The sequence below is a fragment of the Dermacentor andersoni genome, chromosome 3 (genome assembly GCF_023375885.2).
Source record: "Dermacentor andersoni chromosome 3, qqDerAnde1_hic_scaffold, whole genome shotgun sequence".
Lineage (NCBI taxonomy): Eukaryota > Metazoa > Arthropoda > Arachnida > Ixodida > Ixodidae > Dermacentor > Dermacentor andersoni.
Window position 1 is genome coordinate 68,569,252 of NC_092816.1, and position 570,000 is coordinate 69,139,251.

At 47.0% G+C, this 570,000-nt stretch overlaps 10 protein-coding genes, 4 non-coding genes and 9 pseudogenes across 23 annotated transcripts; 6 read left to right on the forward strand and 17 right to left on the reverse strand.

Moving 5' to 3' along the window:
• Window positions 1-2,468: 2,468 nt before the first annotated feature.
• LOC126545806 (mite group 2 allergen-like Ixo r 2) lies at window positions 2,469-11,633 on the reverse strand. The gene is made up of 4 exons (XM_050193814.2): window positions 11,401-11,633; window positions 8,248-8,352; window positions 7,667-7,839; window positions 2,469-2,671 (listed from the first exon to the last, which is right to left on the reverse strand). Exons 1-4 carry the CDS (start codon window positions 11,477-11,479, stop codon window positions 2,591-2,593), a joined length of 438 nt encoding a protein of 145 aa, XP_050049771.1. The 5' UTR covers window positions 11,480-11,633; the 3' UTR covers window positions 2,469-2,590.
• Window positions 11,634-25,631: 13,998 nt separating this feature from the next.
• LOC126520984 (U2 spliceosomal RNA) lies at window positions 25,632-25,811 on the reverse strand (annotated as a pseudogene).
• A 5,146-nt stretch (window positions 25,812-30,957) lies between these two features.
• On the reverse strand, window positions 30,958-31,137 carry LOC126521015 (U2 spliceosomal RNA; annotated as a pseudogene).
• A 7,388-nt stretch (window positions 31,138-38,525) lies between these two features.
• On the reverse strand, window positions 38,526-38,705 carry LOC126520980 (U2 spliceosomal RNA; annotated as a pseudogene).
• Window positions 38,706-43,259: 4,554 nt separating this feature from the next.
• LOC126521007 (U2 spliceosomal RNA) lies at window positions 43,260-43,438 on the reverse strand (annotated as a pseudogene).
• Window positions 43,439-58,689: 15,251 nt separating this feature from the next.
• On the reverse strand, window positions 58,690-58,855 carry LOC126521014 (U2 spliceosomal RNA; annotated as a pseudogene).
• A 36,809-nt stretch (window positions 58,856-95,664) lies between these two features.
• Window positions 95,665-95,847, reverse strand: LOC126521009 (U2 spliceosomal RNA). The gene has a single exon (XR_007597176.1). It is a non-coding gene; the product is annotated as a U2 spliceosomal RNA (small nuclear RNA).
• A 15,168-nt stretch (window positions 95,848-111,015) lies between these two features.
• Window positions 111,016-111,195, reverse strand: LOC126520981 (U2 spliceosomal RNA; annotated as a pseudogene).
• A 10,259-nt stretch (window positions 111,196-121,454) lies between these two features.
• Window positions 121,455-121,633, reverse strand: LOC126520972 (U2 spliceosomal RNA; annotated as a pseudogene).
• An 8,228-nt stretch (window positions 121,634-129,861) lies between these two features.
• Window positions 129,862-130,049, reverse strand: LOC126521018 (U2 spliceosomal RNA). Its single transcript, XR_007597179.1, has one exon. It is a non-coding gene; the product is annotated as a U2 spliceosomal RNA (small nuclear RNA).
• Window positions 130,050-135,848: 5,799 nt separating this feature from the next.
• LOC126521002 (U2 spliceosomal RNA) lies at window positions 135,849-136,026 on the reverse strand (annotated as a pseudogene).
• Window positions 136,027-141,854: 5,828 nt separating this feature from the next.
• LOC126520992 (U2 spliceosomal RNA) lies at window positions 141,855-142,033 on the reverse strand (annotated as a pseudogene).
• A 10,737-nt stretch (window positions 142,034-152,770) lies between these two features.
• On the reverse strand, window positions 152,771-173,098 carry ND-23 (NADH dehydrogenase (ubiquinone) 23 kDa subunit). Its single transcript, XM_050193670.2, has 5 exons — window positions 173,024-173,098; window positions 172,275-172,427; window positions 168,227-168,399; window positions 166,248-166,376; window positions 152,771-153,021 (listed from the first exon to the last, which is right to left on the reverse strand). The coding sequence occupies exons 1-5, from the start codon at window positions 173,055-173,057 to the stop codon at window positions 152,890-152,892; spliced, it is 621 nt and encodes a 206-aa protein (XP_050049627.1). The 5' UTR covers window positions 173,058-173,098; the 3' UTR covers window positions 152,771-152,889.
• A 190-nt stretch (window positions 173,099-173,288) lies between these two features.
• LOC126545756 (dCTP pyrophosphatase 1-like) lies at window positions 173,289-178,283 on the forward strand. The gene is made up of 4 exons (XM_050193731.3): window positions 173,289-173,579; window positions 173,721-173,831; window positions 174,962-174,996; window positions 177,765-178,283. Exons 1-4 carry the CDS (start codon window positions 173,419-173,421, stop codon window positions 177,965-177,967), a joined length of 510 nt encoding a protein of 169 aa, XP_050049688.1. The 5' UTR covers window positions 173,289-173,418; the 3' UTR covers window positions 177,968-178,283.
• Window positions 178,284-180,449: 2,166 nt separating this feature from the next.
• On the reverse strand, window positions 180,450-383,947 carry Sarm (sterile alpha and armadillo motif). Of its 7 annotated transcripts, XM_050193595.3 has the most exons (12): window positions 325,689-326,097; window positions 200,324-200,524; window positions 199,337-199,516; window positions 199,058-199,282; window positions 197,078-198,466; window positions 196,814-196,990; window positions 195,756-196,116; window positions 188,346-188,445; window positions 187,335-187,524; window positions 186,191-186,312; window positions 182,959-183,278; window positions 180,450-181,868 (listed from the first exon to the last, which is right to left on the reverse strand). In XM_050193595.3, the coding sequence occupies exons 1-11, from the start codon at window positions 325,911-325,913 to the stop codon at window positions 182,993-182,995; spliced, it is 3,456 nt and encodes a 1,151-aa protein (XP_050049552.1). In that variant the 5' UTR covers window positions 325,914-326,097; the 3' UTR covers window positions 180,450-181,868; window positions 182,959-182,992. The 7 variants fall into 7 exon arrangements, with proteins under 7 accessions (XP_050049552.1, XP_050049561.1, XP_050049576.1 ...); XM_050193604.3 differs by lacking the exon at window positions 325,689-326,097 and adding an exon at window positions 383,582-383,947 and having other exon boundaries at window positions 199,058-199,516; XM_050193619.3 differs by lacking the exon at window positions 325,689-326,097 and adding an exon at window positions 345,455-346,110 and having other exon boundaries at window positions 199,058-199,516.
• Window positions 342,287-342,358, forward strand: TRNAH-GUG (transfer RNA histidin (anticodon GUG)). The gene has a single exon. It is a non-coding gene; the product is annotated as a tRNA-His (tRNA).
• TRNAH-GUG (transfer RNA histidin (anticodon GUG)) lies at window positions 343,057-343,128 on the forward strand. The gene has a single exon. It is a non-coding gene; the product is annotated as a tRNA-His (tRNA).
• An 11,799-nt stretch (window positions 383,948-395,746) lies between the features above and the next one.
• Ubc10 (ubiquitin conjugating enzyme 10) lies at window positions 395,747-435,957 on the reverse strand. Its single transcript, XM_050193741.3, has 4 exons — window positions 435,855-435,957; window positions 426,908-427,003; window positions 420,301-420,487; window positions 395,747-397,052 (listed from the first exon to the last, which is right to left on the reverse strand). The coding sequence occupies exons 1-4, from the start codon at window positions 435,879-435,881 to the stop codon at window positions 396,898-396,900; spliced, it is 465 nt and encodes a 154-aa protein (XP_050049698.1). The 5' UTR covers window positions 435,882-435,957; the 3' UTR covers window positions 395,747-396,897.
• A 4,201-nt stretch (window positions 435,958-440,158) lies between these two features.
• On the reverse strand, window positions 440,159-457,916 carry LOC129380621 (uncharacterized). Of its 4 annotated transcripts, XM_055062193.2 has the most exons (11): window positions 457,403-457,916; window positions 455,948-456,031; window positions 453,458-453,556; window positions 452,729-452,841; window positions 449,635-449,820; window positions 447,974-448,197; window positions 447,392-447,486; window positions 445,587-445,698; window positions 444,857-445,021; window positions 443,252-443,383; window positions 440,159-441,575 (listed from the first exon to the last, which is right to left on the reverse strand). In XM_055062193.2, the coding sequence occupies exons 1-11, from the start codon at window positions 457,441-457,443 to the stop codon at window positions 441,435-441,437; spliced, it is 1,392 nt and encodes a 463-aa protein (XP_054918168.1). In that variant the 5' UTR covers window positions 457,444-457,916; the 3' UTR covers window positions 440,159-441,434. The 4 variants fall into 4 exon arrangements, with proteins under 4 accessions (XP_054918168.1, XP_054918175.1, XP_054918172.1 ...); XM_055062200.2 differs by lacking the exon at window positions 449,635-449,820; XM_055062197.2 differs by lacking the exon at window positions 443,252-443,383.
• A 13,807-nt stretch (window positions 457,917-471,723) lies between these two features.
• Window positions 471,724-475,511, forward strand: LOC126543499 (uncharacterized). Its single transcript, XM_050190616.3, has 2 exons — window positions 471,724-471,998; window positions 475,093-475,511. The coding sequence occupies exons 1-2, from the start codon at window positions 471,879-471,881 to the stop codon at window positions 475,414-475,416; spliced, it is 444 nt and encodes a 147-aa protein (XP_050046573.2). The 5' UTR covers window positions 471,724-471,878; the 3' UTR covers window positions 475,417-475,511.
• Window positions 475,512-477,625: 2,114 nt separating this feature from the next.
• LOC129387872 (neprilysin-1-like) lies at window positions 477,626-479,365 on the forward strand. The gene has a single exon (XM_055077580.1). The coding sequence runs from the start codon at window positions 477,626-477,628 to the stop codon at window positions 479,363-479,365; it is 1,740 nt and encodes a 579-aa protein (XP_054933555.1).
• Window positions 479,366-489,056: 9,691 nt separating this feature from the next.
• LOC126545818 (uncharacterized) lies at window positions 489,057-500,065 on the forward strand. The gene is made up of 4 exons (XM_050193822.3): window positions 489,057-489,198; window positions 496,312-496,382; window positions 498,741-498,830; window positions 499,310-500,065. Exons 1-4 carry the CDS (start codon window positions 489,156-489,158, stop codon window positions 499,415-499,417), a joined length of 312 nt encoding a protein of 103 aa, XP_050049779.1. The 5' UTR covers window positions 489,057-489,155; the 3' UTR covers window positions 499,418-500,065.
• A 10,780-nt stretch (window positions 500,066-510,845) lies between these two features.
• LOC126542846 (complement C1q tumor necrosis factor-related protein 4-like) lies at window positions 510,846-515,482 on the reverse strand. The gene is made up of 2 exons (XM_050189969.2): window positions 515,279-515,482; window positions 510,846-511,552 (listed from the first exon to the last, which is right to left on the reverse strand). The coding sequence occupies exons 1-2, from the start codon at window positions 515,479-515,481 to the stop codon at window positions 511,144-511,146; spliced, it is 612 nt and encodes a 203-aa protein (XP_050045926.1). The 5' UTR covers window position 515,482; the 3' UTR covers window positions 510,846-511,143.
• Window positions 515,483-570,000: the final 54,518 nt, after the last annotated feature.

Consider the following 570,000-nt stretch of genomic DNA (forward strand, 5'->3'; position numbering starts at 1 on the left):
ATGCCCCGGTCATGTACTAATTGTGGCCATGTTGACCCTCCAAACTTCCTAATCTCATCTGCCCACCTAACTTTCTGTCGACCCCTGCTACGCTTCCCTTCCCTCGGAATCCAGTCCGTAACCCTTAATGACCATCGGTTATCTTCCCTCCTCATTACATGTCCTGCCCATGCCCATTTCTTTTTCTTGATTTCAACTAAGATGTCATTAACGCGCGTTTGTTCCCTCACCCAATCTCCTCTTTTCTTATCCCTTAACGTTACACCTATCATTCTTCTTTCCATAGCTCGTTGCGTCGTCCTCAATTTAAGTAGAACCTTTTTCGTAAGCCTCCAGGTTTCTGCCCCGTACGTGAGTACTGGTAAGACACAGCTGTTATAAACTCTATAGTCTCCACAACGCTCTACAAATTAGCAAAACGTTCTCTCGCGTTCTGTTCTCTCTTTCTCTCTCTCTCTTTCTCTCTCTCTCTCTCTCTCTCTCTCTCTATATATATATATATATATATATATATATATATATATATATATATATATATATATATATATATATATATATATATATTCCCAGGCAACAGAGTAAAATATCTTCACATTGAGTAAAGCCGTGTGCAAACATATTGCTTTTACGAACGCCCATTCTTTAACTCTTTAATAGGAATGGCGGACAGTGCCAATTTGGGACACTTCTAGGACAGACTATATTTAAAAGCACCTGTTGTGCGAGTTCCCATCCTACTAAGATCATAGGCACACCCTTCGGACTCATCTAAAGAAACTCGATAACAGGCCCTTAACAGCACATGAGGTCATGGGAACGTCGCCTCGGGCGTCTGCTATGCACAAGGTCACGAACGCGTTCCTGTGCTTCTCGAGGTTCAGCAGCTTAGATGACCGTCTGTGACAGACGGAACGTTGAATGCTTGTGCGTGTCTGTCCGTGCATACTGTGAACTTCTCTCTTTCTCATCTGTCAGTGCCCTTCCCCCCGTTTCACCAGTGAAGGGTAGCCAATCGGGCTCATACTAGTTAATCTTCTCGCTTTCCTCCTATCACTCCCCACTCTCTATTTTGCAATATGTGCCTAAAAGTAATTAGCTGAAAATTTATTAGTAAATTAATTCTTCAATTATGCATTTGTACTTATTCTGCAAATGATGTATGAGTCCTAGAGTAATGCAGCTTACGCGAGTATAAATGCCACAGGCATTTAAAATATCAATTAACTCTAGAATAAAGCACCTGCTATATTTGCTCCGAAGAACTGCGCATGTTTTTTTAGTGACTTTTTGCAGAAGGAATTGGCGAGAAGGGCCTTGAAGCACAGCTCCTTCACCTTTCCTTAGGTAGTGCTGTCGTATAGTACATTCAATGACAAGTATGGCTCGGGAATGACGTAATATAGATAAGCGGCTAGAGTGTTTAATCGCCTGTACAGGAGAGATGACTCACGGGAGATTAAAACCTAGGAAGCTATCCAGCAAGCATTATGCGAAAGCCACAGACGGCAAGGAAGAAATGTGTGTCAAACGCAAATTTTAGAAGCGCAAAGATAGCATTGAAAAAAAGCATGACGCAGAGGAAGCCACGTAATATATAAATTATGAGGTTTAACGTGCCAAAACACCAAACTCATTATGAGGCACGCCGTAGTGGGCCACTCCGAGAATTTGGACCACCTGGGGTTCTTTAACGCGCACCTAAATCTAAGTAGACAGATGTTTTCGCATTTCGCCGCCATCGAAATGCGGTCACCGTGGCCGGGATACAATCCCGCCACCTCGTGCTTAGCAGCCTAGCACCATAGCCACTAAGCAAGCACGGCGGGTAGAAAGACACGTACCGAACTGTGACACGTGGCATCTGAGAGAAGGTGTATTGCGATAATTAAGAGGGCAGCATTCCATTGTTCGAAGTCGGATCAGGCTATCCGAGAACAAAGAGTTGTGTCAGGCAATCTACCGGTGACGACGATTCGGGCACAGCGTTGTCATAATGGGAGGAGAACAATGGAGCACGTCTTGCGTTAATATTGCAATGTCTGCTCCACAGGTGAAAGTGGACGGAGTTAACCTGGTCGAGGCCTTGGCCTTTAATAGACATGTCTCTGGCACAACACTATGATGTGAGCTAGTTTGTTCATCCTTGATCTTTATAGTTGGAACAGCGCGAAAATGTGAAAGGATAGGACGGTATAATCTCCTCGCTGTGTCACGTGCAAAGGCTGTGTCTGGCACGTTCTCAAATCCTCTGGAGCGACATTTGCCTCTTGCTAAAGAGCGCTAAAATTCCCAACTTCCACTCCTAACAGTACCGTAATTTAAGCATAAGAAGAAATAGTTGCTTTTCACCTGCAATAGGCGGTTCTTTTAAACAACAATAATATATAATAAACTCATTTTACCTCTGCTGTCTTCACAACCTTTCTCCGGACAAAACAGCGTGTTTGCAACTGGGATCCGTCGGCGTATGCGATTGAAACAGAACTTTATTGGAGTACAGTAATGATGATTACGTTGCCTTCTTTTTTCACGAACGGCTTCAGCAGTCCGTTGGGCTTGCTATTTGCTGAGTCCAAGCACACGCGCGTTCTTATTGAAACACCATGGCGGCCCTAGTGCAGATACTGACTCCCCGTTCGCCAATCGTCTTCATTTGCACCTCTACTTCGAACTGTAAGGAAGATAAGAGACAAAGAGATAAGGCGGTGGTGAATTAGAGACAGCAGTCGGTTCGAATAAACGGCGTCACTCTTGAAAAGAATCCTCCACACCAAAGACATTAGAGCCACGTCACTTACTTCACCCATTCGCACACAATAAAGCATTAAAGAAATAACAAACAAATAACTTATTGTCTTGTTTAACAGATAGATTTCCATGGATGTATATGAGTTTTAAGAAGTACCATATCGGTGAACTACAGTTTAACCTCGAGTACCTCGAGCCCTGAAATGCGCTCCCAAATTTCCGAAAAGCCGCGTTTTTTGTAGTTCGCTCCCATCAGAATGCCGCTGCAAACGACCATGAATCTAATTCACAACCATGATCTCGGCAGCTGAACAGTATAGCCGCGGATCCGCCATGATGGCCTGCGTTTTACAATGGGTGCCGGCAAACTGACAATTCACCAGCACGATAAACTTGATAAGCACAGGCGCGCTGTAAGTGCCCTTCGCGATTTCTAGGTGAGACTTATAGAAATGCCTATAAATGACATTACCGTTTTGTCATTGACATTGTTCTTCTTCTTTAACGAGCTGATCTCGCAGTGGGGTTGTCCTTATGTGTATATGAAGAAACTTTTGTGCACTCCTTCACTCTTGTGTAATATACTGGACTGTGTTTTCGGTACTGGTGCCCGTAGATAAAACTATCCCTTGTGTGCTTGTGTTGGTATGTGTATCGTACTTTCGATATTTTCTAGTTTCTTTTTCCTTTTTATTTTTGTTTGAGTAAGAAATTTGGGATTTCAGGAAAGCCGGCTCTGACGTGGCCCACTACAACATGCGTCTACGTCTCAATAAAGCAAAAAAAAAAAGAAGAACACGATAACCAAAAGTGGCGGCTACTGATGAACCTGGCTGAAAAGCAGCGTGAGACACAGCTTTGAAACACAGCTAGATATAAAAGTGTGTGGTTGAACGAAAGAAGTACGTACGTTTCTGAAAACAAAGAAAGCGAAAACAACATAGACACAGAGACAATGACGAGATGTACACCACGGCACCGTTACGTTCACCTCGTCTGTGCCAGTGTTGTTCTCGCGCTCTTTGTTTTTAGCCACGCAACAACAGCGAGCTCAAGCACCTGCTCTTCAAGCACGTACACATGCGCTTTCAACAAAATTCGGCCAAATCAAACTTCGACCAACACGTTATTGTAGTGCACTGAAGGACGCGTTTCCAACAACATTTTGCACAAAGCTACCCTTACGTAAGTACTCTAAGTAACTTCATGCGCTTCCCCGCCCAGTGTAACAATAAACCAGATCTTACATCCGAGCCACGTAAGAGCCGTAGTACGTGACTTGTCACAAGGTCAATCTTTTAAATATGCACTACACTTCCTCTTTTTTCGGAAGTACTTGCAAGAAGGCATGTGGAGGGCACTACAATTCCAGCGTCACTGGAGATTTGAGAGAGAGAGAGAGAGAGAGCAATAAGGGTATCAAGAAAGAAAACAGTCCGGTTTACTACCATGGACAAAGGGAAGGACATACTTAATAGCAGGGAAGGTTTTTGTTTTTACATGTGTAACACAACGGAAATCGGCACCCAAATTCCTAAGGGAGCACGCGTCACTCACTATTACTCGAGCTTAGAAATGTGGCACATTCTCGGCCTGACGAGCGTTGCGCGCTACGAAAGCGCTGCTGATGTTTCTGTAAGGTCTACAGACGGTAATGAAATTTGGGAATGCATGGGAGTGTAATTGCTGTTTGTAGGAGTTGTGCGAATTTGTATGTCATCACTGCTTACAATTCACAGCATGTAATTACTTCGTATCATTAATGCTTATGAATGTCTCTCATCATCACCCAACACCAACATTAAAGCACCCCCACTCCCGCCCGCGTTGATTCTACAGAGGACTATTAAGAAAGAGCTACCACTCGATCTGCACGGCATCAGGTTTCTGCCGGTTACCACGGAAATGCCTCATGGCAAAATCACGCTCCTTGGTCCCCGCAGCTTGTGAAAAACGCGTATGCAGGTTAGACATGCAGATGTCATTGTACGCTCAGTGCGGCAACATTTCATAGAAAGTGCTGTGCAGCACAGGTAGGTGTTTAGGGCGCTGCTTGAATACACCTGATTGGACTACAGTGCTTGATGACTTGGTTGTGTTGAAGAAATTTTAATCCGGTTGTTTCGGCCAAGATAGGCTGATTCGTTCTAACAATTAGACTCTGCTTTGTCTTGTCAGGACCGGCAATAAATAATAATAAAGCATGGCCTAATGGTGAGAGGATCGGGCTGCTGCGCTGGAGGGCTGAGGTTTGAATCCCGCCACCGGGCACGGTTTGTCTTTCATTTCTTGAGAAAGGTTGAATCTATTCGGCGAGAACACAAACAGCGACAGACAGACAGACCCAGGCGAATCAATGGGATGGTAGGCAAAAAAAGCGCCACCCGCCGTGGTTGCTCAGTGGCTATCGTGTTGGGCTGCTGAGCACGAGGTCGCAGGATCGAATCCCGGCCATGGCAGCCGCATTTCGACGGGAGCGAAAACACCCGTGTACTTTGATTTAGGTGTACGTTAATAAACCCCAGGTGGTCGAAATTTCCGGAGTTCTCCAGTATGGCGTGTCTCATAATCAGATTGTGGTTTTGGCACGTAAAACCCCATAATTGAATTCTTAAAAAAAAGAAGCGTCGCCTTAAGAATCAGCAGCACACCTAGTTACTTCTACTTTTTGAAAGCCCCTTATTGCGAAGGAATCTCCTCCTGATACGTCTCTGCAGTGCGTGCTTCGCCATTCAGAAGAGCGCTAGTGTTAGCGATTACAACACGCAGACTACAAAATGTAACAAATACTACGCGCAGACAGAGCGCGTTCAAACAACCTTTATTTTTTTCACCAAGGCACCCCCCCTCCCCTTTCGTAGTATATGCACCGTTATACCAAACGCATATCATGCTATCGGCCAAAGAGGCCGACCAGCGCAATGAAGGTGACATCCACTTGTGGTTCAGCCCCGCCTATCTTATCGCAACTGCGCATGAAGAATGTGTTTCTATTGTCAGCGTAGAAGATACGGTGTGATAACAGACGTATAATCTAATCTACCTAATGATGACAGCTTCAATACCTGTTTTTCTTGTTCGTCTTCTGATAATACGTGTCCTTCCGGCACACGCGCAACAGCGGCAAGGTCATCGTATACATGGTTTCCTAGATAGCAGCTAGTCTGCTTGCATCTGACGTTTTGTGTGACCGCACGAGTGCTTAGTCGCATTCCCGGCTTGCGTACAAGCTCTTTATTTCGGTGCCTGATCTAATATGTTTTCCCGATACCCGCGCTAATGTGTGCACGTGAGCTGATAGCGCCAGTTCGCGCACCACCCATGCGTTCATGGTGCTCTTCAGTTATCTGAGTAGCTTCTGTTACGGCAACCAAGTATGCGAATATTGGCCCCGCGTTATACATATCGTTTTTATCTGGTAAAAACACGCAGGCGCATTTACATGGCAGTTTCACTATCTCTACGTATTTACTCAGCCGGAATAACGTTATCATACGCCATCAAGCTGGCATAATCAGAACACCCGTGTTCGGTTACTACACATGAAAGAAAACTAATCTTTTCTACATAGATGGATTTATGCAGGGAAAAGTCAGTCTATTACTGAATAAAAAAAGGTAGTCAAGTATATGCGTGCATCTGTAAGGAATACGGTTCTAATAGACGCTAGAAAGGCTGAGCTGTGTCTGTTGCAAAGATTTCCCGTGGTTCAAATGCTTCCAGTCCTAATTTTTTTACTAGTTAGCGCTGTGGATAGTTTTTCTTGCCGTACGAGTGATTTTTTCTTTAGCAAGGGTGTCAGAATTTGACTTCCTTGGTTTAAGCGTGATTACATCTGTGCGCAGAAAGCCAGCTTAGAGCGGTATGACATTGCCGTTATCGTTAATTTGACCGACCAAAACGTATCTCAAGAACATCTTTCGACGTGTTGTTTGTGGCTTGCCGAAATTCAGACGCGCCTCCAAATCAGGCTATCGAAAAAAATAATAAAGAAAACAGAGCTTGTCGCGTTACTTGTGGAATGTGGACAGGATTTTAAAATTAAATTCTGTTCTTTTTTAAGTGCCGATACCACGAACCGATTATTAGGTACGCAGTAGAATGGGACTACAGACTAATCTTGACACCAGCAAGGTTTCTTCAAAGCGCACCTAAATCAAAGTATAGTACATGCAGTGGTAGCTCGGTGCCTATGGCGTTGCACTACTGAGTTCGAGGTGGTGGGTTCAACCTCGGCCGCGGCGACTCCATTGCGATGGGGCCGGAATGTGAAAACGTTTGTGTATCGTGTATGGGCGCACGTTAAAGAACCCCAGGTGGTCAAATTTAACCCTTAAACCGCTATCTCCCCATTAAAGTCAACGCTAGGGTTGGTAACGCAAACGAGCACCAACATGAGGTCATAGGTACAGCAATAGGGAGCCGTCATGCTTACGCCTACACTGCGTGGGAATGCGCATGGAAGCTATCTACACAGGAAGAGCTGGCAGCGAAACCTACACCAAAGCGAGCCGCAGTCATATTCCACTCGGCCACAATGCCTTACTTATCTCCCTGATGTAAACGCATCGGCAGATGCGTAATGGACACGAAGGTATTTTTGTGTGTTTTACAACAGAAGCTTTTGTTGCAAGGCAAGGACGTTTATAACCACTTACAGTTGAACGTAACCATAACACGCACCAAAATACATCGCCGCCACGGTTGCCCGCTCCTGTCTGCATCTTTCTTTCTACGCTATACCAAAGCGCACCACTGAAACGGGCTTCACTCCAAGTTACCCATTAATGCGGAGAAGCCAGCTTCGCTACGATAGGTTTTTACGCGCGGTCCAATCGCAGATACCTTCCAAAACGTGAAGACGGTCGTGTGTACTGGTTATTGCACTTCTAGAGGAAATGAAACGTGTGGATCATACTGGTGGCGCGTAGAAAGGCACGTGCACAGTCATGGTGCCGTTGTACTTGCGTCCCTTCACTATAGGACAACGGTAGACCTTCTCGCACATGTCGTTTTCGATGCCCGGCACAGGCAGCGTCATTCCGAACAGCCTCATAGTCGGCTCCAGCCGCAGCCACTCGCTGTCCTGATCTGCAAAACGCACATGCAAGCAAGTTTTCCCAAGGGGTCCATTTAAGAAAACTTTGAGCTTCGGGCCCGCTAAAACAGTGGGAACATTAATGTAAATGCTTTCTCGTCTGCCTACGAAAAAAAAAGGCAACTGCGTCGAGTATAAGTGAAATCAGCTGCAACCTTATCACTTGAACTATGCACGTAATTGTACAGTCGACATTTACAATCTGATATGGATGGACTACCGGCTTTGCTAACGCACTATTCGAATCGATCTTAGTCTCGAGCCGCAGTGTGTTCGCAGTGCCGCTCCATACAAACAGACACACAGATCTTTTTGTGTGTGTGTGGGGGGGGGGGGGGGCGTGCCTGTATGCGTGGCGAATTTCCTGTAAGCCTCAGAGCAGATCGCACGCAGTTACTTACCTGCAATAATGGAGAAGTGAATCTTCGTATCTCTACCTCGCAGGAACACGCAAGGGTGGGTGTGACACGGTTCGACGTTAATCGACAGGATTTTGGCCGCGCTACCTGCGACAGAGCAAAGGCCAGAGAGTAACAAACCACAGACTCAATTTTTCGTGTTTTGTATGGTGAGTGAGTGAGTGAGTGAGCGAAACACCTTTATTTGGTCCACAATAGACGCGAGCAAACTCGACGTGACCTTGCTAGGCCCACTCGAGGACCATCAGGTGAAACATGACGGCCCTCTCGCGAGCCCTCTGGACTTTAAAATCAAAGTCCAGAGTTCATCTTGGTAAAAACTTAAGAACGCAAGAAAACACACTGACATACACACACGTGCGCACTCACATAAACAACAGCCAAGAAAGGACACTCCTCTTCCCAGAGCGCGTGTGAGAAAAGGGGTTTTCTTTCTGTAGTGTTTGTATGTGAGTGCGTGCCTGTGCATGTTTTCTTGCTCTCTTAAGCTGTTACCAAGACGTCTTTGTTTAACCTCCATGCCAATCTCCTCGCTTCTTTCTCTCTCTACGGTGTGCTTCCACACTTCCAGTTAACTCCTTATAAGGCTTGATTATCGGTAGCAATATAACAGTGAAAGGGCGTGCATTAATCAGTGCAACGACATAGCAGGTCTGATGCCGATATCCCAGTGACACGCACTCATCATCACCGCAAATGAATAAACGCACGCGTTCTTCGGCAGATTTATCCCCGGTTGTGACGTATGCTTGAGTCATATCTGACATTTACTAATCGTTAAGCTACAGAAACTACTTTCCGCCGCAACTGCGAAAATGTGAGCGATGGAGCCCCTCCTTAGGCGCACTGGACGGCGCTGCAGTGCATTAACTACATGTCTCACGGCTAAACATAGTCACAGCTACGTACGTGGCACTGGACAGTGTCACATATGGCTGCCATCATGCGATGAGCCATATCGTTTCCTCCCGATCACGATGTAAGAATAGTTCTCCCGATGGACCATCACTAACCGCTGAGCGCATGCGCAGACAGCACATCATAATCTAGAGCTTCCCGTCGCCCAACTCTCACCCACAGCTTTGTAACGATACGTAGCACACCATGACAGAAGCATGAGTGTACCAACAGCAGCGATTCAAACGCGCATAGTGAGTTTGTATCGTTCGGCGCTTCTAGCGCATGCCGCCAATAAGCAATGGCCATAATGATGCCTGACCAGTGCTCAGATGCGCATCGGCGCTTTTACTCGATGCCAGTGGTGCGGTAGCGTTGTTTACCTTCGTTATCAGTTCGTGTGTGCGCTTTGCGGCTGCATGAGCGAAGTTTCCAGCACCTGCGCTTTATGCCTACAAAACACTCTTGACCTTTTTTATTATCTTTAATTATTTTTACTCACATACTGCTTCTAAACGCAGTATGTGAGCACGGGGAGAACTTCATGTTAGGAAACCGGTTGCTGCTATATGTCCACGATTTATAGTTGTAGTCCTCCGCTAAATATATCCGTCACTGTGTCCGTAGTAACAAGAATGGGATGAAGAAAGCAAGTGAGAACGCGCTATAGCGTATGTAAATCGGAGGCTCCAAAGCAACCAGCACGCATTGCAACAATGACTATGTTAGATCGTTGCAGGCATCACCTGTGACATGGTTGAGATAACTGACGAGCAAACGAGACGCTAGCGCCTTTGTGGCATGCAGCGAGAGTGCCAGCTCGCAGATGTCTGCCAAGGCTCTGCTCGTAATGCATAGGCGTCCATTGTTTGTCGCTAGACTGCGATGCCCGTAGCGACATTTAAGGTCTTGAAAGTGCAGTCGGCGCTAATGAAAAGACTATGCAAACCACTTTGGCATAAAAACAGTCACCGTTTCGTTCAAAAGGCGAATCATGGACAGAGATAGCAAATTATTAGACTATTACACGAACTAATTCTCGTAGATTTAACGGGCAGTATAAGTTGCAGTAAACGTGCACTTACTAACAAGCGTGGTGTCCCGCGCGACACACGTATATACTCATTTACTGCGAGCACTCGGGGTCACAACGCTGGCGTGGTGAGTAGCAGTGGGGAGCACGGGTGCTTGTCCCTAAGCGACCGTTGTACGCTGCCACTACAAGTCACCATTTATCACCGTGCTCAGAGCACAAGCGCACTGGCCCTGCCGGCGTTACAATGGCAGTGTAGTTCGCAGCGCTTTCCCGTTGTAGTTGGACTCGGCCAACATAAAAAGGAAGGCCGAGGGCGATGCCGTTGCGGATTCTTTCAGGGAACTTTAGCGGTAAGTTGCAGAGAGCGTCTCCTCTACCCCACGCGTATGGTATAATCTATTTACTTTCACTTTTCGGCCTTTCGATCTCGAAGGCTAGGGGGATTTGTCTAGGGTGCCTCGGTGTCGTCCTTGTCCCCCAGACTGTGGCACCCTAGGTTCTTCATAGTACAAACACAACACGCTTCCTACCATATAGTTGCCTTTCATACCACTGAGGACTACGACTATCGGCATGCTTAACGGCACCGCCGCACGGCTTTCACCAACGCATCCATCTTGATCCCACAGAAAGGAGACTGTTTGGTAACGAATGCTCGACGCTTCTGCCATTTTGATGGTAGATGCAATAAGTGAATTGGCTGAAGTCGATTATTTGCCATTATACTAATTCACTGCGACGAACAACGCCGCTCGCGTGCCGCCTTATCTCTCCATTTAAGTTACCCGAAAGCTGTACGGATACCCTATAGTACTTTAGTATGAGACCAGAAAATAGGTCATTTTAACCATGATAGTGAACACATATCAAGGCCGCGTGACCTTATTAAATAGACCCTCATGCGGTGACTGCATTTTCTAAGCACTAGACAATGATATTAAAAGAGAACATTACGGATACACCTGCGCTCGGTGTAATAAAATCAAATATAATTCTGGCGTGAAACAGCATTCGATGCCATGTAGGCAACAGAAATGTGCCTGCTACGTTTCGCGAACTAACACTCATATACGCAAAAATGTTCTAAGACGAAAAGAAAACGCAGGCCGTTGGCAGCTCATCACTGCCACAGCAGAGATAAAAGCACTGAAACGGATTGCAAAGTTTGCATGATGCAGGGTGCATGTTGAGCTTACACTTACCGCAGTCCTCGTACTTGTAGTTGCCGACCAAACCTCGGGCCAAGCAGAAGGCGAGACTCAGTACTAGCGTCCCGATCATGACCGAGAGCTACTTCGTGAAACGCGATTTTCGGCGCTCCTCGTCCTTCCCGTACAAAATACGATTCGACAGGGCCACAAGCATGTGCGCACAACACGTAAAAAAGAGGTCACGTCCAACGAACGTTTCCACAAAGCACCAGCGACTGGCTCGGCAGCAACGTGCACAGAGTGCACGATCATGGTTTCGTGTATAATTTGCGCATTCCTTGATGGATTAGTACAGCAGTGGCCACCACGTGGCAGTAGGCTGATTAAGACGCAATATAAATGGTTCTGTTTTGTTTATTCCCCCAAAAGACGGCACGGTTGATAGGGCAATCTGAAACTTATTGATTCTATTCCCCACCTCTTAGATGACAAGACAAGAGTGCTCCGAATGTGACGTCATGCAGGAAGCCTGATGTTCCAATAGAAAATCATGCTTGGGAAAAAGAAAATTGTGCAACGTGTAGCCCACATGCCATCGTGGTCAACTTGAAGAAAACGCCTGAGACAACAATGGGAAGGACGCATAGAGAACGCTAGACAAACTTATCCACGCGATTATGACAAACGATCCACACGTGTGGCTGCGTATCTTTCATCGCCGTTGTGTCGTTGCTATGATTTATGTACTGAGTAACGAATCAGTGCGCGCACGCTTTTATTATCTAGAAAGCGTTGACAGCACGTTTCGATGGAATGAGAGGCCAAGTTCGTGGATTTTTTGTTGCCATCAGGACGTAAGCACGTACCCAAAGCTCGTTTCCCATGCGATCAAATCGCGTGCTGTTCCACCTGCAGCGGCCGCAGAAACCGGTACTACGCGGAGGCTGCGACGTGTGAACATTGGTAGTGCATTAGCATGGTAGATTCGCAAAGTGCATATGGAAAAACGGCGACGAGGTAGCACCGCGCGCGTAATGCGAGATATGGGTTCGGTTCCCAAGTGCGACAAATAGTTTTTTTCGTCCACATTAATTTCCCTCTACTTTACAATGTTTGGCTTGTTTGTGGATTTTTCGGCCACTTGGAACTATTCTCGGAATGTCACTGGTGAAAGCTTGTACTTAGTTTTACAACAAAATCATCATCATCATCATCATCAGCCTGGTTACGCCCACTGCAGGGAAAAGGCCTCTGCCATACTTCTCCAACAACCTCGGTCATGTACTAATTGTGGCCATGTCGTCCCTGCAAACTTCTTAATCTCATCCGCCCACCTAACTTTCTGCCGCCCCCTGCTACGCTTCCCTTCAATTGGAATCCCGTCCGTAACCCTTAATGACCATCGGTTATCTTCCCTCCTCATTACATGTCCTGCCCATGCCCATTTCATTTTCTTGATTTCAACTAAGATATCATTAACTCGCGTTTGTTCCCTCACCCAATCTGCTCTTTTCTTATCCTTCAACGTTACACCCATCATTCTTCTTTCCGTAGCTCGTTGCGTCGTCCTCAATTTAAGTAGAGCCCTTTTCGTAAGCCTCCAGGTTTCTGCCCCGTAGGTGAGTACTGGTAAGACACAGCTATTATACACTTTTCTCTTGAGGGATAATGGCAACCTGCTGTTCATGATCTGAGAATGCCTGCCAAACGCACCCCAGACCATTCTTATTCTTCTGATAATTTCCGTCTCATGATCCGGATGCGCCGTCACTACCTGCCCTAAGTAGATGTACTCCCTTACCACTTCCAGTGCCTCGCTACCTATTGTAAATTGCTGTTCTCTTCCGAGACAGTTAGACATTACTTTAGGTTTCTGCAGATTAATTTTTATACCCACTCTTCTGCTTTGCCTCTCCAGGTCAGTGAGCATGTATTGCAATTGTTCCCCTGAGTTACTAAGCAAGACAATATCATCAGTGAATCGCAAGTTACTAAGGTATTCTCCATTAACTTTTATCCCCAATTCTTCCCAATCCAGCTCTCTGAATACCTCCTGTAAACACGCTGTGAATAGCATCGGAGAGATCGTATCTCCCTGCCTGACGCCCTTCTTTATTGGGATTCTGTAGCTTTTTTTATGGAGGACTACGGTGGCTGTGGAGCCGCTATATATATCTTTCGGTATTTTTACATACGGCTTGCCTACACCCTGATTCTGTAATGCCTCCATGGCTGCTGAGGTTTCGACAGAATCAAACGCTTTCTCGTAATCAATGAAAGCTATATATAAGGGTTGGTTATATTCCGCGCATTTCTCTATCACCTGAATGATAGTGTGAATATGGTCTATTGTTGAGTAGGTTTTACGGAATCCTGCCTGGTCCTTTGCTTGACAGAAGTCTAAGGTGTTCCTGATTCTATTTGCGATTACCTTAGTAAATAGTTTGTAGGCAACTGACAGTAAGCTGATCGGTCTATAATTTTTCAAGTCTTTGGCGTCCCCTTTCTTATGTATTAGGATTATGTTAGCGTTCTTCCAAGATTCCGGTACGCTCCAGGTCATGAGGCATTGCGTATACAGGGTGGCCAGTTTCTCTAGAACAATCTGCCCACCATCCTTCAACAAATCTACTGTTACCTGATCCTCCCCAGCTGCCTTCCCCCTTTGCATAGCTCCCAAGGCTTTCTTTACTTCTTCCGGCGTTACCTGTGGGATTTCGAATTCCTCTAGACTATTCTCTCTTCTATTATCGTCGTCGGTGCCACTGGTACTGTATAAATCTCTATAGAACTCCTCAGCCACTTGAACTATCTCATCCATATTAGTAATGATATTGCCGGCTTTGTCTCTTAACGCATACATCTGATTCTTGCCAATTCCTAGTTTCTTCTTCACTGCTTTTAGGTTTCTTCCGTTCCTGAGAGCATGTTCAATTCTATCTATATTACACTTCCTTATGTCAGCTGTCTTACGCTTGTTGATTAACTTCGAAAGTGTGCAGTTTTACAGCGAAGCTGTTAAGGGCTACTTTCCCCACTATCATGCACGCCTGTCGAATAAAAATGCCGAATATAGTACAATGCCGGGTCGACCCGCAGCGAAGGTCAAGTATGCGTTAAGCACTTCCCATACGTAGGCCGATTCCGAAGATAGTGCAATGCCGGGCCGACCCGCGACGGAGGTGAAGGAGGCTTTAAGCACTCCCCATACGTGGGCGAGCCCGAAGGCTGTGCAATGCCGGGTCGACCCGCGGCGATTGTGAAATAGGCGTTAAGAAGTCCCCATACGTGGGCCGATCCCGAAGATATACCGGGCCGACCCGCGGCGGAGGTGAAGAAGGAGTTAACCATCAGAATGCGCATGCTGGCGCCTGCTGTCGGTGGAACGAGCGGATACAAACACGGGGGGGGAGACGGTAGCTCTGTACTGAAGAAGGGATGTGCAGAAGTATGCATTTTCGCCATTTTGGTCCTGGTAATAGACAAACAAGTACAGGACCTCGTGGACCACTGGAAATCTTGGGTGCCGTTCCAAAAAGGCTGTCAGGGTGCCGTATGCTTCCAGGATTAGGTGAGCCTGCGAAGGGCACACCGCTTCCAACAGGTCGCCTTCCTGGGACGCGGCCTTTTCCTGCAACACTTCTAGCAACTGTCCAGAGATGTCCGCTACCTTTGTCCCAGTGAGAGCCTTTGGTTTCGGCTCTTCACTCACGATGACTCCAAGCTCTTCAATGAAGCTGATTCTATCATGACAACTTTGGACGCTCTTGCCTCACATCTTCTCCTGTTGAAAGGCTTGGTGCTGGGCCATCATCGAGCTTTGCACTTGTCGCTCCGCATTGTACCTGGAGTCACCAGAAGGTCATTTTTTTACACAGCGCTTGCGTGCAGCTGCTTCTGTCGCTTTTACGGAAACATCAGGATTCGGCTGCATCTTCAGAAGGGCGAAGAGTTCAGGAAGGTTTGCCTTCATGTTACACGGCAAGCTAGTGGTACCGCCGCTGGTGGAGCCGAACAAAAGCTTGGGCTTCAACTTCCGACTTCTGTGGAACTTTCAAGCAACGATGTTTGGCATGTCTTGAAGCTCACCAGGCTGCGGTGTAGCAGGCGAGTCTTTAGGAGCACTGATTATGGTAGCCAGGTTCCATTCGCAGACGTCGAACGAATTTATAGCGAGCACAACGCGCAGCTATCACCCGCACCGAGCATGCAAAGATACACGCAGCCTGCAAGTCACGTGATGTGATGCATATGCCGCAAGGCTCTCGAATCTCTTTTAAAACCGAAGTATAATGAACCGTTTTCGTGAGTCGGCACCTCGGCGTGTTTCTTGTTGGGCGGTTGCTGGCCCATATACTCTGCTTGGAGTTATAGTCCTGGTCGTACCAAAAGCATTTAATGATTACGCTATCATGAGTACAGTTGTCGTAAACGACGAAGAGGAGCGCGAAATTTTTGCGCCAAGATGAAAGCAAAAAACAAAGATGCAGCTTCGCTTGCTATGCGCAATAAACAGATAGAAAGACCGCAAATATGAAGGATTTACTGCCGACGTCTGTATTCCCGCCGACTGTTTTATAGTATTTTCTTCACGCATGCCTACAACGCGAATCGCACCGAAGCGCATTTTCCGCAAGTCACAGCGTCGTGACTCCGTAGCGATATGCACCGTTTGCATGACGTTGACTTGCATAACGCTAACACCAAGCTTTTGTTGCCATCAGGGATTTCATGCTTTTATCGAAATCGTGAAGGTGAGATACGGGCATGGAGGAAGCAAATAAACTTGCAGGGACCAACGCGACACGCATCCAGGCTTCGCAAGCTAACTCTAGGTGAAATCATCTCTTTTCAACTTTCACCTCTAAAGAATTCCGGCAGAAGCTATCTACCGATGAATGTGAACGTTACTGCGATCAGCAGTGAATCAATGAAGCCGCACACCATACTGCTGCCGCAGAGACGCCTTATGTATAAGGCCTGTATACAGCCGGGTTCATCTCTCACTCATACCACTTGAGGTGATTGAATGCCATGTCTTTCGGCTGTGGTGTCAAGATTCCCTTTTCCAAATGAACACACTGCGGAGCCTCTAGACGGTCCAGTGTGTTGCCATCCGCGTGCGGTGCATGTGTGAATGTATATTCCGAAAAGGTTGAGTATCACGGCACTTCGGCCATCGACAGAGTACAGTTCGCTGCCGCTTGTTGATGCCTCAGCTATAAAAGCGGATCCGGGAAGAAAGTGGTGCTGTGACTTGTTTTCCTTAGTCGAAGGCAGCCAGCGACGTCCGGTGTCTCGTGGGACTGTGTGCCTATTTCCGACGCTTCGTAAATCACACGGACGCTTACTGATCTGCTCAAGAAAGACGTGCCTTCTAGATCGAATCCGACTCAAGCTGGCACTTTTTCTCACCTCAGCACTACTCTCACCACGCCATCTACCTTGCCGCATTTCGAACCACCCGCGAACAGAGGTCCGAACCGATGCCAAGCGACAGGGAATTCGAGTCGGCTATGCGCAACGCCAACGTAGACGCGATCGATACAGCCGTAATGCGCGGAGGGGCGGATAGGGATCGCGAAGTGTGTCGAAGTAAACTTGAAGTAAAGCTTCAAGTAAACAGGGATAATTGGACGCTACCTCCGGCAATGAATTTCACGGTCATTGACATCAACCGAGAAGTTCACAGAACAGGCCGAATGCAGAACATGCAGAATGGTCACAAGCACGAAAAATTGCAGGAAATTCAAAACCAGCTGAAGGACGAAGCTCATGACGTGTATGTCTTGACTGAAAAGCATCTAGGAGATTTGGAGCAGCCGCCTGTTATTGGAAATCTTGTATGGGAGGGCGGCAAAGAATCACTGGGTCAAGAAAAGGCGGAAGCATAGGCATGCTTATTAGGTGAGGCAGGAGGTAGCAAAAAGTAAGAGAAACATGTACGGAGCATTTATGGATAAGCGGCAGATTTATCGGCTACGCCTTAGTCCCAGAAACGGTCTACAATCGACTAGACTAAATGATGATAGACGAATATGGAAAATATAGCCTGGGTAGCGGTCATAAATGTTTAACCTTGAAATTTGGGAGAAATGCTAGCCCACAACACGAACCAATACCATCAGAATTCTTATTAAATGAGTGAAAATCAAATAACAGATATAAAACAAATGTGAGAAATAAATTTAGGCGCTTCCTACAACTGTCTTAGAATATAAGTAACTACAAGACGTTATGCAGCAGGAAATAACACATAAATGTCGAAGTGTCTAGACAAGGGAGAACTAAAGGATCGGTTTAGACCAGCCAGACGCTTAGATGATAATATGTTTGCACTAAATCAGGGAATACAGATTTCAGTAACTCGGAATAGACCTTTACAGATGGCATTTCTTGGTTTTAATGGAGCCTGCGACAACGTAGACGAAGAATTGTTACGGAATGATCTCAAGCACGAAGGCATAGATGAGGATTTCATGGACCTGCTGCAGGGATAGAGACAAGGAGGTTGAAGAAAAACTTTAACCATCTTTAACCTTTAACCTCCTTGGATAGAGACAACCGAGTGCAAACTGTATGGCAAGGCCAGAAATATAATGAAGTGGCGGAAATTCACCAAGGACTGAAGCAATAAGGTCATCCGTGTCCGCTGTTGCTCACGCTTTACGTTAAGGTCATAGAAAGACGACTGGAAAACAGTGAATTAGGGTTTGATTTATCTGACGTACGTAATGGGCAAAACGTGCAACAGAAGGTCCCCGAACTTATGTGCGCGGTTGACATAGTGTTGCTAGCAGAAAATGCAAAACAATTACGGAGACTTGCGAACATAAGTGGCGACGCAGCAAAAATTCTAGACCTTACGTTAGGCACAGAGAGATGGGTAATTATGACCTTTGATGAAGCGGCAATTACGTAGTTATATATATATATATATATATATATATATATATATACATATACACATACATATATATATATATATATACATATATATATACATATATACATATATATACATACATATATATATATATATATATATGTATGTGTGTGTGTGTGTGTGTGTGTGTGTGTGTGTGTGTGTGTGTGTGTGTGTGTGTGTGTGTGTGTGTGTGTGTGTGTGTGTGTGTGTGTGTGTGTGTGTGTGTGTGTGTGTGTGTGTGTGCAAGCAATATAAATGCCTCGGCGTATAAACGAAGGAAAGACTTACTCAAGCACCTTCCAAGACAATCTGAAAATAAAGGAGAAGCGGAATGTCCCAACAATTAAATATAAAGCACGTTGGCGCCCCAAAAATTATGATGTGGGGCCGTGGAACTTGAAAAGGAGTAATTGTGTCAGTGCTAACGTTCGCAAATTCCATTCTGTTCTTAAAGTCGGCTATCGCGTCGGGGTTCGATGCTAACCACAGATAGGCGTGACCTTCGTTACACATGAGATCGTGTCTCGTCGCTCCCACTACCTCATCTGCACCACATTTCAGTAATATTGTGCAATTTGCATGTCGCACACCTCAAACCTTATCACTCTAAAAAAATTTAATTACATTATGGGGTTTTACGTGCCAAAACCACTTTCTGATTATGAGGCACGCCGTAGTGGAGGACTCCGGAAATTTCGACCACCTGGGGTTCTTTAACGTGCACCTAAATCTAAGTACACGGGTGTTTTCGCATTTCTCCCCCATCGAAATGCGGCCGCCGTAGCCGGGATTCGATCCCGCGACCTCGTGCTCAGCAGCCTAACACCATAGCCACTGAGCGACCATGGCGGGTCCTTATCACTCTGTCCTTGTCACAGATCCTTTAGACGTGCCGGGACCGCGCTTCGACCTATCTGCCAGCAGGGATGAGCGTTCGCCTTTTAAAACGAGCGTTTTATGAAAACGCTCATCCGACGAAATACCGCTCGACACCTGGCTCGAGCTGCCAGCTACTTTTCACTACAAAATGATAAAAATAGAAATATTTTCACTGCCTGATTCAAGGCCGATCCCCCACAGTGGGTTGCACCATTTCAACAAAGGGCAATAACAATCATTTTCCAGCGCTGATATTGTTTTGTAAATACATATGTAAATATGTAATCTACATCAACATTACCATTTCAGTCGCGTAACAACAAACTCGAAGGAATAGAGTTTTTACAATACCCCATTTTGTTTACATTTTCTTTTGCGTGAGATTTCGCACTAGATATTTCACTACCAAATATTTCATATTACATCGTCTGTCCTTTTGAAATGTTATTTCGTCTTTCCATGCTGAGATAAATTGTGACTCCATGCCACCTCTGTCGATATATATTTGTACTAGTTTTCTAGGCTTCAGATGTCAAGCAAAATTTTGTAGCTTTTTCTCTCTCTACTAGACTGGGACGAATAAAACATTTCACTCACGTAGCTACAACGCAAATGCTTTCTTAGCCCTTTTAGAGACGCGTTTCTCTAAATCGGTATTAGCCTAAATATTTCTGCAACAAAAACATCACTCAACAGTATCTCGGCATCACTTCTTGCAAATGCACGCATTTTCGTGCTGTTACTTTCAAGAAAGTGGTTACATGCTATACAATCGGGAAGAATAATTTATTACATAACAGATTGTGAAAATTAAGACAGTACATTTAAATGCTGAGAGCGCAAAAATTAAAAAGAAATTGCTAATCCCTGGTGTCCTCGTAAAACACAAACGAGTACAAGCCCTCGTGCACCACATGAAATTCCGGGGGCTAGTCCAGGAAGGCACTGGACTTCAGGGCGCTGTATACTTCGAAGACTGGAGCCTGCGAAGTGCTCAGCGCTTCCATTAGGTCGTCTTCCTGGGAGGGGCGCTTCTCGTGCAGCAGTTCTTGCAGCTGCCTCACGATATCAACAATGGACACACTTGCCTCACATTCCTTCCTGTTCCAAGGCACGGTACCATGCGACGATGACCGAGCATTCCACAATTGTCGCTCGGCGTTGTCTCGGGAGGCGGCACAACGTCGTCGTTCGAACAGTGCTGGGAAACAGCTGCTTTTGTCACGGCTCCGGGAACGTCAGGCTTCAGGTGCTTCTTGAGAAGGGCGAAGAGTTCCAGTAGGTTTTCCTTCATGCTGGACGGCAAGCTGGTGGGACCGCCGCTTGTCGAGCCTAACGATAGCTTGGACTTCAAGTTCCGTCTCCGGAAGCGCTTTGAAGAAGCGGTGCTTGACATGCCTTGAAGCTGGCCAGGCTCTGATGGAAGGTGCGAATCTTCGGGAGCGCTGGTTCTGGCAGCCAGGTTCCGATGGCAGACGTGGAACGAATTTGTCACGAGCGAAACGTGCCGCTCGCGCCCGGACCGCGCACGCAAACATCCACGAGGCCAGCAAGTCACGCGATGTCAAACAAACGCCATAAAGATTCCGCGTCTTCTTAAAGATAAGGTAAATTATCCGTCGGTGTCTTTCTTGATGGGCGGTTCCGGGCACGTAGACGCCTGCCTGAAATTTAAATCGTGGACGTACCAAAAATACTAAATGATTACATTCTCAAGAGTAAAGTTGTGTTAAACGACGCAATAGAGTGGATAAGTTTCCCGTAATGATGAAAGAGGAAAACGAAGATACAGCATCGTTTGCTATGCGCAGAAACAAACAGAAAAACTTAAAAAACGAAGATGCCAAATTCATTGACCATTGCTATACCCCTTAATGCGAAATTTAAACTCAGCTCTATACGTGTTATCATTTCGCAATATATTGGCGCAAAGAATATGATAGAGACATGTAGCAGAGTCGGCCATCGTCGGAAATCTGGTCTGCTGGTCAAGCGCCTCGGCTTTCATTCATGACTCGCCGAAGTATCCACTGTAATTGCTGGTGCCGCATGGCTCCCGCAAAGTGCTCTACAATTCGCGTCGTGCATACAATCAGATTACAAAACAATTGCAAACCTTGACAATCGAAACAACCGCGAACGAGAACGAACCAAACTAACCAAACAAACTGAAGCGAGAGCTGAAGCGAGGAGACGATCGCACGAAATGAGCGGTCCGGCTGAGACCAGATACGAGCACGCATAGAGTGGTCGGGTGGGGCCGCATGACACCGCGTTCCCGCGCACTCGTCACTGAAGCGGTTGCTTTCATTGGCCTGCGCCGTTCTCGGCTCGCGTCTTTCATCTGCCGCTCCGCATTCGCTCTTTTATCATTCGCTGTGCTTGTTCGCTGAGTTACGCCACCGATGCCGACGACGCTCGCCGCAGGAACGGGCGCCTAAGGGCTGCGCTTTCAAAATTGTTCAGATCAGACGCACTGTGAATCTACGTCAGTCTACGTTATGCTAAGCATTTGGCGGACAGCTCGCTATGCAGCATTGTTGGGTGTTCCGCAAAGCGTTACAAGGTTGACCAGTGTGAGTGGAAATCTAGTGTTAGCGCGTGTCTCGCTATTGCAGTGAAATAGAATTAAGCCGAGTGCGTGGTGAGCAGCATGATGACGACGCTCTGTACGATTGCATGGTTTCTACGAACGATCGAGTTGATGTAAACAAGGGGCATGGAGATTCGAAATGGCCAAAAAACGCAAAAACTAAACTAACGAGTGACTTGAAGGCGATGCTGTAGCACAACCTGAAGACCGTGTCCTTCTATGGCCTATGGCCATTCAAACGAGTGGCGCGGTGCGGCTGCTCCCCTTGGCCGAGCCTTGGTGACGGTGCCAAAGTGGACTTAGATGCAGCGATGTGCACCCGGAAAGAGCATGCCTCGATGTTTGAATAGGTGGCTTGGTAACGACGAGAAGGGCCGTCAAAGTCGGGTACCGAGCTTCAGGAAGCACAAGGAGGGCGGTGTGCTTGTAGGAGGCATACGGTATTTTTTTTCCCACGGGGTATGTATTCCAATGAGCAGAAATGTGTAAAAGGGTACAGCGTCACTGCTAGTTCTCACCAAATATCGCGCGGAATGAGGATTGAAATTAAAGTCTTTGAGGAGATTTGATTGAAGAAAATCCCAAGATTAAATACCATCTCTGTGGCCTATAAAACAATGTTCAAATGTTTAATGCACGTAAGAGAAGCGAACATTTATGGCCATCACGAAAATGTCTCGTGAACGTAGCCAGCTCCTGACAGGCAAGGTTTTGTAATGTAAATTTAAAAACAAAGAGCTTTTGTAGATCGAGGCAGAGTCATTTCACGAACGCGCGCTGGTACATTGTGCCCTGGCAGACGTGAGAATTTTACGCGGTAAACTGGTGGCCGGAGAAACATCGATATTAAATCTTCGTAAAGTTTTTTTTAGTGACACAGCGTACAAATATTCATTTCTAAACTTGAAATATTCATTTTCTTGTGAAAATCGTCCGCAACTTGAGGCGCGTTTTGCAGTAGTCGCAGTAGTAGTAAACTTTATTTAAAGGAAAAGAATGTGTGGTCAACTGAGCCCCTAGGACCAGGAGCCTGTTGGTTGCCTGTACCAATCCAGCATCGATGTATGGAGTCAGGTACGCTTATTCGTCGTGTGAATGACTAAAAACTCTATGGCACTCCGTTTATGTATCTAAGTCGCCGTGAAACAAGAACAGAGTTCTTAGCTCACTTATCTGTTTGTTACCCGAAGGTGTCATGCGTGCGTGAAATATGTACCATCAAAGAAAAAAGAAAAACTTTAATGAGCCGCGGAAAAGCGGCGGGCTCGTGATTATTGGGTCCCGGGTTCAGATCTTGTGTAGGAATTCTTTTATAGCTGTATTATTTATTTTTTTCGTTTGACTTCTGCTGCACTTGTTCTTTTGTCCTGACCTTCCCCAAAACACATGACATGAAGGGTTCCTGCCAAGGTTAGCGAAGCGACCCGTTGCGTAGCCGTGCGACAGAGGGGTGAGGGCCATAGGTAAATGCCGCTTGAGCGACCGCAAACCAATCAAGAAGGACGCATTGCTACGTTCTTACTGTGAGCCATAGTGAGAAGTCCCCCTCCCCCTCCCCCCCTTTACTTGACCTTCGATAGACCGACAAGGAAAAGTCAGTCCACATAACATGCTATGGAATAAAAAAAAGGGGGCTCCCTCAATTTACCAGTGAGGGGGCCCGTCAAAATAGTGTATACGGTATTATGGCAGTCCCCCTCACAATAGTGAGTGCCTGTGTAACCGATTTGTATGAGTTTTTTTGCGTGCGATATTGTTCAAGATATTTATTTTTCAACATTTTATATTCGCCCTTTTGAAATAGAATTTCCTCATTACCTGCCGACATAACTCTCTCTTTGTGCCGACCCTGCTGATGTAAGTTACTCCTCGATTTTTGTGCCCCAGGTGTCCTTAAGCTACTTTTTGTAGCCTTTTCTCTGGGGTCGGTTCTCTAACTGACTGAGGCGAATTCAATATTTCATTCACTTATCACGTGGTGCGGCAGCGCATTTCGCAGCACAATTGGGGAGAGATATATCAGAAATTGTTCACCTGAGCGCAGGTTAACCTGAGCGCCTGCCCCTTTCTTCCTGATGCGCTATTGCTTCTTTTCTTTCTTCTTCTTTTTTTTTTGCCAGTCCACTTCTTGAGCTCCACCGCAGTTAGCGATGGTACTGGTGGAGGCGCTAGACTGGCTTGTCAATCTTGAGTCGGAGCCCCTGCACTTCACCGGCATCCCACTCAGAGAAGGTTTCCAGCCTCTCTTTCAACTTCGCAGTCTCTCCGTCGATCTTTCGCAACACCAGCTCCAACTCGGTGAACCGGGTAGGTTCGGTTACTCGGTATGGGCATCAGCATCACAGGTTTTTTGTACCGCCTGCAGAGCTTGTGATAGAAAAGGAGGTAATAGAGCCTGGTTCCAGCAGTGTTTTATTCTGCGCATTTCATGCTCTTCGTCCTCTCCACTGACGGCGGTCTGGTAAACACAGGTGCTCAACGTGGTGACACACGCACACCGAGGTCTGACGTCATCAGATTCCACGTGCTTGTGTCCGCTCTAGCTGGAACGAGCTGACAGACGACCGTGAAGAAGGAATGTGCAGCTGCATGCATCTTCTTCTACAGGGCCGTGCTTATAAACAAATAAGTACACACCTTCGAGTTCCATTCGAAATAATGGACGCCTGTACAGAAAAGCAGCCCGGGCGCTGTATGCCTCGAGGATTAGCTCAACCTGCAAAGGTCTCAGCGCTTCCAAAATGTCGTCCTCCAGGGATGGGACCTTCTCTTGCAGCACTTGTCGCAGTTGTCTCGCGATATCCACCACACCTGACTTGGCGAGAGCCTTTGCCTTTGGTTCTTCATACACGACGGCTTCATGACCTCATTGTCAGTGAGCGCGACCTCGGGCTATCCCCGCGTAGAATGTTATGTGGTTTTGCCGCGACCTTCTGTTCAGAGTTGGTGCGCTAGTCTGTGACGATATACCTGGCGATGCTTTCTGAAAGGAAAACAAGCTGTTGCAAGTAAGCGCTCTGTTCTCTTTTGTCCCCTCTGGTGCCCTCGTGTTGGTAATGAACCTTTAAATCATGTTTTACCAACGAGCCCAATCTTACACCCTCCTTAATCTCGGCATGACAATGGATACATCATAGGCACTGTCTGACAACGTTGTCATAGAGACGGCGGCATAATAATGATATGACTAAAGCATAACTGCGATAGAATGACGCAGAACGCTTGTCTTCAATGGAACGACGAATACGGTATGACGACGAATGCATACCGTCCACGGAATAATGCTACTGATATGATGACGACGGAAAAACGACAGCATGACGACGACGGCTTGACGACAACGGTATGACGACTACGGTGTGACAATGACTGCGCGACATTGGTCCGACAACGAAGTTCAAATGACGACGATGGAACGACCGCGACTGCATCACCACAACGAATGCATGACGACGACTGTATGACGACGGCAAGACAACGGCATGATGACAATCCGATGACGACGAGTGCATAACAACAATGACGTGAAGACGACTGTGTCACGAAGCCTGTGCGACGACAATGGCAAGAGAACGATGGGGTGACGACGACGACTCGACGAATGCGACTGACAAAGCTGAAACAACGACGATGCAATGACGCCGACAGCATCACAACCACGAAAACGTACCTAGTGGCCCAAATTGCTACACAGTTTGGCCAACTAGCTCGGCGTAGAAGGCGCGACGACGAAAGCATGACGAACGTCAGACGACAAGGTTGAAATGATAGATAGATAGATAGATAGATAGATAGATAGATAGATAGATAGATAGATAGATAGATAGATAGATAGATAGATAGATAGATCCGGTTCCCTGCATTTTTGCTAGGCGTGTGGAAAAACCGTGGGCCCATCCCGGAGGTAGTGAAATACCGGGCGGACCTGCGGCGGAGGTGAAGCAGGCTTCAAGCACTCCGCCAACTTGCAAAAATAAGTTTAACATCTTGGGTCCAAATGGAATCCGTATCAAATATTAAGCTGACAAAAGAAGACACTACACTTTCTCCCTCGTCGGCCATGTCTACATTCGCGCCGCCTTATGTTTGTCGGCGTTCCAAGCGCTTGCTATCTATTTTCCTTTCCTTGCGCTCTCCCGTGGTGGCGGTCTCTTCGAAACGTCACGCGTGTCTAGTTTGCTCCGATTATTCGAAACGGCGGTCCCGTCGTCCAACCGTTTGCACATAAAGATCACGGTAAATGTGTCCGTACATTTGTTCAGAATTATGTGTAACCTGTCTATCGCGTCACCTCTGTGTCGTGTGCTAAATAGCTTCGCTGGTCACCCAAAATCACAGAGTGGAATGGCACTTAATTTTTTTAGTATTTCTGGTGTGACCACAGTGACCATCTGACCACAGTGATACGGCTAGACGATATGTCACAACTGCCGCGTTCATTGTTCCAGCTAGGCAGGTTACAGTTAGGTTCAAATTGTCACACATGACTACATCTACGTCGGCAGAACTTGCAGCTCTCCATGCCGCTATGACGTACATCACCGAACAGCCAACAGAGAAGTGGGTCGTATTTTGTGATTCTAAGGTAGCTCTTCACAGTATAAAATCTGCGTTACATCACACAACTTACGAGCAAATGATATCTGACATCAGGGAAGTGCACCATCAAGCTCTGCAAAGAGGCCACCACATTATATTTCAATAGATTCCTGCTCACTGTGGCATCGTCGGCAACAACGTTGCTGACAAGGCTGCCCGGTGTGCCCACGAAGATACCAAGACGCGTCCAACACCTTTGGCGAGGTCGGACGCTGCCAGGGAACTTCGCCTACTTGCAGGCAAGAAGTCACAAGATCTCTGGATTTCAAGCGCCTTCAATTGCAGATTACACAAACTGGACCCCACGCTACGGCTACAATTATAATCTAGCCCTTCCCGTGGCGAAACAACCTCGCTGTGCTGCTTGTGGCTGGGAGTGGCGTTCACGAACGCATACTCCTACCGTATGGGAATGGCCGAGAGCCCGATGTGCGACTCCTGTGGGTGCGAGGAAACCATCGAGCACCTATTGTGTACCTGCCATTGCTACGATGTCCAACGCCTCACTCTGCGGGCAACTTTACACCGACTGGACTCGAGACCGTTCACCGAGTCAAAGAAACTCGAACCGTGGCCACACCCGTCACTGGCTCGAAAAGCATTTCGTGCACTAGTGCAGTACTTGAAGAGCACCGGTTTAAGAGACATTTTATAGTGTCCTTGTGTACGGTGCCCCTCCTATACGGACTCAGTGCTTACTCTCTCCCTTTCTTCCTCTTTCTATTCCCCTTTCCCCCACCCCCAGTGTAGGGTAGCGAACCGGATGCTGTTCTGGTTGACCTCCCTGCCTTTCCTATCCCTGCTTTCTCTCTTTCTCATATGTCACAATTCCATATGATTCTTCACGCCACGACATGGCTGGTAATTCACCGCTTTTTATGTTGTTCGGCCAAGAACTCATATTGGCACCCACTGGGCACCTGCCTTTAAGTTCTAGCAGCGCCGGCGAGTTCATGTGCACAAGAAGCCAAGACGAAGGCTGCACAAACTCGAAAGATTTTCCGCATTGGCTTCTTGACCTCCAAAGAAAACAGATGTCATTTTAATGATTGACGACACAAAGACGAGAGCTTTTCACCCGCAATTCAACGGTATTATTCTGGTCCTCATCTTGTCACGATGGACTCTAGGAAATGCTCCTCTCTCGTACGCAGCCGATACCGCATACTTCGTGCCTTGACTCCCGTTACATATGAGATCGTCTCCGCCGCCTCCACTACCTCATCAGCACCGCATTTCAGTAATATTGTGCAATGTGCATGTCGCACACCTCAAACCTTATGACTCTGGCGTTGTCACAGGTCCTTTAGAGGTGCTGGGACAGCGCTTCGATCTATCAGCCAGTACAGATAATGCACCGATAATGCACCTATTGGAAGATGAACACGGTCTCCGGACGAAATACCACTTGACACCTAGCTCGAGCTGCCCTCTACTTATCGCTACAAAATAATAAAAATAAAAATATTTTCAAGGCCTGATTCAAGGTCGATCCACCACAGTGTGTTGCTCCATTTCACTAAAGGGCAAACCCTACCCTTTTCCAGTGCTGCTATTGCTTTCGTAAATATATATGTGAACATATAATCTACAGCAATATTAATATTTGATTCGCGTAACAACAAACTCAAAGGAATAGCTTTACACTACCAAATTTGTTTATAGTTTCTTTTATGTGAGATTTTGTAGTTATTTCATTCCCCAATATTTCGTATTATATCTTATGTCCGTTTGAAATTTTATTTCGTCTTTCCATGCTAAGATAAATTGTGAGTCCATGCTGCCCCTGTCGATGTATTTTTGTATATTTTTCTAGGCTTCAGTTGTCAAGATAATTTTTTGTAGCTTTTTCTCTCTCTACTAGACTGGGACGAATGAAACGTTTCCTTCACGTAGCTAGAGCGCGAATCCTTTTCTTAGCCCTTTTAGGGATGAGTTTCTCTAAATCGGTGCAGGCCTTAATATTTCTGCAACGTAAACATCGCTCCACCGTCTCTCGGCGTCACTTTCTGCAAATCCACGAATTCTTGTGTCGTTACCTTATAGAAAGTGGTTACATACTACGCAATCGGGTAGAATAATTTATTACATAATTTTCCTGGCAGATTGTGAGAACGAAGACAGTACATTTAAATGGTGAGACCGCAAAAATTAACAAGAAATTCCTAACCACTGGCGTCCTCGTAAAACACACACGAGTACAGGCATTCGTGCACCGCACGAAATCCCGGGTGCTAGTCCAGAAAGGCAGTCAGGGCGCTGTATACTTCGAAGACTGGAGCCCGCGAAGTGCTCAGCGCTTCCATCAGGTCGTCTTCCTGGGAGCGGCCCTTCTCGTGCAGCAGTTCTTGCAGCTGTTTCACGACGACCACCACCGACACACTTGCCTCGCATTCCTTCCTGTTCCAAGGCACGGTGCTATGCGACGATGACCGATCATTCCACAATTGTCGCTAGGCGTTGTCTCGGGAGGCGAAACAACGTCGTCGTTCAGACAGTGCTGGGAAGCAGCTGCTTCTGTCGCGATTCCGGGAACGTCAGGCTTCAGCTGCTTCTTGAGAAGGGCGAAGAGTTCCAAAAGGTTTGCCTTCATGTTGCACGGCAAGCTGGTGGGACCACCGCTTGTCGAGCCTAACGATAGCTTGGACTTCAAGTTCCGTCTTCGGTAGCGCTTTCGAGAAGCGGCGCTTGACATGCGTTGAAGCTGGCTAGGCTCTGATGGAACGGGCGAATATTCGGGAGCGCTGGTTCTGGCAGCCGGGTTCCGATGGCAGACGTGGAACAAATTTGTCACGAGCGAAACGTGCCGCTCGCGCCCGGACCGCGCATGCAAACATCCACGAGGCCAGCAAGTCACGCGATGTCAAACAACGCTGCAAGGATCTCGCGTCTTTTTAAAGATAAGGTAAATTCCGTCGGCGTGTTTCGTGTGGATGGTTCTGCGTCGCAGACGCCTGCCTGAAATTGAAGTCGTGGTCGTACCAAAAATACTTCATTATTACATTCTCAAGGGTAAAGTAATGATAACCGGCGCAATAGAGCGGAGAACTCTCCCGTAATGATGAAAGAGGAAAACGAAGATACAGCATCGCTTGCTATGAGCAAGAAACAAATAGAAAAACTGCAAAAATGACGAGAGAAAAATTCACTAACGATTACTATACTCCTTAATCCTAAAGAATATGATAGAGACACGTAGCAGAGTCGACCATCGTCGGAAATCTGATCTGCAGGTCAAGCCCGTCGGCTTTTATACATGACTCGTCGAAGGTTCCAGTGTAATCGCTGGTGCCGCGTACCTTCCAGAAAGTGCTATACAATTCGCGTCGTGCATACAAGCAGATTACAAAACAATTGCAAACCATGACAATCGAAACGACCGCGAACGAGAACGAACCAAGCTAACCAAACAAACTGAAGCGAGAGCTGAAGCGAGCAGACAATAGTACAAAACGATCCCGACACGAGTGCGCACCGAGCGATCGGGTGGGACTGCACGACACCAGATTCCCGCTCGCACGTCGCTGAGGCGGTCGCTCTCATTGGACTCCGCTGTTCGCGGCTCGCGTCTTCCATCTCCCGCTTTGCATTCGCTTTTTCTTCATTCGCTGTGCTCGTTCACTGGGTTACGCCACCGATGCCGACGACGCACGCCGCAGGAACGGACGCCTAAGGGCGGCGCTCTCAAAATTGTTCAGATCACACGCAATGTGGGAGTCTACGTTATGCGAAGCATTTGGCCAACAGCTGGGTATGCAGCATTGTTGGGGGTTCCGCAAGGCGCTACAAGGTTGACCAGTGGGTGTGGAAACCACACCAAGGTTGACCAGTGGGTGTGTCTTAGCGCGTGTCTCGCGATTGCAGTGGAATATAAATAAGGAGAGTGCGTGTGTGCGCCGGCAATAGCAAGATGACGACGCTCTGTACGATTGCATGGTTTCTGTCAACTGATATAAACTGATGTAAACGACAGCGTTAAGACGACGGCTTGATGACAATGGTATGATGGCTACGCTGTGGCAATGATGGCATGACAAGTGACCGACGGCGAATTTCAAATGACGACGATGGGACGACCGCGACAGCATCACGACAACGAATGCATGACCACGATGGCATGACGACGACACAACAACGACGACGGCTTGACAAGGCCATGATGACAATCCGATCGCGACGAGTGCATAACGACAATTACGAAAAGGCCACTGTCTCACGAAGCCTGTGCGACGGCAGTGGCAAGACAACGATGGGTGACGACGACAGCTCGACGAGAGTGACGGACAAAGCTAGAACCACAACGATGCAACGACCACGACAGCATAAACAACCACGAACCACTTACCTAGTGGCCCAAACTGCTACACAAGTCGGCCCACTAGCTCGGCGTAGAAGGCGCGAGGACGATGGCATGAGGACAGTCAGAAGACAAGGCTGTAATGATAGATAGATAGATAGATAGATAGATAGATAGATAGATAGATAGATAGATAGATAGATAGATAGATAGATAGATAGATAGATAGATAGATAGATAGATAGATAGATAGATAGATAGATAGATAGATAGATAGATCCGGTTCGATGCATTTTTGTTGTGCGCGTGCAAGAAACGTGGGCCGATCCCGGAACTAGTGCAATACCGGGCGGACATGCGGTGGAGGTGAAGCAGGCTTCAAGCACTCCGCCAACTTGCAAAAATAAGTTTAATATCTTAGGTAAAAATGGAATCCGTATCAAATATTCAGCTGATAACATCAGGTAGCCCACTTTGGCCCGCGTCGGCCATGTCTACGTTCGCACCACGCTCTATTTGTCGCCGCTCCAAGCGCTTGCTATCTATTTTCCTTTCCTTCCGCTCTCCCGTGGTGGCGATCTCTTCGAAATGTCACGCGTGTCTAGTTTCCTCCGACTATTCGTAATGGCGGTATCGTCGTCCAAGCGTATGCACATCAAAACCAGGATAAATGTGTTCGCAAATTTGTTCAGAATTACGTGTCACTTCTCTGTCGTCTCACCTCTGTGTCGTGTGCTAAATAGCTTCGCTGGTCATCCACATTCAAAGAGAGGAACGGCACTTAATTTCTTGGGTATGTCTGGTCTGACCACAGTGATTGGGATGCAGGGTAACCATATGTCACAATTCCGTATAATTCTTCATGCCGCGACACGGCTGGTGATTCCCCGCTTTTTCTATTGTTCGGCCATGAACTCACGTTGCCATTGGACACGTTCCTTCCAGCCGTAGCAGCGTCGGCCAGCCAATGTGCACAAGAGCCCATGGCCCAGGCTGCACAAACTCTGAAGATCTTCCGCATTGGCTTCTTGACCTCTCGTCTTGATAGACGACACCAAGACGAGATCTTTTCACCCGCAATTTGACTGGTATTATTCTGGTCCTCATCTCGTCACGATGGACTCTAGGAAATGTTCCTCTCTCGTACGCAGATGATACCGCGTGCTTCTTGCCTTGACTCCCGTTGTATATGAGATCGTCTTCGCCACCCTCACTACCTCAGCTGCACCACATTTCAGTAATATTGTGCAATGTGCATGGTGCACGCCTCGAACCTTATCACTCTGGCGTTGTCCCAGATCCTTTAGACATGCCGGGACCACGCTTCGACTTACCTGCCAACAGGAATAATGCTACGAGCGTTCGCCTATTAAAATATGAACACGGTCGCCCGACGACGCCTGGCTCAAGCTGCCAGCTAATTACCAATACAGAATAATAAAAATAAAAATATTTTCAATGCCTGAATAAAGGCCGATCCCCCACAGTGGGTTGCTCCAATTCACTAAGGGGCAATAACTACTATTTTCCAGCGCTGCTATTGCTTTTGTAATTATATATGTGAATATAAAACATACAGCAATATTACTTTTTCATTCGCGTAAAAACAAACTCAACAAAATAGTTTTACAATACCCAATTTGTTTACATTCTCATTTGAGTTTTTGTAGTACATATTTCACTCCCTAATATTTCATACGACATCTTATGTCCATTTGAAATGTGACTTCGCCTTTCCATGCCGAGATAAATTGTGACTCGATGCTGCCCCAGTCGATGTATACTTGTATTAGTTTTCTAGGCTTCAGGTGTCAAGCTAATTGTTTGTAGCTATTTCTCTATCTGCTAGACTATGACGAATAAAACATTTCATTCATGCAGCTACAACGCCAATGCTTTTCTTAGCCCTTCTAGGAACGAGTTTCTCTAAATCGGTGCTAGCCTAAATATTTCTTCAAGGGAAACATCGCTCCACAGTTTCTCGGCATCACTTCTTGCAAATCCACGCATTTTCGTGCTGTTACTTTCCAGAAAGTGGTTACATACAACGCACTCGGGTAGAATAATTTATTACGCAAATAAACAGGCAGATTGTAAAAATGAATTCAGTATATTTAAAAGGTGAGAGCGCAAAATTAAAGAGAAGAAATTGGTAACCAAAGGGATCTCGTAAAACACAAACGAGTACAGGCCCTCGTGCACCACTCGACATCCCAGGCACAGGTCCAGAAAGGCAGTCCTGGTGCCCTATACTTCGACGACTAGAGCCAGCGAAGTGCTCAGCGCTTCCATCAGGTCGCCTTCCTGGGACGGGCCCTTTTCGTACAGCAGTTCTTGCAGCTGCCTCACGATATCTCCTATGGACACACTTGCCTCGCGTTCCGTCCCGTTCCGAGGCACGGTGCTGCGCGATGGTGACCGAGCATCGCACAGTCGTCGCTCGGCGTTCTCTCTGTAGTCGACACAATGTCGTCGTTCGAACAGTGCTGGGAAGCAGCTGCTCCGGACACGAGTACGGGAACGCTGGGCTTGAGCTGCTTCTTGAGAAGGGCGAAGAGTTCCAGAAGGTTTGCCTTCATGTTGGACGGCAAGCTGGTGGGACCGCCGCTTGTCGAGTCTAAAGACAGCTTGGACTTCAAGTTCCGTCCCCGGTAGCGCTTTCGAGAAGCGACGGTTGACATGTCTTGAAGATGGCCAGGCTCTGATGGAACGGGCGAATCTTCGCGAGCGCTGGTTCTGGTAGCCAGGTTCCGATGGCAGACGTGGAACGAATTTGTCACGAGCGAAACGCGCAGCTCGCGCACCGACCGCGCATGCAGAGCTCCACGCAGCCGTCAGCAAGTCACGCGATGTCAAGCAAACGCCGCAAGGGTCGCTCGTCTTTTTAAAAATAAGGTAAATTATCCGTCGGCGTGTTTCTTGTTAGGCGGTTCCGGGCCGTAGACGCCTGCCTGAAGCTCAAGTCGTGGTCATACCAAAAGTAGTTATTATTACATTGTCACGATTAAAGTGATCGTAAACAACGCATTAGAAAGGGGAATTTTTCTGCAATGATGAAAGAGCAAGACGAAGATACAGCATCGCTTGCTATGCGCAAGAAACACAAATAAACTGCAAAAGCGAAGAGAAAAAATTCGCTAACGATTACTATACTCCTAATGCGAAATTTCAACGCAGCTCTATACGTGTTATCATTTCGCAATTTATTGACACAAAAAATATGACAGATACATGCATGAGAGTCGACCATCTTCGAACATCTGATCTCCTGGTGAAGCGCGTCGGCTTTCAGTCATGACTCGCCGAAGGTTCCAGTATAATCGCGGCTGCAGCGTGACTTCCAGAAAGTGCTGTAGAATTCGCGTCGTGCAAACGATGAGATTACAAAACAATCGTAAACCATGACAATCGAAACAACCGCGAACGAGAACGAACCAAGCTAACCGATCAAACTGAAGCGAGAGCTGAAGCGAGCAGACGATAGTACGAAACCAGCTGTCCGGCTGAGATCAGATATACGAGCACGCATCGAGTGGTCGAGTGGGACCGCATGACATCAGATTCCCGCACGCACACCACTGAAATGGTCGCTCTCATTGGCCTCTGTCGTTCGCGGCTTGCGTCTTCCATCTGCCGCTCCGCATTCGCCATTTCATCATTTGCTGTGCTCGTTTGCTGTGTTACGCCAACGATGCCGACGACGCTCGCCGCAGGAACGGGCGCATAAGAGCTTCGCTCTCAAAATTGTTCAGATCACACGCACTGTGAATGAGAGGATGAATCAGTACAGATCACACGCACGTTATGCGAAACATTTGGCCGACAGCTGGCTATGCAGCACTGTTGGCGGTTCCGCGAAGCATTACAAGGTTGACAAGTGCGTGTGTAAATTTAGTATTAGTGCATGTCTAGCGATTGCAGTGAAATATAATTAAGGCGAGTGCGTGTGTGCGACGACAGCAGCCAAATGACGACGCTCTGTACGATTGCATGGTTTCTATGAAAGATTGAATTGATGTAAACCAGAACCATGGAAGTGTTAGATGGCCGTGAAAGGCAAAATCTAAACAAATGAGCGACTTGAAGGCGATCATGTAGCACAACATGATGACCGTGTCCTTCTATGGTTATTCGAACGAGCGGAGTGGCGCGGCTGCTCCTCTTGGCCGAGCCATGATGACGGTGCCATAGTGGAATTCGATGCAGCGTTGTCGTAAACGGAGACGATGTGCACCCAGAAAGAGCATGCCTCGATGTTTGATTAGGTGGCTGGGTAACGACGAGAACGGCCGTCAAAGTCGGGTACGAGCCTTAGGAAGAACGCGGAGTGCGGTGTGCCGGGGCTGTCCAGACGCCCAGAAATAAACTCTTGTGTGAAACATACGATTTCTTTTTCTACCGGCTATGTATTCCAATGAGTAGAAATATGTCAAAGGGTACATCGTCACTGTCAGTTGTCACCAGATATCACGCGGAGTGAGAATTGAAATGATAAACTTTGTGGACATTTGGAAGAAGCAAATCCGAAAAATAATATAGCATCCCTACGGTGTATAAAACATTGTTCAAATCGTTAATGCACGTTACACAAGCGAACATTTATGGCCGCCAGGAAAATGTCTCTTGAACGTAGCCAGCTCCTCACAGGCAATGTTTTAGAATGCAAATTTAAAAACATAGAGTTTTCGTAGATCGAGACAAAGTCATTTTAGGCATGCGAGCTGGTACATCCTGCCCTGGTAGACCTGAGTATGTTACGCGGGAAACTGGTGGCCGGAAAAACATCGATATTAAATCTTTGTAAAGTCTTTTTAGTGATACAGTGTACGAATATTCATTTCAAAACTTGAAATATTCATCTTCTTGTGAAGATCGACCCCAACCTGAGGCGCGTTTTGAAGTAGTAGCGGTAGTAAACATTATTTAAAGAAAAAAAAAATCTGCTGTCAACTGAGCCCCTAAGTCCAGGAGCCTTTTGGTTGCCTGTACCAACCCAACGTCGATGTAGTGAGTCAGGATCGCTTGGTCGTCGTGTGAATGACGAGGAACAACATGGTGCTCCATTTATGTATCTTCGTCGCCGTGAAACAAGAACAAAGTTCTTAGCTCACTTATCTGTTTGTCACCCGAAGGTGTCAGGCGTGCCTGAAATATGTACCATCAAAGAAAAAAGAAAAACTTTAATGAGCCGCGGAAAATCGTCGGGCTCGTGATTATTGGTTCCCGGGTTCAGATCTTGTGTAGCAATTTTTTTTATAATTGCTGCATTATTTCTTTTTTTCGTTTGACTTCAGCTGTACTTGTTCTTTTGTCCTGACCTTCCCCACCACGCATGACATGAAGGGCTCCTGTAAAGGTTACCAAAGCAACCCCTTCCGTAGCCCTGCGACAGAGGGGTGAGGGTTGTAGGTAAATGCCGCTTCACGAATGATTATTGCTACGTTCTTACTGTGAGCCATAGTGAGAAGCCACCCTCCCCCCCAGCCCCCACACCATTTCACCTTCGATAGAGTGACTAGAAAAAGGCTGTCCACATAACATGCTATGGAATAAATAAAAGGGGACTCCCTCAATTTACCAGTGAGGGGTCCCGTCAAAATAGCGTATACAGTATTATGGCAGGGACCCTCACAAGAGTGAACGCATGTGTACCTGATTTCTTTGAGTTTCTTTCTTGCGTGCGATAATGTTGCAGATATTTATTTTTCCAACATTTTATATTCGCCCCTTTGAAATATCATTTCCTCATTACCTACCGACTTAACTGTCCCCTTGTGCCGACCCTGCTGACGTAAGTTACTTCTCCATTTTCGTGCCCCAGATGTCCTTAAGCTACTTGTTTTCTAGCCTTTTCTCTGGGGTCGGTTCTCTAACTGACTGGGGCGAATTCAAAATTTAATTCACTTATCACGTAATACGCGAACGCATTTCGCAGCACGATTGCGGAGAGGTATGTCAAATATGGTTCCCCTGAGCGCAGGTTAACCTGAGCGCCTGCCCCATACCTGGTTATGCGCTATTGCGTTTTTTTCTTTCTTCTTTTTTTTTTTGCCAGTGCACTTCTTTAACTCCACCGCAGTTAGCGGTGGTGCTGGTGGAGGCGCTAGACTGGCTTGTCAATCTTGAGTCGGAGCCCCTGCTCCTCGCTGGTGTCACTCTCAGAGAAGGTTTCCAGCCTCTACTTGAACTTCGCAGTCTCTCCGTCGATCTTCCGCAGCGCCAGCTCCAACTCGGTGAACCGGGCAGGTTCGGTTACTCGGTATGGGCATCAGCATCACAGGTTTCCTGTACCGCCTGCAGAGCTTGTGACAGAAAATGAGGTAATAGAGCCTGGTTCCAGCAGTGTTTCATCCTGCGCATTTCTTGCTCTTCGTCCTCTCCACTGACGGCGAACTGGTAAACACAGGTGCTCAACGTGGTGACACGCGCACACCGAGGTCTGACGTCATCAGACTCCGCGTGCTTGCGTCCGCTCTAGCTGGAACGAGCAGACAGACCACCCTGAAGAAGGAAGCTGCAGCTGCATGCTTCTTCTTCTACAGGGCCGTGCTTATAAACAAATGAGTACAGACCCTCGAGTTCCATTCGAAATACTGGGCGCCTGTACAGAAAATCAGCCCGGGCGCTGTATGCCTCGAGGATTAGCTCAACTTGCAAAAGTCTCAGCGCTTCCAACAGGTCGTCCTCGTGGGATGGGACCTTCTCTTGCAGCCATTCACGCAGTTGCATCCCGATATCCACCACACCTGACTTGGAGAGAGCCTTTGCCTTTGGTTCTTCACACACGACGGCTACATGACCTCATTGTCAGTGAGCGCGACCTCGGGCTATCCCCGTGTAGAGTTTTGTGTGGTTTTGTCGCGACCTTCTGTTCAGAGTTGGTGCGCTAGTCTGTGACGATATATACCTAGCGATGCTTTCTGAAAGGAAAATAAGCTGTTGCAAGTAAGCGCTCTGTTCTGTCTTTTGTCCCCTCTGGTGCCGTCACGTTGTTAATGAACCTTTAAATCATGCTTTACCAACGAGCCCAATCTTACACCCTCCTTAATCTCGGCATGACAATGAATACATAATAGGCACTGTCTGACAACGTTGTCATAGAGACGGTGGCATCATAATGATTGGATGACTAAAGCATAACTGCGATAGAATGACGCAGAAGGCTTGTCTTCAATGCAACGACGAATACATTATTACGACGAATGCATACCGTCCAAGGGATGCATTCGGAAAAACGACAGCATGAACGACAGCATGCGGAAAAACGACAGCATGACGACGACGGCTTGACGACAACGGTATGACGACTACGGTGTGACAATGATTTCACGACATTAGTCCGATGACGAAGTAGAAATGATGACGATAGGACGACCACGACTGCATCAAAACAACGAATGCATGACGACGACTGTAGGACGACATAACAACGACGACGGCAAGACAACGGCATGATGACAATCCGATGACGACAAGTGCATAACAATGACGTGAAGACGACTGTGTCGCGAAGCCTGTGCGACGACAATGGCAAGAGAACGATGGGGTGACGACGACGGCTCAACGAGAACGACTGACAAAGCTGGAACGACGGCGATGCAATGAGCCCGACAGCATCACAACCACGAACACGTACCTAGTGCCCCAAACTGCTTCACAATTTGGCCAACTAGCTCGGCGTAGAAGGCGCGACGACGAAAGCATGACGACAGTCAGACGACAAGGTTGAAATGATAGATAGATAGATAGATAGATAGATAGATAGATAGATAGATAGATAGATAGATAGATAGATAGATAGATAGATAGATAGATAGATAGATAGATAGATAGATAGATAGATAGATCCGGTTCCCTGCATATTTGCTAGGCGTGTGGGAAAGCCGTGGACCGATCCCGGAGGTAGTGCAATACCGGGCGACCCTGCGGCGGAGGTGAAGCAGGCTTCAAGCACTCCGCCAACTTGCAAAAATAAGTTTAACATCTTGGGTCCAAATGGAATCCGTATCAGATATTAAGCTGACAAAAGAAGATACTACACTTTCTCCCTCGTCGGCCATGTCTACATTCGCACCGCCTTGTGTTTGTCGGCGTTCCAAACGTTTGCTATCTGTTTTCCTTTCCTTCCGCTCTCCCGTGGTGGCGATCTCGTCGAAATGTCACGCGTGTCTAGTTTCCTCCGACTATTCGGAATGGTAGTAACGTCGTCCTAGCGTATGAACATCAAAACCAGGATAAATGTGTTCGTAAATTAGTTCAGAATTATGTGTAACCTGTCTATCGTGTCACCTCTGTGTCGTGTGCTAAATAGCTTCGCTGGTCACCCAAAATCACAGAGTGGAATGGCACTTAATTTTTTTAGTATTTCTGGTCTGACCACAGTGACCATCTGACCACAGTGATTGCGATACGGCTAGACCATATGTCACAACTGCCGCGTTCGTCGTTCCAGCTAGGCAGGTTACAGTTAGGTTCAAATTGTCACACATGACTACATCTACGTCGGCAGAACTTGCAGCTCTCCATGCCGCTATGACGTACATCACCGAACAGCCAACAGAGAAGTGGGTCGTATTTTGTGATTCTAGGGCAGCTCTTCACAGTATAAAATCTGCGTTACATCACACAACTTACGAGCAGATGATATCTGACATCAGGGAAGTGCACCATCAAGCTCTGGAAAGAGGCCACCACATTGTGTTTCAATGGATTCCTGCTCACTGTGGCATCGTCGGCAACAACCTTGCTGACAAGGCTGCCCGGTGTGCCCACGAAGATACCAAGACGCGTCCAACACCTTTGGCGAGGTCGGACGCTGCCAGGGAACTTCGCCTACTTGCAGGCAAGAAGTCACAAGATCTCTGGATTTCAAGTGCCTTCAATTGCAGATTACGCAAACTGGACCCCACGCTACGGCTACAACTGCCACCTAGCCCTTCCCGTGGCGAAACAACCTTGATGTGCCGCTTGTGCCTTGGAGTGGCGTTCACGAGCACATACTCCTACCGTATGAGAATGGCCGAGAGACCGATGTGCGACTCCTGTGGGTGCGAGGAAACCATCGAGCACCTATTGTGTTCCTGCCCTCGCTACGATGTCCAACGCCTCTCTCTGCAGGCAACTTTACACCGACTGGACTCGAGACCGTTCACCGAGTCAAAGATACTCGAACCGTGACCACACCCGTCACTGGCTCGAAAAGCGATTGGTGCACTAGTGCAGTACTTGAAGAGCACCGGTTTAAGAGACCGTTTATAGTGTCCTTGTGTATGGTGTCCCTCCTATACGTACTCAGTGCTCACTTTCTCCCTTTCTTCCTCTTTCTATTCCCCTTTTCCCCACCCCCAGTGTAGGGTAGCAAACCGGATGTTGTTCTGGTTGACCTCCCTGCGCTTCGATTTATCAGCCAGTAGAGATAATGCAACGATAATGCACCTATTGGAAGATGAACACGGTCTCCCGACGAAATACCACTTGACACCTAGCTCGAGCTGCCCTCTACTTATCACTACAAAATAATAAAAATAAAAATATTTTCAAGGCCTGATTCAAGGCCGATTCCCCACAGTGCGTTGATCCATTTCCCTAAATGGCAACAACTACCATTTTCCAGTGCTGCTATTGCTTTCGTAAATATATATGTGAACATATAATCTACAGCAATATTACTATTTCATTCGCGTAACAACAAACTAAAAGGAATAGCTTTACACTACGAAATTTGTTTATCTTTTCTTTTATGTGAGATGTTGTAGTTGATATTTCACTCCCCAATATTTCATATTACATCTTATGTCCGTTTGAAATTTTATTTCGTCTTTCCATGCCGAGATAAATTGTGAGTCCATGCTGCCCCTGTCGATGTATTTTTGTGTATTTTTCTAGGCTTCAGTTGTCAAGCTAATTTTTTGTAGCTTTTTCTCTCTTTACTAGACTGGGACGAATAAAACGTTTCCTTGACGTAGCTAGAGCGCGAATCCTTTTCTTAGCCCTTTTAGGATGATTTTCTCTAAATCGGTGCAGGCCTTAGTATTTCTGCAACGGAAACATCGCTCCATCGTTTCTCGGCGTCATTTTCTGCAAATCCACGCATTCTTGTGTTGTTACTTTATAGAAAATGGTTACATACTACGCAATCGGGTAGAATAATTTAATACATAAATTTCCTGGCAGATTGTGAAAACGAAGGCAGTGCATTTAAATGGTGAGACCGCAAAAATTAACAAGAAATTCCTAACCACTGGCGTCCTCGTAAAACACAAAGAGTACAGGCACTCGTGCACCACACGAAATCCCGGGCGCTAGTCCAGAAAGGCCGTCAGGTCGCCGTATACTTCGAAGACAGGAGCCTGCGAAGTGCTCAGCGCTTCCAACAGGTCGTCTTCCTGGGAGGGGCCCTTCTCGTGCAGCAGTTCTTGCAGCTGCCTCACGATAGCAACCACCGACACACTTGCCTCGCATTCCGTCCTGTTCCGAGGCAAGGTGCCATGCGATGATCATCGGGCATTCCACAACTGTCGCTCGGCATCGCCTCTGGAGCAGCCAGCATGCCGTCGTTCGAACAGTGCTTGGAAGTAGCTGCTTCTGTCGCGATTCCGGGAACGTCCGGCTTCAGCTGCTTCTTGAGAAGGGCGAAGAGTTCCAGAAGGTTTGCCTTCATGTTGCACGGCAAGCTGGTGGGACCACCGCTTGTCGAGCCTAGCGATAACGTGGACTTCAAGTTCCGTCTCCGGTAGCGCTTTCGAGAAGCGGCGCTTGACATGCGTTGAAGCTGGCTAGGCTCTGATGCAACGGGCGAATATTCGGGAGCGCTGGTTCTGGCAGCCAGGTTGCGATGGCAGACGTGGAACGAGTTTATCGCGAGCGAAACGCGCAGCTCGCGCCTGGACCGCGCATGCAAACATCCACGAGGCCAGCAAGTCACGCGATGTCAAACAACGCTGCAAGGATTTCGCGTCTTTTTAAAGATAAGGTAAATTGCGTCTGCGTGTTTCTTGTGGACGGTTCTGGGTCGTAGACGCCTGCCTGAAATTGAAGGCGTGGTCGTACCAAAAATACTTCATCATTACATTCTCAAGGGTAAAGTTATGATAACCGACGCAATAGAGTGGAGAACTTTCCCGTAATGATGAAAGAGGAAAACGAAGATACAGCATCGCTTGCTATGCGCAAGAAACAAATAGAAAAACTGCAAAAACGACGAGAGAAAAATTCACTAACTATTACTATACTCCTTAATCCGAAAGAATATGATAGAGACGCGTAGCAGAGTCGGCCATCGTCGGAAATCTGACCTGCAGGTCAAGCCCGTCGGCTTTTATACATGACTCGTCGAAGGTTCCAGTGTAATCTCTGGTGCCGGGTACCTTCCAGAAAGTGCTATACAATTCGCGTCGTGCGTACAATCAGATTACAAAACAATTGCAAACCATGACAATCGAAACGACCGCGAACGAGAACGAACCAAGCTAACGAAACAAACTGAAGCGAGAGCTGAAGCGAGCAGGCAATAGTACAACACGAGCCCGACACGAGTGCGCACCGAGCGATCGGGTGGGCCGCATGACACCAGATTCCCGCTCGCACGTCGCTGAGGCGGTCGCTCTCATTGGACTCCGCCGTTCGCGGTTCGCGTCTTCCATCTCCCGCTTCGCATTCGCTTTTTCTTCATTCGCTGTGTTCGTTCACTGGGTTACGCCACCGATGCCGATGACGCACGCCGCAGGAACGGGCGCCCAAGGGCTGCGCTCTCAAAATCGTTCCGATCACACGCAATGTGGGAATCTATGTTATGCGAAGCACTTGGCCAACAGCTGGCTATGCAGCATTGTTGGGGGTTCCACAAGGCGCTACAAGGTTGACCAGTGTGAGTGGAAATCGAGTGTTTGCGCGTGTCTCGCTATTGCAGTGAAATAGAATTAAGCCGAGTGCGTGGTGAGCAGCATGATGACGACGCTCTGTGCAATTGCATGGTTTCTATGAACTGATGTAAACTGATGTAAACGACAGCGTTAAGACGACGGCTTGATGACAATGGTATGATGATTACGCTGTGGCAATGATGGCATGACAAGTGACCGACGGCGAAGTTCAAATGACGACGATGGCACGACCGCGACAGCATCACGACAACGAATGCATGACCACGATGGCATGACGACGACATAACATCGACGACGGCTTGACAACGGCATGATGACAATCCGATGACGACGAGTGCATAACAACAATTACGAAAAGGCCACTGTCTCACGAAGCCTGTGCGACGGCAGTGGCAAGACAACGATGGGTGACGACGACGGCTCGACGAGGGTGACTGACAAAGCTGGAATCACAACGATGCGACGACCACGGCAGCATAAACAACCACGAACACTTACCTAGTGGCCCAAACTGCTACACAAGTCGGCCCACTAGCTCGGCGTAGAAGGCACTAGGACGATGGTGGCATGACGACAGTCAGAAGACAAGGTTGTAATGATAGATAGATAGATAGATAGATAGATAGATAGATAGATAGATAGATAGATAGATAGATAGATAGATAGATAGATAGATAGATAGATAGATAGATAGATAGATAGATAGATAGATATATCCGGTCCTGTGCATTTTTGTTGTTGGCCGATCCCGCAAGTAGTGCAATACCGGGCGGACATGCGGCGGAGGTGAAGCAGGCTTCAAGCACTCCGCCAACTTGCAAGAATAAGTTTAATATCTTAGGTAAAATGGAATCCGTATCAAATATTCAGCTGATAACATCGGATACCACACTTTGGCCCGCGTCGGCTATGTCTACGTTCGCACCACGCTCTAATTGTCACCGCTCCAAGCGCTTGCTATCTCTTTTCCTTTCCTTCCGCTCTCCTGTGGTGGCGATCTCGTCGAAATGTCACGCGTGTCTAGTTTCCTCCGACTATTCGGAATGGCAGTATCGTCGTCCTAGCGTATGCACATCAAAACCAGGACAAATGTGTTCGAAAATTTGTTCAGAATTATGTGTCACTTCTCTGTCGTCTCACCTCTGTGTCGTGTGCTAAATAGCTTCGCCGGTCATCCACATTCAAAGAGAGGAATGGCACTTAATTTCTTGGGTATGTCTGGTCTGACCACAGTGATTTGGATGCAGGTTAACCATATGTCACAATTCCATATAATTCTTGGGATACGACACAAAGAGTGGACTGGCCTAAATTTCAGTCTAATATGGAAGAACACTGCGACGCCAATCCATCTTTCGACTTGGAAGGGGCAATCAAGAGCGCGGTGCAAGACACTATGCGTACTCTCACATGCTCTTCGAAACTGTATGCATTTGATGTGGAACTAGAACGACTTCGAGCAATTCGACGACGTGCTGAACGAAGATACCGACGTACGAAGACAATGGACGACTTACGAACCGCCAGGCCCACGCAAAGGAAGATACAGCGCCGGTTAGACAAGCTCGAATCGCAACGTTGGACTGCCTTCTGTGAGTCGCTAGATCCACGCAAGCCTTTATCGCAACTATGGAGAACGGTGCGCGGTTACCGGAGGCTCCCCGTACAGCGATTCTCATTCAAGGCGCTTGCCCTCTCTCAAAAGAGATCTGAGATTGACGTGGCAGAGGATTTCTGCGCTAGATTATCCGGCCAACTCACAGCTACCGACAGTCCATCGCCTTCGAGTAGCTGTCCGCCCCCACGTGATCACCGGATGGATCTACCATTCTCAATCCACGAACTTAAGGCAGCATTAGCTTTGTGTCGCCGCACATTAGCGCCTGGACCTGACGGAATTTCCTACCGAGCTCTGCGTCACCTGGGGGAGCGAGCGAGAGGAGTTCTCCTCAAGGTGTACAATGAATCTTGGAGAGATGGCATGCTACCAACAACCTGGAAGACAGGTCGCCTTGTTCCACTGCTGAAGCCTGGCAAGTCGCCGTTGGAACTTTCATCATATCGCCCGATCGCTTTGGCGAGCTGTGTGGGCAAAGTAAGGGAGAGGATGGTCCTAGGACGCCTGGAGTGGTACTTGGAGTACCACAACACCTACCCAGATGCCATGGCGGGCTTCCGACGCGGTCGATCATCGATCGATAACGTCGTCGACCTGGTCACCTACATTCAACATGAGAAATGCCGTAAGCCTCTTTGCGCTTCTTTATTCCTCGACGTTAAAGGGGTGTTTGACAACGTTACGCATGAAGCCATCCTCTCTGCTCTCGCAGAGGTAGGAGTGGGTGGTCGGATGTTTCAATGGATACGGAGCTATCTATCCATGCGATCCTTTTTTGTAAGCACCGAGGAAGGCCATACTTGTTTACATTATAGCTACCGCGGCGTCCCCCAGGGCGGTGTACTTAGCCCTGTTTTGTTTAATCTAACACTAATTGCTCTCCTTGAGCACGTGCCAACCACTGTCAGGCTATCAATGTACGCGGATGACATCTGCATATGGACGTCTGCAGTAACACGCCTACAGTTGCGAGCGAGAATTCAGAGAGCCGCCACACCAACTGCTATCTACCTCCGTAATCGAGGCCTGGAAATTTCCTCCGACAAATGCGCACTAGTGCCATTTACGCGCAAACCCATGGCAAACTACAGTGTAATGATAAATGGTCAAATAATACGAAGGGTCCGATCGTACAAGTTTCTAGCTGTCATAATCGACAGGGACTTGTCATGGAGCCCATACGAATCATAGGTGAAAAAAGGGTTGACAGGCATCTGCCACCTGTTCAAGTTTTTCGTTGGCAAGACCTGGGGAATGTCGCCAAGTGCCATGTTGCAACTGTACAGGGTGCTTTTTCTAGGATTTCTGCGATACAGCTTGCCAGCAATAAACAACACAGGTAAAACGAATCTACGCACAATACAAAGTATTCAGGGTCAAGTGCTCCGGATCTGTCTAGGCCTGCCTCAGAGTGCTTCAACAGTGGCTACGATAGCAATCGCTAGAGACCACCTTGCCAAGACCCACATTGAAATTGAAGTACTCAGGACCCATATAAGGCATCTAGCCAAGACTCCTCGTCACCATTTAGCCTCTCTACCAGCGGACAGACCAAACACATCTTTCAGCCAAACGATAACCGCATATGATGAATCATTGCCAGCTTGTTTCACTCCGGCTGCGAGACCTTCGATCCCTCCATGGTGCCTCGCTCAGCCAAAAATCAACCTTGCAATACCTGGTATCTCCAAAAAAGCTGATCTATCATCACCAGCCCTTAGACAGCTCACGCTACTACATTTGTACGAGAACTACCGTGACTTTACGCATATTTACACTGAGGGATCTGTCCTTCCAAGAAGCTCCGCGGTGGCAATCGTCATACAACAATCAAATTTAAGACGACCCACGCAATCAAATTTAAGACGACAACAACATCAATCAACATCAAACAATCAAATTTAAGACGACCCACGCGACAACATCGACGGCAGCTGAGCTCGCAGCGCTCTTTACTGCCCTTCATCACATTGGTGATAAACCACCACACAAGTGGACAATATTCTGCGATTCGAAGGCGGCACTGCAGTCTCTACTGTCACTTTTACGACGCGGACCGCACGAACAACTAATATTCCATATTACAGAGACGTTACACCATATAAGTGATGCAGGCCATGAAATAACCTTCCAGTGGCTTCCAAGTCCCTGCGGGATTATCGGCAATGAACGGGCTGATCAGGCTGCCCGCGTGATCAGCCCGTTCCTCTTTCCTCTTTCTAGAACTGACGCAGCACGGAAGCTCCGCCTACTTGCTCGGCAGTGCACCGCGACGCAATGAAACGAACCACATTTAAGAAATACGCGACTGTGCTCACTTGATCCCACACTAAGTCTTCGAGCGCCATCACAGCTTCGCCGTAGAGACGCCACCCTGTTATATCGACTTTGGTTGGGCGTCGCCTTTACCAAAGCCTATGCATTCCGCATAGGGAATGCCGACACCCCACCCTGTGACCACTGCGGCCATGAAGAATCAATTGGCCATATTTTGTGCGCCTGCCCGCAGTACAGCCCACAGAGGGCATGCCTTCGCCACGAACTTGACCAACTGGACGACCAACCGCTATCCGAAAAGAGAATTCTACAACATCGAAAGGACCTACCGTTACAGAAGAAGGCCGTGCAAGCGCTATTGCGCTTTTTGCAATCTACCGGTCTGTGTGAACGACTTTAACTGGAACGCTTTTTGTGTGTGTGTCTCCACGTGGTGTTGTTCTTTTTTTTCTTTTTTTTACGCTTTCCTCTCTGTCATCTATCTAACCCCTATCCCCCATCCCCAGTGTAGGGTAGCAAACCTGAGACTCGTATCTGGTTAACCTCCCTACCTTTCCTCTTCATTCTCTCTCTCTCTCCATATAATTCTTCATGCCACGACACGGCTGGTAATTCCCCGCTTTTTCTATCCTTCGGCCAAGAACTCACATTGCCCCTGGACACATTCCTTCCAGCCGTAGCAGCGTCGGCCAGCCAATGTGCACAAGAGCCCATGGCCCAGGCTGCACAAACTCGGAAGATCTTCCGCATTGGCTTCTTGACCTCTCAAGAAAACCAATGCCTTTTCTATGATAGACGACACCAAGACGAGATCTTTTCACCCGCAATTTGACTGGTATTATTCTGGTCCTCATGGACTCTAGGAAATGTTCCTCTCTCGTACGCAGATGATACCGCGTGCTTCTTGCCTTGACTCCCGTTGTATATAAGATCGTCTTCGCCACCCTCACTACCTCAGCGGCGCCACATTTCAGTAATATTGTGCAATGTGCATGCCTCGAACCTTATCACTCTGGCGTTGTCACAGATCCTTTAGACATGCCGGCACCACGCTTTGACTTACCTACCAACAGGAATATTCCTACGAGCGTTCGCCTATTCAAATATGAACACGGTCACCCTACGAAATACCACTTGACGCCTGGCTCAATATGCCAGCTACTTACCGATACAGAATGATAAAAATAAAAATATTTTCCCTACCTGAATAAAGCTCGATCCCCCACAGTGGGTTGCTTCAATTCACTAAAGGGCAATAACTACTATTTTCCAGCGCTGCTATTGCTTTCGTAATTATATATGTGAATATAAAACCTACAGCAATATTACTTTTTCATTCGCGTAACAACAAATCCAAAGAAATAGTTTTAGAATACCCAATTTGTTTACATTCTCTTTTTTGTGAGTTTTTGTAGTACACATTTCACTCCCCAATTTTTGATATGGCATCTTATGTCCATTTGAAATGTGATTTCGTCGTTCCATGCTGAGATAAACTGCGACTCGATGCGGCCCCTGTCGATATATATTTGTACTAGTTTTCTAGGCTTCAAGTGTCGAAGCTAATTTTTTGTAGCTTTTTCTCTCTGCTAGACTATGATGAATAAAACATTTCATTCATGCAGCTACAACGCCAATGCTATTCTTAGCCCTTTTAGCAACGAGTTTTTCTAAATTGGTGTTTGCCTAAATATTTCCGCAACGGAAACATCACTCAACAGTTTCCCGGCATCACTTCTTGAAAATTCACGCATTTTCGTGCTGTTACATTCAAGAAAGTGGTTACATACAACGCACTCGGGTAGAATAATTTATTACGTAAACAAATAAGGAGATTGTGAAAACGAAGACAGTACATTTAAATGGGGAGAGCGCAAGAATGAAAAAAAAATTGCTAACCACTGGCGTCCTCGCAAAACACAAACGAGTACGGGCCGTCGTGCACCACTCGAAATCCCAGGCGCTAGTCCAGAAAGGCAGTAAGGGTGCCGTATACTTCGGAGACAGGAGCCTGCGAAGTGCGCAGCGCTTCCATATGGTCGTCTTCCTGGGAGGGGCCCTTCTCGTGCAGCAGTTCTTGCAGCTGCCTCACGATAACCACCACCGACACACTTGCCTCGCATTCCTTCCAGTTCCAAGGCACGGTGCCATGCGACGATGACCGAGCTTAGCACAATTGTCGCTCGGCGTTGTCTCTGGAGTAGCCAGCACGTCGTCGTTTGAACAGTGCTGGGAAGCAGCTGCTTCTGCCCCGATTCCGAGAACGTCAGGCTTCAGCTGCATCTTGAGAAGGGCGAAGAGTTCCAGAAGGTTTGCCTTCATGTTGGACGGCAGGCTGGTGGGACCACCGCTTGTCGAGTCCAAAGACCGCTTGGACTTCAAGTTCCGTCCCCGGTAGCGCTTTCGAGAAGCAGCTCTTGACATGCCTTGAAGCGGGCCAGGCTCTGATGGAACGGGCGAATCTTCGGGAGCGCTGGTTCTCGCAGCCAGGTTCCGATGGCAGACGTGGAACGAATTTGTCACGAGCGAAACGCGCAGCTCGCGCATCGACCGCGCATGCAGAGCTCCACGCAGCCGTCAGCAAGTCACGTGATGTCAAGCAAATGCCGCAAGGGTCTCTCGTCTTTTTAAAGATAAGGTAAATTATCCGTCGGCGTGTTTCTTGTTAGGCGGTTCCGGGCCGTAGACGCCTGCCTGAAGTTGAAGTCATGGTCGTACCGAAAGTGCTTATTATTAGATTGTCACGATTAAAGAGATCGTAAACAACGCATTAGAATGGGGAATTTTTCTGCAATGACGAAAGAGGAAGACGAAGATACAGCATCGCTTGCTATGCGCAAGAAACAAAAAGATAAACTGCAAAACCGAAGAGAAAGAATTCACTATATATTACTATACTCCTAATGCGAAATTTCAACGCAGCTCTATATGTGTTATCATTTCGCAATTTATAGACACAAAGAATATGATAGATAGATGCATCAGAGTCGACCATCCTCGAACATCTGATCTCCGGGTCAAGCACGTCGATTTTTATACATGACTCGTCGAAGGTTCCAGTGTATTCGCTGCAGCAGCGTGACTTCCAGAAAGTGCTGTACAATTCGCGTCATGCAAACAATGAGATTACAAAACAATCGCAAACCATGACAATCGAAACAACCGCGAACGAGAACGAACCAAGCTAACCGAGCAAACTGAAGCGAGAGCTGAAGCGAGCAGACGATAGTACGAAACCAGCTGTCCGGCTGAGATCAGATATACGAGCACGCATCGAGTGGTCGAGTGGGACCGCATGACACCAGATTCCCGCACGCACACCACTGAAATTGTCGCTCTCATTGGTCTCTGTCGTTCGCGGCTTGCGTCTTCCATCTGCCGCTCCGCATTCGCTATTTCATTATTTGCTGTGCTCGTTTGCTGTGTTACGCCAACGATGCCGACGACGCTCGCCGCAGGAACGGGCGCATAAGAGCTTCGCTCTCAAAATTGTTCAGATCACACGCACGTTATGCGAAACATTTGGCCGACAGCTGGCTATGCAGCATTGTTGGGGGTTCCGCAAAGCATTACAATATTGACAAGTGTGTGTGTAAATTTAGTATTAGTGCATGTCTAGCGATTGCAGTGAAATAGAATTAAGGCGAGTGCGTGTGTGCGACGACAGCAGCCAGATGACGACGCTCTGTACGATTGCATGGTTTCTATGAAAGATTGAATTGATGTAAACCAGAACCATGGAGGTGTTAGGTGGCCGTGAAAGGCAAAATCTAAACAAATGAGTGGCTTGAAGGCGATCATGTAGCACAACATGATGACCGTGCCCTTCTATGGTCATTCGAACGAGCGGAGTGGCGCGGCTGCTCCTCTTGGCCGAGCCATGATGACGGTGCTATAGTGGAATTCGATGCAGCGTTGTGGTAAATAAACGGACACGATGTACACCCAGAAAGAGCATGCCTCGGTGTTTGATTAGGTGGCTCGGTAACGACGAGAACGGCCGTCAAGGTCGGGCACGAGCCTCAGGAAGAACGCGGAGTGCGGTGTGCCGGGGCTGTCCAGACGCCCAGAAATAAACTCTTGTGTGAAACATACGATTTTTTTTCTACCGGCTATGTATTCCAAAGAGTAGAAATATGTCAAAGGGTACATCATCACTGTCAGTTGTCACCAGATATCACGCGGAATGAGAATTGAAATGAAAAACTTTGTGGACATTTGGTAGAAGCAAATCCGAAAAATAATATAGCATCCCTGCGGTGTATAAAACATTGTTAAATCATTGATGCCCTGGCAGACCTGAGTATCTTACGCAGGAAACTGGTGGCCGGAAAAACATCGATATTAAATCTTTGTAAAGTTTTTTTAGTGATACAGCGTAAAAATATTCATTTCAAAACTTGAAATATTCATTTTCTTGTGAAGATCGACCGAAACCTGAGGCGCGTGTTGAAGTAGTAGCAGTAGTAGTAAACCTTATTTGAAGAAAAAGAAATGTGCTGTCAACTGAGCCCCTAAGTCCAGGAGCCTTCTGGTTGCCTGTACCAACCCAACATCGATGTAGTGAGTCAGGATCGCTTGGTCGTCGTGTGAATGACGAGGAACAACATGGTGCTCCACTTATGTATCTTCGTCACCGTGAAACAAGAACAAAGTTCTTAGCTCACTTATCTGTTTGTTACCCGAAGGTGTCAGGCGTGCCTCAAATATGTTCTATCAAAGAAAAAAGAAAAACTTTAATGAGCTGCGGAAAAGCGTGGGGCTCGTGATTATTGGGTCCCGGGTTCAGATCTCGTGTAGGAATTTTTTTTAATAATTGCTGCATTATTTCTTTTTTTCGTTTGACTTCTGCTGTACTTGTTCTTTTGTCCTGACCTTCCCCACCACGCATGACATGAAGGGCTCCTGCCAAGGTTAGCAAAGCGACCCCTTCCGTAGCCCTGCGACAGAGGGGTGAGGGCCGTAGGTAAATGCCGCTTCAAGAATGATTATTGCTACGTTCTTACTGTGAGCCATAGTGAGAAGCCACCCTCCCCCCCAGCCCCCACACCATTTCACCTTCGATAGAGTGACTAAAAAAGGCTGTCCTCATAACATGCTATGGAATAAATAAAAGGGGACTTCCTCAATTTACCAGTGAGGGGGCCCGTCAAGATAGCGTATACAGTATTATAGCAGGCACCCTCAGAAGATTGAGCGCATGTGTACCTGATTTCTTTGAGTTTCTTTTTTGCGTGCGATAATGTTGCAGATATTTATTTTTCCAACATTTTATATTCGCCCCTTTGAAATATCATTTCCTCATTACCCACCTACATAACTGTCCCCTTGTGCCGACCCTGCTGACGTAAGTTACTCCTCCATTTTCGGGCCCCAGATGCCTTTAAGCTACTTGTTTTCTAGCCTTTTCTCTGGGGTCGGTTCTCTAACTGACTGGGGCGAATTCAAAATTTAATTCACTTATCACGTAATACGCGAACGCATTTGGCAGCACGATTGCGGAGAGATATATCAAATATGGTTCCTCTGAGCGCAGGTTAACCTGAGCGCCTGCCCCATACCTGGTTATGCGCTATTGCTTTTTTTTCTGCTTTTTTTTTGCCAGTGCACTTCTTTAGCTCCACCGCAGTTAGCGGTGGTACTAGTGGAGGCGCTGGACTGGCTTGTCAATCTTGAGTCGGAGCCCCTGCATCTCACTGGCGTCCCACTCAGAGAAGGTTTCCAGCCTCTCCTTGAACTTCGCAGACTCTCCGTCGATCTTCCGCAGCGCCAGCTCCAACTCGGTGAACCGGGCAGGTTCGGTTACTCGGTATGGGCATCAGCATCACAGGTTTCCTGTACCGCCTGCAGAGCTTGTGACAGAAAATGAGGTTATAGAGCCTGGTTCCAGCAGTGTTTCATTCTGCGCATTTCTTGCTCTTCGTCCTCTCCACTGACGGCGGACTGGTAAACACAGGTGCTCAACGTGGTGACACGCGCACACCGAGGTCTGACATCATCAGACTCCGCGTGCTTGCGTCCGCTCTAGCTGGAACGAGCAGACAGACCACCCTGAAGAAGGAAGGTGCAGCTGCATGCATCTTCTTCTACAGGGCCGTGCTTATAAACAAATGAGTACAGACCTTCGAGTTCCATTCGAAATACTGGGCGCCTGTACAGAAAAGCAGCCCGGGCGCTGTATGCCTCGAGGATTAGCTCAACCTGCAAAAGTCTCAGCGCTTTCAACAGGTCGTCCTCGTGGGATGGGACCTTCTCTTGCAGCCATTCACGCAGTTGCATCCCGATATCCGCCACACCTGACTTGGAGAGAGCCTTTGCCTTTGGTTCTTCATACACGACGGCTACATGACCTCATTATCAGTGAGCGCGACCTCGGGCTATCCCCGCGTAGAATTTTGTGTGGTTTTGTCGCGACCTTCTGTTCAGAGTTGGTGCACTAGTCTGTGACGATATACCTGGCGATGCTTTCTGAAAGGAAAATAAGCTGCTGCAAGTAAGCGCTCTCTTCTGTCTTTTGTCCCCTCTGGTGCCGTCACGTTGTTGATGAACCTTTAAATCATGCTTTACCAACGAGCCCAATCTTACACCCTCCTTAATCTCGGCATGACAATGGATACATCATAGGCACTGTCTGACAACGTTGCCATAGAGACGGTGGCATCCGAATGATTGGATGACTAAAGCATAACTGCGATAGAATGACGCAGAAGGCTTGTCTTCAATGCAACGACGAATACATTATTACGACGAATGCATACCGTCCAAGGGATGCATTCGGAAAAACGACAGCATGAACGACAGCATGCGGAAAAACGACAGCATGACGACAACGGCTTGGCGACAACGGTATGAAGACTACGGTGCGACAATGATTGCACGACATTAGTCCGATGACGAAGTAGAAATGATGACGATGGGACGACCACGACTGCATCAAAACAACGAATGCATGACGACGACAGTAGGACGACATAACAACGACGACGGCAAGACAACGGCATGATGACAATCCGATGACGACAAGTGCATAACAATGACGTGAAGACGACTGTGTCGCGAAGCCTGTGCGACGACAATGGCAAGAGAACGATGGGGTGACGACGACGGCTCGATGAGAACGTCGACCCGTCGACGTTCTCTAAATAATATATATCTCCATATATATAATATATAAGAATATATAATAATATATAATATTCTCTATATAATATATGATATAAATAAATAAATATCTTTATTAACGATTTAGTAAACATTGATGTTGATGCGCGTTATGTAATCTATGCTGATGACACTGCGTTATTCTTTTCATCTAACCGCCCTGCCGAATTGATTATAAGAGCTAATGCAGTTTTGAATAAACTATACACGTGGTCATTTGACAACAGTCTGACTATTAATTCGCAAAAAACTAAGGCGGTGTTATTTCGCGCTAAGAACACGCAAATTACTCTAGGGGAAGATTTGCTAATGAACAATTCTAAAATTGAGCTTGTACACTCGGTAAAATCGCTAGGTGTATTCTTTGATCATACTATGACGTGGCAGAGCCATGTAGATTTTCTTGCTAGCAAGCTTTCACAAATCAGTGGAATTTTTCATTCCTTGATCTATCTTCCTCGCTCTATTAAGTGCTTGTTATATAATTCACTTTTTCTCAGCCATTTAAATTATTGTTGTTCTATCTTGGCTACCACTTCTGACACAAATATCAACAGGCTGTACATACTGCAAAAGAAGGCTCTTCGCGCTATTTGTAATAAACCATACGATTTCCCTTCCAGCTTATTTATTTCATAAACTTAACACACCAAAAGTACATGCCACTCTAAAGTATCGTTTAGTGCTTGCGTATAAAAACGAACAGAAAAAGAACATAAACTGCATTACTTCTATGGCTAACTTAGAACTACACGAAACTCCATACAGCACAAGAAAGCCAGAGTACTGGCACGTACCAAAATCGCGCACAAACTATGGATCACAAATGTTGTGCTCCAGGCTACCTCGGTTATTAAACGATCTTATTGTTAATAAAATTGATATTGCAACTTGTTCTCCTCCTGATATTCTTGATTTTTTCTCTCATATATGAGTTGTACAATGCATATATGCTTTTGAACTGCAGTAAGATTTTATGTTTTTGCTTGCTTACTCACATCTTGCTTTTGTTGTATTTTTTTCCTCGCCTGATTTGCGATGAGTATGCATGATATGTTGTAGTGCTTGAATGTGTAAGTACTTGGGAAAACTGTATTTCCGCTCTGCTGCTCCCTTCTTTTTTTGTGTTAAGGGTATTTGGGGCTGGTCAAGCTGCTACGAGCAGCTTTCTTCCCCACTTTAGCCCGCGAAGATGTATTTAGTTTTTGTGGAAATAAAGCATACATACATACATACATACATTCATACATGCATACATACATACATACATACATACATACATACATACATACATACATACATACATACATACATACATACATACATACATACATACATACATACATACATACATGCATACATACATGCATACATACATACATACATACATACATACATACATACATACATACATACATACATACATACATACATGCATACATACATGCATACATACATACATACATACATGCATACATACATACATACATACATACATACATGCATACATACATGCATACATACATACATACATACATACATACATACATACATACATACATACATACATACATACATACATACATACATACAAAGCTGGAACGACGGCGATGCAATGACGCCGACAGCATCACAACCACGAACACGTAACTAGTGGCACTAGTCGGCCAAATAGCTCGGCGTAGAACGCGCGACGACGATGGCATGACGAAAGTAAGACGACAAGGTTGAAATGATAGATAGATAGATAGATAGATAGATAGATAGATAGATAGATAGATAGATAGATAGATAGATAGATAGATAGATAGATAGATAGATAGATAGATAGATAGATAGATAGATAGATAGATAGATAGATAGATAGATAGATATCCGCCAACTTGCAAAAATAAGTTTAATATCTTAGGTCCGAATGAAATCCGTATCAAATATTCAGCTGATAAAAACAGATACCACACTTTGACCCACGTCGTCCATGTCTACGTTCGCACCGCCCTCTATTTGTCGACGTTCCAAGCGCTTGCTGTCTACTTTCCTTCCGCTCTCCCGTAGTGGCGGTCTCGTCGAAATGTCACGCGTGTCTAGTTTCCTCCGATTATTTGAAACGGCGGTCCCGTCGTCCAAGCGTATGCACATCAAAACCACGATAAATGTGTTCGTACATTTATTCAGAATTATGTGTGACCTCTCTATCATGTCACCTCTGTGTCGTGTGCTAATTAGCTTCGCTGGTCATCCACATTCAAAGAGAGGAATGGCACTTAATTTTTTGAGTATGTCTTGTCTGACCACAGTAATTGGAATGCGGGTCAACGATATGTCACAATTCCATATAATTGTTCATGCCACGACACGGCTGGTAATTCCCCGCTTTTTCTATTGTTCGGCCAAGAACTCACATTGCCATTAAACACATTTCTTCCAGCCGTAGGAGCGTCGGCCAGCCAATGTGCACAAGAGCCCCATGACCCTGGCTGCACAAACTCGGAAGTTCTTCCGCATTGGCTTCTTGACCTCCGAAGAAAACCAATGCCTTTTCTATGATAGACGACACCAAGACGAGATCTTTTCACCCGCAATTTGACTGGTATTATTCTAGTCCTCATCTCGTCACGATGGACTCTAGGAAATGCTCCTCTCTCGTACGCAGATGATACCGCGTGCTTCTTGAATTGCGTCTTGTTATATATGAGATCGTCCTCGCCACCCCCCCTCCCCTATCTCAGCTGAACCACATTTCAGTAGTATTGTGCAATGTGCATGGTGCAGACCTCGAACCTTATCACTCTGGCGTTGACACAGATCCTTTAGAAATGCCGAGACCGCGCTTCGACCTACCTTCCAGCAGGAATAATGCTACGAGCATTCGCCTATTAAAATATGAACATGGTCACCCGACGAAATACCACTTGACGCCTGGCTCAAGCTGCCAGCTACTTACCACTACAGAATGATAAAAATAAAAATATTTTCACTGCCTGATTAAAGGCCGATCCCCCACTGTGGGTTGCTCCAATTCGCTAAAGGACAATAACTGCTACATTCCAGCCCTGCTATTGCTTTTGTAAATATATGTGCGAGTATATAGACTACAGCAATATTACTATTTCATTCACGTAACAACAAAATCGAAGGAATAGAGTTTTATAAAAGCCAAGTTGTTCACATTTTCTTTTTGTGTGAGATTTTATAGTAGACATTTCGGTACCCAACATTTCATATTACATCTTATGTCCTTTTGAAATGCTATTTCGTCTTTCCCCGACGAGATAAATTTGGCTCCATGCCGTGCCTGTCGATGTATATTTGTATTAGTTTTCTAGGCTCCAGCTGTCAAGCAAAATTTCTGTAGCTTCTTCTCTCTGGAACGAATAAAACATTTCATTCACCTACCTACAACGCCAATGCTTTTGTTAGCTCTTTTAGGGACGAATTTCTCAAGATCGGTGCTAGCCTAAGTATATCTGCAACAGAAACATCACTACACAGTTTCTCGGCATTACTTCCTGCAAATCCACAAATTTTCCTGTTGTAACTTTCAAGATAGCGGCTACATGCTACACAATCGGGTAGAATAATTTATTATGTAAATAAGTAGGCAAATAGTGAAAAGAAAGAGGGTACATTTAAATGGCGAGAGCGTTAAATTAAACAAGAAATTGCAAAGCACCACGATCCATGTAAAACACAAACGAGTGCAGGCCCTCGTACATAACTCTAAACCCCGGGCGCTAGTTCGGAAAGGCAGTCAGGGTGCTGTATTCTTCGAAGACTGGAGCCTGCGAAGTGCTCAGCGCTTCCATTAGGTCGTCTTCCTGGGAGGGGCCCTTCCCGTGCAGCAGTTCTTGCAGCTGCCTCACGATATCAACAATGGACACACTTGCCTCGCATTCTTTCCTGTTCCAAGGCACGGTACCATGTGACGATGACCGAGCATTCCACAATTGTTGCTCGGCGTTCTCTCGGGAGGCGACACAACGTCGTCGTTGGAACAGCGCTGGGAAGCAGCTGCTTCTGTCACGACTCCAGGAACGTCAGGCTTCAGCTGCATCTTGAGAAGGGCAAAGAGTTCCAGAAGGTTCGCCTTCATGTTGGACGGCAGGCTGGTGGGACCGTGGCTTGTCAAGTCCAAAGACCGCTTGGATTTCAAGTTCCGTCCCCGGTAGCGCTTTCGAGAAGCGGCTCTTGACATGCCTTGAAATGGGCCAGGCTCTGATGGAAGGTGCGAATCTTCGGGAGCGCTGGTTCTGGCAGCCAGGTTCCGAAGGCAGACGTGGAACGAATTTGTCACGAGCAAAACGCGCAGCTCGCGCCCGAACTGCGCATGCAAACATCCACGCGACAAGTCAGTCACGCGATGTCAAACCAAAGCCGCAAGGATCTCTCGTCTTTTTAAATAAAATCTAAATTATCCGTCGGCGCGTTTCTTGCTGGGCGTTTTCGGGCCCGCTGACGCCTGCCTGAAATTGAAGTCGTGGTCGTACCAAAAATACTAAATGATTGCATTCTCAAGACTAAAGTGATCGCAAACGAGGCATTAGAGTGGGGATTTCTTTCCGCAATGATGAAAAAGGAAGACGAAGATACAGCATCGCTTGCTATGCGCAAGAAAAAAATAGGAAAACTGCACAAACGAAGAGAGAAATTCACTAATGATTACTATACTCCGTAATGCGAAATTTAAACGCAGCTCTATATATGTTATCATTTCGCAGCATATTGAGGCAAAGAATATAATAGAGACATGTAGCAGAGTCGGCCATTGTCGGAAATATTACCTGCGGTCAAGTGCGTCAGCTTTCATACATGACTCGTCGAAGGATCCAGTGTAATCGCTAGTACTTCGTGGCCTCCAGAAAGTGCTATACAATTCGTGTCGCGCATACAATCAGATCACAAAACAATCGGAAACCATGACAATATAGATAGATAGATAGATAGATAGATAGATAGATAGATAGATAGATAGATAGATAGATAGATAGATAGATAGATAGATAGATAGATAGATAGATAGATAGATAGATAGATAGATAGATAGATAGATAGATAGATAGATAGATAGATAGATCCGGTTCCCTGCATTTTTGTTCTGCGTGGCAAAAGCCGCGGGCCGATCCCGGAGGTACTGCAATACCGTGCGGACCTGCGGCGGAGGTGAAGCAGGCCTCAAGCACTCCGCCAACTTGGAAAAATAAGTTTAATATCTTAGATCCAAATGCAATCCGTATCAAATATTAGAGCTGATAAAAAAAGATAAAAAAGCGCTTGCTTTGTATTTTCCTTTCCTTCCGCTCTTCCGTGGTGGCGGTCTCTGCGAAACGTCACGTGTGTTTAATTTCCACCGATTATTCGGAATGGCGGTCCCGTCGTTTAACCGTATGTACGTAAAAATCACGGTAAATGTGTCCGTACATTTGTTCAGAATTATGTGTAACCTATCTGTCGTGTCACCTCTGTGTCGTGTGCTAAATAGCTTCGCTGGTCATTAAAAAATTAAATTATGGGGTTTTACGTGCCAAAACCACTTTCTGATTATGAGGCACGCCGTAGTGGAGGACTCCGGAAATTTCGGCCACCTTGGGATCTTTAACGTGCACCTAAATCTAAGTACACGGGTGTTTTCGCATTTCGCCCCCATCGAAATGCGGCCGCCATGGCCGGGATTCGATCCCGCGCCCTCGTGCTCAGCAGCCCAACACAATAGCCACTGAGCAACCACGGCGGGTTCGCTGGTCATCCACATTCACCGAGAGGAATGACACGTCTGTCCACAGTGATCGGTATGCGGCTCAACCATCTCACTATTCCATGTAATTCTTCACGTCACGAAACGACCGGTCATTGCCCACTTTTTCTGTTGTTCAGCCGAAAACTGGCATTGCCACCGGACACGTTCCTTCCAGCCGTAGCAGCACGGGCCAGCCAACATGCACAAGACGTCATGACCCAGGCTGCACAAACACGGAAGATTTTCCGCATTGGCTTCTTGACCTCCCTAGAGAACCAATGACGCTTTTATGATCGACGACACCAAGACGAGAGGTTTTCGCCCGCAATTCACTGGTATTATTCTGGTCCTCATCTCGTCACGATGGACTCTGGGAAACGCTCCTCTCTCGTACGCAGCCGCTATTGCGCATTTCGCGCCTTGACTCCCGTTACATATGAGACCGTCTCCGCCGCCCCCGATGCTTCATCTGCACCACAGTTCACTAATGTTGTGCAATGTGCATATCGCCCACCTCAAACCTTACGAGTTTCGCGGTGTCACAGATCTTTAAACGCGCCGGGACAGCGCCTTGATATATATTCCAGTGGGGATAATACTACGCGCGTTCGCCTTTTAAAAGATGAGCTCAGTCGCCCGACAAAGAACTACTTCGCGCCTGGTTTGAGCTGCCAGCCACTTTCCTCTAAAAAAATGATAAAAATAAAAATATTTTCAGTGCCCCATTCAAGGCTGATCTCCCACATTTGGTCGCTTCATTTCACTAAAGGGCGACAACTGCCACTTTTCAGCGCTGCAATTGGTTTTGTAAATATATTCTGTAAGTATTTTTCCTGCAGCAATATTACTATTGAATTCGCGTAACAATAAACTCAAAGGAATTGAGCTTTATAAAACCCGATTTGTTTACATTTTTCTTGTGTGCGATTTTGTTGTATATCTTTCACTCCCCAATATTTCGTTTACACCTTATGTCCCTCTGAAATGTTATTCCGTCTTTGCATGATGGCATAAATTGTGTTTTTACGCTGCCACTGTTGATGTATATTTGTACTTGTTTACTTGGCTGCAGATGCCAAGTTACTTTCTACAGCGAAGCTATATATGGCTAGACTTCCGTGAATTTCTTTTGTCCGTTAACAAATGTGTATGAGCAAAAACTATCGTCATCATCATTGATGATGATGATGATGATGAATCCTCAACAAATGGCACACACCCACTATGGGCGATAGGCCACGAATCGGGTGGTAATATGATTGAATGAATAAAAGAATTTGGTTAATAAATAACTAGTACAAAAAATAAATATATAATCCAAGATGAAAAATAAACTGTGAATACATCAATGGATCGTGCCACTGCTCGCGCGTTCCTCGTCGTCGTCTTTTTCCAAACTGGCTCCGTTGTACTTCAGCATGCCAGCGTTCCCATACTGCCCCTCCCTCTGAGAAGCGCTGACGGTACTGGTCCACTACCAGTCGGTGCGGTGATTTCGGTCTCAACTTCTTTGCCTCGGTGTATGGCGAAATGAAAACACGAATGTATATAAGGAATGTACAACACAAACGAATGCGTATGTATGAAAGTAAAAGTCTGTGCGTACCTTTCCTTAAAAAGGTCACCGGTAGAGACAATATATATATATATATATGTTCGTACCTTTCTTCCAAATCATTTCGTGTGCTACACAGCTTCGCTGGCCAAATTTTAACAATTTGCTATTTTGGGGGGCCTCTACTCTTGGGCACAGCGATAGTAAGGTTGGCAATGCCATCCAGGATCTTATTGCAGGGTCAGAAAGATTTCGACTATAGAATCTGAACTTAAGGTTTTGTTATATTCTTCAAAATCCATTACATTATCTCTACGTTTGTTTTCACTTTATCATGCACTTATTAACATAATAAGGGAGAATCTATCTCTTACTTCCCATATGCCTATTCACCAATTTTGTTTACAGTTATTTTATCATTCTTTTTTTTATTATACGGAACTACATGGCTCTTGGCCATTTCCCGGAGAAGTTATGTGCCACTAACGTCTAGGATCTACATCTTCCTCCACAGAATGGAATGGCTCAGGATTTTTTTACAGGTTTTTCCCCCTCTAGTGGACTGGGGCGAAAAACATTTCCTTCACGTAGCTACAACGCCTATGCATTTCGCAGCACATTGAGAGACGGGTTCCTCTAAAACAGTGATAGCCTAAAAACTTTCACTATGGGGTGGACAGTTGCTCAGCACCCCTTTCCGCAATTGCAATATGTGCCCTGAAGTGAACTCATGCATTTTACAGATTTCAAGAAAGCGGCTGCATAATACACGATAGGACAGAATAATTTATTACATAACTGACAAATTGTGAAAATGCAGACACTAGATTTAAATTAACAGAGCGCTAAAGTAAACAACAATTTGATAACAATCGAGGCCACTGTCATCCTCGTAAAACGCAAAGGAGTAGAAGGCCCCCGTGCACCCCCCGAAATCCTGGGCGCCAGTCCAGAAAGGGAGTTAGGGCGCCGTATACTTCGACGGTTAGAGTCGTCGAATGACATCGCTCCCACCAGGTCGTCTTCCTGGGATGGGCTCTTTTCCTGCAGCACTCACTCGCAGCTGTCTCCCGATATCCGCCACATTTGACTCGGAGAGAGCCTTCGGCTCTGGCTCTGCGTTCATGACGGCTTTATGCTCTCCGTAGAATCGGGTTGCCACTTCGACAACAATGGACGCACTTGCCTCGCATTCTGTCCTGCTCACAGCCTCGGTGCTGTGCGACGATGATCGTGCATTGTACTTGTCGCTCGGCGTTGTCTCTGAAGTCTCCAGGATGTCATCTGTTGAACAGAGCTTGGAAGCAGCTGCTTCTGTCGCGTTTCCGGGAGCGTCACGTTTCAGCTGCATCGTGAGAAGGGCGGAGCGTTCCGTAAGGTTCGCCTTCATCTTGGACAGCAAGCGTCTGGGACCGCCGATTGTCGAGCTGAACGAGAGCTTGGGCATAAACTTCTTTTTCTTGTAGCGCTTTCGAACAGCGACGGAAGACATTCCTTGAAGCTGGCCAGGCTCAGATAGAATGGGCGAAGCTTCGGGACCAGTGGTCCTGGCAGCCAGGTTCCGATGGCAGACGTGGAACGAATTTGTCGCGAGCGAAACGTGCTGCTCGTGCCGGAACCACGCATGCAAACGCGCTCAGCCAGCAAGTCACGTGATGTCAAGCAAACGCCGCAAAGATGTCGCGCCTTTTTTAAAGATCAGGTAAATTATCAGTTGGCGTGCTTCTTGCCGGGCGGTTACGGGCCCGTAGACGCCTGCCTGATATGGATGTGGTCGTACCAAAAGTACTTATTGATCACATTGTCACGAGTAAACTGATCGTAAACGGCGCGGTAGAGTGGAGAATTTTATGCAATGATGAAAGACGACGACGACGATACAGCATCGCTTGCTAAGCGCAGGAAACAAATAGAAAAACTGAAAAAACGAAGAGAAAAAGTTCACTGACGATTACTGTACTCCTTAAGGCGAAATTTGAGCACAGCTCTATACATGTTATCACTTCGCAATATACAGAGGCAATGAATATGAGAGAGACATGTAGCCGAGTCGGTCATCGTCGGAAATCTCGTATGCGGGTCAACCACGTCGGCTTTTATACATGACTCGTCGAAGGTTCCAATGTAATGGCTGGTGCCACGTGGCTTCCAGGAAATACTACACAATTCACGTCACGCTTACAATCAGATTAACAAACAAACGGAAAGCATGGCAGTCGAAACAAGCGCTAACGAGGCCAAACCAAGCGGGCAGACGATAGTACGAAACATGCGGTCCGGCTGAGACTGCATACGAGTGCGCATCGAGCGATGAGGCAGGTCCGCATGGCACCAGTTCCCCGCGCGCACGTCACTGCAGGGGCCGCTCTCATTGTTCTCCACTTTTCGCTGCTCGCGTCTTTCATCTCCCGCTCCGCATTCGCTCCTTCATCTTTCGCTGTGCTCGTTCGCTCGGTTACGCCGCCGACGCCGCCGACACTCGCCGCGGGAAGGGGCCCTTAATAGCTGCTCTTTAAAAATTGTGCAGATCACACGCACTGCGGGAATCGATGTTATGCGAAGCATTTGGCAGGCAGCTAGCTATGCAGGATTGTTGGGCGTTCCGCAAACGGTTACACGGTTGACAAGTGTGTGTGTAAATCCAGTCTTAGTGCGTGTCTCGCGATTGTAGTGAATAGAATTAAGGCGAGTGCGTGTGTGTGGCGACAGCAGCAAGATGACGGCGCTCTGTACGATTGCATGGTTTCTACGAACGATCTAACTGGTGTAAACCAGTGGCATGGAGGTGCGAGATGGCCAAGAAACGCCTAAACTTAACAAACGAGTGGCTTGAAGGCGATGTTGTATCACAACCTGAAGACCGTGTCCTTCTATGGCCATTCGAACGAGTGGCGTGGTGCGGCTGCTCCCCTTGGCCGAGCCTTGGTGACGGTGTCGTAGTGCAATTCGATGCTGCGTTTGTCCTGCACGGAAACTATGTGCACCTGGAAAAAGCATGCCTCTATGTTTGATTAGGTGGCTTCGTAACAGCGAGAAGGGCCGTCGAAATCGGGTATACGAGCTTTAGGAAGAACGAGGAGGCTGGCGAGCTGCTGTCCAGGCGCTCAGAAATCAACGCGTGCGGGAAACTTGCTCTTCAATCACTGTTTGAACGGATGCAACCACCACACCGTATTCCGCTGCCAAGATAGCAGGATCTTCTTACGCGCGCCGCCTGGCTCAAAGACTGATGGTACGCGAAAATCAAAGGCGAGAGCCGGGTTACGAAGATAGAATCCCGATCCAACGACTATTACGGCATCCCGAACACGAATAAATTGTCATCGCCCCATGTCGGTTGACAACTTGGTTCATTGAGTCGGCATGAGTTCTCGTCAAGGTTTTGTCATGCCGTGCATGCATGTCGCGAATTTATATCATTCGTGGCATGCATATATCTTGCTACCCGGTCGCAAAATGCGCTGCTCTCTGCAAATTACACCTAAGCTTTCTGGCGCGTGCAAGCTTGCGCCCGTGCGCCTAAGCATGCACAGATGGTATGCGCAGAATGCTACGTGCGTTCACCTCTTACAGGATGCGCACTGTTGGCCGACGAAGAAGAACCAGAACTTTTCGCCTGGCTCGCGCTACCGGCTACTTTGGTCAGCGCTGCTATTGTTTTGTGCATATATTCTGTAAATCGTTCTAAGCACAATTACTGCATCATTCGCGTACCAATATAGTCAAAACAATACTGTTTCCTAATTTGAACTGACTATAGTGAGAGGACCCTTCACTATAGCAATAACACTATATTCATGGGTAACAGCAGTCAATGCAGAGCCAGTGTAAAAGCGAACCTTTCCGTAGGGTATAGTGGCGCTAAAGTGGTGGTAAGGATAAGCACCTTACTGGTGCTTATCCTTACTGGTGGAAATTCTGGTGGAAATTGGTGGAAATTCGATTTGTTCGCATAGATCTTTCAGTTGGATGATCAATTCAATGAAATGAGTGTCTGATGAACTTATGGGGCTCCGCATTTCAATCCAACATGCGTTTCTTCTTTTTTTCCGCGGGCTATGTATTCCAATGAGTAGAACTATGCCAAAGGGTATATCGTCACAGCTAGTTGGCAACAAATATCGCGCGGAATGAAAATTGAAATGAAAGTCTTTGTGAAGAGTTGCTTGAAAAATATCCCCAAGTAAAAAAACATCCCTGCGGCCTATAAGACAATGTTCAATTCCTTAATGTACGTCACACAAGCGACAATTAATGGCCATCACGAAAATGTCTCTTGAGCGTAGCCAGCTCCTGACATGCAAGGTTGCAGAATGTAACTAAAGAAAAAAGTTTTTGTAGATGGAGGCAGAGGCATTTTACTCACACGAGCTAGCGCGTCCTATCCTGGCAGAATGTTGTGCGATAAAATGGTGGCGGCAACAACATCAATATTAAATCACTGTAAGATTTTTTTCTTGATATGTATACACAGTACAAACATCCATTTGAAAACTTTAAATATTATTTTTCTTGTGAAGATTGGCGGCAACCTGAGCAGCGCGTTTCAAGTAGCAGAAGTAGTAAACTTTATTTAGAGAAAAATAAATTTGGCGGTGAACTCGGCGTCTCAGTCCAGGAGCCCGCTGGTCGCCTGCACCAATGTAGAGTTGATGAAGGCAGCCAGGATCGCTTGGTCGCCTTGTGAATGACGAGGAACTCTATGGTGCGCCGTTTATATCTTTGTCGCCGTACAACTAGAAGAGACTCCTTAGCTCGTTTATCTGTTTGTTTCCTGAAGGAGTTGTGCGCGTCTGAAATAAGTACGATGAAAGAAAAAAGGAAAGCTTTAATGCGCCGCGGGAAAGCGCCGGGCTCGTGATTTTTGGGTCCCGGCCTCAAGTCTTGTGTGGGAATTTTATGCGAAGCATATTTTTTTCAATTGCTTCCTTTGTCCCCCCCCCCCCCCCCCCTTTTGACTTCTGCTGTACTTGTTCCTTTTTCCTCACCTCCCCCAGCTCCCATGACACAGGCACGTATACAAGGGGGGGGGGGGGGGTCCGGGGGGAGGGGGCGCCCTCCGCCCGGCCCATTTTGCCTCACACATTCCTAAAGTACCTACAAATTCATCTTGACACTTGACAACTATTCGGCGGTTAACATTTTGCTGCCTTTTTCACTACTTTTTGATGGTGGTAGTTATCGGAATCTTCTGGGGTGTGAAGGCCAGTTTTCTCATCGATTCGGTGCCCGTGCATTTAATTCGAGATGCGTTCAGAAGCAAGCGTCTTGAGAATCATCCAGGCGTTCGCCATAAGTCAGATCACGTATGTGGCGGCATACCACGGATGGTGCGCCGCATAACAGAAGAAGCTAGACGGCCTGATTAGGAAGGTATATAAACAAGCGATTGGACTCGTGCTAAGCTCGAGCATGGCGAAACTCCTAGAGCTGGAACTGCACAACACGCTAGAGGAGCTAGTGGAAGCGCAACGTATAGCGCAATACGAACGCTTCTCCAAGACGACGGCGGGCAGTCACATCCTCGATAAATTAGGGATCCGCTACCACACACAACACGGGGACAAACGTTTTATCGCGTTTTGCTGGGTCCAATAAAAGTTTATTCACTCACTCACGTTCAATTTTGTGTGGTTTTGTCGCGGGGTTCTGCGCGTGGTTGGCGTGCTAGTGTGTGATTATATAGGCGCGTTTATAGTTTGACGTTAACGGTGCGCGGGCGAGCGTGGTTAGACGCCGGGCGCGTCGGAGCGCGTTGGCCCAATGCCACCTTTGGCCGCGTCCGGTTACGTTGGCGGCGCCAGTGCATCAAACCATCAGCCAACTATAAACGCTGTTGTGCTCGTCAAATGACGTAAAGAGCGCGCGCGTTCACGCTATTTCGGACTATATTTAGGTCAGCTTTAGCTCGGGTGCTCCTATCTAAATACATGTAAAAGGAGAATTCGTTTTTCTCGGCAACCACTGCACCAAATTTGACAAGATTATAATTGCATTTAAAAGAAAAGCTTAAAATATAGTGACTGCTTGTTCGGAATTTATTATTTAGATTCTCAATTTTTTATTAAAAATGGCTAAATATTCTTTATTTTCAGTAAGCGCAACTACCAAGCTTACAACTACGTAACTCAGCAAAAAAAACGATGTCACAAATCCGTGAATCGCATCTGATAGTACATCTAACACGGACACAATTTATATGTTACACATGAATCTGAAAAAATTCAGTAATATGGAAATACAACTCTTGCATAACCCTTGCACACAACGTAACAAACTCACGTAAGATATAAATTGACCTATCGAATTCGTCCACTTTGAATGATCTAACGGATTCCGTTCACAGAACCGCGATATATGTTCTTGATACTGAGCTATTAATTTATAAACTTCGTACATCTATTTTTTTCGAACTTTTTCGAGCTGTCTCGTTGGCGCCTTTCGGCGCTACCACGCGAACGAGCTCGTGCCCCTGCCCCCGAGCTCGTGCCTTTTGCGTCATAAATTAATTAATTAATTTTTCATTCATTCATTTATTTATTTATCCAATTAATTAGTAGTTAATCGATCATAAACACAAAGATGTAACCAATTTAACAGCGAACTACAGCAAAGCTGTTAAGGGCTAGTTCCCCCAAGATCATGTCCGTGTGTAGACACGAAACTCCCATATGCGGGCCGATCCCGAAGATTGTGCAATACCGGCCCGAACCGCGGCGGAGGTCAAGCAGGTGTTGCGTTAAGCACTCCCCATAAATGGGCCGATCCCGAAGACTGTGCAATGCCGGGCCGACGCAAGGCGGATGTGAAGCAGGCGTTCAGCATTCCCCATACGCGGGCCGATCCCGAAGGTAGACCAATGCCGGGCAGTGGTGCAGGTGCAGTTCGGCATTAAGGGGCACACATTCACAGTTTCTCTGGTTATCCTTCTTCATAGAGTGGAAGGGCACTGAGTTTTCTTGAAGCTGTTCGTCCGGGGTTCATTCTATAATTGACTGGGATGAATAAGACATTTCGTTCACTTAGCTGAAATGCCAATGCATTTCGCAGCACTTTTAGGGACGTTTATCTCGATAATGGTCCTAGCCAAAAAATTTATCCTAAGGAAACATGACTGCCTTGCTGATGTGATATGCTCCCTAAATGAAACCATCTATCCTTGTGTTATCACTTTCATGAAAGCAGATACATCCTACACGACAGGGTAGAAGAATTTATTGCACAAATAACCAGGCAAATTCTCAAAATGAAGTAACGCTATATTTAAATTGCGAACGCATAATATTAAACAGATATGGAAAGAAATGAATGCGTCTTCAGAGCCACTTCAGAATCCGTCTTTCAATGGTCCTTTACCGGTGCGGCTTTTTTTTGCGACCGAGCAATAGTGTCACGATGGCGTTAAGCCATCCGAGAGAAACCGCCGTGTGACCGGCGCAGTTGGTCCACCCGGCTGCGGCTCTCCAGGTCAGTGTAGTTTGGCTGCACCTTCTGGTTCTTCAGTATTTTCGAAATTTGCTCTTTCGTCGCGCACTTGGTAACCGACACTCCCTGGCTGTACCACATAGACGACGTCCGTGCATGTAGCAGGAAGGCACCTTTTGCTGCCGGGAAGTTCGTGGAACTCGGCCACGGGCGGCTGCTTTGCGCGCCTTCTGATGCTTTTGTAAGCCGGGCGCAGCGGCCGGAGCCTTGGGTCGATGGGAAGCTAGCGCTGTTTCTCCTCGGGCCTCGAGCGGGATGAAAGGTATACATATCTGACGCAGCGGTGGCCATTCGTTAGACGGGGGCTGACCTGGGCGCCTGCGCCATTCGTGCAAGTGGGCCGCTGCTCTTCCTTGGCGGTGCAGTTCTTCAGCCCCGTTGCACTTAGCTGTTGTGCTGGTGGAGGCGCCTGGAGTAACCTCTCAATCTTGACACGAAGCTTCTTCACCTCGCTGGCATGGCTCTCCCGGATGGTTTCCAGCCTCTCTGATATCCACGATTTCTGCGTCGTGCTTCCGCAGCGTCGACTGCAACTCGGCAAACCGGGCAGGGTCGCTTTTCCGGGTCTGGCCTTCGGCATCGCAGGTTTCCTGCACCACCTGGAGAACTTGTGACAGACAAGAAGGGGAAGGCACTTGGATCCAGGCGTCCTTTATTCTGTGAGTTTCTTGCTCTTTGTCGTCTCCATCGATGGCGGACTCGTAATCACAGCTGCTCGACGAACACACACGGGCACGCCGAGATACGCCGTCAATTGCCTTTGCATGCTGGCGTCCACTGTAGTTGGAATGGGAAGACCCAGACACGGCAGTAAGACCGTCCTGAAGAAAAGATGTGCACTCGCATGCATCTTCGTCATCGGGGTCCTGGTAATAGAGAAACGAGTACAGGACTTCGTGGAACAACCGAAATCCTGGGCGCCGGTCGAGAAAGGCTGTCAGGGTGCCGTATACTTCGAGGACTCGCTGAGTCTGCGAAGGGCTCAGCGCTCCCAACAGGTTGTCTACCTGGGACGAGCACTTCTTCTGCAGCATGTCTCGCAGCCGTCTCGAGATATTTACCACCTCTGACCCCGTGAATTCTTTCGGCTCCGGCTCTTCATTCATGATGACTTCAGGGTCTCCAAAGAAGCTTTTTTCTACCCCGACAACTTTAGACACACTTGTCTTGCGTCTTCTCCTGTTCAAAGACTCGGCGCTGTGCGATGACCGAACTTTGAACTCGTCGCTCCGTGTTGCACCTGGAGTCGCCAAAATGTCATATTTTGAACAGTGCTTGAAAGCAGCTGCTTCTGTCGCGTTTCCAGGAACGTCAGGTGTCAGCTGCATCTTGAAAAGGGCGAAGAGTTTCGGAAGGTTTGCCTTCATGTTGGACTGCAGGATACTGGGACCACCGCTGGTCAAGACGAACGAGTGCTTGGGCTTCAACTTCCTTCTCCTGTAGCGCTTTCGAGCAGCGATGGTTGACATGTCCTGAAGCTGGTCAGGCTGTGATGGAACAGGCGAAGCTTCGGGAGCGCTGGTTCTGGCAGCCAGGTTCTGATGGCAGACGTGGAACGAATTTATCGCGACTGAAACGCGCAGCTCGCGCCCGGACCGCACCTGCAAAGATCTCCGTGACGTCATGTCTCGTGATTTCAAACGCGTGAACCAAGCAAGCAAGTCACGTGATGTCAAGCAAAGGCCGCAAGGATATCGCGTCTTTTTAAAGTTAGCGTAAATTACCTGTTTTCGTGCGCTGTACCTCGGTGTATTTCTTGTTGAGCGGTTCCGGGACCGTAGACGAGTAAAGGGGTCGTAAACGACGAAGACGAGCGGAGAATCTTTCCGCAGTGATGAAAGGGGAAAACAAAGATACAGCATCGTTGCCATGCTCAAGAAAGAAATAGAAAAACCGCAAAAACGAAGAGATAAATTTACTGACGCTTTCTGTAATCCTTTCGACTGTCTTATACTTTATTCTTCCCTCTTGCCTACAACGACAGTCGCAATTAACCGCATTTTCTGCAAATGACAGCGCACTAGCTACTAACGTTTGCACGATGTTGGCTTGCATAACACTGACAGAAAGCTTGTAGTGCAATAAGAGAATTACTGTTTTTGATTGACATCGTGAGAAATAGACAGGGGTATGGAGTAATAAAATAAACTAGGAAGGAGCATTGCGACACGCAGCCAGCCTTCGCAAGCCAACTCTCAGTAGAGACACCCTCTTCATCTTCTATCTCTAAGGAATTCAGGCAGAACCCCTCTCCCGATGAATGTCCACGTTAATGCCATTAGCATTCAAACAATGTAGCGGCACACCGTGTGGCCGCTACAGAGATGTGTTATGTATGAGGCCATGTATGCAGACGGGCTGCTGTCTCTCGCTTTTCATTAACTAAAACAGTAAAATTTAAAATCCTGATTACATCGAACAGAGAAATATAGTCGCTTTTCCGCATGTCTGCTTATGGCACGTTTGTATTCTTTATTTTTAGCATATTTATTTATGGATGTCTGACCTGGCCTTCAGGAAGGAATTGGGCAAGGTGGACACACGGTTACATCAACTTAAAACAAATGTTAATCAACAAGGCCAAATAGAAGTATCGCGCGACAAAAGCACCATTCGCACAACGCAATACCACGCAACACCAAACTAAGGACAGGAAGAAGTACGCACTGGACGACCCCAATAAATATTACACGAAGATCACCACCCTACAGAATAGGCATTAGAACGCGAAATCTGCCATACCAATTGCTGAATCAGCGCAATGCAAAGTGCATAAAAAACAGAATAAAAAGAGAAAGGACAAAAAGAAAACTAGCAGTCGGAAATGAAACTCTGCCATCTACGATAAGCTGCCAGTTCACAGACTGTGGATGATGTGGGAGCACGTACACGATTTGTCCGAAAAAATAAATTAACAGGCATACTACGGTCAATAGATGTCGCAGAATTAACGGGCAAGGATATAAAGATGTACAAGAAAAAATATGTACGGCTGAGACGGCAAACTGTTTGAGGCAGAGCACGAGGCCGAGATGAAAAATTGCCTAGGTATATATGCTGCGAATATCTTCCGCAACACGTGAGAAGAGAGGCAATGCGCATGTGGACATCTCGCGCAATGGTGCTTCCTCGGCCGGCTCCGCGGGCACCAGATAATGAGGATGATAATGACGATTTATTGGCATCCTCTCTGAAAAGGGACGGTGACAAATCGACGAGGTTGACGATATAGACTTGTTGTTCGGTCATCATGGAATAGTGTCTGGATAGCGCAGCAAAGCACGGACACAAAAAGAAAAAAAAACAGACGAAGACAAGCACTTGTCTTCGTCCGCTCGTTTCTTCTTGTGTCCGTGTTTTGCTGCGCTATCCAGACATCGTTCCATGGTGATAAATTCTCACATAGCCTGCTTGAGTTAATCAGGTTTGCTATATATGTCTTTCATACTGTACACATGTCTTTGTTTGTGTACATGTCCTTAATCTTTTTGTCTTCCTCAAAACTTCTCTACCTTGTACCACTACCTGTGCTTGAAGCGGATGAAGTCGTATACATATATATCAATACGTTTCCTGCTTTTTGTTTTTTTCACCAAGACCCCAAACGTATCTTGTTATGTCCACTGCTGACCGGTTGAAGCATCCGTCCACTTAGCTAGATGATGATGATGGTGATTTATTTGCATCCCCTATTAAACGGGGCGTTGACTAGCCACGGCTACAGCCAGCAACATGTCGGGGCCACCGGGCGCGCCTGCCGGATTACGCTTTCTACAGCGAAGCTGTATATGGCTACGGTTCCGTGCATTTTTGTTCTCCATCATCAATGGCTCATACCCCCGTAAGCATTCATTTTCCCGTAAGCAAGGAAAAAAATGCAACGGCTCATAGCCCCGTAAGGCAGAGGCTACAAGTACTCAGCAAGGTGAAGCAAATAGTGCTTAAATTCTTTCTAATCACGCATGCAACATACAGAACAGCATGTCGAAAACTGTCATCATCAATGGCTCATACCCCCGTAAACAAGCAAAAAATGCAATGACTAATAGTCCCGTAAGAGTCATGGCTACTAACTTTGTGTGAATTAGCTGCGATGACACCACCCCTGCTGTCGTTGTCGGTGATTTTAATGTAAATGTGTCGGTACCGAAAAGGACACGGTTTACGTGCTCCGTGTTCCAAACATATACCTTGCTATGCCACACCGATCCGTCCCAAACAACCAACCGGCGGCGCACGTGCATCGATTTGACATTATCAAAAAATGCCATTGCAGTTGCGAGTGAAATAATGACCACCGATCATCACAATAAATGAGTGTGCGTACCTTTCGTCACGATAACCGCCCATCAAGACAGTAAATGAGTTCGTACCTTTGTTCAAAATTATGTGTCACCTCCGTCTCATGTGCTAAAGAGCTGCGCGTGTCCACCACCTTCACAGAGTGGAATGGCTCAAGATTTTATTACTGGGGAGCGCCCCGAATGAGACGGCCGAAGCACAACCTGCCAGTGCGCGCAACCTCGGAGGCCATGGTGGCGCATATGTGAATATATATTCAGACAAGATTGTGTGAGTATATATGACGCGGATTTGGTTCCACGCAGCACCACATACCCAGTGGCGATACATACCCTATGACCCAAGGAGGCGTCATAGAGGTTCGTCGAAAAGCGGAACATACGGCGACATATCAAGTGTGCCTTCGGGTGTTAAGTATACTCCGGCCTCGTCAACCCCTGATCACGATTATGAAGAGGGAAAGAGAATGTGCTTTAATAATTACGTTTAGACAAAAACATTCCCTGTGACCTACGTCGGCGTAAAAGAGGTTCTCTGAAAAGCGGGACTTACGCCTTGTCACGTACAGTGTCTCCTAGACTATTTTGCGAGGCAACCGTAGTTCCTCCTCTCCCAGCGTATAAGACACCCCAGTGAGATGGGCCGAAAACCACTCTCCATTCTTCACGGTCGCCTCCACCGGAATTTTCGGGAGCTCGGGGTGGATCGTAGAGTCGCTGCCATATATACTGAGATAACTTTGATATGTTTAGGGGTTAGCCGCTTGCCACCAAATGTTTGGGCATTCCTAGCTAAAAGAGACATTGCTGTGCTGGGTGTGAAGTGGTCGAGCGAAACTTCAGACACTTGAATTTTCTTTTTATTTCAGAGGCTCGAAACGACGCGACACAGGATCCTATCCGCGTACCGGTAAGTTGTTGAGATGACGCAAAATACGCTTAGCAATGATAATAAATAAAACTGGTGGCGGATCCGTTATTTGGGTATGATTGGCGAGGTAAACTATTAGCAATCCTGTCTCATGATGTTTCGTAATTGTGGATATGTTTTATATTTTATGATAGTAATTTTGATTATTACTTTATTCTCGTACCAGCTGGGAATGACGAAGTCTCGTGGGCAGATTAACACATACACGAAGTGGAACTCTCACTGCCAAGCACAATGTCGAATGATACCACGACACACGCCGTCTTGTTGTAATCATTGCACTCCAGTAGGAACTCCGTAGCAGCCCCCAGTATCCCTACTACCCTAGCTGCAATTTCATTGCAATGACTATCCATCAAGCGGCCACGCTCGAAGCGGAGGTGTCGGCTTCGGATGTGACCCTTTCACTTTTGTTAATACTTATGTGCTGGTACTGAACAGTTGTTACCTGTTTAAAGTTATGTGATTGCATTTGCTTTCAAGTGCGCGTAACCTGTCTGCCCGAAATGTTAAATGCGAAATTGTTGCGTGTACGTGCAAATGGGGCCGAAACCCCATCATGCATTGTTCGTCTTTTGTCTCGGCCTCCTCTTACACTATGTCTTAGGAAAGAAATAAAGAAAAGCAGAATCAAAAATACTAATATATTGAACGTTACATAGTCCCTTGAGTCACCTTGGTACATCCATTCTGGGATATTGGCGAAGAATGTACGCGTATCAAGCCCCGGCTTCTTTCAGCCACTTTCTGATGTCTGCCATCGATCGGAGCACGCTCCGATTTCGGCGTAAGCCTTTTGTTGTGGATTTTTTCGCCTCTGAAACTTTTGAGAAGTGCCCCTGCCGATAGCCTGTACTTTTTTGTGTGGATGTTTCTTTCCTAGTTCGAAGAAATTTTTTTAAAATCCCACGGGGCACGCAGCGTAATTTGGTCCGCTCAGATGTATTACCTGTAGACGCCGACGTTACTTGCGCGAGAGACAGTATTACCCAAAAGGATAATTAAAATGATTCATTATTTAACTGATTCCATGTTGCAGACTAACAGAAATAAAAGCATGGCTTAACGGAAATATTAAGTTGGTAAATAAGGACATCTAGCCATTCAATTAGACATATAGACATTATATTATGAAAGGGGGTTTATTGCAGCTCGTATGCGGGATCGCAAGTGGCTCTTGATCGCGAGTCCTAGCTGTTCGCATCAGCAGCCCGAGCTCGGGTCTCGCGCCGCAGCGGTGGCAGTCCGCACAGCGCCACATGCATGTTACCCACTACAATTGCCCCCGCGGTGAAGAGGAGCCATCCTGGCGACCTAAGGTGATGACACGATAAGGGGTTCGTGGTACGGCTTCAGGCGGCTGATGTGAACCGTCTCGCGGCCACGGCGGCGTTTGTCCGAAGATGGCGTCACCGGTTCGACCACATAATTCACCGGCGATGTACACGCGACGATCCGGTACGGACCCTGATATTTCGGAGCAAGCTTTGGGCTAAGGCCTGGAGATTGGAAGGGCAGCTGAAGCCAGACGTGAGAGTCCACGGCGAAGGACTGTGTGGGCTGCCCGTTGTCGTGGCGATCTTTGTGGATTCCTTGGGTATCCGACGTGAACGAGCGAGCCAGTTGGCGGCACTCTTCAGCATGGCGAGCAACTTCGGAAAGAGGGGTGAATTCGGAGGCATCCGGATGATATGGTAGCATGGTGTCGAGGGTAGTGGATGGTTCACGTCCATAAAGAAGGAAAAATGGGGAGAAGCCTGTGGTAGCCTGAACGGTGGTGTTATACGCGTACGTCACAAAAGGGAGGACATCGTCCCAATTGGAATGATCAGACGCAACATACATGGTGAGCATGTCACCAAGAGTGCGGTTGAACCGTTCCGTTAGACCGTTAGTCTGTGGGTGATACGCCGTAGTGGTGCGGTGAATAGTGCGGCAAGCGGCGAGTAGCTCATTAATAACTTCGGACAAGAAGACACGGCCTCGATCGCTGAGCAGTTCTCGCGGTGCGCCATGCCGTAAGATGAAATGCCGTAACATGAATGCGGCGACGTCGCGAGCAGCAGCCGAAGCAAGTGCAGCAGTTTCGGCATATCTTGTGAGGTGGTCTACTGCGACAATTATCCAACGATTTCCTTTAGCAGTGGATGGAAGAGGCCCATAAAGGTCAATGCCAATCCGATCAAAAGGACGTGCAGGACACGGTAAAGGTTGCAGAGGGCCTGTCGTATGAGGAGATGTCTTGCGTCGCTGACAGGCTACACATGACCGAATGTATTTGCGGACATAAAAATACATGCCGCGCCAGTAGTAGCGCTGGCGGAGCCGCTCGTAGGTTTTCAGGACGCCAGCATGAGCTTGTTGTGGGTCGGCGTGGAAATACGTGCATATGTCGGAGCGCAAATGGCGAGGGATGACTAGCAGCCATTTGCGACCGTCCGGCTGATAGTTTCGGCGGTACAAGATGGCGTCCCGTAGCACGAAATGGGTGGCTTGGCGACGAAGGGCTCGAGGGCATGTAGCCGTCGAAGAACTGTGAAGAATGTCAACGAGAGACACAATCCACGGATCTTTCCTCTGTTCAGACGGCATGTCGGTAACAGCAAGAGTAGCAACCGGGCACTCTATGGGTGAGGGTGGCGTTTCGGCGGATCGCATGGGCGATCGGGAGAGTGCATCGGCATCAGAATGTTGGCGCCCGGATCGATAGATGACGCGAATGTCAAATTCTTGGAGCCGAAGAGCCCAACGTCCAAGACGGCCTGACGGGTCTTTCAGTGACGCAAGCCAGCAGAGCGCGTGGTGGTCTGTCACAACATCGAACGGATGGCCATACAAGTAAGGGCGAAATTTGTTTAACGCCCAAACTATAGCCAAGCATTCTTTCTCTGTGACAGAATAATTGGTTTCTGCCTTCGTGAGGGCACGACTCGCATACGCAACCACATATTCCGGAAAGCCAGGCTTGCGTTGCGCAAGGACGGCTCCAAGACCAACGCCACTGGCGTCCGTATGAACTTCGATCGGTGCAGTCGGGTCTTAGTGGCGTAGAACAGGTGCTGAGGTAAGCAGACGACGCAAAGTGGTGAAGGCTTGGTCACATGCCGGAGTCCAATGGCGAAGGTCACCGGGGCCAGCCAGGAGCTTCGTCAGGGGAGCGATGATGCAGGCAAAATTGCGCACAAAGCGTCGAAAATAAGAGCAAAGGCCGATAAAACTTCGGAGCTCTTTCAGTGTAGTCGGCCGCGGAAATTCGGCGACAGCGCGAAGTTTGTCAGGGTCGGGAAGGACGCCGTCTTTGGAAACGACATGGCCAAGTATGGTCAGCTGGCGGGCGCCGAAGCGGCACTTTTTCAAGTTAAGTTGAAGGCCGGTGGTGGCAAGGCAAATAAGGACTTCGCGTAGACGAGAGAGGTGAGTGGTGAAATCAGGGGAGAAAACTACCACGTCGTCTAAATAACACAGGCACGTCTTCCATTTGAGGCCTCGCAGAATATTGTCCATCATTCTTTCGAATGTTGCGGGCGCATTGCAGAGGCCGAATGGCATCACTGTAAACTCATACAGGCCATCAGGCGTAATGAAAGCTGTTTTCGAGTGGTCGGATTCATCCACTGGCACTTGCCAATAGCCCGATCGCAAGTCCAAAGAAGAAAAGAATTCAGCACCATGTAGACAATCCATGGCGTCATCTATGCGCGGTAGAGGATAGACATCTTTTCGTGTAATCTTGTTGAGGCGTCGATAGTCCACACAGAAACGAATCGAGCCATCTTTTTTCTTAATGAGTACTACGGGCGATGACCAAGGGCTGCAGGATGGCTTGATAACACCACGGTCAAGCATGTCTTCAACTTGCTCGGCGATGACACGACGCTCGGTGGATGACACGCGGTACGGACGCTGGCGTAATGGTGCGTGATGTCCCGTATCAATGTGGTGAGAGACGGTACTTGTGCGGCCTAATGATGCTTGGTTCCAATCAAAAGAGGCGTGAAAATCATTTAAAAGAGTAATTAGTCGCTCACGTTGTGTCGGCTCGAGGTCATCCGCAATGGAGCGACAAAAAACATCCGGTGGTACTCGGCTAGATGGCACATGGGGTGTCAGTGCTGCTACGTTGGCAGTATCTACGTCGTCGGCCATAGGGAAATGCACAATAGCGTCAGCGTCGACAGGCTAGACGGTACCAATAGTCTCGCCACAGTGCAAAGCCAAAGTGTATGAATTTGGGTTTGAAATCAGTATTTCTGCAGCACCATGGTGAACCGTGAGGAGGGCGAAAGGCAACAATATAGGTTGGCGGCGAATGAAGACGGCAGCGGGTGTAAACATGACCGTCGCTTCGGCAAGCGATGCACATGAAAGAGGGACAAATACAGCACTGTGAGGAGGAAGGTCAGTATCCGAAGCTACACAGATCCTGCTAAGATCCTGAACTTGAAAGTCGTGACATGGCAAATCGCACAGAACGGAGAACTGAACCTCAGCACGTGCACAGTCAATGACGGCATGATGGCGCGACAGAAAATCCCAACCGAGAATGACATCGTGGGAGCAACAAGTTAGCACAAAGAAATCAATGGAATACAATATGTCTCGAATCAGCACCCTGGCAGTGCACATAGCGACTGGCTGAACTTGTTGTGCACTGGCTGTTCTAAGCAATGGAACCGAAGGTTTTATGGTCACTTTCCGCAATGCACGACAAAGCTTCTCACTAATCACGGATACAGCAGCACCTGTATCGACGAGCGCAAGGCATTTGATGCCATCAACGGACACTTCAATAACGTTAGCGGGGGGAAAACGAGGACTTTGATGTTCCGACGATGACGCAGTTCGTGCCTCAGGAACTGCGGAAATCAGTTTTCCGCCTCAGTAGTACTGGCACTGGGTCTACGACGCATGGGTGAGAGTGAGCGCCGACGAGGGGAAGGCGAGCGACGAGTGCCGTAGAGCTGTGACTGCGGTGCCGGTATGTCATCAGCAGCGTAGACTTCCGGTGGTGGTCGCTGAGGCATACGGAAAGGTCGGAAGTCGGAGCTGGGTCGTCGCGGGGTGCCCACGAAGGCCGGCAAGCGCCGGCGGCAGAAGCGCACAACATGACCCGGGGTACCGCAGGCATAGCATATTGGGCGGTTGTCAGCAGTGCGCCAAGGATGTGGCCCCCGCTGCTGTGCACTGAAAAAGGGATCCACCGGCTGGCGAGGCGAAGGCGGAGGAGAGAACACCGGCGGGCGAGGCGCTGAAGGCGGAGGAGAGAATCCCTGTAGACGAGGCGCCCGTGCAACGGCTTCAGCATACGTCAGAGGCGCGGCCACGGGAGCCGGCTGACACGGAGGTGGAAGAGCTTCGGTCACTTGCTCTTGAATTATCTGTCGGAGCGCTGGAGCCAAACATTGAGAAGGCTTCTCCATGGTCGGCAAAATCGAGAGCTGTCGTGCGACCTCCTCGCGCACAAATTCTTTTATTTGCGTCAGCAAAGTTGTGTGGTTGTCGCCAATAATTAATGCAGCTAACGAATCTTCCGTAGGCGGTGGGCGCCGAGCTAAGATGCGTTGTTTCCGTAGCTCGTCAAAACTTTGGCACAAATTGATAACTTCGGCCACGGTACGCGGATCCTTCGCTAACAACATCTGAAAGGCGTCCTCATCAATGCCTTTCATAATGTGTTTTATCTTGTCCTGTTCTGACATTGACGGATTCACGCGCTTACACAGGTCAATGACATCTTCGATGTAACTTGTGAAAGTTTCACCGTGATGTTGCGCACGCCCACGTAGGCGTTGTTCTGCGCGAAGCTTGCGCACAGCGGGGCGCCCGAACACTTCTGCGAAACTTGTTTTGAATGTGCTCCATGTGGCGAAATCGTGTTCGTGGTTTCGGAACCAGAGGTTCGCGACGCCGGTTAAGTAAAACAGCACGTTGTGCAACTTGGTGACGTCGTCCCACTTGTTATGCTGGCTCACCCGTTCATAAGAAGACAACCAATCCTCCACGTCATGATCATCGGTGCCGCTAAAGATGGCAGGATCACGCTGGCGCAACACACCGGAAACGATGACCGCCGGAGGCTGTGGTGCATCTTCCTGGGTGGTTTCGTCAGGCATGGTCGTAGCAGTCGGTAGCGTCCGGCTTCGGAGTTCCAGTTTCCGAGGTCTACCCCGCACCTCCACCAAATGAAAGGGCGTTTATTGCAGCTCGTATGCGGGATCGCAAGTGGCTCTTGATCGCGAGTCCTAGCTGTTCGCATCAGCAGCCCGAGCTCGGGTCTCGCGCCGCAGCGGTGGCAGTCCGCACAGCGCCACATGCATGTTACCCACTACAATTAAGACATCTAGCGCCCCTAAAATTCGCTAAAAAACGCATTGGGCTGCTACCACACGAGCAGTACGCGTCGCCGATGGCGGCACTGTTGCAGTCACTGGGTTGTGTCACACAGGCATCGCCGGCCGCAACGTTCCAGTCTTTACCACGCTGGCGAATTGTCCCCATGACCTCATTCGTGGACTAGACTTTTTTATGACGCGCTCCACTCTGATCGATTGTTCAGCCGGTGCCCTCTGCTTGCATGGACCTCCCCCTGCTATCAGATATTCATGCCGAACTCCTGAACAGCCTCAGTACTACCACATTCGTACATCTGCCTACAATGCCTACAATAGCCTTGACTTACCTCGATTTATACCCATCTTCATGCGTGCCCGATGGTGATAACGTCGTCACGCCTATCCCTGATGTTCTTCTGATGTGGGATAACACTGGGCTGCACTTTGTCGTAACCGTTACCGCCAACCAGACATGTCTACCTGTTGCCAATTTTGGCATGAGATATAGAGCCCTACCACAAGAAATATCATTGGTGACGTTGCCCACTTTGATTCACGACCACGCAACGCCTTTCGTAGTGGACACCGCTATTCAATCTCCGCAGGACGCTAATTGTCTCGACGCAACACGTCAACACAAGATCGCCGCGTATTTACTACGTCAGCAAGCCACAGCTCTCCGTCGCCTCTTGTGTTCCTACTGCGACATCTTCGACCTTAACAATAACCCGATGGGGCAAACTCCACTCGTTAAGCATTACATTAATATTGGCGACGCGACTCTAATTGATCGCTGACCATATGGGGTGTCTGCATCAGAGTGTCAGGTTATACAAACAAAGGTGAACAAGAAAATCACCGAAGGTATTATTGAAGCCTCGTATAGTCATTGGGCGTGACGCGCTGTGCTTGTCAAAAAGAACAATGACCGTGGTGTTTGTGTTCACTATCATCATCTCAACCAGTTTACTAATAAACACGTTTACCCGTTATCAGGCATTGACGACGTTCTTGATTGTACTCACGGTGCCAAGCATTTCCGTATACACATTCGATCTGCTTATTGGCAAATTCCTGTGGATCATAAGGATCAAGAGCATACCGCATTCGTCACTCCTAACAGTCCACATCAATGCCATTCGATCTATACAATGCATCCACAACGTTCGAACGTATGACGAACGCTTCGATTCATGTATCTAAATGGTCAACCCGTCTGTGTTACCAAGACGACGTCCTCCTATTTTTCCCCGCAATTGAGACCCATCTAAAGTACCTATCTGATATTCTGGACGTCTACCGTAAGGCTGGACTTACTTTGTTGAAGCGTCACTTCGGCCATCCACAGATTAAGCTGCTTGGTCACGTTTTTGACTCTTCAGGTATAGAAGCGGACATGGAAAAAATGGTACTGTTAGTTCTTTTCCTCTGCACAAGTCGACCAACGATATCCGGAGTTTTGTGGGGCTGTGTTCCTACTTCCGATGGTTCGTAAAACATGCTGCGGCGATCACACGGCCCTTCACTGATCTGCTCAAGAAATACGTACCTATTACATGGGGTCTGAATCAAGCTGTCGCTTTTTTCTGAACTGACCATTATTCTGACCACACCTGCTTTCGTAGAGCCTTCCGATCCACCCATCGAACAGACGTCCGAAGAGATGCCATGACACAGGTAATCGGAGCTGTCTTACCGCAATGCCAACGTGTACAAGAACGTGCTCGCGCCTATGGCAGGCGTCGCCTCAAAGCAGCAATCCATAGTTATTCGATTACGAAGCGTGATTGTCTTGTTCGCATCTTGGCGGTTACCAAATTCTGCCCATACTTATACTACAAGTCATATTCGCTGTAATCACGGACCATTGAGCGCTTCACTGGCTTTCGTCCCTCAAGGATCCTGGTCCTCAAGGATCTTGGTCATTATGCCCTATGTCCGCGACAATATTAATGTATCTTTATTTACAAATCCGGACACTTGCGTCAGGATGCTGAGGGTTTATCTCGTTACCCTTTGGACGAGCCACCAACCATCATCACCGACACCGATGGGGACGCATTCATTTTTTCGATTTCCCAGATGCTCTACGTCGTCGAAAAGTTACGCCGTGACGACTTCTTAAGCATCCTCATTACCCGCCTCGAAGTTTCGCCCTCCGACGCCTCCTTTCGCTTGTTCGTCCTGAAGGTTGGTGTATCCTACCGGCAAGCACCTCCGCTCGACTGTTTTCCCCGAACTCCACGAAGTAACAATTGGCGGCCACCCAGGCATCTCACGAACGTACGACCGGATCTCTCGACGCTCTATCTGGGCTGACCTTGGACGTTCGGTACAAAAATGCGTTGTGGCTTGTGTGCAATGCCAGCGCCTCAAAACGCCGTCGGCTCGCCTTTCATGGCATCTTCAAACACTCGACACGTGCTCTTAGTCATTATTTTGCCTTGGCTTGTACTCATTTCGCCCTTATCCTGTGTCCACCTCCGGCAACAAGGGGATAGCTCCGGCTACAGATTACGCCAGACACAATACAAGCACTATAAACAAGGTTCGCCAGAGATGTTGCCAATTTTCTACTTCGTTATCTTGCAACACGAAGCCCACTCCAACTGCTGACTGATCGTGACCGCAAATTCTGTTCCAAAGTCATTGCCACACCCTACAGTCCTGTTAAGTGTGCCCTCAGCTCACCACATTTTACCTTCCACAAACAAGTGGTCTCAAGGAACGCATTATTCAGACCCTTACAGACTGTTTCTAAGTGTGTCTCGTCCGATCACAGTGATCGCGATTTTGCATACTCTTCTTGATCTGCCGAAAACCCACCCACATTGCCACTTGGCACATTTCTTCCAACCGTAGCTGCACCGGCCAGCCAATATGCGCAAGAGGACATCACCCGTGCTAAGCAAGCTCGGAAGATTTCCCGCGCTCGCCTCTTGACTTACAAACAACATCGTTTGTATGATCGACGACAAAGAGAGGCGAGCTCTACGCACGTCGTAAGCTGGTATTATCCAGGTCATCATGCCTTCACATTTGACTCAAAAAAGAAAATGCGTAGTTCCGTCGTAAACGCGAAGCACCGATTGCGATAGCAAATCAGTAGATAGCTGTACGAAGCAAGGATAGTAGTGTTATCGGCCTTATAAACTTGTAAACATTCTCTTACTAACTAAATTAACAATGACAGAATGCGTAAGCGCGATTTAACGAGGATTTAGAAACAGACACACGGAGACAGCGCTGTCTTTGTGTGTCTGCTTCTTTCTGCGTCCTTGTTCAGTCGCGCTTACACATTCTATCATGGATTCAAACCAACTAGCCCATCAACGTGTTTGAGCTAAATTAACCGGCGCGGTGTCACGTGCGCACAGGTAAACGTGAACACACATCGCTAGATGACAGCGGAAACTGTCTGTGAAAACACTGGAGTTAGGAATCGCGGAAGCAGCCGCGAGCCAATTGACCTCCGTGCATATGTCGCTTCAACGCGTACGAAACATAGAAAGCACAGCGCATACGAAGCTACCGGCACTACGCGCACTCTGGAAACATGGCAGATCACTTTGAAGATGAGGCCCGCGCTGGCCCGCGCTTTAGCCACGTCGCAGACCGCTTTCAAGACACATGAGCTCTGGCAACGCATCCGTAGGGCGTCCGCCAAAGCAGACTACTACGGCGTTCGCGATTCGCGTGGCCATAGAGAAAGAAAAAGACTTTTTTTTCTTTCTCTATGGCCACGCGAATCGCGAACGCCGTAGTAAAGACTTTTTTTTTTTCTTTCTCTATGGCGTGGCCAATGCCGTAATAGACGTTGCGGTCTATGGTTGCGGTTGTGTCCGGCGAGGAGGACATCGAGGCACCGTAGCAGCCGCCGGAGAAGAACGCCCCTTCTCCCTCGCCTCACGCCCCTGCCGCTCGCGCCACAGGAGAGGGAACGCATACGGGCCGCGTTCCTCGCTCGCGCACGCGAGGCTGAACCGCGTTCGCCGGCTCATTCTTACGCGCTTTCACTCATACGGTACCTCACGGTGACGGCGACGGCACAAATGCGCCTGGAGTGCGCTTGTAATTACTATCGCGATAAAGGCCCATTATCGTACGCGGTCCGATACCGCGTACTTCGTGCCATGACTCCATTACATGTGAAATCGTATCCGCCTAACCCGCTACCTCATCTGCGAGACAGTTCAGTAATTTCGTGCATGTCGCCCCTGTCAACACCCCCCCCCCCCCTTATTGCTTTCAGGTGTGCCGGAACGGCACTTCTGAAACCGGGAATAATGTTACGTGCATTCGCTTCTTAAAAGACGAGCACTGTCGCCCGACGAAGAACTCCGCGCCTGGCTCGAGCTGCCAGCTACTTACCTGTATAATAACTATGCAATAATCTCTTCACTGTCTGATTCATTCATGGCCTATCCCACACATTGGGTTCCTCAGTTTCACTACAGGGCAACATCTACTACGTTAGTAAGCGCTGCTATACTTTTGTAAATACATTCTGTAGATATACAAGCCTACACCAAAAATATTCCTTCATTCGTGTAACGTAAACTCAAAATAGTGGAGTTTTCAAACATGATTTGTTAAATTTTTCTTGTGTGTGATTTTGTTGCAGAAATTTCACTCCCCAATATTTCATATTACATCTTCTATCCTTTTGAAACCTTATTTCCTATTTCCATGCTGACATAAATTTTGACTTCGTGCGCCCCTTTTTACTTGTTTTATGATGTTTAACAGCGCGAACTTCGACAAAGGGCAGCAAAGAGATAGACACAGGCAACGCTTGTATGCGTCTCTTTCGCCGTCCTTTGTCCTAGCTCGCGCTGTTAAACATCATGGATCAACAATGACTAGCCCGATCGCATACCTTACTACAGCTTGTCTTTTCAGCTTCAGATGTAAGGTTACTTTTTTGTAGCTTTTTGCCTGGGTTCCATTCTCTAGTGGACTGGGACGAATAAGATTTCGTTCCCGTAGCTACACGACCAGTGATCTTCGCAAAACATTTAGAGACGGGTTCCCCAAAAATGAAGCAAACCTAAAGAAGTTGGCTACGGAAACATGACTTCCCAGTTGCTGGGTATCACTTTCGCAATTGCAACATGTGCCCTGAAGTGAACCCATGGATTTTTGAGTTTTAGTTTCAAGAAAGCAGTTACATACAACACGATCGAGCAGAAAAATTTAATACACAAATAAACAGGCAAATTGTGAAAACGAAGTAACACTACATTTAGATTGCGAGAGCACAAAATTAAACAAGAAATTCGTATTCACCGAAGTTCTAAAACGCAATCAAGTGCAGGTCCTCGTGCACCACTTGAAATTCTCGGCGCCTTTCCAGAAAGGCAGTCATGGTGCCGTATACTTGGAGGATTGGAGTCTTCGAATCGCTAAAGAGGATGGGCCCTTCTCCTTCACTCACAGCTGTCTCACGATATCCGCCACATCTGACTCGGTGAGGACATTCGGCTGCGGCTTATCACTCACGACCACTTCATGCTCTCCAAACGAAACTGCTTTCTACCTCGACAACTTCAGACGCACTTGCCTCGCATTCTCTCCTGTTCTGAGGCTCGATGCGGTGCGATGACGACTGAGCTTAGCACTTGTCACTTGGCGTCGTCTCTGGAGTAGCCAGCACGTCGTCGTTTGAACAGTGCTGGGAAGCAGCTGTTTCTGTCACGCTTCCAGGAACGTCAGGTTTCAGCAGCATCTTGAGAAGGGCAAAGAGTTCCGGAAGGTTTGCCTTCATGTTCGACGGCAAGCTGGTGGGACGGCCGCTTGCCGAGTCGAACGAGAGCTTGGGATTAAACTTCTTCCTCCTGTAGCGCTTTCGAGCAGCGACGGCTGACATGCCTTGAAGCTGGCCAGGCTCTGATGGAACGGGCGAAGCTTCGGGAGCGTTGGTTCTGGCAGCCAGGTTCCTATGGCAGACGTGGAACGAATCTATCACGAGCGCAGCTCGCGCTCCAAACGCGCATCATTTTTCTTTCTCTATGCGCGCATTCAGAGCTCCACGCAGCCAGCAAGTCACGTGATGTCAAGCAAACGCCGCCACGTTCCGGCGTCTCTTTTCAAGCAAAGGTATTAATTACCCGTTTTCGCGTGTTGCCCCTCGGTGTGTTTCTTGCTGGGAGGCTGCGGTCCCGTAGACGCCTGCCAGGAGGTGAAGTCACTGCAGTGCTTGAAGTGCTTTATGATTGCACAAGCGGTCGTAAACGACGAAGAGGATTTTCGAATTTTTCCGCAAATATGAAAGAGGAAAACGAAGACACAGCATCCTTTCTATGCGCAATAAACAAATAGAAAGACCGGATATAGGAAGGATTTACTGCCGAATTCTGTATTCCCACCGACTGTCTTATAGTATTTTTTTTTCACTCTTGCCTACAACGCGAGTTACACCGAAGCGCATTTTCCGCGAGAAGTCGCAGCGTCGTGACTCCGTAGCGAAAGGAACCGTTTGCATGACGTTCACTTGCATAACACTGACGCCAAGCTAATATCGCCATCAGGGAATTCATGTTTTTGTCGAAATCGTGAAGGTGAGATGCGGGCATGGAGGAAGCAAACAAACTTGCAGGGAGCACTGCGACACGCATCCAGCCTTCGCAATCCAACTCTCCGTGAAATCGTTTCTTGTAAACTTCCAACTCTAAAAAATCCCCGATGAAGCCATCTCACGATGAATGCCGAAGTAATTGCGATCAGTAGTGAAGCGATGTAGCGGGTCACCATATTGCCGCCGCCAAAACGCGTTATATATAAGGCGTGTATACAGCCGGGTTGCTTGTACCACTTAAGGTGATTGAATGCCATGTCTTTCGGCTGTGGTGTAGAGACTACCTTATCGAAATGAACACGCATGCGGAGCAGCTAGACCGTCCAGTGTGTTGTAATTCGCGTGTGATTCGTGTGTGAGTGTATATTCTGAAAACATTGTCTGAGTATCGCAGCGCTTCGGCCGTCGACAGAGTACGGTTCGCTTCCGCTTGTTGATGCTTCAGCTATAGAAGTGGACGCGGGAAAAAAGTGGTGCTGTCACTTCTTTTCCTAAGCCCAAGCCAGCCAACGACGTCGGGTGTTTCCTGAAACTGTGTGCTTACTTCCAAAGCTTCGTAAACGATTCAGCCGCGATCACACGCCCGCTTACTGATCTGCTCAAGAAAGATGTGCCTTTTAGATGGGATCCAACTCAAGCTAGCGCTTTTTCTCACCACAGCACTATTCTCACCACGCCTCCTATCATGCCGCATTTCGACCCACCCGTCGAACAGAGGTCCGAACCGATGCCTGGCGACAGGGAATTCGAGCCGCCTATGCGCAGCGCCAACGTCGACGCGACCGATACAGCCATACTGAATGGACGGGAGACAAGGAACGCGAAGCAAATAGTCAAAGCGGTTACCCATACGCGGAATGTTTCAAAGGAAGTGAAAGTCGCAGAGTGCATGGTGCCAGAGGTTGGATGAAAGGGGCATGGAAAAGAAAACCAAAAACCATGGAAATTCAAACCAAGCTCAATGACGACGCTCTTAGCGTGTGCGCCTTGACTGAAAAGCATCTACAAGATTTGGAGCAGCTCCCGGTTATTTCCAATATTATATAGGAGGGCTGTAACGAATAACTGAGTCAAGAAAAGGCGGAGGCGTAGGCATGCCGATTAGGCGAGGCAGGAAGTAGTAAAGGCAAAGAGAGACATGTAAGGAACATTTATACATTAGCGCCACATTTATCGACTACGCCTTAAATTCAGAAACGCTCTACGATCGACCAGGCCAAATTATGGTAGATGAACATGGGAAATATAGTCTGGATAGCGGTCGTAAACGTTTAACCTTAAATTTAGGAAAGATCCTATAACGTAAGACACGAACCTATAGCATCAGAATTCTTAAAGTGGGTAGCTGTGGGTAGCTGTGGCTATAGATTACGCCACCCACTAGGCACAACCCGAGCGCTATCAACAAGGTGCGCCACCCATGTTGCCAATTTTCTACTCCACAGCGTTATTTTCCAACATGGGACCCGATGCCTACTGATGACTGACCGAGACCGTAAATTCCTGTCAAAGGTCATTACACAGAGGAAGTTTCTTCAGAGTTCTGTGCCACCTCTGTGTCGTGTGTTAAACAGCTTGGCTGGTGATCCAGTTTCACAGAGTGCAATGCCTCATGATTTTCTTTTTAAGTATGTCTCGTGCGACCATAGTGATTGAGATGTCGCTCAACCGTATGTCACAACACGGCTAGTCATTCCCCGGCCGAGAACTCACATTGCCACTGGACACCTTCCTTCAAGCCGAACCAGCACCGGCCAGCCAATGTGGACAAGAGGCAGTCACCCAGGCTGCACAAACTCGGAAGATTTTCCGCACTGGCTTCTTGACCTCGAAAAAAAAGCCAACGGCGTTACTATGAACGACACAAAGACGCGAGCTCTTCGCCTGCGTTCCCTAGTAAAATATTCTGTTCCCTATGTCGTAACGTTGGACGCTAGGAAATGCTCCTGTCTCGTACGCAGGCCGATACAGCGTCCTTCGTGCCGGAACTCCCGTTACATATGAGGTGGTTGGTCTCCGCCCCTCCCACTACCACACCTGTACCACAGTTTAATAATGTTGTACAATGTGCATGTCGCACACCTCAAACCTTATCACGCTGGTGTTGGCTCAGGTCATTAGACGCGCTGGGACGGCGCTTTGATATATCTTCCAGTGAGGATAATACTACGTGTGTTTGCCTCTTTAAAGATGAGCTCAGTCGGCCGACGAAGAACTACTTGGCACCTGGCTCGAGCTGCCAGCTACTTACTTATAAAAAAATGGTAAACATAAAACTGTTTTGACTGTCCAATTGAAGGCTCATCTCCCACAGCTCCATTTCACTAAGGGAAAAAATTGCCACGTTTCAGCGCTGCAATTGATTTTGTAGATATACTCTGTAAGTACATAATCTGAAGCAATATTACTGTTTCACTCGCGTAACAATAAACTCGAAAGAATAGAGCTTTAAATAACCGATTCGTACACATTTTCCTTGGTGCGATTGTGTTGTAGATATTTCACTCCTCAATATTTATTTACATCTGATGTCCTTTTGAAATGTTATTTCGCCTTTGCATGCTGACACAAATTGTGGCTTTATGTCCGCCCTGTCGATGTATACTTGCACTTGCTTTCTCCACTTTAGATGTCAAGCTATTTTCTTTTTTTCGCTATTTCTCTCTCTAGTAGACTGCGATGAATTAACTTTTCAGTCACGTAGCTAAAAAGTCAATGCATTTCGTAGCCCTTTTATGGAGGAGTTTGTCGAAATTGGTGCTAACCTAAATATTTCTGCCACAAAAACATGACTCCACAGTTTCTCGGCATCACTTCAATTGCAATTTGTGCCCTGAAGTGAATCCATGCATTTCTGTGTTGTTACATTCAAAAAAGCGGTTACATACTACACGATCGGGCAGAATAATTTATTACATAAATAAACTGACAGATTCTGAAAATGAAGACACTACATTTCAACGGTAAGAGCGCCAAATTAAATAAAAAATTGGTAATATAGGCGTGCTCGTAAAGACAAACGAGTACAGGTGCTCGTCCACCAATCGAAATCCTCGGCGCCAGTCGAGAAACGCAGTCAGGGTGCCGTATACTTCGGCGACGAGACCATACGAAAGGTTCAGCGCTTGCATCAGGTCGTCTTCCTGGGATGGGCCCTTCCCTTGCAGCAGTTCTTGCAGTTGCCTCACGATATCCGCTAGGGAACCACTTGCCTCGCATTTCTTCCTGTCCCAAAACACGGTGACATGCGATGACGATCGAGCATCCCACTATTGTACCTCGGCGTTGTCTCTGGAGTAGCCAGCGCGTCACCGTTCGAACAGTGCTGTGAAGCAGCTGCTTCTGTCCCGTTTCCAGGAACGTCAGGTTTCAGCTGCATCATGAGAAGAGCGAAGAGTTCCGGAAGGTTTGCCTTCATGTCGGACGGCAAGCTGGTGGGACGGCCGCTTGCCGAGCCGAACGAGAGCTTGGGCTTAAACTTCTTTCTCCTTGAGGGCTTTCGAGAAGCGACGGTTGACATGCCTTGAGGCTGGCCAGGCTCTGGTGGAACAAGCGAAGCTTCGGGAGCTCTTGTTCTGGCAGCCAGGTTCCGATGGCAGACGTGGAACGAATTTGTCGAGAGCAAAACGCGCAGCTCGCGCTCCGAACGCGCATGCAGAGCTCCACGAGGCCAGCAGGTCACGTGATGACAAGCAAACGCCGCCAGTTTCCGGCGTATCTTTTGAAGCAAAGGTATTAATTACCCGTTTTCGCGTGCTGTTTCTCGCTGTGTTTCTTGCTGGGAGGCTGCGGTCCCGTAGACGCCTGCGAGGAGGTGAAGTCACTGCAGTATTTGAAGTGCTTTATGATTGCACAAGCGGTCGGTAAACGACGAAGAGGAGTTGCGAATTTTTCCGCAAGGATGAAAGAGGAAAACGAAGACACGGTATCATTGCTATGCTCAATAAACAAATAGAAAGCCCGCAAATATACCAAGGATTTACTACCAAATTCTGTATTCCCGCCGACTGTCTTATAGCGTTTTCTTCACGCATGCCTGCAATGCGAGTCACACCGAAGCGCACCTTCCGCAAGAAGTCACATCATCGTAACTGCATAGGGAAAGGAATTGTTTGCATGGCGTTGACTTGCATAACACTGACACCATGGTAGTATTTCCATCAGGGATTTCATGTTTTTTATCGAAATCGTAAAGGTGGGATACAGGCTTGGAGGAAGCAAATAAACTTGCAGGGAGCATTGCGACACACATCCAGCTTTCGCAAGTCAACTCTAGGTGAAATCATCCCTTTTCATCTCTAAAAAATTCCGGCAGAAGCCATCTCACGATGAATTTCGACGTAATTGCAATCAGTAGTGAAGCAATGTAGCCGGCCACCGTATTGCCGCCGGAGAGACGCGTTATGTGTAAGGCGTGTATACCGCTGGGTTCCCTTGAGGTGATTGAATGCCATGTCTTTCGATTGTGGTGTCGAGACTCGCTTTTGCAAATGAACTCACTGCGGAGCCTCTAGACGGTCCAGCGTGTTGTATTCCGCGTGTGATGCGTGTGTGAGCGTATATTCTCAAAAGATTGTCTGAGTGTCACAGTACTTCAGCCATCGACAAAGTACGGTTCGCTGTCGCTTGTTGATACATGGGCTGTAGAAGTGGACCCGAGAAAAAAGTGATGCTGTGACTTCTTTTACTTAGCCCAAGCCAGCCAACGACGTCGGGTGTTTCGTGGAACTGTGTACCTCCTTCCAACGCTTCGTAAAAAAACTTGCAGCGATCACACGGCCTCTTACTGCTCTGCTCAAGAAAGACGTACCTTTTACATGGGATCTGACTCAAGCTGGCGCTGTTTCCCAGCTCACCACTATTCTTACCACGCCTTCTATAATGCCGCATTTCGACCCACCCCTCGAACAGAGGTCCGAACGGATGCCAGGCGACAGGGAATTCGAGCCGTCTATGCGCAACGCCAACGTCGACGCGACCGATAAAGCCGTACTGAATGGACGGGAGACAAGGATCGCGGAGCAGATCGTCAAAAGGGTTAGCGATACGCGGAGCGTTTCAAAGCAAGTGAAAGTCGCAGAGTGCATGGTGCCAGAGGTTGAAAGGCAGGGGCATGGAAAAGGAAGGGTAGTGCTTCCAGTAAACGGGGACACTCTGACGCAATCCCGGGCAATTATTTTGCGGTCATTCACATTAACCGAGAGGTGCACTGAAAAGGCGGCGAAAGCGCTTTCGTGCGTGACGACATAAACTTTAGCGATAGTGCATAGTAACATCGGTTGGATCGCGACTCACTGTGCGCACTAGCTTTGTTTAAGCGGGACCCAGGCAATCAGGAAGGTCGAATAGGTTTTGACTGTAGCGACACATCGGCAAGCGGCAGAATTAGACCACAAGGAGTTAAGAAAGTACGCACAAAGGATAACTATACCGACGGCAGAGTGGTCGCAAGCAGGAAAAATGGCTGGAAATTGAGACCCAGCAGAATGACGAAACTCGTAGCTTTGCGTCTTGACTGAAAAGCGTCTACGAAATCTTTAGCATCTCCCGGTTATTGGCAATCATATGTAGGAGTGCTGTAACGTATAACTGAGTCAAGAAAAGGCGGATGCGTAGGCATGCTGATTTGGCGAGGTAGCAAATACCAAAGAGGAAGAGAGACATGGACGGAGAATTTATAGATTAGCGGCACATTTATCGACTACGTCTTAATTTCAGAAATGCTCTACGATCAGCCAGATAAAATGATGGTAGATCAACATGGGAAGCATAGCCTGTATATCGGTCATAACCTTTTGACCTTAAATTTGGAAGATATCCTATAACGTCAAACACGAGCCTATAGCATAAGAATTCTTATAAATGAATGAAATTCAAATAACAGAGATATTAAAAAATCTGAGAAATAAATGGAGGAGCTTCCTACAACAGCCTGGGAATATAAGTAACTGGAAGACGTTATGCCGCAGGAAATATCACAGATATCGCAAAAAAAAAAAGTAAGAGAATTGTTGCATTGGAAAGAGGTAACCACGCAACTGGTTTAACAAGGAAATAAAGTAAACTAAAACAGATTCAGCAACAACACAGAAACCTGAGAGATGAATATTTAGAAGAGAAAGCTTAATCTAGGAAAAAGGAGAAGAAAATTTCCCTAAAACCTTGGCCGCACGACCCGACCAAATCCCAATGCAGCTAATAAAAACTTAGGTCCAAAGAGCAATGCACTGCTAACTAAAGACATTGAGCGAGTAATTAAAACAAAGAAAATTCCGGTTTGTGTGAAAGCAAGATGAACCTCATTTACAAAAGCAAGGCTGATAAAGATAACACGAGCACGTACAGGCCATTTACAGTTACGTCGGCGATATAAAGATGTTAATGTGAGCCATCAAATTAGAAATGTCAAAATGGGCAGAGAGCAGGGATCAGCCAGACGCTTAGCTAATAATATGTTTGTACTAACTCATGCACAGAAATTTCAGTAACTCGGAACAGACCTTTATGAATAGGATTTCTAGGTATTAACGGAGCCGACAACAATGTAGACGGGGAATTGTTAAGGGATATTCTCACGCACGAAGGCATAGATGACGATTTCGTGAAGCTGCTGAGGGTGATATACAGAAACAACCGAGTACAAATTGTATGACAAGGCGAAAAATATAACGAATTGGTGGAAATTCACCAAGGACTGAAGCAATTATGTCCTCCGTCTGCAATGTTAGTCACATTTTAGGATAGGGGCATAGAAAGACGACTGGACAACACTGAATTAGGATTGGATTTATCCTACATGCGTAATGGGCTAAAGGCGCAGCGGCAGGTTCCCGAACTTATGTGTGCGGTCGACATAGTGCTGTTAGCAGAAAATGCAATACATTTACAGATACTTGCGAATAGGTATGCCTACGCAGCATTAAATCTAGGCCTTAAATTTAGCAATATATATATATATGTGTGCAAGCAGTACACTTACATCGACGTATAAACGAAGGAAAGACTTCCTCAAGCACCCGCCAAGTTAATCTGAAAACAAAAAACAAGAAGCAGCGGAATGCCTAAAAAATGAAGCATAGAGCCTTTTCGGGCCCCTATAATTATGAAGCGGTGCGTGGAATCTGGAATGGAGTAATTATGCCATTGCTAACGTTCGCAAATGCCATTCTGTGCTTGAAGTGTGCGATCTTGTCGGGGTTGGAAGTTAACCAAAGATCGGGTAGGCCGGTTAGCTTTGAGAGTCGACGATAAAACGACAAATGAGGCAGTGCAGGGTGACATGGGTTGGGCCTCTTTTGAAAGCAGAGAAGCCCCAGAGCAAAATTAGCTTTCTCGAAATATTCAGGAACATGGATCAAAATAAGTGGGCAGCTAAAGTGCAAAAGTATCAGTACCAGAAAAGCGTGGACAAAAAATGGACAGAAAGCTCAAGAATGTTGGCAATTAAGTGCAGAGTAATTGACCACCAGCAGTCCTCAGAAAGAAAGCTAAAAAGGTAAATAGTGAATTGGATCCAAAGAATGAAAAAAAGAAATACCCGTGGAGATTTACATGAATGGGAACAATGAAATTGGAAGAGAAAATCTGAACAATAACAGAAGGGGCACTGCCTATTTGAGACTTGAGCTGGTTGTCTGAGGACAAAAACATACCGGAGCAAACACTAGCAAGAAGATCAGACATGTACCTGCTAGAGCAATAATCCAGAGACCACTCAGACAATCCGAATAGAATGCGAAGGAATTCACCCAATGAGACCCGTAGATAACGCAGTCCTTGCTGAAGCCGTCCCATTTGAGGCGGACGTCAGAATAAACCGGTCAGCAGTCGAGATAAGCAAGGGACGTATCGAGTGTCTGTTCGAGAAAATCAGGGACGCAGGGAAGCATACGAACGGATCCGTTACAGGCATCACTGGCAGTACCAGGTAGATAGAGAATTTTGAGGTAGAGAAGAAGAAAAATGCTAGAATGAAAAGAATGTATGGCATACCTAACTACCAAGACGGCTAGCTGACTATTTGTCACTGCCCTGTGTTAAATCAAATGCCAATAAATCATCATCATCATCATCATCATCATCATCATACCCCTGTTATGCCTATGCCAGCCACCCCCTCACAGAAATTGTTCGATTACGGAGCGTGTATGTCTTGTTCATGCCTGGGTAGATTCGAAATTTGCTCTCTATTTATACGGCAAGCCCTTCTCTGTGATCAAGGACAATCAAACGCTCTGCTGGCTTTCATCATTCAGGGACCCTATGGCCTGTGTTGATCACTGAGCTCTACACGTCTGCGAAAGTATTGATATGCGTTTTATCACAAATCCGACCACATGCATCAAGGCGCCGAGTGTTTATCTCAATACTCTGTAGATGTTATGCTTACCGTCACCATCGACGTAAACACATTCATTTTTTTTTCTATTTTCCTGATGACCCACGTCGCCAATTAGAAACGCTGTGTCAACTTCTTGCGTGGCCTCATCGACTGCCTCGAAATTTCGCCTTCCAACGCCTCCTTTCGCTTGTTCGTGCCCAAGGATGATGCAGTATACCGTCACAACATTCAGCCTGGTGGTCCTGGCGGTCCTCGTCATTCCCAAACACCTCCGTTTGACCACTTTCTACGAGCTCCAGGACGTACCAGTTGCCGGCCACCTCGGCGTCTCTCCAACTTTCGACAGGATCCGTCGACGAGTGGCCTGGCCTCGCCCACTTGGTACGAAAATACATTGGGGTTTGTGGGCAATTCCAAAGCCTCAAAACGCCATTGGCTCCTCATCCAGGGCACCTTTAACCGCTCGACATCCCGCTGGAGTCATTCTTATGCGTTGACTTTGGCTTACTTGGCTCTTTTCTTGTGTACACATGTGACAACAAGTGTGTAGCTGTCGCTATAGATTACGCCACGCAATATGCCCAACCCGAGCGCTATCAACAACGTGCGCCACAGATGTTGCCAATTTTCTACTCCACAACGTTATTTTTCAACATGGAACCCCACACCAACTGGTGACTGACGGAGACCGTAAATCCCTGTCAAAGGTCATTACCAGAGAAGCAAGTGTTCTTAAGGAACGCTTTAATCAGACCCTTGGAGACATCTTATACAGCGAAGCTATTTATGGCTAGCGTTCAGTGCATTTTCGTTCTACTTGCGCAAATACTGTGGCCCGATCCCGGAGGTAGTGCAATAATGGGCAGACCTGTGGCGGATGTGTAGCAGGCGTCAAGCAGTCCACCGACTTACAATAATAGGTTCAAGATTTTGGGTCCAAATAGAATCTGTACAGATATTAAGCTGATAAGAACAGATGCCACACTTTGACCCGCGTCGCCCATGTCTACGTTCGCACAGCCCTCTCTTTGTCGCCGTTCAAAGCACTTGGTATCTGCTTTCCATCCGCTCCTCCGTGGTGGCGATCCCATCGAAACTCCACGCGCGTCTAGTTCCCTCCGACTCTTTGGAACGGCGATCCCGTCGTCCAAGCGAATGTATATAAAAATCACGGTAAATGAGTTCATACATTTCTATAGAATGTTGTGTCACCTCTGTGTTGTGCGCAAAACAGCTTAGCTGCTCATCCACATCCACAGAGGGGAATGGCTCATGATCTTTTTTTTTTTTTTTTTGAGTATGTCTCGTCCGACCCCAGTGATTCGGATGTCGCTCAACCATATGTCCCAATTTCGTATAATCCTTCACGGCACAACACGGCTACTCATTCCCCGCTATTTTCGTTGTTCGGCCGAATAGTCACATTGCCACTGGAAACCTTCCTTCCAGCCGTAGCAGCACCGGCCAGCCAATGTGCACAAGAGGTCATCACCCAGGCTGCACAAACTCCGAAGATTTTCCGCACTGGCTTCTTGACCTCTCAAGAAAACCAACGCCATTTCTATGAACAACGACGCGAAGACGCGAACTCTTCGCCTGCGTTCCCTAGTATATTATTCTGTTCCTCATTTCATAACGTTGGACTCTAGGACAAGCTCTTCTCTCCTACGCGGGCCGATACGGCGTCCTTCGTGCCGTGACTCCCGTTACATATGAGGTGGTGTCCGCCACTCCCACTACCTCACTTATACACCAGTTGAATAAAGTTGTGGAATGTGCATGTCGCACACCTCCAACCTTATCACGCTGGCGTTGGCACAGTAGACGTGCCGGGACGGCGCTTCGATATATCTTACACCGGGGATAATACTACGTGCGTTCGCCTCTTAAAAGATGAGCTCAGTCGCCCGACAAAGAACTACTTGGCACCTGGCTGGAGCTGCCAGATACTTACGTCTTAAAGATGGTAAGAATAAAAATATTCTCCCTGACCGATTCAAGGCCGATCCATCACAGCTTCATTTCACTAAGGGCAACAATTGCCACTTTTCAGCGCTGCACTTGCTTTTGTAAATATATTCCGTTTGTATATAATCTGCAGCAATATTACCATTTCATTCGCGTAACAATAACCTCGAAGCAATACAGCTTTATAATACCCGATTCGTTTACATTTTTCTTGCGTGCGAAATTGTGGTAGATATTTCACTCCCAAATTTTTCATTTACATCTTATGTCCTTTTGAAAAGTTATATCGACTTTGCATGCTGACACAAACTGTGACTTCATGCCGCCTCTGTCTATGTATATTTGCACTTGTTTTCTCGGCTTCAGATGTCAAGCTATTTCTTTTTTTTTAGCTCTTTCTGTCTTTAGTAGTATAGGACGAATAAAAAATTTTATTCACGTAGCTTCAAGGTCAATGCATTTCGTAGCCTTCTTATGCTCAAGTTTGTCTAAATAGGTGCTAACCTAAATATCTGTGCAAGAAAAACATCACTCCACAGTTCCTCCGCATCACTTTGTCAATTACGATATGTGCGCTGAAGTGAATCCATGCGTTTTCGTGTTGTTACTTTCAAGAAAGTGGTTACATACTACACGATAAAACAGTAATTTATTATATAAATGAACTGTCACGTTGTGAAAAGGAAGACACAACATTTAAATGCCGTGAGTGCAAAATTAAACAACAAATTGGCAATATTGGGGTGCTCGTAAAAACGAACTAGTACAGGTGGTCGTCCACCACACGAAATCCTCGGTGCCAGCACAGAAACAGTCAGAGTGCCGCATACTACGATGACTAGAGCCTGCGGAGGGCTCAGCGCTTCCATCAGGTCGTTTTCCTGAGACGGGCGCTATTCGTGCAGCAGTTCTTGCAGCTGGCTCACGATATCCATCATGGACGCACTTGCCTCGCATTCTGTCCTGTTCTGAAGCCCGGTGCGGTGCGATGACGACTCAGCTTAGCACTTGTCGATAGGCGTTGTCTCTGGAGTAGCCATCATGTCGTCGTTCGAACAGTGCTGGGAAGCAGCTGCTTCTGTCACGCTTCGAGGAACGTCAGGTTTCAGCTGCATCTTGAGAAGGGCGAAGAGTTCCGGAAGGTTTGCCTTCATGTCGGACGGCAAGCTGCTGCGACGGCCGCTTGCCGAGCCGAACGAGAGCTTGGACTTAAACTTCTTTCTCCGGTAGCGCTTTCGAGCAGCGACGGTTGACATGCCTTCAAGTTGGCCAGGCTCTGATGGAACGGGAGAAGCTTCGGGAGCGCTGGTTCTGACAGCCAGGTTCCGATGGCGGACGTGGAACGAATATATCGCGAGCGAAACGCGCAGCTCGCGCTCCGAACGCGCATGCAGAGCTCAGCGCAGCAGCAAGTCACGTGATGACAAGCAAACGCCGCCAGGTTCCGGCGTCTCTTTTGAAGCAAAGGCATAATTACCCATTTTCGCGTGTTGTCCCTCGCTGTGTTTCTTGCTGGGCGGCTGCGGGCCCGTAGACGCCTGCCCGGAGCTGAAGTGATTGCAGTACCGGAAGTGCTTTATGATTACACAAGTGGTCGGTAAACGACGAAGAGGAGTTGCGAATTTTTCCGCAAAGATGAAAGAGGAAAACGAAGACACAGCATCATTGCTATGCGCAATAAACAAATAGAAAGACCGCAAATACAAAGGATTTACTGCCGAATTCTGTATTCCCTCCAACTGTCTTATAGTCTTTTCTTCACGCATGCCTACAACGCGAGTCACACCGAAGTGCAGTCACACCGAAGTGCACCGAAGTGACTCCGCAAGGAGTCACAGCGTCGTGACTCCATAGCGGAATACACCGTTTACATGACGTTGACTTCTATAAGATTGACACGAAGCTAGTATTGCCATCAGGGAATTCCTGTTTTTGTCGAAATCGTGAAGGTGAGATGCGGGCATGGAGGAAGCAAATAAACTCGAAGGGAGCACTGCGACCCCCATCCAGCCTTCGCAAGCCAACTCTCGGTGAAATCATCCCTTTTAAGTTTCATCTCTCAGCAATTCCCCCAGAATCCATCTCACGATGAATGCCGACCTAAATACGATCAGTAGTGAAGCAATGTAGCGGGTCACCGTATATAAGGCGTATATACAGCCTTAGTCGTAGGCGTATACAGCCTTGAACTCGCAATAATTGATGTGATTGAATGCCATGTCTTTCGGTTGTGGTGTCGAGACTCCCCTTTCCAAATGAACACACTGTGGAGCCACTAGACGGTCCAGTGTGTTGTAATCCGCGTCTGATGCGTGTGTGAGTGTACATTCTGAAAACATTGTCTCTGTATCACAGCCCTTCGGCCGTCGACACAGTATGGTTCGCTGCCACTTGTTGATGCTTCAGATATTGAAGCGGACCCGGGAGAAAGTGGTGCTGTGACTTCCTTGCCTTAGCCCAAGCCAGCCAACGACGTCCGGTGATTCGTGGGACTGCGTGCATACTTCCGACGCTTCGTAAATGATTCTGCAGCGATCACACGGCCGCTTACTGATCTGCCCAAGAAAGACGCGCTTTCTACATGGTATCCGACTCAAGCTGGCGTTTTTTCTCAGCTCACCACTATTCTCAACACACCTCCTATCTTGCCGAATTTCGACCCACCTGTCGAATAGAGGTGCGAACCAATGCCAGGCGACAGCGAATTCAAGCCGTCTATGCGCTACGCCAACCTCGACGCGACCTATACAGCCATACTGAATGGACGGGAGGTAAGGATCGCGGAGCAGATCGTCAAAGGGGTTAGCGATACGCGGAGTGTTTCAAAGGAAGCGAAAGTCGCAGAGTGCATAGTGCCTGAGGTTGAAAGGCAGGAGCCTGGAAAAGATAGGGCAGTACTTCCAGTAAACGGGGATATTTGGACGCAATCCCGGGCAGTGAATTTTGCGGTCATTCACATCAACCGAGAAAAGCACAGAGAGGGCGGCGAAAGTGCTTTTGTGCGTGACGCAGTGTTGCCATATGGTGAAATTGGCCACCAGATTTCGGAAATCTGGTGAAAATGTAGAGCTCCTGGTGGCCAGGCCAACAAACTACTACACCAGACAAAATCTGGGGATATCTGGGGAAAACCACTCTACCGAAATTACCGTCTACCCGCGCTGCTCATCCAAACGTTTAACACTAGGTAGCGCCTGCGGCCGCCACGATTCTAAGGCCTATATTTGTATTTGTTTATTCCTCATGAAATCCCTGTGTTGCTGTGCTACTGCTAGGGTACAGTGAACTATATAAAGCTTACTGTAGCTAAGGTTTGTGCTAGCGTGTGATGGGGCTAGAGCTAGGTTTCAACGCACGTATAGTTATAAGTCGTTTCAATAGACGGCACCGGCTGTTCTAGTGGAGGAATGAATTTACCGTGGGAAGCACGGGTAGAGCAACGCCGGGCCACCGGCAATGCGTCAAGTGGCCAGCCGACACACGTGCTGACGCTCCGCTCGTTTCGCTGTCACAAAAACCTGTTGCGCAGGCCGTCTTCGACGGGAAACTTCCTGAGGATTCTGCAACATTCTGGGCTAGAATTTTCAAGTTTAAAAATGCCATGGGGAAAAAACCATACCAGGATTTTGCATTGTATGCACTGGCATGTCTTTCTTGCCCAGTGTCGAATGCAGTGGTGGAGCGAGTCTTCAGTCAGGTCACGTGTGTTAAGACGAAGTACAGGAACAAGATGTCGCTGAAAACTTTGGATTCCATTGCACGAATTCGCACAACGTTGGCCTCCAGAGAGGGGTGTTGCGTGAAGTTCGCTATCACAGACGATATGCTACGCAGGTTTCGTTCAGGCGTCTACGATGCTCCAAGGGATAATTAAAGGCTTCTCATCGTGATTTTATATAAATAATAGGATGAGTGCTTGACGAATGTTAATTCTTGGTCATTTTTGTGCATTAAAAAGCAATTTTATTTTCTGGTGAAATCTGGGGAAATTTTAACGAGTTTCTGGTGTCGTGCCGACTTTCCAATCTGGCAACGCTGGCGTGACGTGATAAACGTTAGCGATAGTCTATAGTAACACCGGTTGGAGTGCGACTAACTCCACGCGCACTAGCTTTCTTTAGGCGGTTCCCAAGCAATCAGGAAGGTAGAAGAGGTACTTATTGTAACGACACACCGGCAAGCAGCAGAATTAGGCCGCAAGGAGTTAAGAAAGTAAGCACAAAGGATAACTATCATCATCATCATCAGCCTAGTTACGCCCACTGCAGGGCAAAGGCCTCTCCCATACTTCTCCAACTACCCCGGTCATGTACTAATTGTGGCCATGTTGTCCCTGCAAACGTCTTAATGTCATCTGCCCACCTAACTTTCTGCCGCCCCCTGCTACGCTTCCCTTCCCTTGGAATCCAGTCCGTAGCTCTTAGTGACCATCGGTTATCTTCCCTCCTCATTACATGTCCGGCCCATGCCCATTTCTTTTTCTTGATTTCAACTAAGATGTCGTTTACCCGCGTTTGTTGCCTCACCCAATCTGCTCTTTTCTTATCCCTTAGCGTTACACCCATCATTCTTCTTTCCATAGCTCGTTGCGTCGTCCTCAATTTCAGCAGAACCCTTTTCGTAAGCCTCCAGGTTTCTGCCCCATATGTGAGTACTGGTAACACACAGCTGTTGTACACTTTCCTTTTGAGGGATAGTGGCAACCTACTGTTCATGATTTGAGAATGCCTGCCAAACGCACCCCAACCCATTCTTATTCTTCTGGTTATTTCAGTCTCATGATCCGGATCCGTGGTCACTACCTGCCCTAAGTAGATGTATTCCCTTACCACTTCCAGTGTTTCGCTACCTATCGTAAACTGCTGTTCTCTTCCGAGACTGTTAAACAGTACTTTAGTTTTCTGCAGATTAATTTTCAGACCCACCCTTCTGCTTTGCCTCTCCAGGTCAGTGAGCATGCATTGCAATTGGTCTCCTGAGTTACTAAGCAAGGCAATATCATCAGCGAATCGCAAGTTGCTAAGGTATTCTCCATCAACTTTTATGCCCAATTCTTCCCACTCCAGGCCTCTGAATACCTCCTGTAAACATGCTGTGAATAGCATTGGAGATATCGTATCTCCCTGTCTGACGCCTTTCTTTATAGGGATTTTGTTGCTTTCTTTGTGCAGGACTACGGTGGCTGTGGAGCCGCTATAGATATCTTCCAGTATTTTTACATATGGCTCCTCTACACCCTGATTCCGTAATGCCTCCATGACTGCTGAGGTTTCGACTGAATCAAACGCTTTCTCGTAATCAATGAAAGCTATATATAAGGGTTGGTTATATTCTGCACATTTCTCTATCACTTGATTGATAGTGTGAATATGGTCTATTGTTGAGTAGCCTTTACGGAATCCTGCCTGGTCCTTTGGTTGACAGAAGTCTAAGGTGTTCCTGATTCTATTTGCGATTACCTTAGTAAATACTTTGTAGGCAACGGACAGTAAGCTGATCGGTCTATACTTTTTCAAGTCTTTGGCGTCCCCTTTCTTATGGATTAGGATTATGTTAGCGTTCTTCCAAGATTCCGGTACGCTCGAGGTTATGAGGCATTGCGTATACAGGGTGGCCAGTTTCTCTAGAACAATCTGACCACCATCATCATCATCATCATCATCATCAGCCTACTTACGCCCACTGCAGGGCAAAGGCCTCTCCCATACTTCTCCAACTACCCCGGTCATGTACTAATTGTGGCCATGTTGTCCCTGCAAACGTCTTAATGTCATCTGCCCACCTAACTCTCTGCCGCCCCCTGCTACGCTTCCCTTCTCTTGGAATCCAGTCCGTAGCTCTTAGTGACCATCGGTTATCTTCCCTCCTCATTACATGTCCGGCCCATGCCCATTTCTTTTTCTTGATTTCAACTAAGATGTCGTTTACCCGCGTTTGTTGCCTCACCCAATCTGCTCTTTTCTTATCCCTTAACATTACACCCATCATTCTTCTTTCCATAGCTCGTTGCGTCGTTCTCAATTTCAGCAGAACCCTTTTCGTAAGCCTCCAGGTTTCTGCCCCATATGTGAGTACTGGTAACACACAGCTGTTGTACACTTTCCTTTTGAGGGATAGTGGCAACCTACTGTTCATGATTTGAGAATGCCTGCCAAACGCACCCCAACCCATTCTTATTCTTCTGGTTATTTCAGTCTCATGATCCGGATCCGTGGTCACTACCTGCCCTAAGTAGATGTATTCCCTTACCACTTCCAGTGTTTCGCTACCTATCGTAAACTGCTGTTCTCTTCCGAGACTGTTAAACAGTACTTTAGTTTTCTGCAGATTAATTTTCAGACCCACCCTTCTGCTTTGCCTCTCCAGGTCAGTGAGCATGCATTGCAATTGGTCTCCTGAGTTACTAAGCAGGGCAATATCATCAGCGAATCGCAAGTTGCTAAGGTATTCTCCATCAACTTTTATCCCCAATTCTTCCCACTCCAGGCCTCTGAATACCTCCTGTAAACATGCTGTGAATAGCATTGGAGATATCGTATCTCCCTGTCTGACGCCTTTCTGTATAGGGATTTTGTTGCTTTCTTTGTGGAGGACTACGGTGGCTGTGGAGCCGCTATAGATATCTTCCAGTATTTTTACATATGGCTCATCTACACCCTGATACCGTAATGCCTCCATGACTGCTGAGGTTTCGACTGAATCAAACGCTTTCTCGTAATCAATGAAAGCTATATGTAAGGGTTGGTTATATTCTGCACATTTCTCTATCACTTGATTGATAGTGTGAATATGGTCTGACCACCATCCTTCAACAAATCTGCTGTTACCTGATCCTCCCCAGCTGCCTTCCCCCTTTGCATAGCTCCTAAGGCTTTCTTTACTTCTTCTGGCATTACCTGTGGGATTTCGAATTCCTCTAGGCTATTCTCTCTTCCACTATCGTCGTGGGTGCCACTGGTACTGTATAAATCTCTATAGAACTCCTCAGCCACTTGAACTATCTCATCCATATTAGTAACGATATTGCCGGCTTTGTCTCTTAACGTACACATCTGATTCTTGCCTATTCCAAGTTTCTTCTTCACTGTTTTTAGGCTTCCTCCGTTCCTGAGAGCCTGTTCAATTCTATCCATATTATAGTTCCTGATGTCCGCTGTCTTACGCTTGTTGATTAACTTAGAAAGTTCTGCCAGTTCTATTCTAGCTGTAGGATTAGAGGCTTTCATACATTGGCGTTTCTTGATCAGATCTTTCGTCTCCTGCGATAGCTTACTGGTTTCCTGTCTAACGGCGTTACCACCAACTTCTATTGCGCACTCCTTAATGATGCCCATGAGGTTGTCGTTCATTGCTTCAACACTAAGGTCCTCTTCCTGAGTTAAAGCCGAATACCTGTTCTGTAGTTTGATCCGGAATTCCTCTAGTTTCCCTCTTACCGCTAACTCATTGATTGGCTTCTTGTGTACCAGTTTCTTTCGTTCCCTCCTCAAGTCTAGGCTAATTCGAGTTCTTACCATCCTGTGGTCACTGCAGCGTACCTTGCCGAGCACGTCTACATCTTGAATGATGCCAGGGTTCGCGCACAGTATGAAGTCGATTTCATTTCTAGTCTCACCATTCGGGCTCCTCCACGTCCACTTTCGGCTAACCCGCTTGCGGAAAAAGGTATTCATTATCCGCATATTATTCTGTTCTGCAAACTCTACTAATAATTCTCCTCTGCTATTCCTAGAGCCTATGCCATATTCCCCCACTGACTTGTCTCCAGCCTGCTTCTTGCCTACCCTGGCATTGAAGTCGCCCATCAGTATAGTGTATTTTGTTTTGACTTTACTCATCGCCGATTCTACGTCTTCATAAAAGCTTTCGACTTCCTGGTCATCATGACTAGATGTAGGAGCGTAGACCTGTACAACCTTCATTTTGTACCTCTTATTAAGTTTCACAACAAGACATGCCACCCTCTCGTTAATGCTATAGAATTCCTGTATGTTACCAGCTATTTCCTTATTAATCAGGAATCCGACTCCTAGTTCTCGTCTCTCCGCTAAGCCCCGGTAACACAGTACATGCCCGCTTTTTAGCACTGTATATGCTTCTTTTGTCCTCCTAACCTCACTGAGCCCTATTATATCCCATTTACTACCCTCTAATTCCTCCAATAACACTGCTAGACTCGGCTCACTAGATAGCGTTCTAACGTTAAACGTTGCCAGGTTCAGATTCCAATGGCGGCCTGTCCGGAGCCAGGTATTCTTAGCACCCTCTGCAGCGTCACAGATCTGACCGCCGCCGTGGTCAGTTGCTTCGCGGCTGCTGGGGACTGAGGGCCGGGGTTCGATTGTTGTATTCATATAGGAGGTTGTGGCCAAGTACTGCACCAGGGTGGCCAATCCTGCTCTGGTGAGAGAGTGCGTTACCGGTTCTGGTCACCGGGATCAGGCCGCACTCCAGGCCTGTTTGTGCAATTTTCTCAACACACGGTTTTTTTTTTGTATTTTCCGGTGGAGAATAGCGCGGCACCGGGATTTGAATCACGGTCCTCTTGCACTGGAGACGGATACTCTACCGTCCCCGTAGGAGTTAAATTAAAAATTAATTTATGGGGTTGTACGTGACAAAACCACTTTCTGATTATGCACGCCGTAGTGGAGGACTCCGAAAATTTCGACCACCTGGGGTGATTTAACGTGCACCTAATTCTAAGTACACGGGTGTTTTCGCATTTCGCCCCCATCGAAATGAGGCCGCCGTGGTCGGGTTCCGATCCCCCGACCTCGTGCTCAGCAGTCTAACACCATAACCACTGAGCAACCACGGCGGGTCCCGCAGGAGTTGTACGCCTCACTTAACCTACAGTGGTGCCCTATTTGGTCAGTCCAGGTGGACCAATCTGAGCTCGGTTATACCGCATGGATGGCACTCGGCTACAGAACCTGGTATTTATGACCTGCACATGTGAGTGTGAGGCCATACATATATGAAGATATATATTGTTTTTTTTTTCTTTTTTTTTTAGGAGGGTTCCCGTACAGTGATAAAATAAAGGAAAAGACATTAAAAGAAAGAAAAAAAAAGAAAAAGGGGCGAAAAAAAAAAAAGGAACATAACAGGTGATTTGAACTCGTGACCCTTCGATGTTGCCCGGAAAGATAGCTCAGTCGGTTGGTTCGTCAGGCCCCAGGCTACTTTCAAGCGCCACAGCTCCTGCTCCAAGCCTCACACTTACGTGGAAAGAGACTCATGTTGTCCGCATACTTTCTAGGAAAAATGGCCGCTCGAGGAGAAGAGCGAACTCGAGCGGCTTTAGAGGCTAGGAAAACTGCCTTAAAATATTTAGACTTGAGGGAAAGCTTCGTTAACAAACTATAACACGGCAATCAGCACTCGAATACGACGAGAGAAATTACTGAGACGTGGAAAATTCCCTTGAAAAAAAATCTGGTTTGCGAGACAAATGCTTGTATGTATTGAACCTCTTAAAAGATGAGGGGGGGGGGGGGGGGAATATGCGCTCACCGAGAGGGCATCTTCAGCACGAGACATCCACAAGGCACCTTACAGAGATGTGGAGAGCTTCGCGGCCGGAACGAAGCCTCCCTTCTCCGCCGGCCAAGAGGGGGAAACGCGCTTTCCGATCGCTCAAGGTTGCGCGGACAAAGCATAACTCTAGCGTCTAGGAAAAGCTTAACCAGGTGCGATGGCGGCACGCATAGCGTGGGAAGCTAGCCGCCAGAATAACTATACCAAGGACTGCTGCTGATGAGGGCGAAATACCTTCGAGTAATTATAATAACCCTAATAGGACTACTCTCGAAAAAAAAAAAAAAGGAAACGGCCCAGAGGGCTATACTACGAGAGCTATGACTGATAGTTTTCTATATATATATATATATATATATATATATATATATATATATATATTCATCTCATCTATGGGATCGCATGCGCGCGCTGTTGCTTTGTCTCTGTGTGTAGTATAGTTAAGAAAGCCAGTTTAAGGGCGGAGAAGAAGAAAGAAAAGAAAAGCAAAAACTGCAGCGCCGTGGTTTGAAAGCGCACCCGTGGTAGAGAAACGGAATACGATATAAGCGTGCGTAGCCATGATACGCACACGACAAACTGCCTTAAAATATTTAGACTTGAGGGAAAGCTTCGGTAACAAACGATAGCACAGCAATCAGCACTCGAATATAATTATAACCCTAATACTAATTGTAAATATTCATCTCATCTATGGGATCTAATGCGCGCGCTGTTGCTTTGTTCTGTGTGTAGTAGTTAAGAGAGCCAGTTTAAGGGCGGAGAAGAAGGGAGGGAAGGAAAGTCTCTGAAGCAAAATTACAGCGCCGTGGTTTTAAAGCGCATCCCGTGGTAGAGAAACGGAAGGCGATATAAGCGTGCGTGGCCATGATACGCACACGACAAACTGCCTTAAAATATTTAGACTTGAGGGAAAGCTTCGTTAGCAAACGATAGCACGGCAATCAGCACTCGAATATAATTATAACCCTAATAATAATTGTAAATATTCATCTCATCTATGGGATCTAATGCGCGCGCTGTTGCTTTGTCTCTGCGTGTAGTAGTTGAGAGAGCCAGTTTAAGGGCGGAGAAGTGGGAAGGAAAGGATAGTCTCTGAAGCAAACTTGCAGCGTCGTGGTTTTAAAGCGGAACCGTGGTAGAGAAACGGAAGGCGATATAAGCGTGCGTGGCCATGATACGCATACGACAAACTGCCTTAAAATATTTAGACTTGAGGGAAAGTTTCGTTAGCAAACGATAGCACGGCAATCAGCACTCGAATATAATTATAACCCTAATAATAATTGTAAATATTCATCTCATCTATGGGATCTAATGCGCGCGCTGTTGCTTTGTCTCTGCGTGTAGTAGTTGAGAGAGCCAGTTTAAGGGCGGGGAAGTGGGAAGGAAAGGATAGTCTCTGAAGCAAACTTGCAGCGTCGTGGTTTTAAAGCGCAACCGTGGTAGAGAAACGGAAGGCGATATAAGCGTGCGTGGCCATGATACGCACACGACAAACTGCCTTAAAATATTTAGACTTGAGGGGAAAGCTTCGTTAACAAACTATAACACGGCAATCAGCACTCGAATACGACGAGAGAAATTACTGAGACGTGGAAAATTCCCTTGAAAAAAAATCTGGTTTGCGAGACAAATGCTTGTATGTATTGAACCTCTTAAAAGATGAGGGGGGGGGGGGGGGGGGGAATATGCGCTCACCGAGAGGGCATCTTCAGCACGAGACATCCACAAGGCACCTTACAGAGATGTGGAGAGCTTCGCGGCCGGAACGAAGCCTCCCTTCTCCGCCGGCCAAGAGGGGGAAACGCACTTTCCGATCGCTCAAGGTTGCGCGGACAAAGCATAACTCTAGCGTCTAGGAAAAGCTTAACCAGGTGCGATGGCGGCACGCATAGCGTGGGAAGCTAGCCGTCAGAATAACTATACCAAGGACTGCTGCTGATGAGGGCGAAATACCTTCGTGTAATTATAATAACCCTAATAGGACTACTCTCGAAAAAAAAAAAAGGAAACGGCCCAGAGGGCTATACTACGAGAGCTATGACTGATAGTTTTCTATATATATATATATATATATATATATATATATATATATTCATCTCATCTATGGGATCGCATGCGCGCGCTGTTGCTTTGTCTCTGCGTGTAGTATAGTTAAGAAAGCCAGTTTAAGGGCGGAGAAGAAGAAAGAAAAGAAAAGCAAGAACTGCAGCGCCGTGGTTTTAAAGCGCACCCGTGGTAGAGAAACGGAATGCGATATAAGCGTGCGTAGCCATGATACGCACACGACAAACTGCCTTAAAATATTTAGGCTTGAGGGAAAGCTTCGGTAACAAACGATAGCACAGCAATCAGCACTCGAATATAATTATAACCCTAATACTAATTGTAAATATTCATCTCATCTATGGGATCTAATGCGCGCGCTGTTGCTTTGTTCTGTGTGTAGTAGTTGAGAGAGCCAGTTTAAGGGCGGAGAAGTGGGAAGGAAAGGATAGTCTCTGAAGCAAACTTGCAGCGTCGTGGTTTTAAAGCGCATCCCGTGGTAGAGAAACGGAATGCGATATAAGCGTGCGTAGCCATGATACGCACACGACAAACTGCCTTAAAATATTTAGACTTGAGGGAAAGCTTCGGTAACAAACGATAGCACAGCAATCAGCACTCGAATATAATTATAACCCTAATACTAATTGTAAATATTCATCTCATCTATGGGATCTAATGCGCGCGCTGTTGCTTTGTTCTGTGTGTAGTAGTTGAGAGAGCCAGTTTAAGGGCGGAGAAGTGGGAAGGAAAGGATAGTCTCTGAAGCAAACTTGCAGCGTCGTGGTTTTAAAGCGCATCCCGTGGTAGAGAAACGGAAGGCGATATAAGCGTGCGTGGCCATGATACGCACACGACAAACTGCCTTAAAATATTTAGACTTGAGGGAAAGCTTCGTTAGCAAACGATAGCACGGCAATATTGACGGGAAAATATATGATGGAAACATGCTGAGTGGTCGCAAGCATGAAAAATGGCTGGAAATTGAAACTCAGCTGCATGACGAAGCTCTTTGCGGGTGCATCGTGACTGAAAAGCATTTACAAGATTTGGAGCTGCTCCAAGTTATTGGTATTCTTATACAGGAGGGTGCAACGAATGACTGAGTCAAGAAAAGGCGGATGCGTAGGCATGCTGATTAAGCGAGGTAGGAAGTACCAAAGGGTAAGAGAGACATGTACGGAGAATTTATAGATTGGCGGCACATTTATCGACTACGTCTTAACTTCAGAAATGCTCTACGATCGGCCAGATCAAATGATGGTAGATGAACATGGGAAGCATAAACTGTATATCGGTCATAAACTTTTAACCTTAAATTTGGAAGATATCTTATAACGTAAAACACGAGCCTATAGCATAAGAATTCTTAAGTATGAACGAAAATCAAAACACATAGATTGCAAAAAAGTAGATGTAAATGAAGGCGCTCCCTACAACAATCTGGGAATACAACTGGAAGACGTTATGCAGCAGGAAGTAACACAGACATCGCAAAAAGATTGTTGGATTGGAAAAAGGAAATCAGCTAAATGGTTGAACAATGAGCGTCTTTTGCTTCTCTGGGTAGTTTCGAAATTTAGTCTATATTTATACGGCAAGCCCTTCTCTGTAATCAAGGACAATCACGCGCTCTGCTGGCTTTCATCATTCAGGGACCCTATGGGCTGTGTTGGTCACTGAGCTCTACACTTCTGCGAAAGTATTGATATGCGTTCTATCACAAATCCGACCACATGCATCAAGGCGCCGAGTGTTTATCTCAATACTCTGTAGATGTTATGCCTACCGTCACCATCGACGCAAACGAATTCATTTTTTTTCTATTTTCCTGATGACCCACGTCGCCAATTAGAAACGCTGTGTGGACTTCTTGCGCGACCTCATCAACTGCCTCGAAATTTCGCCTTCCGACGCCTCCTTTCGCTTGTTAGTGCCCAAGGATAATGCAGTATACCGTCACAACATTCAGAATGGCGGTCCTTCCCTCCTCCTCGTCGTTCCCAAACACCTCCGTTTGACCACTTTCTACGAGCTCCAGGACGTACCAGTTGCCGGCCACCTCGGCGTCTCTCCAACTTTCGACAGGATCCGTCGACGAGTGGCCTGGCCTCGCCCACTTGGTACGAAAATACATTGGGGTTTGTGGGTAATTCCAAAGCCTCAAAACGCCATTGGCTCCTCTTCCAGGGCATCTTTAACCGCTCGACATCGCGTCGGAGTCATTATTTTGCATTGGCTTTGACTTACTTGGCTATTTTTGTGTCCACATCTGGACACAAGTGGGTAGCTGTCGCTATAGATTATGTCAGGCACTATGCACAACCCGAGCGCTATCAACAAGGTGCGCCACAGATTTTGCCCATTTTCTACGCCACAACGTTATTTTCCAACATGGAACCCCACGCCAACTGGTGACTGACCGAAACTCTAAATTCCTGTCAAAGGTCATTACCCAGAAAGTACGGTCTTGTCTATCACGCCATCAGCTCACCACGTCTTACCATCGACAAGCAAGTGTTCTCAAAGAGCGTTTTAATCAAACCCTTAGAGACATGTTCTACAGCGAAGCTATTCATGGCTAGTGTTCAGTGGATGTTCGTTTTGCATGTGCAAAAACCGTGGACCGATCCCGGAAGTAGTGCAATACCGGGCGAACCGGCGGCGGAGGTGAAGCAGGCTTCAAGCACTCTGCCAACTTGCAAAAATAAGTTCAATATTTTGGGCCCTAATAGAACCCGTATCAGATATTAAGCAGATTAAAAAAGATACTACACTTTGACCCGCGTCGGCCATGTCTACGTTCGCACCACCCTCTCTTTGTCGATGTTCAAAGTGCTTGGCATTTCCTTTCCTTCCGCTCTTCCGTGGTGGCGGTCCCATCGAAACTTCACACGCGTCTAGTTTCCTCCGACTCTTCAAAAAGGTGGTCCCGTCGTCCAAGCGAATCTATACAAAATTACATTAAATGAGTTCCTACATTATTGTATGATTATCTGTTACCTCTCCGTCGTGTGCTAAACAGCTTCGCTGATGATCCACATTCACAGAGTGGAATGGATGGATGGAAGGATGCAAAACTTTAATGAAGGTCCTGAGGTACGCGACTCAGCGCGCTGCGGGCCGCTCCCACGTTGGGAGAGTCAGGCCATGCCCGACCGCCGCATCGTGGGCCCTCTGGACAGCCCATAGTTGCGCCCCGGCATCGGGGCTCTTGATAGCGGAGAGCCACTTGTCCTCATTGATTTGTTCTGTGCCTCGTAACGAGGCGCAACGCCAGAGCATATGGTCTAGGCTAGCGATGGCATTGCAGTGCCTGCAAGAATCAGTGGCATAGGTGTCGGGATAAAGCTTGTGGAATAAAGCTGGGCTGGGATACGAGTCTGTTTGCAATAATCTGAGGGTCAATGCCTGCGCTCTATTTAACTTCTTGTGTGGAAGAGGAAAGTCTCTCCTGCCGAGATAAAAGTGCTGCGCAGTTTCATTGTATGTGGTCGGTTGATCTCTGTTCTCCACCACTGCGGGCCGGCGTTGGAGTTCTCCATGGTCGCGGAGAGCGAGACCTCGCGCCTTGGAGTGGGCCAGCTCGTTGAGGTTTGTGGGGCCTCCCATGATGGATCCCATGTTAGCGGGGAACCACGTGAGGGTGTGGGTAGCGATGCTTTTGCCGTCGAGGATTCGACAGGCTTCCTTACACACAGCGCCAACGCTGAAGGCGCGGATGGCTGCCCTGGAGTCGCTGAAGATATGGGCATGTTTGCCGTCCAAGAGGGCCAAGGCAATGGCCACTTGCTCGGCCGCACGCGACGACGCGCTTCGTACCGAAGCGGCGTTAACGGTCGAACCCCTGTGGTTGATCGACACTACTGTGAAATTGTTGATGTTGCCATACTGGGCCGCGTCAACGAAGCAGCTGCCGCCAGGGAGTTTTGTCGCGCGGCGTAGGAGCGCCACCACCCTGGCCTTCCTTCTTTCTAGGTTGCGCTGGGGATGCATATTGCGCGGGGCAGGCGATATGAGGATGCTGTCTTTCTGCTCTTTCGGAAGGCCCTGATAGGCGTCTTCGACAGTGGCCAGGGGGACGCCCATCTCTGTTAGGAGTCGTCTGCCTGCCCTGGTGCCGGAGAGCCTGAGAATCTGTGCCCTTTCTTGTGCTTCTGCAATTTCTTCCAGGGTGTTATGAATACCCAACTGCAGGAGTCGGTCGGTGCTTGTGTAGTTTGGTAGTCCAAGCGCGCTCTTGATCCCCCTCCTTATCATGGCATTTAGCTTGTCTCGCTCGGCCCTCTTCCAGACGTGCATGGCCGCTACGTACGTGAAATGGCATAACATGAAAGCGTGGACTAGCCTTATCAGATTCTCTTCGCTCAGGCCTCTCCTTCTGTTAGCCACCCGCCTGATTAGACCGATGACGCTATCCGTCTTCATTGCTAGTTTGTGAATGGTGATGCTATTCGCGCCCGCCCCTTCGAGTGTCATTCCCAAGATTCGAATGGACGCGACTTTGGGAATGGGATCTCCGCACTTGGTGTAGAGATTAATGTCAATTTCAATGGGGGGTTTCCAGTTATGTGGCTTGTGGCCCTTTCTAGTTGGTCTGTAGAGAAGGAGCTCCGATTTCTTTGGGGAGCACCGGAGTCCCGCGTCGGTTAGAAAGCGCTCTGTAGTGTCGACAGCTTCCTGGAGAGCGGCTTCGACTTGTCCGTCACTGCCACCCGCGCCCCAGACAGTGATGTCGTCTGCGTAGATCGTGTGACCGATGCCCTAGACCTTGCCTAGGTACCTTGAGAGGTCGACCATTGCGATGTTAAAGAGGAGCGGTGAGATGACTGACCCCTGAGGGGTGCCTCTTCTGCTCAGCTCCATTTTCTCCGATTCCAAATCTCCAGCCTTGAGGATGGCACATCGTTTGCTCAAGAAAGATCTGACGAAGGCATGGAAGGACGAGCCTAGGTCGAGTTTGGAGATGGCGTCGAGAACGAACTCGTGACGGATGTTATCAAAGGCCTTCTCCAGGTCCAAACCAAGGATGGCTCTCGTGTGGAATGGCTCATGATTTTTGTTCAAGTATGTCTCATCTGACCACAGTGATTGAGATGTCGCTCAACCGTATTTCCCAATTTCATATAATCCTTCACATCAAAACACGGCTAGTCAGTCTCCGCGTTTTCAGTTGTCCGGCCGAGAACTCACATGCCACTTGACACCTTCCTTCCACAAGTAGCAGCGCCGGCCACCCAATGTGCGCAACAGGCCGTGACCAAGGCTGCACAAACTCGGATGATTTTCCGCACTGGCTTCTTGGCCTCTCAAGAAAACCAACGGCGTTTCTATGAACAACGACACAAAGAAGCGACCTCTTCGCCTGCGTTCCCTAATATATTGTTCTGTTCCTCATTTCGTAACGTTGGACTCAAAAAAAGAAAGCTCCTCTCACGTACGCGGGCCAATACGGCGTCCTTCGTGCCGTGACTGCCGTTGCATATGAGGTGGTCCCCGCCGCTCCCACTACCTAACCTGTACCACAGTTTAATAATGTTGTGCAATGTACATGCCTCGCACCTCAAACCTTATCACTCTGGCGTTGGCACAGATCTTTACACGGGCCGGGACGGTACTTTGATATATCTTCCACTGGGGGTAATACTACGTGCGTTCGCCTCTTCAAAGATGAGCGCAGTCGCTCAACGGAAAACTACTTAGCACCTGGCTCGAGCTGTCGTATACTTACCTCTTAATGATGGTAAAAATAAAAGTATTTTCCCTGAGCGATTCAAGGTCGATGCCCCACAGCTTCATTTCACTAAGGGCAACAATTGCCACTTTTCCGCGCTGCACTTGCTTTTGTAAATATATTGTATAAGTATATAATCTGCAGCAATATTACTATTTCATTCGTGTAGCAATAAGCTCGAACGAATAAAGCTTTATGATATCCGATTCGCATACATTTTTCTTGCTTGCAATTTCGTTGTAGATATTTCACTCCCCAATATTTCATTTTCATATTACGTCCTTTTGAAATGTTATTTCGTCTTTGCATGCTGACACAAAGTGTGGTTTTATGTCGTCCTTGTCCATGTATATTTGGACTTGTTTTCTCGGCTTCAGATGTCAAGTTATTTTTTTTTAGCTTTTGCTCTCTCTAGTAGACTGGGATGACTAAAACTTTTCATTCACCTAGCTACAACGTCAATGCATTTCGTAGCCCTTTCATGAACGGCTTTGTCTAAATAGGTGCTAACCTAAATATTTCAGCAACAAAAACATGACTCGACAGTTGCACAGCATCGCTTTCTCAATAGCAATATGTGCCCTAAAGTGAATCCATGCATTTTTGTGTTGTTACTTTCAAGAAAGCGGTTACATACTACACGATCGGGTAGAATAATTTATTACATACATCAACTGGCACATTGTGAAAATGAACACATTACATTTAAATAGTGAGAGCGCAAAATTAAACATCAGATCGGTAATATCGTGGTGCACGTAAAAACAAACGAGCACAAGTGCTCGTCCACCACACGAAATCCTCGGCGCCAGTCAAGAAACACAGTCAGGGTGCCGCATACCTCGACGACTAGAGCATGCGAAAGGCACAGCGCTTCCATCAGATCGTCTTCCTGGGACGGGCCCTTCCCTTGCAGCAGTTCTTGCAGTTGCCTCACGATATCCACCATGGACACACTTGCCTCGCATTCCTTCCAGTCCCAAAACACGGTGAAATGCGATTGTGATCGAGCATTCCACAATAGCAGCTCGGCGTTGTCTCTGGAGAAGCCAGCATGTCATCGTTGGAACAGTGCTGGGAAGCAGCTGCTTCTGTCGCGTTTACAGGAACGTCAAGTTTCAGCTGCATCTTGAGAAGGGCGAAGAGTTCCGGAAGGTTTGCCCTTATGTCGGACGGCAAGCTGGCGGAACGGCTGCTTGCCGAGCCGAGCGAGAGCTTGGGCTTAAACTTCTTTCTCCTGGAGGGCTTTCGAGCAGCGACGGTTGACATGCCTTGAAGTTGGCCAGGCTCTGATGGAACGGGCGAAGCTTCAGGAGCACTGGTTTTGGCAGCCAGGTTCCGATGGCAGACGTGGAACGAGTTTGTCGAGAGCAAAACGCGCAGCTCGCGCTCCGAACGCGCATGCAGACCTCCACGCAGCCAGCAAGTCACGTGATGACAAGCAAACGCCGCCAGGTTCCGGCGTCTCTTTGGAAACAAAGATATAATTACCCGTTTTCGCGCGTTGTCCCTCAGTGTGTTTCTTACGGCGCGGCTGCGGGTCCATAGAAGCCTGCCCGGAGCTGCAGTCATTGCAATACCTGAAGTAATTTATCATTACACATGTGGTCGTAAACGACGAAGAGGAGTTGCGAATTTCTCCGCAAAGATGAAAGAGGAAAACGAAGACACAGCATCATTGCTATATATGCGCAATAAACAAATAGAAAGACCGCAAATACAAAGGATTTACTGCTGAATTCTGTATTCGTGTAGACTGTCTTATAGGCTTTTCCTTACGCATGCTTAAAACGCGAGTCACACCCAAGCGCATTTTCCCCAAGAATTCACAGCGTCGTGACTCCGTTGCGAAATGAACCGTTTGCATGACGTTGATTTGCATAACACTGACACCAAGCTAGTATTCCCATCAGATATTCATGTTTTTGTCGAAATCGTGAGGGTGAGATACGGGCATGGAGGAAGCAAATAAACCTATAGGGAGCGTTGTGACACGCATCCAACTTTCGCAAGCCAACTCTAGATGAAATCGTCCCTTTTCATCACTACAAAATTCCGGCAGAAGCCATCTCACGATGAATGTCGACGTAATTGCGATAAGCAGTGAAGCAATGTAGCGGGTCACCGTAGTGCCGCCCCAGGGACGTGTAAAGTATAAATCCTGTCGCGCGCAAGCGATCTTGCGCGCGACAGCGACAAGCGACGCGATGGAGATGGCTGTCGCGTTCGCTCGTCGCCTACAAGTCGTACCCCATGCGAGCGATGACTTCGAGCGACGTCTCCCCAGTGTTGCCGGTATGAGGGCAGAAATATAGGCGTTCAAACTAGAGTAACGCGTGCTTTATTAACTTAAGTAAATGTGTTTTACTGTAAAAAGCATCATAAGATATTTATGAAAGTCTTGCAGTAAGTTCTTATCCTTGCACGTATAAAAATTGAATCGTTTGCTCGTTCCGTACGACAATCGGAAGTACTCGAGTTATGTAAATCCAGTTCCGTCTTCGCGCTATTGGCTAGTCACTCGTAGCACTTCCGGGCGACGAGCGAAGAATTCTAGATTTACAGAACCGAGCGATCACGTGAGAAGACAGAGCGATCTGTTATAGCGACGGCCCGATCCGTCGTTCGAAGCCGTCGCTCGTCGCTGTCGCGCACAACATCGCGCTCATGGGGTTTAGCCTTTATGTATAAGGCATGTATACAACCGGATTTTCCTTTCACTCGTACCACTTGAGGTGATTGAATGCCATGTCTTTCGGCTATCGTGTCGAGACTTCCTTTTCCAAATGAACACACTGCGGAGCGGCTAGGCGGTCCAGTGTGTTGTCATCCGCGTGTGGTGCGTGTGCGAATGTATATTCTGAAAAAATTGTTTGAGTATCACAGCACTTCAGCCGTCGACAGAGTATGGTTCGCTGCCGCTTGTTGATATTCAGTTACAGAAGCGGAGCCGAGAAAGAAGTGTTTGTGACTTCTTTTCCTTAGCCTTGGCCAGCCAATGACGTCCGGTGTTTCCTGCAACTGTGTGCCTACTTCCGACGCTTCGTAAAAGATTGTGCAGCGATCACACGGCTGTTTATTGACCTGCCCAAGAAAGACGTGCCTTTTACGTGGGATCCGTCTCAAGCTGGCGCTTTTCCTCAGCTCAGCACTATTCTCACCACGCCTCCTATCTTGCAGCATTTCGACCCACCAGTGGAACAGAGGTCCCAATCGATGTTAGGCGACAGGGAACTCGAGCCGTCTATACGCAACGCCTACGTCGACGCGACCGATACACCCATACTGAGGAGACGGAGGACAAGGATCGCGAAGCAAACAGTCAAAGGGGTTACCGATACGCGGAGTGTTTCACAGGAAGTGAAAGTCGCAGAGTGCATGGTGCCAGAGGTTGAAAGTCAGGGGCATGGAAAAAAAAAGGGCAGAACTTCCAGTAAGCGGGGATATTTGGAAGCAATCCCGGGAAATGAATTTTACGGTCATTCGCCTCAACCGAGAAGTGCACAGAAAGGGCGGCGAAAGCGCTTTTGTGCGAGACGGTATACACTTTAACGATAGTCTGCAGTAGCACCGTTTGTAGTGCGACTCACTGCACGCGCATTAGCTTTCTTTAGGCGGGTTCCAGGCAATCAGGAAGGTCGAAGAGGCATTGACTGTTGCGACACACCGGGCAAGCGGCAGAATTATACCACAAGGAGTTAAGAAAGTACGCACAAACGATAACTATACCGACTGTAAATCGGTGACATAAACATGCAGAGTGGTCCGAAGCAGGAAAAATGGCTGGAAATTCAAACCGAGCTGAATGACGAAGCTCTTATCGTGTGCGTCTTGACTGAAAAGCATCTACGAGACTTGGAGCAGCTCCCGGTTATTGGCAATATTATATAGGAGGGCGGTAACTAATAACTCAGTCAAGGAAAGGCAGAGGCGCAGGCATGCTGATTAGGTGAGGTAGGAAGTAGCAATGAGTAAGAAAGACATGTATGGATAATTTATAGATTTGCGGCAAGTTTATTGGCTACGCCTTAGTTCGGGAACGCTCTATGATTGACCAGACTAAATGATGATAGATGAACACGGGAAACATAGCCTGGATAGCGGTCATAAACGTTTAACCTTAAATTTGGGAGAGATGCTAAAGTAAAACACGAACCAATAGCATCAGAATTCTTAAACATGAAGGAAAATCAAATAACATCTCAGAAATAGATGCACGTGCTTCCTACAACAGTCTGGGAATATACGTAACTGGAAGATGTTATGCCGCAGAAAATAACACAGACATCGCAAGAAAATAAATAAGAGAATTGTTGGATTGGAAAGAGATAACCATGCAAGTAGTTGAATTAGGAAATAAAGCGAATTCCAGAAGTGATAAATTAGGCGTAACCCACATTGCCACTGGACACCTTGCTTCCAGCCGGCCAGCCAATGTGCACAAGAATTAACCTGTAACTCAGGCTGCACAAACACGGGAAGATTTTCCGCACTGGCTTCTTGAGCTCTCAAGAAAACCAACACCGTTTCTATGAACAACGACGGGAAGACGCGAGCTCTTCGCCTGCGTTCCCTAGTATCTTATTATTTTTCTCATTTCGTAACGTTGCACGCTAGGAAAAGCTCCTCTCTCGTACGCGTGCCGATACAGCGTCCTTCGTGCCGTGAATCCCATTACATATGAGGTGGCCTCCGCCATTCCCACTAAAATATTCCGCCAGAAGCCATCTCACGATGAATGTCGACGTAATTGCAATCAGTAGTGATGCAATGTAGCCGGCCACCGTATTGCCGCGGCAGAGACGCGTTATGTGTAAGCCGTGTATACCGCCGGGTTCCCCTCTCACTCGCACCATTTGAGGTGATTGAATGCCATGTCTTTGGGTTGTGGTGTCGAGACTCGCTGTACAAATCAACTCACTGCGAAGCCACTAGACGGTCCACTGTGTTGTATTCCGCGTGTGATGCGTGTGTGAGCGTATATTCTCACAAGATTGTGTGAGTATCACAGTACTTCAGCCGTCGACAAATTACGGTTCACTGTCGCTTGTTGATACTTCGGCTATAGAAGCGGACCCGAGAAAAAAGTGATGCTGTGACTTCTTTTTTTTTAGCCCAAGCCAGCCAACGACGTCCGGTGTTTCGTGGAACTGTGTACCCCCTTCCAACGCTTCGTAAATCTTGCAGCGATCACACGGCCTCTTACTGATCTGCTCAAGAAAGACGTACCTTTTACATGGGATCTGACTCAAGCTGGCGCTGTTTCCCAGCTCACCACTATTCTTACCACGCCTCCTATCTTGCCGCATTTCGAGCCACCCGTCGAACAGAGGTCCGAACGGATGCCAGGCGACAGGGAATTCGAGCCGTCTATGCGCAACGCCAACGTCGACGCAACCGATACAGCCGTACTGAATGGACGGGAGACAAGGATCGCGAAGCAAATAGCCAAAGCGGTTACCCATACGTGGAATGTTTCAAAGGAAGTGAAAGTCTCACGGTGCATGGTGCCATAGGTTGGAAGGAAGGGGAACGGAAAAGAAAGGGCAGTGCTTCCAGTAAACGGAGATATTTGGACGCAATCCCGGGCAGTTATTTTATGGTCATTCACATCAACCGAGAGGTGAACTGAAAAGGCGGCAAAAGCCCTTCCGTGCGTGACGACATAAACCTTAGCGATAGTGTATAGTAACACCGGTTGGATCGCGACTCACTGCACGCGCACTAGCTTTCTTTATGAGGGACCCAGGCAATCAGGAAGGTCGAATAGGTTTCGACTGTAGCGACACACCGGCAAGCGGCAGAATGTAACGTATAATTGAGTCAAGAAAAGGCGGATGCGTAGGCATGCTGATTAGGCGAGATAGCAAATACCAAAGAGGAAGAGAGACACGGACGGAGAATTTATAGATTAGCGGCACATTTATCGACTACGTCTTAATTTCAGAAACGCTCTACGATCAACTTGACCAAATGATGGTAGATGAACATGAGAAGCATAGCCTGGATATCGGTCATAAACCTTTAACCTTAAATTTGGAAGATATCCTTTGGAATACACCAGCCTATAGCATAAGAATTCTTAAATATGAATGAAAATCAAAACCCATAGATTGCAACAAAAGAGCTGTAAATGAAGGCGCTCCCTACAACAATCTGGGAATACAAGTAACTGGAAGACGTTATGCAGCAGGAAGTAACACAGACATTGCAAGAATATTGTTGGATTGGAAAGAGGAAATCAGCTAAGTGGTTGAACAATGAATGTCTTGTTCTTGTCTGGGTAATTTCGAAATTTAGTCTATATTTATACGGCAGGCCCTTTTCATGAATCAAGTACCATCACGCGCTCTGCTGGCTTTCCTCATTCAGGGACTCTATGGGCTGTTTTGGTCACTGACCTCTACGCGTCTGCGAAAATATTCATGTACGTTTGTTTACAAATCCGGCAACTTCCATCAAGACGCAGATGATTTATCTCGTTACCCTGTTTATGTAACTCCTACCGTCAACATCGATGCACACGCATACATTTTTTCAATTTTTCTGCTGACCCACGTCGACAGCGAGCAAAGCTGTGTCGACTCCTTGCGGGGCCTCATTGACTGCCTTGAAATTTCGCCTTCCGACCCATCCTTTCGCTTACTAGTTCTCAAGAATGGTGCAGTATACCGCCACAACATTCAGCCTGGTGGTCCAGCACTCCCCCTCGTCGTCCCCAAACGACTCTGTTTGACTACTTTCTATGAACTCCACGACGTACATATTGCCGGCCACCTCGGCGTATCTCCAACTTTCGACAGGATCCGTCGACGAGTGACCTAGCCTCGCCCACTTGGTACCAAAATACATTGCGGCTTGTGGGCAATTCCAAAGCCTCTAAACGCTATTGGCTCCTCTTCCAGGGCATCTTTAACCGCTCGACATCGCGCCGGAGTCATTATTTTGCATTGGCTTTGATTTACTTGGCTATTTTTGTGTCCACATCTGGCAACAAGTGGGTAGCTGTCGCTATAGATTATGCCAGGCACTATGCACAACCCGAGCGCTATCAACAAGGTGCGCCACAGATGTTGCCCATTTTCTACGCCACAACGTTATTTTCCAACATGGAACCAGACGCCAACTGGTGACTGACCGAAAATATAAATTCCTGTCAAAGATCATTACCCAGAAAGTTCGGTCTTGTCCATCACGCCATCAGCTCACCACGTCTTACCAAGTGTTCTCGAAGAGTGTTTTAATCAAACCTTTAAAGACATGTTCTACAGCGAAGCTATTCATGGCTAGCGTTCAGTGGATGTTCGTTCTGCATGTGCAAAAACTGTGGGCCGATCCCGGAAGTAGTGCAATACCGGGCGAACCGCCGGCGGAGGTGAAGCAAGCTTCAAGTACTCCGCCAACTTGCAAAAATAAGTTCGATATTTGAGCCCTGATAGAACCCGTATCAGATATTAAGCAGATTAGAACAGATACTACACTTTGACCCGCGTCGGCCATGTCTACGTTCGCACCATCCTCTCTTTGTCGGAGTTCAAAGTGCTTGGCATTTCATTTCCTTCCGCTCTTCCGTGGTGGCGGTTCCATCGAAACTTCACACGCGTCTAGTTTCCTCCGACTCTTCAAGAAGGTGGTCCCGTCGTCCAAGCGAATCTATACAAAATTACATTAAATGAGTTCCTACATTTCTTCAGAATTATGTGTCACCTCTCGTTCGTGTGCTAAACAGCTTCGCTGATGATCCACATTCACAGAGTGGAATGGCTCATGATTTTTGTTCAAGTATGTCTCATCTGACCACAGTGATTGAGATGTCGCTCAACCATATGTCCCAATTTCATATAATCCTACACGTCAAAACACGGCTGGTCATTCCCCGCTTTTTCAGTTGTTCGGCCGAGAACTCACATACCACTTGACACCTTCCTTCCACAAGTAGCAGTGCCGGCCACCCAATGTGCGCATCAGGCCGTGACCCCGGCTGCACAAACTCGCATGATTTTCCGCACTAGCTTCTTGACTTCTAGAGAAAACCAAAGGCGTTTCTTTGAACAACGACACAAACAGGCGAGCTCTTCGCCTGCGTCTTCCAGTATATTATTCTGTTCCTCATTTCATAACGTTGGACTCTAGGAAAAGCTCCTCTCTACGCGGGACGATACAGCGTCTTTCGTGCCGTGACTGCCGTTACATATGAGGTGGTCTCCACCACTCCCACTACCTCACCTATGCCACAGTTTAATAATGTTGTGCAATGTGCATGTCTCACACCTCAAACCTTATCACTCTGGCGTTGGCACAGATCTTTACACGGACCGGGACAGTACTTTGATATATCTTCCACTGGGGGTAATACTACGTGCGTTCGGCTCTTCAAAGATGAGCGCAGTCGCCCGACGAAGAACTACGTGGCACCTGGCTCGAGCTGCCAGATACTTACCTCTTAAAGATGCTAAAAATAAAAATATTTTCCCTGACCGATTCGAGATCGATGCCCCACAGCTTCATTTCACTAAGGCCAACAATTGCCACTTTTCCGCGCTGCACTTGCTTTGTAAATATATTGTATAAGTATATAATCTGCAGCAATATTATTATTTCATTCGCGTAACAATAAGCTCGAACGAATAAAGCTTTATGATACCCTATTCGTATACATTTTTCTTGCTTGCAATTTTGTTGTAGATATTTCACTCCTCAATATTTCATTTTCATATTATGTCCTTTTGAAATGTTATTTCGTCTTTGCATGCTGACACAAAGTGTGGTTTTAGGTGATCCTTGTCCATGTATATTTGGACTTGTTTTCTCGGCTTCAGACGTCAAGCTATTTCTTTAGCGTTTTCTCTCTCTAGTAGACTGGGACGAATAAAACTTTTCATTCACGTAGCTAAAACGTCAATTCATTTCGTAGCCCTTTTATGGACGAGTTTATCTCATTTGGTGCTAACCTATATATTTCTGCAAGAAAAACATGACTCCACAGTTGCTCGGCATCTCTTTCTTAATTTCAGTATGCGCCCTGAAGTGAATGCATGATTTTCGTGTTATTACTTTCAAGAAAGCGGTTACATACTACACGATCAAGCAGAATAATTTATTACACAAGTAAACTGAGACATTGTGAAAATGAAGAAAATACATTTAAACGGTAAGAGCGTAAAATTAAAGAAAAAATTGGTAATATCGTGGTGCTCGTAAAAACAAACGAGTACACATGCTCGTCCACCACTTGAGATCCTCGGCGCCAGTCCAGAAACGCAGTCAGGGTGTCGCATAATCCAACGACTAGAGCATGCGAAAGGCTCAGCGCTTTGATCAGGTCGTCCTCCTGGGACGCGCCCTTCCCTTGCAGCAGTTCTTGCAGTTGCCTCACGATATCCACTATGTACACACTTGCCTCGCAATCCTTGCTGTCCCAAAACACGGCGCCATACGATGATGATCGAGCATTCCACAATTCTCACTCGGCGTTGTCTCTGGAGTAGCCAGCATGTCATCGTTGGAACAGTGCTGGGAAGCAGCTGGTTCTGTCGCGTTTCCAGGAACGTCAGGTTTCAGCTGCATCTTGAGAAGGGCCAAGAGTTCTGGATGGTTTGCCATCATGTTCGACGGCAAGCTGCTGGGACGGCCGCTTGCCGAGCCGAACGAGAGCTTGGGCTTAAACTTCTTTCTCCTGGAGCGCTTTCGAGAAGCGACGGTTGACATGCCTTGAAGCTGGCCAGGCTCTGATGGAACGCGCGAGGCTTCGGGAGCGCTGATTCTGGCAGCCAGGTTCCGATGGCAGACGTGGAACGAATTGATCGCGAGCAAAACGCGCAGCTCGCGCTCCGAACGCGCATGCAGAGCTCCACGCAGCCAGCAAGTCACGTGATGACAAGGAAACGCCGCCAGGTACCGGCGTCTCTTTTGAAGCAAAGGCATAATTACCAGTTCTCATGTGTTGTGCCTCAGTGTGTTTCTTGCTGGGTGGCTGCAGGCCCGTATACGCCTGCCCGGAGCTGAAGTCATTGCAGTACCTGAAGTGCTTTATGATTACACAAGTGGTCGTAAACGACAAAGAGGAGTTGCGAATTTTTCCGCAAAGATGAAAGACAAAAACGAAGACACAGCAACATTGCTACGCGCAATAAACAAATAGAAAGACCGCAAGTATACTAAGGATTTACTGCCGAATTCTGTATTCCCACCGACTGTCTTATAGTCTTTTTTTCACTCTTGCCTACAACCCGAGTCCCACCGATGCACATTTTCCCCAAGAATTCACAGCGTCATGACTCCATAGCGAAAGGAAACGTTTGCATGACGTTGACTTGCATAACACTGACACCAAGTTGTAAGTCACATCAGGGAATTCATGTTTTTGTCGAAATCGTGAAGGTGAGATGCGGGCATGGAGGAAGCAAACAAACTTGCAGGGAGCACTGCGACACGCATCCAGCCTTCGCAAGCCAACTCTCAGTGAAATCGTCCCTTTTCAACTTTGATCTCTAAAAAATTCCCGCAGAAGCCATCCCACGATGAATGTCGACGTAATGGCGATCAGTCGTAAAGCAATGTATCGGGTCACCGTATTGGCGCCGCAGGGACGCGTTATGTATAAGCCGTGTATACAGCCAGGTTCCCCTCTCACTCGTACCACTCAAGGTTATTGAATGCCATGTCTTTCGGCTGTGGTGTAGAGAATGCCTTTTCCAAATGAACACACTGCGGAGCCACTAGACGGTCCAGTGTGTTGTAATTCGCTTGTGATGCGTGTGTGAGCGTATATTCTGAAAACATTGTCTGAGTATCACAGCACTTCAGCCGACGACAGAGTTCGGTTCGCTGCCACTTGTTGGTGCTTCAGCTATAGAAGCGGACACGGGAATAGAGTGGTGCTGTGACTTCCTTTCCTTAGCCCTAGCCAGCCAACGAAGTCCGGTGTTTCGTGGGATGTTGTGCGCATTTCCGACGCTTCGTAAAGGATTCAGCAGCGATCACGCGGCCGTATATTGATCTGCCCAAGAAAGACGCGCCTTTACATGGGACCCGACTCAAGCTGGCGCTTTTTCTCAGCTCACCACTATTCTCACCACGCCGCCTATCTTGCCGCATTTCGACCCACCCGTCCAACAGAGGTCCGAACCGATGCCAGGCGACAGGGAATTCGAGCTGTCTATGCGCAACGCCAATATCGACGCGACCGATACAGCCGTACTAGATGGACGGGGGACAAGGATCGCGAAGCAAACAGTCAAAGGGGTTACCCATACGCGGAGTGTTTCAAAGGAAGTGAAAGTCGCAGAGTGCGTGGTGTCAGAGATTGAAAGGCAGGCGCATGGAAAAGAAAAGGCAGCGCTTCCTGTAAACGGGGATATTTGGACGCAATCCCGGGCCATGAACTTTACGGTCATTCACATCAACCGAGAAGTACGCAGAAAAGACGGCGAAAGCGCTTTTGTGCGTGACGGGATAAACTTTAGTGATAGTGTATAATAACACTGGTTCGAGCGCAACTTACTGCACGCGCATTAGCTTTCCTTAGGCGGGCCCCAAGCAATCAGGAAGGTAGAACAGGTATTGATTGTAGCGACACAACGGCAAGCAGCCGAATTAGACCACATGGAGTTAAGAACGTACGCACAAAAGATAACTATACCGACGGTAAAATCTGTGACATAAACATGCAGAGTGGTTGCAAGCATGGAAAAATGGCTGGAAATTCAAACCCAGCTCAATGACGACACTCTTAGCGTGTCCACGTTGACTGGAAAGAAGTTACGAGATTTGGAGCAGCTCCCGGTTATTTCCAATCTTATATAGGAGGGCTGTAACGAATAACTGAGTCAAGAAAAGGCGGAGGCGTAGGCATGCCGATTAGGCGAGATAGGAAGTAGCAAAGGTTAAGATAGACATGTACGGAGAATTTATAGATTAGCGGCACATTTATCGACTACGCCTTAACTTTAGAAACACGCTACGATCGACCAGACCAAATGATGGTGGATGAGCATGGGAAACATAGCCTGGATAGCGGTCATAAACGTTTAACCTTAAATCAAGTAACAGAAAATGACAATCAAATAACAGAGATATAAAAAGTTATCTAAAAAATAAATGAAGGCGCTCCCTACAACAGTGTGGGAATATAAGTAACTGGAAGACGTTATGCAGCAGGAAATAACACAAATATCACAAATAAATGTAAGAATTGTTGGATTGGAAAGAGGTAACCAAACAAGTGCTTCAACAAGAAAATAAGGCAAACTGTAGAGTAGCGTAATTAGGCGTCTAGAGATCATCCAGAAGCCAAAAAGTTGGGATTAAACGAAGAAGAAGTGCCCCTTAGATGGAACAAATACGTGGAAAAGAAAGCGTTGCGAATTGGTTCGTGAAAATAAGAAAATTAAATGCACAAGTGAGCATTGGGTGCATAACATTCTCAAAAGAGACAAAGGCGCGCTAAAAAGATTCTAGAGCCATGTAAAAGCACTCGGGGGTGCAAGTAAAAATTCGCAAACGGGTATATGCGATGAATGCGCGAACATCTTTGTAGGAGACGACGCGCTGCGGTACATCAGAGACGTTATTAGGAATAACGTCGGCAGGAAAAAGCGCAGTTCAGACTAAAACAAATCCAGCAGAAACAGAGAAGCCTGAGAGATCAAAATTTAGAATAGAAAGCTTAAACTAGGAAAAAGGAGAAGAAAATGACCCTAAAAGCTTGGCCGCACGACCCAACGAATTCCCAATACAGCTAATCAAACACTTGGGTCCAAAGAGCAAGGCACTGCTAACTAAAGGCGTTGAGCAAGCGATTAAAACGAAGAGAATTCCGGCTGGATGGTATTAAAGCAAGATGAACCTCATTTATAAATGCAAAGGTGATAAAGACAACACGATCTCGTACAGGCCATTTACAGTTGCATCGGCGATATAAAGATGTTAATGCGAGCCATCAAATTAGATATGTCGAAGTGGGTAGAGAACGGGGATCAGCCAGACGCATAGATGATAATATGTTTGTACTAACTCAGTGCACAGAAATTTCAGTAACTCGGAAGAGACCTTTATGAATAGCCTTACTAGGTATTAACGGAGCCTATATACAACAACGTAGAAGGGGAATTCTTACGGGATATTCTCATGCACGAAGGCATAGATGACGATTTCGTGAAGCTGCTGAGGGTGATATACAGAAGAAAGCGAGTACAATTTGTATGGCAAGGCAGAAAATATAACGAATTGGTGGAGATTAACCAAGGACTGAAGCAATTTTGTCCTCCGTCTGCGATGTTATTCATATTTTATGTTAGGGGCACAGAGAGACGACTGGACAACCCTGAAGTAGGGTTGTATTTATTCTACATGCGTAATGGACTAAACGTGCAGCGGCAGGTTCCCGAACTTATGTGCGCGGTCGAGATAGTGGTGCTAGCAGAAAGTGCAATACATTTACAGATACTTGCGAATATGTATGCCTACACAGCATTAAATCTAGGCTTTAAATTTAGCGCAGACAAATCGGGAATTGTGATCTTTAATGAAGCCACGAGTAATTACGTGGTATCAGTTCAACAAGTCATACCAAATATATATATATGCCTTATCAATGATGTATATATGCCATCAACAAAAGAAAGAAGAATCGGAATGCCTCAACAATGAAACATAGAGCACTTTTGGGCCCCCATAATAATGAAGCGGTGCGTGGAATCTGGAATGGAGTAATTGTGCCAGTGCTAACATTCGCAAGTGCCATTCTCTGCTTAAAGTCTGCTATCTTGTCGGGGTTGGACGCTAACCAAAGATCGGGTAGGCCGGTTAGCTTTGAGAGCCGACGGTAAAATGACAAATCAGGCAGTGCAGGGTAACATGGGTTGGGCCTCTCTTGAAAGCACAGAAGCCCAGAGCAAAATTAGCTTTGTCGAAAGATTCAGGAACATGCAGCTAAAGTGCACAAGTATCTGTACCAGAAAAGCGTGGACAAAGAATGGACACAAAGCTCAAGAATGTTGCCAATCAAGCGTAGTGTAATTGACCACCAGGAGTCATCAGAGAGAAAGCGAGAAACATAAATAGTGAATTGGATCCAAAGAATGAAAAAAGAAAGACCATGGAGATTTCCAAGAATGGGAACAATCAAATTACAAGGGAAAATATGAACAATATCAGAAGGGGCAGTGCCTATTTGACACTTGAGCTGGTTGTCTGAGGACAAAAACATACCGGAGCAAACACTAGCGAGAAGATCAGACATGTATCTGCTAGAGCAATAATCCAGAGACCACTCAGAACATACGAATGGAAAGCGAAGGAATTCACCCAGTGAGACACGTAGGTAACGCACTCCTTCCTGAAGCCCTGCGATTTAAGGCGGACGTCAGAATAAACCGGTCAGCCGTCAAGATAAGAAAGAGTAGTATCGAGTGTTTGTTGGAGAAAATCAGGGAGGCAGGGAAGCATACGAAGGGATCCGTTACAGACTTCAGTAGCGGTACCGGGTAGGTAGATAATTTTGAGGAAGAGAAGAGGTTAAGGAGATGATTACAAAAAATGCTAGAATGAAAACAATGTATAGCATACCTAAATAACTAAGAAGGCTAGCTCACTATTTATCACTGCCCTGTCTTATATCAAAAGCCAATAAATCATCATCATCATCATCACCCTGCTATGCATATTCTAGCCGCCCCCTCACCGTAAGTATTCGATTACGGAGCGTGAATGTCTTGTTCCTGTCTGGGTAGTTTCGAAATTTGGTCTCTCTACGGCAAGCCCTTCTCTGCAATCAAGGACCATCACGCGCTCTGCTAACTTTCATCGTTCAGGGACCCTATGGGCTGTGTTGGCCACTGAGCTCTACACGTCTGCGAAAGTATAGATGTGCGTTTGTTCACAAATCCGACAACTTGCATCAAGACGCAGAGTGTTTATATCATTACCTTGTGGATGTAGTGCCTACCGTCAGCATCGACGCAAACGCATTCATTTTTTTTCCATTTTCCTGATGACCCACGTCGCCAATGAGCAACGCTGTGTCGACTTCTTGCGCGGCATCATCGACTGCTTCCATATTTCGCCTTCCGACACCTCCTTTCGCTTGTTCGTCCCCAAGGACGATGCAGTACACCGCCAGAACATTCAGCCTGGTGGTCCTGCCCTTCTCCTCGTCGTTCCCACACACCACAGTTTCAACATTTTCTACGAGCTCCACGACGTATTAGTTGCCGGCCACCTCGGCGTCTCTCCAACTTTCGACAGGATCCGTCGACGAGTGGCCTGGCCTCGCCCACTTGGTACGAAAATACATTGGGGTTTGTGGGCAATTCCAAAGCCTCAAAACGCCATTGGCTCCTCTTCCAGGGCACCTTTAACCACTCGACATCCAGTCGGACTGATTCTTTTGCGTTGGCTTTGGCTTACTTGGCTCTTTTCTTGTGTACACATGTGGCAACAAGTGTGTAGCTGTCGCTATAGATTACGCCACGCAATATGCCCAACCCGAGCGCTATCAACAACGTGCGCCACAGATGTTGCCAATTTTCTAATCCACAACGTTATTTTTCAACATGGAACCCCACGCCAACTAGTGACTGACCGAGACCATAAATCCCTGTCAAAGCTCATTACCGGAGAAACAATTGCTCTCAAGGAGCATTTTAATCAGACCACCTTTAGAGACATGTTCTACCGCGAAGCTATTTATAGCTAGTGTTCAGTGCATTTTCGTTCTACTTGTGCAAATACTGTGGCCCGATCCCGGAGGTAGTGCAATAATGGGCAGACCTGCGGCGGAAGTGCAGCAGGCTTCAAGAACTCCACCGACTTGCAATAATAGGTTTAAGATTATGGGTCCAAATAACATCCGCACAGATATTAAGCTGATAAGAAGAGATGCCACAATTTGAGCCGCGTCGACCATGCCTACGTTCGCACCGCCCTCTCTTTGACGCCGTGCAAAGCACTTGGTATCTGCTTTCTTTTCACTCCTCCATGGTGGCGGTCCCATCCAAAGTCCACGCGCGTCTAGTTTCCCCCGACTCTTCGGAACGGCAGTCCCGTCGTCCAAGCGAATGTATATAAAGATCACGGCAAATGAGTTCGTACATTTCTTCAGAATTCTGTGTCACCTCTGTGCCGCGCGCTAAACAGCTTAGCTGCTGATCCACATCCACAGAGTGGAATGGCTCATTGATTTCTTTTTTCTTTAGGTATATCTCGTCCGACCACAGTGACTGAAATGTCGCTCAACCATATGTCACAATTTCATATATTTCTTCACGGCAATACACGGCTAGTCATTTCCCGCTTTTTCTGTTGTTCGGCCGAGAACTCACATCGCCACTGGACAGCTTCCTTCCAGCCTTCCAGCGCCGGCCAGCCAATGTGCACAAGAAGCTGTAACTCAGGCTGCACAAACTTGGAAGATTTTCCGCACTGGCTTCTTGACCTCGAAAGAAAACCAACGGCGTTTCTATGATCAACGACACCAAGACGGGAGCTCTGCGCCTGCGTTCCCTAGTATATTATTCTGTTCCTCATTTCGTAACGTTGGCCTCTAGGAAAAGTTCCTGTCTCGTACGCGGGCCGATACAGCGCCCTTCGTGCCGTGACTCTCGTTACATATGAGGTGGTCTCCGCCAGTCCCACTACCTCGCCTGTACCACAGTTTAATAATGTTGCGCAATGTGCATGTCTCACACCTCAAACCTTATCATTCTGGCGTTGGCACAGCTCTTTAGACGCGCTGGGACGGCTCTTAGTTCGCCTCTTTAAAGATGAGCTCAGTCGCCCGACCAAGAATCACTTGGCACCTGGCTAGAGCTGCCGGCTACTTACCTCTAAAAAACCGCAAAGATAAAGATATTTTCACCGCCCAATTGAAGGCCAATCCCACACAGCTCCATTTCATCAAGGGCAACAACTGCCACTTTTCAGCGCTGCAATTGCTTTTGTAAACATATTCTGTAAGTATATAATCTTCAGCAATATTACTATTCCATTAGCGTAACAATAAACTCGAAGGAATAGCGCTTTATAATACCCGATTCGACTACACTTTTCTTGCGTGCGATTTTGTAGTAGATATTTCACTCCCCAATATTTCTTTTACATCTAATGTCCTTTTAAAATGTTATATCAACTTTGAATGCTGACAAACTGACTTCATGCTGCTTCTGTCTATGTATATTTGCACTTGCTTTCTCGGCTTCAGATGTCAAGCTATTCTTTTTAGCTTTTTCTGTCTCTAGTAGTCTGGGACGAATAAAACATTTCATTCACGTAGCTTCAACGTCAATACATTTCGTAGCCCTTTTATTGTCGAGTTTGTCTAAATAGGTGCTAACCTAAATATCTGTGCAAGAAAAACATGACTCCACAGTTGCTCGCAATCACCTTCTCAATTGCAATACTTGCGCTGAAGTGAATCCACGCATTTTCGTTTTGTTACATTCAAGAAAGCGGTCACATACTACACGATAAAACAGTAATTTATTATATAAATGAACTGTCACGTTGTGAAAAGGAAGACACAACATTTAAATGCCAAGAGTGCAAAATTAAACAACAAATTGATAATATTGGTGTGCTCGTAAAAACAAACTAGTACAGGTGGTCGTCCACCACACGAAATCCTCGGTGCCAGTACAGAAACGCAGTCAGGGTTCGCTTCGCATACTACGATGACTAGAGCCTGCGAAGGGCTCAGCGCTTCCATCAGGTCGTTTTCCTGAGACGGGCCCCTTGGTGCAGCAGTTCTTGCAGCTGGCTCACGATATCCATTATGGACGCACTTGCCTCGCATTCTGTCCGGTTCTGAGACCCGGCGCGGTGCGATGACGACTCAGCTTAGCACTTGTCGATCGGCGTCGTCTCTGGAGTAGCCAGCATGTCATCGTTCGAACGGTGCCGGGAGGCAGCTGCTTCTGTCACGTTTCCAGGAACATCAGGTCTCAGATGCATCTTGAGAAGGGCGAAGAGTTCCGGAAGGTTTGCCTTCATGTTCGACGGCATGCTGCTGGGACGGCCGCTTGCCGAGCCGAACGATAGCTTGGGCTTAAACTTCTTTTTCCGGTAGCGCTTTCGAGCAACGACGGTTGACATGCCTTGAAGCTGGCCAGGCTCTGATGGAACGGGCGAAGCTTCGGGAGCGTTGGTTCTGGCAGCCAGGTTCCTATGGCGGACGTGGAACGAATTTGTCGAGAGCCAAACGCGCATCTCGCGCTCCGAACGCGCATGCAGAGCTCCACGCAGCAGCAAGTCACGTGAAGACAAGCAAACGCCGCCAGGTTCCGGCGTCTCTTTTCAAGCAAATGTATAATTACTCGTTTTCGCGTGTTGTCCCTCGCTGTGTTTCTTGCTGCGCGGCTGCGGGCCCGTAGACGCCTGCCCGGAGCTGAAGTGATTCCAGTACCTGAAGTGCTTTATGATTACACGAGTGGTCGGTAAACGACGAAGAGGAGTTGCGAATATTTCCGCAAAGATGAAAGAGGAAAACGAAGACACAGCATCATTGCTATGCACAATAAACAAATAGAAAGACCGCAAATGCAAAGGATTTACTGCCGGATTCTGTATTCGTGCCGACTGTCTTAGTCTTTTCTTCACGCATGCCTACAACGCGAGTCACACCGAAGTGAATTTTCTGCAAGAAGTCGCAGCGTCGTGGCACCGTAGCGAAAGGAACCGTTTGCATGACGTTGACTTCCATACCACTGACACGAAGCTAGTATTGCCATCAAGGAATTCCTGTTTTTGTCGAAATCATGAGGATGAGATGCGGGCATGGAGGAAGCAAACAAACTCGCAGGGAGCACTGCAACACGCATCCAGCCTTCGCAAGCCAACTCTCGGTGGAGTCATCCCTTTTCATCTCTAAAAAATTCCCACAGAAGCCATCTCACGATGAATGCCGACGTAATTGCGATCAGTCGTGAAGCAATGTAGCAGGTCACCGTATTGCCGCCGCATAGACGCGTTATGTATAAGGCGTGTATGCAGCCTTAGTCATAGGCTTATACAGCCTTGAACTCGAACCACTTGATGTGATTGAATGTCATGCCTTTCGGGCTGTGGTGTCGACACTCCCTTTTCCAAATGAACACACTGCGGAGCCGCTAGAATGTCTATTCTGTTGTAACCCGCGTGTGGTGCATGTGTGAATGTACATTCTGAAAAGATAGCCTTTGTAGCACAACCCTTCGGCCGTCGACACAGTACGGTTCGCTGCCACTTGTTGATGCTTCAGATATTGAAGCAGACCCGGGAAAAAGTGGTGCTGTGCCTTCTTTTCCTTAGCCCAAGCCAGACAAGGACGTCCGGTGTTCCGTGGGACTGTGTGCGCATTTCCGACGCTTCGTAAAAAGATTCTGCAGCCATCACACGGCCGCTTACTGATCTGCCCAAGAAAGACGTGCCTTTTACATGGCACCCTTCTCCAGCTGGCGCTTTTCCTCAGCTCAGCACTATTCTCACCACGCCTCCTATATTGCAGCATTTCGACCCACCCGTCGGACAGAGGTCCGAACCGACGCTAGGCGACAGGGAATTCGAGCTGTCTATGCGCAACGCCAACGTCGACAGGACCGATACAGCCGTACTGAATGGACGGGAAACAAGGATCGCGAAGCAAATAGTCAAAGGGGTTACCGATACGCGGAGTGTTTCAAAGGAAGTCGCAGAGTGCATGGTGACAGAGGTTGAAAGGCCGGGGAATGGAAAAGAAAGGGCAGTGCTTCCAATAAGCGAGGATATTTGGACGAAATCTCGGGCAATTAATTTTACGGTCACTCACATCAACCGAGAAGTGCACAGAAAGGGCAGCGAAAGTGCTTTTGTGCGTGACGTGATAAACTTTAGCAATAGTCTGTAGTAACACCGGTTGGAGTGCGACTAACTCCACGCGCACTAGCTTTCTTTAGGCAGGCCCCAGGCAATCAGGAAGGTAGAAGAGGTAGTGATTCTAGCGACACATTGTGGCAAGCTGTAGAATTAGACCACAAGGAGTTATGAAAATACGCACAAGGGATAACTATACCGACGGTAAAATCTGTGACATAAGCATCCAGAATGGTCGCAAGCAGGAAAAATGGCTGGAAATTAAAACCGACCTGAATGACGAAGCTCTTGGCGGCTTCATTTTCACTGAAAAGCGTTTACAAGATTTGGAGCAGCTCCAGGTTATCGGTAATCTTATATAGGAGGGCTGTAACGAATAACTGAGTCAAGGAAAGGCGGATGCGTAGGCGAGGTAGGAAGTACCAAAGGGTAAGAGAGGCATGTACGGAGAATTTATAGATTAGCGGCACATTTATCGACTACGTCTTAATTTCAGAAACGCTCTACGATCGATTAGACCAAATGATGGTAGATGAACATGGGAAGCATAGCCTGGATATCGGTCATAAACCTTTAACCTTAAATTTAGAAGATATCCTTTGGAAGACACGAGCCTATAGCATAAGAATTCTTAAATATGAATGAAAATCAAAACCCATAAATTGAAAAAAAAAAGAGATGTAAATGAAAGCGCTCCCTACAACAATCTGGGAATACAAGTAACTGGAAGACGTTATGCAGCAGTAAGTAACACAGACATCGCAAAAAAAAAATTGTTGGATTGGAAAGAGGAAATCAGCTAAGTGGTTGAACAACAATGAATGTCTTGTTCTTGTCTGGGTAATTTCGAAATTTAGTCTATACTTATACGGCAGGCCCTTTTCTGGAATCAAGGACCATCACGCGCTCTGCTGGCTTTCATCATTCAGGGACCCTATGGGCTGTTTTGGTCACTGAGCTCTACACGTCTGCGAAAATATTCATATACGTTTGTTTACGAATCCGACCACTTGGATCAAGACGCAGATGACTTATCTCGTTACCCTGTTGATGTAATTCCTACCGTCACCATCGATGCATACGCATGCATTTTTTTAAATGTTTCTGCTGACCCACGTCGCCAGCAAGCAACGCTGTGTCGACTCCTTGCGCGGCCTCATTGGCTGCCTCGAAATTTCGCCTTCCGACGCCTCCTTTCGCTTGCTAGTTCTCAAGGATGGTGCAGTATACCGCCACAACATTGAGCCTGGTGGTCCAGCCCTCCCCCTCGTCGTCCCCAGACGCCTCCGTTTGACTACTTTCTATGAGCTCCACGACGTACATATTGCCGGCCACCTCGGCGTCTCTCCAACTTTCGACAGGATCCGTCGACGAGTGACCTGGCCTCGCCCACTTGGTACCAAAATACATTGGGGCTCGTGGGCAATTCCAAAGCCTCCAAACGCCATTGGCTCCTCTTCCAGGGCATCTTTAACCGCTCGACATCGCGTCGGAGTCATTATTTTACATTGGCTTTGACTTACTCGGCTCTTTTCTTGTGTCCACATCTGGCAACTAGTGGATAGCTGTCGCTATAGATTATGCCAGGCACTATGCACAACCCGAGCTCTACCCGAGAACAAGGTGCGCCACAGATGTTGCCAATTTTCTACGCAACGTTATTTTACAACATAGAACCCCACGCCAACTGGTGACTGACCGAAACTGTAAATTCCTGTCAAAGGTCACTACCCACAAAATACGGTCTTGTCCATCGCGCCATCAGCTCACAGCCTCTTACCATCGACAAGCAAGTGTTCTCAAAGAGCGTTTAATGACACCCTTACAGACATGTTCTACAGCTAAGCTATTCATGGCTAGCGTTCACTGCATTTTCGTTCTGCATGTGCAAAAACCGTGGGCCGATTCCGGAAGTAGTGCAATACCGGGTGGACCGGCGGCGGAGGTGAAGCAGGTTTAAAGCACTCTGCCAACTTGCAAAAATAATATTTTAGGTCCAGAGAGAATCCGCACCAGTCATTATGCTGATAAGAACAGATATTACACTTTGACCCGTGTCGGCCATGTGTACGTTCACACCGCCCTCTCTTTGGCGGAGTTCAAAGTGCTTGCAATTTCCTTTCCTTGCGCTCTTCCGTTTTGGCGGTCCCATTGAAACTTCACACGCGTCTAGTTTCCTCCGACTCTTCAAAACGTTGGTCCCGTCGTCCAAGCGAATCTATACAAAATTACATTAGATGAGTTCCTAGATTTCTTCAGAATTATGTGTCACCTCTCTGTCGTGTGCTAAACAGCTCCGCTGATGATCCACATTCACAGAGTGGAATGGCTCATGATTTTTGTTCAAGTATGTCTCATCTGACCACAGTGATTGAGATGTCGCTCAACCCTATGTCCCAATTTCATATAATCCTACACGTCAAACACGGCTGTTATTCCCCGCTTCTTCAGTTCTTCGGCCGAGAACTCACATCGCACTTGACACCTTCCTTCCACCCGTAGCAGCGCCGGCCACCCAACGTGCACAACAGGCTGTGAACCAGGCTGCAGAAACTCGGATGATTTTCCGCACTGGCTTCTTGACCTCTAAAGAAAACCAACGGCGTTTCTAACAACAACGACACAAAAACGCGAACTCTTCGCCTGCGTCCTCTAGTATATTATTCTGTTCCTCATTTCATAACGTTGGTCTCTAGCAAAAGCTCGTACGCGGGCCGATGCAGCGTCCTTCGTGCCGTGACTGCCGTTACATATGAGGTGGTCTCCGCCACTCCCACTGCCTCACCTATACCACAGTTTAATAATGTTGTGCAATGTGCATGTCTCACACCTCAAACTTTATCACGCAGGCGTTGGCACAGATCTTTACACGGGCCGGGACGGCATTTTGATATATCTTCCACTGGGGGTAATACTACGTGCGTTCGCCTCTTCACAGATAAGCGCAGTCGCCCGACGAACTACTTGGCACCTGGCTCGAGCTGTCGGATACTTACCTCTTAAAGATGGTAAAAATAAAAATATTCTCCCTGACCGATTCAAGGCCGATGCCCCACAGCTTTATTTCACTAAGGGCAACAATTGCCACTTTTCAGCGCTGCACTTGCTTTTGTAAATATATTCTATAAGTGTATAATCTGCAGCAATATTACTATTTCATTCGCGTAACAATAAGCTCGAACGAATAGAGCTTTATGATACTCGATTCGTATACATTTTTCTTGCTTGCAATTTCGTTGTAGATATATCACTCCCCAATATTTCATTTTCATATTATCTGCTTTTGAAATGTTATTTCGTCTTTGCATGCTGACACAAATTGTGGTTTTATGTCGTCCTTGTGCATGTATATATGGACTTGTTTTCTCGGCATCCGATGTCAAGCTATTTTTTTAGCGTTTTCTCTGTAGTAGACTGGGACGTCTAAAACTTTTCATTCACGTATCTACAACGTCAATGCATTTCGCAGCCCTTTCACGGACGAGTTTGCATAATTGGTGCTAACCTAAATATTTCTGCAACAAAAACATGACTCGACAGTTGCGCGGCATCGCTTTCTCAATAGCAATACGTGCCCTGAACTGAATCCATGCATTTTTGTGTTGTTGCTTTCAAGAAAGCGGTTACATACCACACGATCGGATAGAATAATTACATACATCAACTGGCAGATTGTGAAAACGAACACATTACATTTAAATAGTGAGAGCGAAAAATTAAACATGAGATCGGTAATATCGTGGTGCACGTAAAAACAAACGAGTACAAGTGCTCGTCCACCACACGAAATCCTCGGCGCCAGTCAAAAAACACAGTCAGGGTGCCGCATACCTCGACGACTAGAGCATGCGAAATGCTCAGCGCTTCCATCAGATCGTCTTCCTGGGACGGGCCCCCCTCTTGCAGCAGTTCTTGCAGTTGCCTCACGATATCCACCATGGACACACTTGCCTCGCATTCCTTCCTGTCCCAAAACACGGTGAAATGCGATTGTGATCGAGCATTCCACAATTGCAGCTCGGCGTTGTCTCTGGTGAAGCCAGCATGTCATCGTTCGAACAGTGCTGGGAAGCAGCTGCTTCTGTCACGCTTCCAGGAACGTCAGGTTTCAGCTGCATCTGGAGAAGGGCGAAGAATTCCGGAAGGTTTGCCTTCATGTCGGACGGCAAGCTGCTGCGACGGCCGCTTGCCGAGCCGAACGAGAGCTTGGGCTTAAACTTCTTTCTCCTGGAGCGCTTTTGAGCAGCGACGGTTGACATGCCTTGAAGCTGGCCAGGCTCTGATGGAACGGGCGAAGCTTCGGGAGCGCTGGTTCTGGCAGCCAGGTTCCAATGGCAGACGTGGAACGAATTTCTCGAGAGCAAAACGCGCAGCTCGCGCTCCGAAGGCGCATGCAGAGCTCCACGCAGCCAGCAGGTCACGTGATGACAAGCAAACGCCGCCAGGTTCCGGCGTCTCTTGTGAAGCAAAGGTATTAATCACCCGTTTTCGCGTGTTGTCCCTCGGTGTGTTTCTTGCTGGGCGGCTGCGGGCTCGCAGAAGCCTCTCCGGAGCTGAAGTCATTGCAGTACCTAAGGTTCTTTATGATTACACAAGTGGTCGGTAAACGACGAAGAGGAGTTGCGAATTTTTCCGCAAAGATGAAAGAGGAAAACGAAGACACGGCATCATTGCTATGCGCAATAAACAAATAGAAAGACCGCAAATATACCAAGGATTTACTGCCGAATTCTGTATTCCCACCGACAGTCTCATAGCGTTTTCTTCACGCATGCCTGCAACGCCAGTCACACCGAAGTGCACCTTCCGCAAGAAGTCACAGCATCGTGACTGCATAGGGAACGGAACTGTTTGCATGACTTTGACTTGCATAACACTGACACCATGCTAGTATTGCTATCAGGGAATTCATGTTCTTGTCGAAATCGTCAAGGCGAGATACGGGCTTGAAGGAAGCAAATAAACTTGCAGGGAGCATTGCAACACGCATCCAGCTTTCGCAAGCTAACTCTAGGCGAAATCATCCCTTTTCATGTCTAAAAAATTCCGCCAGAAGCCATCTCACGATCAATGTCGACGTAATTGCGATAAGCAGTGAAGCAATGTAGCGGGTCACCGTATACTGCCGCCGCAGAGACGCGTTATGCTTATAGCCGGGTTCCCCTCTCACTCATACCACTTGAGGTGATTGAACGTCGTGTCTTTCGGCTGTGGTGTCGAGACTCCCTTTTCCAAATGAACACACTGCGGAGCCGCTAGACGGTCCAATGTTTTGTAATCCGCGCCTGATGCGTGTGTGAGTGTATATTCTGAAAAGATTCTGTATCACAGCACTTCAGCCGTCGGCAGAGTACAGTTCGCTGCCGCCTGTTGATACTTCAGCTACAGAAGCTGATCCGGGAAAAAAGTGTGCATCCTTAGCCCAACAAGCCAACGACTTCCGGTGTTTCGTGGAACTGTGTGCCTCCTTCCGACGCTTCGTAAAAGGTTTTCGAGCGATCACACAGCCGTTTAATGATCTGCCCAAGAAAGACGTCCCTTTTACATGGGACCCTTCTCCAGCTGGCGCTTTTCCTCAGCTCAGCACTATTCTCACCACGCCTCCTATATTGCAGCATTTCGACCCACCCGTCGGATAGAGGTCCGAACCGACGCTAGGTGACAAGGAATTCGAGATGTCTATGCGTTACGCCAACGTCGACAGGACCGATAGAGCCGTACTGAATGGACGGGAGACAAGGGTCGTGAAGCAAACAGTCAAAGGCGTGACCGATACTCGGAGTGTTTCAAAGGAAGTGAAACTCGCAGAGTGCATGGTGCCAGAGGTTGAAGGGCAGGGGCACGGAAAAGAAATGGCAGCGCTTCCAGTAAGCGGGGATATTTGGAAGCAATCTCTGGCAATTAATTTTACGGTCATTCACATCAACCGAGAGGTACGCAGAAAAGGCGGCGAAAGCGCTTTTGTGCGTGACGGGATAAACTTTAGAGATAGTGGGTAGTAACACCGTTTCGAGTGCAACTCACTGCACGCGCACTAGCTTTCTTTAGGCGGGCCCCAGGCAATCTGGAAGGTAGAAGAAGTTTGGACTGTAGCAACACACCGGCAAGCAGCAGAATTAGACCACAATGAGTTAAGAAAATACGCACAAAGGATAACTATACCGACTGTAAAATCTGTGACATAATCATGCAGAGTGGTCGCAAGGAGTAAGAATGGCTGGAAATATAAACCCAGCTGAATGACGAAGATCTTAGCAGGTGCGTCTTGACTGAAAAGCATTTAAGAGATTTGGAGCAGCTCCCAGTTATTCGCAATCTTTGTAGGAGGGCTCTAACGAATAACTGAGTCAAAAAAAAAAAAAAAGCGGAGGCGCAGGCACGCTGATTAAGCGAGGTGGGAAGTAGCACAGGGTAAGAGAGATATGTACTGAGCATTTGTAGATTAGCGGCACACTTATGGACTAAGCCTTAATTTAAGAAACGCTCTACGATTGACCAGACCAAATGATGATAGATGAGCATGGAGAAAATAGCCTGGATAGCGGTCATAAACGTTTTACCCTAAATTTAGGAGAGAATCAACGGAGGTGTTCGGAACCTAAAACACGAACCAATAGCATCGGAATTCTTATATATGAATGAAAATCAAATAACAGAGATGGCAAGAAAATAGACTTGTAAACGGAGGCGCTTAATTTTCCTACAGCAATCTGGGAATACAGCCTAGAAACGTTATGCCTGCAGGCGTTATGCAGCAGGAAATACCTCAGACATCGCAAAAAAATTGTTCGATTGGAAAGAGGAAATCACCTAAGCAGTTGAACAATCAATGTCTTGTTCTTGTCTGCGTAGTTTCGAAATTGTTCGATATCTATAGGGCGAAGCCCTTCTCTGTAATCAAGGACCATCACGCGCTGTGCTGGCATTCATCATTCAGGGACCCTATGGGCTGTGTTGGTCACTGAGCTCTACACGTCTGCAAAAATATTCATATAGGTTTGTTTACAAATCCGGCCACTTGCATCAAGACGCAGACGGTTTATCTCATTACGCTGTGGATGTAATGCCTACCGAAAGCATCGGTGAACACGCATGCATTTTTTTCAATTTTCCTCCTGGCCACGTCGCCAGCGAGCAACGCTGTGTCAACTCCTTGCACGGCCTTTTGATTGCCTCGAAATTACACCTTCCGACGCCTCCTTTCGCTTGTTCGTCCCCAAGGATGGTGCATTATACCACCACAACATTCACCCTGGTGGTCCTGCCTTCCTCCTCGTCGTTCCCGAACACCTCCGTTTGCCCACTTTCTACGAGCTCCACGATGTTCCATTTGCCGGCCACCTCGGCGTCTCTCCAACTGTCGACAGGATCCGTCGACGAGTTACCTGGCCTCGCCGACTTGGTACCAAAATACATTGGGGCTTGTCGGCAATTCCAAAGTCTCAAAACGCCATTGGCTCCTCTTCCAGGGCACCTTTAACCACTCGACATCCAGTCGGACTGATTCTTTTGCGTTGGCTTTGGCTTACTTGTCTCTTTTCCTGTGCCCACATCTGGCATCAAGTGGGTAGCTGAAGCTATAAATTACGCCACGCACTGTACAAAACCCCAACGCTATCAACAAGGTGCGCCACAAATGTTGCCAATTTTCTACTCCGCAACGTTATTTTCCAACATAGAACCTCACGCGAACTGGTGACTGACCGAGAACGCAAATTCCTGTCAAAGGTCATTACCGAGAAAGTACAGTCTTGTCCATCGCACCATCAGCTCACCACGTCTTACGATCGACAAGCAGGTGTTCTCAAGGGGCGTTTTATTCAGACCCTTAGTGACATGTTCTACAGCGAAGCTATTTATCGCTAGCGTTCAGTGCATTTTCGTTCTGCTTGTGCAAGAACCGTGGGTCGATCCCGGAGGTAGTGCAATAACGGCGGACTCACAGCGGAGGTGAAGCAGGCTTCAAGCACTCCGCCAACTTGCAAAAGTAAGTTTAATATATAGGGTCCAAATAGAACCCGTACCAGATATTAGGCTGATAAGAACAGATAGCACACATTGGCCCGCGTCGGCCATGTCTACCTTCGCAGCGCCCTCTCTTTGTCGGCGTTCAAAGCGCTTGTTATCTCCTTTCCTTCCGCTCTTCCATGGTGGCGGTCCCGTCCAACTTTCACACGCGTCTAGTTTCCTACGACCCTGCAAAACGGTGGTACTGTCGTCCAAGCGAATCTATACAAAATTACATTAAATGAGTTCCTACATTTCTTCAGAATTCTGTGTCACCAACGTGTCATGTGCTAAACAGCTTCGCTGGTGATCCACATACACAGAATGGAATGCCTCATGATTTTTTTAAGTACGTCTCGTCCGACTACCATTATTGACATGTGGCTCAACCGTATGTCACAATTGCATATCATTCTTCACGGCACAACACAGCTAGTCATTCCCCGCTTTTACGGTTGTTCGGCCGAGAACTCACATTGCCACTGGACACCTTCCTTCCAGCCGTAGCAGCACCGGCCAGCCAATGTGCACATGAGACCGTCACCCAGGCTGCCCAAATTCGAAAGATTTTCCGCACTGGCTTCTTGACCTCTAAAGAAAAGCAACGGCGTTTCTAAGAACAACGACACAAAAACGCGAGCTCTTCGCCTGCGTCCGCTACTATATTATTCTGTTCCTTATTTCGTAACGTTGGACGCTAGGAAAATATCCTCTCTCGTACGCGGGTCGATACAGCGTCCTTCGTGCCGTGACTCCCGTTAAATATGAGCCGCTCCCCCTACATCACCTGTACCAAGGTTTAATAATGTTGCGCAATGTGCATTCGCACACCTCAAACCTTATCACTCTGGCCTTGGCACAGATGTTTATACGCACCGAGACGCCGCTTCGATATATCTTCCACTGGGGATACTACTACGTGCGTTCGCCTCTTGCAAGATGAGCTCAGTCGCCCGACGAAGAACTACTTGGCACCTGGCTCGAGCTGCCAGCTGCTTACCTCAAAAAATGGTAAAAATAAAAATATTTTCAATGCCCGATTCAAAGTTGCGATCCCCCACAGCTCCATTTCACTAAGGGCAACAATTGCAACTTTTCAGCACTGCAATTGTTTCTCTAAATGCATTCTGTAAGTATATAACCTGCAGCAATATTAATATTTCATTCGCGTAACAATAAACTTGAATAGAGCTTTATAATAACCGATTCGTTTACATTTTTCTTGCATGCGATCTTGTGGTAGATATTCACTGCCCAATATTTCATTTACATATTATGTCTTTTTGAAATGTTATTTCGTCTTTGCATGCTCATACAAATTGTGGCTTTATGTCGCCCCTGTCGATGTATATTTGCACTTTTCTCGGCTTCAGATGACAAGCTATCTTTTTTAGCTTTTTCTCTCTCTAGTAGACTGTGACGAATAAAATTTTCATTCACGTAGCTACAACGTTAATTCATTTCGTAGCACTTTTATGGACGACTTCGTCTGAATTGGTGCTAACCTAAATATTTCTGCATCAAGAACAAGACTCCACAGTTGCTCGGCATCAGTTTCTCAATTGCAATATGTGCGCTGAAGTGAAACCATGCATTTTTTGTGTTGTTACTTTAAGAAAGCGGTTACATACTACATGATCGGGCAGAATAATTTATTGCATACATAAACTAGCAGATTGTGAAAATGAAGGCACTACATTTAAATGGCGAGAGCGCAAATGTAAACATGAAATTGGTAATATCCGGGTGCTCGTAAAAACAAACGAGTACAGGAGCTCGTCCACCACTTCAAATCCTGGGCGCCAGTCCAGAAACGCAGTCAGGGTGCCGCATACTTCGATGACTAGAGCATGCGAAAGGCTCAGCACTTCCATCAGGTCGTCCTCCTGGGACGGGCCCTTCCTTTGCAGCAGTTCATGCAGTTGCCTCACGATATCCACTATGGACACACTTGCCTCGCATTCCTTCCTGTCCCAAAACAGGGTGACATGCGATGATCGAGCGTTCCACAATTGTAGCTCGGCGTTGTTTCTGGAGCAGGCAGCATGTATCTGTTCGAACAGTGCTGGGGAGCAGCTGCTTCTGTCCCGTTTCCAGGAACGTCAGGTGTCAGCTGCATCTTGAGAAGGGCCAAGAGTTCCGGAAGGTTTGCCTTCATGTTGGACGGCAAGCTGGTGGGACGGCCGCTTGCGGAGCCGAACGAGAGCTTGGTATTAACCTTCTTTATCCTGGAGCGCTCTCGAGCAGCGACGGTTGACATCCCTTGAAGCTGGCCAGGCTCTGATGGAACGGGCGAAGCTTCGGGAGCGCTGATTCTGGCAGCCAGGTTCCGATGGCAGACGTGGAACGAATTTCTCGAGAGCAAAACGCGCAGCTCGCGCTCCGAACGCGCATGCAGAGCTCCACGCCGCCAGCATGTCACGTGATGACAAGGAAACGCCGCTAGGTTCCGGCGTCTCTTTTGAAGCAAATGTATTAATTACCCGTTTTCGCGTGTTGTCCCTCTGTGCGTTTCTTGCTGGGCGGCTGCGGGCTCGTAGACGCCTGCCCGGAGCTGAAGTCATTGCAGTACCTGAAGTGCTTTATGATTACATAAGTGGTCGGTAAACGGCGAAGAGGAGTTGCAAATTTTTCCGCAATGATGAAAGAGGAAAACGAAGATACAGCAATATTGCTATGCGCAATAAACAAATAGAAACACCGCAAATACAAAGGATTTACTGCCGAATTCTGTAGTCCCTCCAACTGTCTTATAGTCCTTTTTTCACTCTTGCCTACAACGCGGGTCACACTGAAGTGCACAAGTCACAGCGTCATGACTCCGTAGCGAAAGGAACCGTTTGCGAGGCGTTGACTTGCACAACACTGACATCAAGCTTGTGTTGCCATCAGGGAATTCATGCTTTTGGCGAAACGTGAAGGTGAGATACGGGCATGGAGGTATCAAATAAACTTGCAGGGATCATCGCGACACGCATCCAGCCTTTGCAAGCGAACTCTCGGTGAACTCATCCGTTTTCAACTATCATCTCTAAAAAATTTCCGCAGAAGCCATCTCACTATGAATCTCGACGTAACTGCGATCAGCAGTGAAGCAATGTAGCGGGTCACCGTATTGCCGCCGCAGAGACGCGTTATGTATAAGGCGTGTATACAGCCGGGTTCCCCTCTCACTCGTACGACTTAAGGTAATTGAATGCCATGTCGTTCGGCTGTGGTGTCGAGACTCCCTCTTCCAAATGAACACACTCGGGATGCTACTACGTGCGTTCGCTTCTTAAAAGATGAGCTCAGACGCCCGACGAAGAACTACTTGGCACCTGGCTCGAGCTGTCAGCTACTTACTTCTGAAAAATGGTTAAAAAAATATTTTCACTGCCCGATTCAAGGCCGATCCCCCCCCTCCCCCCCATCTCGATTTGACTAAGGGCAACAACTGCCATTTTTTACCGCTGCACTTGCTCTTGTAAATATATTCTGTAAGCACATAATCTGCAGCACTAATACTATTTCATTCGCGTAACAATAAACTCAAAGGAATAGGTCTTTATGATGCTCGATTCGCATACATTTTTCTTGCGTGCGATTTTGTTGTATATATTTCACTGCCCAATATTTCATTTACATATTATGTCTTTGTGAAATGTTATTTCGTCTTTGCAAGCTCACACAAATTGTGGCTTTGTCGCCCCTGTCGATGTATATTTGCACTTGTTTTCTCGGCTTCAGATGTCAAGCTATATTTTTTAGCTTTTTCTCTCTCTGGTAGACTGTGACGAATAATATTTTCATTCACGTAGCTACAACGTCAGTTCATTTCGTAGCACTGTTATGGACGAGTTTGTCTAAATGGGTGCTAACCTAAATATTTCTGCAACAAGAACAAGACTCCACAGTTGCTCGGCATCAGTTTCTCAATTGCAATACGTGCCCTGAAGTGAAACCATGCATTTTTGTGCTGTTACTTTCAAGAAAGCGGTTACATACTACAACATCGGGGAGTATAATTTATTTTATAAATAAACTTGCGGGTTGTGAAAATGAAGACACGACATTTAAATGGCGAGAGCGCAAAATTAAACAATTGCTAACCACCGGTATCCTCGTAACACACAAACGAGTACAGGCCCTCGTGCACCACACAACATCCCGGGCGCCAGTCCAGAAAGCCAGTTGGGGAGCCGTACACTTCGACGACCAGAGCCTGCGAAGCGCTCGGCGCTTCCGTCACGTCGCCTTCCTGGGACGGGGCCTTTGCGTGCAGCAGTTCTTGCAGCTGGCTCACGATGTACGTTATGGACACACTTGCCTCGCATTCCGTCCCGTTCCAAGGCTTGGTGCTGTGCGATGGTGACCGAGCATCGCACAATTGTCGCTCGGCGTTGTCTCTGGAGTCGACACATTGTGAGCGTTCGAACAGTGCTGGGAAGCAGCCGATTCTGTCACGATTCCGGGAACGTCAGGCTTCATCTGCTTCTTGAGAAGGGCAAAGAGTTCCAGAAGGTTTGTCTTCATGTTGGACGGCAAGCTGATGGGACCGCCGCTAGTCGAGCCGAACGATGGCTTAAATGGCTTTAACTTGCGTCTCCTGTAGCGCTTTCGACAAGCGACGGTTGACATGCCTTGAAGCTGGCTAGGCTCAGAAGGAACAGACGAAGCCTTGGGAGCGCTGGTTCTGGAAGCCAGGTTTACGATGGCAGACGTGGAACGAATTGGTCGAGAGCGAAACGTGCTGCTCGTGCCGGGAATGCGCATGCAAAGATCACCGCAGGCGCCAATTCACGTGCTCACGCAAGCAAATCACGTGAATTGAAGCAAACGCCGCCAGGTTCTCTCGTCTCTTTTGAAGCTAAAGTATAACTGGTATAACTACCCATCTTCGCGTCTTGTCCTTCGGCGTCCTTTTTGCTGGCCGTTTCCGGACTCGCAGACGCCTGCGTGAAATTGAAGTCGTGGTCGTACCAAAAGTACTTAATGGTAACAGTGTTACGAGTAAATTGGTCGTAAACGACCAAGTAGCGTGGGCAATTTTTATGCAATGATGAAAGAGGAAAACGAAGATACAGCGCAGCGCTTGCTACGAGCAAGAAAAGAATAAAAAAACTGCAATAACGCGTACCTCAGGACCTTATTAAAGTTCTGCATCCATCCATCCATAACGAAGAGAAAAGATTTTGCATATCGCACGCACTGTGGCAATGGACGTTATGCGAAGCATTTGGCAGACAGCTAGCTATGCAGCACTGTTGGGCGTTGCGCAAAGCGTTACGAGGTTGACGAGTGCGTGTCTAAATCCAGTATTAGCGCGTGTCTCGCGAGCGCAGTGAATATATATAATTAACGTAAGTGCGTGTGTGTGACGACAGCAGCATCACGACGACGACGGTGGTCTGTACGATTGCATGAGTTCTACGAACGATCGAATTGGTGTAAGCGAGCGGCATGGATGTGCGAGATGGGTAAGAAACGCAGGAACTAAACGAACGAGTGACTTGAAGGCAATGCTGTAAACTGAAGACCGTGTCCTTACGTAGCCATTCGGACGAGCGGCGTGGTGCGGCTGCTCCCCTTGGCCGAGCCGTGATGACGGTGCCAGAGTGGAATTAGATGCAGCGTTGTCGTACTCAGACACTACGTGCACCCGGAAAGAGCATGCCTCGATTTTCGGTTAGGCGGTTTGGTAACGACGAGAAGGACCGTGAAAATCGGGCGTTGGAAAGAACGAGGAGGGCGGCGTTCTGCCTGTGCAGGCGCTCAGAAACCTACGCGTGTGGGAAACTAGCTTTTCAATCGCTGCTTGAAAGGATGTAGCCGCCAACCCGTATTCCACTGCCGAGATACCGGGATCCTCTTACGCGCGCCGCCTGGCTCGACCGCGGGTGGCACGCTAGAATCGGAGGCGAGAGTCGGATTACGAAGCTGGAATGAGGAGGCAACGACCATTACGGCATCACGAACACGAGTAAATAGTGATCGACCCAAGTTAGTAGACAACTTGGTATTTCACCTCAATATTTTACGTCACCAGCATTTCTGCCGATGCGAACGCCACTCGTTCGTATTTCAGAAGAAGGTGCTTGTTCGTGCTTTCAATGCTGGTATTTTGTAGGGACTTACAAAAAAACTTGTTCTCCACTTTTCCTTTTTGCGTATATTGTAGGACCTCAAAAACGTTAAATCTCTGCGAAGAAAGAGCCATAGACTATATTTTCGGTACTATATGATTCCGGTTTACTGCTAGGCACATTACACATCGTTCTAAATGCATACTCAGGCATAGTTTGCCAACCAGAGATAGTGGTATATATATATATATATATATATATATATATATATATATATATATATATATATATATATATATATATATATATATATATATATATATATACATACATACATATATATATTGGTGCTCTGTACCGTCACACCAGACAATTACACTTGTTTATTAATTTGTCCATCAATTTGCCTAGTTCATTTCTTTATACTGCTACCCGTCTTCTTTCTTGAGATACAGGGACTTCTAATGTATTTCAATGAACGGCTTTTGAACGGCTTTTTCACATTGACATCAGCTCTGCCTTTGCTTTTATTGCCAGACAACTGTTCTAGGGTGTCATTATTTCTTTAAAATATTTATTGCTTCAGTTGCAATGTGTAACTATTAAAGTATAATGTAACGTGTGCCTGGTAAGACAGGAAGACACTGCAACAAGTGCAATAAAGGACACTTTTCCAATACACAGGATATTCGAATAATGATTAATAATAAATGTAGCAGGTTCGTCTTTACCAAAAATCACAGTTCTGGAATTTACAGGAAAACTGCTAGAATTGTTGTAAATATGACAGCATGCCATTGTGCTGCTGTGTAATGAAATAACTTAAGCCAATATTTTTTATGGGCAATTGCTGTAAATACGGCAGCAGTGATGGAGAATAAAATCACATACGTATCTATGTTTTTACGAAAATTTCCTGTAAATGTGACGGCGTTTTGTGCAGTGCGGTGAAATGTAATTACAGACATCTGTAGTTTTGCTGTAAATTACTGTAAATATGGCGGTGCGTCATTCCAGTCCTGTGGAATGAAATTACGCACGCCTGTTCTTTCAAAACAGAGGCCTTATTAAACATATGCACTTTGATATTCCACAAAAAGCAGAGGTAAATACATACATTAATGCATGACGTATTTCTTTGCCATTGTACACGCTCTTTTTGTGCCAACACATTAACGTTTACTACGACGAATGAAAAAATCTACAAAACGCGTGCATTACCACTTGAGAGAGTAGTAATGCGATAACACTCAGGGGATTCTATCACCCTAAGATATCCCACCAGGCATCTGCACCGAATGAACCTAATTTTTCATGAAATTTCATAATAGGCTCATTGAGTGATAGAATGCCAGCTAGCCCACAGGGTAGCCCATTGTGCCTACGAGCCATTGCGGATAGAAAGATTACTGATATTTGCGCATTTCAGTGGTGGAACAGATCTTCTGTCGCAGATCCTGGCACAGGCAAAAAAGCTGATCTGGCTCGGCATTAAAAGGGCCCTGAACCACTTCTTTATCGAAGTCGAGAGATGCATTTAAAGTTAAACTATAGTATTTAAGAAATACTTTGCTGCAAAAAGTACTTCAGTGAGTTCAGCAGGGGTAGAATTATCGGCTATCAAAGATCACCTATGATCCCCATTGCAGTGCTCCCGCTCCTTCTTGGACGCCTTGCACTGCGAAGGCTACGGGGAGCAGGGCGTGCCCACAACACTCCACCTACTGAGCGTCATTACAATGTAGCGTCACCGCGGTGCGCAGTTCAAGTTTGATTTTCTATGTTCACGTAGACGCCACTACTTCTGATTGTGGCACCTACTACATGCCACACGTGCTTTCACTACACGGGCCGCAGTGCGTTCAGCCAAATTAAAGGAGGCACTGGCTGAGCGAGCTACAGCAGCGAGCGGGCTCATAGAGGCACCCCGTGGTGGCCGCGGTATGTACGCTACGTAGCAGAACTCGGCTACGTGCACTGTAGTGCGTATGCGCAGTGTTTGCTTTGTACACAACAGGGCTTGAGGGCGCACTCGCACTCATATGCTCTAGTCTGGCCATGCTATGTGCTGAGAACTGGCTTTGTCCTGCACCAGCTTGACCGACCGATAGTAGCCACATCCAACTTGCTCATGTTCAAGCGCTCAATACAAAGCGATATCTGCCAAGGCGTATAGCCAGGAACGGTCAGGAGTGAGCGCGCGCTGACAAGCGTGCGTGTGGTCTGCACTTAAGTTTCGCATGGTTCGAGGCTAGACGAGTGTTCAATACTAAATTAAATTAGCGAGAGCCGACAGCAACGACACTGATAGGCATTGCGGCCAAAGTTTCATGCCTACCTTGGAGCATGCATCCAAGCGTTAGCAGACGATAGTCGGTCGACAATATTACAATAATCGTACTTCGTCATACATAATTCACACCGAAATTTCAAACGCTGATATTCGCTTACTTCAGCCTGTTTGTTCAACTATGTCGATAAATACACACAGTAACAGTAGGAAAAAGCGAACTGATCCAAACACCCTTGTTGACTGATGTCAAGCAGCCGCCGTGTATAGGAACCTGCTATATGACGAAATATAGCAGCGTGAAAAGAGTGAGAAGGCTTCTGTTGAAAAGAGAACATTTGAGAAAAAGGCAACTTCGCGCTCCGCTTGCAAGCTCCATGTGCCACACATGACTGCAAAATTTTACTGAGATGTTGACAGCAGCGTATGCTATCTGTGGAATACATTTTTTTCACCAAGCCCGAGGTGTGGTTCAGGACCCCTTTAAGCACTTTTAGGCGTAGTGTCGAAGGTACATCTACATACAATACGGTTTCAGTATTAACAGAAATATTCTACAAATCTAGCACAGCTTTATACATATCAATGAGGCATTTACAATATTGATTACCAGACTAGCTTCATTAGAGTGTCAAAAATAATTTTTTTCTGTGTACATATTGCGGTATAAAGCCACTTTGGCCATTTCAACTTGTAATAGGCATTTGCAGGATCGCACATTTCAAGCGAGCAGAAAAAAAAGAACAGAAAAGAAAAAAACAGCTGAGTCACTAACACACAAGAAAAGTAATGTAGGGGCAAGGACAGGTAAAAATGGCTATGGCCTATAGAATGTGCACAACTAAACTGAATTACAGTGTAGACCTCCAGAGGTTCCTCTACTTCTAACATGCAAAGTATCTCCTGCATTACTGTAATGCCTCATGTATAAGCTTCTTAAATTACCACCAGGAGACCTGCGCTTCCGATTGTGCAGTGTTTTAAAGAAGGTTCCCACTAATAGCATATTATTAACCACTGGTTGTTAACCTTCCTGTCTTTCCCTCTCTTTTTCCTCTTCCTCCTAGCCAGCACTTGAGTACGCATATTACAAGGTATCTGTAAAGCGGCACCATCAATAACTATGCTAAACAATGTTGAGCAAACATTATCCGAAGCTGTCTTTTGATCCGACAGCCTCCTTGAGTGAGCTCCGCGTCACGCTAGTACAAGGAATACAGAAAGTCTGCAGCACAAACAACAAGACCACACAGTGGTGGAATATTGAAACCTCCACAAGGGACCATTACAATCAAAGAGTGAAAACAGCAAATGGATGGCCGATGGCATCAGCTATATTTGTTGCTGTGGCCATTTGGTTCACCTCCATGATGATCATGATGATAGCGAGCTTTAGGTTTTGGTTACAGTTTTACTAGCGAGGCAGACTTCTTTGGTGCAGGCTTGGCTCAATTTTCCGTTAAAATGTTTTGGTGCAGGGTGGCGCAATTGCTCACTTGCGGCACACTTCTGCACAGCTGTTTCACCGCTGACTTTTGTCCCAGGGACAGCATGAAAGCATCTTTGTAGTGGATAAACAACTTGTCTAGTGGCAACATGCCATGCTTGAACAAAATTAATGCGTCACACTGAAGAAGCTCTAAACATCCAAGAGCATGCCTAAACTTAAGCTGCATCTCTTTTTTTAAAACTCCGCAAAGATTGTTTTCAATCTACGCAAGCAGTTAGCAAATCAGGATAACCGGACTGTGTACAACCGCCACCATTTATATTTGCCAGGACCTCAAGAGCAGTCCATTTTCACTCCATTTATGAAGGCTTTCAGTGCTTTTACAGTTGGCAACACAGGCATTAGTTCAGCCTAAGTATCACCAAGGGCTAACTTAATGCTCTTGCACTGACCTCGTATATAGCCTGTGAGAAAATTAGGAGTAAAAAAAAAGGACAACAACAGTAGCTGTTCAAAGAGACATACTGGCAACCTACAAATATGTACCTAATATGAAAGTGGTTGTATTCACTATGCCTTTTATCTTTGTTCCAGTCTATGCCTTTACAGACAGTCATCACCATGAGCATATGGCCACGTTGCCATACTAACTGCACCGCTTAAACACGAAGGGTTATGAGGCCACCTAGACAAACGTAAGTGCATTTATTGAAAAGCTGGTTAACCAGTTAGAGGCACAGTACCCCAGTAATGTCTTTCTACCTCACTGCTCCGATAGGCATTTGTTGACAAAATACATCCGGTGCTTACCTAGATGATGCACTTGACCAGATGGGCTAAACGATCTGACATCAACATTCCCACAAAGTGCGCGCGTCCATAAGCATTGCTTGACAAGTCCACTCAGCTGGTTTATCTGGTTGGGGTACAACGAAACCAATACTATTCAGCAAATGTGAATGCGATCCTCAGCAGAAAAATCGTGGTAATACGCAGACAAAACAAGGAAGCCCAACAATTTATTAGGCCTCCAATTATTTACATTCCTACAGGGAGAAGGGCTTTGGATGACTTCCAGAGCAGCTCACAAGAAACAGCGGTGCAGGCAGGAAACAGCTCTCTATCGGTACAAGTAGTCTGCTTGAATGTTAGCAGCAAGCTCGGGCTCCCACTTGTCACCGTTGCTTAGAAGTTTCTCCTTGTTGTACAAAAGCTCCTCGTGCGTTTCCGTGGTGTACTCAAAGTTGGGGCCCTGTGGGAAGCCAAGAAAAACAGAGTGCCAACTGTATTCGGTAACTACTTAGTGCCCTTTCTTTTCACATGCATCATGTCAAGCAAATATCAGTGAAAACTAAAGTCACACAAGCAAATTCAATGGCGTTAAAGGCCAACTGCAACGAAATTTCACTTTGACTAAATTTGCTATAAATGAGTAGTATATTCCATTCAAGCAATCTTGGCAAAGCTACAGGGCTCATAATTGTATAGCATTCTTGTTAGCAGCCTTTAAACAGCATATAAGCAGACTACAAGCACAACTGGTGGCTGTTGCTATGACATTACTAGCACGCCGCCTCCTAGATTTTTCAGCAAGTTGCAGGCAGCTGTGGGTGCCGTCTTGTCTAGGAGGTTGAGCCAAGGAGCTGCACATTCTACGTCTTGTGTCACTTCCCCTGAGTGGTAGCGGAGGTGTGTTTTTAAGTTTTGGTATCAAAAACGGCTATCTTTGCTAGCTTTTCATGACACTTCCACTTGTAGTATTTCATATGCAAAATTTTGCATGGAGGTCTTTTATATCTAAACTGTTTGTTCACTAGGTTTTTCATGTAGTCCAAAGTGTCATTGCAGTCGGCCTTTAAGCAGTTAATGCCTAAAGGAACACTGACATATATTCTGAGAGGTGTAGAAGCTTTACCACACTTTTCTTGCATGTAAAAAAATGACACTCGGCAAGTGTGACAGTTGGGAAACACATATAAGATATTTTAATTTGATGCTAAAGTTGGCCTCGAAATGCCAGAGACATACATCATGACCTCATGACACTGACACTGACAACGTTCACTGACATCACGTAGCAATAAGGCAAGGTATAATGACGCTGCTCATAAAAGTCAACAAGAGTGCTGCATGCCTTTGTTCTTGCTGTGCTTGCGTGTAGTATATTTTCTTTTAGGGTACAGAGAGTTCGAACCTTCATTAAAAAAATGACAAGTAAACAAAATGTCATGTCAACACTTTTTTAACACCAACATATTCGCCTTAACAAATGAGGGAAGGCACAACAGTGCCAATAGACAACATAGAAAAAATAGAAAACATAGAAAAAGCGCTACTAGCGTGCTGTCAGACAGCTTAATTGAATGGTGCAAAACATTTTGCCTGTAAAGCATAAACTTTACAAAATGAATGCCTCCGCAAACAACCTGTTCTCGCAGCTTTTCTATTATGCTTTGGTTTGCTCCCAAGATAATCATCTTGTTAACTCACAGGAAGACGTCAAGTGGCAGGTACATTGGTTTCCGAGTACACAGCTGCAAAGATAGGTGTGTCTCCCAGACCAGTTGTACAGGAGGAAATGTGATGAGCTACTGCTCCTTCAAAGCAGCACTTTTATCCTCGTGGGAAACACACTGATACATTGCTTCAAGTTCCGACTATCTAACTCACTCTACCAATCAATTTGCTTCTGGATGGTATGGGGTTTTGAACATGGGTTCGACTTCATGTCATTGTGCCCATGCCTTCAGTTCATGGCTTCAAAAGGCTAGACTATTAGCAGATACCAACACTTTCACAGTGTAACATATATTGCTGCTGAGCAGAGAGGTGACACTGTTGGTGTCGTGTCCTTTCTCCCTGGCCCTGCTGCTACCATCGTGGTTTGCTCACTTATGCATAAAACAAATGTTTGTATTTTCCTTACGTCTTCAGATGCCTTTTTCATCTCTAAGAAATATACATGGACAACTTTCAATGCTGTCCCCAAGTGCTTCAGACGCCTTCCGTTGTGTTGGTTGCTTGAATTCAGTTGACGTGCATGACATGACTGCACGTACTTCTCTGTGTCTTCTTCCATATGATGCAATACAAATTGCTTTGCAAGCTTCATATAGACCCACCAAAGTCTGTCATGTCCACCTGAATGAGAGCTGTTAAGCATAACAGAGGCCTAAGATTTTCAACACCAAAGATTTTCAACACCAGCGTGAGAGGCACTGCAACTTTTCCTGTGTAGGCTGGATAGCTTCAGTTATTTCCTAGATTTTCATGGTGTTTATTGCTTGTTGCTAGACTTCAACAGACCTGACTGCCAACTTCAACACAGCACTGCAACTTTCATGGAAGCTCCAGGGCAATGGTTGACCTCAATGGAAAACTGCTGAAGCTCATTCATCTAGCATTCAATTTTTCCATAGGGTCTTCGAATTCCACTAAATTTGAATAATATATGAGTATGTACTTTATGGTCAGTGTCAAGCTTGAATTTTGTACACTGTAAGTAGGAACATAAGTACAGAATGGTTTCTTTTCCTCAGTAGTTGCGCAGTTTATTTCTGCTTTGGTAAAAACTGTAGTAGCCTACCGTGAGAAGTTGACTGTGAGCCAAAGTTGACTCACACTGACACAGGACTACTCCTGTTCCATAATGTGATGCATCCATATCAAGTTCAAATGAAAGCGAAAGGTCTAGAAGGCAAAAAGAACAGGACCCGACAAAATTCCCTGTGCCAACATTTTGTATGTACTACTATCACATTCTGCTGTCCATGAACATGATACGTCTTTTCAGACAGCCTTGTCAGCCACCGTGTCTTCATAGCGCAGTCTCAGGTAAGCACTAAGATGACCGGCTGGTTCAAGAAACATGCAAACCCAGTGGATGTCAGATGGCTTCACTAGCTCAGTGATGTGCATCACTGGCTGGTCTCTTGTATTTTTGCTGGTGTCATTGAATACTAGACCTAAAAAGTGACGGTTCTTGATAACTCATTTTTCTTAAATTTACGTTTAGCATGGCTTTGGACAAGGTAGTAAAAGCATGTGTGATGTGTTCATGTCACTGCTCATTTCTTGGAGTACATAATGTCAACTACATGGACATTGAAAAAGTAACCAATAAAAGGGCGGCTTAATATAGCATTTATGATCTCTTGAAACTAGCCAAGCAAGTTCTTCTAACCAAACAAGATAGGATTGGGCTCGTATATGTTAAACGGAGTCACAAGTGTTGATCACAGGTATTACCGGATCATAGGTATTACAGATCATCAGTTTTGTTCAACCCTTTAATTCAATCCACTGAATGCTGTTGGTTTTATCAAGGTCGAATTAATGGAAGTCGACTGAGACTAATCTTCCTGTGAATACATCTTTTCGACAGAAGTGATGATGAGTCTCCCCTGTCGACAAGAGTTTGCGAGGTCTTGTCAATTCACATCAACTTGTGTGGGTAGCAAACTAAAAAAAAAATGTGAGATAGTCTCGCTTTACAGTTAGGACTTAAGTATTGCTTGTTTGTTTTTATCACTGAACAACATTGGTGTTTGTAAAACATTACCAAGCTCTGAGAGGTTCACATAAATTCTGTAAATTGAACTGTCCATTAATATGTGTGACCTTACATCAGAGTCGGAGGTTCCACGTGTCTCTCGAAGGTTTTGTCGCTCCTTGCAGCTTTGCTTAAATTAGTAGTGAGGGAAGGCTTGTGGCAGCTTCAGTAGTGCTTCAATAATATCGGCTCCTTTTAGTATTTTAACTGGTCATTGCAAATCTCTTGGGAGATCATGTACTACTACCACTAAGACTGAGAAGGCAGGTCTTTTTCAGCCAATTGGAGTAGTTGCTTCTGCTCAAGAAGGTGAAATTATTAGTGTTGATTGTCCCAAACCTGTACAGTGGTTTATGAAGGACACTGTAAAAGAGGGCTCTGGGTTAATTCTGACTCTGTGGAGTTCATTAATGCATACTTAAGTCTAAGTACTGGAGCATTCTTGTTCTTCGCAACCATCAAACTGCGGCCACCATAGCCAAGAATTCCCAGGAGAAGGGTTGCGCAGCTCAAGAAGGACTGGCTGTTAGCTGGTCTTGCGTTCTGAATATGGTAACTTAGCGAGTACCTGTTCAAGTATGATTTTGTTGCTGCTACTTTATGAAATGGGTGACTTTTATCCTGCATTTTTTCCCCCGCTGTGACGTAATGATGTGACAGGGTGCATGGGCACCAAATAGTAGATGTATCAGTGGGTGGACGGTAAATAAGCAGTTGATGGCAGCACTCGTCCTTGCCTGTCTTTTTCATGTGTCTGTTTGTCATTTTGCACTGAGTTTCTGCAGTCAGAATGCGCAACCCAACACCAAAGGGGGTAAGAAGCAATTTTCTTAAAGGCACATGGACCGAACTTTAGTGAGAAATGTTGCATGTTTTACTTGAGGAAATGCAGTCTATGTCTGGTGCCATTGCACTCATTGCTGTTCTCAGCATATTTTGTCATTGGAAACAGAAGGTTGTTCGAGGACAGAATCTTGTTCTTCCAAAGAGAGAAGCCACCTTCACGGCATTGTTAGCTATCTTTCCATATTTGTTCTCATCGAGGTTTTTATAGAACCAGATTTGATTCTTGTAAAACAGAAAAAGGGGCACTGCTCTTCCTCCAGCTTGCCATTCAGCTCTGGCGAACATTGCAGGTCGGTGAGCTATAGCCGCTCTGTGGAATCCAGTGTACTGGTGCCGTTGAGAAAGGATCCTGAAACAGGTGCTCACTCCACTTCTCGTCTTTCAACAGCTCTAGAAGACGCTGCTGGAACTGTGTTAGAAGGTTCTCGACACATTCTGAAGATTCAGTGTTGTGCTCTGCTCTCCATGAATGTTTATCTTTCAATTGAAAAGCTACTCTAGAAACTTCTGTTTTATCTGTAATCTTAGAAACTTTTGAAAATGAAAACACCATTACCATTCCACTTTTGAAATATGAGAAAGAGAAAAACATTGGACTTTTCACCTTTAGAAAGGATAGTAATGGCTATTTCTGCATTCAAATATTAATTTCGTGAGTAGAGCTAACAGCATGTCAAGAAATTGGCGCATAAATTCTTGGTCACATTATTACAAACTCCTTAAAATGTGCTGATAAAGAGCAGCTTGTTATTTCTATAGGCCTTCACAAAGCCTCGACTGAAGTTGCTCGCGCTAGTGTTATCAGATCCAAAAATGCTTGATTGATAAATATACTCCTGATGAGCTACTGTGTGAGCATGCACAACTGACTTCCATTAATTCAACCCTAACGAGGCTGACAAAACTGGTCACATTATCGGGCAGGCCAAATTAAGCAAATGGCAGAAAAAAGGTCAAAATACACCGCTGATTCATTTGGAAGTATTCGCCCCTATTCTAGCAAACGCCCAAATCGAATGTGCATCCCCTTTTTATGGTTTCGAAGTAGAAAACCAATGTCAAAATGACATTAGAGCTCCTAAAGAAAGTAGAAATTGAACGTGCACCTGACCTTTTCGCAAAAAAAAAATGTAGCATGCCTCCAATTCTCACAATATGATAAAGACGAAACAACTGAACTTTACTTTCCCAGATTGGCCATTTACTTAATTTCTATTGTTGATACTCTTGGACCGCACTTTATCGCTCTCTATGAAGCACCACAAGTTGTCATCCTCTGTACGGTCCATAGTACATTTGATAATCTGCATTTATCAAATGACTCCGCAACAGAAAATGGCACATGGTAACCCCCGTCTAGACTAACCACTTCTCTAGTTCATCCTGCGGCATATGTGATTCTCTGGAACACCAAAAGCGTGTGACGCCTCTTGTTGCCACTAGTTTAACATGTCAAATGACTTATCATTTCAATATGTTTTCGTAATCAGACTGAAAGCGGTGCGTAGTCGTCATCATGCTATGCAAGAACTCATCCTGTCACCACTCTAAATTTCAGAACCTTGTTACAACATGCGTCACGGCTTGAACGCAAAAAAAGTGACGTACGTATCCGCAGCCAGGACAGGTGGTTAGTGCTAAATAGGTGCACAAATTACCTCAAGCAGTTGTTATGGGTACGAGAAAGAAAGTGTCACTACAAGTACCTTAGCCCGAAAACAAATTAGAGTATATTTCTGTAAACAGAAATAAGTAGATATGAAAAGGGGAAAAAACCTCGATATTATTCCACATTGATTGCTGCATGTCACATCCGTTTGCACTCAGTGTTTTTTTCTGATGACATCGAACATGATAACGTGTGTCTTAGGCATGTTGACAGCAGCGTTAATTTTTGGCTGTGCATACATTGCAGGATGTGTGCACAGCCAAAGTGCGTTGATCGCATACTGTCAGTTATCTTTCTTTTACAACTGTGCTGTAATTGTATATGTTAAAAGATGAGTGCTTTCATGTTGTATATTGTATATCATTCATTCTTTTTTGTAATTATATATGTTAAAATATTAGTGTCTTTGTGTTATACGCCAATAGCAGATGTGTGAGAGGCTTCAGGTACTTTCAAGCTGTTTGTCGAAGCTTTTTGCCTGGAGAGCCTGAAACAAACTTATTGGAAATAAAAACATTCTATATTCTGTATATATCCATGTTCACCATCTTGTGATGGCGATGGCGATTACACTGGCTGGGCTGGCTCTGACGGTAGGCTGTTGCGAATGCTGCAAACACGGTTTCAGTTTTGCGTGAGATTGCACTGCCCAAGCAATTTTCAGATTGAGTTTCTTGGGAAGAAATGCATGCATCAGAACCAATTAAATGCTGTAATAATTTATTGCAAGCTACTGTTATCGCTTTAAAATCTTCCTGAGGCAAGCTGGAAATAGGTGTTGGCGATGGCAGAGGTCATGTATTCGAAGTAGTGGTGTGCGAATACAACTGATTTCTTAGACGCCTAATTTTTTGGACATGCTTGATTTTTCTGACTTTCTCCCGGCCCCAGGACATACCTCGTAAAGTCAATGTATTACGTGGCTCAAAATTTCGGACACTCTAGGGAGGGCTGTTCGATTTTTCGGACTTTCCAATCGTCAGCCGGGCCAAGTGCAGCACATTTCGAGCTGTGTTGCCGCCATCTTGCTTGTTTACATTTTCCTCCTGTAGCCTCGAAACCGGTGCCGGTCTTGCATGGCGGTCCCTCCCCTACTCAGACGCTGGACTGAGGCACTAGCAGCTTTTGCTTCTGCAACAGCGTCACTGCTGTAATGCAATGCTTTTTTTTTTTTTTTCCTTTCTTCCTTCGACTGCCTGTTTGTGTTTGCCGTGCGCTGATGAGCTTAGTGAGTAGGCCTAGTCGTGGTCTTGCTGCGGAGACGCGAAAACCATGTTCTGTCGCTATTGTGGCTCGCATTTGATTGAATCGGCTTCAGTGCTTCAAAACGCTGTTTCCGGAACATTTATTTTTGCATGCAACATGGCAGAGAGGAGGCACTCAACAAAGTCGGTGTGACAACTTCCCGACGACTGTGCTGTGTGTGCTGCTTAGCCAAGCGTGCCGATTCACAATGGAGAAGAAATTTATGTTGTCGTCGGCCTCAAGAGTTCCGATGAACCGAGGCAGTTACACCACAATGTCGATGGTGGCCGATCACAGGCAGACGTCACAAAAGAGTTTAAAATTTACAAACAGACTCTTTCGGACTACAGTAAAACCTCGTTAAACCGTACCCGCTTAAACAGTAGTTTCGTTTTAAAAGTAGTAAGTAAGATTCCCGACTCAGTGGCCATTGAACATTATGTATTTTGTATCCGCATAGACCGTACCAGCTTATTGCATACACATCGGTTAAAACGTAGTGTTTCCACTTTTTGTCGCGCAAACACGGCAGTGCGTCGTCTCCATTGGGCGGTCTGGCAGAACAACAAGGCTCAGAGATCGGAACGGCCTCCAAGCGCCCTGTGCGTTTGCGCGTGAAGCCACATCAACATCAACATAATTTCGATGCCGTGCCAGAGAGCATTGTGGCGTCTTGCAAGCGAGGACTCGCGTCTTGCTGAAGCTCGTATAAAGAAGACGCCAGGTGCTGAGCATAGAAGAAAAATTAGACATTGTCCGTGCTATCGAACGTGACACGAAGTCAGCGCTGGCAAGCGACAGGGATCTGCTGTTGACTACACTGTATGGCATTCGGAATGCGATGATGTTCCTCGGCAGCGCTGCTGCGACCGCGAAGAGATGTCGGCTACGAGGTTCGACCTTTCGCCATAGTTGCCTCTGTTGTTGCCGAGGTGTCGACTAGCGACAGTGATGAGGACGACACGGAAAGCGACAGCACGGGTGATTCAGGCCCGACAGTGGCAGAAGCTGCACGTTATGTCAGCCTCATGAATGCAATCGTCGTGACGAGAACAGGGGCACGATAATGTAACTATTCCAAATAAAAAGTATTCCGAACTCCGGCACCCGGCAATGAAAAAGGTGCCCTGGGACTTGTGCGGCACTACTGCGCACGTGCACGGAGAATACGTAATGCCAACGAGGAATCTGCCATGCGAGTGTTTGCCGAGAAGAGGGGGCTGGCTGAAAAGCTGGCACGCAGCTTCAGTAAGTTTGAGGCTGCTGTCGTCGTGCTAGGCCGCCGCAGCACCAAACGAAAATAACACTTTTGTCACGCGAAGTGAATAAATACTGCATGTTTTTTTCCCCTTTCATCGCACTCTCTCCGAGTTCCATTTTCGACAGGTAAGTAAGTGAGCTCATACTATTTTGGTTAAACAGTACTACCGTTTAGTACGTACTTTTCCTGAGCTCCGGTCAACTACGGTTTAACGAGGTTTCGCTATACATGAAAAACAAGCAAAAGATTTTGGAGGTGGCGGAAAAGTCTACTGGGTGTCATCGGAAAAATGTAAGCCAAGGCACCTATCCAAAGCTCGAGGAGTCCCTCATTGTACGGCTGAAGTCAACAGTGGCCAGCATGGTTCCCGTCTCCGGTGCCCTCCTCAAACAGAAAGCCGAGACGATGGCACTTCAGATAACATTGAAGGATTTAAGGTCAGCATTTAAGGATTTAAAGCTGGCTAAGAAACTTCAAAAAGCATGCTGATCTCAGTTTTAATGTGGCAAAAGTGCAGCTGTTGACCTGAGCGTCGTTGCAGACTATCGCTTTGAAAAGCTGCAGTTGCTCTTACGAGAGAGTACTCGCCGGACGACATTTTCAATTGTGACGAGACCGCACTTTTTTTTAAGCTTATGCCAGAGAAGACTCTTGCCTTTGCTGGTGACCCCTGCCATGGTGGAAAACACGGTAAGGAACGAGTTACTGTTTTAGTCGGCAGCAATATGTTGGGGACAGAAAAACTGCCGATGCTCGTCATCGGGAAGTCAAAAGCTCCGAGGTGCTTTAAAGGCGTAAAGTCCCTGCCTGTCTTGTATGAGGCGAACAAGAAGGCATGGATAACACAGCAGTTTTTTTAAAGCTATGTGAGAAAACTAGATCGTAAATTTGATCTAGAAGGCCACAAAGTTTTGTTGTTCGTCGGCAACTGCGCTGCACACGGGCGCGTAAACAACTTGAAGTCTGTGCGAGTCCAGTTCTTGCCACTTAACACGACAAGTATCCTACAGCCGATGGACCAAGGCGTGATACGCAACCTGAAGGTGAACTATCAGTCACGCTTGCTTTCGCGTGTGGTGTTGTGCCTCGACAGTGGAAAAGCCTAATCTGTCGATTTGCTTGGAGCACTTAGCATGCTCGCTGATGCGTGGAAGTCGGTGGCACCCAGAACGCTGCGCAACTGCTTCCGCCACGCGGGATTTGTGTTGAATGTCGACTCAGCTGTCTTGGACGAGGACAGTGTCGTCGAGCGGCTGTCTGGCAGTGAGCACCTCATCGATTACCTTCGCACTGCAGGCATCGAAATTCCCTCGACTGTCTCGTCTTCGGAGTTCACGGATGTGGACAGCGAGTTGGAACTGTGCGCCGGGCTCACGGATGAAGAAATCATTCGCCATGTGCTTGCAGAGTCTGAGAGCGACGACGACTCGCCTGCAGAAGCGCAGCCGACGCAAGCTGAGCTGATGCAAGCGGTCGCAACTCTTTCGTCGGCTTACGGCGACACGACGACTCTCGCCTAAATTCAGGCGGACCTGCCCGCACGCAAGCGAAGCATGGTTCAGAAGACCATTAATCACTTTTTCCATCCTCTAACTCAATAGTAAGCAATAAATTGAGTTTATGGGGGGCACATTTGTTTTTTTTGGACTGCCTGATTTTTTGGACATTTTCACGGTCCCTTGAGGTTCACAAAAATCGGTCGTCGGCTGTACTTGAAACTTCAATTATTCGATTCGATTCGAAAAACACATTTACTATTCGAAATATTCGAAGCCCCATAAATTGCTGTTGTTGGCTTTTCAGTTATGCAGCGAAGCACGCAGACTGTATTGCGGTGAAGCATATTTGCCATGAAGTGAAGCATATCAAACGCAAGAAGGGGACACTGTCACGAGGCCCCTGTTGGTAATTATGGCTACCCGAGACTACCAGTTAAGTGCCCAGACTGTGCTGCCTCTTCATGCGTTTGGACAACACAAACTGCCAGGGAGAAACTTCTGTCTGCTGCTTATCTGGCTAAGCGCTTAAAAACACGGTTTCCAAACTACAAATTTGACCAAGTAGCAAACTTGTCAATCACTGATGCACTGCACTGCAGAGACTGCTGCTGCTCTGCCCTCTTCAGGGATGTCAAGATAATTTATTAATTTTTTATTATAGAATACTGCCAATCTCGTCAGAGATTGTAGCAGGGAACGTACATGAAAGGTCTGCTGGTTTCACAGAGTTTCGCAGAGACATGGGCAGCCTTGAGAGAGTGATTCTTGAGGCTGGACATTCTTGAGGAGGCACCTCAGCAGACTTGTGCATTAGTGTACCATCAGAACATCTCACAGGGAAGACATTAACCTACTTGAGGAGTTGATGGTTTTTGCATGCACAACCTTCTACTTTACACCCCTACGCCCTATGTTTCTCACAGTTTTAGTGCTCTATAGCTCAGTCCACGTGCCTTTTTTTACACTAGGTTTAAATAACCTTGTTTTAAATAAGGCATCTGCAGGTGTCTGGAGAAGGTATGATTTATGTCTATATGTAGGCATAGTATCTTTATCACGGTCAACCCCCTTTCTCTATTATTTGTTGCACATGTCTTGGCCAGAATCGAACTGGTCCACGCGCAATCACAGTAGACATTTGCAGGATTCTTTAAGTTTCAATAAAATCAGTTGCAAGAGAGCGTCTTTCTGTGTGTATCTGTGTTCCTTTTGTCTGTGTTCTTCTCATCGGCAATTCAGCACTCTTCTACCCTCAAATGGCCCAAGAAAAATTCCAACACCAAGGAACCAAGATATGTCCTCAACGAGGAAAGCTTTTAAAGAGGCTCCTTCCACATCAGCACTGTTGAAAGACTTTGATAAGCTTCTCAACCAATAGCAATTTTTCCTGCCACAAGTCCCGGGTGCAAGATATGTGCATGATATCTTGGGGCGAAAATAATATCCACGTGAGTGGTGGTGTAAGCATGGTGCCCACTGTTGGCTCGACTTGCGAAGAGATACCTGCCGATACCATTCACTAGTGCGTCCAGTTAACAGCTCTTTTCAGTGTCTGGAAAATTGTGTAATGCAGGGGGGTGTTGCTGCTCCCTGGACCCCTGTCAAGCAGCTATCCTTCCTTCATGACAGCCACAGATATGATACTGTCGAGCTAAAGTGTTGCACTAAAGAATTTTATTTACCACAAAGCATAGTTTTTCTGTACGTTATTTCTTACAAAATACGAAACCTGCTCTTTTCTTCTTTTTTTTTTTCATACCTCTGGTTGGTGAAAAAAATAGTATTTTTCCAAAACCAATAGTATTGGTATTAAAAAATATTATTTTCAATTAGCACTTGGTTTTCATTATTCAAATTCCCTTCGAAATCATAAATGTGATATTCGCACACTCTTAGTTCAACGCATTCAGTGTACCCTAAGTGCCACCAAGACGAACACTGCTGCTATTGGAACCACCACTGCGGTCATCAGAAGGGTCAGCCATGTGCGTGACTGATGACCAGCCAAGCTCGAATTATCTGACACAGACTAATTTCATGATCAAAATGAAGAAAGCAGGGTCCCATAGAAATGTATTGGCGCTGGCTGGGACCTTCGGTCGAGATCAAATTAACCTGAAAATTGAATTAACTGAAGTTAAATTAGCGGAAGTCTACTGAATTTGTAAAGGTTAGAAAGCAAGGTGATCACACTCAGCAAAAGCATTGGTTTGCAAGTGCTGCTGCCTGTGGTCGGCGTTCAATTGAAATATAATGCAGGGAAACGCAAGTTCAATTCAATGATACGGATGCCATGCGAATGATATGTTCGGTGGTCCCCGTGTACCTTTCTTTTCTTTCAGAGGAAGGTTCCACACTGCTTTATTTGTTTGTTTCAGTGTGCTAGACACCACCAATGGTTCAGTGCGTATATTGTGTTTGGCAACAAAATTGCTGTTATTCTCCTTATATGGCAATGCCCTGAGTGTTGCAATAGCACACCATAGAAGTCTGAATTACATCGTGTGCCAATAAATAGCCACATGGCCCACAGGCCGTATGCTGTGCACCCCTGCAGAGGAAGATAGTTAAGCGGAGTGCCACATTTAAAACTGTAGAACAATGCCTGGTTCCATTGTTGAACGCTACTTCTTTAGAAAGTGACAAGAAAAACGTTCTTTCCATGTGCACCATGTTTCACAACATGCTCCAGAAGGTGCCACTACCTTGCTATCCCATTGAGAGATGCTTGCATGTTTATCACCCAGTCTTGGTTGGATAGCATCTCATAAAAAAGGAAACCAGCCCGCTTGATTATGAGACAGCCCATGAAGCCATACTGGCCAGAAAATTTCAATTTAGTTGTTTCTAGTGTGACACAGGCCATACATGACAGTGGTGAATCATTAAATGCAGTCTAATGCAACTTTCTTATGTTGATTTAAAGCTACAAACCCCACTTAAGTAAAATTTCTGCCATTGTCTCATGACATCTGGTCAACTGTTCGTCCTTTTAGGAGCCAAAATGAATTAGCTTGTGCATAAGACGCTTCAATGCTCTAGAGCAATGCGACGCAAGTGTGCAAGAGAATATGGCCTCAAACAGCGATAACAAAAGCAACATTGTGTCTCCTTGATAAAGTCAGACAAAATATATTACAAAAATCCATGTACTACTATTTATGATGAGGCAACAACTTAAGCACCAGGTTTCCCTACAGTAATCATAGTGTGTAAACCATGGTCCACGCCTTTATCACTTCCTTGTTTCTTGCTTAGCCCACCGCATCTGAGCCACATCTTCAACAGTGCATGAGGTCCTCATAATTGATTAGGGTTCAATTCGATTCAAAGGCATCGATCTGACTTTTTTCTCACGTTCAAGTCCCACATGGAACAACAGGATTAGCGTCAATGGCATGCTCACTTCAACGATGGCATCCACAGGACAGGCCTCCTGGCAGAAACCGCAGTAGATGCACTTCGTCATGTCGATGTCGTAACGGGTTGTTCGTCGGCTTCCATCTTCACGCTCCTCTGCCTCGATGGTGATGGCCTTTGAAGAGAAAAAGAACCATGCACATGGTTTCACAGCAGCCACTTCTTCTGATGAGAAATAAACTTCAAATACGCTTCTGTTGCACATTGTCGGCTGTACACCCAAAGATGAAAGCATGTCTAGTGAAGCAAGCAAACAACTTGAAAAAAAAAAAAAAAGTAGCAGCTTCACCTGAAAACTGAAGCACTGATTGTGATAGCAAATTATTAGACAGCTTCATACGGTAAGGCTGTTAGGTTTATCAGCTGTGCTACAAGTGCTACAAACATTCACTTACTAAGTAAATTAACAAGCACAGTGTCACATACACACAGGCAAACAAGAGCACATGTCACTCTATGATTGTGGATGCTTACTGTCAGAACTCTGACCTGATGAAGAGTGGCAGCAGCGTTCCCGCAGCAGCTTGCTGGCACGTCCCTAACTTTTATAACGTCCACTCGGGCTTAGTGAACGTTTTATAGGCAAAGATGAACTACATTGTATTCTAAACGAGGCCGAGACTGAACTTAGCAAGTTTCAAGAACTTTTACTGCACCACAACGGTACAACCATGCGAAAACTCCTTTAAATCCCCGACGTTACACTGCCGTAATGGCCCTGGTGTTCCGGAGTAAAATTAAAAAGGTAATGTTTGGTCTTTATTTTTTCTTCTAGGAATAAACCTGTTACTGCAAAATTATTTAAAGTAGAGTTCTGAAAGAATATTTTACCAGTCTACGCTGATCGGTAATTTCTCTTTAGTGCCAATTTAAGGAGTTTTCTCAAAGTCAACGCCATTCTTCGTGGGACCCTGGGTCATTGGGTTTATGGCAACTAAATGTTCAAGTATCACTGGCCTATGTCACAAAACAGAGGAAGAGAATGACTGCACACTATATAGCATTGTGTTCGACCACCTGTGTTACCCTTCTCACAGTTTCAGAACAAACGTTTATGCTTACAGCTGCACTGTTCTTGCTCAAGCTTGCCAGTACAGTGACATTTTTCTGGCTCACAATGCTTGGTGGACAACCTAGCTTCTCTGCTTGCTTGGTACCTCCACAAATTATGAAAAACCATTGTTGCATGCACACCTCACTAATAAAAATGTCAGCAGTACTACAGACACATGGACTGCTTTTTGCCCCCTGTGGCTGAGTGCAGAGAGTCATTTCACCGCTTACAGCAAGCACTCCGCTAGCTACTCGGTACTCTGCCAGCCAACGACGAAGATAGAAGTTTTACACACGAACCAGGAGCCCATACAGACACGCTATCACTCATTCGCATGCTACTGTGAATTACAGCACATGCCGAGACAAGCACAGGAAATGACATTTCGCATTTGCTGCCATATTTGCTGAACCCCAAATTCTACAGTTTCAATGGGACAAAACTGGCTGCAGTACTGGCTGCAACTGGTTAGGAGGTTTTGTTTGGTGAAGTTTTTTTTGTTGTTGTTGTTGTTTGAAGGTTTAGATGTTGTGGTCGGTGGTGGCCCTATGTCACCACCATAAGCGTCCATAAGGTCCACTGCCGCTGCCAAGGACAGATGCGAGATGCATTCATTGCCGAAGTTCAATGCACGTGATGGAAAGAAAAACTGCTCTGTGTCTCCTATCATGCTCTGCCATTTCATCTTGCCAGCTCACCACAGCTCCGCTCACATCGATTCCCACAGCGCATGGTATCTGCATGATTCTGAATGATGTGGACCAAAAAATGTAACCTTGTTGCAAAATTCAATACAAAACCTTCTTTTAAGGTTGTTAGAAAAAAACACAAGTCACTGTACATTCTGAAAGCAATGCAAACAAGCAAGGACGACGCAGTCAGTTGTCACATGGGTGACCGGAGGCCCTTACCTGTGCGGGGCAGATGGCCTCGCACAACTTGCAGGCGATGCAACGCTCCTCTCCCGATGGGTAACGACGCAGGGCATGCTCCCCTCTAAAGCGGGGACTCAGGGGACCTTTCTCAAAGGGATAGTTGATGGTGGCTGGCTCTTTGAACATCGTGCCTGTCACCACTGCCAGACCTGCAGTGTGGACAAGAGTCAATGAGGCTGAAATGTTGCAAGTAATGCTTAAATGCCAGTACAGTAGACTTCTCTTAATTCTATTCTGGTTAATTCGATCCCAGTCGAAGGTCCCTAGTTTGTGGCCATGCATTTCTATTGGATAAAATTTTCGTTATTTTGATCTTAAAATTAGCCTTCATCAGATAATTCAAACTTGACCAGTCAGCATTACGCACCTGACATATGGTGACCCCAGTAACGACACCTTTAGTAGCAGTGTCTGTCTCAGCGAAGCTTAGGGGACAGTAAATGTGTTGAATACATGTCATCTACAATCAAGAACATTTTGGCCTGCCCTAGGAAGATTTTCAAGCAATAGCGGTAGCGTACAATGTCTCATTACGGTATTTAGGTGATCCTAACAGGCACATCCTTTTTTCTTTCAGTAAAGTGGGCCACAAATTACATGTGCAGTGCATTGGGCACGATACCAAAATCGTCTTCGTGACGTTTGTATGCTTCACCGCATAACATAAGACTATTGTGGCGAAGCTAACTTTAAAAATTCGTGCGGCGAAGGTTACCTTAGAAAACAGGCTGCCGTTATGCAACATATATTAGACCCTCGCCCATTTTTCTTGCTAACAAAATCAGTGCGTGTTAGATTTCTATTTTGTTTAGGAGCTTTAATGTAAGTTCTACATTAGTTTTCTCCTTTGGACGCATGGAAAGTGGGCGCACGTTTGATTCAGGGTGTGTTAGAATTGAGAAAATACTGCGAAATGAATCAGCGATCTGCTTTGCGTTTCCTCTGCATCTTGTTTAATTTGATTCGCCGGATAATTAGATCAATTTTGTCGATCCTGTCAGGGTCAAATTAACGCAATTCAACTGTAACAGTGTTTAGCACATCTTCACTATAATTTTTTCTTACATCTTATGGGCACACAATATATATACAAGGTTATACGTTTTCAATCGATAACAAACTTATTAAAGATTTCTGTGACAGATGTCGCAACTGTGTAAGACCAGCTGGCTTGCTTAAAGAGTCAGACACTGCTTACAAGACAACTTGCAGAGTGATGTTAGCTAAATACCAAAATTTCACTACTTTGTAATCACTTCGGACAACATGCCCCCGCCATGGAATTGAGATTGGGAAGTAATGAAGCAATATCATTTAGCAGAAATTCTGTGCATAGTACCAGGGTTAAGACATATGCCCATAAGATCTTTGGCAATATGCACTGATGTTCCAGTTAACACTTATCAGTGCCCCATCCTCCACAGTGCTGATAAATGGTAACTGGAACATCTATGCATTTTGCCGCACATAAGCATGCACATAATGAGAGGCCTTTAACAAATTAATAATTACAGGGGTTACGTGCCAAAAGCACAATTTCATTATGAAGCACGCCGTAGTGGGGGACTCCGGATTAATTCTGACAACCAGGGGATCTTCAATGTGCCCTCAATGCACAGGATCACGGGCATTTTTGCATTTCACCCCCATCGAAATGCGGCCACTGCAGCCGGGATTTGATCCCACGACCTGGCGCTTAGCAGTTCAACACCGCAGCCACTAAGTCACTGTAGCAGTTAGGTCTTTAATGTAAACATCTCAGTAATGCCTGCTTGTTCATGACCTCAATGCCACAGCAATAGATAACACCACAATGACTTCTACAAACACTGATTCTTGTGATTCTTGAGTCTTGTTCTTCCCCACAACATTCGTCATTAATCTTGTGTGGATTCACTGTCTTTAACTCATCGTATTTGAAAGGAATCACATGCGAATCTCGGTGTGCTATAGTGTTCTAGACAGACATGTCGTGGGTGCAGGGTGTCAAATGAAATATATGCACACAAGTGGTGACGACAGTTGTGCGCATATTTTTTCGATTTCTTTTGTGCGTAACTGGCAAAGAGTTTGTATGTATGTGAACTTCTGCTGACACAGTTGAAGCAGCGAGTGCATGGCTGACTTCTGACATGTTGGATAATGCACTGACATATCAGGAATGCCATTGTGTATTGCAACGAGCGTAATGAAATTTTCACCACTGGATCTAAAACATATGACGTACTCGGCACACGTGCACAGAGTGCCTCAATGTGCATAAAGTGTAGCACAAATAAGGGAGACCAGCATAAATAGCTCTTTTGGCTACACCAGTGGCATGTTAGAACTAAAATTTTGCACAGAGGTAATATTGCGTGGCATATTTTGTTTAGTACAGCGTCTGTGCATAGTACCTGCCTGTTTTCCAAACAGAAGTGCAGAATTTCTCACCTCTTGTCAGGAAATCTCACTGACCACATGGCAACAATGTGTGCTGCAGTTTTGGTGAGACAGCAAAGTGAATGGACAACACAGCTCATGGCACCTGCTGTGTTGCACCTTAACAATGACAACAAGTGCCAGGGTTCCTTTCACGCAAATAATTATTTGTTTCAGTCCCACAGATTGATATGTTGTTTATTTGGGCAACACAGGCAATTACTGCATACAGACAATACGCTACAACAAGATTCTCCATGAAATGGTACTTCTGAAAAATCTTAGCTTGGACAGAACAATGGTATAGCTGCAACATTCAATACAGTGAACATCATTAAACAAACCCCATAAATTTTTTGAAATAATTTAATATAGCCAAAATTTGGTATACACAGTTATGCAAAAAACTAGCCTGAGGCTACAGAACAGTTCAATCAGCAGCTAGCCTGAAATTACTATGCTCTGCACTACAATCTTAAGGCGATCCACAAGACCAAACGCAGTAAAATTTTTAAACATTTGACAAGCCACTACCAACCAAATACGACACGATACTTTGAAATCCATAATGTCAAACTGACGAGGTATTGGTGTTACATTAAAAAAATAAAAATTCAACCTTAACTTTGTTTTATTAATAAAAAAAACTTTTTAATATAGACTGATTCAGTGTTTCTCTTTAGTGTCCCTTTAACAGCACTAATTGGTAGGCTAGTGAGTTTATCTTAAGTAAATAGTCAGTCATAAGATAATGTTGATTAATTAATATATAAGCTTTAACATCCCACAGCAAACAATTTGGGTAATCAAAACCCTACAGCAGAAGGCCCCTAAGTGGCAGTTTAAGAATTTAGCATGCATACATGCAGTGGCAAACCACTGTGCCTAATTCTTCCCGTCAGTGCTTATCCTTAGTGTAAGTGTCCCTGTGATCACCTTGCTCAGGCACTGCAGCATCTGGAAGCCACATGACTTTGCTCGCTGGCACATGAGCTTACACTGGCACAGTGGAGGAGTTTGACCAAATTCACAAACACTTGTCACCATAGCTTGGATCCATGTCTGCAGCTCGGTATTCTGCCGGAAATACCACGAGCCAAAGCAACACTTCCTGTGCTGCCTGTGACTCTGCATGGCATTCACAAATGCCTAATAATCCTAAATTGGAATAGTCGACAGTCCTGCGTGCGGCGACTGCCACTGTGAGGAGATGATCAGGTAACTTCTCTGCGACTGCCTTCAGTACCGTGTGCATAGAAAAGAACTATTGACTAACTGTGCTAGATAGACTGGACGACCACCTTTAGTCAGCGGAAAGAACCTTGGGACACTGATCCAGACGATCCTCAGTACAAAAGGCAATAAACTTGTATCTCTTCTTTGCGAGGACAGGCAGAATTCGTGAAAAACTGAGTGTTCGCATGCTGCGCTGCCTTATGTGCTCACTTCTCACTTTTTTTTTTTTAAATATCTCTTTCTAATTGACATCTCATCACCTTACCGTAGAACCGGACAGCCATACGGTTTTACAATGGCTAGACAAGTTCCCTGTCTAGGCGATACGAAAGTGCCACGTTCAGCCTACGCGCGTGATCAGACTTACCTCTAAAGAGCTCAGTGAGGAATAGACGCTTCGACACGACATCAATGTTTTCCCTAAAGGTAGGGCCAGGTTCTGGAGGATGGACTTGCTTGTAGCAAGACAACATGTTCGCAGTGGAAAGAGGCCTTGAACATCTCCAGACGGCGCTGGTCACTGTTTCGTTTGAAATGAAACAAGCACAGACAATTAAAAAAGAAAAAGAAAAACGGCGATATGCCGCACACGCTGTCTGCTACCCATACACTAAGACCCACACAGGCACTCTCGCTACCCACAAACCAAGAGCCACACGGGCACTTTCGGTCGTAATCGAGCCCGATCTCGATCAAATTTTCCGATCGCGATTCGCAGCTTTGCGCAAGCTCGCAGGGGGAGCCAATGATCTCCGCTAGCAAATTTCAATCGTATTCGAGTTAAACGCGCTTTGAAAGCGCGCGTTTGACAGGGATACTAAACGTAAGAGTCTTGACAGTTTTTATGCGTCAAAAAAAGCAACGCTTGCTTGGCGTACTAAGTGCCCGAATAAAACGTTTAGGGAACCTTTATGCAGGAGAAGTTAGAACCCGGGTGAACGGCAAGGTCGAATAACCCGCAGCTCACCACGCGAAACATTGAGCATACCGTGGGAAACTACGCAGCTCAGACGACACCGTCGTCTGTAAAAGTACTTATTTGTATATGCTTAGTCTGCTTCCCACGAATGAATACTAACACATGACTCGGAGACGAAAATGCGAGTTATTTCATACCAAGGGGAACTTTTCGGCTGCACAGAGATGCCATGTTGGTTTCCACTGGGAGGTACAGCGTTGCTAGCGTTGATTCTCTAAACCGTCATATCACGCCTAAACTCCGTTCTTTTTAGTTTTCCTACTAATTTAGTACATGACGTTGCCTTTTAAATAAAATTTTGGTGTTATGCAAAGCTATACAATTAATTATATAATTTTTTTGTTATGTGCTTCTCAGTCTGTGCATTTTAAGAAGAATTTCAAAGTTCTTGCATCATCATCATCAGTCTGCTAGCGCGCCTGTAATTTCAAAACAACGTACACGTGCTAGGTGTTGTGAAGGCTCCTTTCGAGAATTCCTTGTAGCCTCGTACTGTTCATTCCCTAATAGTACAGTCAGTGTACCGATATTTATGATCGCTCGTGTTGTGCTGCGAAGGAGTGTTACGTTAACTACAAAAAAAGCTCGGCAAATGTCTCAAAGCGTCCAAACAAATGGCAGCGCAGCAGAGGAATCAACCGCCGCGGAACCGAGTAATTTTCAGTTCAGCAGTAATTTGTCCTTAGAAACGATGTAAGTAGTGCGTGTGTGCGTTTTGTACTTGAACAGTTAGTGTTTATTTTCTGTTGTGATGTACTTGAACGCGTATAAAGTGATTAGGTCGAGTACGGGCACCATTGCATCAAGTGGTACTGTTTTTGTCGTTTTCACCAGACGCCAGATGCAAGCAGATTTCGCAAAAGAGAGAAACTGGGACCAGTACCACTCACCTAGGAACGTTCTTCTTGCTATGGTCGCTGAAGTAGGAGAAGTTTCCGAATGCTTGTAGGTGTCTGCATGTTTATTTTTGATCTGTTTTCTTAAATATTTTTTTCTGTTTTGCTAGCCCTTCTCGTTTGTGTATTTATTTGCTATTTGAACTGCTCTGCGCCTTAACATCTTTCATTGTACGTGCTCCATAATGAGCTGCAGAGGTGCTAAAGCTTCTGACTCAAAAATTCTCAGTTCGGAAGTAACTGTAGAAAAGGGTTATGCATGGAAGTGTCAGCGTTCGGAGAAAAGAGAGTGAAAAATGTGTGGTGATATGAAAGTCAGAGTAGTAGATCTGAGGTATATTTCTCTAGCCAGCTACGCTGCATTGGGGAAAGGGGAAGAAAGAGGAGCATGATGGGTGGCGATGACAACAGCAAGGAAAATGCACAACACATAACGGGCAAGTGTACTCAAAGCCTACAATCGAGGCATATACTTCTTAAAAAGTCAAGTAATGATGGCTTGAAAACTATCTGCAGTCACGCCAAGGGCCCAGTATTGCTTCCTCTGACTGCAGTTGGCTGTTGAGACGTGCAAAACAATCAACCTCTGTGTCCTTTCACTATACTGTGAGGGCAGTCAGATTACACGTGCTTTGTAGACTTATGCACGTGACACAGTTCACAGTCTGGAGACTTCACAAGGTTCGGAACATTACAGTTAAATATATAAAAAAGCACTGATATCGTGCTGTGTTTGTGAAAATTACTCCTGAATTTCTGTAATGTATTTTAGATCTTGTATGTGATGGAGCACGATAAACAAATGTTCTGCGTGTTTATGTGTGTATGTATGCTACCTATCCCGGCATGTGTACCGCAAAACAAACTACCAAAAAAAAGGATCGACCACAGAACACCTGTCCTGCTCATTTGTGGTCGCGTGTTTCAGGTCAAAGCCCACTAGTTCACAGCGTTAACATGTCATGGCAAGGTCAGGGTTTGGAGACAGAAGGCATGACAAAGCTTTATGCCTGCGTAGTTGAGTGTGACAACGTATATCAGTGCAACAGGAACATAAAGATTGTACAACATACTATTGCACAACTAGCTAACTGTGCTAGAGTTATGTGCAAACAACTTCGTTTAGTACATTTTACAGCATTTCTTATGTTTTCTTATTGTGCGTGTCTTTTTTTCCAGCCAGTGGAAAGGTGAAGTAAAAGAAGGCCTGCCAGGTAAGCCTGAACCCTATGTTTCTAGTTCCTGTTATATGGGGCCCCACTGTGATTTGTAAACTAGTGTTTCAGAAATTATTGAATGATCAAGGTAGCTGCTATGCAGCAATAAATTTACGCGATATTTAAAACCCCAACATATCACAAAATGCCTATGCCCCATTCCTCCTCTCATCCCCTCACCCTACCCATGCTTTCGCCAATTGTCATTTTGTTCTGTGCATTACATGTCCTGTCCGAGACATCGTGAGTCACTGCTTGAGAAAGTCGATGATGGCAGTTTCCGAACAGCTCTAGGTTGCAGAATCAATAGCCACTTTGTTTTTTCACAAGAACATGTGACACCTACCCTACATGGTGGCTTTGCATTCTCTCACACAGCCTGCACAACCCAAAAGAGGCTAGCTGCAAAGTTCTGTGAATGCCTTCTGCACTGTTACATACATAGCAGGCAATGCTATGAAGTCATAGCTATGCCTGGGCAGTGTGATGTAATGCGGACAAAAGAAGAGACAAAGAAAATAGACAGGACATGCGCTGATATTGGCTACAAAGTTTTTGTTGAAGGGAAATGCTTTTATATACGGTCAGATTCAACCGTGCATAAGAACAAAAGTTGCAAAAGTAGACTTACAGAGTCAAGGAAAAACAAAAACAATTTGTTAGCCTTATAAGTCTACTTTTGCTATTGACCTTCTTATGTTCTATTTCATCTGATCAAGTATATAAACTTTTACCTTCAACGAAGATTTTATTGTCAGTACAGCACTTGCCCTATATATTTTCTTCACCTCTTCTTTTGTCCATGCTACATTGCACTGGCTAGGCATAGCTATGAATCCACACCAACTTGCCCACCTTTTGGCAATTCTGTAATGCTATGAATGCTAGCAAGACCTCTCTCGCTGCTCACATTCCCGACCAAAAGAGGGCGGGGTCACATATGAAAGAATGGCGTATCTATGCGTCACATAATTTGGTGTAACATTAAGTCTCGTACTGTTATGGTGTAAAATATGGCGTAATTATTATGTGGAAGGTGTCGCAGTTTGGAACATATTTACTGCTGAAAGAGCGGAGTCACGTTTTTGTGACCAGCAGCCCACAAGTCCACAACACACTGCTTGCACTCGCGAACAAACCGTAGTATGTCACCTACTGGCAGCATGGAGGTGCACAGATAATCTGTGACTTGATGTGACCTTGTTTCTACAAGTTGTTTGTAATATTTGAAGCAGTTATTCCACTGAAAGTGCCGCAGATCAAAAGCAACTGCACTGCAAACATGTAAGAGTGGGACTTCTACCATACTACTCGCATGGCAGTATAACACGGAGTATAGTTTGCAAGGTTTAAACTTGCTAGACTACTGTGTCTGAGATTTTGCTGAGAAGAAGACTGACCTACAGCCATGCAATATGAAAAGCTCACTAAATGCTGGTATTGTTAAAAAAATTGTAAGACATCAACAGGCACCACCTGATCAGAGCATGCAGCCATATTTTGGTACCACATTCACTCATTTATGAAGGTGGTTTTACTGGACGGTTCTTTAAGAACAGCATTGGAACAAACAGTGTACATCTTTTGCAAACGTGTCTGATGTCTTATCTAATGCGAAGCATTCTTGTCACGTGTAGGCCGTTTGTTTCCTGTCGATTATCTGACCGTTTTTGTGGGCCCAAGGAAGTTCAGTCTCACAGCATCCAAAACAGTGACCTAGGACTACATTCGGAGTGCACAGCTCTTTCCAGATGTCCAGATAACGCTCAATTTTAGCTTCAGACCTGGTAAAGCGCCGATGAAACAATGTGCAATCACTTATCACTTGACCACCCGCTCTCGAATTCTAGGCATAGCACATTTAGGTAGACATGCACACATTGGTCTTGCTCCACCTCAAGCAGCAAATCCACCAGGAAAACCACCAGTGATGTCACCAGTCAAGACATGGTTAAAACCATAATCAGTGAACCGATGGACATTGATTAATTATGTCAAGCATTGCACATATATTGTACATACTCTAACAGTATAAAATTGTACATAATTGCCACTCTAACAATGCGATGTCATATAAACTTTTCATTTTCGCAACCTGCAGTGCATGTTTCAGTTCAGAAAATTACCACGGTTTGTGAGTGCTCTTCCACTACAAAGCAACAATGCTTCGTATTGCGTAGCACTCAACTGGAGTTGTGGCTGCCAAGTTTCTTTTTTCGTGAAATAGTGTTGCTTTTTCTGAAGTCGTTATGTTTTCAAATACCTTGTGATTCTGGTAAAATATGAGACAACCACTGTATGCAGATTGAATCTTCTGTAATATTTATTGCATTCAAACACACTCTAGGTTACTTTTTTGATGTGAGCTAGGCCAGGATAGATTTATTTCAAAAGTAATGTAGCTGCTTTCAGGCATTGAAGAGCTGGACAAAAATCTATTGAGTATTAAGCATTGGCTGCATCTCTGCATTTACCACATTTATACAGTTCAGCATGAATTGCAAGCGTCACACTCTGTGGTTCACACTTTATTCCACACACATAGTAGTTGCCTAACCATCGCAGCATGTCTGGATGAGCTTATAAGATGGATGGTACAATATGTATTCCATAATTCATTGTATTGAATAATTTGTTATATCTGTCTGCATTATATTGAGGTAGACAAAGTCTGAATTAACTCTAATTGCTTGCCTGTTAATTTTTCGTTGATTGCTTTGCGAAAAAATTAGAAGCACTGTTATGGCCACATTATGTTTTCGCAGACTGGACGTCTGAGGAAAAGACGCACTTGGGTGAAGAACTGAGCGACGTCTTGGTCTACCTCATTCGTCTCGCTGACCGCTGTCAAGTGGACCTGCCAACTGCGGTGCTTCGCAAAGTGGAGCTCAACAGACAGAAGTACCCGGCATCAAAAGTGTATGGCAAGAGCGACAAATACACTGCCTACAGTGAAGGGGACAGTTAAATTTTTTTGCTTTGTGTTTGTTTACCAGCTCATCATCGCTGCTACTAAATGATCTTACCCTTTAGCTGTATGTTCACAAGGAAGCAAAGCTAAAAAAAAATGTCTTTTTGATATTCAAGAAGCCATTTTTGTTCTAGTTGGTAACATGGTGTGAGCCTTCGAGTTTACCTTTATGTTCAGTGAGAATGTGGCAGTTCTGTTAAACTCTGACTGCTGGCAGAATTTGAAGATGTCAGGTAGGAAGCATCCCTATTCACATGAAATGGTTTTGCTTGAGATTATGCAATCAAAAAATAAAGTTTGCACGTACCTTTGAGACATGAGTGGCAGCTCAGACTGACACTTTCAGATGAGTGTTGCCATGCTGTGTGCGATCCCTCTTTGTTGCTTCTTTTTTTTGCGCATGCGGCAATGTGATAACATGGAGAGGGGCAACATGCAACATGACTTCCGATAGTGCACATGGCTGCTAGTCTAGTAGAGCAAGCTACACATGACCACTCTTCTATTTATGCCACACAGTGGCAATTGCAACAAAGTTTGACCACAGGGTATCAATGTTCAGGGGCCCTGCTGTCCATGACCTCTCGATTTTCTGCCATGCGAGGTGGAATTTGCCTGGAAGGTGCAGCAGGTAATGGAAAGGTGTTTTCATGTTGTGGGTTGATCTTGAAAACTGGCAGAAATTTAGCAGCCGTGGCTAGAACTGTCACATTCAGTATTTGTAATGGTGCATTGCACAGCCAGTTTTGTTTAGTAAAGGAGAAATTATTTGCATATCAACGAAGAATCTTCTCTTGTCATCTTTCTCCCATTTAATTATGGGCTTGCTATTTTACAAGCATCTATTTCCCATCAATTGTCCTTTCCTTCCACAGCTTCTTGGGTGTAGACATATTTCCTTGTCACCTCATCCTACGCTAGCTTCATTTCCCCTTGCTACCAGAGTTTATCATTATTCATGTCTTGCCACTATAGCTCTCATCGCTTACAGTAAACTGGGTAGCCATTGGCACAAATTAGGCAAACTAATTTTTGCATTGCCTGTGAAAGAAAGCAGTTTTGAGACAGTCCTGTACATATTTAAACATTTATCAGCGCTGCATAAATGTTCAGAAGAGATGATATCTAAGGAACTCCACGTGCGAACCCAGGACAGAAAAAATATGGATGAGGCGGACAGCTTGTCCGATCTGAGACAGCCAGCCCCACAGCCAACCAAAATTTAATCACTTGCAAGTACTGCCACTTGTGTAAAGTATGAGAACTACCACATTTACTTGAGTCTAGGCTGGCCTCCATCCTGATTGGGCGCCTAAATGTAGGTCATGGAAAAGAAACTTTCTTTGAATGCAGGCCAACCGCAGCATAACAGCAAATGAGAGCAGCGACGAAAAGCAAATAACATTACCCACGTCCAGTGCCAGCCACACACTTCCACCAGCTTACTGTAGTCAGCACTGTTCTGACACCACATTCTCGGTACAATTGTGCCAAGCGCGAACTTTTTAAAAAATTACGACTATATGTGCCTGCACTGCATACATTCACTGCATTCAAAATGGCGTACAGCGAGTTCCCCATGAGCGAGCTGTAGTACTGCGAATCAGCAGATAGTAGCCGCTACAGTATTATTTTGGTGCTGGCGTTCATGGCATGCTATTTTTGATGTCTCCTAGCAAAATCTCGAATCAAAGCAAACCTAGGAGTTTCGCAACTGTTTTTAACCCTTTAAGGCATTGTGTCTGCCAAGATTATGCATCAACAGCAAGAGCATTGATGGAGTAGTGATATTTGAAGTACGTCTCATACATCTTGAAACACCTCTGGTTGGAATTGTACTAAGCTTGAATAAAATGGACAAATTGTTTTAGTAAAATGAGTGGGAAGGCAGACGATTGGGTATTTGTGCTTGGTGTGGGCATGTCGTATGCAGCAGCTTCACTTCTTTGTTTTCCATAATGTGTTGCACCAGGCATAATACTCGGGTGGCTGGATAGGTGCTTTTCAAGCCTGCTAGACATGAAATACTTGATGTTCTCATACCTAATGTTCCTGTAGCAAGGTTTTACATGGAGTAAAAGTTCTGTAAACTTGACAACGCTCCCTGAAGAATTGAAAATTCTTATTCTATTTTGCAGCGGTACTTGTAAGGACATGTAAGGAATGCGATGAAATTGTTTAAATCAACGAAATTGAATGGCACCTGAAATGGTTAAGAAAGCTACCAGTCTGGAATTGGATAATTATGGCATGCTCTTCTTGATACGCATCATATGCGACAGAAAACACAGTAATGCACATGCAAATCTTGTCAACAATAGGGGAATGAGTGTTAAGTCGACATTTGTTATAAACATATTTGTAGTTATGAGCTCGTACTGCCAATAGGCATTTTACATTTACCTCGTTTCAATAATTATATCCGTACTCACAATATCGATGTTGGACTGTAATAGCAAATGAAACAGTAAGCACATGGTTTACTATAATATAAAACAGTTTATTTAACTTTCGCATAGTGGCATCTGAGAACATCCTGCAGTATGTACAACAATGAAATGATATTTTTGATTTCACAAGTGCTCAGCAATGTAGCAGGCTTTTATGCCTGGCACTTGAATATGAGGTAAGGGGGATGGGGGAAAAATAGTGAGGGATAACACAACACAAACATGTGACTTAAAAATACTAAATATCCTGAGGTGCCAGCACCATAGGAACAATAATTTACAATGACTATCAAACAACAGATATCGGGCCAGCTCATTTCTCTGTTAGCAAGTTACACGTGGGAACATTTCCAAGAAAAAATAGTGCCTGGCCTCGATGAGAGTGTACAGGGCAGTCTAGTATGAAGGGGAATGCCTAATTGGTACTCAAGCAGCGATTAGCCCAGAAGTGCAACATTCAGACTTCACTTGCCAATTCTTCCAAAGCAGCTGTCCTTTCTAATGCAAATCAGGTGTTCCCTTTCATATCTGTCCTTGCTGTACGACTCCTACGTACCACTTGTCTACTATATGTCCTAAAGAAGCAAAACAACTGGCAAAGAACTGAACTCAAAAGCACTTGGTTAAGTGACAGCATAACAAAGTGCACTGGACGGAAAACAAAGGCAAGCAGCCGTTTCCGAAGGCAAACTTTGCAGCTGCGTTCTCTCTTCATTTACGCCTGTATCAAGTGCTAAAGAAGGTCTCACTCTTTGTTGCAATATAAAAACACTTATCTTACTGCTTTAAAGCCTGTACGAGGCACTTTTAATGTTGACTTTGCGGCCTCCTCGAGCACGAACTTGCAGCAACAATCTCCAGGCGAACTGTGCTGGCATCTCACTAGATCTAATACCATAGTTAACTCGCTTCGTTGAAAAATAGCGAGGCCTTAATAAACCAAAGGCCGCAACTTCTAAGAACTCAGTATTGCACAACTGGCCATCAACACAATCAGCGATTCCTGACATAAAATATGCACCGTAGCGGCAGCTTTGGGTTGATGAATACTTCAAGTGGGCAACATGAGCATCGAAAACATTGTCTGATGGCATGTCCCACTTTCATCAATTAACGTGCCTCATAAATGATCCCTGGGGAGACAGCTTGAGTAATCACTGTCCTCAATTTCAAGCAGTGCTGCTCCTCAGTGACTTTTTCACAGCAGCAAGAACTGTAGGGTAACCACAAGAAGTCCTCGTAGTTTTTCTTGCATTGGTGCTCGTGTCAATTCTGCAAGTTGACTGGGCTGCTTGTGGAACGGTGATGAACACAACCTCTCCAGGAGAGGCAGCCACTTCTTTCTTCGCATAGGTTGTAGAACCCTGCTTCAGGGATGGAATCCATCACGACAGCTGGTGGAGCAGATGGCACTGTCCAGCTGCATGTTCAATTTTATAGTGTGGGTCCTGCAAGGCAAAAGTGTCGTGTTTTATTGCTAATGCATGCACATACAAGAAAGCAGTTTAAATAAAGTTCGTTTAAGTGACAGTGGCACGGCGTCAACTTGCGATAATGGAGCGAGATGGGGAGTCGGCATAGTTGGCAAGTGGAAAAAAAAGCTTTTTATTTTCTAGGCGTCAGCTGTAGAGCTTCAAAAAATGTTCGACGATGAGCCATAATGCAAACTCAGATAATCAAAAGGTTCGCTTAAGTCAAACACGCCACACAATCTTGGTTTGCCCAGTTTATTTCCAGCGAATTTTGAAACTACTTTATTCAGGCAAGGCTTTCAGTTAAACTTATTGATTGCTCTCCAGTGGCAAAGCCACTGGGGAGCAATATATATTCCAGCTGGTCTGTGTGTTGATGTGAGCTGCTATGAAATGGTGCCGCTGACCTAATTGCACATTAGTGATGATAAGAGTGTGCATCACAACTTATAATTGTGTGCAGCACTATATTAAGCTTCGGATAGTTCAAAGAAGAATAGGAGCTTGAATTAGCATGGGTGAACTGTATGCATTCAAACACCTTTCAGAACTCACCCATGCCTCATACCCACATTTAGGCCTGAAGGAGATATGAAGAAGGTAATGACTGACATGGCGGCAGTTCTTGTCAATAATTAGCTATTGCAAGATCAAAAAAACTTACAGGCACATTAACGAGAAATATTAAGTTAAACCAGATTGGTAGATTAACTCCTTGGGATATCAAAAAGGTCAGTCTTAGTGTGATTGAAGGCTTGGTAAGGCAAAAATGATGGAAAAAATGGGTGGTGGTGCCACTGAAATCCTTTTAAGATCAATCAATTTTTAAAGGATCGAAGCAGTAAATTTACATGTCCATAACTCTGGAGACTATGGGCTGATTCGGGAGGCATTGCAACGTCACCACACCCACATGCTGCGTAGCGTTAACCAACAGAGCTAGCTAACCAGTAAGTGCCCTTTAGCATATCTCAGCAGGCCTACCAGGAAGCTGTTGCATTTACTTTGACAATACTCCTGTAATGATTTATGCCCAGTCATTTTTTTTTACTTCAGTGCTACCTACCATGAGTGAGAGAACCCCCAAAGGCATTGCGGAGTCAGCAATGTGGCTGCGCAGGGAGCTGCGCCTGTGGCTGCTCTGTGGGGGCTCGGCCATTGCTGGATTCGCGGTCAGAGGATGTGCTACCCTTGGCACTGTCGTTACTGGCACTGCGCTGGTAGACTGCCGCACGGCAGCTGGCCATCGTGCTCGGGGTGCCCGGTGTGCCAGGCCCTCCCATGCCCACATAGCGGCCCAGCGGACCGTCGCTGCGCACATTCATCTCGCCCCGCATGAACCGCTCTAGCTTGTCGACACATGCATCTTGGTAGTCGTGGATCCACCTGCATAGCAAACATGAGGTCTTCTATGAGCCTAGAAAAATGGGTATCCACCTGGAAGTGTCAGATAAACGTTTGGACATGTGGACAAAAAAAAATTGGGCAGCTCTGCCCAAAGGGTGAGGCATTGTCAGCGACAGCAAGGTTCAACATTATGCTTGAACTCCTGAAATGGTGTTCTAACTACGCATGGGTGCGACATGTTCGCATAACACAAAACGCAAGGCAACTGCTGCTGGGCAGAAAGAACAGCATCCTGGCAGCTGTCAAGCCTTTCACAATGTTGATGCGATGAGCATCACCAGTGGCATTGCAGCTGCCGCACCTCAATGGTGCACGAGATGAGACCGATGTAAAGATTAAGCCAATGCCCAGTGAAATACAGTTAAACCTCGATATAACAAAATAGGTAAAATCGGCAATTTGCTTCGTTATGTCGGAACATCGTTGTGCTGAAATTCGACCTTTTATGCAAATAAATACAGTCGCGGATCGATTTTTCTTACACGGAAAGGGGCCGCAGGATTTTACGAACTGTCGGGCAATCGAAAAAAGCAAATTTGAATGAAAAAACAATTGATTTTGATTAATTTGGGCGTCGGCAACGAATGATACGGTTTCATGCCACGTCGACGATATCTTCGCATCGGCGGTACGAATTACGCGAAGCCAGCCGCGCTTGCGCGTGCACTTCGCCCCCGCGGCTTATAGCGTCGCCTGCACTGGGACAACGCGATCATGAAAAGCGCCGGCAGCGGGAAGCGAATGCATCGTCTACCTCTCGCTCAGAGTCACCGAAACTCGAGATTACGCAACATCCAATACTAAACGCGCGGAAAGGCAGCTTACATGATGCCACGCCTCCTCGACACGCCCACTCTTTGTACGAGCGGCAGATTACCTCTAAAGCAGGGTGTGCGGCTGCGTATGCGCTCAGCCGCGCTTACAGTCCTATGCAGCCACGGCCGAAACGCGCGCCAACTTACCCCTCGCGCGCGCTTGATCACGTTACCGCGAGCTCGCTCCCCTCCCCCTCTTTTCCTTTGCTCACGCGGGAAGGCGTCACTCGTGAAGCCACCATCTTTCTTCTCTCAACCTCGCGCACTTTCACTCGCACCTAAAGCACAAAGTGCGCGGGGCGTGATAGGATCTTATCGCACTTCGACTTTATACGGAACATGATGCGGCTCCACTTCGGCGGTCGCTCTTGTCGCGCCGCGCGCGATTTGAGAGGTGCCGTTTGCAAGCAGCCACTTGTTATTCAATCATTTGACCATCTGCGTCCGCGAAAGTTTCCATTTATTAAGCGAAATTTCGTTATATTGAAATGGCATACAAAAACACTTCGTTATATTGAAGTTCTAAATAGATGGTGTTCTATGAACAAGAGGCAATGAAAAGCTAAACACTTCGTTATACCGAGAATTTAGCTATATTGAAATTCGTTATATCGAAGTTTAACTATTAGATATCGTTAGCTTGACATTTAGTGCTCAGACCACAGCATACACATGGCATCTCAACAGGAACACTAGAGTGCTTATAGTGTGCATGAAGTGAAGCAGACAGTTTGCAATATAGTATGTGCTGGCTTCCCCTCAAAGCACTATTCCAGCCAAAAATAAAACATGTAACAGGTCACACTTTTAGTGCAAACGACTCAATAGGGAGTAAGGTTGAGTTGGAGGGTGCTGCTCAGAGTTGCACAGCCTTGACACTCTGAGCTGACAGCAACTCAAGTAATTGTGCTATTGGTCACAAAAGAAACCATGGAGGACCCAGCAATGACAGCAAAAGAACAATGCTAAATCATAGGAGCCATGAGCATGAAATCGCATGTCGCAAAACTAATGAGAAATGGATAAAGTATGGCAATCATGTGTAAAGTTTTGATGGGTTCTTCGATTCTCCTAAGGACTATGGAAGCAAAGCATGCGTTAAGGCTATGGCGAGTGGCTGGCAAATGGTTTGGTTATGAGCAAAGAGTTTCCGACAAAAATTACTAGAGGGAACTATGGTACTGATTGTTCATCTAGGATAGGTATGATGGTTAGTACAGGGATTTGTCTAGTCTTCATGCTTGCAGCTTGAAATGTTTTTGTAACATTGATTGTGCCTCATCTTTCTAAATTTCCAAGCAATCAGTTTTCTAAACACTGCAAGGCTGCAATTCTCTGCACATGCATAATCATTTGCAAATTGTTCAATTTACATTGTGATATTTTGTTGAAAGTGTTTAATCTGCAAATCCACAAAGCCGTGTGAAGCCAGAAAAATGAAGTTTAGGGAGATACATCTATTGCTACCCCTCAGTGTCATGCTGGCTGAGAGAGAGAGAATAAACGCTTATTGTAGTAGAGGTTGTTTGGTTATGGTGGGTGGAGCCCCTTTACCAGGGCCCCGCTGGTTACAACGGCTTGCGGGGCCTGGTCAAAGGTTGCCAGATGCTTCCCAAGTCCACTTCCGCAAGCCGCGCCTCCCACAACCAGATATGGAGGGTGTTGTCTAGCAGTGGGAAGATGGCAGCCGCCTAGCATAACGATTGGAATGTTACGTGTTCCAGTGTCGGTGTTCATGCTGGCTGAAATACCATGCTTGCAGCTCCCAAAGGCACAAGTGCCAGAGTTCCTCCTGGTAACTTTTGTAGGAAACTGATTATGAGCAGAGAGCTTACTCGTGTAGTTTCATACTCTTACAGCTTGGCTGTTAACGGACCTTTTGTAAAAACCAACTGCAGGGGACTTGTTGGACAGTGCCTTTGAATGACTTGCATTCAATATGCAAGTCATTCAATATCTGCACTCAATATTCAATAACTTGCACTCAATATGCTTTTTAGAACATCTTCAACTATTTTACCTGCATAGCGACAGAACTGCCAATGCTAGACGAAAAAAGAGAAGGATTGCACTTACCGTACACCGTTGAAGTAGCAGACTGCCCTCATGTCCTCAGGGAGCACTTCCGATTCTGGCCACTGGAAGTTGTCCAGGATTGGAATGATGTTGCACTGGCTCTGAAGAGCTTCCACAATTTCCTGTACATAGAAAAAAAAGAAGTTTCACACGTCATGCTATGTGGCTTGTTTTATACTGGCGATTAAAGGTGATGGTGGTCTCATGACAAAATGCCACTAGAAATTTTTAAAAAATCACATGCTCTTGCATCCTGTGAGAAGTTCACAAGGCTGCCTAGCACAAATACCACACCGTGCTATAGTTGACTAAGTGTTGGGGAACAAATTTAAACAACAAGTTTACAAAATGTCTGGGTCACAGCACAAATATGGTGGACAATAGCAAATTATACATGGCATTCCTTATGTTAGTTGACGTATGGATTTGGTTGTGGATTCCACATCTCCAAAAAATTGTTTGACAGAGGCAGTATCAGGTGTGGAGAGAGAGAAATAAACGGGATGGGAAAGGCAGGGAGGTTCACCAGATAAGTCTGGTTTGCTACGCTGCGCTGGGGGAAGGGGAAATGAAAGACGGAAAGAACAGCGGAGAGAAAAAGCAAGTCTGGAGTCTGGAGCAAGTCTGCTTGATGATGAAGGCATCACTTTAAAGCAACTGACACACAGTCAAAAATCTTGCTGCAAGAGTTTCACCTGCAGTAGAGTAACTGCCGCAAGAACAATCACAACACATAGTTTCAAAATACTTCAAAGACGGGGAAGAGGAAACAGGCACGACAACATTCCGGCAAAGATGACTTGGTGCGTGGCATGTGATGAGCTTTTTACAGGGAGCTAAAATAATGGCCTAACAGCACGAATTCAAGTTGCAGATATGCTCTTTTGCATTGCAGCCGCAACATGGCAGGACTGCAGCTTTTTCCAGCAGTTCTCTCACTGATGCAGTGAGCTAGTAACAGCCTCCCTCATGACTGCATTGTGATGAAATGTGCATCAGCATGCAGACGTTCTGCGACTTGGCACTGCTTTTCCAGAGCTACCTGAGTGCCCTTAAGAGCACCACCACTTCACAGTGATGCTTAGGTTTCAGGCCATGCTCACTTAGTGATCAAGGCCTGCTGGAGATTATAATTTTCACTCACCCTGTGCACCCAGTCCTTGCGGTCAGTGTCACCCACGCACCGGTCGAGGGCATTAGGTGTAAGGACGAGTAAAAAATGCTTGGCCTGTCGTATGCTGTTGAGGAGGTTGTTGTCGAATTTTCCCGCTTCCAAGCGTTCCACGTCGATGAACACAGAGAAGCCTCGCAGTTGCAGGTGAACCTTCAAAAGACTGGGGAAAAAGGCAACATGCATTTTGAGAGACAGGCATAAAACTTTGCATAGCGCAGAGGAGACTGCATAGGAGAGTGCCATCTTAAATATGGTGCTCGCTGTTAAAAAGAACTGTTCGCTGCACATGTCACAAATTCAATGTACTTCTTCAAAATGGAACATGTTTATACAGCTATTTTGTCATTGGCAAGCTTTGCCTATGCCATTTCCCAATGGCCACAAAACTGCATTTCTTCTCTATATGTCATGATTGGAAAAGCAGACTACAAGAAACTCCAAAAACTGTTAACAGTAACAACTGCGGGATAAAAGGATGCTACAAGAATGAGAAGAGCAAGCTGTACACTATAGATGAACAAACTATAGGGGCATCTTGAAATACCATCTCACTATGAGAACTCGTTTTAGTACCATGACGTTGGCAAACAGCTTTAATCTGGTTATATAGTTCTACACCCTCACAAGTTGCACGCTTTGAAATGACAAAGGCAAATATTAATGCGCAAATAAAGATTACTGCAGTAACTCCCTAGTCGGACTTGTCAGATAGTGCATAAGCATTCTTTCTAGCTTGTCACACGCTTACATATGCTCACACACACTCACACGCACACACCTATATATATATATATATATATATATATACAGCATAATCATAAATCTTGGTAATCATAAGGCATTCTCATACATACCCCCATAGGACCCTTTGAATACCTATGGAGCACATCGTGTCACATGCTACAGACAGACGGACATATTTCCGAGGGGAGTAGCCCTAGAATGCTTGTGCATTCAAAAAAAAAAAAGTTGGCTTCTCACCTGGCTAGCTGAGATCCATTAGAGCGCCTGTAGCTGACGAAGACGTCGAGGCTCTTGTTCCGTTCGATTTCGTCTGCGTCATCCGCGCACTGGTTTAGACCTGCATTTGCACATAGAAGAGCAAAGTTATATGTGCCCTTATATAGGTATATTATATACATATATAAAAAGACACCGCTCACACAAAATTAATCCGCTTAGCGAGGGACTCGGTCACATCTCATGTTCCGCCATGTCAAAACTCATTCTCCCCCTCCCCACCTCCCCAAAAAAAAGCTGCATGGTTATAGTGATAAGACTCTCGCTTTGCGAAATAACACTTAAAGGAGCGAGACACAAAATTTCTCTCCCGGTTTTTTTTTTTTTTTTAAGGTAGCCGTATGACGGTACACGGAATGAGGCTCAAGCGTGCAAAAAAGGAATCGTGAATTACAAATTTATTTAGCATGACAAATTCAAAAATCGCGCCCAAATTTTTAGTGCAGTGTTTGCATGGGAGGGCTGCACTGCACGTCACGAAAATTGAGGGAGGGAAAGGGATGGGGGCATAGTCAGTGTGGCTAGACAATGGACAGGGTTGACTGGTCACGAGACCACTACCACCGATTTTCGTGACGCGCCCAGATGTGCCTTGAAACAAACCCAATGCCAAGAAGCCACGCGCTCCACTTGTGGTGCGCTTTTTGAAATGGTCACATTCTAAGAAAGTATAATTAGTGATATTTTGCGCGTTTAATGAATTCTGGCACGACATAGTTGCGGGTCGACAGCTGTCTAATAAAAACAAAAAAGGGGGTAAAAATTTTTTGTGTCGGTACCCTTTAAGTGGTTTGTGCTGCACACAGCTCGTTATGTGTGTGAAGCCACGCAAAGTTGTTCGTGCGCCAAACTGTGGCTTCACCCTCCGTCTGCATTCATTCGAACCGAAGGGCATCTCAGCGGCACCTTATGGGATGGCGTTTGCGGTCAGGCACGCTGTGATCCCCTTGTTCGCTGGCCTTAAAAGTTCTTTTTTTTTTTCCTGCAAGGGCGCCGTTGTGGCCTGCTTCCAAGAAACGCGCTTCGCACTTGTTTACCCTTTCCTTTCCTTCTCGCTGGTACCGGACACGTGACCCCATACTTTCAGGCCGTGGCTACGTGCACTCTGCGGCGTTTCGCGGTGCTCTGCACGTGACTCGGGCACGTTCTCACGGCGGTGACGTCATCGCTAGGCGTGCGCACGTTATCTACGTGGCTCACTTGCCGACTGAAAACCATCAGACTTGCTCGCACGCAAAGAAAAAGAACGCGCTGTGGCGCATCAAATAAAAGAATGTACGAACCCCTAAAAGAACGGCGAAAGCTGAAAAGAACGGTGGGGGACGAATGCGTGCATTGTTTTGCTGTGTTCTGCCCTGTCACGCGTGCAAGCGGCTTACGCATTCGGCGCCTTTTACGAGCCCATAAAACATCGAAGGCCTCTCGCAACGGGCGATCCGGCAGAGGTCTCAAGCGCTGTCCAGATAACAGGGATCGGGCAGATTATTCGTCGTTTCCATTTCGTTTTGCGAAATTAGTCATTTTATTTTTCCGGCCGCTCTTGTTTACAACGCTTTCCTTCATGTGTATGTGCCACATTACCATCCCGCCGTGCACGGGATGTCGCTGCTTCTCCAACCTCGCCTCCCCCCCCTCCCCTCCCCCCACTCAGCCTAACCTTGGCCTTCATGTTGGAGATATACACCTGAGGCTTGCTCCCTATCTGGGTGTAACTCTGTGCTTTTTTTGCCACGGTGCGAAAAACAGCCGTTCTGCTCAACGCCGATACTCGTCATGTAATAAATATCAAGAAAAAGAAGCGTATCAGTATGCATTAAGGGTGCGCCTACACGGCTGGCTGCAGATGTGCGTAGTGTCGTGTACGGCGTGCGCTACGTGTGACGATTGCATGTGTGAGCACTTCCTGCCTGCGAATTCCTTGCCTACGCTGGCATGGTCGATTTAATCACTGTATCTCTTTCTCACTTTGTAGGGCAGCGTTATCGTTCATGGGAACATGATGGTTAGAGATCTGTAACGGACCGCGCCGGAAGCTCCAGGCAGGCCACATCCCATTTGATCGGCCGCTGCGCTGCTTGCTTCTTTTTCCTAGCTCTAAACTTATTAGAGAGTTTTAGAAAAGGGGCCCCAATAGTTTGGGGCCCCAAATAGATTTGCGGGTGTTAGTGTTGGGGCACGCAGGAGTGAAGAGTTTTCGAATAGGTTTGCGGATAGCGTCTTGCGCTGACAGCGCCACTACGGCGTCAAAGAAAATCTATTAGAAATAATTAAATGAAATATACCATTTTATGATAGGAATAGTAATTTCGATTTGCGTGTATTCGCGTTTAATTACAGTTTAGAGGTTATTCTGTAAGCAGAAAATAATTAGTTGCACTTAGTTTTGAACAAACCAACTTTACGTGCCTTCACAAGCTTAGCCGTGTTAGGCCTACGAGCCCTAAAATCCACTAACGAATTCGGAATCAGCAGCGTCTAATGAATAAATCTTCATAACACACGCTAGTTTAGTGAAAGCGATAATCGCAGTCACTTCTCCTAGCTTGCGAACTTCACGCGTTACCACGAATCGAACCCAATTTTGTGCTAGGTTGACCCGTCGCTTCGATGGGTGCCGCCATGTTTGCTGACGTAAAGCTTTTGGGGCCGCTATTTGGGCTCCCGCTAAATCGGTGAAATAGCGTTCCCAACGCAAAACCCAAACGCAGTTTGCGTCTCGCGCATGCGCAGTGGCTTCGACGCTATTTCTTTGAGGCACCAAAACGTTTGGGGCCCCAATTCTAAAACTCTCTATTTACAGCGACCTTACCTATGGGCGTCTTGCGCTGGAGTTTGAGGTATAGTAGTGGCGCCTGGTGGCGGCGCGGGAAACGACATCTGGGTCGTACCAGCTTGTGTCGTATTGAGCCCTGGCTGTGGCGAAGCAAGTTTCTAGGCCGAGTTTTGCGTCGATTCGCACTTTTTTCTGCCCTGTTGCGAGTGCGAAAAGGCTCGTCACTTCTCACAGACCACGTCGACCACGCTGCGAGCTGGTCGCAGCTTATAGTTTAACGAAAACGGACTCTCCGTGTGCCGTGGGACGTAATGCTGGAAGCAGAAGGAATCGGCGACGCCGATCATGAGGGACCTAGCTCAGCATCGAAAAAGCGTCACCGTCGATATACTGCTGCGTCGTGGGCTGCCATGAACAAGAAGGCCTGAATCCCAACATCCGATTCTATCGTTTCCCTTCAAGGCCTCACGAAGCGGAGCGTCGGGCACGCTGTATAACTGCAGTTCGTCGCGCTGGGTAAGCGAAACTTCGCGCCATGCTGACTGCTTCACCTGTCTTGAAGCTTGCTTGATTATAGATCTGCGTTCTAAAATTCGGTCTTTTGCGCCTACAGTCCCGACGGCAGACCGACATAGCAGCAGGCATGGCTGGTGATTCACGATTCGAAACCCGGCCACAGCGACAATTAACAATTCGATCGGTGCGAAGTGGTGAAGTGCCCAGGTGTGTGCAAATGACCACAAATGGCCGGGCTGATTCGGTGACAATTCACTACCCCACTACGAGCAGCACAGGTTAGAGAGTTAAATGTGCTCATACTTGACCTCAAGCCAGCATGTTGAGGCAGCGCAGCAAGATAGTATTGATTACAGCAGATCGATTTTCGAGCGTTGTCATTAAAAGCTACATCAAGCGAGCAGCGCACGAGCTCGCGCCGCAGCGCGATTCGCACGTACGTGCGAGCTCATATGCATTGCATCAGTTATTACCAGTTACTAAAAGAGACAGATGGCCGCTACTACAACGCAGGCATAACTACTTGTTTAGCGGCATGCAGTCAACAAAGATGGCAGGAGACCCGCCGTTTCGCGGCATGTCGAAAGACCGCTGCCGTCGCGGCGCGTACGATCGTGCGCTCGAGCAGTTCGTACATCGCGGCATGCTGAAAGACCGCTGCCGTCGCGGCGCGTACCGTCGTGTGCTCGAGTAGTTCCGTACACATGATGTCTGCTTATCGCTGCTGTGGATTAATTTATAGCAAGCATTTCCTCGCGTTTGTGCGCCTGAATCTAGCAGCGTGCAAACCTTACCTGAAGTTCCACTTCGTACGCGACTCGCTTCACTTGCGATTGACACCGCGCTAAAACTTCGCCGCTTAATTCTTGAACGGCATACACGTATTCGGCACTGCATAATTTCTTGCCTTTACGCAGCGTGCCACTCCTGCAAAAATCTTCGGCGCCCGATATTCGCTGCAGGCCGTGATACAACACAACCGAAAGTGGCGGGTCCGTATAGTAAACGTGCTTTCCGAAGCAGACGACCGAGCTTGGTACGACCCATTTTAGGACAGAGGGCGCTTTTTAGCACATTTTTCGGAGCGCCCCCTGGGCAATGCAAGAGCCCCATAGCACATGCGCGGAGAGCACCTGCGAACACTCTGGAAACGCTAGCTGTTCGCTACAACTCACTAAGTCCGGCCTTTCGTATGTTAACAGAACGTGCATCAGCTGAAAAACGCGCATATCTGGCCGTTTGAAAGAAACCTTCTCACGGTCTCCCCCTTTGCACCTGCGTCTGGCGGTTAGCGCCTGTCGGATCTTTCTTTAAAACTCGCCGTACAAGCTTTTCATCACTGCGGCAATCAAACCTGCGACCAGCCGGCAAACGGGCGCCGGAGCGTTCACACGGCCCGAACGCGGTGGACGCGTGTGGAAGCGCGACGAGTATGCGGGACGGCGCTTCGCAGGTAGCATGCGAACGCACGAGGTTCCGCAAAATGCACCAATCGGCAGGGTACCACCACGTGCTCTCTCTCTCTCTCTCTCTCTCTCTCTCTCTCTCTCTCTCTCTCTCTGCGGCTTCAGTGTCCTGAAATAGCGCGCGCCGTTCGTGCTGCAGCAGAGACTGGCTGCGGAATGCGCTCGGAGACATGACGGAGCAGTGGCCCAGAGCCAAATTTAGCTCTGGAGATAAGCGCCACGTGGCAATTTTTAGCCTCGGGGATGCCCGCGCACCACTCGCTCTGCTTGTCCGCGAGGCAGCAGCGGCGCTTCGAAAGGGGCGGGTGCTCGCGCCCTGGGCCCGCCGTCGCGGAACCTCGATCCAAATAGAGTACGGCACGCGGAGGCTGGCGGGTGCGATGGCGGCGACGCTGGCTGTTTTCAAGAGCGGCCTTGTTTACCGTTCCGCCAAGAGGCGGCGCGCTCTAACCGATGAAGGGGGGGGGGGGGGGGGGCTAGGGCTAGTGGGGGCCAAACAAGGTGTCGCAAGCGACAGGGAGCGCGCAGGCTGTTTCTCGTCGAGAAATGCAAACATTCGCGCCACCAAGTAAATGCCGCGCATAAAAGAAGAACGCGGCTTTGATTTGGTCACCTCGCTCGCAGTTGAAGAGCGCCTGCTGAGCAACTGAACTGTCAGAAAAAGAAGGCAAGGAGCAGCTCGAGACTGCAAACACTGGCGTAAAGGATTTGGCATAATCGTTCAAACAAACGCACGACTTGTAAATTCCACCGATGCATGCATGCTGTAAACAAGCAGCCGTGCCAATTCGGTGAATATACAATGTGTGCGTTCGTTTCTAAACAGTGCTTCGCTCGTGCCGCAGTAACAAACGGCGTGCCCATCATCTATAGCTACGATTACAGCTGCTCGTCGTGCATGTGACGAGAACAGTTCGATATTGGGCGCTTTCCTTTTTTTTGTTTGTTTTTTTAAGCTAGACGCCCAGGCACTTATACAAACTGCCCGTGGCACAGCGTACAAAACTATGTGTAGCGTTGACGCTTTGCGAAAGCGCCCCCTTGTGTAACCGTGATTAGATTTGGCGGCGAAGAAGCCAGTGGTACACGACCTTGCCCAAGTTATCTCACTGGCGGAGGACTCAGATACGTGGCGCTCGCGCCTATGCGCCGGCTATCATTTCATATGCGCGCCCCCGAGTCATTACGACTTGGACATGCAGGTAGCATAAATCTGGGTCTCGCGCAAGCATCGCACATACGCTTGCCACCAGTGCCAAAAACTCAATATCGCGCGGCGCGCTGCTATGTTTTGCCCCCGACTCAATTCCTTTTTGTTCTTGCGTTGCTATTTGCGCCAGGCGAGTTTCTTTTTTTGAGCCACTGCGGGCCAGCCGTGAGCTCACGCTAGCTCACAGCTGGTCCTTGTCTACCCGGTTTCTCTCTAGCGGTGCGGATGCCAGCGGGGCTGACGTCATCCTTGCCTCTCATTGCCGGTGTGAACGATTTGTCAAGAGGACGAACAGGTCGCCCCGTGTCCCACTTGTCTCTCGGTGCTGTTGTAAACTGTTTGCCGCCTGAGAGATCTAAAGTACTCTGAACTACGGCAGTTGCGTTTCCATAAACTTCAGAGCGAATAAGTAAAACGTAAAAGAAACTGTCTTATGTATAAAAACGGACAGATACCAAACGCTCATAGCACGCTCCTCAACAAACGTCGAACAACAATTCGCACGGCAAAGTACACGACAAAACAAACCTGCAGAGCCAAGCGTGCTCACACATTGTTGTTGAAATCGTTATAAGAGCAGGTAAAGATATTCACTTAATGTCTCCGTAGAGAGTTCAGCTTCTCGAAAGTGTAAACTTATGTGGCATATATAAAAAAAAGCGCGGTAACAATTTTCCTTTAAAAGTCAAAAGCAAAGCTTAATGCCTAATTGACGGACTGTCAGAACCTGGAAGGTTTACAATATTTGGAGATCAGGAAAGCTCAATCTTAGAGCAAGTGATCAAGACGTGGAAGTAGTTCAGATTGGAAATTTGGCAATATGTGCAATTGCTAGATTTTCTTTTTTCTTTTTGGCAGCTCCTAACCATTGAGGATCGGCGGACTGCTTTAGAACAGCTCCGGAAAAACGCGAGGGAAAATGCTTTCATGAGAACGGGCGTGAAAGCACCCGTGTCAAGGCTGACAAAGAGCGCGTTTCCCCATTGCACAAAACGAAAGTCGGCACCTCGTCCCGAGACATCACTCTTTGTGCATTCAGCAGAGTCCCCTCGGTGCGACGATGGACAAATCTGTGCAGGACGCACCATGATACGAGTTGATGCGAGCGATAAGATACTTTAGCAGCTGGTGGCTGGCTGATATTATTCTTTCATTCAGTGCAATTAATGTCGCAATATACTAGCCACCGAGAAGGCGAAGACGAAATGATTTTCCACACGAAAAGGGCAAACCAGACACGGGTACCCTCCTGTCCTATTCTCGCTTTCGCGTTTTAGCAAGTCGAACTCGGCTTCATTGCTGATACGATTACCGAAGGGCTACTGTCCCAAAACCGTGTCGCGTTATCTGCAGGAGCAGACTGATGGGTTATGCGGAAACGGGGAGGGCGCCCGTTGGACACTCACCGCGGATGGCCTGTCCGATTCGTAGCCGGTGGATAGAGTTGTCGATGCCGCACTCCTTGAAGAGCTGGTCGTCGTTGAGCATCTTGAGCGAGTCCATGTCGACGCCGCTCTGAAGCATGCGGTACGTGTACTGGCTGAAGTCGGAGCCGAGGCTCTGCAGGATCTGGTTCACGTTCGTCGTGTCCACCGACGAGTAGTCGGCCATGCGCTTGAGCTGCGACAGCTCGCGCAGGAAGCGGCGCCGCAAGATGCCGTTCTTGATGCCAATGTCCTCCTTCAGCATGGGCTCGTCCAGCTGCAGCAGCAGGTCGCCGTCCACTCGACTGCTGACGAACTCCGAAGCGTAGTTGGTGAAACCGATCTGCGAATGATCACCCGCGGGGAGGCGGAAGGAACGCGTCGTCACAAGGCCTTTACGACGTTCGCTGTCCTTAAACAGGCTACAGTCATAAAAAACCTGCCTACACTGACCAGAGTTTCGCGACTGCGCTTGCGTCGAATTTTGCTAGCAGTGCGATTGTGCAGCAGCGAGGGCATCAAGCACATAGAAACACTGTGTTCATTATAAACGTACACGCGCCAAATTAGACTGCGGGCATACGTGCGAAAAAAAAAAAAAACCACCGCACTAAGAATTGTTCAAAACGACTCAGTCAGTGAAGCCTACGCTATTATCGCCCAAGGTAAGCCCAGATTGACTGACTGCTTTGAAAACTCATTCGCGAGTCCTCGCGAGAACGCTTTAGGAGCAGATCAGTGATACTGAAGAACCCTGATGATACTACTTGCTCACTGGAAAACGCCGTTACAAATGTACGTTCGTATTGCCTCAAATTCAGCATAAGGCGTATGACTGAGCTTACGTTAGGCCTGACAGTTCACAGCTGATTCTGCTGCGTGAGAAAACTATATTTGTATTAACGCGCAAACGGGCGCCCTGGTTAGTGTGAAAGTATCAGTACGAATCGTTCATGAAGTACCAGACGTTTTATTGACTTTCGTGCGACGCATGGCACCATGGTGGCAACGAATTGCTAAAAACGCTAAACTGTTCTTACCTGCTTGACCCACTCCTTCACGTCCTCAACAGTCCAGAGGGGAACCTGCTGGGACAGCTTGTGCGGCACCTCTTCGCCGATAAGCTGCAGCGCTTGGGCCGCGAACTTGGATGCGATGGCATTTGGAGAGCTGGCTACTTTTCGCAGGGCCTCCAGAGCTCCTATCTCCGCGAACACCTACGATGGCAAAAAGCTCGTATGACACCGTGTCTAATCCACCGAAACACAACTTCAAGGCATGCGAGAGGCCGAGTATCTACTCACCGATGTGTTTCCTTGGCGTTTCTTGATGCCCGCTTCCATGGCGAAATGGAAGGCGGCAAGGCTGCGGGCCTCTTCCCTGTTGCTGTCGAGGACGGGCACAAAACGCAGCAACCAGTCTTTGGACTGTCCGTGGACGTGAGCCACGTGACTCTTGGCGAATTCCTCGGGATGGTGGCTCGTCACGAAAGGCTCGACCAGGTCCAGCGTGCCCGACTTCATGACGGCCGCTTCGATCTCTTTGTTGGCCACGAGCGCCGCGATGGCGAGGCAGGCGTAGTACTTAATGTTGTCGTCCAGGTTGAAGGCGAGCGGGAACAGCCACATAGGAGCCTTGTGCTTGATCATGGCCTGGTGGTTCTCGGGCCCGCCGTACAGACTCAGGTTGGCAAGGGCTGAAGCACAGTGCCGCAGCGTCTCCACGTCGCTCGTGCGGCAGTCGTACAGGATGGACTTGAGCGCTCCGAGACGAATCAACTCGCTGCACGTGGTCTCGGAATGCTTGAACAGGTGGCACAGGATTCCCGTTCCCACCCGGGAGTAAGAAACCTGGTTGTTAAAACTGCACGCGCACGCCACCTGCACGACGGGTTCGAGCCCGTGCTCGACTACGTAGGACCGGTTCTCCGTCGACAAGCACTGTTCCAGGAGCCTGGCACTGGCGAACTGCAGCTCCTCGCTGGCGGAAGAACAGTTCTTGAGGATGACATCGAGGCCACCGTTGGTCCGCAGGATATTGCACATGGTGAAGCCCAGGTCGTGGCCGTATGTGGGGACGGCCCACGCTTTGCGGATGATGACCGACATCGTGGCCAGAAGCTCTACAGCTTCTTCCTCGGCGGCGGCCTTCAACTGCTCGACGCAGAGTGCCATACGGCTGGCGAATCGCGAGATGGCCTTGTCGACTTCTGACTGAGGCAACGGAGACCGCAACGTGTCGAGCTCATCGGCCAAGCCCTGGCCTACGGCGAGCCTTTGGTTAGAAGGAAGCGGCGGCAGACCGCTGCTGAACATCTCCTGCGTCGGCGACGTCACAATGGGCGAAGCACAAGAGCTGCCGCCACTGCTGTAGTCCATGTGTTTGACTGTCTGGTGCGAAGCGGATGACTTGGAGACTCCCTTGGAGCTGATGAAGACCTTGGAGCTGGCAGACGAAGCGGCGCTTTTTTCCTGCTGCAGTACGCCCTGAGTGTACATCTGGCGCTCTTCCTTTTTCGCCATGGAGATCTCTTCAGCTGTGTAGTCGTCCGTGGACATCTTTGAGGCCGACGCCGCGGCGCTCTTCTGCTGCTGGTGGAGCGTGTCTCCAATTTTGAGCTGTTTCTGGTCCTGCTTCGTGGCAGCCATTTTCTCGGCCGAGAATCCTTCGCCTTCCATGCGAGCCTTCATTTCCTGCGATGCAGTGACAGCCAGAAAATAAATTCAAGTACTATCTCGCAGCGCGTGAATCGCTCATCTGAGCACTCTCCTGCAGTTTCGAAAAAAATGCATAAATTTTACACGAGTTGCCTATTAACCAAGAATGAGCTCGCTCAATGGATACACCTCGTTTAAATTTCGGAACGCGAGACCTTTGGTAATATGAAATCTTCTGAAAACTTTACTTTTAGTTCATAGATGATACTAATTCTCGCTGTATATACGCACAATTCCACCACATCACAATGCAATTCATACCATCCCTGGATCATACTAAACAGTGTTCATTAGCACATATCCATGGGGGGTCCCCAGTACCGGTTAATTACGCCTGCCTCTTCGGAAATTTCAACTGTACATATAAAGCAGAATGATCGCGATGGGCTATATCTGTTGCGGTTTGCCCAAGAAAACATTGAACGAGTCGAAATAATTACCATAGAGGAGCAAAGAACACAGCGTGCGTCAACAATGACCTGTGTGTTGTGTCACATTTAATGTGGTGTCTAGTTCGTAACGTCACGACGCTCTCAAACAAAGAGACCACTGTCAATGTTCACAAACCTGAGAGTGTTGCTTCTCCTGGAAGGTGATGTCGCCCGCCTGAAGCCTCTTGAGCTCCTTGTTGGTGGTGGCCGACTTCTCGGCCGTCACACCGTCGGCCACCAGCTTGCTCTTGGCCGAAGAGGTAACCCGCTTCTGTTCGAAACGAACCTCAGAGGGCGTCGACTCGCGAACACGGCCGTCCTCGGCGGCCTGCGGCCCGCCACAGTCGACCGTGAAGCCCCTCTGCGACGAGATAGTTTTGAGCCTGGAGTCAGAGCTCGAGCTGCTTGAGCTTACGCTCACGCTGCGGCTGTAGTTGGTGGTGCTGCGGTTCTCTTTCTGGAACAGCTGCTGCTGCTCTTCCTTCTGTTGCTGTGTCTGCTGCTGCGAACTCGCCAGCGAGTGGTGCAGCATCTGCGACTTCTTGTTCAGCAGCGACCCCGAGCTCGACGACGACGTCGTCGAACTTTTCAACATCTGCAACAAATAGAAGGCCGGCCGGGTTGTGAACATATGGCAAGTGACTGACTGACTCCGAACAAAACAGAGATACGCAACAATAGCGGAGACTTGAAGTTATCAATAGTAAGCCGTTGCCGTGACGACGATAACTCGCCTAGTCGAAACGTTGGCTCTAGAGGCATTGTTGATAGTTAACTGACGGGCTCACTAAAACACATATGAATTGACCGATAGTTTTAGGCAACCAGGCACATGATTACAATTAATGTAAGCCGACGATGCTATAAAAAGGTAAATTAACGGGGCTATTGAATAGTACATTCGCAAAGGGCTTATATCTTACAATCGTAGTGCAATGAAGTGTGCCTGTTAACGTTCCACAACCACCGTTCGTGTAACACTTCTAAATAATTCTTGTGCCTCTAATGCCTAATAGTGTAGTGACCAGTGTCATTTTCAACCTTTCGATCATTGAAGCATCGAAAATGCGACAAGGGCAGCAGTTAGTCCACTCGGCGACAGCTATATCCGTGCACGCAGTGGCTTTGAAACTTTCCGCAAAGACTGTACATTCAGTCAAAGCGCACCAGTAGTTCTATATTCAACACTAGAAAGCAAGTCACGCATATTCTTAGTTGCAACTTGCAAGCGAATAGACGACAGAATTGACATTCAAGAAAGCATTTCTTTTGCCTTCATTCAGTGGTAACGGTGCTTGGTGCCGTTGAATACCTGAACTGAAGAACCATGCACACTACGGTGTGCCCCAGGCAAGCTTGTCATCTCTGTATATTTGAATGTATAGACAGTAAGCTGACTCACCTGAGCGCTGCTTGAGTGCTTCTCTGAGGCACTGTAGGAGGAAGAGGACACAGTGTTCAACTTCTCGCTCAGCTGCGTCGCTTTGGCGAGGTTCTCGACCACGCTGCTGATGTCGGCGCCAGAGGTGCCGGTGCCATTTGGCGAGGTCACGGGCGCACCTTTCGGAGGCGTCGACGGCCGCTCTGGGGAGATGTCAGCCATCTGCAAAAACACGACGAAAGGCGAAGGTCAACACAGCAACAACACTCGGCTCTTCCACGTATTTTCTTATGCAATCGTGCCTTAATTTTCTCAAACTAGGCCATTTTTATGTTGCCACGTTTGAGATTACCACGCTTTTCGGCGCAATTCAGCGTTACATGTGTTCCAGGTCGCCGCGATCGAGTTTCACATTGAAAAACGACGTCAACCTTCGCCTTCGCTTAAAGAAGATAGAAAAAAAGAGTGAAGAGAAAACGTAGACGTCTTCAAAACTTCCATAATGCATGAGCGACGCGAACAAATTTCATGAAACGTTTTGATCGTCAGAGAGTTCAATTGGGAACGATCGCCGCATTTATTTTTTATCCCGCCGTCCCCAACGTAACGCGTAACGCCCAGTTTCTGCCGCGATCGATGCCCAGCCGCTGCGCTACCATGGTTGCCGAAGCTATTTCATTCGAGGTCTTCGCGCAAGGAACAACTATGGAAGTTCCATCATCAGTGCACTTTGAACTGTAGTCAAATAATTCGTCTGGTGTTACGCCCCGCAGCTGCACTGTGAGCTTCGAGAGGCGCCGCAGTGGAAGGCTACGGATTTTTGCCACGCGGGTTTGTTTTTACGTGTACCTCCGACGTAGCGTGCGCGATTTTACTTCGTTTGTGCCCATCTCTCCCTCTCAGTCCCTTTACCCCTCCCGGTACAGGGGAGCCAACGGCACAACCACCTCTCGCTAATCTCCTTGCATTGCCAACACACACAGGCTCTCCCCCCTCTTTCTGATGTGCTCAAAAAAATAAAGCTGCAAATCTATGCTTAACAAATACATCACTTGCATGTGTCGCCATCTTCAAGAATGCACTCTGCCGCTGTAGCTGGGGCTGTTAAAATCAGTTTTAAAACGTACAAAGAAAAAAAGAAAAATGATTGTGGAAAAGCACCATTACGAAGAGCTCGCGTCGAAGTCCTCGTGCCGTATAGAGCAAACGCCTCCGTTTTTCGACCCAGCAAAGCGATGGCCGGGAAAACCCCGAAGAATCCGGGAATCTCTTTAGCATGGACGCCGCGTCGACAGCGCCACAAGAGCATGATGGCCCATCGCATCGGGCGCAATATCACGGTGGCGCGCTGACTGATCTGCGAACGTCGAGCGAATAAAGCCGTCTCGGATATACGTTTTCTCCACGACTTTAATTGGGCAGCGCCCGCTGTATACAACATATGTGACGCCTTAGAAGTACATATAGCAGCAACACCGCAGTACACATCGCAGATGTTGGCGGGCACCATTTATCAAGAGCTTTGTGTCGTTCACCGAAATGGTTGCCCGACTCGAGAAAGTCGGCATCCTGGGCGGAATTTTTCCTCGTTGCCACACGAACGAACGGCACGTCGGCTACACGTTTGATGGGAACGCGCGCTCCTCATGCTATCACGTTCTTTAGCGAGACGAGCTATAAAACAAGAGAACGGCTACAAGCATTGCCTGCACCGATGCTTCCACAGAAACGACGCTGGAGCGTGGCTTCGGTTGCGCGAGAACACAATGTGTGCAATGTTTACGTTGCGCCTTGCAGCATTATACGCGGCAAGCCTCACAACGCCCCGTTTCCTGGTACAGAGTCTTTCTCTGTATGTGGGTTCACTATAGTGTAAACATACACGGGGCTTCGGGCGTGTAACAGCGAAAGTTACGAAACGCCACGACCTTCATCTATAAGGGTAAACCCCGCAGTTTAGTTCAAGAAGTCCTTGCACGATACCAGAAACTGTTCCAGAATCGCCGCCGCCTTCTGACGTGCAATTACACTAAGCGCCCCCCCCCCCCCCCTCCGTTTTGGAACCGCAACTAACCCGAATCAGTGTTCGAGGAGCTGCGAGGCGTCAAGGCAAACGACTAGGAGTGTGATAATGAGCCAAAAAAGAAAAAAAAACTGCGATACGCTAGTAAGTGTGGTGATGTACGTTGTCTTTTTGCCCTGAAGCGCTGAAACGACGAAGTCATTACACCGGTTCCGCCAGTGTCACTGCTCTGGTTATACTATATACAAGACGTGCAAGACCGCGCATACTAGTTTCGACCATAAGATAAAACAGGATTGACCTGCAATGCTTTACGGAGTGCATGTTGCTGGGAGCCCTTTAGTCGCCGTACTATACACGAACCCTTTTAAGTGCTGTTTTAGCATAGTATTTTAGCATAGGAGTTACCGTTGTACCTTTATGCGCCCAGTCGGCGGCGGACTGTATCGGTAACCATTTCGCTAAGTTAGCCTGAGATGCATGAACTGTCTTCTTAGCTCAGCAAGCCGGTCCAGTTCACCATCACAAAGAGACCGTGCACAGACTTGTTTGTCGTCTACTCTGCATTGCGTACCTATTCCAGATACAATTAATTTGCGGATTCGTAGCAACAACAAAAGAAGCAAGCGCTTTGGTGTATGAATATGCATCAGAGATAGCGAGAGAGATAAACAGAATTGCAAGTAGGTTAACGTTTTGTGAAGGATCGGCAGCTTGAACTTGATGCAAACTACTACTCTACATCAGTCATATATGTTGTCGTAAATCATGTAAATATATAGACGTGCGTTCTAAAGAGTCATGAATGTCGGGCCAAGGCCCACGATCTTTAGTTTCACCATGATGCGTAAACTTTCCACATCATCTGACGCGGTCGCAACAATACCTAAAGTTCTAATATTGTGCTGTACAGAACGCAGCCCCCAAGATAAATACCGCCTGGTCTCGTGAAAGCTTTGTTTTTCTATTTACAATTTACTATTTCGGTTACATGAACACGACAGTGTGCCGAGTCACAAGTCTGGTGACCTGGACTGACCCGACCGCGATTGCATGCATTTCTCCAAGCGGGTCGAGCGAGTCAACCCGCGTGGATTCTCTGGATCCGACGACCACATATTTTGGACCCATAAGCCACGATGAAACAACCATTCAAGGTCAAACCGTTGAGAAATTGAATCCGCTTATGCAGTCCACATGAAATTTCTCTTTATCATACAGTGTGCGAGCTTAGTTCTGAAAAATGAAATTTAGACGGTGAAGAAGCTTCCTTGCGTTCTTTAAACGCGAAAGCGTTAAGAAGCCCATGTCGCAGAAAACCCGGCGTCCAGCGTCGGTTGTCCCCTCGACAAAAATAATATGGAATAAAAGTCCGAACCACGCACACCCAACCATACTACTAAAAGTTGCTCATACCTTGTCTTTCATTCTTCCTCTCAATTTTAAGAACGGTAGCCCACAAACAAATTTAATACAAAAAAACGACAGCGCATGCCCTTTATGTTAGCTCTTCTGAGACAAATATTAAAACTGCGAAACAATAACAGGAGATCTACCCACGCAAGTGGCCGCGTTTCTACCAGAAAGCTCGCCTTCGTGCGTAGCGTTCGCCGGGAAGCATGGGTCTTTGAACGCTATCGCGTTCCACTCTGAAAGGCGAAGCTTAAGCCTCTTCCAATCTTTTTTCCCCCCGATGATCTCTTAGCACAGCCAATTTCCAGATTTTTGTAATAGCCTCTTGCATTACGAATCCCTTGCTCCGAAAAAAAAAAAGAGAGATATGACTGATACATTGGTACGCGTCGCGCAAGAACTTGTGTATCTGTAATCACTTCCTTTTTTGCCTTTTTGTAGCGCACTGCTTACATAAAATGACATCGTTGATGGCAATAAAATTGTTCCTAATAAGTAGTCAATTACCAGTCAATTCATTTTGTTACATTATAGAACGAATAAGTCAAACAGCAATACAAGCTCGCTAGCTTGGCTGCAAACAATGCTACTAAACACTGGGTACGCTGTTTCCTTCGCGCGAGCAAGAAAAAAAAAAAAATGCTCGTGAGATTCGGAGCACGTCCGGACATGCCATATCTGAAGCGGGCGGTATTTTTAGCAAAAAACTCGCAAAGGGAGGAAAGTGAAAGTTCGACAAACAACGGCATTCCGACGTCGTGTAGCGACAAAAATGCGTATCACCAGCGCTGCAGTTGTCTGCAAAGAAATGCCTGAAAATTCCCCACGAAAAATTATAGAGAAAGCTCGCGAAAACTTCATGTCCGCAATAATAAACAAAACGCACAGAAACGGTTGCATATACTCGTCCTTATTACCTATATGTTTTGTGGTATTGTAATAATGTTAGCATTGTTAGAGAAAATTTCCGTAAAAGCAACCTTAATTTTACTTCCAGGCTGAAAGCGACGAATGAAATGAATTACATTTTTGAAGCGTAGTAGCTGGATTTAGTTTTCCTGGAATGTAGCACTGTTTTTGGGTAATGTCCGTTTGCCTTTCTGCAGTTGTGCTTGCGCGCACTTGCTAGGTTGCACAAAAAATGCCCCTGATAACCTTAAATAACGATAAGGGGTTCGTGAGTGAACAGTTCCAGAACGTTTGCTAGCTGACTTCAGCGTACAGTACCGCTATGACGTCATAAGCGATACCTTGTGATCCCCACGCTACTTCTGGTTAAGCTCCCTGCTTTTTCTGTGGATCCGATAACATACTGGATGTCTCGTTCAGCATAAGGACATCTGAGAACTTCAAGCTACCAGGCAAATAAAGCTTCGCGAAAATTGCGCAACTGACAGCGCGCGGAGGCTAACCAATATATGTATATATAAATAGTTAGCTGTTTTACTACATGAATCAACTTCGCCCATTATTGTTCACACGCAATTATCTCTTCAGCCGAACACATCCAAGTCCGGCGAGGCGACATCGGAAAAGTAAACCACGATCAGCAAATACGGGAACATTGTTTCACTGGGTAGGTTCACTAGGGTGAAGAAAGGCTGTTCAACATTCATGTTCCGAGCAAGCAATTCAAAACACTTGCCCGTGTGGAACCCGAGACTGATGCTCGCATACACACATTTACATAACGTCCCGCTTCCCTTTTTCCTTCAGCTAACAGGACAAAGGCGGTCATAGTCAGGAGGCTTTGACACGGATACTCCTGTTTTGTGATGCAAAACAGGAGTCTCATTAGTCGATACAATGATCGTCGTAAAAGCTGACGCCTACCTTTCATAACACTATAATACGAAGTGAATCGCGCTGTTCACACTCTGGTTACGTCAACGTAACGTAACGAAACACGCTGGAACTCCACCCAGCGCGCGGCTCCGCGCTGTGCCAGGGACTCCCAGTAACGGGACCGCCGTTTCGGCGACGGCAACAACGCGGCCGTACGATAAGTGGGCGGCACGGCCATCTCACCTGGCAGAAGAAGCTGCGCAGCGTCGGCGGCAGGTCGTCCATCATAGCGGAAGCCGCGTCGGAGCGCACGCGGTACGAGGAGCGCATCTTCGCGTCCTCCCGCCGGGGGAGTCGCCCGCGCAACGCCGCCAACGCGGAGGCGGGCAGCACGCTGTTCCGCGGCCGAGGAGGACGCGCCGCAGCCCGCAAAACCGCGCCGACGCCGCTACACTGCGGCCGGAGAACCGGCACCGCCGTCGCTCGACGCAGCTAACCACTCTGCACTGCGGTCCGAGTGAAACGGCACGACGTCCGCGCGAAGGGCAGCACGTGCGGTGCGGGCAATGGACTCGAAGGACCACTTGTCGCCGATGCGGCAGCGTGGCTTCTCCCGACACGTCCCGGAGCGCCGATCGACAAGCCCGGACGTGTTGTGGTCGGTGGGGGCACGTGGACTCGCCGACCACGGCGCTACCAGCTGCTCCTACGTCTGCCACCTTCGTCCACGACCACTAGGCCACTACTGACTTCTTTTTCGCCGGGACGTGAGAATGAGAAGAGCACGTGCGTTTCGCCGCCACCGGTCCTCACTGCTGCGAGGAGTCTCCGCCCCTCTCCCTCCTCTAGTGTAAGGAGACTGATGATGCTCAGTGGAAGAGGACGGGGGGGGGGGGGGGGGGAGGAGGCGGTCGGTGGTCGTGCGGCGGGCGCTGCTGGAGCGAGGAGGGCAAGGCCGGGACTGCGAGCGTCGTCGGAGCCTTTCGCCGGCCGGCACCGCACGCACCTGACTCACCTGCCCAGGGAGCGACGACTCACAAGCTTTGGCCCGCCCGGAATTCGGAAACGGCAGCTCGCCGCCGGCTGATCGGCGGCGAGAGAAGCCCAGGCCTGCCGGCTGCTGTCAGCGGCGGCAGTTTAAGATCGTGAGAATGCCTGCCGGGCCGGGTGTTGTCGTCCCCTTCTCCTCCTGGCCCCCACTTCTTTTGTCGCGCCGTCTCTGCTATAGCCTGTGCGAGCGGCGTGACAGCTCGCGTGCTTTTCCCGCCCGTCAGCTCGCTCGCGTGCGACGCTGGGAAAGAAAAGGCTACGCGGCGGTGCGTCATCGTTGTCGTCGTCGTCGCTCAACAGCGGGATCGCAAAAAAAGAGATGCGGAGGACGCGGACGATTGAATGAATAGGTGACGGCCGCTTCCGTCGAGATGCGCGCGTGCGCGCTTTATTTCGCGTTCTTACTTTTCGTTTGGACGTCCGCACTGCGATGACACAGCGGGACAGTGACGCGCCAGTCACGCAGACATGCGCGCTTTAGCGCGGAAATAGCAGATGCGACCTAGAAACGCCGAGGAAAAGATGAGCGATGCGCCTCTGAGGCATGCGTATTCGGAATAGCAGTAACGATTAAATCCGGCAGCCACTTGCGCAGTTGCGACCTGCTGTTTTAGTAATAGTTTTGAGGCAAAGATATTTGCATTCTTTTAAGTGTGCAGGTTTTATGATCAGTTCGCAACCTTATCGCACTGGGACAGCGAGTTTCATCACACAATTTTGCCGTGAAGTACAATGTGTTCACTAGTGCATACTATATGCTGTCCTGCGGACAGCGTATACAACAGATACATGACCTGTGACCGTAACGGCATCACTCAGAAAGGCGCAGCTATAGCTGTGCAAGTCGTGCATCTTACACACAGGCACATTGTTCATTCGCCACGGTGAAAACATTCGAGCCGTTTACTGCACATATTCAATGGGATCATGAGCGTCCAGTATATTGTGGCACAGTGCGCGACGTGCGCAAAAAAAACGGGTTTTTAAACTACGCGATAATGTGTAGAGTTTACAGGGCGCTCCGTGACGTCACGGCGGTATTCGAAAACGAAGGAGCTCACAAAAGAGGGTGCAATTATTTGTCGCGCGCAGGTGAAGATGAGGTTCGACACCCTGACTATGCTCGGTGAATAGCTACCGATGGCATAAAAAGAAACTAACAAAGCGCTGTGCTTCCGTGCTAGTATCTCTTCAGAGAAGAACGCACGTGAACAAGAGCACCGACCGAGATTCGATGGCCACCAACAGTGACCGCCGCCAGATTCGAACACTCGCTATCTGTTCTCTACTTCGCTTTCGCAGTCATGCCCGCGCGCGTCGTACGCACAGGCGCGTATGACGTATGATCGTGCCAAAAACAAGAAAGCACACCCTAAGCGACGCGTAATAAACGTTCCACAGCGGGCTTTTTTATCGTGTACTTCCCCCTCCGTAATTCGACGTTATGCGTGCAGTAACTCGGCTCCACGGCCGCCAAAGCACCGACAAGAGTGGGACGGCGCCACTGCCGAGCGTTTAACTGCGCCGTCGAGCAATAAAAGAAACGAGAGAGAAAGCAGGCCGAGTGCCACGGCGATCGCATTGTATACCGTGCCGTAAGGCTGTTGCGGCGGCGTAGTATTGTACCAGTGGCGCGCATGCCCCGAGAGAACGAGGAGGCGCCCATGTGGCCCCGACAAACGCCTACGCTCATAAGAGGCCGTCGACGGCGGGGATTTCCGTCGTCTCTACAGTTCCACTGACCCATATTCCGTTCGCCACGCGCTATCATCCATCAGGATGGAAAAAAAAAAGATGAAAAGAAGTACACGCCCGCCGCGCTTTCATAAACGCCCACGCGTACGTTGATCGCGGTATCCCCGAAGGCCCCGCAGCTTTACAAAGAAAGGAACAAACGTGGGTAACGTCGCCGCCGGGACAACGTACATAACCAACGCAGCCACCAGACCAAAGGCCGGGGGCGAAGTGGAGTGCGAACTGGCCTTGACCTGCTGGAGTCGCGTGAGCGGTGCGCTTATATACGGTATATAGTTCTGAGTGGTGTGCCTCCGGTGATCCAACTTCACCTCGATCAACGCTATTTGAAGGATTAGAAGCTGTAGCAAGACGACGTTGCCTTTCATTGATATTCACAGTAATGTCGACCTCGTCACTGCAAACACTCATCGCATTCTTCCACAGTCACATTTCACAAGAAAGAAAGAAATAGTGAAAGAAAGAGGGGGGGGGATGAAGCGTTGGGCAGATCGCATCTGCGGATATTTTATGAAGACAGCGCAAAGCCAAAATATAACCTGGTCTAAGTGAAAAAAAAGGAAGTGTACTAAAGAAGAAGATAAGACATCTGCTCAAGAAAGGAAAATCATAACCTGAGGCATAGATGTGGATACAGCATTCGAAAACCATAACTAAAGCAAGTTATTGGCAAATACCTTCAAAGCGTGTGCTGCAGCTCCAAAGTCCACAAAACGGTATCGCTGGCGGAGGAAGCTCCCCAGTATCCTAAGTCGAACAAGGAACGCTTCCATGTTTCACAGTATCGTAATCCAGGCTCTGAAAGTGCGGACACCAAAGGATTCACCGCGCTGAGAGCATCGCGCACCTGAACGAGCGTCGAGCAGAAGTAACGGGGCGGTCGTCAAACGGACCACACCACACTCGAAAAGCGTTCTTACAATGGGCGAAGGACCGGGCGAGTCGACCGAGACCATACTGACACCGGACACGTCTTAACCGACAATAACGTCTCAAGCAGCAGGTGTCTATAGCACGACGAGGGTGGCAAGGGGAAGACCTGTCGGCCAACCCTGCGTGAGAGTAAGGAGGCAGCAGGGATGGGAGGGAGGGGTTGTAGACACGCGGACCCGGACATCGGGATGGTATTTCCTTGCCTCACCCAGTTCACCTTCTCTTTTGCCTCGTAATTGATGGCCGCGAAACGGAAGGCGCCTCCGGAGTTCGGCGGCGCGTCGAGGTCCGGTGGCTTCTCGGCATGCTGATACTACACTACTAACCGCGCTTTTGTCCCCCATATTGAGCGTGCCTATACGCGCCTCCTCCTCGGCTTCGGTCATCGGAAGTTGACCCCCCCCCCCCCCCCCCCGATTCCTCCCAACCCGTCCCCCCCTTTCGCGTGCTCCTCTGTCAGAGTACAACGTCGCCTACGGAAGGTGAGGCAGCTTTGCTCTCTCAGAGCTGACCGCCACTGGCCACCGACGAAGTCCCTGACCGATCAAGAGCCGAGACTATACACATGCAGCGAAGTCGGTCTTTCCAAAAGACCGCCCGATGGGAGCCGCGCTAGCCACCCACAGAACGAACAAGCGGAACGCGGTGCGTAATTGTGTACACAGGGATCGTTACTAACCCCCTCGCGTAACCGCATTAGCGGCTCCGCACTGCGCAGTGCAGTGGAAAGGGGACAGAATAAGGCACTGCGCAACGAGAACATCGCTTTCACTGTCCCGCACTGGCGTACGTAACCGCGTACACAGACGTTCCACGCCCGTGGTCTCCGTTTGCTCGCACTTGTAATCAGCGGATCCTTGAGGGCGGTGTAAATGGGTTCAGAGGGGCGGGGTGTGAACGAACGTGTCCACCCCACCGGCGGCGGCGGCGTCTTGTGCGCGGTGGTCCTGGCGCGCTGCACGAAGCGCCGTTCGGCTACCCGCGTTGAGTCATTCGCCACCGCCGCAGCGGAAGCCTGTGCCGGTGGCGTGCGCTGCCTTTAATCATAAGTGCTCGCGTTCTTCCGCGGCGGGCCTCTTTTATGCCCGTTGGTGGTTTTTGCAGTAGCAGTGCTCTCGCCGCTGCGACGGCGCGCTCGCTGGGCGGGCTTCCGTCGGAGAGTGATTCAGCGAAGGGCGGAAGGACAAGCATGTTTGAGCAGTAGGAGCAAGCGGCGGTGCGTCTTGTCTTCGTGTGATGGATGCCCTCTTCGGTGTCCTTTATCGCGGCGCGTACGCGAACGACCCGGAGAACAAAGTGAATACCGCCTACCCGCGAACGCCACTGCGGCAAAGGAGGTCTGAATGAACGGACAGCTTCGCTCTGCAAGGGACTGTGTTCTCTCGGGAGGTTTTCCCGCTAAATGCCAACGAAGGAATACGTTTCTTCTTTTAATTATTTTGTTGTTGGTTCTTTAGCGAGAACGAAGGGAGCACTAATTGTTGAAGCTCACTATCCGCAATCATCTAAAGCGCCGTGAAGGGTCCACTATGAAGTATACCGAATGTATACGTATCCCACCCGGCCACACGCGGCACAACATAGCACTTCCCGTTTTGCAGTAGCCTCTATAACCCTTCTTTATTTTTCTCCCTCTCTCTCTCATCAATGCGCCGAAAAAAAAAGGGGGGGGGGACAGAAAGCGTTTGAAGTTAAAGCAGGAGTTCGTGTGCAATGTCATGTGTTGTTTGGTTTATCTTCATTAAACACATTTGGAAAGACCACGCAAATGTGTGCATCGCTAATTTAATGCACGACTGCTTGCAGCGTCACATTATGCCGCCTCTGAATATGTGTAAGGCGCGGACTTGTGGCTTAAAGAGGAATGGGAGATAAGGATTACTATTTGATTCAGACATCATGTTATACGTTTCACAGCTACACCTGGTACGTTACGGTGACTTCAATGAAGGCACGTCAAATTAATTTTGAGCACTTGAGGTACCAAAACAGGGGGAACGAGGAGGAAATAGAGAATGCAGGGGACGAGAGACGCTGGGGGACGGGAAAGGGGGCATATCAAAGAGATAGAGAGAGGAGGGGGGAGGAAATACGCAGTGAGTTCGCGCACGCACGCGGAGGTTCCAAAAGAAGAACGATACTGAGTGAGTATACTAGCTTCACATTCCGCCGCCGTCATACAACGCGGATTTGACGGCCAGTAAACGACCCCAACGCGTTAGAAAAAAAAAAAAAAAACGTTCAGCTTTTTGGCGACGAATGAATGAACTCTCGGAAGCCCTCCCGAGAGGAAATACCACGACGCGATCGGCGCGACTCGAGAAAAAAATTCCCGGACGAGTCAAGTCCCGTCAGGGCGCGAAGAGCCTCGACACGGCTCGTTTATCGGCGACCGCCACAAACAACGCTCTTCAGAACTCGCCGTGGGGAGAAAGTGACTGCGTGTGCACTTATCGCTGCGAACGGCCGCCGGCACGTACGGTAAGCACACGAGCCGCCGAAAAAGAAGAAACGTCAGAAGAAAAAAAAAGGGAGAATGGAGGGCACGCACACGTTCGAGCATGCTATATAGCGTGGATTGTAACCTGCATGCCATTCAACCGACCCTCCCCTCGCCCCGTCCTTCGGCGTACGACGCGTGCGTCGAGATCACAATCGCCGCACATTCCGGAGTTTTTCCGGTCGGCCAGGCCAGCTTTGACTTTCTGGGTGGTTTCGAAGAGCTCCGATTCGGCAGCCCGCCGCACATGACAGAAGCCGCGTCGGAAGATGCCGTGCCGGCGGCGTGACACAATGCGATCCCGGTAGAAAACGTGCTCTTCTTCTTTCACACCGAAGGGCATCTTGTCACCGCACTCTCTCTCTCTTTCTCTCCAGGGTGATCGAGAAGGTGTGTTTCAGTGGGGAGGGGGGAAGCTGGGTAGGGGAGGGGTGGGAGGTTGAGGTGGATGGGGGGGGGGGAAGGGGGATGCAGCCGTAGATACGCGACCGCGCTGCCGCAAAGTTGAGTCATCCAAACAAGCAGCGACACGTCATCCGGGACTCCCGAGCCCACCTGTGGCATCTCTGCCTTGCCTGCGGGCACGCTCCGATGAACTTGCTGCTTCCGTCTCTATCCGCGCGAGGCGACGTTCTTTTGTGTCGTTCCAAGAAACGAGAAACTGGGCCAACTGAGTGTACACACTTGCAATGCGTCGTAAGTCGACGTGTACACAGAATTATTCGCCACCATTACGCAGCCTATACAGTGACTGTCACTTGACGAACGTCAAGTCCGAAGAATGATCGGAAGCTGTCAAGAGGGGGATTTCCGCGTAGGGAACGCAGCTGCTGCAACAGGTGGTGACGAGGAATGTTTCATTTGACAATGCGGACTTTCCCAACTACAGCTACATCTGATCGCTGACAAAAATGATAGAAAAGATATAGAAAGTGCCGCCTAGTAGAACTAACCACGCTTAGTTTTTCTGACATTCCTTTTACGAGAGGGCGTATCACTGACCGAAGTGCAGGTTAAATGAAGTCGGAAAGGATCATACAGAGCAAAAGTTAGTTTTCGGGCGGTTATTGGCGCCTGATGAAAAGTGCAAGTGGCGTGCGGCGCAATTTGCTCGTGCGTTTTTTTTTTTTTTTTGTTAATATATATTGAAACATCGTTTTACACTGTCAAGAAATCAGGGATGCGCTGCATTGGAATTACCGTCATTAGACGATTTTAAGCCCACTGCAAAACAACAGCTACAACCGAAGGTCTTGAATTGTACCTGTAATACGTTAACCAAGCTTATGCAATGCCTGAAGATCTACCTATCTCATTCTTCCGTCTGATCCACTGCCTGCCGCGCTTAAGTGGATTTCCATTCCATTTGAAACTTATGTTGATCCGACAGGCCACCGGTTATCTTCTCGTATGCGCGTTGCACATATCGAACTGCACTACTTACGTGTTTGATCTCTAATCAATATTGCCGTATTTCTATCTCTCGGCCTTTGCGGCTACAGTACACCTTTCCATCAATCACTTCAAGCTTTTCTAACTTCCCATCGGGTTTCGAGACAGGCAGGGTGGCTTTGCTCGGAATTCTGCGGCACATTTTCAGCCCACGAACGCAAGCGAGGGTTTAGCGTCGAAGTGCCCGAAAGGCTCATCTTGGCCCATGTCCCATTTTTTTTACTCGGATAAATGTTTGTTTTGTAAACGTCGGGAGCATTTCTGAAGAAGACATCAACCCAGCCGTGACACCGACACTTCGGGCTACACCTCGCAGACGCGCGAATTGCGACTTCCTTGCTCACACCAAGGCTCACACCTTGAAAGTACGATCCCGAGAAGCGCCGAAAGCAAGCACGACAGCTGTCAAAGTGAGTGACAAACAGTACACTATACTTAGCAAAGTGGCCGACTCAGCGATCAACCCCGCTGGAAACTAAAAGTAACGGACCTTGCGTGGCTTCTCGGAGGCGCCTATAGACTAACCTGTCAAGGGGGCACCTCACTCAGCGAAAGCGTCCCTCGGATTGTTCCCGTCGAGAATTTAGCGCTCCGCTGCCTTCTGTGTGCAGGTTTGTCGAACGGTAATGCCGTGTCTTGCTTTTCTCATGCAACGATTGTTGGGAAGTGTGTCGTGCGAAGCGGACTGAGTACTAATCTGTCGACGGGAACGGACGACATCACGTTCGTTGAGCAGGACAGTGATTTCTCCGTGACTCACCCCATTTCTGCGCGCAAATTCACTCACTGCAAGGCGGGAACAGTCCGCGAGGACGATTTCCCCGCTTCCTCCGTTATGCACGATTTCGTGCATGCGTACGACACGCATGTGGCGTAAAATGACTGCGTCAATTCAGCCGATTCTTCGCGAATCACGGCCACGATTCGAATTCTCGTTAATCTTCTTAAAAATAGCATTATACCGCAGCAACGGCGAGGGTTCGAGGAAGAAAAAAACGGCGGGAAAGGAGTAGGGGGAGGGGGGGTTGCAGAGAGAAGAGCAGCGTCCGGCAACAGGTCCCGAACCAAACCAGAAGCAACTCGGTGCTTGTGCGCCTTCAGAGAGGAGACAGCGTTGCGTCAGGGTTCTATTTTACGCCCGGTCGCGCAAAAAGGGGTGTATCGCAATATAGTAACACAAACGAATAGACACACAAGAAAACGCGGAACGCCTAACCGCGTATATGCCAGCACTGCAGCACAGCAGGCTGCGACGTTGATTCAGCGCCGCGGGCCGCGCTCTGTGACGCAACTCGCCTTCGGATTTGCGAGCGCGTCGATTAACGCCGTCGTCGACGCGGCCGGGCATTAGCTCAACGGCGGCCACGCGCGTATAGACGGCCATTAGGCAGTCGTCCAACTGCCTCGCGAAGTGTGTCTGGCTTATCGTCGTCGGTCTGTCTCGACTTGTTCCACTGCGCGCTGGCGTCCCTCTCACCGCGACCCAAGATAGAGTGAGCGATGTTCACCCCGTTCGCGGAACCGACGTACGAGTTCCCTGTTCCCGCGGGTACGTGTACGGAGGGGTGCTTCCACAGCTGCACCCCTTGTGCAACCCAGCGAACCCATGACGTCAAAGAAGTGGGGGGGGGGGGGGGGGTAGGAGCGTTGATCGAGCGTTGGCTACGAACTTACTGTATCATTGCCTGCTTGCGATGCGCCTGTTGCTATGGTATACACGCAGCACGGGGTGCAGCTTTTTGTCTGAAGAGGCGAAGTTGCAAGGGGCATGTGGATGTTACCGGGTACTGGCCGAATCGTGCATGTCGCGCCCACGAGCTGCCTTCACTAGAAACCTCTGAAATAACAGTGTGGACGAGAGTTCGCCTCCGTATCCGGAGGCCAGAGTTTTCCAGCAGCTAATGCTCACGCTACATAAAGCCGCCGACTAGACTTTCCCCAGTCGGCTACGGGTAGGCGCGCAGTGGCTTCGTTTAAACAGACGATATACGTTCGCGTAGCACACGCATGAGTAGAGTAGCAGTCTAAACGTATATACCACGACCACCGCAAAAGAGGGAAGAAGGCAGCCTGAAATTCGTGCGAGCATCCGTTACGATAATTAAGTTCGGACTGCACGAATTGGCGTCCAAGCACAAGTTGCGTAAGTTGATCTGCATGCTTTGAAAACGAAATAATAAGGTATAAATATTGTGCAAATAAAACGAGCACGTGCAAACACTACCTCATATACTTGCGAAAGAGAGAGAGAGAGGAAAAAAGAAAGACAAAACGACAACAACGAACATGAGTCACCGTATTCATAAAAACTATCACTGATTGTACGTCTGAGTACCACCCAGTACAACACTGAAAAAGCGCGAAGGAAGTCTAGCGAACGTCTATCTTGACGCCATTAACGACGTGTACTTTTCCTCAGGCAAATGCCTTTTGCCATTGCTGAAACGTGTGCTCAGCCAGTTTCCAGGAAACTTGAACCACGCGAAGTGCTCATTATTTGTGCAACTGCTATAATGGCCGTTGTCGCAATATTTTCTATTTTCGCTGTTGCCGGCTGGAGGGTTTCGATCATTCCCTCTAGTCCACACGCAGGTATACCTGATAGCACGCGCTAGACTCTGCAGCACACACCATTGCTGTCTGTATGTACGCCACTATGTGTAGTTGAATGAGCCCATTTACAGTGCCTCTATACTGTGCGTTGACGCTTGTGCGTAAGAACGGAAACTCTTTTTTCGTTATTATTATTCGCGATTTTTTGCTCTGTCGACCATACACGTGTGTGCGGCACTTCTCCGAACTACCTATTGAGTAGCGCATCCGGAATCTCGAAATTTGCTGCTAGCAACTGTACGCGTACAGCACGTACGCTTCCTGCGTGTCCCCACGTTGCTGCCCCAGATTAAAGTGCGACGCACTGAGAGGAAGCGTCAGTAATAAGCAGACTTCCGGCTGTAAAAGGAAAACGATGAGAAACGGACGCAAGTTTAAAAGGAGCAAACTCCGGTGTTCTGGACTTTCTTTTTTGGCGCCAAATAGCTCTTACGAAAAAGAGTGGAACAACGTTGTTTTTGCACCGTCGTGCTCGTGAGTCTCGTAAAACAACAAACTGCTATGATGATAGTGGCACCGTTGGTTAATACATAGCGGTTTCCATTAAATGTGCGGGATACCCACACAACGTTCCGGCAGTCCCCCGCTTCGCAACACGCCTAGCTTTTTATCGCCATTCGCATGTGAGTAGTATTGGTGCTATAAACTAGACGTTGACAATTTTAACTTGTTTTCCTGTACAACCTTTGTTCTTAACCGTATGGGATCATATATGTGCATACGAACTCCTCCTCATGAGACCTGGAGTAATCAGCGCCATCTTAGCGCAACAACATCTCCTTATCACGTCAATAATAAGAACGTTTAAAAAAAAAGAACCAAATTATACATTAGGAACAGCAATGTGCACTTTGTTTGAGTTTGTAATTCTTGCTCGTACCCGCTTGGTGGCGTAGTGGCTAAGGCATTGTTCTACTAACCCCGAGGGCGCGGGATCGAATCCCGGCCGCGGCGGCCGCATTTCGACGGGGGCGAAATGCAAGAACGCCCATGTGCCGTGCATTGGGTACACCTTGAAGAACCCCAGGTGGTCAAACTTAATCTGGTGACCCTCACTACGGCGTTCCTCAATCGAATGGTGGTTTTGGAACCTAACACCCCAGACTTCATTTCAATTTTTAATTCTTGCTCGTCCTTCTGATTGAAAAGTAGGAAACCGGAATATATGATCAGTGCATGATATTTTTATTACCATTGTTATAAAGCGAGTGTTCTTTCTTGAAGAGCTCTAGAGCCCCGAAATGGCTTTTCTTTTTTCTTTTCCCCGCAGCCAGAAGCGTTTAATGCCCCTGTCTCCGTCGTTGTGTAACGCAGCGGCTGAATCAAACGATTCAAACGATGGCTAAAATTTGCAGATTACCGCTCAAGGAGATGTACTGTTGGTTCAAGGAAGGTGATAGTAGCTGGTATGCACCGCAGGTGACGTGCGTATATCAACCTGCTGTTCCGGAAAAATGTGCGCGCACGCAGGACGGACGTGAAGGAGCGTCAATACGCATCGCTGGGAAAACGAGGTGCCCAACATCGCGCCTTTTTTTTTTTTTTTTCTTTTTTGCGTAGGCTTTCTGCATAGTGGTAAAGTTGTCGTTGCTACCACCCTAGATTTATTAACAAGGAAAGCGCCGTTTGCGAGTCCAAAGCCTGTGAGTGCGGCATTTAAAAATGAGATTACGAGCTTTTACGTGCCAATTAACCACGATCTGATTGCGAGCCACGCCGTGGTGAGTGGGCTCTGGATTACTGTTGTCTAGCCAGGATTTCTTTGACGTGCACCCATTGCACGGTACACGAACGTTTTCTTTTTCTTGCTTTTTTTTTTAAAATACCGCCCCGCCCTATCGGAATGCGGTCGCCCCTGTTGGGATCGATCCCGCAACCTCAAGCTATATCCACTGGAAAAACACAAAAAATAAGTTCGTGAAAGTTAACTTCTCCGCAGTAAGAGTCATTGTGGGGAGAAGCACGCTTCGCTGTGCCCACCGCCGTACAGGCGGTAGTCGTGCGCGTGCCTAACAGGGAACGATATGTCTCTCGATCACCGCGGCATTATTATAAGACGTTCACCTACTTGATACTCTACTCCGGCTCAGTAAGTGGATGACAGCACTGTCCCTCTTCAACTGAAGTGGTCACGGCGCTTTGACAACACTCCTCGGGGATTCCCGAGGCAGTACTTTCGTAAATGCGCACACACAGTGTCCGCTTGAATGGAACAAAGCGGAAAGGTGTTTGCTCAAGCAACTCTTCGACGTGGGCATCGCAGTGTCTCTTTCAGTCGAGGGGGCGGCGCTTCGCTACACTCGGGCTCTGACTCGGTGGAGTGAGGAATAGCTTCGATTCGGGGCTCATTTGTGAATAATCCCTCTGCCGTACCCCTTTTGATCACTGCACATCAGTGCGGAGCCGTGGGAGAGTGTGCTCTCCAGCGGCAACCCATGCCTCCAAGGGGGCTGGTACACCATGCCCGACGAGCAGCCACGCTCAGTGGTGCCCTGGAATAGGGGCGCGAACCCTGCGAGACGGGAGTCACCATCGACAAGAAGATGGAAGTACTCGGTCTTACCGCTGAATGACTCTGTAAATTAGAGCAATAAAGTGTATGCTATGCTACCTGGTGGCTTGATGCGAGCTCTCTTACCGGGTAGTCACATGATCTGGGGAGTTCTATGTAACGCGGCACAGCTTAAACGGTGAACGGGGAGCACGGAACGTTCTCTTTGGGACAAGCATGTGCGCGCTCCCCAACTGCCGGCACCCATCGCGCCAGCGTTCTAACCTCGAGTGTTCGCGGTCATAGAGCTCATTCTTCGTGCCTGGCTTTGGGCGGCGTGACACTACGACATATGTTCACTTAGTAAGTGAATGTTTACTCCAATTTATACTGCCAATATTGCTACGAACCTCCGTGTAAAAGTAATACTTTTCTACGGCTATCACTGCTTCGCTCTCTCGGCGAAACTGACTTTCTTGGTTAAATCTTCTGTCCATCTCCCTTTTCATTTTACCGTTTACTTGTAGCGCCCATCGAGGGCAGTGGGCAGCGTTTGCAAATAACACAATTTTGTAGTCTGCTCTCTTGCCTTGAAGTGTGCTGTTTAACGTTTCGGTCTCTTGGCATTTTTTTTTACATAGGTAGACACCTATTTATGGAATAGAAGAATGAACATCCAAGCAACATCCGTTGAAGTTAGATGAGAGCGAACATCCGCTGAAATAAGCTGAGAGCGAACAATAGAGAATCGCAATCTTTGAGGCAATTAATCATGAGCCGATGTTTCGCTTTCCAACAAACGCAGCAAGGACGTCCGCAGTAATGATCACGCGTGCTGCTTACAGTGAACTTCTATTTAAGGCTGCGGACGCGCAATTTCCTCCGGGCGTCAGTGACTTTCGGGGAAGCAGCCGGTTGCAGCTGTAACTTACTCTCTATAGTCGCAGCATGTACGACCTTGCTCCCGTCACGCAGAGATAATGGATGCAGATTACGAGGAAAAAGGATATCGTCGCACGGATCACCAGATTTTCAGGCCGACATACGACTCGCCAAAAATAGCGAAAATGCATGCGTTGCGTATCTTGTTTCTTAGTGAGACGTATGCTCTCAGCATTCCTCCGCGCCCCGTTGCTCGCCGCCAATTTTTCAGCGAGCCCCTGCATACAATCGGCGTTGCCCACGGAAGGATTAGCGGAACGCAATGCCGTGGAACTACGGAGGGACAATGGGCGGGCCATCCTAGACCTGGGAACGCTCACTTGATTCGCGTGCGCTATCTGAATCATTCCTAGAAGCGCTGCGCATTTTTTTCTTCTTTAGTTCGTTCTCACCAGGGCAGCAATGCGGCATCCGCATATCGCCATTCGTTGCGCAAGGCGCTGGCTTCGTGCAGCACGGTTTCACAGGATTCCATGCTACTTTGCGTAAGAATTGAAAGTGCACGAGGTTAATATCTATATATATATATATCACGCTGGCTCAGAACGCGAACGGAAACGCCGCTGAAACTGGCGTAAACCAGTTCACGAAGTGCAAGGGCTAATCGGAAGAGCCTTGAAGCCGGTTGTCGTTCCCGATTTTATCTTGCGCTCCGCGTGCAGTGCACAAGAGCTCGCGGCACGTGCGGGTTCGCCCGAGCTGAAGTTGGAAACCGGCGCCAACCGGTTGAGAGTGGACACAAACCCGTCGCGCGCATTGGTGTGTGTGTGTGTGGCGGGTGCTCGCTTGCCTGTGCACTGTGACACGCATGAGCACTCGCACGCGCTTTCGCGTATCAAGTCCGCGACGCGGTTCAGGGAATACGCCCCGCATCGGGACTAGCCGGAGGCAAGAAGCATCGCTCTCTCTCTCTAGATTAAGAGCGTGGGACGCGACGCACCATACTACGTATACATATAATATCCCCGTAATCTCTTATTCTGCCTCGTGACCGCGCGGGTGTCGACATATTCTCCAACAGTGTCAGATGCGCGCTGTCGCGTACGCGTTACCCTCGGAGAGGAACAAAAAGGACGCGACCGCCCGCACAACGCGCGGATTTGTGTCGCAAGAGGTCAGGCGACAGCTGTGTCGCTGCTGTTCACAACGACACTTCCTTGTATCTTTTGATATAGCGTACACGCGAGCGCTGCGGCAAAATCTGCCGCACGAGCACCGCTCGAAATTATTCCACTAAGCAGAAACACGGACCAAAAAAAAAAAAAAAACGAGAAATAAAGACCGAACAGGCTGCAATTCGTTAACTGCAGTATGTGCCGTTAAGTAATTAGATATAAACTTAATGCTTTCGTTAAGTACTCGATTATGTTTAGACTCTCGTACAAGTAATGTCCGCCCCTATATGCGACACGCCAGTTTTAAAAAATTTTGTATAGTTAAAAACAACAGCAGTAACCATATACACTGCACTAGTTTTTTCCAAGCGATGGTGTTTATGTGCCCGACGAGAGCTTCTTCGCTCCAGAGCGATTTCGTAATTTCGAAGTCTCGAACTGCGCTCTAAGTCTCTTTAAAAAAAATTCCGCAAGGTGGCAGACCATAAGTATGTCATGGGATTAGAAATAGCAACGCCGAATGCTTTACAAACACACAGAGATATTAAACTACCATGAGAATGCGCCAGCTCGTGCGGTATACACAGTGACTCGATTGCCATTAAAACTAGCTATATTCGGGCGTTTTTTTGTTTTCTTTTCTCTCTCGATCTTACCTATACAAGAGTATAAAACACGCATTCATTCATATCTCGCCTTTGCTCGCACTTCATTCTTTTCTCGGTGAGAGAACAACAAATCAAGCTGACTGCCTTGAAAGTGGATATTGGAATGTAGTACACTAGTACCTCAAAAAGAGTAAAAGCAATTTGCATGAGTGATTGTGTCGAACTATACCGTCGCCGACGCAATAAATTCCGGGGTTTTACGAGCCAAAACCACGATTTCATTATATGCTCCGGATTAATTTTGACCACCAGGGTATCTTTTACGTGCCCACGATGCACGGTGCACGTTTGTTTCTTTTTTTTTTCTTTTTTGAATTTCGCATTCATCGAAATGGGGTCGCCCGGTTTTGATCGCGCGAATTCATGCATAGCAGCGAAGCACCATGGCCGCTAAGCCAATTGTGCGGGCCCAACGCACATGCTGGAATATATGTGAAGTACGCGTCGCTACAAATTTCCGGGAAAACTCCACAGAACAGCCCACAGCTGAATTCGCCGAAAGCGCTGAGGATTCATACGTCCACAGTTGGCTTCTTAGGGGAGGTAAATGTCCACGCGCAAAAGAAGAAAAAAACGAAATAATAAAGCCGGCAGATCCCACGCCCTGTGGGAATCGCTGTTACACGAAGCAGTGTGCGGCGAGCCTACCAAGTTAACGAAACGACCATGAGAGTACCAAGATGTAGGCGGCTAGACAGATAGATACTGTCAAAGTGGTAAATGTTCGCCAAGCAATGCTTCGTATGTAAAATAATGTAAAGTATCTAGCGATGCGAGACAACAGCTGGGCTATACCGTTGCACACTCACCAGCCACTTGCTGCTGAAGCGGCGGCTTGGGCTCAGCACGAACACCATTGTTTTTCCGACGTTGCAGTCACGCGTTGAATGTCAAAGAAAGCGTTCAACGTTCACCGGCTGTCGCCGCGAAGTCTTCGGAGCAGCACTTCCGTCAACGCGCTCCGTGCAAACGAAGTGGTCTCTAAAGTGTGTCAGTTCGGCAGCCGCAAGAAAAGACGACGCGAGAACGCGTGACAGTCAGTTGAACAAAATTCCAACAGAAGCCGCCGGATCGACGCGTCGTCTATTGACACTTGTTGCTGGACGGACGACGGGGGACAGCAACTGCACCCGAAGCCGCCGATGCGAGAAGGCGGAAACTCGATGTCCGGTGATCCGTAATCGAACACGTTCGCACGCCTCAACAAGCCGAGCCGACGCCGCTCAGCTCACTTTCACAAAGACGGCGGCAAATTACAAGAAAGTGGGGGGCGAGAAAAAAAAAATCCTCCCAAACAGGCCGAAAGTGCAGTCACGTGCGCGTGGAACAAAGCGGCGCAGAAACCAAAGTCACGTGCGCCTTTCTTCACTGGAACACTGAGCACCGGACACCCGATGGCGGGAAAGGGTCTCCGGATCCCGTTGCCGACGCGAAACAGCGTTCCGGAAGGCCTCGGCGAAGCGGCGACAATTCGTAGAAGCTGCCGCCGCAGATAATCAGCGGGGATCCCTGACCGCAAGCCGGTCGCACGCCGCGATCCGGCCGGAGGAAGCAGAATTCCGGGATGAAGAAGCGCGTCGACGGCTCGACGCGAGAGGAAGCTGCGACGATGTTCCCAGCTGGCGGGGAAAGCCCAACGGCGGCGCACATGGGAACGAGCGCGGCGTCTGCACCTGACGTACGGAGCCGCGGTTCTGAGACTTGCGTTCGCCGCTGACTCCGCTCTCCGCTCGGCGCGTGGTGTGACGTGCGCGGCGGCGAGAAACGTCGTCGCCAGCGCCGGCGGCGGAAAGCGTCGGCGTTGCTTTAAAAGGACGCCCAGACGGCGGCCGCGCGGCCCTTGGCAGCTGCTGCCGCTGGCTGGCTTGGGCAGAGCGTGCGACCGGCAGCCGCGAGCGGAGGCACCCTCCTCTCTCCTCCCGCTCGCATTAATCGCGTTCTTTCCGTCAACTCTCCGGCGCGAGCGCGAGGCATACCGTTATGCGCTGGGAAGCCGGCGTCTCCAGCGCGCTGCCGACTATCTAGCTCGTGGGATCTGCGCCGATAACGTAAAGTGCGCAAGCGTGTTGGACAGCGACAGGAATTTCAGAGTGCGTGCAAACGGAATGAAGATACCGTGCATGCGCAAGATGCCTTGTAATAAAGAAAAAAGGACGTATGTGCATTGTCTGGTGCTCCAGGATGATCTGCATCGACGGCCGACCTGAAGAATGTAGCACGAGCTGCGAAATAGCTGCGACTTCATTATCGCGTAGGAAAAGGCAGCAGATTGCATGCTTATTCGTATACGAAGAAGTATGATCACTGGCTCAAACAGTTCCCTTGGTCGTGAATGAGCGCGGCCTGCTTCCTCGTACCGCTGCTCTGATATATGAGAACAAAAATTATGCATACGCTGGATCAACAAGCATAAGCCTTTTATGTGGCGTTGCTAGCCACTGTAGCATTGCCTATGCGGCGACAAAGGCGAGTACAAAAGAAGCGAATAGTTACAATTCGAGATAAAAGATTGGCCCTGTCTCAGGAATGGTTACGGAATTTCGAGTGTTTCTGCCAGACCAAGTTGTCAAGAGCACAGTTCAAATTTATTAGGCTGCAGTTTCACCAGGCACAAGAAGGCACCGCGCAGTTGATAGACAGATAATTAATTATAACAAGTAAGTACTTAATCGCCTGGTGTGATTGCCACAACGGCGCCTGTGGTGCGAGAGTCTCGAAAATCTTGACCAGCTGGGCTTCCTTAATGTGGGCTGAAATCTCAGTATACTATATACGGGGCATCGTTTTTGAGTTTTGCGCAATAGTTAAAACTCGCCTATGGCAGATAGCATAATTCTTGTCCTTGAGCTGGATGATTCGAAGAGTCGGACATTACTAGCACGAGAAATCAACACACATACTCAAATAATTAACTTCGTAATGAATTACATTACGGCACACACTGCAATTTACTAATGTAGCCGGCGAGTTTGCAAGACCTTGAAATCAATCACCAGTATTAATCCGGTTTCGAGATATTTCCCAGAGTGTGGGACGAAATGCGTGGAGTTACAGTTACTTTTGTGCTTCAATGCATAAAAGAGCGTTTTGATGAAATAGCAAGGGGAACAACAGTGCATTTTTCTTTCTTTTTGCGGCAAGTTATATGGCACATTTCACCAAACTGGGGTCCTGGAAATTCATTCCGATTCGACATGTCTTGCAAGCTCACCGGTGGCACGTAAATTACAACGTGTGCCGTAAAGTAATTAAGAAGTTAACTAGCGATGCTCTTTTGTTAATTAACTGAATATGTGTTTCGATTTCTCGTGCATGTAATGTCCACCTCTCCGAATAATCCAACTCAAGCACTAGAGAGAGAGAGCAAATGATAAATGAAAGGTAGGGAGGTTAACCAGGACTGAGCCCGGTTGGCTACCCTACACTGGGGAAAGGGAAACGGGGACGGAAAGATTAAAGAAAGAAGAGAAAGTCCACCGGGGATATCGTTCAGTTACTCAGTCCGGATCACAGACGCTGACTCAACCCTGTATCTTTCAAATATCGCAGCAGCGCTTTTGTGGCCTTTTGTAGCTGCGATATGCGAGGCCATGGTCCCAAGATCTTGTTCAAGGTGAACGGTTTTCGATCTAACTGGTTGAGAGCTGTGCAGAGTTCTTGTCTTTCATTTTCAAATGATGGGCAGTAGCACAGTAGATGGTCTATAGTTTCTTCGACACCGCAGGCATTGCACTCGGCGCTATCAGCCATTCCAATTAAAAACGTATATGCATTCGTGAATGCGACGCCCAAGCGTAAGCGGCACAGCATTGTTTCCTCATTACGCGGAAGCCCTGGTAACAGCCGCAGTTGCATAGATGGATCGAGGGAATGCAATCGATGTTGAGTGAAATCAGGTGTGTGCCACTTCTCCAATGTCATACGGTGCGCTAGCTTGCCTAAGTGTTGGGCTGCGTCAGTCCGCGATAAAGGTATAGAAACAAGGGTTGCTCCTTCATGTGCTTTCTTAGCAGCTTCGTCAGCGACGTCGTTGCCGGAGATACCGCAATGGCCAGGCAGCCACTGAAACACGACGTCGTGTCCTTTCGCTATGATACCATGGTGCATTTCTCGTATCTCCGACACTAGTTGTTCACAGGACCCGCGACGAATAGATGACAGAAGACATTGTAAGGCCGCCTTTGAATCACAGAATATTGCCCACCGATTAGCCGGTTGGTTGTTAATATAATCTACGGCACCTCGGAGGGCAACAAGCTCCGAACCGGTCGATGTTGTCAAGTGAGAAATCTTGTATCGGATGCTTAGTGATCGTGATGGTATAACCACTGCCCCGGTGGAGCTGGTCTGGGTGGAAGAGCCATCCGTATATATGTGGACGCGGTCAAAGTAGAAAGTGTGCAAACAATCCAGAGCTGCTTGCTTCAAGGCCAAGGTAGGCAGGTCGGTCTTCTTTCTTATCCCTGGAACCGTAAGACGCACTTGAGGTTGTTTTAAACACCACAAAGCTGAGGTTGAACGTGCTGATAGTGTGAAGCCCGATGGTAGGGAGGCACGATGCTTGCTGACCTCGTTGGAGAAGGATGCCTGGATGAGAGGAAGCACTAGAATTACATTATCTGCAAGAGGCGAATTTTGTAAAGATTCCCGGAAGGACTTAAAGAATGATCACCGCGCATAGCGGCGCTTTCGCACACCGCAACGTCGGAATGCGGCCGCCGTCGCTGGGAATCGAACCCTAGACAACCAACTCAGCAGGCGAGGCGCTGATACCACTAAGCCACTACGGCTGAGACGTATAACGCTCGTAGGGCACACAGGGAGAGCTCCGTATCGTTCCTGGCTCAGACCTCCCTCTGATATATTACAACCTTGGTTCCCAATGTTCTCCTCTTATTGTGCCGTTGTCCTCAATTTCAAGCACAAAGACAATCTTTGTCCAACACATTGAGGAAATTAGACGATCGTCCTCTGAGTGAACAGACAGTACTAGAGCACTGTCCCCACCAATCAGCGGCTCAGAAGGCAGTGAAGGCACTTTTGTGCTTTCTCAAAACGTCTGGATTGCACCTCCCCCCCTCCCCCCCGCGAGCGGCTTTATACCTTCTCTCTAAACCTTCTCTCTCCCCCCTCTTGTTCCCCTTCTCCCTTCATCCAGCGTAGGGTAGCCAACCAGACTCTTGACTAGTTAACATCCCTGCCTTCCTATATTCCTCTCTCTCTATCTCGGTCCCCAGCGCCTCCGGAGGCGACGCCGGGAGGATGGGTGACGCAACGCTATCTGCGCAGCGCCTGTGGTTGCCCCAGTGTCGTTGGCAAAGCTAGCTTACACAGCGTAAACGCAGGTGACGATATCCTTTCTCTTTTCTTTATCTCAGGAAGCACGGGTTAGGAAATTAAGGGTCTCCTGAGCGCGGGTCATGCGCAGAGTTTTTATTTACGCCACACTCACGGGAGCGTGCCAATGGTGGTCGCGAATTCCACGCGCTCGCGCAAGTCGCGACAAAATCGGGTCACCCGCCTGTCGCAAGTCGCAACTAGAAAGAAGCTTCTTGTGACGGCCGGCGTTCATTTGGCGAAGGTTTCATCGGACTGCAGGTGGGAGGAAAGTAAGATGTAAATGTGCGACAGAGTAAAAACTGGTGTTATGTTTGTATGTATGTTGCACGTACAGTACATGACATGGTGGATACCGTCACGTATTCGTGACAACAATCGATCGGTCAAAAGAGTATCAACATTGCCACACAGGTTCGTTCCTTGGGAAAACTTGAAGAAAAAAACTCATGGGAAGCGTATATGCATGATGCGGACGCTATCATTGGATTTTCATAACTGGCGGTATATATGAACGCCCTGCATGCCTGGGTTTCATCGTTGCCCTAACAGATGACTGCGGATTGATTGAGCGCGCAGGCGTTTTCACATTCGGTAAGCCATTTCATTGCGTACACGACGAATGGTATAATTGATGCATGTTATCAGCGCAAGAATATAGCTGCTGGGGGCGAGTCACAGATGTAAACCACAGCCAATCCTTTAACCAATTCCAACCACGATCGATTTCTCGCTGTACAGCCCGCCTTAAGTTCCCGGTTAATTCGCGACACGACCGGTGCGGCATACCGCGGGAACCAGGTGGGCGATGCATTACGTCAACCGGAACGTCTCTGCAGCTTCGGAGCTATCGCCTGCTGTGTGCTTGCAGCGCGTCGCACCCACGACCTCGATGTTGCGACGACATACTCTCATGCTTCGACACGCATATCCGCAATCCGTGCGCAGGATCACGTCACCCGCGTGACACTGAGTCAAGTGGACCGAAACGCTCAAAAACGGGCCAAGAAGCGCACAAGGTGCCTTTCGGGATGGTTTTCTCAGTGGAAACTGCGTGATCGACTTCACAAATTTCGAAACCACAAAAAGACGTCTATTAAGACAACGTTGACCTTGTGATCTCTTTCTTTCTCCTAACACACATACCAATTATTATCATGCAGCTAATTTATTTTAAAGCTACTTATGCGACCAATCGCTTCTTGTTCCACAACGAAAAACGATGGGCTCCGCGTCCATGGAGCAAGCGAATGTATCTGATCTTACAGTTGAAAATAAAAGAAATGAATCTGGACGCGTCGTGTTAATGCTTAGAGCAGGTAACCGGTGTTCAACTAGAGTGATGGAATGGGCGTTGGCGGGAAAGAAGACACAGCAGGGGACGTCAGACGATTTACATAGTGAAATATACATTATTAAATTTGTAGGAATAACCTAGAGTGGGGAGGGGGGGGGTCGACGCAAGGCAGGGATAACACGAGGTTGCTGCAAGAGGCCCTCGTTCAGCACTTCTCGTAAGATATATAGGATGGTGTTGACGGTGATTATGAAAATAATGACGAGGGGACTGTTTGCTATGAGATGGTTTATAGTTACCCGCTAATTAATTACTCCCGCAGACGACAATGTTGATGAACACTGGGCACGCCGACGCTGAATAGAGTGTGGTGAAGGTGCATTGAGGCATTTCATCTCTTCTCAGTCCAACCTTTCCTTATAGCATCTTCGCAGACGAAGCGCCGGCTTGGGACACAAAGCGACGCGGTAATCCGATCGGCTGGCGACCGAGGCGCGTGTGTCGCAGAAACGACACCCCAGGCGTGCGCAAAAAGAGATTGGGGGAGAAAAAAAAAGTTCGCCGCCCGCGCTGCGAGTCCCATGGCAACAGGAGTCGGATCAGAATATTCTATAGACTTCCAGGGGTGCAGCGTTCTGGCACGTGAATCAACTTTCATTTACGGCTTGTGTAATTTTTGCTATCATCAAAATAATTTCTTTCGCGCTGTTATGTTACTGTATTTATTTATTTTAATTATAAGTTAGCCACGGTGCCTCCGTGGCATGCATGCTTTGCCATGTGGGGAAATATTGCCCCGCTTTGTTGTACTTAGCGAATCATTAGTCCTTCCTTTAATAAAATCATACTTTTGTTTTATTTTTCACAATGGAATCACAGGTCGACGTGTATTTTTTCTTTCTATTAAATTGCACCTTATTCCATACCTAATATTAACTACTTCAATATCACCTAATCATCATCTTCCTTCTCTGGCGTTAGTACCATCACGGGGGTAAATCTATATTGGCTAATGCTTTGTTATTCGCTTGGTTTGCTCTCTCTTCATACGCCGCTTCCGACGACTTGTTTAATTTCATTCATTCATTCATTCATTCATTCATTCATTCATTCATTCATTCATTCATTCAGCTTAATCGTGTTCTCTCCCGCTGCCCTTTATTTATTCCTTCCTCGCGAGAGCTGCAAACGTTAAGCTCATTCGTCTTTCTTCCACTATCCTCTGAACGAAGATGTGGATGGCTATAATACACCTAAGGTGGCTTATGCTCTGCAACTGCATTTGCACTTTGCTTTGTGTGAGCTTGTGACCTTGTAGCTGCAATTTCTTTTTTCCACAGCATAATTTAATCACCTTTCTCCGCATTTCTAGCCGTTCTGCGCAATGAGTGTACGTAAACTCATCCGTGCTTTTTCGTCCCGCAGCGTAGTTGGCACTGTCTTGCGTGCCACATTAGAGTGAGTGATGTACGAGCCGCGCAGTGAAACCCGGCCTACATCGGAAGGAAGCCCTATACCCGGAGGCCATTGGTTCAGGGCAGCAGTCGAGGCTTCTGTGCGTGGAAAAGAGAAGAAACCGAGAGAAACGGCGCGGTTACGAAAAAGACATTAAGCGAAGCACCGCGCACAAAGAGACGGGCGACACAGTGGCACCATCGACCAGTCTGTCGATCTCCGCCCTGGCGCCGCTCAAGATGTCCCGGCCGGGTAAGGGAGACCACCGTAGTGCAATGGACGCGCTCGACAATGTTTCTTTTTCTTTTTTTTTTATGATAAAGAGCTGGGATTTATCCTGAGCGCTTTTGGTAAATTAAGAGGAACAGAAGTGACCTTGCGGTTCGTTCATCTCCTCCTTTTTTTTTTTTTTATGGATGCGCACGTGCAGATGTGCGTGTTCATATACAGGCAGCATTAAATAGGATGTTCTTACGTTGCTTAACCAGATCTTATGTGGAGAAAAACACAAAAGCGAAAGAGAAAGAAACGCGAATTTGGAAAGCAGGCCGCTCTTGTTCTGCTTTGTTTACTCGGGGAACTTGTCATTAGACAGGCCCTCGTTAAGACGTCCCAACTCATCTCCCTACAGATTGCACTAAACCGGCTGTACTCCAGAACATCTGTTACGAAAATCCTGGGACCGTATGCGTGGCCACATTCGTCTCCGGCGCAGAAGGCTATTCGCGCGCTATGCTGCAGTTCTGCAGTTCTTGAAGCACACCGGCCCGAGTGACCGTTTGTAGTCCCATATCGCGCATCCTCCAGCGCGCACGCAGTGCTCCCTATTTTCCTATTTCTATTCCCCCTTTCCCGTATCTCCGTGTGGGCTGGCAGCAAGCAGGAAGCTCGTCTGATTGACCTCCCTACTTTCTTCTCTCTGATTTCTCCCTCTTTTGTCATTCGGCTTGCCGTCGCCAGTTCTTGAGGGCATAGGAAACAGGTGGCATCGTTTGGCCACACATGGGCTTATCGCATTTTGATGTACTGTACGCCGCACAGGTCTAAATTGAAGGGCTTCCTTACTTCTGCTTTCCGGCAATAGTCATTCCCCATCACCTGCTGTACGACTTCCTCGTGCGTGAGGATGAGGTAACAAATGAATGGCCCCCTATAAGGCGGCCTTGAATTCTTCGTAGTATCAACTTCACAAGAAAAGCGAGAGGCGCCGTCACATCATAGAGCACGACGAAGGACACCGGCCGCGGATATTGTGCAATCTGCGCCGGTGGCGCAATGCAAGATACGCGACAAATCAAGCGAGCGACTCCGCGCGCCGAAGATGTGCGCTGAAGCTCCCGGGATACACCAGGTAAGCTCATCAGTCTCGTCGTGACGAGAAGAAATGCGCCCATGGGCCGCGAAGAGAAAGTGTCTGCGTGCGTGCCCGGGCGTTTCTCGCGGAAGTAGGTCGGCGCCTAGCATCCGCCTGGAATGCAGAGGAGCTGTGCCGGCGAGTCGTCGTCGCGTCCGCGACGACGCGCTGGGACGGGGAGGAGAGGTCGGCACGGGAGGGGTGGAAGGCCGGAGAGAGGAGGAGGAGAGAGAGGGGTGCGGAGGAGACCGTGCCTCGCCGCAAGCCATAGATGACCTCAACATGCCAGCGGGGGGGGGGACCCTCGACCGCCTCGCAACGCCCGGGGGCGCTCGGTCTCCTCAGTTCCTCGCGAAAGTGTAAAAGACTTCACGAGAAAGGAGGGCGCCCTGTGTCGCGTCGAGAGGAGTAGCAGGAGGAGGAGGAGGAGGAGAGATTCGGCGGAGTCACCGAGTCTAAGTTTAGTTAGCGCGAGGAAATCGCGCGCGCGTGCAACGGGACTTGGCAGCGCTTGCCAAGGTTGACGTACGCTGACGTGTGTGTATATATATGCGCGTTCAGTTCTGAGAGGACGTCATTTTTCTCGTTTCCCCTTAGTTCTCTTTCTTTGTCTTTTTCTTTTTAATTTCGGCTAAACAGCGCATAGAGCATTGTTTTCTCGATTGAGGCACCGGAATAACATTTTCTTTCCTAAGGAAAGCGTTAGCATGCGCTCTTTCGGAGTGTCGACTTGTTGCCACAGGTAGCCAATGACGAGGCGGTCGTTCGATCTCGCCCAGTTAACGTTGGAGAGAGACGCACTTTTGCGAGAACGGCTTTTCAAAAATGACTTATGTGCCACGTTAATTGGCATGTGCTTTGTAATCCTACGGTAAAAAATTAATAATAATAGTAAAGTGTAATCGGAAGTTGCCGACACTAGCATACAACGCCCTCTCTCTCTCTCTCTCTCTCTCTCTTCTTTTTTACGATGAGCTGTATTATACCTCCGTCCTATTCTCTCAAAAGTACACACTTGCTCTTTACCATGCTGATAACTATAAAACGCGGCCGCACATTTTTCTTTTTTTCCGCTAATGCCTTACACGACTGCGTTTTCCAAATTTCGAACGTAAATTTAACGAGGAACCAGTGGCTTCTGGAGCCATCGCCTAGTACTGATTTGCGCCATTCACGTCAGTCAATGCCTCTTGTACATCAATGTACGTCGTTGATGCACTCTATTCTTTCCTGTGCAATCGGCTCTTTTTTGTTGTTGTTGTTGTTACGGAATGTAGGCACAGCAACAGGTATTGTAACAGCGTATACTTTGACATTCAGTCGTTTTCTTGTCCGAGTTGACAGCTTATTTAGTTACTTGTTCACAAACACTTCTTTTTTTTATAACTCCATGCTCCGCGCACCGCCAGCGTGCATTCGATTACGCCCCGAACGTTGTTGGTACGCGCCGCGAGGAATTCGCTTGCAAACACGTCTGAACGCGCACGCGCGCGTCTTCTCGTGCCCGAGCGCGACGCCGACTCGACGCGCAGATAAGAAGCTCAGTAAAAGAACGGCGCGCTGTTTCGTAAGCAGGGAGGGTGGCCTTCGCGTCGTCCCCACAGCCCGGGCCCATTCAGCAGCGAATGCAGGGCAACGCGGGCTTCGCGAAAACAGCACCGACCGCGTTGTCTCGCTGGCAAATGCACGTTCCATCTCGATAACCGATTCCACGCGTCCTCGAAGAAGTCGTGCGCGCGACCATAACCGCCCACTCCGGAAAAAGTGGGAGAGGGTAAACATTCCGAAGCCGCGTCGCACGGATTCTTCCATCGCCATTGAAACGCTAGAATTGTACAGCTTGCCGAAGCTCGCGAGGACGTCTGGCGATATTCAAGCTGTTTGCCATGGGCAGACCGGGGGACGTGTTCTCGGGCGATCAATTTCAGCGACACTATCGCCTTCACGTGATGTAGTGCACAAACAGCCATTGAGTGCGCACTGAAAGTGATATTGCCGAAAGCGATCGTCCAAGAATACGTCCCCCGAAGGTGCATCGTAATGAAATATTGCCGGAACAGAAAGTCAAGCGAAGTGAAACATTGCAGGACACAAAGCAGATGCTATCGTGTGTCCTTCGCCTGTGTGTGCCGCGGCCACTGTTGCGTTGCAAGCAAGATGAATGTTAACAAGTTCGCCCAACTGTTCGTCTTGCTACAGTTCGTGTAAACTTCAGATATGAGTGATTTGCGCGTTGACTGTACTACCACCGATAGTATTAATTGCACTTGTATATTTACGGGCATTTAGGATTTGTTGCCAGATGGCGCTTTTCTTGATGCCTACCAAGAGGTCGGTCGGCTAACCTTTCCTTTCCATTTTATTTTTATTGCGGTTAGTACCATTTTATTGTCTATAGCTTTTCGAAACCTCGCTGAATTCTGTAATGAATGTACCTTACCATTCGCTCACAATCTAACCGATTTATATTGAGAACGATATATAGAAACAGGCTCTATCGAAGGCTCTTTTCCGTTTCCGTATGAATTTCTTTAACGTTGCCTCAGTGCATTTAAGCGAGATTCGACTAACCTTATGTATAGAGTGCCGCGATATGACAAGCAACACCTAACGCTACAGTTCAAAAAACGATAACTGTAGAAATGTCACCTTAGCTACCACTCGCTCATGCTTGCTAAATTGCCGTTTACATTCAAGAATTTGCCCCGTTTTACTTTCTTGATATTGTGGTCAAAATAACGGCCACTGGTGGTCTTGCATCCTAATGCTCTTTTTCATATATCCGTCGATAGTGGGGTTGATTACAAAACGCACGAGGTTTAGTAAAACGAACACAAAACACGTATAGTTGCGAACAAATACCATGACAAAGAAAAATATATTTATCACAAAACGAACCAATCTGGAGTATTAATTGCAGTGCTCTCGTGGCAAACGGATACGGATATATGTCGGTTTTGACATCCTTATTTATGATGTCATTTTACGATACACTGCACACTCCACTGAGCTGTTATTACTGGCTTTATTAAACGCGAACGGTCTCGCTGCAGACGTGCCATGCGTATCGTAAACCTTTAAGGAGATTTATACTGTCAAAATGACTAAATCAATCAGAATTTCGCGTACAGGACCTGCATTGTTACCGTGTTCAGGTAAAAACGCTGAAAGCGACAAAAAAAAAAAAATGCATGAAAACGAAAAAGTATTTCACTTGTCATGTGTTCCTTGTTTTCCCACCAACTTCGTGTGGTGCCGTGAGCGCCACGGCATAATAGAACGATGAAGCTGAAAGTTCTTGGTGACCCGTTGGAGGCGGTGTCGCGAATAGCTCAGAGGGACTTGACCGCTTGTCCTGCTAGTGACTAAACTGCATGTCACCGCGTGCGCTTTGCTGGCATGAACGGTCTCTAGATATATTTAGCTTCTACGAGAGTTGAAGTGGAGAAAGCAGTAGGGCCGCTAATCCCGAGGTGGCGAGGTTTACTCCACTCCATAGAAGAGGTATGGCTACGGTTCAGTGTGCATTTGAACCCAGGCAGGCTTTTGATTTCTGTCCAACCATAGAGAGGATTAGAAAGGGGGCCCCGAAAGTTTGGGGCCCGGAGGGGTTTACGGGTGTTAGCCATAGAATAAAGAAACAACTGTTAGCGTTGGGGGACACATGAGTGGAGAGATCTAGAATAGCTAGGGCTTCGCGCTTGTGGATCGCGTCTTGCGCTTGCAGCGCCACCCCGGCGTCAAAGAAAAGCTATTGTAAATAATTCACTGAAGTATGCCACTTTATGATAAGAAAAGTAATTCTAGCATTCGTGTTTCCGCGTTTAATTACAACTTGGAGGTTATTAGTATCAAGCATTTAGTTGCGCTTACAGTTTTGAGCAACCAACTTTACGTGCCTTCAGCGGCAAAGTTAAGCCGTGCTAGGCATACGAGCCCTGAAATCGACAATCGAATTCAGATTCAGCGGCGTCTAATGGATCAATCTACCTAACACACGCTAGTTGAGAGAAAGCGATAACCGTAGTCATTTCTCCTAGCCTGAGAACTTCACGCGTTACGACGAATCGAGCCCGGTTTGGTGCTAGGTTAGAGACGTCGCTTCGACGGGTGCCGCCTTGTTTGTTGACGCAAATCTTTTGGGGCAGCTTTTGGGGGCCCCGCTAAATCAGTGAAATAGCGTGCCCAACGCAAAACCCTAACGCAGTTGGCGTCTCGCGCATGCGCAGTGGCTTCGAGGCTATTTCTTTGGGGCCCCAAACGTTTGGGGCCCCTGTTCTAAAACTCTCTCATGTTTCTGTTCTCGTTTGGCGAACTGTGTACACACGCGTAAATTAAATCTCGGGCATGTCGGCAGTAAATACTCAAAAACCTTTAATGTTCCATGGAACCACACTCGGGTAGGCATAGATCTTGGTGCCTGGTGGTTATCATATCATGGCAGTTATCATATTACGATACCATCGTGCACGTTGCCCAATGACTGGTAGCACTTGACGAGTTCGCGAATCGTGGCTGCCGGTTATGCTGCTTGCCCTGTGCGTGGGTAAGTTCCCTATGCAAAGTCATGCATTTAATGAATCTCATATCAAGCTAGTAATGTCAATGCGATAGCCACGGATACATCACAACCACCATTCTCATTTCATTTTTTTTCCTTCATTGTTGCTTTTTCTTTTTTTGTCAGCTCACTTTTCCTGGAACATCCGCGACTGGTAACATAAATTATATTCTTAGCTTCTTTCCTACAGCCAAGTCCACGTAATATAAAATTTATATAACACCGTATGCCGAGAGCGTGTCCAGGCCAACTGTGCGTACACGTCAGGGTTGCCAGTGCGGCACCAAGCGGCGTCGCATTAAGACAGTTTTCCTTTCTTTTTTCAGTTTACCGCATTCTTTCCATTCGGCAGTCAGGAAGATGGCGGCGCAAGTTTGCAGGTCTCATTCTCAAGCTCCCAAAGAACCTTCAGTGCGCAATTTAATCGCGCGGCTTACGCTGTTCGCCTCGCGAATTAATGCGCGTATCGGAACTCTCACGCAGTGTATACGCAACACCCGAAGCGTTCGCCGGCTGCGGCGCGAGCCGAGAAACGTGACACCCCGTTCGGACCGGTGATAAAGATCGCTACAGAGGCTCAGTTAAAGCCTTTCGTGCAGGATATACTATACGACGCGACCGCAAGTCTCGACGGCAGTTATAAAACGCGCCAGACGCCGGCCAGACGAGGGCCGCATTAATTCCTCGCTTATCTTTTCTCTTTCGCCGGCTTAGATTGTTATCCGGATACTCCGGATTATCATTGTCCTACGAAGCGGACGAGTCTCCTTGAGTGCCTGAGTTATGTGGCGTGTTGCCAGCAGTCGAGTCTCAATGGAGCAGTTGCTCAGGTAGCCATGGCCAGCCGGGCTCTGTATTTTCCGAGGGCCGCATAGTGCTTTCTGAACTGTGCTTTCAACATTGAAGGCCTGCAATGTCCTTCACCCTTGCAAGACGTGCAGTTGGTGGCAAAAGGCAAAAAAAAAAAATATAGATTATGGGTTTTTACGAGCCAAAACCACAATCTGATTATGAGACACACCACATAGTGGGGAACTCCGAAATAATTTGGTCCGCCTGGGGTTCTTTAAAGTGCACCTAAATCTAAGTACACGGGTGTTTTCGCATTTCGCCCCCGTCGAAATGCGAGCGCCGTGGCCGGGATTCGATCCCGCCACCACGTGCTTAGCAGGCCAACGCCATAGCCACCAAACAACCACGGCGGGTGCCACAAGGCAAAGCAAAGCGTTGAGGAAAAGTAGCGAGGCCATTGGTGGCATTGTATTAATTAGTGTTGAGTCTGATTATGCTTCATAAGATAATTTTTCCTCATGACTTGATGAGTACCAGGCCATACGGAGGCGGCAGCGAATAACAGAAAGCGAGAAAGCTTTACACTCGGGAGGTTAAAATGACGTGGTGACGCGTGAACGTTCACAAAATGTGGATACAGAACGTCGGCGCATGATCGAAGAAAAATTCACATCCGATGCATATGAATTGCAATGTATGTGAAGCAGTTAATTAAATCGCACGAAACTAAACTTGACGTGTACGACTGCGTTTGTTGTCATCACATGCAACTTGTAACATATCATGCAATGTTTGTGCCCACGCACCGCGCAGGTCGCAACTTCAGTCGTTTATTTATTATTCAGGAAGACCTCACGCACCTACGAAGAGGCATAGGGTGAGGGGGCACATGGTACAATTTATAACGAAATAACAATACGATGTTCATGTTTACGCAGTGCATTGTCCACAAGTTGTGCCAAAACGCAAACAGAAAATTAAGCGGAAGCTCATTCCGAGACGACACAGCAGGGACGTCGCGAGGGCAACATTTGACGTTTGCGGAAGAAAGAATGCTTAAGAGAGGTACGTGGCAGAGAGAGAGGGGGAGCCTCGAAAGACAGGAGTTTTTGGACTAACGGAAACTGTATGTAGTGCGCACAGGCGCTTTCACACGATCCAATTGGCTTTAAAAAGCTATATTGACGTTGATATAGGAGAGAAGTGTACTTTCGATTGTGTGACCTATTGGTTAGAGAGAGGTGGGCTGTAGTGTCGGGAGACCGTCGTTTGATCCCCCCCCCCCCCCCCCGCCCCTCACCGCACATTTAATCTCTTTATTTTCTGGGTGTTAGCCATTCCGCAATAAATCAGCGGCGCCACCACCACCCATGGTCACCAACATGCGGAATGATTCGCAAGGAATTCACCATTTTAACGAAGAACGGGCCGTAGCAGAGGTGAACGAGTTCTTATACGTGCAACAGCCAAGAATAAAGAGACCTAATAACCCGATTTTGCGTGCAACTTTTATTCCGGTCGTGTACCAGCTGCGCATAGGAAGAAAACAGGGATAAGTAAGCGATCCGTTAACCGCAACTCCGCCTAATGCCTATTAAACCTTCTTGCGTATAGCGCACACGCAACGCGAGATTATTCAATTCCAAGAAGTTTAATCATTCGATCCAAGCCGGACTGCTGCATACCGTTTTCTTTGTATGTAGTATAGATACAAAGAGAAAAAAAATAGAACAGAAAAATTGATACAATGATCCTATATAGATGAAAGAGGCCGAAACTCTGCGTTGCGGTCTCCTGTTTTTCTGCCGCGGAGCGAAAAGCCAAGAGAAGCGAATTCGCTAACAATACCTGCGACGCGCCAGACGAAACCTCAAACAGCGGCACTTTGTGAAGGACGAGCATACACAGGCAGACGCAGACGCAAGTTTCCACGCGGGAAATGCAAGGATCTGTCAGAGGACAATGGCTTCGGCTGCATCTGTAGTCTCAACATTGTTTCGTGCTCTTTTCTTTACTTTTTAATCTTCCTTAGTCCGCGAGCCTTGCATTATTTCGCTGGTAAACACGACGTGCGTCATTAGAAGTTCGCGGAGCATAAACGGCATCTGCTGAGCAATGTTTGCCCGGTGCTCCAGCGTGTAAGTTCGGACGCAATAATGCGTTCTGGTGCGCCTAGTACGACGTTTATTGTGGCACAACACCCAGGCGAAGACGCGGGATCCGACACAGCTTAAGGACGCCGGACAGCTGTGTCCTGCATGTCTATATAGTGTTCTCGCTGTTGTTTTGTCATATAATAAATGTAATTCCAGGCCCAGTATAGGTGGTATTTTCTTGCGTCAGAACTTACACGTGGGAGCGAGAATAACGGACGTACAGGACACCGCTGTCCTGTGTCCTGAAGCTGTGTCTCGTCTTCGCGTTGTTGTTTCGCCACGATAAGTGACCAGCTAGCTCAAATTTGCACCTTGTTCCGTGGTTTCGAGGGCGTTAACGTGCCCGTCACGCATTGGTCAAATCTTTGATCGTGCTGTTGGGCCAAGTTATCGAAGTGCTTGCCTTCAGGCAACACACGCAAATGGGTGCGTTTCACTGTGGTTGATTAAAATGTATTACTAAGCTATAGGTTCTATGCTTTATTTATGCTACCTTAAAGGAAACGTTTCTCTCAAGAAAGAGTCATCTCGTGAACAGCTGGTTACACTTTTGGTTCATTGTTGATACCGATCACAAACTTGTGCCTAGGTCACTTGCGCCTGTTCCGCATACTGATCTTCACATTGGGAGCATAATTTAGGGAAAAGCTATGAGAGGAGGAACAGGAGGAGAGGAGAAATAAACACTTATTGAAAGCAAGAAATTTCGGCAGGGGTCCTCGATAAGTCGCTGTGATGTTCAAGGTGGAGCTTTTCAAGGCGTACAAAATCTTTCCGAATCCACATTTCGGTGCGGTTTTCAAACTGTCCATTGCCTCAAACAGACAAACTTTGTGCAAATGCTTCCCCCTTAACGTTGATGTCTCTGCCGCGCGTAATTTGCGGAAAACTTTCTTTCCGCTTAACGTTGTTAGAGACTTTAGTACTAAATTGCTGTTGCCTACTTAGTTGCCTTTTTTCTTTGATCTCCGATAATCTTTTCTTTAAGCATTCAACAAACCTAACCACCCCTCTATGCCTAATCGACTGCGGCGTTCTGCTGATGTGCACAGGCACGGGCCCGTTCGTTACATGATCACGGCGGATGCATTTTGGTTTCGATAGGGCGTAAAAAATCAATGAGGAACTCTGCGCTACAGCATCTCTCAGAGCTGCAGGTGCTAAGACGTTGAGATCAATCAATCAATCAATCAATCAATCAATCAATCAATCAATCAATCAATCAATCAATCAATCAATCAATCAATCAATCAATCAATCAATCAATCAATCAATCAATCAATCAATCAATCAACTAGCTGTCGTATAAACACGAGCGACGAGCGTTGTCAAGGTTCCTACGCTCATCAGTATCATCAGGTCAGTCGGCATTATGTGCTGTCATCACAAACAAAGGTAGGGTTTGCGAATTCCAATGCGATATCACGCACGTTGAAGCCGCCTACTTGACAGTCCACAGCACAATCAAGCAGGAACATCCATCACAACGAAAGACACGTCCGCAAATAGTTATTCGACAACAGGCACGATATGAAGCCATTAACCCACTCGAGAGGTTCTCTATATATACCGCATCATTCCAGCGACTACCGGCCTTGGCCACAAGTATACGAACTTCGGCCCAGAATTCCGTAACCTATTTAGTGCCATGGTACCCAACTGGGTACGTTGCTTTTATTTCTTTTCAGTATTAGCTCAGCTACAATTACGTAAAACAACCAATCCCGGTATAAACCCTGAATCATGCGGAACGTGATCAAGGTGTACAAAACCTTGCGGAACTGCGTTAAAGTGGTTTAGGCGCATTCTGCTTTAAGCTTTTGTGAAGGTTGCCACCAATTCGGTCTGGGCCGTTGTGTCGTCACAGACGACAAAAAGCGACCATGAGGTACCTACCTCTCGACTACTGTGAGCTGACAAAAAGAAATAATAATAAAGGATGCAACATCAACAAACCAAAGTGCCAGGCGACGTTACATCTTCATCTATGATCTTTTGGCCAATAAAAATGATTTTTATGACAAGAATAATAAGGAGACGGTTACTTTCGTCATTTACACGGAGGTGCCGCCTCCAGCTCCTAACCGCTGTACATCAACGAAAAATGGTGCTTTCACGCTCACGAAATACCAGTCGGTAATAAAAGCCCGCTTGAAAAGTTATGCCCTTGAGCGGCTGTCGGGTCTGAGGAGCGTATAGTCTGGAGTGGCTCGCCCCTTCCTTTGTCGTTCAGTGCGGTGCGACCGCACACACGACGATCACGCATTGCACGAGTGCTCCTCCTCGCCTTCCACATAGGAACGTTGGTGAGAGAGAGAGAGAGAGAGAGAGAGAGATGGAACCGGAGGACGTCGGGCGGGCAGCCCAACGAAGCTGGACGCGCGGAAGTTTTCGGAGGTCTCTCTCAGCGATCAGCAGGCGGCCCGGGCCGGTCGCGCCGACCTTGGACGGGCGAGGCCGTTCGCGCTAACACGTGCGAATGGGGGAGGAACAGGCTTCCACCGCGCACGTGAGTCGCGCGTGTCGGCGGCCGCGATTGATGCCGCCACCGCGTTCGCGGTGGCCCCGGTGAACCGCGCGTGCACCAGTTGACGACGGCTCGTGCATGTGGAACGCCCTCTCCACCTCCAAGCGCGCTGCACGTTGGTGATAACACGGCAGGAGCACCGTCTTGAGATCTCCAGGACTGACGTCAAGTGCGAGCGCGCGCGTAACGAAGCGGCGACGGTTCGACTTGCGAAACATCGCCACGCAATCTTGATGGTGGCCCTTACGTTCTGTCAACAAAATGCACGATGCTGCTTTGGCGGCAGGCAGCTGCTTATCTTGAGTTACTCTGTCTGCGGATACTTTGCGCTGCCGTAGATTGTTTCCTTGGCGAAATGACAAAAGGACTTTCGCTGCCACTTGCGGGATCTGGGACTGCAGAGATATATAGAGCGTGAAGATGCAACTTGCTGTGCCATAATAGCATGTTGCGACCTGTCGCTCGGACTCTAGAGGTATAAGATTAGTCGTAACCATACCAAGTGTTACCAAAGCGTCCCTAGAATCTGCGTGACAGTCACTGGAAGCAACTTTTTAATGGGAAATCGCAAGGCACGTGAATAAGAAAAAAAAAAAAGACAGCAATTGTGCTTGTTGCTTTCATGCAGTAGTTTGCAGCCGCGACATTTACAGCCCTATTTGTGGATGACGTACTTAATGCTTATCGAAATGCACAAAAATGACGAGCACCCTGCAACGACTATCGCGGATAGTGCGTCACTACAGTCATCCCTATGTTGCGTAAAACAGTTACCGAATTTAGTGCAGCTCGTAAATCTATGCTTGGGTTCTGTGCCAGAACCTCAGAACCTCGCCAGGCAATGGCTTCTTTATGAACGAGTGCAATGGATTTCTTTAGCTCTTCCTCTTAAGTTTGCTTCAAAGTGACGCCGCGTAGGCACGGCCGTTAGAACTCTGCAGAGAGATGCATCCAAGAGACGCCGCACACCGGTTGGCATTTTCACCTGTCTCCGGTTAACGATGAGCTTAAGGGTCACCCAGAAGTTGTTTTTATCATTGGAGTGATCAACAGCACAGACGAACAATATGATTAAAGACAGGCTAGCTGAAATGGATAGGGTGCCTCGATGTCAGCGCCGCCTAAAGCGTGGCATATCGAGGCACATTAGAAGCGGACATAACGCCCGTTCGCCTCAAATAGAAGGGGGCGGATAGATAGGGAGGTGTGTAATGAGAGAGAGAGAGAGAGAGGCAAAGGAAAGACAGGGAGGTTAACCAGAGATTATCTCCGGTTGGCTACTCTGTACTGGGGGAGGGGCAAGTGGATGCGATAAGTGAGAGAGAGAGAGAAGAATAAAAAAAGAAAAATCTACACACGCACGGACGTACACGCAAGCTGTTTCTGTGGGCACTGTCACGCAGTGTTACGCAGTGTCACCGTACCATCCTACGTCACACAGTGTAGTAACAATTTGTCAGAAAGTCCAGTGTCCTTTAAGTACCGCAGCAGCAGGAGTAAAATTAGAAAGGACTAGAGGCGGGAAGAATTTCAAAGGCAGACGAGCAAACCAAGTCAAGCGCCGGGACAATTTCCGGGAGCACGAAGCGCGCTTGCTTTGTATAGGAAGGCGGCATTGTCGAATATCCTTTCACTTTTGTCCGGGCTGAGCGGACGTCCCGCTAAGGTCCCACCCACCCGGAATCCCAAAGTGCAAGCTCATTCACGTATATCACTGAACTGCGTTTCGTACTTACATATACACGATGTTTACGGCGACCGCTTAAACAGCCGCCGTCTTGCCGCCGCCGCACCTGCATGTGCAGCCATCGCGGGTCCACGAGGTCGAGGTTGACTGAACTCGCCGGCCGCTACCCGCGGCGCGTCGCGCGCAGACCCAAGCAAGTCAGCGAAGGCGCGCGCGCCTCTACACACACACATTTCGCAGAGCGTCACGTATACTACAAACGCAGGTCGTTCCTACGCGCGAATTGCGTCGCTGGCGTCTGGCTGGAGCGAGCGTGTGCGCGCGCGCGTCGCAGGTTCAAGGGCTGCCCCTTGCGTGCGCCTGCCAAGCATCCTATATGCCGAGGGTATACACGTGCTGGTCTCTGGGAAGTTGAGCCACCATAAGGAAGACCAATGCGCCGAAGTAAATGAGCGAGAGCGGTGACATAAAACTGGACTGAGGATGGGAGTGGGAGGAGGGGGGAGGGGTTGGCGCTCCCGTGACGCAATATACCATCGAAGGAGAAAGACGGGGAGTTGTTGCAAAGACGTCCGTCCGCGCTCGTAAATAGGTAACGAGACCCAGTCGATCCTGAAAGGGTCAGTCTAATCAGAAGCGGAAGGGGCATTTTTTTTCTACGTCCTATAGTACTTTTATATAGTTAAGCCTGAAAAAGTAGAGCCTTGTGCGTTTGAACCTTGCGTCCAACGTCGATCATTACTCTACACAGTATAGTGCTTGAAGTGACGTCATTTATGCGTAGCGACGGACGTCCCTGGCTCTTTATTCGTGTTTGTCTCTTCACCTAAAAAGGAAACAAAGAGGCCTCTCTGTCGTCATGGACATCTCGGTTCACACCTGCATGCGAGAAAAAAAGAAGCACACACACACGCACACACACACGCACGCACACGCACGCGCACGCACGCACGCACGCGTATCAGCAAATTCTTCATGAGAACAATTTCACGCTTTTCTCATACTGCAAATAAATAAATAAATAAAATGTAAGAAGGAAAAAGAGAATGGGTCAAAAGCCACAAAAAACCGCAATATCCGTGACCTTAGGCGATGACGTCTTTGGCACAGCGGTTTCATTCCGAGAGAAATTGAGAAATAAGAAGAGAAATCACGCGATTCTTGGCATGACCTAGGGGAGAACGGCGCGGTGGCGACAGCGCTTGGCTTTGTGCCTATCTGTATACAAAGATGTAGCAACTTTAAGCGCCATTGTGTGTTCACTCCTCGGGGCCATTTGGAAATGTACAAGTTTCCGAGTCCCGCGCAGCTTTTATATATATATATATATATATATATATATATATATATATATATATATATATATATATATATATATATATATATATATATATATATATATATACATATACATGATATTTAGGAGATGCTGGCGCCTTTAGGCGACACAGGCTACTCCTTTTCTCGTAGAACAAGTATTGTATACTAATATGCTCACCGCATAGTGCACACGTATATGAGGCGTGCCGTTGTCTTTTGTACGTCGACCGCGACCTATCATGGAGCCCGCACGTTTCATACAGAGAGGAGGTTAGTGACAATAATATATCTCCTCAAATTTATCGGCGGAAAGTGATGGGAGACATCGGTGCGGTCAATGCTGCAGCTTTATAACGCCGTGTTCCCCGGTTTCGCAAGATACAGCCTCCCTGGGCTTGGTAACACGTGAAAAAACTAACCTGCGTGTACTCCAGGGACTACAAGCTCAAGCCCGAAGGATCTGTCTCGGTCTTCCAAAGTGTGCGTCTAAAGCAGAAACGACTGTCATAGCTCGAGATCACCCAATATCAACGTACTTAGCCACCAACGCTTTCAGGGCGCATATTCGGCACGTTGCCCGACTACCTTTTCACCATCTTGCTTCTTTACCTGTAAAAAGGCCACACACAACTTGCAGTCGTATAATTGCTGCCAATCGTACCTCGTTGACATCGAACTACATCCCTGCAGCAATACCATTCTCACCTTTATGATGCGTGCACAAACGTGAAATACGCCTCACCATCCCAGGAATCACGAAGAAAGCTAACATGCCGTCGTTTGCCCTGAAGCAGGACACATTAGGACTTTTACATGAGGTACACAGTGGCCGCGTACATGTTTACATCGATGGCTCAGTCACACCTGCAAGTCCAGTTGCCGCTGTAGTGATACCAACAAGATCCGTCAAAATACAGCTAAAAACGCGCATGTATCATCAACGACTGCTACTGCACTGGTAGCCGTGCGTGCGGCTCTTCAATTCACTCAGGGGGAACCACCCCATGCATGGTCAATCTTCTGTGATTCCAAGGCAGCCCTACAGAGTGTACTTGAGCTCAACACTGCGTCATGGATCACATGAGCAGCTCGTCGCAGAGATCAGAGAAATCCACAATCACATAGTTGACGAAGGACACGATATAATATATCATTGGTTGCCTAGTCACGGTGGCATACATGACAATGATCGAGCGGACGCAGCTGCCCGATTTGCACATGACGGCGTCAACTGCGTTGCCATCCCTCTTTCGAGAGCCAACGCAGCGAAAAAGCTTTCCGCGCTTGCGCGTAACCTAGCGTTGGTTCAATGCGATTCGCCCGAATTCAATAGTACTCGCCTTCATACTCTGAACCCTCATTTATAGCTCCGTATTCCGTCCGACCTTTCACGACCTGACTGCACCCTTCTAGTCCGTTTATGACTTGCAGTAGCATTTTCAAATGCGTACTCTTTTCTTACTGGAGTGGCCAACAGTTTACTTTGTGACCTCTGTGGGCGCAACGAAACAATCGCGCACCTTCTTTGTGAGTGCCTTCGTTTCAACCCGCAAGGATCAGTCCCCTCAGCCGCCCTAGTCCAAGTGGACAAGAGGCCAAAAACGGAAAACAACATCCTTGGAAACTATAGCCTACGCGAACATCAGCACGAGCCGCTATGAAGGCACTGTTGCATTATTTAAAAGACGCCGGACTTCGTGACGCATTGTGACTGTACACTGTGTGACGTGGATTGGGACAGTGACACTGTGTAGCACTAGAGAGAGAGAGAGAGAGAGAGAGCGAGAGATATTCGATACGAAAGGCAGGGAGGTTAACCGGAAGATAGATATCCAGTTTGCTACCCTGCACTGGAGAAGTGGTATGGGGAGACAGAAAGACAAAGAAAATGGACACAAATAGAAATAGAGGGAGATTAGAGAAAAAAAGGAAACAACACACACACGCACGCACGCACGCACGCACGAAGGAAACACTAGGAACGCATTCGCAGACTGCATGACAGTGCCAACAGAAACAGTTCTGCATTGTGTGTGGGCTTTTTTCTTTCTTTTTCTTTTTTCTCTCTCTCACCTATCACATCCCTTTGCCCCTCCCCAGGTACAAAGTAGCCAACCGGAGATAATATCTGGTTAACCTCCCCGCCTTTCCTTTGCCTTTCTCTCTATGTCTCTCTCTGTCCAGGGCTGTCTGCCTTTTTTCAGCACTGCATATCAGTAATAGAGAGAGGGAGATGGAGAGAAAGGAAAGGAAGGGAGGTCAACCTGGCGCACGTCCGGTTTGCTATACTCTACGCAGGTGAAAGGGGTTTATGGGATTATTATTATTATTATTATTATTATTATTATTATTATTATTATTATTATTATTATTATTATTATTATTATTATTATTAGTCTTGAAAACATATATACTAGACAGGAAAGGGGAGGCGAGGAGGAGGCTGGCAACTGTGATGTCTGCCTGAAATGTGGTGTCTGCGGCTGCGAGGAGAAACTTGACCACCTATTGTGTCACTGTGCCCAGATTGAAGCACAAAGACAATCTATGTCCAGCGTATTCATTAAACTAAATGATCGTGCTTTGAATGAACAGACAATACTAGAACACCGTCCCCACCGATCAACGGCTCAAAGGCAATTAAGGTACTTTTGTGCTTTCTCAGAACGTCTGGCTTTGCGAGCACCTTTGACTATGTAATGCTGTCCGTGCGAGTTTCTTTACTACCATCTCTCTTTCCCTCCCTCTTTCCCTTCAACTTCTCCCTTCCCCCAGAGCAGTGTAACCAAACCAACTGGATTCTTGACTGGTTAACCTCGCTGCCTTCCTTCTATATATATATATATCTTGGCGGAGAACAGGAACCGTTTTTGTCTCACTTCCAATTGCTTTCATTAGGCGGCGCTGAGTCGTGCTCCCTAAAAGGCTGCAGAAAACAGCGCCTCTTTCTCATCACGATTACACACCCTCTCTCTCGATGGCTTTCCCCAAGGCCAATTTTGCCGTACAGATGCTTCGTCTGTTTGTGTCGCTGCTTTTAGGATGGATACTGAATGTCTCAGTAACTTGTGTGAGAGATCATGATGTCATAACTCGGCCTATGGCAATACTTTAGCCCAAAACAAGGTTGTATTATTTTCCAATTAGTCTAAAATTTATATTAGCAGATCAGGGGCAGCTAGTTTCCATCTAGCTCAGCACGCTTCCGAGGGCAAGTGCCGGCTTCACTTCTGCTGGTAAGCACCTGCGAGGGCTGCCACTCCAGAATCCTTGTATAACCTCCTTGGTTGCAGCCGAAGTGCGCGGCAAGTCCGCGTGCTGTGTGCTTGCTGTTGAAAAGGATTCGTGTTCTTGTGTGGACAGTAACGCAAGATGAATTAAGGACCTGCGACGAGGACAACTTCCCGCGTCGGTGGTCTACAAAGTTCTAGATAGTTAGTAATAAACATGTTTATGTACAACCTGCAGTTAGCTAAAAAAAAAATTTCTTACCGCTTTACACAATTTTGTATGATGTTCTTCCAATTTCCTTTCCCCACTCTGCAACACGCCGCTTGGCACAGGAATTGGCATTCCTCTGTTGCAGTTGGCATTAGTCGTATTATCCTCTTTTATTTGCTATAGTTGCACCGTAAATTTGTTTTGTAAGTGTCACAGTGCTCTTTTCAAGCTTTCTAGGTGTGTAATAAATTACCTTTGCATACAAGTTTGAAGGAAGATGGACAGTACTGTTGGAACAAAGAAACGGCTATGGTACGTCGTGGAGGGTTAATTTGTATCCGTTGCTATAGGTACGGTTAGCACCACAGCAGCCAGAAAAGCGTTCACTACAGCTCGCAGGGCTCGCGTCGACGGTCGGCCGTCGACTTTGACTCTCGGTGTATGTCGGATGGCAAAAGGCTGAGTGCGAACAAAACGTGAGATGGAAAACCAATAACATTGGCTGAACGACGTCAGCGCAGACGGCCGAAGACGCCAGTCAGCGTGCAGTAGTGCTAATAATCCAAGCTCGGCAGCAATCGCGAAGTGCTGAGAGCACGTTATATACAATGGGCGCGCAGCTCCTGGCCGGGTAGCCGAACGCTAACGCTTAGCCTTCACTCGCCGCCGTTGCTGCGTTCCTGCCACCGAAAGCGATAATTTTGCTGACTTGCTAAAGGTTCGACAACGCCGCAATACTTGGTTCATAGAAAAGTGCCGGCTCAGACAGGCCACGTACGTGTTGGCGAACGCAGTCTGGATGACCTGCTTGAACTATAAGGAGTCTCTGCACGTATGCAAACGTGGATTGGACATAAGGCCATAATTTTCGGCAAGACGCTGTTCGAATGTTGACTTCCTCTTTATCTATACAAAACGAGTGTCTGTAATTTGTATTATGAAGTTACTTATGTGCACTCTTTGTCAGTATTAGACGGGCCACGTTGCCCGCTACCGCCAGGTTGGCTGTATGCCGGTTAAGGGAGCTCTTGCGGTATGTCGTAATGTCCAAAGCTCTGGAACCCTCGTGCCACCAGCCAGACGTCACCATCTGTAGTGTCAGGAGCATCGCGAGAACCGCGCTGTATACAGCCGAACGACATTGTTACGTTTCGCCTACAACGCGCGGTAATGCCGGCGCGGATGCAACGGACGCCGGGGCTTTGTTCAAAGCGGCGGACATTTTGGCCCGTCCGACGCCGCCGCAACGCCTACCCGCCAAGCGTGCCCAGGCGTGTTTCAGTGCCACGTGTCTTCGTGTGTGCGTGTGTGTGTGTGTGCCCTCGCTTGTCAAAGCGCGGCAGCCGGGGAGCGGAGTTCCCCGAATGAGGAGCCTGGAGGTCTCTCGGCTCAACTGTTCGCGCCGTCGTGTGGGTGAGGGTTGGCGATGCGTCACTACACTCGGTTCAGCAGGTCTCTCGGCCCGACAGTTCGCGCCGTCGTGGGCTCCTGTTGCGCCGTCCCGTGACCTTCATCCCGTGACCTTCCCTCCTTCCCTTTTGGACCGCGACGCCGGGAGTATAAGAGCAGCTGCCCCCGGACGCCAGGAGAGAGGCTCCGATTTGTACTGTTGAGTTACGTGCTCTCCCGTCTCTCCACTTCGGTCGACCTGACCGGCCGCTCTTTTGCTATGTTAGAATAAACAAGTTGTTCTGTTACCAGTCTTCTCATGCTTTGCCGGGACCTTCGGATGCTTCCAGTGCCCCAGGCCGCCAGGCCAACGCTACCCTTGGGGCTTGCGACCCATTGGCAATAACGGGCGTCAGCACCGAGACCCCAAAAACTCGTGCCAGCGGTGCGATTCCAACATCTGGTTGCCAGCGGTGAGATCGCGACAACGGAGGCCAGCAGCGAAGAGATGCGGTTGACTGTATGCTGAGCAGCACAACGACCATCCGGGAGCAGTGCAACGAGCCCTGTGTGATGACTGGTTGCCTGCAGCGGAACGACTGCGCGGAATTCTTGGCTGCGAGGTTTGGTGAGTGCGGGACTTTCTTCTTCTGAGTTTTGCCAGGCTTTTGTTAGAGTTAGAAACAGAGCTGGTAATTGTGGTTGTCGTTGCTACCGGGTTAGTTTGCGGCAAGACAATAGTAGGCAGTAGAGAAAGCAGCATTCAGAGCAGCCATGGATTTGAAGTCGTTGCGCAAACCGAAATTGCTGGAGCTTGCAAGAGAGTTGGGTCTGGATGTCTCAGACAAACTCAGAAAACCAGAACTGCTAAGGGCTATTCTTGAGTTAGAAGCTGAGGATGACGAGCTGTCGGAATGCCTTGAGACCATTGAGGAGAGGGAGCGTGAACTTAAAGAGCAAAAAGAGAAACAGGAGCGTGAACTTAAAGAACAAAAAGAGAAAGAAAAAGAAGAGCGCGACCGTCAACACGCTTTGGAAATGAAGCGTCTCGAGTTAGAGATGGAACGCGCTCGTAATGGAAGTCAGGCACACGGTGCAGGAGAACGAGTATTGTTCAAAATGACTGACCTGATGCGGCCGTTTAAGCTTGGAGAGGACATTGGTTTGTTCCTGGTTAACTTTGAGCGAACGTGCGAGAAGCAGGGGTTCTCTCGGGAAACGTGGCCACAGCGCTTGCTCACTTTGCTACCCGGCGAGGCGGCCGACGTAGTCGCTCGCTTGGAGAGAGAGGAGGCAGAGGATTTCAACAAAGTGAAATCGAGTCTGCTAAAAAAGTACCGGCTGTCAGCGGAGGCGTTCCGTCGGAAGTTTCGGGAAAATGAGAAAGGCAGAAGTGAGTCATATACAGAGTTTGCGTACAGGCTTATGTCAAACATGCAGGAGTGGCTCAAAGAAGAGAAAGCGTTTGGTGACCACGAGAAAGTTCTGCAGTGTTTCGGGCTAGAACAGTTTTATAGTCGGTTACCTGAGAACGTGCGGTACTGGGTCTTGGATAGGCCAGACGTTAGTACGGTGGCTAGAGCCGCTGAGTTAGCCGAGGAGTTTGTGACGCGTCGGGCTCGCGGAGCTAAGGACGGTCAAAAGGGTGAATTTGGCTCCAAGTTGGAGAGGCCGAAGTTCACACCCATGAGAGCAAAGGGGGATACACGTAGTGCGGATGCGAGTAAAAGCAGTCCGACCGAACGTAAGGAGACGGCGGCAACCGAAGCCGAACGCAGAAAGCGGTTCGAGACGAGGCAAGCGCGCGTTTGTTATAGGTGCCAGAAGCCGGGTCACTTTTCGGCGCAGTGCCCAGAAACAAAACCAAAAGTCGTGTTTTTTTCATTAGGCAGCACTGACGAGAACATCAAGCTTCTCGAGCCTTACATGCGAGACCTCCTCGTGAACGGGAAAGAGTGCCGAGTGCTTCGCGATACCGCAGCCACGATGGATGTAGTTCATCCCTCTTACGTAGAACCCGATATGTTCACGGGCGAGTGCGCATGGATCAAGCAAGCAGTGGAAGCTCATAGCGTGTGTCTGCCGGTAGCAAAAGTGCTTATTGAAGGACCTTTCGGAGCACTTGAGACGGAGGCCGCAGTGTCATCTATGCTGCCCCCCCAGTACCCGTACCTATTTTCGAACAGGTCCGATCACCTCCTGCGCGAGAAGGGGCTTTTGTTTGGTGAGGCTAGCGTTCAGGCCTTAACCAGATCGAAGGTTCGGGAGCTCGCTGCAAAGGCGGTAGTTGCGGGGCCGACGTTGTTGAACGATGAAAAAGGGTCAGAGGCGCAGCAAGCTGGTATTCAGAGCACGCCCGAACTGAATAAAATTGAGCCTGTAGCGTTAAAGGCACCAGATACTGGAGAGGAAATTCCCGATGCGGGAAAGTTAGAAGAGCTTCCGGTCGAGCTTCCGGGACTAGGCTCAGTGACAAACAGGAAAGACACCGATCAAGTCATTAGTGACTTAATAAGTAAAGCATCGCTGTCGCCTGAGCAGAAAACAGAACTACACCAGCTCTTACAAGAGTTTCAAGGTCTGTTCTCTGAGAGGCCTGGTAGGACTTCTGTCCTTACTCATGACATAGAACTTACCTCCCCAGAGCCAGTACGATCCAAGGCGTACCGGGTGTCACCCCGCCAGAGCGATATTATGGAGGCTGAGGTAAAGAAAATGCTACAGCTCGGTGTTATTGAAGCGGGTGAGAGTGATTATACCTCCCCTTTGATTTTAGTTGAGGTACCGGGCAAGGAACCTCGTCCTTGCGTCGACTACCGCAGGCTTAATTCCATCACTAAGGATCAAATTTATCCGATCCCTAACATCGAGGAGCGCCTTGAGAGAGTGAGTAGCGCTCAGTTTATTTCCACCCTAGATCTTGTCAGGGGTTATTGGCAGGTTCCACTTACAGAAGAGGCTAGTAGGTATGCGGCGTTCATTTCACCAATGGGGACATTCCGTCCTAAAGTTTTGAGTTTTGGTTTGAAGAACGCGCCATACTGCTTTTCAAGCCTCATGGATAAAGTGTTGCGGGGACAGCAAGAATTCGCTTTACCGTATCTAGACGACGTAGCGATATTCTCCGCATCCTGGCCTGAGCATATGGCGCACTTGCGGGCAGTGCTAACCCGCCTGCGCGATGCGGGCTTGACAGTCAAGGCTCCCAAGTGCCAGTTAGCACAGGCCGAGGTTGTCTACCTCGGACACGTGATTGGTCGGGGTCGTCGCCGCCCCTCTGAAATAAAGGTGGCCGCTGTGCGAGACTTCCCGCATCCGCGCACGAAGACCGATATTCGGTCGTTCTTAGGTGTCGCCGGCTACTATCAGAGGTACATCCCCAGGTACTCGGATATCGCGGCTCCCTTGACGGATGCTCTAAGAAAGACAGAGCCGCAAACAGTCGTCTGGGACGAGACAAAGGAAAGAGCTTTTAGCGCCCTAAAGAGCGCCCTAACAAGCCAGCCTGTGCTACGATCGCCCGACTACTCAAAAGGGTTCGTTGTTCAGTGTGATGCTAGTGAGCGAGGCATGGGCGTTGTACTGTGCCAACGGGAAAATGGAGAAGTAGAACACCCCGTCCTGTATGCTAGTCGTAAGCTGACCAGTCGTGAGCAGGCGTATAGCGCCACCGAGAAAGAGTGTGCGTGTATCGTGTGGGCCGTTCAGAAATTGTCATGTTACCTAGCTGGCTCGAGGTTTATCATTGAGACGGATCACTGCCCTCTCCAATGGCTGCAGACCATCTCTCCCAAAAATGGCCGCCTCCTGCGCTGGAGCCTCGCTTTGCAACAATATTCCTTTGAGGTGCGTTACAAAAAGGGGAGTCTCAACGGTAACGCCGATGGCTTAAGTCGAAGCCCCTAACGTGGGAATCAGCCTCAAAATTGCTTGTTACTGATGTTTTTCTTCCTGAGGCAGGATTTTTAACCTATTGCTTTTGTGTAGTGTTTCAAAGTGATGATGTGCTTTCTAGTGCAATTTTTCGATTTGTGGACGCGTTCTGAGTGCTGCTAAACTACTGTAAGGAACTAGGCAGCAGTAAAAAAAGGGGAAAGAGCCTGGCAGGGCTTAGTGAGGGTTGTGCCGTGCTTGCTGACTGAGCGGTTGACTTTTGGCGTGGTTCTAACGCTTGCCGGAAACGAGAACAAAAATGTCAACTCTCCCGAAGTCACTTTGCAGTGTCCTGTGTGCACCTGAACGTGAGAACGAGGCCTTCTCTGTGCGCTGCGCTCAAGAAACGCCCAAGGACGCCCAACTTCGGTTATGAGCATCATCGAGCGACATCCCTCCGGACAGCGGATGCAGTCCCCTGACCATCGGGATCTCCTTCCCCCGGCGGGGCGGTCTGTTACGTTTCGCCTACAACGCGCGGTAATGCCGGCGCGGATGCAACGGACGCCGGGGCTTTGTTCAAAGCGGCGGACATTTTGGCCCGTCCGACGCCGCCGCAACGCCTACCCGCCAAGCGTGCCCAGGCGTGTTTCAGTGCCACGTGTCTTCGTGTGTGCGTGTGTGTGCGTGTGTGCCCTCGCTTGTCAAAGCGCGGCAGCCGGGGAGCGGAGTTCCCCGAATGAGGAGCCTGGAGGTCTCTCGGCTCAACTGTTCGCGCCGTCGTGTGGGTGAGGGTTGGCGATGCGTCACTACACTCGGTTCAGCAGGTCTCTCGGCCCGACAGTTCGCGCCGTCGTGGGCTCCTGTTGCGCCGTCCCGTGACCTTCATCCCGTGACCTTCCCTCCTTCCCTTTTGGACCGCGACGCCGGGAGTATAAGAGCAGCTGCCCCCGGACGCCAGGAGAGAGGCTCCGATTTGTACTGTTGAGTTACGTGCTCTCCCGTCTCTCCACTTCGGTCGACCTGACCGGCCGCTCTTTTGCTATGTTAGAATAAACAAGTTGTTCTGTTACCAGTCTTCTCATGCTTTGCCGGGACCTTCGGATGCTTCCAGTGCCCCAGGCCGCCAGGCCAACGCTACCCTTGGGGCTTGCGACCCATTGGCAATAACGGGCGTCAGCACCGAGACCCCAAAAACTCGTGCCAGCGGTGCGATTACAACAACATATAAATTTTGACAAAGGATGTACATGTTTGGGGGGGAGGGCGGCTTCGTTTTTCTCTTTCTTATTTAAGTTTCGTATTCTAGCTTTGTATCACCACGTGAAAAAGAGTCGTCGATGCTAGTCTAGGATGACGACGTCTGTTTTCATGCTTTTATTTTAATAAAACATGCATGCAATGCTTCTATGTGGAACTAACGAACAGTAGACACACACACACACACACACAGATCACACAGACGCAGTAAAACACGCTTTCACGCACCCACACACACAGGTCGATGTCGTTAAATGAGCCGCGCTAATAACTGCTCCAATCATTACATGTGACGGTGATTGGAAAGAGCAGAGAAGTCATTTGCAAGGAAATTTAGCCGGGGCAGATCCACCTGACAAGATGAAGAGGAAGGGCAGGGAGGTTAACTAGATATTAGTCTCCGGTTTGCTACCCTACACTGGGGTTGGAAGATAGCGATTAGAGAGAGGACAGAGAGTCCTCTTTCCTGACAAAAACCTGACAAAAGCTTGTCGTAAACACGTGGTCTCGCGCATTTAAAACGTCTAGTGTGCTGGGCAGCTTGCAACAAGGAGCTGCTGTACAAATATAAATAAAATTCTAGACGTCAGAAAAAAAAAAGCACAAGAAGCAGTCACGGTTTACTTTTGTTTATCGTCCGAGCTTTCGGTGTTTACTGCGGGGGCAAGGTGACTCTTCGAGTTTAATGCTTCGGTGACGTCAGTACGAACACTGCATGGAAATTTACCTGCCCAGCCAACGAGACGCGTTCGACCTTTCGACATTTGAAAACAGTTTCTGCGTAACGAGCACCTCCCCTTCGTTCACCCGTGCACGGCGGCACCCTGCTTGGCGATGTATCGGTCATCGAAGACTTGCTAAGCGGCGCACGCTGTTCGGGCCCGGAACAAAAACAACGACGAGGGAACGCCGCCGGAGAAGGGGAGGGCGCCCGAAAAAAACAACAACGCTGACCTCGTATTTTTTTTTTTTTTTTTTCGAGCGGCCAAGTTGGCTAGCCCCTGGCTGAAAGGCGAAGAGCTTTTCGTTTTCGTCGATGGACAGCGCATGCGTGCACGGGAGCGAGACGCGCGATGTAAACAAGGAGAAAGGCGAGGAGGTGGAGAAAGGACACCGTTGGCACCATGCACCACTATGCCCGCCGCCAACGACCGCGCAGCAATGCACTGCGCACCGGCCGATACACGGTGGTTCCGTGCATTGCGAACAAGCTAAAGGCGTCGACTATATACATGCGAGCAGCCACCACACGAAGCGTTTTTCCAGCGTATTTCTGGCCTGGGGTTTGGGGGGGGGGGGAGCGAGCGAGGGGGAAGGGGGTTTCTGCGAGCGTCCACCGAGTGTACTGTTCACTTCGGCCGCCGAAGCTGGAGCTGTACGAGCGAGGAGGCATGCTGGGGCCACGCGCCCTCAGCGTGCCTCCTCGCTCGTACAGCTCCAGCCAATCAGCGGCGGCCGAAGTGAACAGTACACTAGATAAACACTTAATTCCTTAACAGCCGTACCTCTGGTGGCATATTTTCCCAGATGACGACATGTATGTATTATGTATGTATAAACCGGCGTTGAACATGAAGACAGCGATCACAAGTTTGTCCTGGAAAGGAGTGACAAGCGTGGTGAATTGAAAACAAAGTACATGGATGCTATGACGAGTGATGCTGCGGTAACTACCCTATAGCTCGTCACCTCCATTGAGACACCGCGTCCTGCACTGCACCGAATTAAAAGAGACGAGATTTCGACGGCCCGTCGTACCGAGACGAGGCCGTTAACACCACGACGCGAGCACAAACCTCGAACGTGCTCCACGGAGGACAACGACGTTGAATTGTAGCGTCCATGGCGCTCGCGTCAGCTCGCTAGGCCCTCCGGGCCGATGAGCGACAGACCACGTGCGGCCCGGCCCGTTCATGCTTCCAAATAAACAGCGCCAGAAACGGGGCGCGTGCGTTGGGGCTCCAGTTTGGCTCGAAGCCCACTGCTTGCTTGCATACGGTAGCGGCGGAGGTCTCGTGAGGCGTCATCCGCGCAAACAAAACTGAGTTATATAGGGAAGATGGTCAATTGAAGTCGTCAGTAGCGGTCGTGCAAGAGATGTTTCCGGAGCCAACAAGGGAACATGACCTCGTCGGGGTTCACCTGACGGAGACCAGTTCCATTGCCTGAACGTTGACTCCAGAGATCACCAATCAAGAGAGAACAAACTTTATTGTGTTATAATACAGCCCCTAGTCGGGAGATCTTGCTTTGAGATTGTCATTGCCTACGTACCAGGTCTCGCCCACCACGTTAGGATACGTGCTGAGCAAATGAAGCCTGGAGAAAGATGTGCGTCAGGGGAATGGAGCCAGTCACACGGTGAGATTCGATGCAGTGCAGGGCTAACTGCGCAGTCTTCTGGCAAACTCTTGGGCTGTGGGGCATTATCCTAGTGCGCGTGCGTGTGCGTGTGCGCGCGTGTGCGCGCGTGTGTGTGTGCGTGTGCGTGTGCGTGTGCGCGCGTGTGCGTGTGCGTGTGCGTGTGCGCGCGCGCGCGTGCGCGCGCGCGCGTGCGCGCGCGCGCGTGCGCGCGCGCGCGTGCGCGCGTGTGTGTGTGTGTGTGTGTGTGTGTGTGTGTGTGTGTGTGTGTGTGTGTGTGTGTGTGTGTGTGTGTGTGTGTGTGTGTGTGTGTGTGTGTGTGTGTGTGTGTGTGTGTGTGTGTGTGTGTGTGTGTGTGTGTGTGTGTGTGTGTGTGTGTGTGTGTGTGTGTGTGTGTGTGTGTGTGTGTGTGTGTGTGTGTGTGTGTGTGTGTGTGTGTGTGTGTGTGTGTGTGTGTGTGTGTGTGTGTGTGTGTGTGTGTGTGTGTGTGTGTGTGTGTGTGTGTGTGTGTGTGTGTGTGTGTGTGTGTGTGTGTGTGTGTGTGTGTGTGTGTGTGTGTGTGTGTGTGTGTGTGTGTGTGTGTGTGTGTGTGTGTGTGTGTGTGTGTGTGTGTGTGTGTGTGTGTGTGTGTGTGTGTGTGTGTGTGTGTGTGTGTGTGTGTGTGTGTGTGTGTGTGTGTGTGTGTGTGTGTGTGTGTGTGTGTGTGTGTGTGTGTGTGTGTGTGTGTGTGTGTGTGTGTGTGTGTGTGTGTGTGTGTGTGTGTGTGTGTGTGTGTGTGTGTGTGTGTGTGTGTGTGTGTGTGTGTGTGTGTGTGTGTGTGTGTGTGTGTGTGTGTGTGTGTGTGTGTGTGTGTGTGTGTGTGTGTGTGTGTGTGTGTGTGTGTGTGTGTGTGTGTGTGTGTGTGTGTGTGTGTGTGTGTGTGTGTGTGTGTGTGTGTGTGTGTGTGTGTGTGTGTGTGTGTGTGTGTGTGTGTGTGTGTGTGTGTGTGTGTGTGTGTGTGTGTGTGTGTGTGTGTGTGTGTGTGTGTGTGTGTGTGTGTGTGTGTGTGTGTGTGTGTGTGTGTGTGTGTGTGTGTGTGTGTGTGTGTGTGTGTGTGTGTGTGTGTGTGTGTGTGTGTGTGTGTGTGTGTGTGTGTGTGTGTGTGTGTGTGTGTGTGTGTGTGTGTGTGTGTGTGTGTGTGTGTGTGTGTGTGTGTGTGTGTGTGTGTGTGTGTGTGTGTGTGTGTGTGTGTGTGTGTGTGTGTGTGTGTGTGTGTGTGTGTGTGTGTGTGTGTGTGTGTGTGTGTGTGTGTGTGTGTGTGTGTGTGTGTGTGTGTGTGTGTGTGTGTGTGTGTGTGTGTGTGTGTGTGTGTGTGTGTGTGTGTGTGTGTGTGTGTGTGTGTGTGTGTGTGTGTGTGTGTGTGTGTGTGTGTGTGTGTGTGTGTGTGTGTGTGTGTGTGTGTGTGTGTGTTTGAGAGAGAGAACAGCGGAAAGTCCCGCACAGTGAGCGCAGATGGAGTGAGCTGGTGGCCTGGGTATTTGGTATATTGTGAGTCGGGTTAACATGGAGTGGTTCATTGCGCGCTTTATTATTCGGGCCAAGAATCACCAAGGCCGCCTTGTCGTTGATGTATGCCTGGAGATCTCCTGTCCGATGCACGTTAATGTCGGTTGAAATTCACTATACCCATGCATGTCGCCTGTCGCGAACGATGACGCGATCGCTGAAGCATCAACTGCAAGTGAGCTGCCCTGCGTTTGATATAGTGAACTACTAAATAGCTGATAAGTTTCAATTTACCTATATCATCATCCGCTATTCAGTTAACAATTTAGTGTAGTTGGCACATTAATGCTAGCAGTGCTCCGGTAATTCTAATGTGTGACATCCGTAAAGCTTAGTTCAGCCTTATATCTCTGGCACTCGACCACTGTCAAAAAGTTGGAGGATAGAAGGGTTTGAAAAAATCAATATATTGCTTATAACTATATAGACAGTGCGATATCAACCACAATTTTTCGGGAACGAGCGTTGCTTTCGAAGCATTATGGTCTATTACCGATGTTCTGTGGTACACAATTATATCGTCATTTATTTTATGACGAGAATACCAGGCAGGCAGATGCAGGCACGTGCACTATCCATGATTCCGATATCGTAGTCGAATTGTTGTGGTAGTCGATATGGTAGTCGACATGTAACGACTGTGTTCGAATCAGTGGCTTCATCAGTGGCCCGAGCGGCGTTCTGCCTACGTTGTTACCAGAATCGGTCGGTCGTGAGCGGTGGATGATTAGGAAGGAATAGGATCGAGCGAGAGGGATTGTTACATTATGCCGACCCAGGTTGAGCTGTCTCGAGCGCCAGCAGCGCCTGTAGACTTCCTCCTGGTGTTCTCTGCATGCAACTGAATGGGCTAGTTCGAGAAATTGGAGTTAATTAAATTCTGGGGTTTTACGTGCCATAAACCGCGACCTGATTTTGAGGCCAGCGAGGTGAAAGGGGGGGGGGGAGGGGGGTACGCATTATTTCGGACCATCTGCGGTTCTTTAACGTGCGCCCAATGCACGGCACATATGAGCGTTTTTTGCAGTCGAAATGCGGTCGCTGCGGCCGGGATCGAACCCGCTACCTCGAGCTCAGCATGCGCAACGCCACAGCACTAAGCTATATGCTGCGGCTGGCGAGTTGTTTCACTCCCTCCGCAACTTCACAGGCCTCTTCGCGCCTTTCCGTGCATTCTCCGTAATTCGCATGCACGCAGCACATTTTGCTACTCGAATGACGTGGCGCCACAGCTGTCAAATCTTTCCATCAGCATCGAATACAGCGCTCGGCAGCGGAGACAAGCGATACTAACGAAAGACCGGGAAATATAGGCAGGCGTCAAACCCTGTTCCGATAGTTTTTAAAAAAAGGAGCACCGACGCATATAGACGTCGGTAAAGGGAACCGCGCCGTTCGAAGTAAAAATAGACTCCTCTCGTGTCCAAGCGCAGTCGGCGCACCGGGCGCGTGGGCATTCCCGCGCGGAAACGCTAATGACGAAGCCTCATTTCTCCGAGGCACAGTCATACACCCGAGGTATATTTAACGCGAGACACAGTTCGCAAGTACAGACTTTGCCAAAAGTTTCGTAGCCACGTATACTGCACGCGCGTGAGCGCACCTGACGTCGGATTGCGCATATACCACGTGTTTCCGCGACGATTAATTGTCTCACACAATTAAAAATAACTTTTACAGCAGCCGGTGACCATCAGAATGGGCGCAGCAATTCCAACAAAAATTACCAGATAAATTCACTGATTAACCTTCAATTAGCAGCTCTATAGATGCGCATTGTCGCCGTAAAGCAACATTGACTCGCTGATTTGCAGTCAGCCAAGCGCAACCTTTTCTTTTTTTTCGCTAAACCTCGTGCATCGCTGCAGCTTTGAAAAATAAAGTACTCATGCACTAAAATGCACCATTAGACCAACGCTCCTAAAAAGATAGGATAGACCAATGTGCGACTGCTGTATAGATGCTATAGTTGGCTTTTCGGTATCCATTATTCCTCAGTCCTCAACGTATAACGCCTAGCGAATCTCTCTCAACAGCCGTATAAAACAGACTGGGCTCCAGAATATTTTCAGACATCGAGGTACATATGCGCTCTAAGAAAAAAAAAATTGCACCCTTTGGGGCTTATGTTGCTTCCAAAGATAATGACCATCTATCTCGCGCGCACTTCCTCTTTTCTTCATAGTAAATCTGCGCTCCCAGTACTTTCAGGTCACCGTGTGCGTCGCATCAGCATGACGTAGCGATCTTGGGAAGAAATTATCGGGTGGGCAAAGCTAACGAAACGAAGAACACGCAAGACAGATGGAGGTTAATGGTTAATTGGGGACTATACAAGCCTGACAGCCGTATAATCTTATTTAGAGCGCGTAGGTGCACTCAAATACGAGCACCTTGACCAAACCATGTTCTTGGAGGGAGAAAACAATTCACGCACTACTGCAGTTTTCGTATAGTGACCGGCCTGAATGACCTTATGATTAAATGAAAAATTATGGGGTTTTGCGTGCCAAAACCACTTTCTGATTATGAGGCACGCCGTAGTGGAGGACTCCAGAAATCTCGACCACCTGGGGTTCTTTAACGTGCACCTAAATCTAAGTACACGGGTGTTTTCGCATTTCGCCCCCATCAGAATGCGGCCGCCGTGGCCGGGATTCGATCCCGAGACCTCGTGCTCAGCAGCCCGACACCATAGCCACTGAGCAACCACGGCGGGTGACCTTATGATTCGTGCTATGTATCGTCACATCGTCTCGCTTGCGCGCGTTGTTCACGCTTCCTCCCTCTGTCTGTCTTTCTTTCTTTTTTTAAGACAAGGTTTTTGGCACTTCAGATCGATTTGGGGTACGTCGGATCTTGGTACCTGACCGCTTCCGCCTCGTAAACAACTGGTCAGTCGGCTTTCTTCCTCTCCCGGCGCGTGGTAGTAGAGGGAAAGATAGAAAATAGATCTCCAATGTTCGCCTTGTTGACCATGCGTTCTTGACTCCCTATGTTGTTTTCAAACGTTTTATAGCTGTTACACCCTACATAACCTCTTTTTATGTGCTGTGATAAATCAGTTGATGTAGAGAAACTGAGGTAGAAAGCGCTCTGCTTAATCTATTACTCTCTGTTATACAGCAAACAAATAAATAAAGTAATGTAACAATTGCTTTCTATTTTTATCTTGCTACTCTTTCAATCATCAACGATTTCGCGTTCGAGAGCTGCCCCATGTTCTGCTGAAGGCTTATCGGCGGGAACTTTCCAGCTCACATGGCTGCTTCTTTCCGTGTAGTCGTCTCTGTCTGGTTCTTGTGTCTTTGTTTTGCGAGCTGTCCTACTATGTAACCCAGCGTAGCATCGCTACGGTGTTGCGATACTAAGCACGAGGTGACAGGATCAAATCGCGGCCGCCGCGGCCGTATTTCGATGGGGGCGGAATGCAAAAACGCCCGTGTCCCGTGCATTGGGAGCACGTTAAAGATCCCCTGGTGGTCAAAATTAATCCGGGTTCCCCCACTACCGCGTGCCTCATAATCAAATCCTGGTGTTGGCACGTAACACTCAAGAATAGCTCATCGCTCGTAAGAACAATTTGACATCGGCCGGCAGCTTTTGCAAACAACGTGATCTCTATTCAGGGGCCGAATTCACAAAGCTTTTCAAAAAGTCTGACTGTCGGACAAGTTGGTATATCACGTGTACGCGAGGCGCGAGACCGTGATTCTAGGTAGGTCTGCAAGGCAGGTCTGCAACATCGATAATATCCTTCTTCCCCAACTCCCCCCATCCCCTCCCTTCCCCCATTTCTTGTCGTGGTCTTGGATGTGCTTCGGCATGCGGCACACTTCTGCGAGTACGCTTCGTTGGGGACTGTCTCGCAACGACCTGCCATGTGATGCTTCAAGCGCGGCGCGCCCTTTTGCGCGATACGACGGCGCTTCCATCATTCCTAAAAGGTGCAGTTCTTAACGGAACCCAGATGCATGTCCCTAGATTGTATGTACCGCCCTTGTGTGCGTTTTTTAGTCGCTGTGCATATCATATTTCTCGACCAACACCCGGAGTATCCATCCAAGCCGTGATCCAGTCTAACATATCCCCGGTTTCTCATCAAGCCAACATCCCTCTCATCGAGCTTTTTGCCTCTTATTTACTCAAGCTTCTCGATGTAGCGTAAACGTTCCATCGCTCCCTAGGTCGTAACGGAGGTTGGGCAAAGTACTTTCTGGCTCCACACGATGTCGGCACATATACGCAGAAAACGTTGCCATATACGTCAGCTCAGCAGCACGCCAGTGAGAGAGTACAACCTTCGGAGCGACGAAAATTGTACTTCACAGGCCTGTGGCTGCGCCCTGGTATTCCGAAACGAGAAATCTCGCGACAAGCCCGTTGAAGGACGAGCTAGAAGTCGTCCATTAAGACCACCCCCACAGGAATTCGCAGCGCCCCCTCGTACACATTACTCCTGAACACGACCAAGCGCTTCGCGTCAAGGAATGTGTCACGTACCCTCGTGCGCTCATAGACAAGCCTGGAAAGGGACTCGAACCAGCTGTTCTACATTAATTTAAACAGAAACGGAAAAATTCGCACTAGGAAATAATAAATAATAAAAAATAATAAACGAAGAATGCTCCCATTGATACGCATCGAAGTGCGTCGAGATAGTCACATACAAACATGAGGGCTGTGTTTTGTAAGTACTATTCTTTTTCGCCATCTGATCATATCTGTCGTCTGTCCTGTGGTGAGGCCGATTCCGTACATAGCCACCGACTTCGCGCGAGCCAATGACAAAGGGCAAGAAGAATGCGAATGGAAAAGAATCTGTACGAAACTCGGCCCCAGAGCCCATGTTTACAAAACTATATGAGGCAAGTGTTGAGCATGATTGGCCACCGTGGCGGCAGTGCTCTTGTCAGGGTAATCGCCGCTGCGGTGGCAGGAGCGCGAACGCTGGCAACTGAGGTAAGGTCCTTATACGTAAGAGAACGTATTTGAATACAGGTCCTAATCTCGAGCGAAGACGTAATACATTACAAGTTCTCCACAACGCCTAGAGTGGTATCAATATTATGTATGCAGTTTCACTTGTATTGCAGCTACTTCAAAGCAAATGAAGCAATAGCACTCAGAAAAATTATAGAGAACGCTACGGAAAAAATAACACAGATGTCCCTTCCCAACGTACGTTTTCCCGCAGAAATATGAATGATCCATGCTGAGAAGACAGTAGTCGAGAACTATAACTTTAAACTTCGAAACGCTGCGCGAGCGTCATTTTTGCTCTAAAGGACAGTGTTTCCTCACCGAGCGGTTTATTTATCGTAGACATATATGTATACACGAGTTGAGAGGATAGAAGCAAGTACGTGTTATCCATGGAGCATTACAGAATGGCACTACCGTTTACAGTTACCGCCCCCCGCCACACATACAATTGTGCGCTCGCTGAATGAGGAGTCAGTCATGTTTGTCAAGTGACGTTTACGGACGGGGGCGGGCGCGTTACGTCCTTCAAGGGAACACTATATGCCCAACTCTCGACCTCGCGCTTCTGCACACTCCGGCTGATACACACGCTACAAGACGACGCGCGCCCATACTCCGCACCCTCCGTTACGCAGCTGCAGAACAACGCCAACGTGCGCGGCAAACAGAGGAGGAAAGAACAAAAGAAAACATACACGAACAGAAACTGCGTGGATAGAGTAGGGCGTACTCGCGTATACGTACCAGTCTGCTCGAGATCTCGGTTATCTCCATGACGTCCGTAGCGGATATCGCATGTGGGCCACAGACGACGAGGAGCTCCCTTTCCTCGTGATGACGTCAGTCACTGGCGCGAATACTCCGGCCCTTCTGCTAGGGCCGTGCGCGATCCACACTCGAAGGAGGCGCGCAGCGCGCGCGCTAAGCTCACTTCTGTGCACGGACACGACGCACCTGCGAGATTCACGCGCCCGGTTCGATGCGCGCGAGCCAGTAAACAGCGTCGAAACGAGGCACTATATGTTTTCGCTTCGTCGGTCGAGATCACAACGCTCTTTCGTTGGTCGAGTGAGTCGGCGGCGCCACGCAGAGAATACCGACCACGGGAGCGCGGTCCGCGTCGTCGCCAAGTCGTTGTCGTCCTCGGCGCCGCGTAGGTGAAGGTTTCCCACTGCGGGCGCTGGCGGTGTGGTGCTCCTCTGCCAAGAGGCTGGCAACGTGCTGCGCTTGCCGCTCCGCTTTTCGAGAGCTTTCTCGCCACCGCTGCTCTCCACGAGTTTTTTGGCGCGTGGGATATCTTCGGGGCAAGGTTGCGAAGACGCGTGAAGTCTCGCGCGCACTCCACGCCGACGTTCTTCGGAGGGCTGCCCTGACCTCACGCTTTCTTTCGTCGCCGTTGACGACGCGTCACACTGGGAGAATGAGAGCGCTTAAAAAAAAATGTCAGGAGGACAAGTCCGTCGTCGCCGTTTGCGAGTGGGAGGGAAAGTTTGGTCTTGCCTCAAGGACACAGTGAGGAAGGACTAAGGAGCGGCGGGTAAACGGCTAATGGAAGAAACGAATAAGGCGATCGATATCCGCCGCTGGTGTACACGGCTCTATCGGGATCGGTCACTCACACACACTCTTTGCCTTCAACTGCGAACCTTCAACTGTGCGCGAAACTGTGCTCTCTCTCCTCTCTCTCTTCATTCTCATACCCCTTCCGCCAGTGCAGGATAGCAAGCTGGACGTGCGTCTGTTTAACCTCCCTGCCTTTCCTGTCCCTCTCTCTCTCTCTCTGCATTTGGTAGTCGTATATATATTTATTTATTTATTTATTTATTTATTTATTTTACAATACTGCAGACTCTCTTGAGTCGGCAGGGTGAGCACATACAATGCAAAAAAAGCGCACACAGTAAATAGACATTCACAACAAAGATATGGAAAAAGCAAAAAAAGATGCATCATTCAGTCATAGCCCTCAATTTTCGAGGCACAGTGGGGCTGTCAACAACGTCACTCCGTAACAGATTCCAGGCTGCTTTGGTATTTGACCGCTCTTGGACGCTGCGCTGTAACGCACGAAACATTTCTGGCAACCGATGATGCAGTCAGCTAAAAAATATTGCCACTGCTGAACATTGTACCATTGTACCACTGTAACATTGCTCAATATTGTAGCGCTCTTCCACAATTATGCAGCAGTGAGCGATTCTCAACGAGCATGAAGCCCTTTGCAAATAAATGCCAGATAGCGTGCGCGTGTCTAGTCTCCACAGATCATTGCATTTCAGCATCGTGCGATGCGCTATCTGCAATGCGCTGCACCATAGAGACTCTTTAATGAGGCACCGATGAATGATGATATCGCTTGAACAGGAGATAGCATGAGCAGGGCAATCATTTATCGACACAATCCCTCCATTCAGACACTAATGACAGCGCGCCTGTTGATGTCTCGCTGGAAAATGTCACGGAGGTTGACAGGCAGTTCTATCGACGCCACACACTTCCATCGAGGAACAAATGACTGTGCACCTGGTGACGTCACCCGAATAGCGCTGCCATGCGTCTGTAGCACTCGCGAACTGCGACCTAGGACGCCGAGACGGTCTCGCGGAGGCCATGAACGCTCAGACGCGGCCCCAAGCGCGGCTATATTTAGCTTAACAAGGCGACCCGTGTTGTCTCGCTTTCGAAACACGGGCACCCGTCACGAACGTCTCTCAGGACGGCTTGGTCTGTGCACGTTTTCCTCTGTTTACTACGCTGCAGAATCCGATGGCGGCGTTGCTCTTGAGGCGCCGGTTTCATTATTGGGTGCCTCATCTCGTACGTTGCTTATGCGATCCGCCCACGTATACGTAAACGCGCAACCTAAAGGCCTAACGACTGATAGCGATTGAGAGGCGAGCCATCAATCAACCGCGGTAACACAAAAGTGAAATGTCGCTCGTTAATCACGGCAGGAGTCTGCGAAAATGTATTTGGGTGTGCACATAAGCCGACCCTTGCTCCCGCCACTGAGTGTCTGGCTCGAGCATGCAGCGTCAGTCATCCCGACGACTAAGCATTTTAGTGCTCCGCACGTAACACGGAAGTATATGCTTTAGAAAAATGCTTTCCGAATAAATAAGACTCCGTAAAACTATAGGCAAAGAGAGGTAGACGAAAGAAAGGCAAGGAGATTAACCAGAACAACGAAATCCGGTGTGCCACCCTACGCGGGGGGAAGGGGGGAGGACGAGGAGGAAGAGGTAGGGCGGGGGGAGACGTAGAACCTCAGACTTGCGTCACCGTGAATAACCGAAAAAGGAGGAAAAGAAGAAAGCAGAGAGCTCGCGTAAAACTGCAGGGCGGCAGAAGAACGAGAAGCGGTTAGAGATTGGAGAGCAGTTAAATATAGAACAAACATGTGTGTATGCAGTTCAAGAAACGCACCGCAGAAACTCAGAAGAGCCACCACTGATTGACGATTATGGTTGGGAAGGGTGCAACAAAACTAAATCGGAAAGAAAGGGTGGGGCAGTCGGAACGCTCATACATCAGGGAGCCAAACACGAAATGAGTAAATTCAAGGTGTCAAGAGCATCTTTGGTTATCAGGCACAGTGAGTGGAAAGCAAACTTGGCTGAGCGTAACGTATTTGTGAACGGGAAAAATTACAAAAAGAAGAATCAAGAGTTAGTGGAATGTCGAAGTGCTGATATTAAGGGTTGCGGGAATGTTGCCGAAATTATCCTGTTAGGCGACATGAAGGCCCACATACAGTATCTAGATGGTTATACCGACAACAACGGGAAGGTAATGTTAGATCTTTGCGAGCAACATAACCACGTTATAGTGAATGAGTGCCATGGCCATAACATATGTGGGAAGTCGTAAATAGGCAGTCGGCTATTGATAACTGTCTGCTAACAGAAGGAATTTTTAATTAGTTGAGAGAAATGGCCATTTACGAGGAATGGTATAGCAACATAGGGAGTGACCATAAACGCATGATTTCGGAAATCGGATATGTAGTTGGGAAAGCGAACAAGAAGCGAAGAATGACTAGTGCAAATTTGAACGCCGAACAAATAAATATAGTCACAAAGGTCGAGAAAGAACTTAGAAAGTGGTCAAAGAAAGAGTGGGAATATAGTGAGCATCTAACTGTAACGGCGAGAGAAATTAGGAAAGAAAAACAACACGTTTGCAAAATGGAAACCGGAAAGTTGGTGGAACAGGGAGATACGGAAAGTAATCAATGAACGACAGAAAGCATCACGAGAGCACAGGCAAGCAAAAAAAGCGCAGTTGCTGCAGGATGAAGTAGACAGAAAATAGGAAATATAACGTCAGAAAAAATCTACGGTTCGAATACTGATTCAAGCAGTGATTGAATGTGAAAGTGAACGTTGGTCGTTATAAATATGTGAGAAAAAGAAGGCCACGAATAGAATATTTTGGAACCACATTAACTTATTAGGCAGAAAGTCTGGAAGAATAGAACATATACTAGACGTAGATGGAATCAAACTGGAAGGGGACGTTGCATTAAATTATCGAAAAATAAGAGTCGAAAAATAACAGCCGAGTCATTTCAAAGCCATGACGAGGTGGTATTTGAGAAAAAAAAAATCGTGAACGAGAACCAGATGGTAAAGGAGCTGGTGCTGAGAAATTTCAACTGGAAGAAAGCCGCAGAGAAAATTCCTAAGCGCACAGCCACAGGGTTAGGCGAGGTTCCTATTAGGCTGATTCGTAACTAGGACTAAAAATTAAGGAAGCTCTGTAGAAAGCAGTACAAAGAAAGCTTACAAGATAGGCGAATACCACACGTTAGCGGCAAAGTAGAATGAACGTAACTTATAAAGGTAAGGAGGAAAACAGAATTCACTCATACAGACCGTCGACCATTACATCGGTAATATACAGGTTAGCAACACAGGCGATTAAATTAAAATTGCAAGCACGGGCAGAACATAATGGGATATTGGAAGAACTTCAGAATGGCTTCAGAATCGGTAGGCGTCTGAATGATAACTTATTTGTCCATGCTCAATGTATTGAAATACCCAAGGAAAGGAGACCGTTAAATGTGGCTTTTTTAGACATTACCTCCGTATGACAACGTATACCACAACATTTGGTGGGATATTATGGAAGGGGAAGGCTTAGAAAACGACTGTATACAGCCTTTGAGGGAAATTTACCTATAAAATACCGTTCGCGTTGAATGGCAAGGGATGATGAGTGAGGAGAAAGTTGATATCGACAACGGCCTGAGACAGGGGGTGCCCTTTATCCTCACTGCTGTTTATTATGTACGTGGCAAGGATGGAAAGAGCGCTAGAAGGAATCAATATCGGGTTTAATCTCTCATACAAACAGGCGGGCACTAAGTAGAGCAACGGCTTCCAGATTTCTTTTTTTTTTTTTTTTGAGGACGACATCGTGTTGCTTGCTAACAAGCAAAGTGCTACGCAACATCTAGCTGACATCTGTGGACAAGAAAGTAAGAATTTAGGATTCATATTTAACGTTAAAAAATTAGGTTTCATGGTATTCCATGAAAACAGCGAACAAATAGTGTCATTACAGTGCCAGGAAATACCTCGGGTAAAAGAATACAATTTCCTTGGCATAAGGATAAATGAAAGCAATAAAAAAATGTAAACACAGGGAGAAACAATAATAGCAAAGGGGAAGAAAAATGCGACCATAATGAACCACAGAGCGATGAGGATACAATAGGAACGAGATGACTCGGGGTATGTGGAAAGGTTCAATCGTTGCAGGGCTTACATTTGAAAATGGGGTTGTTTGCTTGAAGTCAGTTGCACAATCAGGGATCGATGGCAACTTAAGGTCAAGCAGTGGGACGCTTCGTATTGGGCGCTCACGGAAAGACTACAAATTAAGCTGTGCAGGGTGACATGGGCTGGACAAGTTTTGAAGTGAGGGAAGGTCACAGTAAAATTAATTTGAAGAACGACTGAGTACTATGGAAGAAAGTAAATGGGCTGGGCGAGTGTTCAGGTATTTGTACAGCAATAACATTGACTCGCAGTGGAGAAAAAGAGATAGGAAGCTCACTAGCAAGTATGCGACCGGTATAGTAAGCAACATGGCAACAAAGAACGTCAAACGCCAAGTCAGATAGGCTGAGACAATCTCATGGGTGGCGGCAATGGTAACTACACAAGAGGAAAAACCGAACTCAGGACAGAAATAATTTATGATAACTCAAAAGGAAGCTCGTCAGTTTTCGAAGCGAGATAAGGATGTCTTAGAACGCGTACTTATAAAGTGAAGTACACCAAGGAAGAAGAAGCATGTGCTTGCTGCGGTAAAGCTAGGGAAACAATGGAACATGTTTTACTAGAATGTCAAGATATATGCCCAAGTGTCGGTTTAGGCTCCTCTGGCCTGCTTCAAGCCCTTGGGTTTAGGGATAGCAGAGGGAAAGTAAACGTGCCCGGAATAAGGATTAGTAAAAGGAGATTGGAAGTTTAGCGGCAGAAAAGCATCGAAGACCACAAACAGCGGAGGCGTGCAAGAACAAAGTTCTCAATAGTTGTTCAGAACGTGCGATGCTGGGAATTATATATATATATATATCTTTTTTAAGATATGTAGGACGTTAAGCAATATAATAACAACAGCTTGGTGGCGCAACCCGCATCCCCGTTTCAAAGGGCGCGTCCATAGCATCCATCCATCCATGGAAGTGCAAGGAGTAAGAGAGAGAAGCAGAGCACACGCGCAAGATGACTGCCGTTCACAGAACAGGATAACAATTAACACTTTCATCTCAGCACTATCTTGCAGGTGCATAAAACATTGAGTTGTAAGTCAGTGCTCGTGCTGCGTGCATTCTTGTCCGTTGTCCGTTTCGCGTTATTCGTTTACGAAGAAGGACAACACGTGAAGAACCGCCATGAACTCGCCCATTCCGCCACTTTCTCGAAAGTGAGTTTGCGGTGTTACGTTGCGCCGTCGTCAGGTTTCAGTTTCACCCTCGCCATAGGACGACAAAAAAAAAAAAGGGAACTCGGCCCACCAGTGCAAATGGGATTCGAACCCATGACCTTGCGCCATAATGGGAATTGAACGTGCTAACCAACGCGCCAGCGCACAGCTGCTTTTTTATTTACTTGTTTATTACATGGTATTTATTGTCGCGAATGTGACAATGTAGACGAAAACTGCGCAGGAGCTAGCCCACACATCACAAATCTAAGAACTGAAATGTCCTGGAAATATTACGTTAGACTTGCAATACTGGAATAGTACAAGCACATTTGCAACTAAGAAAGTGGTAAAACGATCCAAGAGTGCGCACGAGTATGGTTAAAACTCAATTTGCCCGTATCATGCACGCCCTTCAATTGAACACTCACCTGACTAAACTGAAATTTTGAAGAAACAGCCGGCTCAGCATTGCGGTTCGACATGCGCAGGGGGGGGGGGGGGGGGGGGGCTCTGCGTGCATGTACTTCGGAGGTCATAACAGGCAGCCTACTGTAGCGGACGAAGACGTCGTTGTGAGCATCGCAAAGAAGTTGTTCGGCGCGATGGATAAGTAGGCCAGTTGACTGGCATTAATCGCGTGTTTTCGCTGCGCTAAAAATAGCAAGAGTTCTCGAGAATATGGTGGTGCAAGCCGCGAGAGCTTGCTGTTGTTGCGGTTGTCATTCCTTCACCGTCATGCATGGGATATGCAGGCTGGAGTTCCACAAGTTTACGTTGATTGAGGCACTTTCCGGTGAAAATGCGTTCAATTTGGTCAAATGCTCTGTACTAGCTAATGATCGCCCCCCAAAAGAGTAGCGCTTATCGCAAATTCCGGTGAAAGCTTCGCTTAAGCCGATTACCACATCGCACGGAATCCGCATATCTATTATTATTTTTGAGTCATCCTTACATCAATGAGGACCCGTTTTCTGAAAGTAATTCGTAAACGCTGAACCTGTTTGTAAAAGGTGGTAAACGGTAACAACGAACATAACATTTCTGAAGAAGGCCAGCCAATGATTATCAGTCCCTACGAGTGATAAGCTTTGTGGATTCTCCCATACAGTCTCGAATAGAAGTTATGATGGTACTGAAATAATTGCTCAGAAGTTCCCAATACGCACACGCCATACTTAACAGCGCGGCGTTTTCAACACTGCAGAAAGTGTCCGTTTCATCACCTTCGCAGAGCGCCGCACAGGGTGCCTGTTTTCGATCTCCCACTTTCGAACATCAAAATGCAGTGCATAGCTGAACAAATTTGACTATTAGCCAGACACTATGTTTTCCGGCTAAATCAAAAGCAGCTATCACGTTAGAAGGCATGAGCGCGGAACAAAAACACACTTGATGTTGCTGTTATGCATGCTCTCTTCTTAATTTAACATGATAACTGCAGCTAAAATTCGCTTAATAACCAGGACATCAAGGAAGGTTGCATTCGGCAACCTTACGGTGGCACTGCCATACAATCTTGTTTACAGATAACAGTCTACGATGAAAAATATCACCAGCTAATTACGTATTTGAGATGGCATGTCTAAGTGTTAAAGGTGAGTTTAGTAAACGTGGCGAGTCCGTCTCGATGCGTTCCTCTACCTGTGTGCAGGATGTCATTTCGCGCACACTCGATCTGTATGTGATCATGCACACTCTGTAAAACTTATGTTTGCAGAAACTGCGGCGCTGATAGGTTCGAAAAACGCTAGCTTTGGCGTTATTCCCGCGTCTTAATCCTTGCGTGCAACATTCGCTGCTAACGCTCTGCTTTCGAGACGCCGCGATCTCTATGGTCTGAAACAACGGGAAACGCGAGGACTGCCACCGAGTACGTGAGCCCTTCGTCCACTTACATCTTTTCCTGAACCGCAACCTTTTTTTTTCCCTTCAAGTAGTCGATCGGCTTCCAGCTGGCTTGCACAAATAATTTTCTCGTGCAAGAATTTTAGTTGTGGTAGAGTTACGTTACGGCGCAAGTTTATCCGCGATCGAGTCCATACTATAGAGTAGGATAAGACTTTAAAAAAAATTGCAGTTGGCAACCAAGGCACACGGACCGCGCAGGTTTGTTACTCCGCCAGCCAATCACAGAAGCAAACAATATCGTCGTCATGCGACCATTGCAAAATGTCGTCAGGAGCGTCTGGTGTTCTTGAAGAGACTTTTCATTGGCGCAAGCGACGAGGTGTGTAACAGACATGGAGAAAGTGTATGGAGTCTGAGCATTTCATATTTCAAAAGTCCGGGGTACAGTTCATTTCACTACTAACTCCGTTTTACTCATGAAACTTTCCTGCCAACTGAAGTGAAACTTGACAATATATAGTAGCGGCGAAGCAAGCGCTTTATTTCAATTCAATAAAAAATTAGGCTTTGACTGTTCTCAAGGCCGGGTGCATGCTCCCACTACCAGCAAATGAGATCAAGATCATCGTCAGACCCAAATGAGCACTCAATATTTCCAAGGTCGGCAGCCCTACAGTGACTGCAGCTATTCTTCAAGCAGCGCAACTTAGCTCAGAAGACAGTCAAAACGACACAATATGCTCGAACAACCAGCAAAACATCATGGTGATCAGCACGCCCAGCCCGCAAAATGCGGACCGGTACGTCAGAATCAAGTCCATCCAAGTCAACGGGGTGACCCACGAGGTCAGCGCGTACGAATCCGCCCCAGATAATACCACCAAAGGAGTCATCAGAGGCATCCCTCTCACCGATGACGCCAGACAAGTCGATGCTAACATCATAAATGATCGTAATCCTCTAGCCCTGGCCGCAAAGCGAATTGGTTCCACCACGACCATCATCATTGCCTTCGACGGACCTGACGTACCATACATGGTTCGGTATGGCGCAACACTAATCCCATGCTCCCTGTACCGCAAGCAGATCGATATATGTTACCACTGCGGCCGCCTCGGGCACCGCATGGATGTTTGCCCATTCCCTAATAACAAGATCTGCCGGGGCTGCGGTGCTCGCAACCCAGATCAATATCATCAGTGTACACCCAAGTGCATGTTGTGTGGTGGACCCCACCCCACAGCGGACAAAGCTTGTACTGCCAGATACAAAACGCCGTACGTTATACGAAGACGCCTCGGAGAACGCCGCGTAGCACAGCATTCAGCCCTTCATTAAGAAGATTTCCCGTCCATGGAGACCAAGCACCGGTCCCGGTCCCGCTCCGTCTCCAGACCGAGGTCGGATCGAGGTCGGTCCAGATCAAGATCCACGTCGAGTCCAGGAGCCAGATATACCTCAGAAAAGGTGAGCTTCGCAGAGGCCCTGACGGGCGTCTCGCGAGAGGGTCACGTTAAATCCCCCCCACTGCCTAAACCGAACACAGACAACACAGACATCGAACACCTTAAGAAAGAAAACGCAGTTATGCGTGATTTAATCCAAAAGCTTACCCAGGAGGTTCACAGCCTCAAACAACCCAAAACACAACCCACACCTAACACCCCAGAACCCGCTACCAACAGCCAAACCGAAGAACTCTCAAGACCAGCCCCAAAAAAGCGAGCCCTCCAAGAAGGAGCTCAGGGCCAAGTACGCTCCGAAGTCAAGGATATGCTCGTAACACTCCAAAGCACGGTGGAAACTTTACAGAATTCTCTAATCGCCCTTATGCACAGAGTCACCGCCATGGAAGCTAATATTCAAACCCTTTTCACACAACCCGCTTCCACCGCTCAAACAGTACCCATGGACAAAACAGCAACCGTCGCCGCCAGCCTGCCACCTGTGGCATCCCCTATCCTTCATCATGGCCCACACTAAAACTGACACAACATTGTGGCAGTGGAACTGCCGAGGCTACCTCCATAAACAACCCGTTCTCCGTCAACACCTCCGTACTACTTCATGTCAACCCGACGTAATCTTGCTCCAGGAAACGCACAATACTCCGGTCAGCCTTCCAGGATATCACTCTTTCACTGCGAACAACGCTCCACACGGAGTCTCCACACTCGTTCGAAAAAGAATTACCGCAATCGAACACGATCTCAACGATCGGCGCACCGAACACCTCTTCATTGAGCTCATCCCGCACAGAAAACGAAAGGAAGGAATATTTATCCTCAATATCTACAATACTCCATCTCAACGCCATAGCCGATTTCTAACCCTCTTCAAAAAGGCCCTTAACATCGCAGGCAGCAGCCCCCTTATCATCGGAGGTGACTTCAATCTCCCGCACACAGGATGGGGTTACAGACGCAGCTCTGCTGCAGGTCGTAACTTATGGCAAGACTCCCATGATCTCGGGCTTACGCTCATTACTGACCCAGCCTTCCCCACTCGCCTCGGCACTTCTACTGAACGAGACACGACGCCAGACCTCACTTTCACCAAAAACGTAGACAACGCCCATTGGCGCAACACCCAACACGACCTCGGGAGTGATCACTCTATCATCGAAATTACTCTCCCACACCTAACAGCCGTTATGAGAAGAACAAGGGACTTTACTTGGACGGACTGGGATGCGTTCCGTAAACGCCGTGTAACAGCAACGACGGACACTCCCATTACCGACATAGAATCATGGTCATGCGATCTACTGTCTGATACTAAATCGGCCACCCGCATTATCACAACAGACGCCCCGACTGAGCGCATGGACAGTAGACTCGCCCACCTTATCGAGGCCAAATCATCCATCCTCTCTAGATGGAAGGGACAACGGCTCAATAGAAGACTCGGACGGAAGGTCGCACTTCTCAACAAGGAAATTGAAGCACACTGCCGAGTTCTAAGTCAACAACAATGGACAGAGCTCTGTCACTCTCTAGACGGGCAACTCCACCATCCCCGCTCGTGGAAAATCCTAAAACATTTGATTGATAGCACCACCACCCGCTCATATCAACAAGATCGCCTCACCAAGCTTTTATTCACAGAAAGCAAGACGCATGGCCAGGACCACGTTAAGAATAGCTTATGTGAAAAGTACATCCCATCTGGGCCCACTCAACCTCACGGCCCATACACAGGGACCTCCAACCCTGCCCTTGATGAAGATTTCAGCGTGGCAGAGATTCATGCTGCCCTACATAAGCTGAACAGCCGTTCGGCGCCAGGCCCAGATGGGGTTACGAATAAAACACTAAGAAATCTAGATGACCCCTCGGTGCAACAACTCACCGAATACATCAACAACTGCTGGCGCCATGGATCAATTCCCCCGACATGGAAAACGGCCAAAGTAATTCTCATCCCGAAACCCGGTAAGCCATCTAGCCTCGCCAATCTCCGGCCCATATCGCTAACTTCATGTGTAGGCAAGGTCATGGAGCACGCACTCCTAACCCGTCTAAACACTCACCTCGAAGACGCATGTGCTTACCCCCACTCGATAATTGGCTTTAGACAGCATCTTTCCACCCAAGACGCTATGCTCCAACTTCAGCATCAAATCCTAGATGGCAAATCCCGTCACACGAAGGCGATCTTGGGCCTCGACCTCGAGCGCGCCTTCGATAATGTAAGGCACTCCACCATCCTCGAGCGCATCTCCTTGCTCAACCTTGGAGAACGCACTTATAGCTATGTAAGGGACTTTCTATCCAATTGGAAGGCCTTCCTGTCGGTCGGAGACATTCGATCAGAGGAACTCTCCCTCAGCAGCACGGGCACACCGCAAGGCTCTGTCATTTCCCCAATACTGTTTAATCTGGTTATGCTCGGATTAGCACAAGAACTACAAAAACTCGACGGCATTGAACACACCATATACGCCGATGATATTACAATCTGGGCTGCAAAGGGCAGTGACGGCCAAATCGAAACTGCCCTACAAGACGCCATTGACGTCGCAGAAAATTATCTTGAAGGCACGGGACTCCGCTGTTCCCCTGAAAAGTCGGAGCTTCTCCTATACCGCCCCACACTCCGTGGACGCCCCCCGCGGGGCTCCACGACTAAACGCCAATACGAGGAAATAGAGCTCGACCTGAGGGATGGCAGACCTATACCCGTGGTCCCTTGCATCCGCGTTCTTGGTATGACCATAGAAGCCAACGGAGCTAACTCTACGGCTATCTCAAAGATCCTTCGACAGACCGCCAATACATCCAGACTGCTGAAACGAGTGACCAACCGGCGAGGGGGTATGAAGGAAGACAGCCTCATCCGCCTTGTCCAATCTTTTATCGTCTGTCACATTACTTATGTTGCGCCCTTTCTCAACTGGTACAAAGCTGAAAAGACTAAACTGGACATCATCATTAGAGGAGCCTATAAGCAGGCCTTAGGACTACCCAACCACACCAGCACGGATCTTCTACTACAATTAGGTATCCACAACACGCTAGGCGAGTTAATCGAGGCCCAACGTCGATCTCAACTAGAGCGGTTTACTCTCACGGAAACGGGCCGCAGCATTCTAAACAAGCTTAATATCACCTACCACCGTCAACATGGAGACAAACACCCAATACCACGCGAAATTCAGCAATGGATACACGCCGACCCTATTCCGAAAAACATGCACCCAGACTACAACAAAGAACGCAGGAAGGCACGAGCTACTTCCCTCATCAAAGCTTACGCCAACACAGCGGGCGTCACCTTCGTCGACGCAGCTGAGTACCAAGATGGACGGCGCTTTGCGGCGGTTACCACAGCAGGCGGCTTGCTCCGACATGCTGCCAGCATCATTACAAAAACTGCTGAGACGGCCGAGGAAGTGGCCATTGCCCTGGCCACTCTTGACCCATCCTGTCACACCATACTGAGCGATTCTCGCGCAGCAGTCAACAACTACATCAAAGGTCGTATTTCTCATCAATCACTCCGTATCTTACGACAAGCCCCGCATTCGTCTGAAAATCAAATCACCCTCGTCTGGATCCCAGCACACGCCGGCGTTGTCCACCCGCACCTCACCAACCTCAACGAGGTTACACACTCCGTAGCACGAGGACTAGTCAACCGTGCCGGAGACGGTGCAGGTGCACCCGCAGGGCGCGACCGCCTTACGAGATACAACGACCTTGTAAAGTCATTTTACCTCGCAAAAAGAACCTTCCCCAACCCTCACCGCAAGTTAAACAGGGCACAGGCAACCACCCTTCGCCTGCTACAGACGAATACATACCCCTCCCTCACACGCTATCACACTATATACCCCGACATCTACCCGAGCCAGACGTGCAAGGTCTGTAAAACTGAATCGGCAACACCCCCCCCCACATGCTATGGGAGTGCAGAGATCAATACCAAGAACTTAATCCCGTGACCCTCTCGTCGAGATGGCACGCCGCCCTGCGCAGCTCCCATCTCGACGACCAACTCTGGGCGACCCAGCAGGCCTACGAAGCGGCGAAGAGGCAAGACCTCGACGTCCCATCGTGGGAGGCCTAGGCCCAGCCGACAGAACTGCTGGTGTTCATTAAAGTTTACTCTCTCTCTCTCTCTTTGACTGTTCCACTATAATAGACGAGTGAAAACGTAAAAAATTATGCGCATATAATTTTATTTTTTGTGGTGACATCCTTATTTAGGTAACAGGGACAGGTTGAAGTACGAACTATTTGCAGCCTCGCGGAGGAACAGTGGCCGGCGGTTATGAGGGCGTGGCCGGGGCTTCACTGCAGACTTGAGTTGTATCTGACTATAGTCGTCTTAGCAGCTACATATTATAACAAACGGCCAAGCGTAGGACGTCCTTGAGCACGACTCCCCAAACAAGATAGGAGCCAAGGTAGCGTCAAGGGTGGAGTTGGGCGGGAGTATAGTTGCTCTTGCTCTAGACGGATGGAGCGAGCCGGTATATATACTGCAAGGCGGCGAAAGGAATTGGGGGCTCGGGCGGAAGGTTAGTGGGGCCAGGCTCTCAGGCCATCCCTCCCCTTTCCGCATTCGCTTCGCATTCCCTATAGTGGTCCCGGACAGCACCTCGAGTCACCCGAGCGCTCAAATACCTCGATAATCAACATAGATCAACATAGATCAACATAGATCAACATTGTTCTGAGGGAATCAGACAAGAACTCCTTGCTTCTTCATTCGCGAATTACGTGTTAAGGCTTCGGGCTGACCGCGCTTCTTTCCTGGGCTTTACTCATCATCCGTGCTCTGTTGTTCTTTATGCGGTGCCACAACGATCATCGTACTGTCAATGAATGGAACAGTCACCACGGGTGGCTTTTTCCCTATGGTCGAGCGAAGCGTGTTGACAGGCTAACGGAGGAAACAGGAAATAAAGACGAAGCGTGGCTGCACGTGAATGTGAAATCAAATTTGATGAGCAAATGCACGTGTGCGAGGACTGAAGTTAGCAGATTGGACAGAGTGCAAAGTGCGAAGCGACTGCTCCAGAACGCGTAGCCACTATATCACTAGCGCTCACAGCAATCAGCCAGCAGTAAATACTCTAAAGTTTCTTCGCACCAACGGAAGTCCTATATAGGGAGTCCCAGCTAATGTTAGCAAAGTTGTTCAGCGAAAAAAGAAATATTAAAAATACACGGTGCAAGACGCAATCTTAAGATCCACGGTGTTCGCTCATCAGACCTCTAACAACCGAACACCTCAAGTTTTGTAATTGTATCCTTTCTTTCTTTTTCGTTGAACAACTTGGCTAACGTTAGCTGGGACACACGGTATAAGCAACGAAGCACGTGGGCGATTGATACGTATGGTTGTGCATTCTTCGCATTGGTACCACACGGCTATCACAGCGGAGAAGCGAAGGAGTGCTTGGACTGTCTTTTTTTTTCTCTGCATTTGTTGTTTTCCTCCGCGTTCTTTAGTGTTTATATGCAGAACCAGTAATAAACGCCGAAGGACCAGTCAAGCAGCTGTCCTTATCCGTCGGTTATCCTTCGCGCCATGCGATTTCCGAAGACTTCTTCCGCCACCCATTTCCTCTGCTATATTTTTAACTCGCGCACGTAGCCTATAGAAGGCTGACACGCTCGGCGGAACCGGAACAGCCAACCAGGAGCAAGTGCGACGGGAACCATACGCGCGCCCTTGGATTCTTATAGAAGGCTGAACCAAGCGGAAGGGCGGGAAGTGTACGGAGCAGGGCAGGGAAGCCAAGTTCACGCGGCAGTTCTGCGCGGCGGCGTGAAGACAAGGCGGTGCGCTTGAGACGGCTATCAAAGCTGCCACATGCACTCATTGCCACAAGAGCACCTGTCGGCTTGTCTGTTTGGGCGCGCACCGCCACCCGGCCCGGACACTTCTATTCCCGACACCCTCAACGCGGGCGGGTGACACACAGGCATTATCAGTACAGGCGGGAGAAGCGCAGGGCGAACGTGTCGGTATAGCTGGAGCGCTGCTGCTGGCAATGTTTGCTTGACTTAGCCAGCGAGCCCTTGGCGCGTCGTGCAGGACTCTTCAAGCGCGTGGTTATTTCGGTTTAGCCTCTAACTTCCGCGGTGAGAGGTAGCGAATTCGGGAAGGGATAGAAATAGTTGCGGTGATTGAGTGAGGCGAGTCCTCACTGCATACAAAGGCACCCGCGCTCGCTTTTGCTGCTTGACATCGAGCACTGCGCGTGGCTAAGCGCGGTTCTCTTGGAACTTCTTACTGACTGGCGTTGGCTGGCTTGAAGCGAGTATTGTGACATTCTTGTCTTCCCTGCCTGTTCGTTTTTTTTTTCTTTTTTTTGCTGATGTGAAAGGTAAAATTATTTACCAGTAAAAAATTGAGTACAGTCTAGCAGCGGCCACCAGAAGTGGCAGGACGTTCTGTCTAAACTCGCTGGATTCACTGGCTTTAAACCAAGGAAGTCTGCGTGTTTTTGTGGGTTGTTAAGCTCGGTAGCATAAGAGTGTTGAAACATCAGTTCCGAACAGCCCAAAATTCAAATAGGTTGCGTTTGCCCCGCGTGATCGAAAGTATTCCTTACTTCTGTTACGCCTCACCTTATCTCTTCCTCCTCTTTGCGTGCCAATAGCCTCCGCAATTTCCAACAGAAAAGGGCGAGAGAAAGAAAGAGAGAGATTTGGTTCTTGCAGTAGTTTGAGCCCTTTTGTAATGCGCGCAGATTGTGCCGCATATGTAAACGCTTTGCAGCAGATAGAGAATTCCTCCGGCGCGCATGTGCTCTTCGTATACCGACTTCGCACAGGTTATGCTAACAATTAGGCAGTCATAATCATGAGGTGACAATTTATCAGCTTGACTTTGAATAGCTTGGCGCTCTTTGACCATTACTGGCCTTTGCGCCATGAGACCGTATAAATCAGCGCCATCATTCTGAATAGATTCGAACATGGTGGCTTCAAAGCTCCTCTGCAGCACACGTTGTGCACAGATTCCAGCACCACCATGGGTACTCAGCTCAATAGAGCTAATTCCTCTGTACAGTGCACCGCGTGTTCCTTATTGCTTCCAATCCCGCAGCAGTGACAGACTCGGCAACAAGCACGAGGACGGCGTCGGTCTTGCGCTTCGCCGCGAGCTGCCACCCACTTCGCTTGCGCTGTGACAAACGACTTCCGCGGTTGCATCACAACTTGCGACATTTTCAACGTCACTACCTTCCGCCATCCGAACCTTTCCACCGAACCTTTCCTTTTCGCTGACAGTGAAATACAATAAGTCGGCCTTGCCACCTGAAAAAAGAATTGTGACAACAAAAGACTTAAGGTCCGCCTTCAAAATGTATGTTCGCACTATGCACAATGCCCAGCTACTAGAGATAATGCAAAAAAGAAAAGTAAAAAATCTCATCCGAAATGCGAAGCAGAAAGAGCAAGGGCTCGTGTAACTCCGAAGAGCCACGCCTTGTAGTTTTTTTCGCTTTTCCTTGATGAGAGAGAGATAGGAATATTTCAAGGCAAAGAGGTCGGCCTGAGCTGGTGTGTCGTAGCCTACTACCCTGCACAGCTGGAAGACGAGAAGTGGAAGGGAAGACGGGATGATCGATAATGAAGACATATTAGAAGGATTCTCAATGCACAATGTTGCAGCAGAGCTAAAGGCACGAGCCCACATGGAGTTTGTGGAAACGTTGCACCACAATCCTCAGTGAAGATTGTTGCATACCTTGTCAAGCGACCACTGATGCGAAGGAAGGTTCTTAAAAGAACCTGCCGGACATCGAAACGTACAAAAAGCATAAACCGGCGACTTGTTGCTCGTTCAACGGCGTATACGAAGGGCGCATTACCTGGCCTGCGTTGACATAGAAGAGCTGCAATGAGCGTGTTCACGCGCGGCAAGCATCTGTGCCGTGGTCTTAGCAGTTGGCGTTTGGGAATCAAAGAAATAAGCGCATGAAGATAAGTAGATGCTTCAGCGTGCTCTGAAGGACATGGTGTTTCCTCGTGGACCCCGGACATTCAGGAAAGAGGTGTCCCGACTACTCCTGAAGTATGTAGACTTAGCCAATGATAGGTAACGACTGGCAGGCTCATCACTGGGCATCATCCATCTCGAGCTGCGCTTCTGAACAGTGGCGAATTTTTCTTACAGGAGGCGCTCGGGTGGAACAATGGCCGGTATACCTCGCAAGGCTAGATCCACCTATAGCCTCCTCCGCCTCCTGCTCCTCTGTTCGAATCATTTTTGCCGGTGGTTTCAACACATTTCTGGCTGAGAGTACCACGATAGCTTCGGTGCACTTTGTGTCTTGATATATGCACTGCCGAAACGGTGCACCATGCTATAGTGTCTAGTCTCTTCCTCTTGAAATTTGTCATCACTGCATGGTTCTTCCGTTCGTTTTTGTTGTCCATAAACAATCTTTTACTTGTTTCGTCACTTGCCACTTGTTTGGTCACTTATTTCGCGAGGAGAAGCTTGTTTGTAACAATCGTTACGAATGGCGAAGCACTGCCACCAGTTTTGTCGTATGGAACACGAAGGCGTTGTATTTGTTTCACGAGTAACCTGTGCTCTAGTTATTAGCCTGTCTTGGCTGGCACGCAAAGAACCGAGCGTGATCTTCCTTCTTTTGCTATCTTTCTGGCTTAGACGCAGTTGATGTAAACTGTAAAAGATTGCTACTATGTTTCCCTTTTGTTCGAGCAGCTTGTCTTGTGGAAAATATCCATTTGAATGATTTACCGAAGTAAAACGATTCGCCGGACGTTTTTCGAGGTCCGGTACCCCTCATTTTATTCTACCTAGCCTTGTCAAATAGGTTATGATTCAAATAAGAAATAGCATCTTCCGGTTAAACTAAGGAGACATGGAAATAGAGACCCGTGATAGCCAAATGGTGGAGCAAATGTACCCATGGGGCCTCGCCATGTTCTCCACAAAATAAAAATGCTTTGACGTTTCACCCATACTTATAATTCTTGCGCATTATCCCTCATCATAATTTTTCAAGTTTCGTAACGTTTCCACCAGGGACACACTACCAGAGAACAAGGAAAAGGAGGAGGAGGAGGAGGAAATAAAGAGAGAAGACAGGGACGTTAACCAGAAATGCGTCTGCTTGGCTACCCTACTCTGGGAGACGGGAAAGAGGGAATAAAAAGATAAGATAGAGAGAAGGGGAGAGGAGGGGGAGCAGTGTGCTTCATTTTATTTACACAGAGATTCCTACTCGAGACCGGCTTTATACGGCACGCTGTCAATTCTCAGACGTGGAGCTCGCGAACAGCTAACAAACGAAATCGTCAAACTTCATCACGACGTCAAACAGAATGGCCACGAAATTTTTCAGTGGCTACCTGTCCACTGCGGGATCAGTGGCAGATCAGTGGTGGCCACTGCGGTATATGGTGTTTGGCTTTTCTGCAGAGGCTAAAACTACTGGCGCAGTTTAGTGGAGTGCTCGCTGTGAAACACTACAGTCCTTACTTGTTTGCACAAGGACTGTGTTATGGAGATAAGCGTGTCAAGTACACCAACTCGAGGCTGGGAGAACACTGATAAGGCGAAAACACGCGCAAGCTTACTGAGGGAAAGCCCCGCTCGCGCAGGGAAAACCCCGCTAGGCCTGAGTGGAAGTGACCGATAAGACATCGTAGTTTCTCGCCCCGTATACCTGACAAACATGCACTGTCGATGACGCAGCGACCGCGTACGGCGGGTGTTCTGTGCACGGAGACAAACCTGTTCGTCACGACCTAGGAATTACGCGCAACTTGAAAGAAAGGGAAACAAAAATAACTGTTTTTTTTTTTATATACACGTTGAGCAACGCGTGATATATCGGTTGTGATACTCGCAACGGGTGCGACATGTCGCCTCCGCAGGCTCGCGCAGTGTCGCAACGACCACTGCAAGTTCTTACGTTTGTCGCAGGTCGATCTTACTACGTCGCGCGCACGCGTCAACCTGTTCCTGATGAATTTACAGAATCACTTATTGTATAGAAAAGCGAGCAGCTGACGGCTCTAGCGTCATGCAGCTGCTCCGTCGTGGTGGAAATTTGAATATTTATACAGTTATTCGGTTTCGTCACGCGATGCTTTTCTGGCTTTTCTTCCGCAATCTTTCGGTGCGTGTCCACAGACCCGGTGTAGTTGTATAGCTAAGGACAGATGTTATAGTGTATTCATTTTTGGGATAGCCACGGTGTAGCCATGGGTCTGAAGTCCACAATCATGTGCGCAGGTCGCCACGCATACAATCATGTGTAGGCATCTTCTTTTTCTCAGAAGCGCGTGCCATGGCCCTTAAGACATTTCATACTTTGTTCTGTATTGCTGTGACATGAAAATGCACGTTAAAAAGCATTTTGTTGACCATAAACTGTAATAATTAGAAGCATGGTCTTGCCTCTTTTAGGAGACACGTACACCCATCTGCACTGCGTTTTCTCAACGGCTCGGATTTATGCATGCACATGAGCGAGAGGAGGCATGTTTTGCTGATAACGGTGACGCAACGTTTGCTCTTGCATCTCCGCACCACTTCCTCAGTCTTGTGAATATGTTACTGTCATTGCATGTTTTCGTGAGTTGGCTAGCAATTAAGCCATGTGAGTCTAAAGTCATCCTGTTAGTCAATAATCAGGGTCCGTATTCCTAAAAGTTACTCATGAAGAGTGGGCTTCATTAGTGCAAGAACAGCTAAAGCCAAAGAGCGCCACAAAAACGTTCTCAGGACTGTTCGGAAGAGCACGTATGAGTCATTTCCTATGTTGAACATTTATCATTAGCGAAAGCGGCGAGCCAATGAAAAAGAAGTAAATAAATAAATAAATAACGTACAAACCGAAATCCTTATGAATTAAGCCGCAAAGGCACTGCTAGCAATTTATTTGTTTCTAGATTATAAAATATTGACTGAAGTATACTCCTCTAAAAAAATAAGTAAGGAACAAATTAAAAAACAAAGGGAGCATCGCTGGCGATCGTTCCATTTTTTTTCCAGAGACATCCTGGTACCGAATTGCGCCTGCATAAGATCGTGCTGCGTAGAAGAAGAAAACTGAGCAGGATGTTCACCAGGTGGCGTAACGAAACCCCTTCATTAAACGATGCGAACATGGTGCAGAACTGTCCACGCGACGGATCTCTCCACTCTGTTCTTCTAGCTCGCATTCTCCATCCTCGGGAGGGAAATAAATAAAGCAAGCAAGCAAGCAAAAAAAAAAAAAAAAAAAAACGCAGAAAACGAGTGTCCACGGTAACATACGCCATCGCGACCCTTTGTTGCTTTTGGAGCGCAACAAAAGAACGAGGCATTTCCTCCTGACGCGTCCAGAAAAAAAAAAAAAAGAAAAAAAAATCAACGTGCTACAAAAGGCGTGGAATCGCAAGTGCTCCGGAAATAACTGCGACTCTCCCGTCTCCCACGGTCGAAGAGACACGCAGCAGAGGGCAAGCGGATCTTCGTTGCGTGGTTGGGTTCCCTTTCTCGCAGAGCCACGTTCGCGCACAACCATCGCCTCCTGCAGGAGGATGCCGCGAGGGACCCTCACTTCCCTGCTTTCGCTTGGAGACAGCCCCGCACGCCATGTTTTCCCTTAAACATCGGTGGAGCATTAGAGAAGCTTAAAGTTTTAACTAGTTGGCACATCGCTGGAATACACGAACTTTAATGGGAACATCATGACATGGGACGAGTCATAACTGGTAGCTGCTTATTTGTTTCCCGAAAAAAAAAGACACAGATGGGTAAACAACTGCCACGCAGGCGCCGTACGCATGCTTTTCATCTGTATTTTTCATTTCACTAAAGAAACTGCATATAGATTAACGCGGAGATGCACTTAGAATCCGATATCATGATTACACATTAAAATTGGGACGTCACTAACGCACGCGCTCCTTTTCCGATACGTTTCAAGATATACGGAATTAATCAGTTGTCAAGTACTTTAAACATCTTTGACTGTTGCCGAAAAGCTACAAGAACTATGCTGAATCAATGCGATTATTCAGTAAATTACTTGGCTGTGCAACAAGTGGCGCATTTCTTGCAAGTTGGAACGCAAAACGAAAGAATAGCGCGAAAGAAAAATTAACGCTAGGGGCCGCTTTTAGGTGGTCGTTATATTCTGGTACCCCGTACCCGAGCCAAGAATCGTGCACCCGTTGAACACTCAGCATGCTGACTTTTTTTTTTTTTTTAACGTACTTTCTCGGTATCGCTGCTGCTTTACGTGGGGTGGGGGTAATTCACGAGGGCCAGAGCCGTGTCCGAGTGTCCACGTCTCAACAGAGTAAAACAAACAAGAAGAAAAAGAAGACATGAACTTACATTTTGGGGTATTACGAGACAAAACCACGATCTGATTATGAGGGAACGCCGTAGCTGGGGACTCCAGGTTAATTTGGACTACCTTTTTTTTTTTTTTTCTTTTTAACGTGCGCCCGACACACGGCACCCGAGCTCATATTTGCACTTATTCGGCGGGATTGAATCCGCCACCTCGTCGTCAGCAACGCAACACCATGACCACCGAGCTTTCACAGCGGGTTTAAAAGAAATATTACAGCGCGCTCAACCACAATTAGCACAGTTTGAAAACTTTTAAGTTGTTTGCATTTGTCGCCTCCCAGTGAGGTCGCTACATCTATTTAACTTCCTGCTGAATTCTATAGCTTCTGCACTGTATTAGACTGGAGAGAAGGCGCTGCTAACGAAGAGAAGAGACGAGTACAAAGCAGCTTCTGTTGGATATATATATATATATATAGAGAGAGAGAAAGAGAGAGGGGGAGCGAAACAGACAGAAGGGCTGGTAAACTGGGAGCGCGATAGAAGCAAAACCAGAGCCGAGCGTTTAGAATACCGCGGTAGGAATCCCGTCGCCGCTCGGCTTCGCGAGGAGCATCCTAAACGCGCACCTCGAAACGCGCGCGCATTCCCCTTCAACATCACCAACACAAGAACGAAATGTAGTTGCACGCAGCGGGCTGCAGGTGGCGGCACCCTGCATCCTGATCCGTGCGCGTCGTTCCGCAACCAAGGCACGCATTTAACGTGGTCTTAACGTGCGCGGTACCGCAGCGCCGCCCTGCGAACGGTGCGGGAAGGTCTGCGGCCGGATCGTGATCCGGGAGCCCAGAAATAGGCGCCACGCCCCCTTCAGCCCGGTATCCCCCCTGCTCCCCGTCTCCGACCCATGCCCCCTCCTCATCATCTCCGTCATCATCTCTACTACCGTTTCGGAGGCACCCAAAAAACCGCACCTCTAGAATTCCTCTGACCTCACGGGGCCCCACTCAAACCATTCCTTTTCTGTTTTTTTTAGTTCGTTTCGCTGGATGTATACAGGCTGCGTACTCTTTACCTTCGCTGTCTGGCTTCGCATATTTGCTTAATCGGTGTGAGCGTGAACCCATTAACCTGGTATGTGCGGAGATAACGGTAATCAGGCTAATGTATAATGAAGCAAAAATAGTTACTTCATGCAGGAGCGAGTATTAGAATTGTAGTGTTTAGTTTTTCCGATTGAAGAGATTTATTGATGCCGGGTGGATTATTTCGTGAGAGCAATTTTCCCAATTGCCCATCAATAAACTTCGACTAAAGCCGACTCCGCGAGTTTAAGCACACTTGCTGAAAAGACAAGACAAGACAAAAACAGACAGACAGACAGACAAAAACAGACAGACAAAAACAGACAGACAGACAGACAGACAGACAGACAGACAGACAGACAGACAGACAGACAGATAGACAGATAGACAGATAGACAGACAGACAGACAGACAGACAGACAGACAGACAGACAGACAGACAGACAGACAGACAGACAGACAGACAGACAGACAGACAGACAGACAGACAGACAGACAGACAGACAGACAGACAGACAGACAGACAGACAGACAGACAGATAGATAGATAGATAGATAGATAGATAGATAGATAGATAGATAGATAGATAGATAGATAGATAGATAGATAGATAGATAGATAGATAGATAGATAGATAGATAGATAGATAGATAGATAGATAGATAGATAGATAGATAGATAGACAGACAGACAGACAGACAGACAGACAGACAGACAGACAGACAGACAGACAGACAGACAGACAGACAGACAGACAGACAGATAGACAGACAGATAGATAGATAGATAGATAGATAGATAGATAGATAGATAGATAGATAGATAGATAGATAGATAGATAGATAGATAGATAGATAGATAGATAGATAGATAGATAGATAGATAGATAGATAGATAGATAGATAGATAGATCCGGGGGATCAGCGGCGTTCATTGGTTTGGAAGCACGTGTTTGCTGCTTCTCGACGTCATTTATAGGCTGAGGCGCTAGGAGTGATGAAAATTAGTCAGAAACATAGTGATTAAAATAGAAAAAAAAAGAAAAACAAACAAATAGAGGATGATACAATGTCACATTCTAGAGGGTACTCGGTGTTCCGGTACATAAGCAACACCAGATTATAAGTGGTATAATCACACATGTAATTCTAACGCATGCCTGTCCTAACGCTTGCAAGCCTGTTTGCGCGTCTTATTCAAGGGGCACCTAAGTAGGGGTAATGGCGTTGTCTCTAATGTGAGTAGGTGTGGCTTACTGCACCGTCCCTACGCTAAAAATGTGAGCGACAATGCAGTGTTCTATTAAAGGGTAGCGAGAGTAGCAGCGACGCACAAAGAGCAGCTGCTGTATACGTGTGAAAGGGAAGCCTGCCCCTCTACTCCCTCTCTGGCGATGGACAAAGAAAAAACAGGATAGCACACTGCGCTTCCGGGTGCTCCTATCTTTGGGAGCCTGAAGAAATCCATCTGCGAGACTTGTAAGAGCGCCACCGGAGGTGCGAGGCATCCGGAATCACACTAACATGGCGTTCTCATCTTTCGAACTGAGGCAGAGCGTGCCTGTCCGAGTGTAAAAGGAAATAAAAATAGAACTCTTCAGGAATGTGACAACTCTGTCTTGTAGCTATGCAATCATATAAACATTCCGTAATTTTCAAACTTTCATTGTCCAATATTTCATGAAGTTGCGAACGAAGCCTCACAAATATGACAGAGACACTGTTTCAGTGTGGACCAGTCTATATCGGGGGAGTTAATATCTCCTTGTAAAATTAGTATGGAATTAGCAAAATACAACGCACTAGGATTAAATTCACTCAGGATACGGTGAAATTCGACTTAAGATGTGCTAGTCTGCTATTTTTCCCCGCCTCCCCTCCGCCATGCACCAACCCTTCAAAAAAGTGAAGCAGAACACGTGTACGATTATGGCGTATATTTCTATTTTTCTTTTGTATTACTGGACTCGCGCATGGGCCATGGAAACAAGATGAAAGGATAAGAGGCTTTATCTGCGTAGCATCGGGTCTTACAGGTAATCAAAGGGAGGACGTGTACACCTCTAAATTAAACAGCGTCACAGATGACGCTCGCACTGGACAGTGCTTTTGCTTCCGTGCCCTGCATGCAAACGTTGTCGTTGATGAACAGCTTGTTGAAAACGAGACGAACGCGGTCGCCATCCATCTTGCTATTCTCGTAAAATTTTAGTCGTTCGCACCTCTTATCATGTACACGAGGCGCCAGGCTATCGCTTTGATTGCGCCTGCGCCGGAAGGCTTCACGCCGGATGTGACGCTTCCATGGAACGCCGCCACGGGATGCCTTTTCCGCTAACAGTAGCAGCGCCTGTACGGGCTCAGCGTAGTCACCATGCTAAGCTAAGAGCCGTGTTCTTTAACTCATAGCCTCTTTTCAGCACGGATTCAACTCCCTTCCCATTATAGAATCTAGCTATATATGGGGTGCTTCCTGGCAGAAGAAAAACTAGAACGGTAGACGGTGAGCCCTATAGCGACAGAGGACGTAGAAATGCCTAGATGGTTTGTTCAAGAATTTTTTCGATCATTCTCACTATTCCGAATCCCACGTCTCGTAATGGTCAGCATCGGCAACACCGCAAAGCTTGCTGTTGTAATTGTGCGAGCGATATTGCAAGTTATCTAATATGTTTTGAATTTACGAAATATTCTGCTCATGATTAAGGACAACCCGGGAAGAACGTATAGATGCTACATTATGCTGCTAATCTTGCATTACGTTGTGCATCTTGGAAATATTCTCCGAATTATGGAAGGTTTCCGCGACGAAAGTTACCTAACTTTGCTTTCAGTACGTACGCACACTCCGTTCTTTCCGGCGATTTCACATCATTCTCTGAGATGACATAAATAAGCAAAAAAAATTTCTTGACTGATTCAAGGGGACTCACATTAATAGCTCCGATACATTGCGCACTGTGGAATAACTAATCAAGCTACTCCTCCTGAGCTTTGGCCAGGAGACCGGGATTACATTCAATGACACATCAAAGACGAAGTAAGCGGCAAAGATGCAGGGCAGCCGCCCGAACACGCTTGCGGAAATCGAGTGGCCACAACGTCGCATTAACACAAACAATAATGTCACGGTGAAAAGTTGCTTTTAGGCAACTAACCTGGAGGAACATGAGCGGTGAGCGGAGGATATCTGGCGGTGTCGCGGCCCAGGGCGTCCGCAAGATGGCTGCGTTTTTTTCAGTGGCCGAAGTAGGGTGTATTAGAAATATCGGCACAGTGGCATTTGCAGTTAGCAGCCGTGGCGCGGCGCTGCTGCGCCAAACCCATGGGCTGCCTGCGCCTGGTTAGCGCGCAGAAAGCTGCGGGCGTCTGCCACGCGCTGGAATCGCGCGCTTTCGCGTGATACGCGAGCCACTTGGCGGTTCTTTAATGCATTGTTAGCGAGTTAAACGCGATTTTCTGTAACGACTATCTGGCGACGATGTGGCCATTATTGTGGGCTAATCCCGAAGACATTGCAGTCTAAAAAAAAAAGAAAAACCCGAGGACATCTAAGCGCTTCTTATGAGTTGTGAATGCGAAAGCATTAATGCCCAACTGAACGCCACTGAGCGGTCGTTAGAGTTACTAACTCCTCGCAGGCAGGCGAGCGCGTTGAGACGCTTGGCCAATGCCTCGCAGATAGCACTTCGTTCCGTGACGTCATGCTACCTTGCCCGACCGCCGTAAAATCTAATGGGGACGCTCCCGAGTAAGTGGTGGCGATCTTTACGTCACCACTTTCGTCACGCCGGGCTTGGCAATGGAAATTTCGGTCCAGGTACAGCATGACGGCATAAAGCAGAGTGCGCCGGCCTGCTATCTACGAGGTGCTAGTTTAGCCCAGTCGGTAAGACACTCGGCCTCTGAGCGTGGGGTCGTAGGTTCTGAACTAGCTACCGCCAACATTTTCCCCTTTGAATTTATTCTGTTCTTTATAGATTAGCTTATTTATAGATATTACCGAGGCGAAGTTAGAACGCACGAATAACACAACACAGGCTACCGAAAGCGAGAGCGTGGTTGACGTGCGTCGCGGAGATGCACTTTCCCCTCACGCAACACCTGGCGCACCAGCGGCCCAGCAAGTGTTCCTTTCGCCTGTTCTGCTCCGCACACGTGACGCGCACGTGACGTGGTGTCGCAGCCAATTAGAATTTAGGCACCGTTTCGCTGCTACAGACGCCGGAATTTCCACTCACTGAGCCGTTTGATGCTTTCGCATCAAAACGTAGGCCGGTCCCGACGGGCACTCGGTATGTGCCCCTGGGGCCACTGGGCATGTATCGCTCCTCGATGAACCTCTTTAACACCAACTTAGGTTAGTGGGTAGAGTGGGAGGTCCCCGTGGGTATTGCCCACTGTGCATGTGCCATAGAGTTTCCTACAATAACTACTAGGGGGAACTCTGGCGCTGCGATCGTTCAGCGACCATGGTAATGATGACTAGTACATGGGTTTGTCTGATCTTCGTGCCCGTGGCTTCGTTTATTACGCTTTATCTACGTTCAGTGGCACGAGTTTCAATGCAATCTATACTCTCTTTTAAATGCAGAAGGCAATAAGGATCGGCGAACAGGCACAATTGCTGCTAATTGCAGTAGTTCCTCCTCTCTATGCGTCCGTGTCGCAATGGCTTCAATATTGGACTTCTGTGCAATAGGCCCTGTGTTCGAATCCTGCCGTCGCACAATTTTAATAATGTTTATTTAATAGTTTATGTCGCAGTAGTTTCTTAAAAATCAGCACACTGCGAAGTCGCGAAGCCATTTAAAGCCAGAAGGACGAAATTTAGGCTTTCCTGCTATTCAGGCTGAAATTTATACGCCGTTTCCTGCTAACCAGGACACTGGTTAGCAGGAAACTGGCTAGCAGGGAACTGACACGAGCACGCGGCGCGTAACCGCGGCACCTTTACCTGGACGGCGGGTAATCTCGGACACGAAGAGTGACAGTCGCGACGTGTCACCGCCGCACGCATATTTTTTCTCGCTGAAGTCGGAAAGTGTGGGCCGCTTCTATTCACGTTCCGGACGCTGGCAAATTCGTGACACATTCGTAGACGCGAATAGCATCCCCGGTGAGTCAGCGTAGTGGCGAGCCAGTAGCGTCGGTCTAAGAGACTGCCTCTAACCCCCCCCCCCCCCCCCCATCCCCTCCCCCTTCCCGCCCCTTATACAGTTCTCCCGTCCACTGGCTTGCTCTGAGGGCTATCCCTCTAGCGGCATTTTGCCTTTTCTTAATATTATTACACCCATTACAACTAAAATTCTCTAACCATGCACATTAGGTAACTGAGTTTGATTGTAATATATGCATGTATTCAAAAACCGACACACTGAGGTCAAATTAAAGAGCTTTTCGTTAATAACTCACATCCGGAATTGGATGCTTTTCTTTGCATTCTTCCCTATTTTTTTTTTTTTTTTGTTGTTATTGCCACTTTCTTCTTTTGTCTGCCCACGTGATTCATCAAGCAAGCAGTGTTTACAAACGGACCAAACGGAAAACGGGAATCAGTGGTAAAAGTGTTTTTCTCTTCGAAAAGAACGCAGTTAAACGCTCGTAGTCGGTAGCCCGGGCAGTGCCAGCTGCATCCGCGGGCCATCTGGCGGTGACTCAAGCAGTGCTTCGTCATCTCGTCGCACACGTCAAGAGTGCTGCGCCAGCGGACGCCCTCATCAGGCGGTACCGTCACGACTTCTACGAGCGGATAGATTCGCACACACCACCGCCGCTGACACCCGCCATCTCGGGTCAAGCCACACATGTGGCGGGTCGCTCAGGACCGACCGCAAGGACACAGCGCTACCCGGGACACAGCGTCACTCTCGACTGTTAACAGCAGCAGTAGATGGCACATTCGACCGGCTATTACTGTAACTCTGCGACTGCCTTGCTATATGACGCCGTCGATGTAGGATAAAAAAAGTCGCTAGACTTCTTTTTGAACACGTTGCCGCGGTCTACACTACGTGCATATTGCTAACGGTGCCAGTATAGTTAGTTCCTGCTTCTTTTTCGTACATAAAGTATCCCGGTCAACGAGGCGTGATGTGCGAGGCAACTGCGATATGCGTGAATAGAAAGTGAATGGAAAGGCTCAGGAGGAATTTTCTTTCTTTGCATCTTTCTTGCCTCAGTTTCTTGCTTGTCGTTTTGATAGCGTTTTGTAATTTCCTCAACTCTTTCTTTCTTTCTTTCTTTCTTTCTTTCTTTCTTTCTTTCTTTCTTTCTTTCTTTCTTTTCTTTTCTTTTGAATTATATTTTGGTATAGCCGGCGCTTCGGTAGCAAAGCTTCCCGTATTGCGGGACGGCATCATTCTGAATCTGTCGTCATTAGCGGACGGTAATTTACCAATCAATCAATCAATCAATCAATCAATCAATCAATCAATCAATCAATCAATCAATCAATCAATCAATCAATCAATCAATCAATCAATCAATCAATCAATCAATCAATCAATCAATCAATCAATCAATCGTGCTTATTTAACCTGCCCAGGAATAACCCTAAGGTCTGAGTACTGGCGCACGCATACATTAAAATCTAAAAAGAAAAAGAAAACATGCAGGGGAATATAATAAAGAAAGCAAACGAATAAAACGAACGATTGTGAAAAGAGAGTAGATACAACAAAGTGCTATGTAAATACAAAAGCAGAAGGAGGAGAAGGGCAGTTTAACAATGCATGAAACTATGACACAAGAAGGCAAAGCTCAGAAAAGATCGATGACAGTGAGTTATGAAAAATATCAAGATTATGAAAGTAAACGTTATAAAGACACTGTATTCTGTGGACGGTTGCGTGTTGTTCATAACAGGCAGCGACATGGAAAGGTCTATGTTCTCTGCTGATCTTGCGCGGAATACGAAGCATGATACAACTGAGACGTTCGGGACAGGTGAGGATACCGTGAAGGAGTTTGAAGAGAAACAGAAGGTCAGCGCGATTACGCCGGGAGCGAAGTAAGGACAATGACAATAATCCAACAGTGCTAGAACAAGGTCCAATGTCAGTGTTTTCAAAGCGGTGATGATATATGCTTTGAAACTTTTTCTGGACCCGGTCTATAATGTCACTGTCGTGTCTGAAAAAGCCATTCTAGACGACCGACGCATATTCGAGTTGAGGAAGACAGATAGTTGTGTATAACTTGCGGAACTGTGTAGGAGATTCGAATTCACTAGACAGTCTGCAAACAGAGCCAAGAGATCGCCTACCCCGCATAGCAACGCGTTCAGTGAGAGCAGAAAAGTGTAAGGTTGCATCAAAGAGTACACCAAGATCATTGATCTCACAGACCGTACAGAATGGTACAGAATCTACAGAATAAGAAAAAGAAATGCTTGCTGTTTTACGTGTGAAAGTCATGACTTGTGTCTTATCTGCATTCAAGGAGAGGTTATTATTTTTCCACCCTTTAGAAAAAGAAAGCAAGTCCGAATGCAGGGTGTGAGAGTCATAAACAGTGTGAATTTTCTTTAAAACTTCCACGTCATCGGCGCATAGAAGGAAAGAAGAGTTCCGAATAACGCAATGAACGTCATTAATAAAATTGAAAAAAAAAAGGAGTGGTCCTAATACTGATCATTGATGGACGCCGCTAGTTGCCATGTAAAAAGAAGACGTTTGGCCATTGACGTTAACATAACATGAACAATGAAGAAAACTGCGCAAGAGATTGACAACTGACGAGTCAACATCACAGTGCGTAAGCTTGATCAGAGGCAGTGAGTGGCAGACTACATCAAAGGTTTTGCTCAGGTCACAGTAAAAGGTGTCAATAATAATAATAATAATAATAATAATAATAATAATAATAATCCAACTAATCGTAGCAATTGCTACGATTACGTGGATGTCTCATTTTCCCTTTATTAATTACTTATCTCTACGTTGTCGGCTTCCGCAGAACTATTACGTCAAACTCTTGCGTTTGCCTCGAGTTTTTGATGGGTTCGCCCTGCCACATGCTAGCCGCCTGGTTAGCTCAGACGGTGGAGCGGCTGCCCCGTAAAGTCGGTGGTCCCGCGTTCGATTCCCGGACCCAGGACGAATTTTTCTTCAACTGCAAAGCTTTTCTTTCGAGAAATTCGTATGGGTTTCCTTTGTAGCAATTGCTACGATTAGATGGATGTCTCATTTTCTCTTTAATAATAAATAAATAAATAAATAAATAAATAAATAAATAAGTCATGTTTATTTAATGTGCCTAGGATGACACTAAGGTCTGAGTGGTGGCGCATAGTAAAAAAAAAAAAAGAAGGAAAGCATGCACATACATATACAGAAAAAAGAACATGAAATAGGAAACGACAATTATGAAAAATAACAATCAACAAAAGCCAATATGAATTCAGAACAGAAAAACAAGATCATAAGAAGAAGAAAAGACAAAGAAGAAAGAATGGGCAAAGCAGCACAGACCATGAAAAATAAGTGAACCGAATTCACAAAACATTTCCCTCGTAAAAACTGTTTGCCAGGACTGCTTGAACAACTAGAACGTAAGAACTGTCCAGATTTGTCCGAAGTGTCCGGAATCGCGAATTATACTTTCGCAGTAACAATTTGCCCCTGTATGTTCTCACGAACCACTTTAGCGTCAGATTACATTCAGACAGGGGGCCCTTATCGAACACAACGGAGTGTGCGCGAGCCGTGAACCCGACGCGCTGCGCTCCAGGTCTGCAGCACTGATTTAATAGCGCCCTGTATACGGCATATGCATGGCTGGCTCTTGCTAACGTAACTTGAAGCCGCTCCCCCCCAATCCTTACCACCCACTCCTCCACCTCTCGCGTCAAGAATAGTAAAACGCACTTTAAGAACGCTTATCTCCGTTCGTCTATCCGAAACGGCTTTTACAAATCTGCCGGTCGGGCACCGAAGAGCGAGTTCCGGTTACGTCATCCTCAGCCCACGAATAGCAGCGACGCGTGCTGTATTACAATGGGAGCCAGTTTAGCAACGTTGGCAATGCAAAGCGAGGAGGAGGAGGCCACTGGCCATATGGCAGCCCCCGCAGCGTACCGCAGTGCAGGGCGAAACGCGTAAATCAGAAACGAACATTACTCGACGCGTCCCGGTCTCCGAATGCGACGTTCCATCGCTCCACTCTCGCCCAGGGCGCCGCAGAGACCGCGCGCTTCTATTTGCGGATGCGGCGAGCAGTAACCGGCAGTGCACGTTGATTGAGGGTGGCTGCAGGGAGTCGCAGCCTCCGATTTACAAAGTGTATACACACACACACGCGAGTGCGTGCCTGGCAGGCGCGCGCTGTCGTTCGACGGCCGCGCGTGTATATCCGATTGCGAGCAACCCCGGGCGCTGCGGCAGCGAGCGGAGGCGAGACGAACGGGGGGGTGGCCGGCGGTGTGCCCTGCTGCTGTCGCCTGGGAGAAAAATGACAGCGCTGTGTAGTACTGCACGGGTTTGGACGATGCGCGGTGGAAGTGAGCAACGAAGCGTGAAAGGAACGGCGCCACGGAGCTGGCTCCCGAAGGAGGCGCCAGTGTTAGAAGGAGAACGTTAAAAGGGAGCTCGCGGGGCTCTTATTCGTTCGTTTATGTCTTCCCTGGGCTGCGCCACGTGGGTCGCGCGCGTTTTGGAAGAAAGAACGCGGCCGTTTCCGGTCTTGTTTTTCTTTGTGGGTGTCGGCGCGAAGCTGGTGCCTGAGCGCCAGTAAATAGCGAGTTGCGAAGTCACCTTGAGGAGAAGCATCGTCTCGTTCTGTCGTCGTAATCGTCGACCTCTCGCTCACTAAGAGACCGTTGGGCATCGGGCTGTTTTTACTGTAATCTAACGATGCTATCGCTAACACCAAAGAAGAAGCTGGTGTAGCGTGTAACATAAATCAAGCAGCTAGGGAAGAAACTATAAATATAGTCGCTGGAGGAGCTAGGCCGGGATTTAAGATGTATGCGCAGCTCTATATAGCACGTCTGAAGAGTGTTTCAATGACAACGCAAGAGGGGACAAAAGTAAATCAAGTCGACAAACGTCTTTAACGGTCTTCGGGTATCGGCCTATTGCGGGGCACATCTTCAGCACAGCATTCACCGCCTACTTTGCCGCCCACAAGTGACCTATGCTGAAACGAGCGTACCTTCAAACGAACGGGAATTACCAGCGATATATACTTAGTCACACATTTGCCCACGTCAGGTTTTGCATACTTTCCTTAAATAGTCGCTGACGTTAGATCGTAAAAAAAAACAAAAAAGCACCGACACATAAGGGTCTCTCAAAGTAAACATGCGTGCTCACGTTGGGAGAAAACATCTTTATCGCGGTACTCAATCAGCTGCTGTCCTAGCATCAAACTTAAATATAAGGTAGTTTATTGTGTGGTCTTGTTCTGATGTTTTGACGAACTTTACAACGAAACAGCAGATTGTGTGAAGCTGCGTAGCAAGTTTGCAATATCTAACAATTGCGCTCTAGCTTTCGTGCTTTTGAGTTTTATGTAGACAGATTGAGAAAGTGAACGAAGTGCTCACGTCTTGCTCTCAGGCAGCGGAGGAAGTTGTGAAATGTTATACGCTGATTTTATATAGGATAAAACAGGAGAATGGAAGACCGCGTGCAATAGGCGTTTTTATTTATGTGGGTATACCTCGTATTGATGTATTCCTGGGCTATTTGACGTCATTTGTTCTTCCACAAGGCAAAAATCGGGAAAATTACCTCACATAAAAAAAAGAAAGTAAACGGCCACAACCGTCAGTTCCTGGACATATGTTCTATAAACAGACACAATTAATAGCGCTTGGATATTTTGTCACGGGAAAAAGAGAGGCTTATGCCGAGCGTGGAGATTTGGAATCGTTGTCAGAACCGGACATATAAAGCTCTTACTTTTAGGCAAACGTAAAAACGTAAGCGGTACGAACATCACCTGTTCTTACGTTCAATATGTCGAAGGGCGTGCGACTCAGCACCTTCTGAAGGTATGTATGCTTTATTCGTCAGCATCTACGCCACACTGCCGTTGCCCCGAGCGACCTAAACCACTAATTTTGCGCGCGTAAAAGGCTAGTCGAATAAGCAATAGTCTTTGCGGGCATTCAGATGAAGCGTTTCGACAAGTAATCTGTAAGGGAGAGCATTCAATGATTTCCGGAAGGTCGTTCTTCAACTCGAAACGAGGCCTCACAAAGCTGCACTAGAATTATTCTCAACCGTGGGACTAAACTTTCATCTGTAGTCTTCATATGATCTGCGTGTGATGCTGTGTGCGATGTCTTGTGATCAGAAAAAAAAATAAAAATAATATTCACTCCCGATCAAATTTCGCAATTTGCGGAAGCCTGCGCAATATGTTTGCATTTCCGCCACGAGTTACTCGTAACGTTTTCTTGGCAGTGGTTCATTTCGTTGCTTTATTTACAGCCGGAAACTCACTGCTTCGTAAGGATTAAAAGAAACAAGGACTTAAGAAATCCGTCAGCGTCAACGATTACGAGGTCTTCTATCTTTGCTTCCGTCACCATTACAGAAGGAAAGACGCGGGCTGGAGCTCCACAACTGTCCAGAGCAATGTGAGGCCCCGACGGCGCTGGAGAGAAGTCTTCGCGACAGCACAAGACACCGTCCTGGCGTGTGCGCTGCTCAAAATAAAGGTCCACGAGGGAGCCACGATAAGAGCGCATGTACTTGGTTACACCGCGACGCGCGCAGCAGCAACCTTAGCGGCTGCGACGCCACCACAGGCGTCTCGAGGTTCTTTCACGCCCTTGGAGCAACCGTCGTGAAACGAGCCACGCGAGCTTTGAGGGGGTCGAGAACAAAGCGTGTCACGGCCGGGCGTGCCAGAATTGCGTCGTTAGCGCACTAAGCCATCGTTTCATCCTTTTCGTCAGCAGTGGGATTTCGGGGAGTGCAAAAGGTGCGAGGATCGACGGGAAGCTTTAGCGAGTCTTGCGAACGACCTTGAAACATGGAAGGCGATACCAGTTGCAACTTGTGTGTGCAACACACACACACACGCGCAGGCACACAGTGAATAACGACGTGAATGTGCACAACGTGAACAAGCAAAACAAAAGATCTGATGCGACTGCGTCCGAGGCTGCGATCATAGCGCTGCGTACACCGTTATTCCTCACAAGGGCCAGTGCAGGACATGGCTTCAATAAAGGTGCTATGCGAACCGACAGCTTCAGACGTACTCCGGTTGACTCCTGTCACACCAGTTTTCAACACGAAGGGCGCCTGCGACGTTGTCGCCTGATGTTTCACCAGTTCCGATCCCTCTCGAAAAAAAAAAAAAAAAGAGACAGTTCGGCCGGCCAAAAAGCAGGCCCCCGTTCTCGGAAAGACGCGTCTGAGAAATGTTACGACCGCGCGTTTCGTCGCTCCATGGAGCCCGGACTGATGGCCCATTCAGAACACTTGGCGCCCGCTCGCCTCGGTTTCGGCGAGGTGCCGGTGAATCAGCGGCAGAGGACGAGACAGAGAGAGTGTGCTGCAGGTCATGGGGGAGGAGGAGGTGTTCAGGGAAGCCCCCTCCTTTGACGTCACGAACGCCAGCCGAGACAAACAATAACACTGGCGCCAAACAAATAAACAAAACTCAACGCCGCCGCCGGTGATGGCTCACCAGCGGCGCCGCGCCACTCTGACCCATCGTCTCGCCAGGAGCGTCCATCCGCCGGGCGCCAACGGTGTCGGCTCTTCTGCGCGATATTCGTGGACTCTGTGATTGGCGTCACGTAGCCGCTCTTCTCGGAGGAGCTGTCGCTCCGTGTACTGAGCTTTAATGCACTCTGTAGGGCCCGATTAAGAAGCAGAAGGCTGAGGTTTAGAAATAAGGAAAACTGGTTCGGGTAGACCTAATGTGCTTTGGCGGCCCTGTTCAACTTTACCTTCTTTTTTTCGCTCACTCTATCTGCCCAACTGCACTACTCGAGCGCACAAGGACGATTAACTGAATCATACACGATTTCTGTTGTAAACACGCGTGGGTGCGTTCGTTTCCTTCATTTGCGAAATCATGTTTCTCGAAGACGTTTCACATTAACGGACACCTCGCCCATATACTTCCGGCGAAAAAATATAATGCGAGGATTTGCAGATATCTCTGCATTCACTGTACTTATCTTTATGATACGAAACGCCTGGTGTTCGGCGGTGTTTTCAGTCACCTATTTTCCATTGCCGAATCTGCGGATCTAGCTGTTTCATCGTTGAGTGTTTTAGCCCTCTTTACTCGATCGCCTGTACGTGCATATTTTTCGACGAACTGTGACCGAACTTACAAAGCTTTTTTGTTCGTAACTTACTATTCACCATTGGCTGGTCGCATTCGGTAATACTATATCCATAATAACCATTGGCTGACACATTTAAGAACAGTTTTAGCGTAAGAATGTCTTTGAGAATACAAACCCTGTTGTTTCTTTTTTTTTTTTGTAGTGCCTCAATTTCACGTTATGTTATAACATTTTCTTCATTACGCAATTAAGCAATCGATAACCAGCAACCTATGATGGCACTACTTAATACTGTCGAAATCACGCTTCTGTCCTCGTAGGAAGTTTCAAATGTGAACAGAACATGTTATGTCCGCGACGAAGTAATTGCTGGACTTACTGCATGATGCATGATTGCAGTCATATTTATAAGCTGTTTTTCTAACTTTTTTCCTCGTGACATAAGGTAGCTCTCCTCGAAAAAAAAAAAGAAAATACAGTACTCCACATACATGATTCGCAATAAGCACAAACCTAGCCGAGAAATAAAAGGCGCAGCGAACTTTTTGTTGCGTACCTTTATTTTAATAGGAACGAGGAATCCGCCTAAACTTTAAACTGGGGATAGTCTGTTATTTAACCTCTTTAGGGGCAGGCGTATATCCTGCATTTCACCTTCCTTATTTTCGATCCTCTTGCCTTCCAAGACAGGAAATCGAACCCCATTTCTGGTACACCTACCTGTCTTTTACTTTCTGTGTTTTTCTTACGCTCAGCGCACATAGGACAACGCGCACTTCCTCTCGCGCCAACTTCCAAATAACGGCAAGTAAATTGGCAAGACAGCTCGCGCCCAGTCATACGAGAACATGCAGACTCGATTCTGGCTAAACGTTAAACGAGCCGCTTCCGTTTCGCTCCACGGCGCCACCGGGCAAGGACGTTTCTCGAGGCTCACGGGAGCTCGTCTTTGTACACTGTGACTCACGGTCCTACAACGACAGCCGGAAGCCTACCGAGAAGACGCTCGGGCGGTCCTATCCACTTGTCTGAAGCTAACTTAAGGCGCCCGTCTGGTGCCACAGGCCCCTCCCATCCGGTGAATGGAAGTGTTTTTTTCGCTATCCGTTCCGAGAAATAAGCTGTCATCATAACAACGAACACCCATTAAAGCGAGTGGACGTGATTTGGAAGGCTGTGCAACTATCGTGCGAGCAACGTGACCGCGCCGACGCTTAAGTTGTGTCGTATCAGGACCTATGTTTTGCGTACCAGCTAGTTGCCTCAGGGACTGCTACGATTATTAAAGTCGCTGGAGATGAAGTCTGGGACGCATTAAACAACAGAAGCGTTGGTCAACTCGGTGAGTAGCATACAAAGCGATGCTCATCGGATTCGGTAACAGCTTTCCGCGTATAGAGGAGAGTTGTCCAATGCTTCATTGAAGGTCACTTGACATTGTTATTGTTATCGCTACTATTACATCAGAAAACGGCTTCTCCTTTTACGACGCTATGGCAAAAACAGTTTTTCCTCCCCTCACATATAGACTGCAAAGGAAGCTTGGTGTTTCCTAAGGTTTATGCCATCATTACTTTTTTTCCGCAATATATCGGCAGGCAACGAGCACTCGCATATGAAGAAAAATATGACAAGCAAATAAAGCATTCACCAACTTGCTATATACCTGCCCCGGTGGCTTAGCGGCTACGGTGCTGCGCTGCTAAGCACGAGGTCGCGGGATGAAATCCCGGCCGCGGCGGCCGCGTTTCGATGGAGGCGAAATGCAAAGAACACCCGTGTCTCGTCCATTGGGGACACGTTAAAGATCCCCTGGTGGTCTAAATTATTCCGGAGTCCCACATTACGGCGCGCCTCGTAATCAAACCGTGGTTTTGGCACTTAAAACCGCCAGAATTCATTCAATTCAAACTTCTGACGTGTATCAGGATGAGTACAGCTGCCGCAGAGAAGCCTTCCAACCAAGAGTCACATGTTATCTTTGGTTGTGACGGTATAGCGCACCCCTGATAACCGAAACGCGCGTGAATACATCCGCTTTCTTTTTCTATAAGGGAGGACCCAGGTGGACACACGGAACATTGAGAATAAGTGGAGACAAAACAACCTCACGATATTAAAAAGCAAATGACAAAAAGGAGCCCACTCCCTCATCCCTTTTTTCACCCGTTCCTCATATCACTTTTGTGTTATAGGAGAAAAATGATAAGTTGCCGTTTTACAGAATACTACCATGTGCATGTTTTAATGGTATTATTGGGTTATACGAATGCCCAACGAGAAAGAAAATAAAGAGTGCGCAGTAGGCTGAGCAGCTTGGAAAAAAAAAAGCATTTTCGGCAAACCTCGATCTTTCGGACACCATCTCAGAGGGGAATTCTTCTATTCAAATGCACCTCCGATGCTGTCCAGGTAGTGCTTTGACCCTAACACTACCCTAACAGCGTAAAATAAATAAATAAATAAATAAATAAACACTGCGTGACTCTGATGGTAGAGTCATTCTGACGTGTGTCGTTGTTCCCAAACAAGATTGAAAGCGCTGTCATCCAGACGGGTAAGAGCGCAGTTACGTAGTAGCAGTAGCGCAGTAGAAAACTTTATTATACTATAGACAGAAACCGGTCGGGCTGCAACACCAGTTCCCCAGAGGGGGTAGGGGGGGGGGGGAGAAAAACGGTGTTTGTCCTGCAGGCTACTGCCCCTATTCCAAGGCCCCACTGGTATCGGCCATCCGCTCAGTTCTTTGGATCAATCGTAGCTGATCTTCCAGGGCCAGGCTAGACAGCCGCGCCTATACCATTCGTTCCATGCGCCCTTTGTTGCGTGTTCTTGTGCGTGTTCTGCACCCTCCCACGTGATGCGAAAGAGTGTTGGTGTTGCTCCACGCCACGAGCACATATCTCTATATGCCGTGGGGTAGATCAGGTGGGGACTGTGCAGATTTATGTAGGCGTTCGTCTGTAATCTTCTCAACACGGTTACGTCCGCAGCGCTGAGTTTACCGTGCGGGGGTGGACAGATCTTTTCTATTTTCTCTATAGCATTTTAGAATGATTGCGCAGCAAGGGTCTAGGGGTGTGGGGCCTCTACTGCAGAGTCCGGGGTGACTCAGTGATTTGTAAAGCCTCGAGTCTCCTCGTCCGCATGCAGATTCCCAGTGACGCTTTCGTGCCCCGGTCACTGTTTGGACGTAGTCGACCGTGGGGTTCCATCCAGTCCCGACAAGTATTCAGAGCGCCTGTGCTCCAATTTCGCCCCTTAGATAGTTTCTGCAAGCTTTCTATCAGTCTGTGATTACTGTTAATGGAGCTTTTCGCACACAGCTGTCTTTATTATTATTATTATTATTATTATTATTATTATTATTATTATTATTATTATTATTATTATTATTATTATTATTATTATTATTTCACAGGCTTTATTCAGAGCCTGAGAAATGAATCGCGTAAAGAATAACGTCACAAAAGCAACTTCTGGCCCTCCGCGCTTCTGAGCACAATCTACAACTTTTCAAATATGACTGGAGCCCTAAAACGAATATTTAATACAAGTGTTCAAGATTTATTGGAATTAAGCGTAACTAATTAGGAAATTAATCGCACTGAAAAAGAAATTCCTGCGTAACTCATGACTACAAAAAGGATGTGCCGATCTGGTTTGTCTAAGGCGTACTATTATATCGTTAGAGTTTCGTCCAAGTTAAGGGGAGCACCTCGTAGAAAACAAAATAATGTCAATCAATCAATCAATCAATCAATCAATCAATCAATCAATCAATCAATCAATCAATCAATCAATCAATCAATCAATCAATCAATCAATCAATCAATCAATCAATCAATCAATCAAACAAACAAACCACACCTCGAAAGACAACGTGAGCAAAATGAAAAACATATCTGCAAGGCACTCGAGTGCACGCCACACAGACGTATTACGCTCGGGCAAGGTGAAATAGCAGATACAGCAAACGTGAGGCGGCTTTCTCGCTGCTCGTAAAACGGTTCTCCTTGTCGATCAGCTTGCGACAGACGAATCTAATACCGCTCAAAATTCCTATAAACTCGATGACACTTTGAATGGAATGGAATGGAAAAACTTTACTGCTCTATATCTCAGAGAGATTGGCGGTGGGCCGGTGTCTTCGTGTCTTGAGTCCTGGCCGCTTCACAAGGTCGGCGCCCCTATTCCAGGGCACCGCTGAGTCTCGCTGCCTCGCAGGCGTGCTGCACAATTGCCCGTTGGGTTGCGAGCTCGCTGCTGGTGAGCAGACCCTCCCATTGTTCCGCACTTGGGTTATTTACTTTATGGAATGCGAAATTACGCTTGCATTCCCACGTGATGTGGCATAACGTGGGGGTTGCCCCGCACCACGGACATGTATCCCTGTACTGGGTAGGGAACATCTTGTGTAGTGTGCGCAGGTTGAAGAACGTGCCTGCTTGCAGTCTTCGCCAGCTGACTGCCTCGTGTTGTGTGAGCGATGTGTGGGGTGGGAAGCACCCCGTTTACGTGCTCCATCAAGCGTCGTCGTCAAGGGCAACGCGAGGTTTGCTAGCGCTCTCAAAGCTTTCGTCCTTGTTAGTTGGCTCTCCTTGGCCAGCACGACACGACCGTAACAATGGTTGCAAGGTGCCTTCCAAATAAGTGGCGCTATCGTTCTCGGAACAAGTTATGTGTACTTTAGATAAGTGGGTTGCACTCGACACCTTACCCATTGAGAAAATGCAGAAAAAGAAAGAAAGGAAAGAAATTGGCGCGGAACGGCCGGTTAAACCGTGTCATTGAAGGTTACTGTACACAATCGGTCTTATCCGTAATCTCCGTGATGCTTAGAATTTGGTCTTGCGTAAGTTCTGTGCTCTCTTTGTAAACACTTCTGGATGATGCGGCCAGCCGGCAAAGGCCACCAGTGATTCCGAAGTTTCCTTTAACGCAAGATAAGTTTAGCGGTATTGGCGTTCAAATTCGCTGAAGTAACGGTGACATTGACTCTTTCCAGGAACAGCTGGAGCTGATTACGGAGAAGGAACAATCTTACAGGAGCGTCTCTCGGAAGCACAGTTAAGAGCTACCATCTGCTTCCTCGCGACATAAATGATGGATCCTAGAAAATTACCCTCCCTAATTCACGGCTGCAGTCCATATTATATTGAAATGCAGCTTTAACTTTTTAATGCGTATATACGGTAATAGCAGCGTTATTAATCACAGGCAAGTGCATCGCCGTGGCTTGTCGTTCGCGCTTTGCGTGGAAGCGCACTTATTACGAGAGTATGGCAATGCGCCGACGGTAAGCGCTCGCCGTTTTTCCTGCGTGTGTGCCTTTACTTGCTTATTTCCTCCCACAATTTCCGCTTATCTAGTTAGCAAGCAAATGTTATAGAAAAGCCGGCGACCATAGTACCCAAGAATTTCAACATCAATCAATCAATCAATCAATCAATCAATCAATCAATCAATCAATCAATCAATCAATCAATCAATCAATCAATCAATCAATCAATCAATCAATCAATCAATCAATCAATCAATCAATCAATCAAAACCTCTGACTTGTCCATTCACACGTTAAAGTACTCGTCCCTAAAACACTTTATAAAAACAAGGTTGCAGTATTAGGGTCAAAAGTCGATTTTAAGGATGTCTCTTGAACTATATCCACGTCTGTACCATTTTACCGTGCTTCTTCTTTACCGGGCGAGATATCGGTAGACGCTCGACCTGGTGAAAGCTGCATACCTCTCTCATGTAACAACGTCAGGTGCCCCCCCCCCCCCCCCCCCTCCGTGAATCTACGTTTAAACAAAGTCCCATTGATAAGTTTCAGTCTAAGCGGCCGATCGCACGCAACATGTATTTCCGACATGTCCTTGGCGTGACGTTGTCCACCGTCTCAGCGTCCATTGTAACGCCGCAAAATAACCACGCCGTTATCATGTGTGAAATACGCATATCTTGTTGCATAGGGCTTACTATACAACAGGGTGTCCCAGCTAACTTTAGCCAGAGCTTAAAAAATATGCGAATGCCATGCAGCTGGACAGAAAAAAATGTAATGTTATATGCCGTCGCTTGGATATATTAAAACAATTTCTTTTTCATTCCACCTAATTAGATAATTAGTCTTAATTAATTATTTAACTTCTCAGATATTACAATTAGATTAAAAGTGTCAATGAGAAAATTGTAGAGCGACACGAAAAACTCCCGATACAGCTTTTTGTTGCTCAATACGTGCTACATAAAAGTGTTTTTCCGAGCGTGAAAGAAGCCCGCAAATGCACGCCAAATTGCCGCGAGACTGCAGCCGCTCGAGGCACTTTGCGCGTATTCGCGGGTTTCTTTCGGCTTCTTTCAAAGTCTGGCTAAAGTTAGCTGGGACACCCTGTATGCGTCACTACAGGGAGCGCACTTCAGTGGGCAATACAACAAGGCGGCGCTTGTGTATGGTGAAACGGACGCCTCAGGCACCGAGCTACGCGCATCCTCGCCCATTGACTGCTCTCGTTATCCTCTCTCACGTTTGCTGAGACCACGAGCAAGCCATTCAAGAGACAGAAAAGTGGCGACCTGCACGAGGTCATTTGCAACTACAGAATGCTCGTATAGTCGTATGCGAGAAATTTCGTGCTACGAATCAAGCTACTGATATACGTTGCTCTGCTTGATGTTCATAGCACTGTTTCAACGTCAACGCGCGAGGACAAGTGCACAACCTTTGTGCACCGGCACGCTCCCCGAAAAGATAACTGCGAGGCGACACCCCGTAACCTTGCAGGCTCGGACGCGATACATTTAAGGTGACTACGTTCATGAAGAAATCACCGTGTATGTGGGAGAAGGGAGTGGAGCGGAAATGGAGAGAGAGTAGGGAGCCGTGTGTGCGTGCGTGTGACAAGTCCAAAAAGAAAGCCGTGCTTAAACACTATAACCAATCGTGGCAGACGACCCAACAGAAATTCTAGCGAATTGGGCCCCAGATTTTCTAAGAATTCCGTATTTCATTCCTCCGATATTGTTTCCTTTCTGCCTTTCTTTCTTTTTCTGTCTTGACATTTCTTAGTCGGTGGATTTGATTTTTTTTTTTTTTTTGACGTTCGGAACATAGGTGGCTCTTCGGTAACATATTCTGCCAGGATGTCATCAGTTAATGAACAGCAACGGGCATAACGAAAAGTAAAAGAAAGGTGCCACGCTCAGAAATATTTTCGAATCTGCCAGAATCTAAATACTGAACAAGGATTCAGGCTTTGTTGGGTAAATAAGATGGAGCTTCGCCCTTATGTTTGCGCTCCCGACAACAGTATAGCCAAGGTTTACGATCGCGTGAACATAGGTTCGGGACGAGTCACGAAAGATGAACGCCTCTTCGTGCACGCCACACCTGAAAACAACGGCACTCGTTCTCGTTTTTATGCTTTTTTCCGGCGTGCTCCCCCAGTGGGCGCTTCTTTATCCTTTTCTACCGGGTTAAACCATATGCCCCTTGCAGAACATAACACAACGGAATTCGTGCGGACGCCAGCGAAGCGGTCTTCAACAAACACTTTCCTCTGTCTCGTTTGTGCTCTTTCTCTGTGTATGAAAACGAATACAACACCACGTTTACCGTTGTCCGTGACGTTTTACCCGACTATTTCTCGTTGCAGTTTTTATCTATCTATCTATCTATCTATCTATCTATCTATCTATCTATCTATCTATCTATCTATCTATCTATCTATCTATCTATCTATCTATCTATCTATCTATCTATCTATCTATCTATCTATCTATCTATCTATCTATCCGCCTGTCCGCCTGTCCGTCTGTCCGCCTGTCTGCCTGTCTGTCTGTCCGTCCGTCTGTCTGTCTGTCTGTCTGTCCGTCTGTCCGTCCGTCCGTCCGTCCGTCCGTCCGTCCGTCCGTCCGTCCGTCCGTCCGTCCGTCCGTCCGTCCGTCTTTCTTTCTTTCTTTCTTTCTTTAAGTAGCGAGCAGTCCACACAAAGAGACTGGAGTGAACAAGGCTAAGCGCATATATATTTCGTTAAAAATGTATATGTAGGAAGCGTTTGCAGCATGATTGGTGCTGACTACTCCTTTACGCTTAGCCAAGCATTGTTCCCATGAACTACTTCGTAGATCTTCACAGGTACATAACAAACATAAGCCGGCTAAAAAAAAACAGAAAGAGGAAAAAATGAGAAAGAAAACTAATAAACTAAAACGCAAGCGAAAGTTGGAATGCACTAACGCATATTTCAGAGACACTTTAAACAAGCACTCTGTGCATCAACATGCAGAGTTTACACAGCAAGTCCTGACGTTTGATTAAAAATAAAAAGTAACATACTCCGGACAGAAGGCCGCTCTCACTGGGGAGAAATATGTACTATAAAGGCCCTGACCAAAAATTTAACTGCGAAAGTGTGACAGCGCTTTCAAATAACTTCTATAAGCCTTAACAACAGTAGATATTTCACGAAAATTGAACACGTGTGACCGGTTCGTCTTCGGAATGTGGTACGTTTTATTCGGCGATCCTACGCACTCGCATTCGATGTCCTGACCAGATGATACACCAGAGAGTATCGCAAGAGTTTCGTCGGGCGAGGACACGAGGAGGCAACGAAATAAGCCTGGAGCCCTTCATTATGCAGCTGGAAGGTCTAAGGTCGGACAAATGCGATGACGAGCGTCACAACCGCACGCACAAGAGGACGTTGACATGCGCGCACGCGAAACAGAGCACGTGCATCTGCCGTTGCGCAGTTCGCCACGCCGCAACAGCACACAAGCGCACATGATCCTTCAAGTCCAATGAATAACAAGGTTGAAGGGCGCCCCACGTGTCTGAGCCAGGGACTGACGAGAGCTAAACTTAACGGCCGTGGAAATACCCAGCCCCGAACGACAGGTGTGCACAACGTTGCCCCAGCGCGGCGGAGTTCGCGTAGTGACGCCGTCTCTGTCACTTATCCCAGACGGCAAGCGCGAGACAGCGCATTCGGGAACGGCAAGGTTGTAGTATACATCGAGAAGGCGAGACAGATACAAAGGCAGAGAAAGAAAAGGCAAATGCGATCTCGTAGATCGCTTGATACAGCACCGTTCCGCTGCCGTCGAACTAGCACCCAGATATATTTTCCGTTGTTTCCTTACGAGGTGATCTGGCATAAGCAGTTTGAACTAGCATGAACTAGGTCGTGACGAGGTAGTCTTTTTCTTCTTGAAACACAGACGGCGCCGCTACAAACAACACACGCTACAAACGAACGAAACCTTTAGACTCGCCTTGCCGCCCTGCTTATGCTTGGTGGCCAGGCGTCCCTTGAGCACGTCCAGAAAAGAAGACATGGTCCCGCCACCGTTGCTGCCGTGTTGTTGGCCGCGAACGCCGATGCAGGAGAACACGGGTACCACAACCACCACCGCCTTCGACGTCGCTCGTTGGCTCGGCGCGTTCGGTTTCGCTTCGCGGAGCACGCAGTAGTATAGTGCCGAGACTCGACCCAGGAGGCCCGAACCGCTCGGGGCACCGAAATAGCGGACCTCGGCTACCGCTGTCTGCACCAGCGGTCTCTCTCTCCCTCTGCCCCCAACTCTCCTCCACCAAGGAGGCGCGCGCCCATGGCTTTGATTTTGCGAAACTTTCTAGCTATACCCGCCTCAGCGCTTGCCCCTTCCGTGCGACACGCCTACGAGGGAGCAGCAGCAGTAAGAAAGAGGAAAAAAAAAAAAAAAAAGGGAGGCACGCGCAATGCACACGGACAGGGCGCTCGCGCTGGCTCGCGCGCCGTCTCATCTTGGCCCACATGCTGAAGCCACTTGGCAGCCCGAAGAGGATTCATCCTTTGCCATCGCCTCCTTTCCCGCCACCGCTCACGGTGCCAGCGTTGTGCGCGGCATGGCCCGCGAAACAGCACGTTGTTGGTTGCACGCGAACTGTTCAGTCTGTGCGCGCACGTTTAGACGGCGACTGCATGCATACTCCAACAGTCCATATAGAGCGAGATGGGGATAAGCACTGTTGTGTGTTTCTCAAAGAGCATCGGGACTGTTTGGAAGACCGCAATCGTTGTCAGGCACCTTCGTTCTGTATGCGCGGACGCATAATTTTCACATCTTCGTTTCTTTTCTCATTATCTCATTTTCCCTTTCACGTTTCATCACTACAGAGTAGCCAAGCGGATCGTTACTCCGCGTATAACCTTCCACCTCTCATTTTTTCTGATTCTTTCTTTCTTTCTTTCTTTCTTTCTTTTTTCTCTTGAAGCGCCATTATGAAAGAATAACTACGAAGATAGGAGGGTTAGAAAATGAACATATAAAACATGAGAAACGTGTCGCCTGTTTTATTTTGTGCGCGCATTCATCGCGTCTTTCCGTCCTCTCTCTCTCTCTTTCTCTCTCTCTCTCTCTCTCTCTCTTTCGTTCTTTTTCATTCTTCTGCTCACATCTTTCCTTTACGCAGCACAGAGTAGCCCACCAGACGCTTTTCCGTTTAACATGCCTGCCTTCCTCTTTTCTTCTCTCATTCTTCTCGTCATATTCTGCCCCTCCTGTCCTCGCACCCACGCCTGAAAAAAAAAAAAAAAAAAAGAACCCTTCAACACCGCTCTGTGGGACCATCACCGTATATCTCCGTGTATAGTTGTGGCTTCCGCGTGAGCTGCCGAGTGACATGCTTCGCGGCTTTCCGGCGGAAACGGGTGCCCGTCGAACTGAAACGCTTCTGGTGTCTGGCAATCACAAGGTGAGACGTCACCGTTGCGCGCGCCCTGACGCAAGCGATAGGCAACTTTCAACATTTCGTTTGTTTTCTCTGCCGGTGGTTGATTGCTTTTCTAGGATAACGGTTGCCGACTGAAGAAGTCGCTGCTGATGTAAGGCTCAGGCAAGAGACGTCAACGTCCCGTTTGGCGCGCAGTAAAGGGTCCCGTCAGAGATCTTTGTTGTGTCATTGTTTTTTCTATGCGGCCAGCGTGTCAGAGGCGCGCAACGTGCTTCGCTCTTCTGCCGATGTTTGCTCCCCCCCCCCCCCCCCCTCGTTAAGTGCAAGAAAGCCCCGCCTGTCCTCCTCCACTGCCGGGAGAAAGGGAGAGAGGCATGCGGCACTGCGCCACGAACCTATCAATTTTACGCAGCACTCGTAAAAAAGTTACGTGGAAGTTTCATGTAGACGGCGTCGCCTTTTTTACTTTGTGCCAGGAGTGTCCCGCACAAGCTTTGCGTTTCGTTACAGTTTATGAATGCGTAGGGAGAAAGATAACGAGTAGGGAAATGAGCAAACACGTTCGGAGGTCGTTAACTGTATTAACACAGCAAACTACAGAATGAGAGAAAGAGAGAGAAAAGGCATAAAACCAATTTCAAGCAAGCGTATATGCTCGAATTTTCACCGCACACGCAGAGGGAGCGACCCACGCCGATGCAAAATGATGGGCACAATCACTGTGCCGCTTACATGTAACGATATGTACCTGACATCTGTGAGGTTTCGTCCATAAACAATGGCACAGTGTAACTGTCCAAAATATATCTTTTAAGTCAGCTCAATCGTCAACTGCACTTGGTACATTTCATGAGCTGCAGACACAATGACCTTCTTTATAGTTGAAAAAAATATATTTAATCAGCCAGTAAGTTCTGCGGAAATCCGCAGGGGTGAGCCTAATTCATAAAAGGTAAAGTTGGCATCTACCTGATGGTAACGTTATGCCCTTTTTCTCATACTTTCTTTTCATTATTTGCAGTTTATTAGCTAATTAAAATGACGTGCAATAAGGTTATTGTGCTAGCGTGTCTGTGCGCATCGACATCATCACCGTTAGTGCTTGGAATGGCTGGTACAATTATGTGCGGCTCATGCCTACTGCTACCTTCCTCGGACGGCGTTTCAAACCGGCTCCCATTAAAGACCATTTTCAGAGGCAAAGATTGGCGTGTGTGTGTGTGTGTGTGTGTGTGTGTGTGTGTGTGTGTGTGTGTGTGTGTGTGTGTGTGTGTGTGTGTGTGTGTGTGTGTGTGTGTGTGTGTGTGTGTGTGTGTGTGTGTGTGTGTGTGTGTGTGTGTGTGTGTGTGTGTGTGTGTGTGTGTGTGTGTGTGTGTGTGTGTGTGTGTGTGTGTGTGTGTGTGTGTGTGTGTGTGTGTGTGTGTGTGTGTGTGTGTGTGTGTGTGTGTGTGTGTGTGTGTGTGTGTGTGTGTGTGTGTGTGTGTGTGTGTGTGTGTGTGTGTGTGTGTGTGTGTGTGTGTGTGTGTGTGTGTGTGTGTGTGTGTGTGTGTGTGTGTGTGTGTGTGTGTGTGTGTGTGTGTGTGTGTGTGTGTGTGTGTGTGTGTGTGTGTGTGTGTGTGTGTGTGTGTGTGTGTGTGTGTGTGTGTGTGTGTGTGTGTGTGTGTGTGTGTGTGTGTGTGTGTGTGTGTGTGTGTGTGTGTGTGTGTGTGTGTGTGTGTGTGTGTGTGTGTGTGTGTGTGTGTGTGTGTGTGTGTGTGTGTGTGTGTGTGTGTGTGTGTGTGTGTGTGTGTGTGTGTGTGTGTGTGTGTGTGTGTGTGTGTGTGTGTGTGTGTGTGTGTGTGTGTGTGTGTGTGTGTGTGTGTGTGTGTGTGTGTGTGTGTGTGTGTGTGTGTGTGTGTGTGTGTGTGTGTGTGTGTGTGTGTGTGTGTGTGTGTGTGTGTGTGTGTGTGTGTGTGTGTGTGTGTGTGTGTGTGTGTGTGTGTGTGTGTGTGTGTGTGTGTGTGTGTGTGTGTGTGTGTGTGTGTGTGTGTGTGTGTGTGTGTGTGTGTGTGTGTGTGTGTGTGTGTGTGTGTGTGTGTGTGTGTGTGTGTGTGTGTGTGTGTGTGTGTGTGTGTGTGTGTGTGTGTGTGTGTGTGTGTGTGTGTGTGTGTGTGTGTGTGTGTGTGTGTGTGTGTGTGTGTGTGTGTGTGTGTGTGTGTGTGTGTGTGTGTGTGTGTGTGTGTGTGTGTGTGTGTGTGTGTGTGTGTGTGTGTGTGTGTGTGTGTGTGTGTGTGTGTGTGTGTGTGTGTGTGTGTGTGTGTGTGTGTGTGTGTGTGTGTGTGTGTGTGTGTGTGTGTGTGTGTGTGTGTGTGTGTGTGTGTGTGTGTGTGTGTGTGTGTGTGTGTGTGTGTGTGTGTGTGTGTGTGTGTGTGTGTGTGTGTGTGTGTGTGTGTGTGTGTGTGTGTGTGTGTGTGTGTGTGTGTGTGTGTGTGTGTGTGTGTGTGTGTGTGTGTGTGTGTGTGTGTGTGTGTGTGTGTGTGTGTGTGTGTGTGTGTGTGTGTGTGTGTGTGTGTGTGTGTGTGTGTGTGTGTGTGTGTGTGTGTGTGTGTGTGTGTGTGTGTGTGTGTGTGTGTGTGTGTGTGTGTGTGTGTGTGTGTGTGTGTGTGTGTGTGTGTGTGTGTGTGTGTGTGTGTGTGTGTGTGTGTGTGTGTGTGTGTGTGTGTGTGTGTGTGTGTGTGTGTGAAAACGACGCTGGAACAGCGCTTAATCGAAGTCAACCAGAGGCCAAATCGCCTTCCGAAATTTTCTAATCATCATCATCATAATCATCATCATCAAAGTTATCACATACCCAGTGGCCGCTGTGACAGTTTTCATAAAAACGCGCTAAGGCCGAAGACGAAAGGAACATATACGACAAGACGGGCGCTGAACTTCCAACTGGCGTTTATTTCAAACGATCATCTATTTATGCGCTGTGCATGAGGTACATCATCCACGCATAATCATACCAAATATTGTATAAAATATACAGTTCATACGTTCCATTGTACGGTCAATCAGTTTACGTTCCTAGATACCTTGAAAGAAATGTCACTTCTTTTTCTTGCAACGCCAAAGACGGACGCCAAAGACGGACGCCAAAGACGGACAGATGTCAAGGTGAACCAACTCGCCCAAACCAAGGTACTGTTGCCCCTGCGACACTTGTGTTGAGATTGCGCTATCTCCCGCATCAGCCGATGAAAGCCGTTAGGAACACGCATATACCCCGTACGGTAAAGTGGGGGTAACTGCCCTAAGGTATCTATTCGGGCCTGCTGGTGTGCCATAGGTATATACGGAGTTGCGCATTGTTCTTTCTTGTGTCCGTGTCTTTTGTGTTGAGCAACTCTCTACATACTTGGGGGTAAGTAGCCAAGAAAGACTTCAAACAACACGCTTGCTGCTAAAGGACGCAAAAGGGTCGGAAATGTGGGAGAAGTAAAAGTAAGAGTGCGACTCGGACTGGCTTTTTTACCCAGGTGGGGGTGACACGCAGCTGAGAGCGCGGCTGTAAGCCCCGCATTGCTTCTTCACCCTTCTTGTTATTTTTTTTTCCGCCTTCTTTTCCTTCTCTCCCTGATCTTTTTCTCCCCACTCCCCTTTCCCTGTGCAGTGCTGTTGAGGTGTCCCCCTCTGAGAGACAGTTACGGCACTGCACTTCTCTCTTCCTTCTTCCTCTCCTTCAAAAGTCACTACACACACACACCCAGGTGGAGCGACAATGATTGAAGAAGGAGACGATTTAGCGATCACTGAGGTCGTGAGCTGGCGTGGTACAGCGTACATGTGCTCGTGCCTGCACGTGGCTCTCGCCGCCGGCGCCGGTTTCATGGCTTCGCGCCAAATATTGAAAAAGTGGCGGCGGCGGGTGGCGTCACACGTGCCCGGGCTGCACGCACGCTTTGTTTCTCGAATCGCTGCCAGGTGGCAGTCGCGAGCGCTCAGTGAAGGGGAAAAAAAAAACGACATCAGGAAAGAAACAATTTATGGTAACTCAAAGGGAAGCTCATTGCGTTTGGAAGCTAGATCGGGATGCCTCAGAACACGCACCTATAAAGCGAGACATAAGAAGGAAGAAGAAGCATGTGCTTGCTGCGGTAAAGCTAGGGAAACGATGGAGAATGTTTCATTAGAATGTGAAGATATCTACCCTGCGGTTGATTTAGGCACCACTGGCCTCCTTGAAGCCCTTGGGTTCAACGAGAGCAGGGGGAAAGTAAACATGTCCGCAATAGAGATAAGTAAGAGGCGATTCGAAGATTGGTGAAAAAAGTAGGGAAACGCCAAAAAGAAAAAAACCCGAAAAATACGGATACGTACAAAAACAAAGTTCACAATAGTGGGTCAGAAAACTTGGTCATGAAAATTCATCGTGTTCTTTTTCTTTTTTAACCTAGGTATAGGACATTATGCAGTATAATAGCAAGAGATTGTTGGCGCAACCCACCGCCTCGTTCCAAAGGGGACGCTCATACCATCCATCCATCCATCCATGGTAAAGCCCCTGGTCTCTGGAACTCGTAAATGTAGCGTCAACTGCAGCCAGTGCCTCGTGGTTTGTCCCAAGAGAAAAACAATATTTAAATTGCGCGGCGCGATTCATTAGGCGGAAAATCTGTTCGTTTGGCGTCTCTTTCGAAGCCCTTCGCTCCTGCCTTTCCCTTTGCGTGACCAAGCGGAAAGGAGCCCGGCAACTGAGAAAGGGCGGGTCGTTTGCAGTTTGCATAACGTTTGCTGTTATGGAAGCTATATGTATGGACGTTTGCTGATTGGTTGCGAACGGAGAACCATAGCGTGCGCGGCGCGAGTGGCCTGCTATCTGCTCCTGGCCCACACTAGGGGAATCGCTGGAGTTATCGTCCAATCTCGCGTAGCTCGGTGTCGAGATCAAAGTCGTTTGCTACATTTAGACTCACTGGCGTACTGTGTTTCCAGAAAAAAAAATCGTGGAGAGGGGGGTGATGGGATGACGGCTTTGTCCTAAGTGTATAACTTAGGAGGGGGGGGAGGGGTCTAAATCTTTGCGCAAAGTATCGTGTGGGAAGAAGAGGCTTACTGCTAGTATATATGCAGCAATTTGCTAGTAATCGTTGACTGATAGAGAAATAAATAACGTCTCTGTTATTTATGAAACCTCTTTCTCTATCAGTGATGGCTAGCGACTTACTTAGCGGCGGCGCGAGCAGAATCAGCGTCGAGGAAGAACTTGAAGGCCAATAGACTTCGCATTCTGAGGGAGAATTAAAAAAAAAACATACAATACGAGGGAGAAGCAGCTTTTATTTAAGATTTAAGAAGCCGAAGTAAGGCCCTGGTTGGCTTTTAATTACGTTATAAACTCTTTTGTGGCATTGTAACCTTGGCACATGTCCCCACCGGCGAACTGGCCACGAATTGGGTAGAACATAAGCAGGAAGTTAGAGCATACTTGAGTCAACACGAAGGAAATACAAGGTGAATTCAGGGAGGGTAGCGCCAGAAAAAGAGGTGTCATGGAGATAGGTTAACGAAAATAAGAGAAATACCCCAAAACGAAAACAAGCAAAAGAGAGAAGCAAATTGTACTGACCTTAACAAAAAAAGCAAAAAGCAGAATAATATAAGAAAGAGAACGGAATGAATTCAGCAAGTAATCAGCGTGGAACCTAAAAGAAGGTCCTGCGCAAGATTCGGTGCTGAAAGAACAGCTTGTTTCGCCTCCTTTTTTGTTCACTACCGGCGCCTCACTGGTATTGCTCAACTCATTTCACCTCGGCGCTGCTCTATTATTATTTCGCGCACCACCGCGAACCCTGCAACCATTACGTCGCTAGGCAATGAGCGACCGAAAAACGTCGATATAACGGCGGAGTAGTTGGTTGGAACGCCAATATTCGTAAGTGAGCGTATCAGAATCGACACCCAACCGCCTCGGTGTCTTAGGGGCTACGGTGTTGCGCCGCTAAGCACAAGGTCACGGGATCAAATCCCGGCCGCGGCGGCCGCATTTCGATAGGGGCGAAACGCAAAAAAAAAATTGGGGCACGCCAACGATCCCCTGGTGTTCAAAATTAATTCGGAGCCCCCCACTACAGGGCGTCTCACAATCAAATCGTGCTTTCGGTATGTAAAACCTCAGAATTCAATTCAGGCTCGACACAGATAAGGCTGTCGATTCACATTTTTTTTTAACGTTTTATTTTATTGCTGGTCAACTACAATGTCATTATCGGGGAGCTACTACGCAACAAGGTCTAAGTCTACGACGCGCGGCGATTACGTGAGTGTTGCTTGAAAGTGCCCACAATAGCTATCGTTGTTTAGTAGGGGGAGTAAGAGGTAATAAGCGGCGAGAGAGAAGGAAAACGATGAAAAATAAAAGCGTATCATGAGGCTTAGTTGCACTCACAACCTCGTGATGAGCATATACATAGATGCATTTAGCCACAATGGCGGGTATGCCGAACGTCTCGAAACTGACACAAGTTTCAATATTTCTGCTGAATGAACAAAACTTTAATACTGACCTCGGTTACAACATGCACGCTAAAATAGGTAAACTTAACAAATAGGTTAGCTACGCTGTATTTTTTTAGCTATCTGATCATTGTGCTTCGGCGTGCAAGTACAATATCGACCTATTCTTCTAAGCCACATGAAGACATTTAAAGCAATCTACTTGGTGTGTGTGTGTGTATGTATATATATATATATATATATATATATATATATATATATATAGCAATGAAATAGGCGATATGTATTAATAAAATCCACGCTCAACCTCAATTACACCTCTTCAGTGCTAGTTCTTATACTGTTCGCAAGAAAAGAAAGAAAAGTCAGAAATTCACGCAGAAACTCCTCGGGTAGTTGTCTAAGCATTATGCGTAAGCATTGTGCAACTTGATCATCTCCACGCAGCCCGGTGTCATTATCAATGTTATGGAACTTTATCCGACCAGTATGAACCATTATCAACCCTCACCGATCGTTCACTTATCATGTTCGATAGACAACATGATAAGGCTGATTTCATTAAGATAGAGTTCATTACGGCAGGCGAGCCCACGACCATTGATGTTAATGAAGATGAAGCTAATTAGTCACATTTAATAAAGATAATCCTCGTCGTCAGCCTAATAGCCTGAAGGCTCTCAACAAATTTTTGCATGAGAGAAAGCGGACTGGACAAGAGACATTGAAGAGTCTTGGACCGCGCAAGGTTTTCACCGCCATCAACATCCTCATAATCAACATCTTCTCTATTCTTTCTTCTTCTTCTTTTTTGTTGTATGGGTGATCTCAATGAATGTATGAACTGTTCGCTTCACTTTTCCGAACGCTTGTAGCCTTTGCCTTACGTGACGGACAAATTTCTCGTTTGGTAGTCATAGAAATGTTTACGCCTTTAACAATTCCTTCATTCGTTATTCACCGATGTACATGACGCCTTTTGCTGCAGCTTCCACACATGCTATCGGTATGGAGGGCTCGCGCTCTGCCTTCAAGAATAGTCATAGCAGACCCCATATAATCGAAACATAACTGCGAGTCGGCCTAGTTGGAACAGATTCATTATTTAAAAACTTTTTGTGTGCAAACAGACCGGGACAAAGAAAAGGGCAACACAAAGCACTCGTCCTTGTGTTGCCCTTTTCTTTGTCCCTGTCTGTTTCCACACAAAGAGTTTTTAAATAATGAACCCCATATAATATTGTTAAGAAATTCAGGGAAAACACAGGGAAGGCGGAAGATGGAAATTCAAGTCGATGAGCAAAACGAGAACAAGGTAGCAGTGAGAGCCAACATTTCGACAAGTGGACTTGTCAAAAGACAGGTCCACTTGTCGAAACGTTGCCTCCCGCTTTTAACTTGTTCTCGTTTTGCTCATCGTCTTAAGAAATTAGGCATCCGTTTTGCAAAAGGCATTTCTTAGCGTATTCTATATCGTGTACGGTTACTTCTGAGTGCAGCAACCAGCATGGTAGAGGGCAAAAATAGCTTCCGGCTACTTCATGATGCAAGGTCGGAGAAACGTGCCCTGAAGGTCGATGAAGGAGCGCCGATTGCGAAACGTTACGCGACCGGACGCCAGACACGCGTACGATGTATGCGTACGCCAGGACCGTTCCTCACCGTGATTCCAAGGCCGCCGAACACTTGAATACTATATGATCGTGCGGAAAAGGTGACTCATTCTATCCCTGGAGGGTTGTAGGGGTGGAGCCGTTGGGCATGTGCACTGGTATCGGGGGAAGGGGGGGGGGGGGGGGGAGGGGTCATTTAGTGATTAAAATCATAAAGAAGTCGCGGTGAATGTCATCGTCAGAACTGTAATTGGACGTAGCGGACGGCCGCTGGAAAGTCGTCATCTCGGCACTGCGCACGAGCCGGAGGTGGAATCGGGAATGCGCATAAACGCTTTCACTCGGGACACTCGGTATCTTCCTCTTCTTCCACGTCGTGGAAGAAGAGGAAGATACAATGGACAGATGGACAGTTGCCTTAAGTCGCTTTCACAGTCCTCGTAACTCTTTAGGCCGTTTTTTTCATATTTGATATATAGCATGTCGTACCACCAAGTCTGGCAACGCACTCTCATCACCAAGATGAAGAACTCATTTCTTGCCATTTGATCATACTTTGCCGTGATTGTGAGTGCGTATCATTTTTATATATACTGCCTAGCTTTTACTAGCTGTCAAGAATAATAATCGAAGCAGTTGAAGTATCAATACTGAGTGATGAATGTGCGAGCACTGCGTCCACGACGCTGATGCAAAAGGAGGAGCGATGCCTGGGTGTTCATGGTTAGCAGAAAACAATAAGCAACCGCGATGACGTAGCGACCACGTGTGTGGTATACTATTGCGTATTTCGGTTTCTTATTTTTACACGCCCGACTTCACCCACAAGCCTGTAAAAAATAAAGTTAGTTTAAAGGTCAGTGCCCATGTGTGACGCCTTCTCGCCTTGTTCTTCGCCCGTTTGCGTTCTTAAGCGTTCGCCATGATCCACAACAAGCTATGACTTACCAACAGTTTAGTTACAATGAAGAACTCCGATGTACCACACCTTGATACACGCCATTACGTTCTTTCGAACCATCGTTTATTGCCTATTCACGAAACACTCGGTTCGAAATGGACAGGCTCGAAGGCGCTGTAGGATCCGTGACCATTTCCTGACGTCATACGACGACTCGTCGTCCAGAAAGGGCCGATGACCAAGATAGCCGTTCTGCTTGAATGATCTCGGCTTCTGAAAGCCGGAATGCATTGTCCGCAAGCAAAAATAGCGGTTTCCGCATGTGTTCTCGGTGCACGCGGGTTTAATTGATTCAGCGTCTGACATGGCAACGAAGATCTAAGCTTTCCGTGCTTGGAGGGCACCGAGTGTATCGAAATAGCTTGCTTTGCTTATAATGACCACGTATAACTGCGTTCTCCATTTGTCTGTCACCGTGCAAGGTATTAAGCGTTCGCCATGATTTACGACAACCTATACCGTACCAGCAATTTAGCCACACAAAAAAAAAGGAACTCCGATGTACTGCACCTCGGTACGCGCCATTACGTTCTTCCGAACCACCGTCTAATGCCTATTCACGAAACACTCGGTTCGAAATGGACAGGCTCGAAGGCGCGGTAGGATCCGTGACCGTTTCCTGACGTCATAGGACGCCGTTCTATAGCCGTTCTACTTGAATGATCTCGGTTTCTGAAAGCCGGAATGCATTGTCCGTATACGCAAAAATAGCGGTTTCCGCATGTGTTCTCGGTGCACGCGGGTTTAATTGATTCAGCGTCTGACACGGCAACGAAGACCTGAGCTTTCCGTGCTCGAGGGCACCGGGCGTACCGAAAAAGCTTGCTTATACTGAGCGCCTACAAATGCGCTCTCAATCTATCTGTCGTCATGCAACGTATTCGCTCGCACGAGCAGAAATATATGCGAGACAGCTGACCAACGCATCGACTTATCGTATATAGCTTGCATAATGAACATAATTCACTATAGCTTGCTATTTATACGGTTCTACCGGCTTGGCCGCTCTCGATGTTGCAATCACAGAACTTAGGGAAATATCGCGGCGGTGTGTGCAGATCGCGACTCGCGCTTCGGCTCTCTTCAGCCGCCTGCGTCCACGTGCTTCTCAAAATAAAGAAGCCCGTCAGAAGCGATGTGTACCACTAGTAAACATTTTATTGCAGCCGCGTTTCATATTGCATGTACGCCCGGAAGTTAGTGGAACAGTGTTACACTAGAGAGCCAAGCTTGCCGTCAATCGATAATAAACCACCTCGCTCTTTCTTGTTGTTTTGTGCCCTCAATTAATTTTATTTTTGCTCGCGATAATTTTTATGTTGAGTAATTATTATTTTTTTTGTCTCATTTACTTTTGAACGGCCGCAGTGTACTGGACCTAATAGCGAGTTCAGCTTCGGCGATGTGCAATACGTAACGGCCAGCGGAGGCATGAAAGGGCGAATTACATGAACGACTCCTCGCAACAAAGTCTGAGTCCAGGAGGCCAGCTACTGAAATAATCTTACGAAACGAACAGGTTTGTGAATTTGGCGTCTCTCTGAATTTCTTCTTACTTATTTATTTATTTGTTTGTTCGTATATTGAAAAAGGCTGCCATTAAGACATAGCAGTAGCAAACAAAAGCAGCATGCTGCGCTGCGTTAAGTGTAGGAGTCGATGACAGCAATGAAGGTACATACTTGGCGTTTACGACAAAAGCTGAATTCTATAGACAAAGGAAATGCTGCGTGCCTACGCTATATACATGCGCGCGAGTGCACGTGTGTGTATGTGTTCATGTTTCGATCGTGCGGCGTCTTGAATTAGGCAGTACGCGCGCTTATCTTCAGTTCAGCTAATGCGCTCTCGAAGTGGTATATTCCCACATTTTTCTTTTTGCCCGCATTGTTGTCCCAGAAGGTGAGTTTCGTGTTTGACGAAATGCGCCGCGGATAAACCCTCCACCAAACAAGCTGCTCTGCTAAATGGCTATCCGCCGGCACGCAAAGATAACGGGCAAGATAAAAACACGGCGCTTGGTCACTCGCGGCACTGATTGCCGTCATCGCCCGTCTGCGGCTTCTAGATAGCCTCGGGTGTTTACGGTCGCAATCCTGCCGTTCAACGCGTTGTTTTTCTTTACAACCCCGGAGTGCTTCTCGCGGCAGCTATAATAGCAGCGGGCTCGAAAGCGCGTCGATCCACCGCGTCGGCTCAAAACACATGCTCTCGCATATTCAACCAGGCTGGCCTCGTTTTACGCGTCGCGCCTTGTGCAGCACACTCTGTCGCGGCTGGGTCAACACAGATCGATCGATCCCCGACCGGGTTTCCACAACAATTCTGCGAAGCACCCAGTGACAGTCACGCTCCCTGCGCACCCGCACCGCGCACGTGTATGTCCGGGTATACGAGAGACTGGCACACGCGTATCTGTGCGTGTTCGACGGTTTAAACTGTGAATATATATATTCCCCGTTCTCTTTCCTTCTTTTTCTTTTCTTGGCCAGTGGGTGCGTTACGAACATGATGTAGTACGTGTGCGCGCGTGTGCGTTCGGGTTATTTTCCACCCGGGGAAATACCCCTTTCGGAAGGCGGTGTGTGTCTTACTGGGCAGCCCACCGTGCAGGCCGCAGGCAGGGCCGACCTTGGGGACAAGGTTGCGCTGTAACTGGGCGCCTTCGCTCTCGGCTCCTTTTGTCTTTAGACAGCGCCGACGCCCGCTATCTCGGAACGCTGTGACGCATTCGCGGCCCTTGAAGAAGGACGGCGACGTTGTTCGCACTGTGGAATAGTGGGCAAACGGCGTCAACGTTGCATCATTCCGTAAACGCACGGGATTGGAGCTTTCTACGAGAACTTCTAGATACAACTCTGGCGCTCCGATAGTTGAGCTACCATGACCATGAGGGGTTGTAACATGAATTTGTCTAAATTTCGCGCTTGCGGCTTCGAGCATTCTTGTGGCGTTATTTCTTGCGCTTTATCTTTCCGAATTCCCGAGGAATCGTAATTATTTTTAACGCACGAAGGCAGTTAGTGTTTGTACATATGCGTAAGTATCGCGAATTTGTAACAACGTAACATCTCGCTGGAAAATGGTCAATTCCTAAGTCGCAAAGACGTTCGAAAACGGAAGGACGAAGGTAAGGCAAATTCATGAGCTATACTCATCACTCGCATGATGGCTGGCGCCAGAGACACTGGCGCCAGAGTTAACTCAATTTTGCAGAAAATCATACGGTGCAGGAGGCGTCCATAAGTGCCTTGTCAAGCGGGTTTATTCGCGCGAGATGGCGCATCTTTGGTGCGTACATAGTACCCATGAAAACAAGACCTAGCGGAAGCTAACAACAACATCGAAAAAGTTTGATTTTCGTTTGCTGTGCCTCGTGACAGCAAAAACACCTGTTAAAAGGACACCAAATAGAAGCGCTATATTAGTGCGAACAGCTATTCCTTACGCTAAATTTTCGTTAACTGACTTCGCGGTAAGAGGTTGATTACGGAAAAAGAAAATGAAATTCAAAGTTGATTTTTTTAAATTTCGCGCCTTACATCCTAGCGCCGGGACGTATGTGTGACGTCACTGATTTCAAAGTATGTCTTTCTTTTTTTTCGTATTTAGGCCGTGGTGGCGTAGTAAATGTTCTTGAAACGTGCTAAGTTCAGTCTCTGGCTCTCTTAGAATACAATCTAGTCCGTTTTTAACGATAAATATTTAAATATAGATCCATGACGTAAGGACCAGCTCTTGCGGGAACGGCGGGACACACGCGACCTGTCTTTCGCTACTGCGTTTTTTGTGGCTCATAAAACCTCTTATTACAGTAGAAGTGACATTTCGGCATTGTAGATAGAAGGAATTTACTAAAAAATACGGAATACTAAAACAACTGAAATTGCTTTATTCTTCTATTTAGTGAGGTTTAGAGTGCATTGTGGTAATGTCGTTCCCAAGGGTTACATCGGGACAGGCGTACTGTGGTTGATTGGTTGGCTTTTCCCTACGATTGACTCGTACCCACAATGGGCGGATCAGCCAAAGATCACTTTTTTTGGCATTCCGACCTCTGCTACTCACCATGGCTTCTGCAAGCGCCGAAAATAGAAACGACAATCGAAGGCCTTAAAAATAAAAGCGACGTTTCCACATTAGCAGCAAAACAATTAGCGTTACATCACCTATTTGACAAGTACCAGGAATCTATTCACGTCTACACGGACGGTTCTGTAGTCAAAGAAAGTGCGTCTGCAGCTTATGTTATACCATCCTTAGGGGTAGAGTACGCTTGTTGACTAGGGCACACGTCGTCACCAACAATAGCGGAATTAGTGGCAATTCTCCAAGCCACTCATTTCATCAAAAGATATGAGACACCAACAAAGTAGGTAATTTGCAAGGACTCTTTATCGGCTTTAGCATGTCTTGAAAATATTGATGACAGCCAACCACACGCACGAATAACATACGCAATACTGAAGAGTTTAGCTCAGGCTAATGAAAGGAAACATGAAGCGATATTACAGTGGGTCCCGGGCCATGCTGGTATAGCAGGCAACGAACTAGCGGACTCATTGGCAAAATCAGCCCATAAAGATGCAGAAATTGAATTCATCCCTTTATCACCAATGGACACAAAACGGATATTGAGAGTACTAAAGAAAGGCTTGTGTATGTCAGCATGATTTAATGAAAACACTAAGGAATCAATACTTTACGAAGTAGACCCTCACCTCGATACCAGCTGGATGTATAACTTTCTAAAAGCACCGAGACACTAATTCACCGACTGTGCCTTGGGACAGCATACACCAAACATTTCCTGCATCGCATCAAACGGGCTCATTCCCCGGCTTGCTCCTGTGGCCACGACGATGAGGATGTTCGCCATCTACTCCTTGAATGCCCCATATACGAGATACAAAGACAGCAGCTAGAACAAGAGCTACACTCCATCGATCCTCACCGGCCTTTCTCACTCGCAAAACTGCTGGGCCCATGGCCATCGAAAATAGCACAGCGAAAAGCATTGAATGCAAATGAATATTTTTATGAAGACACAGGCATCCTCAACAAATACTAGGTATTGCATTGAATAATCACACGATGTCACTGAAACATTCTTCTATTATTTGTAATTATTAGTGCTTGTACATTACGTGTTATACATTCTTTGTTGTTGTGCGGGATTATTAGTGCTTGTACATTACGTGTTATACATGTTTTGCTGCGCGTGAATTATTTTAACACTGTAATTCCTCATCTGTTTATATGCTCATCGAAGTCTACATCATGGCCGCTTGTGTGTGTTTGTGACTGTTTATGAACTCATTGTGGTGCAACTTGCAATCGACTTGTACACTGTGATGTTCATAGGCGTATAGGACTGTGCTGTGGCTTTCTCACCCTATGAAGTGATTTTTCATTTTTTTTTTCATTTTCCAACATATTTTTTTTATAACGTTGTTTCTTATATGAGAAAAGGAGTAGCCGTCACCATTATAAGGTGACTACGTCTCTTTCTTTTATTTTCATTTCAATAAAAAAAAATCGGGTGAGTTAGGAAAATAATCGTGTCAATATCTTTCCCATCTTGTTTCGTCTTTCTTTCTGCTCTCGCAGCCTGAACTTGGGCCTTTCTTGTGCACATGGGCCTTTCTTGTGCAGTTACCCGGGCGTACAGAACCCACGTCGCTGTCACCCATACATCTTGCAGTTCTTGACTTCTTGTACACTAATCTACAGCTAAGGTGCCCAAACTCGCGAACTAATTACGTAGGGAATCTAGCGCCGTTTAATTAAGAGAACACGTCAAGCGTTATTTAGGGCTCCTCCATTCATTTGACGCTACCAATGTCCACTACAATCACATTACATGGAATGCTCCTCGCTGGAGTTTAAGTCTATGTACAGCTGCACTTAGGAAACACCTCGTGCGTGCGTTCCATTCCAAATTAACCGACCGCAGGGAGGTTTGCTAACGAGCTATGCGATTGCAGCAAAAGCGCTACAAGCTAACCGAGATTGCCCTGATAAATGCACCGGCGACCAGACACTAAAGCGACACTACTTTCAATTTTGAGCTACCCCGCGAAGACGGCGTGTGCAGACGAGCAGCAATTGCTTTGACAGTCACAAATCGCGCATCAGATCCGCACCAGTAAACTTAGCTGTGCACGTACTGACAGCGCTAACCAAGCCTTACAGTAGATGTCCCCCTTGAAGCTTCAGTTGAAGTTCCATCTATTTCTCGTGGCGCACGGAAGAAAATTTTCGTTGAATTTCTATAGACTGGTTAATAAAGATTTTTTTTTTTAGCATTCGTGGACACTGTGTCAAGACTGCATGTGCAATGAAAACTCACTGTATCGTGTCTGCGCTGAAGTTCCATTGTATTGGTATACGATCTTTCAACGAAACTCTATCTTAGCGAGATCAAGCTAACTCTGAGTATTAAGCAGTTCCAGTAAATAATAGTATCCAAGTGAGTCTGAAAGGGAAAATTTAAATTTCTACTTCGAGCGTATATATGCACGGTGAAAGAGCGATAACTTACACGCCCGGCACACATATCGCGCATGCGCGCACATGGCGAGCCTCTTACCAAGAGCGGCTTGACCGTGACGGCCAGAGGCGAGGCCAGGCCGAAGCACCATCTCGCCGTCTTCGAGCCCTCGCGCGGGGCGACGGGCACGTCGTTGCGGACCCTGGACGAGCGGTCGGGCGGCTCACTCGGTATCACGACCGCGCGCAGGACGCCCAGACGACGGCACGAACGCATCTTCTGGCACGACTTCTTGATGCGCCGAAGGCGGTTGACGTCGGCCATTCAACGTGCGGCCGAACACGAAAAAAAAAAAAGTGAACCTTCCGCGAGAGTTCGAATTTTCTGCTGTTGGCAGCGCTTTTGTTGGGCGGATCGTCGTTTCGTCGAGTCCCCGGAACACAGCGAAGAAGACCACGCCGAAGACGAAGAAGTGTCACCAGCACCCTTACAAAAAAGCGCTCCAACCGGTGACAGCGCGCAGGGAAGGCGGATCAACGTGTATCCAGGGGAGGCACACACAACAGCCGCTACGCCAATGCGTTCACTCGAAAGGACGATCGGTCCATGTGTCTATAACCACCACCACCACTGCGTTCGAAGATGTCAGGACATGAGTAATGCCCAACGATGCGCGCGCCAGCGCGCCGCGAGGAACACGTTCATTCAACGGCACGACCGTTTCTCGATGCGGACAACGACGGCCCACGTTGGCCGGCCGGCGTCAGGAGAGCGCGTGGAGACGTCAGGTGGGGGAGAGGTCTCGGCGCATTGAGAAGGGAAGCGTACGCGCTGGACCGGCTGGACACTTGCCGTGGGTGAGGGACGGAATAAAGAGCCCGGTGTACACGACGACGTCAAGTCGCGGCTTGTACAGCTAAGTGCGCGCACGAGAGAGCAAGCGCGTAGCTTCCGCGACGGGTGTTGGTTCTCATTCACACCGGAAGATGTGCACCGGCACGAGCACCGCGCGTTGGTCGGTCTGGCTGGTCTGTCCTGCCCTAAAAAACTGAAGGTGGGACTTCAAGTTGCAGAATCAGCGTGCGATCGCGGCGTTCGTCAAAGTGCTACGCGGGCGCGCATAGTCTTCAAGGTCACAATATCGTATCCGTTCACGCAAAGCGGCATTCCCTCGATTTTGCAGTCACCGCCCGCTTACGCTCGCCGGCACTCACCCCGTCCCGCGATTTTCGGACGAGCGCAAGTGCACAGATACGTAAGTGTGCCGGACTACTCGAGCGCTTAACGGTCCTAGCTATACAGGGTGTTTTGTTTATTATTGTTTTTAGCCTATACAGATGTTTTACAAAGAAGAAATGAGCGCAGCGAACGTGGAATTGTTTGCGGATGAGTTCCTACGACAGACGGACATACTTTGTCGCTTATAACGAGAGCTTCAGACGACTAATTAACAAAATTTCTCTCATGAACTTTTTATTGGTGCCTCGGGGCAGTTGTCTAAATGGGAAATTTGGAGGCAGTTACATTTTCGTGCATACCCACCTTTTAAAAAAATTTGAAAATCGCATCTAGCCCGAGATATTCATCATCCAATTCCAAAGCTCAAACGAGGCAATGGAGACTGAACACGTACCGCTGCGCGTCAGACGACAAAGCCCCGTAAGAAAAAGTGTAGGGCGAAGTTTGAGTGATAGCATGACGCAGCAAAGCCTGATCCGACACAACGCCGTACGCGCTTGGCAGGCAAAGCCTGCCGTGTCAGTAGCTGCCGCGACTGACCGAGGCATTCGGTTTCCAACTTCCTTGCGTTTGTCGTCACAGGGCATTTCGCCCTGGCATGATAGCGGGGCCGCGCTCGGTTCCGAAATTGCCTGAATTTACCGCTGAAATTCGGTGATAAATATCTAGAATTAGTTTCGACATTCAAGATTTACAAAAACAAAAACAAAAAAAACACGAGGGTGCATTAAAATGTGAATGCCTTCAAAATCTGCACTTAAGCAACTGCACCTAAAGCACTGCTACAAAAGTTAATTTCTTCTTATTTACCTACTGAAGCTCACGTTATTAGCGGCAAGGTATTTCCGCCTCACTTGGGAACTCGTCTGCAAGAACGCCAAGTTCGCTGCTCTTATAACCTCGTTATAAAAAATCTGTATGGTCTAAAGAAAAAAAAGAGGCGCGTACAAGTCACCACGTCGCACGTAACCTTGCGTAATGCCTCTTAATTTTAAACTAAATCAAGCTTGTCAGCTGTCACTGGTTCTTCGGTGCCTTGTCTGAGCAAGTGCATAAAGCATCGTGACCTTCAAACAAACTGAAACAAACGGAGCCGAATACCTTGTCGGCGAAGTCCAGATAGATAGATAGATAGATAGATAGATAGATAGATAGATAGATAGATAGATAGATAGATAGATAGATAGATAGATAGATAGATAGATAGATAGATAGATAGATAGATAGATAGATAGATAGATAGATAGATAGATAGATAGATAGATAGATAGATAGATAACAACTACAGAGACACGTGCCGGCCGGTGGCCGCGGGCGAACGCTGCCAGTATTTAGATTGCGTGTTTGGAGGCTCTCCGATTCTAATGACAGGAGTCTAATCACTGCCTTTGTGTTCCGGGCTCGAACGACTCGCGGCAGAGAACACTTTGCTCACGGTGGGTCGTCCAGATGAGAGAAATAGCAGGAACGAAAAAAAAAAAAAAGGTTACGACTTGACAGGCTCTGTGGCCTTTAAATTGACGGGGAAATTCCCTCTATAAAACACGGATGAGCTTTCGTGGTGAGCTAAGGCTTCTCGCCATCTACGGCTGCACATATTTACGCAAATTCGAGGGACGCAAGACTCGAAGAGAGTGGCGTCGGGAGACGAGGAAGTCCATTCCGAAGATGTCGAGCAGCGTCATCTCGCGTACACGGAGTACATTGTTTTACCGGATGACGCGGAATGGCACCATTATTGTCGTCTTGAATAGGCTTTGTCTGATGTTACGAAAGTTGAGTGGTCGAAATGCTACGTTTCCCGAAAGATAAACTGTTTCACTTTCAATGACCACTATTCCTTCGCGCTCATGTCGCAACGACCGTTCTGCACTCTACTATATACGGGGTGATAATTTCTAAGCTTCACAAAATTACAAAAAAAAAAATAAATAAAAAGATATCGTCTGTGGCAGATAACATAATTCTAGTCCTTGTGCTAGATTACTCAAAAAAGGCGGGCATTAGTTGCACGAAAAGTCGATGCACATAGTCAACTAAATGGCAAGAATCCAACAATTAACTATGTTTAAATTAATTACTTTTCGGCGCTTATTGCAACTTACGCGTTGTTGCCGGTGAGCTTGCAAGGCATATCCGCTTGGAGTCTAACCTAACCTAACCATTAGGCCATGTAAGATTGCAAGCATGCTTCTCTCGTGCCAGAGTCGGTCTTTGAAACGTTTGCCGGCCCGCCGCACTTGCTTAGTGGCTATGGTGCTAGGCTGCTAAGCTTGAGGTCGCGGGATCGAATCCCGGTCACGGTGGCCGCATTTCGATGGGGGCGAAAATCAAAAAACACCCCCGTACTTAGATTTAAATCCACATTAAAGAACTCCAGTTGGTCCAAACTCCGGAATCCTCCACTATACGGCGTGGCTCACAATCAGATCGTGGTTATGGCCCGTAAAACCCCATAATTTAAAATTTAACGTTTGCCGCGCTTGGAAACGTTTGGTGGCGCTCTCTCGCCTTCTTCCCTCATGGCAGCTGTAGCGCCTTGAGACTCTCTGTTAGACTGCAATGCCTTCGGGATCGGCCCATAATTTATGTTAGATACCTTGAAAGTCGGACTACTCCACCATCACGCGATCAACAAGGGACACAACATCATCTACCAGTGGATACCGGGTCACTGCGGAATTTCGGGAAATGACAGTGCGGATGACGCTGCCCGGTCGGCCCATGATGGTGCCCACGTTATAGCAATACCACTGTCAAGAACAGATGCAGCCACAAGTCTTCGCTCCCTCACCCGCGAGCTTACGCAGAATCTGTGGAACATCAGTGAATTCACGAACGCAGGTCTCCACAGATTGGATCCACGTCTGCAACTCCGTCTGCCACCAGGGTTACCACGAGCGGAAGCAACACTTTTGTGCCGCCTGTGGCTCGGCGTGGCATTCACGAACTCCTATTCATTCCGCAGTGGAATGGCCGACAGCCCTACTTGTGACACCTGCGGCTGCGAGGAGACCATTGAGCACCTCCTTTGTGACTGTCCCCGTTACAAAGTGCCAAGAAAAGTGCTCGTGACCGCGCTCGAAAAACTGGACAATTGCCCCTTTACAGAGGAAAAAGCTCTAGGACACTGGTCCGGACGGGCTTCGGCACTCAAGGCCTCAAGGGCTTTGCTGAACTTTTTTAAGGACATGCGAATTGTGCGACCGCCTTTGAATGTTGTAGCGCGTAGTTTCGCGTTACTGTGTGAATTTTCTGGTTTCCATTTTTTTTCATCATCTTCTTCTTTCTCCTTTTATTCCCTTTAACCCTTTCCCCAGCACAGGGTAGCCAGCCGGTACTTACACTGGCTAACCTCTCTGTCTTTCCTCCCCTTTGTCTCCTCCTCCTCCTCCTCCTTCAATGTCGGCGAAGCTCACCCATACATAATGTTATCGCATTAAAAGAACTACGGTTCACAGGAGCGGGTGACTGTTCAAAGCGTTAAGTTTGGGAAGTTACCGTTATACAGGTCACAACTCGTGGTCACGTGCGATCTTCCCCATAGCAAGGTGTCGCCGCCGCCAGCACCAGAGATTCACCGCTCTTGAGACAGACGGGTCGCGCGAAACGAACGCAGAGGACCCACAGCGGTGCTTTGTGTTTTTGTATATTCTTTCTGCGTCCATCCGTATACACATAGTTGCGCTGCTTCCGCCATGTACGTATCGACTCGCTCTAATGTTGGCTCTCGTAACGTAACACGTCACCATCGAATATTCACGCATCCAGGCGGGCATCATCTGGAAAAAAATTTAAATCGATTCGTTCCCTATTTAAACCAATTACATTAATTAGCTTCTCAGTTAAAAATATTACGGCACACGTTCATATAGGAACGTAGAAGCGAATCGTCATAAATGCCTATAGTTCCGCGCTTAAACATTTCAAAGCTGCCCTGCAAACCAAAATAATCGACCTCAATTTATTCGTCGAATTTACCTGATTACGCGCACCCAGCACCGCCAAGCGCAGCTTGCGGCGCAACCCTCCTGTGATGTAGCAGGGCGGCGCAAAATGAAGCTGCCGTCGCACAATTATGCCTCTTCCCGCGATCTTATACCGATCGGCATTGTGCGCCGCTCCTGATATGATGCACAGTAACTTCAGCGGCAGAGGCGAGAGGGGCCATCTTTGTCGCGCCGTCTAGCCCAATTTCGTTTCTTGCCCCCCGCCCCCTTGCTACGCCGCAGGAGGGCTGCACCGTGCCTCGCAGTCTAGCGTGCGTAATCACGTAAGCTCGACAAATAACTTGAGGCCAATTATTTCGGTTGACACGGACGTATTGAAACGTTTAAGCACGAAACTATAGACTTTCATGGCAATTTACTTCCGCTTTCCAACATCAACATGTGCCGTAATGTTTCTAAGAAGTTCATTAATGTAATTATAGCTTATTTATTGAATTGATATCTTCGGTTGTTTTTTAAAATGATTTCCGCCTAGGCTTATAGTCAATGCGTAGTTAAGTGGTTCGAGTGACTATTGTGGCATTCTTTTTTAAAATAGAAGGAAGTGTTCGAAGTAAAAAAAAAAAACATACCCTGTATACGCTTAGCGCAAAGCTGGCCCTCGCTACGCCTAACTGCGCAACCTAAATGCATGTAACCAGGTGCGCTGACCATAAATAAAGCGTTGGCGCACGTCGCATGCCTAAAGGTGGAATGCTACTCTTATGTAATATTCGAGGCGCACCGCCAATTTCTCGAGGCTGGCAGCGACCATATCAGCGAGACACCTATAAAGGATGGGCCGATGAAAAATAAAACTGGCTCACCTCTGGTTAATCGATGAGTGGCCTTGCGGATAACGCTTCCGATCGCCCAACAACATGGCTGCTTGAGAGAAAACTTCAGTGATAAGTATACTTATGGATTCGCGTTTTGGTTTCGTAATTCGAAGCCTTCCGGCTTCAGTTCAGCCAGGGACTCTAAAGCAACATGTGATCAAAAGTAACGTGTAAACGATGCACATTAGCTACGTAAAAATAACTTGAAGGATACAAAAGCCATTGGTTTTTCTAACTGTTTGAGCAACGTACAGAGCTTTTAAGCCGCGTTTGTTAAACGATTGCACAAAGTGCGATAAGTTGCAGAAAACCTGCGGACGTTGGTTAGCGATGCTGTATAATGAAAAACGTCGTGAAAGATCGAAATACGGAATCTTTCACAATGGGAAAGAAAGTAATAAGAGTCAGCTAAGACACGTTTCCGTGTTCAACTAAACACCAAAATATAAGGCACTGGAGACGAGTCTGAGAGCTCGGTTGTTATCGGCTTGCCAGTTGCAATGACACCATTCCTGTAACGAGCCGTAAAATAAGCTCTCAACAACCTCCGGTGTAAGTGGTTTCACATCACACGAAAAATCACTGATAACAGCAATGGTTACCGGGCGTTTTAGCGTCACGCAACACTCCGTGCGACAGTGTCGCACGCGAAGTTGACCGCGTGCTCGCCCGGCTGCAGATAGCTACACCTGCAGCACAACGGGTGCGGGAGTAACAAAGACAGCGCGCGCATTTGTTTGAAATTTAATTGCGGGGTTTAACGTTCAGATACTTCATCAGTAGGTGGCCGAGAGCAGCGGATTAACTTAAATATATTCTGGGGAGCTGGTTACAAAACCACGATCTCATTATGAGCCCCGTCGTAGTGGGAGACTCCGGATTAATTTCGACCATACCTGAGATTGCTTAAAGTACACTTAAACCAAAGTACCAGCGCACTGCCATAGCCACTGGGCTACAATAGAGGGTCCGGATTGATTTGGACCACCCGAGAGAGAGAGAGAGAGAGAGAGAGAGAGAGAGAGACGAGAAGGGAAAGGTAGGGAGGTTAACCAGATGTTCCAACGTCTAATATGCCGAAATGCAAGCATAGGTGATGTTCTTCTTTTCCTTCTCAAATTCTTCTTCTTTCTCAAGTTCTTCTTTTCTTTCTCAAATCGCAACGCTGTAACGGAGCCGCCGCGGCCGCGCGATCGTTTTTGTCTTTCGCCTTCGTAACGCTGTAACCAAAGCAGTTCTAAACGACTCGACTTCCAGCCCCACTTCCTTCGGGAGGACCGATCAGCGCCGCTTCTTGTGCGCAAAGCAGTTGAGACAATGAAAGCAGTCCACAGACGCGTTTTGAGCGTATCGGTGAAAGTGATAAAGCGAATAAATGAATGAATGAAAGGCGCAGGTAGGTCAGGCAGAGACATGTCAAGTTGGCTACCGTATACACACGGGTAAGGGGATGAACGGATGGAAAGAGAGGAAGAAAAGGAAATCAAGTGGTGAATCGTACTTTGTATGGCGCGTACACTGCACGAAGCATATATATATATATTACTTGAAAAACTTCCGGGCATGCGCCCCGCAATGCAGAAACCATTAGCTGCAGCACTGTCGTTTGCCTTCCTGGTAATGTTCTTGACATTCGTGATTCAGCTTGGTCCACGAGAGAAATGTCTAATGCATTTTCCGAATTCGGAACCATCTCGCGTACCTTAACGCGTAATAGCTGCGGTGAACTCGTAAATGATAGGCGATAATTATCACTAAAGAGTGTGAAGCGCTTGAGAAACTGCAATGAATTTGATGTCATTACAAGTTAGCTTAGACTTAGCAGGTACTTCCTCTCTCTCTCTCTCTCTACATGTATATATATATATATTTCTTTAACATGGTCACTGCATACAGTATACACTGACGCGAGTAGTCTGCAGAGGCACTGCAAATTGTTATCGTACAGTAGTTACCATTTGATGCGCCCAATTCGCGCATACCAATTCACCATCGTTAATTCATCAGGTAGCCTTTCCCTTATGTAGTATACCACTACGCAGATCCTGTAAGCTGTTTTTGTGAATGCATAGATAAGCATGATGCTGTTAAATGTGAATGCAGAAGTAGTCGTATAGAATCTGAGCCACCGTTTCAATCAGTACCCTGCAACCTTGCGCGACGCATGGTTGTTGCATTTGTATGTCTTTATTTTCTGCTTGCCCTAAAGCGGCCCTCCACGACAAAAAGCAAAAAGCAAAAGAAAAGTGAGAGAGAGAGGAAAGAAAGACAAAAATAAAACCGTTTCAAGTATGCAAGGCGACGAAAAGACAGAAAGGAAGACGCACCCGTGCCGGCCATTTGTGCCGCTTCGTCGGCGTCCCGTTCACACAAGACAGGAAAAGAGAGTGTCGCAACGAAAGTGTTGCCTCAGGAAGAAACAATTGGCGGTCACGACAATGAGAGAGACATCCGCACAACCGTGATTGTATGGTTTACCGCGTTGTCGCAATGTCTTGTGCCACTTTTGCTTTTTGCTTCCTGAGCTTCTGTCCTTTCATTTATTTCCCACTTTCCTGCCACGCACGCCTATATCAGCGCTCGCCCGTTTATTCGTATACGTCACTCCTGGAACCCTTATCCGAAAATTTTCAGATAGATCTGCGTCGTTTATTGATGACCCTCGAATACCAATGGCCGGCCGCAGAGCGTCACGTGGCCGGCTTGTAAGGAAGTTAACCGAGGGGCCCGATTTTTATTAAGCATATCATATGAAGCCAACAAACATTGACACCAAGGACAACATAGGGGAAATTACTTGTATATTAACTGAATTAAAGAAATGGTAAATTAATGGCAATGAAAGTGGATGAAAGAACAACTTGCCGCAGGTGGGGAACGATGAGTGAGCGAGTGAATTAACTTTTATCGGGTCCAGCAAAACGCGATGAAACGGGCACCCGGCTAATCCCACGACGGGACCGACAGGTCTAGCCTGCCGAACCGATCGCGGGCGCGCTGGAGGGCCCGGATTTGGTCGTCAAAGACGGGACTTCGCAGGAACGCGTCCCATTCTTCCTTGGTGAACCTGGGGCCCAACGACCCGCGCTCCCAGAGCCTGTGAGACAAAGTAGCAGCCTCACCAAAGGCCACGTAAGAACAATTCGGGTACATCTCAGGATATATGCTGTTAAGGGACGCCGGATTTGGGTAGGTGGGGAACGATCCCACGTCTTCGCATTACACCTGCGATGCCCTACCGATTGAGCTACCGCAGCGCCGTTTTCCGATCCAATTTCTTGGGTATTTATGTTTCCTACTCGAACCCTGGGAGTGTTAGCCTTCAATTTTGTTTTCAAGTTTGGTGTCAATGTTTGTTGGCTTCTTATGACGAGGCCGACTTGCGTTTCTGGATATGATGACCGCACGTGCCACGTTTTCTCCATGTGATAAGTGGACACTAAAAGCGCAACACTATATAAGTTTAGACTTGAAAAGCATTTTATCTAACTCTCCATTCACTCATTTGGCGGTATTTATTACTTGACATTGGAGAAAATGAAGGCAAAGTTTTCAGTTTGTCGAATTTCGCGCCCAAAATCTCGTCGCCGTTGCGTCAGAATGACGTCACAGCTAGAGTTTTCTCGTATTATGCGCCGTTTGGACGACGGAAGAGGTGACGAAGCTTGATAGGCTCAGTGTTTAGGTCCTTCTACAGCGCGGCCTAGTCCTTTATTTTCAAGTGTAGAACATAACCATAGACCAAAGTACACGTGCTGTCAGAATAACTTCAGTTTGGCCTAGTTGGTGTTTACTGCATATCATATTGACCGCAAATAAAGACGGGGACAGCGGGAGAGAACACATAAACAACACGGGCGGTAACGATGTAACTGATGAGTGATTCTTCGTTTGGGGAAACGAAACACGACGGAACATAGAAAGAAGGGCCATCTGTGCGAGATATATGCTTCAGAAGAACTTCAGTTTGGCCTGTAGTTGGTGTTTACTGCATATCATATTGACCGCAAATAAAGACAGGGACAGCGGGAGAGAACACCCGCTCAAAAACAGCTCAAAGACAGCTCGAAAAGTGGGTGTTGCGAATAACACCCTAGGAAAGGGTGTTTGGTCTAACTGTGTCATGGAAATGAAGAAGGAACATTCTCATGTGGGAGCGTCGTACTTTCCACCTTTTTAATTCAACATTACCGCGTACATTTATTCATTAGATAAGTTGCTATCCGTAGATGGGTTGAAGTTGATAGGTTGCGAGACTACACTACAGCCTAATATTGGTACAGTCGCTTACATACCAAGACGCGCACGGCTTCTGGCCAATGACAACATATCCGCACATTAGGTTGTTTTGTTAAGAGGAAGCTTTAGCTCGGGCCCAACTCCGACGCGGCCTATTCAAATACATGTAAAGCGCAAAAACGTTTTTCTGAGATAACCCCTGAACCAATTTTAATGAAATTTGTTGTATTTGAGAGAGAAAGTTAAATTCTAGTCACTGTTGGAAGCGCAATTTCGATTTTGGGCCTGGATGTTCTTAAACAAGTTTTTCTTTTTTTAATTTCACAAAGTTCGAAAAAAGAAGCACGAAGTTCACAAATTGATAGCTCTGCATCAAAAAGAGATATCGCGGTTCTGGAAACGGCACCCATTTGATCATTAAAAGCGGAAAAACTCAATACGTCATTTTATATCTTACGTGAATTTGTTACGTTTTGCACAAGGGTTCTGCAAAAGCTGTATTTTCATATTACAATTTTTTTAAAATCCATGTGTAGCATACCAATTTGTCCGCTTTAGATGTACTATCAGATGCAATTCACATGATTGCGATACCAATTTTCATTGCTGAGCTACAGAGATTCTAAACTTAAACGTTTCGTTTTCTGAAGATTTTCGATTTTTGCGAATTTTTAATAAAAAATTGCTGACCTAAATCAAAGATTCCAACCCAACAGTCACTAGATTTTAAGTTTTTCTTTTAAATGCATTAAACCTCGCCAAATTTGGTTGAGTGGTTGCTGAGAAAAACGAATTCTCCTTTTACATGTGTTTAGGTAGAAGCACCCGAGCTGAAGCTTCCTCTTAATGCGTAGCATTTAGTGCTATACGCTGCTTCATCCACATTACTCAGCTCTCTCGGCAGCAGTGCGAAGGTTTCACATTCGCCGACTACTGCCTGTTAACTTCCAGCCTCAACAACTATGCAGTCGATTTAGCTACCTTGCAAGGCTATATGTGCTCACATCTTCTTGAACAGTGCACATATATCCTGGGACATTACAGGGAGAAGTTATATCACACATTTGCGTAGGTGTCGATGCTTAGTAATATTGCGCTGGATACGCTTCATTGGCTCAGACAATAGTTAGGCACCAGAAAAAACAGTGCGTGATTCTGTCAACTTTTGTTCGATTAATCTTCCTTTGTACACGATTCCTATCGTGCTAGTCATGGATACCGAGCCACTGGCACTTTGTCAAGAACACTCGCAAGACACTGTATATTACGAGAAAGCAGTGTCTGACAAAGAATCGTGCCTGAAGCTATCTGACTGCGCTGTTAATTAACGCTCTGTCGCTCAGAGTGACGTACTACCTCGTAGTGAACGAGAAGAAAAGGAACCGAGGGGCCGATATTTATTACTCACATCGTAAGAAGCCAACAAGCAAAGACACCAAGCACGACATAAGGGAAATTACTTGTACCAACTTAGTTAAAGAAATGATAAATTAACGGTAATGAAAGTGGATGAAAAAAACAACTGGCCACAGTTGGGAAACGATCCCACGTCTCCGCATTACACACGCGATGCTCTTACCAAATGAGCTACCGCGGCGCCGTTTTCCCATCCAGTTTCTGGGATATGTATGTTTTTACTACTAGTACAAACCCTGGAAGTGTTAGCCAGCGCCACCACTCACAAACTTTGGCGGCGGATGCGGAAGATCCTTTCTGCCGCAGGCGTCACGAGTACGTGTGACGCCAGGTAGCATGTGTGGGTTTATTGACCAGTTGCCGTCACCCAAAAAGATCACTTACTCGTGACGCCTGCGGCAGAAAGGATGTTGCATATCCGCCGCCAAGGTTTGCGAGTGACAATATCCGGTTTGCTATACCGCATCGGACGAGGGAGAAAAGGGGAGTACAAACAGCAAAGGAAGAGAGTGTGCAACAAAAAGCGAGTGCAACGCTGACGCGTAATGAAAAGAACACGTTGAAGTGTAGTAGAGAGAGTTTAATTATATCTGGAGAGGTTAGCCTAACGATAGGCCTGTCATGCTGCTCCAGGTGAGGTGGTGACGGATAAAAGAAAAGGAGTGAAATGAAAACAAAAACAAAGCGCGCACACATACACTGTTCACACACACACACACACACACACACACACACACACACACACACACACACACACACACACACACACACACACACACACACACACACACACACACACACACACACACACACACACACACACGGCAGCTGACCGTTATCAGTGAAAAGTACAACCAGCGAATTCCATACTATAGTACATTATACCGGACTGTAACTTCGAAAATGAAAAAAAAAAGAAAGAAAGAAAGAAAGAAGGACCGCGCGCAATGAGCGATCGGGAACGGAAAATAACTGGCGTAACACCAAGAGACAGGAAGATGGCAGTGTGGATTTAGAGAGAGAACGGGTGTGACATGATGTCATGGTGGAGGTTGAGAGGAAGAAGCAGAGTTGGGCAGGTTTTGCAATGTGTACAGCAAATCACCGTTGGTCTGCGCTATAGTTACAAGATGGGTGCCTATATATAGGGAAAAAAGTAATTAAGGGAAAATGAGACATACACCCATTCGTAGCAATTGCTACATTTTCCTTTAATTAATTACTTCTCTGCACATTGCGGGTTTCCGCAGAAGTATTACGTCAAACTAGGGAGCGGAAACGCCGTCGTAGATAGCAGAGTATTATATGTGTGATGAGATTACATAGGATGTCTGCGGGCAGCCCGAACTCGATTGACCAAAGACGCGGGATATGAGAGATCGCTGGGACAGGCTTTCGTGCTGCAGTTCACATGAATGATGATGATAATGATGATGACAGTGGTGGTGGGGAAAACACGTTTTCTCTGTGTCTCTTAATCCATCGGCCTTCACATCTTGACCTTGAATTATCACACACGAAACAAAATATTGAAGCCGTGATCATCATGATCACAGCTCAGAGTATCAGTTTCTTTATTGTTCTGCAACTATACACGTTTCCAGCGCGCCTCCGTATAGGGGGTATGCACATGACGTCATCCGCTAGGAACACTAGCGGCGTCCTCCATAATTTCGGTCGCGAGTTCTCCCTGCCTGCGCGAGCGGGCCTGCGTCGCCAAGCAGTTGCCACTACGCACCAGCCGTTTAGCGTCCTTTTCATTGTCCTTTTCAAGCTCAGTTGACGCACCGCCACGGCGTGTAGTCTGTCCGGACACGCACACACTGAATGTTGACCTGTTCAGTAAACAAATACCAACGGCACTGCGCACGAAACACTGAAACGTCTGTGCTTATATATACACAAGCGACTGGTTAAGTTCAGAAAGCGAACGCCAAAAACCGCTGAAAATACGCTAAAAACCGTTCCAACGGTGCTGCTACGTTTAAAATCACGGGAAGACAGTGGATGTTTACAAATAAGGTAGCATAGTTGAACCACTATAGTTCAGACAATGCGTGGACGAAAAGCTCCAGGAAAGATGATCAGCCTTAACCGGAAACCGCTATGTTTTTTTTCCTTTCAGTTTTCCCTCCGCAGTGAGAAAAATCGTAACATTCTGCTTCAGTTACGGTTAGAGCAAAAATAACGTTTCTTTTTTCCCCCGGTTTTCGGTTAGGTTCCGGTTCGACAGCCTGCCGTCCAGCGCCCTCCGCTATAGTCATTCTTCAATCGTCGCTTTAAACCGCCCGTACAACTTTGCAGCAGAATCACGGTATCACCCAGTACATTGGACGCAGAACCCCGTCGCCTCCCTAACTACATGCCGCACGGCGCCTTGCTTACCGCGTACAAGCGGCGCAGATGGCCCGCCGCGTAACCAGCCACGCACTTCCCCGCCACTCCGCAGCCCATCAACTCGGCGCCGACGCGGCTCGTTGGCGCGTCGGCGATGAGCGAAGCGCAAGCGAGCGCGTTCTATTATTCACACCCGAGGTGCCGCCGCTGCGGGTCACAATGGGACGCGCCATGCATTCCGCTCGGAGAACGGTTCTCTCGGGCTGCAGACGCTTAATTAAACGTCCGGGTAGACTTGCCCGCGCGCATTCTTGAGTGCGTAGCCGTTGCCGACATTTATTTCGCTCTTCGAGCGTGTCTTTCTTCTTCGCACCTCGCGTAATCGTTTGTGGAATCCCGCTTTGGCCAAAACAGCTAGCTGCCAGTTTGTGATTAACTGATGCACGCGGCGCAGCCTGCGCAGTATAGATACGCAGCAATACTGAAGCTCGTTGACTCGGCGGCGGTTACGATGGATCGACGTGGACAGATGGAACTCAGCGCACTGTGGGAAGCGAAAAGTGACGCCTGCCTTATGAGATTGTCATCGCCGACCGGCAAACAGCCCCAAAACAGGACAAAGGAGAGAAAAAGTTCCGCGCTGCTCGTTTAATTCTACCGACATATTTTCCGGAGACAGCAAAACATAACAAGAGAGAGAGAGAGAGAGAGATTGACACGTGCTATCATGCCACAATGGTGTTTCGTTAGAGCGAACGAAGAGCTAGCTATACGTATTATAAAATAATAGTTATAGAATGAAGAACGAGGAGGCTGAAGACCTACCTCTAGTCTGATCGGGAAACTTGATTTGTCGAGGCCACAAGAGCAACTTTGCGAACAATATCAATGACGATGTCAATATCACGACGACGGCCGCTGAACGTATTGCTTTTTTGCGCGGGATACGCAAATCAGCCGCCGCCTGTCTCGCTAAATTCAGTTGCCGAATGACCAGAGAACCAAATAATCGAAATGGGCTTGTAAACGGTCAAAACTATACGTGATTTATGCGCTACGCCCACACCGATGCGTAAGGTTAAATTAAACTGTAGGGTTTAGCGCCCCCCAAACTACACAGTCGGTTAAGATGGACGCCCGCCGCATTTGGGCATTCCGGGTTGATTTTGACCACGTGGGGTTGTTTAACGTGCACCTGAAGGCACGATGGCCAGCGCTGTCGCGTTCCGTCACCGTCAGAACGAGGTCGCTGCAGCAGGCAGTCGAACCAGTGACCTCGCGTGCTCAGCAGCAGAACACCATACATAGCCACGGAGCCATGCACTCGCGGCGTGCGTAACGTCAAAAATACTCATAAATGAAGATATTAAGTTAAAATATAGTACGGTCGCCATGGACGATACACACGCATTGTGGATTTGGTGCTTTTAACCGGCGAAAGAGGTTTGTGCAATCCAGAAAACAATAGAGGAGCGAATTACATACGCGGCCCACGCCACGTTGAAGCTCCTGCATCAGCTTCCGTAACGTCAGAGACTGGCAGTACCTGGTCAACTGTTGACCGGAAATGCATGAAAAACACGACACAGGAAAAAAAAAAAAAAGGCGTAGCATCTTGACCACTGTTCTAGGATTCACATTCATAAAAAAGGACCCGTATCCACGACAATCGGAGAAATACCTGGGACGCTACGGATTTAAGCGTCATTTAATCGGTTGGCGAGGACAGGGGTAATTGGAGATCGCAAGGAGAGGCCTTCGTCCTGCAGTGGACATAAAATATGATGATGATGATGATGATGATGATGATGATGATGATGATGATGAAATCTGGCACTTTAACTGGAACGGGAAGTGCAGCCTCCAGGTTCACTTTTATGCGCATCCTCAAAGCAATCTTTCGAAGCAAGAAAGACAACCAAACAAGCAAACAAAAACAACAAATAAACGAGGAAAGGGCTTCAATAATGAAAGCATAATTCCAGCATGCTCTGCTGCTGGAATGATCAAGGCTTTGAATCGAGGCTTCTCCAAGCGATCACACTGGCTGCCCCTGTGTTGCGTAAGCTACTTAATTAGTCTCGCCACCCTAGCTGAATCGATTCTATGCCTGACAATTTCGTGGTCTAATCAATCCACCTAATCTTCTGTCACTCTCGGCTGCATTTTCCCCCCTCCTCCGACTTTTATCTATTAAACTATGCAGTGAAAACAAGCCTTTGTAGTATGTTTCCCGTGACCATCGGCTGTAGAGAGGTGACATAAAAAAAAAAAAAAGAGAAGAAAAAGGAAAAGGAAAGAAAAAAAAAAGAGGGAAGAAGAACGACCTTATGGATCTCAATCAACGATGTAAAGCATGTCGAGCCCCGAGGAATCGATGCTCGCGGAAGCCGGCGTGACCCAGTTTGTGCTGGATACGAGAAATGAGAGGAGGGCAAGCGCGCTGCCGCGGGGAACGCCCTTCTCGGCGCGATAAAATGGACACCCCCCGGGGGAGGGAGAGAGCAAAGTAACAACCCAGAGATGTGAGGGAAAGAGTGAGAAACCTGACCGGCAAAAAAATAAAAATACCATAAAAATGCGTTCAACGTTCCCATGAAGTCGCTCACAAAACGCTCCGTCTCCGTCCCGCAGGACAGCCGTGATCGTATAGTGGTTAGTACCTTGCGTTGTGGCCGCAATAACCCAGGTTCGAATCCTGGTCACGGCAGAATTTTTTTTCGTTTTTTTTTTTTCGCCCACGCTGAATACTCTGCACTGACCATGTACTTTCCTGACGACGACTATAGGTTCGAAGCCGCTGATTCACAACTCATCGCGGTCGATTAATTTTTCCTTTTACATTTTTGTCTTGTGGCCAGTATCGCGTTATTTGTCTTATTTCAATTCGATGCCGCGATAACTCCAGCGTACGCACGTACTTCGATTAAGTGCATGTTAACGAGCACCACGTGTGGTGGGAATTATTCCGTGGAGATCCCCTACGGCATTGGCCATACCGCCACGTGATACGTGATGTTGGCTGCGTCTCAATGAGAAATTTGCCTTACTGGTATAAGTGCATAACTGAACGGTGGTACCTACGACGGTACAATTTATCCAAATGACACTACACCTAAAACATGTTTATGAAGGACTCGATATACAGCCGGACTCGTACCCTATTTTCATGAGGCGCTTATCCTTACCACCCTTCTAAAGTGAAACCAACATTCCGACTCACAGTATGACGCTGCCTTTTCTGTGTGTGACTTTCATTGTGCCCTCCATTTTCTGACTATGCAGGACTGGTGAATGTCAGTTTGAATGCTACTGTAATAAATACCATGAAAGAAAAAAAAAAAAGCACCCTATAAGCGTTCTCTGTTGACAGCTTAGCGAGACACCCGCCCGCCGTCCTGCAGGACAGCCGTGATCGTATAGTGGTTAGTACCTTGCGTTGTGGCCGCAATAACCCAGGTTCGAATCCTGGTCACGGCAGAATTTTTTTTCGTTTTTTTTTTCTGATTTGCGCCACTCTGCTTATGACTGACTGCCCGTCCGCAATACAATGGCGAATGGCCACAAGCCATCCCCACTAATTTACTACCAAACGTTTCGAGTTATTCCCGGCGATCTCTTGCCAATTCTTAGAATATCATCGTAGGCCTCATTGTTTCTTTTTCAACAGTGAAATCGTTCAATTTCATTTGCGGAATGTGCTATAAGCGCTTCCGTAAAGCTGCACAGCTACGCAGAGGTAGCCTTATACTTCCGCATAGCCGTCTGTATATGGGGCTTCTCTGGATTAGTGACTACAAATTCCATGCTGAAATGGGCGCTTATAGAAACAGTGGTAGATATGGCATTTATTTTCCTCAATACATACACAGTCACCAGGACATTTCCGCAGACTGATGACATGACAGCATTCAGAACATAATGTGTATATACTTATGCGCACACTGTTTTTGGCTTCTTTGGATCATGTGTATAACATTGCCATTTCAAAACTTACTCAGGCCACTACTCTTCATACATGTCCTCCCAATGCAGTAAATATATTTTCTTAAATATCTGCGTACAGCAGTTCTGCAGGCTAAAACGTAGTCGGAGGGCAGAATTCTGGTGCTAGAATAACAAACAGCACTAGAGGAGGAGGCGTCGTCTACTATAAAGACATAACACTATAAAGGTGCGGCGCTCACATTGCGCCATTTCGCCGTATTGGCAGATCTCTTAACGTCCTACAGAGGTTACGTAATATTGTCGCGGCACATTTGTTGAAGAAGGGGAAGTGGTGTTTGCTGGGAAGAAGAGAAGGACCCGTTACTTCAGCGACCTCCGCCTTGTCTTGTTCTGGCGCTATACCACGTCTTCAAAATGTGAGCGCCTTTCGCGAGCTTAACAGTTTGTTGAACGTATATTAGGTATATTAGTAAAAGTACCTTAACTTGCACTTGAATATATGCGAACAGTCACCGTAACATCTTTTTTGGACTACTGATGCTTAAATGCGATCAAAAATTACTTACATTATTTGGAAATTTCGAGAAAATTATCATGCCATCGGTGCCGCGAATTGGGCGTGAAATAGAAGAACTCGAAGCCGCCGTGCACTTTAAGTCTCCGATGACCTGTTGTATTTTTCCTTTATTTTTTTAGCCGAAACATGTACAGAGAGCTCTGAGAGCACGATGCACTACGGCATATTATTCTGACTTGGTATGCCCTTTTAGTGCCTGTTTACAAGGGCCCATTCGCACTACACCATCCTCAACCTGGTTCTTGCCTTGCAAGCAACCTGAAGAGCCTTTGCATGACATGTTTATGTTACAGGGCCTACATTAAATCTGGCAAAGTAGGAGGTCTGCCAGGCACGCATGCTCAAGTTTTAGACAAAAGGAATCTTCTTTACTTTTCTTTCTTTCTTTCTTTCTTTCTTTCTTTCTTTCTTTCTTTCTTTCTTTCTTTCTATCTATCTTTCTTTCTTTCTTTCTTTCTTTCTTTTTCATGTGTATTTATGATTCCGTAGGGTGCGTGAACCTCCAAAAATTTTCGTTTCACGTACAGCGCCTGTTTTCACGGTCGTCTCTAGCTTATAGTACAAAACGGTCAGCACGTGAAGCGCACCCGAAGGGCGTTAAGTGCAACTATAGAGGAAGCCCAAGTTAGCCGAAATTCGGAAGCTCCCTAGGTCTGGCGACCGAGCTCCTCAGACTGATTGTACCAAAGCTGTACAAATTCCACTGGCTAAACGTGGGACGCCATCTGATGGATAGTTGACAAATTCAGACTTTTACGTGGTCGGCAAAGTGGACGAGAATGAGGGATCTGAACTCTTCCAGAAACGGTTCAACATATAGACGGCGCACAGAAAATGAGACAGAACACGTACGCACTTTACGAACTCTAAGTATACAGACTTCCAAAAATTGTTCCGTGCGGATGACCCAGGTTAGCTTATACGAATAGAATACGGTGTCGTTTTACCACGTTGTGCTACATGTTCAGGGACGACTTGCTCAATTTAGTTTCACCAGTCTACGCACGCGAACATGGGACGAGCTCCGGCACTCCCGCATATAGCGCGCGTCCCTTCATATCCCGACGACGACGCTATCTTGCTGCGTTTCTTTTTTCTATGCGCCCCCACCTCTCTGCGTGTTTATTGCTCTTCCGTCTCACGCTGCATATGCGTGTGTCTGCGTTCGCGCGAAAGTGAATGCGAGCGTAGGGCACACAACCGGCCTACAATGAGCATAGATAACACTGGCGATCGAAGTGCGCACGCACTTACAAAGGCCCGTAATACCATGCTACTCACCGAATCGCACTCCGAGGCTGGGGTGCCTTTCCTGAATCGAACCCTCGCGATCCTCGATGAGCGGCAGCGCACCATGGTTGAAGCCTGGTGAAGATTAATGTAACTCACGCATCAATAATCAGTCCGAACCGCTACGCGTCCTGTTTGAGGGCTCGAACGTGTCCAGGAGGAGCGTATCTAAAGCGATGTCACATGTCGCGAGCGATGGCGAGGCGTGGGTATAGGATAAAGCGCGATTTGATAACAAACGACCATTCGCTGTTCATTCCATATTTTCGTTCCTTATACCCTCTCTCCCGGAGAGACGGTCGTCCAAGGCGACCAATTACCGTATTACCTGTTGTATAACGGCATCAACCCATTAGCGCAATATAAAAAGGAAGATGTTGCATGTGCATCAGAAAAAGAAAAAGAAAAGCCAAACCCTCCCTCCCGTCCCGACCCCCCCCCCCGCCAAAAAACAAACAAACAAAATAAAACAAGAGAACACGTGGTTACACGATGTTAAAAGAGACATTCTCCCCTGAAGCATCGAGATAGCCGTGTCCAGTAGCAGCCATAAACTCGACCAGGAGCGCTCCATACACCGAGGCTCATTTGAAAATACGAATCTACATAGATTCGTAGTTAGCTGTAGTGATCCATGAGAAACAGTGGAACATGAAACATATATCTTTGCACAACAGAAAACACATGTACAGTTTTGCACGTATACGCAACCACGCAGTGTTTGTGCAGAATGTCGACGAAAAAGTATATAAGCAACGACTGCAGCCATACACGAGTGGGTACGGTATTAAGGCAGCGTTGCTCTTTATCTGCTACCCTATAGAAGAGCAAAGTGGTTGATTAATCGAGAACTACGTCCTTTTATTTTACTATGTCCTACCCTCTCAAGCTTGGTCAGGGTCTCTGTCGCAAGAAGTCAGCGATATAAGGCATTCAATGCTAAGGAAAACAATGAGTCCATTGTCGTTGTCCGCACCACATCGTAGCTGTGCGCTTGCGTGTGCGTTAATCTTAGTGCTTGTGATGTGCTCGTCAAACGTGTATCACGGCTGTAAGTATTTCGTGGTCAGGTTGCCAGGTCGCCGAACAACCTCCTATGAACCCCTTTATCGCCGTTTATATTGTGCTTATGCAGCAGTGGCGTAGAGGCAGAGTATCCGCCTCACGGGCAAGAGGACCATCGTTCGAATCCCGGTGCCGCGCAATTTTCTACCGGATGAAAAAAAAAAGACGCGTGTTGATAAAATTGCGCAAACAGGCCTGGTGTGCGGCCTGATCCCAGTGACCAGAACCATTAACGCGCACTCCCTCACCCTGGTGCAGCACTTGGCCACATCCTCATATATGTATACAACAATCAAACCCTGGCCCTCAGTCCCCCAGCAGCTGCGAAGCAACTGACCACGGCGGCGCTCAGACCTGTGACGCAGCAGAGGGTGCTATGAATCTCTGGGTCCGGACAGGCCACCATAGGAATCTGAACCTGGCAACGTTTATCGCTAGAACGTCATCTAGTGAGACCTGAACAGGGGAAGCAGAAGGGTGGGACTAAAAATGAATCTGCAGAAAACTAAAGTAATGTTTAACAGTCTCGGAAGGGAACAGCAGTTTACGATAGGTAGCGAGGCACTGGAAGTGGTAAGAGAATACATCTACTTAGGACAGGTAGTGACTGCTGATCCAGATCATGAGAGTGAAGTAATCAGAAGAATAAGAATGGGCTGGGGTGCGTTTGGCAGGCATTCTCAGATAATGAACAGCAGGTTGCCATTATCCCTCAAGAGAAAAGTGTATAATAGCTGTGTCTTACCAGTACTCACCTACGGGGCAGAAACCTGGAGGCTTACGAAAAGGGTTCTACTTAAATTGAGGACGACGCAACGAGCTATGGAAAGAAGAATGATGGGTGTAACGTTAAGGGGATAAGAAAAGAGCAGAAGGGAACAAACGCGAGTTAATGACATCTTAGTTGAAATCAAGAAATGGGCATGGACAGGGCATGTAATGAGGAGGGAAGATAACCGGTGGTCATTAAGGGTTACGGACTGGATTCCAAGAGAATCGAAGCGTAGCAGGGGGCGGCAGAAAGTTAGGCGGATGGAAGAGATTAAGAAGTTTGCAGGGACAACATGGCTACGATTAGCACATGACCGGAGTAGTTGGAGAAGTATGGGAGAGGCCTTTGCCCTGCAGTGGGCGTAGCCAGGTTGATGATGATGATGATGATGATATTGTGCGTTGCTGTCGCTTCTGTCGTCATGCTGTTTTAGGACCTTCAACTGCATCAAGATGTCCCAAAAATGCTCACCACGTTTACAAACCAGCCGTCAACCTTATAATTGCGATTAACATTCTTAGAATACTTCATCCACTTTCCGGGACCTGTCTGTCTGTCGTTCGTTCGGTCGGTCGGTCGGTCGGTCGGTCGGCCGGTCGGTCCATGTTTCATGCTCCTTCACAAATTTACTTGCATATATATGATCAGCTAGACACGAATTACGTCATAATATATAAAAACAGATCAAACATACAAGAAGAGGCAAGCGTGAAGCGTTTGCTAATGACTATATTGAATTTGGCGTTCCATATGAGACGTAGAGAACATTAAGCCCGTCTTTGAAGACCAAATCCTGGCCGTACAGCGCGCCCGCGATCGGGTCGGCAGGCTAGACCTGTCGGTTCCGTCGTGGGATTAGCCGGGTGCGCGTTTTATCACGTTTTGCTGGACCCAATAAAAGTTTATTCACTCACTCACTCACTCACTCACTCACTCACTCACTCACTCACCCCGAACACATTGATTCAACTACTTCGCCGTGAGATACATGCGAATGAATTTGAATGTCAATCAAAAAGTGCTTCTATGTGTCGAGTGTTCTAGTGCTTTTTCGCAGTAAATAAATAAATAAAAATAGTTCTTTCGAATGGTACCGCTGGAGGCTTGGGCCTCCTCTGAAATAAAATCCTGGCTACGTGCCTGGGTCACTGTGTATGTGCAACTGGATATTTACCATGCTAAGCGTCGTTGATTTATCAATGAACGACCGTCACGCAAACTTAGGCCACTGAGTATGTAAAACCGGGTAAGTGCCGCTTTTAAATGGACCTTTTTGACGCCAATTTGGATCCCATGGGTGTGCGCAGCTGCGTATATATGTACCATTCTTCAACGACAAAAAAAAAAAGACCTTTAAAATTTATCCGGTATTGGGCAGAATGGAACCCATGTCTCATATGTTCAGGTTTTGTCTGAATATTCCGGGTGTTTCAGCGAACACTAGCATAAATTTTTAACAATTGCCTGTGGAAGATTTCACACAATTCTAGTCCATGAGCTGGTCTACTTGGAGAGGCGGACATAACGTGCACAGAAACTTAAATGCGTAATCGCCTAATTAACAAAAATCGCTAATTAAGTTTAAACCAGGATGATGGAACGCAATGTTTTTCATTCTGGTTTTAGCTTCGTTTCACTGAAAAAAGTTCCGTTCCAGTTATGCTCCAGAACGAAAAAAAAAGAAAGATCCGTAACGATTCATAACGGTTTTGGTTAGCAAGCAGAAATTTTGGAAGCCAAAGTAACGATGAAAACATAGTATTTATTTTTCTCAATCAGTGAATTATAAATTCTGAGATCAAGCTCAGTGCCTTAGGCACTGAACACGATGTCAGTAGCACCGCGTCATTGAGTGTTCTCGCCGAAATGCGAGACAGCTCTTCCGATAAAACGAACTTAAACGAAAGATAAAACTTCGGTAACAAAGCATCGCACCCGTAGACCCGTAGTAAACGAAACGTTAAGCACTTCAGCACGCAAGCCCTGGGTTTTGCTATAGGACGCAGATCTGCTGGTGCGCCGAGCGGCAGGCCTAGATTAGTGGAGCGCTCGATCGACTATCGCTCGCGCTGTCCCGCTACCGCTGCCTGAGATACACGCTTATACGGACCCTTGAGATACGCGCTAATTGTGACGTTGCCTGAGGTCGGTTTTTTCGGATTGCCGACTTTCCCCTTGAATAGAAAACCTTTCAAAAATTTTCGGTTTCACTCCGAAACAAAACAAAACAAAAGCAAAATAACGTTTCGGTTACGTTCTCGTTCCGGTCAAAAATGTCGTTTTGTTTTGTTTTTCGTTTTTGTTTTCGTTCCGTTCCGACGCAGTAGTTTTAACTAATTACTTTATGACACGTATTGCAATTTACAAATTCTAGCCGGGGCGGGTCCGCTTGGAACGAATTCTCAGTATGACATCAGTTTCGAAATATTAGTTCCCGATCTTTGCGGAGAAATGCGTCGGCGTTGCAATTACTTGTGTGCCTCAATGCATAACACAACATTTTGTTAGCAAAGTAAATGGAACAGCAGTGCATTTTTACTGCAAGTTTGACGGCGGATATCTCGTAAATGGTGTCAACCCCACAATTTTTTAAAAGTAGATATGCCTTGCAGTCTCACCTGCTAGAATTTGTGAACTGCAATATGTACCACAAGGTAATTAGTCAAAAACTTATTAGTGAATTTTTATTAATTAGCAGGTTATGCATTAAATTCTTTTTGCATGTAATGTCCGCCGGTTCGGGTAGACCAGTTTATGGATTAGAATTGTACTGTCTGCCACAGACAATTTTTGAAAATGTTTGAAAGTGTTCGCTGGAACACCCTGTATATTCACACACGTGCTACGCGCAGACTTCGTGGCGGTGCCGCTGGATGGCACAGCGTGCCTAGGGGAGAAGTGACGCGAGGGACGAGGAGGCGCTGCATGCACTCAATACATGACGCGTTTTGGGATGACACTGTATGGTATTCATAACATGGCGTCTATGACATGTTTTCGTCTCTCGTAATTGCTTCCGGTGCATGCAGTCAGAGAAAGCATGGCCTTCGAGATCAATTTCTGTTATCCAAAGAAAACCGTCGCTGGAGCATAGACTTAGACGCCGCCTCTTGAACCTCACAATTTGATTTGAGTTGATCGGACGGCGATGGCGTATGATGTATATATGCGACAACGGTCCCGTTTATTTGACTGCCCACATTGAGAGTATTAGAGCGTTCAAAAAAAGCGATCGCGTCCCTTTACAGGCTCCTTCATGCTTTCTGTTAGTCCGCCGTTTTCTTTCTACTATTTTCCGAAATTTCCCGGTTGAAGTGAAACAGAGTACGACGTATATACTACTGCAAGAAAAGCAATGGGGCCGGCGCCACATTCCTGAAGACAATGGGAGGCTTTCGTGTGAGACGGCGACCCGCCGTTCCACTTGCTCCCTCGGGATCACGAATGGTTTATATATGCAGTGTATGTCGCCTTCGTATATCTGGATATTGTCTAGTCAACTTTGTTGCTCTCGGTCTTGCTCGTCAAGGTGCGCCGACAACTATCTGCTGCGTAAACCTTGTTTGGTAAGAACATTCCAAGAGCGGCGCTCGGAAGCAGCAAGTTCCAGCGCGATCTAGCCATTAGCGGCAACCGCACATATTGCTCTGGTCAGCCGACGTCCAACTCACCGCGCACACGACAACGGGAGCCGACGCCATGACACTGGGACCGCCGTGCGATAGCATGGTGCCACAAATTCGCTTTGGGGCACACGACGCCTGCCTGCGCCGCCGGTGGACTGATCACCCAATGCGTATACTATAGGGGCTTGCTTGGCGAACAAACGGCTTGAGCGATGCTCTGGCGCCGTGTCGTTGGCTAGCGAGACCTGTCTGCGAAAGACCGCCCGTTGGCGACCTTGGCTGCTGTGCGTGTATATTAACTTCGCCGCCGCCGCCGCCGCCGCCGCTGCTGCTGGCAGACCGCGAACTATGCCCGGGGACGTAATGGTCGGGAGAGTCCATGGGGAGTACATGCCGCATGCACTCGTGTAAGGACGGCACTTTGTTTTTCTTAACGATCTTGACGAGTTGCGGCCCTTACATAGGGGTCACTGGGGCCATATCGGTCAAATTTTTCCGGGTCATGCGTAATTCCCGTGTATGATTCCTTTGTAGCAAGTGGATGCCTTTTTTTTACGTATATATGTAGAAACGTGGGAAGTTAGGCTACGTTACAGCCGGTTATACCAAAATCTCAAACTCATTACCCAAGCAACAATAAAGAGAACAAAAAGAAAAAGCGAGAAGAATATCTCGGCAAGCACTATACACACGTGAACACAAGCACACACAGAGTTTTTTTACGGGCAGCAGCACCGAAAGCGCAGTCCGATATGTCTAAAGGATGGTAACCTATCACACAGGAATGAGAAAGTCCACGCAAGTCTTTTCGTGTATACATATATGAGGGCAACACGGCCGCGACATCAGCCCGTTCGCAAATGCGCAATATGCCCCTATAGTGACCACTGTCGCTGTCCCCGTTGCTCAGGCTCGCATGGTTATAGCACACTTGTGGATACAGCCGTACGCCGTACCATTTATGGCGTTAGATATACGCCTATGACTTTAAAGCTCTTCAGACAATGTCCGAAGACACTGCGCGCGAACTGCGGTGTCAACGCAGTTTTTGTTTTCTTTCAACAATTTTTTCCCCGTAATTTGGGCTGCCAAGCTGAGAATGTGGCTCTTATGCATGAGTGCGGCCCTTACTCGAGAGGGTACGGTATACGTCGCGACGTTGACTCGCGTCGTGCGCAGATCACTTATACGAAAAGAACGTGCGCGCGTCCACGGAAAAAGGGAATATGGCAGGGCGTAAATCTGCCGTCCCACCACAATGCTGATGGTGATGCACTGAGCGAATGCTCAGGGATCGAAGGAGCGCCGTTTGCGAAAGCTGACGTTTGGACATCGCGCCGCAGAAAAAAAAATGCATACAAGAAAAAGAAACAATAACCAGAGAAACGAAGTAGAAATAAGACACGGATAATACAGTTGACTGTTAGGTCGCTTGGGGTACCGCATCACTGAAGAACCAAGTTCAGACGACACAGGCAGAAAGGGAACAAAGCTGAGAGTATTAGCTACTCACAACTGTTCATTAAGCTCGGGGGGGGGGGGGGGGGGGGGGTATTTGGTGGACGCGCACGATTGTTTTATTTACCAATGAGGGCGATAACGATAACCGCTCATTTGGCATACCTAACGCCCGTCTCGCCTGTGGCTTTCCTGCTTTCCATTTAATGCAGCGCCGTTTTTGCGCTTTCTTCTGCATGGAAAGTCGGGGTAATAACACTTCCCAAATAACAGAACGCCTGCGCGTCTTGAGACGCGTGACGCAACGCGGGAGAGCTCGTTCACTTCAGCGGAAGACTCGCCCGGCGACGCATAGCGACATCATATTAAAGCGAAGCTTTCTATGCCTCACTGATTCGCCCGTGAGCGACAAAAACGCACTGAAGGAAAGCCAACGTCCACATCTGTACCCGCCGTGGTTGCTCAGTGGCTATAGTGTTGGGCTGCTGAGCACGAGGTCGCGGGATCGAATCCCGGCCACGGCGGCGCCGCATTTCGATGGGGGCGAAATGCGAAAACACCTGTGTACTTAGATTTAGGTGCACGTTAAAGAACCCCAGGTGGTCGAAATTTCCGGAGTCCCCCACTACGGCGTGCCTCATAATCAGAAAGTGGTTTTGGCACGTAAAACCCCATAATTTTAGCGTCCACATCTGCGTAGGACACTACAGTTTACATTCGCAGTACCGCGCCAGCGTCGACTGGCCGGCTTGGCCAGCGCCTGACAACGGCGCGAAGCGACGAGCTCAGCAAGAGTAGCGCATGCGCACGAAGTTCGCTGGAAATGTAACTTGCGTCTGCTAGGTATGGCACCATCCATGTAGCGATTAACCGAGCTCCCCTGCTTATCAGCAACAGCAAGTGCGCGTGAACACGGGCTCGTCTTAGAATCTGGAAAATAAAATGCTAAACAAGCAATCAAAGCACATATACATAGCATCGGGTCGCTCAGCAGTTATTGGGCTCGTTGCGTGGTCGTCAGCTTTGGACTTTGATTCAGCTTGCACTGGGGGAAAGCTTCGCGTTCAACCAACTTTCTTTAAGAAAGGGGCTTTGATTTTTTTATCTGTAGCTCCTAAAATGGCTCTAAATACCACTCCCCCTCCTTCCTTATCCCCCAAATAGTCCTTGAAACCATTCCTTAATACAATACAATACAATACACTTTATTCGATTTTTTTATTATATAGATAGTTCCGAGGTCACTCATAGCATACAGTGCTTGTTGGGACCCCCGTAAGCAGACAAAAATGCAGTGGCTCATACCCCCGTAACGTGGTGGTGGTAACAACTTTATTGAGATTATGCTCAGTTATGATCTGGCAGGCCAGAGTCCTAGGATGGCCCCTCACGAGGAGCGACCCTTTCGGCCCAGGCAACGAGGGCTTTTTGTAGTTTTTGATCCGGCGTTCTGAGCAGCTCCTCCCACGTCTGTTGTGAGGGAGCTGGCAGGAGCGACCTGGGAGGGGGTAAGCCCTCGCTGCCCCAAAGAATGTGATTTTGGGTAGAAAATGTTTGATTTGTGCAGTTTTGACATATTGGGTTCCATAGCCCGTTGGTAAACAAGCAAAAAATGCAATGGCTCATAACCCCGTAAGGCAGGGGCTACAAGCGCTCAGCAAGAAGAAGAAACTTTTTTAAAGAATGGTCCGGCAGTTTTTGTTGTGGTGGCCTCAGGTGGCGGCTCGAAGTCATTGCACCCGCGCGGCATCTTCGGCTTGCCGGACGGCCCAGAGCTGGTCTGCCAACTCTGAATGAACTTTTGAGAGCCGCTTCCCAGCAGCGGCGACGCCGATGGAGAAGGTCCCCGCCGGCTCCTGCAGCCGGTGCGGCGTCGGGAAGAAGCTAGCTCGAGGCTTCCTGTACTCTGGCAACGGCCACAATTATGAACGCGTCTCGAACGGAGGTGTGCCGTTATTGCCGGCACATTCCCAGAGCATGTGTCGCAGCGTTGCTCTCTGTCCGCACGCTTTACACGCATCTGTTGGATATAAATCCGGGTAGCAGTGACGTAAGACGGTCTTGTGTCTCTGGAACAAGCGTAACGTTACGGCCTTGTTAATGTTTAATTTATCGTGCGGTGGCGGGAATGTGCGTCTTTCGAGTCTGTAGTGTTGGGTGAGGTCTCTGAACGTGGTTAGGCGATCGCCCCACGCTCACTGTGATTCTTGTTGCTGCATTTCTGTCGCAGTGTCTCGATCCGGCAGATCCAATGCCCCGCTCTCGGGAGTGGAAGCGGCGGCCCATAATCTGCGGCGGCTCGGCGTGTGAGACCTCGAGCCGTGGCGTGGGCCGCCTCGTTGCCCGCGAACGGAACAATGGTGTGTGCCGGGGTACAGAGGAGGAAGACCGTAGAATTTTCGGGTTGCGAGGGCGGTGATGAGTCGCCGTCGTCACAAATTTCGAGTATGCGGGCCGCTACCCGCGAGACGCGACCGCGCGGAAAGCCGCGGATTGCCGCCTGCGAGTCGCTGATCACGATCGCAGCGTTCGGCACCGCGGCGAGTGCTAGGGTTATCGCGGCTTGTTCGGCCGCCTAAGTGTGTCCCGTGGTCACCGTGGCGCTCGCGAGGCACTTACCCGTGCGGTCTACAACCGCGATCGCGTGTGCGCTTCGTCCCTCCTTCATACCGCGCAGCGTCTACGTACACCGCCTCGTTGCTGTTGCTAAACTTCTTCTGAAGGTCGCTTGCGCGTTTGTTGCGTCTCCCGGCGTGTTGCGTCGGGTGCATGTTCTTGGGAATCGGCGGGATGATCAGGCGGTCGCGGACCGAGGCCAGAAGCGAACAGTGCATACATTCATCAAAATCACCCATACAACAGAGAGAACAGCACACGTTTCAATAGAGAACAAGATCAAAACAAGCATCCGAACCATCAATGAAGCATTGCATACCCCCCACAGTCGTTGTAGTGGTGGTTTTGCAACGACTTCGCTGGGCATCTGCTTTCGTAGGGCCGGGGTGGCGAGTCAGTTTTTTACCATAGTTGGTAAACACTCGTGGCTTAACGTATATTTCCGTTTTTTCATAGTGTAATGTTCTTATTTACTGGTGCCTTGTATTAATGAGTAAAGTAGTGCTTCATGAGCACACTATAATTAAAGAGCTCACGGACTTGCCGTACACCTAGCGCTTCATATCTCTGTTCCGTACTTGTTTCTTCTGATGCGGCACCATCAGTTGTGTTTTTTACTATTCTTTCAATAATGCGGCTGATCTCGTGTTCTTTTGTTTTCACAAGAAGTGCCGTACAGAGTGATACCATATCTTAAGAATCATTCTGCCAATGCCTTATAGTCGTGCCAGGTAAGGTGTTGGTCGAGAAACTAAACACAAGTATTTTACAGTGGCCTCAGGAGTTAAAGCCCGACAATTGCAATGATTACAAGGATAACGATGCTGCAGAATTGCCCTGCTCACAGGTATTACCTTGAGGGCATTCTTAAAACACAATAATTTAGCCTTTGTCCGACTCAAATAAATACGGTTTTGTTGAAACCATTCCGCAACCTTAGATAGAGTGTTTGAAGACTGCTGGATCCCTTTCCTGATTCCCAATGTCAAGTGAAATCGCATTATCGCCTGCGTACTGAAATATCCTTGATTTTGTAGCTGCACATACATATACGAACCGATACATATACGTTAAACAAAATAGACTCTAGCGTACTTCCCTGAAGAACCCCATATTTGATTTATCATTACGTTGCTGTAGTTATCTTATAACTTGACGCTTTGGACCCTATCGCGAAAATAGTTGACAAAGAACTTGTTGGACTGTCCACGGGAGTCTAATGCGTATAATTCTTTTCTAAAATAATTTTTGATCATTTGTGTCAAGAGCTCGTCAGATCTAAAAACAACACCAATACAACATGATTAATCTCACTCGAGCTACTGACGAAATCTGAAAATTCCTCCAGAAGATAAATGGCCGTTTTTATTCTTTGTAAACCCAAATTGAGCAGAACAGGTTAACGAGTTTTTTCCACAAAATGATTGTACAGTTAATGCTACGTGTTTTTTCATGATGTGAGCAAGTACTGATATTATTGATATTAGCCTATATTTCCCACATTCACTACTCTTAGCGCTTTTCTAAACTTATCTAGCGACCGAAATTTTCATTTCTTTTGGTATATATCTTACCTGTAATTATACTCTTCGGTATATTTAAGAGAACATTTTTCATGTCGTTAAACTTCCAAAAAGCACGCGAATAGGGATTCTGTCATAGCCAGCAGGCTTCCATAGCTTCATGGTGCTATTTATTTATTTACAGAATACCTGCGTCACCTCGAAGGCACTATTGCAGAATGACAGTTAGAGAAAGATATATTAAATTGTTCGCAAAACTAAGTAAAGAATACCTAGAGTAATGTAACATCAAAGTGGGAACATACAATAGGCTAACATTTTCAGGCGTAAGAGAAAGTTAAAACAATATTAATAAAGTAATGCGTTGTCACAAACACAGGCGGGAATAAAAAATCGTGATTATCAGATACTGAAATCATTCCTCCGGTAACAAATTCCAGTCTGCCGCAATATGTGGAAGAAAAGATTTGGCAAAACGGTGCGAATTACAGCTATATTCGCGCACCTTCTTCGAGTGGTCGAGTCGAGTCGAGACATAAGTTGGCTCCGACATGTGGTTGCGGTTATCAATGGCTGCTTGGTTACAGATATACGGTGGAAGAATTTCAGACTTATTTTTTTTTCTGGTGATTAACGTTTCCCAGTCGAGCAATGCTTTTATTTCAGTGATACTTTCGAAAGGGTTGTAATTATTGAAGACGAAGAATGCAGCCTGATTTTGAGGTTTTTCTATTACTTGCATCAAATAATCCTCATATGGGTCCCAAATCATAGAGGCATAATCGAGGATATAGCTGACACGCAAATAGTAAAGTTTCTTTAACATCTTTGGACGCTGATTTAAAATTTCTACGAATAAAAAACATATTACTTGCCTGAGATGCTGATTGCTCGATGTGTACGTTCCATTTAAGTTTCGGCGTGAAGTAAACACCAAGGTACTTGCACGCTTTCTATTGTTGTGTTTTCAACTTTGTACTGTGTTTGAGGTTCGAGTTTTTTATTGTAAAAGCGGACGTGATTACATTTATTAATATTCAGACTCATTTGCTAGCGTAGACACCAATTTGTTATTTTATCAATGTCCTTCTGCAAGATTGTTACATCTAATGGTGAACTTGTTTCTCTGTAAAGAGCACAGTCATCTGGAAATAATTTCAAGGGGGACGGCATGTCACCTACGATGTCATTAATATATGTGAGGAATAACAGTGACCCCAGAACGCTGCCCTAAGGCATTCCTGAAGTTGCGGTAATGTGTGACAAACTACACCCGTTAAGAACCACACACTGTTTACGACCGTTTAGATAATTACAAATACAGTTTCGGGTTTTGTTATGTATGTTCAAAGACGTTAACTTAATATTCAGCAAGTGATGAGATACTGTGTCGAACGCTTTCTAAGGTCAAGGAATAGTGCCTCTACGTGTTTATTCTTATCAAGGGAGTTACTGATAAGGTGCTGGAATTCAAGTAATTGTGTGTTGAGAGAGTAACCGTTACGAAAACAATGCTGCGAGGCAGTAAAAAAGTTAATGGATTCAAGGTACTTGAATAACTGCCTATACAATATATGCTCAAAAACATTGCCGGATCTTAATGAGAGCTGCATTCCGGGCAAGTTGGTAATCCATTACTTAAATGATATTGCGCGACAAAAAAACGACACGGACGTGAGAGAAGACATACTGAAATTAAGGATAGAGGCCTGTAATTTTTCTCATTTCTCGTCTCCTGATATAAAGATGGGATTACCAGCCGCGATTTTCTAGTCCTGTGGAACCAACCCGCTCTCGTACGAGATTTGAAGTATAATACAGAGACATGCGATAATGGCATGATAGTTCTTTAGAATGTAGGACGGAACCCATAGATTTCGATGTGTCCAATTCCCGCAAAAGACAGTCGATACCATGTACATCGATGTCCGGGCATGCAATGGTCAGAGGCAGTGACGTCGTCATTAGTCTCTCCGAAGACACCGATTTAAAATATACATTAAGCATTTCAGCCTTTCGAGCGTCTGTCGTTATAGTAGTGCCATTCTATTTTAGGGCGGGATGTGAAATGTCATTAAAATTAATTAAATTACGGGGTTTTACGAGCCGAAACCGCGATCTGATTATGAGGCACGCCGTAGAAGGAGACTCCGGAAAGTTGGACCACCTGGGGTTCTTTAACGTGCACCTAAATCTAAGTACATGGGTGTTTTCGCATTTCGCCCCCATCTGAAATGTCATCGGTTCTGCTTATTTTTATATATTTTCAGAAAGCTTTAGGGTTTTCCTTCAGGTCTGCGTTTAATCGGGCGAAAAATAATTGCTTCGCTTTCTTGATTCCCAGTTCTAGCGTCCAGTTTGCATCCTTTGAGTGCTGGCGGTTGAGCGAAGCGTTATTATTACAGCATTTTTTTGTTCACGCTTCTAGCTTTCCAGATCAGTCTACGCACTTCAATACTAAATCACCGTTTATTTTTTTTCTTTTGCCGCAGGAGTTTTACAGGAACATGTTTGTCTAGTAGTCCTAATAATTTGATGCGAAGGGGGGACCACAAATGCTCCGCATCCCTACTGACATAGGCCAGAAGGTTGGTAAGTACGATAATTCCGCCTGGATGGTGTCAAAATTGCCTTTATCATATAAAAATACTCGCCGTGGCAGTTGCACCCAACCACTGAAATGTTTAAGTTTGTAATGACCACGTCGTGGTCACTGAGGCCAGTTTGCGGTGAGACTTTGCTCACCAATGTTGCGGTCATTACAAAGGACAAGATCTAATGTAGCCTGTTGTTTGGCATAACATAAGTTGTTTAACATAATTAGTTCGCGAAAAATTGTATTGATTCGTGATTTGTTAAGTTATTGCACCGTCAGTAGTCCAAGTTATGTCTGGTAAGTTAATATTGCCGCCCAGAAACACAGTATCAGAGAGCACTGATAAAGTGTCAGCAAGGTTATGAATTTTTTATTACTGCCGGGTGGGCGGTAGAAGGATTCGAACACTAGTTTGCACCTCATTGAGAGGCCCACTCGGCACTCGACTGATTCCGCATCATTGTTAATATGAAGTACTTCACTAAACAAATCGTTTGATATTAAAATAAAATCGCCTACACCGTGCCGGTGTCTATCTTTACGGAAGGCAGTAAACCCCGGTGGGAATACCTCGCTATTCGCGATACTCTTACTTAACCAGGATGCGGTGCCTAGTAAAACCTGAAGCTGCATAGTTACAACCGTAGAGGAAAAGTCGTCCTTCTAATTTTTATGCTTCTGCGGTTAACCAAAAGAGCGGGGAATCCTTTAGGTCCAACCAAGGTGTTTGTGTTCATGTCGGTTCGAGGTGGCTTTTCTGTGCATGTCATTCTCGTAATAATCTGGCACAGAAATACTCTGCCACGTCAATCTCCGATCTCTTTTGAGAGAGGGCAAGAGCCTTGAATGGGAATCGCTGTACGGGGAGTGTCCGGAGACCGCGCACCATTCTCCATAGTTGCGATAAAGGCTTGCGTGGATCTAGCGACTCACCGAAGGCAGTCCAACATTGCGATTCGAGCTTGTCTAACCAGCGCTGGATCTTCTTTTTTGTGCGTCTGGCGGTGCGTAAATCGTCCATTGTCTTCGTACGTCGGTATCTTCGGTCAGCACGTCGTCGGATTGCTCGAAGTCGTTCTAGTTCCACATCAAATTCCGTCAGTTTTGAAGAGTATGTGAGAGTACGCATAGTGCTTGCACCGCGCTCTTGATTGCCTCTTCCAAGTCGAAAGATGGATTGGCGTGGCAGTGTTCTTCCATGATAGAATGAAATTTAGACCAGTCCACTCTTTGGATCGTATCCCATATTTTAGAAGGGGACAATCCTCTGATCTTGACGTACTTGGGGATATGGTCGCTTCCGTGCGTCTCTATGTCCGCAAACCACCCTGCACGTCTGACAAGGCTTCGTGAGACGAAAGCCAAGTCAAGACAGCTTCTGTATGTGGAGCCACGTAGAAACGTAGGACTTCCATCATTCAGCAGCCAAAGTTCATTACTGGAGGCGAAAGATGCCAGAACTCTGCCTCTTGCGTTGATCTTCGGACTTCCCCAGAGTGTATGATGGGCGTTGAAATCTCCAATAATGACCAAATCTCCATTAATGCATTCTATAAGGGTCCACCTAGTGGACTGTCCATTTTGGCCGCTGCTCATTGGATGCAGCTGTACGAGAGAGGAGGAGACAAGCGGCCATAGCCAATCAGCAGCGGCCGAAATGGACAGTCCATGCACTAGGTGGACTCTTACAGAATACCCCCACTGGACAAGTCGAAAGCTGTCTTTCGAGGACTTGTCACCTGATAAGGAGTACAGCTCTGTGTCCTCGCTATCACTCGACGTATTCTTCGCTTCCTCGAACCGATGTCAGCGGGTGAACGAGAACCGGGAGGGTCCTCGGGGTGCTGTACATCCATCACCGCGATGGAGAGGGCGGTAGACCCCACAAGTGCAGTGAGAAGTCCAGAAAAGCACAGAGACGGGCGAGGTGTGTTCCGGAAGAGAAGCACTTCCTAGTAGACAAAAAGAAATAGGAACCTTATGGACTTTCGTCTATAGACAGTCTATAGGCTTTGTATCAACAAAAGACCCAATTTATAGGAAGGCAAGGTCGTCTATAAAAAGTCTATTGACTTTCTATAGACAGTCTAAACTCATTTTTGTAAGGGACCACAATAATGACATCGGACGGCGAAATACAGCAGCTTAAACGGCTCGAAATAGCCTGAAAGGTTGCCCATTTTTGCGCAGCGACTGCATCTGCGCACTGTTTGGCCACGCCGCCACGATGTCGTCTGAAAACGAAGGGAAAAAGAAAACAGCCGCGACTAGTTGTCATCCGTATCGTTGCAAATGGCATTGCCTGATGCCAAGAAGAGCTGCGCAGGAAGCGCTGGGACTTGTTTACGCCCAACATTAGCCGCCTCGCGTTTAACTAACGACGTTGCCGGCGCACACGTATATAGGCGTGGGAAACGCGGCGTCGAATTTGTCACTCTCGGCGGTGAGACGAGGGGCGCAGCGCATCGATTACTTTGACGGACAATTCGCCATGACAGACCTTGTTGGCTTCTCCGCAGCTCGAGCGAAGCCTGGCATCTTGCACCTTCGTTGCAGCACGTGCGAGGACATCACGCGATTATTAGCGACCGCAAAGAAACATGCGCTGCTTGTGCCTTTGCAGTGTAAGAGGTTCTTCGCTTTGAAAGTAACGAGGCCCTGTCGATAACACGGTTGAGACCTGCTGCGCGCTACTACTCCGTAAATGCAACGACAGCGCAAGACCCTGAGGGGGGAAAAATGTCACGTGCGTCTTTCAAGCAACTTCCAAACGAGGGAGAGAGAGTTTTTCTGGTATTTGAGGTAGAAGACAAAAATATAAGAACAGGAAATGGAAATGCACCTGAACCGCTGACCATGTTCGGTGTGGTGACATGTAATTGACTCTAGGATACCACGCAAAATTTCATCATTATATGATCGTGAGAGATAGTAGCATTGGACACGTGTTGCAGTTCCTTCGACGTGAGACGGCAGCCGCTCGTAACAAAGGCAACATGCACATTGCCACTGGTATGGCAATGTGACTCGTTTTCAGAGAATAATGAAGCGACGACTCAGCACCGTGGATTGACGAACAGTAACGAAGCGTGAAACACACTGAAGCATTGTGTTTTTTTTTACGCACTCACGTCATGCTTAGTGCGCAAGCTCATGCAAAGATACGGAGATGTCTGTCTTTTGGTGCAACCACAGCCGTGCAGGCTACTTGAATGTCTCTCCCGTAGATAACTCCGAAAGGTTCGTGAGCATCGAACGAGGCTGAGATAACGAGCATCACGATTACAAATTGTCTGAGTCGACAGGAAGGCTCTTCTTGGAAGTCTGAATATGCGACAAATGAAAAAAAAAAACTTTCTTTTCTTGTCCGAGCTACTTGTGTTTAATATAGTTTCACCTCATCACGCGTGTAAATAAACACCCGCATTTGCGTTGCAGTACTTAAGCTAGAGTAGTTCGTAAAAATAAGTATCAGCGAATAGTGACTGAAACCCCATTATGAGCGACGGCGGTCGACCTAATACAAGCACTTCCCAAGAACGAAAATGGTAACGCTTTATGGTGAAGACATGTGGAGGCACATTCTCGCACGAGACACCCTTGCAAGTACCGTATAATGTAATGGCCCAACCTTTCTCCGTGCAGCTGAAAGTTGAAAAATATATGCTCAACCTAAGTTTTCATTTTGCACGAAAGCCATCGCACTGACGAACGCGAGTAATTAGCAGCTTGCAACAAACATGACCAGCACAAGAAGAGACACAACCCGTGCTTCAGGTTATTCTCCCACTGCTTTTAACTCGCGAAAATAACGAATTGTTTGGGGGCTAGGCATGGTTGGAAGCGAAGTCAACGCAAACGTTGCAAGCTACTATCCACAGTGTTCTCAAAGCCAACAACCCAGTGAAGGAATGAGCGAACTAATAGTCAAACGGAAAGAAAGAAAATCGGAATTAGTGGTCCCATGTGTTCACCCGAACGCATTTTTATAGGAATACGATAAATAAGAGAAACAAAATAACTAATAGAAGAGCACAAAAAAGAAATTTGCTGAAAGCCGGTTTAATATATAAACGCACATGCACGGTCCCCTGACACGTCAACGGCGATGTTCATTGTGCATTAAAAACTCGATGTTACTAAACTGCACCAAAAAATGCTTGCCGGAAGTTTAAATTTAGCAAAGTGACCATCAGACACCAAAAATCGGCGCCCGTCTAGAAACATTTGCGTTGACCTTTGACTGGCTGACTGCCGCCGTTTCACGGTTTGCCTGGAATACAGCGGTGTTGACAGGCGAAGCAGCACCTGCGTCTCATTTGCGTCGCAAAATGCTAAACGGCGGCGAGGACACGTGTTCTTTGGTGTTTACACCGAAACTACAACGCTTTCCATCACTTAGCCTTCCTGTGCTTCGTACTATACAGTTTCCATCTTTCGTGACACCGAATGGCTGTGCCGCTTGCGTGAGACGTTCATAGCCTCCCAGGAAGCAAACGTACAACGCGGTCATTAAAGACGTAGTTCACCATTTGGCGCGGCGACAACTCCGCGGGGGGAACCTGCTTCTAATTCTGGTCCGCGGAAGCTTGACGCAAGACGTGAATGAATGCTTTCGCGTGATTGCGCGCGCATACGACTTCGCCGTCGGGCAGGCAGGTGACAAACGCCTTGAGATGCGGGCGTCATGTTGCAGTGAAACCACGCACGCGTATATAACGGGAAACGTTTGCGAACTCGACAGGCGAGCGACATGTGATGTATGGTCTGCCTACGGCAGCGTGTGGAGATTTCCAGCACATGTATTTCGTCATATCTTTCGGCCGCATGCTTTGAAATGCAGTGAAGGGCTGCACTCTGACTAGTGGATTTTGAACCATGGCGCTCAGTAGTAGCTCAGTTACCTTAGGCGAGGTTACCACTGACGCCGCTGTGACACGTCTCGTCACCCTAATTATCGTATGACCGCTGCAGGATGAAGCGTTCTCCAATGAACCCTGTCTTGCTTCTGCTGACTCCGCACTATATGCCGGCAAATTTCCTAATCTTATCACACCACCTAATTATGTGCCGTCCTCGAATAGGCTCCGTGTCTTTATCTTAACCTCCACTAGAACATCAGCTACACGTTTGCTCTACATCCCACATCGCCGTCTTGCTCTCCCGCCCCCTGCAGCACCTCTTATGAAAGCTGTGGGTGTGTACGGTATCGAAAGGACTCTCCTCAACAATATTTTCCAACATAATGGAACGTAATGCGCTCTGTATTCATGGAGTTGTCAGCAATTAAATCTTGCTGCTACCACGCACTCGTGGTCTCCCCGCCCCCCCCTCCCTACCCTTTCTTTTTTGTCGTTACTGGTGCACTTGAAACTATGCACAACGCCTACACGGAACAATGACTGTCGCGTTACGCCCATCACTGCACTGACCTTTTGCATCAGCGTGACTTAGAGATTGCGTGAGTGCGACCTTCCTTTGCGACGCCCAGCTCACAGATAATGCATTATCGGCGCAGTATTTGCCTGCACAATATGGCGCCTTCACCCGAACAGCGATGACGACATATCTTCGAACATTATCGCCATCTTCATACATCACCGAAGATGGTAACATCTTAGAAGGAGATGACGCGCTGGGATACACGAGGAACGTTATTAGTAATAACTTTGACACGAAAGAAAGCGTAGCCCAGACTCAACGAGGCCCAGAAACAGAGGAGCATGAGAGCTCAAAATTTAACCTAGAAAGCTTTTACTTAAAAAAATAAAATGCAGAACGCCGTCTCCCTAATAGCACGGCAGTAGGATAAGACGAAGTACCAATATAGCTAATCAAGCAGGTGGGTCCAAAGATCAAGACACAACTGTCTAGAGCCATAGAACAAATGGCGAGAACAGAGAAAATTACGTTTGGGTGGCTTGAAAGCACGATGAACCTTATATATAAAGACAAATGTTATAAGGATAAGGCGAGCTTGCACAGACTACTTGCAGTAAAGTCGGTGATATATATATATATATATATATATATATATATATATATATATATATATATATATATATATATATAAATACATATGATGGCAATGCAAGCCACAAAATTATATCTGTTGAAGTGACTAGAGAAAAAATTTAATAAAGCGGGAACTACAGAATGGGTGCAGACCAGGCATGCGCTTAGAGAATAATATATTTGTACTAACTCGGTGCATAGAGATTTCAACAGACCATTATGGACTGAATGTCTAGATATGAAGTTAACTTACGGTAACGTAGACAGGGAATTGCTATTGGCCATTCTCAAGCACAAGGGCACAGATTATGATTTAGTGGAGCTGTTGAGGGAGGTATTTACAGACAACCAAGTATAAATTATATTAGAAGGCCGGGATTGCAAAGAACTATTAGAAGTTCACCAAGGACTTATGCAAAGGTTCCCTCTGTCTCCATTGTTGGTCACGCTTTAAGTGCGCAGAAAGACGACTGGAAAACAGTGAATTAGGTTTTGATTTGTGTTACATCCGTAATGGGCAAAGAGTGCAAGAGAAGGTCCCTGGACTGATGTATGCGGACGACATAGTGCTATTAGCAGACAATGCAAGGGATTCGCAGAAACTTGCGAATACTTCTGGCCGTGAAGCGACACATCTAGGTCTTAATTTTAGCATAGAGAAATGAGGAATTATCATCTTTTATATTTGTTAAGGATATGCAAGCAAACGGAAAGAATAACCAGAAAAAAATCGTCAGGCAAGAAAGAGAGAAAGCAATAGAAAAAGGAAGGGGAAGGTTGGTACATGGTACATTAAAGTACCATGCACCAACTCACCGAACAAACCACTCTTATAATCTTTAATGAAGAGACGAGTAATGATGTGGTATGAATTCAACAGCAAGTCATGTCCACAGTCACTCTATTAAATACCTGGGAGTAGATCTAACACGATAATCTGAGAATAACGAGGAAGAGGAATGCAGCAATAATGAAACAGATCACTTTGGGGCTACAATAGATATGAGGAGGTGCGAGGAACTTGGAAAGGAGTAATGGTGCAGCGCTAACGTTCGCAAATGCCCTTCTGTGCTTCAAATCAGATCTCTTGTCGGGGTTTGAGAGAGAGAGAGAGAGAGAGAGGGGAGAGGGGAGAGGCAGGGAGGTTAGCCAGACGCACGTCCGGTTTGCTACCTTCCACTGTGGGAAGGGGTATGGAGACGAAGAGAGGGAGAGAGGAGATAGAGAGAGCACGGTTACGCGCACATTTGAAGGTTCGCACCGAGTCCACACACGGTTGCCAAGACCTGTCGACTTGAGGTATTTCAACAACGCTTTCGTTGCCATCGACGCGTACGGCCAAGGTCCAAGGATTTTCATTTCCGAAAATGGTCTATAGTCCAGCTGGTTCAATGCTGTCCGGAGAGCTCCACGCTCAACGTCGTACTGGGGACAGAGACATATTAACCAAATCTCAGTAGGCTGATTGGTGTTCGGAGCCCATGGTAAAACCACAAATGAGTAAGTGCAGGCTGACATGGGGTGGGTTTCTTTTGAAGTCGGAGAAGCGCAAAGCAAGATTAGTTTTGAAGAAAGACCCAGGAACGTGAATTAAAAGAAATGGAACATCTGTGCCTCAAAAGCGTGGACTGGGAACGGAGGAAGAGGTCAACTAGTTGGCAACCAAGTACCGGCTAATTGAAAGTGCAAACAGAAAACCCGGAGTCATCAAAAAGAAAGTGAGAGAACATTCACCGACGATTGGGATACTACCTAATGAGAATTTTGAGCGCAGCTGCTTGAGTGTTTAGAATTCGCGATATGCTGTGGCAAAGAATTTGATGCCGAATGACAGGGTCCTTTCGGCGGCGGCCCTGAGCCTCTGCGGCAGACACAGCACTTCCACGGGTTGCGTCGCTCATTGTTCAGAAGGAACTGGCTTTGTATCATGATGTATATTGTCGCGTGGTAGCGACAGTGAAGAACGACACAGTGTCGAAACTGTTACAAATTTAAGTCTCTATTGGGCGAGCTAGTGCCCAGAAAAACAAGCTACACTCAGGCACAACAGCGGCAAGCAGAGTCGGCGATCGTCGAAAATGTAATCTGTGGCTCAAGCGCATCGGCTTTTATACGTGACTCGTCGAAGGTTCCAGTGTACCGCTGGTGCCCACGTGGCTTCCAGAAAGTACTCCACAATTCGCGTCGCGCATAGAATCAGATTACAAAATGTTTTGGTGACAACGGCCAACGGATCGAACTATCAATAACATTAGAGAAACTTTTGATACATGCAGGCGCGTCATGCGTCGAGGGATAACGTTTAACGTTTGTTAGTCGGTGAAAAGTGGTGACCGAAGAAGAAGTGAACAGACGGCGCGCGGTACTCTGGCACCACCTCGTAGCGATTGTCGCAGAACACGTCCTGCGCGGAACTACGCTTTTCTTCTCACGCTTTCCTCTTCGCGCTCTCTTCGCTATCGCCGCCTTCCCATTCCCCGCTGCGCTCCCCGTTGCTCTTTCATGCTTCGCTGTTGTGCTCGTTCACTCGGTTACGCCGACGCTCGCCGCAGGAATCGGCGCCTAAGAGCTGTGCTCTTGAACAAAGACGGTGAATCGGATGCAAAGAATAACAAAAAGAAGGACCATGACGACTTACAAGTACGACAAGAAAGGAATCAGGAGGGAAAATCTGTACGATAACACAATGGAAGTGCCTTGATATCTGAGGCCCGAGCTGGCTGCCTGAGGTCACAAACATACCGGAGCAAGTATTCCAAACAGGATGAGGCATATGTCCGGTGCAGCAACAGTCCGGAAACGACTCCGGACATGGCAATGGAATGACAACATATTCACCCAGCAAGACCCGTAGAAAACGTTCCCCTTCCAGAAGAGCTAGGATTCAAAGCGGGGTGGGCAGTCAAGATGAGAAAAGGTCGTTTACATTGATGGTGCAAAAAAATACAGGGAAAACGTTGGTAAAATCGGAGTCGTTACAAGCATAGGTAACTGAAGAACACCGAGATACAGGTTTTTATTTAAGGACGAAGATCAGATAGGCAAAATGTCAGACGGCGATAGATGCAGTAAAACTGATTAGATCAAATAGGCTAGGTGACTGTCGCAGCCCCGTTAAGAAGGGAACGCAAACAAAAATCATCATCATAATAATAATCATCATTATAGATGACATTTTTCCCTTTTGCTTTTGCATGAGTAGAAATACTCACCGTGTTTACTTCTGCGTAAAAGTAAGGCAGAAATGTGGTGTTAATGACGAAGATTTGAAGGAAAGACACGTAACATCTCGAGCGATACTGCGGGCAAGTTGCTGCATGTACAGGAAGAATATTTGTCTCGTCAGTGCAACGTGCACGCTTTTAGTATTGTATAAAATATTCACCAAGATAATTTCCAATGAATCATGGCAACACTTGACTTCAGTCAACCACGAGAACAAGCTGGCCTCAGAAAGGGATTTTCTGCAACATACAATCGATCACATCGTGTCACCAATCAGCTGATTGAGAAATCTGCGGAGTACAATCAGTCTCTATATATGGCGTCCATATATTATGGAAATGCATGCGATTCAGTAGAGACGTCAGCAGTCATGAAAGCATTGCTTAATCAAGGAGTACAGAAAGCATACGCGAATATCTTAGGAAATATCTGCAAAGATTCTACAGTTACCTTGGTTCTCCACAAGAAAAGTAGAAAATTACCTATGGAGAGAGGGTGTCAGACAAGGAGGTACGATTTCTCCAATGCTATTCACAGCAAGCTTATAAGAAGTATTCAAGCTATCAGACTGGGGAGGCTTATGAGTGAAGATCAACGAAGAATATCTCAGCAACCTTAGCTTTGCAGATGACATTGTCCTGTTCAGCACATTGGAGATGATTTGCAACAAATGATTGAGGACGTTAACCGATAAAGTGCAAGAGTAGGGTCAATTATTAATATGCGGAAGAACAAAGGTAATGTTGGATGGCCTGGCAAGGAAACAAGAATTCATGACCGCCATTCAACCTCAAGAGTCTGTGCAGGGGTACGGTTAACTTGGTCAATTACTCACAGGAGATCCTGATCATGAGAAGGAAACTTACAGAAGAATAAAAATTAGTTGGAGTGCATATGGCAGGCATTACCAAATCCTAAAGAAAAGTGTGCAATCATTGCATTCTACCGGTGCTAACATATGGGGCAGAGACTTGGAGGTGATCAATGAAGCTCGAGAACAAGTTAAGGACCGCGTAAAGAGCGATGGAACGAAATATGTTAGGCGTAACGTTAAGAGACGGCAATTGAGAGAGTGGTGTGGATCAGAGAGCGGGGGATAGCAGATATTCTTGTTTAAATTAAGGGAAAAAATTTAATGGACATTTAAGTTAAGGACATTTAATGCGTAGGGTAGATAACCGGTGGGCCATTAGAGCTACAGAATGGGTGCCAAGTTAAGATAAGCGCAGTCGATGACGGCAGAAAATTAGGTGGGAGGATGAAATTAGGAAATTCGCAGGTGCAAGATGGAATCAGCTAGCGCAAGACAGAGATAAATGCAGATCGCTGAGAGACGCTTTCGCTCAGCAGTGTACATGATGATGATGATGATGATGATGATGATGATGATACGCGTATACAGCGCAAGCACTCTGCCATTGGTTGAAAGAAAACTGGACCAGCTGGCCGTGCAGAGGAGACGCAGCGGGAAAAATGTGAAACCATCCCAGCCGCAAGTGCAAACTCGCCGCGCAGATTCTGATTCAGGCTCGCATTTTCTGGAAAGCATACGACGCAAGCTTGGCATAAAAGCATTGAAATGGACTGCCCTGGAGAGAGCACCGCTCACTCACTCACTCACTCACTCACTCACTCACTCACTCACTCACTCACTCACTCACTCACTCACTCACTCACTCACTCACTCACTCACTCACTCACTCACTCACTCACTCACTCACTCACTCACTCACTCACTCACTCACTCACTCACTCACTCACTCACAGTCGGTAAGACTCACTTGAAAATCGCATTCTTGACGCTTGCGTGAAGTGGCAAAATGTCTACGTAGTATATGCTATTTCATTTTGTATATGGACCGCAAACGATGTGTAGATGGGTCGACATCGAAAGCGTTGTAGAAAGAGGCAAGTACAGAGAGTATTGATTATGATAGCGTTCAATTCAATATCGCAAGAGTAGCGGTATTTCAGGTCTCTAAAAGCGATTCCGAACGCGATGTGATGCGAAACATTGAAGGATTGCAATGACATAAATATAATTTGCGGGGCCTCCTCAAACTGCGCCACATGCAGCGCAGTTATTCTTTTATCAGAAACTAAAGAAAGCTCTGGTTCTTCAAATCTAAATACTTTAGAATGTTGGTGCGTTTATGCTTAATACAGGGCAACAGATGAAAAGTGCGCTTATTGTGGTTCGACAGCATTGGCCCTTACATTCGATCACCGCGTCCTTAGATAGTATGAGAGAGAGAGAGAGAGAGAGAGAGAGAGAGAGAGAGTAGTTCGCATTAGTTTAACCAGAATTCCGCGTGCTGGTTGTGAATATTTGTCAGAATATTACATTTCTCCATATCATCTTACGCACAATATTTTTCTGTGGTCGGTCCTTTCGCGATTGCATGTTCTCTCTCTCTCACTCCCTCTCTATCTGCGTGCGTGCGCACGTACGCGGATGCACCTGCACACTCTGGGGTCTTTGCATGCGTCATTACAAGGCGTCCATGCCACCGGATTAGGCGTCAGCAGTTGGCACAAATCATTGGAACGCACCCTTGAGGACTACAGTGGCGGCCTTGCACTCACCCAAGGTCGATCGCTTTCCGAGGCCGATTTGCTGTAGCGATGAAGCCAGTAAGAACCTTTGATGAAAAAGTACTCGTACGGCGCGTGATATCAATAACGTTGATGCGTACAGGATAACGCGCAGATATTCTGATTGCACGCGTCTATGAATATCACGAAGTTAGCTTACTCGCACTTCGGTTGCAAGTAGAGCTCATAAAATAAAAAAATGTAGAAAGCCACGGGGCAGTACACCAGTACAGTACACAGCAGTGCTGCGAACATTAATAAATATAGCACGCACATAAATAATACAAAATAAGCATAGATAAACGAATAAATAAACATACCAAAAGACTTAATGCAGTCCTGATGTTCGAATGCTCTTATAGCGATGCGGAATGCCACCCGTCCGCGAAGGTCGTCGTCTCTGTAATGCTTGATGTTGTTGCTCTGGTGTTCTTCATTGCGATGTTCCGTATGGCGTAGCTACTATGCCTAAAACACGATCGATCAATTATCTTTATTGAGCTTTGATACGTTCATATCCGTTGGTTTTAAGCGGCGTCCTTGCGGACGGACGATAAGTGCTTCATATTCATTCAGCACACGATCATCTAGTTGCCTTGCCACAGCTGAACGAGAAGCGGCGTCAGGAATGTGAATGCATTCACCGAGCGAGTTAGAAACGTACGTATACCTACGAACAGAGCAACGCGCTGACGTGTCGAGTATGTCGCAAGGACGACATGAAAGCGGGGACGTCTTACAGTTTAATTGCGCACCACATGTGCTTGTTGCGACTGCAAAAACAAAACGAGAACGAGAAGCTTTTTACACCTTTTAAAAAACTATCTTTGACAAACACATCTGGTTTAAAGCATAAACAACTTGACAGGATATGAATTTTCCTTTTTATCTTTTTTTTTCGCATAGATTGTTCTTATAGCCAGTGCTCATTGCAAATCTCTGCAAGCACGATCTGCTTGAATGCAGTCGAAAATTTGGAAGGCGCTTAAGCTTGGCAGCTTCTCACGCTTCTCGGCAACTGCAGCTTATGCAACCGTAACGTTTACCGGGAAACGCTGGCAGCGGAGGCTATGCACGAAGGCAAGCTTTGTGGTAGAAACGTGGCCTCTAGCGTGGGCCGATCCAGGAGGCAGTGCACAGCAGCGCCAAAACAACAACAACAACAACAACAACAAGTTTTTCGGGTTTCTGCTATTGTTTCGCACTTTCAATGTGTAAGTCTGAGATTACTTAAAATAAAAGGAATGCGCTGTCGGCGTTTTGTTTCGTGACATTTGTTTGTGGGCTGTTATTCTAAAAAAATTCCAAGGAATAACTTTGTCAACAATGTAAGGTAAGGTATGAGCAACTTTAGTGGTAGAATGGTGCGGCAATATGACCCGCACACACCACACATCATACAGCAGGGCGTGGCATTTACTTATACCTAAATATATGCGGAAATTTTCGCTCACGGACTACTCCACCGACCCCGACACCCAATTTTCTCTGACACGGGGCCCTTAACGCTATCGCATTAAAATCGATATTTTCATGGCGGCGTTCGGGAAAATGCGCGCCTCGAAACGAACGATGGCTAGAGCGCATGGCGAACGCACGCAACGTCTCCTACAAAATGTTATTTCTGGAGTTGTGACTTCTGCATGTTTACACACACAGCTCCCGAAGGGCTTCCAGATCCACGCGCTAAGCGAACGAAGCATGAGGTTGCAATCGAATGCTAACATACCGGGCCCTCAAGCTTCTGTCAGTCTTACTCCGCACTTAAATCGCCTCCTTTATGCGTGAATTAAACCAAGAAATACGCAAGAAATGCTACATAACACGCTCGAGGAGCAAAGTGGGCTTCTTATAGGCCCTTGAAGAACACATATAAACCCGACGTCAAGTGCGGGACAAAACGCCAGCTTTGTCTTTCTTTCTTCCTTCTTCTCGAGATACACGGTTGCCAAGCGCATGCGACCGGACGTTTTATGGTATCAGTCACACTGCTGCCACACGCACGACGTCGCTCGGGTAAGTTGCCGGGGGGTACAGGGGGGGGGGGGGGGGGAAGCTGCACTTTCTTGCACGGGACGCCTTCTGTCTCCGGATCGATAGGCCCGCGGCCTTTTGTTCTGCCACGGGATTTCGTCGCCAACGGCGCCCGTCCGCGAGTGTGGGGGGGGGGGGGGGGGAAGCGAGAGAGGGAACTGCTGGCCGAGCGACAGTTGTCCGGTCTCGACGGTCACTGGCGTTTCGCTCTCGCGCGCCGTAGGGGTGGCTTCGCTGTAGAGGTACTGCCAACTCCACGCGCACGCATGGCTGCTTCGATGAACTTGCGGGAGAAAAGGTCGCGGCCGGGACTACGCCCCGCGCTATATTTTGCGACTTCTGGAGCGAGACCATGTATAGGGACACCGTTGTCCCGCTTAGCGACACAAAGCGGGGACATTTGCGGAGGGGCATTCGTCACGCCTCTGTGCCATGATGTTAACTGTCATTTCTTTTTACCATGCATATTAACACTTTGCAGGACGGTGTGTAATTTTTTACAACACTATCGAAATTTTCTGCGTGGTATGAGCACACGAGACACCTAGAAATAGTTAACAACAAATTTTAATTTTCTACATCAAGTCATTTATTTAAAAATGAAGTGGGATCTATTTATCCCACTGACGCTAAATGGTCTTTCAACAAATGGGACGCACTATACGTCCCAGGGGTGCTCTAACGTTTTAATGCCAAATTTTATCTAAATACTTGCCTAGCGAACCGAAACGCTTAGATGTTTTTGTATGGCGTAAGTAAACGGGGCGCTTATAGAGGGATAAGTTTGCAACTGATCGCACTTGGGTACAACAAACCGTTTAGTTACAAAAATTGGGACGCATTTGGTCCCACTCACGCTACGTGGCTTTTTCTGAAAAGTGGGACTACTTGTTCCACTGATCTTGGAGGGCCTCAATGAAGAATTACCGGTGAACACTTCCCTCGTAAAACAGACCGGAGCACTATAATGGGGCCCAGCGGAGGCCACACACAAAAAGCTTGGGCGCAACTTTCGCCAGAGCATCGAAGCCCAACGTAATCAGCGTCTTTATGCACATGCATGTTTTTGCGTGTGCACCCACAAGGTTAATATTTTCGGACTAGCTCACGCCTCAAGACGCAAGAGAGAAGAGAAAGCAAGGACAGGAAAGGCAGGGAGGTCAAACAGAAGAGCACCCGGTTTGCTACCCTACACTGGGGGTGGGGGAAATGGGGATAGAAAGAGATTAGAAAGAATAGAAAGACGCAAAAAAATGTCTGCTCATTGCAAGCTAAAGGTGTAAATCTAAATGTAGGAGAGAGCAATAACTTATGCGCATCTTGACAACTTCTTTTTTATTGCGAGCAAACGTAAGCCAAATTCAGAAAACCGTTCCACCAAGGAAAACAATTTTCCTACGTTTTGCATGCTTGTCGCTACTTAAATACCTATTCCTAAAACTATTTTCGCGTGTCTTGAAACCTTTGTATAGAAGGCCGCACAGAACAAATCAGATAAATGCGCTGTTTTGCTGCTGAGGAGCATTTTCGCGCGCATCAGAAAGTGTGACCTATACGACCCATTGTCTTAAGACAAGTCAACCGTGTCTCTCGGCTCTGAACATGTTCTTTGTGATTGCGGCCGCTACGTTCTTGTCTTTGAAGGCGGTGCTATATGCGCTCTCATGCGCGACTCAAGCTTGGAGCCGCGGCACGTTCTCGGCCGCCACTTGCGCGTTACGAGCCACGAAAGCTCTGCTTGTGTTTCCGAGGTACACGTACAGACCTTAACGAAACCTCGTAAATGTGTTTATTGTGACTGTTTGGCGTGTTTATGGGATCGCTACGTGTGCTATAATCATCTCCCATCACCTGTAGCAGCATGCGAGGCGACAAGCCAGGCTGACATCCCCCGCATATCATTAAAGATGCTACATATCTCTCTCTCTCCCTGAGTCAATGCATAAAGCACCATTTAAAAAAAAAAGCGTTTGATTAATGATCGTGCGTATTGGGGTTGACGACCACTAGCGTGCGTTTGTTGCCCTCACTTTATGCGCAAAAAGGAAAGAAAATGAAAATCTGTGCGCGAATGAGCGAGCACACCATGCGACGACCGCGCACCGTCTCGCCCTGAAAAACTAAAGTGAAAAGAAAAATCAAGCCAGTATCGTTTGGGTCTAACTGCAATGTCAGTGAAATTGTCAGACGTGACCCAAGCACGCACCTTCTTCATCAAAGCTGAGTTTAGCGCCATACTAGAGAGTATAGCCGGTTTTCTTGTATGATATACTCGCCTCTTGAAAGTTACGAAAGTTGTACAGAGTGAAAGTGTATTGAAACCTGATAATGTGCTCCTCGCAGCGATGTTCAATATTTAAGCTATAGTATTTTCGTTAGAGTATATCTTGGTCTTAAAAAGGGTAATAAATGTGACTTGAACCCTGTAGTGTCCGAACAATGCAGTTCCACGGCAAGAAGAATTAAAACTTATTCACCTCTATTTTTGACGATGGAGAGTACATTTGTGAAAAAAGCTAATAAATAAACAAACAAACACACAAGAACAGAGAAACGTCGGGGTAAAAACGTAGTAGTCATAGGAATTAACTACACACTACATGACTTGCTAAACGATCTTTAATTCAAAACTCACTCGAGCGTATCAAAAAGAGAGAGAGAATGAAGAAAAAGGAAAGGCATGGAGGTTAGCCATAAGGGAATATCCGGTTTGCTACCCTACGCTTGGGAGAGAGGGTAGGGAAGGCAAAGTGACAAGAAACAAGAGACAGAGAAAGAAAGCGAGCACAGATACAGTCGGTCGCTGTCACTGCATACAATCACCACACATCACAGTAGCACTTGTAGCACTGTAAACATCAGTTCAGGCTACAGCCGCTGGTAAAATTATAAGAGTGTCTATAAAAACTGCAACAGAGCCCTCGTCGCCCTCAGCTGTGATGGCTTGTGATGTCGGCAATCTGAATTTGTTTCCTCTATTAATGGTCTTTGGCCCAAGCGCGCTACCGACATTTCGAGCGATCTTCTCTGCAAATTGTAGCGAGGGCAGTCACAGAGAACGTGTTCAAGAGTCTCCTCGCTACCACAGTCATCACACGAGGCGTCGTCGGCCCATCCTCGAGCGTATCAAAAGCTCTGCTATAGGATATATGCGTTAAGTTTCCGTGCTGAGAATTACAGGCTTAACACGCATATCATGTAACCTGAATAATCTTAGTGCACAAGACGTTGAAAATCGCATCCTTAAGGTTTACCGCATATTTAGGAGGGTGCGACGCGACGACAGAAACAACCCGCGAATTGCAAGCGACGCACAAGGTTCGATTCGGATCTTGAAAACACGAGTAACGAACCGTCTTTATTAAAAGCTAAAGCGAGAAAAAAAGAAAGGGGGGGGGGGGGGGACAAGAAGAAAATGAATGTATACATGACCTCAGGGCCTAACGAAACCTCGTCCACAAGGCAAGCGAGCGCGTGTACTGACTTTTCCAGGCAAACATTGTTTGGTATCTCCGCAGGAGACATACTGTCTGCGCTGCAGAGCAACGACAGTGTAGTAGATAGCGCGGCGGCCACATGTGCATCGGTGTTTTGAAACCACCCTCCCAAAAGGCGCGCCGAAAGGAAAGAAAGAATCGTAAAAAATATATATAACGCAGATGCCGCGTTAGCAGAACACCGACCTTGCACGACAGGCGTTTCAATTCTCTGCACGCGAGACAGGTGCGCGCTCGAACTACGACGTATATGCGGCCTCATGGAGCGCATGCATGACCGATCCGACGTCTGCCGCCATGTGTGCTTTATTTTGCACTTCTCCTTTTTTTCAAGCTAGCGATTGCTTTCATGAGCATGGCAAAGGCCACACGTGCATGATGCGAGTTTCCGCTGCGCTATGAAAAAAAAAAGGAAAAGAAAGTTGCAAATGTTCACAACGCAAGAAAACTGCGCTGTATCCATGGTGGTGCGATGCGCATGGTTGCGTGAAACGGATGAGGGTGACGGCGATGTACGCAGCTGACGCATGCGAAGTTTCCTTGCGTAAGAACATTTCGCCGGAGTTCCGTTTTACACATGCCCGTCAGCTCTCTCTGTCTCTCTTTGTCTGCGTTCGATATACTGTATGATAGTGACACAATCAGAACCTATAAGGAAGCCTATTCTAGCTTAGGCGTTCTTGTATGTCGCCGTATCACGTGCCTGTTATGACTGCGCCAAAATATGCGAGTGAACGCGTTCTGCTTTGCGATTCAACGAGCATCCTATACGCTTCCCAATGCACATGCGTACGTTTATCTCAGTATACGTGAACACGTTTTATTTTGTGGGTTCTCGTAATGTTTCTTCCTTTTATTGAATTCAACATATATAACGCTATTTGTTGCGCGCCTAAGAGAAAAGGAGAGGTTTGGAAGAAGACAGGAAATGAACGATAGGGACATAAACGGGAATAGCGTCAAGTTTGCTGCCCTACCCTGCTGGAGCAGCAAATAGGGATATACGATAAGAGAGATAAATAGGAAAAGAGAAGACCTTATCAATAGGCAGGTGCGCACACGGAAACTACATAATGCAATTAGAAATTCAGACAAACGCCCACACGGGCAGTAGACTTGCTAGAGGGAAAGCCAGAGAGAGAGAGAGAGAGAGAGAGAGAGAGAGAGAGAGATCAACTTTGCATGCAACCGGCGCTTTATACTGGTATTATTATTGGTATCACAAGTCGAATATCACGCTTTGCGCTGGTATCACTACTGAAGAAATGCAAGTAATGGGTTCAGGAACTCCTCTATAAACTTGCAACGCCTTCTGAGCCAACGGAGTGTTCGTTATCATGGCGGATGGTGCGAACGAACAGACAGTGACGTTCAAACATGAGCTATCTCAAAAATAGTGAACGAAACAACAAGTAGTCGAATCCAAATGCACGGCGGGTTGTCTCAAAGTTAGAGTTTAAAAAAATTGCACAATCCAATGCACATGTTGGAATCTATACGAAGCAAAGCTTTTGTCAAGTCAGTGTGTACACGCTATACAACTGAACATCGCATCGCATCGCATCGACCTGATTTCAGGCCGATGCAAAGTGTGGGACGCCTGCGAAGCGATGTCACGAGGGCGAAGGCGATGTATGTCTAGGAAGAATCATAGTCACGATTGTGTTGCGCTGAGTTTAAGCAGTGAAAGAATGGAGGAACTCAAGAAGAAAGGGCGAATTGCGCTTGGTCCTTCCGTCTCGTGTTCTTTCATTCTTCCAGTAATAAACTCAGCGCGACAAAATCATAAACGTGCACCAACTATAGCCCTGTCCATCGCTTTACTAAGAATCGTGACGACAGGATATGCGCAGAGAAGTGCGACACCTACCCAGCTATAGATTTAAGGCTTGTGTACCTTCTGTGCCACAGTAGCACATATTTATCCTGAGCTGCCGGTTTCACCGGTTGGATCCTACATTGAAGCTGCAGATTTCATCGATTTTCTCCCGCCGTGATGCAACTTTACTGTGCCGCCTCTGGTTGGGGGTGGCTTTTACGAAAGCCTGCTCATTACTTATTGGAATGTCCGTTACACCGACCTGTGACGCGTGCAACTGTGAAGAGACGATTGAGCACGTGTTGTGTTTTTGTGATCTCTACGACAGCGAACGCGACTTTCTTCAGAGGGTGTTAAACCGATTAGATAACAGACCTTTTTCAGAGACTAAGATTCTCGGACCATGGCCCCATGCGTCGCAGGTTTACAGAGCGACGCGGGCACTGCTACGCTTCATGAAAGCGCCTGGCCTCAGTCACCGATTATAGGCGTGAAGTCATGGACATCCGCATGAACTCACACAAATAGTGCCTCCTTCTCTCCCTCTCCTTTCTTTTCTTTCCTTAAACTCCTTCCCCTGTGTAGGGTAGCAAACCGGACGGGCATCTGGTTGACCTCCCTACATTTAGTTCCTTCCTTTTCATCCTCCTCCTCCTTTATTCTGAAGGATTGACGATGAATGGGTGCTCACCTAGTGGCACTTAATGAATGGATGAATCAAAGAAAACCAAGCTAATCTATGAAGCGATATATTCTATCAAGGCCTGGTCGGCGTTGATAGCCGGCATCACGCAGACCTGTTGATAGATGCTATGCGTTCTATATATAATTTATAGAAAACTCCGTGCCTGATAACTATGAGCCGACATTCTGTGTCAGCGTCTGAATGTAAGAATTTTGTTTTTTACAACGCAGAACAGAAGTGTGCGCGCGCGCGCTCACACAAACACACACACACACACACACACACACACACACACACACACACACACACACACACACACACACACACACACACACACACACACACACACACACACACACACACACACACACGCGCGCGCGCGCGCACGCTGTCGATATCCCTCGTCAATAGTCTGTGTTCGCTTTGCCAGCGATTTCCTTACAATAGTTTTGACCTATCATTGCCGGCCTTTATCATTTACAGCTTTTAGAGCGCAGGCAGTATGTAGCTCAAGGAAACGGGCAGTCTTGACCTCTGTCTTCGTTGGCAGCAGTCCCTACACGCTTCACACTGAATAGGGCTGACACAATGATGCACCGTTAGCAATGGCGCACCGATTATGTGTGGCAAAAAAAAAAAAATCACATCCGTGCAAGCGCAGCATCAGAGAAAGGATATCCTTTGTGCTGTTTACATTCCTGATCTCAGGCTACACATAACGCCCCGACATCTGACGTGTTCCCTGGAAGTAAGCGAAAATGAAATTGGCGAAGATGGCGTTGCTTTGCCAACGAGTCGCTAAGATGACATCCCATTATTGCCAGTATAATGGAGAAATTGCGGTCACTGACCAAGTCAAGGTGAAGAACACACAGAGACGTTTCGGGACCCGTAGGCCTCCGTGTGTTTTTCACCTTGACTTGGTCAGTGACCGCAATTTCTTCATCGTCTTGTTACCTGACCACACAAACTTTCGTAGAACTCTTGACTACTGTCAGTATAGCCTGCTTGTTATGAAGTTAAGTGAAGTTTATTCAATATATACAATGAAACAATCCTCTTTATGCACTATACTGGTCTTTCTTTTTCACATTACACGGAATTCTTAAAATCGCCTTCGGCAGATAGCACAATTGTAATCCTTGAGGGGGATTATTCGAAGAGGCGTGCACTAATTGCATGATACACCAAATGCGTACTCACCTAATTAACAAAATTGCGCTAATTAGGTTTTTGACTAGTTATTTTGCGGCACAAACTGCAACTTACGAATTGCAGTTCGCAAGCCGTATCCACTTGGAAGGAATTCTCAGGATGACACCTGTTTTCAGATGTACATTTCAAAGTGCGCGACGAAATACACGGGCGTTCTAGTAACTCTCGTGCTTTGATGCATAAAACGGCGTTTTCTTTAAAAAATTAAGTGCGACAATGGAGCATTTTACCAGGTTTGACGGCGCATATCTCGAAACCGGTGCCATCCTCAGAATTCGTTCCAAGTCGATACCCCTTGCGAACTCACCGGCTTCAATTTGTAAATTTACATGTGTGCCGTAATGTAGTTAGTTAAAAAACTATATTAGTGGCATTTGGTGAGTAGTCGATCACACATTTTGATTTCTCGTGGAAGTAATGTTCTCCTATTCGAGTAATCCAGTTCATGAATTAGAATTGTGCTATCTGCCATAGGCGATTAACAAAAATTGCATAGTAAAAAAAGAAAAAGGAAGGAAGCCTTATGTACAGGACTATGTGCGGTGATATATGTTTGGTGATGCATACCGTGTTTACCGAACTGATAGCCCTTTATCTCCCGCTAATTGATCATCGGCGATGTATACGCAGCGATCTATTGGCACAGTACAATGAAAGTTATAGGGCATACCCACCACTTTCGGGAACCGCCAATTTATTTTATGGCTCACAGCTCCATTGTCTACACGCGACCAGGAAATTTACGTACGCACGAGAACTGCGAGGGGATTTTGTCTTGGTAGCCTTGCACACGAAAAATATACGAGTTCTTCTCTTATGCAGCCTTATTTCCTTCCTCACTAGAATGAAGCTTTAACCGTTGGCTTCAGGCGTACTTGCACTAAGATTAACGTGCCAAATTGAGAACACGCACCGATATAAACCTAAAGAGAATTACTTGACTACATCAGGTGATTTCACCGAACGCTTAGAATAATAGCTAGGAAACAATTTTTTATAAATTTATTCGATTGACATCGTCATTGATTTTGCTAAGTTCTGCCAAACTTAATAAAATCACGGGGTGTTTTAACAGCATCAGGGATCTGATTCCACTTTGGTTTAAAAGGTATTGTAATAATACATGTTTTATTCACGACTTACACATTGTTTGATTTTATGGGGTACAACAAGTTCACAAAATTATCGACAAAAATTGATAGTCTTACAAGAAAGAGCCGTTAGATACTTCGAAAACTACAGGGGTAGGCTTCAGGGTTTGAGATCGCATGCTCTATTCATTGAACACACTATGCCCAAAGCCAACCAGACATGCTATTATAGGTTATTTGCAACATGTAAAAACTAACAAACTGTACACATCAACATCATCTGAATAAAAATCTCATGGTTGCCTACGCCAAGAAACTAGGGAAACTTCAGTCTAGAACAATTTATGGCAGACAGAATTTGAGTTACCAGGTTCCTCAATTATTAAATCACCTAAATTTACCTGATTACAGTAACTTATTTAGGAAATCTATGAAAGTGCTCATCATAGAACATGAAATGCAATATAGATTATATGTATATTTTAGCATTTTATGTGGCAACACATTGCTATGGTTGTTTTGCAATCGAATAATACAATTCATTTATGTTTACCGGGTTATTTATTTCCCTGACTCGCAAAATCGTATCTACAGATTCTTAGTCAATCTGTATTGCTATTGCATAATGTACGTATTTCTTTCGTATTTCACGCTAATAATCTGCTCGATTTGATTTGGCTAATATGTTTACCTCCACACTGCCCATGTAACATTGATTTGATACGATGTGACCAATGTATTTCATATTATGTACCATAGTGCTGAATGGCAAGAGGACGGGAGCCCTTTGTGAGGCCTTTGTAGCCTTTTGCTACCGCTCCCGTTTCTGTAACAGACGAAAAAAATAAATAAATAAGCCTTCACCTTCACCTTCATCACCTTCCCCCTTTCCAAGCACATTAGGATGTCAGCAGTCATGCATACACGTATCCATGCCGGCGAAACTGCCCGCGCTTCAATTAAGGACTTCTCTCTCTCTCTCTTGTGGTTCTCGTGGTTCTAGAAGATGCAATATGACGGTCTAATCACAAGATATGGTGTAAAGAATTACGGGCGACAGAACACATTTTATTACGGTGAAGAGCAGTCCAACAACATCTTGCATTCTGGAGTGAGAATGCGCGGCGCAAAGAACCATTAGTCCGTGGAAAGCCCCATACCGCAAGTGGACTGTTATGATTATATAAATAGTCTTAAAAAGAAACAGCGCTTTTATAATATGTAGCCGCTGCAATGTATATAAAACAGACATCGATGGAGCCGAGCACAACAGATTAAAAAAATTAAAGAAAGCAGAAGGACCCGTTCTTATATGATGCTTTTTTTAGACCTAAAAAAGGAATTACGCTTTTATAATATGTATCTGCTGCAACGTAAATACAACGTACATCGGTGGAGCCAAGAACAACAGATTACATAACGTAGGACTCGAGTGCGCTTTCCGGCATTTTATTAACGATGTTTGATGTCAAACTCGTAACACGCGCGAATTTTTGCTGGTGGTTCACGCGAGCAATTAAGCCGTCCAGGTACATGCGAGCAGCGTTTCGACTCATCTGCACTAATAATATTTGTACGTTATCATTGCTGAATACATAGTTATAATATGTAGTTACAGAACCTGTATTCCGGCTGTAAATTCTTACTCCGCTTATTCAACTTCTCTCTTCTAATTTTAGTTTTCTGACCACGTTCATCAGATGACGGCCTAGAGGCGCACTGTTCGTGACCGTAACTATAGGATTTGTCAACAGGAGAACACGGCGGTCTCTGCGCACTTGACTTAATTCTACCATCACACCCCTGTCTGTAAACAACAAAGTGCGGGAGAGCCAAGGTTTTCGCAGAAACTGTCTGTTCGCTTTTCGCGCGAGTAACTTGCAGCTTAGCTGTGAGAGCGAAAATAGAACTCAACGAATAAGGAGGGGGCTTGCCTCCCTGACTCGGTTTTCGAAGTGCTTCTCGCTTGCTTTGTAAGAAGCAAGAGTTCGCGCAAGAGTAAGCAGATTTTGAAAAGTAGATCGGCCATTTCCGGCTTCTTTTCAGTATAACATCCAGGTAATATATCTACTAAACAAACATTTCGCGTTTCCGTGCGCCTTAAAGGAGCCGAACCGCTCGTGGTGCGGACCTCCCACGGGAACTCCGCGCCCAACCAGCCGTTTTAACCCGGGGCGCTCCGTGCGCCAATTGGAGAGAACGAAAACGCCCAGAGAGACGAAGCGCACTCTATAATTAAATAACGGCATTAAAAGGCAAAGAGAAAGGCGTCATCATCTCCCTCACCGTGCGCTCCTTCGAGGCGACGACCTTGGACGCAAGACGCCGCAGGAAAGCCACGACAGAAGACGGTTGGCAGCGAGAAGGCGACGAAATGGCACCGTCACATTGCATCCAGGCGCACGCCGGACACTTCGGCGAGTGCGCGCGCGCGTGCGTCGGACCCGCGTTAGGCCTAAACTCCCCGCCGAAGACGAGCCGCTAGGAATGTTCGTGCGTGCGTGCTTGAGTGCGTGTATGCGTGCGCCAGCGCGCCCTGCGACCGCACAGCAGCAGCACACTTCGACCAACGTGGTTCAAATAAACACAACCACGCACGGCGCCTGCTGCTGCAGCGGCGGCGCCGGCGTTTGGCGCGGCTGGGGCGTCGTCTGCTCTCGCGAGTGGGTCTGTCGTCTGCTCGCGAAGTGTCGGTGAAGGCCCGCGGCTGTCAGAAAAGCGAGTACCAGCACTCGCAACAAAGAGAGTGAAAGTTCGCAGGTCAAATAAAGGAGGAGGACAACCATTGACTCGTTCTGCTCCATAGCTCAAGCAGTGTGGTCTTGACAGTTTATTTGCACGAACACGCGCGCTCGTCGCACGGGCTGCGAGACGGCGTCGTTCTCGATGCCGCCGCGACTTATACAACGTCGAGTCGGCACCGTTCGTGTGCTGCACTGCGCACTTCGAGTATGAGAGCCGGCGACGCCATCTGGTACGTTCGACCCGACACGAACGGGAAGCGCTCGTTTCAAAATAGTGACGAAATTCTGCAGTTTGCAAGCGTGCTTCTCGAAACACGTGGGCGACTTCATTAGGTTGTAAGTATATATACCCCAGTGTGCACACGCACGACCAGAGCTTTGAACAAACGGGCACCTTGCGCCTCCAGAACACCCCTGTGATTTTACACCTTTATGATAGGTCATCATGCAAGTATGGCTGGTGGAGCCGAATTAAATACTATCTACATAATAAGGCATTTCACAAGGAAGTTTAGCTCCCAATATTTAGTGTAGAAAACTAGACTGCTTCGCTGCTGGCTACTTATAGGTTACTGAAAACACACACACGCATGCGCATTCGCTCACTCACGCACACTAAATTACAGCAACCACGAAAGTGGGCTTCTCCTCTAAGAGCCCCCTATCGACACCTTGTGGTGAAGCCTGATTTGACGAAAGGTTCTCAAGGGGCAGCGAGCAGCGCGCGCATTGCAGTACTACACAGACGTGCAGTTTTACGCTTAATTTCTTTGCAGTTTAATCACACAATTTGGTATCGGTAATTACTTTCTGCAATTGCGATAGCCAGTTGATACGGCGAGTATTTCAGTTTAATGGTGTGGCTGAAGCCGCCACCGGAAATTAAGGCTAATTTTCGTCCCACTTGGTCTACAGAATGACATCTGTCGCAGGAATCACTTTATACATTTCATTAAGGGTTCCGTGTTCTTTTCTTTCGCCACTTGCACAGAGAACGCTTCCCCATGGCTAGGGCTTCCAGTTTCTATGCGTTCGAAATGCGTTATCTGATATCTCGAAATAAGGTGACGTCATAGCCGCGTCATGATAAAATCATGTTCATTACTTTCATAATGAACCCTGTACATGTGCAACACGCGGATGCGCGCTTTATACATAATACAGTCATTTCCACACAGAACGTTATCGCGCCAACACATTTCGCATTGTCTTCACGTCGCATAATTTGGGAGCTGCTCACTTTCCCGTTACATATGTTCCTCTCAGTGATTTCGCTTGCTTAAAGAGAACGTTTGTGTTAAAATTAAAAAACGAGACCATTGCTTATATTGTGTTAATAATGTGTAGTCGGGAAAATCCCAAACTTTGGGCTGCCAGCCAACTATACTGCCGGCTTCTCCCCGGTTTTCGTCTTTAAAAATAGCACCCGAATTTTCTTTACCCCGCGAGCCTCAGCAAACATAAAACCCGAAAACGAAGGACCTGGCCATATATCTGACTTTCTCATTTGTCCGTAAAATTATAACCTAACTTGCGTCTAGCCTTAATTATCATGCATATCATTATGATAGCGAGCAAACCTGGAGCATACCTTTGTTGCGGGTCCACCCACTGTCGTGTCATTAGTTAACCCTTCCCATATGTTGCGGGAACATTGTTCTGATATAGGGTCTCCTTTAGTAACGCTGAGGATACTTCGCAAAATCCATTCGCTATGTTATCTTACGCCCCGCTAATATCTCGAAAGACCACATACTATCATAGTTTGTTGTTTTCGTCGGCTATTTCAATATGCACTGTGATTTCAACACGAAGATGATCATTTATGCACCTTGAAATTATGAAACCATTCTACTGATTCTGCACTTCTCCCAATATCTCGTTCTGTTAACTTAACGGCTTGAATGATAACATGTGTGTGCTACCGACGATACTGCAATCAATCCGCAAGATTTAATGTTGGTTTTATCTTCAATATCTTTAGTAAATACATAATACTCGTGTATACCATATTACACAATATATTCTTGTCCCGTATGGCTTTTTTCTGATTTCCTTGGTGTTTGGTCTCGTAGTTCCTTAATTAGCCTCCCGCGTATTCAATCCAAAGTTCTATTGCACCGCAAATGGTATTTTTTTTACGGTGGTTTCCAGCCGAGATAGTCGAGTTCTTATTGGTTTTGTGAACTTGGTCTTGTTTTATTCAACGTCTGATGAATCGTTCCATTACCGTGTTGAACGACACAGCTACCATTTCTCGTTTCAGTGTATCTTCATTGCTCCTCCAAACCTTTTTTTCCGCCTGCATCCTGAATATGACACTGAATTGCTTCATTTTTTTTTCTACGGATTTAAAGCGGTTTCAGGATTGTCCTCAGGTTTTGTCTTTTCTCGCGCATCTCCGAGAAAGAGAAAAATTTGGACTTCCAAAAAAAAATTTTTTTCTGCACCAAGATCTGGGCTGCCTCCAAAATGTTTGTCCATTTCCCCATTGTGAGAGCTCGGCCCTTTCTTGCTCCTTCGTGTTTTCTGAATGCTTTGCGCCAATATTTAGTTAAGTCATTAACCCCTTTATTTGCCTTAATCCCTTAATTATATTGACTGAACATTTTCTTTCAACACATTGCTTGCATCTACAGAATCATGAAAATCGTACAGCTGCAGAAGAGATGAAGCATTTTCAACTTTTCATTTAGTATTGGCGTTTTCAAGTTTACAGAATGCATACACCATGTACAGGATGGGCGACACTGTATACAGGAACGCCAAATATGACAACATTAGCTACTTCCTGCCAGCCTTAGTTGGAGCTTCCAGCCACTTGAAAGATATAGCTGATGTAAAACAATTTGAAAAAAAAAAAAAGAATAAATGAACTTGCTATATGACGCCATACTAACGCCGAGAGGAAACGTCCAGCCGTGTAGTACCTTCCAACTCGATTTACTAAAGCAGTTTACACATATTATTCAGACTTGCAACACAAATTGCAAGCTTTAATGTACTTAGGGGGATATCACGCACCAGCTGCGTGGTTTCTTTTTCCTTTCCACCACACATTTTGCTTCGCGAAAATTTTGCCATCATGATACTCTGCTGCGTGACGTAATCCCACTCCTCTGCCTCTTTTCAATTCCCACTTCACGTGGCCGCTGCTAAATTAGTTATTTAGTGGCCGCTTAAATTTCGGGTGGTACCTTCTCCCACTGCCTGCAGTGTGTCTACCAACATTAAATTTCTAATTTCTCTGAATTTTCCAGATTTTCCATGACAACCGTGACCGAAATTCTCCGACCAACTTTAAAAAGTAACGCGTAACAAAATTCGAACTGATGAACAAGTAAGGTAGCTATCGCTAAACTTTCACGAGCTGTTCTTTAGTGTAGAAAAAGTTCAGCTCGTCGATGAGAGAAAGGCAATGTTCACTGCGAACGGGCCAACAACGCTTGCTCAACTGACGCCTCGCAGGAGCTAATCACGGTGTCCGATCGTAATAACTCGCGGTGAGCCGTCACGGCTATCACATACGATGCGTCGTCCCATCTGTTGAACTCTGTTGAAAGATCAGCTTCAGACAGCAGAATGATGGCAGCCTGACGTAACGGCGGAGCGCTTGCTTGGGCTTGACTTATTTCAAGGCGCTTTGCTGCGAGCGCAGTGTTCCGTCTATGCCGCTTTCCTCTTTCTGTTCCCCCTTTCCCTTCCCCCAGTGTAGGGTAGCAAACCGGACGCTCGTATGGTCGACCTCCCTGCCTTTCCTCTCTTTGCTATCTCTCGCTCTGTTAAACTTGTTTACATTTAGTAAACTACAATGTTTATTACCAATGGAAGGAAGCGTGCCGTAGCACAGCGCTATCTCCGGTGCCTCCAGCGGCGCATGCGTTTGCCTGTCGATGTAGCGCATGGCGGTAGGACACAGCGTTTGCTAAAATGCTGTGTTCTCGTGAAGGTGTTCTATCAGTGCAAGGCTATGCTTGCATACTACCACACTATCCTATTGCACGCCTGCGCAAATTGCGCTGGACGAATATTACCCAAGATAGAGGGACGGCGTAAGGGTGGATGTGCTCGTCTACTTTACTTAAGTTGAACCGTGATGAAATAAAAAGAAAGCAGTGCGCGGATCACATCGGCTGTACCACTTTACCCACCACGAAATCGGTTGGAATATGCAACTATCCATAGGCGGAAAGCTTTCATTTCTCCGGGAGGGGGGGGGGGGGGGGGGGACACCTGCTTGCACTCGAACAAACTTTGTGTGACCTCGAAGAATTGTTCACTGAAGTGACTGCCTTATATGAGTATTTACAAGAGATCATAGTAGGAAACAGTTCAATTTCACAGCCCGAGTTTCCTCGCACCACCAAGAGACTGGCGTCTCTCGGTGGTGTAATCTTCCTTCCCACGGTGGCGCCCTGCTTGCACTTGAAGAAACTTCGTGTGACCTCGAGGAATTGCTCACTGTAGTGACGGCCTTATACGAGTATTTACAGGACCTCACACTAGGACCTCTGGCGGCTGCTGCGTATGACGCGGCCGCGCGGGCCCTATCTTGAAAGCGATTTGCGGTGAGTACAGAGTCTATAGGTTCGCCGGGGGCTCATAGCTTCGGGCGTGTGTCGTGTTCTCGCAGATTGGTTCGCGTTGAAGCGAGAGGCAGCACGAAATGTAAAATCGCGCGCTGCTGCTTCCCCACGCCAGCGTTGTGACAGAGAGTATCCGCGCTCATCGAGAGAGATGTGTTTATGTTTGCCTGTGCGTGCGTGACACCGTGCTTGTTAATTTAGTGAGCGTACGTTTACGAGTTTATACGGCTGATAAAACTACTATCCTTACTTCGTATAGCTGTCCACTAATTTGCTGTCGCAAATTATGCTTCGCCTTTCGGGCGACACTGCGACATTTTCTTTTTCAGGGTCAAGAAAGCACGCAAGACAATTTGAAGCAAGGTGAAGATACATTCTATAGGCATACAATATCCATACCATTAGAAATAATTGTTAGTTGGCTACCTCCTACTCCTTAAAATATATAATAAACCTTGTCCTGTGTTTACATTCAAATTTATTGTGTCTGTGAATAGTGTTCACAGTGGAAATAAAAAAAAAATTGAAGTGCAGCTGCCGCTAGTGCTTCTCATGCGCTTGTCCTCCTATTGTCAGGATTTGCAGATATAAAGCGAAAGTGTGAATTAAAAGCCGTGCACGTCTGCGCCAACAATGGCGCAGTAAATTTTTAGCCACAATAAAATTTTAACTAACCATGTAGAGGCAACCCAAAGAAACCTCAAATGATGTGGGTAACAGAATTCTGGTACTGATACTTTAGGGGGGCGGGGAAGAGGTAGCCCCCTCACCTAACTGTGCCCGCCCCCGGAAAACTTCGGACGGGGTTCGGGCCCTGGAGCTCCCCCCCCCCCCCTTAAAAACCACATAGTCCATTCAGAGCTCTTTGGAACATTGCCCCTCCCGAAAGACTATGAACCCTTCCGGCTATTTCGGTACTACACTAGGTGCACTACGATGAGCAAAACGTGAACAAGGTGAATGCAGGAGCCAACGTTTCGACAAGTGGACTTGTCTTCTTCAAGGCGACATATTGTCAGCATATGTCACATATTGTCAGCATATGTCGCCTTGAAGAAGACAAGTCCACTTGTCGAAACGTTGGCTCCTGCATTCACCTTGTTCACGTTTTGCTCATCGTCTTGAATTTCCATCTCCCGCATTCCCCGTCTTTTTACTAGGTGCACTAGGTACACTTAAGTGCGGTCGCACACGGCACATAGACAGCGAGGAGAGAAAATTCAGAGTTCGGTCGCGTTCGTGTCGTTCGGGTTTCACGCACGTCGCGGTCTCGCAGTGACTAGGAAAATCTGAACTGCGCAGCAGACTAACGGGCGCCGGAAACGCCCTTGTCCCACCAACTGCAAGATAACGCCACTGCGAAGTAGATGCATGGGGGCTACACCAAGCCCTCCGCTGAGTTGTCCCAGTGCTACTCCTGGACTTCCCGAGTGTGCTGCAGGTCATCCTGTCGTAGCTACCGGGGAACGTCGAAGGCGAGATACAAAATCGAAACGTCGGTGCCGTGCTCTCGAGATTCCGTGAGCAAGGGACATACTAGGCTATCAAAGGTCCGGCACAGTTCAATTTCCTAGACAGCTACAACATTCATTGACATTTCCCAGATTTTTTTCCAGAAACGCCGAATTCCCGAATATTTCCGCTTTTCCGATTGTTAGACACACTGGCTTGTAGTGTGCTGCGCAACTTCACACTCGTACTGAACATTTTTTTACAGCGCAGCTGTATGTGGCTAGCCGATTCATCCGTCCGTCCACCCGTCTGTCGCCTGTACGCCGAAAATGCCTCCGGCGCAACCTCATGCGCATGCGCGAAAAATAACAAGAGAGGCGTGCGATTGGCTGCGCCAGTAGTGACGTCGTTGCCCTGCGTCGCAGTCTGGTTCCTCTCCGGCTCCGTAATGAGTAGGCTACGCGCCATACGTACTCCTGAAGAGCACGCAGCTTTCGATCAGCAACTCCGTGAGCAGAACCGGGAACAAGCTCGTCTACGCCGTGCCGATGCTGCAGCCCGCGCACAAGAACAGCCTCGTGCAGCCGAGCGCAAGCAGGCACTGCGTGCCGAGGATCCGGCAGCCTGCCAAGCCGTCGCTTAATGAACCATCGGGATTAACCCAGTGTTAAAACACCGGAGCCGCATGTTCCAGTTTTGCTGGTTAACCATCTGTACGGAGTGTAAACTGGGATACAGAGCGCAAGAACGACACAAGGACGAAGCAGGAACACGGGACGATCGCTTTTATCTAAGAGCTTGAATTTTTTGGCATAGTAGTCACATGACTGCCCTTTTCCTTTCTTCTCTCTCTTCAGTGTGTCTGTTGTAGTGGCTTCCCTGTGAGTAAGCGCTCGTACCGTGTTCCTGCTTCGTCCTTGTGTCGTTCTTGCGCTATGTATCCCAGTTTACGATTCAGCTACCAACACGCCCAAACTTCCCTGAATGCTTGGTCGGTGATTTTTTTTCTTATCCTCCCTCGACTAACGGGAATAAAATCAATCGCAAACAGCGATTAAAGAATACGTTTCATGTTCGAGCTGTGTCTGGTTATTGCTCCAGCCCATGTGACGCAGCAACTGGATTTTTCTTTGCTACGTTGCCAAAGTGAAATGAAATAAGTTAGTTGATGGTACCTCCCAAGGTTTCAGTTACATCTATTACCTAATTTATTGCAGATTTCTTCGGACAACGGTCTAGTGAATTGGCGACTGCCCATTTCATGATTGCTCACGATCTCCCACAATGTTTACAAAAACATGTATGTTGCCATCATTACGGCATGTTGGTAGTAGCTTCATTGCCACTAAGTAGAAGGCGACAGAAAGGGGTCATTTGAGTAGCACGTGCCGATCTCGCAAGGAAGGCCGGCTGCTCACCCCCTCCTATCATCACGGAAGGGACCAGTGATAAAGCCTCGCTCTTTCTATTCACCGTTCGCCTATATCCCCAGTGTAGGGTATCAAACTGCACACTCGTCTGGTTTACCTCCCTGCCTTCTCTCTCTCGTCAAAAGAATGATGATGCAACGTTTACGACTACGGACCACAATGGTCCCAACTTTATTTTCATGCTATTATTATTTCGGCACTACCCCGCTCTCAAGCTATGCCGAAATGCGATCAAACCAGACGGGTGTAGTGTCGGGACGTCTACGCAGCAATGTCAAGAGGATGAAGGCAATGTATGACGCTTGTTGAAAGAAGTGCACCGGCCCGAGTTAGCTTATAGTCCTGTGAATCATCGTGTGCACACGGTGTTCACTCTCTTCCTCTTTTATTTCCCTTTCCCTCAGTGTAGGCTGGCAAATCGTAAGCTAGTCTGGTTGACCTCCCCGCCTTTCCTGTCCTTGTCTTCTTTTGTCGAAAGAAGATTGGTGACAACAGGTGTATGTACAGAGAAGTACAACTCACATCTAGGTACATTTAAGTATTCCATACCTCTTGTGTCACAGCGGCACATATTCATTCTAAAGGATTGGCCAGGAGAAGGCACACACACAAGCAGTAGCGCATACCAAATGTATAAATCAAAGACGATCAAGTAAACAAAAGATTCTAGAATATAATGCGCTACTCCCCGAAGAGCTTGGTGTGCTTTACAAGTACCTATGAGCCGACATATGTTCTAGTTTTATGCCGGAATTGTTTACTGCGCTGAAAGAAAGTGTGCTTACTGGCACTGCCTTGTCAGCCTGCAGGGCCATTTGACCATACAGTCGAACCTCGATATAACAAAGTTGTACTTGCTGCGAAAAACTTCGTTAAATCGCAAATTTCGTTAATTGGAGGTTTTAAGCTTTAGCATTAAAACAGCTTTACAAATTCCCAGGGCATTTCTGCTGGATAGCATCTTGTTAGCAAGCACTTATAAACAAATTGCAAGAAGGTCGGGTCATGCTAGCACAGTTATCAGCCCCAGCGCGTGCGGTGCAGATCACGCCGAGCGCAATGCACCAACATGGTTCACGGCGTCCGAGATTTGAATGTGTTCCGTAGCGCGGCGCCACAAATCTTGAGCGCCATAGCTGACCGCGCTTAGTGCCCATAAACGAAAAACAAGTGTAAAAAGATACAGATATTCGTCCCGAGCACGCACGCACACACACACACAAAAACATAGTAGGCGACCCTAATTTTTGACTTGGGTGTTTCTTAGTGGCACTCGCACCTCGGCGTTGGTGTTCCTTAGTTTAAGCGTGTGAAGGTATTTCCTCTGGCACGATGTGCGGGCAAGGAGGAAGCGCAACGCTCGCCACCTGGCGGGGCGTAGTCCCCTAGCGAGCGGCGTACGAAGCGCACTTCATGCGTCCTCTCCGGTGTTGACGTCAGACTTTGTAAGGAGCGCGCGCGCGCAGCTGTTGCCAGCAAACGAGTAGGGGTGCGATCGGAGATCGTTGTTCGTCGTGTTCGGTCGGTTACCGGCGCGCGCGATTGGCCGACGTCGCCAGCCGCGTTTTCGGTGACGTCAAAATGACAACACGCTCCCGTCAATCATCTTGCAACAGAGCACGTCGTCTGCTAGGCGCCGAACCCGACGGGAGTTGAGAATTTTAGAGCGATCATACGCTCGTTACGAGACCGGCTTCGCATGGCGCGTGTGATGGATTGGATCCAACCGATGGCTGCGGCTGTGGAATGGCACGTTTGGATCCAATCCATAGTTTAATTCGAGAAAATGGCACTTGCGTTGGGAACTTCGGTTGTTGCGCTGGCGTTGCTTGACGAGGAAAAAGAGCGAGTGGAGCTGCGAAGCGCGTTTTAAAAAATTGCAGAAAGCGAATTCCGGCGTCGCTTTCGTTTCTCGAAGCAAATAGTGCGTTGGTTGTACAGCGAAATCGACTCCATCATCGGGTGCCAACGAGCCACTGGAATGCTGTTGCTGCCTCTTGAAAATGCGCCACTGTTCCCGTCGTTTCTTTTGCCTTTTTTTTTCGCTGTGCGCGACACCACCTAGGGACGACGCAGAGGAACTAATAGTTACAAACTGTAGCAGTCACACCTACTACTATTTGAAAACGTGTTTAAGCTTGAGAAGAAAAAAAATAATTTTTAGAGAAAGATTTCATTCATTGGAAGACGAGAAACATATCGTTTTGTAGTATACTGTCTGCAAGAAACGACAAACGAGAGAAGTAAACTTCCGGGGAGTTCACCGCTTGCCGATTGGCTGCTCTCTCCGCTCCGTTCTCGCAAATTTTGCATACTACAACTTTGTGACGCTGCAGCAACCGAACAGAACGCGTATCGGAGATCACATTCGCTCTGCTAGGCTGATGTCTACGCAAGGCAACTGTTTTCCATTAATTAGCTGGTTAAATTGTCACCCTCTTGTGCGTGACGTCATGACTTCCGCTTTCTACTTGCGAGTTTCCAGGAATTTCGCCGAAGTCGTGCTCACGTGGCGGGTCTCTGAAGTCTGCGATTCTGTGCTATGGTGTGCAGTAATAAGTAATGTATAATTATTCCAGGCACTACAATAACACGACTAGTAACTAAATTTATGCTCTGATGTCATATCTAAAATGAATTTTGTACTGTACTATTTTTTAGAAGTATTTTTTTCTATTCATCTTGAATTTCGCCCCCGGTCGTCTCGGGAGGCGAGCCGGGAGTGCTGCACCAGAAACACGAGTGTCACACGATGCTCGTGCCACTAAGAAGAAAGGCCACAGTTTCGCCAGAAAGGCGGAGCTCTGATGGCGATAGCAAAGAGACAACTACACGAAGCAAAGTTCTTAGCTTTATCGGTGTCACGTCACTCAGGCAAGCATTAACAGATCTCACTCGATGAACACAAGCTTGCAGTCACAACGCGAGCAAGAGCTTCGCACTGTGTCACGGAAACTTGAGATTATGCGACCGCCAACACTAGACGCGCGGGAACAAAATGCGCGTGAAGGTACGAACTATTTCGGCTGGCCCTTCGCATTTTCCACGGAGAGGTTACCTCCAAGATACGGCGCGTGGCCCGCGCCCGACGCACGCGAGGAGGAGACGCGCGTGCTTGAACACGTTAACATGCGTTCGCTCCCTCCCCATCAGAAGGAATCGCCAGCTCTCGCGCTTCTCCTGGAGCTGCCGCGTCCGCAAGTTGTTTACCAACGCGACAAATAGCGTAGCGGTGTTTCTTGCCTACCGCGTCCCGGCGCGCGCGCTTTGACGGCGGTTTTGACCACAAACTTTTCACGCAGAAGGACGCTTGAATTAAGTTTTGCCTCGGCCAACATCTTCTTTTGTTTTTTGTTAGGTTTACTAGCCATACAGGCTTCAAGCGCATGCTTGAAATGGCGGAAAGCTTCCGTTAAATCGAATCTAGGTTGAGAAATTACTTCGTTAAACCGAAAAAGCACGGTTTTCAATGCAAGATCGCGAAATTAAAATAATTCGTTACATCACAAATTTCGTTAAATCGGGGTTTTACTGTACTTGGATTTGGCACACATACGACCTTCATATACTATCCACAAATGTACCTCCTCCACCGAGATACTGACTGACCCATCAGCAGCAATGCCAAACCCAGGACCATAAAAAAAAATGCACAGCAGCATTTGCACAAAAAGAGAGTATGACTGACTTAAGTGACTCCACAGGCTCTGAACTCATCTACTGAAACAAAAGCAAGCTCTCATAGGGGATACCACAATCTCGCGTACTACTTTGCAATGCACATGTCACCCTTATCTGCTACAGTATTCTGACCCTTGTGGCCTCTAAAATACATGTACGACTATTCAGAGTCCGTGAGGCACACTAAACCTTGTGCCAAATTTGTGCGGATAGCGCAGCCGAATTGTGCATTCAGTCCCCAATTCACATTGCCCCACAGTCACAAATTCGGATCCCAGAGGCAGTGGTGGGCAGTTCTTATTTCTGCGCCTTCCAAAAAGGCGAAGGAAAGATGACGCAATGGCCTAATGGCACTGTGATGACATCTCTCATCATCATAATAGAAGGAACGAATTAAAACAGAACAGGGTTTCGAGCTTTTAACTGCCTTCACACAAAATAATAAGAATTATGTTGCACCTCTTGTAAAATAACATGGCAGCTGCATTGCACCGCGAGTCAATCATGGCTTCTGTTTATGCTAATGGACTGTGCCTGAAGACAGTCAGACAACCAAGATAAAACAAATCAGTCAGATTTATTTACGATTCTCTTACTCCACACTATCGCACATTATATAAACAAAAAGACATAAGCTCAGAGTAATCATAAACGTCACATGAAATACAAGTCTAAATTATCACAACATACAATTTAAAAAAAAAAAAAGGAAAGGAAAAGAAATCAAGTGCCCCAACTATGCGAAAACATCCTCATAAGGGGGCTAGGTAGCACTAAGTGTTTGGGCGGTGTAGGATTAAGGAAACGCAGGCTAATTTTATTTCTATCCATGTTCTCCCTGTCACGTTCAACATACAGCTAACTGTGCTGTTGTGCATGTGTTTCAGCATGTTTTAAGGCTAAGTGTGCTGCACCACGAGCCATCTACACGCTCGGGTATCACAAAGGCAAGCACCACGTCTGTGAATGAGTAAACGTTTTTCCTCGTTTTTCGGGTGCAAACGCAGCCCAAACAGCAGGATGAGAACAAAAATAAAAGCACCCAAACAGGATTCAAAATGCCTTTCCTACAGACCCCCCCCCCCCCTAAAAAAAAGAAAAATGTGATTAATGTTAGAAATCATCTAGATGTGCACACCTCCAAGCACACTGTTCAGAAGAAAGGTAGACGCAAGTGATGACAATGTCTGCCGTCTTACACGAGGAAAAGAAAACGCCAGTGGGCGAACAAATATTGACCTTCTCAACACGTCCTAATTACAAATTCATTCAACAAGCAACACGTGAAACAGCAAAAGTGGCAAGCTAGCACTAAAGCTTAACATCATAGCAAACTTGCCGCTGCACGGAGCAAGAAGCGAAAGAACGTTGTTGCCAACATTCTACTGTCTACTAGCAAGTATGATAGGGAAACTAGGGAACCCATATTTCACACTGCATCATAGCCAGCGGCAAATAAAAGCCCCGCTGTGTGTGGGTGGCCCACTTTTGAAACCAAGCATTCTCACATTTTTCTTGTGCAGGCACACATACAGAAAAAAACACCTCGAGATAGGAAAAAAAAAAAAAAAAGAAAACAAGTACACCTGAAATGAAGGCGGGCTCAAGAATTTGAAAGACCCATGCTTTTTTTCTTCTGCCTTCGCTTTCTGTTTTTCTGTTGTTGCTCGTGAGCAGCACGACCCGAGTTGCACTAGGCAGCTAGGAGTTTAGTCAGGCGGCCGCTTCTCGGAGTGCTTCTTGGTGAACTCCTCAGCGTTTTTCAGGAACTTCTTTCTGTCTTTGCTGTACTCCTCGGCAAGGTCGGCACGCAGCGGGTGCTCTGGCTCTGGGTCATTGACTAGTGCAATCAGGGCTTGGATCACTGCACAGAAGAAAAAAGACCGCACGACACTTAATTCAACTGCAATGTTTAAAGTGGCAAAACTGCCAAGATACACCAGGTGTCTCGTTCCAATGAAGAGCAGACCTAACAGCTCTCCCCGCTTCATTTGTATCCACCACTGAAACACACATTTGAGGCGGCAGCTGTTTTCTGAAAAACCCCTGCTTAATATACATCTTTATTTATTTGTTCGTTTTTTATTCCCATAGTCCCAAGCCATTTTCTTGTGCTTTGGTTTCAAGAGCAAGAAAATAATGCAGATCCCATGCAGTGTGGGATTCGAAGCATTGTGCAGGCAGCTGGCTAGCTATTCAGCAGTGTTAGTGGTTCTGCAAATCGTTACCAGATGGACCAACATGTTTTTGAAGATCAAGCAAGTATGAGTGCATGACATGAGTTGCAGGATGTGTGTGATTACAACAGCAAAATTATGTTAGTATGACAGTGATGACATGACCAATCTTTTTGAAGCAATTGATTAATGGGCTTTAATGGCACAAGGGCCAGTTCTGGCCAAAGAGTGCCAAACGCATGGTGTAATGTGTAAACTCAATAAAGAATGTAACATGCCTGTAAAAGGGCCTAAAATGAGGCGCTGCAAATTGCTTAGAATATAAATATACTAAAATAAAGGCAATGATTATGTGTGCTATGATCATGAAATCCTTACAACGAAGGATGACCAAAGGCACATTTATAGTTCGACGTTATAGGCGCGTGGACGAGCGCCGTTTGCGGTCAGTCACGCTACATCGGTGGCGCTGCACCAGCCGAGATGCCATCCCCTTTATATTTTGACACGCGCACCATCGGCTGCTATCTACGGAGCATGTGCAGAACGTTCGCCAAGACGCGCGCCATCCGCAAAAGCCGTCTGTGGAGTTGTGTTGGTGCCTTTTTCTTCGCGTGCAATGCATTGTGGTGCGAGAGTTCCGCTGACTCCGACGCGCGAATGGCTCAGAAGCCATATCGGCGCCTGGCCCGTTGGGGCGCATCGGTGCGCCCGACTATAGCGGGGTCGTTTTCGCCGACGTGACGTAGCGTGCGCATGCGCGGGCGTTACGTCGGACTATAAACGGCCCTTATGAAAGATGTGTAGGTGACAGTAGCAGTTGTACCTCAACAGAGCCCTTCTAAGCAAGAGCGGGGAGGCATGTACATGCTCTACAAGTACGCTTCCATTGCAGCTACAATCTTCAAGGGGAGGTCGTGCTACAAATAACCTTAGTAAGAAAGTGTTTTTAAGGCCTCAGATTCTGATAAAAAGTTTTAACACAGTTTTAAAATTAAAAAGTGGTGCATTGACGAGAAAACATGCGGGGTGGAGAAGTATCCCTATTGCAAAACCCGGTATCCAGTGTCTAGTGCCATGCCGGATTATAGGCCCAATGTTGCGCACAGGATGCTGGGGCGCTGGGCAGGTGCGGCATAGTTGGAGGCGCTGGGTACTGGTGTAAAAAGGAGCTCTAGCGTGCGAGATAAGCGGTGCCTGGCCACCGAATACAGGAAGCAATGCGAGAGCGTTTTAGTGCAATATGAAAATGAGAAAAAAAGGTAAAAGAAAAAAAGAACTTTGCCACCAGGATTCGATGCTCTGAGCTACAGATCCCAAGACTGGTACTTAACCTCTGGGCCACACCAGCAGATATTATGGTGTGAATAATTTGCCACATCAAGACCCAGGTACAGCTTTAGTTTCGCAGACATGTCTCACACAGACATGGTAGATGCACAATCGCTCCGCAGCTAAAGCTTACGCCTCTATCAGGCAGAAAAAGTTGTTGTCAGTACTCAATAGTATGCTTATAAGTGCCACAACACATCTTATTTTGCGATTGGTATATAAAATCCGAAAAAAGTCCTAAACGAACCGCCAACCTGGGACGCTGTACAGCCTGTTACTGCCGATTTTGACAGTCGTTTCTTGTTCTTCGCGCAAGGGATATGCAACGTTTTCTTCGTTCAATGATCCGCTTCAATCGACACATCAGTCTAGTCGCATATCTATGTCAGAGAAGCATAGGTTGCGTAATGATAGGTTGCGCATTTGCATAATAATCGCACACGTGAATTTTGTCGTCAAAATTCGATTTTTTTTCTTTCCCGTGTAGTGATTGCACCCTGAACTTGTTGCAGCGATATGTCATGTGCCAAGTCTAGCTAATGATGATCGCACTTACCATCTGTCGAATGCTAAGCGAACAACTCTTGAAGGCATACGAAGCGGTCTGTACGAACCCAACATTCTTAAGCAGATGCCCCATTTCATTCCTTTCATCACTTTCCGCACTTGCAAGAAAAAAAAAAAAGCTACAACCAAATTTGCCTTGGCTTTATTATTTGTAGGCTTCATAATGGTTTTAGTCAACAACAACAACAAAAGGGCGCCTTTCGATTCTTCTCGTCTGCACTTGTGGGCACGCAACAAATCGCAAGCGGCAACGATAGTGGCCACGTTTACACTGATACATTACAAGTGTACCCTATACGTATGCCGACGCTTGTAACACAGATAAAATATTCGCACACTCTTAGCAGAAATGTGCCATATTAGGATAGCAGTGAAGACAAATGCCGCAGTTTCCGCAGCATGCCCGCCATGTGTTTCTATGTCACTGGCAGCTAAACGCGCCCATCTCTGTTTCTGTCCCCTCAAAGTCGACATGGCTATGTCATTGTCGCATACTTGGCAATATTTACGATATTATTCATTACTGATATGGAAGAAACTGTTTCAATGCACGTAATGTACTCGTGAGAAGAAAAATAATCGTGTTCGGCACATTCAGCTTGCTTGGCCGGCTGCCATTGTTGTTTTGGTGTCCCGCACTGACAGCGCATTGACAGCGCCTGCGCATTGACCCGCTGTTGTCCCGCAGCAAATGCGGGATGAAAAAAGAAAATGTTTCTTTTCGTGGGAAATTTAACCCGCGTACTGATCGCAGCCCTAAATTTGCGTCAATTTTTTAAAAAGTGTGATCATTATGCGAGTCAATACGGTAATGCAAGTGAGGAAAAGCTCACAGAAAGCGTTTATTTTCATTGCAGTTAACACTCAGCCGAAGTCCGTTTCACTAGCACTGTCTCCCAAAAGCGCCTTGTCGGAGATACTTTCCCACAGAGAGTATAGTCTTCAGTGCTTTCAAGTTCGTTCGAGATGCCACACTTCTTAAAAGAGCGACTGACGAGCCGAGCCCATCAGGGATGCTGGCCCATGCATCCACGATCCAGCTACAGAGCATTGCTGGAGAGGCCCATTCCAGCCATTTGGTAGCCATTACTTCCAGGTATCCCGACTTCATCCACTCTTGGTAGCAGCGCTTGATCTGGTCTTTAAAAGGCTTGTTAATGCAAATGTCCAATGGTTGCAACGGGCATGTCATCCCTCCACGAATGACGAGGAGTTCAGTGCGAGATTCGCACAGTAGTTTCTTCAAAGAATTGGCCAGGTGACAGTGAGAAGTTTCCAACACAAGTAGTGATGGGAGCCTCCAGCAGTGCTTCAAGCCGGCGGCACCAGACAGACTTGATCCAATCAGGCATCAGTGCTTCATCCACCGACCCTTTGTCTCGGCATCCCACAATATTTTTCACGAACTTCTCATTTTTCAGCAGCGTCTTTCACTTGAACACTTCGTAGGGTGGAAGCTTGCAACTATCCGGCATGCAGGATAACATTATGACTGCCCGTATTTTCTCATTGCCAGTCGACCTTACGCAAACTTGTTTGGAGCCTTTCTCTTGCCCTGTGAGCGCCGACAGCATGTCAAGGTACACAGGCGTCTATCGGCATTGCTGATCTGGGGAGGTGTTCTGTAAGAGTCTACTAGTGGACATGTCCATTTCGTCTGCTGCTGAAGTGCTGATTGGTTGTGGCTCCTCACTCCTGTGAACGCGTAGCCCAGCCCAGCCAATCAGAACTTCAACAGCAGACGAAATGGACACGTCCATTAGGTGGAGCCTTACACATGCCTCCCCTGGTCTAGATGAAAGTAAACATTCTTCCAAAGCTTGATCACTTGCCATTGAAAAGTCACAAGCTGTTTTTTGTAGCTTTCAGGGAGTTACCGATATTGACGTCCGCCGACGTAACGTGGACTATGTGCGTCTAGACTCCAGCAACTATGTAAGGGTGAGGAAGCTGATGAATAAAGTTCTTAAATTTTGATAATTTCGGGGATGTATATAGGCATAATTGTGACTACTTTATCAAACAGCACCGCTTGGACAGCAACTGCCTTAAGGGGGTTCGGAGTTGCATTTTCCGGTAGGCAACACCTCTTTCGACTGTTATAGCTACACCACCAGATTACACGACAGCATTGTCGCTATCTTTCCGGAAAATGGCGTATAGCCGAGGAAGCTTGTGTATGTAGATTTAAGGTGCATCTTTTGAAGACACATCACCTTTCGATTAAACTTATGTAGGAGTTCTTTAATGTCATCAATGTTCTAGAGAAGACCACTGAAGGTTAATTTTAATATTTCAGTATCCATGTTAAGAGAGAAGTTTGTGCTGCATGTCAAAGACAATAAGGTTAACATCACTTAGCTTCCAGGGCCCTTGGCCCCATAATGCGAGGTTTTTCTTTCTTGCCATGATCCTGATACTCATAGCGGTCCTTTGGCGCTGGATGTCCCCTCTTGTGTGCGCTGTGTTCGTCATGAAGGCTTAATAATAATATTTGGGGTTTTACGTGCCAAAACCACTTTCTGATTATGAGGCACGCCGTAGTGGAGGACTCCGGAAATTTTGACCACCTGGGGTTCTTTAACGTGCACCTAAATCTAAGCACACGGGTGTTTTCGCATTTCGCCCCCATCGAAATGCGGCCGCCGTGGCCGGGATTCGATCCCGCGACCTCGTGCTCAGCAGCCCAACACCATAGCCACTGAGCAACCACGGCGGGTCGTCATGAAGGCTTCACCTGAATAGACAAAGCCTTGGAACCTAACAACCCGGAGGTCGATGGGTCCCTGCTTTGGGGACAGTGAAGCTGTGCTTGCTGCTGCTGCCGAGGGGGCTAGTGGCACGGCCACAGCCACACTCCGTGTGGGCCGGGCAGATGCCAAAGTCTGCTGTGGCGTTGCCCATTACACGCCACATCAGCATGCCCTGCGGTATGAATAAATGAAACACGCTTCTGTGCTTCTTCGAAGGAAATGTTCTTTTTTACTGCGATAGTTATGTTGTTTTCTTTTTTCTACGTAGGCCATGATTGCGAATGTGAGTATTGCAAGCTCGGACAGTGGAGCATAGCACTACAGTTGTCAGATTTGTGTTCATGGTTGCTACATTTTGCGCATGCCAGTCGGCCTCGACAACTTTGTGAGCGATGGCCAAACCTTTGGCACTTGGAACACCTACGTGGATTTGGGATATACGGTCGTACTCAGATTTTGGTGTATCCCGTATCGAGAGTCTCTGGGGGAATACTGGAACCAAATGTAATGATTAGATGCTTGGTGGGAATTTCCATGTTGTCTCATTTAATCTTTGTTCTTTGTTCTTGGGTGACATTCTGTTCTTTCCAGCTGCCTAGGAGCTCTTCCTCAGTCAGGTTCAAGAGATCAGTGTGGGCTCTGTGACTTGTACATCAGCAAGTGATACGAGTTTTGAAATATTTCCGTACTGAAAGCTTGTCATGAACCTCAAGCAGGAGGTTGCCGCTAGCCATTCTTGTGACTTTGTAGCTGGGACCAAGTGTGTCGTTGAGAAACTTAGCGACGGCAGATGGTGTAATGGTTCGAACAGACCTTTCGGTGATTTCGCTATACAGTTAAACCTTGATATAACGAACTTGACTATAACGAAATCCTAGGTATAACAAAATATTTAACTTTTCATAACTTCTTGCCTATAGAACACCATGTATTTAGAACTTCAATATAATGAAGTGTGTTTGTATGCGATTTCATTGCCGCCGCAAAGGAATTCCGAGACAATAAATAGAAACTTCCGTGAACGCGGATGGTCAAATGATTCATTACAAACGGCTGCTTGCTCTCAAAGCAACAAGAGCGACCCCCAAAGTGGAGGGCAGGTAGGGCTCTACTTAGGGCAGGTAGTGACGGCGGATCCGGATCATGAGACGGAAATCAGAAGAATAAGAATGGGCTGGGGTGCGTTTGGCAGGCATTCTCAGATCATGAACAGTAGGTTGCCATTATTCCTCAAGAGAAAAGTGTATAATAGCTGTGTCTTACCAGTACTCACCTACGGGGCAGAAACCTGGAGGCTTACGAAAAGGGTTCTACTCAAATTGAGGACGAGGCAACGAGCTATGGAAAGAAGAATGATGGGTGTAACGTTAAGGGATAAGAAAAGAGCAGATTGGGTGATGGAACAAACGAGAGTTAATGACATCGTAGTTGAAATCAAGAAAAAGAAATGGGCATGGGCAGGACATGTAATGAGGAGGGAAGATAACCGATGGTCATTTAGGGTGACGGACTGGATTCCAAGGGAAGGGAAGCGTAGCCGGGGGCGGCAGAAAGTTAGGTGGGCGGATGAGATTAAGAAGTTTGCAGGGACGACATGGCCACAATTAGTACATGACCGGGGTTGTTGGAGAAGTATGGGAGAGGCCTTTGCCCTGCAGTGGGCGCAACCAGGCTGATGATGATGATCATGTTCCGTGCAATAAGATCCCATCAGGCCCTGTGCACTGTGCGCTTTAGGTATGCGTGAAAGTGTGTGAAAGTGAGACAAGAAAGATGGTGGCTTCATGAGTGCCGCCTTCCCGCACAAGCAAAGGCAAAGAGGGGGAGGGGAGCGATCTCGCGGTAACGCTATCAAGTGCGCACGAGGGGGCTGGGGGGTAAGTTGGCATGCATCTTGATCTCTGGCGCATCTTGGGTGTGACTGATCATCGCTGTAAGTAAGCACAGCTGTGCGCATATGCAGCCACACATCCTGCTTTGGAGGTAGTTTGCTGCGTGTGAAAGAGTGGGCGTGCATGGCACTTTGTAAGCTGTCTTCACACGCGTTAAGTATTGGAGGTTGCATAATCTCGAGTTTCGATAAACCGTTGGAGTGAGATGCACACGAAGCATTCGCTCCCTACTGCCGGCGCTTTTCCTGATAGCATCGTCCCAGTGCGGGCAATGCTATCAGCCGGGGGAGCGGAGTGCACGTGAAAGCGTGGTCGGCTTCGCTTAATTCATGCTGCTGATGTGAAGATATCGAGGACGTGGCACGAAACAATATCATTCGTCACAGACTCCTACATTTATCAAAATGAATTGTTTTCTCATTCAAATTTGCTTTTTACGGCCCGATAATTCGAAAAATTCTGCGGCCCCTTTCAGTGTAAGAAACAGATCGGCAACAGTACTTATTCGCATAAAAGGTTGAATTTCGATACAACTAAATTTCTATAAAATGAAGCAAATTGCCGATTTTACTGACTTCGATATATTGAGGATTAACTGTGTAGGACATGATAGCGGGGAAAGTTAGCTTTTTGTTGAACAAAAAGTTCAAAGCTTGCTCGCTGCGTCCTTTCCTGAAAAGAGGACAATCAGGTAGTTTGGGGAATGAAGCTCATGCCATAAAATCTTACTTAATTTTAGCTGCGATGCTAGCCACCCACTTGCCTTGATGGCAGCCGCTAAAAAATATATGGTGTTGTACGAACATTCAGTTAGGGAAAGCAAACAATCTGAGATTTAACTGTACTTACATCAAAACATGGGACCTTCTAAACATTGTGAGCAGTGCTCTCTTAATACAAATAATGTAATAACTAAAGCAAGGTTTATGAACACAGCACCTCAACCTGAAGTTCGCTGCTTCTGTGATTTGAACCACCAGTCTTCAAGGAGCACAAGATGGGCTACAATGTACTTCTAATAGAGCTTTAAGTAGGGGTGAGCAGGTATTCGGCTTTCGAATTGGAATTCAATAATAACTGATCGAATAATCTGATCCGACTTTCATATTTACGAATAACGTAAATACGAAAGTATGACGAATATCAAGAACGCTGCCAATATTGTGACAAGGATAGGGTAGCTTCCGCTTCGTCTGCTTGTTCCCATGGTCATGCGGTCACGCGCGTAGGTACTGAAACTATGCCATTTTCTACCATGTTCCAGCGCGTGATCATGCTCTGCGATCCGCTTTTTCTGCCTTGGTATTCGTATAGCATTGAATTATACCGCTAGTCATGTGTCCTTATGCACAGCGCGCAAAATCTTGCGCTGCGCGAAACGAAACAGCTTGCGCGCAACGCTGCTAGCGGAATCGCTCATCACCGGGACAAAAAGAAAGAAAAAAAAAAAAAAAAAAGGGAAAAGAAAAGGAGCGAGAAAAAATAAAGTGAAGGCGGGGGCCCGTGACGTGTGTCATGCAATCCTCGAGGTCCGGCATGAGAGAACGCAGGGAAAGAATTTCGCTTGCGAAGGCTAGACGGGGCGAGTGGAGAGGGAGTGTCGCTATGCAGTGGAGCCTGCCTGCTGAAATCATGGGCTCACGGCACTGAAATATTTCTATCTCAGCTATTATTGAGCCGACATGAAAAATTTTTGTGGCGGGATGCTCCCTAGAGGACGCGTAACAACTTCCAGCGTATGACCAAAATCTGCTATGGGGCCTGGTGCGGGGCCCTTTAATGCACACTACTCTAACAAGTCCTGCTTCTAAGTGGCATCTTCTTCACTATCATATTCATGCAAATCCTGCATGTCAGAAGTTTGGTCATCTGAAGAAAATCCTGCATGCCTGAAGCAATTTGCTACGGCACTTCCCGTCATGCCTCCAGGCACCAGCAATGAGGTGAATAGAACTAACCATGTCCACCTTGTATTCTTTCTCCTGACTCATGCATACCAGAATCTTCTGCAGGAGGCTCTTGCGGAAGCGGGATTTGAAGGCTTGTATAGCTCCTTGATCCATGGGCTGTAACAGTGCTGTGGTATTAGCTGGTACGAACTCTAACTGAATTGACTTCAGTCCTGTTACGGTTCCATGTCCAGGGCAGTTGTCAACAAGGAAAAGAACTTTCCTTTTCTGCCGCAAAAATCGCGCCCCATCAATGTGAAGCCACTTGCTAAAGAGAGCCTGCGTCATCCACACTTTTGTGTTTGACTCGTAAATGATGTGCAAGGTTGCTATTCCCTTAAAACAGGTTTTTTTTTTTCTACTTTCTTATCACCAGCAATTTCAGTTTGTTGCTGCCCGACATGCTGGTGCATACGAGAACAGTTACCCTCTCTTTGCCAAGTTTGCCACCCATGCATCGCTCACCTTTAAAAGTGAGAGATTTCGGTGGCAGGAGCCTAAAAAATAGCGCCTTTTCATCCACACTGTAGATGTCATTGGTCATGAAATGACTTAAGATCTCCGGAAGCCGCCGTGCCCGCCCGCCATGGCATGTGAAATGGCGCGGTAAACGAGGCCATTTCTCTCTTTGGACCTTGTCAACCAGCCCTCGCTGCACAAGAAATCTTTTATTCCGAGCTGAAGAACAAATTCTTCTGCCTTGGCACGTCCACTGATGGGGATGTTTTGGCTCCGAGCTCTGCTCAACCACAACACCAGGCACTTTTCTGGTTCTCCATTGTCGCAGAGACATAGGCTGTTCCTTCAACACCCGAATCGCGAATTTTGGAAGGCATCACGTAACTTCTTTGTCATGCAGACTACTTGTCAAGCTGCTTTTTGGAACCCTGTGTTTCGTTGCAAGTGCCGACTTTGTGTAACACCGACTTTCGAAGTCGACAGTAATATCCACCTCTTTTTCTAAAGTAAGCACACGGTGTCCACGCTTCTGTGCCCCCGTTGAAACAGTGGAGGCTAGGCCTTGTAACTTCACCGACGTTCACCAGCCACCGAAGTGAGAAGACGCCAACGTGGCAATGAAGCAGAGAATAGGGCCACCCGGGCATGATCGAGACTTGTGAAGATAGGGGCTAGGCCTTGTAACTTCGCCGACTTGCACCGGCCACACCAAAATGATGATGAAGGAAACCGACCACTTGGAGGCGGTTGTTCCATTTAAGCGGCAATTCCGTTTAAGCGTGCGAGGAGGAAAGTGCAGAAGGAGCAGAGGAGAGACTACTTGCACATGCGCAAAGTTGCCGGCGGCTAAGTCTCATCTGCACTTCCGAAGGGGAGCCAGGATCGCATGAAGTGGGGAGGGCTACGTTGCTGCTGTGATCAGCCCAGTACCAGTATGTGTGACGGGAATCACTGGTCCTGCAAGGGGCGATGGTGAGTGGCTATGAGTAAGGCTTGATGCGACGCTCCTTTGGGTGTTGTCACTGCTGACACTGGTGGCACGATTTCGCCGCGAAGAAGAGTCGCTCTTGCTGTTAGTGGAACCGAAGCGAGCAAAGAAAACCGTACAGCACGCAAGACGGGCTTTGCGGTGATGATGGCTACGATATGGTGTCAAAGTAGCGCGCGTCGTCTGCGTGGAAACAAAGCGCTGCATGAGCTGCATGGCAACTGCTGTGAATTACACCCACGCACTGCCTCTCGTGGTCTTCCGATTAGTGAGGCAGTCACGCCACATTTCACTCCGTTTGCAATGTGCCACACGAGACAGATTGTCCGCACCAGCTACACTGCTCACAGCGTTCTCTTCCAAATATAAACAGTGTGCCCTATAATCATAAAATATTGACACGCGAAATAAAAACACGTATAGAGCTGTGCTCAAATTCCACATTAGGGAGCATTGTAATCGTCAGTGAACAGTTATGGATGGTGCTGTAGTACCCTGTGATCCTTTCATGCTTCCACTCCATATATTCGCGATGTTATGGTGATGCAGCCCATTCGGTACGACTCCCGCTTTTTTGAGACAAGCAATTTTGATGGCTGAGAAGCTGGAAAAGTCTGCCGCAGCTTGGTGGCTTGACGTTGAGTAGGCGATTCATGGATGGCAGGGCCAGCGGAAGGCCTTCTTTAAATGTGAGGCCGATCGGAAGGGCTCTGTAGACCTTGTTGTAGCCTGGCATGACCTCCCAAACGAAATGGTTGAGCGGTCTTCAAATGAGTAATCAATCTAAAACGAGCTCGAAGGCAAGAAAGATGACTTGATTCTCAGGCTATCACTTTCAGACATAGTTTCGCTTCCGTGAGAGACTGCCTGTCTTGGCACTGAACCCTTCGAAATATACGGTCGAGAATGCTCTTGGCGAAGGTAGTGAGTTGGGCACTCTGCCAGAAACACTGTCATGAACGCATTCGGTACCAAGTCAGGCGAAATTTCACGATAGTAATTGCCACAGAATACCGACCAAAGAAAGCTCTGCCTCCTCCTCAGACGACGATAAGTGAAGAGAACTCTTTTCTGAATTGTGCTTTCTTGAATAAAGATACCGTATGTTTTTTCGTGCACGTCACGTTACAGTGTAGTAAATACGTAAGCTATAGAGCGGTATGAGCCTTTGATAAGAAGATGAAGTGCAGGAACATGGGTACAGTAGAAAAGGAGAATGAAGTTAGAATAAAGGTAGACAAGATGGACGCCAATTCCACAGGAATGCTTTATGTCTATTGTGTCCTTTAACTAGGAACGCTACATTATTTTGGCGCAGCCGACAATCGACTCCAACATGTGGGTGACATGTTCCTTGAGGCGACCTCCGCAGAGCAGATCATCTTTTCGAGATGCCAAGCTCAAGATGAACCAGCGGTGGAACTACCTCACGAACTCAACTCGGCAGAACTCGTGAACCTGGTTTTAGAGAAGGCTTCCATCAACACTGCTGAACTATGTCGGAAGCGTGCTGTGAAAGTGAACTTGCGTCTGGCGATCTTCGATGAATTAATTCAATCGATGCGTCGAAAGGACTCTGGATCACTGTCTTCGATGGAAGAGGTCAGCCTCGTTTTGAAAGCTCTTCAGCTACAGGAAGAATAGATTGTGCAACAAAACCAACCAGTGACATCGCTTATAAACTCTCTAAACGCTGAGAAGCCAGTGACTAAATTTGTAGAACCCGATGCACTCGACGGCATGTCTGAGTCCAGAAAGTTGGCTTGAATTCTATGAATATGCCGCTGGGAAGAACAACTGGCACTCTAATGAGGACAAGATTACTAACATGTGTAGTCAATTAAGAGGTGTTGCACGGAAGTGGTACGATCTGCACATTATTGAAGAAGCTGGCAATTCTTGGAACCAGTGGAAGAAAAAAATTCTTGACATTCTGAAGCAACCCAGTACAAAGTTGGGACGCCATGCTTAATTTCAAATTCAAGCAAGGCTCTCTCGTCGAGTATTTGTTTGATAAACGCTGCGTTTTAAAGCTGGCCGAGCATATGCTTCCTTCTTCTGCCGTAGTAGCACTAATAATGCACGGACTGCACGCGGAAGTCCTGAAGCAAGTGCAAGTACGATCACCTAAAACTATGGACGGGCTCTTGCAGTGCCATCAGGGCATACCATCTACTTCAGAAGAAAATATAATCGCCAACTCAAGCAGTCGCTTCAGACGGCCCAGCACGGATTGGTCAAGCCGTAATCAGCGAGAATCGACCCTGTCCCCCTACTTTCGGATGCTCAAGAGTTTCAGATGACAAAAAACTAATAAACAAGGGTGATCAGTCTGACCCGATGACCACAATTGAGATTGTTTATTTAACTTGCTCTAGCCTACTTCATCTTCCTGTCAGAGTGGGAAACAGACATATAATGGCTTTGGTTGACAGCGGTGTCTCTGTGTCTATAATAAATGCCAAGCTGGTAGATGCAAGTCACATAGTGGAAGAGCACTACGGGTGCAAGGTTGCGATGGAAAAGTGACAATGCATAATCAGTAGGCCTCAGTAAACATCGAGTTCCAAGGTCATGAAATAGAGAGTGAAGTACTGGTGATAGAGGGTGTGACTTACGACTTTCTGCTATCCAGACCAGATATAAAGAAACTAAAAAATCAATGTATACTGGGACGATGTGGTTTTAGTGGAAGGACTATCAAGGGAAGAGACACAGCAGGGTAGAAAAGATAACCTACAAGTTGTCAAGTGCGCAGAGGATATTGCAACGACCTACCCTGAACTGGTATGCATAGGAAGCTATTCACAAGCGATGAAGTCACACAAGGTACCTTTCGAACTAACTGACAATACAGTCATCCGAAAACGTCATAACATGTCACGAGAGGGCAAGATATGGTTGAAGAAAGAATTGCAGGAGATGCTAGACGCCGATATAATCCGACCTTCGGTGTCACCCTTCACCTCTCCCATAACAATTGCGCCGAAGGAAGATGGAACTTTCAGACTGTGCACAGATTACAGGGCTCTCAATCACCAGACAGAACTTATACCATTGCCCATGCCGAAGATAGACACGATTATAGATGAGACAGGTGGTTGCCAAAATTTTTCACGTATTGACTTGTGCAAAGGTTTCTGGCAGATCCCGCTAACTGAAGAAACAAAAACGTACACTGCTTTTATCACGCCCTTCGATCTGTGCGAGTATAACCGGCTTCCTTTCGGCTGGAAAAACTCGCCAGCATGGTTGCAGAAGATTATGAACAAAGTCCTGAAGCCTTTCCTAGGTGTCTTTTGTAACGTGTACATAGACGATATTATCGTCTTCTCCAAAACAGAGGCTGAGCATCAGGAACAACTGTCTCGGGTATTAAATGCCTTGAGCTTGGCACACCTCAAGGTTAATTTTAAGAAAAGTGCATTCTTTAAAGAAAAGTTGTGTTTCTTGGAAGAGTAGTTGATGGGACTACCAAAAGCACGAAACAAGAGTACGTCGAGAGGATATCCCAACTGGTAAAACCATATGACGTCCACTCATTGCGTGTGCTTTGGGGATTACGGGACATTTCAGACCTTTCATAAAGGACTTTGCCATAAAAACAAGATGCCTCGCGCGCCTAACGCAGAAAGAAGTTCCATTTGAGTGGGTTGATGAATGTGAGAGAGTCTACCATGATCTGGGGCACAGAATCTCTGCTGACCTTATTCTACGCATACCAGATTTCACTTTACCCTTTAGTGAATACCGATGCCTCACACTACAGAACAGGTGCAGTCTTGTACCAGAAAGGTCCACAAGCATCCGGCCAAGAAACGCAACACGTAGTAGGTTACTACAGCTACACCCTCAAGCCATCTGAAGTCAACTACACCACTATTGAAAAGGAAGCTCTTGCAGTTCAGTACTTCCGTAGGTACCTAGAAGGTGCAAAGTTTACTTTGTTCACCGATCACCAGGTCCTCACTCATCTCTTGAATATGACCCAACCTAATGGATGCATCGCCAGATGGGTGAACTACTTGCAGCAGTTCAATTTCGCGATCTCCTACAGACCTGGGACCCCTTTTGACTGATGCAGATGCATTGTCTAGACTGATAATACAGGCCAACAAAGAACAATCGGAAGAGATCAATGAAGTAAAATTGTGGGAAGGCACTGAACAATTGATTTTTACGGAAGGTCGCTACCAAGTCCCGCCAACGCTGGTTTCCAAGGTGCTTTACAGTTGAACCCCTTTATAAGAGACACGTACTGGTGAGCAGTTTATGTCTCTTATATGAGAGGTCTCTTATAAGCAAGGTACCAAGTTCTCATTTTCTAACCAGCCCTTGTATCGATGTTGGCAACATACAATTAAAACAAGCACAAAAGCAGGCTATAACCTGTTGAAAAAAAGGTTTATTATATGATATTTGTTGTTAAGCTTTGTTAGTAGTGAAATAGTTCTCAAGCTTGGTTTGCTTCATGGCTGCATTGACAGTGTTCTTCAGCACAGCTTCTTCCAGCTTGGTGACAAGGCTGAGAGATCCTTCACGGTCACTGGTCCAAAGCTGTATGTGTTGACGAACTCGGCTAAGTACTGTCATTACCTCCCCAGAAGTCATTGGTGCTGCACAATCACTTTCGTTGTCAGACACATCTGTGGCACTGTCTTCACTTTCCTCATCTTCCTGCACCATCCTGATTATGTTTTCATCACAGAGGTCTTCTGTAACAGCAAGATTGTCATCTGCTTCAACAAAGCCCTGAAATGTGCCCGACTCATTAAAGTTCCTCTGAATGATTGGCCAAGATTCTGGCTCCTCATCTACAGATCCAGAGTCTTCATCTGCAATGTCTTCGTCTGTGTCTTCCTGCTGCAGATTAAAACCTGCTTTACGGAAGCACCCTCTCACAGTGCTGCTCTTAATGTCGTTCCAGGAGCCAAATAGCATTTCAATTGCTGTCCTCAAGTTGATCGCTGTTTCCCGCTTCTGCAGCATATCAAACAGCAGCCGCTGAACAAGCCGTTCTCTGTATTTTGCTTTAACAGCTCTAATGACCCCTTGATCCAGAGGTTGTAGCAAAGACGTGCAGCCGGGTGGAAAATAGCTCAGCTCAACAGCTTTCAATGGTGGGGTTTTCATGTGTGCCGCACAGCTGTCTAGAAACATGAGAATTTTTGTTTTTCATTGCCATCTTCTGATCAAAACTAGTCAGCCATTTGTTGAAAATCTCAGCTGTCATCCACGCAGCCTTATTTGCAGTGTACTCTACATTCATTGAGTAGTTCTTTAGGCAGCGTGGTTTTTTGGACTTGCCAATAACCAGAATTTTTTCTTTTTCAGTTCCGTCCATATTAGTACAGAACATGGCTGTAATACGATCTTTTGACTTTTTACCTCCACTGCAATCTTGACCAGCAAGGCAAAACGTCTTTCCAGGGAGCATTTTGAAAAATATACCCGACTCATCCAGGTTGAAGACATCGCAAGCCTTCCTTCCTCTCAGCAATGTTGGCAATGTCTCGTCTTTCCACTGCCTTACGGCATTTTCGTCGGCAGCTTTGCTTTCGCCGCAAACAGCTTTGTAGCTAATTCCATGCCTACGCTTGAAGCGGTCGAACCATCCTTGACTGGCCTCAAACTCAATGCCAAGGCCAAACGCAAGCTGCCTGGCTCTGGCTTGAACTAAGGGTCCGCTGAGCGGTATGTTCTTGCTCCGCGCATCCTGTATCCACAGAAGAAGCGCTTTTTCTAAGGCAGGATGAGACGACTTACGCAGTTTCGATCTGCTTGCTCCGGTTGGCGCTTCTTTTAGCAGCTTCTCTCGTTGGGTCCAAATCCCGCCGACCGTCTTTCTGGACAACCCAAATTTTCTGGCGGCGTCAGCTTGCTTCATTCCACACTTTATGTCCGCAATGATGTCCAACTTTTTTGCGACGGTCAGGAAAGTGCGGCGCTTGACGGAGCTGTTCTCCATACTGATGCGGTGACAGCGAGGCAACAGCTGTCCACGTCGATGAAGCACGTGAAGATCAGTTGCACGTGGATCAGTCGGACAACAGCATGGAGAAGGAAAATTGGAACAATAGGGCGATGACGATAGCGATTCGGCTATACACTGTGGGCAGGGTTGATCGAGTTACCTGCGGGCTTGCCGGGCGAAGCAAAACTAGAAATTATAACGAAACTAAATAAAAAAATATACACGGATGTATAAATGGTGCAAATGATGGGTAAAATAGACTATTTCTAAAAACGTAGCCTTTGAGATTTGTTGCTCTGACCGTTGTCGTCCATAACGACAACCGGCTTGTTTTTATTTTGACTTGGCTATTGTCTCGCTTTCAGCTGATTCTAGCCCGCTCAAGCCGACCTCGGAATATGAAACTCCTGTCTCCGCCGCTTCGGTGGCAGTAGAGTTACTATATATGGCTCCCGCAGGGCCACATAGAGTAATTTTAGGTGGCAGAAGCAATTACCGCCATCTATTAGACGAGTGGGAAAACAAAACTCGCTCTTTTATGACCTCAGAGATTCGCACGCGTCGGCGCGCATATCTTGGAGGTCATAGCTTTTTTTTTTTTTTTTTTTTTATTCTTCTCGCAACTACGCTCCCCTCGTCACTCCCTTATCTTCCACGCTTTCCGGTCTCTCCGCGCGCGCCGGCCACCATGTCGGCGGCTTGAAGTTGAGTTGTCACCGAGCGATGCCGAGAGTTTGCCCCGCTCAAGTGACCACGCGTGGTCGCCGCTCGTACCTCTGGGCGCGGAAAAACCAGACAGACGTTGAGGCCTTGTTTTTAAAAGCGGGCCCGCTTAACGGGACCAAGCGCCGCTGGCCTTCGGTCTTGTCATGTCACAGCCGATTCGTTGCTCGCGCACCGGGAGCGTGCTTGCATGTCCTCCTCGTCGTCTTTTATGGTCGGCTCACTGTGGCGCATAGTTGCCCGCTACGTAACCTTGGTGGTAAGCTTGAAGTGCTTCTCTGTGAAGCATTCCCATTGCATCACTTTAACCGTTTCTTTTTTTTTTTTTTTTGCTTCCACAACGGACGTAACTGCAGTCAGTGGCCGACGGCACCTGATGTAAACCTCGAATGTCTGTTACAAGCGAGGTTATTGACCAAAATTTACGGACAACTTGTCCTTTACAACCGACTGTCTTCTATATGCGGTGTCTCTTACAAAAGAGGTCCAGTTAATGGGAGAGATAGGGCGGCCAACCATGTGTGCGAATAGTGTCCATTATACCCGATTGTCCGTTATATCCGTGCCTCTTATAACGGGATTCAACTGTATTTGTACCACGACAGCCCAGAATCTAGAGGACACGACGGATTTTGGCGCATATACAACAAGCTAGTCAAGGGATTTACGTGGCCTCACATGAAAGAAAGACGTCAATCAATAAGTTTGTTCATGCCACATTTGTCAAGTACACAAAGTGAAATATAAGCAGCCTACAGACGCCATGATAATACGTTGCCACTCGCACATGCCTTTTGAAGTTATACACCTGGATTTCGCCGAGCTAAATAAGAAACGAGAAGGAGTCTGAAAAACGCAAGCTTTTCTTCTGGCCATAGATGAATGCACCAGGATGGTCGTGGCGCAGGCAGGAAAAGAAGATGTGAATAGTGTCATCGCCCTCCTCGAACAGGATATGTTTAGGCCAACCGAGACGATCGTATGTGACAACGGTCCAGCATTCAAGAGTGAAAAACTAGCAAGATGGGCTCGAGACCACAATATATATATCAATCAAATTCTGTGCGCCATATCATCCCGCGGCGAATGGGCTTGCAGAACGTGCTATAGTTTCCCTGGTGAATGGAAATGCTCTTTAGAAGCAGCTGTAAGACGTCACAATCGCTCCTACACCAATGGCTTGGGATGCAGCCCACAGTTCGCTTCTTCAGGAGAAACCCCTATTCTTCCAGCGGACGACCGTGAGCTGGGGCTGTTAGAAAATCTCAATATCGTCGAGGAGAGGAAACAAAAATCGCAGGAGGAGAGGTACCGTAAACGAATGAAAAAAAATTTAGACAAGACACATTGCTTGGATATCCCAGACATTCAAGTCACCGACCTCATTCTAGTTAGGAAAGGAATGAGAATCCAGTGCCAAATTTTATGGTCTTTACTCTGTGACAAAGACAGCCACTCAGAAAGGAATATTGAAGACTGTGTGGTACATTGGTGAACGTGGCTCAGTTGAATGTGCTTCTATTGGAAACATTTTCAAGTATTACCCCAGGAGGGGTTAGCTAAAGAAACCTGGAAGGGTGAAGCAGTATGAGCCTTCGAATAGAAGATGAAGAAGCGCAGGCACCTGTGCACAGGAGAAGAGAATGAAGTTAGAATAAAGGTAGACAAGATGGACGCCAGTTTCAGAGCAATGCTTTACGTTTATTGCGTCCTTTAACTAAGAACGCTGCAAGCTATAATAAATTATAACGCCTCTTTGGTTGTGAATGAAAACAGGATCCTCACCATCCTCTCAAGCACATCCAATTTGATGCTAGAGTGACCATAGTTGATGCGCACGCCAGCCATGTTCATCTACCATACGTGTTGTGAATTCAAAAGCATTAATGTCCAATTGAAAGCTGCTGAGTTATGAACTCCTTGCAGGCAAGCGAGTGCGTTTTGATTTGGCCTAATCGAGGCGCAGCTTGAACACAGGCGAAAGCTTGCGCACATAACACAGACTTCAGAGAGTGAGAGCGAGGGTGATTTGGCATCGCACTGATGCCTTCTCCCTTTACACAATACCTGCTGTGCTACTGCGGCAGCAGGCGTTCCTTTTTGCCCGCTCTGCTCTGTCAAGGTGTGCTCAAGCCGTAGCGTCGCAGCCTATGGCAACTCCATTGAGGCGCACTTGTGATGTGGCGTCACAGCCAATCTGAACTTAGGGGTACCATTTCACTGCTACAGATGCCAGATGCCATTTCATACTTTCACATTAAAAAAGAAAAAAAGAAAAGAAAAAGAAAGAAAGAAAGGAATTTGGAAGGAATGTGGTTTGACCTTGAAGACACTGTGAAGCACAACAAGCCCGCTCGTCAACCATCTCAAGAGCAAGCATCATGCACAATACTGCGAGTTTAAGTCATCCCAGGAAAGAAAGAAGCCTAGAGATCTAGGCCAGCGAACTTTGCTGACTCTGAGTAAAGGGCAAGGTCAGCAGTCAGAGAGTGCAAAAAAGCAAACGACGATGTTTATCATGCATATGACAATTTTCATTGCATATAGCTGCCAAATACAAGTCTCATTCAAGACGTAGACACAATGTTGAGTCGGTACAGCTGAAAGATGCCGTCTTAGTTGAAATGGCAACGTTGGAAACTGGTGTGAGCCGTCTTTCACCAAGTGAGTGGAATGTTGCAGAAGGCATGGTAGAGGCCCTGCATCCCAATTAAGATGTGAATGAAGATCTTAGTGGCCAGAAGTATGGAACCCTATCATTGGTTGTGCCACTTTTTTATGGAACGGAGCAAATGCCCAAGAGACACTGCCATTGAAATTGAACCAACTGTGCTTACCAAGAAACCGCTAAAAATTCACAGATGATTACGATAATCCCTAATGCAAAGCATGTACCACTCCTCACATACGTTTCCTGGTAAACATTACTGTTGAGCAAGCTGCCGCGGCGACGGCAGCTTGACTGTAGCATACAGAGCAGGGAGTAACATAACTACACTTCTGTACGTAAAAGAAGAACCCTTCTAGCAAATGATTTGTGTTATGACAGTGCTATGGGAAGGCCACGTATAGTGAGAACTCCTGAAGAGCAGCCTGCATTCGAGGCAGCGGATTTCTCTTCTCTCTGGTCCACTCTTTGTAGGTGTACAAAGTAACGGCGAAAGCCAAGTTGCAGGCTGTTGAAACGTCTTATGCTAATAATTAGGTAAAGTGCATGTGAACGTCGCCACGTGAATAATTTCAACATACGTCACAATGGGCAATCATTCTAATTGTCTACAGTTTCACGGTCCAATCCCCTTCATAGCGTGGATTGGAGAGCATTTTTTTGTAAAAATTAAATAGCATTGGACAAGTAGCATTTACTTTTGTGTTATAATGCAATACAATAATGACTTTATAAAGAGTAGATGAGTACTAGTGACAAAATTTAAATGAGGAGTGCCTTTGGCAGTGGGAAAGTACTTCAACGTCCGCAGGGAGTCTCTCGTGTCCTGCAGTTACCATATTTACACGATTGTAAGTCGACCACTTTTTTAAAATTTGAAAGTCTGAAGTTGAGGGGTCGACTTAAGATCGAAACCAAAACATGGCCCCGCCAAACAAGTGAGACCAACGGGAGCTACAACGTAGTTACAATTTTATGTTTGCTCTATGGCCCTACCCATATCTTTTCGCTATCCCACGTGTTTGTTCGCTTTTTGGAAGGGTTTTTTAACATTTTTGAGTTTTACAGTGCACGCAACACTCATGGGGAGGGTGTCGATAGTTGATGAAAGTGCCGCTGTTCCCATTTGCGGCGGCACCCTCAGACCGGCGGCGCTTGCGGGGAGTATCGGTAGTTCATGGAAGAGCATACACCGCTCGCGAATTTCTCTTTCTCTGTTGAAAGGCATTGGTATTGGTTTGACGCGTTCCACTTGGCTGCCGGCTACGTGCTACATCTATGCTTCCCCAGTCGTCATGAGTGCTCCAGGCCCACTAATCGTTCGGCACTCGCTCACAGCAGCGTTCAAGAGGGCTGCCATCCTTTACGCCGAAGAAACAAACTACTGGGCAGTGGGCCGCAATTTCAATGTTTCTGAACGGGTGGCACGAAAGTGGCGACTGCAGCAAAGCGAAATTTTCACCTGTGACGGCAAGTGAGAAATTTCCCACGTGCCGAACTCTGGACGCTTTCTGGAGCTGTAGGCTAAGCTTGCGGCGTACGTCGCTGAAATGCGTGATCGGTCCCTGCCAGTGAAGTGCGACATCATGAAACAAGCCCGGACCTTCGCATTTTAAGGACCTGCTCCACCGTGAGTACAACGAGTGGCTGGCGGCAGAAGACCGCGAAATTACGCCAACCGGACCTGTCAAAAGTGCCTCCCTGATGGCTGCGTGTGGTTGGGTGCATTAGGCATGGGCTGCTGTTCTACAATATGTCGTGGTGCGGTCGTTTGCCAAATGTGAAATTTCGCTGGACGACGACGCGCTGTGGGACCGCAGCAACGATGACGATGGCAGCACTAGTGAAGATGAGTAGTCCAGTGAGCATGTCGGCTACTAATAAATTTTCGTTGTCGAACGTGCCCTCGGGTATGCTTTTTTTTTTCCTGTCACGCGATATGGGGGGTCGGCTTACAATCGTGTAAATACGGTACCTCAATTTCTAGATTACTAAGCCTTTGTTCGCGAAGATATTGATGCCTTAGAGATTCTTGAGCACTAATCTATCACTTCAGCTTGGCTTAATTTTTGCCTTTAGTGTCCCTTTCATTCTATTGGATTGAAATTTTATCAATAAAATATATTTTCCAGCTCTTCATGTACGAACTGAGTTATCAGTGCTGTCATACTAGCCTATTTACTTGTATAATGATTGCACTCTCATAATGATCACAGCCTGAACTTGCCATAGCAATATGTCATGTGCCAAGTCTAGCTGATGATTATCGTGCTTACCATCTGTCGAATGCTACACGAACGATTCTTTAAGACATGCCAAGCGGTCTGCGCACACCAGATTCTTAAGCAGATGCCCCATTTCATTCTTTTCATCACTTTCTGCACTTCCAAGGGAAGAAAAATCTACAAACAAACTTGCCTTGGTTTTATTATTTGTAGGGTTTATAATGGTTGTGGTCCACATTAACAATAACAACAACGAAAAAGGCACCTTTCGATTCCTCTCATCTGCACTCTTGGGCAAGCAACAGACCGAGCGGTAACGACAGAAGCCACGTTTACATTCATAGGTTAGAAGTGTACCCTATTCATATTGTTAAGTAGGAAGACACCGACGAAAAGCTATTTACAAGTATATTTACAAGGCAATACGCCGCAGTTGGCCAAGAGGCAACAGCCCGCACTAGCTTCCAATCGTCGTCGTTGTCTTCTTACTGCTCGGCTCTTCGTCATTGGAAATACTATCCCGTAGCAATATGCTGGTGCCTGTAACACAGCTAAGATATTCACCTAGCAGAAACATGCCGTATTAGGATCGTATTGAAGACAAATGCCGCAGTTTCCACAATAGTTTTCGCCATGTGTTTCTGTCGCTGGTGGCTGAGCACTCCTATCTGTTTCTGTCCCCTCAAAATGGACATGACTACGTTATTGCTGCAAACTTGCTGATATTGACGATATTATTCATTAATGCCGTCGAAGAAACTGTACCCATGCACCTAATGTACTCATGAGAAAAAAAAATTGCATTTGGCGCGTTCGGCTTGCTTCGTCGGCTGCCACTGTTGTTTTGATGTCCCTCACTACCGGCGGCAGCCCGCTGCTTGTTGACCCGTTGTCATCCCGCAGCAAATGCGGGACAACAACATGCACGGCACCCACCAGCTCAACATCCCATGCTGCAACACTTCGGTTCGTGGCGAGTGGGCACGTCACAACTACTGGCAAAATGCCTCACTTGAAGAAGCTGCTGACATGAGCCGAATTTGAGAAGCACAAATGCCGAAGGCACAAAAACGACAATGCGCTTTGGGCCACTATGGCCTCACCAGCTCTGTGCGTCTCGTGCTGCAATGATTCGTCATACGTTTTCCCGGTTAGTGGGTTGTTTCTTAAATGTTTTGGAAAACATACGAATGAGGTTCTACTGTATATATAATTTTAATAGACAGGGTATATGAGGCTTTCATTACAACATGTACGAAGCTCAAATTTTTTAAAGAGATGCTTACATAATATAAAATGCACAATAATACAGTGTATCCAGGCTAGTTAGCAGGCTTGCTTGTAATTTTGCAGCCATTAGTTTGCTCATGTCTAGAGAGGGTAAGCATGGAAAGCAGTTCCGCACCTTGGTCCGTCTTAGTGGCCGGCTTCCAGTTGTCCGCGCTGATGATGGGCAGGCACACCTGACCCTTTTCATCAATGTTGGGGTGGTAGATCTTGGTCCTAAAGGTGATTTTGGGCGGCTTGAACGGGTATTCGGCTGGGAAGTTGATTTCTATCCGAAAAGCCCCCTTGTTGTACGGGCTGTTGTCCTGCATCACGGGTCATAACAGTAATTTAGGCAAGTGTGCCTAAACCATTTCGAGCTCAGCCTAGAGAACACATAAAGGGGGGCTCCACAGTAATTCTGGCCACCTGTTCCCAAGACAATTATTCTGAACCAAAATAGCAAAAGATGTCGAAGTCTACGCCCGTTGAAGTGTAGCCATTGAAACCAGGTATCAAGTGAGGAATTTCATCATCAGAAGACATTTCAAGTCCGCTGCAGAACAAAAGCCTCTCCCAAGAAACCTGTCCTGCATAAACCAAATTATGTCAGCAAATTTCCCACCATCGTCACCCATTTCGACCTCCTTACCCTCTACTGCATCTTTGGTGCTTGGATTACTCTAACAGACCACCAGTTTTTTGCTGATTTCTTAGCAATTAGAATATCCTCACCCATAATTTTGTCATTTTTTTGCCCCTTACATGTCGCACCTGTGACTGCTGCCTGGACATTCCTTTCCCTCCTTTCAACTTTGTCAAAGAGATGCTGACATAAAATCTTCAATATTTGTTAAATTTTTTCTCGTTACACTTTTATTAACCTCACTAAAGACTACAAAAGATACTGTTATGTATCAGAGTACTCGAAATAATATACTACATAATACTTGTTTCCTTCAAAAAGACAAGTCTACTTGTCAAAACGTTGCCTTCTGCTTTCATCTTGTTCACAGACAGTTTGCTCATCGCTTTGTTTTCAGGAAATGTGTTCCAATTTCAGTACTCGGGAGGGGGGAGGGGGGGGAGTCATGATGTCGTGATGCATTGGCCTGCTTCGTTTCTGCAACCTCTGTGACTGCAGCACTCATTTTCTTCATGAACAGCGCATTCATCATAGCTAGCATTATTACTACACATCAGAAAATTTTGCTTGGTGTCATGATGTCACAATATCAATGATGCCAAGCTCGGCTTTTGAGGACAACTTTAGCATCAAATTAAGATATAGGTTTAAGCGTTTCCTACTCTTCTTAATTACTAATACCCGTACCACACGGGCAAGAAAATGGCATTCAGTAGTTAAGGCCTCAAGTTCCTGAATTACATTTTTTTTCGGTGGAGCTACCATACGTCCAAATTTAATGACATTTGACCCGATGATGTTGATACCGTAACAGCGTCTTCTGAAGTAAGCAATTTTAGGGCAATAATAAAAAGATAAACATGCATTTACGTATTTAAAGGGCCCTTCACCAGGCCACATAGAATATTTGGTTGTAAACTGGAAGTTGTTACGCGCCTTCTAGGGAGCATTCAGCCGCAAGAATTGTCCAATATGGTCCATTAATAGCCAAGATAAAAATATTTCAGTGCCACAAACACTTGATTTCAGGAGGCGAGTGCCCCTGCCAAGAGAGACTCTCTCCACTTGCCTCGTTTAGCCTCCACAAGCGAAATTTCTTTACTGCATTCAGGAGAACGCAGGAAAGAAATCGCATCACAGGTCCCACTTTCACTTCTTTCCCCTTGCTTTGCTGCTGTGCGGTGCATTTCCGCTGACGGAGTCGGGTGTGAGCTGTTGCGTTTGTCTCAATCCGCTCAGTACACAATTTTGCACACTGTGCATGAGAACACCTGAATAGCAGTATAAGTCAGTGCTACAAGAATGCTGAGGCAGACACAAGCAAATCACAGAGCAGCATGATCATGCACTGCAACATGGTAGAAAATGACGCAGTTTCGTGGTCTCTGTGTGCGACTGCATGATGTGGTAACAGGCAGACGAAACGGAAGTACCATCTCTCTAGCTGCTGTGCAAAGTAAAACAAAAACACGCAGACATTTGGCTTGTGTGTCTTATTATTTCTCTAGACGTTAATTGGTCTACTGAAGCACCAGATTACACAAATAGCAAATGTTGCCTTGAGTAATTCTAGGAATCGTGCCACTATGAGCGACATTACAGCAATGCTACGTACGTAGGCGCACTTGTGTGATACACATTGACTCTGCAGCTGAAAGCGCGGTGCCCATGAGGAGAAGGGCAAACGGCGTTCGGTTAGATTTCACCTCTTTCCACGGCGCATAGCGATGTAATAAGACACATCTGTTAGCGTTAATTGTATGCCTGGCGCTTGTCATCTCAAGATGGCCAGACCTGGTGAGGGGCCCTTTAACCTGTCTTCAAGGCTAGTGAAATGTAGAAATAAGCACACTATGGTGCCGCTGACTTTAGTTTGTCAGTCTTTTACAATGTTGCAACCGACAAAGTACGATGGCAATGAAATCGCCCTTGTTGCATGCTAACATTTAACATTACTCCGCTTGATGCAGCGTCTCTTCTAATGGTGTCGTCGTTTGCATTATATAAACTTGAAGTGCTTGTGAAGTGCTTGGTCACGAATGGGATAAGGCGAATGCTATTTGATTTCCTTGTGAGGGCACCATGCAAATGACATTAAATCTTAAGGCATTAGGAAGTTAATGGCATTTTCTGCGCCCAAAAGCACAGGTATGTGTCATTTTATGCGTAAGAAGTCTGTGGTAGTGGTTCTGCAACTTTGAAAATGTGTGTCAGTACTCCTTTAACCTTCAAACTTTGGTCATATGGTTAGCGATGATAGAGCCCAGCAATTATACATATTATTTTCAAGGGTTTCTTGCCATTCATGACTTTGGGAGTGTCTGCCAAATGCGAACCAATCTCGTATTGAGCAGCAGGATGCCTAGCCACATAGCTATTGTGGTGGGACAGGGGAGTACAAACACCCAACAGTTAAGTTGGTACTGCTGTGGTGAAACACTACTCTATCATACCAAAAATGTGACATGACTTGACAAACATAATTAAGTCCAACACTAGTAATTATACTTGCTTGTTAACTCACAAGTAGCACATCACAACCTTACCACAATGAAAGACAGATGCACCTTTTATAATACACTGCCACTTCACAGCACACACAAGAAAGATGTTATAGCACGTGTTTACCATGAACACAGACTTGGGGTCACTGGCCACGTCATGCTGAATATGTCTATTCTTGTCATACCATCAAAGCGAAGCAGTGCGACGCTTGGTCAGTATATAAAAGGGGGTCACCTGGGAACATCAAGCTCTGATAGCTCACTTCAGCAGCAATACAGATTTGAAGTCCAATTCCAGAGTCCAATACCAAAACTACAATTTGATCATGAGGCACGCCGTAGTGGGGGACTCCGCATTAATTTTGATTACCAGGGGATCTTAAACGTGGCCCCAATGCACGGAACATGGGAATTTTCGCATTTCACCCCCACTGAGATGCAGCCACCGTGGCCAGGATTCAATCCCATGGTCTCGTGCAGCACAACACCATGGCTGCTAAGCCACCACGACAGATCATCTAATTGTGAGGCTTCTGATTACAAGGATTACGAGTGGGGGATTCTGGGTTAAATTTGACCACTTGGGGTTCTTTAACATGCACCTAAATCTCAGACAAGCGTTTTCGCATTTGATGCGCATTTCATCCCCATTGAAATGCAGCCGTCAGGGCTGCAATTGAACCATGGCTGACCTGCAAGACAGTTTTGACTGTGCCTAGAGCAGGACCGTTACATTTGTCGCCCAGGAACAGGAGATTACCCTGATGTCGGCAATATTTTCCTACACCACATAATGACAAATGGAAGGACTACCCCCCTTTTAAGGGCTATCAGTCAGCTTTCTCTAAATGTAGCAGCTAGCAATTTGGGAAGGTCTTGCCTAACAAGTCTACACACTAGGCGTCTTTTTTCCCATTACAGTCAAAATTCCAGCTAAAGAAAATTACCGTATTTACTCGCATAATGATCGCACTCGCGTAATGATCGCACCCCTGAATTTTGTCGTCAAAATTTGATTTTTTTAATTTCCCGCGTAATGATCGCACCCCGAACTTGACGCAGCGATATGTCGTGTGCCAAGTCTAGCTAATAATGATTGCGCTTACCATCTGTTGAATGCTACGTGAACGACTATTCAAGACGAACCAGGTGGTCTGCACGCACCAAACACCCTTAAGTAGATGCCTCATTTCATTACTTTCATCACTTTCCGCACTTCCATGACAAAAAGAGGTGCAACCAAACTTTCCTTTATTATGTGTAGGCTTTATAATGGTTGTGGTCAATAACAAAAAAGGCGCCTTTCGATTCTTCTCATCTGCACTCGTGGGCAAGCAACAAATCGCAAGCGGCAACGATAGTAGCCACGTTTACACTAATACGTTAAAAGTGTACCTTATTCATACGCCAACGCTTGTAACACAGCTAAAATATTCACCCACCCTTAGCGCAAACGTGCAGTATTAGGATAGTAGTGAAGACAGATGCCGCAGTTTCCGCAGCATTCCCGCCATGTGTTTCTATGTCACTGGCAGCTAAGCGCGCCCATCTGTTTCTGCCCCCTCAAAGTGGACATGGCTACGTTATTGCCGCAAACTTACCGATATTAACAATATTATTCATTACTGATACGGAAAAAACTGTTTCAATGCATGCAATGTACTCAAGAGAAGAAGAAAAAAAAAAATCGCGTTCGGCACTTTCGGCTTGCTCAGATGGCCGCCATTTTTGTTTTGGTGTCCCGCACCCGCATTCCGCAGCAAACGGGGGACGAAAAAAAATTTTCTTTTGCGGGAAATTTAACCCGCGTAATGATCGCACCCCTGAATTTGCGTCAATTTTTTCTGACAAAAAAGTGCGATCATTATGCGAGTAAATACGGTAAAAGAAATAAGGTGTGCAATGATGCGAAGGATATGCATGTAGTGAAGAGGAAGTACCATGCAAAGGGAGGGCAAAGGAAAGGACGTTGAAGTAAACAACAGAAGACGCTCGAAGGATGGCCTTTTGCCTCTTTCTTTTTACAAGGTATATAGTCTGCCATCTATAGCATTAGTTAAATTGGTTCTCATCCAACAATGTTCAAGAGTTCTCATAGGTGCTCATGCCTTCCAATCATTTTTCATTTGAACATCAGACAAATAGAGGCAATCTTGCAGGCAGAAGACTGCTGTAGCAATCACGATAGTCTATAATTTGATCGATGCGATTCAGAGGCTAGTTATGTACCCACCACAGCGGCTCAGTGGTTATGTAATCGGGCTGTTGAGTATGTGGTCAGGGATTCGATTCCTAACTACTGTGACCGCATTCCCATGCGGTGGGATAAGAAAAGTGCATGGTGCCATGCTTTGAGTGTACGTTAAAGAACACCACATAGTCAAATCCAAGGTCCTCCACTACGGAATCCCTCGTAGTCCCCTGTCCACTTTTGGAATGTTAAATCCCACAATTTTTCTCTAGGCTGACAAGCTCTTTAGCAAAGTGAACTATGCCGAGCATGGTGCCCTAAGCTTTCACACACTGCCCGACTTGAAAGCATTCTGCATTTTTTGAAGCCCTATTCGCATCACGTGCCTACTTAGCCATTATGGGCTAGGTGTGATATTTACACACAAGCTTTCATACAAAAGCAATCAACATGATGTATCAGAAACGGTATACGTATGCACACACATGCCCCCTCCCACACACACATACACACAAGCCTGTTTGTTTTGATTTCGACTTATTGATTGCATTAATGTGTACTTTATGCTGGTATGCTGCGAGAGATCAGAAGTACATGACTGGTTGAGGACAAATGTGGCTAGTGCTTGCTTAAGCAATGCAGCCCACAAGAAAAAGTAAAATGAACCAACACATTTTTCTCAGCTTACATGTTTCACATTGTGCACAGTGCGTACTGGGTGCCCCAGGTAAATGCCAGTAAGAATTTAAAAAATGCACAGACACACACGACAAAAGGAGGGCTTTATGCGAACAGCACTCACTGTATGTTAACGCGCATTGTTCATGCTAGTAATGAGTATTTTTATTCACTGTGTACAAGTTAAGTTTATTTAGCTAACTTTTAATTAAATTCTGGTGTTTCGTGTGCCAGAATCCCGATCCGATCAGGCCAGCCACAGTGAGGGACTCCAGATAAATTTTGACTACCTGAGCTTATTTAACGAGCACCTAATGCACATTACATGGGAATTTTTGCATTTCAACCCACTGAGATGGAACCGCCAAAGCTGAGATTTGATCACACGACCTCGTACATAGAAGCCCAATGCTATAGTTGCCAAACAACCAATACGGGTAGCTAACCTTTCCTTCATATAATCGTTAAGGTGACATGCAGAAATTGTGGAAGATGTCAAGCTATGACCATGAACAGCCTTTTCAGCCTGCTCCTGGCTTCCATTACAACCTGAGCCTACAGAAATCATTTTGCGATATTGCTGTAAAATATGAACAGCAGCAACAACTTAATGAATGCCAATTCCACCCTTTGATCTGCAGTGCACAGGTCCCTGTTGCACTGTTTACAACTCTGAAATAGAAAACAAATGAATAAAAGGCTATCATAACACCTGCACGATACTCACAGGCACAATCAATCCCTGCCATGTGAGCATGTTTTTTTCATCCACTTGGATGTCCCGAAAGCATTTTGTTCCCGAGTTCCGGATGTCTGCAAGTTCCTGAAAACAAACAACGCATGAATGTAAGTGCCAATGGAATTATTTACAGTGTGCAAGAACAAATATCCTGCAGTAAGCAAGGAACCAGTATGAACAAAGAACAAACAGAGAGCACTGAGAAAGCACAGCTTATCAGCACAAGGTTATTTGTTCCCAACCGATCGCCATTAACGACAATACATATTCTCGCATGATATAATTCATAGCCCACCACTGTTGCCTTGTGGCATTCAGTGACTTCACAACAGTTTTGTAGCCCCCCCAGTGAAAATGTAAAATAAATGTAATGAGTGAGTCTAACACACATTAGAGTTGCTCCTCTTCACAGCTTTATTGCCACCAATCCAATCAGAATGTAGTGAAAGTGATGCTTTTAAAAGTGATCAAAGGTGCTGCAACACTAGCTACTTGTTTTATGTGCAAACTCCAAGTGACAGTAAATAAATAAAACATACTTTTTGCAGTGCAAGATATACACACCAACCATCCTGATAGGTACTTCATGGCCCCTTCCTTTTCCCAGTTTGAATGTGTTTGACCATGTAAGAATTGCAAGCGAGGGATGTGATATGCAAGGTCACACAATAATGCCACAACGTTTACAGCAACATGCTTGCAGAATGTTTTTCTTTTTCAAATCAACATTTGGGCCATGAAATTGTAGTTTTACAGTAAATCGAGAAATTAAAGTGTAACCACAGGTATGAGGCCATATTTACAGAAGGATGCTGTGCAATCTATTGCGGAGAAAAAAAATAACTGCCCTGAAATGTTGGCCGAGATTTTGACAAAGTCATTATTCGACACAGCCTTGCTGCAGTATGCCCCATCAAAACTTGTATGTATCACCCAGTAAAGGGGGGCAGGTGGGGCAATAGGTGGCTCTAACCATAAAAAGAGCGTGTCAGAGTTCGCATTTGTAGAATCGGACGAGGCAGCTACTTTCAATGTCGCTTTACCTGAACTCAATACAGCCAACATTGTGAATAAAGGCTTGTACAATTGTTGTTCATCCCGCACGGCACACAGTTGAAAAATGCAAGGACATTGTAAAATTCATCCCGAGGAGAATTAAAGTGGAAAATAAAGCAAGATTGACAGCTTAAAGGGAAGCTGAAAGGTTTTCCAGAAAAAATGAGTGAACATCTGTACATAATGGTTTTCAACCCTCCGAATTCGAATATCGTATCGAAATTGAGCGAAAGAAAGCGCAAATATATTTTATTTCGACGAAAAGTGCAGCAGCGGACACGCCCAGCTCGGGCGTCTCGTTTCCGCCTGTGATTGGTCGGCCGCCTCGTGACGTCAACCCTAGTAACCGACCGCTGCCGCTACACATGAAGTGCGGTGCCAGGTAGTTTGGTGCTGTTTTTCTGAGACGGTAATAGAAAATTTAGAGAGACTGCGTTTTTCTGAGGAGTTCGCCATTACTCCCTACATGTACGAGCCGATTGCGAAGAGCCAACCTCTCGAAGAAGCAAACGATGCTGGTGCGAGCAGTGCTTTCGACGCGAACGAAAGCAAAGTCTTGGGATCTCCTCGTGTTGGAAATGCTCTTTGGTGAGTATGTTTTTTGCAAAGCGATCTAGTGATCTCGCCGATCTTTCGCCGTCGATCCTTACTCCTAAGCCTTCTCAGTTTAACACCTTGAACACTTCTTCAAAGCACACAGTCAATAGCATTGGAGAGATTGTTTCCCTGTCTAACCCCTTTCTTTATAGGTATCTTCTTGCTTTTCTTGTGTAGAATTAAGGTAGCTGCAGAACCTCTGTAGATATTTTCCAAGGTATTCACATAAGCATTCTGTACTCCTTGATTACGTAATGCCTCGATGACTGCTGGTATCTCTACTGAATCTACCTTTTCTATCTGGCATCTCTACCTTTTCGTTATCTATGAAAGCCATATAGAGAGGCTTATTGTACTCTGCGGATTTCTCGATAACCTAATTAATGACATGGATGTGATCCATTGTACAGTATCCTTTCCTGAAGCCAGCCTGTTCCCTTGGTTGACTAAAGTCCAGTGTTGCCCTTATACTATTGGAGATTATTTGGGTAAATATTTTATATAATACTGAGACAAAGCTAATGGGCCTATAATTTTTCCATTCTTTAACGTCTCCCTTTTTGTGGATTAGTATAACGTTTGCATTCTTCCAGTTTTCTGGGACCCTTGCAGTCGATAGACACTCCATATGAAGAGCTGCCAGTTTTCCAAGCATTATGTCTCCTCCATCTTTAATTAAATTGACTGTTATTCCATCTTCTCCTGCCGCTCTTCCTTGTTTCATGTCTTGCAAGGCCCTTATGACCTCATCGCTAGATATAGGAGGAGTTTCTGTATCCTGTTGATTACTGTTTCTAATGGAGGTATCCTGACTCCTCTGGGTATTGTACAGGTCAGTATAGGATTTTCCGCTTCCTTTACTATATCTTCGAGATTGCTGATGATATTCCCCTGCTTATCTTTCTGTGCATACATCTTGGCTTGTCCTTTGCCAAGTTTCTTTCTCACTGATTTCAGGCTGTGCTCATTTTTTATGGCTTCATCTGTCTTTCTCACTTTATAGTTTCGAATATCACTTATTTTTGCCTTGTTGATCAGTTTTGACAGTTCCGCGAATCCTATCTTATCTGTTGAGTTGGACACTTTCATTCTTTGTCATTTCTTTATTAGGTCATTTGTTACTTGGGAGAGCTTGCCTACTGGTCGCCTTGGTGCCTTGCCTCCCACTTCTATTGCTGCCTCTGACGTCAGCCTAGTTACGAATTCATTCATTAGCTCTATGTCATCATCATCTCTCTGTTCTAAGGCTGCATATTTGTTTGCAAGTACCAGCCTGAATTTGTCTGGTTTTACCCTTACTGCCTCTAGGTTGACCTGTTTCTTCTTGACCAATTTTGCTCTTCCTCTCTTCAAATTGAGGTAAATCCTAGCCCTCACTAATCTATGATCCCTGCACTTTACCCTACCTATCACTTCTACATCCTGCACTATGCTGGGATCAGTGGAAAGTATGAAGTCAATTTCATTTCTTGTTTCACCATTCGGGCTTTTCCAGGTCCACTTTCTGTTGCTACGCTTCCTGAAAAGGGTGTTCATTATTCAAAGCTTATTCCTTTCTGGGAATTCTACCAGCATCTATCCTCTAGCATTCCTAGAATCGATGCCGTCCTTGACAATTGCTTGTTCACTAGCATGCTTTTCCCCCCCCTTTGCACTGAAGTCGCCCATTACTACAGCATACCGAGTTTGCACTTTCCTCATCGCTAATTCAACATCTTCGTAAAACTGGGGCCCTAAACGTAAAACTATTCCGATATGTTTTTATTGCAATCTCCTGATGTCAAATTTGCGTAACCACCAACGCAAGCATCGGGCGGTGACATGCAGGGTTGTCTGAACAGACCAATCAAACGCTCACCTCGTTCATAGGAGGCCACTTTTGTTCGCTTGGAAAATGAATAACATTGCCTGCACTGAGCGGCTTGTCTTATCTAAGTGGCTGACAAGAGGCAAGCAGCACCCTCAAGTGGAGAGGGGTTCGATGGGGCCGAGCCATTGCACTGTATATAGATAACTGGATGAAGAGGGTGGTGCCAATGCCTGCAATGGAAGCTTAAAGGGACACTAAAGGTTACTATTAAGTCAACGTGGACTGTTGAAATACCATCACAGAAACCTCGAAACGCTTGTTTCGTGCCAAGGAGAGACTTATTTTAAGAGAAAATGCGTTCTGAAGCGTCCGCATACCTCTAGCGCAGTTCAAATCGCCCGCCCTCCGATCGAGGAGTACTGACATCATGGTCTCATAGTGACGTTGCGCCATCGGTGAGTAGAACGGCGTCCGCAGACGGCGCTACGGCTTTTCTGCGCAAAACGCAAACGCGCGGCCAGAAACAGAGCCAAGACAGAGCCGACAGCAGAGCGAAAGCGGGAGTATGGTGGCTAGCGGAAGGAGAAACGAATTACGTCCCACATTACGTCCCACGGCACACGGAGAGTCCGTTTTCGTTAAACTATAGGGTGCGGCGAGCTCGCAGTGTGGTCGGCGTGGTCTGTGAGAAGTGACGAGCCTTTTCGCACTTGCAACAGGGCATAAAAAAGTGCGAATCGACGCAAAACTCGGCCTAGAAACGTGCTTCGCCACAGCCAGGGCTCAATACGACCCAAGCTGGCACGACCCAGATGTCGTTTCCCGCACCGCCACCAGGCGCCGCTACTATACCTCAAACTCCAGCGCAAGACGCCCATAAGCTGGTACTTCATTCTATGACGCAAACTTCGACGCTCGTCGCAATGGACCCTGACACCGACAGATTGGCTCGCGATGGTGGGCTCAACTTCAGCGATTTGAACACCGACGAGCGCGACCTTCTGCTGAGGGCTCGCACTGCCGCCGTCGTTGCGTACTACGACGGCGGCCTCGACACCGGCTCTCCGGAGCGGGAAAGCAACGAGGGCTTCCCACTACATCACATGGACGTGGCATTCTCGCTGCTTGTTCCAAATGAAACTTTCGCGAGCCAGCAGAACCCTCACAGCACGATGCGATAACGAAACCACTGAAATTCCAAAGCGTGCGCGGCGCAGAGTCGAGCGCGCACAGTCGAGCGAAAACGAAACCTTTCGAACAACCATATTACTGAAGGGTAACCTCAAAATATTTTTTCTTAGAATCGAATAGACGTAGACAAGTAGCATTTTTTTCCGTCTTATAATCAAATGAAATGATATTTTCAATACGAGTAGTTGAGTATTAGTAACACAAATTATGAGGAGTGCTTTCGTCATCGGGCTAGTACCGGAATGTCGCTGGGGGGTCTCAAATCGTGTCATGCATTTACCTCAATTTCTCGGTTACTAAAGCTCTGTTCGCGATTATATTGACGCCTTAGACGTTCTAGAACATTGCTCTACCACTTTAACTTGAGTTTCTGGTAACCTTTAGTGTCCCTTTAAGAATGTTGCTGGAAAGGATCCTCAGCAAAGAAGAGTTGTCAGAATGAGGTCATAAACATGCTGAAATTGCTAGAAAATGTTACACAGCCACGTAAAAAGTTTTATTATAGGCAAACAAACCTATGCTCTATGGCAGGTAAATGTAGTCAGTGCCTCAGCAATCGGCAGCAGCCATCTTTTATTCCTTTCGGAAAGGGGCAGCCTGTGGTTATCCAGAAGAAAATTCACTTTTGTTCGGCATATAAATGCGCCTTTAACACGTACATGTCACTTTAAAGCAATGAGTTTTTGCAGTTTTGTGACATGTTGTGACAGGCAGGTGAAGTGGGTGCAGCCCGAAAACTTTTGACCAATAGCCGAGGGCTAATGGCGAAAAGGCGTCGAATAAAAGGCGTCGAATCAGAAATGACTATTTTTCATTTGTTCGGTCAAATCACGCATAATCAGAGTGTACACGTCATATCCGATGGGGAGTTATCGCGGTTTGCGTGACGTGACGTCGCGTGACTGACAGGTGCAGTGGGGGTGGCACCAAAACAGTTTTTACCAATCGCAGCGGGCTGATTGCAGAATTGGAATAGAAAAGTTTGGAATAGTTTTATGTTATAGCACCCCTGATCTATTTCCTCATCATCGTGACTGGATGTTGGAGCATAGGCTTGTCCTACCTTTATTCTATACCTCTTATTAAGTTTGATTACGACTACAGCTACCCTCTCATTAATGCTGTAGAATTCGTCAACATTGCCCGATATATTCTTATGGATCAAGAATCCTACCTCGTATTGCTTCTTGTGTAGGAGACCTCTATAGCAGAGGTCATGTCCATTATTAAGCAATGTATAAGCCTCATCTGTACTTCTAATCTCACTAAGGCCGATGATATTCTAAACAATGTCTGATAGTTCCTCAGAGTCCTGCTAAGCTAGCCTCGCTCGAGAGGGTACGGGTGTTAAACGTTGCAAGGGTCTATAAATTAATATAAAGTGTGATATTGGAACAGAAGTCAAGCATGTTCTTGCTATTCACTGTGCAACATATTATTGCTGGCACAGCCTGGAAAGAAAATCGCAAAGGTGCTGGCAGCAAACTCTTTCTTTTTGCTGAGCACCGCCCGCATGAGAGAGGTCACATCACAGGCTTTAAATCTTCCTTGTGATAGTACTAAGTTCTGAACATGACTTGCTAGAGATTTTCATATTATGTGCGTACTTCAGGTGAATGTACGTCAAAACAGTTTCTGGCATTGAAGTGGCATTTGTTATCACTGCAGCTGCCCTTCTCAACACCGATTCTTTAAACCCAGGGGAGCCGGACAACTGCTTTGTTCCTGTCAAGTGCGCCCTCAATATAACTTAGTTTTTGGGAATATGGTGCCAGTCACACCAAATGATGGAGCAACTGCCACTCATTCGTCGCACTCAGTGGGCGAAAGGAATTCCCTGAACGAGTGAGACTCTGCACTGGCATATAAAGTGAAGCTTTTTACGTCTCACTGATTCATCCATGAGTGCTGAAAACGCACTGCAGGAAAGCCAACTTACACATCTGCACAGAACACTACAGTTTACATTTGCAGTACGGTGCCAGTGTCGACTGGCCGGCTGGCCAGTGCCTGATAACGGCGCGAAGCTTCACAAACTTCACAAGAGCAGCGCATGCGCGCAAAGTTCACTACAAGCACAAGTTGCATCTGCTAGGCATGACACTATCCCTGTCGCGATTAACTGAGCTTCCCTGCTTATCGGAGACAACAAGTGCACGTGAACACGGGCTCATCTTAGGATCTGGAAAATGCAATCCTAAACAAGCAATCAAATCACATGAATAGCATCGGGTCACTCAGCATTTCTTGGGTTCGTTGCGTGGTCATTAGCAATATATACAATCCTAAACAAGTAAGCAAATCACATATGCATAATATCGGGTCGCTCAGCATTTCTTCGGTTCGTTGCATGGTCATTGGCTTTGGACTTTGACTCAGTTTACATAGGGGGAAAGCTTTGCATTCAACTATCTTTCTTTAAGACACAGACTTTCATTCTTCTTCAAACACCTGAACAAGTGAGACTTGTTTTTTGCATGTAAAAGTTTAAGAAGAGCTTCTGCAACAGATGATTTGTGCTAAGTGGCACTGGTTCGCCTTGAAGCAAATGTGTAGTGCACTGACACATCTGTGCTTAGTGGAGGATGCACAAAGTGCAAGTCATGCACTCGCGTGTTCCCTTTTGAGAGTGCACTGGACTAACAACACTTTGGCAGATTTACTGTACAATTTCTTCCTTATCCGCCATTCACAGCCAGCTGGCTGCTTGGGCAACTAACTGACAAAGCATGGAAAAGCATGATATTGGAATAAAATCATTACGTTATCCCTGCCTTGGTCTCAATGTCTTCACAAAGGTTGAGAGGTTTGTCAAACACTTTCATGAGGTTGGCTTCTGATTGGCCACTTCATAGTTATTACATATTTTTACTTAAACTGGTAGGGTACTTCTCCACAGTGCTTTGTGACACGCTAACGCAGCTTAACTACTATTAACATGAAAACATCACATGCATACTACTGCTTCAATTCCAGTGATGCGCGTTTATTTTTTACTTACAAATAATGCAGACACAAAGTGCTGCCCAAGCAGGAGAGAGTGTCAACAGACACTGTTCAGAAGCATCAACGGTAGTACACTCTACAGAAGCGTTAGGCAGAGCGTTCCAATCAATTGGCCAAAGAAAGAAGCGTTGGATCAGCTTCATTCGTATGGATAGTAAGCCATTTCGCATTTTTTTGCAGCCAAAGGTAGTGTACGAATAAGCATGCATACGAATGCTAAAAGAAAGAACGTTGCTTTGTACGGTGGCATGCGCGCTAACAGCCAAGAAGAGGAACAAACCCCTCAACAAACAGAGGTGCTCATAATCGACTTCAGAAACGAGCAAGCCAGCCATGCCCGGCGCAATAACTCCGCTTTGAGACACGGCGGGCGGCGTTTATATTTAGCGCAGGCTCAACGCCCCGAAAGCGTCAGGCGCCGGCGCTCACCGGCCGGATCGCAACGCATGGTGAAACGGCGGGACGCAAAGACTTCAATGAGAAATTCTGCGCATCTCGAAGGAACACGGCCTTTTTCATAAGCGAAGCGGATAAACGACGCGCACCTTGACGAGGTACGAACTTGTTTACCAACTAGTGAGTTTGCACACGGTAGAACAGGTTGTGATCAAGAGAAGAAAATTATTGAAGTCAGTTATGAGAAACGATAAAATGATGTGGTTGTGATGATTACACTTATTTATAGCGATGTCAGGTTAGGCGCTGTAGTTCGCTAATGTGGGAACACCAAAACCTAAAATGCGTCGTCTATCGGCAATGCTCAGAGTTTCAAGCTCATTAAGACACAAACGGTGCGCCTGTGGTGCAAATTTTTTTTTCTTTTTAATGAGTAGAGAATGTAATCTAAATAAAATAAAATAAAAAAAGCAACCGGCGAATCCTTCGTCCGCTGCACCTACCCGAACCTTTTCCACGAGATTTCACTCAATGACAAAGCAAGCGCTGCAGCACAAAGCTTTAAAATATAAAGGGCACATAAACGCACGGTAATATAGCCCATATTACAACCAAAATCCCGTGACAGGTAGGGCGCTAAGTGTTAATCTGAGATACGTCCGATTCAAGAGGCGGTGCGGCCCACCGATTTGATAGCGAAGTCTAGGCCTACTTTATGAAGCGCCGCGAAGAGGAAACGCAGAGAGAAATTCTCTGCGAAGGTGAAGGGAAACGCAACCAATAAGAACATAAGATCATTACACACAATGTCACTAGAAATCGCGCTGTCGTAACGTTCCCAAACCGTTAAATGCAGTTAGATGGAAGAAAATGACTCACTTTTACCAGCCGCCTCGTCGCTGCCATTTTCGAATGATCCAGAAGCCGGCGACTCCTTGTGGTGCGCGTAGGAAACACACATTATGAAATAACCAGATAAGACGCCATGCGTCAGAGCCACCTTTTTGGCAAACTGTGTAGTGAACAACCAAAGGCTAGACATCACACTGAATACATTTCGATAAAAATCTTAAGATATGAGTGAAAATTAACTAAGCACCACTCTGACTCGAAATGTACAGGGTCTGCGTGTTTCGCTGCGTATGTTCGAATAGAGGTTTTGCGTTTGAATAAAGTTTTTCACCGCTGCACTGTTCAAATTTTGCAGAAATATATAATTTTAGAGTCTACGTCGTATAGTGTAACATTTGGCAATGTTAATTGCCTGGTTTTTAAGAAAAAAGTGAAAATTTGCCTGCACTTATGGGGATGCAAGCTGCTGCCACAGCAGCGCCAGCATAAACTTGTGTCGCCGCCTTAGCTGCCTGCCGGCAGCTGCAGAAAGCAGCGTTTCAAGGAGGGCAGTCGTGTGTTCCAGGCATAGTTTCATACAATAATTACTGTATGAAACCTAAAGGTTCCAGGAGAGGGCAACAAGCGGCAGCTTTTCCTAAAACGCTGATTTCTGCAGCTGCCGGCAGGCGGCGACAAAAGTTTATGCTTGAGCCGTTACTGCAGCCGGTCGAATCCCAATAAGTGCAGGCAAATTTGCACTTTTTTCTTAAAAACCAGGCAATTCAGGCTATTTAGCGTGGCCGTCGAAGGGTCACGTTGAATAGGCCGCGTCGGAGTTGGCCCCGAGCTAAAGCTTCCTGAGCAAGCTTTAGCTCGGGGCCAACTCCGACGCGGCCTATTCAAGTACATGTAAAACGCAAAAACGTTTTTCTGAGATAACCTCTGGACCGATCTTGATGAAATTTGTTGCATTTGAGAGAGAAAGTTAAATTCTAGTGACTGTAGTAAGCAGAATTTCTATTTAGGGCCTGAATTTTGTTAAACGAATTTTCAAAAATGCGAAGGTTCGAACAATATAGAAGCACGAAGTTTACAAATTCATAGCTCTGCATCAAGAACAGATATCGCGGTTCTTTAAACGGCGTCCATTAGATCATTCAAAGCGGACAAATTCCATACGTCAATTTATATCTTACGTGAATTTGTTACGCGGTTTACGAAGGTTCTACAAAAGTTGTGTTTCCATATTGCAAATTTTTTTTCTAGAGTCATGTGTAACGTATTAATTTTGTCCGCTTTAGGTGTTGTATGAGTTGAAATTCACAGAATTGCATTATCATTTTTCGTTGCTTAGTTACATAGCTGTACACTTGATGGTTTCGTTTTTGAAAATTTGAGATTTTTGCCAATTTTTAAGGAAACATTTACGACGTAAATTGAAAATTCGAAACCAACGGTCACTAGATTTTAAGCTTTTCTTTTAAATGCAACAAACCTCGTCAAATTATCCTTTTACGTGTATTTAGATAGGAGCACCCGAGCTAACAGCAGTGGGGATAAAGGGCACCCTTGCCTTAGTCCATTGAATAAATAGCCTGCATGGTGCAGCCACCTGGTGGCACCGAGCTCAACCAAACACAGTAGCAGTAACGAAGTGTATTCTTCTTTGCTGCTGGTGTAAATTTTTCGCAGGAGCGTAATTATTAACTCATTGTTTTTGTAAATGTTTAAAATGTTTTACACTTGGTTAGAGCAATGTTAGTTCTTTGCTTGGCTACTCAAACTCTGCGCCACCAGGTGGCTGGACCGTGCAGACCGATCAGGCCGCTCACGTACGTTTACGCTAAAGTTTCATTAGCTTTGAGTTTATGCCTCCACCCATCCGTCGAAACGCCCAGCTCGCCTGTGGTTACCGGAATATCAGACACATTCGGCGCTGCGACAGAATACTCGCAACGCACGCTGCTTCGATAGCTCTCGATTGGAGTCGAATGCCAAGCAGCTGGCGGACGGTCTTCGCGCGCTCGCTCCTGGACAACCGGAAGTAGACGACATGACCTGCCATCATGATGCAGAGCCAGTAAAGGCGTAGCTTAGCCCCAATCACTCGGCGAATGAGTAACTTGTAACCGTCCGTAGCTCTCTTAATATGAGACACTTCACACAAATTGTGGTACGAATGGTTTATTTTAGATCAAGAATAACGTATAGCGCGAAGGACAAGGACTGCGAGAGACTACATACACAGCGCTGACTTCCAGCAATATTTTATTGCGTTGCCACATCGTGTGCATATATACAAGAGGGGGCATGCGCAGAAAAATGAAAGGCAGTCACAAGGGGTGTTCTAACAGCAAGTCACTACACTAAGAGCATGGTCACTAGAAAAAAATGAACATTACGATTTCTATCTGTTTAGATACGTGACTTCACTAGGGGTCACCGCGATAGAGGAGGCACTAACGCACATACTACTAAGCTTTCTGATGAAATCAGCTTCCACAATTTCCCGAGTGAAATAAAAGTGAAAGTAGAAAAAATAAATAAGAACATAGTTACCTTTGCTGGCTTTATGTCTTGACATGGACGCTTTGGCGTAGGTGAAAAAAATGTTGACATTTATTTTCTGTGACATGACGGTACAAATGAACCACCACAACGCTTCGTTTCATCGGACCGCGTGCTTTGCGAACTTGTCTTAGTGTGTTAATTTGGCTTCTCTCGTTGTATGTTCCGATTTACGACTTTAGAAAAGTCAATGCACATTTGGCGTCAAATGTTTATAACAGCATTAAACCTACAAAGTTCCGAAATTGAAAATCTAAAGCACAACTTTGGAAATGTCAATGCACCTTTCACATCAAAAGTTTATGAGAACTTTATATACTATTAGAGTCGTCGGACGATCCCACCGCTGTCAAACAGATGTAGGAGTCGTCGGACGATCTCGCCGCTGCCACCATTTGAAGGAGTTGAAGGTCGTAGAGAGGAACTCGGTGAACAGGATTTATTTACATTATTTACATATTAGACAAGACATACATAGACTGTCTAGCGTGACTCCCAAATGGAGCCCGCAAGACGACGCATAGAGCAAACAGCTTACGAGCACACAGCTCACTAGTACATTTCGAGCATGACAACGAGCACTCAGCTCACTACGACGAGCACAACGACGAGCACCCCCTAGCAGCCGGCAAACGCTGCTTATAAGCACTTGTCCCCCCCCCCCCCCCCCCCCCTTGATTCCAAGCGAACGGAAACGTTCGTCCAGTCACCGTTCGACGTCATGGAAGATGACCCGCCCTTTTGGAGGAGGCGGGCTCACATACTCGTGTTGCACACACACACAGGTGTAAAGGTCCGGAGCCGACGTCAGAGGGGCTTCGTAGAACTCTGCACGTCCCGGGTGGCGCGGCCGGGTACCACATTCCTGAGCTGACCCCGCGCCACGTGGCTGCCGGTTATCCGCAGTTCTCTGAAGTGCGCCCCGTCTGGTTGGATTGGAACACGTGCAGCGGGCTGAAATAGCTGGCACGTTGCCACCCCGTACGGCCATTCCTAACAATACCCATAAAGTTTCGGAACTGACATCCATGCGCTCTGCAGATTCCGCGGCCTCCGCGAGATGCAGCGACGAGCCCGTTAGCCATAAGGTCCCTGAATTCAGGGACCTTAGTTCACCATAGTGTTCCTGTGGGACACTAGTTCGCCATTAAAAAGCCCTTGAAACTTTGTGCAACTATATAGGAGAGTTATAGGGGCTTGTTGGTACGGCATCTCATTTTGTTGTAACGCAAGCTGAACAAGGGCAACAGAAATGTGACAGATGTGTGAGATGTGCCTTTCTGTTGTCCTTGTTCAGCTTGCGCTACATAAAAGTAAGACTAATCAGTTCGCGTTGAAGAGAGGCGCGCGGGCCCCTATATTGAAAGCGATTGTCTTACGGGACGGACGGACGGTTTTCCTCGTTGGGTAAGCATAGTAATGCTTACGCATCTAAAAAAAAGAAAAACTAACACCATTATTTCTCGTCGGACATGACGCAGTACCCGGAATGTTGATAATTGAGAACCATCGCGGCGCCTGAACATATAGTAAGGAGCCAGTGGCCTCCACCTGATCGGCGAGGTCTGAAATCTCGGATTGTATGGTCAAGGATTTACATCGCACCTGGTGAACATTCTGTAGGTGCCGCGCGTCCTCCGATTATATGGTGTTTAAAGATCGGCAATAAAATTGTTGCCCAATTACCGGGCATGCTGCATTGTTCAGATTACATTAAGACAGTATATTCTACTTCGTTTATAAGCAATTTAACCAAACTGAATTTTTTTTTTGGTGTAGGCCTGAAACATAGCCCTGGATTTAAAGCGCGCATAGAAGCACCCTACCTGAAAGTGTTAGCCAGCGGGGCTCATGACGATGGCGGCGGGTATTTCAGTCAGTACAATTTGCCGTCAAAAAATTCAAATTTATTAGCAGGAGCAGTCAGCAGGCGAACGGCACAAAAGCACGCTTTGTGCATAGCTGATGCAGCTCGCGTGCTTGTTGTATCTTGGGAAGCCACAAATATCGAGATACGTCCAGCCACATATGCGGCCGACGTTTGCGGCGTGTAAGGTTTAAGAAAGGAAAATGAGGCGCCGGAGTGGACGTACAAGACAGCTTAAAATCTCGTGGAATGAAACGCACGTGAAGGTCCGTTTTTCCCGTACCCTTTCCTAACATTTTGCACCACAAATATCGCCAGCTGCGCATCAACTTTATAGCCCAACATCGTACTTTGCTTACATACATATGCTGCTTCGCTCGTGGTGCGATCTCTTGTGTTTCTTCTGCACACTACAGACGGAAAAGAAAAAAAAAAGAACGGAAGAGTGATATCAACCATCTGATATTGATGCTTACGCTATAGTTTTCCGACATATAATGATTTATTAAAATGTAGAAAAATGGGAACGTAGGCCCCCTTAGGACTGGCTCTCTAAAATTCAGCCAGAAAGTCAGGCAATAATGAATAAAAAAAAAAAAAACAAGCACACAGATTAATGATCAATGAACGAAAAGAATTTCCGGTGGACTTTCTCTTGCATCGATGTAGTGGACGATTACGTTGGACATAATATTCGTGCAATATCCTTCGTTGTCAGTAGTTTATGGTCCAACTGCGCTTATCTATAATGTGGAATAAAATATTGTTTTATGGAAAATATATTTATTGATCCGTATATGAAACGAACAGAGGCTAAACAAAGAAGTCGAAAAAAAAGGGAGGGGAGGAAGGTGGGATTGGGGAAGTGACCTATACTTTAATTCGGTTTTCGTGCGCCACGAAGGAAGACAGGTCAAGGCCGAAGAGCGCATGCTCTTCCATAACACATGCATTCGCGCATCACTAATGAACGTATTTCTTGCTAACAAATTGCATACCGACTGCTAAGCATTATCACAAAACACATTGAAAAAAAAAAAGGCGAGCGAGAATTCCTAACCCCCGTATAAAAGCCAAGTTCAACAGATAACACACGTTGGTCAGTGTAGAAACGTTTCCCGAGGACGGTGGCCCTCTAGCGATAAGCTTTCCCGCCGAAGGGCCACTACCGTGGACATCAGCGCCAGTGGTCAGCTGGAATGCAGACGCAATTCACTGTACACAGCGCCGAGCAGGAATGGGTGGTTGTCGCTCGTGCAGGCGAACCGGTCGTCCTGCTCTATGTTGAGCACGGCGATGCCCGCGAGGCGCTTCTTTTTTACCAGCTCTGTCTGTGCACAAGGGAAAGTTGCACGCGAGGCATTAGGTTATAATAGTTGGCTCCTTAAGAGGAAGATTTAGCTCGGGTGCTCCTGTCTAAATACATGTAATAGGAGAATTCGTTTTTCTCGGCAACCACTGCACTAAATTCGGCGAGGTTTGTTGAATTTAAAAGAAAAACTCTTGAACTCTAGTGACTGTCGGTCTCGAATTTTTTATTTAGGCCATCAATTTTTTATGAAGAAGTTGCAAAGATCGAAAATTTTCAGAAAACGAGACTATCAAGTTTACAACTCTGTAACACAGCAATGAAAAATGATATGTTAATTATGTTAATTGGTATCTTAATTGGATGTAATAGTGCATCCAAAGGGGACAATGTTGATATGTTACACACGAATCTAAAAAAAAATTAGCAATACAGAAATACAGCTTTTGGAGAACCCTTGTACACAACGTAACAAATTCACGTAAGATATAAATTGACAAATCAAATTTGTCTGCTTTGGATGATCTAATGGATGCCGTTTACAAAACCGCTATGTCTGTTTTTGATGCAGAGCTATTAATTTGTAAAATTCATGCTGCTATTTTTTTTTCAAAGTTTCGAATTTTTGAAAATCTTTTTTTTAGAAAACTCAGGCCCTAAATCGAAGTTCCACTTCAAACAGTCACTAGAATTTGACTTTCTCTCTCAAATGCAACAAATTTGATTAAAGTCGGTCTAGGGATTATCTCAGAAAGACATTTCTGCGTTTTACGTGTATTTGAATAGGCCGCGTTGATTTATTAACCTCGGGGCGTTCTGTGTATGCACAAATGTGTATTTTTTTTTAATATGCAATGAGCTTGAATTTCATTACGCTAAATTTTGGTCCTTTGGCAGACCCAGGGCAGCGTGAGGAAAAAAGAGGTGGATGTGGGTGTACAAAGGTGCCTCATAAGAAAATTACAGTGAACGCGGTGGAAGCATACTGGATAACCTTTTATCAGCGCAGAAGTACCAGCATGTTCGATGGTCATTAAGGGTTACGGACTTGATTCCAAGAGAAGAAAAGCGTAGCAGGGGGCGGCAGAAAGTTAGGTGGACAGATGAGATTAAGAAGTTTGCAGGGACAACATGGCGACAATTAGCACATGACCGGGGTATTAGAGAATTTTGGGAGAGGCCTTTACCCTGCAGTGGGCGTAGCCAGGCTGATGATGATGATGATGATTATGTATGTATGTATGTATGTATGTATGTACGTATGTATGTATGTATGTATGTATGTATGTATGTATGTATGTATGTATGTATGTATGTATGTATGTATGTATGTATGTATGCATGCATGTATGTACGTGTGTGTGCGCGTGTGTGTGTGTGTGTGACGATATGTGTCCTCGCAAGGGCTTTCATGCGACTTGTAATACGGCCTGATTAGCGAGCCAGTGTAAACTCTGAGCGCCCACATGCCTCATAGCGTCAACAAATTGAGCTAGCGAACGAATAAGTGTTTCTCAGCAGCATACGTAGCAGGCCTACTGGGAAGCTGTCGCTTTTACTCTATCATCCTCCGATGACTTCTGTCATATTTCTTATTTGTTTAGCCACACTGACGAAGCAAACCCATAGCTGTACGTGTATTCGTCTGCGAGTTTGCCATTTAGCGCGATAAGTAGATGTCAAGATTTAACTGCGTACCTTGAGCTTCACGGACCTCGCACTCTCGAAGCCAATCCACCCAAGACTGCCGTCCGTAGCGGCGTCGCATTTGGTATTGTTCTCAAATTTTAGTTTCCAAGGCGTGCCAGACTCGTGCAACTTTCGGCAGAGCTGCGTACGATGCAATGACGAGATCGCGTATACCGGCATCAACCAGCAGTAAATTTCTATTACCACTGCTGCGATCTGTAAAGCTCTCTGTTCTCTGGTTTTATATTTTTCGAATGTCGAGGGAAGTGGCAGTTGTAAATCCGTTGTTATTTTATATAAGAAATGTGGATGTGGTTACGGTATATTGGGGAGGGGGGGGGATAGGTGTTTTCCTAAATATATACTATACGAGATTTCAAATCTTCTAGGTTATTTTTAACAAAGGTTATAGATAAGCAATACGAAGGTTGTTCCATATGACCATTTTCCATTTAGGGATGTTCTTTTTGTTCATTTCTCGCTAACATTTGCTTTATGGCATTCTAACAAACACGATTACAATTTCGGCATCCTAAACTTAAGGATACCTCTGTAAGGGGTGTCTAATATGCCATTGTGTACAGCTCCCCATAGGACATAGCAGTGACATATTTCCAAAATATTGCATGAAGGCAAGTTTCTGCACACACGCATAAACATTGCTAATTGTGGCACTTACAACGCAGTATCTTGGTGAATATAATTAATTTGGAACCTCACAAAGTCATTTGAAGTCACAAGCAGGAACATTAGGCAAATCCATGTACTTCCCGTGCATGTCGGTCCTAACCTCCGAACTATATAGCGCCAGAGTTCTCTCTAGCAGTTTTCGTAAGAAATTTTGTTTATTTAAGAAACTAAGTCAGAAAGTCCCTCGTTACCTAGCGCATTCTCTATGAGGGGTTTATGGGTGTTGTTACCTACTCTTTTAATTTCAAGCGTAATAAAGGATTTCCGAGTGAACACGCTGTTGTCATCGATCGCTTCATTCAATTGAAACCGGACCCTGGCTGCCACGTTGTCACGCAGAAACCTTAACAATGTTGCTGGTTGCCGGAAGATGTTCGTGTGAATGAATGTAAAATAAAACTGAAGTAAACTTGAAACTTGAGGCAGCGGTGCGTAGTGTTCCGAGGCGTATCGCCCGTTGGCATCCCCCGACCTCTACAAGCTGTAATCTACAATTTTTTTCTCGATACACCGTTACGCCATTACTTTTCAGTAATATATAACGTCATCTATACTTTCTTATGAAACAATCCTTTAACTACCATTTCCTCCACTTACTTTTGTGGATATCGTCACAGTCCTATGAACATGGGACGACGTGATTGTATGTTGTTTTTTTTTTACGAGAAATTGGTTTTGTGCAGCGGGGGTCATTGCCGCGGGAATTTTCTTTTTTTCTTTTAGGGTTGCACGCGGCCGTCACCTCTTGATGTTACAGCAAATGCTCCGAGATCGAACGTCTTTCTTTGGCGTGACATTATGGAACTGATTAAGGGTTGGCTTCCTGCAGACTTATAAATTTATACATTCAATCCTACATTTCTTTCGCATTTTCTTCGTGGCTCGTAAGATACGCGCGGTTTTCGCAAGCTTTCGTATACGTACGTCGACGAGGGGTTCGTCTTCGGGGATGGTCCTGAAAACGGGGTCGCCGGGTTTCGTTGCTAGGGCGTCTAGGAAGTCGTACTTCTTGCCGACTGTCGACACGGTCGGCACCAGCTTGTTCATGACTTGTCTGTCTACATTCTGGATGGCGTTCAGGACATCCACCTGGCGAGAAAGTCGGTCGCGACCAGAGTCTCTATCAACATGGGCGCCATAGTCGCCGCCGCAAGGCATCAGTGAAATGCCCGGCATCACGGGCACACAGCGAGGCGGGGATCTATTCGGAAGACAGCGCACATCGTGTCGCTCTCGCCGACTGCGCTTGGAAACCATTCGCTGTGATCCGCCTGTGGAGCACCAGGACTTTTCTTTGTCAGATTTGAATTTGCCTGATTGAATGCCTGACCCGAGCGTTCGCTTCTCCACAACGACGAGTGGGATCACTGACGGGTGCACGAGAGGCCTGACGCCCTCTTTCCCTTTTCCGTCGCTTTGGAAACACGCCGGCGCTTCTGACACTTGGCTACACATGTCTTGGCGTATACATATGTTGCGCGTAAGAAAATTGATGCGCTGACAAAGTCCATATCGTCACCCCAACCACGGCACCCTGTCCACCATTAAGTCGGATTCGCTGTCAATGTTTTATATCTTCAAATTAATTATTCAATGATGGTTAACGTATTGCTTGTGGGGATTTATTGGACATTAAAAAGAAAACATAGCTCACCAGGTTCTTGCCACTTGCATCAATGGTGCCGCCTGCCTCGTACATGCATGGTGGGTAGGCTTTTCCTTGCACAATGAAGTCGTGCGTTTCCACTACGATGAAGTCCACGTATCTGCATTACGAATGCCGATGGCGTCAGTCTAGAGGCTGGATGTTTTCCGTTCGAAGGGTCTCTTGAATGCAACTTTACGTTGAGTCACAACTAGGCAAACTTTTGTCAGCAAAACCGCGCCCGATCGATCAAAATGCAAAATACCTTGCGCGTTTTGATCAAGCGGTCGTGACAAAGCATAACGCGGGATTCAGAACTGAATATACTTAAAATTTATTTCAAGAGTGGAATTAATAATGCGAAAGTGTTACTGGCGCAATTTACCGCACAGTGCCATTGTGTCTTTTATAACGTCCGTAGCTGCAAGTCATAGCGAATAAGGCACTCGTGCGTCTCCCAAGCCCTACTTGTGGGTATTTACGTTTGTCTCATATAAGATACTCTTAACTTTTTTTTTCTTGTTACAAACTAGACTCACTCTATGCCAAAGAAGATACGCACACGTGCTGCGAGAAAGGGAAGCAGTAATACACTGAGGTCTGGACGTTCTTTATCACCTAGGTGTGAAGTTGACTCACAAATCAGAAAGTTACTATGTGATAAAATGCTGTAAAAGTAGAGCGATTAAGGCTCTGAAGAATGAATGATGAAAATAGAGAAGTGATTGTAAGGGAGAAATTATATTTGTTCGTTAATGACACACAGGTCATTAACTTTAGTGCAACTTCAATGGAGCTTATTTCGTTGGCTGTGAGAAAGTCTCGCCGTTCGCAAACGACTAATTGGTCCCTACTACGTGTTTTTTTCTCACGTCTTTTCTTTTTTTTGTGATGTGACGAAGCACATATATCTGTATCGTGATTTATCAAACTATAGTAGTATTCTTAAAGAGTATTCTTAAAGGTCAACTGCAACGAAACTTCCTTTTGGCTAAATTGGTTAGGAATGACTTAAACTGCTGCCAAAGCTGCTGGGCTGGTAGTGATAATTTCTTTTATTAACGACCTTTCATTTGCACGTCAGCAGTTGACACAGTCACTTGGTTATTAGCGTACGTAGATTCCGAAACATGACCTCCAAGACTTGCAGCGCTTCGCGAGCGGTACGTAATCAGGGTGGCCTACATGCCCAGGTGCCGCGCTGGTTATCAAAGTTCATTTAGGGCGAGCGGTAATGCCGGCGCTGTCTTAATCTTTTTTTTTTCAATTTGGGTACTAAAAACGTCTAATTTTTTTTACAGAGCTGTTCGCGACGCATTCACTCGTATTTGGAATGCAAAAGCTTGTATGGAGGCTATCTACACTATCTGAAACTATAGGCTTTGTAAGTGGGCCAATATTGCGTTGTTGACGAAACTTATATCGTTTATTCCAAAATACTTGGCACTGTTTTTGCCGAAAGATGAAATGCGCTTTTAGGCGAGTGGCATCAGGGCGAATTTATGTGCGCTGTAGTATGTAAATTCATTAGATTATTAGTGCCACTAAAGAAAACTTCTTTACGCGTCTACGCAAGGGTGCTTTGCATTAAAGGTAAAATGAAAAAAAAAAAAAACAAGAACTTAATTTCACCAGTCATTGTCACATTTCAAATGCGTTGGTCGTAAAATTATTATTATTACAATCAGCTCATCTTACCTCGCATAAAGGCGCATGTGTTTGAGCCCAATCGATTTTAGTCTTAATGTGGTGAGTGATCGCGCAGTAAGAAAAACGAAAAGCAAACACAATATTACACTTAAAGGCATACAAACCTATGCATTAGAGGGAAATTGTAGAATTGAATAGAGGCTGGCAATACGTGAGCTATTATCTGGAAGTTCGATTTGGCGATGTCCTTGTGCAGAGCCTGCAGCATCAAGAAAAAAGAAAGTCTTAGCATCATTTACCCGTTAGCTGATTGAGCGGCCGCGAATTGCATGCAACGTACGTAGAAGTGCATCAATGCCATGTTTCCCCGTTAAGCGTTTATCGTTCTCTCTCAGTGCACCTTAGAAGACACGATTTCACTTGTTGATCTCAAAAGAAGCATGCTTGGCTCGTAAGTCGAGATTCGAGCACATCGTTGGTTGTCTATACACCTACATGGAGTCGCATGCCAAGCCTGAGGCTGGGATAACCTCTCCAGATATTATTTCTCTCTCGCTCCGAATAAGACAACAAAAATGGCGCACGTGACGTCACGTCAGTGCTCTCTCTATATTCGAGATACAGCGAAGCCGCAGCGTTCCTCGATATTAACTTCCATCACTTATCAGCACAGCTGGCACTCGTGTTTTTCAGGGGGCCGCAGATTCCCATATATAACGTTCGCGGACCTCGATTCAGTGGCTCACCTCGTAGAGGACGATCTCCTTGGCCGCGTCCGCACCCGTCCTGCTGATCACGACGCCATCCCAGCCGCTGGGGGCGTTGTAGTGGTCGCGCAGCGTCTGGACGAGCTGGGTGATCCGCTGGTCCGTCGCAGTGGTGAACTGCGCAGTCGCCTGGAACCGCAGCCCCACCAGGAGCTTCAGGCGCGACGTCTGCTTCAGCGCTAACCAATCGCCGATGGTGTCGCCTGCGCGCGGTTTGTGAGCACAACCTGCAGCTTGGTGAAGCACGAATGCCTTGACCGCGACACTTTATCCTTTTCGCTGCTCAATATATACAGTGAGCACTGCTCGGCAACAAGCAGCTTTGCAAGAACTTAAAACCGGAGGCACTGACAGTGGCACTGACCGCTTTGCCACGACTGCTTCAGCAGTATACACGTAACACTGATCTATAACCAATTTAGCCAAAGCGAAGTTTTACTGCAGTTGGCCAGAGAGAGAGAGAGAGAGAGAGAAACAACTTTATTGAGCCGAGCTCGACATTTTCTTAGACGCCGTCGATGGAAGTGGTTCCCTCTTCACGGGACCTATATGCTTCCCTAGCCGCCTGGCCTCTGGAGATCAGGACGAGCTGGTCTTCCAGGGCGGTGCTGGTTAGCAAGGTCTCCCATCGCTCGGTAAAAGTGGATGAGGGATGGGGTAGGGTAGTGGGGCAGGTAAGAGGTGGGGGAATTGCCTTGATGAAATCGCATACTCCAATGACGTGTTGGAGCGTGCCTAACTGAGTTTTGCAGAAATTACAATATGTACCCGGAAAGGTAAGGGAAGGATTGTAATTTCTACTACCGGCCAGGCGGGTGACAATTTCCCTGATGGATGGATGGATGCATGGGTGGATGGATGCTGTGAGCATCCCCTTTGAAACGGAACGGTGGGTTGCGCCACCAAGGTCTTGTTCTTATTTTGCCTAATGTCCTACCTATCTTTTTCCTTTAACAAAGAAAAGCAAGAATTTCCAGCATCAAACTTGCTGAACTACTATTGGGAACATTGTTTCTGTACGCCTTCATTATTTGTGGTCTCCGTAGTTTTCTGCTACCAAACCTCCAATCGCCTTTTACTAATGTCTTTTCCGGACATGTTTGTTTTCCCCTTGCTATATACTCCTGAACCCAACAGCTTCAAGGAGGCCAGCAGAGCCTAAACCGGCCGCTGGGTAGATATCTTCACATCCCAATAAAACATTAATTAGAATGCCTTGAGGTGCTATTTAGTTAGCTCCTTTTGACTGGGGAACAGGACACCACACAAAAAGAGACACACGGAAAGATATAGTGCTCTCGCGTTCGAACTGCGTTCGATCTTTCAGCGTGTATCTACTTGTGTGCGTGCGTGCGTGTGTGTGCGTGTGCGTGAGTGTGCGCGTGTGTTTGTGTGCGTGTGTTTGTGTTTGTGTGCGTGAGTGCGTGTGTGTGTGTGTGTATCTACTTGCGTGCGTGCGTGCGTGTGCGTGTGTGTGTGTGTGTGTGTGCGTGTGCGTGTGCGTGTGTGCGTGCGTGCGTGTGCGTGTGTATGCCTGTGTGCGCGTGTGTGCGTGCGTGCGTGCGTGCGTGTGCGTGTGTGTAAAGACGTCGCAGTGTTTCACGGATGATTCTTGCAGCCCATCACAATGCGACGCTCACTTGGCGCTGGTCCCTTGCTTTGCCTCTCATTGATGATGCCACGCGCATCGACATCAAGCCCGTCGTAGACGAGGTGCGAGCAGCACTCCACGCACAAGTCGAACCGGGTGAAGTACGGCGAGTACTTAGTACTCGTGGTGGGATCGTAGTAGCACAACACCAGGGGTACGGGCTCCGCAGGTTTCGCTGTGTTTTCAGCAAGACATTTCACAATGTAAAGCGTGTAAAGAGACACCAAAGAAAAATAACTAGATTGAAGTTTAAGTTGGAAGGTTTTTTTTTTTTAACAGTAACTGTACTGTCATATGGATGCAATATGTTACTAGGATAAAATGCCACCATAGTTGAACAACCATGAGGTTCTTACGCAACATGACTTAATTTAACAATATATAACAGAAAGTTAAGAACGACATGGATAAGTTATTCTATGCATACTGATATTAACGAACACCATAAAGAACTATTAAACAATAAGAACACGAAAGAAACGCAAAGTGCTTGATAAAAATGGGACAGAACAGAATACAGACAATGAAATGGATCTTGTGCACACGTAACAACAAAAAAATATTGCAAGACAATTGCGCTAAAACTGCTACAATGCTATTACAGGAACAAAACTTGAACTCATAAACTGAGTTAAAGAACTATTGCAGATCTATTGCGGGAAAGATAGTATTTTTAGCAGTCAAGTAATGTAGTTAACAAATGTCTGTTTATATGACTGAAATATGTAAGCATTCCTTGATGCCTTAGGAAATTGCCCTCGGACTATACTAAAAAAATTCAACTCTTACCGTGAAAAGAGGTCTGAGAAGACAGAAAATATTCTACAAATAGAAATACGGGTGGCGACGCGTATACTTCGAGTTCCCGTACCAGCACATCGTGACGTCACGGACTTTAACGGCGTCTGTTCGCACTTAGATAATTGCTTGAAGTTATAGTTAAAGGGGTTAGACTGCATTTTATTTCAAAGGAGCGAAAAACTGAATTCGGAAAGCTTAGAACTCCATTTACGGCGCCCAATACAAAGGCCCAAATACCAGAAAACTCTTCGATGTGTCTGTGACACTACTCTTTTGATCTCGGAGGCCACGCATAGCGAAAGCCACCGAATGCTGTCGCGTTTAGATCGGCAGTGGAACGTTGGAATATGTTTTTTCCTGTGTTTTTGAGATCGCAGACGTACATACTTTCATTTCTTTAACTCAGATGAGCAATAATTGCATTTACTGGGCATGTTCTCGGCCACCATTAAAACAGCCAATGGCTGCTGTGGGTCCAACTGCATGGCGACATTGCGGAAGCGAGATGGAGCGATTTTTCTTTTCGCTGCTTTTGACACGATATTGTAGATTTGCTGCTGCGTGCAGTGAAATAATATTTGGTTTGCAGGACCCTCGTTAACAGATCGGCAACATTTCCTTACTATGTTTGAAAAGTGTCTGAGGGCCCCGTTAAAGGTCAAATGCCACGTCAAGCAACAGCGCATTCCCATGAACTCGAAACCGTCGGACAACGGTGAACCCTTCCACAGGGAAGAAAGATTCCCGGAAAGAAGATGCTGCAGAGCAGTTGAAAAAGCTTACCTGATGTTCTGTCAGCTGCCATCAAGAGTGCGAAGGGAGAGAAAGAGCGAGCGAAATATATAAATGGCGACATCAGCAGGTTTACCAAGTTGGAAGTCAATTTGCGTACGTCGGGCGTTTCTTTTTTCTCTTTTACGAGTTCATGGCAATTTAGGAAGCGCCTGTAGAATGTGTAGCACAATTATGTTAATTGAGCTGGATTATACTCTAATAGGAGGATAATAGCTTGCGTAATAAATCAAAATTCGCAAATGACTAAGTAAAAAAAAAATCTAATTATCTTTTAAACTATTTGCCTTAAGCCAGATGTTGGAGTTTAATCATTGTAGCCAGTAAGTTCACGAGGCCTGTACCTACTTGGAACGAATTCTGAGGTTGACACCGGTTTCGAGACAAGCGTCCCCAAAATGTGCGACGAAATCAAATGGCAAGTAAAAAACGGCACAATGGGCTGGTTATCAGGGACGCCGCAGTGAAGCTTCCCCGGATCAATCCTTGAAGGTGCTCCTAAAGTACACGAAAGTTTTTGCATTTCGCACCCATGGAAATGTGGCCGCTTCGGTCGGCAATCGAACCCCCGACCTAGTGTTCCCCAGCGCAACGCCATATCCATTGAGCGATACATTGGCACTACAGCTATTTTGCCCTTCAGCGCATGAAAAGGCGTTCTGCGAAAAAAAAAATAAAGTAAGTGGGACAAGAGCGCATCTTTTTTTGTTGTTGTTGCAAATTTGGTGGCGCTTACCGCAAAACTCTGCCCTGAAGTAATCGGTTAAAGGCTGGTTAGTAAAATTTTGTTTATTTGTGAATGATTTATTTTGATTCCTTTTGAAATTAGCACAAGGAAATCTGTGCTATAAAGCACAGGCGAATTTCATAAATTATGTTAAACTAAAAAAAAAAAAAATACACAGCACTTGGTATACGCAGGTAGAGGTCAGATATGTACATCAAGTATACAACTTAAGCTTCTGTTGTCTTAAGCTTTCTTAAGCTTTCTTGTTTAAGCTTTCTTAAGCTTCGTTGTCTCAATTACGCGGCTGCGAAGAATACTTATTTCTAGGTAAACTTTTCCAGGGGTAATAAACTTCGGCCAAGCGAGATAAGTTATCATGTAGTGAGTTGTCGAGCGACGAAGGTAAAACCAGTTGCGCGCAACCATCACTCGATCTTTTTTCGCTGTGCAACTTACAGTGCTGCTGAACTAACACTTTACCCTCATTAACACGAACCGGCCTTTGCTTCCACATAACTCATTGCCGCTAGTAAAGTTAATCATTTTGTCTTTAACTGCTTCGTTTCCTTTTTTTTTTCAGGACGCAGTGGAGGCAGTTTCTCATATGAGGCAGTTTCACAAGACCCTGTGGACACTTTTTCACCGTCCCGTTTCAATGCTTCCTCCAAAGAGAGGTGCTTGTGGTAAGCGCAGTTGCCGCATATTCTACTGCGAGTTAAAGATAGGCCCAAGATACTGACGAGAAAGCACGATTGTCACTCACTTGCTATGTAGGAGATTATGTAGGCGATGATGGCGATGAGTACGAGCAGCACGAGGAAGCCGCTGAAGAAAGCGTACACCACGTAAGAAGGCCCCGATATTGATGGCTCGTCCCTACGAGTAAAAAAAGAAATGAGAGAAAAAAAAAAAAGAGAAGACACTATAAATGTGAGAAGGTGAGAGGGGTCAGAAACAGTGATTGATCGATTGCTTGCTTAAGGGGTTTAAACGAAAGACAGAAGCCTTTAGGGTGAACTGGTAATTCATGATGATGTAAACGTTAGAGCATACTATAAGGACGAATTATAAAAAAAAACAAAAAGAGAAAGAAATGATGAATCCTAGTGACATCTTTTTCGAAACAGGGCGGCGAAATGTGACCACCTAGCTTGCTTTAGCTAATCGGGTTTTGTTACAAATGTCGCAGTCTACCATTTCGCCGGTCGATGTGAGCGCATGCAGACATCGGTAGCGACCGTGGGGCAGTGGAGACCGATATAGCGAGCTCAGGCACCTCGTGTTCGTGCCACAACCTTCACGCGATGCGCTAGACAAGTATATATGGATTCGATGCGGTCAACTTGTTCCTCTCTACATGCACCTGTCCGGCGCTTAAACGCGATGCGTCTTCCTTGTACATGATCCCCGCGCTTACAGGAATGGCGACACGCTGCATGTAAATGCGACTATATAGGCGAGAACATTTTCTGAGCAGGTGAGCACGACTTACACATCGGCTTGCGGCACCGGCGTCACACCTTCGAACTGCTTCGGAAGGCTGATCGTGCGCTCGTACCATGGCACTTCGTCTTCCGGAAATAAGATAGCACTGGAAGAAAGGGGTTTGGCGGTAATAACGTGATAAAGAGAATGTCCTGCATATATACATTATTTTGCGTTCTGTCACCGACAGTCTCTTTAGCAGATTACATCGCTGTTATCAAGTATCGTTCGGCCCAAGACGTGCCTACTGTATTCGGACACTCTCGAATGTTACATAGCGTATTTCACAAGCGAGCAGAGGAACAACCCCGGAGCGTTGCCGCATGTCGACGCAATCTGACAACGAGTACATGTGCGTCACTGGCCTTTTTTTTTTGCATGCGCTCTCATTTTTCTCATGCTTCGTGAAACGCATCAACTGATGAACGCATCATAACCCCGACGTACGCAACAGTAGCAGAAGTAGCAGGGTAGCACTAGAAGAAAAAGCAGAAGTAGCAGAATGGGGGTTGTTTCCTGACTCTTGTCATTCTAAACCTGGACGCAGGTGCACAGCCAAGCTGTCTGGAAATTTCCCATTTGTACATGTGTCTGTGACCTTCACCATTTACTTTCATCTGCATTCCGTGTCTACGCGGTAAACATCCCGCAATGTAAAGGTTGCTTGGTTAGACCGGCAACGATCCTCAGCTTTCATTTTGCGTCTTTGAAGACTTCCATAGGGCGAATAGCGTCAAGTACACATTAACAGTCAAATGGTGCCGTTGAGCGCATCGTAAACTGCTACCTACGTAGGCATATCCACAATCCTTAATAGTTGGACTATCATGCTCATGTAATTCGGGGAACATATTTTCAGTTATTACTATATTTAACAAGCAGGGGCAAAGCTGCCTCAACCAGCTGCAATTGAGCAAAATAAACACCCACTACAGTTAATCTAACTAGCCGCAGCAGCTCTACAGCGGTTACACTAACTAGCTGCCAATAAAGTAAAATCAGCTCTACTGCAGCTGCTCCTCTGCTGCACAGTAGAGCCAAAAATACTCTACGGCTACTACGCTCTCTGGAAGTTGGAAAAGTACATCTACACTGCCATATAGTAGCGTATACATGCACTCTAGAAAGAAACGTCTTATATATGATATGCAACTAATCCACCGATAGAGTAGCCTTTAGACCTTTTTGATAAGTTTAGCTTTTAGAGCGCAAGGCCGTGAAACAGGCTCTGTTCATGTCATTGTTGACATATCAAAGAGCTGTTGCGTGAGGGCTACGCAGTACTACATCGAGAACACATTTCTTTTTCTTACAGAACGACGCCGTTCACGGGTAAAGTACTTAGTGAACTCTTTTTGTTAGGAAGCCTAGAACTAGCCTCTCTATTCTAAGACCAAACATGACTCACGCAATGCAGTCTAAAATGCAGAGTACGGGTTGGTATATAAGAACCGATAATGAGGAGGGAATCGCTAAACGCTACTACAACCAAGGGAGGGAGGTGCGGCGTCAGAGGTGGTTGGATTACCCAGGCTAGCTGCTATGACGTCATGCTTCCTAGTCTTTTTCCTTGCTTTATTCTAGCTTTTTTCGGTCCGCCATAGTGTCAGATTCCCCATCTCACTAGCTCCGATTAACTCACGAGGCCCTTATGTCCTTTTCGATTGGCTGAAAACGCAAACGTAGGGGAATGTGACAATATGCAGGAATTTGGCACGAGCAACTAAGGAAGGACATTACGTAAGGCATGAAATTAATTTATAGTAAGCATAGCGAGTGAGTAAGCAAGCATCGCAACCATAGCAAGCATAGAAGTAAAGACAAAACGAAAAAAATAAGACGAATAGCAAGTAACAAACTAAACTCAGTTTTTCTTAAAATTTATTGGTTTATTTATTTACAAATACTGCAGTCTTTGTGTAAGTCATAGAAGGAGTAGCTGCACGTAGTCAACACAACTGTATTTATTACAGGATGCAACAAAGTGGATATACAGTGCTTCAACTTGTAGCATGGTTAGGTAAAAGACTAAGAGCACCATCAAGCGGTAAATCATAGAGAGCACGTAACGCTACGCAGGCTCTTCTTTTACTGCTGGCATTCACGATTAGATTATCGTGCGTCACATATAAAAGAAAAGAAGATATACGGATGCGCCATGTATATAAATCGACGTAACAATTGTCTCATAGTATTATGCCAAAAATACGATGTAATTATTACACAGAAGGCATCGCGAATCTGAACTAACTTAACTGAGAACGAGTGTACGTAGTGCGTCGTACACTGAAAGCACAAAGGCGCACAAGCAAGACGTGGTTTGACGTATTGGCTTACGTCCGCAAGTTGTAGCCTAGTAAGGCGCGTTGAAAGCGCCACCACTCTGAAACACGCCGAGTGGAACTTGTGTGACCACACCGCTTGTAGTTGCGTAGCTTGCGCACTGTTGCCCGCTAAGTACGAAACGGCAAAAAATCGATTGAAGGATTTTCGTTACCCGGCTAGGACGGCTTCAGCAGGCGTCATCTCTTGATTTTGCATCGCTCCTTTTCGCCATTTCGCCACATCTGGCACTGAAAATCTGCGGGAGAAATTGTTCGCAGTGAGAAGGCGTCGGATGGCCACGACTATTATCGTCGGCAGATATATTTACGCATTAAAAAAAAGTGCTTTATAGACCATATTTTTCTTTTTTTGCTCTCGCCCCTGTGTTTAGAGCAAACGCAGATAATCTTAACCCCAGTCACCATCTGTCAGCGTGGCCCGCGCAGGGACTACGGGTTCAATCACGTGACAGCTGACGGCGTGCGAATTTACTAGAGACAAGCATGCGATAAGAACACGCTATCGCAGCTTTTGATTCGGCTCTTCCTGCTGTCTACGGAACAAGATGGCTGCCACCTACAAGCGCTAAAAATTCTGGTCTATAGCGGCCTTGAGCTGGCATGATAACAGCAGGCTCTGAAGCACCGCACTTCGCGAATATATGCAATTAGTATAAAAAAAATGGAATGTATGGGCAAGGTCATGGATTCTGCACGCTTGTATACCGCTAAACACACGAGCGGTGGTAATGCTGTCTTATCGTTGTCATGGTAGTACATCAGTTTCTTTTAATTTCCTTAACTGCACTAAACTTTTAAATTTAGACTAATATAAATCATGGTGACGCTGTTGGTGCTATTCGAGCCTATTGGTACCACTCGAGACTGATAGCCTCTAGATAAGGACTGATTTGCACAGTTTCAGCTTTCACCTGTAACTAACCAAATTGCGTTAATTAGTTTTCAATTATTAATCTTTGGCGACTGAAGTAAATGAGTAGATTGGAGCCCGTTCGGGAAATAATCTAGCTGAGCGGGGAAATTTTCATTGAACAAGCTCCTGCAAGAGCCACGCCAACAAATATTTCACATTCTAAGGCTCTGTGAAGGCGAACCTGACACAGAAGAAGATCGCCGATGTGACGTCAATATCGTCGCCCTGCAGTTCATCGCGATGACACCGTCCCCAGATTCATCTTGTCTTCTCTTCCCGACGTCCCTCTGTTTACACGCTAAATGTTTCGACATAATAAATCGGCATTCCTGCATGAGATACAGTCCGTCTATTGATGCGCCATAGGGCGCGAGGGTACCTGTCTATATACATCCGGCCTATATTTGGGCTCGTGTCGAACTTCAACCACTCCAAGGTCCTACAGATTGAGAGGGGCGTATTATCCTCTGTCTCATGAGCACCACATCGTGTAACAGGAACCCTGCAGCTGGGCCTGGCGCACCGGCCACACTGCCCACCGCGGACGCTACATGCACGCTTACTTTCCTTGGTTGGAAAATATTTCTTCACCTTCAGCCTTTTGCGTTGTGCTGCATAAATAACGGAGTCTTGTCGTGATACGAACGATACAAACGAATTGTGACGCTGCACTTTAAAAGGGAGGCCGACTTACATTGCTGTCGTCGACAACGGACTGCTCACTACGTTCGACATTCTGCTTCTTGCTCGTTTTCTTCGCGGAATCAGTGAATCAACACGCGCATGCGCGCGTGGGGCATGGTGGTCACGTGCACATGTTCTGCTGGCTGTCGATGATTGTGACAAGCCTGATCTGAGCGGCTGTAAAGCTGAACACTGACCCGTGTTGCTGTTCACGCTGACCAAAACAACGACAGAGTGGACTGACTAGTGGCTAGAATTTTGCGTGGTGTCGACGAACGGGCGCTGCGTGGACTTAAAAAACAAAAATAAAAGAGCCAGGGACAAAGAGACTCATTGTGGTGCCTGCAAGGGTCACATCACTGATATCCGACGTCGAGAAAAAAAAATCATTCTACATTTAGCAGTTCCGAAGTGTGCAAACGCATCTCCACGCGCCAGATAATTTTTTTTGAAGTAGTGCACTCTGAACCTCCATGTTTTCATAAGTTTTGCTTCGAATTCAAATATAAGTTCTTATGAGATGCCGCCCGGATGCTGGAGTTCATAATGTGGAGCGAAATTGAATTTTTCTCAAGGACAGTGCGTCCACAATGTTTTGGCAACACGCGGAAGTGGGACGGCGCGACCAAGGTGGTTTAAATAATAAAATTATCTGGAGGGACAGTCTCCACAGGTTCTCATCAGCAGTTGTGAAGGCAGCGCTCGAAGATAGAAGGGCTCTGCCAACATGCATGACTGGATTCCGAACAGGTTTAAGCGCGCAAGATAGCGTCTTGGACTTGATAAGCCATATTGAACATCATAGAGCTTTCGGTCTTTCAACACTAGTTATTTTCCTAGACGTATCAAAGGCTTATGATAGCGTCCTTCAGAGCTCAATACTAAATAGTTTGCAGGCCATGGGCGTACAGGGCTATCTTCTGCGATTCATTCACTCATTTATCAGTGATCGTAAAATTCAAGTGCGGTTAGGAAGTACCACAAGCATCGAAAGGGCGGTATCACGAGGTGTACCTCAGGGAAGTGTTCTTTCCCCAACGCTCTTTAACGTTGTAATGGCTGGTCTTCCCGCTGAAGTGCAAAAACATTGCAGGCATGTCCATATGTCGATATATGCGGACGACATTTGCCTTTGGTTAACCGGATATCAACACAAGCGTTTAGCTCTGATAGCTCGACAGGCATTACTTTTAGTTCAAAATTACCTTCAAGGTGTTGGGTTGACTCTCGGTGGAAAAATCTGGCTTCATCATGTTTCCAGGTAGAGGAAGAAGGTATGCGCGGCTGAAGATAGACCTTGATCAATCTTGCCTTCGACAATTGAAACACAAGCGCTTTTTGGGTGTCATTATTGACTACCGTCTACAGTGGCGACGAGCTGTGGACTCGGTTGTGACATCGATATCTTCGCGTCTCAATGTGATCCGTAGAGTTGCAAGTGAGCAATGGGGAAATCACCCTTCCTCAATGATCAGGTTGCACGATGCACTAGTGACGAGTCGCATAATGTATCAGCTCCCTTTAATTTCCCCCTCGATATCACAGCTGGAACGACTTGAGGTTCTGCACAGAAAGGGCCTGAGAAGGGCTTTTGGCGTTCCGCAGACTGCTCCTAACAAAGCAGTACTTTGTGAATCTCTATCGAGACCTCTTAGCCTAGTCGCTTCACAAAGGTTATTGATGCAAATTGGCCGCCTCAAACAGACGGCAGCCGGCCGAGCCCTTCTACAGCGCCTTCGAAAGAGATCTGAGTCCCGAGCGTACTTGGCACTAAATACTCTTGGTTACCTGGGTCTTGACGCTAGAGGTCGAACTAAGAGGTTGAAACCACCTTGGTCATTCGCGAGCCTCGATTGTTCGTTGACAATTCCTCACGTACGCGCTAAGCGGAATTCTCCTCTGGCGGCAACGCGTTCGCTGGTACTGGAACATCTTGAGTCTGAATATGCACGTCATCTTCAAATCTTTACTGATGGCTCTGTGGACAAGGTCAAAGGATCTAGTGCAGCTGCTTTTCACATTCCCTCTTTGAAGTATGATTGGTCTGCTCGCTTCACTGCAGTCGTGTCCTCCACAACGGCCGAAAGCGTTGCCATTGAGGCAGCTCTAAAGAAACTACGGTTTTGTACGCCTCAACCTGTTGTTATTCTTACAGATTCAAAATCTGCCCTTCAAAGGTTAGAGCACGGGTTCCCTACTGATGCCTTATGTCTTAGCTCCCTACGCTCGGTGCACAATCTCCATATCAGAGGCTTCTCCATACGTTTCCAATGGGTGCCCTCGCACACAGGTATCATAGGCAACGAGATGGCGGACAGCCTCGCCCATAGAGCGCTGTCTGGGAATCCATTGAGAAGAGTGCCTCAAGACGACAACAGACTCTTCAGAGAAGCAGTGTTATGCCACCTCAGTTCTTTGTGGAGCTCACCTCACAAGCCATGTGTGATCAAGGGCCTCAAAAGAAACCAAGCCACCTTACTGCTCCGCATTCGCACGGGCTCTGCTCGAACCCCTGCGTGGATGTATAAGACTGGCCTGGCGTTATCACCATTATGTTCAACGTGTGGTGTGTGCGGTGACATAGAACATTACCTAATGTGCTGTACTGTGTATAACGCCGAAAGGAGGGTGCTATTCGGTTCCCTCAAGAAGACAGGAGTTCCTCACAGCTCTTTTCAAGACATTGTTTTCCCGCGCGGGAACCGGTTGTGTAGGAAGGAGGTCTCTCGCCTTCTTTTAAATTACCTACAGGACACAGATTTGGCCTCCACATGGTGAACTGAGGAGTGACCATTTGTATTTTGTGAGGTCTGTGTCTGATTATGTGATTTACTTATTTTAAGTGTCGCTACGGTGGAGCAATTGCCGGCAGCAACTGCAAGGCTAATCCCACCAGTAGCCTACAACAACTCAACTCAACTCAACTCAACTATCTTCGCCCCTGATAGAGTCTCAAATTAGCTTCGGACCACTCACAGTTCGACTGCTTTCGCTGTGGTAATCTAAATTATGGGTATAATTGCGAAACGAAATCTGGTTGTCCGGGGCTAAAATATTGTCTTTTGCTTAGTAGGGATGTCATGATCTTCCATACAATTTGCCAAGACGTTAAAGATCGTGGCGCCCCCCCGCTCCCGCCCCCCAAAAAAATAAGGAAGGAAAAAAGAAATAAAAATGGAATGAAAGGTAAAACAAGGCTCAAGACGAGATTATCTGCAGTCACTATCTTCTTGTTATGAGGCGTCCTTATTAAGAGTCAAGAGAGAAGTGCGTCATATTCTGCCATGGAATTGAGACGCACCCTGTCTTTGGCCCCTGTGTTTCTCATTCCCTGTTCTATAACTAAGTGAAGTTGAGTTCAGTATAGGAAGGAATTATTTGGTATAAGCGCAAAAAAAAACGAAAAAAAAAAGTCAAGTGCGGCACAGTTGTAATGAACCAAAATGCCAGCCGTTTTATTACAAGGCATTCATTCGTGTGACTGCAGCAGTGCAGAAATGGACTGCCAGAGCACAGTGAAGTTGTACGAGGCCTCCGAGATTTCTGCACAGTTTAGTGAGGACTGCTGCTAGAGCTTCACAAAAATGAGCTTAGATGGCGCTACTAATCCATAAACGGAGGGGCAGATTCTCTCATAACTGTAGAAAAAATAAATGAAAATACACAGAGGGACTAAGAACGATCCGGTGTTACGACGTGCTTGCTACAGCTTTTCGAATTTATTTTTTTTTTATCATTCAGCGGTATTATCTTTTATATTTTTTACGACATGATATTTAGGAAATGTTGGCGCCCTTATTTTAAACGAATTCTACGAGAGGCAACAGGTCGATATCCCGCACTTCCACTAAGAGAGCGAGAGCAAGAGAAATGGGAAGGCAGGGAAGTTGACCAATGTCTCACCCGGTTGGCTATCCCACTAGTTTGACGCGAGCAGAATGACGCGAGAAGTCGACTGGGGCAGCGAACGCAACCTTTGTTGTTGCGGGCCTGAGTGGTTCTGGCGCATACCTACTGTGGGGGATTGGCCATGAATCCGGTGGTAAATTAGGCGCATAAAAACAAGAGAATCAATAATTTCTGATGTTGGAACTTAGAAAGTAAAAGTTTTGTGAGAGGAAAAAGAAAGCAATCAGAAGAAAACCGCGAATTAAGATAAGAAAGAAAAGCTAATAATAGGGAAATAAATAGATAAAAATAAATAAATAAATAAATAAATAAATAAAACAAGAACTATGGTGGCGAGTAAGGCCGAACAGTCTCTCATGGTAATTGATTAGATTCAATGATGCAATTTTGGATTGCCAAGCAAACACTTCTGCGACTGAACCCAATAATACAGGTTTCAAAAGATAGGATCCCTGGCACAGATAAATCTAGGCCAATATTGCGAAGTGGGGTTTCCAGTAATCTTTTTCTGATTGCAGAAAAACGCCTACAAAACCACATGAAATCGTCTATTGTTCCTGCTTCGCCAAGGAATGAGCCTAATGGTGAGGGGACAGATCAGACTTGGATAGATAGAAGGCTAACGTATGTATACGGCAGCGCAGCCTCGTGATGAACGGTTCATTTTTTTCGTGTTTGGCTAAAAGCTCTGTGCCAAGAGTATATAAGATGTCGGTAATCCACAGAGCAAGTTATTGAGTAGCATGACACTACCTGCATTATGACACTCCTACGAAATCTAGCAGCGCTGACATAAGCAGTCAAATGACAATATGGCACAATCGGGCAGCTTATCGATGCCTTGGCTAGAGAATCTGCAATTTTATTTATAAATAGTCCTTTATGGCCAGGCTCCCAAATGAACTTCAGTGGCACCAAACCAACGTCGTTTACGTCATCTATACGTAACCATTCCGAGAAAGCACGTCGGTTGTGATATGGCGGTTATAAGTTAAATATATGTAAAACGCGCATGACAATATTTGTACGCACCCTGTATACAAACCATGTTCCATGTTAAATAAACTGAAATCGCGTACGGAAGCAGGCTTCTTCACATGGAGATATTTATTGCAGAGCAGCCAGCTTTCAGGAACACGTGATGTAACTTTGCACACGCAGGCTGTTATCCGCAAAATGGTCAAATTATATTTTACAGCCAATCTAGCCCGAGTACGTAGGCCGGGATATAGCGAAAGTTAATGAAAGAAAAGCACCGCGCAGTGGAAACAATGATTGAAGATTATCTCGTTTGTTGCTGTAGTCTTTAGGACATGAAGAGTCGGCACGACTGGCATTTACCGCTTGATGTTAGGCTTCTACCAGTGCAGCCCCCCCTCACCCCCCCCCCCCCCCCCCCGCCTCCACCGACTCTGCTCCCGTTTACATGTTCATCGTTAAACATTCCGAGTCGCTTAGCGACCTTAGTACTAATCTAGCCACCATGACTTTTCTTGGAGGCGCGTGCCACGATTGACGGACAATGCGTTGTAGCTTTGGTCGGGTCTTAGTTTGCATCACACGAGCAATATTTAAAAAAAAATTTTGATTTCCCACAAGTGGTTACTGACCGACTGACTGACTGACTGACTGACTGACTGACTGACTTGACTTGACTTGACTTGACTGACTGACTGACTGACCGACCGACTGACTAACTTGCTTTTAGCAGCCGTGACTTTTGGATATATTATACACAGCGGCATGCGTGCAGAAATGTTGCATTAAATGCGCGCGTGTGTGAGTTATCGCGCCGTTAACACTAAGCAACTGAAGTCGGCCCGTGCCAGATATGATCTTTTGCTGAAATGCATCGTACATATTCATAGCGTCGGAAAACGGTGTAAGGAGTTATTCATCCTTCCTCTGAACGCTTCACACGTGGCGGAGTTGGTGCCGATGAGGCTGCGCTGTGACGCAAAACAATATTGCTTAGCGCTTACATTAAAAACTGCGGTCTTCATCGCCAGCCTTTCGTGTATGTGGACGATTTCGACGTCGCGCAGGCGTGCTCCAAACGTTTTAACGAGCCTCTCACACGCCGCCAGCGACTCTTCTGTTCCTTCCTATGGAAAGAACGTGCACGCTATAGTCGCCGCCCGACTAATAATTCAATTGGCGGGGCGGCAGCCTATAGCGTGCCTGTAGCTCTGGCATCATGAAGTTGTTTCGTGGTTACGCCGAGTAGAGAACGTCTAGAGCGCTCGAGTGTACTGCGAGCTCTCATGCCCATCTTGGGTCAGCGTTGTCGTAGCAACAGACCAGTCATAAGCCGCGTTTACATGAATGCGACAACTGGCGCATCGCATCGCGTCACATCAACTTTCTAGCGCATCGCATCCATGTAAACGGGCTTAATGCGCTAGGAAATCGCGTCACATTAATGCGCCAGACCGAGGTGGATTGAGACGAGTAAGTCGACTTTCGCAATGCATGTAAACGCGATCTATTCGCATTAGGAATTCTGGGAAATTGAATGTGCTGCTTTTCTGCTGCGCTCGCCGAGCTGCAGCGTGGCGTGGCGCCGAACGGGTCTGCAAGCGCTGCTTTACCTTCTACGTCAGATGCTCGATGAGTTGCTGCGCGGCGCCGGAAGCGTCTGGTGCGCTGCTCTGCCTTTCGATGTGCGACACCGCGCGCGCCACCACCGCACCAAGGGTAATGCGCTACATGTAAACGCTGGCGCATCGCATTACTCGTGATGCGCTAGAAGAGGTGATGCGCTATACTGGCGCATTCTGTCGCATTCATGTAAACGCGGCTGTAGTGCGCTTAAACGACGTTCACTTTGAAGCGTTGAGTTTCTTTGATTTGTTCCGTGACACATATAATTGATAGCGTAAAACGCACACGCACGCACGCATGCACGCACACACACACACATACACGCGCGCGCACACACACACACACACACACACACACACACACACACACACACACACACACACACACACACACACACACACACACACACACACACACACACACACACACACACACACACACACACACACACACACACACACACACGCGCACACACACACACACGCACGCGCACACACGCACACACACACCTCTCATTTTGTTTAATTCAATGGTAAATTTTCTCGTGCTATAGAATCGACCGAACACTACGAACGATTAATAGAGAGTTTTAGAATAGGGGCCCCTATAGTTTGGGGCCCCAAAGAGCTCTGCGGGTGTTAGCGTTGGGACACGCAGGAGTGGGGAGTTTTAGAATAGGGTTTCGCGTTTGCGGATAGCGTCTTGCGCTGACAGCGCCACTACGGCGTCAAAGAAAAGTTATTAAAAATAAATAAATAAAATATACCATTTTATGATAGTAATAGTAATTTTGACTTGCGTGTGTTCGCGTTTAATTACAATTTAGAGGTTATTCTGTAAGCAGCAAACAATTAGTTGCGCTTAGTTTTGAGCAAACCAACTTTACTTGCCTCCACCAGCCAAGCTTAGCTGTGTTAAGCCTACGAGCCATAATATCCACAGTCGAATTCGGAATCAGCGGCGTCTAATGAATCAATCTTCATAACACACGCTAGTTGAGAGAAAGCGATAACCACAGTCACTTCTCCTAGCTTGCGAACTTCACGCGTTACCCATAATCGAACCCAGTTTGGTGCTAGGTTAGGGCCGTCATTTCGATGGGTGCCGCCATGTTTGCTGACGCAAAGCCTTTGGGGCCGCTATTTGGGCTCCTGCTAAATCGGTGAAATAGCGTTCCCAACGCAAAACCCAAACGCACTTAGTGTTTTGCGCATGCGCAGTGGCTTCGACGCTATTTCTTTGGGGCCCCTATTCTAAAACGCTCCAATATCTGCAAATGTATTCTGGGGAGTCTCGTAAGGACATAGCAGCGGGCGGCGTCAGTACAGATTTTTGCAGTGCTGCAACCTTTAAATTTGATAAATTATTATTATACGAAATTATTCGTTATTGTTCTGGACATCTGCCGGGGTGGCTGAGTGTACACGACGCTCTGCTGCTGAGCGCGAGGACCCGGGTGCGATTCCTGGCGGCTGCGCCCACGTTTCGATGGGGACGAAATGCATGAACTATATTGTGTAGTAAGATGTAAGCGCCACGTTAAAGAGGCCCAGAAGTCAAAATTGATTCGATGCCTTAGACTACAGTGTCCCCATTGGCCCACTGTGCAAATTGAGGACATTAAAATAATTGAATGAATGAATGAATGGTTCTCGATGGGCTGAATAAATGGTCATGAACTGAGCCCGCTATGATAATGCTGCTCGTACCTTATAGCGAGGTTTGTACGATCAGATTACTGCCAATTTCGATAGAGAACGTGCCATTAGCGGAGGCAGTTTGACTACGACAAGGCGGTCTTACGAACGTTAAAAAAGAAAGAGAAAAAGAAAGAGAAAGCTTTTCAATTTAGCATCCTAGCCGAGCGGGAGGGAGCCGAACAGGCATCTTCCACATTACGCGTATGTCACTCTGATAATTGACACACCGCGGTGGCCATCCCGCCGCCCCCTTTTTTGGGCGCTTGTGTATGCGTACAAGAGTAGTCCAAGGAGTTCTAGCAAGCGCCTTTCACGGCGCATGGTGGTAGAGGAGTATCCTTTTTGGTCATTCTCATTACGCGTAAGATGTGTGGATTCTGCTCACACCTGTGGCAAGTTATCGTTTCGTCTCACAATCATTTCCCTCTACCGTATTATTTCTACATTTCAAATAATTGTAAGAATCAGCCTCTCCTGTGCTTTTTGTGGATTTGTTGTCTCACGAACAAAAACTCGAGCCCCTCAGACCTCCTTACTCTTCTCGCCTTATCTCCCTGAACTCTCTTCGAATCTCGGCATGGATTTAGATGGGAGATGGGTATAGCTGACCACTCGAAAGGACCTTGCCGGAGCTCGCTCCGTTCTTAAACGGCAGCAAAGTCGGTAGCCGACGTCTCTGATAGTGGCCTCGGCCTTGTTATTCATTGCGGGCGTGCCGGAAGGCCACGAGTGAAATCTCTACTCGCTCTCCGAGACGGCGGCGCTGCGACGAACTACCAGAAGGTTGCTCACGGCCTGGCGCACTTTACTGCGCTCCACGACAAGGTCTGCGACCTTGCTGAGTCGTCGCGGTTCCTTTCTCGAAGTTCGGCGCCTCGCATTTATGCGAAGCATTACTCTAAATCCTGTAATTCCAGCACTATCCGCTCGTCCCAGTTCACTGAGGAAAGGAAACACGTTTTTTTTTTTTTGCATTGTAGCGGCTGTATTGCTTGGGTTATGAAGTCCTACCTTTACACGAGCATATATCTTACGGTAGCTAAGTGTACTGTGTGCAATAAAAATGTTTTGCACATTGCATCGGGCCTGCGCTGTAGTACTTTGCTTACGTAGCATGTGGCCTTCGTGAATTGATAGCAAATGTCTTCGTTTCTTCCACTATGTGAGGTGGATTTGGTTGAGCACGAAATATTGCACAGCGTATGCCAGAATGAAGCTCGTGTGCGCCATTCTTCTGTTTGGGAAAAGTTTTTCAACCATCGCCAACATGTTAACCATCACTGGGTAGATATTGATATGGATACGTGATGTAAATGTATAACCCAGTTTTAGAGTCTTGCCGAATTGTGACACTTGAGAAAAAAAAATCACGAAGCCACATGTCAAACAAGGTACAGGCGTACCCAGCGTGAAAAGCAAGGCATTTCGTGTTTTTTTTTTTTTTTACACTGTGGACGTAACATAAGTATTTTGTGCCGTTTGAAGTTATTACGCGTCATCGCGAATTCAAAAACGATCAGACGGAAGAACGCATAAAAGAGAGATTGAACGTATAGAGAGAGAGAGGGGAAAGGAATGTTTCTGTGGGAATCGGGCAAAATGCGCAGTGCTGACGGTGCTTGCGTAAATATAAAGCGCCGTAAGCCGTTCTTAAACGGTCAAATGAATGCCCTACGACGGAGGTGCTGACCAGATTTTACAAACATGACCCATGCGCCGCTCCGGAGCAGACGTCAGTTTTCTCATTGTCAAGAGACAGCCCTAGGAACAAAAATAGAAGACTTCCACAACCCTGCTGCGCATGACAAAACCAAGCCTTGTGTGACGGCGAGCCGGTCTAGTTTCGCGGCAAGCTTTGCGCTTGCGACATAATCGTGGGTCGATGGCGATATAGCAGATAACGATTTTCTTTTTTCCAAAACAGTTACGCATGTGTCAGGAAAGACAGAAACGGCCATGGTGGCCGGGTCTCTATACTAGTTGAGAGCTGCTTGCCCCGCGCTTGACATCGCTAGTGGAACTTGCGAGCATATATGGCGTAAAATTAGGCTGCCGTATGCAAAATTAATATCAGTGTGTTCATTTCAAAAGTCGTTACGAGTTCTTATGTGTTATGTCCTTACTGATGTGTCTAATGTTTCAAAGGCTGTAGGGACAGTTGAAAGGATTATCTCGTTATAGGCGGTGATTTTAACATGTCCCAGAGCTTCTTTGGAACGAGCAACCTTCTCATATTTGTGCAAGGTCTGCAGCAGCAAAATAAACGTTGAACACAATTAACCATCTTGCCCTAACCCAAATGGTGGCACAGGGCACGAGGCAAAATAACATCATAGATTTATTTTTAACTAATCAGTCTAATAGGGTTACGTCGATCTTAGTAGTGCCTAGTATTAGCAACCACGAAGCCGTATGATGACGCGCACTTCAGAGGTGGCACCCGCTCGTCTATGGGCCGCGCCCACCCCTTCTTCCACTTCCGGCTTGGGAGAGACCCATTTGGTGACGCGAACGGCGAAGTGAACCGTTCGCTTTCCAAACCTTTATCAGATTCCTCCCCTGGCTCCTTTTACAGCGAACCTGTCTATGCCGCTAGGACCTGAGAAAAAAAAGGTGTCCTCGAGATGCTGAAAAAAAAGAAATCGTGTGGGCCGATCCTGGTGGTAATGAACAAAGGGTCCATGCTCAATGGCGCATACACCTGTGGGCTCGATGCGCGTCGAAACGCCAGTGTATATGCATAAAGTTATATATATATATATATATATATATATATATATATATATATATATATAGGGTCCCCATGCACATACAACGCAGATTTCGGCATCCATGGGAAGCGAAGCCTTCGCGAAGCGGTTATTACGGTTTCTGTAAAAGTGTTGATTTTCTGCAACGCATTTTGTAGCATCCATTAGATCACATGCCTGTCCGGCAAATCGGCAAAACACGGAAGCCCCCCTCCCCCCACCCCTTCCCCGCGACCCACGTGATCCACACGACTGCGGATTACACTTGCCTCCGAGATCGGCTCACTTTTCGTTGCCCCATCTCGGGGATCAGGCTAGTTTACTATTGAACTAGCTCTAAGCATCGGCCCATCTTACCCGGCAAGAAGCAGACCGAGCAGACGCCCCACACCGGGTGAAAGAAGGCATATGAAGCTTCGTATTGATTAAAGAGCTAAGCGCTTGCAGGCATGTATATGTTGCAGTGGGGATATTTTTGGTTCCGTTTGTTGTCTCCCTGCGTAATTCCACGGAGAACAGAGCCGCCCACTGGAAGATCTGTAGGCGTTACACTTAAGCCAATTCGTTATATTGAGTATTGTCCCGTATGCGTGAGCTATTCGGCCAGATAGCAGCAGCCACGTTCAGTGAAGACCGCGGGCGTTCGCCTGTACAAATCTTCCCCTTAGCAGAAAACTATCAACACTTGTCTTGCTGCCATGACAATAGGCTAAGCCTCACAAATAACGCTTGTCACCATTCAGACGTGAAAAATAAATAGGGATAAAAAAGGAAAGACCAAGCCTGAGCCAAAAAAAGGAGAGAACTGTTACTGCTCAATATTCTTTATGATGATGATGATGATGACTGGAAAAGATGGCGCATACTCAGAACAGTGAATTGGCCAAGAGGTGGGTGGTAGATTGAGCAGCTTTCTTCGAGTTATCATTATGATGGTATTCCTCTTTTTTGTTTTTGTTTTCCGGGCAGTATTGCCGCCGATTCGTTTCCCGGTTATAGGTAATTTTCATTCTTTAGAGTTCATATGAATTTTCTTTTTGTCTTACCGCCTGCATCTTGCTCAGTACAGTGTAGTGGATAAGTGCCATTAATTTAGATCTAGAAGATGAGCGTGGACACAGTGAAGACCACTACCGAAGTTTCCAAATTACCACCGAGGAAGTCGGCGGTCCTCCAGAAACGGGCGCCTCGATCACCTGCACTTCGATCAATGAAATCCGGCTCCGGTGGACCAAGCCATGGAAAGGTCTCGGCAGACCAACCTGCTGAGCACCACGCCCTGCCTACCGACAATGCCAGGTTCGCTGAAACGTTGCGAATGAAAGGTTGTACGTTTCATTAACATATGAAACGTCTCCTACTTGCCCTGACTGTACTGCAAGGAATCACTGTATTTCATTTTCAACTGCCGCGTAGCATACTTCGAGGCATGCTGCTTGTCCGAAGCATACGGTAGTAGCATCGTGAGCGCTCCTTGAAAGAAGCGAACGCGCCTGTATAGTTGCACTAAGACTGTCCACTAGTTGACTGTTTTCTATACGTTCACCATTAGTATTGGCATGGCCTGCTTCTACTGAGCTCAAAATGAATGCACGCTTTATGAATGATTTTATTTAAGCGAGTCTGTCAAGTGTTGTTGAACGATTGCTACTACCTTTGAAATAGCAGTTGTTCCCCAAGCGAATGCTCGAAACAGTCGTAATCGATGGTAATGAATCTCTTTACTAATCGTGTGTCAAAATTACTCTGAGCAACCTTAAATGAGAGTGAGCAATATGAGTTTGGTTTTATCTTGCTGACGAAGGCCGGCGATACTTGAAATTGGACTAGATATCGAAGTTCTGTCTAACTGCTCTCGCGTAAGAAAACTAGCTTCACCTCTTCAATTTCCTTCATGTGTGATCGTGCTTACCCGAGTTGTATTTTTTCTTTTTTTTACGCTTGTGAAATTTAGCTGGAGAAATGCGCCTTCTCAAACTTGGTTAAAGTTATGTAAGACGCGTGTTTTATTTGCTTGCTTGGACATTTAGATTTATCTAAAACGACATTTTGTCATTTAAGTGAAAAGGCTCAGTTCGCATCACTAATGCGGCATGACATGCTACAGCGATGTAGTGCCTTTCTTTCTGATTCATAAAGATGTGTATTTTCAGTATTGTATCAGTAATCCACAACAAACAAGGCTCTCTACGTGTATTAGCGAGGTGTAGGGAATTTGTTTGACTACCATCGTTGTCATGACCGCGCAACCCGCCGTGGTTGCTTCGCGGGATCGAATCCCGGCTACGGCGGCCGCATTTCGATGGGGGCGAAATGCGAAAACACCCGTGTACCTAGATTTAGGTGCACGTTAAAGAACCCCAGGTGGTCGAACTACGGCGTGCGTCATAATCAGAAAGTGGTTTTGGCACGTAAAACCCCATAATTCAATTCATGACCGCCCAAATTGAGAGGGCTTGTCGCTTGTTTTTAATTGGCAAACTGCCAACTTGTCTGACTGCTCAACTCTTTAATCGCATTATGTGAAATCGAGAACACAAAAATATTTTTCGCTCGGTACCTTGTATTCCTCTGATATGTATAAGAGATTTCCGTGAAAATAAGGAAATATCAGGTATTTGATATTGGAAGCAATATTTTAAGCGTTTGCGTTTGATTTTCTTACAGAATTAGGGTATTCGAAGGCCCCTACATATATTGTCGACATTCTAGCACCATCCAAAATGTTTTTTTGAGAATAGAGAACTACGACCACACATTGGATGCAATAGTGACGTTTAACGATATATAACAGCAAACTGCCCGGTTAAAGGCCCAGTAAACCGAATTAGCAACGTAATAATACAGCCATGTGGCCACGGCCGATTGCCGCGACGGTGCACAAACGAGCTCTGACCATACAGAGTAAGAAACTGTTGTCACATGTCGTTGCGTTTGCGATGATACATACTATAATAGACTCTTCTTTTTTGTAGTATATCGGTGGATATGATGGATGTAAGCTATGCGTACTTCGCATAATAGCTGTCAACTGCCTGTGGAAAAAAAAAAAAATAGTTTGAAAGGTCACTCAAGGAAGGACCAAGTAAGGGTCAAAATACTCGTGGCCTGGACGAGGACAGTTGCACAACGACTGCACGACGTCTCGGGAGACGTTGCGGATCTAGGGTTTAATCACGCTTGGGGACCAACCACGATTTGTTTTCTGGCAAATTCTTCCGGCCACAGATGACGGTGACGCTATCCGAGATCGACGCCACTCTATATTTGGCAGCCCTAACTATTGCTGCTGTAAGAAAGGCATAGAAACGTGGTACGCGGGAAAGCTGTCGAGCCGGCATTTGACCGAGATTCCGTTCGCAGCCCTTCTCCAAGACGGCGCGGTAACTCTCCCGGGTCGCGTACGAATGCTGCCGGACCGTGCACCAGTCGGCGAGACGGAGCCCCAGCGGCCGCGACGTCGTGCGCGGAGAGCGGGTGGCCCAGCGGCACCGGGTGGACCGGCGGCACCCGGGCCGTCCTCATGGACGAGGGGGCGGCGGGCGCCGAGCGGATGGGCAAGGCGTGCCTGCCGACCGGCGGGGCCAGGCGCAGGAGGCGGCGGTCGACCGCGGACGCGGCGGAGCTCTCACCGGCGTGCGCGGTACAGATCGTTTGCAAATGCGTCGGCAGGGAAAGACGGGCCTATTTGCCGGTATCCTCTCGCAGAATATAACGGAACCTTTTTCCAGCGACTTGTTCCGCGCAGTAGAAATGAATGACTTCATTTATTTCCCCATAAGAGGAATTCTGTGGCGAGGGGTTCTGGATAGGAGGCTGCGCGCAGGCAACTTGACCAGACCAAAAGATACCCATCAAAGGCAATAGAGGGCAGCGGGCGCGCAAATGTGACTATGCAGGTGGGTGAGCGTGAGTGTATAGAAATGTATGTATACAAACAGGAAGTAGTACACTTGAATAATTAAGAAACGGTTAGTCCGTTAAAGCAAATGTGAAATGAAACGAAATATGAAATTTATACATGAACGTTGGGGATTATTAGTTAAAGCATTTTATTAGTTAAAGTATTTTACAATGAACGCATTCCCTTTCATCCCAGTCTGCTTTTAGGAGATAACCCACTAGTAGAAACTTCATCTGTTTCTAGTTTTTTGAAAGACGCAGTGATCCTAAACGAAATATAATATATCACAGAACTACCAATTCTAAAAATTATTACCCAGTTTTTTCAAGCATATCATGATGCACCTCACCCATTTTCTCAGTCCTGAGAAGAAGGCTGAGGTCTTCATTTGGTTTGTTGGGCTCCTCAGAGTCCGTGTCCGGACAAGGACCTTCGCTGAGGATTCCCAATTTTTGAAATAAATTATACCATGTGTTTGGCGCATGATAGCCCGAGTTGCTTATGCGCCATAAAACCCAATACAATACAATACAATTTTTATGATTAACGAAAACTAAAAAAAAAATACTAAGGAGAGAGGTGGCGCTTCCGGCAGGCCTCAAGATCCGCCAAGACACGGCGGCCGCATTTCGATAGAGGCAGAATGCAAAAACATACCTAAATTTATGTGCACGTTAAGCAGCATAGCACAAAGGGGTCGAGTTGAATTCGGAGACTCGCCACTATGGCTTCTGTTGTATAGCCTATGTGTTTTTGGAAGTTAGGCCCTAAATTGTTATGTGATTTTCTACCTCAAACTAAAGGGCACTGTGCGTTTATTCGTGCACTGACAAAGTGGGACTCTCGTACGGCCACTGTTAGAAAAATTTATCCGTTCGGGAAATTATTTACAATTGACTGCTGCTTTGCCGTAAGAACGCACTGCATCATACACCCGTTTTTTTTAACGTTAGCATGAATAATCACCAGTGGCATGTAATGCGAAACTATTTATTGAGCTGTATTATTCAGTGAGATGGACATAACTTACACTGGAAATCAAAATGTTTGATTGAAGAATTACCAAAATATCACTAAGCATCTTTCCAAGTAATCACTTTAGCGCATATATTGCAATAAACGAATTAAAGCCAGTCATTTCGTAAGTCACGCCAGCTTGAAACGAATCTTGAAACTAGCATAAGTATGGAGATAAACGCTGTCAAACTTACGGTAGAAACGCGCACATTTGTAATTGCACTTACTTTTGTTTTCTGAGCGCGTTTTTACGAATATAAAGCTGAAAAACTGCTGGAACACGAATGCATTTCGTCGCAAACTTCGGGACAGCATATCTCATTAGTGGTGCCGTGATCAAAATACGTTTAAAGTGGATATGAGTTTCGAAGTGACCAGCTACAATATGTCAATTCCAATACGCGCCCTAAAGTAATTACTTTAAACTTTGGTTAGCCAAAGTTTGTAAATCAGTCAAATGTTCACTTTCATATTTCTTGCAAATAATGTCCGCCTCTGACAGTAACCTACAGCTTAAGGAGCAGAAGTGTGCTGTATGCCACGGGCGATCCATAAAAATTTAGTTAGCGACGAGAAAAAAGAAACACCTCGTGTAACCATAAACAAATGAAGCACAGGCGTAGGACAATGACGTTAGTGCAGCGGCAGCAGTGCTGCGCACAGAATTATTCTTAGTAGTAGCTTCGATAGACTGAATCCTTAGTCTAAGGTCGGCATGCGTAAACGTGCTGAACGCGTGACTGCTAAACGTGCGGTACTACATGTTCGCGTTGTCGTGACGGTGAAGTATGCCGGCCGCGCGCCATGAAATTACTCTCACACACTTCGATCGATATTTCTGCTTCTGACTTCTGTGCACGTAAAGTAACTACAGAGTGCTAAAAATTACGAGTGCCTGCTTGAGAAGTCCCTCGTGACACATCTGCAGGTTTTATGCGTTAAAGCAAATGCGTTCCTTATCATACGCGTATTTATATTAAGCCTGTATATGCAGTCGAGCGTCTCTGCAACGAACGCCTCTATGCAACGAAATGAGCTGTATAACGAAGGAATAATTATGTCCTGGTTCCAGTGTTAGCTGCGCGGTGCGTGACCTTCACACCGAAATAGCCTCTATAACGAATAATTTTGGAGTCCCCAAGCAGTTAGTTCATTGTAAAGGCGCTCGAGTGTAGACACATACACTTTGCAGAACAAGGACAGTTGCAACGGTCGTGTATAGTTAATCTAGTCTTGGCAAATAAACTGAAAATTTCGTGTAGTGGTAACACAAATTTTTGTCTGCTGTACACCAACCGTAAGGGGCGTGCCCTGTGTGTGTACATGTTTGTATAGAAATATTATTCTACCGCTATTTACCCATGATGTTATGATGTACTTCCTGATAATTAGAACTTTCAGAAGACAGCGATAAATGCGTACCATCGAGGAGTGCAGGGAAACGTTAACTGACTGCAATCCAACATTTCTTTCTTTCCTCGGGCTTACCAGGCACAATTTTTTGATACTTATGCGAATATATGTATACATAGTACAACAGAGGACTTATAGGCTACATTTACTTCAAGAAGACTTTTCATTTTTACCTCGCTATCAGCATAGCCGACAAAATAGTTTATTAAGAGAACGATACGGCAAGTGCATAGGCAAACGTGAGAGAGCCTATGTATTGTCAATACTCTACAGGTGTAGTCTACAGAAAGCTTACAGACTGCCGCAGTTTCCCTATATACAAAATGGGCATACACTTTTACAAGGGCCGGCGAAAGTAATTTTTTTTTTTCGCGAGAAACGCACATTTTTTTTCCCCCCCCAGACGGACAACCTGGACACCGAGAAGTTCGACTCTCGCCATTCGGTGATGCTGCTCACCTGCGGGGTGGTCGTGCTGGCGTCGGTGCTTCTGGTCCGCGCAGTTGTGTACATTCTCAGGCTGGAGCGTGCCGGTCGCGACAACACACCCACGGCCACGCCCTGCTACGGAGACCACTGCGCCACGAGGGACAGGCTCTTCGGGAACGTCTCCGGCCAGACCGTCGACCCTTGCGAAGATTTCGGGTTAGAACGGCGTTTCCCCGAACTGGCTGTTCGCTGTCCTCCCGACGGCTATCGACAACGCATATTTTGGACCCTACGATGAAGCGAAGTCTGTGGTGAAGCGCTTAACGAAGTGATTTATATTTTCCCATTTACGCTCCTGAGTTTTTGGCGCTAAGGAAAGCGGAGCGCGCTCCCGTGTCCGCTCGCGCGCATCCGTCGTGCGTAATGTGACAACTCTTGTGCTGGCTTTCATTTCTTCGCATTCATTTTAACCATCGGTTCAAACGCCGCCATCAGAGATGTAAATCTTTTCGTGTCGAGGCCCCACGCGATACTAAACAGGAGCCTACCCACATCGACAGGTGCCTGTAAAAGGCGAAGAATGCTTCGCATTGAAGATACGTCACCGTTTTCAAAGGGTAGCACTTGCTTTTGTCAACGGGTAGGCTTATTTTGGTCTGGTTGGTACCTGCTGGAGGACATGATTTCCATTAAAAGGACGCACACGAACAGAGCAACAATAACACAAACAAACACATCGATGACACTGGCGGCGCTCATGTTCACACGACTGTGTGGGGAGTTATGGAAGTAAATGCGATATTACTTGACAAGATGTTGCACGGATAGCTACTATGGTTTACCCATATTCATGTCACGCATTTGTAGGAATTGATCCACTGCTTGCATTACAGCCTGCAAGCATTACGTGCTTGCAGGCTGAAATGATATGTCCCAGAACAGGTGCGTTTGGCCCCATGCATAGACTATCCTGAAACAAAGCAATCTTGAAAATTGCTAGACACAATACTCACATTCGGCCAAAATGAGTATGCAAGCACGCAAGATCGATTAATATTTATTTATAATTATTATACGTTAGAAGAGCAAAAGTGCTAATTCTCTCCATGTTTGGCGGCCGATCCTGAGTTAAGTGTAGCGACCCACTCTAGGAGATGCTAAAAAAAAAAAGAACATTCATGTGGTAGGTGTGGAAAAGAATGTAATAAGAGTACTGCAAGAAGCAGAACAACAAAAAAGTTATGTGGGGTTGAACTATTGTAACGGGAAATTCAAGAGGCGGACAAGTGATGATAATGTAATAATACTACACAAACTTCACAGTTTTGTAAAATAACAGGATAGTTTTTCCTTCGCATGAAAAATTAAATAGAACATTGATTATGTCTCCGTGGTTCAAACAAGGTGATTAAGGTGGACAAACATCGGAAGCGTAAGCTTAAGCAACCTAAGAAAGGCCCTCTTTCAGAGGGCGGTTCCTGTGTAAAATAGACAGGGTGTTATGAAAATGTGTTCTACATATTCATTTTCATCGAATTACATGTGTGAATGAAAGAAAGCGGAAGTATACAGCAAAACATCCTCGTAAATTAAACTTCAAACTTTGGACTTGAAGAACCCCCTTCCGCACCAACGAAAACTATGATGCTGAAAACAAGAACAATGTGGCACAAACAATTTTGGATAATCTTCAGCAACAGAAAATGTTCTGAAGTAACCAGCGTTTACCTATACTAAGGATGCCAGAACTGACAGCAGAGGGCTTTCAAGAAATGCCGCTACAGGAGAATCATATTTGGGAATAAATTCCTTTGGCGTAGCTCTCGCACCAAATGAATAGAATGTAAGCGATTAATGACTTAATAAGGTTGCGGAACGTTGGAGATAATTGGCGATGGTAGAGATGAATAAACGGCCAGACAGTCAATTGCGAGAACAACCGAAGAAATAGATGAAAGATGTTTCCATAGTTTTAAGGTGTAGTCAATAACTGTGCATAAAAGAATTGTGTGTGGATAGGTAGGCGTTTTAGAACCAGTTTAAGCATGATGAAAGAAATACCCAAACCTATAATCATTCTTCACTGACAGACACATCTGTTACAAACGCTTATTTGCTTGACCATTGCAAAGTTTGACACACTAAATATTTAGTCAGCGTGAAAGTTTGATTGTTACGGTTTTCAGTTGAACCAAAAAAAAGCAAGCGCTGCGTTTGCGTCTCTTTTGCTGCGTTTGTGTTGTTTGCGCTGGTCTGCTCCCATGAAATTTAGTCAGCATCGACTCATCAGTGACTCATGTTTCATTTCTCGGCATTTCACTCTCGGCGAAAGTGTGTTGTCAGGTCAGAAGAAAGTCACACGAATATCGAACTCATGCAAGCACTATCCTCGCAGGTCCTACGTCTGCTCGTGGTGGAGACCACTCGATCAGTTTCCCGATCTCGCCATTTCCGCACAGAGCGATCTCGTCGTCAAGTGGATCGAGGGATTCGGTTATGTGCTCGAAATGGGCGCCGCAGTCGACAAGTCTGGCGTCGCACAGAAGGCGTTGCGTTTCTACCGCAGCTGCATGACCAGAACTGACAGGACTCAAGGTGACGCGGACGTCTTCGTCGCGTTTATCCGGTCGCTTGGCTTGACCTGGCCCGATATGCCTCCGGGCAGCGTCAGCGCCATGGGCACCATATTAGAACTGAACTACAGGCTGGCCTTGCCTCTTTGGTTCTCGCTCAGAGTCGTTCGTAGCGCCGCACAAAGCGGACGTCGCAGATTAGTGCTCAAACCGTGCTGCCTAGGTCGGTTGAAGTTCATCATGTGGCGAAACCGGCAGACAGTCGATAAGGGCCGCTACTTCGACTATTGGGTGGCACACTTCGAGGCCCTGTTAGGGAGGAAGTCGCTCCCTAGAGATCGCAACGAAGTCAATGATCTCGCCAGAGAAGAGGTACAGATAACGGACAAGCTTGTGAAGCTTTCAGATGTCTTCCCGAGCGTGCCACTTTTGCTTCATTTCTCGGATATCGGCAGTCACACCAAGCATGTATCCTCGGACGAGTGGCTTACCCAGGTAAACAAATATATCGCTGGCAGCGGGGGAGACCACGCGTTCACACCTGAAGATGAAGTCCTCACTAGTGACGAATCGGTGCTTTCAACCATCGACGACTTGTTCAGCCACTACGCCAGGGAGAAACTCGTCGACCACTTGTCCTGGCAGCTCGTCCAAATACACGCGTGGGTTGTCGACAGCACTTTGCTGGAGATGTGGGGGCCGAATTACTGGCACATTTACGAGCCGATTCTCTGCGCCAGGGAAACGGAGGGCGTCTACAGGCCCGCAATCGCAGCGCTGTACGTTGGGCAGCGCGCGACACCTCAGGAGCGCAGCGAACTCGACGCTAACTTTACCGATATCAAGGACATGGCCACTAAAATGATCGCCTCCTCCTCGTGGATTGATCAAGCGAGCAAGGATGTCGCCATCAAAAAACTTAGCGCAATGTCAGTGGGTCTCTGGCCGCCTGAGCCCTTCTTCGGCCAAAGCGAGCTAGAAACCATGTACGCTAACTTTCCCAATGAGAACGCAACTACTACTTCGTGGGTGAGACTGTGGACCAGCACGCAGGAGCTGATGCTAAGCCTCGCCGGCACTCCGCTTCATGACGCCACGATGAACATGCGATCCGCGTTGTTCCCTGTCCTATTCGACTACGACTATCTAGCGAACAGGGTCGACGTAGCCGTGAGCGCCCTCGAAAAGCCTCTGTATTGTCCGCAAGGGACGCCGGGAATGTATTACGGGAGCCTGGCGTTTGCGTTTGCCCTTGCGATGATGAAGATGCAGGATCTGACCGGCATAAAGTTGTACTCGAACGGAGGACTTGTTGAAGCCGGACGCTGGTCATGGCTTTCGGACAGCACGGCGAAGGTCTACAAGCAAAAGATCGAATGTCTGGGCGAGGAGCCCATCAGCTTGTCCGATATCGCAGCATTCGAGGTTGTCCAGGCGGCATTTTCTAGAGGGATGTCCGATTCCACGTCGCTCATGCAGATCAGCCGCGAAATTGACGAGAAGAGGACATTTTTCATGGCTATCTGTCTGCACAGTTGCTCAGTGGAGAATCGTCGTTCGCCCACCACGAATTGCAACGCACTGATGCGGCATTCGCGGGACTTTTCGGAAGTGTTTCACTGCAAGGTTGGTTCTCGCATGAACCCTTTCAGCAAGTGCTCGTTCTTTAGGTAGGCTGACACATACACACTGTCGCATACACACTGTATTGTCGCATACACACTGGCCTTGGCTAGTAAGTTTTGTAGGACGTTGATGTGCAGTTTTTTTGAGCTCAAGTGAACTGAATTTTTTTATGCGCAGACGTTCAAGCATGTTTTCTTCTAACTCTGTTTCTTTTATGAATCTTTTCGATCAAACTAGTCATAAGAATGTTATATTTGCAGTTGTACAAGGACGTCGTGTCTGGAAATTACACGGCCTTGCAAATGAAAAGGCTGAGCGTATTTTCAAAAATGGGGCTTGGCAACACCCGCACAAAAACGCGGAACCCCCCCAGCCGTTTACTTGTCGAACTCGAGATCTTACAATACGAATTCATTTAGGAATGTGTCCTTTTTGGCATCTTTCTAAGACAAGTCCAACGCCTGTGATACTATATCTCTCAAGTGGCCATATGAATGTGCTTTACAAGAAGACTGATGTTGTATTATCGTTATGTGCTACAATAATTTTTACCATGAGCCGTTTCTGTACAAAGTTATCTGAGTGGTATAATATTTAATATTTCTTTATTTTACCGGTATTCTTCCGCCTCTGTCACTGTCGTAGCTATTATGTTGGCTTTCTGCCGATGTTCCTTTCCTTACGTCACTGCAAAAATGCTTGTGTCCCCGGTGCAGCACATACGCAGCTCAATGATTTACCAGTCGTGAGTAATCAGCGACCAATCATGAGTAACCATGTTTCACCTATCTTGTCTCTCTTTCGGCAATAACGCGGTGAGCCTGTTCTGCCAAACCGCTGAAACACAGCTACACCGATTGTGTTTCTACCTTTAACGACAGTATGACGCGCATCGTTGCGTCACTAGGAGCGCGAGGTATCGTCAACCGCTAAGACGTCACGACTGTTGATGACAACAAAGAGATGCGAGGATTTCGATTTTACAGCACTTTGTATTAACTGGCGTTATCGGAAAATTGTGCGCGCGCGCTTTGTTTATTCAGCAGCGTTGTACGGTTAAGTAACATATACATGAGAAAAGGAGAGAGAGAGAGAGAGAGAAACAACTTTATTCGGTCCACTATAGACGTAAGCAAGCTCCACGTCACCTGGCTAGGCCCACTCGGGGACCATCAGGTGAAACCTGACGGCCCTCTCGCGAGCCCTCTGGACTGCCAGGATTTGAGAGGTCTGATCCTGGGCATGAGCAAAGGAGAAAAAAGATTGGGCGGAGCCTATTGGAGGGTAATTGTAGAAGTAATTCGAAAGCTTCCGGGTTGACCTGTTGAGATGCGTCGCTGGGAACACTTATTGATTAGCTCAGTTGGGTTAGTGCTGCAAGGCATGTGGGGGCTGTGGCGTTGCTCTGCCTCCACTGTCGCTCCGCGTTACGAATTAACACCCTTCCGAGGACACGTCTTGTGCATCTTGTGGTCGGCAGGATCGGCCCGTCATGTTGCGCTCCTTTAACAACACTGTCTTAGCGGGATTGGCCTATGTCTAATTGCACTTCACTTCACTTGCACTTCAATTGCACTGTCTCCAGCCCAGCATTGGCTCAGTTTTCTAGGTCAGGCAGCTCTTCCACACAAAGTGGGAGGTGGCAGAAGGAGATTGTGTAGAATCAAAGAAGCCCTTCACTTATAGATTTCACGAAGATCCCGCACACAGCGAAAACTGCAGTAAGCGAAGCTTCGGTGAACCGGCACGACGAAACGGTGCATCTCGATAAGAGACGCGTATGCGGACTTCGGTGGCGATCGCACCGCGCGCAACCATCTGCCTACCAAGGCGGCGCGCGGAAACGCGACATAGCGCCACCACCGAACGTCACAAAGGCCCTGCGCGAGTGTGCGTATGTCTAATGAAAACTGGCACACTCAACGTGTTCTTGCACGCATGTGCTATACGAGCCATTGTACAAGCGCTAACTGCCTCGAGGAGCTACTCGGAGTTGCCGCGACGGAAGTATGCATGCGTTTTGTAGCCTAATGGTTAAACGTGAGACTGTTGCGCTGGGAACCGAGGTTCTATTATATAATCTGGCATATTATTTTGTTTTCTGTCTGCTACACTACAGCAGCAGCCCGGCGAGCAAAGTCGGGGAGTTCTCGCTTCAGTAAAAGTACACTTAATTTTCAGGCTGCTGGATCACATTATGCATGTGGAAGATGACGTTGCCGGTATCGAGGGTGACACCTACTACGTGGGATGCTACATATAAACCCCAGTTGGTCCAAATTTTCGTAGTCCTCCACTACGATGTGCCTCATAATCAGATCGCGGTATTATGCAATTGGGAAGAAACTAATCGGTCTTGTCGGCGTAGTTAATTCCCCCGATTCTTGTGCGACGCATTGCTTACACGAACGGAAAACGCATCAGACCTCAGCCAAGATTTCTAGACGCTCGCAATGATGAAACTGCCGCACAAACATTCAAGTAAACCAAATCCGAAGTGAAACACGACGAATGACCGCGCCACTAAGGCGGCAGCTACGACAGAGTGCATTGCGAAACGCAGAGGAACCATGTAATACGTCGTCATTGGAGCAGCCTGCTGTTTTCATAATAGTTGGCCCACGATTGAGATTAAAGTTGGCCCATCCCCAAACTTAAGTTGGCCCACCGGCACCGGCTAACACTCGCAGGGCTACCTTGTAAATACATGCACTAAATGCCCCAAAAAGTGGTTTGAGTGTATTGGTAAAGCGTCGTGCGCCTCGTGTGGAGGTTGCGGGTTACGGCTCCTACCAATGTCGATACTGTTTTAGTGCGCAGCTCCTAGGCAGCCGTTCCTGTGGCGAGCGTCAGTGTCGGTGGCGTCGGCGACGTAATCGAGCGAATGAGCACAGCGAAAGATGAAAGAGCGAACGCGGAGCGGGATATGAAAGCCGAGAGCCGCGAACAGGGGATACCAAAAAGTGCGGCCCCTTCAGTAACGGGCGCCCGGAAATCTGGGGTCATGCGGACCCGCCCAACCGCTCCAATGCGTACTCGTATAGAAGTTTCTGGAAGCCACCCGGCACAAGCGATTACACTAGAACCTTAGACGAGTCATGTATAAAAGCCGACGCGCTTGACCCGCAGATCAGATTTTCGACGATCGCCGACTCTGCTACATGTCTCTCTCAAGTTCTTTGCCTCGCTATATGTCGAATTGAAAACACTTATAGAGCTGCGCTCTAACTTCGCATTAAGGAGTATTGTAATCGTCGATGAATTTGTTCCTTTCATTTTTCTTCTTTAAAAAAACAAAATCTAATGTCTAGTTGACCTTCACATTTAATGAATTACGCGGTATACGAACAATATGTACAGTTTCACCCGAAGTGCGAAGCATTGGCAGAGATAGCATTGCACTCGAGGTCCTCGGAGGGTGTGCTGCTGCCCAGCAGATACAGCGCCACGGCAGCTACCAGGTGTATCACTGGCGCAGGTAGCCTCCACACGCACGCGTACGCAAGTGCTTGAGCGTGTGTATGTGTAAGCCTGGCGTCGAAGCAGTACCAGTGTCCTTCAATACTTTAAGGTAAGTATAAAAGGACCTTGGCAGTACTTTTGAGACACCTTAGCGTGGCATAATCAGGAATGCTGCCATATGGCGTTGCATGCGTGGCACCTCCACGGTGCCTGAGATGAGACAGACGGAAACACTGCCGGCGTTTGTTAGCGAACGTTGAAAGGATTATACGGATTAGCTTGATGTTTAGTGCCTTGTATACAGGCAGGAACGGTAGTGTATACGGGTGCACAACGCTCACTCCAGCTGCGGATATCCTTGTGGCTCGGCTGTCGGGTTGTCTGATCACGGAGCGTCACTGCGCGTCCACTATGGCGTTGTAATTTTTGCAGCCAAACGTCAGGCGCGTCACTTGCGTTTTGAGACCCCGGGTGTGTTCCATTCATGGAGGAAAGAAACAAAATAGGAGAGGCCCTGACGTCACGTTTTTGAAGCCCGAGATGCAGCCATGTTGGTGTGCGATCTCTCTTTGCACCTCCACTCAGCTCGCCGGAGCAGATAGGTGCGAGCTTTGAGCTTGTATTGCTACGAGCCGGCGGAAGTGCGTGCTGCCGACGCGCGTCAGAACAAGGCCTACGAAACTTCTGTAACAGTTTCAGTGAAGCATACGCGCTCATGTACTTTCCCGTGGCGCGTGAAGACCAGCGCCCTAATTGCTTGAGTGTCTCTGTCGTTGGCTGACACTCACACTCGTACCTAAACACAACTTTCAAGCTTACATACCACGCTCCAAAGTCAGCTCGTCTTGTAAACTGAATGTGCTGCGAGAAAGACACGGGAGGAAAATATTATACTTACCTATCAGGGGCTGAGAACAGAATCGAGAGCTTCAGGAGCGTGGTTGCTATAGCAATGCTGACGTTTGGGGCACAAATCCCAGTGCTCCTTTGCGAAAAACAGCATGTGACTTCCGCCCCACTTTCTCCAACTCGTCCGAGCTGGCCGGAGCCTCTCCCACTCTTCCCCTCCTCCATGGTTCCAACATTTTGGAACCATGGAGGAAGGAAAGCGGCATGCGACATGACGCGAGGTGACGTCATGTCGCAGAGGTGTCTTCCGCGCGTCTTCTAGAAGGTTCGAGACACGTTCCATTACTTGGGCTCGAAGCCGTGGAGGAAGGAAACAGAGGAAGGAGCATACCCCAACGCGATTGAAGTCGAAATCTGCTGGGCCAGTGGGGGCCCAACACGTGATCGCAGGTCAACGTACGCGGTTGGTTTTAGTGTTCCTGCTCTGCAGACAGAGCCACAGCAAGGAAGCTGAACAAGCGCGCACCGAATAGAAACTAATGACATAGATACCGGGAACCAAACGTCTCAGCACATCTCGATTTTTGCTCTGTGATCTGAACGCAACAGGTCACGTGTTGGGCCCCCACTGTGGCTTCATGGAGCGTTTCCTTGCCAAGACTGGCTGATGTAGTGCTCCCTCCTATATTTTTTTCCTTCCTCCATGCTCGAAGCTGGCTCGGTTGCTTCTTGGCCGTCTACGTAAACTGTCTCCGATGCTGGCCAGAATTGGAACACAACGCTCCATGCGCGGACCGTGCACGCACCACTGATGCTGGCACAGCGTGGCGGCGGAGGTGGAGCCGGTGCCGTGAACGCACCTTGAGTGTCCATGTAATAAATATCGGAATAAAACAGTTTTAATTTCTCCCTGTTCTTTCTAATTGGCTTTTATATTTGTTGTTTTCTGATACAGTTGAAAGAAGGGACCCTATATGCAACTCCTGTCATAGTTCCCTAGTTGGAAGGCAACCACATATATGACGTACTAAGCATTTTCTCTGCGTCCGTTAGGCATCGTTGTTCACGATTTGATTGACTGAAATGCATTGCATTGCCGATTGCGAACAGTCGGTTAGAAGAATGAACTAATTCCCAGATGCACCGTATACTTATTCCATGGGGTCATATGCGCCCCTTTTATTGCATTCTTGGCGAGATTACGATAGGGGATACCCTCAAAATGCCAATAACCCTGAAAATTATTTATCTGTCTGACCTTTACTAAACGCTACGCGCACGACATCTTGCAGGTCCCGCAAGTTTTCGCCGATCGCAATAACACTTTCGGAAGGAAATTTCATCGCCATTCCTAAAGAATGGGAACAACTAGAAAGAAGACTGGTTTATTTTTTCAGTAGCGTAAGACCTCTAAACTGATATCCAGGAATAGTAAACGAAACGCGCTCAAAATGTTTGTTTTTTGTACGGGAAATTGTCATTTGCTTGAGTATACGCTAGAAAGCTCGTACGGAATTTGAGGCGTAGACAGCAGGACGCGAATGTATAGTCGCCCTATTATACGCATCACGTCGTATCTTTTCATTAGGTGCTAAAATGCGCGGGGATTTCAGCGAACGATAGCATTTAATCTATACCAGTACGACGAAGGAAATCGTGATTAGAGTTCGGAGTGTCTGATTGATTAATTTTTGAACACAGTACCCACCTTAATCTCTAAGAGAATAACGCCACAAATACTGAGCCAGCTGCGGTTGGCATATAGTGAGCTGCGTCTACACGTGAAGAACTATCAAAACGTCGAATATTACAAGCCGCCGAGTGCCCTACAAAAATAGGTTAACTTTGGCAATGCGATCATTCAGCCACCGTGAAGTTATTGACGTTGCATGAATTTATTCAATTTTTGTTCCTGTAGCTTCAGAGGTTCTTGTGGCTTATGGCGTTTTATCCTTCTAAATGTGCAAGTTCTTTAAACACAGCAAGGTATGAAGTCTGTGTGCCAATGTATGACTTGCGAATTGTTGAAATTTATAAAGCTGCATGTTTGACAAAAATGATAATGATTAATATGCAGAGTCGGAAAGCCGTTCGAAACCAAAATGACGAGGTTTAGGCAAATACACGTAGTCTCTACCGTTCATTTGCAAGCTCTGCCACCATATTTGCAGCTTCCGTAAACAATGACGCCAGAGTTCTCTAACGTAATTTTTGTAGGAAACAATGTTGCGAGCAACATCCACGCAACATCCAGGAACATCCTGGGAAAATTGAGCTAAAAGGCGCGGGATATGTGAAAGGAAAACGCAAGAGAATCGGTTAATGGCAACTGCGGTATACGGTATCGTAGACTGCCCGCTTCAGAACGATCTGGAAGTGCTACAATTACGCCGTGAGACGAGTGAAAGCGCCTGTAAGAAGAAGCGGACAGTAATAGCGATAATTATGTTCCATTATCGATGTTAGTAGCCCGCTTATTCTGGGAATGTAACTTGGATGCTGCTTCACACGGGCTGTCGGAGCCCTGTGAAAAGAACACGTGCAGGGGAAGCCATTAGCTGACTGCGTGTTGGCCCGTAAATAGGCATGTAAGTGGCCGCCTATATCGGCAGATGCAAGGCATGCGTATATATATTTATACAAGATTGTCCGAATGTTTGTTACGCGCATTCGACTCTGCCCGCCACCAGTAAAACTAAAATGATGTTTTTGTCATCGAAGAGGCTGCACGTACCCATTGGCTCGTACCATGTGACCCAAGTTGGCGTCAAAGAGGTTCATTGAAGAGTGGCACAAACACAACGACGCATATCCGGCGACCGAAGTTGTCGTGAAACAGGTTTATTTAAGAGCGACACATTGCTTTTGGCACAGAGCGTTTGACACATACCCACTGGAGCATATCCAAGTGGCACGTACCCAGTTACATGTACACAGTGACCCAAACTGACATAAAGAAGCTTCATTGAAGTGTGGCACATGCCTAGTCTAACATACCCTATGAGCCAAGATGGGGGGAAATGATTTCTCTGAAGAGCGGCACATAAGCACTGGGACACACCCAGTAACACGAGTTGTAGTGAAAATGGTTATCTGATAACCGGCGCACACGAAATTTCACATATTCGTGACGCAAGTTGGCCGGACGATTGGTTTCGGTCCCGGTTCTCTCACCACAGCAGCCCGATCCTCTAACCATTTGACCACGGACTATCCAATGCAGAAAGAACGACTGATAGACCCCCCCCCCAAACGTGCGCATTAAGAAATTAAATCACTACGTCCACAACTGCGAAACTCTGCACCCAGAACGGATATTCCGGCTCTGTAATTTTTATGAGTTAGACAATCTAAAGGAGAAAAAAATTCACATACGAGCTTACATTGTTACAATGCTTGCGAGGAATTTGAGAGAGTGCTACTCACAAATTAATAGAATACATGGGAGAAGTGCTTAATGCATCAATGTTGTCTGCTTTAGATCTATTATTAGGTGCAGTTTGTTAAGTGTGATACCTTTGCTTACTGCTGAGTTGGAGAGCTTAAACTCGATATTCAAGTTTTTTTTATTTAAATCTCACGTTTTAAATAATTCCGTAGAAAGGTTTGCAAAATAAATAAAGCAATTTTCTAGGGTCACTAGATTTAAAATTTCTTTAAACACCACAAGCATCTTAAAAATTTGGGCAGTGGTTGCTGAAAAAGAAAGGAAGAAGCAAATAAATTTTGCGTTCGCACCTGCTTGAGGCTGAGCTTAAATCACTTTAATTTATAATGGGCGCCATTTCACCCGATCTTCAACTCATTGTCACATACAGTTAGTCTAGGACACTACGAAACGCACGAGGTCATGCGATCGAATCCTGGTCACGGCGGCCGCATTCCGATGGGGGCGAAATGCGAAAACACCCGTGTACTTAGATTTAGGTGGACGTTAAAGAACCCCAGGTGGTCCAAATTTCCGGAGTCCCTTACTACGGCATACCTCATAATCAGGTTATGGTTTTGGCTCGTGAATTCCCATAATTTAATTTAAATAATTTAACGCTACGAAACATATCCGGTAAAGGCCGTATACACACTGTAGTTAACTTTTGTTGTTAAAACTGCCTTAAGGAAAAAAAAATAAGAAACAAGCAAAAGCAAAATTAACAAGCAGAACAAGATCGTTTAGCTATTTTCATTGAACCCCGCATTAACCCACACATTTCGAATTTTGCCTTCACATTTCTCTTTAGCATGCCCCACATCGCTCTCAATACAAATTCGGGGACTCGTTTTCTTCTGCCAGGATTAAACCGTGAAAACACGCTTATAACGATTTCGAGAGCTTCTAATCGCACCAGCTGCTTCGTTGCATATAGAGACCAGGCTACACTGGGGCAACTCAATACAGCGCTGCCACAATGTATATGGCAGCTAATTCCTTATTTTTGCCCGCACTGCATGTGTAACGCCGTCTGGATTATAAAGACAAGTATGTAGTGCGACGTCGTTGAAAAGACATGTATGTCAGTGTAGGACTGTTTGTCTTCAAGCAACAGTCACGCCGGACAATGTAATGCGCAGAGTACGTTGAACGTCCACTTCCTATACTGCGGCCTGTTGTTCACAATACTCTCGCTGCGCAGCGTACGCTTGTGCTGTAACACATCGAACGGTGAGTTAAGCGCAATACATCTCACACGTAACCTCCATAACAGATTGCGTTTAAAACGGCAAGCGTCGACAAATACGTCGTACGCGACGCGCGATAGGAACGCAGTCATTACGGACAAATATATTCAGCGGATTGTTCTCTTTCGTCACTAACTACTTGAGGTATACCCCAACATACATTACTACAGCGTGCATATCACGTAGCGCAATACGGACTCATCGGCGTTTTTTGACGTCACTCCTACGATACCTTGGACACGCCGATTAGAAATGCGTGCTATCTAGTTGTGGCCTCGTGATGGATGCTCTAAGAACTGCTGACGCAATCGCGAGAACAGTGGCGGACAGCTCCGAGACTCGTATTTCTTGGTCAAGCGGTCGACAAAGTAGACCCGCAGTCCTCACTTCGCTTGCACCGAAGCCTTTAATTCTGGCTGTAATCCCCTTGTTATTTTTTTCTTTTGTGTTTATTTCATTTGCTGTCCCCTTCTCTTTCAATCGCGAGCAGGCGTCACGACTCGCGCCTAATTCCGAGACAACCCCGCTTGCTTAGCGTCGCCTGACCAAGGTCGCCCGAACACTTGCTGCCACGCTACGCTGCAGCGTGTTGGCGCTCTGCCCTGGAGGGAATTCCCACCGTCCCCGGCCCGTTCTCGCACACATTTAGTTCGAAACACTTTCGATATAGACGTCAATGCATATTGAGAGAGAAAAGGGTTTATACGCTTCCTGGCGGAGTCGGGTTCTCCACACCTAACGGTCGGTTCTTGGCGAAGCCACTGTACGAGTTGTGTCGCTGGCACGTCGAGACTTTTAGGTTTGGTTGCACGTTAGCACAGCTGCTGCGAAAGTTCACCAGTACAGGACAATGAGGACGTCACTGGTGGTGGTCTCTGTAGTCGTTATTATGGGTAAGTGGCTGCTGTTTCGCTAACAATTCACTTTTTTTTCACAAAAGTGTCGATGTTCACTTATTCACACACAAAAAAAGCTCCATGGCTCGCGTGCCCCCCTGGCATCTGGGCAATGAAATCACGTGCTCGTAGACGCGAAATGGAATTGAACCGCGAAACTCGCACGCACGCGCACTTGCACAGTCCAGAGAAAGAGAGAGAGAGACAGAGAAGAAACTTTATTAATGAATGGAACTGGCATTTTTTGCTTTCATTTCTGCGCCACGAAAAAAGGTTTACGGCTTGCGAATGAAAGCGGTGCTTAGCTTGCCGACAGAAAAGGTTTGTTTACGCCGAAAGAAAAGTAACTGACGCGTCCTCGTGCGTTTTTTGAATGAAGATCGAAGTATGTACATTCCGTTTCCTTCAATAAATGTGCTTCGCTGCCGTTAGTGATGAACGACGTTACGTTTGGCGTGACTGCTAAAAAGAATTACTAGGAAATTTCGCAGCAAACGCATACTTGCTGTCACGTATACGTTTCGGGCCTATCGCGTAATATCCACACTCCACGTTTCACGTGTCATACCGCGTCTATATTTCGTTCGCTCCTCGAGCAATCTACTCTTCTTAGACTTAGTGTAGCGCTTATTTTCTTCCAGAAGCTGCCCACAAAGGTATGCGAGGCCAGCTATGACGTCGTGTTGTAGCATTCGATCTGTATCGATTCGATATTAGTGTAATGTAAAAGAGAAAAGAGGCACGCTAGAGCCCTAATAAGTACTTGTGGGTGGTTTTATACGTATAAAAGAATGACGCAGAATGACGCTCTTTAAATCTTGGACTATGTATTATATATCGCCGTCTCATCATCATCATCATCAGCCTAGTTACGCCCACTGCAGGGCAAAGGCCTCTCCCATACTTCTCCAACTACCCCGGTCATGTACTAATTGTGGCCATGTTGTCCCTGCAAACGTCTTAATGTCATCTGCCCACCTAACTTTCTGCCGCCCCCTGCTACGCTTCCCTTCTCTTGGAATCCAGTCCGTAGCTCTTAGTGACCATCGGTTATCTTCCCTCCTCATTACATGTCCGGCCCATGCCCATTTCTTTTTCTTGATTTCAACTAAGATGTCGTTTACCCGCGTTTGTTGCCTCACCCAATCTGCTCTTTTCTTATCCCTTAACGTTACACCCATCATTCTTCTTTCCATAGCTCGTTGCGTCGTTCTCAATTTCAGCAGAACCCTTTTCGTAAGCCTCCAGGTTTCTGCCCCATATGTGAGTACTGGTAACACACAGCTGTTGTACACTTTCCTTTTGAGGGATAGTGGCAACCTACTGTTCATGATTTGAGAATGCCTGCCAAACGCACCCCAACCCATTCTTATTCTTCTGGTTATTTCAGTCTCATGATCCGGATCCGTGGTCACTACCTGCCCTAAGTAGATGTATTCCCTTACCACTTCCAGTGTTTCGCTACCTATCGTAAACTGCTGTTCTCTTCCGAGACTGTTAAACAGTACTTTAGTTTTCTGCAGATTAATTTTCAGACCCACCCTTCTGCTTTGCCTCTCCAGGTCAGTGAGCATGCATTGCAATTGGTCTCCTGAGTTACTAAGCAAGGCAATATCATCAGCGAATCGCAAGTTGCTAAGGTATTCTCCATCAACTTTTATCCCCAATTCTTCCCACTCCAGGCCTCTGAATACCTCCTGTAAACATGCTGTGAATAGCATTGGAGATATCGTATCTCCCTGTCTGACGCCTTTCTTTATAGGGATTTTGTTGCTTTCTTTGTGGAGGACTACGGTGGCTGTGGAGCCGCTATAGATATCTTCCAGTATATTTACATATGGCTCATCTACACCCTGATTCCGTAATGCCTCCATGACTGCTGAGGTTTCGACTGAATCAAACGCTTTCTCGTAATCAATGAAAGCTATATATAAGGGTTGGTTATATTCTGCACATTTCTCTATCACTTGATTGATAGTGTGAATATGGTCTATTGTTGAGTAGCCTTTACGGAATCCTGACTGGTCCTTTGGTTGACAGAAGTCTAAGGTGTTCCTGATTCTATTTGCGATTACCTTAGTAAATACTTTGTAGGCAACGGACAGTAAGCTGATCGGTCTATAATTTTTCAAGTCTTTGGCGTCCCCTTTCTTATGGATTAGGATTATGTTAGCGTTCTTCCAAGATTCCGGTACGCTCGAGGTTATGAGGCATTGCGTATACAGGGTGGCCAGTTTCTCTAGAACAATCTGACCACCATCCTTCAACAAATCTGCTGTTACCTGATCCTCCCCAGCTGCCTTCCCCCTTTGCATAGCTCCTAAGGCTTTCTTTACTTCTTCTGGCGTTACCTGTGGGATTTCGAATTCCTCTAGGCTATTCTCTCTTCCACTATCGTCGTGGGTGCCACTGGTACTGTATAAATCTCTATAGAACTCCTCAGCCACTTGAACTATCTCGTCCATATTAGTAACGATATTGCCGGCTTTGTCTCTTAACGCACACATCTGATTCTTGCCTATTCCTAGTTTCTTCTTCACTGTTTTTAGGCTTCCTCCGTTCCTGAGAGCCTGTTCAATTCTATCCATATTATAGTTCCTGATGTCCGCTGTCTTACGCTTGTTGATTAACTTAGAAAGTTCTGCCAGTTCTATTCTAGCTGTAGGATTAGAGGCTTTCATACATTGGCGTTTCTTGATCAGATCTTTCGTCTCCTGCGATAGCTTACTGGTTTCCTGTCTAACGGCGTTACCACCGACTTCTATTGCGCACTCCTTAATGATGCCCATGAGATTGTCGTTCATTGCTTCAACACTAAGGTCCTCTTCCTGAGTTAAAGCCGAATACCTGTTCTGTAGTTTGATCCGGAATTCCTCTAGTTTCCCTCTTACCGCTAACTCATTGATTGGCTTCTTGTGTACCAGTTTCTTTCGTTCCCTCCTCAAGTCTAGGCTAATTCGAGTTCTTACCATCCTGTGGTCACTGCAGCGTACCTTGCCGAGCACGTCTACATCTTGAATGATGCCAGGGTTCGCTCAGAGTATGAAGTCGATTTCATTTCTAGTCTCACCATTCGGGCTCCTCCACGTCCACTTTCGGCTAACCCGCTTGCTGAAAAAGGTATTCATTATACGCATATTATTCTGTTCTGCAAACTCTACTAATAATTCTCCTCTGCTATTCCTAGAGCCTATGCCATATTCCCCCACTGACTTGTCTCCAGCCTGCTTCTTGCCTACCCTGGCATTGAAGTCGCCCATCAGTATAGTGTATTTTGTTTTGACTTTACCCATCGCCGATTCTACGTCTTCATAAAAGCTTTCGACTTCCTGGTCATCATGACTAGATGTTGGAGCGTAGACCTGTACAACCTTCATTTTGTACCTCTTATTAAGTTTCACAACAAGACATGCCACCCTCTCGTTAATGCTATAGAATTCCTGTATGTTACCAGCTATTTCCTTATTAATCAGGAATCCGACTCCTAGTTCTCGTCTCTCCGCTAAGCCCCGGTAACACAGTACATGCCCGCTTTTTAGCACTGTATATGCTTCTTTTGTCCTCCTAACCTCACTGAGCCCTATTATATCCCATTTACTACCCTCTAATTCCTCCAATAACACTGCTAGACTCGCCTCACTAGATAGCGTTCTAACGTTAAACGTTGCCAGGTTCAGATTCTAATGGCGGCCTGTCCGGAGCCAGGTATTCTTAGCACCCTCTGCAGCGTCACAGATCTGACCGCCGCCGTGGTCAATTGTTTCGCGGCTGCTGGGGACTGAGGGCCGGGGTTGGATTGTAGTATTCATATAGGAGGTTGTGGCCAAGTACTGCACCAGGGTGGCCAATCCTGCTCTGGTGAGAGAGTGCGTTACCGGTTCTGGTCACCGGGATCAGGCCGCACTCCAGGCCTGTTTGTGCAATTTTCTCAACACACGGTTTGTTTTTTTTGTATTTTCCGGTGGAGAATAGCGCGGCACCGGGATTTGAATCACGGTCCTCTTGCACTGGAGACGGATACTCTACCGTCCCCGTAGGAGTTAAATTAAAAATTAATTTATGGGGTTTTACGTGACAAAACCACTTTCTGATTATGCACGCCGTAGTGGAGGACTCCGAAAATTTCGACCACCTGGGGTTCTTTAACGTGCACCTAATTCTAAGTACACGGGTGTTTTCGCATTTCGCCCCCATCGAAATGCGGCCGCCGTGGTCGGGGTCCGATCCCGCGACCTCGTGCTCAGCAGTCTAACACCATAACCACTGAGCAACCACGGCGGGTCCCGCAGGAGTTGTACGCCTCATTTAACCTACAGTGGTGCCCTACTTGGTCAGTCAAGGTGGACCAATCTGAGCTCGGTTATACCGCATGGATGGCACTCGGCTAGAGAACCTGGTATTTATGACCTGCACATGTGAGTGTGAGGCCATACATATTTGAAGATATATATATTTCTTTTTTTTTTCTTTTAGGAGGGTTCCCGTACAGTGATAAAATAAAGGAAAAGACATTAAAAGAAAGAAAAAAAAGAAAGAAAAAGGGGCGGAAAAAAAAAAGGAACATAACAGGTGATTTGAACTCGTGACCCTTCGATGTTGCCCGGAAAGATAGCTCAGTCGGTTGGTTCGTCAGGCCCCAGGCTACTTTCAAGCGCCACAGCTCCTGCTCCGAGCCTCACACTTACGTGGAAAGAGACTCATGTTGTCCGCGGTAGTTCTTAACTTCTTAACTTCTTAACTAACGACACCATTATAAACATTTCCGCGATAGCGACCATGACTGAAGCCGCCTAGTAATGAGTGAGGGCAATTCAGTTTTCTTAAATTCGCAATTTTAATCATATATGGTTTAACGTACTTCGCGAACTAAACTAAATTATCGCGTTTTACGTGCCAACACCACGATATGATTACGATGCACACCGTCGCTGGGGGCTCTGGATTAATTTCGCGACCACCTGGGGTTCTTTAAAGCTCGCACCAATACAGCATGCTCCACAAACGTTTCTGCATTCCATTCCCGTCAGAAGGGAGCCACCGCGGCCGGGGATCGAACCCGGGACCTAGTCCACTTTCTGTTCGGCACGTAGAAATTGCAGAATTGGAAGAGGTGGCGATCGCCATGCGGCTTGGAATCCTAGTTCCGAATACATCATTACAGACTGGCAAACTGCATATAGAAATTAAACGCGGGGCCGAATTTCACCGCTATAGCTTGCATGATCCTCAAACAATCTGGGGTCTTCGCTTCGCGCAAAGAGCTGATTTGGGTGCCAGGTCACGAGGGTGTAGAGGGAAATGAGCGTGCACACGCTGTCGCCCGAGCTTTTCTCCCCCGGGGACCCTCCTCCTTCCCTCCCCGAAGACTCGGACTTCCCAGTGCCATTAATAACTTATGCAGACGTATTACAGCATTTGCGCTTATCGCGACGAAAATACCCGGGCCCGACTAAGGGATTAGATAAATCAGAAGAATGTCATTTACGAAGATTACAAACCATGTCATTTAATAACCCAGTCAAGCTACATGCTATTGAGCCACAATCACTTTCGGCCGAGTGTAAATTCTGCGGGCAGAAAGCAGATTTGTACCATATGGTATGGGCTTGCCAGGCTAATAGTGCCTTAGAAACTATAAAACAGCCAACGTGGGAAGGATGGGAGGCAGCCCTGTCCAGCTCGATCCTCAAGGACCAGCGAGCCTTCGTGCAAAGAGCTAGGGCGGCGGCCTTAGCCTACGAAATTCCGGAATAAGAATCTGACCACCCTTCTCTTAACTCCCCTCCCCTTTTCCTTTAAATAAAACGTTTTCATCATCATCATCAGCAGCAGCAGAACGTCACAGTAGACGAGCTACCACGGCGGGTGGTAGCTTCGCGCAGGGAGTTCTCGGGCGTCGAAGTTAGCCGGGAGGAAATATTGTGACGGGGAAGAATACAACGGCGACTGCTTGGCAATATCTAAAGCCAAATTGCGTGATCTTAATGGAAGAAAAAATACCTACGAGAGAGATGTTCAGAATGGTTTTCAGGTACTGATACTGAATTCGTTTAAATTTTACTTCTCCCATTCACTCTCTTTTTCGCTTCGACCCTCCACTTGAGTTTGGTGTTCTCCAATGACTTCGTAGTTGTTTGCACTCCCTTCGTATGCGCCACAATCCTGTTGCTGCCATTGGGCTTGCATCTTACTTGGCTCACATAGAGTTTATATTTTGATATAAAGCAGTTATGGAATGACGGATTGCTAGCTTTGTTATAGCAGCCACATAGGCCGCAATAGATGATGTCTAAAGCATGGCGACCATGACGCATTTTTGGTTCCTTCAATCGTTTCCGGCTTATGCAGTCTGCAAAAAGCATAGCTTTCGAGATCAGATTATGTTACTCGGACAGAGCCATCGCGTGCGGGTGAATTGGGACACCGCTTATACTTTACGTACACTATACTACCGCCATCATGCACAAGTGGTCTCTAACCACAAGCGTATTGTTCCCCAAACACTTTCAGGGAATCGTTGACAGACTTCTGGCAGTGTAAATAGCTCTCGCTAGGTTTACCTTATGTTAAACTTTCCTCAGAAATGCTAGCTTTTTTTTATTTAGAAGCGTTGTCGATTGCCCATAATGGACAGCCATAACGAACCTAATATAAGGAGTGGCGTTCGGAACTCTGACCAATGATGTCGTATTTAGTATAGTTTAGTTCACTGTTGTAGTTTGAGCGCTCGTGTGGTGCACTTGTGTGGGCCTCCGTGTCGGTCGTCTCATCCCCCGAACCGGAAAGATTCCGGACGCGTGACCTTCAGCTTACACCTCGATAGCGGTGTCTGGCGAAAGTTGCATGCGCGCACAAAGCCGACTCTTTCGAGTGTAAACTCTGGAGAACCAAACGTGTACTTAAAATCCAAATGGTCCCGCATTCGGAAGTCACTTCGTGCGAAAGAACTGTTGGTATACAAGAGAAAGCGCTGGCGAATAGTGACAGCTAGTACGACGGGCGATGCGGCCGGCCAGCGGCAAACAATCGTTTGGAACGAAGCGCTTCCGTAAATTTGGTCCCTGATATGCAGCCGAATAAACAATGACCGAAGGCTTCGAAAATGCGCAGGTGTGTTTGCCGAGCTGACTGCCGCAATGATTACGACGGACCCCGCTTGCCATCGCATACGGACAAAGGTGGTAAGTACAATAGGACGCTCACTTCAAAGTCCCTGACGTGAAGAGATTAGAAAACATGCGGGCAAGTGCATTACTGTCGCTGCCGAGTGATTGTTCTTATTTGAAAGGTTCAAGGCTTAGCCTTGTCGGTAATACATTGCGGATACGCTAGGAGCTCAAAAGCGGACACCGATAGACGAAGCACGCGAGCCTTACACTCTCAGTACCTAGGTAATCCACTCGAAGATAACCTGAAAGGACACTACAATAGACCAAGTTAGGCTGATAGGGCATTCTTTCAAACAAAACTCCGTTTTTTTAGAACTCTCTTTATTTCTTGGAAAGATGTTGGTGACTAAAGCGAGAATGCAAACCAAACTTCCATATTTTAAATTTAGTGCCGAAACCTCAGCGTCGATAGGTCACTGTGTTGTCACAAACTTCAAAATAGTTTTTTTCTTTCTTTGTTTTAACTCAGGGGTTTCACGTGCCAAAAGCACGATCTGATGATGAGACGCGCCGTAGTGGGGGACTCGAAGATTTTGACCACCTGGGATTCAAGCAAGCCCAAGCAAGTACAACTCTTGCTTGGGCTTGCTTGAACCAATGCTTTGACTTGCACCTAAATCTAAGTACATGGGTGTTCCTCGCATTTCGCCCCCATCTAAATCCACCGTCGTGGCCGGGATTCGATCCCGCGACCTCTTGATTGGCAGCCTAATTTTTTTTGTTTCTTATTAGGACCACTTTGGCACAGGAAAAGTTCTCTGAACATTCTAGGTCCAGTCTATGGCTCTCTTACACTACAATGTAGTTTATCTTTACCGATAAAAGTTTACTAGCCCCGAGCAGAGGCCGTCAAAAGCCATGGCGTCACAACGAGTTGGTCACTACGGCGGACTGTTGGGACCACGCGTATTAAGTTTTTGCGTTTTATTTGGCTTATCAAGCACACTCCCGGTAAGAGTGGCTTTTCGGAATTGTAGCCAGGCAAATGACTAATGCGGCCCAACTTATTTTTCTCTTTATGCTAACTTTCATTTATTTATGTTTGTGCACTTGCCGGTCTTCGTCCGCTTATTCGCTAATAGTTATATACATGATGTTCTTCTTTATACTTCTGTATACCATTGCTTCTATCCCAGTGAAGGGAACCAAACTGGTTAGTTATGTTGCGGTTAACCTTCCCGCCTTTTGCGCATCTAACCGAACTTTCTCTGTCTTTCTTAGTTTACCTGTTGACGCGGTTTTGCAACCATGACGCCTTGCCAACTAACAGATCTTTCTTTCTTTTAGATACTTCTAAATTATATTCGCTCATTGCCTAATTTACCGTCAAATTGCATAATATTGCTAACTATCCTTGTTTTGTTACAGCGAGGAGCACGGAGCACGGAGTAGAGTCAAATGACATCCTATATATATATATATATATATATATATATATAGGATGTCATTTGACTCTGCTCTGTGCTCCTCGCTGTAGCAGCGCGCTGGCTGTCAGCTGCAAGGTGACGTAAGCAGAACGTCGGCTCGAGGGGCGTGGCTTTGAGCTTGCTGAAGTTTCCTAGTTTCGGCTTCGCGCGCTCTGATAGCCGAAATTCTTTGTGCCACAGTTCCGCGGGTGATCTCAATTTTTCCAGATCCAAAAGCTTGTATGGCTTGTAAGGAGAGTTCACTTCAATTTTACGATTACGATTAGCCCGCTGAAAGCTAAAGTTTAAGCGTGAATTAATGCATTTTCGTTAATGAGTGACTAATTACCACGCATCGCCTGTCAAACCGTGGTTGTCACTGATGACGCCGTGTCTCTGAAGTAACCGACCTTTTATTTCGGAACGGCGTTTGTTAAATGTTACGCCCGATATATGTATGTTTTGCACTCCTAGCTTTAACAGTCCAGAGCAATGTGAACAAGCACAAGTATCCAATCTTGTTAGTCGACCTGAAAAAAAGAGACATTGATATTTTTTTACGCGAGAGAAAAATGAGTTGGAAATACCGGAGGATATGAACAAGGGTTTCGTTTAAAAGTCGCGACGTCTTTTAATGCCTTCGATGTAATAATTTTAGTAAGCGCTCTTTCTTTCCCTAATACGGTAATGCGGCAATAGATACCTACCTTAATTAAGGCACGCCTATACTTTTTTCTGTTGTTATATAGGAATCACATGGTGCCTGTACTAATTTTAGTGTCTATTGTGTTGAAACGTGTCGGCTGTGATGGCGTGAGTGGGTGTAGTTAAGCATTCTGCCGCAAGTTTCGGGCTCCAAAGGTGTTAACGAGGTTGACGTAGAAAGTAACACACTGCTTTAAATATCAATTGAGACATGTAAGCCCTACAACACACTCTCTCTTTTCTCGTGGTTATCTCGCAGGACAAAGTGCGCCGATACTGCGTCTACCTGTGCCACACGCCTGAAGGAAACATACGGATGGGACTGGAGGAAGACGGCACTCCTTGCAGGGTAAGCACAATGATTCGGTGTGCCTCGTTCTGTGCCTCGATGCGGTACAATATGAGCAGGCTTGAGCCGTTTCAGTTAGCTGTGCGGCATCTAACGTATGGCGCACCAGTTGTTCTTTCCGGATATATCCTGAGGCGGCAAGGTCAGTGGCTAGAACACGAGCAAAGCGGCTTCCTTGGCAGGTATTCTGCAGCCGACACCTGAACGCGCACGGCGTAGTTACAGCTTGAAAAGTTTGACTATATAAACTTGCTATAATTGAATTAATAGCAACAGGTCATCTTGAAAGTATCATGAACGTAGATGCTTACTTGCGCACAGACAGCGAAGCAGCATTTTGTTTGTATTTCGTTGCTTCCCAGATCTGAAAAATTCTCCGAGCAGCTCGCAATTTGACTCCTCATCTTTCTTAGAGACAACACCAACTCTCCTACACGCCGTTCTTTTTACCATCTTTTTTATTTCTTTACTTCTTTTAGTCCTTGATCCACGAAGGCGTCTGTCGGCGGGGAAGGTGCCGCATGATTCAACACAAGAAGGCCTCCTCTCCCAAACACGACGGTGGTGTCACCGAGGAAAGTCCGTAGTCGCCATTCTACCACAAGAGCCTCGAGCGACCCGTGAGAGCCGACGTTTCGACCACGGATGATATGTTACCTACTCTACTCGAGCAATGAGCTCGAATGCATCTGCGCGGTGACGGGAACCGATACGTGAAGCAGCAGGCAGCCTTCATCACATGGATTTGAACTCGGTGAACTGCTCTTCCGTGAAGCGGCATTCCACTATTATAACCAGCAGTATTCGTAACAAGGACCTTTAGCTAAATGGTTAATACCTGACAAGGGTAACAGTAGCTTAAAAACGGGTAGTGCCACTGTAGGAATCGATGGACAAGAGAGTTAGACGCAGCACTATGTCCGGTTAAGTGCCGTACAAGACTGCAATTTCTGGTAAATTGGGAATGATTAAGTCCAGGTGGACTATTTTACCTAGAACTCTCAAGTTAGGAAATGAGAGGGTGTATGATGATGATCAAATCCACGGTAATTCCAAGTGCGAAGAACAACGAAATGTTCCAGAAAATGTCACTATTTTCTTTTCGTTAATTTGCTTCCGAATTGATTAATCGCAAGGGCGTAATTTATTGTGTACATTGCTTGGCAAATATTATGCGTTTTTTGTGGTGATGTCGCGTAATCGAAATGGTGCACCTAATAAAGACATTTCCAAAGTATTTCCGATTTTGAATGCATGCGAATCCTTCTTACGCGAGTTGGAACACCAGCATCGGAATGTGCTATACGGTACATCAGTGAAACTCATTCAGGGAGCGCTCTTCCCCCGAGACTTTGAAGGTGCATTGAATTTCGCGCTTTTGGGGCACTCAACACACTTCGCATACTTGGCCTGCAGTTACTAAAAGACTAGAACGTCAAAGAAGCAGTGTGGAATGTCCACTAAACATTCCTCATACATATGCATAACACCATGTACTCAGATAATACATATCTGTACACTATTAAAAACACACTACGCAGGTGCGAATATCAAGAACATTACGAATACAATGCAGCAGAAGGACATTGAAAAGGAAACCAGAAAGGTTACCCGAAATTGGCTTTTTATTGTCACTCTGGGAAAAAGGCTAAACGAACTCACCCGTGTTATATATATATATATATATATATATATAAAAGAGAGAGAGAGAGAGAGAGAGAGAGAGAGAGAGAGAGAGAGAGAGAGAGAGAGAGAGAGACTGAAAGTCCAGCTGCGGATAAATTCATGCTTTCCCAAAAAGAACTCCTCCGAGAGGAAGATTAGCATATCTCGTCTCAGGCGGCCCAGTGTAGACCGCATTGCGGTATACAGCGAGAGTTGTGCGCCACAGCTTCGCAACGATTGCGCCAAAGGCTAAACAGGCCCGCTAGCAGCAGAGGGACCGTGAAACGCCAGCGCTGGAACCTTCCGTGCGAAACAAATACACGCCCTGGACTCAAAAACCAGCATGAAAAGCGCGCCAAAATACACGTGCGATGACACCATCGATTATCACGTGTCTGTCTGTCTCCACCGACATGCAGATGGGCCAGGCACCAGGCACCACGCTCTCGCGTTGTGACCTGTACCGAGTTGGGAGCAGTCCTCCAGTCGAGTCTCCAAAAAAGATCGCGGAGGTGACCAGGCAGCGTAGCCATGGCAACCCGCTTTCATTGAAATCGGTGTGCTATGCGACGCCGTTCAGGAGGCACCAAAGGTAGCAGGAGAGCGCCTTTTATTTTGACAAGCTTATCAAAGGTGACGCTGGCGTCCGGGCTCGTAGCTGAGAGATGCCTACACATCATGTAACCACGCAAACGACAACGGATGAAGACGGAAACACACAGGACAGGACACACAGGACAACCACACTGTCCTGCGTGTTTCTTTCTTCGTCCGTTGTCGTTCGCGCGATTGCACGATGCATTCCAATATCGACCACCAACTAGCCCGCCTCTCCCCATTAAAGATGCCTATGGAAGGCCCCGCTTGCCTGTATACTGCAGGCGCATCCGTCGACTGAGGTGCATGATTCGCGGGGCTCGTCGAAAGCGAAACCCGTAAAGACGTGCCAAGGAAAAGGCATGCAAGAGTCTGCGCGGGAGTTTCATTCGCATTAAAGTGCACAGTAACAGTATGGAAGCTGCGAGCGAGACATTAGAGAAGGAGAAGCAGCCGCGGTCGGCGGAGCTGCTAAAACGTTGGGTGCGACAAGAGTTCAGTGCCAACCGCCCAGAAAAACGAGTTGCCGCTATACTTTGCACAGTCCCGGAGATGCGAACAGTGACTTAGCTACATGGCACAGGTGCCATAAAGTTCCTAGGAAAACAGATCGAATTAAATAGCGTCGTTCAAGATGGGGAAAATCGAAATCACAAGCTGCCTGAACATAGCTCTTAAATGTTTGTGCGAATGGCGTCCACTTGTCATTCCAGGTGCCAAATGTGTCGAATGAGGTACCTAGGGTTTTGATTCGGTGATTCCGCGGTAATGTGCATTTGGAAAAACGTGCATTTGGAAAAACCAATGAAAAAAATGCCGTCTTTTCATCTGTCATGCACGTGTGTCATTTGTAGAAAGGAGTCGTTAAACCTCGGCGTGTCGCACGAGAGGTTAAACGGGCCGCACGAGACAGGTTGTCCCCGCCGGCCAATATATCGCGAAGCGAAGACACGCACAAAGCTGCGCTCAAATTTCGCATTAGGGAGTAACGTAATCCTCGGTGAATGTTTTAGCTTCTTATTCCACCTTAATCCACGTCCAACTTAAGTTACCTTTCTCCTCCTCAAGACACCCTATCCCACCTTAATTCGCTTTAATCAACCTTAATCAACTTTATTTCACCTTAATTCATATTAATCCACCTTGCTCTAATTTGTACCAACCTTAACCTATTTTAATCCAGTTATTCCACCTTCAGTCGTGTGAATCCACCTTAATCCACCTTTATCTGATTTGTACCAACCTTAACATACATTGTGTCACCCTAATCTACGTTAATCTACCTTAATTCACTTAAGTCCATATTAATCTATCTTAATATGCTTTAATCCACCCTAATCTACATTAAGGCACCTTATTCTACCTTAATACGCTTTAGTCCACCTTAATCTAGAGTGATGATTATTTTTCCTGCCACTCATTGGGGGGACAAAGCCGGCTTTTCTGCCTCATGGACCATAATAATGCTTTCGCATTAATGAAAAAATAAAATCGACGATTACGATATTCCGCAATCCGCGAAATTTGAGCGCAGCTCTATACGTGTTTTCATTTCGCGATATATTGGCTGGCGCCGACAGTCTGTCTAGTGCAGCGCGTTGGAAAGGGAGCGAAGTCTGGCGCGGCTGGTTCGCTAATCGTGAGATCGCGAGAGGCAGCGCGTGGGTGACGCGTGGGCGCGATTCACGGCAGCCGCCGCAGGCAGACCTTCGCTAATGCAGCGCTTTGTTTCCATATATGGTATCGGTTGACGCGCTCGCCGCATGCCTTATGGATGGCGTCATCAATGAAAAGATGACGGTGCTCTACTCTGGCACCATCTCACAGCGGTCGCAAAGCCCATCTTGCGCGGCACTGCGCTTTTCTTCTCACGTCACCCACGCGCTGCCTCTCGCGATCTCCCGATTAGCGAGGCAGTTGTGCCACACTTCATTCCGTTTGCAACGTGCCGCACGAGAGAGATTGTCCACGCCAGTCAATACAACGCGAAATGAAAACAGGTGTGGAGCTGCGCTGAAATTTCGCGTTAGGCAGTATCGTAATCATCGGTGAATAAAAAAAAAAATTGCCTTCATTTGCGTTTGACTCCAGCCCAACTTTCCTAGTGCAAGAATCATTAGATGAAACTGTGCCTGATTAGTTTACGCAGCTGATCAGATAAACAGGATCTTAGAACTGTTTATTTTGCATTCTGCGTTCCTGTGCCAACACGAGTCAGTTCGTTAAGGTGTGCTCAGTCAAAGATACGCATTGCCTCTGTGCGTTGTGCGGAGAAGCGTTGCTTGTTTAGGCAGGAAGGAAGTGAAGCGGCCGGTGTCTAAGAGCGTCAGCAGTTTACGAAGGATGAATGTTTCATTGTGACTTGCAACCTGACGATAGCGAAGGTACCAGGAGTGACAAACCTTTCTTACGAACGAAGTCTTTTATCACCGGGAGAAATTAATTCATCTATTTAATTTTGGCGTTATGCATTTTCCGTAGCGCAGATCCGAGCACCCTCAAGCACCACACTGTCATCTGGTTCCCTGCCCATCTCTGTCGGATGCCGGGTGCCCCACCCGACCTCAACGAGATCGCCCACGACGCAGCCTGCGCGCTTGCAGACCGCGCCGTGTCCGGGCAACCGCATCTCGTCGAGCTAGAGGACAACCGGGACGTGCCCATTACGAACAGCGAAATAACAAAACACTTCTGTCTGGGGAGCCGCATCTTTCCGCCACCACACCCCAAACTTAACAGGCCGCAGGCGCTAACACTACGCTAACTACAGACGCACACGTACACAAACCTTGCCAAATTACACGTTTTCTATCCTGACACGTGCCCCAGCGACACGTGCCCCTCGTGCGGAGACACGGCGACACTCGCACACATGCTCTGGGAATGTAGAAACGATCTTCCCGACTCTCCCTTTGTAGAGTGGGAGAAGTCCCTCAGAAGCTCACTGCTCGCCGACCAGCAATGGGCCGTCCAGCAGGCCCACGAAGCGCCCGCCAGGTACTCTTTGTCGGTCCCTATACGTTGGAGACGCCCGCTACGCGCTAAGCGCGTCCTGCAGGACGATAATAAGGTTTCCCAGTCCAGTACAATTTAATTTTGGCTGTAGAACACACTGCAGAGAAACGAAGTAGCCGAGACACTCCCTACGTCCTCATTTTCAGCAGCAACCGACATACCCACAGCCTGAGAACCGAACAAAACCGAACAGCCTGAGCGCAAGTGCCTCTACACGCGAGTAACTAAGACTTTATGGCGAAATTGTACTAATTGAATGAGTAAACTCGAAATACTGGCGCAGTAGCGAGAAAGTAAATCCTTAAGAAAGCAGATGAACATAACGTTCTTAATTCCTGTCATCTTTGTAAATTATGCGTATCGCAACAGTCACTTCCTTGGGGCGTCCGAACAGCGTAGGAAAGGGGGGAGGGGAGGGCGGGTTGTCTGATGCATATTGATAAGTTTCTGATTGCAGAAACGTTAATCTTGAGCCAGCGTGCGCCGACCTCGGCAACCGACGGAGAATCCTGAAATAGTTCTTGAAATACATCCCCGACGATTACGATCTAAGACACATAGTAATTTAATAGAGCTAGCAGAATGTTTGTAACTAGTCATACTGAAGTAATTTATTTATTCAAGATTATTAAGGCAAAAGGATCACCCAGCCTGGCGGCTCGTGGTGTGCTCGAAGCGAGTTGATTATTCGTCTTCATATTTACACTCAATTGTTATCTTATTTCAATGTCATTTTATTTTTTCGTTTCGAAGAGAAAGCACTAGGAGAGCTGCTACCCGGCCTCGTTCTCGCTTGTGCACGTCGGTTTATCTTGTGGCGAAGGCAGCTCCATGTAAGTGACATTAAAAAAAAAAAGAGAAAAGAAAAGAATGCTTCTGGAAGGAGACAAATAGAAAAACATTCACGCCGCGGTGGGGTAATTGAAATCAGCAGCCGCCTTCATTATTATTCATGATAAACATTGACTGAGAGTATATGGACTGCGTATGCGAAGGCGCGGGGCGAGATCGTTCCTGCGACCTCGAGAGACTGCACGGACTCCAACGGGTAATTAGACACGTAGGCAGGCGGGAATCACCGCGGTTGCAACTGGAGGATTTGGCAACTACTCCTCCAAGCACCACTGACGCACGTGGTTAACAGATGGTGGAGGCAAGCGAACGCATCGAGAAATTGTACATTTCGTCTTGCCTTGAAGACCAGCGATAGTTTCCAAGAAAGGGGGGGGGCGTTTGATTTACGTTCTCGAAGCAGGAAGTCCACCAGTAACGCGCTCGTGTCGCAAAAACCCAGAGCTGGTGACGTTGTGAGCGAGGCTGTTTTCTGGCCGTACGTTGCGTATTGTCACCCCTGGCTTTAGGGCGAGGGATTTTTAGAGCCCGCATCTCCCGTCGGGGCGTATTGATGAAGCGATCGCGGGGCAGAATGAAAGGCGATCAATTTTGGCGCGTTCGCGTGTTATACTTCCAAGGAATAATATCAAAGAGCAAGCCGCGGTTGTTCTGACGTGCGTGACGTCCGTTGCTCACGAAGCTAGCCGCCGAGTTATATGACCCGAACTACAGTCGAAACTTCGCAACTTTTTTTTTTTACGTCTTCCGCGGTTTGGTACAGCAAATACGCGCTGCAGTTTTTGTACAGGATATATCGCTGATACACAGCACGCTTGTGGCCGGACGAATAATTTTTTTTTGTTTCACCGACTCCTACCCGAGTGCCCACGACGCAAAGCTGTAAAGCAAAGAGTGCATAATGATCTAATAGTTATATATTTTTAACCATCATGATTGCAAGAAAAAAAGCGTTTTTATTTCTAGAAGCTAGGTCCCTGACTACAGAGATGTGACAACAAAGAACGCTGGTAGCTTGAAAATTCTCTTTAGAAAAAGATGAGTTTTAATCGGTTTTCAATAAATCAGCATAATTTGTTGCCCTCGCTTATATAGGTCCTGACACTGTACACTGTATGTATTGCCCGCAATTTTATGTTGGTGATATAGGTTGTTACTTAGTATAGTTAGGCATTTAAGGTAATTATGTGTAGTTGCGTCAGCCAGCTTGTTCGCGAAACCGTGCACATGTCTATGCGTGCTCTCGGACTGCACTTCTGCATTTTTCTTAAGCCCGTTCGAGGAACTGCGATTGTCCGTGCGTGCTTTTGCCCTAATTTCTGTGCATTTGCGTCCCTGACGTGTGCAACGTTTCATGAACCTTCACGCCCTTCGTCTTTCTTCTGTGTTTTCCAGGGCTTTACTTTTTTGTTTGCTCCCTAACGAGGAGTCGCCGGCGCTCTCCACATAAAAGTGTCAACCGTTTCCTTTAAGTTTTTTTTATATCGAAAAGAAAAATAAACTGAAATAAATATGCTTACTGCATGCATGTCAATACTGGCCCATTAGCAGATAGGGGATGAGGCACTGCTTGCGTCTTTACGCCTGATAGGAGCGTTCTGAAGTCCGCTCTGAATGTGCAGTGAACCACGAAAGTTTACGGACCACGGAATCTCCGAAAACGTTGAATTTTCTAGCAGTCTGGAACACTAGCTAGAAAAACCGTACAACCCAATGTTCGCATATACTAGCAGAAGCTGGAAATGAGAATACCAAGCAGGGTTACCAGATAACTCCAACCAATTGAAGATCACCAAACTGGCCTTCGTAGTGTCATAACAGTAGTCAAAATCAAAAATTTTAAGTAGCTGCAAAGTAGTCAAACGCTTGTATATTATGTGATGTGATTCCATGCAGGCATATTTATAATTTTCAGCAATAAAATCTACATATCAATTCCTTTCATGGAATGCAGAATTAGGGCCGGAATTTCACCAGAGGCTTGCGCTATGAAACCGCTAAAGAAGGCCCCATAAAAGTGGTAAATGAATTTTCCTCTTCTTGCAGAGGCATATTTGTTAAGACAGGACTACTCACCTCGATGCTTTATTGGGGCTATATCTAGGAGTCCGGAAGAGTCATTTTAAATACATGCGCACATATGTCGCCGCATGATGTCATGTTTAACTCGTCTCGTGCCCTCACACTCGTAACACCAGTTCAAGGAGTGCCGCGATACAGGCTCGCAGGCAAACTTATGATAAGGTAAATGCGAACTTTATGAGCAATTCAGTCTCTTGTTCTTTCTAAAAAAAAAAAAAAAAACGAAGTCATAAAGAACTCTAGAAGCGTCACTCAATAAACGCGCTGAACAATGGTATGCGTTCAGCATAGTTGCAGCTAACAAAAATTTAACAAGAAGCAAAGCAACACCAGTACACGAAACAATACACTAGATTCCAAGGCAGAATGCGGAGCAATAGATGGCTGCTTCACCTCAGAAACGGAAATGCTAACAAACTTGCAACTGCAATACTTTGCTTAATTGATCATCAGGGCAATGCACTTAGTGATTGGCAGCTTCAATGATGCTTTGCTTCATTTTTGCTGCCGCTTAATTTGGTACGCGAGGAACAACGTTAAATGATTATCCGTTAAAATGATGATCTGGCGTCCGCCCCCTCCTCAGCGCCGCTTATGTAGTGGCTCTAGAGAGACGAGTTGTAAAGGGCGGAGGGTTAGCTTTCAGAACAAAATGTAGCCTAAAAATAGCCACATGGCCAAAACGAAATTTTTTGCGCCAAGCCGGGCGAGAAGTAGCCCAATTTTGCTTTGAATAGTACAATCTGGTAACGCCGAATTAACAGGCTGCGTTGCGAGGTTGCAGAGATATTCAGCTTTTCCCCAGACCACGTGGTCTGTAAACGTTCGCGCTCAACTGTACCTAAGTAACCGCACCTTGAGGTGCAAGCTGTATACTTGGATAATGCATTAATGCTTCCCTACTACTCCTGCGCTACGTAGGCGTTTGTTGTTGTTCCTGCGAGACGCTCGTTTCAACGACATGCTTTAATTTCTTTTATGTCGTGTGTTTAGTTTATGTTATGTGTAGGCCAGGGGTCCTGTGTGCATCGTTTTATTCGTCATCGCATTTGCCTCGAGTACCATGCTAGGCATGAAGCCGGCTTACCTGTCCAGTTTTTAATAAAGAAGCCCTCTATTTCGCGACACGAAGTGAAGGAGGAAGAGAAATAAATGTACTCTTTAACTGACTAGGTCAGCCCCAAGTCCTGGTATTTTTTTTACTACCTAACGTGTTGTCAAATCGAAGTGTTTATCAAAGGCTTCCACGGGACTCTGTCCCGTAACGAGGACAAGAGAAAGAATTCTCAGAGCTGTCAGGCTTCAGACTGGTCAGAGACAGTTATACGCGTAGGCTGTAGCATGAAGCTACAAAGGAAACCCAGTACGGATTCCTCAGAAACCTTTATCGAATTTCCTTCCTGCCTTGACGCTACAAACAGGTGGATAACAACTTTCCCTTCCATGAACCTCCCTACACCTTACGTCTTTCAGCAGAGATGATTTGTGACGGCCAAAGTGCGCGAAGCGAAACAAGAGGGAAATGACAGTCGGCTAGGGATGTTTGTATAGCAAAATTTTCTAATCGTATCGAATATGAATATTCGAAACAAGCGACCTTCGAGTATCGATATATTTTTGTTGCTGAACAAAGTCAAATGCACAGATCACGTGATGTTCTTTTTGTAAAGAAAAGAATAATATAAATGCATCATTAAAATACTAATTTGTTATTTGATACATGTAATGTCGTTCATAAGTGGACGTCGAGTCTACCGAGGAGCTTGTACGTAAAAACTAAGCAAGTGAAGAGTGATCGCACACTATGGCAATGGCAGTAATAATACTAAATAATAGACCGCCACCAGACGCATGTAGTCTGTGTTCACACACGCACATGCACCGCACATTCCCTTTCCTTTTTTTTAAAGGATTGCAAACATAGTGAAAGCGCCTAAACAATTAAATGTTTTGCCTAAATTCAGACAATAAATTCCCATGCAGTCTAACAGAGAAGTATCTTTATAGAAAGGCTGGAAATTATTAAATGAAGGCTATCTTCTTCATGCGTTAGCTTAGAAGCTTGCGCATCTGCGTCACAACCGCGGTTTGTCCAACAATAGAATCATTCGTAGCAGCACACGCATCGATCTTTCTGCGATGCTATCTTTTACATTCGAACAGAACTGACTGCTCGCCAATTTCGAAGAGTTAATACTGGAATCCAATGCAAATCGAACAGCAAGGACTATTATATTCGTATGCGAAATTACTAATATTTGCCTACCTTTACAATTCACTGCTTCCGTCCATGCACTTTTGCCCTGTTGGTGACATTTTGAGCGCCCTCGCCTTACTTTGCGTGCTTTAATTAAGGTTTTCAAGCAGTGTTACCAAGTAGAAGAAAAGCTGCTAGTCGAGACCTCAAGAAACTCTAAACCAGGGCTACGAGCCTCCCAAATCTGCTAAAAACCCGCTAAATGCAAACGGCAACCAGAGTTAAGTTCATATGTTTTTTCGTGTCTAAGCAAAACACATTTGAAAAAAAAAAAAAAAAAACATTCTCTGAACAGAAAGGTCTGCCTATTTTTGTCCATAATGGAATAAAAGGTATAAGTTATCACTATTATTATTATGCCTCCTTTTTTCTGTGTGCGACTGTGAAATGCGGGAACATATCGCAAAACGAAACTAAAAAAAAAATGTATGCTTCCTTAAACTGCAATCACAGGCCGGAGAACAGGTTGAACTACGAGGTACGGATTCAAATTACATTAAATGTCCTCTGTTTCATCTTTGTATGATCGCGTGTCCACCCTGCGTGGCAGGGTACAAGGTCGATGCAGTCTCTGACCCCGTAGACCTCCATCTTACCGGTCTTGCGGACAACGTGCTCGTGAATTGCGCCACTGAAGCAGCATTTATCGTTTCTATGAAGGCCAGCCCTCCTCCGAGGATGCCATTTCTTATCTAAGTGGCCACTGCGTCTCCTAGCTTAAATTTAGTTATATTCAGCCGGCTGAAAACAGGCTCGACTTCCGCGTTACACCCCGGAAGCACCAATATTGATAAAGAGAAATCGGGAAGTTGGCTGATTCCGCTGTGAACTTCACTGCGGTTCTCACAGTTTGGGGATTTCTTTTTACAGAAATCCCCGAAGGGATTTATGTCACAGCTGTATCACTGCATTTCTTCACAACGCCCCAGAAGGAAATCGCGTCTTTCGTCAACCACTCTCGAAGCGCTGGCTGCTGTAACTGTTCGTTCCTGAATGTTTGGATGCATTTCAGCGTAGCCATTTCACGAGGCAACATCGTCTAAGCGTTCGCGAAAATGCTAAGTGGGGAATTACTAGTAACTACCAAAACTACTAGAGCTGTTGTGCAGAGGAGACATGGAGGAAGAAATGCGAAGCGCAGTGGTTCTGCATGATGATGATAATTCTCGCTTACTTCCAAAGAAGTGTGGATAAGCAGCATGTTTGCGACACGGAAAGCATGAATGATTGTCCAAAATTTACAGTTTTTGCACCCCCTATAAAGAATTAAGTATTACGTAAGAACCACCTAAAAAAACCCGCCACCCACAACTGAACGAATTTTCTCGTTAGGCAGTAAAAAAAGACCACCAAATTTATTAGGAAAACAGCTAAACTGGCAACACTATTTCTCAAACCTTATGTTTCATGTAATAGAGGCAACCAGCTGCAGTGTGTGTGTCCCATGCAGTTACGGCATTTACCCAGGTGCCCAGGTGCGCGAGCTTGATTCCACTGAGATGAGCGCTCAAAGAAGAAACAATCCTTGCAAGTGGCGCGTACGGGATTTCGTGCATATTAAGAGAGGCCAGGTGCGATAATTACTGCCCGAATGATAGCACGGCAATTTATTGAAAGGGCCAGGAACAATTGCGACAGTTCTGAAAGATACAAAAGCGATTCCGGTGATGGTATTCACAAGGGCTGAGCGAGCCAAGTGCACACCTGGCCAAGTCTTCCGGCCGCTCCGACGCTCTCACTATATTCTCAGCGTTCAGTGACGAGGCTTTACAGGTATACTGTTACATGATGTGTGGAAAGATGCTTGTAGAAAAGCAGTGGATAAGGAAAGGCTCTGCTCGTAGCCTATAGCGACGCACTGGCGCCTGCTGTGGCATTTTTAGCCAACTTCACTCGATACATGCGCTCAGCGATGTCGTCGTGCGGATCCGGTGAGGGCAGGGGTCCTTCGCTGGCATCTGGAACAGGAGTGCGCCCCATGAGCATATCGGTGCCGACCGCGAAGCCGGAGAAGGAGGTGAATGCCCTGTTCGGAGCAGACGACTCGTGGATGGCTCCTTCCTCCAGGTACAGGTAGACGACGTCGTTTTGAGCTAGGTAGAGCAGGGCCCCGCTGGAAATCCAGCTGAAACCGTTGTTGCTGGCAAATGCAGTCACCACAGGTACGCGGTTTCTGCGAAGCGATATTCGGCAGGACCCTTGGCTCGGCGCCATGGCGGTGAAGGAGAAGTAGTACAGGCCGGGCTGTGAGCACCTGTGTACGTATCGTGGAGAAAAAAAAAAACGTGAAAAATGCTTAATATGCAAATAGTTTTGGAACTGGAAATGAAGTGGGGATATCAATCCAGTATAGGCTGGCAAGCTGTGCTTTCAAGGCGGACTTCTAAAGAAATCGTCACCGCTCCTCCCATCACGGCGTTCCACGGCAGAGAGCGAGTTAGAGGGTTCGACTGACGTCTGCGGTGGGAGTGGAATGCAAAACCGTCCGTGTACCACGATTTAGGTACTCGTTCAAGGACTGGATCGCCCATTACGGCGTCCCTCACCCCCCCCCCCCCCCCCCCCACATGTCGCTATGGTTAAGTAAATAAATAAATAAATAAATAAATAAATAAATAAATAAATAAATAAATAAGAAAATAAATTTGAAACTGAGGAGTTTACTTTAGATGAAATCTTACACTCGAGGTTTTATATCTTTATATTGAGTATTGAAAACAAGCTGTAAATTACTACTGGCGCAAAGCGCTGGCAGTGGCTCTTAATGTCATATAAGGAGAGAGAGAGAGAGAGAGAGAGAGAGAGACAAGGAGATACATAGAAAGAAAGAAATAGGGAGAAAGAGAAATGATATGGACATGGCAACGATGTTTAACACAAGCTTCTGGTTTTCTACCCTACACACAGGGACAAAGGGGAGAGAGAAAGACAAAAAATAAGAGAGGATGTCACACAGTTGCCTAGATAGCGTTGCGGGCTGAAATGTTACGCGTTATTTGGCGCACTCACATCAGTATCGAATCAGCCGCGGCAGACTTTAGTAGCCTCGCTGCAAGCCTTAATTGTAGAATTTTACGTGCCAGAATACACGTCATGATTATGAGGCACGCCGCAGTGGGGGACTCCGGATTAATTTTGACCACTTGGGGTTCTTTAATGAACTCTGAATGCACGGCACACGGGCATTTTTGCATTTCGCCCCCATCGAAATGTGACCGCCACTGCCGGGATTCGATCCCACGCCCTCGGGCTTATCGGTGCAATGCCAAAGCCACTACGCCATCCCGCTGGGTTCGCTGGAAGCCTAAGCGATAAGATGGGGCTGCTGTCGCAAGCGACGGCGATGATGGCTGCCGAAACCGCATCACTTTTTTTTTTGGAAGAATGCAGTTGGACAGTGAAGACGTACGTAAGCAGAGGCGTCTGGCGATTAGGTGCCACAGCTGCTCACGTACAACAACACGTCAGTAGCAATGCTGCAAGCCTAGCGAGAAGAACGAGCAAGCCGCCAGGCAGAGAGGCAACGACGCTCAATAATTTGAAAGGGCGACGGGCACTGAAGAACTGCGAGCATGACACAAAAACTCCGCGCTCACAATAGTGTGGGCTTTGAAAACAAGTGTTGAAGAGTCTGAACAAACGCGATATGCCGAGACGATACATGCGGGTCGAGCTAGTCAAGTTGCAAACAAAGCGGCCGCTTAAGAGGATACACTTCCCGAAGCACAGACGTCTGTAAAGTATATACATAAAGACGCAAAGAGCGAACCGAAGCATAGTTGCAAGTACAGAGAAACTTTAAAGTTAAGCACAACACCGTGCTCGATGTTCACTGTAAACAACTTTAGCGAGACAGTTTCCATAGCGTTGAGAATAACGGCATCAGTGCATTTTGTTACGTTTTTGCTTTATTTGTTATGCAGTAATGCTGCGCTGCCATGCGCTGTTTTCGCGGACGTGTGACCCACTTGCTTTCTGCGTACACAGATGTTCTATAGCCATCAAATAACAGCGGGGTTGTTCGCAGAGGGATCAAGGGAAGTACGGCGGTTATCCTGAGTGCCAAATTTGCTAAGCTCGCTGAAAAAAAAAAAATGAATAAACGTGTTTTCTTTGAACAAGAGTGTAGTGCATTTCTACGTCAGACGAGAGCCAAGGAGACGTAAACACTATGCGGGGAAGGGCAAGTTTTTTTGGGCCTCTGTGGGAATTGTCGGTTCCGCGTATTGCTCCCGATGCGTGACACTAGATCAAATCCGGAAATGACGGCTTTGTTCGAGACGGCCACCGAACAGGTCTACACAGGAGCGAAGAAGCGTGAGCTTTACTTTGAATGTGCGTGCGGTATTGGCTACATTTTGTCTCGGCCAACATGCTCCTGCTGCTCTGCTCTTTCTTGCTCGACACCTGCGTAACCAATTTAAACTCGTAAATTGTGCCGATGTGTTTTTTTTCTTATTTGAAAAATAGATGCTAATCAGCTTCCATTTTCATATCTCCGAATTCAGAGGGCGGCCGACCGTTGGCGCCGCTATGCCGTCGCGGATTTCCCTATTTCGCATATTTGGGCTATTTTTCGTCTGTGTGCAATGTGTCCCAAAGGTTGCCAGCCAAGTTAAGCTTTTGCTTACGCTTTTGAAAGCTGCGTAGTATTTATATGTCAAGCGATTAACCAGCCAATTGCATACGGTGTCAAAAGCTGTGACGTCAGGGGAGCTTGCGCCAAAATTTCAAACGGGCACCGCCAACCATCATCGCTACATAAAAAAAAAAAAAAAACTCTGTCGAATGAAGCCTAAGATTGCTGCAAAACTGACAAATTTGACACTCCGAAGGTGTTTACGAAATTAAAGAATTTGGAATTTCGACCGAAGAACTGCGGGAAGGAGAGAGAGAGAGAGAAAAAGCAAGTATGATATAAGCAAGGTGTGAGACAGGGCTAGTTGGTATTCCATGCTGAAGTGACTAGCGCAAGAGTGGACACGGGACACTAAAAAGGCGACGAGGACAAGCGCAAATATAAGGCAGGGAGGTAAATAAGACTAGCGTCCAATTAGCTACCGCACGCTGGAGATGAGAGAAAGGGATAATAGAAAGAGGAAAATAGTGAGAGAGTGAGAGAGTGTGCAGCACGTGCGCACAGTAGGACGCGCAGATAGACTGCAATTGGTCCCCGAGGCCGGTGTCCATCAAATGGTGCAGTAGCGCACGAATAACTTTCTGCGCCATCGACGCATGTGGCCGAGGTCCAAAAACAATAGTTTCAGAAAACGTTCCGCTAGAGTCCAGTCGGCTTAGTGATGATGCCTCCCTGTCACCTGCTTCTTCGCGATTGTCTTGCTTTTCTTCACTCATTTTCAGTTGCACTAACTCACGAAAAAGTTATGAAACTATTGGGTTTACAACTCTGTAACTCAGCAGTAAAAAACGCTATCGCAATTTTGTAAAGTGCACTTAATCCTTCATCCAAAGCAACCAAAACTGATTTATTCCACACCGATCTGAAGTATATACTACTAATCTCAAATTGTTAATGGAACTTTTGCAGAACTCTTGTAGACATTGTTACAAATTCACGCAAGTTGTAAACCCGTACATCAAGTTTGTCCACTTTAGATGCCCTAACCGATCCAGTTTACAGAACTGTGATGTGTGTTTTGATGCAGACTTAAAAGATTGTAAACTTCTAGCTGCTATTGTTTTTTTTTTACTTGCCGGTATTCGACGTTTTTTTTTTGTGAAAGGATTACAGTACCGAAATAAAGAAATCTACGTTTACATTCACTAGGAATTTAACGATCTCATGTGCAACAAATTTCATTCAAATTAGTTAACCGATTTTCTCTTCAAAGCATTTCTGCGTTTTGCGTATCTTTGAATGTCGACAACGTAGTTTGCCCCGAGTTAAAGCTTTCTCTATAAGTATGCCCCTGGCGGGTTACTGCAACCTCCCAGCGAGGCTGTATGAATCAGCACGAACCGGAATGCGCCGAGCTCTTTGGTGACTTCCGCTATCATGTTAGTTGGCACTCGGTTGAAGCGAATGTAGGTGCCATCCTGGGTGCCCTGCGTCATGGTGAAGCCCACCATCGCACTTGCTTCTTGCACCGCGAAGTATCCGAGTAGCAGAACCGGCAGGAGGCGCCAGCCGGCAGCAGCAGAGGCGTCACGTGGTGCAAACATCGCAAATTTGGTAACTGTTGAAAAAAAGATAAAAAACAGACAGAACAGGCAAGTCCATTAATTCAGCCACAAGAAGCTGTTACACGAACAGCGGAACGAGCTGTGTTGCAAGACAACGGCGCATCGGTATTTCATATGCCGGTTCAAACGGCAGAAAAGGACAAACGTCAAAAGAAGAAATCTGAAGCTGGGACAAACGCTATGCAAAGTACGGTAAAGTGGGTCGCCTGAATATTGTGCGCTTGGAAATCGCAGCGTACAGAACAGCTGGGGCACCCAATAAAGAAACTGGTAAGACGAATGTGTGGTCTTGTTTAAAGCGTTGGTTACAATTCACACTTTAAAGCTCGACACGTGTACCACGGGCATTGCAGATTACGAGCCCTTTACGAGGCAGTTGCCGGAGCCTTTTATGCTCACGGTGATACGGCGTGCAATGCATTCTGTTGTCTTTCTTAGTTCCTAGCGCCCTATTTTGTTATTTTTGTCTGTGCGCGCAAGCGTTTTTTTCGGCCTTGCCTGCCTGCATTGATGCAGCTGCTTCTAGACAAGCTGAGATAAGAAATAGGGAGGCTGAGCTACAAACACTGCAATGTGCGGGTAGCTGATAGAGGCTAGTAACCTACTGTGGCCGGCATTCACACGACGCTTCATGAAGATTCAGATAAGCGCGGTATTAATATCAGGGTATCATGAAAGGGGAACAATTGTCATTAACATGAGTGTAGCACGAAATTACAAAGGAAACCCGTGCAGGTTTCCCAGAAAGAAAGCTTCGCAGTTCAAAAAAGAATCCATTCTGGTCCGAGGGGATCGAAGCCGGTACCAACACCTTTCCGGGTGGCCGCTCTATCATCTGAGCTAACCAGGAAGCTATAGCGGATCTCAGCACGAGGACGAATTAATGGACAATTCCAAGCACAGGGACAGTGAATATGGAAAATCAGTTCCGCGGGACCCCGCAAAGCTTCTTCAACTTAAAAAAAATTATGGGGTTTTACGTGCCAAAACCACTTTCTGATTATGAGGCACGCCGTAATGGAGGACTCCGGAAGTTTCGACCACGTGGGGTTCTTTAACGTGCACCTAAACCTAAGTACACGGGTGTTTTCGCATTTCGCCCCCATCGAAATGCGGCCGCCGTGGCCGGGATTCGATCCCGCGACCTCGTGCTCAGCAGCCTAACACCATAGCCACTGAGCAACCACGGCGGGTGTTCTTCAACTTGGAAACTTTCTTTCTGTGCAATCCGTTATGAACTCGTTTTTTTGTTTTTGTTTCGTGCAACACTCGGGTGAATGACAATTTTTAATTTCATGAACCTTCCTCTACCTTGCAGACTTCCGCAGAACTGATCGGCCGTAATCAAGGTTTCAGTTTGTCAGCAGAGTCGGCACTTACGATATCCATGATGCAGATGCACAAGCGAGAAGTAGAAAGAAATCAGCGAATGAAAGAACGAACGAAAGAGAAAAACACTGAGTGAGCCGACGAAAAAGTAAAATTAGTCGATCAACCAGCTGACTGGTTAAATAGGGATTATAAAAAATTCAGCCAATGATTACCTTTTTATCCAATGGCTACTTATATGTATATATAGTTATGCCTAAATACTTGAGTACCTCATTACTATACTGATGTCGTATGAATACCTTATGAAGCTATTTAAGAAAACAGGTATTAAATATTTAGACACTGTCATTCAGCGTTAAAGCAAGCGCGATGTGTCGGACTGTGGGACCTATCCCAGTAACCATATTTTCTTCCAGGAATCTCGCAGGGCGGCCAGTGCAGTCACTACAGTATCTTGGTGTTTGCTTTAACGGAAAAGCAGGCCATCATATAAATAGAGATGCCGTATTCAATGCTGAAAGAACCAGGAACCTACAGGCATAGTGGAGTGCACGCGGGCCTTTTTTCTCCTTACTCGATGAACGGTGACGGCAAGTAATCGGAAGGAGTCTGAGAAGGTCATTTTAAGCACGACCAGCGAGCTGTGGTTGGCTGCAGGAGCTTTTTGGCGCTTTTGTTATTGTATGTCTCTACGCTTCCTGCACTCGGTTGTAATGTTTATTGCTATGCTAGAACGCTTACGTATGCCAGCCGCCATGTTAGGACTATGATTCTAGAATAATTGGTATGCTGTTTTATGAGTATCAGGGCCCTGTGTATTGTACATATTGCATCACAAACACTCCACTAAACCAAGATTTGCCATGATTTGTTGCAGTTTCCCCCTTTACTATCGATTACGCTGTTTTAAACAGTCCCTTCGTAATATACTAGGGGGCCTAAATGCAAGCGCTTTGTTTGCATTTAGGCTACTTGTAACGTACTGCCCTGCAGCGACGTGCCTAGCCGACTAGCTCGGCGCAGGACGACGAAGTGATGTCGTTGCACAACACACGTCAGAACATTGAACCGTAGCCTGCGATGGGTCCAAGCCGCCGCCGCTGTCCCGTGACCTCTGCGTCGGCTGTCGAGAATGAATGCCACCGCGGTCGCGTCATCGGCAACCCCATCATTTATATGATTGCCGTAGCAGCCTGCAAGGTTGTTCGGTGATGGAGACACCTGACATATAGGCCACGAGAACAAGAGCGAGTCCGAGCTCGATAGGTTCTTGTGCGACATATTGTGGAGGGTTTTTTACTTGGCAAGAATGAAAACAAGAACACGCCATCGGGCTCAGCACCCCATTGCGCCAAGCCTCCAGAAAACAAATGTGTCAGCGGTCGCCGACATAGCCATCCGCACAAGACCATTAGGGCCGCACAAGCCTCGTAAGGAAAAAAAAAGACGAAAACAAAAACATGCTTGTTACTGCCCGCCACGCAGTCCATTGTGTCGCACAGACAGGCGTTACTCTAAGTCAAGCAAGAAGAAGAGCTGTAGCTTCAAGGGTTGTGGCAAGCGTTGCTGCATTCAGCAGTTGAAAATGATCTCCCGATTCACTTTCAGTCACTGAACTTCAAGACTAATGTGGCTCGTTGGCTGTTATAGTTGCATAAGCTTGTGTTCACAGGCCGTGACGAGATGACTAATGATGCCGGGATAAAGTAGTGTGATCGCGCAGCTCCTACGTGAATGAACTGAAAGTAAACCGAAAATTCCTCGATGTTCAAAGCGAGAGTAACTGTATGTGTTGGCGGAATTTCATAGCCTTCCCACTGTATCGCATGTGTATACAATTTCAGAGATTTCGCATTGCCGAATTGGATTTCTGAACTTTTCACTAAACCTTGTGAAAGCAGACTGGTGTCATGGAAAAACACGTCGTCCGCTTTCAATGAGGACTTGACTTACGATTATTCTTTCGGCGAGGAAAGAATTGGTGCGGAAATAATCGGAAACAAACAAATTACAATCGTGAGCTTTTCTGAAAGCAAACATGCCAACGCGTTGGAGACTGCTTCGTACGCTACCGATCACGACGCGCTTTTTTCAGTATTGAAAACTGAGCGAGAGAGTGATGCAGGTCTTTCGTATGCTAGCACCATAACGATTACTGCAAAATTGGCAGAGGGAACCCGGGTGCCAGTGTCTATGGGAGCTGTAAGCATGACCGTTCTGCCTGCATGAGAATTATGGATATTACATGGGTTTCCCTAAACTTCGTCGTTCTGGCTTTAAAGGTTATTGTGACGTTGTAAATTGTCATTTTCAAGAAATTATTGCATTCTGAATGGCGCCACTAGCCGTGATTACGCTTGTTCGCCGGGACTAACTGTGTTTCCGTGGAAAATTGGAAAGATAAAGCACGATGAATAATGCCACAAGAACGTTCGAAGCCATAAAGCAAGAAAATCAGACGAGCCCATGTACTAACCATCATATTCATGATGGCTGAATGATAATGGCTCCACAGTTCCTTCCAGTAATTTTTGTAGGAAACTATGACTAGCACAACGTCAACATCGTTAGTTGTTAGTGCCTTTCCTGTGAACTTACCTCTCGTACTTACACGTACCCCATTTGTACTGTAAGCAAGATTAATTATCCATTTCCATTTCTTTGTGAGAGTTACGACGACGTATTGCAATATATGAAGGAAGTGGTATGTAGCAGTATTTGAAGTTTAACCGACCCGTAACTCACTCTTGTGTCAAGCTTGATATTTTGCCGCACTTTTCCTTTTCTTTTTTTGCAAGGTGATTTCTCTGCAGCAACACCCAATCGACCAAGCTTACACAAAATTAGAACATTACTGGTGATTATTTGCTTGTTTCATTATGTGCGCGGTTGCTCCTAAATATTTTGAACCAAAGGAAAGAGCTGAAAAAAAAAAAAAACGTTGAACAAATGTTTATAAGGTGCCCGATAAGACAACTCGATTTCAAATAACTTGAAAGGTAAAAAATTTGAAGATTTATGTGAGACGAGACGTAAAACAGAATTGTTCGTTTTTTTTCTGTTTGCGAAAACTATTCCCGCCTATGGGGCACAAAGAAATGACTTACTCGAAGACAGACACGAAAGTCCACTCTCTCGCTTTCTTTTTTTAAATAAATGTATTTAAGGAGAGGTTGGTGGCTATGTGTGGCGCCGGCAACTCTTCTTCTCTTACGTGATAGTTCATGTAGCTAGTTTGTCTCTGACAGCAAAAACCTCAGACTTTATATCACTTTAGAGTTAACGAATTTGTACTTGTATATGAAATAAGCAAGATGCAAAGTGCGTGCTACAAATAACTATTTTTCGAGTCTGTTACCGCAAGACTGTGCAGCGATTTCAGTGCAGGATGAATGTTGGCAGCCCAGCCTGGTCTTGGGAAAAGGAACACTTCATTTTGACTCACTAAGAAGTTCTCAAAAGAAGATTTCGTACAAAACGCCAGCAAGGCAGAAGTACTAACCTTTCCGTGACCAGCAGCAGCAGTAGCAGCGTGATTCTATAGCTCCTTGAGTGCCTTCGATCTAGCAGCAGCCAGGACACAAATCGAATGGAGCTAGCAGGGCCCGTGTCCTGCTTGTGGTCCAAAGCGTTCTTAAACGCTTCTCTCCTATCCGCGATATGTATATCGCTCGCTGGCAGTCTTCTTTCTGAAGATGCTTTCGTTTGTGACGCGGAGATGATACGATATAAGACTTTCTTTCGCATCTTTCTGTGAGAGATAAGGGTATGATAAATTGATTTCTTATATACTAGCTCGTACCGGAAATTGTACGTCGGAACTTTTGCTAAGATAACAGTAAGAATGGGGTCAGCATGAACGGATGACTCCAACTGGTAATCTAAAAGGCTGGTATAGCTGATTTCCTTTTCTGTCATTCGTAGTCTTTTTGGAAGTCCACGGCTTTGCGGATCGGTGACAGACTAATATAGGGTAGTGACTAATCGTGAAGGGGTGGGTACCTGCAGCAGTGCCTCAGTTGCGGAACTTGTGCATGACAAATTACATATAATTATTTACTTGTCATCAACTATACTTTATAGTAGCTTTTAACTGATCAGTAGCTTTTTTCTCGATGATGCTCACTGTAATTCAGTCACCTTTAACAGTAGCACATTACGTGTAACCAGTTACTTCATTGATGAGACAAGGTATAACAGGTGAAGCGGCATTGAGCACTTGACTTTGGCGGAAACTACTGCAGAAAGCCTGCAATCGTGCCACATTGAAGCCTCGCAGATGGCCATGTTTAGACAGGTAAACCCGGACGCTGATTATTTGTTCAGTCGTCTTGACGTCGCACCAGAAGTTGGGCGATGAATCGAACTGGTGCTGCTATGGCTCCATACACTCTTAAAATCGTTTACACCCTTTCAGGGTTATCTTGTCCCACAACGACAATCGTCATCTGCCTCACTGCGTTTCCTTTCCTAAAAACCCAGCTCTCGCTACTTTCCTTTCGAGAACGCTATATATACCACGCTGATGACGCGCATGCTCGTCGTGACTTGGAAGTACCGGGTTCGTAGCCTTAAAGAAAGGAAATTCGGGTAAGACAGATGACGATCATGGTTGTGGGACAAGATAAGCTCCCAAAGGTGCAAACTTTTTTAAGAGTGTAGAGAGGGTCGCTTTGGACGTTGATGCCAAAGAGTCACCCACGGGTCATACTTTTTTTCCAGCTTTTCGTTGACCTTTCTTTAATTATTTATTCAACATCATCATGAGGATGTTGGGTGCGTCGACAAAAAGCCAGAAGAAAGGCTTGACAGAGGTCGACGCGCCCTACAATGACTTGGCAACAGTATCGCAGTGTATCATACAGCATGTGTAAAGCATTCGCAATAGTAACATTGACACAAATGAAACGGTATTTGAACATTACAGGCAAAAACAAAAGCAAGCACAAAGCACTATGACAAGAGTTTCAGCAGTACATAAATTTACATCAATTCACAGCGCGTTATTTAACGTCTGTGGAAGAATGTAGCTAAGCATTTGGCGACCATAATTCGTTCGCGTTTTAGGCACAAACCACGTGAAGCCAGTGCGGGTAGCATACTTAAGTTCCTTGGATTTCAAAATTGACAGGTCTAACATAACTGTATTATTCTGTCTTATACTTGTTTTATACCGCCTTAACAATAAATTTTCGGAGTGCATGGCTTCTCCGGACCGTAGCAACAATGGAGCTTCGCACTTTACCGAGAACCCAGACGCGAGCATCGGAGTACTGAGCAACCACAATCTTAGGCGCAATGCGTTCGAACGTTGCGACACCGACCTCGAGTATTTAGACTCGCTACCGATATCCTCGGAGAAAAGGCGACTGCAAAAAAAAAAAAAGAAAACATATGTTACAGTATAGAAAAGCGCACAGAGAGAGCCAAACCACCTCGTCCGATTACGCAAAAGGAATCGATAAAGTTTTCGTAATTATTCCGTTACTTTTGTGGGGCAGTAATTGGTCACTGTAATCAATTACATTTTTTGAATAAGCTAATCTTAATTGTAATGGGTTATCTTTTTTTTTGTAACATGTACAAATCTGCTCAGTTGCTTTCGCGTTCCGCTGCCGAGCACGATCGGGGTTGCCGGGTTCATTCTCGGCTGTAGCGGCCGCATTGTGTCGGTTACGCAATGAAAAAAAAAAAACAATAAAGACAACAAACACGCTCCTGTACGGTAATTTAGGTGCACGTTAAAGAGCTCGCAGTTGTGAAAATTATTCTGGAGCGCTCTGGCACTGCTTCATTCATTATTCACTATACAGGGTGTCCCACGTAACTCGTGCCAAAATAAAAAGAAAAGACTATGCTAGTGCCACGCAGCTAGAAAGAATCAAGGTAACGTGCATGGCAATGGAGCCCTGGACTGAGGGTCCCACTCATGGAGGAGAATTTCCTACTTGCTTTGCCAAATAAATGTTTATTCTCTCTCTCGGAGCAAGTCAGACAATCTTTTTGTATTACGCCTAATTTCGTAATAGTTAATGACTAACCAACCTCATTAAATATTATATTCAGAGCAGTAGTGTCAATGAGAAAATCGTAGACTATCCTGTAAAATTCCCGTTACAGGTTTCTGTTGCTCAATACGTGCTGCATGAAACTGTTTTGCAAGAAGCCTGAAAGAAGACCGCGAAAACCTCCAAAGAAGTGCCTTGTTACTACATATAGTCGCGTGGAACTTTCCGAGGGTTTGGCAGATTTTTGGCAACCTTTCGTTTATGTTTATGTATTGTTTATATGATTTTTCAAAAGTACTGCGTCTTTCACGGTGACGCGCTGTTGTTTGGGAAAGGGGCGAACAGACGACGACACCAGCGTAAAATAATTCGGCACCAAGATACAGTGACATCGCCGCTAAACGGCTTTTAGTCGAGTTTCTCAGGCGACAAAGAGCCTTCTTATACTTAGGCTCCCAGTGTTCGATAAAGCAAACAGGCGCTCCACCGAGCTAACTTCACTTAAAAAGTCCAAGCGCGTGGATGACCCTTATGTTTGCGCACTGTGGCGAGAAACATGGCGAGTGATTACGGCTCCTATAGTTTGCGTCGGGGTGAATGACACACGAGCGCCGAGAAGGCGCCAGAGTGGAAGAGGGAGAGACATACTATAAAAAATATAAAAAGGACAGGAAGTAGGCTTCGCAATAGAAGTAACTGCAGTGCCACCACAACAAAACTGTGAGGCGGCAGCGGCCATACGACATCGAGCACAAAGCAATGGAACCAACGGAGCAGGCACATCATTTCAATGGCATGCGACAGAGAACTAAGGCGCGAGCTGCGTTATCACCAGAAAGAAGTCGAATCGGCCCTAGCCTTTAGTCACCGTGATTCACGACTTCTATATCGACGGGCGCAGTGCCAACCACTTGATCATAAAGTTCTGCGATGGCATTGACCCCGCTATCGCGACTCGCCTCTCAATCGTCAATGATTAGAGACAGGAAATAGGCTGTGCCGTGGTCGGGAGTTCTCAGTTCAGAGAAAAAAAATATTGCGAAGAATAATAACAAGAAATGTATCTGAGAGATGGGTTGCCAACAATCTTGCGCGATGTTCTACATTAGCAGGAGGCAACGGCATGGGGTGTGAACTAGAACGAGTTAGTATAGATTTCCGGCACCAAGTGGGAAACAATTTTTGTTTTATAAGATGTGTTTCTTCCTTTTGTCATTTGTAGCGCTTCCTTGTGCTCACTAATCGGCTATATGAGTTGTTCTTATAAACTTGTTTGTATATGCTTTTGTCATGTCTTGGTGTTCTCTATACAAATGTTTTTCAATACTTCTATTGAATGCCTACACTGTTCTTGTGTAGTAGAGTTTGTTTATTTTTCAGACTTTTTTTTATACACGGTCCTTAACGTCTCCAAGAACCAGTCATGAAGAAACCAAGTTTCCTAAGTGTATTCTAGCCCTCATACTTCTGAATTGGTTGCTTGGAGAATGTATACAGACCTTGGTCTGCAGACTGTCTGCGCACATCCTTCTTTCCGCTGTTCTTTCCGTCTTTAATTTCCCTTTACCCTTCCCCCAGTGTAGGGTAGCAAACCAGAATCTTAGCATGTTAACCTCCCTGCCTTTCTCATCCTGTTTCTCTCCCTCTTTACGGTACTGAAATGAGAGTATCTATATATGTTCTATGAACGCGGTCTCAATAGGCTTTGTTCAAGGGCAGTCCGCTCGCCTTTCATAAGCTTGAACCAGAACACTGGTTACCATTAGGAAAATAATAGGACAATCAAAGCAACAAGGACAACAATTTAGAAAGATACATGTTAGGAAGAGTGCATTGCTAAGCACCTGTAAGTTCGACTTGCGAATGCATGGCGTGACGTAATAATGTCTTTTGAGATTAAGACCTCTCTGTTCTCAGCAGTTGTTGCGTCCAAGCAGCGTCTACGTGGAATTATAGGCCGGATGCAAAGATTAAAAAGATTAAATCATGGCGTTTTGCGTGCCAAAACCACTTTCTGATTATGAGGCACGCCGTAGTGGACGACTCCGAAAATTTCGACCACCTGGGGTTCTTTAACGTGCACCTAAATCTAAGTACACGGGTGCTTTCGCATTTCGCCCCCATCAAAATGCGGCCGCCGTGGTCGGGATTCGATCCCGCGACCTTGTGCGCAGCAGCCCAACACCATAGCCACTGAGCAACCACGGCGGGTGGACGCAAAGATTAACGGAGCCATTATATGTATTTTAAGCATGTTGAGTTTATCCTTAAACATTTATGTTCACGCTGTTCATGCTGAATTAAGACCTCAAGTATGATAATAATGACATTTTGTAAGAACACCGCGGCATAATTTATTTTATGGTAGCGAGTACAGTATATTGAATACATTGCTAGGCTATAAAATGCGGGATGGCAGTGCTTATAAGCATGATTTTTGTTACAGTCAACATTACCTATTGCGGTAGTTTTTCCTTATAATGAAAGACCTAGATTTTATCGAAAGGAAAGAGGCGTGATTCAACGGCATGTTTTTGCCGATGGCAGCGGCGGCGCCAGCCGAGTGCGGGGAAGAGAACAAAAGAACCAGAAAGCTCGTCTTCGCGCATAGTGTTCGCCGCAAGCGTTTCCCGATAGAGATTACGGTTGCATAAGCTGCAGTTGCCGGGAAGCGGCAGCTGTAGCACACGAAACGTGGAGTGATGACACTACACTTTCATATGTAAAAGAAGAACCCGCCTAGGAACTGATTGCCTAGGAACTAACATTTTATAGGTAGCGTAGACAGAAATATAGAAAGTAACCTAGATGACCGAATATTGAAAGTGCTAAGATATGTTGATGATTTTCTGATCTTTGTGAAGAGTACTAATTTCCAACAAATGGTTCATAATGTACTTCAAGTATTCCACAAATGTGGCTCAGGGTTAGTTTTCACACATGAAGTGCCAGATACAGTGGCGTAGCTAGGTGGTCTTGCACCCGGGGCCCATAGGTCTTCTGTCACCCCCCCCCCCCCCCCCCCCCCCCCGGGTGTAGTCGAGGAAGGCGAGGATGTCGACAATTTCCGGGTTTCAGCACCACTACAGCCACCTTGGATACCGTGCACGTTCCCCGGGTCCCCCTCTACTTCGCTTTCTTTCCCAGAGATCGCGAATGCAGCACGTATACACGCTGTTTTTTCTGCGCCAAATAACACAGGGTGCTGCACTGATAACTTGCGATAAGCGCATGTGCACATCTTCTGTCAGACTGTAAGGCTTGGCAGCCAATACAAATGCGGCATCGTGGAAAATGTGGCTCACGTCACAGGTAACAAAAAATATCTTTATAAAGTTTTAATTACCAATTTTTGCGGCAATATTGCATTTGCAAAATTGAAGCCTGACATTGATATCTTGCCCTACAACAACTTCACAAAAATCGTCGTAGGTATTATGGCGGGCAGTATTTTGGCTGTGGGCTGCCCTGAACGAAAACGAAAATTATATTATTGGTCAGTGACGCTGATTAGAAAACGCTACCTGCCTCCCCGCTGCGCGGGCGCCATTGCTATGACAATTGCGAGTTCTCTTTATTCTGATCAATAAAGCCTTGTTTTTATTTGCTGCTATACGGACAAACGTGATTACACGAGCTGCGGTACCACCTCAAGATTGGGGAGAGAATAGAGCACGCTTCGCGTCGATTCTTGGCGTCACCATAAAAAATAAAAAAAGAAAGGCCGTGATGAAGCCCGTGCCAGAGAAAGCTTGCACTACTGTTGGTCTGCACTCGCAATGGAGATGATTGAGGGATCAACGTCACTGGTCCACTATTTAGTATTTCTGTCGCTGCTACCATACTGGGCGCCCCCCGCAGTGCCAAAATACTGTAGGCTGTAGCACCCAAAACGATTTTGTTTAAGAAGTTTTTCTTTAGTTAATAATACGACTTTGAGTCCTCGATTGTCGAATTGAAGTGCTTCCTCTATAAGTACTAAATAAATGATTATTCAGGATATGGTTATAACTTATCTGCCATATTTTTCACGCTACCGAGTTCCTAGTAATCACAAAGACACATAACGTCATAGAATATCGGGAAATATTATTACAAAATTAATCTCTCTTTTAATAAAATTCCGTGTAGCTGACACAGACACTGTACTTGTGACATGAAGTCACACAGCAACAAATTGATAAAGAAATGGTTAGCTAGGACTAGGAGAAATATCTTTTATTGAACACCGCGAAACTGATAAGAACGAATACAACGATTCAAAATTGATAAATAGAACATAGTATACATATTGCCGATGCACAAACCATGGTGGGACATCGAGCCTTTTGCACTAAAGTAATGACCGGTAAGGACACATTTCCTTCAGAAGTTCTTTTTCCGACACTTCGCTTCTGCAAACTCATTAGAGTAGTAAATATTATATATTTTTTACATGTTCCTTTTCTATGGTCAGTATCGCCAAGTTTGACAGCATTTCATCACTCATGGTGGAGCGCAGAGACGTCTTCATCAGCTTTAACTTGGAAAAGTTCCTTTCGCATGATGCAACTGACACGCAGATCGTGAGGAACAAGCGAAAGATAACAGTAAGTAAGAAGTTCCATTTGGCGATAAATTCCAGGAACTCCAGGCACCGAGTCTGAAGACGAACCAGAGAATCCCATTCGCGACTTTTCACGGCCGCACTTATGCAATGTCACTCGCAACGAACCCTTCGCCGTAAACGCGTGCGCCGGGCGCGCTCGTTAAACGCCCTCTCGCTGCTGTCTTTGTTCGTCTTCGCTACGCGTTCGGAACGGAAGAGGGACCCAAGAGCCTCAACGCCTTATAACGCCTCACTGTATGTTTAGCGACGCCTGCTCCCAGCATGAACGCACGGCACGAGCGCACCCCACATGAAACGTTCCGTTAAGGCGAGTAGTTCAGCGACCATCTTGCGAAGTAAATTTTTTAGCGCGCACTTTCGTGCAATTATTTCGTGGGGTGTTGATAGAGCTTCAACTGACAATTCTGCGGCGCAACCAATCTGGTGTATGAGCTCGGGCTACTGGATACCAGAGCATTCTTTGCTATTTGCGCCCAGTCAAGCCGGCGGAAAGAGGGGTGTCTTCAGACGTATATGACCCCTCCCCCCCCCCTCCACTGGCCCCTTGCACCCGGGGCCCACGGCCCCCCGGCCCCCCCTGTTGCTACGCCACTGGCCAGATAAGAACGAACTACAATTTTTAGACACGGGGCTCAAACTAACTGATACGCATGTGTGCTGGATGTATTGCCCAAGGTCAGAAAAACCAATTTTAAATTTTCACTCCGCACATTCCAAGGTGGTAAAAAACGGCATTGCGTTTTCGGTTCTATTTTCCGCACTTTCGAAATCGTGTTTTCACAAGACGTCTGAGAGTTTCTTAAAACAACTGGAGCGTTTGAGAGCGGCAGGTTTTCGAGAGGACGCTATCCGCATGACAGTACAGAAGCTTGTTAAGCGTGTAAAATTAGGAGCACCCACAAGAATGAACAATCCAGAGCCTGCCGACAAGACGAAAAAACTGGTTGTAATTCCATATGTGCATAAACTATCACACAATCTCAGGAATGTGGCAGGCAGATTTGATATAAAGGTTGTTTTTTCTGCCCCTAACAAGTTGATCAAAATTTGTGGTAAGATCGATAGGAAATTGGCCCAGGCTACCTCCACTCATGCTGGGAAAGGCTGTACTGTTAAGCATACTTCCCCGTTTGTGCACTGTAGAATGGGAGTTGTTTACGAGCTTCCATTTTCCTGCGGTCACGTATACATCGGTCAAACAGGTCGTGGCTTCAATATTAGATTGTCTGAACATAGGCGCTCACTCACGGATAATGCCTACTCGCATGTCGCACGGCATTGCTCTGAGCATGGGTGCACTCCAATATATAAAAACACCACAATACTTTCCGCGCATAAAAATCAGACTACGAGGGAGATTATTGAGGCCTTCTATATCAGGAAAAAAAGGGTCGCGTTGTGTAAGCATGCCATCGTTAAATTTGCATGATAGTGAATTTGAATTTTTAAGCCGCCTCATAGCGTAGCATTAGATTAAATGGTTTTGCGTGTTTTTTGCCTGCGCACTGATAATGACGCCTTAGATGGGAGAGCACGTGGCTATGGGTTGTGTACATAAGTGTGTGTATGCCTTCGAATATAGTTGTGAGTTCAGCGCTGTCCTGTGTGTTTCCACCTTCTGTCATCGTCTTCTTGCACTGCCCCTTCAAGATGTTCAACCAGTACCAACTCGCCCAAATGTCGATTCTTCTGGGACAGATATCCGTGCTTGCGCCGTGTTTGGACGCGAACGATGGGTCCCGCACCATCTGCGCATGAGTAAGCGCCGGTGCGAGCTTTGGCGCGTAGGCAAGCGTACTTGTGGGTTGGCCTGTAGTGGGAAGCGCGAGAGCAGAAACCCGCTGCATACACGGCCTCATTAACATTGCTTCAATGATAACAGACGGTTTTAGAATAGTGTTTGCCGCCTTATGTATACCTTAAACGCAAGCACCTTTGCGGGACGTTACGGTGCGCGTCCCTTCAAGACGGTTAGTTTAACGTGCGGGAACGCAAACATAAGAAGGATGGATGGATGGATACTATGAGCTTCCCCTTTGGAGCGGGGCGGTGGGCTGCCCCACCAAGCTCTTGTTTTTATCTTGCCTAATGTCCTACCTGTGTTAAAAAAGAAAAAAAAGGAAGAAAAAAAAACCCACGGTGAATTCCCATAACCAAACTTTCTGAACCCTTGATGTGAACTTTGTTTTTGCACGCCTCCGTTGTTTGTCGTTTCCCTACTTTTCTTCGCCAATCTTCCAATCGACGCTTACTAATCTCCCTACTGCGGACAGTTTTACTTTCCCTCTGCTCTCGTGGAGCCCAAGGGCTTCAAGGAGGCCAGAAACGCCTAAATTGACCACTGAGTAGATATCTTCTCATTCTAATAAAACAGGGGAAGAAGAAGAAGGCGCGGAGTAGTGCGGACGTACCCACATCGGCTCCCGTTTTTCAAGGTTTTCTGCTGTTTTGCGAAGCCGACCCACGGAAACTGTACCTTTTATGAAGTGGTAAGTTCAGAGGAATGCGCAGATAGTGGACTCTTATCGGTGGGTGGACTTTTCACCATTTTATGACATCTTGAATCTCCAACCACGCCGCGAGAGCGCCAACCCTAACGGGCTACGCCTACTTACGGCGCGGCAACGCGAGAAGGCGTAGGCCTAACCCGGTTGCCGGCGCGGACGACCGGCGTTCCAAGCGAACTACTGAGCAATAGAAACCATGCCAGGGACCATAGTTGTCGAGGGGATGGAAATCGCCCCGGAGGAGCTCGATGAAGCGGGATGGACCACCGCCCTCGGCAGCAAGCGAAAACAACCAACGAGTACGCCGTCATATAGCGGGCAACGTGTCACCAAGAATATGCCGGCTGGCAGCCGCACGGCCAACTCCCCGGCCAAAAGGTTCATGAAGCAGGTAACGGCAGCCTCGAGGCTACCTAAATTACCGAAGGACCAAATCAAGATCATCGTGCGCCCCAAGGGAGGCCTCGACGTTTCCAAAACGAATATCATACTCCTCGCCCAAGCCCTAGCCATGGCGGCGGCCCTGACGGAACAGCAGACTGCCGAGGACACCGTGTGCCCAAACAAGATGCAGAACATTTTGGTTATCTCTACCCCTCACGATCAAAACGCCAGGGCATATGCAAAAATCAGCAAAATACATACTAAACTCGGCGCCTTTGAGGTGTCAGCCTACATTTCTGCGCCTGATGACACGTGCAAAGGTGTAATAAGAAACATCGACCCTTCATTTGACGAAACAGCCCTTAGGAGGATGATTCTGAACGCAAGAAACCCTACGGCATTAGAAGTCAGAAGAATTAAGAACACGCAAGTAGTTGCTATACTCTTTGACGGCATGCGAGTGCCCAACACGGTCATGTGTGGAGCCGCCCTCGTTCCATGCTTTCTGTACAAACGGCAGATGGATGTATGCTACGCGTGTGGTCACGTGGGTCACAGAGCCGACGTGTGCCCCAGTAGCGAAGAGGAAAAGAACAAGTGCCGTGGCTGTGGGAAAATGAAGTCTTCAGAGTCGCAAGAGAAGGAACACCAATGCACACCCAAATGTGAAGCATGCGGCGGCCCCCATATCACCGGGGATAGGACATGCAAACAACGCTACCAGATCCCATATATCGTTAGGCGTCGGCGTCGAAGGCGACGACAAATGGAGCGAAGAATACAGATGGACAGTGGCGAAGACATCATGATCTCCTACGCACAGAGCTCGGCGACACCTGCGGCAGCACATGGTGGATCCACCCTGCGAGCCCGCTCACAATCGAGGGGGCGCTCTCGCTCCAGGAGGCGAACCGGCTCAGGGAAAGGCGGGAATTCCAGCGCATCCAGATCGAGATCCCGGTCCCGGTCTCGCTCCCAGCCCGCCAAGCGGGCCACGTGGGCCGACAAAGTCAAGGGCTCCGGCACAGCGCCGTCGATGGGAAAGAAGACTACGACGGCCAAAGGAGCAAGTGGTGAGGCACAGTCAGAGCAAGTGAATGATCCCCGAATCCAATCACTTGAGGCGGAAAATCAACAGCTCAGGCGCGAACTTGCAGAACTTAAGGAGGCCTTAAATAGCATTAGAGGGCAAATCTCGAACCGCGACGAGGATAAAATTAAAGCTCTAGGCCCGCTTGCTGGCAAATCCAAGCGTAAAGCTCCCAACCCAGAACCGGTGAGCGAGACAGAAGAGGAGGATGAGATGGCCGAGCCGAGCGAAGCCACAGCTACCGCCGCCGATCCTCCGGCCAAAATAAACAACAGAGGCAAGCTAGCTGCCATAGAAAAGACCCTAGGACGCATGATGGAAATGCTCTCCGGGATGGAGACGAGATTAACTCAACTAGAGAGGCCCAAGGTCCAAGCCAAAGGCAGGCTTACGGTGTCGACAGTGCAGAATCAGGCGAACCCGAACCCCGAAAGTAGGGCTAAAGAGCTAATTGATCATTCTCAGTAGACAAAATGGCGAACACAAATAGCAACAACCTCAAAATTTGGCAGTGGAACTGCGCAAGTTTCCAGAGGCGCAAGGCCCCATTGGGACATCTTATCAGATCTGTTGCGGACAAGCCGCAAGTTATATTGTTACAAGAAACGCAATGTACAGCAGAAATTTCACTCTCGGGATACCGCACCATAGCATGCAGGAGTGAAAAGGGCAGAGGTATCGCTACCCTAATCAGAAAGAACATCTCGTTCGTTGAGCACGAGGTCCGCGCGTACAAAGCGGGCCTCGAGGCCCAGTTAATAGAAATCGTACCCAACAGAACAATCAATTCTAACATTTTCATTCTCAACGTGTACAGCGCACCATCGGACAGGAAAAGAGACTTCAAAACATTATTAGGCACCACGTCTAAGGCGGCGAGAAGCGCGCCTCTCGTTGTCGCGGGTGACTTTAACGCACCCAATACGGAATGGGGGTACGGTTACAAAAGTGCAAAAGGAACGAACTTAGCCTTCAACGCTGCAGAGCTCGGCCTAATACTCGTCACAGACCCAAGGCTCCCCACCAGATCCGGTAGTTCGATCAGTCGAGATACGACCCCCGATCTCACCTTCCTCCGAGGTATCGAAGGCACGTGGGACAACCTCCAGGAGGGGCTAGGCAGTGACCATTACATACTTGAAATTCTGATGCGTGTCAAACCCAGACCACCCGCGAGATATGAGTATGTGGACTGGGACCTCTTTCGAAAAATCAGAAATGACACAGTCCCGCCAGACGAGACGTATGCAGATCTGCTAGAGAATCTGAACTTGGCAGTTAAAGGAGCAACCAAAGAAATCATTACGGATCTTGAAGCTCCTAAAATGGACTCGAGACTCGCTCACCTTCTGGAGGCCAAACACGCCCTCTCAGCAAGGTGGAAGACCCAAAAGCTTAATCGTAGACTAAGATCCAAAATCGTGCTTCTTAACAAGGAGATTGAAACCTATTCGGCCCAGCTCGCCCGGCAGCAATGGGATGAGACGTGTACCGAAACGGACGGGCGTATGCGAAGAGGTAGCAAATGGAGCTTATTGAAAAGTCTTCTCAACGATAAACAGTCTAAGGACACCCTTAACCTTGCAACGGATAGGCTCATTAAGAAGCAAATTGCAATCGGTCTCACCGACATCGAATTAGCCAACAACTTAGCTCATACTTATCTCCCCCTCGGAAGGGAGCGGATGCACTTCACGCCGGCTCTGTCTTTCGTAAATGATTTCGCAGTGTTTATGCAAAATATCTCTGTAATTTTGCACTATCATCTCCCGCAAGTTATCCTGACTCTACCGATATTCGTCTTCAAGGTGGGAACTGCATTTTCACCGCTTTATTGGACCATTTCTGCCGAGCCACTGCACCGCCGAGCTAAGCTTACTGCTAAGCTTAGTGCTCCGGCCGCTACGTGAGCCGCAGTTACGGCTGCGCGTCAAATTTCTTCAAGGCGCCATGGAAATACAAGTAGCAGGAACTGATATCTCACCCACCGAGATTTCCGAAGAAGCAGGATGGTGCACCATTGGCCCGCGTGAACGACTTTCTCCTTGGGGCAAGTGCGCTAACCCTAACATTTCATCAGCATCCCAAACCGGCGTTGGAGACACGAACAAGGCGCAGCGAGGCCCGCGCGCTCACAAGCAGCAAGTTCTGAAGGCAGGGAAGATGCCCACTCTTCCACGTGATCACCACAAAGTAGTCATCAGGCCACGGGGTGGCTTGAACGTTGCAAAAGTCGGGGTCGTCCGCCTCGCTTCGGCCCTATATAGGGCAGCAAACGTATCTCCACAAGACGCCACGGAAGACATTGTCTGCCCAAATATTCAGCAAAATATCATCGTTGTGAGTACCCCTCACTCTCCTAATGCAGAACGGTACCGCCGACTCGACAGCTTTGAGGTCGACGGACACCAGTTCGAGATACGGGCATATGAAACTGCGCCCGACTATACAGTCAAGGGAGTCGTCCGAGGTATTCCTCTCGAAGAAGACGCGAAGGACATTCACCTCAATATCGTCAACAAGAGGAACCCGAATGCCTTAGCGGCCAAAAGACTCAGCAAGACCACGTCGGTCATCATCGCCTTCGATGGTGGCCGAGTACCAACGTGGGTGTACTACGGGGGTGCTATGCTCAGGTGTACCTTGTACAGAAAGCAGATTGACGTGTGCCACCAGTGCGGACGCGTCGGCCATCGCATGGACGTCTGCCCGAACCCCCAAGACCGTGTGTGTAGAGGCTGCGGAGCCTCGAACCCAGACCCCAATCACACATGCACGCCAAGGTGTCACCTTTGTGGGGGAGCGCATCCCACTGCGGACAAGGCCTGCAAGGCTCGATTCAAGACCCCCTATCTTGTTAAGAAACGACGCGGAGACCGACAGAGGGCAGCGGCGGAGGCCGCCCTCGAGCTACAGCAACAGAACTACGACGAACATTTCCCACCTGCCTCCCGCTCCCGCTCTCGAGGCCGGGCCCGGTCTCGCTCGGTTGCGGGGCCTCCATCCCGCCGGCAGAGCAGGTCTCGGAGCCGGGCGCGCAGCAAAACCCCCGGGGCGAGCCGTAGCCGTTCGAGCTCTCGGCGTCCGAAGCAAGCCGACCAGCAAGATTCGGACCTACCTGACAAGGTGAGCTGGGCAGATGCGGTTAAGGGCTCGCTGAGACGCAGGGCTGAGGGAGCTACCGCCTCAGAACCCAATAATAAGAGGGACCCCAGGGATGTGGCATTAGAAGAAATGCAGCACGAAAACGCACAATTACGTACGGTCGTGCTACAATTAACCCAAGAAATTCGAGAGATTAAACAGTCGATGGCGCAGACATCTATACCTAAACCTGCTTTAGTCCCGACTCCCGTCACGAACGGTAACGACAGTGCGGCGCCGCCCACAAAGAAACGCGCGGCGGCCAGTTCCGAGTCTCAACAGCTCGAGAACCGCGAATCAGCAGTAAGTGATTGGCGCAAAGCATATGTCACGATAAATGACTGGCGGAAAGAACAAGAAGAAATGAGGAAGCTGCTTTCAGAAATTCAAACCGGGATCCGCAACATCGGCGTTGCGGTCAATAACCTCACTGCTCGAACAGACAGGGTTGAAATTCATATAGACAAAATTGAGACTCACATAGGCCTTCGCCCAGGCATGGAAATGATGCCCACCATGGGCCCTACAGTCATTCACCCTAGCCCTATTTCAGGTAACGCACAAGTACAGCACCACGATGGCCAGCCCCACTAACGAGCTCGTGGTGTGGCAGTGGAACTGTCGGGGCTTCACTAAGAAGCAACCACTGCTGCAACAATACGTCCGACACGCGCAACCCAAACCCGACATCATAATGATACAAGAAACAGTAGGTACCGTACCAAAGCTTCCAGGTTACACTGCGCATGCCTCGCCGATTCCCGTTGATCGCGGACTTGCAATTTTAATTCGGAAAGGGACAGTAGTGCAAGAACACAGCGTAAGCGGCACACATGCGGAAAACATGCTTGTAGAGCTCCTTCCCTGTAGAACACGCAACCACAGTGTATTTCTCCTCAACGTATATAGTAATCCGGCTCACTCACGGGCTCGTTTCCTCTCTCTTTTCCAAGGGGCGCTTGCCTTGGCGGGCGCAAACCCGTTTCTGGTGGGGGGAGATTTTAACGCCCCGAACGAGGCCTGGGGCTATGGCTACACTACCGCCAAAGGTCGACGCCTGTGGCAGGACCTACATGATGCCGAATTAACTCTTATTACCGATCCCACGGCGCCGACCCGCACGGGCACGTCTACGGCACGGGACACGACACCAGACCTGACGGCGGTCCGTAACATCCCTCAAGCAATGTGGCGCAATACCTTTGAAGATCTCGGTAGTGACCACATGATCATAGAAACACGAATTCCTCAGGCGGGTACACCCCCTTTTCTTAAGCTATTCAAATGGACGGACTGGGACAAATTCCGAAAGCAGCGAGCTGAACAGAGAGGTGAGGAGAACATCGATGACATCGAGGCATGGATGGAGACGCTCAACGACGACATGAACAAGGCGACGCAGACGCTCGCACCCGAGGTCCAGGTTGACAAGATCGACAGCCGACTAGCCCACCTCTGGGAAGCGAAGACGTCACTAAACGCAAGATGGAAAAAGCAAAGGCACAACCGAAAGCTTCGTAAGAAGATCGCACATATCAATCGCCAGCTGGAAGAACATTGCCGGACCTTAAGCCGCCAACAGTGGTATGACATCTGCAACGCGGTCGATGGGCAGCTGCACAATGGCAGCACGTGGCGTCTCCTTCGTCACCTCTTGGGGGAAACGCAGAGCAAGTCTGCTCAGCAAGCAAACCTGCAACGCCTTTTGCACAAGGAACAGACTACCACGAGTGATCACCAGCTCGTGACACGCCTGCTAGCCAAGTACTTCCCTCAACGGCCCGATGTGCAACACGGAGATTACACTGGAGAGACAAATGTGACACTCGATGAAGAATTTCACGAGTCAGAGATCCGCGCAGCTCTCCACGACCTTAATGGCAAATCAGCACCTGGTCCCGACAAGGTTACGAACAAGACTCTAAGAAACCTCGATGATGCCTCGATAACCGCTCTTACGGCATACATCAACAAATGCTGGCGAGCAGGTTGCATCCCAGAGGCGTGGAAACGCTCCAAAGCAGTCCTGATACCGAAGCCAGGCAAGCCGTCCAGCCTCGACCACTTGCGGCCCATTTCCCTCACATCCTGCGTCGGCAAGGTGATGGAGCACGCGTTCCTCTCCCGCATCAACCACCACCTCGAGGACACTGGAGCCTACCCACCCACTATGGTGGGCTTCCGGTCACACCTCTCCACTCAAGACGTCATGCTCCAGCTGTACCACCAGATTATCAATGACCCAACTAGTGGCAATCGGGCCATCCTCGGCCTAGATTTGGAAAAGGCATTTGACAATGTAGCACACGCAGCAATCCTGAGCCGCATAAACAAGCTCAACCTGGGTGAGCGAAGCTACAACTACGTCAGAGACTTCCTCTCGCGCCGCACAGTCACCCTCGCGGTCGGCAGCATGACATCCGACGAACATACACCAGGAAGCACCGGCACTCCTCAAGGATCGGTCATATCCCCGCTCCTTTTCAACCTCGTGATGCTAGGTCTCCCGGCCTACCTCGACGAGATCGATAACCTCCATCACGCCTTGTACGCAGATGACATCACCCTGTGGGTCAACAAGGGCAGTGACGGTCAGATAGAGTGCACCTTACAAGCAGCGGTATCTGCAGTCGAAACCTACCTCCAAGACACAGGTCTCCGACTATCTCCACTGAAATCGGAGCTGCTCGTCTACCGCTCGCGCCGCCGGCCCAAGCCTACAGCCGAATCGCGCCAATGTGACGACATAATCCTCTATACGCAAGACGGCTCCTGCATTCCCCGAGTCCCGAAGATACGCATCCTAGGCATGCATATAACAGCCAACGGGTCAAACACAGAAGCTATCCGCAAAATCGAAGGCAAGGTTACAGCGGCTACCCGCCTGATCAAACGCATTACAAACAAGCACACGGGCATGAAGGAGGACAGTGTCATGCGACTCATACACTCTTTCGCAATCAGTCACATCACTTATGTGGCTGCCTTCCACAACTGGAATGTCACTGATAGGGAGAAAATCAACACCCTTATACGCAAGACTTACAAGATCGCCCTTGGCCTACCGGAGTCCACAAGCACTGCTCGTCTGCTACAGCTGGGGGTATACAACACGCTTGAGGAAATCGTGGATGCGCAAAGAACCTCTCAACTCGAACGCATGTCTCTGACAGCCACGGGCCGGTACATCCTGCAGAAACTCGGCTTCAACTACCATGTCCAACACGGTCAGAAACAGGTCATTCCACCTGATCTCAGCGACACGCTGATTGTCGCCCCTATACCTCGAAACATGCACCCCGAATTTAATCGGGGCCGACGCCAGGCCCGTGCCAAGGCACTGCTGCGCTCCTTGGGTGGAAAGAGGACTACGCGCTTTGTAGACGCCGCAGAATACACACGAGAACACCGATTCACGGCGGTAGTCGTAGACGTTAGCTCCCGGCTTACGCACGCGTGTAGTGTCGCAACGGAATACCCCGAAACAGCAGAAGAGGTAGCGATTGCGCTTGCGCTTACCGACCCCCTCTGCGAGGTAGTTTTTAGCGACTCACAATCCGCAGTTCGCAACTACGCGCGGGGGCGCATTTCCTCCGAAGCTCTCCAGATTCTAAGGAAAGCTGGTCGACAGCACTTCGATAACACCGCCATCATATGGTTTCCAGCGCACGTAGCCACCCCCACCGATGAGGGCCTCATTAACTTGAACGAGGTAGCACACCGCTCTGCGCGAGAACTGACCCGCCGCGCAGAATCGGAGACCGCCTCTTCGAGTTCGGAACTGGTGGCTCAAAACACGCGAGAACGCCTGGTCAGGTACAATGACATCACCAAGCACTACCAGCTAGGCAGGCGGTTGCTGCCCCCACCTCACCCCATGCTGAAACGTCGCCAGGCAGTCATCTGGCGACAATTGCAAACACAAACATTCCCCAGTCCGGTGCGATTGCAGCACATTTTCCCCGCGCAATACCCGACTGCTCTTTGCAAATTATGTCAGGACACTAGAGCGACGCTGTCACACATGTTGTGGGAGTGTCGGGTTGCATCAGCTACAATGGCAGTAGCTCCGGAGGCTCTTGCGTCGAAGTGGGCCGCCGCACTGCGCAGCTCCAACCTCAAGACACAAGAGTGGGCTGTCCAGCAAGCCCGAGAGGCGGCGACGAGGCAAGGCCTCGAAGTCCCCTCATGGGAGACCTGAGCCCGGGTCGTCAAATTTGCCGGATTCAGAATAAAGTTGTTTCCATCCATCCATCTCCCCCTCGCTAAAGACGCGGATCGCCCGGTAGAGCGTGTGAACTACATGGGATTCTCGGCACCTGATCTAGACGAACCTTTCACCGTGTCAGAGATCAGACACGTTCTCTTCAATCTAAACGGCAGGTCAGCCCCGGGACCTGATGGAATCACGAACAAACTTCTCAGGAACTTAGATGATAGGGCAATCGAGATAGTCACGGCCAAAATAAATGAGGTATGGAAAAGTGGACAGGTCCCGATAGAATGGCGTACCGCAAAAGTGGTACTCATACCCAAACCAGGAAAACCCCCACATATAAATAATCTGCGGCCTATTTATTTCCCTTACTTCATGCATCGCCAAGGTTGCGGAGCACGCGATACATAACAGGATAACCGAACATATTGAAAACAAGGAGCTCTTTAGACACAACCTAATTGGTTTTAGACAGGCGTTGTCCACACAGGACGCTATGCTTTTGCTTAAGAAAGCAATCTTTGATAACCCTACTCGCGACGTGAGAGGGATCCTCGCACTGGACCTCTCCAAGGCCTTCGACAGGGTCACGCATAAACACATACTGACGGAGATTTCGTCTCTCAACCTGGGCCAGCGGTTTCATGATTACACCAGATCTTTCCTCGCTGATCGCAAGGCACACCTCCGATTAGGCATGGTCACAGGAGGACCCTACGAACTAGGCAACTGCGGCACCCCGCAGGGTTCGGTCCTGTCCCCACTCTTATTTAATATAGCCATGCACAAGCTCTCCACTCGCCTCGCTGCAATCCCAAACGTTGGTCACGCCATTTATGCGGATGATATCATGATCTGGGCACCGGGCGGATCGCTAGCCATGCTCGAACACTCGTTACAGAGCGCGTTGGAGGCTACTGAAGACTTTCTTTCAAACACGGGCCTTAAACTCTCCCCCGCTAAATCAGAGCTATTGTTATACCGCCAGTCCAGACAGGGGGTCAGAAACCTTGCGCCTCTGGAAACTCTGCCGATAGAAATTCGAGCTAAAAATGGGCATCCTATACCGAGGATGGACTCGGTGAAAATTCTAGGTCTCCTTATTAATGCCAAGGGCTGCAACTCGACGGCCCTCAACAGGCTCACTGGACAGGCTAGTAATGTCCTAAGACTTGTAGCCCGCGTCTCAAATCGAAGAGGTGGTCTCAAAGAGGACAATTTGCTCAGAGCCTATCAAGCATTCTTCCTGAGTCATGTTATCTACATCGCACCGTACCTTAATTGGGGTAAAGCGGAAAAGGCCAAGCTCGACTCCCTAATCAGAACCGGCCTCAAGCGCGTGCTCGGCCTTCCGCAGTCCACAAGCACTGAGAAGCTGCTGGAGCTAGGACTCCATAACACTATCGATGAGCTAATAGAAGCTAACACAGCGGGTCAAATAATGAGACTTTCATCCACTAAGCCAGGGATCAAGATCTTAGAAGAAGCGGGAATCCAACCAAGACATGAACCGGCTACCAAAGTTAGCTTGATCCGGGAAACCAGAAATCGCATCATGGTTGAGCCCGTTCCGTGAAACATCCACCCAGTGCATAACGAGGGTAGGAGATTGGCGAGAGCCAAGTCCATCCTTAAAAAGATAAATCAGAAGAAACTAGATGCCCTCTTTGTCGATGCTGCCAGATATGACAGTGGGGATAAGTTCGCTGTCTCGGTGGTAGACGCGGCAGGCAACCTGGTCAATGCAGCCTCTGTTTATACGAAGTTTGCCCATGTGGCGGAGGAAGCGGCGATCGCTCTGGCTTTTCACAGCTCAAAAGTTCCCGCTATCATCTTCTCGGACTCGCGCACGGCGGTTAGATCCTTCTCGTCCGCTATCGTATCTGAACAGGCGAACAGTATTTTGCTTAAAGCACTTCGAAAGACTAGGGCGAGCAGCGAAGGATACCACATCTCGTGGTTCCCAGCCCATCTAGATAGCTCAGTTAACCCGCTTGGATGTAATCCTAACGAGCAGGCCCACCGGAGAGCGCGTGATTTCACGTACCGCGCTGTCGCGGGTAGCCAGGCTCGTAACGAGGTCAACATCCACAAAGATCCATTATGTACTTTCCATGAAATTGTTTCCCATTATCGACTGGGCAGGAGGACATTTCCACCCCCTCACACTAAATTGAACAAACCTCAGGCTAGAACACTCAGACTTCTGCAAACCCGTTCGTATCCCTCTCCTCGGTCTCTTAACAGGATAGATCCTGCCCACTCACAGTCGTGCCCCAAATGTGGTCATGACTCATGCTCTTTTGAACACATGCTCTGGCTGTGCCCAGCCCTTAACGCCTCTCCATCCATCACGAAAGAACAATGGCAGGAATCGCTCAAGAGCAGCAATCTCCACATGCAACTCCAGGCTGTCCAGAGGGCCCACGACATTGCGTCAGAACTTCATCTCCCGGTCCCATCGTGGGTGGCGCCACCGACTTGATCTTCGGGAGCCTTCGGTTTTAGCTCCCCAAGATCTCAGTCCCTCAGGACTCAAATAAAGTTCTTGTCATGTCATGTCTAATAAAACATGCTCCATCGTTTCCCTAGCTTTACCGCAGAACGCGATCTGGTGCCTTGTGCCAAACTTATCCAAGCCATGGCAATCCATTAGCAACCATCCTGTTGTTGCCATGCAGACGCGTTACGTTTGGGCACACGGACGCCGGAATCCGCGAACGATCTCAGAAATTGGACGCGCTGTGCACTCTTAAGTAACGTTTCAGGTGACTTTTGAGGAAGCGAAAGCTCGTTTCAATGGTTACTGGCGATCAATGTGAGCGAGAGCGTAGCCATGACGAGAATTCACGCTGAAGCGGGAGCCATGAGGGCCGCCAAGTTGCACAACGCTATTAGCGTGCGTAATGACAAACGATAAGCTCGCCAACTAACGTATGTTATCATAGCGCACGTAAACCGCGAAAACCCAATAACGTTCAGAGCATTCGCAATGACGACAACCACATTTATTAACGTACGTAATACGCTCACGTGTGGTTCCAAACGCTAAACTAAGGAGTTTAGCGGAATTTGTCCGAATTTAAATTTTAGAGATGAAAGGTGAAGTGGAAAGCTTCACGGAGAGAATTGGATTTCGAATTCCGGCTGCGTGTCGCGATGCTCCTTCCTAGTTCACCTTCTTTATCCATGCTCCCTGCTCGTAGACACTGAGGGGACGGTGATATTTGGTGTATGTCAACTATTTCATCAGGATTGTTAGCGTAACTACGAAAGGAATTAAGTAACGTCAAAATAATCTGTCAACGATGGCAAAATATCATCATGAAAAAGATAAAAAAATCTACTTCATTACTAATGACAAGCTGTAACTCTATCTAAATTTGAAACAGCAGAGATGGAACAAGAAATAAATAAATAAAAAAACGTGTTTGTAGGGCTCATTAGAGACACTTTTCTTTTTATTCTGTTTGTGGCACATCTGTAAGGATTCGCGGATTTCTAGTTTATCCTCTTTCGATGTCTCGGAAAATATGCTTATCGGATCCGCCGAAGTGTGGAATCGGCACCCGCGACACTCCACTAGCCGCCGGACAACCCACTGTGTCACTGTATTTATTGATTTCCTATTCTCATTCCAAATGAAGTTTATCCTTCAGTCTTTTTTGTTTCTTCTTAAGAACCCCCCCCCCCCAACACACACACACACCAATAATAAATAGCTAATCCAACCAAGTCGCGGGATCGAATCCCGGCCACGGCGGCCGCATTTCGATGGGGGTGAAATGCGAAAACACCCGTGTACTTAGATTTAGGTGCACGTTAAAGAACCCCAGGTGGTCAAAATTTCCGGAGTCCCCCACTACGGCGTGCCTCATAATCAGAAAGTGGTTTTGGCACGTAAAACCCCATAATTTAATTTAATTTTTTAATCCAACCAAGCCTCTTATGAACTCCACATTCAGTGTGACGCCCTTACAAGACTACTCATGCGTGGGAGGCGACGCAAAATTACTCCCCGAATGACAGAAACGGAGGGATACGGGCTTTGCGCGGCTTTCTTAAGATGCAGTGTGAAAAGAGATTACTTTCTTATCACCAGCAAATCGCTTTCAGTGTTCAGCGACTGTCGCCATGAAGACTGTGTTCTTTGAGGCGTGACGGTGGGCGCCTCAGCCACAGCGCTGTTACGTATATACCGACACCGGTTCGCCCATCACGCGGGACGCACGCTCTTTTCTGCTTTGTATCTGCCACAAAGTTTCGCCGTCATCCTTTCTTTCTACGTGTGTGATTGCTTCTATGTGCCGTCACCGTTACAGATAGCCATGCCGTATAGCTTTTAAAGCCCCCTATCTGCTCTGTTTCGTCAGCGATAAGCCGTTCCTACCATTCTGATAAGCTTCTTCGGGATCCGGAATCTACCCGCTTTATTGCTGTTTCATCGTTTCTTGCAAGTGGCAGCTTGTGTAAAATTAAAGCTTTCGGGTGGAACTTCCGATGGTTTTGCGTCGCTGAGGTGCATTATTGCGATGTGATACTAACACTCGCAGGTAAACCGCGTATCCGCCACCGCAGTCTAACGGAAATTATCCGACTGTATCTGTTTGTTTATTAGGAACGGGAGAAAGCACTACTGGCAGGACATGAATGCTATCTGTAGAGAAAGCAGTACCCGGGTAAATTAGATTTTAATAGCATTTGTGAATCGAGGAAGTAATAATAAGGCCGTGTGAGAAGGATTTACTAGGTACCTATTAAAACATGTTCTCGCACAAAAAAAAAAAAAGTGAGAAATGTCGTGACAGAGGATTTTTGAAAGCATCGTTGTCGGTACTTACACAAAGCTATTCTAGTCTGAGGAAAATCTTCAGTGCATTAATAACACTGTTCGCACAAGACTCTAATTTTGTCAGCACTGACTGCCGTGGTTGCTTCCTTCGGTCTACGAGAAGTCGGTCAATACGCGAAAAGCCGTAGTTTCGCAGAGACGGGCGCGGGGCTGAAGTTTTCATTGTTATGGTCGTCTACGTCTTCAATAGAGGAGTTTAGTCAAGGCTCCATACTATTCTCTTGCATCTGTGCACATCCGCTCTCGCATTGTGCGTGCTTGAAATCCCCTTTTGCGCAACGACACGAGCCCAACTCGCTACATCTTGGATGAGATAAGTATTAGAGCATGCAAAGCTCACGTCTCATAACTGTGGGAGGAACTGCGGGAACAAGCAAGTTTCTGTGGTACATACACGCTAGGGTACTTAGAGAAAACAAGAAAGTGAGAATGCTCCGAAGGATTGCGAAATAATGCGGAGAACTGGGAAAGGGCCTCGGCTACAAGCAAGTCGCCGCACGTGAATGATGCATTGTTGGGGCACGCGACGCAACTGTCGAACAGCGTCTCCACACATTTGAGCTGGCTTTTAGAACACCTCGAGGATCTAGAAGATTACTATGTCTCTCTCTCTCCCCCCCCCCCCCCTCCACCCTCCCCCAAAAAGCCTGAATATGAAAAGAACGTTAGAACCAGTGCACTGCCGCGGCTTGTTGCCGGGTGCAATACCCTTGCACAACTGCATGGACCAGCAAGCAAATCGGCTCTGCACTTTATATACGTAGAATTGGATTGCGAACACGTCCCTAAAAGCTCCAGAAGGGTCCACGTGGCATACAAATGTCTGCAAGCGAGCGCAGCTTGTGGATCAGGCAAGCCCGCAAGTGGAGTCTTTTCTGATCTTTTGAACTGAAGATCTCTACTATAGGCTGAGGTTACCATCATAGTCGTTCATATGTGCCAAAGCGCTTATGCGTGTCCTAGTCGACCATGATGAAGGACATTTGTGCATCGAAACAGGCTACTGTGTAGCTAGTAGACACAGCACGAGGCTTGCGCAACTTTTATATTAGCCTTAGCTAGGTGCAGAAGTTTTGTTGCCGTTAACTAGCACGATGTAGTGATGTTCTATAATGATTCAAACATTCCTTTACATACTCAGGCTATCAGGAGTAATAAGTGAGTGATGGGGGCCACGCCACGCGAGGTGATGTTTTTTGACATCTTTGACCTTCGAATGCACTGAGGATACACACGACCGAATGCAGCACTTTTCAAACGATGTATGGCCTTTGCTCATTGGTCGCGCTTGTCAGCGTTACGCTCGTGTAGTTTGAAGCAACGTGAAAGTTTCTATGCTGGGGAATCATCCGGGCTATTATTAGAGGCAGTGTCGAGAGCCTGGCTAAGCTGACGGGGAAATCCTTTCAAATGCTTAAGGTGTTAGCTTTCGGCTGCATCAAATGTTTCTTGCACGCACGTGTACTTCGCATTGAACAAACGATCCGGAAAAGACGTAGTAGCCGGCAACATCCTTCTATGTTTTGGGTGGGCCGGATATATGTAGGACGTAGATAATCTTTCGCGTAGTAGTTTGCAACTGAAAGCCAGGAGGGTTTCGTTCTGGTTGTTTCAAATGTAATGTACTTTTAGAAGGAGCAACGCAACACCGCACGTATTGCAGCGTTACCTTTGCAACTTGCAACGCAGCGCAGTCGCTTAGGAATTTCCAGTTCCAGCTAGCGCTCTTCCTTGGACTCACTACACGAGTGCCCGTTACGAGCGTTGTAGAGCTGAGGAAAAGTCGGTATACAAAAATCGGCTGGCAAATATCGTCGCGAATTCGTGCGCACTGTCTAATGTCCTTCGTTTTCATCTACAGCCTTGCATGAGCAGGTATTTGATTTCAAGGCAGGCATACTGTGCACATAACCATATTGTGACATCAAACTGCCCTTACATGTGGCGACGATAAGAGGAGATTTAGAAAGACATATTGTGACCACATACCGTATACTGGCACGTAATTGGTGCCCTAGCCACCCGCACCTCTTTCGCTTGATTGCCGGCGGTTTCTGCAATATACAGCCTGCCGAAGCCATCACCTGAACTCATGCCAGCAATCGTTTCAATCCTGTTTCAATCGGATTCAGAATTCGGAAAAAAACACTTTTATGTAGCACGTATTGAGCTTTGCATGATGTTCCACAATTTTCTCATTGACATTTTTCATCTAGTTATAATATTTTGGAAGCTGATTAATTAGGTCTAATTATGTAATTGGGCGGGAGGCAAAAAATAATCTGAGTATCTCCAACCGACGGCAAGCAGCATTACCTTGGTTCTGTCTAGCTACGTGACATCGGCACATTTTTAAATCTTGGTGCATGATAGTTGGGACACCCCGTATATGATCCCGCGTCTTCGCGTAATGCGAAGACGTGAGATCGTTCCGTACCTGTGGCCAGTTACTTTCTCATCCATTTTCATTTCCATTAATTTATCATTTCTTTCTTTCAGTTAGTAAGTACAACTAAATTCCTCTATTTTGTCCTTCGTGCCTTTGTTTGTTGGCTTTCTGTGATATCATTAATAAAAATTGGGTCCCTCGGTTAGGCCCCTTTCTTCTCGTTCATTACATAACGAGGGTCTCGAATCCGGCAACACTGATGCCTTCAGGTAGCGCGTGTGGGTTTTTTGACCGGCTGCCTTCAACCAAAAAAGATCGCGTTCTCGTGACTACGGCGGCAGAAAGGCTGGTCTACACTCGCCGCCAAAGGTTGTGAGTGGTGGCGCTGGCTAACACTCCCCGGGTTAGTTCTAGTGGCAAAACAACGTAAACACACCAGAAAGTGGATGGGAAAACGGCGTCCTGGTAGCTCAATTGGTAAGAGCATCGCACGCCTAATGCGAAGACTAGGAATCATTTTGCACCTGTGGCCAATTGTTCTTTATTCTTTAATTAATTTTTATTTCAATTCGTTAATAACTTCTCTATTTCAATGAGTAAGTACAACCAATTTCCCCAAATGTTGTCCTTGGCGTTTTGTAGGCTTCTTATGATATATATTATATATATATATATATATATATATATATATATATATATATATATATATATATATATATATATATATATGGATTGTCTCTAGGAGTTGCCTTGCAAAGGTGTGAAGGTGTCAAGACGGAGAAAAAAAAGAAAGAAGAAGGAGACCACCGCAAGCCTTGCATCCAGGCCAGTATTGTGAATTTGGGTTCGCCCGTACGAATATCATAGGAGAACACCAGGAAGCGAAGGAAGCTTTGTTTACGGAAGGGGGACAAAGGAATTGAACAAAGGCGCCCTGCGCTCTGCACTGTTTATTTACAGGTATATGTATCATATTGCCTTTAACAGTCGTTTATGTTTCTGTGGCTATTTTCCTGCTGCATTGTATTGCTGCAGTAGAGTTCGGCGTGTTCTGTCTGGGATCTCGCTATTGTACAGAAAGAATGCGTGAAATATGATTTCCACCGCTAAGCTGTTGTTTCTATATCCCGGCAAAAGTGTGTAGTAATTACTTTTTCGTTCCGTTTTCAACAGTGCAAAATCCACTTGCTTTCTTGATACTTTCGTTAATGTTCCTATTATTTTGGGGTTTCTGCGCAAGGGGACTGTGCTTCCGCAGAGCTTTCTTGAGATTGCTCACCTTTTTAGACATTCTATTTCCATTTTCAGCCTTATAGTTTCAATCGAGCTCTGGTTGGGAAATGTGGTATGGTTGGGCTGATAACTTTCTTTGTAACCATTTTTTTTTATGACGGCACGACCAAATTGTTTATCTTGGTTATCGCGCAAGGAAGATGGAACTGCCATGTCTTCCGCTTTCTGCAGATTCCCGCAGAGCTTTTCTGCTATGTGGTATCGTTCGTGCTTATGCCGACAATCTTTGAAGTTGTGCTGGTGGTTTCTGCTAGTTTTTTAGCATCTGTAGCATCTGTGGCGCCAGTTTTTCTACTTGCCCGGGAAGCCGAGGTCTGAAGCAAGGTTCTGTTTTCCTTTTCTTCATTGTCGCAAGGACCTGTTGGTGTTGGATGTCCTCTATCCAAGTTGATGCCCTTTCCACGAATACCGATTACAGCTGCAATTTTTGTTAGGACTTCCTGCAGGGATTGCAAAAGTGGACTGTTCGTACTTATTCTCTTGAATAGGCGAAGAAAAAAAAAATGACATAGCTTGCAAGCGGGGTGACTTCGCCGCCGTGCATTTAGCCTTGAAAAGCCGAGACGTGTTCTGCCACGAAGAACTTATAGAGCCGAGATACTATGGCACTTCAGTTTCTACACAAACAGCAATTAAACTGTGTTGGCCGCCATTGTTAGCCTCCGTTGCTGGCGCAGGTTGTCCTGAGCTTGCTGGCTACTCCTTCCACCATCTGAGCTTCCTTCACTCACACCGGCACAGAGGTACAAGAACAAGTTCTCGATAACGCGATGTCACACTTTTACTATTGCTGTGACTGTCAAAGCAACGCAGGCATCGTTGCCCTTACGCTTTTTGCTTGTTCAGAGGATGCCATACACAAGCTTGCCCTATACAAAAGCGCAAAGCGTGTATCGGAAAACATGAATAGAACTTCTTTTGGATTGCCTCGCTTTCGTTTTTATTTCTATTTATATTACGTAGAAGTAGAATGTTTTTCACCCTCATAGTGGACTCAATTGGAAATATTCAAATGTTTTGCGCACTCATAGCCTAAGTAGAACAAATGCGAAGGACGATTGTCCCCGTAGGATTCTTCTTATTTATTTCCTATTAGAGTGATGTTATTCAGAGACTTGATGCGTCGATGCTTTTGGTCCTGTTTAGATTAATAAGCCTATCTTCAGGCTGAAGATCGCGTATGAACCAACTTCCGAACTCTTTTGCTCTGTTGTTTTTATTGATATGATATAAGGAGATGTTGACGCACAATTTAGGCAGTCGGCTACTCTTAATCTCTTGAATGGTTCCATCTTAGAACATGCAGGGTTCAAGATTACATATAAAATAACCTTTTCACACAAGCGCCAGGACATAACACGCAACGTTTTCACAGGAAGACAATTGCGTAAGAAACACATGGTACATACAGTATACAAGGTAAATGTCTCCACAGTTATGTAGATAAAAGACTAAAAAATACGAACGATACTGTCGCCTAATAAAACAGTCTCTAGTCAGTGGGTGGTACATACATCGTGTAAATGCATTATCACATATAGTCACAACAGAACAGTCAACATAACATAATTCACAAACACATGCATATATACAGCGACATGGAAATGAAAGGAACAATAAAAGCGTTAATAATGTCCAACAATGCCGCTGTCCGCGAGAAAAGTCTTTAGTGCTTTTAAAGCGCTCTTCTGCAAGGACGTTGTTGGCCAAGGACCCAATAGTTTCCTTAAACAGAAAGGTCTGAGGTCTTATTTAATTAGGGTTGATTTAAGTCGGCATCTTGGTGTGTCGTGATGGGGGCAATCTAGAAGGAGGTGGTATATATCTTCGTCTACAAATCCACAATCATATACGCGGGTATCCGCACGGCCAATTCTGTGTAAGAAATGCTTTGTGTAGGCAGTGCCTAAGCCTTAATAGACGAATAAGGGTTTCCATAGTTCTGTCTAATGAGAATAAAAATTTGAATTAAATCATTGGATCAATACGGTATAAGTCCCAACTCTTAGAGTTCTGGTCAAACAAAGTGTTTCTACACATTTTGAAAGACATTGTCCTTATAATGCAGCGTAATTCATTCTTTGATATTGGGAGCGGAACCGCATCGTCTTTAAGGTGTGCTTGTCGTGCTGCTTCATCGGACGCTGTGTTGCCAGGAATATTGCAATGCCCTGGTATCCACTGGAATGCTATTGCATGTTTCGCTTCGTTTGCCTTTGTGAACTGTTTAAGTGTTTAGTATATCATACTCTCACTGAACGTTTTTCTATTTGTGCTGCAGAGTGATGTTAGAGCCGCCTGTGAATCACTGAAAATTACCCATTGCTTCGCATCTCTTACTGACAATATAAATTTTATCGCACATAGGATTGCAAACAGTTCAGCCGTTGTGGACGAAGTCGCACTACATAATTTAAATGCTTCTTGTTTGTTGAGGTGGGGTATAATGAATGATGAAGTTGAAGAGGTTGCTGTACTGGAGCCATCTGTATAGATGTGTGTGTATCCTGAATACGGCATACATATCTGGTAAAGTGCTAGTTATTGATCAGCTTGAATGAACATGTCTCTTTTTCTGAATATCCCGTCTACAGGCAATTCGATTTTTGGAAGTGTAAGCAGCCATGGAGAATATTCGACATCTGAGTTCCAAAATTCATTTCTTGGCAATACGTGAAGATTTTCTAGAATTTCTATATGAACATAACTTCTATATCGTTTCATTATGTCTTGAGCCAATGGGTGGCTTTTATGCTGTGTTTGAAGACGGAAATAATGTGGGCATGTTTCTGTAGTTCGCATAACTGGAAATGGTGATTGGCAAGCCTCAGCTATTGCAAGAGAGCTAGAAGTTGCTCGTGGGACTCCTAGACATATGCGTAGTCCTCTAGCTAAAAGTCTTTGAAGTCGCTCTCCTGACGTGTGGGAAAGTCCGTGTAAGATGGGCGCGGAATACGCCATTTTTTTGTCGTATTAATGCATTGTAAACAGTCAGCATGGACAATACCGATCCGCCCCATGATGTGTCTAGAAGTCTGTGAAGTACAGTCACTAGGGCATTGACCTCGTTTTGTAGTTTCTTTATGTGGGGTGCCCAGGATAGCTGCCTATCAAGTATTATGCCATGCAAGAAATCGATGCTGTGTGACAATCATTAGAGGGTGTCCTTCCAGGTTAAGAGCGAATTTTTTTAACTGCCTCCGAGTGAAGGGCAATACAGCTGTCTGCGTGTGATAGAACCATTCCTCTCTCTCTCTCTCTCTCTCTCTCAAAAATTGGTTAATGATATTTATGCCGTCTTGCAATGCCATCTGAATTAGTTGAGCATTAGACCCAGATGTCCAAATACACACATCATCTGCATATAGTGAAAACATTAACTGTGATGGCAGTCTTCTTGTTAAATCAGCCATGACGCAGTCAAAAAGAAAGGGGCTGAGTACACTTCCCTGTGGTACGCCCTGTTTGACAACATGTTCAGCACTCTTTCCTGCACCTGTCTGAACAAATATTTTGCCACCTGATAAAAATTCAGAAATCCATCGCAAGGACCTGCCAGACAGTCCAAATTCCAACATACTTAGCAGAACATGAACGTGACTAAGAGTGTCAAATGCCCTATTGATGTCTAGGAATACTGCTATCGTCATGTTTCCACGTGCCCGCTCATGTTACACACAGGTTAATATATCTAATATACATAATATAGGTACATTCCAGACCTTGTTATTTTGTACAATGCTTTTAATACTTGTATAAGATATGTATACATTTTTCCACTGTCAATAATTAATGTATGTCTATTATGTCTTTTTATATGTTCTATATGCTCTGTTAATCTTATTGTAACGCCCCCTTACCCAATGCCTCATATGAGGCCTGTAAGGACATTGTTAAATAAATAAATAATATTGCATCCATTGTGCATCTATGTTTTCTAAAACCTACTAAGTAGTTGGATAACACATTCCTTTTATTATACCACCATTGAAGTCGCGCGTCAATCATTTTCTCCATTACCTTGCATAAACAACTTGTCAAACTAACTGGGCGGAAGGATTCAAGGCACAAGGGCTGCTTACCCAGTTTTAAAATTGGTATGATTCGAGCGACTTTCCGAGAGTCAGGTACAGTTTCTTCTATCCATAAGTTTTTATAGATGTTTAAGAGAGCGTTTGTACCTGTCGGTCCGAGGTTTCTTAGCATACTGTACGTAATGCCGTCCGGCTCAGCAGCGGACTTTTGGCTACATGATGCAATTGCACATTGAAGCTCGCTTAATGTGAAAGTATCATCTAATTGAGGATGTTGGGCCAAGTAGCAAGCAGTAATTTTTTGCTTAGCTAACACTACTGAATTACCAAATTCTGCACACTGCGATGAAAAATCAGGTCTGGAAATAAGCTCACAAAATTCATCTGCAACTATTAGCTCACACGTGTCCAGAGCTACAGCGAGAGCACGAAATGGGAAGCTCTGTGTTACAGGTCCGCCGCTTAAAGAACGAATTACTAGAAAAATTCGTGGGACAGACGTGTTAGGGGACAGCGTGCCGCAGAAGTCGCGCCAGTGTCGTTTGCCTAAATTTTCCACGCACCTGCGCATTACTTTGTGTATTTTCTGAGCGTTTCTGTATGCTTATAAATTTCCGATGCGTCGGTACGCTCTTTCGGATCGGCGTCTGATGGCTCTTAGGTGTTCATACTCAACCTAAATCAACTGCCGCATAATCTTTTGGAATTGAGACCTTCTTTGTGCGTATGTTCATATTATCCTGCAAAAATTCTGTGAATCTTTCCGCTCTTGCATGTTGATTAATTTGATCCATTAGGCGGTACCGAAAAGCTTGCCAGTTGGTTAGTCTGCTGTAACGCCTGATATCATAGTGCATGCTAGGGTGATTTACAAGGATGGGGAAATGATCACTCTCGCGCGTTTACATATCTGTTGTCCATCCCACACCATTCACTAGATCGTGTGAAAACAGGGTAACATCTATGCAGATTGAGTAATTATATCCACGAACAAATGTTGGTGACCCATCGCTTAAAACAGTCAAGTTGCATTTATCTATGGCGCACTGAATAACGTTACCACGTGCATCACAATGATCACTGACCCAGATGATGTGTGCATTGAAGTCGCCACATATAAATACATTAGAATTAGCTATTCTGAAGATATCCACTAGCGCTTCTACTGAAATCCGGTTTGAAGGTCGTAGATATAGATTAATCACTGTTATGCAGAGCTTGCCAAGCGATACTTTACATGCGATGAATTCCGGGAAGTCTGAATTACTGGACTGAATTTGATAAGATGGTAGGTCTTTTCTGACACACAGGAGCACTCTGCTAACAGCACCTTGACGAGAAGTCTTGTATATCACATAATTCGAGCGGCGAAAGTAGCCACTGATTCCCACCTCTTGAATGCAAAGTATTGGAAAGTTACATGTATTGCACAAGCAGTTTACGAAAGTCAGCACACTTCCTTCGAAGACTGTTGGCATTCCACTGAAATATGGAGACATTTTTGTAGCGGTTATTCATGTACTGCCTGTCGCAGTTTCAGCCCGGATTGTTGACACAATAGTGCTTCCAGAGGCAACAAGGCTTTCACTTCTGGTAGGTTGCTTGCTTCCGGCAGAGCAGATAGGATTGCCTTAAGAGGTGCGAAAAGCATTGGCAAAATCAGTTGTGTCACCGATGCGGTGGTATGTTCGCTATTAGCTAGCATTACTTCTGCAGTAGGTGCGTGAGGTCGCTGAGAAAAATGTGTGCGAGTATTGGACCTTTCTTGTGTATTACTTTCTGCCTGTTGTCGTCTGGGTTTCCGTAGCATTGATGCATAAGACTGGGCGCTTGACTGTGATCCTCTTGATTGGTCTCTTGATAGCACTGTTGGTTGTTCTCTTGAGGAGGAATGGCTTGTTGGTTCTCTTGGCTGTAGTGGTTCCGGTGCCCGCTGAGGTGGCTGATCTTGCACAGGATGAACAATCTGAAGGTTTGAGGCGGATTCATTGCGTCGCGGTTGTCCTCCATGGATTAGTTCATGTTGACGCATTTGTGCCGCTACCTTTTTCTGAGGGGAGCCTGAGAAGGAGGCGGTATGGTTTCCCGCACAGTTTGCACATTTAGGTTGAAGAAGTGACTTGCACTCCTTGTGGTCGTGATCTTCTGAGCAGATTTTGCATCGACGTGTGCTGCGGCAGGTTTTCACCACGTGCCCAAATCTCTGGCAATTACAGCAGCGAAGTGCTGGTCCTAGGTATTCCTCGACAGGGTGACTGGTGAGACCCAAGTAAATTTTTCCTGGAATAGGGCAATCGTCTCTGAAAGTCAGAATTACCGTGTGACGTGGATGTGACTTTACTGCTCCATCTAGTTGGCGGGAATACTTTATCTGTCTGCGTGCCGATATAACTCCGGCGTGTTTCAAGAAGTCTAGGAGTTGTTTGTCCGTATACTGCAGAGGCACAGGTTTTACTCTCCCAACGTTTCGCGTGTATGACTCTGGGATGAAAGGCTTGACTTCCAGGCCGCCTACACTTGAGGGCATCAAAAGGCGTTTTGCGGATGCTAAGGAAGCAACGCTGACACTGAAACTTCCATCTGTGGTCGTCCTGAAAGACTGTACTTTTTCTTTGGCAGCTGAAACTATTTCGGCAGACACTCGGTTTGGATTTACTTGCCAAAAAGTAGTACCTTCACTTGTTGGGCGAAAGACAACCGGAATTCGTTCGGATCGCTTTTTCTTATACGTGACCAAAGTAAATGGTGCATCTTCACCCATCTCTTCTTCATTACTTAGCTCATAATTCGATGTTGTATCATCATACTTGCTGTCTTTTAGGCGAGATTTCTTGCTCTCGGCTTCACCGTCAGCCATTATTCCTGGATTCTCCGAAGTTGATTCCGAGTTGTGGAGAAGCAAACGCGCCTGCTTTATGAAGCTTTGCGACGCTTGCAAGGCCCCAGGCTTTTCATTACGGCCTGTAGCATCATTCATATGGCTCGCTACACTTGGACGAGCACAAGGCTCGTGGCGATGTTCTCGGCTTCCGACAACCGTAGTGGAAGGGTAATAGCCAGGTCTTCAAAAATAAATGGCGTACCTGTAAGGCGCCTGGCTCGCTGAATCTTCACCCGACGTCTTGTTAATCAGTCGTCGTCAATGGTAACCGTAAATGTCCAAAAAAAAAACCAGAAAAATCAGAGCACCACACAAAGACAGCGACCGAACAGATACACTTCTTCTTCCCTTATTCACTTTTGTTCTGTTCTTTCATACGTGGATTGTTTTGGAGAGATTGAGGCATACTGTAGAAATTTCTGTATGGTGTAAAACAATAAGTAAATGGTAAACTTCCCAGCTCATCGTGTTGATCGTGCCTAAGAACAAAGCATCGACCACGTACTGTGCTCTCTCTTTGTAATATTTCAGCACGCATTGTTTAGGAAATTGGTGTGCAGGTGATGCTAAATTTCCGGAAATTGACCTGGAAATCGCCGGGAGGAAGGGAGGAGTAAGATCTAACAGTACATGCAAACTTCAACCGCTGAATATATAACCTTAATGCTTATGCGGACGCTCCTGCTTACAAGAATAGCCCTCCAAGATGTACTGGACGTTACGGTCCAAGAGTGACGTGGCGGTCAGCGAAGACGATTCAGATGAATTGCTTAAATAGAGAATAAAGCACAGTGAAAGGAGAAAATTTCACGCAAGAAAGTTCCGATCTTCGCAACACACTCAAAGTAACCTGTGCTTGTATAGGCAAGCACATATCGCCTGATCAGTCCTGCCCTATCGTTAATCAAACGGATTGGCTACATTGATGGACTGTCATTGCACAGCTGAGGAAACGAAACACTATCTATATTATAAACGTGGCCAAAGCGACTCGAAAAGCTCACGCACGAAAGACAAGGAATGAACGATGGATAAGTCCCTCACAAACCTCCTGCTTATTTTTTTTCTTAAGGGTATGCATCGAAGGTTCTGCCGGTTCTACTAGAAGGGACCTGGGTGGCGTAATTTCCTTGTCACTTGAGGCTGTAAGAAACTTCCGCTATATTATAGCTATACGCCTTCTTTCAAACGGGAGCCAAGCTGCCTAGCACGAGGTTCTTTCGCCCATTCTATTCCTGGCTACTGAAACAGCTCGCTTATAGCTTCCTTTTTTTTGCTGCGACAGCACAGCCCTCGACAGCCATGAAAGCGATCTAGAGGGCCCATGCATCATAAGGCGAAACGAGTAATGTGACGGAGATAAACGACCTCGATGACCACGTGCCAGTACCGGGTCTGACCACACTTATGATGAAAGGAGCTCGGGGGTTCAGAAGCGGCCCGGCGGAGCTAACAAGGGCATCCGTCTCGGTCGCCACGGCCACACCTAGCTGACAGCGTGTCGCTGGCGACAGCGGGCGAACGAAGCATATTCGCGCCCTTGCGAAATGTCTCATACGTCGGCTGGTTAGCGCAATGGTTGTTCCTATCAATTGCTATAGTTGCCTTCTTGATGATTTTCTCCGAAGATAGTATTGCGTAACCGGATAAAGGGCGAGATATACCATAGCAACCGAATGTGATGCCAAGGGATCGGGAACACGGTAGACGGCGAATTATGATTAGAGGTAGTCGTGACATCAGAAAATGTGTAGGTATGTCGAGCGTAAACGGCTGACGCAAGACAACGGTAAGACTAGATTTCGCCGCAAAGTGCTAATGCCTATTAGGCGGCTTAAACAGGGTGATAATAATGATAGAGGTAAGGATACGAAGAAGACTTGCTGTCAGGAGCTACACCCTTTTTCTTCTTTGCCAAGCATGTTAACGATAAAGGAGAAAAGCTGAAGATGAACTTCAAGAGAAACATTTATGGCTGGTAAACTAGAATTAGTTAGAGACAAAAGCAAAAACAAAATTTCACGTGCTTCCAAGTTGGCACAAAACCCCATACTTGTGCTGTTCGCTGACCACGCTCTGTCAAGTGAGCTACAGCATTTTTTTCCCTGCCCGTTCTTATGGTTACTTTTGTGAGCGCGTGATAACGGAACCTTGCGAGCAGCTGATTCGTGAGGAGTGGGACTTTACTATGAAAGTTCTAGTAACTTAGCCGAACTCAGTTAAGTTCGGAGTATAAGAAAATGTCTGGCGCACCATGTAATTACCGAGCCCGCTAAATCCACGGCAATAGTCACAAGTGCCCACTGCGGTGGCTCCGCCGCTCTGATGTCCTGTTACTGAGCACGGGGTCTCGTGCCCGATCCCCGTGCCATTCCACGTTAGTTGCTATGGCACTCTGGTGCAGAACATGAGGTCGCGCGTTTGATCTCCACCCGCGGCGGCCGCATACCGACGTGGAGATGACCATTGGACACGTGAGTGCACGTCCATGTGCCCCATGTTCCCGCCATTACTCGGAAGATCTACGGCGTCTCCCATAGTTGGCAAGCGACTTTTGCACGTTAAACCGCGTAACACGCAATTACAAGAAAAATTGCAAGGCGACCCTAATATTTGACTTAGAGTGGCACGCGCATTTCGACGTTGGTGTTCGTTGGGTTAAGCGAGCGAACGCCTTTCGCCTGGCACGATATGCGGGCGAGGAGGGAGGTAAGGCGAGGAGGAAGCGCACCTTACGCGCCCTCTCCTGTGATGGCGTCAGAGCATGTAACGAGCGCGCGCGCGCAGCTGTTGCGAGCAAGCGAGCAGATGAGCGCCTGGAGAGGTGAAGCAAGAGAGGAGGGAGTGAGTTCACGTCCGCTCTGCTAGGCAGAGGTTCAGTCTATGCCAGGCAACCGTTTTCCATTAATTAGCCGGGTAAATATTATGCCACCTTGTGACATAATTAGTGACGTCGTTACTTGTGCTTTCTAATTTGAGGTTTCCAGGAATTTTGTCAGAGTGTTGCTCACGTGGCGGGTCTCTAAATTCTACGATTCTGTGCTTTGGTGTGCGTCAATCAGTGATATCTAATTAGTTATAATTATTCTAGACACGTCAGTAACTCAACTTGTAACTAAACTTATGCTCTAGTATCATATCTATAGAAACTATGAATTTCGTACTGCACTACTTGTCTAGATTTTGTTCTGATTTATTTTGAATTTCGTCCCCGGTCGTCTCAAGAGGTGAAGCGGAAATGCAGCGCAAGAAACAAGAGTGTCACTCGATGCTCGTGCCGCTAATAACTGAAACATTACCGGTACCCATGCTGCAGCCCGACGAGCTAGCCGTGGTGCTATGGGATTGCTCGTCTGAGTACGCGAGGTTAAAGTTTCGATTAGGCGAAATACCAAAACACCCGTGTACTTAGATTTAAGTGCGCGTTTAAGAACCACAGGTGGTCCAAAGTTTCGGAGTCCCCCACTACGGCGTGCCTCACAATCAGATCGTGGTTTTGGCACGTAAAACCCCATAATTTTTTTTAAAGTTTCAGTTACTGGCTATGCTGACCTCATTCCCGTAGTTCAAGCCGCAAGAAGAGTGCAGAATGCAAGTAAGTCGGCGTAACCCAGCATTGGAAATATGTTAGCGAAATAGATGGACTCAAAATTTATCTATTGTCTCTAACAGCTAGATTGCGGCTTTGGGGCGTAAAACGGCACAATTGAATAAAACATAATCACCCGCACTTTTCTTGCCTTCAGCAGGGGCGCTATATTATAAAGAAATTCAATTCCAGTTTTATTCCAATGTGCTCACGTCAAATTTGCGTAACCGCCGACGCAAGCTTAAGGGCTGACCCGCAACATTTTTTTTTTCAAACGCCCGATCAAACGCTCTCCTCGTTTATATGACGCGACTTTCTTTGGTTTCGAAGCTAATTTTTTCGCCTACCTTGACCAGTTTTCCTTATCTAATTGGCTGTCGAGAGACGAGGAGGGCGCAAAAGTTGAGAGGGTTTCGGCAGGACCGAGTTCGCGCACTGAACGTAGATAATTGGGCGAGGAGCGTAGTGACGGCGTCTCCGATCTCCGACGTCTCCGAGGAAGCCAGGCAGCAACAGTACCTGAAGAATTGACCCTCATGCTGCCTCTCGCTTCGACGCGAACCAAGCGTCGAGAACACAGCGCACACCAAGCTGTCAGCCCTCGGGTCTCATAGACTCTTAACCCATCGCAGATCGCTTTCAATATAGTGCCTGCGCGGCCGCGCCATAAGCAGCCGCTGCCGGTGTACAACGCCTCCCCTCCGCCCCCGCTGGTGCCTTTCGCGCGATGGAAGACGGGGCGCTTCGTCTCCGCTTTCCTCCCTGGCGCGCGCGAGAACAAGCCACCACCCTGTGCTCGCCCTCGCTCGCTTTCACTCGCACCCACAGCCTACGGCGCGCGGCCACAATTTTGTTGCACTTGGACTTCATTCGGAACATCACTGCGACGGCGGAAATGCGCTTCGAGTGTCCACATAATTGCTCTCGCAATAAAATGCCTTCTGGACGGATCCTCTGGGAAGAAGAATTGGCGGAGAGATGTATATGCGCTGTAAGGGCTCGACAACGTTATACTGCCCCGTAAAATATCTATTATACGCAAAGAGATAGATTCTCGCCGGTAGTTCCGAGTAGCCAGCGCCAAAACGACTGGCATGCGACTTCTATTCCTTTTGAAACGGAGTAGCCTCCAGCTATTCCGTAAAAAACATCAGTTTCTTTCGGCATAATAATGTATCATCAGTGTGTATACATCGCTTCGACGTGGTGACTTTTCGCAGCTTTGTGACGTCGCGAGACAGACAGGCGAAGTAGGAGCGGCCTGAAAACATTTGACTAATAGCGTAGGGATATGGCAGTAAAGGGGTATAATCGAAAAAAAAAAACATTTCCGGCTTTTATTCTGCCTCATCGTGCATAATTAGTGCGTACACGACATTTTCTGATCGCGAGTTTTCATGGTTTTCATGACGCGACGTGACGTGACCGAAAGGCGAAGTGGGCTTGGCCCCAAAATACCTGACCAATTACGGAGTGCTAATGAGGAAGATGGAGCAGAAACGAATTGGAACAGCGTTACGTTATAGCGCTCCTGGTATAGCTCGGCACTTTAAAATGCTGTAGGCATAAATTATAAGGTGTCTGTTGGTTGTCTACGTCGCTGCGTCACTTGACATATGTTCATGGAACTTTAAGCCAGACGACAACTTTCCAGTATTTGTTTGTCAACGGATTGTGAGTCTGTTTAGGATAAAAAGCTAGGCCAGCGCTTTTTCGAAGTTTTTTAGAGCTCTCTGGAGCAGGGGAGGATTTTTTTTCTGGCTTGCCGAGTGTTTCCATCCCTTGCGTGTGTTCTTGGGTAGCGCCATTTTCTTCGGCGTCCGCACCATGCCTGTCAACATTGCTCCACCGGCCTTAAGGCTGCCATTTCACAAATGTATCACTTGGATTTTTCGACATGACTTCCAGCAATGACTCCGCATAGAACATAAAAAAAGAATAATCTGGTGGTCCTATGCCGCCAACTTCCGAATACGTGGGTGTCCTTCCAAGTGTCTATTACTTCCGCATTTACCGAATGCCGGGAGCGCATTGTGTACGCATTCCACCGATAGGCACCTGGCGGCAGCTCTCGTCTGCCTCCGACTAAACCTGCGACAGCAGCGGCGTATGCTCGACTATTTCACCAAAGCGGCGTTGGGAGAAGCGGCACCTACAGACCTTGGCAAATCTCTCCAATGCCCCCTTTCGAGATGAGAACCCCCATAAACAACTGTGCGCCAGGCCGTGGTACATCTGTATCCATTAGAAAATAGCGGTGGATTTGCGGTGGATTCGATCTTAGTATCTTCCGCATACGAGGTATGCGCTCTATAACACTTCACCACCGCTGCTGCATTTCAGAGTTAACCATACACATATTAAGGCGACAGCTGTCGTAAGGACAACGCGATTACATTCGGGGTGTGTTTCGTACGCTACAGTCAAGCTGATGTAGACGCTGCAGCTTGCGCAACAGTAATCTTTGCCGGGAAGCGTACGCGAGGAGCCCTACGTGCTTCGTATTGCATGTAGGCGCAGGAGCACCTTATTCATCAATTATGTGGTTCGGATGCTTGCTTTAAGCTTGTGCTTTAATGAAACGTATGCTGTTCTGTGTGGTGTATGCGTGATTCCAAAGGATGTATGCAATGTTCGCTTCACTTTGCTGAGTGCTCGTGGACACTGGCTCAAGGCGGCATGAGCCATTGCATTTCGATGTACGAACCATCGATGATGATAGCTTTCTGTGAACGTTACACCACAAAGAAATGCCGGGATCTTATACTCGCGGACAACTTTCTGTGGCTGTGAAGGGAAAGCTACAGAGGTGAATCGCGCACAAGTGAGAGCGCGTATTGAAAAGAGCCCCGCGTTTTCATCCACGTTATAGTTTAAGCCGGGGAAGAGGAAACATAAATACCTTATTAGCAACAGTTAAATAAGACAAAGCACATCACTGAATGTAAATGTTTACTTATTTTGCGGCTTCTCCCTTCCGCGTCTGGGCAAATGCGGAACCGTCGCACGCGGAAGCCGCGCCGATTCAGCGTCCGTTCTGAGCAACCAAAAGCACTGTCAAACGCTGCCTGACTACTTGGCGCGGTAACACCTTTGCAGAAGCTCCGCACCCGTAGCTTTCCCTTCATAGCCACAGAAAGTTGTCCGCGAGTGCAGCCATAGACAGCTTCGCTGTAAAAGAATGATGTCACAGGCAGTGAGATCCAGTAATGTTGCAAACAGTGAAGACAGAGCTGGACAACACTGTGTGTAATATGAAGTATAAAAAGCAAGTAACGCACTATCGTGCGTTGCTTACTTTCGCAACCTCCGAAAAAGCTCTAGGCGTTTTACAGTGTTTGACTTTCTTCTGCCCTTCGACTGACGTAAGAAGGGCGTTTCGAATACCTCATCCATCCTCATCAGCAACTGCCTGGCAGCGATTGATGTCGCTCTGAAGTACGTACAGGAAGAAATAGGCACATCGAAGGTCGTCATCCTTACAGATTCTCGTGCTGCCCTTAGCAGGCTGTTGAGAAATGATGCCAATAGGCCGATTCTACGCGGTATAATAGACTCCGCCGAAAAAATCACTTCTCGTGGGGTGTCCCTCATTGCTCATTGGATACCTTCGCACGTGGGTATTGCTGGAAATGAAGAAGCTGATCGCCTCGCTGCAACATGTGCTCACAACGGGAGTGGCTGCCCAGAAATTTCTCGTAAGATTGACAACGCCCGTGTGTTATTCCACCTATACGTCCTAAAGGAGCACCCAGCCTGTTGCAAACGGCTCGCTCGCTCCCCGTGTTCGTGGGCGTGGCTTGCCTCGTAGGGCCAGAGCACTGTTAGTGAAATTAAGAGTTGACTCTGTGTTGGTGTGCGAATGTTTGTATCGTCAAGGACGTGCGGACAGTCCGTCGTGTACGTCCTGTGGCTCCTACGAGACACTTGAACGCCTTATATTGGAGTGTCCCGCATTCGTCACACAACGTGCACTGCTAATTAAGGAATACGGACTGATTGGACTTAAGCGTACGACCCTTGATGGTCGCCTATTTCCGAGACGGAGTGTTGCTCAACGCGACCAGGCCCATAGAGCCTTGCAGGTTTCATGCAGAAAACTGATTTGGCCTCCCTTTTATAGACATTTTTTCCGTGTTCCTACTTTCTTTTGTCCATGTCTCTGTCGTTTCTTCGTATTTTTTTCCTATTTCTCCGTTTCCTATCTTCTTTTCCTCTTCTGCTTTTTTTCATTCCCTCCTCCCGAAAGAGTAGGCAGGCGTTGTGCCCCGGTGGCAGTTGTCAGCTTGCTCCTTGCCTGTTTCTTTTGTGTGTTTGTATGTTTCCATATAATAATAATAATAATAATAATAATAATAATAATAATAATAATAATAATAATAATAATAATAATAATAATAATAATAATAATAATAGTAATAATAATAATATTAATAATAATTTATTTATTTATTTCCCCTTTGAAAAGTGCCATATCTAGAACTAAAAATTTGTGAGAACTGCATTCGCATCAAATGTCTTTGATGAATTGAAAATATACGTTTACTGTTGGTGCTCGGCGATGAACGCGCTCGGCAACTCGTTTGCGCGAGAGCCCACGCCCTTTTCTTTGATTACCGTGTATCGGCGGTAAATGCTCCATCACGAAAACCAACGAAAGGGCCAAAGAAAGCTATTCACTTTTATAACAGATATAAATTACGAAGAACCAACCCTGGTTGCTATCCAAAAATGCGTTTAGCTCGCTTTTGGAGGTTGTTCTTTGTGGCACCATGTTACACATTACCTGTACGCGGGAGCCAATCTGCATTTCGAAGGTCACTTCCTCAAATTTCAGAACCCCGTACTGCCGCTCGACGACATCGTCTCGAAACGCTAGCTGTCGCAAGGGAATAATGCGAGAACGCTTATCCCTACTACCGATACCACCGGAGTGCACTGCTGTGGCTGCACAGTATGCTACGGGCTACTCAGACTGCGCTACCTTCGAGATTGGCCCTTAAAACAGTTAGACAAGAAGAAAAGTTATGCTCTTTATCGGAAGAAACGCCGTGGCGGCTACACTGAGGAGCCTACCACAAAAGATGGCGCAGAGACATCACTGGAGTTGTCTATACTCCGTTTCATACATTAAGTGCGACGCTGTGGATGCTAGAGAGACTTTTTGCATTGGCGGCGTCCGTACTTAGAAATAGTTCGATGTTCTTGATAGCGATTGTGCGAAAGTGCCCTTTATATAGGCTTAGTATTGAATGAAAAAATGCTTTGATACTTAGAAAGAAACAAACAGTGGTATGCAGCTATCTAATGCGTTGCTTTAGATCAATTTGTTTTTTGTTGCGTTTCTTTTTCGGCTTTTTATTGACAGCCCGTCGCAGCAGCCTCACTGTGCACGCTCGCGCGAGCAAACGCAGTTAGCGTGCAGCGAAGCATGGACGGACCGCGCGGAATGATACATTTTCGTCACTGAGCTATTTGCATAGCTTCCACAGCGTTGCACCTGATGTCTGAAAGGGAGCATAAGTATGCGTAAGCATACCCCCAAATTTAAGTTTGCCCAACCCCAAATTTCAGGTTGGCTCAACTCCAAACTTCAGTTGGAGTTGAGCCAACTCCAAACTGCAAGTTTCCTCATTTCATCACCCCACCTATAGTTTTATGCACGCGCAGTGCAATATGTCTGGTTGACCTATTCGGCAAGAGAACAGCCTGGAAGCAACACCCATGCTCACGAAACCCGGCGAGGTTCGCAAGGAAAAACTTCGCTGGTAATGAAAAGGGAGGAGTCATAAGGCCTGCTTCACCTCACGTTTTAAGCGTGGTCGTACGTGACGCGCATGTGACCGTGCGTGACGTAATCCCCCCGAAAAATCTGCCAACGCTTGGAGTACCGGCGTCGCCTGTGTCCGCACTACTCTATGTAAGACCACTTAGCAATAAATATCCCTCGCCTGTACGAGCGGTGGTCCTTTCTACCAATATTTTGCTGCACAGCGTTTGTTTTTTGGAAGCAAAGTTGCCAGCATCCTTGTGAAGGGAGATTGAAGATAAGAGCTATCACGTATCGAGAGCACACAGGAACGGATAATAGAACCATGAGTATAGGATTCGAACGCACATGTCAAAGCTGCGATTATGACTGGGAAAAACTGCGCAATCAGGACAAACTCCGGTTGTCTGGAGTTTGTCCTGAATGAACATGTTTGGAGCGCACTAGTAGAAAATAAATAAATAAATAAATATATAAATAAATAAATAAATAAATAAATAAATAAATAAATAAATAAATAAATAAATAAATAAATAAATAAATAAATAAACCATTATCTGCATATAGACTGTCTATGCATTTCGCGGAAAAGCGTCAAAGAAGTTTGTATACGCTGTTGAAATAAAATCTCGCGACAGTCGGAGGCCGGTAATTCTGTGGCCGAAATCTACTGAAAGTTTCGATATCTGGCCTAAGCGTAACAAAGATTTACGTGACTCCGACTTATCTTGGCCGAAGCGTTGTTATCTCAACCAACCAACGCCGTTTGCTTGAAAAACAACTCGCAAAAGAACGCCGGTTAAGCTATGGTGTTGCGCGGCTGAGCTCGAGGTCGCGGAAATAGGATTCAGCGGCCGCGTTTCCCTCGGGGCGTTCTGCACAAACGCGCGCGTATGTAGATTCACGCGCACGTCCGAGAACCTGAGGTGGTAAAAATACTGAGCTTGTGGTTGCAAGCGCCAGAATTATATATTTCAGTGATGCAGGTTACTGGCCAATTCGCTCCGATTTGACGCTGCGGCTGATGCTCACCTTACCGTACACAGCTCGTTAAGGTATACACGCGTGTGTGTGCGTGCGAGAACTGGAAGTCTGCCGTTTTACGTGGGTCGCGCGCGAGAGCGAAATATAAACAGGATACGAAAGACAGGAATGTTAACCGGATGAGATTCTGGCTTGCTGCTCTGCCCTGGGGAAAAGGTAAGGGCAAATGAAATTAAGACGGAAAGAACGGCGGAGAGAAAAAGCAAACTAACGGGGGAATAAAAATGTAGGGAAGGTCGTGGACGTCCATGAGAGAGAGCGAGAGAGAGAGAGAGAACAGGATTACATGAGAATTAGTGTCTCCAAGATGAGTAGGCCACTCGAACATAAAAAGTTCAGGAGTGCCTTCACTGTCTTCTGGTGTGAAGGCTGTATACGTCGGCGTTCCAGGACTGTCTGCTCCGAAAACGGCCGGTCGTCAATACGCGCCAGCGCGGTCGCGAGTGCGCGGTCGCCTGTGTGTTCTGTATCGGGGACAGTGACAAAGAACGTGTTCAATAGTTTCCTCGTCACGGTAGTGGTCACACGCCGCACTATCCTCCCATCCGGTGCAGAAACCAAACGACTTCGTAAATGCGACGCCAAGCCACAATCGGTAAAGTACCGTTGTCTCGGATCGGTATAGTCCAGGTGGAGGCTGAAGTTGCAGACAGGGGTCCAGTCGATGTACACGTGTGTACCGGAAACTAGGTGTGTTCTACAACGATCCAAAACGGAGGTTGAATCATCATTGTACATATGGGTATGTTCGCTGTAATCTTCCTACAGCAAGAGCAACGAAAGTTGTTTAAGAGCTGGTGTTGAGAGTCGTTTTAATGCAGCGTGCTGTCAATCGAACTTGTGGCTGAGTCAAGCACCAAGGAGTAGTCACCCTATCGGTGCAGCTGTGTAATCTCATGGCAGGTATGCACGATAAGGCATTACCGTCTGACAAAAGGAGGCAAGTCTTCTGTCAGTGAGGCGAGATAGTGGACGAGGGCGTGACCAAGGTGCCTGACGTGTGCTCTGAGCACTTCCATAAAAATGTGAATCTTGGCTGGGTAGTAGCACGCGTGTTGGTAAATGTGCTGCATTTACAATTGCGTGTTTTCGTTTACTCGTGCATTTATACATTTATACATATTCTTTACAGCACGATATGGCTTGTATTTAGTCAAGCATATGTGCATTCATTATGCGAACGTCGAACGCTTCCCTACAATTGCGATCGATAATAATTTTGTATATACCGTCGTTTTGTTGAATTGCTTGTTTGCTTTGGCTGAATACTAATGTGCACATTGCACACCACGTGTTTTGTCGAGCCCGCTACACTGCTAATCAACGCTAAGTGTTCGTCATTTCGGTCATGTATATACCTGTGTGCGTGCATGCGTGCCTGAGCTGTTTACTTGCTCATTCTGTAGTGACGTTTCTATCGATTTATTTACCAACAAAATCTTCTAGAAACACCAACGATGGATTCTACCAACATTTTCAATATTATCCAGAGAAAGAGAGAGAGAGAGAGAAAAGAAAGGCGGGGAGGTTAACAAAGTCGCACAGGTTTGCTACCCTACACTGGGGAGGGCGATGTGAGCAGAAAGGGAAAAGAATCTTGAAGGAAAAATATATGCGTGTACACTCAAAAGCGTTTAAGCAAATCAATTAATCCTAAGATCTCATACTATACGTGACGCCAGCGGCTGAAAGGATGTTCCACATGCGAATGATTGTGGGAATGGCGCTGGCTAACGCTTCTTGGGAGGGATTTAAATACATAAGCGCAAACGCCCAAGAAAGTGGACGGAGAGACAGTCGTTGCCGTAGCTCAGTCGTGCACGTCAGGCCGAGATTCTGCCTTCGACTACCAGCGGCAGCAGCTTGTCTTTCCATCCACTTCCATTTCTATTTATCTATACTAGTAATGAAGAGCTTAGAGTAAATTAAAACCTCGTTCTTTTTTATTTCTACACTTCAAATAAAAAGAAAGACGTTGAAGTCCTTCTACGTTTTCATTCGCTTCATTGCAAGTTGACTTCGTGCGGAGGTTTTTAAAAAAAAATGACCCTCTACCTACATCTTATTGTTCTCGCTCGTGACACACACAAAGTATTTCGTCACAAAAATTGCTTATTCCTCGCGTATAGTTGAGGGATCACATAATTGTCTAGGATGTAAGTAAGCGCACGTCTCTGTGTATAACGTACTGTGTATAACGTAGTGTGTATAACGTAGTATAACAAGTGCCATGTTACAACTGTACAGGGTGCTTTTTCTAGGATTTCTGCGATACAGCTTGCCAGGAATAAACAACACCGGTAAAACGAATCTACGCACAATACGAAGTCTTCAGGCTCAAGTGCTCCGGATCTGTCTAGGCCTGCCTCAGAGTGCTTCAACAGTGGCTACGATAGCAATCGCTAGAGACCACCTTGTCAAGAGCCACATTGAAATTGAAGTACTCAGGACCCATATAAGGCATCTAGCCAGGACTCCTCGTCACCACTTAGCCTCTCTACCAGCGGACAGACCACACACATCTTTCAGCCAAACGATAACCGCATATGATGAATCATTGCCAGCTGGTTTCACTCCGGCTGCGAGACCTTCGATTCCTCCATGGTGCCTCGCTCAGCCAAAAATCAACCTCAGAATACCTGGTATCTCGAAAAAAGCTGATCTATCATCACCAGCCCTTAGACAGCTCACGCTACTATATTTGTACGAGAACTACCGTGACTCTATGCATATTTACACTGATGGATCTGTCCTTCCAAGCAGCTCCGCGGCGGCAATCGTCATACCAGTGAAAGCTACAACAATCAAATTTAAGACGACCCACGCGACAACATCGACGACAGCAGAGCTCGCAGTGCTCTTTACTGCTCTTCATCACATTGGTAATGAACCGCCACACAAGTGGACGATATTCTGCGATTCGAAGGATGCAATGCAGTCTCTACTGTCACCTTTACGACGCGGACCGCACGAACAACTAATATTCCATATTACAGAGACGTTACACCATATAAGTGATGCAGACCATGAAATAACCTTCCAGTGGCTTCCAAGTCACTGCGGGATTATCGGCAATGAACGGGCGGATCAAGCTGCCCGCTCAGCCCATACTGAGGAGCACCACGTCCAAATTCCTCTTTCTAGAACTGACGCAGCACGGAAGCTCCGCCTACTTGCTCGGCAGTGCACCGCGTCGCAATGGAATGAGCCACATTTAAGAAATACGCGGCTGTACTCACTTGATCCCACATTAAGTCTTCGAGCGCCATCACAGCTTCGCGGTAGAGACGCCACGCTTTTATATCGACTGTGGTTGGGCGTTGCCTTTGCCAAAGCCTATACATTCCGCAGAGGGATGACCGACACCGCAACCTGTGACCACTGCGGCCACGAAGAACCAATTGACCATATTTTGTGCGCCTGCCCGCAGTACAGTCCACAGAGGGAATGCTTTCGCCACGAACTTGACCAGCTGGACGACCAACTGATATCGGGAAAAAGAATTTTACACCATCGAAAGGACCTACCGTCACAGAAGAAGGCCGTGGAAACACTATTGTGCTTTTTGCGATCTACCGGCCTGTGACCAGAGCGGTCATGTAGACCGCCATTGCACAAGATCGTTCTTCTTTTTTCTCACGCTTTTATTTTTGTCACGCTCTTCTTTCCGTCTTTACTTTCCCTTTCCCTTCCCCTAGTGCAGGGTAGCGAACCGGCGGTTTTAAGTCTGGTTAACCTCCCTGCCTTTCTGTCATTTGCATCTCTCTCTCTCTCTCTCTCTCTCTCTACCGGCCTGTGTGAACGACTTTAACTGGAACGCCTATTGTGTGTGTGTGCCTCCGTGTGTACGTGTTTTTTTAACGTTTTCCTCTCTGTCCTCTTTCTAACCCCTATCTCTCATCCCCAGTGTAGGGTAGCAAACCGGAGACCGATATCTGGTTGACCTCCCTGCCTTTCCTCTCTCTCTCTCTCTCTCTCTCTCTCTCGTTCGAAGTGAGTGCACTTTCCACGAGGAAAATCTTTCGAGCCGTCAGAACGCTTATTCAGTGGGAGAAATGCAAATGAGCCTCAGTGAGTGAAATTGTGAGCCGTGGAATCTTTTAATCCCATTCCCCATCCCTATACAGAGTAGCATGCCAGCAGTTATATACGCGCCGGCAAAATTCTCTGTTTTTCCAATAAAGAGCCCTCTCTCTCTCTCTCGTCTACATTCGGACCAAGTGCATCATGAGCTCGCGGCGTAAATTCTACTCCTACGCTTTTAACCGGCCTCGGTAGGCCTACGCATAAAAAAAGGCCATTAAAGCGCTCCAGATCCAGTTTTTCTTATGGATACCGAGGCGTTGTCTGCTTGAAACAAAACAAAACACTATATTTCCAGAAAGTTTGATATCAGCCTTTCGCAATGGTGAAAAAAATTGCGCAATAGTTTGCTGCTGCATACAATTCCACGTGTACAGTTTAGAACGTGGTGACGACACGGAGGCTACGGTATATGAAATTAAATTACCGTATGCGTCACCCAGAAAATGCTGCGAACAGCGAGGAACGAAGTTTGAGAAGAATGCGGTGCGAAAGATTAGAATTTAAAGGAATTCTTGACCTTATGAGAAACACTTTGCGCTGTAGATCAGCAGCAATCGTCAGAGTGCCAGGTTGTTAACATAGTTATTGCGAGAGTTTTGAGACGAACTGATCATACTTTTTCTTCTTTTTTGTTCCTAGAGTTTTTGGATTAGATAGGACTCTCTTTTATTGATGATCAACCCGTTGTAACCACACGATGCTCATAGCAAACTTGTCACCGCTACCCTGAAGCAGTTGCCTCTGCTTCTCCTTCACAAGTCTTATTTTCACCGCACACACATTTAAACGGACGGCTCCGCCAATTCCAACAGCTCGACAGAAGCAGTGGTTGTTCCATCGGAACAACCACTTCTCACACCACAATATTACAGACACAATAGTATTCTCACAATACCACGTCGACAACAGCAGAACTTGCGGCTCTTCCAGGTGCACTCAATTACGTGCTCCAGCAGCCGCCAACTCGTTGGGCCGTTTTCTGCGATTCGAAAGCAGCCCTACAAACACTGTACTCAGTCCCGTCGTGGGATTAGCTGGGTGCGGGTTTTAACGCGTTTTGCTTGACCCAATAAAAGTTTATTCACTCACTCACTACGTCATGGGTTTTCCACTTCCCCAAGTGTAACGTAGCAAACCGGGCACGTCCTCGGTTAACCTCCCTACCCTTCTTTTTTCATCCCTTTCTCTCTCTCTCTTTCAGATTGACTCTTAAAATTCCGTTTACCCGTGTTGCGGCTTCCGAGTTCGCAAGACTTTTTTGATTTTGCTC

Excerpts from the sequence above, each read along its gene's own strand:
- LOC126545806 (XM_050193814.2), bottom strand. The coding sequence starts at position 11,479 with ATGATCGGGACGCTAGTACTGAGTCTCGCCTTCTGCTTGGCCCGAGGT. Across the intron at positions 8,353-11,400 it reads CTACAAGTACGAGGACTGCG|GTAGCGCGGCCAAAATCCTG; the intron begins GTAAGTGTAAGC and ends GCTCTGTCGCAG. Across the intron at positions 2,672-7,666 it reads TGCCTTTCTACGCGCCACCA|TTCGAAGTAGAGGTGCAAAT; the intron begins GTATGATCCACA and ends TCTTCCTTACAG.
- ND-23 (XM_050193670.2), bottom strand. The coding sequence starts at position 173,057 with ATGGCATCTCTGTGCAGCCGAAAAGTTCCCCTTG. Across the intron at positions 172,428-173,023 it reads CAGCCGAAAAGTTCCCCTTG|TGACCAGCGCCGTCTGGAGA; the intron begins GTATGAAATAAC and ends CAAACGAAACAG. Across the intron at positions 168,400-172,274 it reads CCTCACTGAGCTCTTTAGAG|GTCTGGCAGTGGTGACAGGC; the intron begins GTAAGTCTGATC and ends TCCACACTGCAG.
- LOC126545756 (XM_050193731.3), top strand. The coding sequence starts at position 173,419 with ATGATCGCTCGTGTTGTGCTGCGAAGGAGTGTTACGTTAACTACAAAA. Across the intron at positions 173,580-173,720 it reads AATTTGTCCTTAGAAACGAT|ACGCCAGATGCAAGCAGATT; the intron begins GTAAGTAGTGCG and ends CGTTTTCACCAG. Across the intron at positions 174,997-177,764 it reads AGTAAAAGAAGGCCTGCCAG|ACTGGACGTCTGAGGAAAAG; the intron begins GTAAGCCTGAAC and ends ATGTTTTCGCAG.
- Sarm (XM_050193587.3), bottom strand. The coding sequence starts at position 325,913 with ATGGCCGACGTCAACCGCCTTCGGCGCATCAAGAAGTCGTGCCAGAAG. Across the intron at positions 200,525-325,688 it reads TCACGGTCAAGCCGCTCTTG|ATGGCTGACATCTCCCCAGA; the intron begins GTAAGAGGCTCG and ends GTGTTTTTGCAG. Across the intron at positions 199,517-200,323 it reads AGCACTCAAGCAGCGCTCAG|ATGTTGAAAAGTTCGACGAC; the intron begins GTGAGTCAGCTT and ends TATTTGTTGCAG.
- Ubc10 (XM_050193741.3), bottom strand. The coding sequence starts at position 435,881 with ATGGCAGCGACGAGGCGGCTGGTAAAA. Across the intron at positions 420,488-426,907 it reads GGCAGGGATTGATTGTGCCT|GACAACAGCCCGTACAACAA; the intron begins GTGAGTATCGTG and ends CCCGTGATGCAG. Across the intron at positions 397,053-420,300 it reads GGCCACTAAGACGGACCAAG|TGATCCAAGCCCTGATTGCA; the intron begins GTGCGGAACTGC and ends TCTTCTGTGCAG.
- LOC129380621 (XM_055062193.2), bottom strand. The coding sequence starts at position 457,443 with ATGTCGAACGTAGTGAGCAGTCCGTTGTCGACGACAGCAAT. Across the intron at positions 452,842-453,457 it reads CCGGTGCCGCAAGCCGATGT|GGACGAGCCATCAATATCGG; the intron begins GTAAGTCGTGCT and ends TTTTACTCGTAG. Across the intron at positions 445,699-447,391 it reads AATTTCCCTCTAATGCATAG|ATACGTGGACTTCATCGTAG; the intron begins GTTTGTATGCCT and ends TTCGTAATGCAG.
- LOC126543499 (XM_050190616.3), top strand. The coding sequence starts at position 471,879 with ATGGACGAGGGGGCGGCGGGCGCCGAGCGGATGGGCAAGGCGTGCCTG. Across the intron at positions 471,999-475,092 it reads AGCTCTCACCGGCGTGCGCG|ACGGACAACCTGGACACCGA; the intron begins GTACAGATCGTT and ends TTCCCCCCCCAG.
- LOC129387872 (XM_055077580.1), top strand. The coding sequence starts at position 477,626 with ATGGGCGCCGCAGTCGACAAGTCTGGCGTCGCACAGAAGGCGTTGCGT.
- LOC126545818 (XM_050193822.3), top strand. The coding sequence starts at position 489,156 with ATGAGGACGTCACTGGTGGTGGTCTCTGTAGTCGTTATTATGG. Across the intron at positions 496,383-498,740 it reads ATCGCATACGGACAAAGGTG|GACAAAGTGCGCCGATACTG; the intron begins GTAAGTACAATA and ends GTTATCTCGCAG. Across the intron at positions 498,831-499,309 it reads AAGACGGCACTCCTTGCAGG|TCCTTGATCCACGAAGGCGT; the intron begins GTAAGCACAATG and ends TACTTCTTTTAG.
- LOC126542846 (XM_050189969.2), bottom strand. The coding sequence starts at position 515,481 with ATGTTTGCACCACGTGACGCCTCTGCTGCTGCCGGCTGGCGCCTCCTG. Across the intron at positions 511,553-515,278 it reads AAAGAGCTCGGCGCATTCCG|GTGCTCACAGCCCGGCCTGT; the intron begins GTTCGTGCTGAT and ends ATACGTACACAG.